The sequence below is a fragment of the Thunnus maccoyii genome, chromosome 20 (assembly GCF_910596095.1).
Source record: "Thunnus maccoyii chromosome 20, fThuMac1.1, whole genome shotgun sequence".
NCBI classification, from domain to species: Eukaryota; Metazoa; Chordata; class Actinopteri; order Scombriformes; family Scombridae; genus Thunnus; species Thunnus maccoyii.
This window is the reverse complement of record NC_056552.1, coordinates 23860009-24430421: the sequence shown is the minus strand read 5'-3', so window position 1 is coordinate 24430421 and position 570413 is coordinate 23860009. Positions and strand designations below refer to the sequence as shown.

Sequence of the window (570413 nt, the reverse complement as noted above, 5' to 3'; positions counted from 1 at the left end):
TTATCATAGTACCTGTTATCTTTCATAACTGCGACTAACTTTACAGAGCTCAGTGATTTTAATCTATTCCTGGATACAACACAAATTCAGTAATCCCGGGACACAGTAATTAATGAACAAATCAACCAATGCAGGGACACACAGTGATCCCTTAGTTTCATTTACCTCCAGAGACTCTGTTGTAAAGGTTTTGCTGTTAATAGAAGTTGACCTACCTGTCTGAACTCTACATGGGTGGCTTCAACTTTAACTGTCTCTTGTCTTTCTAATTTAGTCCACTTCAAGCCAACATTATGAGGAGAATTAAACTTGCTTGTCCCTGGATGAGACCCCTAGGGGTCCCATGAAGAACCCTTGGAGATGTTGAAGCCCCAGAGACAGTGTGATTATGCGGTGGCGACATCTGCTGGGTAGACGCTGGTACTGACATTATTCGCCACAACCTCTTTATATCAGTGTTTCATTAATTTAATGTATTAGAGCAGTGGTTCATAAAGCGGGGTCCGGGGATCCCCAAGGGTCCTTGAGGGGGTTCCAGGGGGTCCTCAGCAAAAAGGAGAATAATTTATTCTCACTATAATTCCATTCATAAGTAACAAAATGACAGAATGTATGACTATTTTGGTCATGGGTTTCATACACTTTCTGTAATAAAACATCTAAAAGCAAAAATCTTATCAAGTGGGGGTCCGTGGTCTAATTTGTGTCAGATTAGGGACCCTTGACGTGAATAAGTTTGAGAACCACTGTATTAGAGGACAAATATGAAATAAACTTCTCTGTACATTGGGAGAAAAAACTCCTCTGGATGCAGTTTTTCAAAAACTTTTCGTCTGGATTAGAATTTCATAATCTTCTTTCTTACAATCCAGGATGAGAAGGATTTAGCTAATTCTGAATGTTTTGGGGTTTTTTTATAACTTGTCAGGATCATTTTGGTACAGGTCTTCTATAATATGAAGCTAGCAGATTTGTAGTCTATAAATAGACCTCTATCTCAACATGTTTTCAAGATAAAAGAAATAAATCACTATGAAGGAAATGATGAGACAGTGTGTGTGTGTTCATTTCATTTAGTCATTTCCATGATTGTGAACTTCAGGAAGTTTTATTAGATAACAAAATTCCAGTCATAACTTCCCATTTCTCTGCAATATTCAGCAATTTTAAAATGTAGCCTAGTGAGACAAGATTAAGATTAAGCAAAGTGTAATGCTACAGTTCAGACAAATTAAACATTCACCCTTGATTAATAGTCAGAGTTTATTTCTGAGTTTTTATGTATCTGTTTTGACAGCCTCCTTAGCAAAACTAAACTAATTCGATCACTTAAATCTAAGAAATGCTATGAAAAACTGAGCTGTAATGTGTGAAGATATGATAAAGTTTTTCAGCAATTTCACCACCCAAACTTTAGCTAAACTTCCACATCCAGCTAAAGAATACATTCTAAAGGATACATTTGAAGAAGGTTGTTTTTGAGAAAAGGCTCCACAGAGACATAATATATGTGGAAGTTTACTGTTAAAGCTCAGAACGGTTTCTTCTGAAGATATTTTTAATAATGGAATTTTGGGGGGCGGATTCCACTCTGCTAAGGAAGTTTGGGTTTGGAGGAACTTCAGACAGCATATTTCCTGAGCATTATTCACAGATTTCTTTTCACAACTCTGTTTTCTTTCATGTACTTATATATCTTGAGGTTTTTGCCGCTCAATATTCCCTTCTGAAACCCAACAACTGCAAAATATGAGCAGAATACATTTTATTCACAAGGTCAACTGTAAAGAATAAAATCATGAAAACACAATCATCACAATTCAGCATCCATACTTGGAGAGGAGCACCACAGAACAGTCTAAGCAGTTTATGATATACATACTGTAGCATTAATCAACATTTATATAATGTACTGTTCAGTGCAAAAATATCTGTCTTATCAAGTCATTTTAGTCTGTAATTGAGTCCTTAAAGTCTTTTCTTTTTTTAAGTGCATTGAATGTTTTAAAATACAAGTTAAATACAGCATCTTACTCCACTGACAGGTTTGTTTTCATCTGTTTTAGATGGGGTTTTTAGATCATATTTCTGTAATTTTACTTGAGCAAGATTCTGAGTGCAGGACTTGTTGTATTACTTTTACCAAAGTGATGGCTCTGAGTACTTCTGTGTAGGCAAATATGGGACCATGTACCTGGGAGGGTCTATGCAGGGCCCTATCAGGATTCTATAAATACTATGGTCTAATAATATTACTCATCAATAGATAAATAAAACCTAAATAAATAACTAAAAATATGAAATACTGAATCCCACCAGTGTTCAAAATAATGTCTCTAATATTTTATTATGTATTTTATTCACCCAGCTAACTTTTCAATGATGTTTTCAGTAAATTGTAGCTCTCTTCATGATGGCCTAAATATCAATATCAAAGCTTTCTCCTCACTGCCAGAATCAAAATTCTGGTGGGGAAATATTTTAAATAAGAAATGTAAAGTCCTCCACTCAAAAATCTGGTTCTTGATCCTTCAATTAGATATTTCTACTTCACTGTGCAGAATGATGTATGTGCAGAATTTGACACTGACATCTACTATTTTCACATTCAGGAGGAATACTTAAATCTGAGTTTGATGCGTGTACTTAAGAGAAGGATTTGTGACATCACAACTAGTTTGGAGACAATCTCGTGGTCGAGTATGCAGTTTAGACAAAGATGTAGAAACTTGAAGCCTCTGTGCACAAACACTGAGAATAGACTGTTCCGTTAAGTAGGAGGCTTGTGTCCAACAGTTCAACATTAGAAATATTTACATATTCATAGATTCTGGGGTTTTTAACGAAGGGTAAGGGTTTTTAACTAGTTAACTCAACTTTTTTGTGGAAAAACCCTATCAGACTTTGGAGGGGATCTTTAAACATACATTTAAATGTAGCCTAATGAAATTTGCCTGTGAAGTATTCAGCAAGTGATAGTTTTTGCCTTTTAACTTCTTCTTTTGACAGATAGCCACAACAACCGATGTATAGGAAAAAATACATGTTTTTTCTAGGATACTTTCTACTGTTCTCACCTGTGACTCCGCAGGAAATATACTGGTTTTTGTATGACAATTGTTATTAAATGTAAATAAAGTTCTGAAAAAACTCTGACCATAAAAATCGCATACTAACGTACTATCGCGTACTATTCATACTAAGTATGACGTCAAATTGAGTATGTAGTGCGTTCCTGCTGCATACATCCATGCACAGTATGTAGACTTGATGTGCACGAGCTGCAGCGCATGGGCGTGAGCTTACTGGACATACTCAAACTGCCCCAAAATGCATTGCGTCTCTTCAAACTACGCAATGGCGGACTACGAGACGCATGGCGAGGCAGATGGTGCTGGCAATACATCCATGGGCAGCAGCCAGCAGCAGAGCACGTACAAATGTGAGTAACCAAACTGTAAGACTGTACGTTAGTACGTGTTCGAAATCACATACTATCATACTTCCTACTACATACTCAGCCAGTATGTACTGCATACTGCTTACTAAATGAACGGGTTTTTTTCAATCTCTTTATTGTACACATGTTCATATACAGAGGTACAAGCTGATTCAGAGAATAGAAAACAAAAACAAACAGTAAGACAAGAACAAACAAAAAAAGATTACATTTTACAATGCCAGAGATTTTGTTATATGCAGCATAATAATAATAATAATAATAATAATTATTATTATTATTATTATTATTATTATAAAAGTTATAATTAGAAAATGTACAACAATAAGAACATAAGCCACAAGTTAAAGGTAATATATAAACAAAATACAAACAACAGGGAACCCCAAAAGAAACACACAAAAGAGCAGTCACTCGACATCTTACGGTGAGACAAAGGCCACTTTGAGAAGATGTGTCCTCAGTTGCTTTTTAAAAGCTTCTACAGAGACTGCAGACTGTATGTCTAAAAGAAGAGAGTTCCATAGTGTTGGAGCCACTACTTCAGAGGCACAATCACTTTTTGTTTTCAGTGGAGAGCGAGGGACAGCCAGAAGACCCTGGTCAGAAGACCTAAGTGACCTACTGGCAATATAGGGATGGAGAAGGTCATAGATGTACTCAGGTGCCTCTCCATGCAGGGCTCTATACGTGAAAACAAGGACCTTAAAATGAATCCTAAACCTGATGGGAGTCCAATGTAAAGAACTTAAAATTGGTGTGATGTGAGTTGTCCTGCTGGACCTGGTTAACAGTCTTGCATCATCATTCTGGACCATTTGTAGACGGTTCAGAGATGACTTTCCCTGACAGTTCAGAGATATTCGTTTCATGACTTACAGTTTAAGTATGATTAAGGTTAAGTATGCAGTTACCAGCAGACTGTTTACATTGAAGTATACTCAAGCAAGACAGCCAAGTATCCCAGAAAGCATTTAACACCAACTGAGAGTGATGGTGGAGATTTTAAACCAGGCTAAAATCTGTTGTAAATTTCACTGTAGGACTGTTAATATGTCACTTTATTAAGTATTAATATTTTTTCCAGGTGAGAAAATAACAATTTAGATTCCAAATATGTGGTCAGTTTATCTAAATAATGCCTGTTTGGAAATGCACGTACTTAATTTGATGTCATACTTAGTATGAATAGTATGTTAGTATGCAATTCCAAACTTGTATTCATAATAAACGTATATTTATTGTTGTTGGAATTGTATGTACCGCTCGACTAGCCTGCTAACTTGTTAGCCTACTGATGGTAATTTAGCACAGAGGTTAGCGAGTTGGCTAACACCGTAGTTACAACTGTACCTAATGTTAATTACAAATATAGTGCCTGTCAGTAAATGTGGATGTGTGATGAGTAACCGTGATTAATACACTGTACGTCATTGTTTTTTTTTTCGTCAAGGGACTGATGAAGACACTCAGCGCCTCATTAAGTGGAGGGCTAGGAATGAAGACAAGTTTACCGGCAAGCGCAATGCTGCCATGAAAGGCTTTGAGTAAGAAAAGTCATTGTTTAAGTGTTGTAATTTTTATCTTCATGGCTCATTATGAGTTTTACTGTTAGGTATTTTGCAACTGAATGATGCAAGGCAGAAAGCCAGTGTTGATAGGAGAGAGTTACTGTTCTTTTCTCTGAGATGTATAACTGTACATATATTGCTGGTGACTGGTCAGTTTTGTCGTTAAGGGACAGTTGCAATGACCATAATGTTTGAGTTACCGTCACATTTTTATATAAGTGCTTATCCCCTGTCAAACATTTATGCAAATTTGAACAATGTTATGCTTGTATAGGATGTTCATCCAGGAGCATGGGTTGGAGGGTAAAGTCAAGGCTGGATGGGCCAAAAAGAAATGGGAGAACCTCAAACAAAAATACAAGGTGAGTTGAAGTATCAATACACTACAGTCTTGATGTTCAGCACAAAAGAAACATGTGATGATGATGTCTGAGTTCTTCAATATAATCAGGCATCAAGTCAGTGCTGGGTAATATCTACAATATGTTGAAACAATGTAGTCAATTATGTTTATCCCATGTGGTACAGTATTTTTTTTCCTGCTTTCCCTAATTTAATCACAGAGTATATGACTAGTGGTGAAACATTTAGCTAAATAATGATTATCAGATGACCTTTGTGTATGTTGTTTTGTAGGAAGTGAAGGCACCTCGCACAGGTGTGAACACTGAGGGAGGAGAGGCTACTGCTGCAAACTGGAAGTGGTTTGATACCATGGATAAGGTGATAGGGCGAAGACACTCTATAACCCCACCAAACCTCATCTCTTCAGCCATGGCACTAACCCCTGGTATGTTAGTATGTGATTTCAAGCGCACTGTGTGTGTTGGAGGAAAATGAGCAGGAATGAGAGGCCGTAAATGATAGGTTATAATGGTTATAGTTATTAAATGACAGCAGATGACTCGTTGATAGTAACATTGTTTTGGTCGCCTGCAGTGGAGAAGTAAAGGTGAGAGCAGCCTCACTACGAATCAGTAGTCAGACTGCTGAAGCCGCTCCGCAGCGGTAGTAAACACAGTGAACACAGTAAGCACAGTGAATACAGTAGACACAAACTATTCACTTTTTTTAGACAGACAAACAAAACCTAAGTTTTTTTCTGGGTTTGGTTTAATTTCCATTCCAATTATAGATTTAAAGACAAAAACAGGTTAGGGTTAGGGGGAACAGTAAAAAAACGGGAACTGGATTTCGTCTTTTTTAATTCACACGAACAAGAGAAAAACAAAATAATGCATTTGTTTATCCTGTGGTCAAACAAGTTGAACACAGCTTTAGATGGAGGGTACACAGACCGGGAGGCAGCAATGCAATTCCTGAGCCTAGTCTACCGGAAAGTAGAGGATGTCAGTTGAGTAGGCGGTCCTTCACTGTGACCCAGGACATGTTCATGTACACACTGCTAAAAGAACGTGTCCACATATGGCCCAGACCACCTCCCAAAGTGGTCTGAGCGATTAGATCTCAATGTGTCCTCAGTGCGTCTTGGATGCATTCAGGGACTTTTTTTTGTCTTGACCTGCCTTCAGTTGAAACTCAGGTAAATCTCATCATTGATGAGATTGAGTTGCAGGCAAGAAAGAAAGATAATATGAAAATGAATGACATGAATATTTGCAACTTTAATGTGAGCGTGTTTTATGAAAGGATGGAGGTTTTGTTTTCTTTGTGAAACATGATGAGTATTTTTTGTGGCTTGCAGATGAGGATGTTCAGACGAGGGCCAGCTCACTACAAACTCAGTATTCCGGACCCATGACACCAGGACAGAGGAGGATCCTACAGTCCTGCAAATTCCTTACAAAGCATATCAACCATTGTTCCACTGAAAGTAACGTGAGTGTTAAAATAGCCCAATAACTGTTTTGTGAATTATATTGTTGTATATGTGTGACACCAGTGTGTGCATAGTGGAATGTGTGGTTTGTATGTGTCTACACTCTCAAAAAATGTGCACTTTATCTGTGTTACAGCTTGATCACTTGATAAAAGAAAGCAGTGACAGCGAATCAGAGAACAGAGAGCTGTCCCAGGACCTCGATGGCGGGGAGTCACCATCACACACCGAGAGCTCCTCAGTTTCACCTCCTCCTCCTCAGCCTGCAAAAAAACGTTCCAAAACCCAAAGCAGACATGACATGAAGAGACAGAAACTTGCCTTGTTGCAGCACTTATTGGATGTTATTCAGGAGACAAGCAGAGAACCAGAGACAGACTGTGAGGACTCGTTTGGTGTCACTGTTGCAATGGAACTGAAGAGAATACGAAACCTAGGACTGAGGAACAGAGTAAAGAGACAAATCATGACCATATTGTACGATGCACTGGACTGTGAGCAGCCAGACACTCTACTATACCAGCCACTACCTGCCTCCCCAAGGGAAGAATCCCACTCCATAACCGTAGTCTTGCCTTAACATCCTGCCTGTATAATGTTACAGAAAGACTCTGATGTCATGTGGAAATAAGACATGATTGGTACATATTAATAAAGACATGACTGTTTTTTGATCAAATCTTGTTTGTCCCGTAATCCTGAGATGTGATTGGCTGTTAAGTTACCATATTCGTTTTGCTAAGAAATCAGCTTATGAATACCCAATTTGTTATTTGTGTACTTACTTAACAAAAATTGCCTCCAAAAAGAAAGGTATAGTTAATTTATTTATTGCAGTGAGTGTGAATTTTCAGTTCTGACAATGGTGGGTACTGTAATTTGATTGGCTGCAAAATATCTGTGGTCAACCTCTAAAATAGTTTGTAATATCACTTCAGTTCCAACAGCCCAACAGGCAGTTAACCAGCTGGGGAGCCAGCGTTATTAATAATTGCTTAACCAATTTATCCTTGTCAATTCATCTTGATAAAAAACAAATGTGAGTCTGTTGACCATTTTGCGACCATTCATGGCAAAACTGTACATATGACATAAAAGAAACAGTATCCATGAACCTTTTTATATTCATTTGAATATAGGGCCTCAAAAATAGGTTTGGGAAATGTGCTTATTTACTTGTTTTAGCTGAGAAGATTGATACCACTCTGGTGTGCATCAAGTATAAAATTGGAGCCAGGTCTCAGTTTGCTTAACTTGGCATAAAGACTGGAAACTGAGATGACACTGGTTTTACAGGTCATGTGCTGGACTATTTCTTGGCAGGGAGCAGTGACTTTCTGGAGTCTCTGCTGGTAGTCTGGCAACCAAAACAAACAAGATTTAATTAGTTAGCTTCAGAGTTGCTGCTAGGCTGTAACTTTACTGTGTTTAATGGATATAATACTAATGATAATATCAAATGATGGCATGGTAAAGTATGAAAAATTACTGGATAAGATCAAGATATTTGCCACGGTTTTGCAGGAATGTTGAGAATGGAAACAACAGATTTGGTTGGCACTGTCTGTTTTGAAACACTTGTAAGAAAAATGATATTACTAATGCACATGCTTTTTGAAAGCAGTAACCCCCCACCCCAAAAGAAAACAGTAGTGACAGGACCGTAAATTGAAATGACAGCTTAATAACACAAATTTCATTAATCCTGTTAAAGATTTGTTACTTATTAATCAAAGAAAACATATTTTTTAATGAATAAATTGTACATATTTAATGAAATTTCCTCATATGAGCTTTTACAAACTCCAGCCGACTGAAGGCCATTTCACACGCTGAACATTTATGGGGTTTCTCTCCTGTATGGGTCATCTGGTGTCTCTTCAAAATCCCTGCACTCTTGAAACATTTGTCACAAGTTGGACATTTATACAGCTTTTCCCTCGTATGCATCCTCATGTGTGCATTAAGGTAATAAGACTGAACAAAGCCCTTGCCACATTCTTGACACTGGAACGGCCTCTCCCTGGTGTGATGGTGAGTGTGTACTTTCAGCTCTGATGCTGATCTGAAACTCATGCCACACTCGCTGCATGAGTACGGCCTTCCCTCCGTGTGGGTCAGATCATGTCTCGTCAACGAGCTCGCACTTCGGAACAGTTTGCCACAGTGTGCGCACAGGTAGCGCACACCGGTGTGTAGTTTCGCCATGTGGAGGTCTAAGCTTCTTTTAAGTGCATAGGCTTTTCCACAGTATTCGCAGCAGAAGCGCTTCTCCTCGACGCTGCTGTGACAACACAACCTGTGGATTCTCAGGGCCGCGTTGGACTTGCAGCCTTTACTGCAATCCCAGCAGAGGAAGGGAGCCTCTTTTGTGTGAGTTCGGTCATGAAGTGTCAGGGCAGATGCGTAACTGAATGCTTTTGGACACTTGGGGCATTGGAAAGGGAGATCTCCCATGTGGAACCTCTCGTGCCTGATCAGACCTCTCAAGTCAGTGTAACTTCGTTCACACAAGTTGCAGGGAAAAGGTCCTCTGAAGTCATGCACTTCAACATAGTGCTGGTTGAGGTCTATAAAGCCTTTAAAACTCTCACCACACTTAGTGCATGGACAAGGCTTATGTCTCAGATTATACGTTTTAAGTCATGTTATGTCAGGAAATGACCTGTTGCATTCTACACAATACAGAGAAAAATCAACAGGTTTGTTTCCTATGTGTGTTTTCCAAATTAAGACCCTTCTTACTTTCATCTTGCTTTGAGTTCTTGCCCCTCTGATTAACCTGATACAGCTTCTCAACAACCTCTGATTCCTGTCTTTCATTTGTGTTTTCCTGTTGTTCTTTTGCTTTATTTCCATTCTCCAAAAGTGACTGGTTCTGCTCTTTAATGGCGCCAAGTTGGACATTGCTACTCAATGGCTGGAGATCTTGTTCCGTGACAGAAGGTGCTCCCGCACCAGAAGGATCCTTCAGTTGTCTCTGATTCATCAGACATTCTTTTTCATGAGTCCCATCGTCCAAAGGTTGAGTTCGGAGTAGGCCACAAACTTCACCTGGCTTTAGGTCTTGAATGTTTTCATCTTCAAGCACCTTGGAGGACAGTTTTTGCGGCTGTGGCACTGTGATTTGACACACTTTCAATTCATGTCTCTTCAGGTCATACTGGAACTGAAAGAGTTTCTTACAATGCAAACACTGGTAAGGTCGTTCCCCTGTGTGGGACCTCTGGTGCCGTCTCATATCTGAAGCACGACTGTAGGTTTTACCACACATGGGACAAGTCTTGCTAGTTGACAGAACCCGAGGACCCCTCTTGGACTGCTCTTTTTTGAGTGTTATCAAAACATTTTTCATCTTCAGACTCTGGTATTGCCTGACCGGTCTTTGGGATACAATCACCACGGGTGCATATAGTACAGGTGACAGAATGACATTTGATACACTGATGTTTTTAACTTGTTCATCAGTTGTGTTGTTACTGACCTCCTTGCTTTCTTGTTTCATGCAGTTTGCAGTCTTACTCAGGCTTCTGACTGGGTAATCACTGTCATCTGTGGTTCTGACTAATACCTGAACTTGCTCATCCTCTCTAATATCTGTCACTGAATTCACATCTCCAGCTGAGGGCTTGTTCTCTGTGGCCTCCTTAGCAAGAATTTCAACATTATAACCAACTTGAACCTCAACTGCACAAGAGTCTGAGCTCATCTCCATCCAAAGATTCAACATGCTGGACAGAGTATGGAATCTCCTCCTCTACTCCATCATCACTGCTAACAAAAGACTGATTCTTCACACAGCTGGTTTCACTCTCTCTCTTTTTTGGTTTTTCACTGTCAGCCTTTGCATCTTCATCACTTTTTCTTAATGCTGTAGTTTCAACTCTCAGTTCTTTGTTGAATGCATCCATGTAATTAGTTAATACATTTGTAAAGGATGTTGTTAAGGGTGGCAGACAGAGAGCTGAACAAATGCTGGTGCCAACAGTTGGATTATCTGAAAAATTTAAATTCATAGTTGCTGTTAGATAGATGGCCAATCTGCCTCCACATATGTCCACAAAAAGATATAATTATGGGGCCGTGAATTTGTAACATTATGTAAAATTTCCATCCACACTGTACTGCATGTTTACCATTTTCATTTAATCGATTCAGATCTTTTTGATATTCCAGAAGAGACCGACAAAAAGACTCCACACATGCTGACAGAACTGAAGGAGCATCACTGAGCATACAGGCAACCTTCTTATGAGAAAGATCATATTAGTCGAACAGTTTAACATTTGGGGAAATAAGACTTATTTGCCCTCTTTGAGAGTGAGATGTGTGATTAAGAAGTTCTGGCACGATTGCTGTGACTGCTGTAACAAAGTCATCCAGCAGCCCATAATTGGCCACAAGTTTCTGCTGGACAGTTTCCCAGATTGCTGCAGAGGCCAGTTGAAGTGGTGGGACCAGCAAGCGCAGACATGACAGGGAGAGAGCGGGATCTATGAGTGATCAAAGATTAATGACCCGAGTCATTTAGAGAGTAGTGGTACAGAAACAAATCTTCTGGTGATTCAGGAAAAGCCAGCTATGATAAATGGGCAAGGAGTAGGAACTACTAGTAAGAAATAAAGTCTGGAGACCAAAACCATTTAAAATGTGACATTTTGATGTACTTCATGTGGAGCATGGTTTTAGAAAGAGTTCTGATGTTTTAGGTTTGGCACATATATCACCAACAGCATTTCATTTCAGTTAGATAGAAACAAAGTGAAGAAAATGAATAAAATGACAATGAATCAATTAGAAAAGCTCAACTTTTATCAAAACAGGTGCTGTTCATCACATTGTATGCCTAATTAAAGATCAATTTAGACATGGCTTGAGTTGGATTTCATAAGCAGCACGTTTAGCAAGAGACAATAAAGCGTTGAATTAACACATTTTGAACGGAGTTTGGGGTGTCAGGTGAAAGAGAAGCGGTCAGTACCGGGGTACAGTAACCACATCACTGCACAGCAACAGAACTGTGCTGCACAAACCAAGCTGAAAGACACATAAACACTCTCAACTCGGGAAGACGGTAATATGCAATAAATATTTCGAGTGTTCGAGTTTTTTGTTGAATATGTCACATTGCAGATACAGAGGACAAAAAAAATCACACACGCTGTTAAGTCAACGAGATATTTTAGAGGATAAGGAACGAGGCCACGACGATGATGTCACTTGATAAGAAAAAAATAATTATTTATCCGAGCGCTACCTTTCCTCTCAGAAATATGATGCATACTTTCGTCTTCACCACACTTATGTTCTGTCCTCAACCCCCCCCAAAAAAGCCTTACACGATGGAGTCCATTCCGGACACATTTAGCGGTTACTCAGGAAAGTGCATGGATAATATCAAGGAAATATGCGGATGTGAGTTTTGTTGTCATAATAGGCAGAGACTTTATAGGTGAAACACTGATCAGACGATCATGATCAGACAATGGATTCACAGGACTAAGCTGGCGAGTAAATAGCAGCTGTTTTTTAAAAATCCACCGCACCCTCAGGTTTGTTTGTATGTTTGTTGTCCTAGCGTGTTTGTTTACAGCTGGCTGCCTTTACACGAAGCTGAAGTTAGCCTCGGATTCGGAGTTAAAGGAAAAGTTTGTGAGAAACATAAATAATGGTATTTAGCTGGTGGTTCTCCGTTTTTGCACCACTTACACTTATGAAGGAGTGGTAGACATCGTAGCAAAAGCCTTAACACTGTTTATACTCGCTCTCAGATTTGTTAAACCTTTATTTTGTTTATGAAAACACAAAAAGGGCGACTTTACTTCATCCAGACTGCATTTGACCAAGTATAAACCAAAAACAACCATATATATATATATACTTATCAGATCTGGACTGTATTAACCAAGGGCTGCAGAGAGTCATTAAACATAGTTACAGATTTGTGAAAACTGAAAAAGGCGATTTCACTAATCTTACTGATAGAAATTCACAGCACGATCCCACGTCTCCTCATTTCGTTGGTTAGGGACAAGTAGAGCTCCTCTTTCTCACTTAAAAACAAAGATAGAAAAGTTATTTTTACCTTTTGAAATAGAATTACATATCTAAAATAAGTGAAATCGCCCTTTTTGTGTTTTCATAAGCAAAATAAATGTTTAAAAAATCTGAAAGTGAGTTTAAACGGTGTTAAGGCTTTTCGCTACGACGGTTTACGGTTTACGAATCGGAAGCTAACTTCACGTTCCGTTTAAATCATTCCGGACACATTTAACGGTTACTCAGGAAGAATTTGCGGATGTGACTCTTTGTTGTCATAATGGGTAGAGACCTCACAGGTGAAACACTAATTGGATACTTTTAACACATGGTCAGACAATGGATTCACAGGACTAAGATGGCGAGTAAATAGCTGCCGGTTTTTTAAATCCACCGCACCCTCAGGTTTGTTTGTTTATTGTCCTGGCGTGTCGGTTTACAGCTGGCTGCCGTTACCTTCTTAACCATCATCTAATTCTAACATCTCACTGGCCGCTCTGTCAGCTGTCTGTCAGCCGTCTGTCAGCCGTCCCACTCAGAGTTGTTGTCCATTATGTGTCACCTACAGCTGAGGACAGTGGTTTTTGTTGCGTGGGTGCTGGCTTACGTCGCCTTTCTGCATTCCATCAGGAGGATGTGGAGCGGGAAGTACGTGCGCAGTCCGCTCGTCCGTTCACTGTTTGTGAACATGGTCAGCGACAGCGAGGCGGCCGCGATGGAGACACAAGAGGTATGAATTATTGATAACTGTAACTTTACATGGTCATACTTTGTGCCAGTTTTGACAGACTAACAATATTAAATGCGCCTGTGAAGACAAGACTCAAATGTGTGCACCTTTTCCCGGTAATCAAGCTATACAGGTTAAACTTGTCAATTTTTAAATGGAGTTTGGTATAAGAGAGTACACATGTAAGACAGCTAAAGAGGGGGCTGACAGCTACTTTTAAAGAGGCTCAGAGCTACAGATATTTGGGATAATGGATAATAAGATGACATTTAATCATAACCACATCTTTGCAATCTTTGTATTAGAATAGTCATCTGCACATCACAAAACCACATGTATCATTGAGAATACAACAGAAAAGTATCTGCACACTGGAATTAGAGCTCCTTTAAGCCTTTATTTGTGACATTAGTAAACATTAATATGAATAAATGTACAAGTATCATTCAGAAACACAGTCATTCAATCAGCAGATCTCAAAAAATCCCCCAAATATATCAAGAATATTTAATTGAAGATAGGTGCTATAGGTTGCAATCTAAGAAGGGAAACAGACATATGGTTAAGATCTAACACGAGACTAAGCTAGTTTGGTGTTGCTAGCCAAAGGGAGGCACAACTAAGCTATCATTGCTAATGGTTTATCTTACAAAGTACGTTAGCTGTATATAACTAATGCTCTGCTCATACCATGTTCACGTAACTTGGAACTCATACAGACATTTACATACATTGTTTTGCTGACTCTGCAACATGTGAGCTAGTGTTTGGCATAGTAACCCCATCTATGGAAGAACTGATAGAGACCTGTCAGCCAATTTTCCCTCATATTTTCCTGTCAACCCTCTCTGATTGGTCTTGCCTCCGTTCTGTTCACTGAAGATACAAAATTACAACACTGCTGTCTTCTTTAGTGACAAACTGCTCAAAGTGCAGAATTATTCAGGGCTATTGAAGCACTTAATGACTGTTAATTTGAATTGTTCTATTCTTCTCTTTTCCTGTTAATCTAGTGGTATCGGTGCAATCCTGACCTGCTCGGAGAATCAGTGCGACACCTGTTCGTCCAGAGCCACTTGGACTCAGGCACTAAGGCTTTTCTTAAGCAGAGCGTGGAGAAGTCTGGCTGGATGTTCACTCAGCTCTACCACTCTTTCGTATCAACCGTCCTCAGCCCTCTGGTCTCACGCACCTCCATTAACGGGTGAGTACATTAGCACAAATACGTCTCTGCCTCTGTTTCACCTGTAGCGTATCTCCCTCTGACGTGCTCTCTGTCTCAGGTTTCTAGGTCGAGGATCTATGTTTGTATTTTCTGGGGAGCAGTTCCAGCGGCTGCTCCACATCGGTCCGGAGTGGAGGGCCGAGAGACTCCTGGACCTGGGAGCCGGGGATGGAGGCGTCACAGAGGTGATGGGAGTCCATTTCAGAGAGGTTTATGCCACTGAGGTCTCACCACCCATGAAATGGCATCTCCAGAGGAAGAATTACAGGTGAGCAGGTCTCTCTGTTGAGTTTCATTAACAGTAGAAACTGTCCTGAAAATAATCTGCAGATGAATCAATCATAAAAATAAACATTACAACAACAGTCCTACTCAATACTCTTTGTTGTCCAGATTGAATTAGTGCCGGGGTATTAATGTACATTATGCTGACTAAATGCAGAGCCCTTATAGTGCAGGAAAATAGAAAGTAACCTCCTCATCTGAAAATCCGTTTTTTCTCATCTCTTGTGATTTTAAAATACAGGACACTAATGAACAAATACTGTATGCCTCTCTTTCTCTCTGTGCCCTCCTGTCATGCTCAGACTGCTGGGTATAGATGAGTGGCAGCAGCCTGGTTTCCAGTATGATGTGATCAGCTGTCTGAACCTGTTGGACCGCTGTGACGATCCTCTACATCTCCTGCGGGACATCAGGCGGTCGCTTGTTCCCAACACTGGAAGACTCATCCTGGCTGCGGTGCTTCCCTTCCAGCCTTACGTGGAAGTCGGTCAGTTGAGAATCGTTGCCTCGTATGCTGAAGGAATATCGTTCGCTACACTCTGTTGATTTAAAATTAAACCACCCTGTGTTTTTTTTTTTCTTCTCAGGAGGGAGATGGCAGCGTCCCAAAGAACACCTAAAAATAAAAGGAAAGGCGTGGGAGGAGCAAGTAACTAACCTGTCCAATGAGGTTTTCCAAAGGGCAGGGTTCGAGGTGGAGGCTGTGACCCGGTTGCCATACCTCTGTGAAGGGGACATGTATAACGATTACTACGTTCTCGATGATGCTGTTTTTGTTCTCAAGACCTCAGATGATAGTGACAAGTCTGTTCATTGAATAACAAACGCCCTGTGGGACTGTCAGAGCCCCTTAGTTTGCTAACTTATCTTTATCACGGTAGGTTGCTCCTGGTTGGATTTTGGTGCAATTTTCATAAGCTTCATGCATAAAACACAGTATTTCTGACTTGTTTAGAATGGGTGAGTCAGGTGTGAAGCTCAGGTACTGTGGTTCCTACATTTACCAGCCATCCTGTGTGACGTCGATACCTCTACTTTTAAGCAAAAAATATCCGAATGGCAGTCTGCCGCTGTTGAAATGCCGCAGAAGATCAAGTCTTCTAAGACATACATGTTGTAGGTGTTCATTCTGTAAAGTCTGTTATCTGTGGGAAGTGTTTACTGTCAGTGGTTCATCATTCTGTACTGTCAATGGGAAGAATCATGGTTGAATCTTTGTTGAAATTGTACATTCATTATTTCTGTGTCTCATGCCAACGGTCAGTTTATACATACTTGCTGATTTAACCGATCTGAATTGGGCTGCTTATATTTTAATGGTACTTTTTTTAACTTGGGGTCATTGATTGGGGGGTGGGGGGGGTGGGGGGTAATATGAGGCCTTTTTAAAGCGAGCACATGAAACTTAAGTTGAACAACGGGATGACAGTTAAAGCTGCATTCATCAATTTAAGTTTTTTTGGCCAACAAAACACAACATGTTTGCCAAAGCAACTTTATGGTAATTGTGTAAGCAAGCAGTTACTTATCTACACATCCGACAATATTGGCATTCATTTAGAGTCGTGCCTCTGGCTATTTGACGAATGTTAGTCCAGTATTCACACTCTTTTAGCTCCATTTTGGTCTTCACCAACACCTGAGAAAAATATCTGTCGCTATAGCTGCTAAATGCTCCACTATGTTCACCAGTTCATCTCTAACTGTGTCTGTCTGCTGTTTAGTGCTGGACAGGTCGTATACAGTTAGTTTGTAAGAGCTTTTTTTCCTGAAAACAGCTGCCTGTTGTGGCAAAATACTAAAGCAATGACCCAAAATAGACTAAAAGGCTCCCTAGAGCTGAGGGGACTACAGTGCTGAGTGATTCTCTGTGGTTTTCGTCACAACAAGAACCCCTTTTACATTAGACATTATCATCCGATCCATAGTTTATATAAAAAATATTTACTGGTGCAGCTTTAATGCTAAAAAATAGTTGCACAACTAGAGAAGAAGCATAAAGTGAGTTAAACTCACTCGGAAATTTCACTTACACAGCAATTTCTAGCTAGAGTTAGCTAACAATAGCTAATGTTATGCACAATAAACTAGTGGCCCAACTGGACCTAGTCAGACTATAGCAGCAAAAGCCCTGAGTGTATTGAAGAGTGTGTGTTTTATTGTGTATGAATTCAACTTTTCATTTGTAAGAGAAAAATGTTTTTTCCTTCTTTGAAAAGTTACATGGTCTCGCTTTAAATCAATGTTGGGTGTCGAGGATGTTACTGCACAATGGTCTATTTAAAATGTGCCACAATTAATGCAATATTTGTAATGAAATACTGTAATGAGTTCCAGAATAAATATTCTGCCTTTCTAAGCCGAATTTTTGTGAATGTGGTGTGTGATCAGTTGGAATTACAGTCAGTTTGTTGCAGTGGTTCCAACTCGAGCTCAAGGGACACTACAGAGAGTTCCCCTCTCTCAAATATGGTTTAGTTTCTCCTTACTTCAATTCACAGCATGTTTGTACTGGAAGAGATAGTTTCAACTAAACAACTAACTTCAATGTTTTGTGTTGAAGAGCCCAACCACACTTGGTGCTGCCAAGACACAACAATATGTATTGTGTGAGTTTTTCCTGTTCCTGTTTGCTGTTTCACACTTAAAGTCCTCCTCCACTCAAAACTATGTTTTTCTTCTTGTTCCTACAGTGTGATGTTTGAGCTTCTGTGTGCAGAATGATGTATGTGCTGAAAGTAGAAAGTGTATCTGTGCTCATTGAAAATCAGCTGGGCTTATTAGTATGATTTGTGACATCACGAATAGTTTGGAAGCCAATCCTGGTCCAATGTTCAACTTTCACAAGTGTGATGTGGAAACTTGAAGCCTCCAGTGCACAAACACTGAGAATGCTCTTTACAGTGAAGTAGGAGACATCTTGCAACAATCTTCAGAAATATACACAAGGAATGATTATATACAGGTGAAGCTGTTTCTTTGGACTGGTAACAGGATAAAAATAGTGCAGAGTGCTGAGATAAATATTAAATGGTAAAAAAAAATTAGGTTAAGATTAAGGATTTAAACGTGGTTATTCTACTTTTTTGTGGATAAACCATATCAGACATTTTTGTTTCAAGTAGAGTCTTAATACATGTCTGGAGAGGATCTTTCATGCATATAATGCATAATGTTCCTGCCTAATTAGCCACAGAACAAAATGTAAGAAGTATGACTAGCTGCTAAGTATTTTCACGACATAGGTAAGATTAATTTCCTGGTGAATTTCCTTGCACTTGGCAATTTAGAGCTTACAGAGGAAATCCTGATTTACGATCTTTTCCGCTGACCTTAGAGGCAGCATTTGGAAAACATAATTTATGCAAACAACGCATCTTTCTCTTCTGATTGGCTGGGGACACGAGCGTCTCCCGTCTCTCATTGGTTACTGTCGCCTTGGCCACGTCCCCGAGCCACGTCGCGCTTTTACTCGCCATTTTCCCATCTTCTGAAAGCAGGATCAAGTCTATTCTCGTGTCACGGTGTCATTCAAACACTGCGAGGTCACAAATTATCCATCACCGGAGACGAACTGAGCTCTTTTTAGAGTCTTAAGTCGGTTTACATCTTGCTGGATCTCCCAGAAATATGAACATTTTCCGGCTAACCGGCGATCTCTCCCACCTAGCAGCCATCATCATCCTGCTGCTAAAAATATGGAAAACCAGGTCTTGTGCCGGTGAGTAGCCGCATACTTTCACTTACAGTTTGTACAAGCTTGCACAGGGTGTGACCTGTCATGTAAAGGCGCAGTTGAACCAGCCAAAAAACGGCTGCTATTGCCTAACTTCCACTGTAGTTATATCTCATTAGCCAGCTGCCAGCTAACGTTAGCTAACTTAGCTGGCTAGTATCGCTGTCCATCTCACCGGTATGCCTTGTCATCAAATACGGACTCTGACACTGTTAAGTTACGGTCACCAACATGGCCAAATGTCAGTTGAGACACAGTACATTTCCTGTTGGGAGAAGTGGCATTGACGTCTGACTAGCAGCAGCATATTTTGACAGTGGTGCGGGCCCCTGAATGAGCTGGTGTTGGAGCTGGGGACCAGAGAGCCGCCGCATTTGTTAGTTTCAGCATGTAGGGCCTCGTCGTTTTCAATTGTTGGGGGAAATTGAGCTAGCTTCACGTTTGACGCTGGCCCCCTGTTATTCCTCTGGTTAGCTCGGTGTGACCTCTGACGTGGCAGCAAACAGCAGCTGGAGATGCAAAGTCAGTGACTGAGTATGTGCTTGTTGCAGGGGAACAGTTCATTGTTGCAGATTGTATTATCATGGTGAAACTTTGCTGTGTTTTCATGCTGAGCTATGCTATGCTTTGCTGTTCTTCCAGTGGTCAAAGGTTGGGGCAGTATCACTGCAGGAGTTTTGTCATTACTGCTGTTTGCTTGAGATTAAACCAGATAGAGCTGCACAAAAGTCAGCTGCATATCAGACTGTAGTCATCAATACTAGACTTCCAGCAGCTAATGCTGTGTAGCTAATGTATTATAACAGACAGCACTAGGCTGTGTTTGGCTGCTAATGATGAAGCATTGATCACAGCCCCCCTGTGGTCTCACAGTGGGTGTGACTGAAGGGAAACGTGTCATCACTTGCGCCAACAGGCCAGGTAGATAGAGAGACGTGTAACAGGTGCAGGTGAGCATGAAGACTGTGGCGTTGCACAGAGCACAACCCATCCTGCTAACTGCTCATTAGAGGGCTGCAGTGTCACTTTGTAATAACACATGTTCCTCAAAATATCTACATGTCATCAACAGATTAATAAGCAGATGATCAGGTTTTATCTTTTCATTTTCTGTTTCATGTGCACGGATGTAAGTTGCAAAACAGTGCCAGAGGTCTGTGGTTTACTGTTGGGGTCGGTGTTACAGTGTTTAGTCAGTGAGTGAAGCTTTATCTATTCAGGAAATCTGATCATTTGGTTTGAGATGTTTCGGTTCGCTTCTAAAATATCATTCTTCAGAGTTTACAACCCCACAGACCAAATGTCATTTTGTGCATTGCATCAGAACTGTGTGCATGGAGAGAGTGCATTCCCCAAACTGTCCCTTTTTTTTAAATGCAAAGAGATCAAATCTAATTCATGGATGTAAATAATGTTCGAATGCCCTCTGCTGTCTCTCCGCAGGTATTTCTGGAAAGAGTCAGGTCCTGTTTGCCTTGGTGTTCACCACTCGCTACCTGGACCTGCTCACCTCCTTCATCTCTCTCTATAACACCACCATGAAGGTGAAACACTCACACTTTGCTCCTGTAGCATTGTTTCTGAGCACTAAACAAACAGTTTGTTAAGGCTGACTGACACTCCTTTGTTGACTAGAGGTGTGTGTCATTGCTGATGCTTAAGTGCAAGTATGGCACCAGTGAATGGTCACCTTTAATGTTCTGGACGGCGTCGTGTGTGTGTGTTTGTGTTTCAGATCATCTACATCGGATGCGCATACGCCACTGTGTACCTGATCTACGTGAAGTTCAAGGCGACCTACGATGGGAACCACGACACGTTCAGAGTGGAGTTCCTGGTGGTCCCTGTCGGTGGCCTGGCCTTCCTGGTGAACCACGACTTCTCTCCTCTGGAGGTCAGAAATCCACCACAAACACACTTCTATACTGCTTGTGCCATTCATACTAGACAGACGTCACAGGTTCCTCTCAGATTGTCATTGTTATCAGAGCCTCCAGGCTGCAGTGTAGTTCCTACACTTCTCTGCTAAACCATTGAACGACAACACTACCAAACAAAGATTCACTTCTCATCTTTGCTCCTTATCTACACTCTTGCACTCTCTTGCTCACATACACCAGCATTTATCTTATTATCTCTCATTCTTTCTCAACTTCTTCTCTCTACCACTTCTCTAAAAGTTGGTTAAATTACTTTTAAATGTCAGTATTATATAAGTTAATGTCCATCCCTTATTTGGAGGTGCTGTGACTCCACGTGTTGACAGGAGGTTAAAAGACAAAACAGTAAATTGGGAATGTGTCAAGTTGTGTAGGTTGACTTTTGCTGCTTGTGACCGATCAGATCAATTATACACATGCAAAAATGTAAAGAGACCAGTAAATATATGTTTTTAGACTGACAGGTTGTTTTTAAACGTGTACGTGTGTATATGCAGTATTGTTGTAAATAGTTCAGATAGGGCTGCATGATGTGTAGAACGCCTACATGTGGTTTGACATACATCACATTGTCGGTATGAATGTGCATAGACTCAAACCTGCATCTTTAAGATTCAACCTGAATGATTGTGACCGCATCACTAAATCTGACATCTATCCTCTCCTCTTCTTTCCAGATCCTGTGGACGTTCTCCATCTACTTGGAGTCGGTGGCCATCCTGCCCCAGCTGTTCATGATCAGCAAGACGGGTGAGGCCGAGACCATCACCACCCACTACCTGTTCTTCCTGGGACTCTACAGAGCCCTCTACCTCATCAACTGGATATGGAGGTTCTATTTCGAGGGATTCTTTGACATGATCGCCATCGTCGCCGGGGTGGTGCAGACCATCCTCTACTGCGATTTCTTCTATTTGTATGTAACAAAAGGTGAGTCCTGCTGCGTTTTTTTACCGTGTAATAGTTTTCCTCTTTTAAGTGGTTACCTTCAGCTGTTAAATAACGCTCCTGCTCATCATCGTCATCTTCTTCTAACTGGCAGAGTTACGTCAGCATTTTAATATAGCCCAAGACATGTGATTGGATGTGATTCCAGTAGTATATTAATATTTGTAGTTCATTAATATGTCTGTAGTTGGACAACAGGCTGGCTGACAACAAAAACATTGAGCTAGTTTGTTGTTACAGACGTGTTTGTCTGAGCTGTTCTCAAACCCAGAGATCTTTATCATAAACTGTAGTCAGAAACCTCAAGTTTCCAAACATACCAGAATCGTCAGGCTGAATTTTGTGGAAATGTGTGTAAAATGATGCACGACACACTAAACTGTATTGATGATTTGATGTAATATTGCAGATGTTAAAAATAGGTCTTTGGGTTTGAATACTTGACTCAGTGAACTGTTGAAGTAAACAGATCTAGAATACATCTGATATTGAGATATAGAACTGAAAGTTACTCTCATGGTTTATTTAAAGGACATTTGCATACCTCAGTGGTTAAAAGATCAGTTCACCCAAATTACAAAAAGTGTTGTATTGAGCTATGCAAATACTGTAGTTTCACGTCTGCCAGAGGTTTTGCCTCCACTGCAATATAATGCAGCTGAATGGAATCTCCTTCTTTTTTAATTGAATGTAACCCTCAGCTCTTTTGTTATTCAGTAATTACACATTTCCTTATCATGAATCGTACATTCAGAAACACCAGTGTATATGTGCATGTGTGAAAATAATTAGGAAAAAATTAAGTATAAAAAAAAGTAATAATTGGAATTTCATTTGCTGAGCTCACAGCAAGTAAATACAACTTCTGATTTATAAAAATGACCTGCAGTCTGGAGCTTTTACATATAAATAAACGTCACATTCAAATGAGTTCACATGATGCTGATTGAGCCTATCACCACCAGGTAAACCTCTCTCTATTTCACACTATACAGAGTTTTTAATCTGGTGTCAGGTTTGACATTCCTGCACTGACTAGATGAATGCATACTGAGCATGCTCTATGGACAGAGTATACACACTAGAGACATGAATGAGGATAAAATAACCTAATTGTGCGACTATTCTAGACTTACCAAATGCTATCAGACCGAATGGATCCAATTCTGATAGTGAAACGACTCATTTAGTTTGCGTGACGCTCAAAACAGCTTATCCACAGTTTTACAGCCGCAACAGTAGCGAAAGCAGCGAAAGTTTCAAGCCTGTTTCACCTCCTGACAACAGCCAGCATCACTGACGGGTGTGGGCACGAGTGCGCTCTGTTGCACCCGTCACCACACCCAACAGTGATGTCAGTACACCTTCTGTAGACACCTTTATATCACTGCAGCATAGTGAGGAGTCCGACAAGAAAAACAAGATTCACAGCAAGTGTTGAGTTACCCTCGAAGAAATTCAACAACCTCATTTCCTTCTTCTTTAAATTTCAATGCCCTAGTTACTAGTCTCTCTCTCTCTTAACATTGCTGCTATACAGGATTTAATACATGAAGTTCTACATTTTCAGGCCTCTAAAAACAAATCAAATGAAACAATCTGAGAAGGAATGTCAGTCTTGTCCATCTGTCATGAGGACCGTGTGTGTTTTTTTTTAAAAAGTTAAACCCGTCCCGTCTCGTTTCAGTACTGAAAGGAAAGAAGCTGAGTCTGCCAGCCTAAGTGCCAAAGAGGAGCGTTTTGGCAGACTTAAAGAGGGGGATCGGAGGGGGGGAGGAGAGGTAGTGGACACCTCTGACACCACCACCACCACCACCACCACCCCCCAAACCCCCCGCCATCCACCGCCCGCTTCCTCCTCTTCCCCTCCCGCCAGAGTAAGATGCCTGAGACAGAGAGCGAGCGGGAGCTGCTGGCCGCACCTTCCTTCCTTCTGATCCAGAATCAGCGGAATCAGAAACAGAAGCTGGTCCGCCGCGGCTGTCGGATTTCTGTTTGACGCATCTTGCCTTAACTTTTTTTATTACTCTGTATAAAGGAAGGAAAAAAAAAAAAAAAAAGCGAGAAAAGTTTTCTACATAAATAAAAATGTGTACGCTGAAGATTTGACACATCGGTGCATAAGAGCTGAAGATGTAAAAACTGCCTATGATTTGGCGTTGTATGATATTGAAGCGGACTTCTTGTGGTGGGATAATATTGACTCAATTGTTTGTAATAGTATTTGCAATTGAAATAAATGTGCATCGTTTTTTTTTTTTTTTCCTGAATCAATTCGGGGAGGAATTAGTTGAATCCTCATCATTTTGGGTAAATGATTCACATTTTCTCCTCTTTTTGACCAGAATGAATTCCCATGTAAACAGACTATTGTTTTTAGTTTTTAGTTCCACGCCCTTTGTAGAATGATTTTAATATAGATGCCATAACTTAAAGTTCTCTTGTCAAAAAAAAGGAATTCAGATGTAACTCGGGAGCGTATTGTTGTTTAAATGCCTTCAAAATTGAGCAGTATGAGTGTCATTTAACTACATTATATTGAACAGAAGTGCAACGCAACATGATAGCAAATGACTGAAAAGGAGGGAAATGAACTCTCATCACTGTAAATGGCTTTCTTCATTCGAATAGCCCACTCATCACCCAATATCGCCTGTTATTCTACTCCGTTGCCTAGCTAATTCCTATCAGATGACTTCACTACATGTTTGAGACGATGAGTAAATTCACTGGTAATGTGCTGTAAGTGAAGTATCACTACAGAAATGGAAGTCTTTCATTTTTCTTTTTAGGTGCAGATGTATTTATTTTTATCTTCTTCCTGGTTTCCAATAAACAGAGTCCGTAGAATTGTCCACCTGTTGTGTATAATTTTAATCTGAAGAGCTGAATCTCTCTGTCTTTCTTGGGAGATGAGCGCAATCCTACGAACGCTGTTCCACTCAATTCTCAGTAGTTCTGGAGACATATCTGCTTCTGTTTTAATTTCATGCTGGTCATTCCTTTTCATTTCTTGCCGGAGCTTTTGCATGATGTTGCCACCACGAATAAAGAGTTTATGGGAAACTTTTGTCTTGATGTGGTTATAGTAACGTGATGGGAATCAGAGTTGTATGAATGCAATTTGGAATGATTTATAAGTGTTTAGGTAGCAGCTTTATTGACAACTTGAAACATTTTCAATTAAAAATACACTGAAACATTTCAAAATATTTCTTCATCCTTCTTCCGGGGCTCTGAATGTGTTCTTTAAGATACTTTTGAATGAGCTTTGAGAACATAAAGCACACTGACAGTCCAGATGCCCCTGTGGTTAGCTCACAGCCCGCTCTGGTTTGACATAAACATGAAACCTGACCTTTATGCTTGAATTATACTGCTACAAAGATAACCATAGGTCAGAGGCTTTCAGAGGAACAGATGTGCACACCTCCCACATCTGATCAAGGTGCTGTGTGGCCCAGCGACAGAGTAATGGATGGATTGGGCCCCTGAGGACCTGCTGTTTCTCCCACTATTTGGGGATAATAAACGTTAGTAATGAATTAGTTCATGTTAAAGGTACCCTGTTGTTGGTTTTAACACCAGTAACTCTACGGATCAAACTTTTTTACGAGTGAGTCCCTGTTTGTACTTTGTACTCATCATTCCACTGATCCTCAGCTGGCTGCGGTGACGTGCAAAGAAATGAAACAATGCACCAACAAAGGCAGTGAAGAAGAAGAAGCTGGTAAACACAAAGGTTGACAAAATATTTTAAAAATTGACTCTTCAAATGTTTTTTGGGGAAGGAAATGCTGTTAGTCAGGCCTCAAAGATTCACACAATGTGTTTTTTTAATGTAAACAGAATTTTGTTTTTGTTTTGTTTTTTACAAGAAAACTAAAGGGCGCCTTTAATGTGTTTAAGCATTTATTTAGTGAAATGCGCCATATTAACACAATGTATGCTAGACCTTTTCCCACTACTTAATAAAATGCATAGTTGCAAAATAAAACTTTGATTTGAATTTAATGATTTCAATAAGCTTTTTAAATTGCAAACATTTTAATGAGTTGTGTTGACATACATCAACCTTATATTGTGTGTAACTTAACATCAGACAGTTCAGAGTGTGTATTAGAGGAGCTGTAGGCTGAACAGATATCACACAGGGATACAGAGGGTGTTTTCGAGGTGAGTATCATTTCATTTACAATCAAATTCTACTAAAGCAATGTCTTTGTGCATCTTCTCAATTGTGATATGACCAATAGTGGACTTGTGTACAGGAGTTAGGCTGCACCTGCTAACACACAGCTTGTTGGAATCTGTTACTACTACACATAGCTAAGGCTAGTCATATTTAGCAGTGTAATCTGGCCATCCTACCTTTTAGTTTAGCATAGCAGTGGATTAGAATGATAAAGTTTTATTTGTGAAATCTGCCTGGCTTCCATTTGTGCAGTGAGGAGGACAGACATGTTTCACTTTTTGCTTATTCATGTAACTGTTACCTACACTGTATAATCTAAATTCAGCCACAGACACATTGTTTTAATCTGCTGTTATTCACATAGATACACTTGTGGTTCAATTGTAGCCAAATTACTGTTGGCCAAACTTAAGAGCCTTGGGACTGTGAGTAATGCTGAGTTGTTGTTTTTTTCTCAATCTCTTGCTCAATCCTTCAGTGTTGCTTTTTTGTCTATGAAAGCTGCAGTAGGAGATCTGAGGCATAATGATATTTGTATTGTAAATCATTTGGGATTTTGGTTACAGTGATATTGTGATACAAATGCAAATCATGTTTGTAGGTACAGGCCAAGAGCACAGAGAAACTTTTATCTTTCAGCAGATGAATGTGAAAATAGAGTCAAACTCAATCATTCTGCACAGTGATGCTCAAACATCCAAGTGAAGTGTTAGTGAGCAAAACACATTTGTTGAGTGGAGTGGGAGAGGGAGAAACTGTTTGACATGCAGGGTGTCTGCCCCCATTTGTCACTTTTGCCTCATGCAGCCTCCATATGAACGCCTCTGTCTTCCATCATAAAGAAACAGGGATTAAGACAACGCTGTTGCTTAACTTTGTAAATTAAACATTTTGTGATTAGACATTGAAGATTGGATACAATCGTTAAGGCTGATTTATGGTAGGTCGCCCGACACTGCTCCTAAGTGTCGCTCGACAGAAATGACGTATTTTCGACAGAAAAAAAGTGGCGCTCGACACTTTCCTCTCATGTCGCGCACCCGTCACATTTTGTCGCACAGTGTGATTGGATAGTGTTACTAACGTCGCCATGGAGATTGTACTTTTCACTGACCTTCCTTATTGATGTTTTGGTCTGTAACTTTAGATAACTTGTGACGTCCAGTTTAATTAGTCCCGGATGATACAATGTAATTAAACTACAATGGAGACGACTGAAACCTTTCGCCGAAGCACAAACTGAAAACGTCGCGCGACTTTTTAATTTCTGGGCAGGGAACCGTCGACCAGTCAGCCCGGAACAAAAACACCGTCGGACGAGTCAGTCAGAGTCAAGCCTCACTCTCACCCATGGATGTATACAGAGTAGAGACGGAAAATTCCTTCAGTAATGCTAGCATTTTACGCTAAGCTTGTGATAGCGTACCGCAGCTGAGTACAGTTGATAAACAGGATGGAAGATTATATCTCAAAGGGAAATTGTGAGTAACTTTTCACCCAACGGTCACTGAAGTTTAGAGCTAGCTAGCGTCACTGTTGTTATATTTATTTGTTGTTCTTATCATACATCAATGGTTACAACTCTTCACTTCAGTCTCAAATCCCGCTTCACTGTTGGACCATGTTGTAAAACGGACAGAGAGACATCTTCCAATTCATATAGCGAGATAGCCTAATATACATTCAGTTTATGTACAGCTACGCCTTTTTCTTGGGCAGTCCAAGTAAATGGAAAAACTTACTCTTTGTGGAAAACCTGTTTAGAAATCCGATGCCAGATTATTTTTGCATAAACTCACTTTATGGTTGTTAGCTTTACGGTTATAAAGTAGCCTCATATCATAACATCAAAAAGATATATACTGTATATGGGAGTTTATTTTAATGTCTTTAATGTATGGCAGTAATAGCTAAAGTTGAAGATATTAAAGGAAAAGAAGCTGTACTTAAAGTAGAAACACTGAAATGAATTAAAGGGACAACATGGATAGATTTACTGAAAGAAGTTAAAGGTGCAGTGTGTAGAATTTAGTGGCATCTAGCAGAACAGACTTGACAGAAATGGAATATAATATTCATAAGTATGTTTTAATTGGTGTATAATCACCTGAGAATAAGCATCGTTGTGTTTTTGTTACCTTAGAATGAGCCCTTTATATTTAAATATGGAGCGGGTCCTCTTCCATGCAGCCTACCATGTTGCACTGCCATGTTTCTACAGTAGCCTAGAATGGACAAACCAAATACTGGCTCTAGAGAGGGTCTTTCACATTTTTCATGAGTTTCGTGGTTACCGTAGGTTCTCCTACACACTTGGAAGGGGAGGGTGAGGTGAGGGATGTTCAGTTGGTTGCAATCTGCAACCTCAGCGCTAGATGCCACTAAATCATGCAATGCAAATTGCAGTTAATCAAATTATGTAGACCCAAATGATATGAAGTAAACCTGGTCTTTTGGGGCCCCTGGGCAGGTACATGCTTTGCTTGGTTGGTAATCAGGCCTTGTTCAGTGCTGGTAAATTGTCATAGATTCTTATATGTAAATTTACCAGAACCTGTTCCACCAAGATGCTGAGAACTGGAAATTTTCTGAGCCTTTATGCATTAAGATGCACATAGGAAAGACACTATGCACAGTATATTTTTAGTAACAGTTTTAAAAGTCTTGCTTCAATGCAGGCAACATACTAGGTGACATGGTGAAAATAAAGTAAGATAAAGTGTTAATATAACCTACTTATATTTGCATCCAGGTGCACCTCTGCCTCTCTCCGCTCTGCGCCTGCTGGTCCCACCAATTCAGCTGGTATCAGCAGCAATCTGGCAGACTGTCCAGCAGAGAGTTGTGGCTGACTATGGGATGCTTGAGGAGTTTGTTTCCATGGTTACAGACATTGTCCCAGAGCTGCTCACCAGTCGTCAGAGGGCCCAGCTCACCCTGGGCCTCAGAGCACGGGTGAGGAGGAGCAGTAGTTAATTATTAGTCACAAATAATTAACATGTAGTCACTCTGCTGTGAATTTTGCTTTGATATTTTCTGTTTTTAAAATATTACCACTGGGAAATTTTGAGGATTTATAAATTGTACACATAGTGACATTAATTAGTCTACTATAACGGCTAGTACCTGTGAGGTGGCTTTGGTGTCCCAATTATACAAGATTGGAATACATTCAAGACAAGTCCATTTTAAGAATTGAAGAGTTAACTTAAATGTTATCTGGAATATGACACTGGTTTCAAAAAAGAGATATCAATTTACAGATGCTTAGTCATGGGGCTTTTAAACTTGGCCACATCCGTTTCAGCTAACTGTGCTAAAATAGATTCTCAAAAAGAGCTGAGGAGAAGTGTTTCTGTCTCTTGCTGCTTCTAAGAAAAACCTGTGGTTTGTGCTTTTAGCTGATCCTGGAGTTATGTCAGTTTGAAGCTGACTTTGGGATTGTTCAGCCACATCTGGACAGGATGCACATCCTCACAGAGGCATGGGTAACAGAGGTGAGTTTAAAGTGATTCCATTTTAAATAGAAGATAAAAATAAGCACTTTGTAGGAGATGAGATAAATGCTTTTTTATGATGACCACTGTGTGAGATTTTATGATGTTCCTGTCGTGTTGCAGGCTGGTGCTGCAAACATGGACCAACAGCCCAACTCAGACTTTGTGGATCTTGTTAAGAAGTTGCTGAACAATCCTGAGGAGAGAGAACGATTCTTTCAGGTCCGTGTTAATGTTGCACTTTGATCTTGTTCTGTTCATCACCATTACAGATTTTGAACATTACATATATTGGATGCAAGGATTTATCTGTATGTTTTCAGTTTTGGTAAAAATCTGTTAACTTGATGTCCTTCAGAAAGTTTTCATTGAAGAATTCGGTCCCACATATGACGACTCTCTTCACACCTTGACGTGGCTGTTTCTGTCCAGACTTGAAAAGTTTCTTCCTCTTCAAACATTCCAACAGGTACATTAAGAAAATATAAAACATTAAAAGGAGATCAATTGAAGTGAGCTTGGAGTTTTGATGTTTTAGTGACAGAGCTGCATTGTTTTTAGCTTTTTTCATTTCATTTTCGTTCAGGTTGCTGCCATGTTTGGTGAGACGTCTTCAGTTCTGGAGGGCTGTATAGAGTCTGTGTCTCAATGTGAGGAGCTCAGAACCCTGCTGCAGTATCAGAAAGACCTCAGCCAACTGGATCACAATGGCAAGCCTTTATAGTTACTGATTCTTTTCAATAACTCAGTCTCTTTATCAGAGAACTCAGTGTTTAGCATATTTCCAAAAGCTTGCTATGTTGAAGTAAAATGTGAATTTTTTTGTCTTTGCAGATGGTTCCTTGGATGGTACCTGCATTATTTCAGCTCTTAAACTTCCTTCTGTGGAAGGAACAACGACAGAAAAGCCACAATCACAAGCTCACAGCTCACATGATGTGCTTTCATGTTCATCAGAATTGGAGAAGGAATCTTTAGCATTACAATATATAACACACACAAAACCTGACACAATCACAGAGGATCAGACAAGCAAGATAAACCCTGACGAAACCAACTGGGTTCTCGGGGAAAACAGAACAGCTGTGCATTTGCAAGAAATCACAAGCCATGAAGAAAATGTAGGCCTTCTTCAAAGTCAAGATAAGGATGCTTCACGCCCTCTAAAAGAATGCAGTGTTCAGCTAAAAAGACTTGACAACCCGGCGTTTTCGCAATCTCGACCTGTGAGACGAAACAGAGGCCTGAGGATGAAAATGATTCTGTTGGAAGAGAAAAGAGGATGTCATAAAAAGGACCAACCTACCTGCAAATCTGTTCCTAGTAAAACAAAACCATCCAGTGTGACTCCACCTGACAAAGATTCAAGCAGCTTAAGCAAAGACTCTTCATATATGGCGCCTATCAGTAATTGCAGTGAAGATGATTCATGGTCTTATTACTCAGATCAGGGTTCTTGCCATAAGGGCACTAACAGTAGTCCCAGTATGACTGATTCATGGTCTAACTATTCAGATGATGTCTCCTTTTGTGTGACTCCTGTCAGTAATTCCAATCCAGATCATTCATTGTCTAGCTCTTCAAATGAGGACCTTTCCTTCACAGGTCGTTATGAAGATAAAGATTTATCAGCTACCAGCAGAAACCAGGTCACCCCTGACATCAAAGCTGGCGCTCTGAAAAAGACTCGTAAAGTTGTATGCTTTATCTGCAAGGAGCAAGTGAAGACAAAACTGAGAGTTCACATGAAAACCCACTTCCCCAACGATGAGTACGCATGCCCTCGATGCGACAGCAGGTTTAAAGTCCTGACGTCTTTTAGGTTGCATTTGAAAAGAACTTGCTTCGAGCATAGTAAGCAGCAGGTAGATCCGGACGAAGCCCAGAATCTTTACAAATGTGACAAATGCGAGGAGGCGTTCAGGTACAAACTTTCACTGGAAGTGCACAAACAGACCCACAACGAACTCTACTGCAGTGTGTGTAGGAAGGTTTTACGAGATGCAGCAGCGTTGGCGAGGCACAATGCTTCTCACACCGTGTTGCAGTGTCCCCGCTGCGAGGAGACCTTCACTCTGTATAAGCCCCTGCTGAAGCATTGTGAAAACATCCATAAAATCAGCAGACCGTTTAAATGCAACCATTGTCCGAAAACATACTCCAGGCTGCGCATTCTAATCGGACACGAGTGGAAGCATACAGGTCACCTACCGTTCCGGTGCGCTCACTGCGGTTTAAGATTCAGATCAGATGCAGATCTCCTTTCCCACGGAAGAGTCCACACAGGAGAGAGACCTTACCTTTGCGCAGAGTGCGGCAAAACTTTCTCCCAGAAGTCCAACCTGGTACGGCACTTGCATTTCATCCATAGCGACTCTCGAAATGAGAAAAAGCATTCCTGCTCCGAGTGTGGGAAATCCTTTAAAGAGAAAGGAGCCCTGAAAAAGCACCAGAAGAGCAAACACTATAAGGAATTGTTCCGTCATCCGTGCCAATACTGCGGGAAGATGTTTTCCGCGTCATCGATCGTGAGACATAAATTGATCCATACAGGAGAGAGACCTTTCAAATGCACCGTGCCTGCATGTGAAAAGTACTTCAGGTCAACCTCTGAGGTGAAGAAGCATGTTCTTATACATCATACGACAGAGCGACCGTATAAATGCGATGTCTGTGGAAAGGGCTTTATTAAAATGGGTTTACTCAACACACATTCTAAAATACACTCCGGAGAGAAGCCGTTTGTTTGCCACTTCTGCGGCAAGGCTTTCCATAAACTCTACGGCATGCAGAGACACAAAAAGCTTGTACATACATTTATATCAAATTAAATCCTATGTAGAAGGAATGCTCAGTTCAACAGTTGTATGCTAAAGCTCACAAGTAAAGTTCATTTTTCCACCCGTCGAAGATTTGAGATACAATAGAGAGGTTCAGATGTAACAGTTGGCAAATGCTTTATCTAACAAATTTGTTGTTAACATAGAGAAAAACTATTCATGGAATTTGCACTGGATGCGAGTCAGCACCATGCTGTATCAGTGACTCGCCTTCATACCTTGTTTAAAGATGCATTATTTTGTTTCTGGATACTATTGGGCTTTTCATACACACAGATATCTGAAAATGGGTGAATTAGATGTGTTAGCAGGTATGAATTATTTATATGGGGTGCATAATACACCTCCACTTCCCTGGAAACATCCAATCATATTTTATGTCATTTGGATTTGGATGGATTTATTTTCTGATCTCAAAAATGATTCCATATGTCATATGAGGCTAATGGGATACAGTGTAGTTCACAATATAGGGTTTATAAAAAACCCTCCAACTAATTAGAAAATAGTTGTAGCACCCACATGTTAAAGAGTTTTTTTGTATTTTAGTACACATTATTTCTTCATTGATTAATAAAATACGCATTTTCTGTTCTTTTATTAATTTCAATGTTTATGTGCTATGCATTTCTGCAAGAGAAGATTAAAATAATGTGTAATTCAGCCTTTTTTTTGATGTTGTATGTGTTTCTTAGCAATTGGGGAAGTTTTGTTTTTCTTATTAAGTGGACTTGAGCTGTTTCTCAACAATGAGTTGGGTAATCCGTTTGGAGAACTGGACAAATATAATCAGACTTAAGCTAGATATGTAATTTTCTTGACTGAATGCATTTACAAAGGTTTTGATATAATAGTACTGAATAAAGCAATGGAGTACATCACTGGGTGTATTTTTTATTTAAATATAAATACAGATTTTGTCACAGAGGTAGAAAGAGTGGAAAAATATATAAGATGAAGATGCGAAACTCATGTTAAAAGTAGCATCAAAGAGGAGAACATCTTAACAGGGTTGAGGGTACAACATACCAGACTTCATAAAACATTGCACTAAAACAAACATCCCTCAGGATTATGTGAGCTCTGTCAAATAGTGGAATCAGTGGCGCATGTAAATTTTCACTGCCATAAATACTGTCGAGAACGAGAAACATTAAAGAGGGAAATCAGGAAGCTATCGGGTTAGGGAGTCATAATTTTGTGGTGTTTGTTTATGGGGATAGATAACTCTGGCCCACTCTCTAACAAAGTAGGTGGCGGTAATGCGCCTTAACGCTGGTTGCCACCCGCCGTAAAACAGGAAAAAAGAAGAGGAAAGAATATGCGGAACTCATGAAACCTCGCTGCCTTCCGTCGGATTGTTATTCCGGACGGAACGTAACGGCAGCCGTTGACGCACAAAGATTTGCGGTGTTTCTTCGGTCTCTTGGAAACAGTTTCAGCTGAATCATTAGCGTGACTTCGGTCGGCTGACGGACATCATTTCTGCTGACTGTGATGTGACTGCAGTACAGAGGATGGACGGAGGTGTTTCTGAGTTAGCTGGTCAGTATAAACATAAATATTAACGCTAGGCCGCAACACAGCCGGAGCGCGGGAATAGCATAGCTAACTTTGTCGGGAAATGGCTGTTTGTTTTTTAGATAATTTACTACCTCAACGCATTTAAATCGAGTTTGTGCTGCCATACTGACATCCATTGCCTCATACTACTGTGGAAACGGGTAGCTACATTAACGGCAACACATGAATTAAATGGCAGTTTCAGGGTACTTGCTAATGCTAGGATATCGGCTCTGCTATCTTGGCTAACGTCAGCTAAACTGGCTGCAGGCGAGGCAGGCAGTGTTTCTGTTGCTTTCGAGTTAACCAATAACCCTAAAACAAACATGTTTGCATGCTGAGTCTGTATATACAAATTTACAATGCATGTGTGCAACATTTATGGCATTTCCTCTTATCGAAATGAAATATTAGAGCTATGTCGGATCACGGAAATGAAACGGAGGCACGTCCACCTCAACCAGCACTTTGTATTTACATAAAAAACTCATCCCTTTAACATTAACTTAGGCCACAGTTTCGTCATCAGTTTCTGGATTTGTGATACTGGCGAGAAGATGCTAGACTCTGGCTTTATAGGTTTGTTCAATAACGGAGAATGTTATGTTTGTTACATTTATCTCTCTCTGGTATGAACTGCTTCTGAACATCAATAATATCCCGATCATGAATGCAGTTGTGTAAAGTAGAGCTGTCAAAGTTGAATATATCCATTGTACACGCCGTTATAGCCGAGTCACTGAGCTAACGTAAACCATCAGGCTTTCTGATGTATCAGTCCATGGCTTTAAGGTCGTTTAAAGGGTTGGTTCACTCTACTCGACTACCCTAATCATAATCCAAATAAAAAGCAACATTTCTGTCCAGTCTACAAAACATTGTCAGTCTTAATCTATTTGTGAAAGTATTAACTTGTCATCTTTTTCAACATTTTCATAATAATTGATTTCCTCATGTCCAGGCCCCTCTCTTCCCCTTTCTGCTCTGCGTCTGCTTGTCCCACCAATTCGACTGGTCTCCGCAGCAATTTGGCAAACAGTCGAGCAGAAGATCGTGTCGGATTATGGGCTGCTCGAGGAGTTTGTATTCATGGTCACGGAGATTGTTCCTCAACTCCTCTCCACAAGGCAGAGGGCTGAACTCATATTGGGTCTCAGAGCACGGGTAAGGAAGAGTTAAAGTTCCTGTTTTTCAGAGCCACTGAAAAATTTTCCACATAAGATTAAATCAATTTTGTTAGGATAAATCCTAAATTGAAATTGGTGTATTGTCACAGGCTATATGGTGGGTTTGAGACTCAAAGCAAACCTCACATGGGGCTTTTATTTCTGCTTTGTGTGCAGGCCTTCAGACAGAACACATGCAGTTTTCTGTACATGCTGTACTGCAGACGAGATTTACTGTTCCAGTGTTATGGATTACTTTTAAACACGGTGGATGGAACAGAGTGGTTTTAAACTAAAGTGGCCACACATAGTTTTGGAAGGTCATCAAACTGGCTGACACATTCTATTCCTCATCCATATTCCTAATCTGTTGCAGCAATACAGCAACCACTGTCTCCTTGCTCAGGGATCACCTTGCATGGAAGGACAGAAGTCCTGTCGCTGTAGTTGTGAAACAAGCTAACCTGTGTCTTAACAGGAAGCCACACTACAGTTGTGTTTTAATTTGAGGAAAGACAACGCACTTAGACTGTATATAACTGAAGCATTCAAATATCCGTCATAAAACATTTGCAGTCATGTGACAGATTCATTAATCAGAGAAATGTGTCTTGGCTTTAGTACTTTGCAGATGGTCATTTTAGAGCAGAACAGCAGGCAGAAGAGCAGCTCTTGTTTTTTTGGCTCAGAATCATTTGTTCATTGTTGCTGCTGTCCTCTGATTGCAGCTGATCCTGGAGCTGTGTCGCTCTGAGGAAACTGCTGATCTTCAGATTATACAACCCCATCTCGACAGGATGCAGAACCTCAGAGCTCTGTGGAACGTGGAGGTGGGTCTAAACCGGAGCTGAACATAAGAAAGCTTGAGGGGCTTTTTGTGGTTGTTTTTTTTTTTTAGGTTTACATTTGTTGTCATCATCAATATTTGGTGTAGTAAAGATGTTTCTTGTTGTTTGTCAGCTGTTGTAATTATTCTAAGAGATGTCATTAAAATTACACATCCTAGGGCACAGATTTTACTATTATAATGCTCTGTAGTGACGTTTGCCATATTAAACCATATTTTTTGCAGGCTGATAATGCAGAACAAGAAGTATCTGACTCACATTTTATGGGCCTTGTGCAAAATCTGCTGAGAGATTCTGAAGAGAGAAAAAACTTTTTTCAGGTAAGTTTGGTCATAAACCTTTCATTAGTTTTTTTAAATTTAGCAAATGTGAATTCTGACAGTTAATATTTTCTGTATTATCTTGCAAGTAAGAGAACTATGCTTTGTGTTTTTCTTCGTATGTATAATTCAAACTCCCAGCTAATTGCAGTGTTTATTTATTTATCTCATCTGAATAGTTTGCCTTTATTTGAGAATCCTGGTTTGTTTGGACAGCTCAGAAATTTGAGAGTTTTGAATTTCTTTGTGTTCCAGGATGTTTTCCCAGGAGACTTCGGCCCAACATATGACAAAGCAATCCAGACATTGATGTGGCTGTTTCTGTCTAGACTTGAAAAGCTTCTTCCCACCCAAACTCTCCAACAGGTAGATTTAAAATAACACTTCAAAAATATGTTATAATGTGTAGTGTATTTCTGCTTCTGGGCAGTGTCTCTGTTTATCTTGAACATGCTATCCTCCAACAGAAGATTGACTACGTGTAGCACACAGGGGCCTCACTCCCCTTTGCCTCAGAAGTTGTAGTTATCAATGTTTTGTTAAACATCTTTGATTCAATCTTGAATGAACCAGTATTTCTCCATGAAGTCTTCTCAATTTCAGACAACGCTGACTGTTCTTTTTTTTTTTTTTTAAATACTAAACTATCATCATTTGTAAAACCCAGTGTTGTTGTCTCACATTAGTTGTCATTTTCTTTTTGTCAGATTGCCTCTCTGCTCAGCGATGCCTCTTCTATTCTGAGTGAATGCATGGGCTCTTTTGCTGAACCTGAGGAGCTCAAAACCTTGCTGGACTCTCACAAAGACCTTAACCAGTTAGATGACATCGGTGAGCTTTTGGGAATAATCAATGACCTATTCACAAAATGTTATATTATACAGTAATTATTCAGTAACATATTTGATACCAGTTATTTTTTATTCAGCTCAAGGGTTCACCCAGTTGAATGTTATCACCTGTTAGAATGGTTTTGGTGCATGTTAGTTTGAAATTTATTCTGAATCAATTTTATTCGTCAATTTAACGGTTCCTGTAATCTCCTTTTGTTTTCAGAGTCTTACATTGTTGATAGTGGAATCTTGTCAGCCTTGTGTCTCCCTCCTGTGGAAAGAGTTGTGATTGTCAATGAACAAACAGAAACAGAGGCAGAGAGCGGCCTCGTGTATACAGTCTGCACAGAGATGGAGGTGGAGTCTGAGAACAAAGAGGTGTACATTGAGGGAACTGGGAACTCTGAGGAATGTGTGCAAACCCAGTGGTTGGGTCTCGGCAGTGAGGTGAAAGCAGAAGTCGTCTCAGAGGTGGTTCCAGATCCCGTTGAAGGTACCGAGGCCAGTGAGAGTGAAATGGCAGACGACCACCCTGACGGCCAAGCTGAAACTCTGATCATCGGGGAGGACGGCCAGGTGACGGTGCTTGAGGGCGCAGAAAAGAAGCCAAACAAACGCGGGAGAAAAAAGAAACGTCCCGCAGATGAAGACTTTAAAGTGCAAAGCAGAGCGAGGGACCAAGAAGCAGATTCAGAATTTGACACCTTGTGGGAAAGACCGGTGCGAAAGAACCGTGGACTCAGGATGAAGGGGTACCTGTCACAGTGGAGGAAATCGCCAAAGACACAGGGCACTAACAGTAACAGTAACCCTAAGAAGTTTGCCAGATCCCAAGCTTCAACCAAAAGCAACGACCTGGACGAGAGAACATGCAAAGTATGCGGCAAGGTGGTGAGTCGTGCCAAATTCTTGGAGCGACACATGGCTCGACACTCAGAAGAACTGCCCTATTCTTGCATTACGTGTAAAAGATTTTACAAAAGCTTGCGGTACTTGCAGCAACACAAATGTCAAAGTGTGACAAAAGCGAAAGGTGGCAAGAAAGCTAAGGAACAAGAGACTGCAGCAGATGAGGGCGAGCAATCATCTAGTGGGGTTCCTTATGATGCGACCAATGAAGAGCAGCTGCAAGACAACACTGGTCAGGACCCTGATTACTCACCTTCTGCAGAAAAGAGGTCTTCCAAAGAATCTGGACAGAAAAGCCCAGAGGGAAGCAAAAGTGTGATAGAAGGTCCGTTCTACTGTCCTCACTGCAGCGTCGAGTTCAAGTGCAAACAAACATTTAGGTTCCACTTAAGAAATATTTGCTATAATGAGCAACAGGTGGATCCCGAGAAACCCGAGGACGTAAAGCATTGTTTCCAGTGTGATGAATGTGACAAGGCCTTCAAATACAAATCAACGTTGGATTCCCACAAACAAACACACAACCCGCTCTACTGCGAGGTGTGCATGAAACTGGTACGGGACTCTGAAGCACTGGCAATGCACAAAGAGTCACACACGCCATTTCAGTGTAACCAGTGCGAGGAGAACTTCCCTGTGTTCAAGGCCCTTCACAAGCACTACATCGACGTCCATAATCCCACCGAGCCGTTTACCTGCACCCACTGTCAGACAACTTTCGCCAGTTTGAAGCGTTTCATCAGACACGAGTGGAAACACACCGGTTACCAACCGTTTCAGTGCCCTCATTGCACGAAAAGATTCCGATCATACTCTGACCTTGTAGAGCATCAGAAAAAACACACTAAAGCGTATCCGTTCCTTTGCTGGGAATGTGGCAAGAAATTCAGACATGGCGTAACTTTGACGAGACACGTCGAACGCGTCCATCACTCTGGTGAACCCATAACTGAGAAACCCACGCCGACCTTCACCTGCGCTCAATGCGGCAAGACCTTCACTTCCAGAAGATGCCTTCTGAAACACGATAATTTCCATCACAAAGGGTTGCGTTTCCCATGTGAGCACTGTGGAAAGGGATTCTTTGGCAAAGATGCATTGGTGAGGCACACTTTGATTCACACAGGAGAAAGGCCTTTCAAGTGTGACGACTGCGAGAAGTCTTTCAGATCCGCTGCAGAACTTAAGATACATAGGAGATACCATACTGGGGAAAGACCGTTTAAATGTAACGTCTGCGAAAAAGGTTTTGTCCAGTCCTGCTTTCTTACTTTACACATGCGAACCCATACTGGAGAGAGGCCATATGTCTGTAATGTATGTAGCAAGGGCTTTTCAAGCTTACATGGCCTAAAAAGACACAGGCGGCTTGTTCATTCGTAGTTAATATTAACATGATACTACCATAGGGATGTTCCATTTAATTGTCCTCTATCGAAGGAGGTCCGAGGTCAGCATCAGATGTAGACCAGGACTTTAGAGACTGTTGAGGATTTAACCTCTTGCTCAAGGACACTTCAGAAGTATGCATGCTGACTGAGATGGGGAATTAAAACCAGGTTTCCAGTTGAAGGACTGTTTCCTTAACATACAGGCCACAGTGCTTCTTCTGTGGCATCACAGCTTGGATTGTTAGGAACTTTTGGAATTGTATAGTGCATTATAAAAATGTAAGTTTGTATTTTTACAGAAATGTTTGCTGTAGTTCTACATAAGGTTAGTATGTATAAATGATATAAACCATAATTCCTTTGGGAATTAATTTCTTTTTCTTGAATAAATTGAACATTGGATTCCAAGTGTCATTTTGTTTACTTAAGAGTCCTGTTATTCATGTCACATAGAAAGTAAAAACTCAAGGCATTTGAGCATTTAAATGTTTTCCATTTGTAATGTATTACAAGGAGGTAGCATTCAAAAGCATAAGCAAGTGGGAGTCAGTGAGAAAGGCAATGTGGTGTGTGGAAGAGATGGGACTGTTAAAACAATTTGTGGCATTAGAATATTTTTTAATGCACACAGGTGTTTCTATAGAATATGGTCACAACTAAATAGGTGCTGTTTCACAAGAAGTTCATATGATGAGACACTGATTAAACAGTTAATTAGCAACACCTGTGGTTCTCCTGCTAAGACAGGTACTCTACCGTGAAAAAGTTGTTTAACTGTGCAAAAATGATGAAACCACAATATGCAAAACATGCTGTTCAACCCCCTTTTTTAACTACTTACAGTATAGTCAATTTCAATTTCATTAGCTAAACATGGCCAGTGGGCACAATATTGTCTGAACACCTTTTATGAACAAATTTTTTGACCATTTTGCAGATTTGTAAAGAATGGTCAGGGTAGATTTTGAAAGACATAGTATAGTGGTACATCACCCTCTGAAAACAAGGAGCCTCAAATTTCATTACACAACTAATTACGATTGGTATTTAATTTAATTCATGCTGTTGAAGACCTTGAGAATCAGGGCGCATCAACGGCTGTGTAAAAGTACGTTTCAGCACCGAATGAATGCATAGCTGAGTTAATGACAAATAAAACGTTTGTTTTTCACAAGTGATTAAATAAATAGACATATCATCATATTTTGTTCATTTTTCTCACAATATAATGAATTTTTCAGCACATTTAGCAGCTTTTATGTGAAACGCCAAAAACATTTCACCCCAGATGGGACTCGAACCCACAATCCCTGGCTTAGGAGGCCAGTGCCTTATCCATTAGGCCACTGGGGCTACACACAAAGTAGTGTCGGATTATCTCAATAAATAAATAATGTTTTTCACGCAAATTGAATTTTCTTTTAATGTTTACTATTAAAGTAAATACCTACCTACAATAGTGTAGTGTTTGTTAACGTGACTGGTTGTGATATGTCACGTCAACCGCTGCTGGCTCTATCTCTGCTGTTCACTTGAATCTTTTTAATCTTTTAGTCTTTAAAACGCTGGCAAATCCAACTTCTAGATTTCACTACGGTGACAACATCATGTATAGTCGTGTATTTAGTATGATGACATGAATAACACGCAATCAAACCAATATAACGGTTAACGCTACTGAAATCGGAAGTTCAATGATTAAACCGCTTATTTGATCAGTGTTCGTCACATGAGCGTCGAGATAACGTTATATTTACTTTTAGATTTAGTTAAAACAATTGATGAATATAATAATAAGGAAGTTATTTCAGGGTTAAATATTTGTTCACATACGTTAACTAAGTCCAGTGAAAAGTCGCTTTGATCTTGCCTGGTGGCAGCTCACTGACAGCAGGAACCAGCCTTTCTGCCCAGCAGACTCCAGAGGAATGGTAGCCGGCTAGATCTCCAGGCAGTAGTTGTTGGATTAACTTGCTAACGTCATTTGGCACTCGGTTGTTTAGTTAAAATAATGAATTTACTACCGTCTAATCCTCATGGGAACGGGCTCCTTTATGCTGGATTTAACCAGGATCATGGTAAGACGCGGCGCTGTCATGTTTTTTTTTTCCTCTTCCCAAATGGAAATTGGCAGCGTCGTGGATGCTAAGCTAACGTTGCTAAACCGATGTCTTCCCAGAGCATAAATTAACCATAACATTATCTAACAGCAATAGGTTTATATTTTCTGAGCTTGAAATTGTCTAGTGGTAAGGCTGCTGTAGCCCTTGTTACTCTAGAAACTTTAAAATCACCGAACGTTAAGTTAATGTTTTCAGCTAACGCTAGCCCACCTCCAGCTAATGCTAACGTAGCTTTTTTGTTTTCAGCCAACACACTAGTCAGCTAGCAGCTAACGTTAGGTCAACATGACGGGGGTTATTTAGTTAGACACAAATATGAGACTAAAGTTTAACCACTCAAATAAGAACAACGTTTCGGTAGCTATCATAATGATGCATTGGTGAATTAAGCGTTAAAAGCTAATGTTAGCTGAATGTCCATCGACAATCATACGAGCCGTGAACTCAGTGGCGAAACAGCTAGCTAAGTTTGACAGTTATTAACGCATTATAGGGTTGATTTATGTTAAGTCCCTCCAAGATAAGCCCAGTCTGTTGCTAGTTTGACAGTTGTCAGAAATAAAGATAGTATTTCGTTATTATGAACACATTAAAACCTTGCATTATTAACATTTCCTTCCATTCCTCCCCACCCACACACACACATTTACACGGGCGTAAAGTGAAATACTTTTTCTTAATCAGTTGGTCTACCTTAACATTAATTTAATGAAAGTACTGGTGTCAACTTGTTAGTTTTGTCAGACTTGAATGCAGTGTAACGTTATAAAGGTAAAGTGACCAAAGACCTCACATGACCTCGTAAGGAACTATTGCACCCTACATCACCGTCATCATCTGTAAACGGTATGCCAGTTTTACATGAGGTTAATCATTTGTCTCATGCTACACGTCGGCACTGTGGTCTTTAAGATCTGCTCTTTATCACCGTACAAAAGGCCGCACGGTCCAACTTAAGTGTCCTGATATTGTGTGTTGGGTCCATTACTGTTTAGTTTAATGGTGGTGGAGGAGGGAGGGGGGGATTCCATCTGAGTCCTGTTTGTGAAAAGCCCCTGCTATGGGTTGATTCATGTTATCTTTAATCGTTGATTGATTTTCTGATGAGCTCTTTCATCTCTTTTCCAGGATGCTTTGCCTGTGGAATGGAGAATGGATTTCGTGTGTACAACACAGATCCTCTTAAAGAGAAGGAGAAACAAGGTAACAAGCCTTACAGATAGTAACATTTATAATCGGCAGAAAGAATATCATTGGTCAAACATTTGGTTGTTAGGGTGTAGACCTGCACACAGCAGATTGGAATCACATTAGGCATGGGTTGCAGTATGGACAGTTGAAAATATTACAGCAGTGAATTTCATTTATCTGCCTGATGTCTGTATCTGTTTGGTACAGCACTTGGTGTTGTTCCAAGAGTTTTATAGGCTGTGTTTTAGGCACCCAGATGTTAAGTTTCATCAACATTATTTCTCCCAGAGAAGACTATAAGCAGTGCAGTGTTGTTATGTTTAATCTTTAGAATTTTGTTTTCAGTGAATAATGACAAGGAGCACGAATAATCAACCTGTTCTTATTAATGATGAAAGTTTACTGGAGTTGTACTGTATAAATGTTCCAGGCTGTTGTTTGAATAAAAATTATGCAGGAAGAAGATGCATTTTGTGTTTTATAAGCTGATAATGATGACTTTATTATAGATTATTAGCATGTCAATGGCTGATTAGAGAAAGTGTTTGCATCTCAAATTATGATAGTAGAGAAATTCCGAGTAGTTAACAACAAACTGAGCTCCTTTGTTCAGAGTTTATTTAGTCTATAACTGCAGAATAATGAGTCAAACCGAGCAGTCCTGCTGCAAACAGGAAAATGGTATTGTGACAGAATTGCAACTCCTAAAATATGGAGGGAAATAAGAGGAAGTGTTCCCCAAAGAGGGTGAAAAATGTGACTCAGCACATGACCCGCTCCGGTGTTACATCTCAAACTCATTGGATTTAACTGCTGTGGACGAGGAGTTTGCCAAGTACTCATTCACAGGCCCGGGCGTTGCCATGCCCTAAGTTCTATCTTATTTTATTTTGTAAGTGCCAGTCCGTGCGCAGTTCTGTGATGACAGTCTTTAAAGCACGTAGCAGCACTTTCCTGCTGATGTAACACAAGCTGTACATGGAGGGAGGCCAGGCTCACCGAGTGGAATGCAGAGAATTTCTTGTCATTGTGGTCTGGTGTGTCTGTTTAGAAGAGCTGAGCTGTAGCAGATAAATAAGCAGTAGTGATCAGAAGCACAGTCAGTCGTGATAATAAGGGGATGCGTTATGTCCCCTCTGTTGTTAAAAGTTCTACTGAATATTGACAGACAGTGACTTTGACTTTCAGAGTTCCTGGAGGGCGGGGTCGGCCACGTGGAGATGCTGTTCAGGTGTAACTATTTAGCTTTAGTTGGAGGAGGAAAGAAACCCAAATACCCAACCAACAAAGGTATGTTGTTGTTGTTTACTCAAGTGAGCAGTTTTGATAGTTTTTCCTCTTCAGTATCAGTAATATTGTAAGTGCTGTCGTCTGTTCTGACAAATAGTCTCTTATTAGTTCAATTTTTGTAAAATGCTGAATCACACTCAGCAGATTTTCTTTTTTCATATGAGTGTGTTGTCTTTCTGACACTGCAGTGATGATCTGGGATGATCTGAAGAAGAAGACTGTTATTGAGATCGAGTTCTCAACAGAAGTCAAAGCGGTGAAGCTTCGGCGTGACAGGTAGGAGAAAAAAATCCCCCGCTGAAAGCTGAAATCAACTTTTGAAAACAACTTTTTGAAGCTGCTTCATGGGTCAGAGACTGTGTTGACAATATAGCGCCCTCAAAACCTCACATACACACTACTCTCAGCTATTAACCCCACAATGCAATGCGTCACATTTTATTGATGCGAAAATGACTGTTGTCTTCTCTAAATGATTATGATTCATGAGTGTCCAACATCCTGAATCTACTGCTCAGTATAGAGTAAAGCATCTATTGACAATAAGCAATAGCAACTATAATTCTACCCTACAAAATTAGATGTAAATATACATTTCCATAAGATAATGAGATACAATTAATGTCAAGAATACAAAATACATAGTCAGGCCATCCCATCTCTAATACTGCAGAGGATGAATACATCCAGAATGCATATGGAAGTATTTAGATCTAATTTTGTACAGTAGTTTGTGATTATATTTTATAATTATATTATATTATGTATCATTATTGCCTTTTTGAAGTGCATTAGTATTGGAAAATGAGATGCTGTATGAATGTGAACCTTTTGGGTCCTCAGCTAATCAGCACCTGATTATTTCAAGGCACACATGATGGTAATAAAGCACAGAGTGAATCTGATGAAGCAATATGCCAAATGTGCAGGTCGCTCCGTTTGATTGAATGTAATCCATGAATAAAATAGTGTCAATCCTAATATCCTGCTGTGTGCTGGAAGACAGAAGCATCGCTGTGTAGTTTTTATATATCACAGTTGTAATAATATAACATATGTCTCCATAAGAGAAGTTATAACTGTTGACAAATATTTGTATACTGCTTATAAATTAGTGCTGTCTAATGCAATCGAATTTCATTCCTTATTATTTTTAATATTCAAATTATATTTTCATTTTTAATGCTCAAATGTATCCTATTATTAATAACTCTGCATCTATATACTTGTTATTCTACATTTTGTCCACTAGAGAGCTTTCCAACATTACCAATAAACAGCTGATAGCTTTCTGCTCAGTAATAACTGAGCTTATGCACAAAATTAATAACGTTAACTAAAATTTAAATATTAAATAAGCTTTTACTGTAGTGGATCATAGTAATTAAACCAAACACTTAACTGAAATATAAGTAAATCCAGGTCAGTATGAGCTTGTTTAAGTTAATATGTGACATGTTATATAGGTCAGGATGCAGTGTAAGTCTAAATGACACTGCAGCTGCAGCACTGATCACGTCTTTTCCTGTGGGCCTACTTTTTAAAAAATGTTTCCGTTTGTTAACAGAAATCCAAAAACTTTCCACACATGACTTCATAGATGGTCAGGAGTAGTGATCTCTGTGGGTGCATCGCCTTCTGCCTTTTCTGATATTGTGACGTTACGTTAGCACATTTAACGTGAGATTGTGATTCAGTCAGACTCAGAAAACTTAATTGTTCATCAAATGTGAGATTTTGTTTTCACATGTGGGTAGGCCAAGGCTAGAAGGGCCAGATTTGCTAACGTTAGCCAACACATGTATAAAAAGTTTTAAAAAAATACACATTGGAATAGTCATTTCAGCATTTGGTTAGTATCATTATTTTTACTATTTGAATTATATTCGACTCCCAGAATTCATTCCAACAGCCGATTATAAATGCTGAATAAGTGTTCCTGTTATATTTGTTTCAGGCACATGTCAATCACCAGAACAATGTAATTACACAGCAGTACTATGGTAGTGAGACAGGGGTTTGTTATGATGTTGTTACATTGCAGCTGTAGTATTATTCTTGTCTCAGCAACTAGTATCTTTAGAATTGATCTTTTCATTCATTGTTAGTGGAGCTGCCTGTGGCTTTATCACTGGACACTATTCACTGTCTTGTGACTTCTATTTGAGAGTAGATGCATTAAGTTGAGCGTAAATGTTAACTTGTGTGTCCCTTGTGCTCAGGATCGTGGTTGTCCTGGACTCAATGATCAAAGTGTTCACCTTTACCCACAACCCCCATCAGCTGCATGTGTTTGAGACCTGCTACAACCCCAAAGGTCAGTCCGCTCTGTTCACATCTCCCACCAGATGTTAAGCGTGAGACAATAACTTGCAGATTTGATGTAATTTTGCGTATAAATGTGTCAAAGCTTCAGTGAAGCTCTGGAACAATCAAATACAAATGACTGATGTGTGTGTATGTGTGTGTGATACCACCTGCTCTCCTCAGGTCTGTGTGTGCTGTGTCCAAACAGCAACAACTCTCTGTTGGCGTTCCCTGGAACTCACTCAGGCCATGTGCAGATAGTGGACCTGGCCAACACAGAGAAGCCTCCAGTTGACATCCCTGCCCACGAGGGGGCGCTGTGCTGCATCGCGCTGAACCTGCAGGGCACAAGAATAGCTACTGCATCAGAGAAAGTAAGCCAACATGTTACTTCTTTACTTGTTTTGTCAGGAAATGAGAATGTCATAGGGAAGGGTGAAGTGCGACGTGTGATTAATCCATCTTTTGTTTCCACAGGGGACTCTTATTAGAATTTTCGACACGTCTGCGGGTCAGCTCATACAAGAGCTAAGACGAGGCTCTCAGGCGGCCAACATTTACTGGTAAGCATGTGCTCTTCCCACAAGCATAAATATGTAACTATATAAATATGTATATACACATGCTGTGGATGCTGTGTGAACTGCAACATTAGACTCATGGAAAGTTGGACCACAGTGCTTTTCTCTGTCTCTGCTATGCTACACCACTTTGTTGCTGAGTCAGTATGATAATGTGGGTTGACTAGTATAACTGGAGGAACTCTGCATGTGGTCGCCTCATGAAAGGTTAATACAACACTGCATGTTTTACAGTCATGATCAAGTATGTGTGAGATGGAGGAGTGCAGGATTAATGGATGAGAGGGTGAGGTTGGTTCTAGCATCAGACTTGAAGTCCACACAGAGGCTAAACTAACACCTTCAGTTTTATTTCTGTTCATCAGTTCTGCTGGTCAGTGGACTGAAACCCAGAACCTTCTTGCTGTGAGGAGACCGTACTAACCACTGAGCAACCCTTCAATTTACACAAAATGAAAGCAAATGTGAACAGTTCAACTGAGGCTTAAAAAGGCACATGGAATAAGAAGCTTTGCAACAATATGGTGCAATTAGGACTGACAGAATGTTAAAACCACGGCAACAGCACTTCCAACTGATTCAGGCAGGTTTTTACAGCATAACATGTAAACAGGCCTTTGCTGAAAATGTTTGTCATACTTGTGTTTAGTCGTGTTGTGGTGTGAGCTAGCTTGTCCATCTCTGCTACCAGCAGCTGAGAGTCTGAAAGGACCATATAGTCAATGGACTATAGGGTCACATGACCCACCAAGCTGCGTGGAACAGTACTTCAAATAAAAGCACTGTTCCAGAAATTCTTTACACTTCTAAGTTTTACTTTTTATCAAATTGACCCACTCAGGATGGAGCTGCTCTCTGTTTGGACCACTACACTGTAGAGTAATGATAATTCTATAAAAACTCTACCCTACAGTATTCATTTCATACTAAAGGTGAGCAGTGCGGCACTCATGAAGCCCTCATGAAGTTTCAGCTTGTGTCCCTGTGTGTTTGTGTGTGCCTGAATGGGTTATAGGTCAATGACTGATGAAAGCTTAGTAGATGTTCTTGTTCTTATTACTTTCCCTCTGCTCTGTCCCGTCCAGCATTAATTTCAACCAGGATGCGTCCCTCATCTGTGTGTCCAGTGACCACGGAACAGTGCACATCTTTGCAGCAGAGGACCCAAAAAGAAACAAACAGTCAAGGTGAGTCTCTTCTCAAAGGTTTTCTAGGTAGCAGTTAAGTTAGCAGCATGGTTCTAAAGATGGAAATGTGAGTCGATTGGTTAGTCCACAGCTTTTGTCCAGACAGAAATATTGCAGTAGTTATCACATTGACTCAATTCACTTGATAGTTAGCAAATGTTAGCATGCTAACATGCTAAACTAAGATGGTCGACATGGCTAACATTATATCTGCTTAACATTATTATGTTAGCATGCTGATATTAGCACATTAGCAAAGCACTGCTGCCTCAGCCTTGTTTCTATACAAGTTGATGTCAATTAGTAGTAATGAATTCAAAGCTGCAGCAGGATTAAGATCAATACAGAAGTGAAATGTTGATATGTAGAAGTGATTTTTGACTTTGTGTGTCTTGGCTGTGCATCCCTCTCGCTGCAGCTTGGCATCAGCCAGCTTTCTTCCCAAATACTTCAGCTCCAAGTGGAGCTTCTCCAAGTTCCAGGTCCCCTCAGGCTCTCCATGTTTGTGTGCCTTTGGAACAGAGCCCAACGCTGTCATAGGTAAGTTCAGTTCAGTTTGGATACATTACTGTCTCATCATGTCACTCTTATTGACCAGAGTCACAAGGTGTCACTGGTGACTTATGTCGTCACTCTGGGGTTAATTCTGTTTCTATTACAGCCTGGGTTTTATTATGTCTTCACGACAGCGACAGCCATGGTCAGAGGCATTATATATTCAGTATGTCCATCCGTCCTGATCTCGTGTACGCCATATCTCAGGAACACCTTGAGGGAATTTCTTCAAATTCGGCATAAATGTCCATTTGGACTCAAGGATGAACTGATTAAAATTCATACGCTAATTATGACAAAGTTTCACACAAATGTCTAATAGTATAAAATGATGAAGTGATGACATTTTATATCCCAAAGGTCAACTTCAATGTGACTTCTTAATATTCTGGCCATTATTCAACACCTTAACTCAGGAACAGAAGGAGAGATTGGGACCATATTTCACATTTGGTCAGATACTGAACTGGTGACACTAATCTTGGGTTCACACCTTGAAACTGTGTGATTTAGATCTTCGGTGCTGCCGGGTTGAAGATGTGTGTGAAGCATCCATGATTTAGGATTTGTAGCTTCTTTGCAGTAACATCCATATCTGAAGCTTTGTCTGCTGTCATGGCAACAACTTTGTGTTCTATCAGAATCAACTTTATTGACCAAACATGTGAACACATACAAGGAAAATACACTTAATACCTTTTAATTAAACCCCTTCAAAGTCTTAACTACAACTTCTATGAGCCTGCAACTTGACTGGTTGGTGGAGGCATACATCTGTGAGGCAGTATTTCTAGTTTTTATAGTCTTGCCCCTCATTTCTATCAGTAATAATAATTGTCACCAAGTTATTTGCTAGGATGTCATAAAAGTAACAGAAATGTGAGGTTTTCTGTGGCTGGTCCTGTTTGCTGACTGAGAGTTTTCACCTCTTCTTTCTCTCCCTCCACCTCTCAGCTATTTGTGCTGACGGCAGCTACTACAAGTTCCTGTTCAACCAGAAGGGGGAGTGTTCCAGAGACGTCTACGCCCAGTTCCTGGAGATGACTGATGAGAAAATATGACCTTTGAACCCACTGCAGACTCACTTATCACACAGCCTATTTTTTTTTTGTTTTTTTTTGTTTTGTTTTGTTTTTGTGGAGGTAGGAGAGGTCCCATGCTGCACTTGTCTTTATCTTGACAGACTCTTGTTAAAGAGCATCAGATGAAGGGAGGACAGAGAAAGAGAAGCACAGACTCGGAGGGGGAAAACCTCACAGCAAAGACAGATGAATGGAAGCAGACTTAATGTCTCACAGACTCCTGAGGATCGTCTCTGGACCGTCGGTGGATAGAGGGATTCGGACGCTGACTTGACTCCCAAACCAAACACACAAAAAAAAGAGGGAAAGCTATTTTTTTGAAAGGACAACATGCCGCTTTTTAAGACGTCTTCCAAGGACTTTACAATGGATGGCTATTTTTAATCACATAGGTGATTCTGATAGTTAGACGGATTGAAAATATTGAGATTTTTGTCAACTAACACCACCTAACCTAACTCTAGGGAGTGCCTCTGAACTGAGTTGAGACTGGAGAGAATCTGTATGTGTGCACATATTATTGTTGTCATGTATACATATGTGTTTGTGTATATACAAATGTACCATATTCGGTGTTTGCAAAGCAGGATCAGAATGAGCTACCTAACACACAGCCATGTTTTTTTTTTCCCAGCTGTGAACATCAGTGAAGTAACATCTGAAACATTTGAAGACACTGATCCTGTGTTGTGAAACGTCACATTTAGTATTACTAGATTTTCTTATATTCACTGTATAAACACAAAGCGCCAGACTGAACTTCTAACTACATAGAATTGTACAGAATAGTAGCAAGAAAAAAATCTGAACATGTACTTTTGTTTCACGCTTCCTTTTTCATACATTGTGCAATATGATTTCCCTAATTTTTTTTTTTTTTTTTGTAAAAGGGCTTGTAAAAGTTGAGTTTCTACCTGAACAAGAAAGCTTAAAGAAATAGTTGGATATTTATCAGGAAATATGCTTATTCGCTTTCTTTTTAAAGAGCTAGATGAGACGATTGAAGCTAACCTTCATGTGGTTAGCTTAGCATAAAGACTGGCAACAGGAGGAAACAGCTAGCTTGGTAAAATCCACCCATCAGCACTTGTAAGGCTCACTAATTATATATGTTATATATTGTTTGTTCAGTCCATACAAAAAGTGAATAGTTAAAAAAAGATGTGCTGGACTATTTCTTGGCCATGTTATACAAACAAAATGTAAGGTAGTGATCTTAAGAGGTGCTGGTAGGCAGATTTGTATAGAGCCCGGCTAGCTGTTTCCTCCCTGCTTTATGCTAAGCTATGCTAACTGGATGCTAGTTTTAGCTTTATGTTTACCCTACAGACACGAGTGGGATCAATCTTCTCGTCTAACACTCTGCAAGAACGCAAATAAGGTTATTTTCCACAATGTCAAACTATTTCTTGTGTTTGTGAAAGTTGAGTGTTCACACCTGAACAAGAAAGCTTAACCAAACACACTGTTTCCATCTTTAAATCATAAAGACAAAGTCGATTTTAAGATGAGATTATCAGTAAATTTGTTCCCAACAGCCCAGATCAACTGTAAAAATGTGAATATTTAGAACTTGGTTCAAGATTGCACTTCATGGTTAATGTTAAGACATTAGTAACCCCGTATGATTACATGATCTGAAATAATCATAAGGATGATTGCTCGCTGCACACATCCTGTTTGTCGGCCAGTGTGGCTCTCCAGTCACAGCTCTTTGGTACATTTTTGTTTAAATCCCGGCAACACTCATCACTGTGAGTGTTTTCGTCTGTCAGTGTATCTCTGTAAACTGCTTCATCCTGCACCTAACAGCATAGATAAATTCAGCTAATGCAAATCAGGGAATCTGAAGTGCTTTGTTGAAACCTGTCGCCATAAACAGGTCTGCTCAGTGTGGATCCACCACAATAGACCCTGCGTATACGCAGAACTGTGTTAATTTATAATATTTTTTTTCATTTGTCATGTTACTTGATGGCAGTTTTGTTGATTTAGTGCAAAAACACATTTCATTTGTATTGCTTTCTGCATCAGATTGTACATTTGCAGGTTCAACATACACAGCACTTGGTGGTCACTGACTACAGGAGGGACGCTGCACAAACTGAAAAGCCAACTTGTTTCTGACACATTTGGAATGATTGTAAAAACCTGCATTTAAATTTGTGAATAAAATTTAACATCTGCTTTTACAGTTAAACTTTATGAGCTCTGTCATACCTATTGCACTGTGAAGCTACATGCATGATAAAATCTGATATAGCTTTCTTCCCCCACTGTGAGTAAATGTTTAGTTACCTGGATGTAACTCCAGTTGTGTGTATGTGAGTATCATACGTTCTCTAATAAAACCCTGTATTCAAATGGCCAGAAAGGTCAGGGAGGAAGCATTGGAGGGTTGGAATTAGCTGTACGCTAACAGCTTATCTGGTTAATTCAGCATAATGTACAATTCCATCAGCACAACAGAGTCGGATAATACTCACCAATCTGCTGCTTTGAGTTTGTTTTTCTTAACAGAAATACTGTTTTTTTTTCACTCATTAATTCCAGTTGATTCTACTTTGCTGTTTTTCAAGCTCAATTAAGTTTGAGTTTCATTGACGGTACTTTAGCAGCAATCAAAAAGATGGTAAAATAGAGACAACAGGAAAAAACCAGTGAATGAAATCAGTATTGCTGTTAGAGCGATAAAGCCCAGAGCAGCCCTGATTGGTGGAAGTGATGTGGAATAGACATACATAATTGAAACAGGAGCCAATTGGAAACAAGGAGGCGTTTAACTAAAATATAAGAAAATATATAAAGCAAGGAATTAGAAACAAGGGCCGTCTCTTATATTAAGCCTGCTTACTGCCACCATGACAAAAAAAAGAAGATACACCCTTCATGTATGTAATTGGAGTGGACAAAATATTAGAAACACCTTTCAATATAATGTAGTCCAGTGCAAGACCACCCACTACAACCTTAATGATATGTAGAATTATCACTTTTCTGACAGTTTCAACAAAAACTCATTTTTTAATTCAGTAGAATTCATTCTACCATAAATTTAACTGAAAGTGGATTTTTTTTCACTGTAACATAAGTTGATGTCTTTGAGATGTTTGTTTTAACAAGCTTCAAGTTTATGTAATAAAGTTTTGCGATAAAGTGGCATGTTGTTACAAGAAATGTTTCTTGGTTAAAAGGAGTAATTTGGTGTGTAATAAGAAGAATTATGTCATTACACCATGAAAATATCTTGATATAATGTGAAAAAAGGCTGTAAAACAAGAATGTTTTCTGGTTATAGTGAGAGACTGAGCTAATATTTTTTGTCATGGTAGCAGCAGTATGTTGCTGTGAAATAAAAGAGAATTTGCAGTTTTGTTTTTCTTCATTCTTTTCCCATCTTAAATGAAACCACCGTACATCACTGTGCTGACACTCTTGTGGTCAGGTCCAGTACTAGAAATGAGAGAGTCAAGCTGTTTTGGTCCCTTAAGGAAGCTGATAGTGTTCAGAGGAAGTATTTCCACTGGTTGGGGTACACAGGCTTCCTGGAACAGTCTAACTGAACTGTGTGGAATGTGCGGTGAAGCCCACTTTACTCCGTTTCACATGTTAACTCTTCTGATTCCTGGAAGATTTAGTTCAGTTAGTTTCAATATTACATCTTCTCTCTGATAAAACAAAAAGAAAGAATTCTTCACACAGACATACTCTTGAGTTTGCGTTTGCCCAGCAGCGAAGGTTTTTACTCAAAAGAAATACAAACTAAGAGGTTATGTGTTTTAAATAAATTTATAAAAAAAGCATTTACCCACTGAAGCAGAACAAACACCTATCACTTGTTTTTCCTCGTGTAACATAGAATACAATCTGAATAGACGTTTTAGTAGCCTGAACAGAATGAAATAATCCAAGCGAAGAGACTGCCAACTTCAACACAAAGATAACAAACAGCCAATGATGACAGGGGAGAGCAAATGAAAATTACAAAAAGAAAAACTAAAGAGGGTTAAGTGCAGCACTGGTCAGAATCATATAGCATAGATTCAGTCTAAGTTTTCTTCAGTTCCATATTCAGATAATCTGCTCAAGTACATTGTCTCTAGATCCGTAACATGCAAGCTCGATGAAGCATATGGTCAAATACGCATGGGAATATACTTTTTTATCTCATAGGATATTTGTAAAATATGAAAAAATCTGTAGATGTACAGTGGTAAAGAAATTTCATTTGCATGAATGAGCAGAAAAAAAGAACATCCACTCCATAGATAGTGTTTTCTTTAAAAAGGAAAAGGAGACTACATTCATTTCACTGAACAAAGAGTCCACATACAAAAACAAACAAAAGGATTCCCAAAATATCAGGTGATGTTTTAAATGTTCTTAAAGACCCCACTTATAGCTTTTAGTTTCTTAATTATTACTAGATAGTATCTGTGCCTTGGGAAACGGAGAAACACTCAAAAAGATCCAAAGATACACTTGTACAACGGAATACTGCATATCTACTCACGACTGGGTTAGGTAGGTCGACATGGAGGCTAGCTGCCGAAGATGGGAATGTCCACACGTACACACACTTCCCTTTGCGGAATACACTACTGGTGATTTCACTTGCTTTTTCTATCCGACACACAGTTAAGCGCTTGTCTGTAATGCTACCAGGATGAGGCTGTCGGCTCCTTTCCCTCTTTTTGGGGAGCGTGTTTAAGCGCTCCCTCGCTTGTCCGATAAGTCTGATCTGGAAATCTGTAGTTATAAGTATTTCTTTCAGAGTGAAGACTTCCTGTGCTTCTTCGTGCCATCTGGGTCTCGAACTTCAAGGGGGATTCACAGTCATCAGCATCTATATTCTTCTTTGATTCGTTTTTCAATTTGGTCTTTAGTTTTTGCATCGTATTTCATGGTCTTTAATACACAAAGAGGAGGAGGAGGTTTTGAACATTCTGTAGTCCGTAGGTGTTTCTACATCTCTTCTCTTTTTGGCACCTTGGAGTAGATGATAAACCAGTTAAGGATGGAGGGGGTGAGAGTGTGGAAGGTGTGAGGCTCAATGCATACAGGAGAGCAGAGGGGTCAGGGTGCACACAGGGGGGCTACTTGTCGCCCACCTGTTCACTGACCCCTCCTTCTCCGGCTGTGTCCGTGGTGCCGTTGTTGTTGTTGTTGTTGTTTGCAGCTGCTGCGTCGCCCTCCACTTCCTCTGCTGTTTTCACCCTCTTCGACTCGGGTTGGTCTTGCAGTTCTCCGTTCTGCCTCTTGGTAGGGAGGGACGCGGAGGCCGAAGCGTGGGTCGCCAGGAGATGGAGAGGGTTCGCAACAGCTGGTTAAAAACAAAACAGGACAAAACAAAAAGGCCAGATTTATTAAAAATTATTATTTTATGGTTACTTTGGCTGAAGCTACTGTAAGGAGTAGGAGTGTGCCACCAGAATAATTATGAACTGTTACAATATAGTTAATTAATAATTAACCATTTGCTAAACCACACTTGGGTCAAAAATGGGTCCTTTAATTTCAGGCAGAGGTAGACAAACGCAAGCTTCTCATTTCTAGCATGTGGCTGCCGATTTGTTGGCTGAAATGAAATGTTGCTAGCTGACTTTATCAGGTGTAGCTGGATAGCTAATTAAGCTAACGTTAGCTCCATGAGTTAGTTGAAAACACAGGCTCCAGCTAACATTTTAATGTTTCAGCTGACTTGTTTTAAAAGCAGGATCCTGTAAAAATGGTTTTAAATATACACTTGATGCTACATACGCAATATCATGCCAAAGACTGAGGCTAAAGCTAACAGGTCCCAGGCTAAATGTTAGCATCCTCACCAGCTGATGTTCCATGTTAGAAGACATTGAAATAAAGAAACAGCCTTGTTCTTATATTCCACAGCTAGTTAGTCCTAGTTTTATTAATTAACTGTTATTTCATTCTAATATAACCCTGTTTAGCTGCTTAGCTTACATACTTTTTCACTTTTTCATAGTTTTCAAACTATTTTTTACTTTTGGTGGTAAAAAAGAAACGGCTTCCAGCTTCTTTTCCAACATGTTGGGCAAAAGTAATGCTAACGCTGGCTGAGTTTGCTGGAGTTTAAACTTCGCCAAATTCATTTGAGCAGGAAAGGAGTTGCTAACTTTAGCCTAAACTCTGATAGCATCCAGGACTGACTTCCTTACAGAGGAGATGATACACTGTGGATGTTCCAGTCCTGAACAGAGCTTTTTTTAAAAACACATAATTTGTACACCCACAAAATGTAGTTAGCTAAAGATGTGCTCCTTGACCTTGGAAATAATACTTTGTTAAGCTAGTTGACCAGAAATGCTAACTATTGCAGCTTACATTAGAGCAGATTTTATGTCCATTATCCCCCCAACTCTTCTAGTTACAGTTCCTAAGCTATGATTGGACAATTGCTGTTTGGGGGAGAGGTTTGGTGAATGGTCAGTTTGCCTCTGATTGGCTTGACTAAACATATGACTCTAGCCAACGTGCAACAGCCAGCCAATCAGAGCTCCTGTTGCTGCTCTGTGGGTTGGGCTTCATTTAATTTTTTAGGTGACCCACTGCTTACACATCTTTAAAATTAAGTGGTCACTAAATGGATAGTGTACATGTTAAACTGAGAGACAAATGAATTTAGACAGAATATGACTGGCAGACACATTAGTAAATTGAAGAACAAAAAAAGACAATTTTACTAATTGTTTTTGCTCTTCTATTTTAAAATTCAATTATCAATTTATTTGTCATTCAAAGATCCAATAAATAATTCATTGTTTGTTTTTTTGCTTTTAGTTTATTAATGCATCATTTAAATGCAAATTTAATCGATCACTTCATGATAACCAGTTACAGTATAATACATCACTTCACTGAGCAATCTAAAATAAACACACAAACGTTCCAGACTGCATACACTCCTGACATGGCGGTTAATATAATGCTGGGATAATATTCCTCCACAATATCATAACCTGAAGTCTTTGGTTCATTTCTTACTCACCGTCAAGAATACACTAGTCTATTCAAACACAAGGTTCCCATCAGTTCTTACAAATTCTAAATAAAAACAACTCCTTCCTGTTGACTGTTTATATATAGTTGGCTGAGTATATATATATATATTTTTTTTTTTTTAAAAACAGCAACAGGCCTATTGGCCAATCAGAAATATACATAATAAGCCAGACATGCTCAGTTCTGTGGCATCACAGTTTCAACTTTGGATCTGAACCTTTTAAAATCACTTACAACTGATTGTCAACCTTTGTTTTATACTTTTATAACATTGTTGCTGCTTCTGCTGCTTCTCAGTGTTATATGCTATGTACACTATTTACAGAATATTAATTACACTATCTTTCAAAGACTTGATAATCAGACGTCCTCATATGAGTTAAGGATGAAACATGCTTCTGCGAATACACATCTAAAAAAAAAAAACTACCCTAAAGCCATATACTAGCCTGTAGCTGCTACATTCAAATTCAGTGGAGTGGAATGAGTGTATGATACAGAAACTACAGACTGTAGCTCTACAGTTCACACTGCAGCTCCTGATGCAATAGCAGCAAGAGCAAGAGACTCCAGAAAGGGTGAAAAAAAAGGTGTACAGTGTAATATTGTTAAATATTGTATAACAATACATTTACTGAATATTTACTTATATTTCCTGTATATTTTATAATATTATAATGTATATCTGTCAGACAAGAGGAGAGAGTTCTTTTTACAAATTTAAACAGACTGGACTTTAGTTTGCCATAAAGACTCGGGCTGAACATAGGGCTGGGAAATATGACACTATTTACCAGGACATTATATAAATCTGTCTTCTCTCAGAGATTTGCCATACTGTTATATACTGAGGTATAAAACTGTATCTCTGGGTATATTAGGCCGTTATGGACGATGCTGCAAATCAATGAGCAGCACTGCTTTATGCCAACACTGGATTTTTATAGGATTTTTACATCCGTGTGATGAAATACCTTATTTTTCCAGGTATTTCTGGGATTTGCTGAGAGAGCTGAAAATACACATTTATGTCTGGTTATTTTGTCCATTAACAGTGTCTCAATTGATTTTCCTGAAAATGTGCTACATTACTATATATGTATATCAATACTGTGATATAAAATGACATACTGGGAGAGAGGTTTTAAAGGACAGGTTCATAATTTTTCAAGTGTGTCTTAAAACAGCAGTATGTCCTTCACTCCTAACTGGACAATAAACAGAATTTATCACATTACCATCATTGCCAATCTCTTACTGACCAAAATGTACTCATCTCAGTCTTCAAAAGATAGGTAGTGTGAATTCCTTTTAATTAAACTGGGGATTGCTACAACAACTGATGAAATCCAACAATTTGTTCAACCAACCAATCAGCTCAAAGTTCAGCCCAGAACCTTTTACTGGTCATACATACTGTAATTTCAACACCAAAAAGACTGAAAAGTAGTGAAGTGTTGTATAGACATGTGTCAGGTCAATTTCATTTATATAACACCAAATTATAACAGAAGTTATCTCAGGGTACTTTTCATAAAGAGCAGCTCCAGACTGTTCTCTTTACAATATTATTTACAGAGACCCAACATTCCCCCATGAGCAAGCACTTGGCGACAGTGGAAAGGAAAAACTCCCTTTTAATGGGAAGAAACCTCAAGCAGAGCCAGGCTCTGGGTGGGCGGCCATCTGCCTCCACCAGTTAGGTTGAGAGAGGGGGCGGGAGAAGGGGGAGAGAGAGCGAGAGAGAGAGAGAAAGAGAGAAAGAGATAGAGGAGGGAGAGAGGAGGAGAGCATAGCACAATGCAACAGTCTGCTGGTAGCCTATGACACTGTCTGTGCACTGCTTGTGTATATTTGCACAGTTGCAAAGGCAGAGGCATACCTTAGGTTTCAGTATCTGGTATTTGTGTCTGTGAATGTGTGTGTGTGTGTGTGTGTGTGTGTGTGTCACCTGTGCTAGCAGCAGTACTGATGGGGACCAGATGAGTCCCGTTTTGTGTGATGGCCTTTATTGGAAGCTGGTGCTGGCCGAGCGGGGCTTGTTGCACGATGGTGACTGTTGTCAGGGGAGCAGCCTGAGAGCTCTGGATGATGCGACTGACTCCGCCTATAGATGAGGCTGTGATGGACGGGACCGTCTCCACTTTTACTACACACAGGGAGACACATTTACAATCAAATCCGACGCACATATAGATTCACAGAATGACATTATGTGACTCTACAGGCTGCAGCAGCTCCAACATGTGAGCCCCTGAGAGAACAACATGAATCAGTTCTCACCTTTGATCTCTTGGTGGTCCCCTCCTCCGTTCTCCTGAGGTTCTGGGCTCACTGTAGCAGTGGGCTGTCCGCCAACAGTTGCCATGGTGACAGCTGGGATCTGGTGGACGACGTGCACCGTCTGCATGACGGGGGCGGGGCTACCTGTCGTCGTTACTATGGCTGGCGTTGCCATGGCGTAGGTCACAGGCTTCATGGTCGTTTGAGGCATCTGCCGCTGCACGGTGATCAATACTGGCTGGTTGTTGAGCGGGGAACCTATCAGCAGACAGGGTTAAAAGTTCATGTCAACCATCATTCACTACTGTAAACATAGACAGCAGCACGTATACTATACACTCTGTGCACTATTTTTTAAAAACATCCAATAATGAGGTGCTGGTGGTCACCATTGTTAGCTAATATTTGCTTTTTGTTGGAACACAATGAATGGAAAAAAATTGTCACTATATTTTTTATTACCAGAGGAGTTCTGTGCAAAGCGAGCCTCTTGGATGACAGCGAGTTTGGGCTGGACTGAGGTGACAGGGACGGGGGCGGGCGGTGGGGTTGGTTCTGGCTCCATGGGGACTGGGGACCCCTCTCTGGACAAGCTGTCTGGGGTCTGGACTCCACTGGAGTGGGCAGACAGTGCCCCTGTGTGGTTGGGAGAAGCTGGAGCGCTCCTGCGACAGGGAAAATCATTATCGACATGTACAAAAATCTGACACATGAACCGTATGAGTAGTATATTTAAAAAGGACAACACTTGTGTGATGTAGATTACCTGGAGGAAAGCGGTCCCACGGGGGTCCTGAAGCAGGGCACTCCCCTGGGCCTGCGCTTCCTGAAGGCTTGTTCTATCAGCTTGCCCTCAGAGGCGGGGTCGATCCTCCAGAACGAGCCTTTGCCCGGCTCCTCCTGAGAGCGGGCCACTTTGATGAAGTACCGGTTCAGAGAGAGGTTGTGGCGGATCGAGTTCTTAAAAACACAAATATATACAAGACACACGTTGAGAATTACTAAAAAAATTGTACAAGTCTGAAACGATTACGTTACATCCCCAGCTACTAGAGACGTCCCACGTTGTTGCACAAGCTCTTGTTGGTTGAGTGTGAGGAGCAGCGAGGCCTCTCAGGACCGCAAGCATGTTTAGACAACACATTTTGGAGACACACCAACACACATTTCTTTCTGTTTCTGTGCTGTGACTGAGAGAGAAGGAAAATCACTCTTCTTCTATGGTAACAAGGTGCAAACAGCAATCAAGGCTGCAAATGGTGCAACACAGCAAGAATTCTTTTCCAGTGTGTCAGTGTGGATTCTGCTGCATAGTGAATATTGTAAAATTGTTGCTTTTTTCTCCCCACTATCTACACTACACACTTACTGTATACAATATGTACTATATGTAGTAGATACTAATCTAAGTTTCTATTGTCAGGAAATGATACAGCACTTGTGCCAGCAAACTGCAGCCAGTTAATGTTCAGAGAGAAAGCAAAATATTTTCCTAAAGTTATGATTATTTTTTGCTTTCTGAGACGTTCCTGAGCTGTTTCACCACCATCCATTAAGTTTTATTTATTTCCAGCTGTGAGCTGCTCCTCCATTTCTTTTGTGCATTGCAACGTGGGAGAAAAATGTCCATCAACAGCACACTGAAAGAGTTTTTAATGGAGCCAAATAGATATATCAGCTGATATCAGGTTAGTGCAGGTATATAAGTATTGGTTTATATGTTGGCCAATAAATAACTAGAAATTGCAGAAATGTTAAACTAGGTTTGAGGTCATTTAGAAACAGTGTCTCTGTTACCTCGTTTGTCTGACAAAGAGCACTGACAAGTTGATTTTACAGTCATAAAATGTCCCGTATGCATCTTAATATTTTTTTTAAAAAAAACCTCTAAGGTATCTGCAACAGATACATCGTCATCAATGTTTTAAAATCAAATATGGTTTTCAGTCACAGTCTATAGTTAGTAGTATTCCTACAGACTGGTGTGAGTGTACTTAAATTGTCACTTTGCCAGCGTGAACACACTACATCCTCAAAGCCTGCTTAGAAAAAAAAAATCTGTAGTATGAAACTAGGACACAGGCAGTGTTTGAACAGCAGCCTCAGCTCCAGATGAGCAGCCACAGAGAGAAACTAGTTCCTGACATTCTGATACCTTTCAGACAGCAGCATGACGCAGGTTTACTCAACCCACATCAGACCCATTCATATGAGACAGCTGTCACTCTGTCACTGTCAGCGGAGACTCTAGTCTGCAGTGTCATTCCACAGACTTATGCTGAATAATTACCGAATAAAAGCTTCAGTTTCAGTTTCATGTCACGCTCCCTCTCTCTCTCTCTACCGCGAGTGTGTGTTTTAGATTCTCTCTCTCTCTCTCTCTCTCCTTTCTTCTCTCGATTTATCTTCAGGGAGTCATTTAAGACACGTTTTATGTCTGAATAGGGTATGAGCTCACAGGTAAGGAGCTGCTGGTTAGCCAGCTGATGGCTGATGAAAAAAAAAAAATCTTTTTCCGTATCTCAGAGCCCACAATGGCGTCGTCAAGTTTCTCATATCGACCGACTAACAGTCCGAAACCCCCGAGAGTATTCAATTTACAGCATCAAACGGAGAAAAGCAGCAAATCCTCCTGAAAGGCTGAATGTTTTGCATCTTTGCTTGATAGATTAATTAATTATCAAAACTGTTGTTAATTAATATGCTGTCAAATGACTTAAGCCGGTCAGATTTAACCTGAATTGGTCCCCCCGGACTAGCTATCCACGATTGGTTGTCGTTGGATGTGCAGTTTGATGTCAAGACGCCTGGTTCATCGCCCGAACCATCAACAATCTGCACGTCCAACAACTGTTGGATGGCAGCTCAGACGTTTTGGTCAGCTGTCCGCAGTTTGAGAAGATTTCCCAACATAGCTGCTCTCTATAGATCAATGATAAAAGCTTGTTTTTATATTATTGGAGTATATTTAAAAAGGCATATGGCTCCATATTTTTCTTTTTTCTTCTGTTCATAGAAGAATTGCACAAAGTAACACTGCCTTTCTCTCTGTCAATACTGTTGAAGCAACTTTATTGGACCTTTCACCCAACTAGAGCTGCAACTAACAGTTGTTTTCATTATCGATTCATCTGTTGATTATTTACTCGATTGAATAGATTTGTTGTCTGGTCCGTAAAATGTCAGAAAATGGTGAAAAATCTCGATCACTGTTTGCCAAACCCCAAGACCCAACCTCAGATGTCTTTTTTTGGTCTCCACCAACACTCCAAAACCCAAAGATATTCTGTTTGCTCTCATAGCAGACTGAAAAAAACAGAAAATATTCACATTTGATAAGCTGGAATCAGAGAATTTGGAAATGTTCTTAAAACGATTATCAAAACAATTGGTGATTAATTTCATAGTTGGCAACTAATCGATTAATTGACTAATCGTTGCAGCTCTAGAACCAACCAGGGGTTGGGTGGCTGCTCAGTTCTATACAGTGTGAACATATATAGGTAGCAACAGTCTCTCAAACCTTTCTGCTGTGCTGGTCTGTTTTGAAATGTCCCACCAGAAATCAGAATGTGATAAATGATAATTATCTCTGCAACACTGGTAAACAGACCGCTGCTTGTTCCAGGTGCATTGCCCTTGATGATGCTAGAATGGCCGTCAGTGCTGAGCCGAGGAAGCGTGACTCAACTATGTATGAATTACTTATTTAACCAGAGAAAAACACTGACAGTATAAACACTGCTAGTAAACAGTGAAGACACTGACCTGCCAGCCTTTATCAGCTGTTCTGTAGTAGGGGTAGTTCTTGGTGATGTGCGTGTATATTCCGTTCAGTGTCAGCTGTTTATCCGGGGCCATGGTGATAGCTTGAACTATTAGTTGTGCATATGAATATGGTGGTTTGGAGTCGTCCTGCGGAAGATGAAAGAGACAAATTATGATTCATGTGTTTGTTTTGCTAATGAAATACACACAAGGCAAGTTGAAACAAGCCGTACATTTTCTCTCTCTGGTTTGGTCACACACTAGTGCGTGCATAAACAGACTCACACTTTGCAAAGTTCAACCTTGTCTGTGCTCCAAAGTCTACGCTGTAGTGAGCGTTGGGCAATTTTTAGACTTCAATGAGTAACCAAGGATGTTCACAGCACCCAGACACCACTAGAGAGTCTCTGATGCCTGCTGCCTTCATCATGTACACTTTGAAAAATCCTCCTTGTATCCATTCTGAATCACACACACACACACACACACACACACACAGTACTCATCCACATTTTGCCCACTTCTCCCTCTGACCTGAACTGTCCCACTCTCACCTTAGGGCTGTCTTCACCAGAGGCCTCCTTGTCGTTTTCCGACTGGGAGTTATCTCCTATTAGGTCAGAGGCCAGAACACGGCCTGTCCTGTAGCTGGAGAGTCCCGCCCCCCGTGGACTTGATGGACAGGAGTTTGCCGCACTGTGAAATAAACAAAAACATTGCTGCATTCGGAACTTACATTATGAACATATTGATAAGGCGACTAATTCAATAATAAAATCACCTGATGGTGCCTGTGGGTGAAGGCAGTGGGCTCATGAGGTGGGCGATGTTGTCAGGAATGTTGATGGTCAGTGGGGAAATTTGAGGTTGGACGGGCTTGACCGGTGATTCCGGCACGTTCCTTGGCTCCTTCTTGTCACTGGACAGCGCTGTGAACGTGATCTTTATACTTGTGCTGGGGAATCGGAAACAACACCTGCAAAACAAAAAAGCCTTTAAGCGAGGTTGACTTTGGTTTTTGAACATCGATGTATTTACTTTTCAGCTGCATGTTTGTTTACACATGCACACATGAGAAATAGTTTTGCTGGGGAAGTCAGGACCACAATGCTTATTACAGTGTCACTGAGCCTTCTGCCTGGCAACAAGCAGGCTGAGGAGGTCTAAGTGAGAGAAGCACTGTGATTCAGCTTCACACAGTTTAAATATGGACGTCCACCATGACCATTATGTAACACATCATATCTAACATACCCATTCCTAATTTAATAGGGTATATTTGGACCGGTTTGCAGACACCTTTGAATGAATTACTACATTAGCGTGGTGGCAAGGTTAACATATCCTACTGCAACATATGTTTGAATGTGAAATGTGAATTCACACACAGCTGACTGTGGTGTTTTCGGCTTCTACAACCTCAAAAGATAAAAGACAAACAAGCTGCGTAGTGTAAACATAGTGAGGGGAAACATGAGGCCAAGTTGACACTGAGCCAGATCAAAACTTCATGGCCGCCCTTGTGACACTATGCCACACGTAAAAAATTGTGTTGTACCATGTATATAACAATAATTAATCATCATTGTCTTTAGTAAGTAAAATAAACTGCAGCCTGTGTTACATCAGGTCAGAAATATTATCTATGCAAGCAGCTTTTAGCCTGTTTGGTTAGCATGTTAGGTGAGACAGCAGCACTTGAGTGTTAGCCAAAACAAAATACACAAAGTTCTCTGGCATTTAAAGCAACTCCAACCAAATTCCATTAAAAAAACAGCCATGTTATGATATTTTTACTTGGCTACCTATAAATACCAACATTTGAGAACACTCATACTAGTTTTGAGTTGTTAGGGAACACTCCGCAATTCGGTATATGTCAAACACAACGGGAAGATAATATTAACACAACTGAATGCATCATTTTCACGTGAAATGCTAACCTTCACTGAGCTGCAGATAACAGTGCACTGATTCTTAGCTAAAGCATGACTGTCTGACGTCTCACTGACGTATGTTTGGTGGACTACATGTATGCCGAATAGACCAGCATAACAAAATGATTCACATGAGGTCATGAATGAAGTTGTTCGTGTGTTTGTTTTTGTCAGTAAGCAATGACATGATTACAGCAGCGTATTTGAGCATGGAGATTTTTCGCGTGACGTTATCGGCATACAGCACGTATCCGGCTCGTCTTTGCTTGACACAACACGTGCAACACAACAATAACAACACATGAACCCACAATCCGCAGATACTTTTTTGTTTTAGTTCAAACACAACTCGTTATATCAGTCTCTTACATTCGTGGTAGCTGGAGAGGTGGAGCCCCTCTTCTCTGGAACACCCCATCCACAAACACCCCGTTTTTTCCAAGGCATCGGAGGTAGAATTCCCCGGTGCCGGTGCCGTCTTCTCCCGCAGTGAATATCTCGAGGTGTCGCCGGGAGATGAAGCTGGAGTGTCCCATGCTGACGTCCACCGAGCCCTGCGAGGAGTTCCGGCCGATGGTCACCGACCTTTTCTTCATCAGATACTCGAATTCTCGGCCCTCCAGCCGGGCTACCGCCGACCCCGACATCCCGCTCACCACCGCCATCTTCTGAGGTATCTGGTGGAGATTTGGAGGTGTGTTTTTAAACGCAAACGTACGGGCGGTTACAGGGATTTGTTTTTTAGTTTTGTGAAAAGGGGGGATCCAATTTTACACCGTGGAGAATTTGGCTAGGAACGTGCCAGACCGGGGATACAGCGGCTCCGACCCACCGCCGCGAAGAAGAGGAAAAAAAAGAGGCACTCCGGCCAATCAAAAGCAGCCAAACGGACGGAAGTGCTGTAACAGACATATAGTCCAACCAATGGGAAACAGGTCTGGGTAGGCAGATGTGTGGTGTTTACCAATGACAACAATAATAAAAATAGCCCTAGAAAATAGTGGTGGGTTGCAGTGCAGGCTGACACGCAGATGGAAGGATAGATGGAAGATGCGGAGCAGTGATTTGAGGGAGGGGAGTTTGTGATGTAGGCAACACAAGAGGAAGATTTAGTCCACTTGTATCGTAGGATAAGTTCACAATTGTCAAGTGTGTCTTGAAACAACAGTCAGGAGATGATCATTGACTTTTTTTCTTGCTCTAATCATTCCTCCTGTTCATACTTCATAATGCACTTACAATGTAAGTGATGGGGACCAAAATCCACAGTACTCCTTCACAAAATATATTTAAAAGTTAATATGAAGCTTGAGATCAAGTAGATGTCTTTCAACGTTACAGTCTTTTTAGTGGCAAAGTCCCTCTTTTTGTTACTATAATTCCACTGCAGCTCAACAGGGAAACACTGTATAAGGAAACACAAAGAGGGAATTTGATGCTAAAAAGACTAAATGTGGCAGATATCCACTCGATTTGACTAACTCAGACTGACGAAACCTCATATAAGCTTCAGGTAAACTTTTAAAGGTTCTATATGTAGGTATCAGAAATTCCTTCATATTGGTGACATCTGTGGACGTTAAATGAGCTGCAGTCAACATCCTGGTGCTCGCGACGCAAGACCATTGCAGGTGATGTCTTTTTCCTCGCTTACACCTCTCATAATTACATAAAAGATCTCTATCATTGTGTTTTGCACCCTATTTCGGCTAAGCATCTCTCACTCCCAGTCAGTCAGCCAAACACACACACAGAGGCTCCTGCTGTGCTGTGGCCACTGGCCGGTGAGAGCCAACCTCCACTGTCCAACTTGCACAAATATTCAACCATCAACCACCCAAACCTGACCTGACCCACAAACCGCCAACTTTTTTTTACCAACTGTGTTTACTAAACACAGATAAGTTCAGTGAGCCGTGGCCGGGCAGTAATGAGCTGTGGTCAAGGAGCAACATGCTGTGGTCATGGAGCAACATGATGTGGCTGGGCAGCAACGAGCTGTAGCCAGGGAGCAACACACTGTGGCTGGGCAGCAATGAGCTGTGGCCAGGGAGCAACACGCTGTGGCTGGGCAGCAATGAGCTGTGGTCGAGGAGCAATGTGCTGTAGCTGGGCAGCAATAAGCTATGGCTGGGCAGCAATGAGCTGTGGCCAGGGAGCAACACGCTGTGGCTGGGCAGCAATGAGCTGTGGCCAGAGAGCAACACGCTGTGGCTGGGCAGCAATGAGCTGTGGCCAGGGAGCAACACGCTGTGGCTGGGCAGCAATGAGCTGTGGCCAGAGAGCAACACGCTGTGGCTGGGCAGCAATGAGCTGTGATCAGGGAGCAACACGCTGTGGCTGGGCAGCAATGAGCTGTGGTCGAGGAGCAATGTGCTGTAGCTGGGCAGCAATAAGCTATGGCTGGGCAGCAATGAGCTGTGATCAGGGAGCAACACGCTGTGGCTGGGCAGCAATGAGCTGTGGCCAGGGAGCAACACGCTGTGGCTGGGCAGCAATGAGCTGTGGCCAGGGAACAACACGCTGTGGCTGGGCAGCAATGAGCTGTGGCCAGGGAGCAACACGCTGTGGCTGGGCAGCAATGAGCTGTGGCCAGAGAGCAACACGCTGTGGCTGGGCAGCAATGAGCTGTGATCAGGGAGCAACACGCTGTGGCTGGGCAGCAATGAACTGTGGTCGAGGAGCAATGCACTGTGGCTGGGCAGCAATGCGCTGTGGCTGGGCAGCAATGAGCTGTGGTCGAGGAGCAATGCACTGTGGCTGGGCAGCAATGCGCTGTGGCTGGGCAGCAATGAGCTGTGGTCGAGGAGCAATGCACTGTGGCTGGGCAGCAATGCGCTGTGGCTGGGCAGCAATGAGCTGTGGCCAGGGAGCAACACGCTGTGGCTGGGCAGCAATGAGCTGTGGCCAGGGAGCAACACGCTGTGGCTGGGCAGCAATGAGCTGTGGCCAGGGAGCAACACGCTGTAGCTGGGCAGCAATGAGCTATCTCAAAGATTTCATTTAAATAAATGTCTGTTAAGTCACTATCTATAACCGAAAGAGGTAACCGAATGGTGATTGATTGTATGGCCCACTGATGAAAGCCCTTGCATTTGCAGTATCATGAGTATTACAAACTGGTTGTCAGTGGCGACATTCCCTGGAAACATCACAAGCAGTGCATAGTTAGTGACACATTTTCCATCACCCAGCAGTGGTTGGTCCACCAGGGAGGGTAAGCAGAGCTAACGCAACAGACTCGCTCTTCATCTCACTTGTGTGTGAAGTGTCTGACTGACATCACACAAGTGACACTGTGTGGATCTCTGGGAAATGAGGTCCAAAAACACACCTGCAATTACTGCTTATCGCCATAGGTGCTGCAAAAGAGAATGCAACAGAGATTGTCACATTTTGCTACTTGTTGTCACAGTTCTCTTTAAACTTCTTTTGCATTTTAAAATTGGAAATTCTTTAATAGATCAAATGCCTGTGCCTTCAGGGGTGGCCCGTGGCATAGGCCACATAGGCAGTCATTGCCTGATATCAGACAGAATTGTCAACTCATTACACTGCGTTTCCATCTTCAGTCTAACATTGCCTCCACTCTAACTGATTTCCGTGGGGGAGGGGGATTCGATTCAATCACCACTAAATGCTCCGGCTGGTGGTAATGTGGTGGGTGATGAACTGCAAGTTGGGCGGTGCTTGGTTTTGGCTTGTCTGTTTTCAACATGGCAGCCGGGTCACAAACTCTCTCATATTACAGCTAAACAGTACACTAAAATATGTTTCTGAAAACATCTGAGGCAAGAAATAGGTAATGCAGTAACACAATCTTGACTCATATTTGATCAGCACTGCCTAGTTTTACTCCTCCTTGGTTCCAGCGCACAGCTTGACAAATGCTTGACAACAGCTTGACAATGGTGTTAGTCCCACTCGTGGCACTGATTGGCTAATTATTAGTCCCCCCCCCCCCCCCGTGGCACTCACTGGATCGATCGCCTTTTCAACCAAGAAATTGCTGTTTCATGCCATGATGCCAGACCAGAATCAGTCAACTTGACTCAGTGGAGTGGGCTGATTCAAAGGTCTGGACCCAGGCAAAGGTGGTCATCTAGGGCACCAAATGAGGGGGACTTTTTCATTTTTTTGTGCTTGTATACACCTTTTGGAAATACACACTTGTTCACCCTTCTTAACATCCTCTCTTTTTTCCCCACTGAATTGCACGGGCTTTTTTCTAGTTTGTCTTTCAAAGCCTTACTGGTCAGCCAGTTTTTGCCCGACAACCACCAAACTATCTCAGGCAGTGCCACCAAACACTAAATGGCACCTTGACCCCCACTTGCCTTTTTGACTGGTGAACTGGGAGGATTTTGTCTGGACTGCAGGTACTATTGTTGCACTTTACTGGGGGCTCCAATCTAAAATCTTGCCCAGTGCACCAACATAGTCAGGACCGGCTCTGTGTGCCCTCCACATATATTTCCAAATTTACAAGTGAATTCCAGGCCAAACAGCAGACTATAAATGATGAGTTGATTTTGTATATTAGGATCAGGTGACAACAGACAAACTGGGTCAGCATTTAAATGCATTTTATTGAATACAGCACACATTCATCTAACATTAATAAAAAGCTGGTATTTGATCAGATTTTGCCACAGTGATATGAGAAATGTTTTTATTATTGATTTGATGATTTGTGATAATTCATAATGAATTAAAGCACCTTGAAACCCGTCTGTCTTAGCCCATTTTTATAACTTCTGGCTAAGACATAAACCCGACCTGAACATGAAACCCAGAGTAAATCCCACAACACAGCTTTGACCATACAGGCAAGTGGCCTTTTAACTGCCAGCTAACTTAAACACACCTAATTAATTAAACAGCTGTCTTAGAGGTAAAGAGTCATACAGACAGGTGACAGCAAAAATCTGAATCAATGAGAAGTTAATGAAAGGAGATGCATCCATACAGGTGGAATGGTTTGATGGTTAGGAAATTGATTTTTCACAGTCACCAGAGCTCAACTCAACTGAACACCTATGGCAAATTTTGGAGCGACATGATCGGCAGTGCTCTCACCACCATCATCAAACCGCCCAATGAGGGAATATCTTTAAGAAAAATGCAGTTCATCCCTCCAATAGAGTTAAGAATCAGAATCGACTTTATTAGAATATTGCCTGGAAACACGAGAAATTTGACTCCAATTTCGAGTGGCTCTCAGTGTACTCACATACAATTCAATTCAATTCAATTCAATTTTATTTATATAGCGCCAAATCACAACAAAAGTCATCTCAGGGCACTTTTCACATGGAGCAAGTCTAGACCATACTCTTTCATTTACAGAGAGAGAGACCCAACAATTCCCCCATGAGCAAGCACTTGGCGACAGCGGTAAGGAAAAACTCCCCTTTAACGGGAAGAAACCTCAAGCAGAACCCGGCTCTAGGTAGGTGGCCGTCTGCCCTGACCGGTTGGGTTGAGAGAGAGAGAAGAGGGTTGGGCACAGAGAAGCAGAACAGCAACAGCAACAACAACAACAATAGATACATGACTAGCAGCAGCAAACAGCAACAACATACAAATGTAAGATATACATACAGAACACCTACAGCTAAAACAGCAAGCTAAACACCACAGCAAATATATACACTACTGGCTGAACAGCATACTCTGTCATTTTGTCAGTACCAATGAAAAGGTCTCATTTTATGGGGCAACAGCAGAAGAAGTGATTTGACAGTTGAACTGATCACTGGTCCCCAAACTGGAATCCTTGACGAGGTTCCATGCACGGTCGTAACCAGGATTTTTTCAGACATTCTGAGGTGATGAGTCTCCCACACCACCACCACCACACTCAGTTAATGTTTGACCAGAAACCAAAAAGAAGGCCTCTAATGATTTTTCATATTTTATTTATTGAGATTATACTTTCTGTAAATTTTATTTCCCAACATGAAGGTCTAAATGCTGTTTCAAAGCTTTCTCCACACTGTCAGGAATGACATTCTAGTGGGAAAATATAGAAGTCTTTATTTATTTACTATTCATTTGGCCTAAAATGGTCAAATATAAACATACTGATTCTAAAAGTACTGGAATCAGCTTATAAAATACCCACCATATGTAAGTTTTTAATTGTGGGGACCTCAGTGTCCTCAGTGGTAGTTATGGGTCTGTTTGGTGTCAACATAATGAACTAACCCACCTTTGCTAGTGCTTTCAAAGATGCTTTTACAGTGCAGACTAAAACAAACTAAACCACAAAAATAAAACATACAGTATATTTATGATATGATATATGATATATGACATGATATGGTATGTGATCTCACATATCAACATATCAATAAAAAGCCAAAGAACTTTAAAAAAAAAAAATTAAATATACAAATTTGAAAAGCTTACAAAACGTGTGAAATATCATATGACACCACATTCAAATGATCAATATGGCATTTCACATGAGAAATGTTCAAATACCACATTTGCCTATATGTGAATTTATCCAACCTGAAATACTGTCTCACAATGAGATATTACATGAGAAATTGTTTTTTTAATGTGTAATCTCTCACATGAGGAATATCTGAAAAGCATATGTGAAAAGCAACATCATCTAACACAAGTGAAATATCCATAAAACATGTGGAAACATATTTAACATGTTTCGCCAGTGTTGGAACTAAGTTCATTAATTTAAGTACTACACTAAAGTACAGTTTAGAGGTACTTGCTTCCATTTAATGTTACTTGATATTTATATTCCATTGAATTTAAGAGGGAAATATTGTACTTTAAACTCCACTACATTTATTTGACAGCTTTAGTTACTAGTTACATTTCAGGTTAAAATTTTAAATGAAATAACATATGATGAGTTTATAAATTAAACTGTATTGTTTAAGATTAAACCAGTGATTCACAACCTTTCTGACTTGTGACCCGTTACAAAAAAATCAGTGCCTGCTGGGGCTCATTCTCATGTTTCAGATGTCTACAAGTTCTTAACAGTTCAACAAAAACAATCCCCTTTAAACTTCTCACATGGTCTCAAATAAACGACTGGTCACAAAAAAACAAAGATAAAAAAAAAATGTCCAAAAAATGAAAATACAAATGAGTACATCAGGACTTTGTCTTCTTGGCTCAGATTTATCTTGTGACCTTTGGGAGGGGCCCAGCCCTTACATTGGGAACCACATGGACTACACTACCTAACTGTAGGCTATATATAGTAGTTTAAACCAGCTCCACCTCCAGCAGCTACAACAGTTATATGCTTCTTACATTTGATTTATTATTGACACATCAGCATTAATAATGTACTGTACTTTATTCAATGTATTTATTTTTCTGCATGAGTACTTTATATTACTTCAAGTAAATTAACTGATAATTCAGTACTTTTACTTAAGTAGGATTTTAAATGCAGGACCTTTACTTGTAATTAAAAGTATTTTTACATTTAGCATTGCTACTTTTACTTAAATAGAGGATCTGAATATAGTGTATAGAATAAGCAGATGTCCACTACCTGTACAGAGGTTACAGAGATCAAAATATACAATAGATAATAGAATATATTAGGCACTTATTTGTTACTTCATTCACCTGACTGCCATCATGTGGCAGGTGGAACATGGAACTTGGCTAAGACTGTGCTTCATTAACTACTGTATATGAAGCTTTGGTCAAAAGCCTCTCTGCTAAATGAAAAAAAAGTATAATAAATAGTTGTACCTATATCCGAATGTATTAAATTTGAAATATGGATTTTATACATTTGTTCTATGTAGTTAAAATATAGTTAGAATAATGATATATGATACTCATATTGACATGAATCCTGCTCCCCTCAAAGGTCCAGCCGGGGTTTCTGTGCAGCGGGTTAGTTTACTAACTGTAGTACAGCAGCCACCACGCTGTGAACGCAGAGTGTGTGTGTGTGTGTGTGTGTGTGTGTGTGTGTGTGTGTGTGTGTGTGTGTTTGTGTAGGTCGTGTTAAATAATGGATATAAAACACTCAGACTGTGTTGACATGGCCACAGTGCTGCGGCGCCACAAGCTGTCAGTGTTCTCCTGCCAACGCGCGCGTGTTCACCAAGCGAGCGTCCATGTTCCACAAAACGTGCTGCACTGAGAGAGCCCATGCGCCATGTCACACGTGCTCCCTGCCGGTGACTTCATCATATCTAACTGAGCTACATTCAGGACTAATGCAGTGTACATGATGGTTATGGATCGTGTGCAGCTGCTTCCACAGAAACACACACGGATTTAGTAGATATATAACGACGTGTTTCAAAGTTTTCTTTCTTTCTTTCTTTCTTTCTTTCTTTCTTTCTTTCTTTCTTTCTTAAATACTATAAACTATAAAAGTAATCTTAACTCAAGGTCCGTTTACTAGATTTTTTTCAGACCTTTCAACCTCATTTCATGGCTCTCATCATGGAATGGAGTTTGCTCAGTTGATACCATAAAATATAGGCCAATATGAGATTATATGTAATATAACATAAAATAACATAATAACTATTACAGATACAATGTATTAAATATATCTTAGATAATATATAGTAATATTGTCAGTATTGTATACTGTTCAGTGTGATGGTTTATGATGGTTTACATCTTGAACTTTATCAAACAAAATAAAGGAAAACTATTTATTTCATTTATTCAAATATGGATAGTATAATGATTGACTGATGGAAACAATACATTCCAACCATTATGTACATATTTAAACAGAGCTTCCATCTGATCTATTAAACATAAAAGTCTTCTCATATTACTATTGACTGGTAAATCTCCAACGAGGAAGATATATGACATCATCAGATAGAGATTACTAAGGGTTTAACCTCTGTATATATAACTCTTCAACTGATGTGGGTCAAATGTAACTGTGAGCTCAGACAGATGTGCAGTGCAAAGTGTTCATGTAGATACTTTACATTGGCAGCGTGTTTGTCATTTCAGTAAGTATCCATCATCTTTGGGATTCTAACTTTCTCTTTCTCTGATGTATTATTATTATGATTATTATTATTGTAAGGAGGAGTAATAGTAGGAGAAATAACAAGAGTATAAGTGTTACATGAGTTGCTCTTAGCAGCAGTGAAACATCAGACCAATGCTGCCACCTGCTGTTTTTATATTGTGATGCAGGGATGTCTTAGGCTTCCTTTTTACTATCAGCAATGAACTCTTAAAAAAAAAAAACACAGCAGGTGCATTATTTCCAGGTCCCATATCATATAAGGTTATGTAAACAGACAATGTGTATTGCAAACTGCATGACAGTCAGCCCTCTTGCCCTGGAGGGAATATACTGATATTTAGATCTATGTAAGAATAGGACAACTTCCATTAAATTTGAGAGTCAGATCATTTATATTGTAAACATGCATCATCATACAAAGTAAAAAAAACAACAACAACTTTTCATTGTGGTTTTAATGATCGTCACTGGTCTACACTTATGTAAAGTCTGGGGTTTTCTTGGATCCATGTGGACCTCCGGCACATATTTCTCTAAAACAGCACAGCACGCAACAACTCTCCATTGAAACCAGACTAATGAAATTCTTTTAGGCCAGTTAGCAGCTCATTAAGCCACTGAGAACCTCGCACCTCTTCAGTGGAAGGGAAACTGTGGATAAATGAGATCATTAAATGAGGAGCTAATTTACAGGAAACACAACTGAACAATTCAGTAATGAATTTTGAATGTGGAGAGAAAATAGACTTCCATATCAGGTTTACAGACTGGATGTGGCTGTGATGAGGGTGGAACCAGGTGACAAAACTGGCAGAACTGATACCTGATATTTCAAAGAACAAAACCTGTCTAAGAAGACTGATCCTGAATAGTAATGTGGGTTTACTCACCACAACAGGCCTGCTAACGTCCCTTTGAACCTGTTTTAGCTGCTCAGTGTGGCTGAGAAAAGATTTAGATTTTATGATTGTTGGAAAGTAATTGAGTACATTACTCAAGTTCTATACTTAAGCACCTTTTTGAGGTACTTGTACCTCACCTAAGTATTTCCATATACTTTATTTTTCTACTGCACTACATTTCAGAAGGCAGTAGTGAAAGATGTATTCAGATCCTTTACTTAAGTAAAAGTATATACAGTCATGTAAAAATACTCCATTACAAGCCCTGTGTTCACAGTTGTACTTAAGTAAAACTACAAAAGTATTTTCAGCAAAATGAACTTAAAAGTAAAATGTCACCTGTGACACATATATTATGTGTATCTGTTATATGATTAGTTTGTTAATATGGAGGCATTGATGTGTGTCTGTTGTAGCTGGTTATCTACCTCATGGTCAAACATAAACAGTCACAAGATAAATCTGAAGGATAATGAGATGATTACTGGGAGAGGAAAAAACAGAATTTTGCTACACAAACCTTTACTTTCCTCTTATGTTTACCTTTTTATGTTTAATATTGGATAATTTCACCTGTTTAGGCCTTGAACATCTTTTTTTTTAATCCATCTGAGAATTTCATAGTGGAAATGTCTCTAACAACTCACAGAAATCTGAAACTCAAACTACACACTGACTTTTTGTAAGGGGTCACAAGCCAAACAGGCTGGGAACTACCGATTTAATTTTTAACAATTCATTGTATTTTATAAACCTATATGCTTTTTTTAAATAACATTTTAATCAAAAGGTAGTAGTTTTAATGTATATGAAACAGTGCAGTAAAAAGTACAATATTTCCTTCTGAAATGTAGTGGAGTAGAAGTAGAAAGTAGCATAAAATGGAAATACTCAAGTAAAGTACAAGTACCTCAAAATTGTACTTAAGTACAGCTCTTGAGTAAGTGTACTCAATGTCTCCCCACTGCTGTCAGAGGGAAATATTGTACTTTTTACACTACATTTATCTGACAAACTGAGTTTTATCCAAAACATGATAAGCAAATGTAACATGATGCATTGTTAGAGATTAAACTACCTAACAGAGTATAAAATAGTCAAAATTACATGTTACTGCATCAGTAATACAATTCCAATTATATACAGTATATGATACATTTAATCCTGTGAAAGGAACCTTTTTGCATTATGAATAATTGCACTTTTGATGCTTACAGTAAGTAAATTTTGCTGATAATACTTCTGTAATTTTACTTAAGTTTTTAAGTTTTACAACTTTGTGCAGGACTTGTAATATTGGAGTATTATTCTTACTGTGGCACCACTGCTTTTACTTAAGTAAAATATTTCAGCATTTCTTCCACCATTGGACTGAAATACCATCACATCAAATATCAGACCAGACCTGTGTTGTGTGTAGTGTGAAGTGCTGGCAGGAACCACAACAACCAAACACTGCACTGACATGTCTCACAGAACTTAATCCCTGTCCCCTTTGTCACCGCAGCGCAGAGTGGAACAGTGTCATGTTCAGTTGACCCAGGGCAGGTGTGGGTGTGTTTGTGTGTGCGTGTTGGTCGTGCACTGTACAGCAGGCTGGCAACAGGTAATGGAAAGACAAGTTGGGTGTGAGGTGGAAACTGAAACCCTGGAGACAGACAGCCAGGCACAGGGATTGTGACACCTCAGAATCACATGTCGACCAAGTAATTCTTGTGGAGATGTTTGAGCAGCGGGGACGCAGTTATGAATTAGTAATGTACGGCTGACACATTTCCAAATACTCGTCTTGTGCAAGGCTAAATGGATCTGTGGGCCTACTCCTTGAGAACACATCAGCTTTTGAAACAGAAACTGAAGAGCAGAGTAAATATGTACTGGGCAAAGACATTTATGAGGGTAGTGACACTGTAACTACATTTTGAAATCAATTATCTCCTTAAAACAAACATTGCACACCATCTCAAGCATATGTATTAGTAAATTCAAAGCAATCAAAAGTCAAACTTTTTCTAGAAAATGGTTTGTTTTTTTTGTTGTCGCCATTGTATCCTTGTTTCTCATCTGTTGAAGATCTATTCTAGTGGTCGGTATTGTTCAGCCTGAGGATTATTGTGTAAAGTTTAAATATCAGCCACACTGTCAATAAGGTGTGTCTGCTTCTGTAACAGAAACCAGCTGCACCACATACTTGATGTTAAGATTATACACAAGACACATGCGCGTGCATCACGACTAAATCTGTACAAACAACCTCCAAAAGTTGGATACCGCCATATTTTTATGTCGTTATGATGTTTCATGGATGGGAAACATTTTTTCCCTCCATCTTCACACTAACCCATTCTTGTAAAATGAGAGCATTCCCTGTCCCAGTAGCTAATGGACCCAGTTTAACTGGTTTTCTGCTGAATGGCCTGAACGAGCAATACTCAGATTTCACAACAGGAAAATCACCACAGAAACTGTTGATCGGGAACAACGACCTTAGAAGAAAACTAATATAATGAAATAGGAAAGGAAAAAAATGTGACAAAACAGATCAGGGAAAATGTCCAGAATTCACATGACTTGGCAACAAAATAATAATATATCTTCTAATATATCTTCACACAAAATTCCCAGAATGGAATCATCATGACAAAGCAGTCTGAGGTGTTTAGTGTGCAGGTGCCCATCAGATTCAAGTACCATGTCTCTTTGGGTGGTGAAGCAAATATACAATCATCCTTCACCAGACAGATCCAGTAGAAGCTGAGAATGATCACCTTTAAGGGAAAAGTACAGAGCTTTGTTAAAGGAAAACATGATCAAAAACAAAATCTCTCAACTTTAATGATTTCAAATTAAAGATCTGCACCTGTTGCTGCAGCTTTGGTTTCACTTTCCAGTACTAGTCGTCAGAAAAGTTCTTTGTTCTGCAAATGAAGAAGCCACAAGTCTCATTTGGGGAGGAACTCCTCCACTGGCACCTCCAGGTTTCCCAGATACCAGAAGATCCAGAACACCAAGCTGAAGAACATGAGGAGGGGTCCCGTGAGGACTAAGAAATCCCAGAAGTTGATAGGAGCGAAGACGCCCACGAAGAAGAGGATGAGGCCTGCTGCATCCAGGAAGATTGCGATGAAGAAAAACAGCAGGCAGCGTCCCAGATAGGCAGTATAATCCATGATAGGAGTGGTTGACTGTGCTTAAGGTTTAAGCAATTATTCACCACCTTTTTACTTTATCTGTACATATGAAAAATGTTAGTCGAAATAATTGAAATAATTCAGAGTTGAAATAAATTCAGAAGAAAACGCTCCTGCTCCTCTCGGTGCTGCCTGTGAGTCTGAGATGATGACAAGGAAGAGTTTAAACACTCAGGTCACATTCCTTTCTATATCTACATCTCACATTTTTTTCACGACACCATCTGACAGAGGAGAAATATGTTTCCTTAATGATGACTCGAGATTTTCCCGCCTCTGACGTTGGATGTGTTTTGACACGGCTTCATTTCATTAACATATTACATTCCAGCAACCACAGATCCAGGCCTTATCTCAGGCCCACAGGTGGATTTGGAATATTTTCTAGAAATATTGGCCTTGTATTTTGGCCTCTTTGCATGATTTGGTATAAAATAGTGGGAGGGTGCTATGTACACTCTACAAAAATGGACATTATAAAGTGATGATGAGAGAAAAATCTACTTCCTGTGTCGTGTATAAAAGCTATATCAACAAAGGTAGAACCCAGACAAGGAAGAGAAGGAAAACTGTCCCTTGCGCAACTCATTTTACGGGCGTTACGGTGTTGTTATCTGTGAAGATTCTTAGTCATCCAGTTCATGGTTATCTAAGAAGGGTCAAATCGAGGGCAACTGTACTTGGTTGTAAATCCTTGAAGATGTTACGCCTCTTATTCAAGAGGCTTCTTCAGTTCTAACTGACTGGTGGGGAGTCCTAGGTAAGGTCAATGATACCACTTGGTTCATTAATGCTCCTGGCTGTTGTAACGAATGCCGAGTGAGGCCGAGTGTAAATGACAGTCATTAGAGTTTTCACATGAGCTCAAATGTGAACGGTTGTTAAATCTCCTGGAAAGGGATGGAAGGACAGTATTGTAGGTGGGGTTGTTATCTAGCATCAAACAGTATCAGTTATAATGTATGTGCAGGCACACCCTCAAATACAGTCAAACAACCACCACGTCCAAATATCTGTAAATTTTATTCCAAGAAAAATAATTTACATCTGCCACAAAATCAACACATAAAAATAGAAATTTGGTATGTACATGTTTAAGACTTTTTCTTCCTCTGTGCACAGCCCTTCTGCCCACTGTGGATGCAGGGCTTTTCCCTGATTAAGAAATTGTCTTTCAAAAAAAGTGACTTTAGCTCAAGGTTTTCAGTCTTTTGGAAGTTTTGGAAAGCAGCACCCGTCCTTCAAACCAGAGAGTCAGACTTCACCTGCAAAAAATAAGAAGAGAGAGAAAGGGTTTAACTTATTTGCACAGGTTTAAAAACAAATGACACACAAATAACAATGGGTATCACTGATAAGGGAGAGGAAAAACTCAATTATTAAAACAGAGATTAAAGTATTTTTTAATATGCTCTGTAGGACTTACAGGAAGATGTAATTCCATTCATTTCCCTGTATCTGATTAAAAATCAGCTCTTGTAATGTGCTTGGAGGATAAAGACTACATGAAATTATGAGATATTGGCTTTTCCTCTCTGAATTGTATGGTGTTTATAAAAGTAAATCACTGGAAAACATCAATAACATAAACAAGTTGAGATCCCTGAAATAAAGAAGCAGATTTATGCAACTATAACAAAATCTTTTTGTGGGAGGATATTTTCAGGTTGTAGAAAATGTACTGAACCATAGGCTACTATGCTTCAGTATGGGAAGTAAGGATTGATTAAAGAACATTAAAGTGTATGAAGACATTGTCTTAGTGAAAACTGCGTTTTAAACAATTCTGCATTAGCACATAAACCAGAGTAAGCTCCTTTAAACAATGAGTGAAAATCTGAACGCAAAAGAACCAATGTTGTGTCTTCCGTAGGGCTTCAACAATTATTTTTCATAATTGATTAATCTACCCATTATTTTCTCAATTAATCAATTCATCTTGAGGCTATAAGATGTCAGAATATAAGGAAAAACTGTCTATCACAAATGTCCAATGGTAGCTCATGGTAACATCTTCAAAATGCTTGTTGCTGAAATCAGAATCAGAAATCCAAAGTTATTAAGTTTACTGTCACATGAGATAAAGAAATGCAGCAAATCCTCACAATTGAGAATCTAGAAATACAGAAAGTCTAAAGATCAATTTTCAGTAGTTGCTGATTGATTTTCTGTTGCTCAACTCTTGTTTCAGCTCTGGTTATAAACAGTATGGGACAAAAAATATTGGACACATTTGGGAAATCATTTATGTAAATGAGAAATAACAGTGGCCCAGGAACGGACCCTTTAGGCACACCACATCTTTTTCTTTGTTGGAAATGTAAATTTGTGAACATATGCTGTGTCATGAAAAATATTTTCCTGATTCAGTGCATTAAAAGCTTTTAACAGATTTAAAAAAAAAAAAAAAAAAAAAAAGGCTGAATAAAAAACAAACAAACATAATTACCAAGTGCTGTTGAGATTTTGTCTTTATGTAATGCTAATGGATAGCCTAGCTCTTTCAAAAGTTCAAAAATACACCTACCAACAACTCTAAACCGTACAAAAACAAATGTAGAAGATTCTTAGTCTTCCAGGTCTTCCAGTTTTAGGGGGAGGTATTAACTGTCTACTTCTTGACAAATGACAATGTATTTTCCCCTGCTTTCAGTTTTCATGCTAAGCTAGGCTAACCATGTATTGACTCCAGCTCCATACTTCACGCACAGATGCAAGTGTGGTATCAATCTTCTTATTTCACTCTCATAAATCAAGCAAATAAATACATTTCTCGAAATGTTGAATCATTTCCTTTAACATTTTCCTCCTTCACATTTGAACTGCCCTGAAACATTACAGTAAGTAGTCTACCCATCATTACCGGCTAACAATCTTATATTGACATTACACAACAACATGAATACATGTGCAAATAAGACTATCATCACTTAACCGTCAAGCTAATCTGTCTCCATGTTACCCAATGGTTAATGGCACCATTTAATGCATGTTAGGAAATTTGTGTTTGCTTAACACCTGAGCATTTTGTTCACTGTTCCAACATTAATCCATGCAAGCCACTGTCAAATCTAAGTGATAAACATCTCAAATGCCGCTACAATTTCAATATTGTCCTTAGGTGGAGGCCTGTTTTCATTGGAGAACTGTCCAGTGATAAAACCCTTAACATTATGTGCTGTCAGTAAGTAAGTAGCTGAGATTTTGTAAATACTGCGGTGCTGACCAACCAAAAACAGGCTCTGAAACGTTAGCTGTGTCCTAATTCTATATACTGCATACCAATTCTAGGCAGGTTTTGAGTATGTAGAGTGTTTATAGTGGGGAAAATGACAAAATTAAGTATACTCTAAAGTCAGGATGCATACAAAGTAATGTTTGATGTGCTCGATGATTAGTGTGCTGTTAATGTACACTATTCTCCCACCATCCAGTGGAGCAACTTACAGTTGCAAAAAAAAGATCCCCTCCAGCCTTGTTTTAAGATATATACTCCGCTTTGAATAGAAAGTTGTGTCTAATGTGTTTTTTCCACTTGAAAAGTCCAATTACCTACTTAAAGTCATTAAAATGACTTCTCCATTATGGGAAAATCCAGAATCTATCAATATGTAGTATTTTTAATTTCAAATGCTTTACTGAAAAATCATGGGATGTACCATGATTGGCCTGCAAAATTCTAGTGACGTCACAAATCACACTCGTAGGTGCACTTAAATTCAACAGATGAATGTGAAAACAGCCTTCTAGGGTCAAACTCTGCACAAACATCACTCTGCATAGTGAAACTCAAACATCCAATGGAAGGAACAAGAAGAAAAACACTTTTGAGTGAAGGTGGACTTTAAATATTCACATGATGGCTATATAGTTAACAGTCAAAGCCTGAGGTATTGTTTGTATAAAATGATGAAGTATGTTAATTTCTTGTAAACTACCACAAGAATAAATTCTCAGGAACACAGAGGAGATTAGTGTCCTGATACCGCCCTGCTCTCAGTGCCCCTTTGTCTCCAATGTAACACAGTAAAGTTACAGTTAAGAGTGCAGCTTCATTGTTCAGTATGAGGTGTTTGTTCTTTTGACCACACCATTTCACACAGTTCCATATCTCTTGATCATTAGTCAGGTCAGATAATAAGAGAACAAGGCTGTGGCCTATTAAAATTAACTACCTGGAACTGGTGGATGGAGGGCCTGTGCATAGGGCAGACTTATATATGATCCCTGCATTTGGAGGAGGCCTACTTCCTTATACCTACCGCACTCCATTCCAGCGGATCAATAAGCACTGCTGAGTTCCATTAAAATGCAATTGCGCCTTTTGGCCCAAAGGGTGTCTGGCTTGCCACCCGGTTACAAGCAAACTGACGGCTAAAATAATGCAGAACTGTGAAGGTGAGTAGAAATGGTCAGGCTCATTAATTAAAAGCTGCCACGGGCCACTGAAGATCTTTTCACAGCAGCCGGGGAAAGAGAAAAAAAATTATTAAAGATATTCATGAGCTGAGTGAACAGGCAGGGTCCTGGGGGTATCAGCTTTGCATGAGGGTGCCCATTCCTCTGGACGGGCTTCACTGCGGGTGTCATCTGATCACTGACAATAATGTGAGACATTTCATAATTATGAATGGGGTGAGAGCAGAGGGAGGCCTGCCATGCAACAGTAATGATGAAAGCATTACAGCTGTGGCAGTGAGCAGCTAATGACAAGCAAAACAGCAGCAGACTGACAGAAAGGGTGAAGCCAGGGCAGGTACTGAATATTTATGACTTTCAATTATGATTGTTTGTTGGTTCCACAGGCCTAGACTTTCAGAGGATCATACATTTTTCAGAGGCTTGCTTTAACTTTTAGAAAATGTAACAGGTTATGGTGTCAGGAGATTAAGTAGGTTAGGGGAAATTGGTTTTCAAAGTCTCAACAGCAGTGAGAAAGTTACTATAATGGACTCTAGACAGGGAGGATGTTGAGGTGACCCCGGGTTAGGTGATTAGGAGGAGGGGGGTTGTTTTTTTTTTTGTTTTTTGGGGGTGGAAAAGATGGTTGAAATACGCACCGTCTCCTGTCAGAGAAGCCTCTCTGCTTTGTCATCAGCTGCCTGCAGAGCCACGTCTGAGTTCTTCAACACCCCCAACTCCACGTTTTTGTCAGCTGCAGCAGCGCACTCAGTCCCTCCATCAAACCCTCTGTTATCATGACCCGACACCGTTCCGCCGCCGCTGCCTTCCCAAGTAACCCGAGACGGCACAACAACGCGCACCGTCCCGTTCATCTCCTTCCCGTTTCCTGTGCTCTTCTTCTTCTCCTCCCCGACTTCCAGGGACTTTTTACCGCTTTTGGAGAGCCTCTCGGACAGCTTCCTGGCCCAGTGCGTAAAGGTGATGTCCAGGGAGCCCCTCCTGCTCTCCGTGTTCAGCTGGACGTTACCCGTGTACCACAGAACCCACCACACCAAACTGAGGAAAATAATGATCGAGCCCGTGTAGATGAAAAAATCCCCGTAGAACCGGCCGTTTACGTTCAGGTTGCCGAAAATCCCGACCAGAAGTACAACCAGACCAGCTACATCAAAGACTATGGCGAGGAAGAATAACGGCGCGCACTTCCCCATGCACTTGTGGGCCATACCGGTGGAGAGGTAAAAGCCAGAATAGCGGCGCTGCACGGTTTAACTTGTTTTTCAGGACGCACATTTCCCCAACCTTTACACCTGTGCGGCGTTCACCTGTGCTTAAGCCCCGCCCATATTCTTGCACGTCACTCCAGTGGGCTCCCAGGGGCCTCATATCGTCGTGCTGCTTTCACATGCACAGCGTAAATTTCCCACTTCGAGTCTCCGAAGACTCATTTTCGTCGGGAAAGAGGCAGACATGGACGAGAAAATACCGTTCATCTCAGCTTTCAGATGATGGGAACACAGAGCTGATAATATGACAGGTTTTCTGAATTTAGTAGTACTATTACACTTGCATCAGACTAAATAGGTAGTAGTAATTTCAAATGACATTTCGCGGCCACTTGATCCAAATCACAACACTTTTCTTTGGAAGTATTTCCAATCAAAGTAAAAGTCCCCGTGACAACAGTGCACAGTGCGGTTTATGGATTAAGTGTTCCCTGCTTCCAGTAGCACAAAATTGCATCAATTGTATCTTGGTGGTTATAGAAATCTCAGAGTTATCTCAAAACCCATAAAAGTATGTGTATAGCCATGGCTGTAGCCAAGAGCTTAGAGGTCATGAGTTCAAACCCCCTCTTTTATAATTCTCTTATAAAATGTTTTAATAATTTCTATTTTACATATTTTATTTATTCAAGTACAGCTGCAATTATGTTTTCTACAGATTTCCTGTAGAAATTCTGCTTATAATGACCAGCTGAACTAAAATAACTGTGTATAATTAGTACCACAATTCTTTCAGAATCTGAACCAGGTAGGTTTGCACATACAAGGAATTAGACTTGGTGTTGTGGTACATTACAGTCAAAAATATACACAAACTTAAATAATCCTAAATAATATAAAAAAGAAAGAAAGGATTTTACAGTAAAAATATGTAAAATATATTCTAAGTGAGAAGAGCTGCTACAGGTTTCAATTTTAAATTGAAGAGAATGAAATGAAATGTACAAAATATTGACCAGGAATGTGCAAATGTACATAGTGTAATCAGTACATGCAATGTGCAATTAATAATAATAATACTACAAGTTGTATTAATGTAATGCACCATGTTAGATCAAAAATCACAGATGTGCAAATATAAGATTATGGGATTTTATGTTAATATAACATGTAATATCTATGGGTGGGATAGAATCCGTGTCAGTGGGGGTCCCGGGCCTTGTTGATGAGGCCGGCTGCAGATGGGAAGAAGCTGTTCTTGTGGCGTGAGGTTTGAGGTTTGCCCTTGTCCTTGTCAGTTGCAGCAGTATACCAGATGGTGATGGAGGAGGTGAGGATGGACTCAATGATGACGGTATAGAAGTGCACCATCATTGACTTTGGCAGGTTGAACTTCTTCAGCTGCCACAGGAAGTACATCCTCTGCTCAGCCTTCTTGGTGAGGCTGCTGATGTTCAGTTCCCACCTGAGGTCCTGGCTGATGATGGTTCCCAGGAAGTGGAAGGATGCCACAGTGTTGACTGGGGAGTCACACTGGGTGATAGAGGCGGTGTGGCTGCGTTCCTTCTGAAATCCACAACCATCTCCACTGTCTTTAGAGCATTGAGCTCCAGGTTGGTTTGTCCACACCAAGTCACCAGATGGTCAACCCCCTACCTGTAGGCGGTCTCATCCCCACCAGAGATAAGCCCACTGATGACTGGAGGTGCAGCTGTTGGTGTACAGGGAGAAGAGAAGTGGACAAAGGGCGCATCCTTAAGGGGAACCGGTGTTGATGGTCAGGGAGTCTGAGATGTTCTTCCCCAGCTTCACATGCTGACTCCTGTCAGACAAGAAGTCTGTGTTCCATTTGCTGGTAGAGTCAGGCATGTGTAGCTGGGAGAGCTTATCCTGCAGGAGAACTGGGATGATCGTGTTGAAGGTGGAGCTGAAGTCCACAAACAGGACTGTGTAGGTTCCTGAAGAGTCCAGGTGCTGGAAGATGTAGTGGAGGGTCATATTGACCGCATAGTTTACGGATATGTTGGCTCTGTGGGTGAACTGCAAGGGGTCCAGGAGTGGGTCTATGATGGCTTTGAGGTGGGACAGCACAAGGTGCTCAAAAAACTTCATGACAACAGAAATCAGGGCGACGGGTCTGTAGTCTTTAAGTCCTGTGGTCCCTTGTGTTTTGAGGAGGGGGATGATGGTGGAGGGTTTGAAGCAGGCTGGCATGTAGCACATCTCCAGTGAGGTGTTAAAGATGTCTGTGAACACCAGAGACAGCAGGTCAGAAGAATGCTTCAGGGTGGAGGGAGAGACAGAGTCCGGTCTGGCTGCTTTGCGGGGGTTATGTCTATTGAACAGCCTGTTAATGTCACTCTCCAGGATGGAGAGAGATGTTGTTGTGTTTGGGGAAGAAGTTTGTAGTTGGTAATCTGTCTGAGGCCTCTACAGACAGAGGCAGAGTCGTTAGCTGAGGACTGTTGGAGTTTCTCAGAGTACAGTCATTTAGCCTCTTAGACTTTCCACTCAAAAATGGAATCTTTTATTTATTTATTTGGTTAGCCTAAAAGTAATTCAGTTTAAAGGGGAACTCCACAGATTTTCCACATAAAAGTGTGTTTACAGGTGTTGGGGAGTAGCTACTGCTGCACATGTGAAAAAGCAATTTGCGTCTCCAAAGGGATCTGTTTAAAATCTGATAAATTGCCTCAAGTGATGTTACTTGAGTCAGTGTCAATGGGGTGGAAGACTACAAGACTTTGAAAAGTAAAAAAGTCTGGGGATGTGAAGTTAGAAAGAAGTGAGGTAACCAGACCTCTGTAGCCACTGCTCATCTCTGCTGGAGGCTAGCAGCTCCAGCCCACATTAGCCGCTACTAGCATAACACACCCAAATCTGTAGAGTTGAGTAAATTGATGCAATGAGTTGCATTGTGGGTAATGTAGGCCAGGTTTTCAGGATGGAGAATGCATGCAATAAAAAGATGATATCTCTGGTTCTGCTGCATCAATTTTGATCCTTTTTAAAAACTGTCCATTTTAAGTCCAACAGAAAATGTGAACTGCACTACTATTATGTTGTAATAATTGTGCTTTTTCTTTGCTATAAAACATGACCTTCAATACATGCAAGTGCAGGTATTTAAAATTTTCAAAAGGTTGAGCATGAAAACACTAAATCAATACCTTCAATCATGATATTTTGAACTATTTAGTCAGACTCAATAGAGGTGAAATCAGAAGACATAATAGAGAGGAGGTCATTTCATATTGAATTTATGAATATGAGACGTTCACTGGAATACGCAATCCACAAAACCCTCTGAGTGGCATATTTGCATTTTCAGTTGTTTGTATTGTAGTGAGCTCAAAATGCTCCACACTCAGCATCGCAAACTCAACACATCAATAATGTGTAAGAGTCAAGTGTCCACAAATTATTATGTTAACCAAGGCAGTAAACGCTGCAGTGAGTTGACCTGCAGTACAAGAACAATATAAAATAGCTTCACTGTAGAGTCAAGCCAGTAGGAGTGAGTAATGTTTGCTCCAGTTCAATTTAGAATAATGTTAAAATCACTTGTGGGAAATGAACAACTGTTTCACATGAACGCCTGCAAATTTTAACGAGATGTCACATTATTTGTCTACATGTCATCCAGGGACCACCAGAAGCATCCCAGTGGGACTCCCTGATGTGGTTGGACTGTCAGAACATTGAGAGTCTTCAAGTCACAATGAGTCAGCACTTACCACAAACTATTCAACACTGTAAGATCTCTGCTGGTACACCCTAAAGACAACGAGAGCCCTGGACAACAGACTGAATGAACATCAGCCGTCTGCGAACACCAGACCAAAACCAGTCACAGCAGCCACTGGGGAGAAGTCAAGGGTCATCGACTAGGAGTCAGCTGATGGACAGAATAAGATCAAGACAGACATTCACATCTGATGTTAGAGACAGGAGTTGCCATATTGTCCCATATACCACATATGAATATTTACCCAATGACATGAATTCAACATTATGTAATCTGCTTGCAAGTGACTTCACTTGTGTTGGTTGTAAATAACAAAACTGGGTCATTTTTGTTGTTCCATGTAAGAAAACTAAGCATTACTTCATGCCACAGCAGCAGAATGAGGAGAAGATATAGTTCACCAGACATGGATTGATGAATTTATTAAAACTATCAAATGTGGGGCAACTTAGAGTGAAAGAAGGAGTTAAAAGTGAAACACACACAGTTGAAATTATTCAAGGGGAATTTTCAATTTGCTCGGCTGAAGTGACTGCAAGCATCTCTAGCTGCTGAGATTATTAAGAGTAATGATGGAAAAATGTGTCACAACATGCAAAATATTCATCTAAACTATTCACAATGTGCCTGCATTCTTAGAAGGTAATTGGAAATAGAAAATCCTCCCCTTCTTCGGTTGTATTTTACCTCTTCTGTGGCTCTGCTATGTGTGGTCAATTTGTAATTGTGATGTCTGATGTCTGCATGACACACAGAATTTTCCCAGTAGCATTCCTGATGCTCAGATCAGTGACCCCAAACCTATTCATTTAGGCAGCAGGCTTATTGAAACTGCAACCTAGTCACACTATGAATGATTTCATGAGTTATTAAGCCCAATGATTAACTGGGAGACGCTGCAGATTACACGATTTCCTTCAGTGAAGTCCTTCATGGCTCAAAGTGATTTCTCTGCCATATGCAAGGCATCTGCAGCAGGAAATTACAAGAAAATAGGAATGAAATGGGGATGATTATGGTGTCTTCCTCACAGCCAGAAGAGAGAGAATAGGTATCTCTAGGGTTATTACAGCTACAGTTACAACCCAAATCCAAAACTAACCTGCTAAATAGGGCTACTGTGTTCAAATGTGTATAGTGACAGTGAGTAATACTGATGAATAATACATTTAGAGTAATTCTCCTGATTTTGTTGAGCCCACACAGCATCTGTGCATGTTAACTTGGCTGCTAGAGGGCGCCAGTCATCTTTAAAACACAGTTGCCTGAAGCACTGCATAGGAAACACACTGCGTTGCTTAACCAGCAGTATCTGAGTAAAATTCTGCAAAAACATATTTACTTCACACAACACTAATGTGGTTTTTAAATAGTTTAACTTTGAGAAAATCTCTAATTAGGCTCATCTAAAATTACCCACATACAAGGCTTGCAAATGCATGCATTCACACACACACACACACACACACACATACACATACATAAATAGACACCATACATATATAACATTAAAAGATAAGAATTCAATTCATCTGTCGTGATGGAGGTTGAAAATACCACTCAAGGCTTCAAAAGAGTCCTTGTAATTTTCTTGGACAGATTCTTTTTATACACACAGCCCCTCTAAATATACACCTACACACACATACAAAATGTGTTCATTTCACACACATACTTACCGAGATTTAGCTATCAAACAATAGCCTCTTAAAGCTGGATTGCAGCCCGTTATTTTAAATCATAGTGTGTGTCCCTGATGTTAAAGTTCTAAGTCTGAACTAATACACTGCAATGCAGAGATTTTTTTTTTTATATCCGTCAAGGTGGCTTTAATCAACAAATTCACTTAAAGCTGCCTTCATTTTTCTCCTTTTTATGGCCAACAAGTTGAAAACACAAAGTCTTACATATTATCAGTTTACAAAGTTATCATGGTGAACTTACCAAACAATTGCCACTGAGACCATGTTGGAAATAAATGTTTTCACTTTAACATCATCCCTTGGATTTTTTATGTCTGGAATCCATACATAAATCAAATCATATCATACATCCTTACACAACATTAACATTTATTTGGAGTTGTGTTTCTGGCCACTGACATTTACTCCTCCAAGTCCAACATTTACTCTTCAGCAGTCATTTGGCATGTTGTCAATACAAAATTATTTAGTTTTTAGCCATTTGTTGTGGTTTTTGTCATTTTTGTGGCTAGCTGAGTGGCCAGTGGATTGCAAAAAGGGCACCTGTGTCTGTGTTTTTGGAGATTTTTGAGTCAGTCAGTGGCTCTAGTTTCTCTTACATTAGCAGTCTATTTGAGGATGCAGATGGAGAAACAGGAAAACAGCTGTAAAGACTCATTTTTAAAGTAGATGTGGATGTGAGTCAGATCAATACACATAAAAATGTGATGTCAAAGGGCAAGCATAAAAAACTACTTTGAGTTGTTATATAATATACTAAACCCCAAGGTAGTCGAAAGAGAGATGAAAACAAATCAAATAAAATTCTTCAAGAATTACACCTATGAGACATTTACACTCAAAACAGCCTGAACTTGTTTTTCTCCACTCTTCCTATAAAAGCTCTGAGAAGAGGAGCTCACTCACCCTCCACTTTGGGGTGTAACATTTTGATTGACTGCTTAGGAAGAGATGCTGGTGCTGCAGGGTCGTTTCCAAGTGTATAAAGTTCAGTTAGTTTGTCTTTAGCATGCAAGGGATTTCAATAAAGTCAAGTATGCTGATAAACCCTGTGTGATTATGCTACTGTTTCATTACTGTTTTCTCTTTCTGCTTTTGGGCGTTCAGCACATACTCAACTCACATCACTCTTGCCTATATTTTCTTTTTATTATAACCACACATCATGATCTGAGTCCTGCTTTCTGTGACGTAGCCTCAGTAAAATTGAATTATACAAATTGTTCCAAAGGCAATACAGTAAACTTGCTTTTTAAAGAAACAGTAGATGTATGACGGCAGAGACATTATGTATTTCAGAGACCCGGTCACCTTGGCAGCTTGGGATAACTTAGGAAATGCTTGCTTTACAAACCAAAACCATGGAGATCGCATTATAGTGTGGAATCAATCAGATAAGACATGTAGCACAGAAACACTTTATCTGTGCCAGGAAGAGGCACGATTGGAGAGTTAAACCTTCTTCTTTTCCCTTTGAACAACTTCTGTAAGTAAAGGAGCTGGAACTGTATTAAATAATTGAGAGTTGGAAGGTAATTGAGGACATAGATCAATAATATCTAGGGGGTTGTTCTCATTACAGAGATATCCAGACACTTCCGAAAGTTACTGCATAGCTCAATGATGATGAATCTGGAGAGAAAGGCAGAGAGAAAGAGAGAGGAAGGAGGAGGAGAAAGGGAGCAATGAGATCTAAAAATTTAACAAATGAGACCCATTCCCCATCCCTGTCTATCTCATCAGAGGCTCATATCAAACCTTTCGATGTGGCAGGTGGTTTGGCCGCCTCACATTTCAAAATGTCAGATCTCTGTGCTTAGAAATGGGGATCTTTCCAGGGAGCCTGACGGCTTCCCGGGCCCTGATTTCCCAGAGGATTGGCAGTCTCGACACGCATGGGCGTCTGTGAGCGTTTAAACAGTCAACCCCCACCCCACCCACCCATCCAGCCTCCCAAATGGCAGCCAGCTCCCTATTACAGCCTCTTCTATCCTCTCATCCCTGTTTCTCCTCCTCCATCAAGCACGCTTCGTTTCTGCTTCTATCACCTGTTGGCAATGTAAAAAGGGACTCGTTCGACTTTTAAAAGCGAGATTAGTAATTTCATTAAATGTTTACACTGCCTTAGCCACAAGTGAGGGATGTGGAGTCGATGAAGCTGAGGTTTCAAATCAGAGATGCTATCTTCTCCCCACCTGGGGTGGAAATTGGAGGGCTGCGTTTAAACTGATAGAGCGTATTTCAGGGGAGCAGTTACTTTTCTACCTGTTTATCCCTGAGGGGCTGAGTATGGAGAGGCAGAGCTGCTATTCATGCTCACTCACACACACATACATAGCCACGCAGACATCTGAACACACACATTTGTTTTACTACACATGCAAGGACCTGTATTATACTGTATTACATTCATTCACTAGTGTCAAAGCCTAACCTCTGCCCTCACCACTACTTAAGATCAAACCCATGTCCTGACCTAAAACTAACCTCGCCCTAATTTAATCCTAAACCTAATTCCTGAAGTGTTACCATAGTTAGGTCTGGCCAAGATAATCCTTACTTTGAAGCTTTAAAACTAAAACTGGCTCTCAAAAGGACAAAAGTACAAAAAAAAGGCTAAAGAAATAAGCTGTATGGCCATAGGGCAAAACTCAGCTTTTGGGCCCCTTTTGACCCCCTGTTCTTCTCGTTCTGTGTGCACTATGTATCTCCTCACCAAATACCCCATGAGCGCAAACTCAAAATAAACATGTTGGCATTATATTTCACCTACACAACCAGTAAACAACCAGTACTGGTAATGTTTGTATCAGTGCTGTGGTCACTCTGACTATGGATCATAATAACTTTGCACTTGATCACCACCTACTTTGTAGAAATTCCCAAAACGCAACGAAAAACAATGTATAGCAGGGCAAACAGAGCAAGCTTTCCAAATATTCTTTTTGCAAAAATGTAGTCAATAATTTCAAACGCTTGTATCTGAGTGTGACTGAATGTAAAAACAGAAGTTAACCCCCTGGATTAGCCATTTATGTTAACTGCATTGGGATATACTGCACTTCAGGTCAATAAAGCTAATGAACTAGCAGCGTGGCAATTTGTTTGTGAGGCTGTGGTTCACTATATTGTAGCAAGACAAATTGTTTGTACAAATCTACACAAGACCATGGCTGATAGTAATCCCAACTGTGTTTCACCTCAATAAAATCAACTGGAAGAAAAGACAAGGCCAGCTAGACAAAATAATCAGCTCACCATGCGGTTAGCAACACAGATAAGGATCCCTAAAAAGTAATCAATACCTTTTAGGACAGTTTAGAATCATGCTATATAGGAAACTATAAGCACTAAATGTTTGTTATTACTGCATAGGCAGCTAGTCTGGGCAGTCGGCAGGTTTCCCTAAAAGTATCATGCAGTAAGCTTCAAAAGCTAATCCATGGGCCAATGTTTGTGTCTACTTCTGTTTGGACTTGGAGACAAGTTTTTTTTAAATGACTTATGTAAAACTTAAGTTTATTTAGAGGCTGACCCTGCTCACTCCAACACGGTTTTGCCAGCGTTCAGTTTCCTTAATTTCTATAATGGAAGTGGCAAGTGCAAAGTTAGCACAGAATAGCCACAATTCTGGAATAAGACCCAAGTTGAAAAATGCCCTTACCATTTCAGCTGATAATGTGGTTTAGTGGTGCATTATTTCAGATGTGGAATACAAATGTGCATTTCATTAATTTACTTCAATCAAATTGTCACACAGAGAACATGGGGCTTTCTGGAGGGTCTAGAGCCCTGAGGCAGATGCTGCTTGTCAAGACTGTTAATCCAGCCTTGACAAGAGCACATACTATAAACACACATTGATGAATGAAGGTGACACAGATGCAATTTAGATATACATGTATTTGATCTACAACTAAGAATAAATAAGCATTTCATTCTCTATCTCCTCATCTAAATCTCTTGTCTGTTGCTTTCTATGCGTATACTGTACATACACACACCTACACACAACATACATTCAACCAGGGCATCTCTTTGAGGTCAAAGGTCATCTCCCATCAACTGTTGTCCTGAGAGATCTGCCCTCCAAGGTTGTGACTTTTTATAGTTGCAAGCCTTGACGGCTCTTGTATTCACTCCACTTCAACACAGCCCAGGAAACTGACTGGGAAAGTGGTGACGCCAATGAAATCTCTCCCCCTCAACTCCCATCCTCCACTCTGAGTGGCTATTGTCTTCACCCCGGTCACATAAATCAGACGGTGTGCAAGAGCAGAGGAGGATTAAAAGAGGAAGAGGGAGGGAGGGATGGAGGAAGATGGAGTGAAGCAGAAAAAAGAGAAACGGGTCTTATGGCCAAACTGTCCTCTTCAAGGTCGTCACGGTGATTGGGTTGGTGTGAGGAGGATGGGACTCAAGGAAATGAGAAAGCACAATGTCCAGTCTGCAGTATGTGTCATTTTCTCCAGAACTAATTTTATTTCTGGAGCCATCCTATTCCTTGCAGCCTGTAAAGGATCATAACAAGAAGTTCAACACCATTTTTATGGTGAAAAATACATGATCAAATTTAATATCATTGCATAATTTGGGGTGGACCTACATTGAGGAACTGTTAACTCACTGCAAAAATGTCTTTATTGAGGCACAGTTGAGTTTTTACAGCATGTCAGGATTTTTCCCACTTGAGCCATGTGATATATATATGATGCGTTTCATCACATCGTCATCCTGTGTTTATGTCCATATGTGTTCTAATGCAGCAGATGTGATCTGTTCCTTGTGACAGCAAGACATGGCTGTCCCTCCTACTCTTGGTTCTCATTAGTGTGAGAGTGGGCGTGATCTAACATATATGTGATGGATGCACCAACTGACCTTTCCAAGAAGGTCAGCAATGCAATGGTGAGTGTAAAAAATACACTGGTTCAAGAATAGTTCAACATTTTCTAACTTTTTCTGAGAGTGAGGTGAGAAGATCGATATTAATCTTATGTCTGTGTGTTAAGCACAGAGCTGGAATCAGGACATGGTTAGCATGGTTATCTTACACACTGGTCCTTTAAGTTATTAGTAAAGTCAAGTCAATTTTATTTATATGGCGCCAGAACAGAAGTTATCTCAGGGCATTTTTCATATACAGCAGGTCTAGACTATACTCTACAATATTATTTACAAAGACCCAACATTCCCCCGTGAGCAAGCACGACAGCAGCAAGGAAAAACTCCATTTTAACGGGAAGATACCTCGAGCAGAACTGGGTTCTAGGTGGGCAGCCATCTCTACCGGTTGGGAGAGAGAAAGAGGGAGGGGATGAGGGGGGAGATAGAGAGAGTGAAGGAGAGAGGGAGAGAGCAGGATGAAAAGAGAACATAGCACAATGCAAATTCCACATAGAGGTGTATTGTAATAATAATGGTAATAATAACAATAATAATTATGATAATAATAATAATAATATAATGACAATAATAACATGACTACTAATAATAATTGTAGTATTGAGCAGGATCACAGGGGCAGTAGGTAGCTTGCAATGACAGATCCAGATTCCAGAGCTCTGGAGGCAGAAATACCTGCAGAGAGCAACAAGAGGAGAGAGACAAGAAAGCACACAACTACAGGAGAGAGAAGATGCTGAGACAGTAACATGCATTAATGGGACATGAATGCGTACAGATGGAGAGGGGTAGGAGGAGAGAGGAATTCAGTGCATCATGGGAAGTCCCCCGGCAGTCTAGGCCTATAGCAGCATAACTAGGGGCTGTTTTAAGCCTAAACTAAAGTTTATGGAATGTTTGTTAATAATATTACCAAAAGGAAGCATATATAAGGTGAATAGTATTGGTCCAAGCACAGAACCTTGTGGAACACCGTGTCTAACTTTTGCATGCATGAAGGAAGGATTCATTGTTAATGTGTACAAACTGAAATCGATCTGATAAATAGGACTTAAACCAGCTTAATGCAGTTCCTTTAATGCCAATTAAATGTTCTAGTCTCTGTAATAGGATGTGTTGGTCAGTGGTCTCAAATGCAGCGCTAAGATCTAACAAGACATATACAGAGAGAAGTCCTTTGTCTGATGCAATTAGGAGGTTATTTGTAACTTTCTCCAGTGCTGTCTCTGTGCTATGGTGCACTCTAAAACCTGACTGAAAATCCTCAAATAAACTATTGTTATGTAGAAAGTCACACAAGTGATTGGCAACTGCTTTCTCATAGCATCTTAGAGAGAAAGGGAAGGTTAGATATAGGTCTATAGTTGCCTAAAATCCCTGAATCAAGAGTAGGCTTTTTAAGAGGTTTACTTACAGCTACTTGAAAGGACTTTGGTAGATAACCTGTTAATAAAGACAGACTGACTATATCTAGTAATGAAGTGCTAACTAGCGGTAAAACCTCCTTAAGCAGTCTAGTTTGGATGGGGTCTAAGAGACAGGTTGATGGTTTAGATGAAGAAATCATTGAAGTTAGTTCAGGGCGTTGATTGGAGAAAAACAGTCTAAGTATAAATCAGGTTTTACAGCTGTTTCTAAGGTTCCTGTGTTTGGGGATAAATCAGTGCCTGTTGAGGGCAGGAGGTGATGAATTTTGTCTGTAATAGTTAGAATGTTATCATTAAAGTAGCTCATGAAGTCATTACTACTGAGAGCTATAGGAATACATGGATAAGTAGAGTTATGACTCTTTGTCAGACTGGCCAAAGTGCTGAAAAGGAACCTTGGGCTGTTTTTATTCTTCTATATTAATAATGAGTAATAGGCAGCTCTGGCATTACAGAGGGCATTCCTATATATTTTAAGACTATCTTGCCAGACTAAGCAAGATTATTGCAGTTTGGTGGAATCCTTTCATTTTTTTTCAATGTTTGCTTTAATTTGTGGGTTTGGGACTTATACCATGGAGCTAATGGAGTTGAGTGTCATTTGCAGTCACCCTGCGGCACTATCAACAAGATGATCAGTTTGGGAGGGACTAAAGTTAGCACAGGAGTCCTCTGTTGTATTGAGACATGGCATTGAATTAAATGCTGATGGAATTGCTCCTTTAAATTTAGCTACAGCACTATCAGATAGACATCTAGTGAAGACATTTTTGTCTAATGGCGTGTAGTCCAGTAATAGGAATTCAAAAGTTATTAAATAATGGTCTGATAAAAGAGGATTCTGTGGAAAGAATATTAAATGTTCAATTTTGATGCCATATGTCAGAACAAGGTCAAGGGGCGGTTAAGCCAGTGAGTGGCTTTATTTACGCTCTGAGAGAGCCAATTGAGTCTAATAATGAGATAGTCGCAGTGCTAAGGCTATCATTATCGTCATCCACATGAATATTAAAATTGCCTACTATAATTACTTTATCTGTACTGAGGACTAAGTTTGATAAAAACTCAGAGAATTCAGATAAACATTCAGAGTATGGGCCAGGAGGTCGGTACACTATAACAAATAGAATTGGCTGTAAAGTTTTACAGGTTGGGTGTGAAAGACTACGAACAAGGCTTTTGAATGAGTTATAATTAAGTTAAAGTCTAGGGTTGATTATTAGGCTTGAGTTGAAAATGGCTTCAACTCCACCTTCTTGGCCGGTGTCTTGAGGAATGTGAGTATTAATATGACTGGGGGGAGTGGATTCATTTAGGCTGACATATTCTTCATGACACAGCCAGGTTTCAGTAAGACAAAATAAATCAATATGATAATCTGATATTAGATTGTTTACTAATACTAACTTTAGATGACAAAGATCTAATGTTTAAGAGTCCACATTTAATGCTCCTATTTTGTTGTGCTATTGCAGTGGTGGTGTTAATTTTTTATGAGACTTTTATGTATAACTCCTCTTCTGTTTACTTTTGATTTAAGTGATTTAAGCGGTCGTGGGAAAGACACAGTTTTTATGTGTTTTTGGGTGGGTAATTGCTCTAATGGAAGTGCAAAGAAGCGTGTAGGCCTGCAGCTCTGCCTCCTGGTCTCAACTCTGGGTTGTCATGCTTTTGGTCTACTAATAAACTCAGCCATATTTCTAGATATGAGAGCAGCTCCATCCAAAGTAAGATGTATGCCGTCTCTTCTAATTAGACCAGGCCTTCCCATGAAAGTCTGCCAATTACAGCTCACATAATAATCCACAAAGCCCAAATAATAATCGAAAATAATTCATTTGCTGGACACCACCTCAACAGCCAGCAGTTGAATGATGGTTTGCAGCTATACATGACATCACTGGTCAGATTAAGCAGGGGTCCAGAGAAAACTATGGAGTCCACATTGTCCCTGCATATGTACACACCAACTCAACATTAATTTCAGTGACCTCTGATTGGCGCAATCAGGAGTTGTTATGAATGAATACATGAATGTATGTATAAAATTTCATGGCAATAAATCCAAAGGCTGTTGAGACAATTCACTCACAACCACAAATGTCAACCTCATGGTGTCACTGGATGAAACATCTTCAGAAAAGCGTCATCCTCTGGGGACCATGAATGTCTATACCAAATTTTGCACTAATTGTGGCACCTGGTGTCACATCCTGCCTGGACTTTCTGTTGTGTTTGGACTCTTTGTGTTTTTGTTCTTTTGGGTTCCTGTGTTCCCTCTGTGTGTCTGTTAATTCCATTTCTTCTTTATGGTTATTGAGCTTGTTAAGTTTTCTGTCAGGATGGCTCTGTGTATCTTGGTTGCTATTCTCCTCCGTTCCAGACCTCAGCCTTTCTCCCTGTTATGTTAAGACTGGACTGTGTTGGAGAAGGCTGAATTGAGTCGTATCTCTGAAGGACTGTCTTGTGTTATTAGTTAGCTTGTAGTGGTGTGTACTTAAGTTTATGTAATTCTGGGACAGTTTGATTTATGCTGGGTTGTGATTTAAGAGTATTTTGTTTTCTGTTACTCTGTGTTTCCCTTGTGTGTTCCTTCACTCCTCCTGTGTTCATGTGCTCCTCCTCACACCTGCTCTGAATTACCCTCGTTAGCCCTGCCCTGCTCTGTGTTTTCCTCACACCTGCCCTGTATCAGTCTTGTCAGCCCTACCCTGCTCCCTGTGTTTCCCTCAACGTATCAGCTCCCAGCCTGCCCTTATGTCCAGTCACCTGTTCCCCATTTGCTCATTAGTTCAGTTTGTATTTTACCCCTGGTTTTCTGTTCAGTCTCTGGATTCTCTGTTTAGTTCTGGTTTGTTCCATCCTGTTTGTTCTATTCAGTTTGACCTGCTCCTGCCAGCCTTGTCCTGTTTGCACGAGCATTTAATAAGGAGCCTGAAGTCTCTGCAATTGGGTCCATTCCTGCTACTTTACATGACACCTGGCAGATGTGAGATATTTAACAGGACAAGTGAAAACTTTGACCTGCTGGTGGCACTAAAGGAAAAGTCAGTCACCAGCATCTCTAGGATTCATCCCCTGGGGATCATGAATATTTGTAACAAATTTATTTGCAATCCATCGGATAGTAGTTGAGATATTTTACTCTGGACAAAAGTGGTGAACCAATCGCCATTGCCATTCATAGAGCCATGTCACTAACATGGCTAAAAAAGATCATTTGTAGTTTTAGGGAGAGTAGTGCTGTTACTATTTCTAGACAATATGTCAAAATCTGGACAAATAAACCAAACCTATCTGCATGGCTCAGTACCACGAGAGTTAAGTGAGAAATGTTTTTTTGTAATTTGCTTGAACCAATCTTTCAACATTCTCACCATGGTCACAAGAATGGACAGTCTCCACTGCAAAATAATTCATTTCATCAAATTAATGAGACATGGCCTTATTGTCCTGGAATTCATTTCTAAAGGGACATGCTCTGAGGTTATCTGAAATTCACTCATTTGAAAAATTTAATGACTCCTTACATCTGGGACAGTGACATGATTTATAGTGCTTATTTTCCCACCACAATGTGCCCACTGCATCAGAATAGAAATCACATTTCATCCAGGTCTGTCCAGAGCTCTGTTTGCCCCACCACTATTCATTTGCGTTCCTCATTAGTAATCCAATTATGCACACTGGCTCCTGCCACAGACGTAGCTGATCATTTTTTAATCATATTAAGCCTTTCAACTCTTTCAATTGTTTGTTTCAAATCGGCCAGAAACATGGTCACGGGAAGGACAGAGGAATGACACTTTGCCTAATAACCAATGAAGGGAAAATCAACCGTGAGATGGTGCTGCCTGAGCTTATAGCCTCCTCCAGTCAACTGCTGCCAGCGTTTCTCCTCAATCACAGCCTGTTCCTGCAGGTTATACATGAGATGGCCAGTAATTGACACACTATTGTAGTGTATAGGGTCGATCTTTAAATACTCAGCTGATTTAGAGCCTCTCTTGAAGGTCTAGAATCAGGCCTGGCAGGAGAGGAGGCTCTGCACTCAATTTGGGATCTGACTTTACATTCAGTAGGAGTGGAAGTCAATATTCTCAGACCTCCCTTGGGCTTTGAAAAGGGGAAATGGTGAGAAATGTTGACAAATAGATAATCAGTTAAAGGCTAGATGAAGCGAGCCTCACATGCCTCTCTGCCAGCTGAGATAAAAATCTGCAAAGTATAACTGCCGTGACAGATAAGAGGGAATCTCATCTCATCCCCGTCTTCTTTCTCACAAACCTGCCACTGGCATCCATTTTTCTCTCCCTCCCTCTCTGTCTCCATCGCTCTCTTTTTCTTTGGTTCTCCCTCCTAGGGAGTAGCTCTCCACCCAAAAAGTATGTGATTTGTGAATTGTGTGGAACAAAGAAAATTCTTAAAAGAAAAACATAATCTCAATATGAAAACAGTCATTTTGGGTCATTAGAGTTTTCAAATGATTTAAGAGATTGTCCTGTTGAAGAGTCCTTGAGCAAGACACTTGACCCTTACAGGCATCAAAGGGGTTACTCTGTACTTAACCCTGACCTTTGAAACAGACTTCCCATATAGGGATTGATGGTATTAAATTCTTTCATGTAGCATTTGGAGAGCACAATATATTAATTTGAGGCTACATATCACTATTTCATAATACGAAATACTAAATGTGAGCAAATGATCAAATGAAATTACACAATTATATCATGGACACAGGATCTTGGAGGTAAGAAATGTAAGCATAAACAAGAGCTTTCTGATTGAAATAGACCACATATTGTACCTCACACAGCTTTTTTCTCTCACCTTGGCTTGTTTTTGCAAGAAAAGGACTTTTGACACTAACAATAAATGAAGCAAATCCTTCCTATCCAAACTAAAATATAGTTATCTTGACCCACTGTTAGACACAACAAGCTCAAGTTTTACCCTAAAACTGTGAAAAATCTATTGCTAGTTGTACCAACAAATATGTATATGACATTCAAAACTGCAAAGGCATGTTATTAATGATTATGTTATTATTATGTTATTAAGAATCAATAATAAATAGTTTGGGTAAAAACCTGACATTAATATAAAAAATAACACTGACAACCCATTGGCGCTATATTGACTGGTAATATTGATCACTTTTGACCCAGTGATTTTTTTTTTAGTGTAATTAAGTGTATATTAATGTACACTATGAGTACCTGTATGCAAGTACCCCCCCCCCCCCCCCCCCCCCCCCCCCCCCCCAAACAGATCACGTATCATCACATGACCAGAGTACCATACTAATTTCCACAGTGAACCTGATGACAACTGAGCTATCTCCATGTCAGCTAAACAAACTCCATTTGCTGAGGTAGGAAGGAGTTAAGATTTCTTTTTTATCAAACTAATGGCATTCAGTTGGACAGAAATCCAATGTTCTTTATCCAAACACTAGTCTGGAATGTCCAAGATGCCACTGAAGTACAGAAACTCTCGGCCATATGTTTTGGTCTTATCAGTCAGTAAACAGATTCTGGAAGCATATTTCTGAGGCATTTACACACATATGTGAGAACAACAGAGCGAAGCTCATCCAAGTATTGCTGTTTTTGAAATGCCTCCCCCAAAAGACAAAATCATGGCATCTCAAGCAAGCGCCATACCATTTGCCTCATTACGGGAAGGGAGATTGATTCCTCTCCAATGAAAGTCGGACAGGCCTCGTTCCTTCCAATGTTGGGTGGAGGAGATGCTGTCAGTGTTACCACTGGAAAAGTTAAGATATAAGAGATGCAAAAAAACAAAAACAATCAGCATGACATAGTCATCTTTTGTGGAATTTGTGGAAGGTCTATCCCTCTATCCCTTGCCTGTGTGAGCTGTAATATAAGCTGTCCCCAAGGTAAACTGTGATATAAGCCACACATTATTGGGACTATAAGATAAACACCATGTGATTAAACCATTCTGTTATACCCGCCTTGTTTTGTGAAACATGCATATACATTTGCTATATCTACAGTACATGTTCTCATATACTTCAGATCCATACTCTTATGTTTCTGTGCACTCTTGGATTTATTTGTTTCTCTTTCTATTCATTTAAAACTCGTGTAAGACAGTGTATCATACGTCTCCCTATGGAGCCCTGGAGGGTTGTCTTGGAAGGTACTGGAGATGGGGCACGATGGATAATCCATAGACTTTACTTTCAATTGTTTTCATTGGACCTGCTCTTTACAAACAAGGTAGTCTATGAGAAAACTGTGAACAGCTTGTTCTGTAGTTTATCCAGAGCAACAGGGACAAAAACAATTTGCTACTTAATTTTATTTAATGATTTTTTTTCAACGCTGTGAGAACCACAATCAAACTCCCATTCACCACCATTGTATTGGGGTAGCAGCAGAAATCTCAGGGAAGGATTGTGCCTGTATATTCAAATATCAAGGATTTGAGATTACAGATTTATAAAACACTCTTTTACACTCTCTTTTATTCAAAAGTGCAATATATTAGGCCACTACTTTTCCTCCCATATGACTACTCTTATATTTACTGTTCTCTGCAGATCCTGGATTTTGCAGTGAGTTGTGGTTTGCACCATTTTGCAGAGGACAACACAAACTATATTAGATGGTGGCTTATGTGTTTGGGGACTGGATAGATGCTATCCTCTCTTCAAATGTATTCTCATATCAACTGGGCTATTGCTGCTGTTGTTTCCCTTTTTTGGCCAGAATGTGGAGATCTGTCTCTGGTCCCTCAGATTCGCCTTGCCTGCAGGCAGTAATAAACTACAGACATGTTTCCTCGGCTCAAACTCCACCTTTGCTGCCCCCTCTCTGTGACACAGGCCATATCATTATCCTCACAAGGAACAAAAATGCCTTTGCAATCTCGGTGTTGGAGGAATTTCTCCTCCTGCCTTCTGTCAGTCAGCTCTATCAGGCATCTGCGGTCGAGACTTGCACTGAATGCACAAAATCAAAAAGAAAATCCTCTCTTTTCATGAATTTGCTCATGTTTTTTGGTTCCCTGTGAGAAAGATGAGAAGATGGGAAACATGTGAAGATTGACTGGGAGCTGACTGACAATAAAGCTAGTTGAAAGTGTATAGTATATATTGTGAAAGAGCCCGTCGACTAATAGGAGAATACAGCCTAACCTAGTGTAGTCTTCCTCTGTTAACATGAGTTAAGTGACACAGGTAGTGAGCACAGGCTACAGTGAGGATACAAGTGTTTCTGGCTGTGGTCCCAGAAAGCTATTGATCTTAGATGTTCTGTGCTATGAGTCAGTCTGCTGCTGGATTTCTGCGGTGCTTGCATGCATGTGTTTGTCTAGCTGTGGACCAGATAAGGAAAGAGAGATTCAAGCTTGAGACGGGGTGGTGCAGGTGACAGTGTACTGTACAGTGAGCAGTCTGAACGTGGTTATCACCGCTCTGAAGGCGTTCCTATCTCTGATTCTTTCATCCTTTGCAACAGCCTCTGATTGCTCATCTGCAGGCATTAGGCACAAACAACACTAGATGGCGGTGTTTATATCTGGTAGGAAGCTTAACTTCTCATGCACATTAATACTGAGGGGGGGAAAAAAGTTGTGCTTTGATATCCCTATGCAATAAAACACCAACATACCATTAACTGATAAATGCACTTGTTTAAAATACTGGTTACTTTTACTGTTTAAGCAGAACAGTTTGTTCATGTATTGATTTTTGAATTAGTCTGTATTGGTATAAGCTTGCCCGCGTTTTTCAGTCTGTACTCATTTTAATGTACTATTTGAAAACAATTCTCAGTTCCCTTAATTTAACCCCTGATCTTACAATTCTCGATGATGCCCTGAACAACACAAACAGCAACTCTTTCGTGAGGGTGTGACAGAGCGTCTTCTGCTGCCATTAGACCGACGGAGGAATGCAGACAGAGCTCGTCGTGCCAAGTTAAGCGAACCATCGATATGCTATTGCCTGGCAACAATGATTCGCCCGGTATAATGTGAAAATTGGATTGCAGGACTCGTGATGAGAGTCTCTCTGTTCCTGCTATCACCAAGGTGTTACTGAGCATGTTTATGCTCTCAGCATCGCCATGCTTGTGGGAACTATCAGAACAAATATAGCCATACACACTCTGCTGAGTATCAATGCGCTTATTTATCCCCAAGAGGAGGAGTAGGTAGGGTGTGTGTGTTTGGAGCATGTGTGCATGTCTATTTTCTTATGGGGGAAGCCGTTATAGAGAGGGTTAAAGAGCCATGTGTGGGTTTGATTATTGGCCAGAGTGAGACAGAGTCCTGCTCTTACCCGATAAGCACCGCAACAGAACAAAATGCAATGCATAGCCCTCTATTGACAGCCACTGGACCCCTTGTTTGTCAGTAGAAGGCATTGGACCAGTCTTGGATCACTTTCCATGTATCGATCAAAGCAAATGGAGCGACTTGAGTGGAACACAGTGGCCATACTTAATGTGATTCTGATATGTGTGTGTATGTATGTGTGTGTGTATGACAGGCAGGTTGACGTGTTGCCTGGGGAGACCTCACTACACCAGACCTTTGTCCCTGTGTGAGACAGGGGCTCTCGCCTCATAGACGTGTCCTTGATACTGCTGTCACATCCGCAGCACAAACATGCACACATACGCAAACTTTGAGAGATTGTACAATAAAGTCATCAATAAAAAAACACAGATATCTGTCATTCTGCCCACCTCAGAATGTTATCCTGGGCTTGGAAATTGACAGAGCAAATTGTGACAAAAAGGTAGATTTTCGGTCTTATTTTTGTAGTTTTAGCCATCAGTGCTATCAGTTATAAGAACATTGTACACAGAGACTGGGCAATGATGCTACTTGGACATAAAATGCAATGTTTGTAAGAAAAGTGAACCACTTTGTATTTGTTTTAGGTGTGTCTTTGATCTCATCAATTAATTAGGTGAGTAAAATGTCACCTTAGGGTTAGGGTTATCCAAGATTTTTATCATGTGTGCTTATTGTGGGTGCATCTGTGGGCTTGCATACTGAGAAATATTGTATGTACTAAAACAAACACACTGTCACCAAATCTTATTAACACTTTCACACAACTGTCCTGGATATAGCCTAGTTAAACTTTAAATGGGCATTGAAACAATAATATAACTGGATCAACTATTCATCTGCAATTACTTCTCGTGCTAAAATGGTGAACAAAATGCAAATCTGTACACCCAAAGTATGCTGATGTTTCAACGAATTGTTTAATCAGATATACAGACATCTATCTGCAGAAAGGCCAATTACAAGGCAGCATTCAACAGGTGCAGCATTGAGGGAAGAACACCACCCTAATATTACAACCAAATGTCCAAGAACAGTGCTCTGGTGCTACAAACTACTGGAATAACATGCTAACATGTCTGCATGAGATGGATTTTCCTTCCCTGCCAGTGCTGGCAGTAATGACTTCACCTCAGTACAATAAAGATGGTTGTACACTCACATATAACCACTCATGATCAAATAATTGTATATGGTTAGCATTGTGTTTGTCCACCAACATAGTGTACATTTAAAATGTATTATTGTTCTCTAAAAGTTGTTAACACATAATCTTACAAAGATGAGAGAATAATATCAGTTTTTAAAATCAAGCTTGGTTAGTGGTGAGAAATCATGGGAAAACCTTCAACTCTATTACCATTAGAAATAATGGCTACAATGCTACAAAAATAAGACCCTGTTTGTAATAACCTGTTATCTTCTAGCATGTCAGAGATAGGGACAGAGCAGGAAACACACCCACACACATGCCTTCCAACACACAGAGGCACATGAGACTCCCCCCCCCCCCCCCCAGGGAGGTGGTTATTATGAAGACAGTGATGTGACCACGCATTTCACCTCTGCTTTGTGTTATAGGCAGACCGACATGGGCATGGCATCTCATTCTACCATGTCTGACCTCACGTCAGCTCCGCCAAGGTGGGTGTCACCTCATTCAGAAACGAGGCGTCGCTCTTGCCGGTGGATCGCTGCCCCCTCTGCTCGGCGACAGGGCCCACGAGCTTACCAGAGGCAGAGGTATGTGAGTGATAAATCTAAAGAGGCAGTGTAGAGAGGAGAGGAGAGGGAGGGGGGGAAACAGAAGGGTAGTCGAAGGAAGAAAGCAAAGGGGAAGGAGTGGGAGGATAGGGAAGGTGAGAGACAGATGGGGGAGATTGCGGGGTGGAAGTAGGGGAAGAAGGGGCAGAAGTGATGCAGAGGAATGACGGGTACAGAGGTGAAGGAGCGCATCAACCCTCTCTGTTTCATCTCAGCACGATTGCAGCCTTGCTCAACCTCAGACAGCAGAAAATAGAGCGAGCCATTTATCTGTGTACAGAACTGCAGAGACCAGATGAGCAAACCTGTAAACCCTGATCTGAGGTCAGTTTTCTCTTTGAATGGCTGAGTTCAGAGGTGGGAGATTGGAAAAGCTGGTCCTTAATCCACAGTCTGACAATGGTGCCGCTGCTTCAACAAACAATCGGGACAATTTGTTGAGTCATCAGGGTTTCCGAATAATTACCCAGCAAATGCCAAAATCGATGGCTTTTCATGGAGATCAGGCTGTAGGGGAACATTTTAAATTTCAATATCAAGATCAGCATTTGTTTAATATCATCTTACATACACAAAATGAATGGTTGATATACTTCCTGTTTCCTTTAATGGATGAAAAATTACTGAACAAAAATGCTGAATTATTATCAGTAATTTTGGGATAAACAAGAGGAAATCATCCCATCAGCATTAGCTGAGATGTGGTGGTTCTCCCACAACTACTGGATGTAAATGTTAATACACTAGAAGTGACAAACTGAAACTGATAAATATTTTATGAGCATACAAGGTGTCAAGTTGGCTTTTAGCTCTTCAGCTCTTTAAAGGCAGAGTATTTCAGCATTTAAAAGGAAGATGTTTTCACTCTCATGTGAGAAAGTTGCATCTTTTTTCTTCTTTTACCTCTCAAATCTTTTGCTACAGGCTAATTGTTAATCTGCTGTGTGCAGTTTCATAATGGCACCTTCATGTCATGTGAGAGTCATTGTAACTACCAGTTCTGTAAATGCTGTTCATGTTACAATCCAAGTTGTAATTATGACTGGGAAACTTTTTTTTTTTTCCCCTGAAAGCTTAACGCTCAACAGAGCCTGAAAAAAACAAAACACATAATATGAAGGCTTCATGTTAGCTACAGTATTAATGGTTGTTAAATTAATTAAATACTAATTTAATAGTGGTAGGCCATACACAGTATTTTAAATCCTCACATGACCGACCAATGATACAACTGTCACTCATTGTTAGATAAACATTCATTGTTCATTAGTGTTCAAATTACACTCATTAGTACAGTTGTTTTGTTAGCTTGGCTCTTGATATACCTGTAGTTAACAGTTGTGGTTCTATTTTTGTCTATGTTTATGGTGCTAGTACAGGTAAGTTTTGGGATGAAAACAAGAACAGCTGAAAATAAGACAATTAGAAGGACTTGAATGTCCAGTAATGATTGAAAAGCAGAAGTGTAAGAATGGCAACCGTCCTGATATGTCCGATGACATGAACGCTTGCAAGTTTGAAACATTAGAATCTCTCCCAGAGCTACATTTCATCCCACATGATGTGAATGCGGCATGATGCAACATTTGATGTATTCTCATTGAAGTCTCCTGAATTTAAATGTGTGCAAAAACTGCAAGACTGTCATTTTTGTTCTAATGTTTAAAACTCAGAAGCCAAAGCCTGACTTTATAGTACCAGTGGATGGTTGATTGTACAAAGTGTCCAACTTTTGACACAGAAAACGGCAGTTTGCATCCTGTTGACAACCAACAGTCATTGTTGGTTTCTTCAAAGGTAAAATACATTTCATTACCGCCTGGATTTCATTTTTTGTTGCTCAGGCTATTGATTCTATAGGTTGATGTACTATACTATACTTAAACAACACAATAGGTTGTAATGTCAGTCACCCAAAAATTACCGATAGTTACATTTGAGTGACAGATGCCATCTAGCGGCCATAGCAATGACCTGGAGCAGTAGTGCAGTTCAGATGATGTGTGTGTAGGTTTTAAACAAATCCCAGGTTAGTCAAACATATTTGGCTGAGAAAACAAAGGTGAACAATAAAATTATTACCCAACCTGTCCGCTGTAAACATACATCATGGTTTACAACTTTGACCTAATGTAATTGCCATGGCCGTCACAATAATTGTGACTAACCCTAACCCTAACCTGAACCCTGTGCAATGACTATTAGCAACATTACAGGTGTACTCATTTTCAGTTTTACGTCCAAATAAAGGTCTAGCTAATCCGGCTAAACTGTTTGTTTGTTAACAACCTGTCTGACTGTTCTGTATGTTTTAGTTGTTACAACTTAACCATCCTTAAACAGCCTGGCTCTCCAGATATTTAGTTCCTCAGACTTGTTGTAAACTGGCTGCAGTGGTTTTGAATCATTCACAATTTGAACACAACCTATATTAACAAACCTTCAAGAGAATGACATAAAATATATAATTATGCAGGTGCAACACAACCAACTGTTAATAAGGTAATTTATTGGATAAAGTGTTTTTCACTCCGACAATTTTTGTCTGAGCTTTAAATTGGAGCAACTCACAGTAGGTGTAATAACAGGGTATTAAAGTTACAAAAATCTTATTTTCTGTCTACAAGTTAAACTATGAATAGAATCATAACTTTGCATCTTGAGGCAGAAATATAACAAAGACACATGAGGAAAAAAACACAGATGCAATTTTGAAATATTACAGCTGGAGATGGAGTAAGAATATGAGCTCCTTACATTCAAGTTCTCCTAAATCTCTTTGTCTCCCACTCTGTCATCCTCTCCACACACACTTATTGTTTCCCATCCTTTCATAAATAGCAACAAAGACAACAAATTGGGACTGTGTCAACTATGTTCATGAGAAGTTAGGGAGAGAGTGAGAGCATCAGAGAGGGAGGGAAACAAACCAATTACAGACATTGATTTACTTCCAGGCTGCCTTATAGGCGGCTTAGCTTGCCGGTCAGGTTCCAGGTAATTCAGGGGATTGCATCCATCGCCATGTACTTCAGTTATCGCTGCAATCCCATCTCAGCCTCCATGAAAGAATGCAGTGAGACAGGAATATTAATAAGCAGCCGTGGCGCTCAAAGTCTGGGCTCGTAGGATCTAACATGATCCACAGTGACACCTCTTCCCTCTTTCGCCACTCCGAGGGGCCACCATTTCATGTTTCATATTCTCCTGGTGTGTGCGGCGAGTTGAATACAAAGATACCTCGTAGCATGTTCCTTTTATATCCCAGGTCTCAGATGTTTCTGGATGAAAAGCTTTCAAACATGCCACAGCACACACTTCCTCTCAATACACTTTTGATGAATGTGGCACACATTCAAATCATTCATGTGAAGGACTTTTTCTTGGTGGGCGTCTCTAATTGTCAAGACCTCATTCCCCTCTCTGTTTGACGGTTGAACGCTTCCGTTAGGAAAAGCACTATTATACAGCTCTCGTCTTTGGTTTCACACTGAGGCTGAAGGACAAGATCTGAAGGACAAAAGACAAAAGAGAGGCTTGGGTGTTCATTATGACCCCCTCCAACCCAACTCAAACACATTCAAAATGCACTGTCTCTTTCCTGTTTTAGCTGTCCACTTTTTCACATTCGGTCTTAATCTTTCACGCTCGTCCTCTCACCTTTTGAATTTCTCCCCACTTTTTTCTGTCCACCGCCCCCTCCTCTGACTCTTCAATCACAAGCATTTGGCTGCAGGTGGGATCAAGCCACTGCGAGATGTATGAGTGTGGAGAAAAATGGATGGCTAATTCAATCAAGTCTATTATTCCTGAGGCAGTGCCGTGTTATCAGCAGCACTGCAAAGGCGTTTTGATGCATTGCCTTCATGCTCAGCCTCGCCCCCTCCCCACTCCCACAGAAATCAAAGTTGTTGTGGTCCAGGAGGGGAGGAGACGAGCTTCACAGTCATCAGAGACCAGAAAGGGCTTGTTTCAGCGCCGTTTGCCTTCACCACAAGGAAGCTGCTGTCACAGCAGTGAGAAGTCGAGTGTCAGGTGTCAACATCATGGAATGAATCATATCAGTCTGTTTTTAGTTAGAAAGATCAGTTCAGTAAGCAGCATTAAACTGATGCAAAACATATATAACTCTTTTAATACCACAAATGAACACATGAATTTTGTCTCATGATAATCATTTACTGAGCCTTTTACATATTATCTTGAATGCTGATTTCAATCTTAAAATTAATATCTATACTTTACTCTGCACTAATCAAAAATGTTAAATGAACAATGGATCAAATGACTGTGTACTGTGCAAGGTGTCAATTGTAGTGACAAACCCAAGGAGAATTATCATCTGATTCTGCAGCTCCCATCTGCTCAATGAAGCATTTTAGTGTCTTTCAGTTGTTTTGGTTTTAAGGCTTGCAACGGTTTTCATCAACCATGTTTCCAGATGCAAGAGGCAGCTGTTTTTGGTGAAAAAGCGCCGATAAACCCACCATACACTACCTGTCCAGCACCAAACAGCAGTCAAAGTTAGCTACTAGCTGGAGAACATATGGAGCATTTAGCAGCTAAAGAGCCAGATATTTTACTCTTAAGTGGGTGGAGACCAACACAGAGCTAAAAGAAGCGTGAATATTGAACTTACATTTGCTGGCTCCAAATGACTACTTATTTTGCTCTGTATCTGCTGCATGTGTGAATAGACACATATGCAATATAAAGGTATATCAACGGTATGTTTACAGCTTGCTGTGTTGCCCCCATTGGCCAACTCACTCCCCTCCAAAAAAAAATTAACACAATTTATATCCCCACACTTTACAGTATCACATTAATTTTCTGTATCTTCTTGTTAAAACACCTCACACATTACCATATGATGCTTTTTACTGAGTTAAACACTGAACATTTGAAAACAAGACTGCATGTTTTTATGGCAGCACCATCCCATCACACAAAAAAATTCATGCATCATGCTTTGCGTGTTCCCAAAATTCAAGTAGACATACACTATTTGGCAACTTTTGAAACTTTGTGATCTCACCCAGAAATAACTACTTTTCTCCATCGTTCAGGTGCAAAGCTGCCAACAATATTGCCACAATATTCTTCTTCTTTTTTCTTAAAAAAGGAATCTGTTCCTGCTGTGCTGGCTCATTCACTGTGTGAAAATATTCAGTGGTACAAAATGTGTGGCTCAATAATCAGTATGCAGTCACACATAAAGGAACAGGTTGGTCACCTGCTGTATGTCAAGGTTGGATTTGTCAAAGAAAGCTTTGTGTGAGCTTATAATTTGATGTAGCCATTCTTTGATTGTAAGAACAGGTTTTGAGAACAGACTACAATTTGGAGCCTGCACTGCTGTTTAACTGGAACACTGATTTGGTGTTTGTGGGCCTATTCTTCAATGATGCATCTGGAATAAGTTAGACAAACTGTAGAATTCTGCAAATTTGAGGATGGATGAATCCACTGCAGGGCTGATGTTAACTTTTTCCTAAAACTGGTGTTGGAGAGCTGAGTGTTGAGAGATACAAATCCTTTATGAAGTCTGTAACACCTCTCCAGCATGTTGACAAGCTCATTAAATCTCAGTACAGGTCAGCTTTTTCTTACCAACAGTTATACCCTGCACTGTATGCATAGTTATTGTCTTGATAACTTATTTAGAGGTTTTACTTGCAGTAAAGTTTGACTCAGAAACAGTCTTTAAAAACCCTCATTCACTCACAATGTATCTACTTGGAAAACTATGACCTTGACGTTACTGTTTTCCCTTTGGCCAATCCTTGCGCTTGATAGCACAGCAACACAACTCCTATGTTTGTGCATTAAATATGGACTTGGAGCCAGGAGGCAATTAGCCTTACTTAACATAAAGACTGGAATCATAAGGAAACAGCTAGCCCAGCTCTGTCCATAGTGAAAAAATGCACCTACCATCACCTCTAAAACTCACCAATTAACACACTGTATCTCTGTTTAAACCATACAAAACCAGAAAAACGATTCAAAGTACTGGGTGGATGGATAAACGATTGTTTTTTGAGACATGTTAATATGTCATCTTCAGAGAAGTTAAGTGTAATATTTCGCTTTGGACAGAGCCAAGCTAGCTGTTTGGTACCTCCAGTTTTTATGCTAAGCTAGGCTAACCCTGACTTCAGCTCAGTACTTAAGGCACAGGCATAAGTGATATTGATCTTCTCATCTAACCCTTGAAAAGAAAAACGCATACATGTATTTCCTACTATTCATTTAAATAAAATTATTTAAAAAACAAATTTTATTGTAATCCATTCCCTGTGCGTGGTGGAACAGAACATTTCACCGGCAACAGCAAATGAAAAAGACAAGCTTGGATAACAGTATGTAAATGACAGCAGTATCAAGACAGTTGGGAATAAATTAACATGAGTGAGCAATGTGAAAGAAGAGACAATATAAGTGGGAGTAAATAGATTTGGACAGGGTGAGAACCGAGACCAAAGACAGATATAGACTGAGACAGAAAAAAAAAACAGGCAGTGAGTGAAATATAGGCTGATGGCTGAATAAGGACAGATAGAAAATCAAAAGAACAAAAAGGCTGGGATGGAATGAGCGTAGGGGTGGTGACGTGCAAGTTCATAAAGGACATGAAAAAGGAGAATGATGAAAGAGTGAGTGAGACAGAGACAGAAAAGAGACAGAGGAAGGGAGGGAGAGAGAGAATGGTAAATAGAATCTCTCTGTTTAAGACAGGCTATGCGGGAAATCATTTACCCTCATGTCCAAGCTGTGTTTCATTTAGGCCATTAATCACAGTTATAATGGAGAGCTGAGCCCTGTGCTCCTACACACTCCCTCTCTCTCGACATCACACACACACACTAACATGCTGTATGGTGAGTACTAAGCAGCAACCCTAATGGCCTCATGGGAGAGAACTAAACATTATTGAAAGCAAAGCTAATTTTACAAAACTAACTGGTTGCCAAAAAGCATCCTTGTCCCCCCTGTGTGTGTGTGAATCAGGGCATGAGATAGAGGGAATTGTACAGATGGATTTTTGTCTGGTTTTGGTGTAAAAATAACCGCTGCAGGGCTACTTCATTTTATTCAGAGAGTGTATCTGAAACACAGCTGTTGATTTCATGATTGGATTTGAAAGTTGACGCCTTTCAAGAATTTTGTTACATTGTTATATCAAGAAAATATTCCTGCTAGGATTTCTGTGTCTCAGTTATATTTATAGTGAAAATGAAATTACACTTCTCCTCACTTTTTGTCAAAGGATTGTTGTGCATATTTTTCCATTTTTTCAAAGAGGATGAAACTGTTGATTGGGCATAATTGTGGAAAATGCAACTTAAGCTTCAAGCCTCTGGGTAGGCATTTTCTATGACAGTTGAGTGAGCTGACAGCCAATGTTGTTGTTCAGGTGGTAAAAATTACATTCATCTTTCCCGTAGACAACATTACATGACTCACAGTTGGAGCATTTTTTCAGCTAAGTTCAGCATGACACTCTTCTGGTTAAATCGTCACCACAAAAGACGAACAACTGTGTCAGAAAATATTTGGTTATTTGATAAAAGTTATAACTCCCAAGGTGCATTTTGGCAAGAAATCACAAGCTTAAAATTATGTTATGTGCATGGCAAACGCTGGGCAGAAGCTACAGACTACGATGTTCAGAAAACTGCAGTTTAAACCATTTTGTTTTTCTATTTTGGGTCAATTTTGAATTCTGACCTGATTTGCACCTCTGACTGGCTGACTGACTCATGGGTACAACATCTCTAACACCTCTGATGTGAGTCTCTCTCAAGATGAAATATCTGTAATGATTAAGGATCTTAGCTTTTCCCCAACTAACAATATTGACCCATTTAAAGTAAAAGTTGATGCATTCAATTTTTTTAGACAGCTGTATTTCAAGCACTTTTTCTCTATGGGGTCAAGTGTCCTAATTAGCTATGGAGTAGCAACTCCTTTTAAAAAGAAATTTTCGTTCTTACCTTCATCTAATCTGAATCCCTCTATACTCACCTACAGCAAATTAGTGGAGAAAGATTCAGCTGAAATATACAAGATTTCACATGCTGTTAAAGGAATTCCAATTAATCTGAATTGAAAGCTGGAATCTTGGAAAGAGATCATCATTCTGTCAGCTGATAAAGGCAGGTCAGTTGTGGTTATTGGTTTTGCGCAATATGATTCTGGCATGAGAAGTCAATTATCTAAGGCAGAGTGCTATACACCTCTAAAGTCAAACCCTACTGACAACTTTAAGAAGTCATGCATACCTCATAAAATAGGTCTTTTTGTCTCAACCCAACCAGTCAAGGCAGATGGCCTCCCACCTAGAGACTGGTTCTGCTTGAGGTTTCTTCCTGTTAAAGGGGAGTTTTTTTCCTTGCTGCTGTCACCAAATACTTGCTCATGGGGGAATGTTGGGTCTGTAAATTAAAGAGGATGATCTAGACGTGGTCTATGTGGAAAGTGCGCTGAGATAACTTCTGTTGTGATTTGGCACGATATAAATAAAATTGACTTGACTTGACACTTTACAAGGGAAACAACAGTACTGTTAAGACTACAATTTATTGGAAACGCTTAAGCAGAAACATACTTCTAAAGGCTGAGAGCAACCACCCAAAGTAACTGCAGTACTGTTACAGATTTCCAGTCTAAAGCTGTTGAAATGAAAGAGCGTTTCCAACATAGGGGTTACCCTATATCTCTTTGGCCTATCAGAGGGCCCTACATACAGAGAAAGCTACCACTATTTCCCCACGGATTACTTTCTCTACTGAGTACTCTCCTCTGGCAGGCAGGGTCAAAAATATTATTCTTAAAGATTGGAATGTCCTCAAGAGTGACCCATCTCTAAATAATATCAGCTCTGTGCCTGCCCTGATCACATTTAAACGTTGCCGCAATCTGAGAGACAGACTGGTTCATTCTGACACTAAAAAAGCACCTAACCCTGTCTCCTGGCTGCCTATTCAACCTACAGCCTTTTTTCGCTGTGGCCAATGTGCACAATGTTCATTGGACACCAAGTACTTTACACTTCCATATACTGGTAAAAAAATACTTCATTAACTGCAGCAGCACACATGTTGTCTATATGCTAAAATGTCCCTGTGGCCTGGTTTATGTCGGACAAACAAGAAGAGCTTTAGAGACTTGCACATTTGAACATAAGATTGCAATATGTACACAAAACATGGACTATGCTATTGCTTGACATTATGCACAGGCTAACCATGGCTCTGCAGCATCATTAAAGTTCTGGGGAATAGAAAAAATTCACCCTCCCCTAGTGGTGGTGACATCATCAACTCACTGCTCTGCAGAGAGGCACATTGGATTTACATTCTGAACACAGTGGAGCCTTTTGGCATAAATGAGGAACTGACTTTCTCATGTTTCCTCTAAGTTGTCATACTTGATGGATATTTGTATCGGTACTTTTTGTACTTATCTTTGTAACTTTTAAAGAGATTTGTGTTATTTTGTTCTCTTGTTGGTGATGTAGTGTTAGCCCTTTGGCATAAATGAAGAACTGAATATGTCATGTATCCTCTAATTTGTCACATTTTATGGATATTTGTATTTGTACTTTTTGTGTTTTCATTCATTCTGCCCACACAGCTATTGCACCAATCAAACTATAGTACTGACATTGTTAGTCAGTGCCAAAAAATCATACCCACTGGGGAACACCAATATAAGGGGAGCTATCTCCCTGTATTGAAACATAAATAATATTTCAATTTCTTCTTTTTGGTAATTACTGTTTTGAACAAATAAGTACATATGTCAAAAAAAAACACCTGAGATAACTGTATATACTGAATACTAAGCAAAAATAAATGTCAGTTCGACTTAAATGGATGAGGTTGATTAATCATCTCCTTCAAAAGAGAAAAGTTTGGGTCAGGCCATTGTTTTTCTCATAAATATGAAGGATTTCTTGGGCTGTGGGGCAAAATAAAAGTGCTGCCCTTAAGAAATGCCTGGAGTCTGTCCTCGTCTGATGATGTCACCTCCTTCTCACCAGAACTCCTTCATCAGCAAGGTCAGGAGGCTCTCAGCGTGGGGCTCCACTGTGGCAGCGCTAATGTAGTCAGCTGGAGATAATAGGGAGTTTTTGGGAAGTGGACCTTCAGCGTGACCCTGGAGAGGAGGTAGAAAAGCTGACTAAATTATTCATCAGCCGTCACTGATCCTAATCAAAAAAATAAATAAATATGCGATGAGTCCCATGCAAATGAAGACGAGTGTTTTTGCCTGTTAAGGCCCTGGATTCTGCGAAGGCCTAGAGTGAAATGCATAAACAAATCAAAGAATGCATGCACGCCCACCACCTTAGGAGCTCCTTTAAACAGGTATCAAAGCAGAAAATCTGTCATTTTCACTCTTTCATCGCTCCGTTTCACCGTATGTTATCGCACATTGTGTATAAGAGCTGCAACAGACAACCTCTCTGTGATGAGACATTATCTCTGTACCAAAATGTGTGGGCGTGCTTCACATCCTCATATACAGTGCAGTCAGAGGCATCTTCAGGATGCCATTAGAGGCACATACACAATGCAGTGAACAATTGTGTGGTCAGGAGCACATGTGTATTATACAGACTGTAACATTTAGTTTGTTGGGTTTGTTCATTGAAACTGCCTCCCTCCTGTCCAGCGTAGGTTGCATTAATAATTCATCAATTTTCTGTATTTTGAGTGCCCTTTATATATTTATATCGTGTATGCCAGCATGATGCTAGGGAGTAAAAAGTTTGTGGCCCATTTTCATGCTGCAAAAAGGCCACCAAGTGCTTTTCCATCCTCAGACATTATTGTTTGACAGCCTGCTTTGAAAAGGGGTTTTGTTGTTATCCATTAGTGTATTTTGTACCCTGCAGCTTTTACAGTGAAAACCCCTCAGTACCCCCGCTGTGGTTCACATAACCTACATGCATGCACAGAAGTAGGCATACATACACCCCCATACCCAGCCCATCCCCCCCAGTTCACAGACACACTCAGTGGGGGGAAATAGGTGGGAGGTCAGGCTCAGAAAGGATGCAAGCCAATGTTAGTTACTATGGTAGCCAGTCAGACCCTGCTTCCCTGAAAGTAGAGCTTAGAGGGTGGCATCACTGTCAGTAAATAGATTTCTTCAACGGAACACCACTTTAACAGAGCGTGTCGGCGGCTTATCAGATCCACACAACTAACACTGAATGATCAAATGTGTTGCACAAAAATCAAATGGTTTGCAGCCTACACAGTGTCAGCAGATTGCAGAGTTGTCATTTCTATCTTGGTGAGGCCACCTGGTAAGTGGTGAAATATGGGACAGGTCATCCAGTGAGCTAGCGATCGCCTGGGGGTTCGCAAGTAATGCACAGCACACACTTCATTGCTTTATCCAAACTGACAGTCTGTCTGCGAGTCTGATCATTTAAGCAGGCTTCAAGATTCATCATAACTATTTCATCTATGATCTTTTTGCTTAAAGGGTTGGTTTGATCAAATTACAAAAATACTGTTTTCTCACTTACTTCTACTGGTGTCAAACCATGCAAATAGTCTCAGTTTGATATGGCCAGATTTTGAGATAGAAAACTATTTCTTCAATAGAAAATAGATCTGAAGAAAACTGTTGACAGTGTGTTCTGTTGATTATTCAGAGCAACAGAGACACTGTTCCTGAAAAAAGATACTGCTGATGATTTTGAATATATTTGTTAATGCTGTGATTACCACAAATGGAATTCCATTGACCTACATTGTATTGAGGAGATGTCTCAAAGCCAAAAGGGTGAGATAAATCATATAAACTTGATTTTACTTGTGTACTAGGCTACCTGGAGTGTCTAAACGTATATCCACTAGGTCTGAATCCTCCAAGGCCAACACAGGCACCAATTCTGTGAACACCCACATGAATATCATCACAAATGGTAATGTTGTCCAATAAAGAAAAATGTCAAATGCCAATGTCAAAGCTGAGTTTTCATCGTGAGCTAAACCTTGTGTCAATTCCTATTTTTAACTTTCTTGGTGTCATCCGACAGTTACCCACAGGTTTTGACCACTCTGTGGTTTCATACAGTTGGACAGCCTGTCTATTAATAACTAAACTTTTTGAAAATATATATATATTTAATAAAAACAGACACAGGTAGAAGCTGTACTGACTTGAGGTGACCAGTCACCAACAACACCAGCAGTTGACTTTGGCACATAATATCAATCCAAGCACATGTGCATGTGTGGGCTTGTGTGTGTTTATATACCTGTCTGCATGCATGTTTGGTGAAACATGATATATTCTTTGATATTGATATATTGCGACACGTGCTGCTATATCGTTAAAGTTGGGATCATGGCAGTAAAAGCAGCAGCACCACCACTATGCTACGTCACGACATTATCTATCAGTTCCTCTTTAAAACCTTCTGCTATTGTTATTTTGAGTCTGCTGCTGACCTCACTTTACAACCTGGCATACTCCCCTCAACAACCAGCCACCCAAAGCAGGGTATCTGAAATAGCAATCATCCCTTTATCAGCGCTCTAAGATTTTGAGAAGAGCAGCTGATGTAAACTTGGACATTAATTGAGCCAGTGAATCAAACTTGAATGAATGAATAAAACAGCCCAGACATGGCTTGTAATTTGGAAATTAGGGCTGTGTTAGCGCTGAGCATGTTTGGAGCAGTTTATTCAGCCTCTGCAGTGAGTGTTTACTCTCTCAGTTTGGTTCCCTTTTGGCCAGGTGACAACAATTTGAATTGGAATCAAAGTGACTGGAATCAGATTTGCTTTGATTTTCCCATCACGACATCTCAACAGGTTACAGGTTAGCTAAATTCTTTCCAATAAACTAATAGCTACTTCTGTATTCATGACATTTGTTTACAAGCCCTGGCTCTCTACCTTAAACAAACCAGACCCAAGAATACCATAAAGTTAAATAAACTTTTCCTCCATCATTAAGGACCAAAGAAAACCATTGTTAGGCTTGATCACACCCTAAAATGCATGTTCATGGTGTTTCTGTTGCAAAGGCAGCCTTACTACAAGCAAGTTTTCACTTCTCTTCACAAGACACCATTTGACATTGTCTAAGAACAAAAGTATATTTCTTGGAGACCAGTACTTTAACTGAAGCACTTATCTGTAAGCTTTGTTCCAGGCTGGAATGACTCAGAAACGACCACAAAGGCCCTAGAGACACACTACAAACTCAGACCCACAAAGAAATGCTCTTTAAAGTGGTTGTGCTACACTTCCATCCTGCTCTAAGCTGTTAGAGGCTTCCCTATGAGTCACCTGAACACTTCTATTTATCACTGTCTTGCTGTTGCAGCAAAGTCATTCCTCAGCTGGGACAGGAGGATATGTGAGAAATGTTTTTTGAGACTTGGGAAAGCAGTAGACTCCTGTCTAACCTAACCATGTCCGTGTGATGTTTGTGAGCGGACCCCTAGGAGCAAGTCGAGCCATGCCTCTTGTCTCTCTTCAGTGTCAACATGCCACTCATCCTCACATGATGCAAACTGGAAAACATCAACGGTGAAATGCAACACATTTTTTTGGCACAGTTTTAACTACACTCGCAGAGTGGCTCTAGGGATGGCAATATCAGTCCATCTGTGTGTAAATGTTGATCCACCACTTTGAAATATCCCGATGAGAATAAAGGAATAAACACACCATGAAATATATTAAAAGATGATACATATTCAAAGAGGTGAATCATTGTGCAATTACATAAATCAGTATTTGTTTATCATTTTACATAATTTCTTATGACTTATGAATTCTAATAACTTAAGTAATTAATCCCCTGGGGTTTCATGTACTGCTACCTATAGGTCCAAATTCCAACTGTATTTATTTCAACCAACATGAAGACAGATAGCTCTAAACCTAATGATTTAATTCCTTTTGAAACTAGCTTAAATGGCATTGCTAATATGCTAACAGTAAAATTTAACATGCTAATCACACTAACTCTAGATATGCTAAAATGTAACCTATATTTTAGTTAAAAAGCACATGTAAAATGTAGCATAATAATATGTAAGCATTTTGATATATTAAAAATTGGCATACTAACTGGCTACTATAGCATGGCAAACATTTGGCTACTAAATGTCATGTTAAAATGGTAGCTGAATTGAGTGTAATGGTAACGTTAGCATGCAACCAATAGTTGTTACCATGCATGTGATGTTGTGGCTGTCAAAATACCTGTACCCATTGTTTTTTTTATGTACGTTCACACACCAACAGCATCTTGACATGCATTAGGGGGTGTTCAGACCGACATCAGCTCTGTGTGAAAAAAACAGCAGCCCTTTCATTCCTTTGAATGGGAGAAGCGCATTGACGTAGTTGGTGTGCCACTGCAAAGGGCTCGACAAAACACCACAGTGGTTGTCCAGCAAATAAGTTTAACTAAACTCAACTTCTGCTGCAATGCAATGTAATATCATCTGGCAAGGCATTGCATTGGCCAATCGCATACATGCAAGCGCACGTTTCTGGTGAATTACTTTGTAACATTAATGCTGTATGTCACTGTTGTTTGTGACAAAAGATTGCCACCGTGACAACTTTCCAGAGTTGTAAAATCATGTCTGTGAGTATTACAAACCTCTGGGCAGTGTTTTGGCATTTGATAAGCCTTTAAATTAATTAATCTGTAGCTCCAACTCAACATCCTGGATTGTATTTCATTGTCTCACTGGTACCTGAAACAACAAGCCCCCATTATTGCAGCCCCATGCACTGTTTTAATGCAGGGCTGACTTTGGTCTGAACATCGCCTTATCATGGGTGGATGGGTGTCTACTCATTAGGATACGCTATTGCCTTCCAGTGTTGATGCACATCAGCTCTACAGAAAAGCAACAACTTATCACATTCACACAATTTTATCTGGCCTGGGTGTGCTGGCACTTCCACAAGGCAACTGATGACTCATAAAGACCCTATTTACACCTATTAGCATGAGATTTCTATCTGGACACATTATGTGGATAATGACATCTAATCCACAGGCCTTTCTCATTCACTCAATTCTGGTTGCATTATGATTGCTATTACACTTGTCAGTAAACATGGTGCATCTCAAGTCAAAGTAAGCAATGCCGGTATACCCTGGTAGCCTACTGGCTAAGATGCACGCCACATAACAGCAACATCCGTGGTTTGAATCCAGCAGCTGGCCTTTGTTACATGTCATGTCTCTCCCCCATTGTTCCCTGTCATCTCTCTACTGTTGCTACTGTAAAAGGCATAAAATGAAGCAATACCATGGACGGGCATCATTCATTTTACAGGAAAGACATGATAGCTTCTGTTACTTTCTACTAGCTTTTTGTTGGACAGCTTGAGCTAGCAAGAAGAGGCAGAGTTGGTGACCATTCAACTTTCTCTGCTGGATCTTTTTTCTTAAGAATGTGGTCAAGCTGTACAGATTGCATTTACACCTTGATGAGATCAGATCAGTGTTAACCAGACTACCTCCAGAAGTGATCTCGCCGATTTAATTTCATACCTTTTCATAGCTTTGTGTGCATTTACACTTGTGTTAACATGCGCTTTTCCTTATGCTGATAAGAAATCCAGATACAGACTGAATGTCAATGCAAGGTGTTAATAGGGTACAAACTGTGTCCTGTTTAAAATAAATTGTTTTATTATTTGTATGGACACTGTTGGGAAATCCCCTCTATGCATACAAAACAGGGAGAGAGGAATAGGTTTTAAATAGGTCCTGAAGCTGCTTTTTGCCCTTTTGAGTTAAAAGAGAAAGATGGACTTTATCTGTTCAATTTTTTACAAATTCAAACAGCTACGCATTTCTCAGTGGGACAGTTACCAAACTTTAAACTTGCCTGGTGGCACTTTAAAAAACACTGCATTAATGTTAGCGAGAAGTAAACTCTTTTAGATTGAGATTAAATTAGATTAGATTAGATAGATTTGTGTTCTCTTTTTTTCAGTGACACTCTGGTCTTTATCTTCAAAACGTGTATCAAAGACGACATGTTGTAAAGGGAATTTATCACTTCTGTTTCCCAAAGGCCTCACCCCTGGACAGCAACAATACAATCCCAGAATTACATTCAGCCATGTCACTTACCGGTGAATGAAACAGGAAGTGTATGTGTGTGTGTGTGGTTGGCAACAAACTGGAAACACCAGCGAGAGGATCAGGGATACATGAAAATAGATTAAAGGGATTCATCCAGTTATCAAGCCACTGCAGACAATCTCTGCTAAGTGATAGCAGGGCCATTCAAAAAGGAGGACTCCACCAGCCCCCCCTCAATCTGCTCTCCACTGCTTGTGTGTGAGCTGCACTTGGGCTCTACAACCGTAACTATAGATTTAATTAAACTGGGAAGAGGATTACTGATGAAATGCTGCAGTTTAGCAGTGTCGATGTGTGTAGGCTTACTCTGTTTCACTTTGAGCACTCTGAAAAATGTGATAGCTTTCAATATGGACTTTCATTCTGGTTACTGTGATGTGGTTTGCCAATACTGTAGACCTTCAACTCGATGGAACTTGAACATGTAATTGTAACTGTGGCATTGACCACACTGCTGACAGTTGGCCTCCTTTTGGTGATTTTTTGTTCATATTCTGTACAAAAAAAAAAAGAAAAATTTTTCTATTACATTTAATGTAGTAAGCAGTGGATGCAGTACTATAATCTTCTCTGCTATCTCCAGCCTTAGGAGAATAGTTTAACATTTTTATTCTGCCCTCACAGATGTGTCACAGTGCTTTGCTAGACAGATAGCAAACACAAAAACTCAGTAGACTGCACTACTTGTTGAACATGATTTTACTGAAGCTTTAACTTGTAAAACTGCAAGCACAAACCACAAGACTAAAATGTTACAAAGTTAAAATGAAATATGTACCGCAATATTAGAACCATCTCAACATTATGGTTAGTCAGCCTGTGTTATTTCCATCCCCCTTTCGTCACAGGCTTTTTGGAAATGCTGTACAATAAGGGTATATTAATTTATGGTTAGGTAATACTTGATAAGCATTAACTAACCGTTAATTAACAGTTAACTAATGTGTCTAGTAATCATTTACTAATGGTGTTTATGTTAATTAAGGTATTAATTTATACATTCTTCAACAGTTTATAAGGATGCTATTAACATTAGTTAATACATCGATAAGCATTAGTAACTGTTAACAAATGTGTTGTTAACATTTATTAAGGGTTTGTAAAGGTGTTAATTAACGTTGATGTCATTAGTTCACAGCTATTTCATTAAGAGAAAACTGTTTATTGTTATTATAAACTGTTATTATAACTGTTGTTTACTTGTCCATCCTCCAACTTATGGCTATTTTTGGTAAAGGCTGAGATCAGTGGACACACTCCATGGTCTTCATGTAGAGATTTGCTTGTTCCTTTATCTTCACGTAGACGTTCTTTAACTTATAACCTATAATTTATCTTGCATGTGCATTATGCAAGAATTACTTAACCATCATTGGCCATTTATTAATGGTCTTTGTGACCCTTATTGTAAAGTTGAAAACATGTATCCCTTAAGTAATATTTCATAAGTACATAGGAGTTCTGAATAAGCATTACTTAACCATAATTAACTATGTATTGTGATCCTTGTAAATCACAATCAAAATAGAAATCAATTCATTATGACAACCATCTGTTATCAACATGATTCATTCCAAATTTAAAAAGGCAGAGACTTTCTGCTACATGTTAAAAAAATGCAATTATTTTATTTAGAAAACTGAACATTTAACAATTTGAGCAATAACAATTTAATTTATTTTTTGAAAGGAATAATGAAAAAGTGATTGAAAGTGAAAAAGTCATTTTGAAAACTAAATTTTCATCTAAAATTGAAGAACCTCCAAGAGGAGTTAACCATGAAAAACACGATCTCTAAAAATGGGGACTAATTAACTTGGTCCAACATGAACACCAAAAATAAATGCCTGAACGAGGCAGGTGGAGTGTTTAATGCTTTTTTATGGGCAGAAGCACCTTATTCTCCTTCATCTGCCTTATGGTCTCTGAGGTTGCTTCAAGCCATGACAGCTTCCTTGTATCATTTTGCAATGTCCGCAAGCTTTCTCCCCTTCTCATGTTGAACAAGCTGCATATTTTTCCCGAGCAGCAATTGCTTTGTAGTTGGAGAGAGAGTTGGAGGTAACGGGGGTTCTTACATGCAGTACCTATGCTTAATGTCCTTAATTAGTCTCCCAAAGGACCACCTTTGTGGCAGTTCGCTAGCCAGTACGTAGCTCTACTCAATTACTGAGAGATGCCCTTTCAGTAAGGCCTCTGACCCGTTCCCTCTCAGTCGCCATATCATCCTCTTGTATATGGCCCATGCTCTCTCCAGGTTCTGTGTGTGGCTGCCTGTTACTGGGTCAAACAAACTGACTGTGGGAGACAGGAAATTGTGTGTACCCAAGATTGGTAAGTACACCTCTGTAGGCCTGCCTTTCGTCACTGAGGATGGTGCTCCTGGGACACACATGGTGCACAATTAGTGGGAGAAGATGATGTCTGGAACTACGATCGATGATAAGAGATTAAAGAGTGTTGTTACTTTGCTAGGCACTGGTGTCAAAAGACGGATGTTTTGAAAGCAAGTGAAAAAGTGGAGAAAAGTGCTTATTACCGATAAGCTAGTGAGTGATTTCTTGTGGCAAAATTGCATTCATTTATGTTACACGTTATATGGTAAAGATATCATTTTTAATTTAGTGGAATATGTTTTATTTTTTTGGGTGACTGCAGCCAAGCTTCTCCTTTGGTGAGTGATGCAGTTTTTTTTTTTCACATTGTAATACATCCATGCAATATTGCTATTGGTTTCAAAATATGTATGTTTGGAAAATATGTGAAAAAGAGTTAGCCAATTACTGACAAGATAGTTTGGAGGATGTACATTGATGTAATAAATTGCATCTAATGAAGTTACTCACTACTTGAGTAGTTTTCTGACGAGAGAGGTTACATATCTATCAAAAATAAAAGTAGTTATTTTTGAGTAGTTTACTTCAACTTGAGCCAATATAGTTATAAAGTAACAATACTTTTACTTGAGTACCGTTCTTGTTTACCTACCCACCACTGCTAATATCATTAGCTGTGCTAATATCATTGACTGTGTATAAAGATAGACATTTTATTGTGTAACTATTATGATTATGATTGTTATTATTAATGTTATTATTGTAATTTACATGATTGGCAGTTTAAAAAGTGATATTTTTGTTAGGCCTGCTCTGTACTAGTAGCTATAGCTACATACATTTCTCGCAAATAATTTTGACTAACCATCATACCTTGGTTTTGTAGAGATTTGCATTTTTGTTGTTCCCTCTGTTGGTCAATGTTAAAAACAAAAGTAATGTTAAAGAAGAATCTAAACCTTTCTTCTGTTCCCTCATTTACTCTCCATCTCTTCCCTCCTATATGTATTTATTTATTTGTTTTAGTTTGTATTTTGCTAGCAGTCAAGTGGCTACATGTGTGATGTATTTGTGTTTACTGCAGTCACAGGACCTGTTAACACTGCAAGAGTGTGGAGGTTTACCAGAGCTCACTGGGTCACTGTAGATTAATAAGGACCTCTTGTCATTCACACAAATACAAATAGTGTAAATGGCATAATCGTTCCTCGATTTGTTGAAGTTTGAGCTGGACCAACCAAACAGTATTACAGTGACAGTAAAAAACTCACATTCAGGAGCCGAGAGGAGAAATACAAAGCATTTAAATCAAGTTATCTAGAAGCAAGTGGGTTTAATAAAGGCTACATAAAAGAGACATAATACAATATCATTTTGAATGGTTTCTGTATGATAACATCTTTTCAGAATGGAACATATTTCTCAATCTTCGATTTGATTTGATAATGGATATGATATTTAATCTTTATCTTGACAGTGTCAGTCAGATATGCGATATTAGTGTTATCAGTCTCCCATCAAGAAGAACAGATTAAGTGTTAATATTTGATGATAACCATCTGTGGAGGTTCTGTCCTTTAGAGTTTGTATATTAATATTAATATTCACGCCAAGTTGAAATTATAAACTTCAACTTCTTCTTGTCTGTTGATTATTGTCGGTCCCAAAACCAGCCTATAGGCACAAGTCGAGGCTAAGTCAAAAGTGAATTCATTTTGGAATATGTTCTGTCTTAATTGTAGGTGATCAGACTTCAGTGGCCCCAACAGTGACTGTGGCTTTGGTCAAAGCAGAACTTGCCAAATCAGACATGAACATGCTACGTGAAGCTACAGATAGTGAACCCATTTTTTTTTGCTTTCTGCATCATTATTATCTGTGTTTTGTGATTTGTCCATTCCTGTAAGTTTAGATGGGAACTACTCCCATCTTCAGAATTCATATGTTATTCCTATTGTGTTATACAGTCCAAAAATGTCAATGAATATAAACAACTTTCTCCCAAATCCAAACACTGTGTTAACAGTGTTAAAACTTGTGATACAAAGTCTGGAGCTGCTCCATCGACAATGAATTGGAAGAGATGTTATAAATGATAGTGAGAGCACCCAGAGGAATGTTCTGAGTATATGGGTATATTTTCTGTTTCAGAACTTAGAACACTACTATAGAATAAAGTTCATTTAGGTGTAAAAAAGGAAATAAACATTTTGTGGGCCCTCAAAGAACTCAGCCATAGACTGTTGTGCAAAGTAAGGTTTTTAACTCCTATTCTTTGTCAATGGAACAGCTCCAGACTTAATACCTGATGACATTACAAGTTTGACTCTTTCTTCTCTGGTTTCTGGCTTTGGGACAGAGTAGCTAATGTTCACAAATATTGATTGAACTTTCCTGGGCCATGAAAATAACAAATTGAAATTCTTGATTTGAGTGTTGTTCCCATTTAACTCTCCATGCAACACATGCAATGTCAATTAAAGATGCATCGAGTGATATTTCCATCTGTTCAATGGTCATATTCAAGTCACTCCAAAGAAAATCACCAGATTTAATGGGCAAAACTTTTATGTGTGTGTACTTCAGGCAGGAAAGGAAATTAAAATCTGATTATTTATGTGGTAATTACACAGCAGTCCAATTGAACAACACGTTACTTAAAATGGGTAAAATCTTTGTAGAGTTGGGCTTATTCCGCTCTCTCTCTCTCACACACAACAGACCTGTCTATGAATAGCCCCTTCCCTTGCACACAGACACACACACACAAAGGACCTGTCTGTGAACACGCTTATGCTTGGGACACACCTGTTATCTCACGGCTGCCTCACTGAAGTGCAGTAGCTCACATGTGTGATGCTGTCCACACAGACAGCGTCATCAACAGAGCATCACTGTCTATTTTGCGAAGTACCTAACATCTATGGAGCAGCTTCAGACCATAAACCTCATGACATCACAAAGTTGAGTTTGTGATGACTCTTTGGATTTGGGAGAGATGTTTGTTTCCACTAATATTTTTGGACTGTCTTACATCATAGGAATAACATGTATGGTTTGGGCATAGCCCCCTTTAAAGTTCTGAGAAAATATGCACACATGTGATTTTCTACCACTGAAGCATGTAGACCATAAAACATAAAATTGTATCTTTTGATTTTTAATGATTTTAATGATTATTTTCATTGAAATTGTTATTTGAAGATATTGTCACAATAAAGTTTGTCATTCTGGACTGTAACCCTTATTTCTCACAACGTACGTGGAATTAAGGCCCCAAACATATTTATTCACAGTGGAGGTTAAGGAGTGTGTGTAAAGAAGATGGTCTGACTTTGAGACATAGGCCTGACGGCTAGTTTGTTTCTGCACGGAATGACTCATGCATTTTTGATAGATATGTAACTTATAAATGTGTCATGAACTTAGAACAACACAAATGGAATCACAGAATTTGATAATAAAAATGGAATGAACTGAATATCACGGAATTTGCCAAAATGTGGATGCAATTTATAAAAATCAAAAATCAATAAAAATTCCCTACCATTATAAGCATTTCTTCACAGTGAAGCCGAATGAACAGAAAAAAAACTTTGCTGAGTGTTTTTGTGTCATTTATGGATGAGCTAATTGCTGTTTAAATCCCTTCGCTATAAGCCTGTTTTACCAATGTTATTTTGTGATTATTATTTTTTATGGTGCACAGTGCGATCACTTACAAAAATGTGAAGGATTACTTCAGGCCATAGCGCTTACATATCTGTTTCACTTCTTCATGCTAATGTCTGAGTGTATGATGTATGGAAGCACTTTTTTGATTAAAAAATAGTGCAATGTTGTGTTGCATCATTACAACTTCATTGATATATATTAATTTCATTCAACGTATAATTAAATTTTGATTACTTTCTTATCGAATTGTTGGAATTTTGCTGGAAAATTGCTGAAATATTCATTTCATTCATTGTATGATTAAATTTTGATTACTTTCTTATTGAATCATTTGAATTTTATTCATCACTGAGTTGGCAGTTGCTGCTCCAGAAAAATATACACAGCTTGTTCAACAGGAGAAGGAGAGGAAGCTTGCTGACATTGCAAGACGGTGCACAAAGCTGTTGAGACAGATGAAGCAACCTCTGAGACCATAAGGAAAATGAAGGAGAATAAAGAGCTTCTGCCCATAAAATAGCTTTAAACACTCCACCCACCAACCTGCCACCTGCCTCATTCAGACATTCATTTTTGGTGTTCATGATGGACCAAGTTAATTAGTCCCCATTTTTAGAGATCCTGTTTTTATGGTTAACTCATCTTGGGGACTCTTCAATTTAAGTTGAAAATTTAGTTTTCAAAATAACTTTTTCACTTTCAATCTTTTTTTTCATTTAATTGTTATTGCTAAAATTGTTCAATACTTAATAAAATAATTGCATTTTATTTTAACCTGTAGCATTAAGTCTTCATCTTTTTGAATTTGGAATAAATCAATTTGATAACAGATGGTTGTCATGAAGAATTGATTTCCAGGTTGAAATGTTTCACTAATGTTTAATAGCTGTGTGATTGTATTGAATTGACAAGGGTCACAAAGAACATTCATACATGGTTAATTATGGTTAAGTAATGCTTTTTAGCCCTCTTTTACATTTATGAAGTGTTACTTAAGGGATACATGTTTTCAACTTTACAATAAGGGTCACAAAGAGGATTAATACATGGTTAATTATGGTTAAGTAATATTTACTCAGAAACCATATGCATTTATGAAGTGTTACTTATGGGATACATCTTTATTAACCATTTACTAATAATAGTTAGTACCTTAATTAACATGTAAACCCTTAATAAATGTAACTGTTACTTAATGCGTATTACTGTATTAATTAACTGTTAGTTAATGCTTATTAGTGTATTAACTGATGTTAATAGCATCTTTATAAACTTAACTGATGTATGGATTAATACCTTGATTAACACAGACACCATTAGTAAATGATTACCAGACACATTAGTTAACTGTTCATTAACAGTTAGTTCATGCTTATTAAGAATTAACTATCTGTCAGTTAAGGTACCCTTATTGTAAAGTGTTACCTTTTTTTTTTAACAGGTTTCCAGAAGAGGTAAGTAACTGTTAAGTAAGCCTAAGTAACTTAAACATAAATTACATGTGTTAACAAGTAAAGGCTAGCAAAGCCTCTTGTTTTATGAAGCAAATAACTCAAAGACAAATGTAAGTAACAAGGAGTTAGGTAAGTAAAAACATGGACTGAGACTGCATGTACACTTTTTGGCTATGACATGTAGACTGAAAAACAAAATGGAGGTTACTGCAATTTGGGGTGGATTTTAAAGGTGCAGTAACTCAACCTGCCTGTAGGTGTCATTTGATTACAACAAACACTAACTGAGGTTTAACATTTCTCTCACGATCTACAATTATGAAGCTTGGATCACACATTTGAATGCTCCCCCACCTCCATGTAAAACCTTTTTTCCTCCTCTGCATGCTGGCTGTTCTCTCCATGTCGACACATCACAGGGACTCATTGGCAACCAAATAAGCTCTCTCTGTGTGTTTCATTCAGATTTTTCTGCGACCCAATGTTCATATTTTGTGCAAAAAATTGAAACATCTCTTCTATTGTATATAATTTACAACAGTAAGCAGTGGCTGCAGTGGCATAATCGTGTCTGCTATGTCCATCCTTACAGGAATAATTTAACATTTTGGGAAACACGCTTATTCGCTTTCTTGCCAAGAGTTAGGTGCTGTAACTATTTCTTGATGAACAACAGTTTATCCATCCACCCAGCACATCTGTGCAATATCTTTGCTGGTTGCCTAGCAACCTTACTGTGACGACAAGTTACTGTACCCAGCAGTTATGTTATAAAGCAGTGTTGGGACAATTACTTGAAAAATGTATCAATTACTCATTACCTATTCCTAACTGAAAAAGTAAATACATTATTCATTACTCAACAGCAAAAGTAAATTGTTAGTTATTATAAATCCAGCTCCATCAAAGGTGCCTTTAAATTACTCCAAAGCCAACCACCCTAACTGCCCCACACATCGCATTTTCTGTATTTAACAAGCAGTTAGCTAATGGTTTGAAAGTATAGTTTTTACTGAAATCAACAGCTAGCTTAACTTGATTATAGTTGTTCTGAACTATCACACTCGAAAGTGGAGTGAAAAGTCAGTCATCATAGAGCAATAACTGTATATAACTGTTGCTGCAAATTTCTAAATTTGGACAGAGCCAGGCCAGCTGTTCCACCCTGTTTCCAGTCTTTATGCTAAAGTTAGCTAACTTTCCCCTGGCTCTAATTCCATACTTAATGCACAGACATGAGATTGATATTAATACGTTAGGTATGACCAGAAAGTGAATAAGCATGCTTCTTAAAAATGTCAAATTATTCCTTTAAAGGGGGTGTATTATGCTCATTATGCTCATTTCCAGCTCTATATTTTTATTCTGGGAATCCACTAGAGAAGTTTTGCATGATTCACAGTTCAAAAAACTCCTTTATCTTATACTGGCCCTTTATGCAGCCCCTTAGTTCAGCCTCTGTCTCTAACAGGCAGTCTTAGCTCATGTCTCTTTAAGACTCCCCTCCCAATGAGCCCACTCTGTTCTGATTGGCCAGCTTCCCAGAATTCTGCAGAGGTGCAGCCATATCAAAGATGTGTTAAGTTACTGCTGATGAAAACCTTACATTTCCTGCTTTACTGTTTCATATTAAAACCTTTTAAATGACAAAATAAAGGGCAACTTTTATTGTAAGGAATTTACAAGAAATTACATGTTCCTCACTGAATTAGCGGAGCCTTGTTAATGGCGCTAAAAAACAGTCGACATAACAAGATATGGGGATATTTGGAGCTCTTTGTTCAGCGGATCATTTAGAAATAACAGGAAGGAATAGTACAAGCAGAAACAGCCACAGTGATGATGATGTTTGAGGAAGAGCTGCAGACAACCAGCACACCTCCAACAGGTAAACTACTTGTTTTACTTTGCCATGCTGTGTAATAAAAAAAACATTCACAGCATGCCAGCTCGACTTCAGTCATGGTTCTATGTGACTACCCCCAAATCATGGAAAAATGCCATAATGTTAGTGCTGTGCGTGGAGCAGATGACCATATAAAGAAATCTGTCATGAGTCTCAGGCTGAAAGTAGAAAGAACTGTTGGAAACTGAGCGCTCAGAGCAGAGTGAAGCCTGAGCTTTTTACTCACAGGGATTACTTCTATATACGTTTGCCTCACTATTTGACACTGGCCATGTTTAATATGAACATTTGACATTGTAACATTATATTTATGACTGAAAAAAAGGAAAAGTGCAATAGGTCCCCTTTAAACAGTTCAGATTTAGAATGACAAAAAAACAATGAAGCTTATGTCATATTCTGCAGGTTGAGTTTGTTGAGTATTCAAAATATAGTTTTAAGACTTTTCGTGTTGATACTGTAATTACATGATACAATTTCCTGGATGAATGTGTATTTGTGAAATAAAATTAATTGAAATAAAATTATCACAAACTAGGATCAGGTAGTAGGCAGAAAGTGGAATAAAGAGGAGGGTCAGTGGGGGCCCAGAAAACTCATTTTTGGCCCAGGGCATTTTGCCACTATTATTATTATTATTATTATTATTATTATTATTATTATTATTATTATTATAAAGAAATCATGTTTAGAGGAAGTAATTTTGAAATATGTCATAAAAGCAAAATAGCAAATTTTAGAGCACTGTGGGTCAGATCAGAGATGGGCAGAATATATAGCCTGGAGTGCTTCCTAGTGCTTTCATCCCAGCCCTTCACACAGAACTGAGACATCATAACCAGATGTGTCACACAGACATCTACATGAGGGCTCAGTCCCTCACGGTCTACAATTATGAAGCTTGGATCACGCTTTTGAATGCTCCCCTTCCTCCATGTAAAACCTCTTTCCCCGTCTGCTTTTCTCTCCAAGTCGACACGTCACAGGGACTCCTTGGCAACCAAATCAGCTCCCTCTCTGTGTTTCATTCATATTTTTCCTGTGACCCAATTTTCCCTGGTTTAGGCAGCATGAAAAGATGAGGCACAAAGGCAATTTTTCACAGGGCTTAAAGCCTTTTTCATATGAGACAAATTGTGCAAATGGAAAAGGGTCACAAAATTGCTGTAATGTAATCACTGCTGCCATGTGAATTAAGCCCAGTTGTATCACACAATCATGTAAGACCTGATTATGGTAATCCACAGTGGCTGTATTTCTCAGGTATTGTATCCTACTGTACGTACAGTCACATTGACTCTGGCTAAATGACTCACTGGGAAAACAAATGACCTGCAAATTCCAGTTAACTGTGGAAAGAATAAAGTTTACAAAGTCAGAAATTGTTGCCATATGCATATCAAAACAGAAATATAGATTCACATCTATACATACACTGCAAAGACACTTGGACATGAAATGATAAGAGCCATAAAGATTTACTGTACTGTACTCATACTGATCCAAATGCACCTCGCAAAGGGAAAACTTTGCTAAACAGATGGGCAGATAGCAGCGTGTTTTTGAAGCATTTTATCACACTGATTGTAGATTCATTTGAACTCGCTCCTGAGACCTTGCTTAATGATCTGTGTACCTATTGAAATCAGCCTGGAGGATACTGAGGCATGTCTCAGATAAACTAAGGAGAGCTTGACTTCCAAGAGAAGTTTTTGGATCATGTCCAGGTGAGCTTACCTCACTTTGTGGCTCAGTTGGCTGGAGAATTAAAATGAGGCCTCACTTGCTTTGGCCTATGGCCCTGAAACAAAATGATTATTCCTCACATATCAGCTAATGACTTTGGCACATCAGCATATCCTGCTCCCTTACACATATCAATTAGTTGGGACTGCATGAATGCCTGAAACACTTATGTGGGCAGAGTGCTGACACCAGCAATGTGACCAAGTCATCCTTGCTTGACTCTTAAGTAGTTGTGATAACTCTGGTTTAAGTCCAAAGTCAAAAGGTCCCAATTTAGAGAGCCAAAACAAGTCCAGCCGCAAGAAAACTTAATTAGTCAAAAATAATTACCAGTCCAGCACTATGGCAGTCACATGTAGTCAACTATATGCATAAATAGAAGTAATTGGGAAAAAGAGTAAAAGTTTTGCTTTGCTGTGGTGGAAAAAAAAATCAGTTCCTAATATTCATGCTTTCAGATCAGTTGAAAAAGGAAAGGAGTGAAAAAAGGAAAGAAATATGAAAAGTAGGAGAGAGGAAAGGAAGGATGGAAGGGAGTTAAAAAGGGGAGGAATGGGAAAGAAAGGAGGAATTAAGTAAAGAAAGAGGGACAGAACGAAATAAGGAAAAAGGCAGGAAAGTTGGAATTAAAGAAAGGATAAAATAGGTAAAGAAGAATGAAAGATGTTATAAGCTTATCTCTTATTCAATGAATAGTTAAATCCAAATCTGCAAACTAACTATCTACAGGCATCATATAAGGTGGAGTAAAAAGGACACAATTTCCCTTTGCAGTAGAGAAAAAGTTAAGATTCTCACAAAATACAAACACTTAAGTATCAGTCCCACTGACAGCATCACTGCTGAGTGCGGTCAGTATGATGTCACTGTGTACTGCCACACCCTGGAGTACACTACTACAGTGCATCACTGCACCAAGGTGAGAAGTTCAACTACTGGGGGTCAGCAAAAACAAGACTTTTAGAGGGTTCTACAGGGTGGTAACAGCAAATGCATTTTAATAATACAGGCCTCAGAGTTTAGTTCAAAATATGTATTGGTGAATGTTTGGTGGCTCGTTCAACAAGATAAGGTGCAAGACAACACATTTGGTCTGACAAATAAATGCACCGATATGGGGGGCACCATTATGAAACCAAGAAATATAAAATATACATATCTCCCTTTTGATTTCTGATTTTTCTTAAAGGAGAACAGAGCACAAGTGGCACACAGCAGATATGCATGTTGTAGGAACCATTTTTTTTCAGTTGCATTCCTCTAAGCCTAGATTTTGGCTGAGAGAAGCCAGGCAGAAATCAAGGGTGTACATATTGACAAATAGACAGAATTTCTTGTGGCTGTTTCAAAATTTAGAGGCAATTGCAGACTGTAAATACATTGAATGATTATTGCTAAAAAACAAACAAACAAAAAAACCCTGACCATAAATAGCACAAAAAATGTGGAGGGTTCTTTTTCTTCCATAAGTAGCCATCTGCAGTAATGCCTGTCATCAGCCATTACTGCCTGTCATGGCTGATGTTTCCCTACATGTCCACTGTACTTGTTTGTACACTCTCTTTTCCCCTCATCAGTCCAGCCACCATATGCTGCCTGCCCTCCACTGCTGCCCTTAATTCCTAATGACAAGAACAGGAAGGTTAAAAGCAGCAAGAGTGAAGACAAGTGACAAGAGTGGGCTCAGACCTGAGAGTGGCAACCAGGTTTTAAAGAGGCCGGTCTTGCTCTAGTCTCTATCTATTAGAAGATGTGTGAGAAAAACCTTGTTTTTCTGGCCTGAGATGGCTCAGGTTGCTGGCAGCAACTGATAAGATAATAAATACAGGATGGAAACATGTTAAAAAGATCCAGCTAAAAGGGTCAAATGTGTTCTAAACTAGTAATAAATGTTGAATAATGTCATCACATCGCATAAAGACATTAATAATTGTATACTATGTCACAGGAATAAGATATTTTTAACTTATGATAAGTCAGCTTTACAGAATGTACAGAAAAATGTAATGTATTTTTTATTATTACATTTATACCACTTTAAATTTACATTTGTATCACATTTTTACAGGCTAGCAGTTCTTTATCAGTATTTTATTTGTTGCACTGCTATTTGTTATTGCAAGTTTCATGACAATAAGTGAGATGAGTCAAATGAAAATATGAAGGCTTCACCACCAGAATGTAAATTAGTGTACAGTTACAGTTGAACAGTGTATAAAAATAATGCAAACACCATCAGAAAAACTGTGTTAGTCCATATGCAGACCAAATCAGGTATTGCAGCGCAATCGTCAGTCCTCCTATTCATTTGAATGGGGGTAGTACATTTAGGCTGCTGGGAGTTTTGGCCGCAGCGGTGCCGCAGCAGCCTGCGGCAAGAAAGTTGATCCAGAGTCAACGTTTGGAGAAACATAACCCGATGTCATGCTGCGATGGCCAATCACAGCCGACGATCAGACTGATCAGAGCTAAACCCTGCCATGAGGGAGTACAAAGATATTACTGGGAGGAGGGGAGCACATTTCTCTTTGTTTGATCACGTTAAAAGTAAAGTTGGACTTTGCTGTTGGCTTTCTGACTCATTTTAAAAAAGATGAGAGAGAGAGGGGGAGAGAGAACATCTGTGGTTGGGCGAGCTAGAGAGTGAATGAAGAGAGGAAGCGGCGGCGGTAGCAAGGAAAGCAGTGAATCACATCAATAAAACTTTATTTTCTGATTGTTCTAGAGTGGTTACGTTCTAGAGCACACCCACTGCACAACCCTGAGGTGGTGTACCGCAGCGCCCGATTTGGTCTGAATACAGCCTTAAATTGAAAGCCTAGTTACAAATCTCTGAATCATCCACCACTCACAGCTACAGTTTGTTCAGCAATTCACATAGGTCTGGATTTGTGGATGGAGAAACAGTTGATCAATCCAGGATTAGAGGTGTCATTAAGCTTCAAACAAAAATGTCAACTTCACGAAACCAATCTGTCAAACATGCCTACTCCACACAGCAGTTGGCCAGATGTTAAGTGAAGTGTGAAGGTAAGCAGGAGTAAAGTTCTCAAGCTCTGACTGTCTGAAAGGATGCACCGTTATCCCCATTTATAAGAGTCACTGCATCTTACCCTTCTCTGTGATGGCAGCCCTTGACCTTATGGTGGTGCTAGATGAAACATTAGGGGATCAAAGTGATTACAATTCATCCTGGCAAAGGGGAGGAGGGAGATGAAACGCCTATATGACCGTCAGCTCGGCGTTTCATCTTCTCCTGTGCAGAAGACAATTTTTCCTCTGCCAACTCTATAGCAGAGTAGAGTTGCTGCCTGAAACCATTTACATAATCAATCAAATTTTGAGGTGGCTCAGCCTCTTTCCAGTCATTTTGCAGAGCAGCTAATGGTCCGCGCACAGTATGACCAAAAACCAATTCGTCTGGACTGAATCCCGTACTCTCCTGTGTTACCTGTTTTGCTGCCAGCAATAACCATGGTAACGTATCCTCCCAATAAGCACTCATTTGCACACAGAATGCATGCACCAACAACTTTAATGACTGGTAGAAGCACCCCTTTGCTTTGTGCTTCGTATGCAGACGACTGGTTGTGCTTGACATATGTCTGTTTTACTCACTACTGATTGGTCAGGGCAAAGCAAAACAAAACAGCCTCCCAAACGGAAACTGGATGACATGAATAACAATGCAGGCTGATTATCAGGTTAACAAATTAACAAGTTAGCACACTTCACACTCTGCCATCATAGACTTATTTTGGCAACAGCCAACAGGTGACAAGCAGTGGGCATAACCAGCAGTCAAAACCACTTTCTTCTTTGAACTTAAACGTGTCTTAAAATGACACCTGACATGGAGTGGTTGGGCGGTGGGAGGTAGTGCACTGAATGGTGAAAGAGATTGAGAGTGACAGCAAGAAGAAGTAGGGATAGTAATGAAAATGAAGAGAGCCAGACAAAAAGAGAGCAAGGGAGACAGAACAGAGAGAGTGAGCAGGAAGAACTCATACCAATATCTGGATGGCCTGTCAGCTGGACAGAAGCAAAGCTGCAGGGCTGGTAGTCATTTCATCACTGCGCTCAGAGGCTGATGAAAACAAGCAGTAACAAACAGTTGAAAGTCTAGCAGCTTGGAAACAAACCACAGGTAGTCCCTTTGTTTTTGGACAGTTACATGCGATTTCTTCCACTCTTTGCGCTGTTGGTGTTGTGAGGCTTGCAGTACAAATGGAGAGTTTTAAGAGTTTGAAATTGGTCCGAAATCTCACAGGCATCATCGTGCTGGCCATCAGAGTAATAGGCTGTCTGGATGCATTATCTGGTTGCATTATCTCTCTCTGGCTGCAGCCAGAGCTTGGATAGGATCCCAGGGCAAAGTGATTGAAAAGCAGGAGGAATCAGACATGGGGTGAGTGAGCAGAACCAGTAATACATGATAAAATACAGCAGTTTCACCAGACAAGTCAAGAGGAAGTCAAGAGGTGAGAGCAGGAAAGAATTGTAAGTAGATGAAGAAAATGGAAAGAGTAAGAGAGGGAAAGCATAAAATGTTTTAGGATGATGGAACAAGCTATTTGTGTACAGTTTGTGATGGTTTCTGTGGCAGAGCGCCTCTCTCAATACAAATACATCCAGCTTTAACACTGTCAGGCTAACATCCAAGCAGCCCACCTCTACACATGACATGTCATGTTCCTTGTCGAACTTTTTAAATCCGAAAACTAGAAGCCACTCCCAGACAACACCCCTGTTGTGAATAAGTTGCAGAGCTTTATAATAACCTGTGTCTGCAACAGTGGAAGTAATAGGACCAAGCCTATGGACTGAGACAAGCAGCCATTTTATAATGAGGGATGGAAGCGCTCAGCCATACAGCAGCACTCTTCCTGTTAGGATCCTTAAATTAAAGAAGCAAACGATGCGTGCAGCAAATTCTCGCCCCTAAATCTCCAGGGCTACCTTTCTTTGAGTGGAATCTAACTCCACTTTCTACCAGCTCAACTCTCATCTGCTCCACTGAATCAGCTCCACTTTTGAAAAAGGGAAACGACTCGCTGTCTTCAGCGTATCACTGAATTGGAGCTGTATTTATCTACGGACCATTTTCATCAATGTGGGAGAGCAGTTACTTGTGCATTTCATCACTCTGAAATCTATGGCACTTACAGCAGCCTTTCTTCAAACTCTGGAGTGTTTACCCCTCTGCTTTAGATTGTTGGGCTTGTTAAGAATGTGGCAAGTCGATTTCAGATGCCACCAAACACTTAAAGTGGTATGCCTGGGAATTTAAAGAAGATTGTGACCACCTTTCAAGTGAGCTGAAGAGCAGATGATTAGTTAGAATGTCTGAGTTTCAGCTCAGTCATCTAAAGGTCTCAAAGGACAACAGAGCTAAAACTACAACCAAAACATGCTTAAAGCCACTGTGTGTTGAATTTTGATTTATAGAATCTTTAAAATTATGATGATGGCATAAGTTTTGTTAGATACAATTGTAGTGACAAATCAGTGCAGTCTATGTGTTGCTTTTAGCCCATTCACATTAATGTGCTCGGGTCAGAAGCTGTTTTTTGTCTTCCACAGTGTCTTTTCTGATACTAGCAGAGTTGCCAAAGTCGGAAAATTTCAAGTTCTACAAATAGGGGCTTTAAAGTACAACTTGGGTTTTAATTTTTGTGGGTTCAGCTAGTGTTTCTACTGTTCACTGTGTACTTCACTGATGTGATTGCCGAAATATTGAAATGCGATAACAATGCTAAAAAAAAAAAAAAAGAAAAGCCAGATAAGGCAAGAAACAAATGTTCAGACAGATCAAACATGTTTTATACAAGCCCCCAGATGAGCCAAACTTATTTTGAATAGAAAACCAAAGTGAACCCAAACTGACTATGTTAAACATCTGCCACAGTTCACAGGCTGACTTTTAGTTCAACTTAACCAACTGTACTTACCATAGTTGTGTGCACACCAGTGGTGGCTGCTGATTATTTACCTGGATGGGACTATGGGCACTGAGGGATTCTGCTTACACACAAGCATCGTTGTCTTGCTTGATGCACTAAGCTTTGACTCCAACTATAGAAGACATGTTACACTTACTCAACAATTGAATCAGAAAAGCAAACACTCTCCAAACTTGTCTACTTACTTAATGGAAGTCTCTTCTCAGCAAGCAGATGGATCCTCTAGCAAACAGAAAAAACATTGGATATTATTTAGATTCAAACACTTTAATTTGATTTAAAGAGAGGCTAAAAGCCTATGGTTATCTACAATTACTGATATCACGAGAAATACATTACAGAGACAGCCTGTGGGCTCTTGATTGGCAACTCAGCCAATCACTCATAAATCACATTGTTTAACTTTTATGATTTTTTTTTAATGACTTTTATGTTTAACTTTGGTGAGCACGATAGAAACAATGGCCAAACCTAAAAGAAAAACATCCAAGTAGAAATGAACCAAAATTATTCTTTAAATTAAAGTGAAACAAGACTAAGTCTACAGCCATGCTAGCAGCTCTGTGAGTTTGTGCTTTGGCACAGTGGTGGTTTGAGCTAAATGCTAATGTCAGTATGCTAACATGCTCACAATGACAATGCTAACAATCTGATGTTAAGCAGGTATAATGTCTACCACGTTCACCAACTTAATTTAGTGTGTTACTATGCTAACACTGAGCTAGCATGCTAGTATTGGACAAATTATATTGGACAAACTGACATTTTGACCTGATGATGGTGTTACATGGAAAGTTGAGGGATTATCATCATCATCGTCATCATCCGGAGTCAAACATGAGTGTCTGTACCAAATTTGATGGCAATTCATCTACTAGTTGTTGAAACATTTCACTCATGGTGGCACTGGAGGAAAAGTTTTTGGGATTTATCATCTGGAAACCATGAATGAAAAATTATGACTGTTTCTGTTTTCCCAATGACTTGGGATGTGGTGTAGTTCTACCTTATGACAAGTCATTTTTTTCACTAACATTCCAATGGATGTTGTTGGTCATGGATACCATGTAGCCACAGCACAGTTTCACCCTCTATTTATAGCCAGCCAGTCCTCATCCGTGGAAAGCCTTCAATAACTTTCTTTAATCCAGTTGGTCTAGCTGACCTTCATCAGGACACGCAGTACAGCATGTTCACACCTAAGTGTACCCACATGTGAAGAAGTTTGATTCCTCCACTTGTATTTATTTTGGCCTCTGGGCACCTCAGTAAAGAGAGAAGTGGAGACATGCTGAGTGTGGAATCTATCCAGCATAAAAAGAATCAGCCAAAGGCAAACTGCAGTCTGGACCGATGCTCAGGCTCAGCTATAGCCTCATGCAGCTAAAACTTCATGTTTTCTTAACTGGTATAAACTCAAGAGATGGTCTAATACAGCAGAAGACGCAGAAGCCCTCCTAAGCCAAAGCTACAGGAACATGTATTATATTTGATATGATGTGTTTTTACAATCGCTAAGTAGCCAAACTGATCAATGAATGAGCTACTGATTAATTCATTTGACTTTTGTTTAGTAGGCATGATTGTATTGGGTAGAGTGAACTGTAAAAGTGCAACAGAGCTTTTTCAACTTTTCCACTCTGGTTCAGAGCAAAGAGAGCAAATTGTAGGTGTGAATGCACTTTAACTTTCAGGATTTTGCACCTTTACCTGCACTCAATTCACTCTCCTTGCACCTTGCAATAACAGGAAAAAGCTTCTCTCTTCCAACCCTTACCCAAACACAAAGTGCCTCTGCTCCAAGTTGAGCGGGATAAATCTACAGGCAGGCAGACTAATAGAAAATCTCTCAGCCATGCATCATAAACTTTGAAGGCTCAAACTGGGGAGAAAGAGGGGAGAATGAAAATAAATGAGGTATAAACACACACTGGGTGAATGTGTGCTTTCGAATCAGCGTAAACACTGGTTATTCATTATCAAATGGGCAGTTTAATTGGTGGCAGGATATATGCCAGCTCATATGAAAAATCATATGACAGCTTTGACAGGGGGTAGACTCCTCCATGATTTCTTTTGAGGAATGAGTTTCAAGTTTATAAACTAAAAATAACTAAAATCATATATGATTAGAATCATAAATCAGGAGTCAAACTGCCAGCAGGAGCTTGCAAACCGGCTGGCATGCGTATATATGGATTATAGGGAATTTGCATCTGTTAATTATGCTTGTCGGAAATTATATAAATAACAATTGGCTATTGCTGCAGTTGAAACTAATTATCCACATTCTTTATTAAGCACTGTTTGGTAATCCCTCTAAAGATTCTCGGCGGTGGCATTTTTCCAATACCCGCCCCTGCAGTCAGCCAGTCACGAGAGAGAGGCAATTGTTTTGCATGTATACTTCATCAAATCCTGATTGTCCAAGTCAGCTTGGCCAGATACTCCATCTACTGTACGTGTGCGGAGTTTAGTCCAAGACAGGCCTTGGAGAGATTCTCCGCAGAGACACAGATCTCACAGATCTACAGTGTAAGTACTCACCTCCCTTTGGAAGTTCTCATGTTTTATTGTTTAACAACACTGAATCAAATGTGGCTTTCTCTGACTCTTTAATGTCAAAGTGGAAATCCATCTCTACACAGTGATATTAATCAGTTAGAAATATAAAAAGTATTATGTGCGTAAGTATTCACCCCCTTTAGTAGGACACACCTAAATCATCACTGGTGCATCCAGTTGGTTTTAGAAGTCACATAATTAGTTAAATGGAGATCAGCTGTGTGTGTTGTCAAAAGATGTCAGTTCATTATAGTATAAATACACCTGTATGTGCAAGGTCAGATCTTTGGTTAGGAACAAACAACTCTGCAAATAAGAGATCGGAAAGCACAAGTCAGGGGATTAATACAAAAACATTTCCAAGTCACTGAACATCTCTTGGAATTCAGTTAAATCAATCATTAAGAAATGGAAATATTATTGAACAGCTGTAAATTGGCCTCGAGCAGATGGTCCTCAACAACTGAGTGACTATTCATGAAGGACACTAGCGAGGGAGGACACCAGGAGACTAACAACAACTCTGAAGGAGTTCCAAGCTTCAGAGGCTCAGATTGGAAAGACTGTAAAGATAACAGTAGCTGTATGGGTGCAGCTTTATGGGAGAAAGGCAAAGAGAAAGATACTCTTTAAAATATCCTTAAAAACTCATGTGACCAATATTGAGCTTTTTAGCAATGGCAACAGGGATGGCAATGTCAGTCTGATGGTTGGTTGGTCATTCGTGCCACCACTTTGGTCTGAAATATCTCAACAACTTTTCTTATATCTCAACTTGAGAGACTGGCACAAAATTTGGTACAGATATTCATGTATTCGATGTATCCTAATCCTAATGTATCCTAATGATGATGATGGTGATGCCCTGACCTTTCATGTGGCCCCATCATCAGGTCAAAATTTACATTATTCCGATGCTTTGGTTGAGGGCCAGATGCAAAACTAATGACAAGGTTTTTGATGGTAGTGGTTAAAATAAATGCAGCAGCTAAATACAAAGAAATCCTGGAGGAAAACCTGTTGCTGTCTGTAAGAAACCTGCAACTTGTTATCCAGCAAGACTATGAGCCCAAGTGTAAAGCTAAAACTACACAGGAATTACCTCAAAACAAAAACATTAGTGTCCTGATGGAGTAGTGGAGAGTCCAGCTCAAGGCTGTGACTGCTACCAAGGTGTATCTACTAAGTACTGACTTGGAGGGACTGAATATTTATTTTGTATTTCTTATGAATTCAGATCGCTTTGTAGAGACCTCTTTTCCCCCTTACATTAAAGGCTTTTTTTTCTGTTGATCAGTGTCAAGTCATGTTAAATCCACTTTGATTCAGTGGTGTAAAACAATAAAACGTACCGGGGGGGGTGAATCCCTTTTATAGGCACTGTACTGGAGCTCCTGTGGTGAGAAAGGTACCCCGTGACGTCAGGGATCCTTCACACCGGCCCAAGAAAGCCATGCATAATTTAGGTCAATTTATTGCGAAAGCACTCGGCGGCTGATGAGCTGTCGAGAAACACAACAACAAAACTGGGCCTCTAAGGGCAATAAACAATCCCAGCTAACAAGCCTCCTCTGGCATCGTGCAGCAAAAATAAACACAGCAGTGTTGGCAGATCAAATGAAAGCAGACAAACAGAAAACTTTCATGCAAGGAGGTTGTTAGTAAGACACATGAAGCTTATGCACACACTCACACACACACACACACACACACAGACACACACACACCATAGGAACGTAAATGTGCTTTTGACGATAGGAGTGCTGCATGAAAGCTGGAGTCAATGAGACTTACTGGAGTAGGCATGCACACAATTATATAATCAACAGCATATTCTCTTGCACTTGTGAGTTTGGAGATTTTCGGCTCTCTGCTGTTGCCTGCCATCCATACAGTGTCTCTGCACTGCATGTCTTGGTGGAGCTGAGCCTTCGAAGGCATTCATAGTTTAATCAATTAAACACTGTCAAGTTGCTGGCTGGCTAACAAGCAGAAGGGGGAAAGGCCTATCTTCTTCAAAAGAGGCTTGATTTGCTGTGATTTAAGCTCACAACTTATTCAAGCAAAAGTTAGGGTGCATTTTGTAGGATCTGTGGGAAATTCTAAGGTTTGTTGTGTTGTAAAATCAGAAGGAAAACAACATAAAAAGCTAAGAACCAGAAAATCAACACATCTCTCTACTGAAGTGCGGAGCAGAGAGCCATCTTTGTGAGAATTGTCCCATGCTTGAGTCATCATGGCTTTACCCACGTGTGTATGATTTTCATAACTACAGTTGCAACCACCAGGGAAAGTCTGTTTCTCTAAGCTAGGTTTTGTCCTACCTTGTTTTTCAGTCGTTCCAGTCGTCGCCATGGGAAATACTGCCGTCATCTCAGCGTTTGATTCTGTACAAGGTTCAAAATTAAAGATCCTTTATCTAAACAGCAGATGCCAAGTCGATTAGATCACGCAGGATTTCTCTCTCGCTTCCCGATTGATTCTACAGTGGGGTCACGCTGCAACTCGGATTTCACACTTTTGCATGTATCACACCTTGTATATTCAATGACGTTTTTCAACCATCTGTTACCTGTAGGAGTTTCATACATAACAGTACACGGCATCCCTGCAGAGACAGTTCTCATCTTTAGTAAATCAAGTCTCCATTTTTGTCCTGTTAGGAAGGTTAGCATTGAGGTTTCAAGGCCATGTGACTGATCAAGTGGTTAGGAGTAACTTCTGCTGACACCAGCTAAGGAAAGGTTGCTGGAGCTGCTTTAATACTGTTCTACTACCTCCGCCCCCAAGTAGGAACAGATGGTGAGTTTTGGCAGTGTTTTGTTGGCTGGAAAACACCCTTTTGATTGAGATGCCCATTCTTTTACATGTCAAAAAAAATTGTGTGTAGAGAGCAAACAGTGAAAAAAGCATGGAAGCAGAGCCAAATTATATTTTGCTATGTATGCAGTGTCTTATAGACCATCTGGATGGTTCATTTGGCTGTTCAGGTTTTATTGCACTTCCAAGAAATGTGAAACAGTCTTCCTGTACAATGAGCTTTACCCCTCATGCCATTCAAATAAACAATCCAGTTAGGACTGCTGTTTCTGTTGCTGCCGTGTTTATTGTGGTCGTATCTTAGTTTTAGAGGTACATCTGAATAAAGAATAATGCTTTTATTTGCCTGCTGTTTTACATTAACTGCAGTAATCAGCTAATGGCCAACTTTGGTCACAACCCACAGGGCACTTCAAGGCTGTGTTACAGTCGCCATTAGCCTTATATTGGTAGTGACAGCACATCTACGCCTGGGTTTCTAAGTGACTCCTGGTAGTGTGCCTTCTAATCCAGTAATTGGTAGAGAGAATGAGCGAGAGAGATAGAGGGACAGAGAGAGAGAGAGGAAGAGAGGGAGAGTGTGTACAGAGAACACACAGAGAGGATTGACCCTTTTCTCTATTTCTCTAATTAGCAGTATTAGACAAAGAGCCCTGGGAGAAGACAGATTGCATCCCATCTAGAGTGTGAGATCACTCATGTTGGAGTGGCCCTCTGAGCAAACTCAGCGCAATGTGCCAGTGTCTGAAATAAAGCCGGCAATCCAACACACCTCCTGTGGCTGTAGAAGGACAGGGGCAGAACCCCTGAAGACTTATCGACATCACCGGCACCAGAGATGGGATGGATGGAACTTAAGACATAAAATCAGTGAAACAACAATTTGTCATTTGAATAGAGTTTTGCCTGCATAAATATCCATGTGGCTCTCTTAAGTTACAGACAAGACATAACAGAAACTGTTGACAACAAATTAAATGAATTAAGAAAAAAATAGGACACATTAGTGAATTGTAGAGCAAGAATTAAGATAAAAAATGAATACGTTTAAAAATATATTAATTTACTCAACATTAAAAGACAGAATAATGAAATCTTAATCATTAATTGATCATTTTCTTCAACTTTCATCAATCAATATATTTTATGAATGCTGTCATTTAAATATAAATGTACTTTCACTTTTTAAATGTTTTTAAATATGTCAATTAAAGCCATTTTCTGTAAAATTTGAAAATTCCAATCTTTGGCAACCTGAAATGGAAGTTTAAAACAAAGACTTCAAAAGATGTTATACTCACAAACCTTTCATTGCAGCTTTAATTATTTCATGATTATGAACATTTCTCAAAAAGTATATAACTTGAAAGTGTTTATTTCTTACTAACCATCTTGAAATATCTTTTATTTTACCACTTGCTTTTCACAAGCTTAACCAAGTGGTTTAGGTTGCTTAAAGTTAACCAAACCTTAACCCTGAATTAACAGAATTTTTTGTTTGTTTAAGTTGCGGGCCATGAAAGACAAAACAATGAGCTGAAAGATGCTAAAAAGCTTTGTAGAGTTGAGGGGAACTGCAGATTGGGCTGATGATTCTTTGTGGGTTCTTCACTGTGAATGATATTTCATACATAGTCATAGATCTACTGTTAATATATAAATATTGCTGTGTGTAGATAATCAGCTTTAACCACACTTAAGTTGCCATGGGCAGATATTGTGACCCACTGGAAACATTGGCAGTCATTGTTTTTGAGATACATATACAGAAATATGAACTTTGTGTGAGCCTGTCATTATATTTCTCCTAAAACTTATTTTGCCAAAACAGAATAGTTGCATGTTATTGCCATTTGCAATGACGTACGGCCCCAACTAATACAGACTGGGTCTGTGTCTGAAATCACTCCCTATTTTCTAGTGCGCTATAGTTATCCTCCACAAAAAGGTAAAAAAAAACCTAACTAGATAATTTTCTTTGCATGAATATTGCTGTTATCCTGAATAGATTTAATTACATCAAACCTCTCTTTCTGATCTTTCACCCTGTTTAGTGTGAGAGAGAAAATGTAAATGCAGACAGATTAACTCATCCTTTTCTGCAAGGAAGTTGTTTTCCAGTTTAGTTCGTTCATTTGGCTTATGTGTAACCAAGAGACCCAGGGCAATTTTCTGTGTTGCGTCGAGGCAATTACACTAAAAAAACATCCTCCTTCATGTCCTGCGTCAGAGCTTTTAGCAGGATAATTTTGGAAGAAAGATACAGCTAATCTAAGGACAAGAACTCTGCTGAAGGTGTCCTCCGGTGGTAAGTGCAACAGCCTTATCCATTACACAAATACATCAAAATCAAACCCTCTGATTATCTCGAAAAACAACATTAATCTAAGCTAAGGCTGGATAAAATAATGATGAGGTAAGATAAAATCACTGATGGGCTGACAATGGAATATGTCTTTATCATCATCCTCATCTCTCATGCAGAAATACAATGATTTAACAAAACACAGAGATTGTACTTTTCTTTCCGTTGATCCCATATTGAAAAGTGCTGAAGATGATGCCTAGAGGCTTACAGAGCGGGATGAGGTGGGGGTGGGGTGGGTGGTGGGGGTACGGCAGCCCATACATACCAATGACATTGATCCCTGAGCAGGGCCTGTGAGAATGCTGAGACGGCCATATGCACATTTTTATTCTGGTAAGAAAAGTGCATTATGTTCCAACATCAAGTCGTCTCAGGGCTGTTTTGATGAGCTGGGCGGTATTTGGGATGAGTGGGCCATTTCTGTGTCCTTCAGTTTTAAAACAGCAGCAGTGTAGGCTGGGGACCAAAGGAAAGACCCTTTATTGTGTTAAGTAGCAGTGATCCAAAAAAGTACCCTTTGCTGCTCACAAGACCTTCCCCCAAAGGACCCCTGGGTGCAATGTTCTACCAGTCCTTGAATCACAATGCACCGTTGCTCTCGTTCCAGGGACCCGCCGGGCTCCAAACACCCTGAGCTTTATTCTAATATCTCCTCACACTTTCATGTTCTGCCTTACATGTGTGTGAGCAGCTGTAAATATTTCATCCCATTGTATTATCCACATTCTCTACTTGATGCAATATTTAATACATGTACAGTGTTATCACCAACAGGTTTGTTTTACTACCTACAAACGCTTCTGAAAATATGCATGATTATTACTTATTTGCAGGAGAAAGTATTTTGTTAATATTGAAATACTTAAGGACTGAGATAAGTATGTTGACTCTTATTGTATGTTTTGTCTTTTATTGTCTTTAATTCTTCCCACATTATAATGTATAATATTATAATAATCCATTAAAGTAAAACATATATGGGCCTGTTTCATGACATAATGAAATTCATGTTGGTTGAAATCCATTTAGCTGCTTCAGTTTCAGGGTCCTGGTATTGCACATGCTGGCTCACTGTCACACTGACATGGTTTACTGGGACACTTGAATAAAAATGAACTATCATTAATGTTATCAGTAAGACCTGTGATTTTCCTTCCATGATAAGTCAAAACGTCTGCCGTGGCAAAGGCCTATCTGATCAGCTGTAACAATTAACCAGCCAGATCCAATGTTCAACTTTAGCCATGATGACACCTTTAGGGTAGTTAACATCTCTCTAGCTGCACCCTCTGAGCTGAACACCACTTTATATTCTGCTTGACTGTAGTTCTTCCCAGTGTAACTCTGCTGCAACATTCATTTCAAAAATCTATTCCATTCAACACCTAGTGTGTGTCCATTGTACTTTCAGTACAATTCGGTACACATACAGGTTAGCTGTTCTGTAACCTAACGTAAACCAAGAAGTTGACTGTTTGGTGCAAAAAGCATTTATGCTAATTGTTCTTCCACTGAGTTACACTAGCATTTGCTAAGAAGCCATTTGACAGCAGTAATCTGACCTATCATATTGGTATATGTTAGCTTGCTACCTTGTTCATTGTCGCTAGTTCCTTGCTATTAGCTCACTGCTAAGAGAAACAGCAGTGAGTTACAGCCTTGTTAGTAGTGCAGTCACAAATAGGCTCGTTTTTGTTTCGATTTTTATGATATTCTTTTACAGTAATTTTAGAGACTTGCAAAGTTTCTTGTACTGCAGCTTGTAGCTTAGCTGTTGTTCTCTCTCCAACTGATGCAAATAGGAAGATTATTTCAACTTGTTTTCCAACACTTTTAATATTTTTGAATCATCGACAAAATAAGCCAAGTCACTTCAGAGTTGACATAAAAGAATCAGGTTAATTTGAATTGAAATTAAATGGCTCACTGCTAAGAGAAACAGTAGTGAGTTATAGCCTTGTTAGTAGTGCAGTCACAAATATGCTTGTTTTTGTGAATTCGATTTTTATGATATTCTTTTACAGTAATTTCAGAGTTGACATAAAAAAATCAGGTTAATTTGAATTGAAACAATAATTAAATGGCTCTTTTTGCTTTTATGTTTTGAAGAAATTAGGATTCAAAATAAGACTATAGACTGCATTTACTGAGTTTACATTTACAAAGTGGAGAGCTGGAGTGTCCGCAGGGTTGGCTGGATCATTTGTTACAAGTTGGCTCCTTCTTGCAACAAAAGAGGACACACAAACATCACCTTGAAGGGTTTTATTCAGCCAAAATATGAAGTAATATAAACATCAAGCAAAACATGGAAATCAGTAATATCTGCAGTGTCAGGAGTGCATAGCTGAGTATATCATGAGGTGTGTGTAAAAGTAAGCATACAGAAATTAGGAAAAAGTGGAGAGCCAGAGTGTCCCAAAGTGTGGCAGACAGCCATTTTAAATACAGGTGAGCCAGGCTGTACAGTTGTGCCACATCTCCTCTGACGACCCTGCCCTTCACTCTGCCTCCGAGCACCATGGAACATAATTCGACACAGATAAAAGACACATACACAACAAAGCAGAGGGTAATCACATTGTAGTCACACAATAAAGAACTTATATCAGATGTGCTGATTTTCATGTTTTGTGATGAATGCAGTTCCTGTTTATCCTGGTGTGGGATAGCTGCAGTGTAAAGTTTCCACAGTGCCACTCTGCATCACAACCTGTGATTCCATTGTTTCCCCATAAGAGGCAGTGTCAGCAAACAGTCAGCCTCTTTACATGGACTCATAATGAAGGTCAGTGTAAGGCCATCATTTTCTGGAGTCTCAGCAGGGTAGCTATCGCTTGTCCCCGACACGTCATACACACACACACACAAGGAAAACACACAGATACACAAATGTATTATCTGCTCAAACACATGTAAATATGAAAGTATACACACATGAAAGTCTGCATATAAACACTCATGCATGCAGACACATGATACACTCCCAGTGACACAAAGCCAGCTCAGCACAGCTGTGACTTGGTTTGATGTGAGCATGGCCATCCAGGCAGAAGAGGTTGTTTCCCAGCATCACTCATGGGTACAACCTTTGATCTGTCTGTCTCTCTCTTCTGTCTCTGTCTCTTTCTTACTAGTGCCTCTATTACTGTCCCCATTGGCTAAATGTGGAGTTCAAAACATTAAATCTAAGCCCACTTTTAATTCCAATTGAATTATTCATCAGTGATTTTTAAATGTATTGTTGGTATATGTTTTTATTACTAAATGGGAGCAAAAAAGGTATTTGGAGATCAATTCAAATGCTTCTTTAGCCACTGATTGGGTCAGTCAGTGTACGTGTTTGATTGACAGCTGGGTGGCAGGGGCACCGAGACATGATGTAAACAAGCGTGCCCTGGTAGCTGTTGCCTTCAAGCCAAGGACAGACAATGTTTGCTAGCGGTGGTGTTTAAAAAAAAGAAGACCACACAATTAAGCGTCTGAACTGACCTGCCTTGACATGTGAAAGTCAATTTTTGCTACAGCTGACTGGCTATCTTTTGTTACCAGTGCACTTTTCTCTGGTGGGAAACAAGTGCATAAAAACCTGAGACTTATATAGCTAGAAGGCTACTGTGGACGTACATCAGCTACAAAGCTAATGTGGGTTGTGATTCAAAGTCTGTGGCTCTTTTTGTTTTGTGTGGCAGTTCCAACTATTTTCAATAGACAGTAACTGAGAAAAGATGCTAAATGGCATCACATGTTCATTTACATATGTGTCAGTATGTAAGGATTTTCACACACATAAAAGATTAAAAAATTTAAAAGAATAATAATGTTTTCACAAAAGGAAGTCGAGCTTAGCTTAACTGACACTTGCTAGCTTTATCATAGCTATTAAAATTTTTATGGCTGTTTTAGGCTGTATAGATTGTTGAATTTAAAGATCCCCTCGAGACATATTTTAACATGCATATATATATATATATATATATATATACACACACACATGCATATATATATACATATACACACACACACACACACACACACATACATATATATATATATATATATATATATATATATATATATATATATATATATACTCTCTTTTGAATAATAATTTGTGTCTGATATATTTTTTCCTCAAAATAGTTCAATTAATTCTATAAAATCCTAACATCCTGAAGTCTAGAAAAAAAAATAGGGTTTGGGGGGGAGGGCTGTGAGAACTGAGACGAACGGGAGAGAAAGGGGTTAGACATGCTTATATAGGTATGCACAGGTGATTGAATTTAGTGAGAGAGAGGGGCATAGTCTTGTTCCTGAACCTTTGTTATAATAATAACTCCATTTCACTGACAAAGACCACGCCATTTGAACGGTATAAAAAGTAGATTATTTGGATTGTCGAGAGGATTGAGGATTGGATGAGGATAGTGTATGGTGGGCTGGATGGGTGTCAAGGAGAGGGATGAAGGGGGTCGATTGCCGGGGGATGAATGGGAGCTGAAGGTTGGTCCGGGTCATGTACGGTGGGATGATGGGGTCGAGGAGAGGGATGAAGGGGGGCGATGGCATGGGGATGACCGGGGATCGAATGGAATCACAGAGGCTGAGGTAGGTATGGAATCTTGGGAAGACTAGCGGTCGAGAATTTTATTTATTTAATTTTAACAGGTGGTCTGGGATTTCTTATTTGGAAGCAGTTGAAGCGGCTCCACTGCGGAAGAATTGGCCAGAGTACAGTTAGGAATGTGGACTGACTTTGTCAATGTGGGGAGACAAGTTGCCTGTGCAGAGAGTTTGGTAGTGGGCCAGGAAGTCTGAAGTGAGGGGCGAACGTTTGGCATAAGATGTGGTTTGGACTTACAGATGACATGCCGAAGTGTGCATGAAACAAGGCTAGGTATGGTGCCCCTGAGGACAGTTTTATGGAGACGTTAGTTCGGCTGGCGTCGACATGTATTTAGGAAGATTTAATCTTGAGAATGGAATGGGCGAAGGTGGTGAAGCAGGAGAGGGTCAGGACATTGAGTGAAGGGAACAAAAGACCGTGGGAGGCATGGAAGCTGAAAATGGAGGGACCGGCTTTCAGGTGGGAATCTGAGGCTCGGTGCGACTGTTGCTGTGGTAATGGCAGGACCGGAGGTGGTTGAGGGAAGAAACAAAAGAAGGAGCTGCTGGAGCTGGTGGAGCTGAAAGCGTAGAGGTAGCTGCAGCTGAAGGAAGGGAAGAGGAAAGGATGAGAGGATGTATGTGCGGGGGACGATTGTGCGGCCTGCGGACATGGCGATGAGAGAAAAGACGAAAACACGAGAAAGATCAGACAGGGAAGGGGCAGGCACAGAGGAAGATACGACCTGGCCCTGCCAGAGGGCTGAAGCAGTTGGCTGCATCATGACGTCATTGACATGCGGCGTACAGGGGGCGCTGGGCGGGGAACCCGGAAGTGAGTGGCCGTCCAGAGCAGTAGTGGAGGTGGAGGCGGAGGCAGAGAGGAGCAGGAAGAACCTGGCTTTGTTGTCAGTTCAGTGAAACGGGATTTGTATCTGGAGTTCAGCCTAGCCTTCAGCCGGGGCTGAAGAAGTCTGGGCTCTGTTGTAGTAGGCAGCGTTGTAACGTCATCGGTGTGCGTCGGCCCGGCGGTGGACAATGAACCCGGAAGAGCGGGAGGATTTGAGCTGCTGGCGAGAGGGTTGATGGAAGTAGAGTCTGCATAGAGTTGGAAAGTTTGTCTTTATCATCGTTTCGTAGGAGTGGGACGACCGTCTCCTTGAGAGCTCGCCGGAGGTGAGCAAACATCCGGTTGAAGATGTTAATCGCTTGGAAAAGAGCCGCGTCCCAGTGGGCCAATGCATGGATGCGTTTGGAGCGTCTGGATCCCAGCTGATCAGAAGCGCGGCGTCTGGAGGAGAAGGGTTCCATGTGGATGTGGTGGTGAAGGAGATATCTCGTTGGTACTGCTGGATCTAGTCGTGGGCGGTATGTTACCAAGGAACGTGGATCACGGAGCACAGGCGGGAGGTAAGCATTTGCGATGCAAGCGTGTCATGAGAACTGAGACGAATGGGAGAGAAAGGGGTTAGACACGCTTATTTAGGTGTGCATGGATGATTGAATTAGTGAGACACAGGTGATTGAATTTATTGAGAGAGAGGGGCGATAATCTTTGTTATAATAATAACTCCATTTAAAATTAATTGTGATGTCACAAATTATGCTATGCTGTAAAGTCAGATTTAAGGTGAGCACAGAGAAACTTTCCCCCTTCAGCAGATGAAATAAATCAGCTGTCCAGTGTCCAACTCTGCACACACATCATTCTGCACTGTGAAGCTCAAACATCCAAGTGAAAGAAGAATAACTAAAACAAATTTTTGAGTGAAGGAGGACTTTAAGTATTCTAAATAGAGAGGATCCAGAGATAGGAGACTGGAATAAACTAACTTGTTCACTTGTAAATAAAAGTGAAGTCGCTAAAGGGGTCATAAAAGTTGCCAAATGTAGAAGAAGAAAATTGCATCAGTTGGCTACACTGGCTGTTAGTCAGTGTGTCCTCGTTCACCCATTAACTAGGCTACTCCCTATGTAACACACACTCAGTACTTAATGCTATAGTGAGGAGTAAATGGAGATTTGGCACACTTAACAGACCGGTTCACAACTTTTAAAGTGTGTCTTAAAACAAAGATCCCCTTTAAATGTGCTTTCAATGTAAGTGATGAAGGCCAAAATCCACAGTGTGTCCACACAGTCAGTTTGTACAAAAATGTATCTGAAGCTTATATGAGGCTTCAGCAGTCTGATTTAGTCATATCAAGAGGATATCTGTCACATTTACAGTCTTTTTAGCATCAAACTCCCTCTTTGTGTTTCCGTGGACAGTATTTCCTTGTTGAGCTGCGGTGGAAGTATAGTAACAAAAAGAGGAACTTTGGCAATAAAAAGACTGTAAGGTTGAAAGATATCTACTTGATTTGAGTCATTTGTATGACTGAAGCTTCATATTAGCATCAGCAATCTGAATGACGCACAGATGGGGGAAACATTGTGAAAGCAAAAAATTTAGAAAATATATTTTCCCCGTTTTGGTACTGGTACTTTATCTCAAAGAGGAGATATCAAATTTACTGTAATTTGATCTTAACACTGTAGCAGAAAAAAACATACAATTTATATTCAGACAGACTTGTCATGACAATGTGTGACCATGTCTCATTACAAAACCTTGGATGGCATGAAGCTAAGATTGAGGTTGCACATGCTTTTTATAATAGCTGTGTTTTTCAGGCAGCCCTAAGGCAGGTTTAAATCCCCTCAGCAGTGAGACAGAAGCAGTTGATGGGAAATACAGTAGCTGAGGCAGTTTGCGTCATGTGAATATGGCCCTGGACATATGGATGATACAGAAATAGAGAGCCTGGAGCGCTCATTAGTATCTTACAAACTATAACACATAAAGGCTTTTTGCTTTCAGCATCAGCCGTTGTTTGTTTTCCCTTTGTTCAATTATCAATGTCCACAATGTTGCTAAATTCATGTGCTGGGTTTTTCGACTCGAGATACACAAAAGCACATCAAAACATGTCTCAGGAGAGACGCAAGGATTGAAGGAACTCTGGGTAATGAGCTGGAAAACTGCACTGATAATGCTAACCATCACTCGCTGGACTGATGTGAATGTGTCAGGCCTGATAATGTGCGAGGTGCGGTCTCAATTTTGTGGATGCTCACCTCACTGACCCGCTTACTAGTCTATATCACACCAAGGCTGTTTAATTATGTAAACTTATAGACAGACAGGAGGGGGAAGAGGAGAGAGAGGGAATGAACTCACAGGAAAGAGGGTGATTTAAAGTGCATTTTATTTGTGTTGTGTAATAAATTGAAAAAAATCAATGTCAAAGAGCAACAAAAGAATAAGCGAGAAGTGTTATCTGCTTGTTAGTTGTAGTTGGTAATCGCTTCTAATGATGTTAAATCCTCAAATGTAGACGGAAGAAAACCTGTCTCGCAAACAAACCTTGTGGCTGGAGTATGTTTGAAGAAAAACACACAAAGAGGAATATTCAAGATATATTCTCAGCCCAACAATCCAAGTAGAAATTGAAAATGCAAGACTCTAAAATGGTTTTTCCTCAACAACAAAGATAAGGCCAACCTGGGAAACAAGCTTTCCTCGGGTTTGGGAGACAGAGCAGATATCAAAGAGAAATGGAGGGATAGTTGAAAGGCCTATGAAAGATAGAGGGAAGGACGCACATCAGTATGACAGCCTATTTGGAAAATTTATGCTATTATTATATTATTTATTGCCTCAGTGTTCCTCTCACTTCCATGGGAAAGAACATGTGGTTAGAAAGTGGGCTGGATGAGGCCAGCAGAAGGACAAGGTTGATGCACTCGTTTCATTTCTCCTCTCTGCTCAAGGAAAGCCCCTGCTTTGAGGAAATGGTCTTATATTGGCAGCTGTGACCCACTTTTACACATTCATACTTGCGCTATGATATGCGCACACACACAAACTCACACCCACACATGCTGTAACGCTTCAGTGAAGAGGAAAACAGAGGCATCTGGAAAAGTCGTCCTCTGGGAGGCATTGACATGATTTGCGGGGGCTCACTGCGTTTCCCATAGCTTTGGTAGTGCAGCGCTTTCCTAGGTGACTTCCCAGTGCGTTCGTTGTGGCAAGTGATGGCTGCACAACTAATTGGTGAAACACATAAGCGGACCTGTGTAGGGAGCTGAGGAATGTACTGTACCGTGATGTAAGGAGGCATGTGAGACCACACAATGTATAAATAATTGCACATTAATGTTTAACTCTAGTTTAAGTGACTCCTCAGGAGTAAGAGGGAACATTTAAGTTCCCTGCGGCTCAGCTGGAGCTGAATCGACAAATGTCATCTTATGTGATGCCCTTGTTTGTGGTTTTAGATGGTTTATGAATTCCATAACATACACTGCAAGCTCAGGTTTTTGTTACTTAAGGAGTATAAAAAATGTGTGATTTGTGGTTTTAAAGCCCCTGCATGTGATTTAAGAACATATGAGTCTGGCGCCCCCGGTGGTAGCATAAGAAAACAGTGTGGCACGTATGAGAAGGGTGAAGGAGTAACTGATGACATGAAATGGCAATAAGGATGGCAATAATGTGATTACAAACACCAGATGTAAACCATTACTTACTGAGGAAAAACACGATCATAGAACAAGACGCTGCAGAGGGTTTTTACTTTAATGGGAATAAATTATCCATTTAAAAATGTGCTTCACATGCCAATGCTTCCATGTGGGAGACAGGCTTTCGATAATAGTTTGAAAAATGTGAATTTCACTTCCTAATGTAATGTCAGTGGACTGCACACAGTGAACTGATGAACTGATTACCAACCTGGTCAGTGGTGCCTTTTATGTGAAAAGATGGAAAAAGTATTTTATGTTAATCAGCCCAGCTTTGTCTGTCAGGCAGGGGGAGTTTTAGAGGCTTATACCTGCAAATTTAGCAGCACCGCCTTGTGAGATTGTTATACAGAAGCAGTTAGGGGAAAACCAATTCAATGGTTATGGAAAGTTATTAGAATATGCTGAACTGTACTGAAATTGTAAATTTAATAAGACAGCAAATTTGATCTAAAATAAGTTCTCAATAGCTAATTTCACTTTACAGGTAGGTGTTGTAGTATGTGCAGTAAAGTTGTAATTAAGGTTTTCATTATATCAAAACCCAATTTTGATACTTTTTATAGCCAGCATTCTTTTTAACAACTCTTTTCCAGACCAATTTCTACTCAGGGTGTCTTTGCTGCCCCCAGTGATCAACATGTGTCAATGCACACTGGACCTGTAATACAAAAACACACTCCCCTTACCAGCAGTAATCACAGGTGTTGCCATACCAAATAGGAAATCTGAAGTTGTAAACTTTAAAGCTGTGCTTATCTTTTTTTTTTTAATGGACCAAACAACAAAGTGTAATGTGATAGATTTTACTAATAGTGACAAACCCATAGCGAATCATTACCTAACTATGCAGTTCCCCTCAGCTTTATGGAGCATTTAAGCATCTTTCAGCTTATTGTTTTGGTTTTGTAACCTAAAGCTTTAATATTTTTGTTCATCATTTCTGGACATAGCATGCAGCTGTTTTCAGTTAACTTATTAAATGACACGTCCCACCCATGGGACCCTTTAGCCTCTGTAACTTTGGTTCAGGATCAGCAGTTATGAACAGCAACCTTTTTATTTTGAATACATTATTTTTGGGCTAATGCATAAAAATAAGGGTGCCTTGTGATAGGTTAAATATCTCTGATAACCCAGTGTACACGACCCACTGCCCAACACCAAACAAAGAATGTACAAAGTTAGCCACTAGCTAATTAGCTAAAGTGGATCATGTAGCAGCTAAAGAGCCAGATATTTTCCTCAGGAGTCAGTGGAGATAAAAACAGAGCTAAAAGAAGAATGAATATTAGACTTACATTTGCCTTGTTGCCAGAAACATGACTAAATAAATGCTTATGTAACATGTTTGTGGTTTTGTTTTGTGTCTCCAGTGGGCTAACTGCCAAGATATCAGAAAACAAAAAACCTAAATCATTGCTTCAAAATATCTTGTCATAACCGCGATGTTATAAACGTTATGCTCATGTTTTTTTAATAGTGTAGAGTTGGAATATCCCCAAATTCCCTGATAACAATTCTAGCAGATTATCATAATCTGTTACTGATTACACTTTGAAAGAAACCCTCCAATTCCTATATGAGGGCACCATTCCCTAGGCACTTATACTACATCATCAACTCCCATTCATTATATTCTACAAAGCGGCACTACAGTAATAATCATTCATAACCCCAACCACTGAGCTTTCTGAATATATGGCCCTGATCAAAAGCCAACACTGAACATCAAACGGGCTCATTCAGTTGTAAGTCTGGCTGTAAATTAGTGAAACATTATAGCGTGCCAGCACTGGTGCCAGGGACAGGAGCAGGGACAGGATTTTAGACTAACAAGACAGCTATGGGAAGTGATGACAACGTGCTGGCAAGTGCCATTACTCCAGACCTGACACACTATTCATCCTGAGGAGGCATCTGGCAAACGGCTAAAAGCTGAAAGACATAGCAACAGGGTTAAAATGTTTTAGCACTTGCAAAAGTGATGCAATGCATTCAACTGGTTTCATTTGGCATTAGCACACCACACAGCAGAGAAAATGAGTATATTATTCACTTTTATTGAAACACCTCTTCATCTTGTCCATTTTGGGAAGTGCTCTGTTTCCATATTAGAGAAGCTGTCTGCATTTTAATTCCTGGCCCAGCTCGACATTCTACCAGCTCAAAGCCTATGGCTCAAACTTGTAGCCCTGTGGGCAGAAAACAGAGCATTATCAGAAATTCTTGACAAAGCACTTTCTGGAGTAGGACTCAGCAGCACGCATAGTTAAACTCAAGGGGACAGTTTCTCTTAAAAGCTCTTGTACAAGCCACGGCTCTCTCTGCAATTTGGGAAACAGTTTTCAGAAGAAATTGGGTCATGGTAATGGCAGAAGAACATGGCATGTATAAAGGATCGGCCCCTGGAGATAGGAGTCGAGAACAATGGTGGCCTGCTCAGACGGGGCCGTGCTTCATTTGCTTTGTCAGTGGTGCTGTAACAGCACAGTCTTGTCCACTGAAAAACCGGTATTCCTCAGGCCCGCCTTTCTGTTTCACATTCAGGTAATGTGCATCATCCCAGGACAGCGAGTGGGCACACCGCTGATCTGGGGTCATTTCATAAACAAATAAGAAGCTTAAAGTGTTTCACTGGCTTTAATGATTGTGGACTTCAGTGCTTTTTCACATGAAAAAGGGTCTCCTGGTGGTCATGTGGAAAAACGAGAAATCCAAGGCACTCTGAAAATGTGTTTGAAGCCTTTATTCTGCATGGCTAGTTATAATTGCAAGCTTAAAATTACAGAAGGAAAAAAAGAGATCCAAGGCACTCAAAAAATCATTTAAAAAGCCTTTATTCTGCTCGACTGGTCACTGTGAAGTTGCAGTTATGACTACACAAACAGAAATGCGGAAGCTTTTTAACAGATTTTTGCAGTGCCTTGAATCTTGCTTTTTTACTAAATGATAAACAAATCTTAAAAGTGCCTGACTGAATTTAAAATGCATCACTGACAGGCACGTGAGTCAAGGATGCGATACGAAGTAAAGCCCACCTATTTAGCACTGATACGCAATATATTAAAACTTAGAAGACATTATAATGTAGTTGTTAGCAGGTGTAGTTAATGTATGTCAATAACTTCAACTCCTGATATGAAGCATTCATAACAGGTGTATATTCAATTAATGAATGCTTGATAACACAGAATAATGCCACCTTGTCTCCTAGAAATGACATTTATTGACAACTAATTTGTTTTGCTGGAAACATAATCGCTGCCTTTTTTAAATATAGGAGATGCTTCCTTTTTTGTAGGAAGGTGGATGACAGGATGGTAGGCGTGCAAAGCAGAGGACTTTAATACTGGAGATTGGAGCTTGCAGCCTGAGTCCTACATGTGGTGAGTTTTAAGTAAAAAAAAAACACTCTGATCACTTGCTTCCAGACATTGCTAACTTTTTCATTATTTAACCCAGACTATCATCTTTCCTTTAGCTTTAAAAAATCTTCTCACCTTGCTGCAGTCATGTTCAGTACCTTGTGACATCATTGTTGGGTGTATTTTTGACCACACTTTGTCAGTGGTTTCAACTAGAGAGGAAAGTTTTCAGGATGGTGTTAAATTACTCTTTAACTAAGTGCTGTGAGTGCCAAAACATAACCATAAAAACATTAACCTTGCAATACAGTATTTGCTATGAGTTGATAATGTGTGAAAGCAAATTAAATATGTTGTCACTGAACATTTGCTGATACGTTCGTTTTGCTACTTGGCCAATAAGTTAATTAAAAACAGTTGCTCATTATGTTGAGTAAAAACATAATTCAAGCCGCATTACGTTTACGTTGCAAATTGGTAGTGCATAATGTAATTTCTAGGTGACAGGGTTGTATAATGTGTGATAACTGTACATATGCAGTATAATGATATATGGCTACAAACGTGAACAAATCCTTACAGTGTTTTTATAATGCATTTGTTTCCTGTTTATACACTTGTACAAATCATTCAGAGGCAGGTTTAAAGCTATGTAACTTTTAGTGGACTGTGGCCACAAGTAACAACTACATGTAGAGGATAATGGTAAATGCTAACATGCAGTGTAAGAGTAGTACATGTAGAGAAGTTTTCAAACATTAACTACCATTGTCCACCGTAGGCTACTGGTCATACCAGAGCACATAAGACTGTAACAGGAAAAGCCCTGAGTGTACTGAATTGATCAAGGGTGCATTTCATTACTTATGAGTTCAACTTTTTATCTGTTAAAGAATGAATAAGCTATTTTTTTTTTAAATGTTGCAAAGCCTTGCTTTAAAAATATCCTTGAAGTTACTTACACCTATCTTGTAGTGTCTTATAGACCATTTATTAATTGTTTACATACTGCCTATAAATGTAAAAATAAAGCGCTACCTAGAAGAGAACAATATATCACACAATGCTAAAAATAATGTAACTAAAATCCAAATGAATCCACACAATAATACCAACAGTAATACACCCATAAGAGAAAAAAGGACACACTAATGACAGCAGATGCAGCCTTACACAGGATGTTTCCTCATTCTTGTTTATTGCAGGAACAGAAATGGATCTGAAACATTAATGGAACATCATCCCAGTTGATCACAAACTGCATCACACAGATGTGGAAGATTCAGGCTAAAACATTACCTTCTGTCTACGCATTTTGGCTGGTTATGCACCTGCTTTAGGCCATTCATGTATTTGGAGATACAGTAACATGAATCATGAATCACTGAGGAGGAGTAAGGTCTGTATTCCTACTGTGTGTACTTTTTTTTCTCCACTATGTATGCTTTCAGCATCCAGCCCTGATCCATATGTCTCAGAGCACATCTATATCTCATGTTGAAGTCACAGAGAATAGTTCTGTAGTGGGGAGTTTAAATTTTTCATTACAACAAGTATGGATGGCATCGTAAAACGGGGTTACTAAGCAACTGCTTCTCAGCCTCCCAATCAGCGGCGTTGTTGGTTTGAAATGCAGACACAAATATCATCACACTCTCTTTTCCTCCTCTGCATGTCGCTCAGTCTGCAAAACCGATATTGAATGGATTAATTTGACATGTAGTAAATGAAAAAAAAACAAAGCGCTCCTGATCAAAAAGTCTTTCAGTTTAACCTCCTGAAGGACAAATCTATCTCCTAAGTCAGTCTATCAGCTTCAGCCTGATACGGTGAAGCCATTCAGAAGATATTGTAAGTTTTATAGGAGAGGCTTAGACTTTAAATTAGGATCTTTTGGTACCCTAACCTGCTGCCAGTCACACTGCTGGTGATAGTGAAAAAAAGATGCTTATGCAAAGCGTTTTTTTCCCCCTACTGTTCCTGTCAGGGAGCTTTTGAAATCCCTTTTCTAATGAGAGCTGGCATTCCACCTTCCCTCAGTATTTCCTCCAGAGGGGAAGCGGGGAGGGTTAGCGACAGAGGGATGACAGCAGTGAAAGCGCCACTGTCAGGAAAAGTCCTCTGCTCAGGCTTATAGGGAAGTCATACATGGGTTTGTGATTTTGTCTGTTTTATAAACAATGTCATATGATTGCAAGGCGGCAGTCAGCAGTGTGACCTCCATCTGCAGCAGCGATATCTGATCTGGCACCACTGGCTGTTCCTGCTTTGACAGGTGGTGCTGATGGAGGTGGATTCAGACACATTTTAAAGGTCTTTTGTTTTCACTTATACCACAGCTCAGAAAGTATATGAAAAGTAATGTTCTTTGTGTATTTTAGTAAATATATTTGAGGTAAAAAATATATTTATGAAAGCATTAGGCTAGTGTCATTGTATATTTTTCATATTGACCAACAACAACAATGTGTTAGTCTCAGTAGTTTCTGACCTCCTTACTGTTTGTCTGATTCTCCAGCCCAGTATCACGCCAAAGCATGTAATACACCCGTCGGTCCACCAGAGGATACCCTGTAAGTGCCTCACCTAGGCGTGAAAAGTACACACGTATACAACTTTCAAAAGCTGCGGTCAAAAAGTACGTCCCATCATCTTTTCCTAACCACTTTACCTTGACCTCGATGGAAAATGTCACAATGTTAAGGAGAGATGTGAAGGAGAATTCATAAGGACTTAGGAAAAGGCAACCGCAGTGCTAAGAGAATCCGACTGCACTGGGCTACGTTATTATGTGAAGGTGGATGTTATTGACATGGGTCTGCCATTTTGAAACTACAATGTTCCAAAGATGGACTACAAAGAGCGTATCTTAGATACTTACTGTGTTGTCACTTACAGGCTATATAAATGTAGACAACACAGTGAAAAATATTACTAGAGCCCGACCGATATATCAGTTAGCCGATATTATCGGCTGATATTGGCCTATCACAGATATATCAGTATCAGCGTATTTGTTGTCCGATATGTACCAATACATACATATATATATATATATATGTATATATATATATATATTTTTTTTTTTTTTTTTTTTTTTTTTAAAGTTATATAGGCAGAACTTTGTGCATATTTGATCCTTTTTCCTTTTTAATTCAAGTTTAATATATACGTACATTTTTTTTTGTGTGTTCAGTGGTTTTTTAAATTTATAGTTATTAAATTCCCAGTGAATTTTACTGTTTCAGTGCACTGATGTCATTTTATACAATAAAGGTTATTGTTAAACTGTAAAATATCATGCCTCCATTACATATCTTTGTCACCAGTGTTTGATAACCACATTTGAGAGCTCATTGCAAAAAATGTGCATTTATCTATATATTCTGTATAGAATTCTATTCTATAAGATATCAGAATTTTTTGTACTCCCTAATATCAGTATCGGCGTCTGTCCCCAAAATACAGTATTGGTCGGGCCCTAATTACTTCATTACCAAGGTTAATCAAGAGCCCAATACTACTGCACTCAACGATTGGCCAATAACCCATCTACTCAGCTGAGAAGTATATATCCCAATGAGCCCATCTTCAATTAGTGGCCTATAAAAGGGCAGCTGGGGAGTATCAGAGTTATATAGCAAAATGGGAGACATGGAGCTTGCTGCTGCTGTGTGGCTCACCTTACAGCGAAACCAAAGAAACATTCATAGGAGGAGGATATGACTGCGGAGGCTCATGGCATTGTGTTCACAAATGGTAAGAGGATGCTGATATATGTTTTGGACATAGATCACAGGGAATGCTTCAACTGAACATAATATCAAAGCGTAACTGAAATTGTTCCTGCATATCTAATGTGTTTCTACACAGAATATAGCTGTTGTTTAGCCTCACACAACAATAGTGCATCATTAGGTTTAAAAATGAAAAAAAGGAAAAAACAACACTAGTTATTTATTTAGACTTTATTCTATTGAAACTTTATATTGTTTTTTACAGGAGAGAGCAAAATATATGTCACCCCCAACAACCATGTCCCTATTGTACAGATCTATTTAGATCTGTCCAAAGATATAAGCTCTGACTACCACCCTCTCTTATCTTCTTCTTCAGGTTTAATCGTTTGAGTTTGTGAATTGTGCGTTGCTTGGTTGCTTTTTAACCTTTTATTTATTCAGGGGACTTTCTCTGAGAGCAATGCACTCTTTTTCAGGAAAGCCCTGATCATATTCACACAGTCACACATTCAAACCTGGAAGCTGCCCAGTTCAACCACAGTCTTATCTGCCGGCCACTGAGCAGCTCTGCTTTAAATATTGCTGCCGCAAGGAATTGTGGGACAGAATTATCTCCTTTCCTTTTGTAAAGGATGGTCAAGTGTACCTATGCTAAAGGAGATTAGAATGGAAGCATTGAAGCACCTTTCCTTAGCATTTAGAGAATTCGACCAGCTCTTATCATGGCTGCCACTTAGATACTTCTGGGTCATTTCACTCAGTTAGGAACCTTTCTAAGCAAAAGAGACTATTTGCCTGTAGCCACTGAGCCTGTCAAGTGGCGCAGTTCAGATGACGTCTATATAAGGTGACAAATTTCCATATTCTGAGGTAGCAGGTTGGGTGGAGGAATAGATCCTAACTTGCAAAAAGTGGACTTATTGGACTTTGCTGCAGAAGACCACCGTTCACTTCCTGCGTCCAACCATGAGTGTCATGTTTCCAACCGTGACTCTGGACAGTTTTTTAACTATGAATGTCATGGTGTTTGTTGTTGCCATGAAGACAAAGGTTACCTAACTTTAAGGAAATAGTAACTTTAACCCACACCACATTTCAAGTGATCATTTTAACCCAAACTATGATCTTTCCCAAACCCTAACCAAGCAATTTTTGTGCCTAAACCTAACTAGACCTTAACCACAGCATTACTGGAAAACACTCCTAATGCGGTGCAGGCACTTTTCATGATATCGAGTTGGATTCTCGGCCCAGATCTGATTAATTCCTACTGAAACTGGTCACAAATCTATAGTTTTATTTATGAAAAGGGCTCAGTAATTTGTTGAAACAGCTGGGCACTGTAGTTTTTAGCAAACGTTACTCAAACAGGAGGAAATAGTGTATATGTTGGGGATTAATACACTTTTTATGCACTAGTGAGTATTTGTGGCAGCAGGACGGTGTGTGTGTGATTGAATCAAAATAAACTACGGTGTGTGTGTGTTCATGGTAATGAAGGCTGACTTCTCTATCTGGTTGTTCTCATGGGAACCTGTGCTGAAGTAAATTATGTTATGACTTGGCCAGGCCTGTCTGGTAAACACATCCCTATCTGAAGTTTAACTAGACGTTGCTCACAGCACTACAGCAGACTTTTGGAGTAGGGTTCACATTGTCCAGACTGCACATTGACTGTGCCCCAAGTGTCTCCTTAATCCATTAAATATCAATAAATTCTTCTGCTTAAGACATCCAAGGTTTTCCTGGTATTTCTGCTCCAAGATTTTCCATAACAGTGCAACATTGGGGCTTACTGATGTGTTTTAATAGTTTTTGGACAACAACGGAGCTCTCCGGCACAGAGGAATAAGATATATCAGACTTTGGACACACGCACAATACTTGTTAGTAGATATTTTCATTGTTGGTTTAAGTCTTTTCATCAGATTTGTTGACAATAAGAAAAAGACCTTCTAAATGAAAATGACAGCTATGACTGCACAGGTAGAACATTCGCAATGCTGTGCCCTGATTGGCCAACACTAGGTCACTACTACATGATTTAAAGTTTGATTTTAACTCTGATTTCACACTGTGGCAAATCTGCTTACATTTGCAAAAAAACAGGGTAGATCATCATGGACAGCAAACAGCAGCTTTAATTAGTGTGTTCTCACATCCTGACCTGCTGAGTGCAGGCTTTCAACTTCAAACAGTTGCAAACTGGCCTTTCTGCAAAGATTTTTAGCAACTCTTCTGCATGAACATAAACACAAAATCATGCCCAATCGATTGAAATCGAGCTTAGAGGCAGTAATCAGGCCATGCAGTTGCATTGTATATCCTGGCTATGTAAATGTTGAGAATGGGCAACTGACATTGCTCCAAATCTTTCATATGAGCAGTGAAACATGTTTTGTGTTAAATAGAAGTCTTCCCACAATCCATTGGTGTGCTCTTGTTACAAAAAGCCACATTCATTTTTTTGGTCACTTGGAGGCATTGGAAAAAGCTGAAAACATAAAATTGATATATTATCACCTACTGCAATAACATTATGACCAAGATGTTTTCAAATGGTTGCCTATTTACACATCCAGCAGACACAGAGCATTAACATTAGCATTCATTTAGAGTCATTTTTCTGTCCACATTATGAATGTAAGTCCAATATTCACTCTCCTTTTAGTTCTGTTTTCATCTTCACCAACTCTTTAGCTGCTAAATGCTCCACCATGTTCACCAGCTAGTTGTTAACTTTGCCTGCCTGCTGTTTGGTACTGGGTGGGTAGTGTGCAGTGGGTTAATCAGAGGTTTTTCACTGAAAACAGCTGCCTGCTGCTGCTGCTGCTGCTGCTACTGCTGCTGCTGCTGGAAACAAGGTTGATGAGAGCAGGGCTGCAGGCGTGAAAACCAAAACAATGAGCTAAAAAAGGGTAAAAAAAAAAAAAAAGCTCTGTAGAGCTGAGAGCAACTGCAGAGTGGGTTCATCACTATCAGTGACTCCTTTCACATTACAAATGATCATTTGATCAAGCTTTAGTATGGAAAGAATTTTTAGTGCACTTTTAAACAAATATAAACGGCATTGATGTTAGTGTGGCAGCTGAATATTTTCTACATCTTAGCAATGATGATACAGAATTTACCCTGAAAAGTTACCAAGTCTGTGCAAAACTTAACCTGGAGCTCTCAGCTCAGCATACAGCCCTCTGCCTGCCAAGCACACACAAATCACAGCTGCTGTACACTGTATAGACTTTACGTTTTGTTTTAATATTAAAATATTGCAAAAACATATTATGTATATTTGTCTGACTGAAAAGCTGCAAATGTCTCTAACATACACAATCACATTTAACAATGTCTACAGTAAACATCTGTGAACATATGTGCACTGTAGGCTATTTAATAGAGTGAAAGTTAATTCCTCCAGACTTCCTTTTGATTTTTCTTTTTCCTCCAGGCTATCTCTCCAGGGTCCCTCTTCTCTGATTTTTACTTGTGCTCTTTTGGCCCACATCATTACAGCCTCCTGCCTGCCAGAAACACTCCCAGAAACAATGTGCTGTATTCTCCTCACGTCGCATGAATTCCCAACCAAGGCGGATAACTGCGATTTAAGGTCCAGCTCTCACTCTGCAGCTTCCACACCTCTCTGTAGCTGCTGATGTCAAGACACCCTCAGTATTTTTGTGATCAGAAAGTGTTAACTGCAAATATAGTGCACAATAAAACTCTCCAACCGACCGAGTTTTTCATCATAACCAAGCTCTATCCCTGCTGTTTTGATCCTCCTACCTGGCTGAAGGTGTGTTGATTTCAACTTTATTTGAAAACACCTATATATGTATCAATATCCATGGCTTTTATTGGTGACCATGGATATAGATGGCTACTAAAGACGAATAAAAAGACATTTGTAACAAGGACAGAGCTGTGTGTAGGAGTGAGGTATACAGCTTCGGTTCATTCCAGCGCAGCAGCGTTGAAACACACTTCACTGGTAATTTAGCCCTATCAGTTCTACATAATCCCCCAGGTGCCATGGCTTGGCTACAGACCAATATGAATGACTTTATCTGAAATAATGAGTGTATTAACCGAGACAGCACAGCCAATTACGGTTTCATCCTGAAAACGATGCTTGTTTACAGGCATGTAGCTGGAAAATGATAACAGCCAATGTACAAAAGGTCGAGGGAGATAGTGAATGCAAATAAACATGCGGGGTGCTGAGACACGCAGTGGAGGTGTTTGCTGAAGACAGCCAGCAACCATGTTCTGCGGACGGAGGTCTGTGCAGCCATTTAATTTAGAAGTGTTAATGCCAATAACCAGGCTTGCTCGCTCGCTTGGAGGAGAAGGAGGAGGAGGAGAAGGGGGGGAAAGGAGGGAGGGAGGGAGGAAGGGAGGGAGGAGGGTGTGTGTGTGTGTGTGTGCGCGCAATTTACCGATACTTGGCTGAGTTCTGACGCCAGCACTGAAGTGATGTAAGAGACAGAGGGAGGGAGAAAGCCGAGAAGGAGGAGAGAAGAAGTAGAGAGAGAGGGAGAGAGAGGGGGTCTGGTTCAGAGCTCTGATAGTCTCCTCACTTTCGGAGACCCAGACAGAGAGCAACTCCCCAGCGGGTATCCTAACAGAGGTAGGCTGGCTTTCCACACGTCCACCCTTTCAATATGACAGGGAAATATAATCCAGGAAATGTAAGAAATTGGAGTGCTGTTTGAAAACATGTAATGACATTGTCATGTATGCACATTCAGTTGAGTTCTAATGTTTAACATGAGGATAACACATCACAGTCGTTTGGAAGATGTTGTGCTGTGTGGGTGTCAAGTTGAATGCGTCATGCAAACTGCAAGAATGATTTAAAACACGATGATTTTTTCATGACTGAAATCTGTCAAGTTATTGGGAAGCTGTATAGAAGACTGTTAATTAATTGCTGACGTGTCTCTGACGTGAGGATAATACCTAATGAGCCCGTTTGGTTTATTTGTTTCTGCAGCCTTCGGTAACTTTGACTTGAGCAGAGCTGACTGGGGCTCCAGGAATCAGCACCTTGGACAGCGACACACCGCGGCTTCCACACGCCGCTTAGCCGGGAGAGAGCGCGCACAGCCCGGGCAACAATCAGCTCCCCTCCCGGTCCGGATATGCTGCTGTCCTGCCACCGCTCCACAATGGGTTGCAATGGGCTTTAGTTTGTCCATTGCGTAATAGTAGCCGGGAAATGCCCTTGACAACAATCTACACAGTGTTGTACTCAGCATGACGGCGGCGCAGGAGACTGAGCGAGTAGAGGAAGGCTCGGCGGCGAAACTTACACAAGACTGAACATTTGCATGTTTAACCAGAGTTGAAGTGTCTTTGCCAAAACATGACTTCAAGAGTTCTTCGCACCATGGGGATAAGGCACCTTTTGCTGCTGCTGATATACCTCGACCCGCTGAGCGTGCTGAGCGCCGCCACGGGCGGTAAAAAGACCAAGCAGGCGCCCAGGAAGGCTCCCAAAGCCACTGCGGTGCCCACGGTCGCCCCGCAGAAGACCCCGCAGCCAGCGCCCGCCAGCAACCACGATACCTGCCTGGGTTACTACGACGTGAGCGGGCAGTATGACAAATTGTTCGAGTGCAACAACACGGACCACCGGTACTGCTGCGGGACGTGCTACCTGCGCTTCTGCTGCGAGTACAAGAAAGACCGGCTGGATCAGAAAGCCTGCAAGAACTACCAGAGCCCAGTGTGGGTGCAGACGGCCGCCCCGTCACCCATCCCGACCGGTGAGACGTACGATCCGAGCATGGATCAGACCAACACGGCGGTCTATATCACCTGTGGGATCATAGCCTTCATCATAGTGTTGGGAGTGTCGGTCAAAGTTGCTTATGACAAAGCCACAGAGCCGCCTCAGGAAATGAATATTCATAGGTAAGTCACTGATAAGACGCAAGACTGATCTAAATCATGTGTTTGCAGCACATATCTTTACCCTGCGTAATATATCATTTAAAATGTTCTTCATTTAAGTGAGTAGAAAAAGACTCATGGGTCCTATACAAAGAGTTCAAAGGTCAAGACTCATACAAAGAGTTCAAAGGTCAAGACTCATGTCAGCAACAGGCCTAGAGTCATGTCACATACATTAGTTTTCAATGTCCCATCATATAACTGAGAATATATATATTTAAAGTTGGAGCCAATGTGTTTTTTTTCTCTATATGAGAAATAATGAACTACAAATTGAGCTGGTAAAGTGTTTAAATTAATTAGCAGATTATCTAAAGCCAAACCGATGAGCCCCTTTCAGATCAGATTCTATTAGATTTGCAGCAGATGTTAAATCCCAAATAAGTGAATCGCAATGAAAGCCTGAAATAATTACGGGGGAGTTAAAAGAGAAGTGATTGTTGTAGGCTGATGTTCATGAAGAGAGGGTGCGTGTTTGTGTGTGTGTGTGTGTGTGTGTGTGTGTGTACATCTGTTACGTGTGGGAGTGAGAGGGAATGATGGCCAACATTTATATTTGATGTTTGTTAGTTTATAACGCAGATAAAGTCTCTGTTAAGCTGAGATAATAACTGCCCGTTTTTCAATCTAAGAGTAGTCCAGATATTTGACTCATGTTGCAACCAAGTCAAGGTAACCAGCTGTCAAACACACTTCAACGCCTACCCCCAATCCTCCACCCTATCTCCCCACCCTCTGCACATCAGTACATGTCTGTCTGGTGTGTTCAGGTGGGGATTTGACAAGAATGTTTAGCAAAGATGGGATACCATGGCCAATGATTGCCTTTCACCCCCTCAGCCGGCTCCTGCTTCCTCCTGGGGCTTCACCATATGAGAGTTATCATACATGAGTGGACCACATGTTGTAGTCTGTACCCACATCAGTGAACAAATGCTGACACACATTATTTCCTCAAGATTGAATAGGTTTTTTTTTATTGGATGCATTATTCAACACTTGAGCAATCTTAAGACTGTGAATAATGGATAGTGTTAACGTTGGGGCTGTATCAAGGTCGTGTGACATGCATGCACGGCTGCACATTCAATAAGGAACAGGAAGAGAGGGGTTGGGGGTGGGGAGTTAAAATATTAATTTAAAAGCGAAGGTTACGCTGGTGATACATTTGTCGTACAAAAGCTTTGAGCTGCTGCAGCAGCGCAAAAGTAATTTGATTTCCTCTTCAAAAGCGACGCCAGAAAAAGCAAACAAACACTTTTTGAACTTTCTTTCATCACGATTGCTTCTCCCTCTCTTCCACTCTCCCCCCTCAAGGGCTTCATCCTTCCATATGCACCTGGTGCGGTCTGAAAAACATTCAAATTCAACCCAATTAGACGACACACTCACACATCCAATGTTGTTTCTCTCGCAAATGAACATTTGTCATGTTCCCAGACTTAAAAAAAAACAGAACAAAAAAAAAAAAACAGAGCAGCCCTGAATTACCCGTAATAGCGCAACACTGTCTTAACAATTAGCAGCTATTTGGCGTGCAGAAAACAGACGTGCTATGAGTTCATTTTGAACTTGGTTTAGCTGCACGCAGAGAGAGATGCTGATACATATGGAGAAAAAAAAACATCAAAAAACCCCCATCTTTTTGGTGCAGAGAACAGTATCAACATTTGCTCTTGTCTTTTGATTTTCAGGGCCCTTGCAGACATCCTGAGGCAGCAGGGGCCCATTCCCATATCGCAATACGACTGTGAGAATTTTGCAGCGATGAACGGCTCACCCAAAGACAACACACCAATCAGAACCTCATCCAAGAACCACTACACCCCTGTTCACACCTCCAAATCCAACCACGGTAAGAGCTCTCCTTTCCCTCCACTCAAACACTCTGAAGCCTTCACAAGCATCCACTAGTTTATGTGTCATGACTGTTGGTCAAATATAGCTTGAAGGTTGATTTTAACAGATCGACCGTTTGCCCACATCCCTCTCAGTGTGTTCCTTTGCAATTTATACAATATTGCTTTTGCAAAATTCTGCATTCCCCTCCGAAGAGTGGGCAACACACTGTGCTCCCCCTTTCATCACAAATGTTAACATCCAGTAATTATCCGATTTGAGCAAGAGAGTGCGAGGGAGAGAACGACAGAGAAAAAGAGGGGCCTGCGAGCGGAGATAATTACAGGCTGGCAAGGTAGCACGGTCCTGCAGTCTATGACAGGGTGTATGTGATGACCTCACAGTCAGTCAGTGGGTGAATCAGACAGCGCTCACACCCGGAGCACACCGCATGATTTAACCCCACAATTCAAAAAACAGACAGGGAGCATAAATCGGTAATATTACTAATAACTGTGCAGGAAAAAACAAGAGGAGGCAAGTCAGCGCCGGCAGGTTTTTGGGCAACGCAGGTGTTATCAGATCAAGAGGCAAAGACACAGATGGAAAATAATGAGATATTAGAAACACAAAGGAGTCGCTGAGATGGAAAGAAAGACGTTTAGCCTCAGCGCTGCACGTCTTAACCAAAGAAATATATCAATGTGGAAAACTGTAGACTTTGAAGCACCAAAATGATGATATATGTGAGTGTAGCTGCTACTATCCTCTACTGCATAAATGATGTTTTTTGGGAAAAGATTATTGGTGTCGTCGATAATGTGTCAATCAAAAAATTTGATCAACCTCAACCTTCAACCTCCCCCCACCCAATTATTGTTTTGTTGCCAAGGCAACAGCGTTCGGACAGATATAAAAACATCAACAAAGTCAGATTTCTGAAGAACAATTACTTGGCAAATTGTCTCTGTCCAATGAAAACTACGTATCTCCAAATTCTGTGAATTTTTTTTAGTAACTATGAAAGATCAGCTGTTCCGCTGGGAAAGTTCTCCTACTCCTCAAGCAAAATACACCATCTAAAAATCCATTAGTTTATCTTGAAAATGAATTGTCCCAAAGCTGAGGACAGGACTTCTTTTAAATATGTTTTGGAGAAACATGTTTACGTAAGGACAATGACGTAGCATATGGTCCCTTGTTTCTTTATGTAATAATTCAGTCTTTTTAAAATACTGAATTTGAAAACTCGGACTCTGCATAATTCAAAGCATATCAAATACAATATATTTGTATGGCTACATGTTATTCTCTTCAAACTCCTACTTCACCCTACATGCTGCAATATGGTGTTCGTACTATCCCCAACAGCAAATATGGATCATTCGTGGTTAAAGAAATATCTATTTCTATAAAAACCATGAATTTGTGGTTTCTGTGTGTAGACTGTGTGTAGGTGAAACCTACATAAGTGCCTCTCAAACCTGATTGGTGGGTCTCCCTCCCTGCCACTGCCCTCAGACCATAACTCAAGATCTGAACCATTTGATCAGGTTCCCTCCGGCCCTTTAGACAATAAAATATCCCAGTGTCCAGTTAGTATCATAGCAAAACATTGACCAGAATCATCACTTCACATGATATTCACTCAATCAACCCTAACCCTAATATTCCATCATGGTATAGTCCAGCAAGTGGCCTAAATGCACACATTTGCCTCGAGGCAACAAAGTTGATGAATATATATGAAAACAAATGATGTCCTTAAACCATTAGTTATGTTCCTTTAGATATTCATGCACATGCTTGAATTTTTTTCCACTCATTTTAAGTGAAAGGTGTTAAATAGTCACACACTTTCCTAGTACTGCACCACATGTAGTTCTGCTTCCTGAAAGGATGCTCCTACCCCAAAACCCAACATTACACCCACCTCAGCTCCTCATTTGATTCATCAGAAATGTGTCATGAGATAATACAATGTTCACAAATATATAACCATATGCAGTAGGCATTACAGTGTGTAAAAAATACACCTTTTATTGACCTCTACTGGTTATGACAGAGCGAGAAATCACAGCACCTGACACAGAACATGTAGTTGTTGTAGCTGGTTTGAGTCAGTGGGACAGCAAAAATCCTTTTGCATGCTTGTCTCAAAATAATACACTGTGCATATTTCCAGCGTATTTGGGTTTGTAAACTTGGCCTCTTTCTGCCACATCGCCATCTATCAGATACTTGTTGGGAACATTTTTTACAGCTCTGTGTTTGTTGCGACTACAGTCTGCGTTCATTCACTAAGTGTCTCTCCCTCTCAGCCGCTGCATCAGTCTCTTCCTAATGGTCACTGGCCAGCCATGCAGGGTACACGGCTGATACACAGCTGCACGTGGCAGGCTGCCTTCAGTATGACCTTGCATGCATTTATACTCAGTAAAGGTCGGGCGTCACTTTATCTGTCTATCTGTCGCTCTGCTTGGCTGGGACTATTTTGCCTGCTTGCGCACAATCACTGCAAATAGAACACAACTGAGCACGGCTCAGCTCAGTCTACTCCAGCCAAGCTCCCCCTCATCAGGGACTGCAGCAGTCCTGACGGGGTTGGACATGAAAGGCAGTGACAGCGCAGGCGAAAGCGTGGTTAATGCGTGCATATAAATTGGGAGCTCCACTCGATGCCCTAACAGGCTCCATGGTGCCGCGGAGAGGGAGCCCACTCGCTCTCATAGAAAATGCATATTCATGTTCGCCTAAATGGGCATTTGGCACAGAGTGGGTAGGCAGTCCTCTTAAGGAGTGGGTCCTTGGCTGGAGTTGACACTTCACATCCAGAGGCTTTTTGAGACACTTTTAAATCAGGTGGAAAGACCTCATAAAGCGAGTGGCTAAACGGCCTGAGAGGATCCTATCAACTTATGTCAAGAGTGAGAATAACATCTATTTCTCCTTTGATCCTCCACATGTAATGATGCCCAGTCAGTAGTAATCACTTCCTCGCCGAAGTATCTCATTTTATAGCCAGAGTTTTGTTTAGGCCCTTTTCTAAAAATACAAGCTGACTTATTTTTTCACATTGCAGTCCTTGTGTGATGACATGGTACCCTTGGTGCACTGAAAAACTTCCCCGCATTTTTAGAACGATATATTAGAAAAAAAAAAAAAAAAAAAAACGGGGCCCAAAGCAAAAACAGTACAGACAGCATAATATGATACCAGCACAAGTGTTGCTATTTTTAATTCGCATCCACTCTGCATTGTTGTGGGCTCAGATCCTCTTTTAGGTCGGGGTGTAAACACAGTGCACCCTGCAGCCACAACAAGGAGTAGATACCTTTACAGGAGTTCGCCTTTGGTCAAAGTAAACAATAACCGCTTCTCTGAGTAATGCAGTTTGGCCCACAGCTCTCTTCAGATGAAGTTGATTTGTTTACTGCACACCACAGGCAAAGATTTGCCCTTTTCTTTGTTTTTTGAAAAGTGTTGCTTGGTTTCCTCTCTGACATTTTCTTAATGTGCAGAATGATGAAATATAGTTTTCAGGTAGTGCAGAGAGAAGCTGTTTCCTCTGCTTCGGTTTACTCAACAGAAACCAAAGAAAAAACAATTACTCCTATATAGCAGTTTTGCAAAAAGAGAATAGGCAAATTGGATTATGAGTTATGGGGTTGCATCAGAATAAGCAGCAGAAGAAGAATGACTATGTTCAAGTGCATGCTCCATTGGAGGTTGGAAAGCCTTCAGCCAGTATCTATACAGTGTGTGTTTGAGCTCCTGTACGCTACTCCAGGGTTTCGAGCAGACAGTTAATTTTGTTTGGGATGAGCAACCTCCCGCACTTAAAGGTCAGCTGTTCTGGACAATTAGAGGTCGTGATGATGGCGTAACATTTCCAGTTATTTAGCAGCTTTGACATGACCTTCAGATATTTTTAAATCTCATAGCTGTGTGTGTGTGTGTGTGTGTGTGTGCGTGTGTGTGTGTGTGTGTTTGCGTGCTCTCCATGAGCTACCCAAACAACAAGTTTTGCCTAAATAACAAAACGCTGATTTAATTACTCTAATTATTTGCCAATGGGCACTTTTATAATCACATTCAGTAAGCCCCCCTACCCCAAACACTACCACACACACACACACACACACACACACACACACACACCTCCCTCCTCTGCCTGCAACCTCCCTCCAATTAATCCTTAAAGTGTGCAGCTATAATATCTCCACGGTGACCTCCCTCGCTCCCCATTGGCCAGATAATCATCACCCACATGTTAAAAACAACATTTCTATGCTGACTGCGTTAACATGTTTAATAGAAGCTTCCTCCTGAGTGCACCTGTGTTCAACCTCAGCATCTGAGAGACCCCACCTAATTGTCTCCTGCCCTAGATCTCATTATTGCCCCTTATTATACAGCTGGACTATTGGCCCCCTAAGTGTGTGTGCGTGTGTGTGTGTGTGTGTGTGTGTAAATGAGGAGGTTTCAGGTGTGAAGGCAGGAATCCATCAGCATCTCTTTCCATTCGCAGGACCAGTTAATTATAGACCAGTGTCGATCAGGACTTACTGCACTGCATCATTAATTTCATGAGAGGGCAGGGCAGGGTTAAAAGAAAAGGGGCAAGATGGCATTTGGTGTCCATTTTTTTTTGTGCTAAAGAGGCTTCAGCGTGCATCTCAGACTGAGAGAGCATGAGAGGAAGATACAGATATGAAGATATGCGATGGAAGAGCTACAGCTTAGCGACTTTATTGAGATGATGTACACAGCTCCATGTCCACTCCAGCAGATCGGCATCTGATAATGCTATAAAATCAGTATACCATGTAAATTACCTCTGCCTGGCTGTGTTAAAGCTTAATCGACCTTGGAGTCGGGTAACCTCCCCAATGCCAGCCACACAGTATCACGTTCAACTTGGTTCATGATATAATTATCTTATTATTCACGTTTCCTCTCTCAGAGGTAATTCTGAGGTGTAGGTGTCCAGTGAATAAGTTTGATTAAAGAAGTATTACCATATGAATCCTCAGTGCCGACTAGCTCCGTCGCACGTTCTTTTTCATGGCACATCTTTGAGGTGAAAGTCACGATTTTCTTTGTATCAAGGGCGATAAATTCATGATGTGTAGCCTTCCCCCTGCAGGCTCTTCATGCTACCTCACCTTAATGAGCTGGGAATGGGAGCAGGAAGAAAAGGGGGATTGCTTTTGAAGGGTCTTTCACATTCGAGGGTTGTCGCAGTGGGTCGTGGAGTGGCCTACCAATGACAAAGGTGACAAAGGAAGACAACAATAGTGTTTGTGAGCCTCACACACAGAATTGCTGGTATGATGGAACGGGAAAATAACCCCAGCAAATACTCTATCTGCAGCCATGAAAGCAGCGCAGGGAGAGGTATGATTGAGTTCAAAGTGCATTGGTATGTGGGTGGTTGAAACATATTGCTTTTTGTCCCCTCCTGAAGATCATCACACTGTGTTTGCTGGTGTGGTTCACATTTTCACCATTTCCCCTCTATCTGTACTGGAGGGAAATGGCACCACAGGGAGGTTTTCCATTTGACACCATGACACAATTGGGGCCGTTGAGAAGGTGATGGAAAAGCCTGAATACTGTTTTGTAATATGTAACAGGTGTCTTGTTCAACTTTACCGCTTTATTGCAGTTTAGTGGTGCACCAAGCCATTTAGGCTTGTGACCACACAAAGGGGTAGTTCAGTGACTACTATAAAGTTGAAGGACTTTTGAGCAACAGATTAAAAATCAGAATGGTCAAGCAGAAGAGGCCAAGATATGACTTTTAGTCCCTGTTCACGCAAACTGACTCAAAGTGACAAGTTTGCTGGTGTGATTAGCTCTGAGCATATAATTTACATTCTCAGCTCTGATTGGGTGCACTATATTAGTGCACAACAAAGTAATTCATTTCCCGAACAATGTGTTTCCATGCATTTTTTCTTTAAATTCAATTCCCAGGCTCGTTAACGTTGTGATCCTTAAGATTTTAGTTCAGGTTGATTTGGTGACACCTCTGGTTACCTTGGTAACAGCAAGTGAAGTTTAATACAACAGTGCTCATTGAGAAGCTACTTTTTTAGAAATACAACAGAAGAGCAACTCGTACATCTGTTTAAGCACAGCGCAACCAACAAACTGACGTTTTAATAGAGAAGTCAGTCAAAATAATCTCAACTGTGATCTGATTTCATGTAGCAGTAGAGCATGTAGAGTTTTTCACACCAAAACAGCAGACAAAACAATGCCAAAAATGGCATTTTTGATAAACAATCTCAGTCAGTACTAACCATAATGACAAACACATTGCATTTCCTGTGGCTGCTTCACAATAAAAGCAACTCCATGTTTCACCAGTTGGACGCTTTTACTGTGAAGCAGAGCATTAAAAGTAAAAAATATTGTGTTTACATGAGCAGCACCTTCACACAGCTCTGACACAGAGTAAAGAGAACGAACAGAAAACAGTGAGGCTGTTATCAGTGAGATAAAACTGCATCAGGTTACATGCTGCATCATTTTCCTGTGAATCCCTCGTGCTTAAATATGCATCTGAATCCACCTGTAACAAAGGAGGGCTCCCACACTGGGTCTGTAACCCTGACCTCCCAGACCATGGATGACTGCGCTAACCACTGAGCCAAAGGGTCAACCCGCTAGCCAAGGGCCAGCGTGTCTACTCATCTGTGGTCATTACTCTCTAGAGGGCATATGACACCACCACTACCAATAACATCTACAATATAGACATAATTACTCAGTGTTAACACACTCAGTAGCTATTGCAGAAAGAATGGCCACCATAAGTAGCATCAAATTAGTGGTTTGACTTCATGGAAATCTTCATGATTATAACTTTAAAGTGTATTTAGAGAATTGGGCTTTTGATCGTGATGATCAGAATCAGAATGAGCACAATTGGTTGTCTTCAGGTTGTCACATGTGTCAGAGAACATCTCAGCTTCCCCAGGTTGCACCACTGGGCAACTTCTGAGTCTTAAGTTGTCCCAGCAAGTTATTCAAGGTTCAGTTCACAATGAATGGCGTCTCGGCTCACTTGCTCGAGGCCGTATACATTAACAGGGTTTTAGTTCCTACCATCGTAAATCTCAAAAACAGCTGGATCCTATCTTTCATTAGAACCTCTCTGCACAGGCTTTGCTAGAAATGTGATGTCTCCTAGTCCTAGCCAAGTTAACCCCTGATGACATTACTAATGATTATTCTCATTATCAATTGATCTATTGGTTATTTTTTCAATTAATCAAATTATAGTTTAGTCAATAAAATGTCAGAAAATAATGAGAAATGTCTGCTGCCAAATGTTTTCAAATGGCTTGTTTTCATCAACCAACAGTCAAAGAAATTCAATTTACAATCATATGAAAGAAAGAGAAAAGCAGCAAATCCTCACATCCGAGAAAAAAATGCTCAATAAACGACAAACAATAATAAAACATGACGATAATAAAACGATAAACAATAATATTGATTCAATTAAAATTGTTGCTGATTGATTTTCTGTTGATCAACTAATCTATTAATTAATGAAACTAATTGTTTCAGCTTTGATCAGGGTTATTTTCTTGAATTCTAGAGCCACAGAAGACTTTATACAACTGTTGTCACTGTCTGAATAGTACACCACATGATGAATAAACTAATCTTGATGCATAAACATGGTGAAGTTCCCCTTCAGTATGAATCAATGTCTACTTTTGACCCATTGTCATTAGCTGTATGCTGTATGTCTATCGGTCAACCAAAGAGTGTTTCATTTGAATAATATTTACAGGACTGACAAAGTAGAAACATCCTGTAATTCATAGAGAGTAAAGAGTAAAAAGTAAAGATTAGAACAATGTAGTGCTGCTTTCCTGTCCTGGTAATCTTCTTGTGACTCTTCCTATTTAACTTGCGACTCTTTAAGGGGTCCCAACCCTTAGTTTGGGAACCACTGTTTTAGCTTTAGTTGTTGTTGCAAATGCTTGACTGTGTGTATAAATGTTTGCCTGACTGATTGTTTTTGTGTGTATGCCTGTGTGTTTCCACATAAATGTTTGTATGTGAATGGTTTTACATATTGTGTGTGTGTGTGTGTGTGTGTATGAACAGGTCTCCACTATGGAAAGGAGAGCGTCCGGAGCAGCGGAGGCGCCGAGCTTCACAATTTCATCTCCTCTGGCTTTGTGACGTTGGGTCGAGGCCATCCGAAAGGTGAGGTACCTTTTTCTTTCTTTCTCCTTTCACACAGGAGATTAAATTAACTCTTCTTATCTACAAATATACTCGCTGAATAGTAAAACGACCCGTGTAATGTTCCACTTGCAACACCAGTGATCAACAAAAAGACAGCGACAGAGGTGAAATGTTTCCAGATTCAATTTCCCTGCCGAGCAATCCACATGAACTGCCTCTGCATTCTGCAATTAAATACAAGCAAACACACACTTACCGCCGCTGATGGGTGGCGACGGGGTGGAGAAGGTGACTCTGAATGCTGCACACACATCCACAACACACACATACGAACACAGCCATTAGTGCGGGGCCAGAGTTTTCCCATGGGTAATACACTGATTAGTATGCAGCCATGTTGGCCGAGCTCTTGTGATTTATTCCCATCCATTTTAGCTCCACAAATCAGACCCTGCGTGTGTTTGTGTGTGCCTGTGTGTCACCTTGCGGGGGTTGAAAGGCGCGCTCCTTTACCTGATACTGTTTTCTAAGGTTTAATTGAAAGTGTTTGTGCCAGCGTGAGACTGCTTGTAATGCTTCATGGTGGCTGACTGCTTTAGTAAAAATCTACGCACATGATATAAATATAACTCAGTTGCACTGCTGCGTATGTGCCCTGGCTGTATTTCCACTCTTCCTCTTTGCCATCAGAACCTGCTGATTTCCTGTTCATCATCATAATTACAGCAGCTGATGACCTGTCATTGCTTTAATAAATACAAGTTCAGATTTATGTGTTGCTTGGCAGGCATGTGTGGCTCTTTCAAAGGCAGAAACTGCTCTTTTATAAAGTATCATGGGTTTTGTTTCCAAGCGCACAAAAAACTGCAGGAGACTGAAATCTTCTTATTTCTAATGAGCAACCATCGTATTTATGTTTACATGAAATTAGCTGTTTTTCTCCTTGCTTTTTGCTTCCTTTGTTTTCATCCCCAGAGGGGGTCCATTTCACAATGGTATTCATATGCAGCCAGCGGTGAAAAAAAAATCTGCTGATAATTCTCTGTAGTCCCCCCTGCCCCTGAATCTCTACCAGAGATGAGTAATGAGAAAAAAAATGATTAGGTTTTGTGAATCCTTATTCTTCTAAATACATTTTCCCTTCTGTACAAATATCACAATAGCAGCTCTCCGGCATCTCCGGCTATATACTTGTCACAACAACAGCATGGGGTATGGTTTAGTGTTCAGCATCTGTTGAGTCAAATCTGTGTTTTCTTGCTGCGGGTAGCCTTTGATTTCCTCTGCTGCAAAAACAAATGAAACGTGACAGATTGAGATCTTGGAAAGGTCTGCTGATGCTAAAACTCTTGCAAAAAATAAAAAAATTAAAGTATGTGAAGCATTTTTTTCCCCCAATGTCTCTTTTTTGCTGTCTTGTGCCTGGAGGCAGGTACAGTATTACTGCGGATTGAATCCTAAAATCAATGATACACTGGTGTGAAGTTTGGTTTGGATATTGTTGCTGCTCGGTATTATCTTTAGCATTTCACTAGCGTACAATCACTTCAGGGCGGCAGAGGGAAACGAACAGTTTAACCAATCCTCCCCCGCTCTCTTCACAAGCACTCTTCATATCCACAAAAGCAGAATGGCTTCAGCTACATAATGTATTACTTCTGTCCTTCACTAACTGAAGGATTCAAATTGCTCCTACCTATGTTCGATGTTTTTGACAACACACAGTCATTTATCTTTCCGGTTTAATGATTTGCAAATTGTCAGTAAACCTTTTGATCCATCACTTGACCCAACATTGAATTTATCCAAAATCTGTGGATGGATTTTATCATTCGAGCAGTGGACCTGTGGGCTGATGTGAACTCACAGCGATGAGATGGAGTCAGGTTAAGGTTAACAGCAAGTAAACAGTCCGGTTGAATTTAAATCATACCGAGCTTCACTCTTTTTTGAAGAGGTTTGCACAGCTTGGTTTGCTCTGGCTGGGAGTAACAAAGCTGGAAAAAAAAAGAATGCAAATAGATATTCACCAGTCTCTCAGTGGAAAAATTCTGTTTCCACGTGAATTAGATGAAAACAGATGTTGTCTTCTTTGCTGCATCTTGCTTGTTTTTAGTATATATATGTTGGTTTAGGAGTCATGATGTGGGTTTCTGGCTTGGGTAAGCATGACGTCTGTTGCGGTGCCTAATTATACAGACGGAAAGTGTGTTTGGTTGTTAATTATATGGCAGACTGTGTGTGTGTGTGTGTGTGTGTTTGTGTGTTTGTGTGTTGCCGTGCAGCCCTTGGGGAGGACAGGTGAGGTCAGGGGGTGTTGCTGTGCTTCAGAGCAGCTGGATTCCTCACATCTGTGTACCGGGGTACAAAACAAACCTGTGCTGAACTCTAAAGGAGATCAGTCAGTCCTGGGGAGGGAAACAAAAATTCAAAAACACACATACAGCAAGGATCTTTAATTTCCACTACAATCCAAGACTGTTAGAATTCACCTTTTTGGTTTGTTAACCTTCCCTTTAGTTTACCCTGTGTAATTCTGCATCAAGCAGTGGTTTCCCACATTTCCCAGAATGCCTTTCAGCAACTTTTAGAGAAGGCTCATGAAATAGTTGTCACAATCTTGGGGTGACACAGAAATTGAGTTTTTAGCTGTGTCCCACTTCTATACTACACACTAATTCTAAACATACAGTATGTAGTGTGTTCTTGGGATTTATTGTGAAGCAGTTATAGGAAATGCAATGCATTTGTCACAGAGATTAGTGGAGCTTTGGTAGCTGGGCTTCTGCTCAATAAAACTTGGTCTGCCCAACAAGATTTGGTGCAACTTTTTCAACGGATCAGATTTAAATATTGCAGGGAGGAATGGTAGAAGAAACAGCCTCAGTGAGCAGCTGGCTGAAGAGCTGCATGTTTTTCCAGGGTTTGTGTGAACCAGCCAAGTCCTCCAAATTAAATGAGCAAATATGTTGTTTGACCATGTGACTCCAGAATGACACATAGGAGCGTTTTCTAATCTGGCGCCCTTATTGGCAGTAACTGACAGGACATCGTGTCTGAGCTTTCCAAAACTGTTATAAGTCACTGTTAAAAAATAATGATGTTTTATGATGTGACAATGTTTTGGTTAAGGTCTGGTTAGGTTTAGGCACCATGACCTTCATCATCATGACTACGATCATAAGCGCTCTCCAAGTCCACTGTTGGGTTATATCCTCCATCCACCCAACCCACCTCCGAATGAGGACATTTGTCGACATACAGACGTCATTTGAACTCCACCACTGCGGGTCATGATTACTGATGATGGCATCTGACACTCATACACACCACGCACGTAGCTATATGTTGTTTTTGGGTGACTAACATTACGACTTGTTGAGTCATTTTTCTTGGACGGTCTCGAACCAACAGGTCATCAAGGTAGACAGTGCCTTTACTGTGCTGTGCTGCCCGGTGGAAAACCATTAGTGACAGCATGACTCACAGCTCCCCAGCAATTTACACATGGGCTTGTGGTTTTTATACATTTACATATGAGTAAATTCACATAAATGTGATTTTATGTGTGAAATGTCAGACATCACATGTGAAAACATCAATTTTACATGTAATATCTTGAGAAACAGCTTTTCACATGTGATAAAAACATGTAAATGTAAATGTCTGTAAATCACTAGTCTCTGCTGTAGCTTGGCTGAATGAATGAATTATCAGTTTGTGCAACATGGAACAAAGGTGGAGACCAAGAGACACCATTCACTCATATACAGCATTATGTCTTTATATCCACTTGACACAAGCTTTCAGACCAGTGAAGTCATCTTCTCCTCACATGGAGAAAAGGGCCAACAGCCAAACCACCAAGCTGTTTGTGTAAGAACATTTCATTTTTCTGAATTGCATGACTCCTTTCAAAGCCCTCAGTGACTGTATGGAGTCAGTGTAGTGTGAGGGTGGGTGGCCATCTGTTTCCTGCATGATCTCCCTTTGCTGATCCTGGGTTCTGATTTGGTTTTGGGATTTTGGAGAGAATATTTTCTTTTTTCCTTTCTTTTTGGGAAGATTTAATGCTGTAGACACATGGGGTCACTTTTGTTTGTTACTTATGTCTTCTATCATAGGAAGAAAGGTTTTTTTCCCCTCTCTCACAGCACCCTTGTGTTTTCCCAGAGTGACAATCTTTTAAGAATGCTAAACTTTATTTAGCATTCACAGCTGCTTACCTTGCTCCTGTCCCCTCAGCCATCTGTCCAGATCGATGCACCGCCTCACATATTCCTTTGCTCCTGTGTATTCTGTTGTCCTCTTGTCCAAAATTAGGAGGCAGCGAGGTTGAGGCTTCTGTCAAACTGAGCCAAACTAATGAGGATGCTCACTGATCTGTTGGGTATGTGTGTGTACGTGTGTGTGTGTGTGCTGCTGTCAGATGGGACTGCACTGTTACAATGCCTTGGGTGTAAAAACTGCAGAACTGAGTTTGAAGCTTCAGAGTCGCCAGTAATTGTATAAAAGTTCTCTGGAAACATAATCTCAGAAGATAGATAAGAGGGAGACAGAGCAACTTTGCCTCCCTTGTTTGCTGGCATTGGTGATGCAACGCTACACTACATCATCACTTCTTGCCTACGCAGACTGAAGCCCAATAGCAGGCTTATATTAATTGTTCTTGTCACAGAAGAACTGCAGTGTACTTTTCTATTCACTCACTGTCACGACGAAAACTCTGCACTGTAAATCACTGTCACATTGTCGCACACATTTCTCTGCGCTGGAGTGTGTTTAAGAGGAGAAAAGCTCAGCGCGCTGGCAGGCGGATTGAGAATCCCTGCCATTGATGTAGCAAGATTACAACTCCAACACCTTGATTGATTGAAATTTTCTGCCTCGGACAGGAGAGTGGATTGACAGCCAGCATGCAAATTTGATAGTCTATTAAAAATGCAGCGTGCCAGCTGTTATTGGTTGAATGCGTCCATTTTAATTATTTTTCCATATGTCAGTCTTGTTGATATGAAACGCAGCCAAGCCACAGCATCCGGAGAAGTGATTACTCCAGACAAAGCCTCCATCCTTGACTTAGCGTGTGCCATACTTCATTACCTTGCTAAGCCCAACTTTTAATTCTGCCCCGTGGAGGAACTCAAATTGGTTTTTATGGCAGGCAATTATTGTTTTTATGAATATGATGTGTCTGGAATGGTGGATATGGTGATGTAGCAGCAGAATTAGCGAGGGATGTTATCACAGAACTTTTATTTACAGTGCAATTTCAGCACATTAACGAGTGCAAGAGCCACTAATTGGTGTGCTCCTTATGTAGGAAGTTGTACTGTACAACAGCGTAGTGCTAACAGACCGTAGGGACTTTCAAGGGGAAAAGAAAGAATCTAACAAAGCAAATATGAAACATTTTGGTTCTGCTGTTACGTACTAACAGCTGTTTGCCTCTCATTTGTCCTTTTGTTTACCTTTTGTGAAGAAGTTGATGACAGGGTATAAAAAACCCTCTGCATTTCAATACTTCCCTCTGATTGTGAAACAGTCATCTCCTGTTCCTCTGAATGAATCAGATGCCGTGGAACAACAAGCCCACAGGCAGTATCATCATTTCCAGCCCATGTAATCAACACTCCAGGCTGATGAGGCAGAAGATGAAAACATCCGGACGTGAAAACCTTTGGTGTTGTTTAAGCTACACAAGGAAAAACAAGCCCAGACAAGAACTGATTCATATGAGCGGTGACCACGGAAAGCTCTGATGCATCATCAAGCTACGGATAGAAAACGAGATCTCTGATGTAAAACTCAAATTTTCCAGCAAATCAAACGATGTGATATTGCCTCACTGTCTCTTCTATGGCTTTTAATTAGTCTCAAAACCTGTGCACATAAAAACCAGGTGCGTCCACGTGATACGAGCACACAGAACAGTATCCGCAAGAAGAAAAGCATCTTCACAAGGGAGAATTTCTGCTCTGCGAGCACACAGAGGAGTATCCATGAGCGGAAAACCATCCTTGCTAGAGAGCATTTCTCCTCCGCATGCACAAATGCAGTACTGTGAGGATGGGGCTGTGACGAGTGCAAGTTCGACCCTCCCTACGCACTCACAACTGCTCAACACTTGCTCGCTCGTCAAGTTGACTTTTGAGACTTTGGAGTTGGGTATGGAATAGACAGTCCGCTCCTTTGATTGGTCACACTTTGAATACTGACCATGACCTTTGATGGCTGTTAGGTTTGATCACTGACACAGTTGAGGACACAGTTGAAGACAGGCTGTTGCCAGAGGGAACAAAAGAAAATATAAACAATGATATTTAGTGGCTGATTACCCCTAACCCTAACCCTAACCCTAACCCTAATCCTAACCCATTTACACTTATGAAAATGTATTAGACATAGTAGCAAAAGCCCTAATGATGTTTAAACCCACTATCAGATTATTTTGCTTATGAAAACAGAAAAAAGGATGATTTCACTGATATTTCTCCATCCAGACCACATAGGCCATGGATGTATTCCAGAAAGAGGTTTAGTGAAAACTGTGAGTTTGTTATCCTGAGATACGAGGTTTTCAGTTCCAGAAAGTTGTAACTTAAACTCTGGGTCAGTTACTGCGGTAACCCTGAATTTCTGTGTGTCTTGTCGTACAGAGCCAGACATGCTGTTTCATTTCCTCATTCACTGGGTCCATATCAAAGCGTAAATCAAAGCGCATTAATTAGCGGAGGTTTACTGTATGCCAGAATCAAAATCCTGGTTGGATATTAGTTTGTTACTCAAGGACTATCTAAAGTTAGCACTTTTATGTGCATCAGTCATTTCTTTGAACAGCAGGTATTTTTTCTCACATTCAGATATTACAAAGTGTGAATTCACCCTCAGCTCAGAATCAAACGGCTGCATGTCCTTTTTGCGAGTGGAAGGTTTTTTTTGTTTTTACTACACTGTGACTCTGTACACATAAGACAGCTGCTGCACTGAAATTTTTATTGCATATAATGTGTAATCGCAGTTTAAATTTTAAAAAATCACTATGAAGCTTTAGATACAGGATCAATGAATAATTATCTCTATCACTCATAATGTGATTGGTCACACTGATGGAACATCACTCCTATAATATTGGACATTATATGTTAATATTCAGCATCACTGAATGCTGTTGAGCCAAGATACAAGTAGATATCTAAAATTTTAAAATCTACGGTATTTTAACCTCAACGCCTTTTCAAGTGCAAATCATCAAACTCACATTATCACTGGATCAGATTGTGAGTTTACAGTCATGTCTCTGTCTTTGATCTATATATTTTTTTAATATATTTTTCATCTTCAGTGACTGCCTGCTGTGTTTTGTCCCCATCAGATTAAAGCTGAACAAATATATTTAAAATGTAATGAAGATTACAGCCTGATGCAAGGTCAGATTCTGTTATATCATTATTAAGGAAACGTAAGTCTGGTAAATGATGAATTAATGGACAACACTGAATAAAACTTTAAAGACAAATGTGCACCGTCCGCATACACATGCATTAGTATCTCTACATCCACTGGATTAAAATGGTGGTTCTGCCTTTTATTTACTTGTTACCATTGTGAATTGTAGTATTGGAGCTCCATTGATGATGGTTTTTTTCATTCACCACACACGACCTTAACTCAGAGTGAAGATAGACAGAGTTGATTGAAATGAGTTTCCTATCTCAGGGTTCATCAACTCAGAGTTCAAGGTTAGACTCAGAGTTAGTTGAACCTGCTTTCTGGAATGAACCCCAGGTCTAGAACAAAAACCACTATACTTAGACTTGTCAAGTCTGGATTAGATTTACAAGGAGACTCCAGAGAGTCTCAGATTTGTGAGACCTTTATTCTATTTGTGAAAACTGAAAAAGGGCGATTAAAAAAGAAAAAAAGGTTTCACAGATCCAAAAATGGGTTTAAACTGTTAAGGCTTTTGCTAAGATGTCTAACACATTTTCATAAGTGTAAGTGGTAAAAAAAAAAAACAGAGAATGACCCGCTAAATTATTATCATTATTTATGTCTCCCTTTGTTCTCTCAGGCAACTGCCTGTCTTTGACCGTGTCAGTGATCAAACCAAACAGCCAATCAAAGGTCATAGTCAGTATTCAAAGTGACTAATCAAAGGAGCGGACTGTCTATTCCATCCCTGCCTCCAAAGTCTCAAAAGTCAACTTGACAAGCAAATGAGTGTTGAGCAGTTACGAGTATGTAGTGAGGGTCAAGTTCGCACTCATCACAGCCCTATGCTTGTGGAGAAGAAATGCTCCCTTGTGAGGATGCTTTTCCACTCGCAGATACTGTTCTGTGAATTCATATCACGTGCACACGCCATACTCTTCTAGCCCAGTTTGTCAGTCACTACTTTAGATAGTGATGTACAAACTATCACGTACATGTTGTCAAGCTCTGTATGTGTTAATCTGACTTGAAAAGACATGAGATAACAATATGGTAGACTCTCAAGAGTGGTATGACCAATGGTTGTTGCCAAGTTAGTGCTAGTGTTAGTAAGCTAAGGCTTCATTGTGCTTACTGCTGGCTTTAAAGCTGCAGTAATCAATATTTTATATTAACAAAAATGTCTATATAGTATGTGATATGAAACTGGTTATGACACAGGTTTTTCTCCTCCTCCACAGTATGAATGTCAAAATTCTGCATAGTAAACGCTGCATTACTTGCTAGCATATAATTATAAAGCGGAACAGACTTGACTCTACATAGGGAGCTGGTCCTCTTCCACGGAGCCCACCATTTTGCTTCGCAATCTGCAACCTCACCGCTAGATGCCACTAAATATTACTCAGTGGTCCTTTAAATTTCAAACTTTAAGGGCCGTCAGCTGTCTGGTTCTCCACTAATGACCTTTTAACAGCACAAGTAGCCAAACTAGCAAGGTTAGAACTTCCTCTTCAAACACTTTGGAAACCAGGTCCCACCTCAGGGAGCCATCTGAACCCTCAAATCAGTTTTAGGAGCTAAAAATCCTGCCAGGCTGCTCACCTTTTGCTCTGTGGCTGTTTTTGATTGACAGCACGCTTCTATCGTGCACAGTGTACCTGCTCATACAAATTGATGGTCAGGTTCAGGGGAGGTGGCATGGCTGACCTGCTGGCTAAGCACTCTGTGGAATAACCAATAAGGAAGTGTTAATAAGGTCCTGGAGAGAGCAGGGCTGGGGCCATGGCACTCATTAGCAGAAAGAGAGATCAAGACAGATTTCTCTCACACACAATACGGAGAGATGACCGGATATCTCTATCCCTTGCTCTGTCTCTGGAGCTTCCTTTACTGAATATGCAGGAGATTCCAGGATTAGGATAAAGGTTAGGCTTGTGATGGTAAAAAAAGTGCTACTGTATGTATTTAAAGCAGGAAGGAGCAGTATTTCTTACTAACGTGTTGCCTGCTCAGTTAGGGGTTAACAAGGTGCTGGTAGGTAAAGAATGTGACACTCCTGTTTTAGCATTCACTTTGAGCTGAAGCAGAGAGAGGAGGAGTGGAAAAGAAATCGTGTGGTAAAGAGTGACTAGCTGACACTCTAAGACATCTAATTGCAGTTTCTCTTCACCCTCATTTGCACAACTCACTAGAAATCCTTGGTGTCCTTTAGCGGCAGACTGAATTAATGATGATCTCTGGGTTTTGAGAAATTAGCACATGCTACAAACACCTTGTGGAGTTTTCTGAAATACCACCAGAACACAAATATGTCGAGGTCAGTGAATGACAAGTCACCCTACGATTCCTGACAAGACTCTTGGGTATCCTGAGGAACAATAGCACTTCCAGATACACTGCAGTCAATTACAGTGATGTGAGATGCGGGGGCAGACAGAGGAAATGACAGTTGGGAGACAGCTCTCTTATCATTGTCCTTCTGTTGTGGCCACTTTGAAACAAGTGGAGCTATTTGTCTGCCAGCGAGGTATGCTGGAGGGAAGAGAAAAAAGGCTTTTATCTTGCGGAGAGACGGGAGAAGGGAATATGCAAGAAATGTAGCGCAGATGGAATATCTGAATGGTAAAATGTGAGTGAGTTAAAGAAGAAAAGGAATTATAAGAGCATGAGTTTGGCGGGTAAAATGGCAGAAGAAGAGATAGAGAGTCTTTACAGGCAGGTAGTTGGGGACAATAGCTGCTGTGATGTTTGCTCGGGCACGGTGGCGTACTCTTAATGTGCAGCATCAATCAAGATGCTGCCCACCGCACAGCATGGCAACTTTTATCGCCGCTCATTAAAGTAAGTGCAGATATTTTATGCATCAGTGGGAATGCAAGGACTTTTTCATGCTAATTTCCTTCCTTTAGATTTGTTATTCATCATCTTTGATCAACGGGGTCCTGTACACAAATAAAGTGGAGTGGAGGCTGCACGCCTGATGAATCTGGAATCCACCGTGTGCTGAAGCATCACATCTGCGGTTTGCTACCGCTGCTTAAGTTTATTTAGCAAGCTCAGGAGTTTTATATATGTTTAATGAAACTGTATAATACATTAAACCCTCCTTCAGTTGTTTAACAAGACTTTTCTTTAGAGTTAAATTAAAGAAGATTAACTTCTGTCTACGAGGGGTTATATATCATCCTTTAAAGTGCAGAACAAACAGAGTCTGGCAATCAAGTTTTTCTGTCTTCGTGTCCTCTGGCTCTTCCCTGGAGAGCAATTCTCTGATGAAAAGAACATTTAACAACTTTAAATCCACACCTTCTTGGCCCTCTTCACCCCCATCCCTTCTGCAGGTCCATCCAAGACTGATAAGATTACTTAAAATGCCATGGATTGCTCTGAAATAAAATGAACTTGTGACCTTTGCCCCAAATATCCATCCCTGTGGACCATTTTGCCTCCCTCGCGAACACGTTAGCAGATGAAAGGAGGTTGGCATGAGCAGTTGAATTGTGTTTTGGGTCTGGTCCCAGCCTTTGAATTTCAAGATTCTCCACACTGGGGCTTTTTTTTTCTCTTCTTCTTCTGCTTCACAGTGTAAGCAATGGGAATTGAATCCAATGTTTAGTTTTAATTGATTTCTTTATGACTGAACGTGAGCAGTGAACACCCTTTCTCATTAGAGACATGGGCGCAGATCTGAGAGCTGTTAATCCACTGCTAAAAGGACAGTGTCGAGCCTTTGAATCAAACAGCTTCTTCTTTCAACCTTCTCCATTTAAAATGCCTCTCAGCCCTGACTACCTTATTAAATTACAAGGTGGCAGTTGTTTGTATTTTTATTTTCTCTGAATACAGCTAACCCGGTAATCATCCGTTGTGGTTCCCCACCAGCTGAGAATTCAACATAACAAGCATAAAGGCGGCTTAGCATGGAACAGGAGGGATAAAATGTGTTAAGTGCACAGCAGAGCGCTCTACAGCCTGGGTTACCAGATATTTACTAAGGGAAACACCAAAAATAGCTGGCCAAAGCTGTTTATCATATTTAAAAGCAGGATGTTGTATATTGAACAGCCATGTCCTTCACAAAGTTGCTTTGAGTGATAAATCACCAGTTATAAATAGTCATACTAAGGGCGTTTTGAGGATACCTCTCCAAGTGTTTTAGATAGGCCTGGTAAAAGACTGATCTTGGCTGTGCCGCGTTGACCTCAAGCAGCTTCATATCCACCTCCCTGTAAGGCAAACTCGCGCTCTCATCTGTAATCTATTATTCATAACGAAGAGGCAGAGACGAAGACTGGGAAAGACAGATAACTTGGTCGCTTTTTCCTCCATCCACCCCCACCCCTGTATTACTATTATCCAGGGGCCATTGTGTGGGAAAACAAACAGAATGATTGCCTTTTGTTGTATAGGGTGGATGGGGGAATTTGGTATTCTGTGCAGAATTTGAATGTAGACTTACCATTCAGAGCACACAAGCTATGACTGCCAGTTGCATTGTGCAAATAATGATGCATGGGAGGGGTCAAATTAAAATTTATCAGCTCTGGGTTGGGATCCATCTCCAAATCTATTTCCAGCAGATGAAAAATTGAAAAGGCAAAAGGGAGCACATGTTCCAGTTAGGTGTTAATTTGCTCAGTCGTTCTCTCTTGTTTTTTGATCGATTCTGGCCAAATGTTAAGAGTTTGTAGTGAGTCTGTTGGGGCAGAGGTAGTGTTTTAAATCTCGATTCCATCTATTCAGTCAAGACATGCACATTTTAAATGCTTTATTTGAATCTACCAAGAGTTACCCCTAACCTAAAAGTCTTTTTGTCCCCTAATGGGAGCTGAGTACCCATAATGTGACTGTTTGGACAAATCTTTGGCCCCATTAATGTGAGTACTTCTACATACTGCATGTACATGCAAACACACCAAAACCCTCCTGCAAATGCAAACAGCCAAACAATCATGTTCAGCAGTCCTGATCTCACTGTAGAGGCTGATAAATGACTGCTGTTGTTGTGATAATCAGTAATCATTATCAATTTACAGTGGGCAATTGTTTACTGAGCACCTAAACAATTCACTAATTTCGTATTCACAGATGATAAACCATTATGTGATACCGTTTGCTTGTTGCTCTCAGTGAATTAGCCCAGTGATAATCCAATTCGCTGAACTGGGCCGACCAAGCCTTTAAATGTACCTTTTTATTACCTCTGCAGTATATTTAACAACACACAGTCTCTGTGCTTCTCCATAAAGCAGGTGGTGTTTTCCTGGGCATCCATTTCACACTGTTGTTCATGCAACACACAAGCTGGAGGGACGAGGGATCAACGCCTTGTCGAGCTTGCCATTAGGCTTCAATTTGAAGAATCACACGAGACGTGAGAGACTTGGCATGCTGAGAGGAGCTCTGTTGGGCTGATAATGCTACTCCATGAGTGAAGTGTTGGTTACGGAGAGAAAGCGCAGCCATGTCTTAGCTGTCAGTGACTCCATTCCCCCGTCGCACATTATGCCACAGCGTTCCTGGCCCTCTCTAACCAGAGCGGCAAATTGCCTCCACATTGTCGCCGGTACAGGCTCTGTGAACTTTTCACATGGTGGGGCGCTTGAATTATCACTGATAGAGGCTACAGGTATTCAATCTACAAGCCCAGACTGTTGGGCAATAGACATGGGGCTGAGGTATTATAATTGAAAGGCCCCTTCAATTGCAATAAATAATGAAGTTTCCCAAGGGGCCATTAGGGGTTGGGGAAGGGAGTGTGTCGGATGGAGGGAGGTGTTCTCACATATATCGAGCCAGCCTGTTAACCCCCCACAGAGTGAGGCATTGAGGGAATATGATACGGGTGTGAAAACACAGGAGGGGGAGTCACTCACACTGCTTCATTATGAATTAAGCGGAACAGGTCTATGTATGACGTTACTGTGCTATTACAGTTAGCTGACATGCTTTTTACAGCTTTGGCATTATCATTTTAGTCATAAGTAGATAGTAAAGGGCCATACCAGCAGTTTTGTATTTTATAGCCCATGAATACCATACCACACAATAAATCACATATACGATATATATATATATATATATATATATATTCTTGAACTGCATTATCTCGCAGGAATAGTGTAACATTGAAAAAAATTGTTACACACATGAAGCCCAATGTCACAACTCAAATTACACAACTCAAAATCTGCTTATTGATTTTTAGACTGTACAGAAATGAATGGTAACCAATGGCTGCCTGGAATGGTAGAGAAAGTATATCTAAAAAAAATAAAATCTAAAACTGTAGAGCATGCATTTGAATGCACTACAATACATATAGAAAACATGATTTGCAGTTTAAGGGCTGAAATGTGCAAATATACTGATCTTTTAAAATGACCTGTTTGAGTTGTGGAAGAAAAAATTACAGCCAATAGTTTTAGCCTAATATTGGAAAAGACATTTTGATTATAAATATCTTTTATTTTCTGTTAGAGTTTTACTCTGATTAGGGCGGGAAAGCCTCTGCAATAGCGTTTAATTCATCTTGTGACACTAAAAACCACTGACACCTACACTAAAGAAATTTTATTAGGGGTTTAGCAAGCACATAAATCAGTGTCCCACCACAGCTACTCTATGGTAGGGCTGTCTGTGGGATGCAAGAGGCATTTAAATGGAAATTTCATTTTTCAATTTCATTACAGGTTTTATATATTCTTTATGTAGTAGTTGTGAGTGTGAAACCTCAGTCTTATCAGAGGTGAGCAACATTACTGACTGGTGTCTTAGATTAAATAAATGCTAAACATCATGAAAGGCTATTACAAGTTGAAGATCATGACTGGCTGTCCGTCTTTATATAAAAGGTAAATATATAACTGTATGTAGCACACAGGTAGTTCAGTACTTTGTAGCAGAGAAGGAACATCATCAAGATGCAAACAAACTTTTTTTCCCCCCAAACTTTTCCTGCACATTCCTGCCATGCGAGTCACATGACACTACCTATAGTATATGCACATAGTAATTGGCACACCCTTGAAGCACTTTCAAATCAGGCAAATTTAGCCACATGCTGCCGCTTCTGACAGATATGAGCTTTTCAATCCTCTTCCCAACTGAGTGGAGCAGTTTCTCTGTCTTAATTACCTCACATTTGGCACAGTGCACTGCAGAGCTAGCGGGAGCCGCAGGGAGATAGGGACTCAGCTGAGACACTCAGACAGCGGTTGGTGACAGAAGCCAGGGGAGGACGCGGTGGAGAAAAGGCTCCCAGCTAGCATGCCTAGGATGACAGGAGCGGTGGCGGAGGGGGCCAGAGATCCCTGAGGAGGAGCAGAAGAAAGAGGAAGAGCTAGCTCAAGGGAGAATTCCCCTCAGGCACATATGGCAGAATTGAAACATCCATATGCCGGCGAAAACAGAAAATATTCAGTGTGTCGATGTTCTCAGTCTCTCGCTCTGTCTTCCTTCAGAGATACTGTTTACTAGCTGGTCTGTTTTATTTTGCACATAACTCCAAATCCCTCAGGAGTGCCGGCAGTAGTAGAGGCAAGACAAAGATGTTTCTGAAGCTGGAGACTGGGATACAATGTCATGGTCAGTGTGTGGGTGCAGCTATTAGATATAAGCTGCTGTAGGACAACAAAGGAGTATTTTTTATGTTAAATTTGAACTGAAAATCACAAGTGTTACTAATAACATTAACGTTGGCTCTGTTTTATTGAAGTGTCCTAGTAAATCATGACAGTGTGATAGTGAGGCTGCATTCAGACCAAATACAGCAATGCAGCACTACCACGCAGGGTACTGCAGAGGTGTGGGCGTGTCACTACGTGGCACATTTGTGTGACATATCTGATCGTAGCACAAGTACAAATACTAACCAGAAATTCTGACTTGGTAAACAGTGGAATGCTACAATGCTACATGGTAAACAAGGTTCTTCTTCCAGAGGGCGTCTTCAGTCTGATTGCCCGTTAACGTGATCGGCCAATGCAGTGTGACGTCGGGTTGCATTCTGGCAAAAGTTGATTCAACTTTTTGTCAGATGATTGCTGCGGTTTTTTGCTGAGCCCTATGTGGTCCTCATTCCTGCAGTGTAAACGCACCGCCCCTGTTCAGATGAATGGGAGGGCTGCTGCTTTTCATGTATTGCCAGATTTGGTCTGAACGTGGCCTGATACAGCATGTGCAATACCAGGAACCTGAATCTGAAGCAGCTTAATTAAATTCAGCCATCATTCATTTGCTTATTTACAGCTGTTTTGTCCTAGTTTGACATGTAAAAATGTTGTCTGTGAAAAAGGTTTACTGATGGCTTTGAAAATCAGTTTAATCCTCTTTTTTTTTTGAAAAAGGGAAAAATATGCACAATAGCTGTAGTAGCATTATAGTTTATATATATTTTTTACACAAAAAGAGAGGAGAATTCAAGGTAAAGTTTGACATTAAAATCTCCAAAATGCTCCAAAATGGCTACAGGCTCACATTCAAAACCAACAACAGACCAATCAAATACCAGAATTAAATAAAATCCTTTTAGCTGGTGTTAAGACACCAAAGCTCCCACTCACTCACTTAAGAGCACTTACGTCCTGTTTTGGAGTCTAAATCTGTATTTACAATTAAATAATCTAATAGAAATCCTTCATTCCATTTATTAACTCTAGTAGGGTAGAAATAAAAGACTTATTTGTACATGTTATACCCAAGCAATTCAGTACCCAGTGTTTTCTGTGAGTTAGTTGATAGTGGAAAAACACAAAAGAACTCTGCAGAGAGAGTTGATTCCTGCAGCCGTGGGCAATGAACCGCAAAGGCTGACAGCGAAGCACTCGAGGTGTTAGTGTAAAAACTGTTCCTGTATCCATGCTACAGTACAACACTCTGCTACCCAAGCCTATGTTTGCTTACCCAGTCTGTTAATTATGATAGTCAGCTGATTGTGGGTAAACCATGCATGGAAACAGTGGCAACATGATGCTGATGTGAGATGCGATGCTGCAAAACATGTTGTCAACATAAACAACCGGACTCATGCTGGATGTAAAGAAGCATTCCTGATCATGTCAGCTCAATATCATCACAAAGCCTGTTTCTGTTCTCCTGATATGTACATGGTCCACCGAGGCTTTATGTTGTAGCCTACAAGCAGTACAGTTTCTCTTCATTTAAAACCACACAAAGTGGATCTGCCTCCAGTTCAATTGTCCTCCCTTCGCTAAACCGCTTCTATTCCCTGGATGTGGCATTGATCGGTCTACTCAGAGCACTGTCTGTGCCAACCTGACCAACGTTATTAATATTGCATCAGGTTCAGTCTAAACAGCCCAGAACTCTTTTGCAGTCCATCTAGCAGGAGGTAATAAAATTCATGCCTGTCTTCATTCCCTGGGTGAGGAAAGTCACATGGTGGCTGATCTCACCCTATAGCTTTATTTTGTACTCCAGAGGACATAATGATTCAGATGCTCTCCTTTTGTGTCAAGAGGTGAGGCTAGGAAATGATACTGATGGGCCATGAAAAAAAGTGACTTTTACATTATTAATCGCCTCAAATATTAATTAGTAATCTCCAGTAATTACTATTTGGTCTTCTCATCACCGGAATCAGCTGTTCAGAGAAAATTAAATGTTTACAAGAGAGTGAGTCAATATTTGCTTGCTGGAAGTTAAATTAAATTAACTCAATTAAGAATGACTTCTTAGTGCTCAAACCCACCTCAGCAGCACGGGGAGTTGATACTGTTGTTAGACCAGATTTTTCGGACCAAACTTCATCTTCACTTTTCAATGTTCCCTTCTTCTCTCCATTGACCATGGTGGTTTATCTGCAAATCTAGGGAAGCATGAAGATATTAAATGAAACCAGGAGGAATCAGCCATGCAGCTGCCACAATGTCCCCTGGGAAATATAGTAAAAAGTGGAAAGTGTTTCTAAAGGATGATATCTTCAGTGCTGGCAGCTCATTGACTTCAAGCCTTTTAGCTAGCTCATTAGCCTTTTAGCTATAGCTCATTCCGGAAACCCTGGTGGCTTTATGGTTGTGCTGTGCTGATGTTATACTAGCTTTCTTTTAATTAATGGCCTGAGAAGATGATCTCAAAATCCACAGTGTGTATTGTTGTGACTCGTTGATATTTATATAATTTGACAGTGATTAATGCACAATTAAGGTCATGTAAAAGACTTCATGGCTGAATTGGTTGTTTTGGTTTACGGCCTTTAAAATGACCCGGCATGTATCTGAGGGCGTTGTGGATGAGCTGGCTAACAATCTCGTTCAATGCAATAACCCCGGGCTGCCATCTTGGGTCCCTATTTTTAGAACACTAATTGAGGAAATGTTTTTCTATCCACTTAAGGAAGTGAATGCTCTTGATTTGATAGGCCACACTTTTGCACGGTAGAAGATCTAAAAGAGATATTCATTTATTTTTAAAAAAAAACACGTCTTATGTAAGTGTTCTTTGAAGTAACTCCCCCCTAATCATTTAATAGGGCATCACTAATGTACTCTAATTTCTTCTAATTGAATTTGACTATGCAGTTTGACTGGAGCAGATGCATTTGTGCAAAGAAAAACTACACTACTATGTCCATACACAATGCAACAATTATTATACACAAACACATTAGAGCTCTCTTTATAAAGGGATTATAAACTGTAGAATAGAATAGAATAGAATAGTGCAGGCGTGGTTTGATCTGATTTGATTGAGAGTGGCCAAATAACCCACCATGTAGCTAAATCTTGATTGGTGCATGGAAGTGTGTGACATCAGCTTTTTCCAAATGATCCCCATCCTCTTCAGATCAGTGAGAACAAAGACAGAAAGAAAAAGAGAACCAGAAATCTCTCAAGTGAAACAACCTCAACCAATTTAATTTATTTATGTGTTCATGTACGTTCCCTCCACTCACAGTAGTGTAAGTAGTAAGTTCCCAGGCTCATTAATAAGAAAAACTATTGAGTTGCCAGCTTATAAAAAAAACACTGACTTTATTTGTTACTGCTGAATTGATGGTTTATTAGAGAGTTAGACACCATTAGCCTTTATTAATGACTCATTAATATGTATAACTGGAGATTTGATGGCTTAATAGAGAGTGAGAAACTTGTGAGCAATTACTAATGACATTATGAATGACTTGAATGACTCACCAGCCTGACACACAACCTTGCAAACAAAAAGCTGTTCTTATTAGTGTCTTATAATGTATAAAGCATTAGTAAATGATTTATTAATCAATAATAAAGTCATTACTGAAAGTCATGACTTAGAAGAAAGCAGTAGCACCTCATTTTTAAATGACACAAATACATAGTCCATATGTACGGATGAAGGATGTTACTTTTTATTCAAATTTGAACGACTGTTGGAACATGGGAAAAAAATGTAATAGTTAATCTGTAGTGATCTGTCTGAATTCAATGTTCACAATGTACTTTTGCTCCAGTGGAGGCGTTGTGTAAAATGCACAGTCACTCTGATTTATATCAATAAATTAGGCAAATCATTGTTCTCTTAGCTAAAACAAATGGAGAAAACTTGCAAGCTGTGATTAACAAATATGACACCAAACCATCAGAGAAGGAACGTGTGAAAACATTTTGTATTTGAAAAAACATGAAAAAAAGTAAAGCTGTTTGCTCCCTTTAAGATACACAACATTCGTAAGACAGCAGACACCTCGAGGATGAGCTGAACAACTAATTCTATAACATATTTTCGGGTACACGGACTTCATTCCAATTAATTTGAAAAATATACGTGTTAGTTGCCATTTGTTCAAACTTGTTTTTTTGACAGAGCACCAGCCCTAACAGCATATATATCTTAAACAGGTAACTCTCAAACAGGCTGGTGTCAGTGGCTGTTACCTCAGTTAAAGGGTCAAGCTAACAGCGTGTCACTGTTTGTTTTTGATCTCATTGCATGCAGAGGTCAGTCAAGGTCAGCGCAGACATATTCCTCCCAAAATACCTTTGACAGGTAACACAATGACATCCTGGAGACAGAATTTGAGTGATATTTCTAAAAGTCCTTCAGCCTCTTTCATAAATAGCACTGCTGCTTTCTGTCCTTCATGACTTCCTCTCCCTGGCAGGCTGATTGATATGAATGCACATAATCCATTCTTTTGGTCCATTGATTGAGCCCGACAATCAAAGATCAGTGTTGTGGCAGAGGTAACCGGACCCTCCTATGAGACGGCTCCTTCACACAGGCGCAAGCAGAGGTGTCAGCCGCCGGCCTACTAATCACCCTATGCTGTGAGTAATGGCTATGAAAGCAATCACAGGGGAAATGCATCATCTCTACAGACCCTCGATCTATCAACCTGACTCGCTCTCATTTGACTGAAACGCATGCCAACGTGAAATATGACGCTTTGTCAAAGGCAGGGGGAGCACGTTGGCTCTGGAGCTGCAGAATGTAATAATTAAACACACCCATAAAGACCCATTGTATTTCATCTGTTGACATGTACGTGTTGCGCATTTCTGAATGGTGTAAGCTGTTTCCCTGGGTAAACATTTCATGCTTGGCTCCGGTGCATAATTACAATGCTTCACCAGTTTATACCGAGTTACAATATACTAACAGTCATTTTCCACTTCAGTCATCTTTCAATTTGTTTCCCCACATGATATCAACAGAGTAATGGTGGAAGAAGAAAGAAAATGCTTCACTTGCACACCATCAGTAAAACTATTTGTCAGAGAGTTTGATGTGTTTGGCCCAAACAAAGGCTACAAGCCGGCATCCTTGGCCAGACGATCCTTTTGAGGGTTTACATTATGATGAGAACGAGTGATTCCCTGGTATTCTTTACAAATCTGCGATATTCAAAGTTGTTTGTGTTACAGTTCAGGCTGTACAGATGTAATTTCACACAGTGGGGAATGTTTCCTGTCAACCGCAGGAGTCCTCGCTGCCGTCACCTTGCAATCTGCAGGCTGGCCTCTTCCTGCCCTCTTCTCCAAAGTGCCTCTCCATTATGCAGCATGTTGTTAGTCTCAACAGGTGCCCAAAATATTTGCACAAGAAGCCCTAGATTTGCTCGATCAGGAGTAAAAACCGAAGCTAGATGGCAACATCAAGGCTGCGGAGTGGAAAAGTACAGAGGACACAGACAGACTTTCTTTCAACTAATGCTAATGTGGCAGTTTAGCAATGCAAAATGACCTACAATGTCAAACAGGGTCTTTCGCCGTGCAACAAATTCAGGAGATGATTTATGTTTTTTCTACATCTAACGAATGCAGTATTTGTTATTTTGAAACAAATTGCCGCTGCATCTCTAGAAATGAATTCTATAGATTTTCCTCTCGGCTCATCCCGGTTTCCTCTCAGCAAGGGTTATTACTTAATTAGATCAGAGGAAGGCTCTGTCAGATGTCTCAGACTGACCGCCTTACCTCAGCTGCTCACACAGAATACTGATCGCTTGACAGACACTTTAACCAATTACCTGACAAAATCTGAAGTAATACATTTCCACAAAGTCGGTTTTGTTGTTGTTGTTGTGGAGTGGATCACTGCTCTCCAGGGTTAGACTGAATTTGAGTCTTCAAGTTTTACAGCTCATCAGAGAACACAGTAAATTTGACTTCATGATAACCCGTTATAATTAAAACTAAATATTATACAAAGGAAGGATTCCAACCGTATTCCATGACATTTTTATGCACATGATATTCTGAATGTGTGCAGATTATTTCTGGGACTTAATGAACAAAGTGTGCTCTATCCGAACTTAATGTCTTGCCTGAAACTTTATCACAAGAACGTGTGCTGAATTACCATCCAAAAACTTGTACGTGATTGCTGAAAGTCATTACCGGATTTATGTAGAATGCGTAATTCAAAGTGTTTGCAGAGGCTGCTGTGTGAGTACTGTAAGTCTCTATAAAAAGATTTCTCCCTCCTGTAGACTTCCTCATGTCAGGCTTAAACTCTGTCAGGTTGTATGGTGATCATTAGTGATCAGCCTCTTTGAAGTCCAGACACAAATTCTTGATTAGTGAGAGATCATCCACTCCAGGACATTAACATTGTTTTAAGATGTTCCTGTGTAGTTTTAGCTTTATTCTTGGCTTCAATGTCTTGCTTGAACACAAATATTATCCCAAGTGGCAGGTTTACTGCAGACTGCACAAGGATTCCTCAGTACAGCTGAATTCAGGATTTTACTCTCCACCATCACAAGCCTTCCAGGTCTGGAGAGAAGCATCTCCACAGCATGATGCTGCCACCACTATGCTTCACGGAGGAGATGCTGCCTTTATAATGACGTATTTGTGTAACATGGTGTTTAGTTTGATGGCCAAAAAGCTCTGTCTTGGTGTAGTCAGACCGTAGCAGCGTCTTCCAGAGACTTCAGAGTCTCCCATGTGCCTTCTGGCAAACTGAGATTCTTTTTAAGAGATACTTTGTCTTTGCCTCTCTTCTATAATGTTGTGACTGGTGAAATACCCAATCAGCTGTTACTGTCTGTGCAGTTTCTCCAGTCTGAGCCTCTGAAGCTTCACTGTCACAGGTCTGTTGGTGTCCTCCCTCACTAGTCTCCTTCTAACGTGCTTACTCAGTTTTTAAAGGACGGCCTGCTCGCGGCAGATTTACAGCTGTGATATACGCTTTCCATTTATTAATGACTGACTGAACTGAACTCCAAGAGATGTTCAGTTAAGAACAGTCGAAGCGTCCCTTTGTATTCGTGGTGTACATTTTGCTACAAATCTGACTCACCGAGTCTGACCTTGAAGATCCTGTCGGTCAGTAGAAACCCCTTGAAAACACACACAGCTGATCTTCATTTAACTCATGAAGTGACTTCTAAAACCAGCCTCAGCAGTGAGGATTCAGGTGTGTCCTATTAAATGGGGTGAATAACTATGTAACATGTTTTGTATTTTAGATTTGTAATTAATTTCACTTTTTCTGTTGATAAGTTCCAAAAAAACAACAGTGAATCTACTTTGATTCAACTGAAAACTTCCAAAGGGGGTGAATAGTTACAGGCACTGTATGGGGTGTGTGTATGTTTGTTTAAAAAAAAAAAAGCAAAAAGAGAAAAGTATGACTTCCCTGTGAGATCAAATCATGATGAAATATTAAAATGCCTACATATGGTGCCAAAAAAATCATTCCATGTTACCCTGCCCCACCTAGCTCCCTCCGGTCTGATCTGGCTGGCCACAAAATTAATCACAATTGCTGTGATCAGTGCAGCCGATGTGACCGGTGGCTCTTTTCTGAAATGTTAATAAAGCCATATTGAATGGTGCACTATTCTCGGCAGGGAGTCCGTAGCCTGTGGCTGCTCACTAAATCTCAATGACTTCATTAACTCATTACCATGAGTCATGGCGCACAGTGCCAACAGCAATTAAAACACAACAGAAGAGAGCACTGTCCTTGGGCCACTGTGCTGCTCACAAGACTGATACGCTTTACTAGATTTAGCAGGATGATTGACATATCAATAGGCGCAGAGGTGGATTAAACGGCCTCAATCAATATTCAGATTTGTCTCACTCACACCTCGCGCCTGCAGCAAATTGTGCACACCTCGTCAAGTGCTGTTGGCCTTTGTGCTCTCGGCTGTGTGGCGATGCTGCTGTTGAAGCAGGATATCCTGTCTGTCACCTCCAGGAATACGACGTGCCTCTGAAGGTTGTATTTGAATTTTTAATGGTGAAAAAATTTTTTGAACTTATGGTAATTGAAAAATTACCAAAAGCTAAACAAAATGGGAACCTGTGAGGAAAACCCAGAGGGCAAGAAAGGTCACCAGCATTTTCTCCCAGTACAGAGAAGACTGGTTAATATTCATCCGAATCTTTTTGTCTTTTTATTCCTTATTCAAACAGGAGGCCAGAGGAGACGGAAAAATTGTAACTTTCAATGAATACGTCAGAGCTTTAATTCAACTCTCTGCCCTGTCTTTTGTAGAAACACATTTCTATTCATGAAGCCAATCCTCCGTAGTCATGACACTGCATACTTTATGTTTCTTTTGTGAAACTCCAGCAAAATGGCATTTAAATTGCAACTGTGGGCTTCAGTCCCCTATGCAGACTTAAAGAAGCCTTTATCTTAGCAAATGACTGACAGTTGATTATGAAAAACCCAGCATTTCTTCTTTTTTTTTTTTTTTCCTGCGTGCAGGCAGTCCACCCACACCTTCTGCTTTTGTGCGCACTATTGTTATGGCTCCATTGTTAATGAGTTTAGAATTAACTGGCTGTAATGACTGGAGACTGGAGCCCCTGCTGAGCCTGATTGTGCTGTTGAATGGGGAGCTGGAGGAGTAATGTATGGATGGATGTGCATACTGTGTGCAGGTATCTTTGTCTGTTGCTCGCTCACTGGGAAAATACAAGCCAGAACTGGGAGGGTTGTTTTCGGGACGGTCACACATCGATGCTCATTGCTGCTGTACAGCCTGACATCAGGTGTCATCCTGTGGCCATTCATCTACTGTAGGGGATTGGTATTATTTTTTTTTTTATATATCAGGCAGATATCAGCTCCTAAAACTGTGGCCTCAGTCAGCTTGGAGAATTAGTCTCAGCCCAAACTAATTCATTCCACTCTGAACATGCCATTAGCTTATTCAGTGACATTTACTTGGAATTAAAACATGTAGATGTGGATAAACAGTTGGTTAATATTTACTTTCAAATTCAGAAATTATACTACGGTTACAAATCCCAGTAACATTCCATTACTGCGACAGTTTTAGGGCTTGTTTGATGTTTTTTCAGGAGTTGGATGGGAAGGTTGGACAGTTTTGTTCCATGTGTCCAGTGGAGAGACCGGTCAAGGACGTGTTACCGGGTGTTCGGTACTGAAACGGAGGGGGGGGGGGGGGAGTTTAAAATATGCAAGAGGCTGTGTCGGCAGGGCTGTGTTGTTTCAGGTGCTGGCAATGAAATATGATGCAGGAAGGCTAGTTTCTGTGTTACACTGGTTCCCCCCACAGCTTTGTCAGATGAACTCAAGTAGCACTTCATCGACATCACTCTTCATGTTCCAAATGTATTCATTTGAACTGATTTTGAACTGGATGTTATTTAAAAACTGGTAGTTATATAAAAGTGGATAGTGGAAGTGGATTTTTTGCAACCAAGACAGTCTTTTTCCTCTTTCTTTACACCAATTTGTGATGCTATTTTTGTGTCAGTTTACCTCAAAAACACACATATGAGGATATACTGTATATAGAGGTTTTTTTTTTCACCAATAACCACTAATTTATTACTTCACTTTCCAAAGTCTTTCCAATAACCTCTGGCAACTGCAGAAATACCCCCTGGGGTATAAGTACCCCTGGTCAGGAATCACTGCAGTAATAGATCCTGAAGGCTTATCTGATGCTGCACAGCAGTTTTTAATACTACAGGACAGCATTTTACAACTCTGGACAATGATCACAATGACAACAATTGTATTCTCTAACAATAATGTTACAATGAATTACTACAGTATTCCCATTTTAAGGTAATTTATCTGTTATGCCTAGTCTAGGGGTGTCCAAGACACAACATCAATAAGCCCCATCTTCCCCAGATCCCGAGCAGACACAAAGATAAATAAATTAAATAATGCAAACAGAGCTTGATTTAACTTCAGGGTAGACACAGGCCTACATAACATACAACACAAATCTAACTAGGAAGTAACCAATATAACCTCACCAAAACAAAGACACCAAATGACAACAACTTACCTCCCTCACTAACATGAACATGAGAAAATCAGGTTAACCAAACTAGCAGTCCCTCCCTATTAGCTCTAAAAGAAGAGAACAAAAAACATGATTTAATAACATCAGGGTGAGAAGTGTGGCTGGTTGGGAGAGGAGGGAGACGGGAGATGCCCCTGCACTGCTGCAACGCTATCTTGGCTCAATAGCAGACTTCCTCTTGAAGCAGCCAATCACCTGCCGGAGCTGGAAGCTAATCAACCAATCACCCCTGTGTCTGTGCACACACCTATTTACATAAGTACACACAGCCACACCTGGCACAGGCACATCCAGGCTGAGGAAGAAAAACACATTTTGACAAAAATTATGATCACAGTCGTAACACCTCCTTTCCCAGGAATTAAACATCCCCCTATAATGTTCAATTTGAATGAAATTTAGGAAGATCTGGAGGAAGATCTGGACAAAGCATCAGTAATTACATTTTCTGTGCCTTTCTTATGAAAAATCTGCAGGTTAAAATCCTGCAGAAGGAAGGATCAGCACATAAGTCTCTGGTTAGAGTTGCACATCTGAGTGAGAAACACTAAAGGGATGTGGTAAGTAAAGACTTGGACAGGTTGTTAACTGGACCCAATTTACACTTCAAAATTCTGTGGGGCGAGCAGCAGGGTGAGAGCTTCATTTTCCATGGTACCATAGTTTAGCTGATGTTTGTTAAATTAAAAAGTAGAAAATTAGTAGCAGATAGGATGATCAATGGCCCACTCATCTTCCTGCAGAAGAACAGCACCTGCACCACACACACTGCCATCTATCTCTAATTTGAAAGGGAGTGTGAAGTTGGGCGCAGCGAGCACGAGTGCACTACACAACAAAGCCTTAGCTCATTCAAAAGCAGCCCGGCAAGTGGGGAACCAAACAAAGCTTTTTGAAGAGCTAACAAGTCCTGTGAGAGGAGCCACCACATCAGAGAAATTCCTACAAAATCCCAGATAATAGCCACACATCCCAAGAAAACAACATAATGCTTTGTTTGACTGTGGGACCGGGAAATCGATAACTGCTTGCACTTTTGCTGCTACCGGATACACCTGTCCTTATCCCAAATTCACACTTTGCGAGGTTTAAGGTAAGGGATGCCTTGTGAAGACAGCTGAAAATGAGTGATGAGTTTTTAGATGGTAGAGGTAGAGGAGTAGGCAATCACATTGTCTAAATGTTTCACAATTTGTCACTCCGGCCAGGACGTTATCATGAGGCGCTGGAACGTGGCGAGTGCACTTGAACATCTGTAGCTAACTGGCCAACATAGTGGACATCGCAATGTGGCAAAACTTGAGATGGCAGACGCAGCAGATTTTTTTTTTTTTTGCTGGAGCCCTCTCATTGGCATCCACATTCTCTTTTTACAATGGTCTCATTGAAATGAATGAGGGGGCTGCGGTTTTGATGCAGTGCTGAACATGGCCTTAGCTGAGCAAAAAGAGAAGGAATAAGTCATTTAAACTGGTTTGTGGTCAGAGTTGGAGGGGGTGTGAATCTTGCATGTGAGGATGGGACCTCTGGAGTGCTGTGTGTAGCTGCTTGATAAACCACAATGTCTGGTTTTCTACACGTTAGATATTGAAGAAGATATAGAAGATGCAGCAGCTGTGAAGGCTTTAAAGTTATTGGACGGGACCTTGGTTGAGTCACAGAAAGTACTGTAACAAGTGATGTAGCAAATTACTTCTGAGCAATAAGTGATGAGATTACATTTTTAACTTGCCCAACAAGTCCATGTCAAATGATATTTTATTCAATGTTTGTCTCCTGCTGAGGAGACATAACTGGGAAATGACAAAGGGTTGAAGCAAAGGTCACTATTCCCAGTTTACAACTTCCATAACAGGTCATGAAAGGGTACATCAGCGCTTAGCAAAAACATGAGTATTAAGTATACTGTAGTAGTCTAGTTGGATTTTGGAGGCTTTTTCTGTGAGCCTCCTTCTTCTCACCCCCTCTGTCCTGCAGCATAATTCTCTATAATGAGCTTGTGGACAGGAGATGAGATATGATTCTTGGAATTAAAACAGCATTTTCTACTTTGATCATCCAGCAGTGTGTGAAGCACTGAAATAAGACTCTCCCCTTTCTTTATCGAATCTTTGCTCTCACTCTCCCTCTCTTAATCTTTCCCTTGCTCGCTCACCCTGCTCTATCTGAGCTTGGGGGATTGCTGTATGAGATGGAGAGTTAATGAAGAAAGCTTTTTCTTTTTTTTTTCCTGCAAGAAGACTGGTAAACTCCTGCAACTTTGTACTCTGCTTTTGTTAATCGCGTCACGATCGGCTTTCATGCTTTACAATCCCAACCCCTGAGCTAGTTAAGCATAAATATTTAACATCGTTATTTTCAAGCCCCTGAGTACATGTCTTAAACAATTGCGTAAGCTGCTATACTAATGATTCACTACTATCTTTTGCTCCTAAAATTGTCCGAACAGCTTCAGACTCTGTCAAACGATCTCAACGACATCATCCCCTCTTATTCCTTTTCATTACACCGTCTTATTTCACATCATTTACAGGAAAAACGGCAGTCAAGCGCCTCCTCAGTCTCACTCACACTCTCACACTCATAAGTGGCCTTGTCTTCATAAACTGCAAGTGAGACGCAACATTGTCAAAAAGCCATTAAAGATGCTATCATCTAATATGGAGGCTGACGTGGGCTGGTGCTGGCAGCGTGGTTATGTAAGCAGCTTTCTCAGGGACTGATAGCAATCCAACACACCCAGCAGGGGAGCAGTGGTGTGTGTCTGTGTGTGTGTTTGTGTGTGAGTGTCGGGTGAGGGGCGAGGGGGTATGTGAAACAAATCACACATTCAGTACGCTACATAATATTGCACCCAGTGTTTTGCCACAGGTACAGAGAGATTCATTCCTTTGTGCCAATTGATTTGTTAATATGCTAATGCTCCGTGATTAGCAAAGCGCAAAACCGAGAGCGTCTTCACTCAGTGAGGTGTTGATTGAAAGAAATCAACAACCAGGAGGGCAGATGAAGAAAAAATGCACATTTTGGAAATCAAAACTTTGAACTGTTTCTTGTAATTACAGGCTAAAGCAGATACTTAAAGGATAGGCTTTTTTTTTTTTTTTTAAAAGTAGTAATAAAAGTCTGTTATTACTATTTACAATACTCACATGTCATATGAGTACTGAAAGAGTTGTTGGTCTCTGTACTCATCCCTCTTCTCCATACTGGCCATGAAGAGATATCTCTAGACATAGCAACTATACTGCAAGAGATGGGGGATAAAATATACAGTACTTGATCAGTGAAAAAGAGCATTCTAAGGTAGCCCAAGCTAACACCTCATCAGTTTGAATTAGCTCAACAGTGTGGTTATTTCCCAAAGTTACAATTTCTTTTAGTACGCCATTCGCTTGTTGTTGCCTGGACAGTACCTTACTGAGGCACGGCAGAGGAACACTTCCTCATAGTCACCATGTTGCTCGGACAAAACACCCGTATTAAACTTCCAGGCGACTGCCAGGACAAAGATACATACTTGACTTGGTTAACTCACACTGCTGAAGCCTCATATTAGCTTTAGCTGGGTCTTATTTTCCTAGTGGTTTATCAGGTTTTATCAGGTATGATAACATTGCTGAGGTCTAGGAAAACAGCAACATTATTACAACAGTCTCACAGCGCAAGAAACGTGAGAAGACAATCAGACAGGTTGGAAACAAACCAACAGTTTAGCCAAATTAGCTAAACTGTTTGTTTAGTTGGTTTAGCTAAATTAGCTAAACTGCTTTATTTATTTAATGTAAATTTATGCAATGCAATGTATTGTAACATTATGACGTTTTGTTCATGTCTATGGGCTGGGTACTTTTATGTGCATGACACAATAACTAACTAACTAACTGACTAACTATTTAGAGGTAAAACCTAAAGTGAGTGCACTTGGACACTGAGTGTGTTTGTACAGCAGGCAAAGTTGAACTAGGAAGTCTCTGCAAACTTATAATTTTACTCTTTGCCTGTGTTTTCTCTTCCAAATATGTTTGGCCAACCTAATGGTTTGTTAAAACTTGTCTGACTGCTTGTAGCCTATTTCTTAACCTGTTTGACCACATTTTAGCAATGTTGCTGTGTTCCCAGATCTCAGCAATCAACCTGATCACTATACGGAGAGACTTGAAGGCCAAAACTACAAAAATAAGACCCAAATTGTAATAATTCAGAACAATCCTTTAAATCATAATTACAACAGTGCAGGTTTCCTCCTTCTCAGACTGTTGAGCAGTAAAGCAGTAAATATGCAAACAGCAGCTTTATATGCTACACCGAAAGCTGTGAATTTGCACATTACTAGGATACATGCGGCGATAAATGAATGATCATTTTGTTTGAATGTGGTTCCAGCTCCCAGGCTCTTGAGCTGAATTTGTCGAGACCATTAGCAAACATGGTTTATGAGATATTACATACATTGTGTGTTAATATGAATGAATGCAAGAGTACGTAAAGTCTTACAGTCACAAATAACATTTAGCTTTATTGCTACATGTATCACAGTATGGCAGCAGTCCCTGGAGTCAGCTCTCTCATCTTGTAGCTTAACTGGCACATTACAATCAATGAACTCACCGCTGTGTTAGATGTTTTAACAAAAATACAATTACTTTCATGTATTTACTGCTCAATAAAGGTCAGGGACCAAATAGCTTTCAAATGCACGAGTTTCCTACAAGAGTTGCCCTTGGTTCTACTGGCTGAATTTGTTTTTTGTAAGACTCATACCTTGGTTCTGTCTATATTGTGAACGCATGACACGTTTGCGGCTGACATTTGAGCGGGCTGACTACACATCATTGATTTCAGGAGATAGCCCTGCTGATATGTCAAGGCCAACCAGGGTAAGGTGGCTAGAAATGCAGCGGAGTCCTTGCAGAACGAGTTACCTTGGGCTGAAAATCTGAGCAAACATTGTTAAGTGCTGATGGTGGGCATGCTGGCAAGTAGATTTGCCCTGGGAGGGAGGTCTCCTCAGTGCACTGACTCCTCTGCTGCTTTTCACTCACAGTTGTCTTTCCCCTTAGTGATGCTGCACCAGAAAGTCAGGAATTTCTGCCTGTTACAGCATCACTCCTGCTGAGTACATGCAGGTTTAGCAGTTGACGGTGAAAGCACAGTGCTATTCCAATTAAGGAGCACAACCAATGCTGTTTACTGTTGAGCTGCCAGCTAAACTTGTGTCATTTGTAACCCTGATTTAAAAGTCTCCTTTTCATAAATTTCATCCCTCCACTGACAGTCAGTTTTGAACCTTTTGATTTATCTCCACTGTCTGCATTGCAAGAAAATTGTGCATCAAAAAAGCTTTACATGGGAACGCTGTGAAATGAGGATTGTTTGCCTGTGCAGCATTGAAAGGAAATGCTAAATCTTCCTGAAGCACTCTTCAACCTTACAAGTTTCTGTTAACTAAAACACTGCACATCATAAATACACACTGCATAATGTTGAGTCAGGAGAACTGTAACTAATGCTTGAGCATCAAGGTTTCTTGTCACATTTTGATTCGAAATAACTGAGCTGGAACACTCAGGTCGGTAAACGGATGTGTTGAAGACTACAAATGGATTCGTTTGGTCCTTTACAACTCATACAGCAGGGTCACAAACAGATGAATTACCTGCATTACCTCAACCAATGCAAAGGAAATACATTCTGCTACTACAAAAGCTACCTGCGTGGTTGAGTTCACTGGGTCCACCACATCCCATCCTGAAGAAATGCGTCTGCATCGTCCTCATTATCCCCCCTCACCAGACATAAGGCATGAGATACGGACCAAACAAAGCATGCAGGACATGACAGAGTGTGTCCTCTAGAGGAAATACTCCACACCCATCAATATGTCAGCCTTGCATTACACGTCTGATGGATTTATTAAGCCATCGATTGATTATTGACTGGAATAACTCTCAAGGTCATCTTGTAGGAGTTGCCAGTATCCCTGCTTAAGAGTGTACAGTATGAGGCTAATGTCAGTGTTGTTTCCTGTTCCTCTAAGGTGCAAGAGTGCAGATTTCACTGCCTCCTGAGGTCAAAACGACCATAATAAATCTAAGAGGGGTTATCAGGAGCTGCTGATCAATACCGTGTATGGAAGCTCAGGACTGCCAATATTAAAATAAAATCATTTCGACGAATGATTAGAAAGAAAAATAGATGATAGAAAATGTATTTCCCATTTTTAATATTTTCTGCCATTGTGCACTGTGATACATTATCTCTGCAGCAGACATTTGTGATGGATATTTTGTCTAATTGGTTAGTTTACTTCTCACTGATGATGATGACTGAGTGAAGATGTGACCTCATTATTTATGTCAACTACAGGCTGATGTAAGCTGTGCCAGAAATCTGCCCATGTTGTCTCTATTTCTTGGTCATTCATAGATTTTCAAAGTAATGGATTATATTTAACTCCCCTATATTAATAATAATGACACTTAATTTGTACAGTACTTTTACAAAGCAAGTTTAAAAAGTGTTTAACAGATAAATACAATGGCATGATAAATATGCTCAAGAGCCCATAAAATACATAATAAATATTTATTTTACGAGATTAAGTATATTGAACATTTCAAAAATAAATCTAGAATAAAAAACCCCAAATGATATTGATTTTAAAACTAATATAAAATTTTAAAAAATACAATAGAAAAAGGCATTAATCTGTAGGATTAGTCGATAATGAAAACTGCAGAGAGCACAAAAGCCTCAAACTGCATGTCTTTAATTAGCAGAGGCACGCACACACAGAGCTCTCCACAATCACAAACCAACTTTCATGTATTTTGCTTCTTTTACTTCTCTGGTATTTTGCATCTATAACATGATCTACTGAAACGTAATTCAGGATACAGGAAATAGGATACAGCTATGAATGTGACTCAGGCAGGTCTGAAGCGTGTTAGATTAATGTCTGAATCTTACAATAATGTCTATCAGGTGTCACTGAATGTATTCAGGATTTCGCAGAAACATCAGCACTGATGTTCTGTTTGTTGCCCACAGCTGGCTGTGTGTCACAGCTGGCTGCAGCATCACACAGCAGCTGAAATGAGTGTGTCTCCAAACTGAGAAAGAGGCTGTGTGTATTAACGCACATGGCACAGCAGTGGTAACTTAACTAACTAACATTAACACTGGATTGATCAGGATCTGGCGGTAATTAATATTCTGTGTTCTGCTACACATCTACACAGATCAGCTGTTACACACAGATTCCAGGTTTATACAGTGGAGTTGTTTGTAATAAAGCAGACCCTTACTGTATGGATGAATCCTGAGCTCCATCTGAGCAGTCAGGACATTTTTTATTTTTAAGTAGCTGAAAGTCCGAGATAAGCTTCCCACCCCATACCCACTTAATCCCCCTCAATGTCTGACTGAAGATTTTGCCCTTGATATCATTCAATATCAATTCAATATCATTCAAGCCTCACAAGCTTGAAGATTTAAAGAGAGCGAGAGAGACAGAGAGAGAGAGAGAGAATGAGTGAGCAGTGAGTGTGTGCGCAGTTAACATCAACTATCTGAAGATGCTAATAACTCCATCCTAATTGTATGTGGTTATTAGCACTGGTCTTTGTGAATTATACTGTTGTTGCCACGAGGCTTATTTGCATAGAAAGGGGTCAATTTTGCGCTGAATCTATGAATATTACCTCATTTACAAACATGCAAATGAAACAGGCGCACCATGACGCATTTTTTGCTTGGCAGCGCAGTTTGCACTGCATTTCACCCTTTGCAGGTGCTTTTTAAAAATCTTTTTACACGCTATCTTTTTGTCTCATTTGCACAGGTTTAGTGGCTGCAAAAGCCGTGCAATCCTTTTGTAGATTTGACTCATAGTGTAACAGTAGCACAAGTAAGGAAGAACCCTAAAGTCAGGAAAATGACATGAAAATGAAATAACTTGTAGCTACACAGCAACATCTACCTAAAATTTGCTAACTTTAGCCACCAGAAGCTAGCAGTCATACCAGACCAAGTAAGGCCGTTGCAGCAAAACACTTGAGTGTAATGAACTGAGCAAGGGGGCGTTTCACTGCTTATGAGTTCAACTTTTTATCTGCTACACAACATGTGTTCTTTCTTCTTTCAAAAGTAACACAGTCTGTCTTTAATGTAGAGTAAATAGTTTAATTTCTTAAAGTATTCTCATTTTGATGAGAGGAGCTTTTCTGAATTAACAAAAGGATATGAGGAAGAAAACAGTTTGCGCTACAGTGTATATAATACAGCAGTGTAATGCAAATTTACATTGTGTAGCCTCACTCTGCTGGTACTGATGTTATGTGTACTTTAGCATTTTAGCGGTGACGTGCTGTTTGCATATTTCTTTCACAGGGGATTTCATGCAAACCTCCCGCTGTTATAAGTACTCTCATGTGGAAAAATCTACAATTCATGCTCAACAGTGTATCTAACACTGTCAAGTTTTAACACACCCACCTCTTATCATTAATGTGCTCCAAACTATAAGGGTTCTCTTGGTCAGTGGGTTTAAGGTAAAAACTGGTGTACATATTGCTCAGAGCTTGGGAACGCATCCCTGTAGCTGTGTGTTTCTGTGTGGGAGGCAGCGGCGATGAGAAGCTGATGGTAAATCGATAATGATGGATCAAAGTGCCGCATGGCTGGAGTCCTACGGTGTCAGGGTGCGGGGAACAACGGTGACTTTTTACACCTCCTCCCTTCTTCTCATTATCCTCTTCTCCTCTCCTCCTACCCCAATTCTCTCTTTCATCTTGAAATTCCAACTCCTCTCTGTCTTCCCCCACGCTTGGTGGCATTTTACTTGTGCGTCTGAGTGTGTGTTTGTGTGTGTGACAGAGAGAGGTGACTTGATGCTTTGTGTCACGGTGTCAGGTGGCATCAGCTTGTAGTTGATGGGAAGATAAAATGTAACACAATCGATATCCGAGCACTAAAATTGTTCTCATTTCCCGGAGCCCTCTGCACAACTTGTGTCCACATAGCTGTTGACATGTGGGCACCGTTTGACTTAAAAAGAGAGATGTTATACATAAAATGGAGCTTTTGTATTGCTTTATTGTCTAATGTTGGAGTGTTTTAACAAAAATGGACAATTTCACGTTTAACAAATACTGGTGTAAATTTAACCATATCCCTGCTTTTCAGTCCAACTACTGCTATAACTGCTGGTTGTTCATTGTTACTGTATTTATCTGTTATATTACCATACAAGCAGCACAATCTAATAAATAACCACTTGGTTCTGTTTTCTAGGAGAAAAACATTGGCCGGTCCGCTCCCAGAGTCACCATGGTAGGGATGGCTGTTCTTTGTTAAAGGGTCAAAGTTGCCTCTAACCACTTATACATGATTACTGTGTCTTACTTATGAACCTGTTAATGATAAATAGTGTAATCTGAAGTAAGATTCAGTTCCTGATCAGTGTTTGGAGGCAGCTTATACCTGGAGTGTTAATTGTAGTGCAGTGCCTTATCCCATCGACCTTTATCTATATACCTAACCTTTGTATTTTCCCCTTGACATTTAGCTCTCCCGTCTGTGTGATGAGTATAAGTGTTCAGTCTGGTCTCTGTGCTCTGGTTGTAGGGGTGTAACAGTACGTAAAATCCATGGTTTGGTACAGTTTAGTAAAAAATATCCCTTAAGGGGCCACCCGATAGCCTAATGTTTAATCACAATGTCATCAGTTCGATTCCAGCCGTGCACCCCCTCTCCCTGCCCACATTTCCTGTCTCTACAAGGTTGATGCACAAAATAAAAGCAAGAAAATGAAATAAAATAAAATTAAATTAAATTAAATTAAAATAAAATCTTGAAAATGTCCATCAAAGCATGTGCAGCATATTGCATCATCATCAACTTAAAGGATTAGTTTGAGATTGATCGTTTCATCTCCAAGACTGAGAAGAGACTATCAAATTTCATATCCAATGCATTATGTATGGAGCTGGAGCCAGGAGGTGAATAGCCTAGCTTAGCATAAAGACTGGGAGCAGGGGGAAAAAGATAGCCCAACTCTCTATTACAGCTCACTAATTAACATTCAAGTCTCATTTGTTTAATCCATACACAAACAAAACTATAAAAACGACAGTGCTGGAAGTACTTCTTGATGAACAGACAGGAGCAGTGACTTACTGGAGAATTGTTGTCACCATGAGGCACTAAGTGGAGACACCGCATAGAGATGTTGGGTGCACAGATAAACTGTTATTTGTTAAGAAATAGCTACACTATGTATCTCCCTCCAATTTTACACAGTTATGTACTTGTAGGTCTATCTATTGGCAGTGAGAGTAACTGTCAGGGCAGTGGATGAATAATTTAAGCTACTATGTTTGATTGTTTCTGTTTCTAGACCCAACTTCAGTTAACAGGTTGGAACACAGTTTCGTCCAGTGTCGCTGTCACTTACTGGAAAATGTCAACACTTCAGATTGATAGCTTTTTCACCTCTTTTGTGTAACAACCAGGGGAGAGGCTAACCCTAGTAGCACGGCCAAGTTAACAGACAAAAATTGTCCCACTGCCAAAGCTGTCCAGGTAATCTTTACATGCTAAGATGTAGTTCTAATTTGACACTATTAAGCTAATTTGACCACAAAAATTTAGAGAGTGGTATACCAAACAGAACATCCTGTACCAAATGGTTCAGGGTGCATATGCGTACTGTTACACCCCTATCTGGTTATGTTTAAATTAGTGGTGTTGTAATGTGGGCTCACCTACAAGTAAACATTGTAAAGAGGAGATTCAGTTGCTCTACAGTTTTTGTTTTTCTACTCAAAAGTCCATTGTGTGAGTAGAGTTTGGGCCTAATTAATGAAAAATCTAACCAAACTAGGCCAAACTGTATGTAAATAAGAATATTCTGTACCTCTTGATGTTTGTTGCAGCTGGCCCACATTGTATTTTTTTCATTGTATTGTGCCTTAAAACCCAACTGGTCCCATTTCACTCCTCTGTTCTAATTCCTACCCTTTGAAATGTATGTTTTAAACTGTTTCACTGAAGCTTTTTCTGTGTCGTCCACTTTACTGAAATGAATGTCCTAACCTCTATGGTGTGCGTGGTCTTCGACTCTGTCCGTCTCAGTGGAGAGGAGGGCTGGTCTATAAAGGCATGGATAAAGGCAGTTTTGATGATGTTACTTCTTTTATTTTAAGAAGACATCAGATAAATCTGTGCTTATCCTTGCTTACGATATACGGACCCTCCTCTTCCTCCTCTACCTCTTCCTCGCCCTCCGCCTCCTCTCAAAGGAAGTCTGCTTTTCAACAGCCTGCAAATGGAGTCGGTTGGTATGTCAATCAACTGTTAGGAGAAATGGCTTTTCTATGAGAGCATTATCCCTGCAATGTGACACCAGATGAAAATGCCAAACTGTGACACTGTTTGATTTTCAGGAAAGAATATTACCTCTAAATCCAGTGAGTCACCTCAGCTCTGTAGCGAACGAACAGAATGAAACCAGGTGGGCTCTGTAGGAACATCGAGAGGCACTACTTCAATAAAATGGATCTCTTATTGCCTTTTAACACAGAGGGTCACAATAGTCCACAGTGGGTTCACTGTCTATCACATTTCAAAATGAACTGGATATGAAGTCCATCTCAACCTCCTGCCCTTCTCCATCCCTGCTGAGACTAACATAGTGCATTTGTCAAGCTGGAGAGGCAGTGACATGTCAAGTAACTACTTGGCCTTTGGTGTCTTGGGGTGATTGTGAGTTATGAGATAAAGAGCGATACTTACTGGCAATGTGGATAGAAACAGTCTGGACTGGGATTTTATTGCACTTGGAGGAACACAGGAGCTTTGCAGTCTGCAGCTCTAGTGACTCATTAATGCAGGTATCTATGAATGCATAATCATATCTGAGTATTGCAGTGCAGCTATTAATTTCAACCGTTTCAAAACATGTCTTAATTGCTTTCTTCATCAGCAGACATGAGATGTAGATGAAACGACAAGCAAAGCCATTTAGCAATATTCTGTATATGCAGACATTTGGTATACAAATGGTTATATGAAGTGATGGTTATCTAATCTGAACTAAATATGTGTTTAGTTTCTATACTAATAGTTTAACTGTGGTAAACTGGCAGAAACAGCCAGTAACAGTGATAAAGTGATCTAGTGCTCCAAATTTTATGTTTCGTTATATGTTTTATTTTATGTTTTATGTTTTTTAGTAGTGTTTCACACTGCATACTGCTTACAGTTTTTCTGAAGTCAATAACACAATTTACAAACAGGCCTTGTAGTTTTTGTCTTTTTTGTATGCAACAAGGAATCAGAATTGGTAGACTGTTTGGAGATTCATGGGTGTGGTTGTCATGAACTGAAATTTTACAGATTTAAAATGATTTTATGTTTATTGTATTATGAGTAGCTGTGAGGGACAGATAGACAGCTCAGCTTGGAACTAGAACTTACACTGCACCATTAAACTAGAGGCCAGGACGTCAAATTTAAGTCACTATGTGTAGGATTTGAACGTTTTCTGGCTTTGGTGTCCCACAGTGGAATTATCAAAAGAGACATTGTGGCTGACAGCCTCGACTACCCTCCATCGTTCCCTGATGTATCTGACCCTAACGCCTGTTTGACACCAAAGGCACAGGAGCAAATAGTTTTAGGAAGTAGTGCAAAAAACATAAAGAGCAGCAATAATCTTACAATGCAGCCAACTAGAACAGAACAGTCTAGCCCTATATCCTTGTCTTTTCTGACATTCTCCACCATGCTTGAATTTTTTAAAAGTATTTTGGGGTTATTATCATATACGCTTTTATAAGGGCAATTAATACCCTAAACTCCTAAAGCCACCAGGCCACCCCAAACTTGAGATTTTTACTCAAGAGTAGTATTAAATTCAGGAATTTGAGATGAACAAATGAACTTTTCCAACAGTAAAATTGCTGCTATCATAACTTTGGCCTCCCATCGATGCCAATAAGATGTGCATGATTTAAAGTTCAGTTTTATTGAGAAAATCACAGTAGTGCAGGCTGCTACGGCTCTTGGAGCTGTCTGACAAAGCACAGCTGCTCTCTCCATTGAAAATAATGGCCTACCTCTGCACACTGTGTCACACTCGCGTATTTGATCTGAAAGCTAAGATAAATTGGCTGAAAGCAAAACCTAGACAGCACCAATTTTCACCAGTATTGTCTCATTTTTCTACAAAAAATGCTAAGCCATCAAGAAAATTGAAAGATGCTATAATCACATAACAATTCTACCAACAGTGGCTTTATATTGTTCAGTACTTGGTCTGAATATTCCGGTGCCAGGTAATATGCTGAGTTCAGGAATGTGGAAATGATCTGAAAATCCTTTCAAGTCATTTCAGTCTTCAGCTATTGTACACTGTCTGATGTTGGAGCTAAAAAGTTTCTTGACTTTGTTTTCTATTTTTACCTCACATTCAAGATTTGATTTTTATGCTTTAAGTATTCCAGTAATATTTTATTTTATATTATTGAGACCTTTGGTGCCAAGCAGTCAGTGCTCCGGTAGTTTTACTGTATACTACACTTGAGCTAACATATCACTTGTCAACTGTGTTCCCAATACTGTTTTTCAAATACAAATTAGCTTTATTTACAACATTATTAGCTTTATTTTCATGACCATAAATACATAAATAGAATATTGCCAAGGCAGGTTGTACAAAGTGTTGTTTCCTATCTGTTGGTGAAGTTTGTGTTTCCATGTGTGGTATTATTTTTGTTGTCGTGGCAGCTATTGCTAATCATGCTAACTTCTTCTACTTCTTCCAAGCAGATTGCTGTTGCACAAGCTTTTCTGAACTGGCTATAGGGTGAATCATATCAAACAGTGACAGCAAAATGAGACTATTTCCTAAAGATATAGGTTAAGCCTTTTCCTGTTTTTAGCTTAATCTAAACTCTCACAGTAGCCACTCAGTTAAGAGTGAGCAGTGGAAGCTAAAATTAGCAGAGCTAGAAGTGCTATAAATATAACTTATAAGCATTATCACTAGTGCTGCAATTGGGTCAGAGTTAAGCCTCCTGCTCTGTCAGTGAAATCAATGAGGAGGTGGGACTACTTCTTTCTAGGGGCCTAAAGCTTTGTCCCCTACTAACCGAGTGAAGTGGGGCTATTATGGCAGTTAACATTTAGCGATTAAATGTGAACACTCTTTTTCAGTTGTTAAATGTCAATCCCAGGGTGGCTTCCCGTTCCTCTGCTTCCTTTGCTGTGAGAGGAGGGCAGGGACGTGTTGGTGTCAACGGGCTGTCAACAGAGCCAGTGGGACAGAGACATCCACATTCATACCTGTCACACACATTTTGCACGCATAAGTTCAGACACACACACACAGTGCCCTCTGTACCCCCCTCCACCACCATCTCCAGCTCCTCTGGGCCTTTCAGAACTCCAGTAGCTCAACTTGGCAGGGCTAATGGGATGGCAGGGCTGTTGGTTTTAGAGAGGGATGTCGTAAGGAGAGTGGAGCAGAGAGCTGAGGATGCCTCTCTAATAGATCTGGGTTGGGCGGTGTAGAGTCGGGGGGGGGGGGGGGGGGGGGGGGTGGAAGGGTGCCTTGTGATCACTGGGCCATGTTGCAGTCTCCCTTCTCTTTTCATCCCAGTGCCCCACCACATCTTCCTTTTTCATACTTTTTCTTCTCTTATCTGCTTTCTGTCTCAGTTTATCCCATGTTCACTGTATTTCTGTCTCCCTAGCCCTTTACTTACTTCTCTCTGCACTCCTCCCCCTCCTCTGTGTTGCTGAGAAATACCAAGCCTTTAGGGTTTCCATTTAGTTGTGCCTGTCTGTCTGCATTGTCAGTGTTTTGAAATATGTCTGTGTCCACCACCATTTCTACCACATCTACTTACAGACTGCCTTTTCAAAGCAGTGGAAGAGTTTCCTGCTTTTAGGTGCTTATTCACATCTGGTGCATAAAGCATATGCTGCTGCAGGATTTCATTTTTTAAAATCAATTTGCAGGTATGAAGCTCAAATTACGCATCGTGCCTAATATTTGAGGGAATTAATTTTGTCTTCTTAAGGAGAAGAGGCAACACATGGGTGACAAATTAAAGAGAAAACCAACAAACTGTCTTAAGGGCAAGGGTAGAGCAGTGATTTTAAAAGTGTGGGGGTTCTAGGAGTGGGACATGAGCACAGCAACCCCCTGCCTTCGGCCCTGTTCCAGTCTCCACAACATGCCAATCAAAATGAATGCCATGCATTTCTACATTTTTTTCTACTACTGTAGTTGCAACCAGTGCTTCAGCTTTCCATAAAATAATTACTGAGACCATATAACTGTAACAGCTCAGGAGAATTTATTTAGGGTCTGGTAGCAGTTTACTACCTATATCCGGATATTTTATGAAGTGCTGGGCTGGAGCATAGCTATCCTTATTATACTTCAGATAATCACAGAGCATCCTTATCCTACTTCCTTACATACCCTATAGACATAAAATAAAAGGAATCTTCCAATAAACTGAACCCTGGTTTGGGAGCAAATCAATATCTTCAAATGATTGGCTTAATAATATTAAAAATTACAGGTTCAACATGGGAATGTATTATGTTGCCCTCAAAATTGAAAGAGTCTTCTCTGAGTCCATGGACTACTAGAACCACAACAGTTTTCAAATGAAAAAAGTGTCTCTTTTAGTAGGAATCCAAAGAGGTCCTTTGATTGTCTTTAATTAGGAAATGAAATACTGAAAGATGTCAGGAGGTTGTGTAGCCGCAGCCGCCGGCTCCTCTCCAACAGCCACAGGGAACAAGCTGTCCCTCTTCATCCGAAGTCCACCTCAAAGCTAACAGGAGAATATTACATTAGCAGGTGATTTGAGGCTAGTGAGTGCAGAGAGTGAGCTGCTAGCTCTCACAGGCTAACTGCCACAGCTACAACCATCTGAGCCCTTTTTAAGCTTAATAATAAACAGTACTGCGCTCTAGGTTTAATATACAATACAAACTATAGTTCATTGTAACTTATGTTAAATGCAAAACACACATTATCCCCTAAAATAAGGAGTTCAACTATGACATCTAAAGCAACATATTTCTTTGGCATTTAGCTTAAAACAGCATAAACCATGTGAGTTTACATTGTGGACGCAGACGTAACTTGTACAAAAGTCTGTGTAGCATGGTGGCTAATAAGCGATTAGCTTAACTTGTGATTAGCATGCTAAAAAAAAACATTCATTTGGTTAAAACTTTACCATAAGACAAACAATGTTACACATCTTAAATATGAATGCTAACCTTTGTGTATGACTATTTAAAAACTATAAAAACGTGTTGGTTTCAAGCACTCTCCAGCCTTTAGCAAAGTATTAGGGCCATAACGAGCCTCCACAACAGCTTAAGTGTTCCTTGGCGTATATTCTCTCTTCTCGAGGGATGAACAGCATTCTTCTTATTATTATTTTCCCTCATTTTGATGATTGTAGTGGAGAATGCTGTCTAACACATCATTCCAAAATCCCCCATAAATGTGAAGAACACAACATATGATTCACATAATTTTCATGGTCGTCAAACCATTTAGTGAGCTCTTGTCCCCTATATGGACAACCCTGTTGCAGGTTAAGAACAATATGATAATATTGGATGATTCTGCAAACCCCTCGATTATATTCAATGCCAGTGTCTTAAAGACATATTCTTTCTACAGTGTGGCAACCATGGTATGGTTAAGATTAAGGAGACACTGTGGTTATGGCAAACAAACTACAGTCTCCCAAGTTGCCCATCCACCACCCTGACCTTCACACCCTTAATTTCCGCCTCACTGCATAAAGGTAGTGCCCATTACTTATTGCATTAGCACTGAACATTGACATTGGACATAAATCATTAGGTGCCGAATTGTTCAATATGAATGTTATTCCTAGAGATACTGGGCTGGTTTGGCAGTATTTGCATTTGTTTTTCTCTCCACTCATTTATTCAGGGGTTTTCTTAAATGTTTCACCCATCTGTACATGATGCTTGTTATGGCCCAAAGCGTTGTGTATGGGGTGTTGCTTGGGTCTGATATTAGGGAGTTCACCTCTAGAGGTTGAGTAGTTGTTCAGGCAAACACTCTGATGACCTTGTGTGTTTGTTTGTGAGCTTATTTTCCCTCCCCTCTAGTTCTCTCACAGAGATGAGTGTTTTTCCAATGCTTCATTTGCCTCATCTCTACTCAGAGTGACTTCACTGTTCATAGAAATACAAGAGATTGTGCTTGTATACACATACACACAGTAAAATCATCAACAGAGAGCTTACTAGATATCATGACGTGGCTGTTCAGATGTTGGACAGAATGCAAATTCCTAGAAATCAATGTTCTGATTGTTTCCACGATACCTCGAAGTATGCGACAGCAATCGATTCTGCAAATGCTTATTTAACCTTGGCATGAGGTTCAAGGTGTTTAGTGGTCAGCTCAGCATGCCTCCTCTTGCCTCCCCCTGTGTGCTGTATGTGGATGTGATGTTTGGAAGTGTGATGTGAAACAAAATGCCACACCAAATGTCAGATTACTGAGTCACTTGCATGCCATCTGGATGCTATTATGCAAACTCGCTAAGGAGGTATTCTCTGGAGATAAGCGGTTATAAGCAAAGGCAAATTTAAAGTGAGTAATCGTCTTGCGTAGTTGAGAGCGACTGTATCTAGAATAAAGTGTCTGAGACTGGCCTCTGCAGTCCCTTGTTATCATAGTTGTATGGTTGACTCAGCCACTAAATCTGATTGGCACCATCTGACAAACACACAGCTGCGTCATCAACATACTGACAGAAAAACATCCATTTAGCAATTTAGATAGGGACCCTGTTTAACCCAACAATCTGGAGATCATGTCAATCACAAATAATCAACCTACTGTATGATTAGACAGCAGCAGCATCTATTTTTATTATGGCCATTTAAGCAGATGAAGGTAATGACTAATGGACAGCAGTGCATCCAGGGGGTCTCACCCTCCAGAGTAAGCTCCCTTCATCATTGACAAATTGTTTTGTGGGGCTGCTTCGTGGTAATGGGGAAGTCGATACGGTGGGTGGAGGTTATTTTGCCATGTCAGCTCAAGGGGGCGAGGATGGTGCCAGTGTGCAGGGGTGTTCCGGGCCGATAAGCAGCCCCATGGCTCAGAGAGGTTGGGGGTGCCCATTGTGCTGGGACTCTTTCGTGAATATGGTTAATTGGTCCCCAGATTACAGAGGGATTGCTGAAAATGGCTGTCCGGGCTCTTAATGAGCTACAGTCTTCTGCTTCTTCTCAGTGGGCCGTTCAGCTCGGCCCGTCTCTCCGGACTCCTCAGACTGGGCCTTGAGCGGAAATCACCAGAACGAGACGAAACTTCTTTGAGATCAAGAATGTTGCATAGTATTGGTCCATGTTTTTGTTCTGTAACTGTACTTTTAAAGTTTGTATTAGAAAGAGAAGGAGCTGTGTTGATTCTTTAAGAACACAATACTTATTAATGGTGACATCTGGGAGACTTCAGTTGTCAGTGTAGCCAGTTTTCTGTTTTTCTCTTTGTGAAGTTTGTCTTTCTGTAGTTGTATAGAAACTATAAGCCGCAGAATTAGTGGATCAACTATATTTTCAGTCATCATCATGTTTTCATCTGTGTTTTCTGCATACATTTTGCTGCCATCTCTGTTTTGGGTTTCTGTTTTTGAAACGTTGCAATTATATACAGCTAATTAGCAAAATACTGCCCTCAATTAAAAAAAAAATCAACATAAGGAAGAAATGTTCATACAGAACATATCTGCAGAAACGTTCACTGATGTTTTTAATTTCTTTTCCTACAGTATCTGCTTCTAGAAATTAAACCACAATTAACATTTTCATGGTTACGTTTAGGCAACTCAATGCACTTGGTTAATGTTAGGGATAAATCCTGGTCTTGGTTTTTCAGCCTATAGCTACAGTAAACAGCACATGGGACACAGCATAGACTAGTTTGATGGTTTTAGTCAGGAGCTTGGTATAGAAACATCTTCTATAATTTCTGCAGTTTAGCTAAAACGTAAACGTAATCCAGGCAGCAATTCAATTAACTACTAATTTACTTTGTATTTGGCAAAGCAAATTAGTATATAAAGGTATTTTATAGGAGTCAAGACAAGTAAATAAACTTGCTTAAACTTAAAACTTGCTTGATAGTATTTTGCTTTTTCTACAGTAGAAAGTATTTCAAAACTGGCATTTTTATTTCAGATAATCAGTTTTAAATATTTTTCACATATGAGAATGTGTAGGGGTTTCCAAGAGCTGAATGAAAGTTCTGTTTTCATGTAATATTAATTATTATTAGCAGTATATATCACAGAGGAGGAGTATTTCTTACTTAACACATTACAGACATGGCAGATTTGTACAAGTAATGATCTTCACAATTATCACAAAATAATTGTTACATACATCTGCAGACCAACAACATTTATTCGAATAGGCTTCTAGTTTAATTCAATGTTAATCATTGTCAGCAACAGTTTCTTTCTGCTGAAAAAATAATATGATCATTTTATGTGCTTCTTTTTCTGTGGCACCTCTTGTGTTAGGAACAGCATGTGAACATCCTGGCCGCAGGCTAAATAACTCTTGTTACACCACAGATAGTAACTAAACAGACATATATTTATATTACAATGCTGTTAATTTAATATATTCAGGAGACACGGTCTCAGATGTCAGTGAATTTTCCCACTCGAATAATCCCTTCTGTGAGAGTTACTGTTCAGCATTTGTATGAAAAAAGAGAAACTCAGTGAAGGAGCACACAGAAGACACATCCCATCTATCTCCATAGCTCGAGCAAATATTGAAACCCATGATGTGAGAGCGTCGGGCCTCCCTCTCCTCCTTCACTTCTGTGACAGATGTAAATGGATGTTTCAGCAGTTGGCTCTAATGCATTTTTAAACAGGCACAGCAGCAGACAGCAAATGAATGTGTCGCGACGGCAACACACTACAACGGGGTCTCCATCTATCGCTGCCTCCTCCTCACATACAAACATACAAAAGCCACGCGCACACATAAACACACATATATATATATACACACACCTTCCTACACACTGCTGAGAATAGCTGTCATTCATCAACTTTCTCTGTACAATGGGCTCAGTAAAGGTCCCATCTTTCAACTAAAGCACCTCCACACTGCGGTGCCCAGCCGAGCGCTCTACCACTGCATCACACTCCCTGTCATCCGCAAACACTCCGGCACAGTAGGATGGATAGATGATTGGGTGAAACTGTTGTTTATTCTCCGAGTTGAAATTAAAATGGCTCTGCTTGCCAGATGACAACACCGCAGACTGTTACTGCTGATTAGACCGTCCTCATGCATACAAAGAGCCAGAGGAACGGGGGCAATGACCAGAGGTGGAGGACTAGAGTGTTTGTGAACGTTTTAAAAGGATTTCACTGTGGCGGAGAGAGCTCAAAGCACTGCAACTTAAGAAAACACATGTAAATGAATGAAAAACACAAGCAAATAAAGAGAATATCTTCATCACTTGTGCAGCATATGTGCCACATTTACATAAAATGCTGCAATGAAATAAAACAAATGTAGAAACACATTCAGCGTCTTAACAACACACGCTGCTCTGCAAATACAGAAACACACTCACAGCACAAATGAAATTTTGGGGGGACGATAAAATCTGATGGACACGCCCAGATTTGCTCAGACACAGTGATGTTGACAAGCTTTTTCTTTTTTAATTTTGACAAAGTAATCTTAACCTTGAGGTCCGTTCATTAGCTTTTTCTGGGGGCTTTCAACTGCATCTCATGGTCTGCATCATTGGCTGTCATTGTGTGACATAACTATAGCACTTTGGTCACGTGATAACAGGAGTGCACATATATCAACTGAACCAACTCCATGGCAATCGTGTGGTTGAAAGATTGCAAAAAGCCCTGTAAGCAGACGTTGAGTTAAATCTGCATAAAGTGATGTTTTGTGGTAATTTTGGGCCACGCAGCAAGTCTTAAACAACACTGACATGTTGTCACTTTATGAAGTTGTTGTGTTGGATGTCTTAGCAACCAGTTGCTTATTTACACATCCAGAGGCATTGTTAGGATCTTGAAACATTGGAGGCTTAGTCCAGCCCAGAAATCTTTAGAATTTCACCCGATAATTGCACCATTTTCAAGTTATATCAGAGTAAAATGAACATACGATGTGAGACACTGTGCTCTAGCAGAAGGGTTCAGTCAGATGTGTAGGCTGGCTTTCACCACATGTAATCAAAATAAACAAAATGAGTGCAATCTGACTTCTCATTCAACATCCTCATTATTTTTATTTTCAGCAGCAGGAGTAAAACCCTGAGAAAAAAATAAGAGCCTTGACCTTGATGAAGCAGTTATTTGCATAATTATATGTTGCTGGTGATTTGTTCAGTTTTGAAAATTGACCAACGCTGGTCTCATAGCTTCTGCTTCTATTGTGTGACAAGAGGCTCCTTTTGAACTGTGACAAACTGTGTTAACTGTGTGTCTCATCCGTCTATCTGATACCCTCCTCTTCTTCACCTCTCCAGCAGCTCTTTTGGTGTCTCATCTGTCAGTTGCACTCCTCATCTCCTCTCCTGTTCTCTTCTCTCTCCTATCCTGCTCATAAAAAGGATTCAATCAGTACGTCCCAACCAAAATCTAATCAAATCTCTCATTGTTTGATGTCATCATAAACACATTATTGATCAGTTTAATATGATTGCTTTTTGTCAACACACCAACCAATATCAGATTAAACAAAAGCAAACCACTGATGCACTATTCCATCCCATAAAGGCTAAACAGTCATCATATGTAAAGGTGAGCCTTGTAAATACTTGTATTCATAAACGGTGTGCCTCATGACAAAAATGTTTGAGAACCACTGAGCTAGACTAGCCTGCTAGCGAAAGAGTCTTCCTCACAAACCTGAGCTTGCAGATGAGGCAGTGGCACTCTCACGTCCTGACTCATCTGTTGCTACAGCAACAGGGGAGAACTCTTCCTCCACCTCCTCTAGCCCCACCTGCGCCTCATTACCTTCATCCTCTTTCTTTTTGAAAAAGCTTCTTATATCCACAGTCTTCAAGAATTAGCGAACTAGCTACCACCAGATGCTAACAATGACAAGTACTGTAACCAGTGTGCTCTTTCTCTCTCTGTGAACAGGGTTGGGAGGGTTACTTTTAAAATGTAATCTAATACAATTACTAATTACCTGTTATAAATGTAATCAGTACCTGATCCAAGTATCACAATATTAAAGTAACATAAGTTGATTACTTTCTTTTATTTTTGGATTACTTCAATACCAAACAGAGAAAAGAAATATCAATAAGATGACTTTTAATTAATTGTGTCAGACAACACAATCAACAGCAGTTTAAATGCAGGTCCAGAGCAAATGTGTGTTTCAGTGTTCAGCCAGCAGATGACAGCAGAGTCAGAGATTTACTTATTTTAAACTATCGCTTAGCAAATGACAAACTATAACGTTAGTTACTATCGGTGCGACAGCAGGGCAGCAGTGTGTGTGCAGCACTCTGCTTCCAGTCCCTGCAGGCATAGTGTGCGTGCCAACCGCACGTTGTAGCTTTCATGGTGACAGAGCGAGAGACATGGCTGCAAGCACAAGTGCTCTTGCCGACTGTCCACGGTTTGTTGACAAATTGACAACAAGCCGTAGACGGTCGGCAAATTGTAATCCTTCTAGTAAACCCTGTTTTTACTGACTGTAACGGTAATCTGACCTTTTTTTTCTCTAACTGTAATGGAATACAGTTACTTTTTTATTGTATCCTCATTACATAATGCTGTTACATGTACTCTGTTACTCCCCAAGCCTGAGTGTGAAGTTGATCTTCTGTACTTGTGTTTTTGATTGATATATTATTTACAAGGGCTTTATCCATGATCGGAAAATGAAAAAAACAAAAAACAAAATTAAGATCCAGGGCTATTCATAAAACATTTGGGGCTGTAGCCTCGGACGCTCAGGTCGCCACTGTACACATCCAACAGACACTGAGCAACATTAGCATTCTGCAGAGTTGGTGATAATTCTCTGTTGATTTGTCACTGGGAGCGACTTCTTTCACATTACACAGAATCATTTGAACAATTGTTCATACAACATATAATGAGCGGGTGTGCCCATTTTGTTTATATGTAGGCAGTTTCACGCTGTTCTGCTACTCAACATTTGATGAAGGTAACACGCCAAAAAATGTAGTAATGTACCAACAAAGGCAGTGAAGAAGAAGAAGCAAACTAGCAAACATGGATGTAAGCAATGCAAGTTTTAAGAATTTTAAATTTGTTAGACCTCAGGATACGTTTGTTGGGGCAACTGGTAGCCCAATGGTTTAAGTGCATGTTTGTTACATGTAACCGCAACGTCCACAGTAGTTGTTCTATATGCTCTGCAGTGTTTCTGTATTTGCTTGTATTTTCTGTATTTGCAGCATGTTTCTTCATGCTGCCCGTGTGTTGTCAGATTGGTGAAGGTGTTTTGAAATTTGCTTGTGTTTCATTAACTTGCAGCGCTTTATCAAAATGTGACATATGTGTTGTCACAATGGTGAAGATGTTTGCGTCATGACTTGGTTTGTGGTTTCAGTGTGTCAGTAGTTACACATTTGAAGCGTCTTCATCAATGATGAATGCAAAGATTCATCTAGTCTCTATGTCTTTACTCTTTAATAATACAGTTTTCAGAGAATATGAGGGCCTGTGTGTTCCGGGACAGGATGTTATAAATATTGTATATCAGCCCTGTATCTTTTTTTCCCCATCTGTAATGTTTGCACTGTAGCCTCTGACTTTCTGGATTCTCTGATGTGAAAATGTTTTGCAGGGTAACACTGAGGTTACAGTGGACTCCACCTACTGTAGATTCACTCATCCCACAATCTTTTTCATCTTTTTTAATGTTCATACCCTTAATTTGTGGAAAATTAAAGGGATATTTCACCCACTAAATAGGTTTGCCAGCTATTGAAGAATGATGATGTGGAATTCTGACGTGTTTACACTATAAATGTCACACACATTTCTCTTCAGAAGTTCATATTTTTATGAAAAGCATATCTAAAAATGCCACCAAAAGACAACTTTAAGCGTGTTTTAGTGAATTATCTCTTTAATTGTCACCCTCATGCTGCAAACAGTCTGTATTTGATACAGAACATTCCTCATGGACACTGAACAGATCTTTCATTGCTTTTGTCATTGCAGGTACCCATCAGCACAACTATAACCATGTGGCTCTAGGTAGCCCCACACGCACACCTAAGAATGGTAAGAAAAACTAGCGGGAGAGGGGACTTTTAGAGTGAATTCACAGCTCAGCTCAGTGTTTGAGATGAGGCATGGACCTGAGCATTAACTTGAATATAGTGCTTGACATGCATGTATGAAAAAAAAAAAAACCCTTGACATGGTCCTCTTTTCAATTCACCCCACCACAAATCTATTCTGTTATTGAAAATGAGGCTTTTTTTTTTGTTGTTGTTGTTGAAAATTGAATCGTAGAAGCGTCACATCCCATAGTCATGAACATTTTCCTGTGAGCCAAACTAAAAAGGCCACTCCAATTGGCTGAGGATCAACTTAATGTTCTATCGAGGTCATTCCGTCCTCTGGTTGACGGAGCATGTGAGACCTGCGACGTTCCCTGCTGTTATCCCGAGAACAAAAGTTATCACCGTAACCTCATGCACCCCCGTGAGGAGCATCACCCTGAACTGGTTTTTATTACTGATGTCATTCAGCTGTTTGCTCAAATAGTTCTTGTGAGAGAGCAGAGGCTGGCCCCCGGGTCGTAGACTGGCAGATGTGAAGAGTAGCTGGTTGCGTAAGAAATGCAAGGTGGAGGCTGGAGCGAGGAAACAGCAAAGATAAAAGGAAAGAAAGGAGGCCATAAGCTGAATATTCACTGCCTTCTGTATTTATTAAATCACTCTGATCTTGCCATTTGATTTATATTCTGTTTGTTTCAACTACAAAAATAAAAAAAAAATGACAAGCTTGCTCTCAGGCACTTAGGGGCTATGCTGGAAATCTGCAGCTACAATAGCCCCTTTTTTATGGACATTATTGACCATGTGGTCCATTTTACACACACACACACACAAACCTACACACACAAACACACACACACACATACAGATAAGCAAACCACAACTGTGGAGAAATGCCTTGGAGATCTATGGAAAACATGAAAAATCCATTTCAACAACACATCTAACACAGAGACTTTGATCACAGGCCCCCTGAAAGGCTTCAAATTTCAGCACGCAGTGTCTTTTCTAGATAAAGCCTGCTGCCACAACCCCCCCAGCGGCCCATGACTGAAACAACCAGGAGATACCGCTGCAAATCACAAGCAGAAAATGCGCAATCGTACACACAAGTGTGCATCACATGCCTCAGGAAGTAAAAGCTGATTTGATTTGAATTATTTTTGAGGGGGGATTTTCTGCACTAGTCATGCTGAATATGGATTAGCTTCTGTTTTTCCTCACCATCAACATGTTTCTGAAATATTTGTTCTTCACTTGGGTTTGGTAGCTCACCGGTCATTGAGACGTGGTAAGTCATACATACATACATTTAATTTAGTGTAAACAGTCATTCATTACATTCCAGCACACATTTGTGTACACATACACCACGAACCAACCCCTACGTTTGTGCATTCCTTTCTTCCACTGAAATTCAATGTGGTTTCAGACCTGATTTAAATAGCATTTGCTAGTAATTCTTGCTGTTTGTTTTAACCTGCTTAGATGATCAAATTTCTGGGATTTGCCAGGGAGGGCAAAAGAGTCTAAGAATCCTTTGACCTAGCAATTTCATTTGATTTGATGTGATAGTTAACGTAGGCTACAGTACACAAGATGTTTCTATATTTTTCTTACTGTTATCAAATCCTATGAAAAGACCAGAAGCAATTATGTCTTCCTCTCTTTACTTTCCTGACATTCTTATTCTGTCTGTGGCAGACACAGAGGATGGGGACAGGATAGAGATAAATCTTTAAAAAAAAAAAACAGCTCACAAATATAAAGTTTCATTTTCAATAAAGGCTCAGTGATTTCATAAAGCAGCTGGGCACTGTAGTGTTACTAAAACCGGAGTAATTACATTTGTTGGGAACTATTTTCAGCTGCATATTAATACACATTAGGTCCCTTAGTGAGTATTTACGGCAGCAGGACGGTGTTTTATAGCCTGGTTCCAAATTGTTCAGCAATTCAAATAGGTCTGGTGTTGTTTCTCTGACTGTGGAGAACAATCACAGCTTGGTAGCAGGATTAAGAATGGAGATGTCATCTTCCTGCATCCAGCTACAGTAACAAAACAGAAGAATGGCCACAAAACTATGACAAGCTGGAAGTGGCTGTAAGCTGACTTACAGAAATAACAACTCAAATTCTTGTTGTCATACTTCAATCTTTGTGAGCAACATTAACTGCCCCAATAAAACTCTACACTTTTATTGTCATTGGAAAGTAGCTATAGCCTGCTAAAAAAGTCTGTAGGTCTCAAGATGACATCATGAGCTTATTTGCATGTGCATGATGTAATTACACTATGATCTGCATGTCCATAAAAGATTAAAAGACTGAAAACTAAGCTAGCTGCTAGCAACTTTATCATTAGATATTATTATTATTCAAGCAGCTATCATCTGATCTATATGCATCTATGTATTTACATTGACATTGATTAAAAAATATAATGGTTCAGTTTCAGCTGATGCACGTTTCTGTCTGGCTGATGATTGGTTGACTGAACATGCTGCTGCTTTCCCACACTGACTGAACACAGTCAACCTGAAGAGTCAAAGATGACTGCCACTAAAATAACACCCCATTCCAAACAGAAATGAGGAAAAATGAACAATGTCAGACTAAATGAATGAAGTCAGGTAGCAACTACACTGGTGTCATAATAAAAGAACATGTCACTCAGTGAAACATGATTATACAGGTAATACTTGTTGTTTTTGGTGTTTTCATGGGATTTCCTGATAATAATAATAATATAGAATATCTCCTGCCTTCTTTAAAAGCACATGCTAATCTTTGCAAAGACTATTTGAGCCAGGTCTGTGTGGTTGTACTGTCCGTCGTGATGAAGCAGTGAAATGTGTTTACTATTGAGATAGCTAACAGCATGCACAGTCTGAGTCGATTCTTCCCTTATTGATGCAGTGTGGCAGACAGTCCACTTCAAGATTGTTCACATCCTTCGAACCCCCTTCCTGCGGCTTCCAGGACCCCCTGCTGTCACCCGGCCCAGCCGCCACCCCTCCGTCCTCCTCTCGAGCTTCCCTCCTCCGTTCACCCTTCTATTTTCTTTCCTTCTTGTATTTCACCTCCTTTTATCCCTTTTAGCTCCTCTTATCTCCATCTCTTCTCCTCTTTCCCTTCCTTCTCTCCATCCTGCAGCAGTTACTAAAGCCCTATTTTTATCTGTCCATTGGAGGCTGGTCTTGAGCCGCACCCATACCCGCTGCTCTGCACTGCGTGACAGACTCACAGCTCACAGGGGAGAGCGAGATAGAGCAGGAGCGAGAAAGAAAATGAGAGAGGGGGGAATACTGAACGGACAAGAAAGAATTAAGGAGCAAAGGAAAGTGGGTGGCGGCATGGTAGGACAGATAAGATTGACAGAGCGTGGAAGACGGCGGTGAATGGGACAGACTGCGGATGTTTGTGTTCGTGCATGTGTGAGAAAGACAGATAAAGAGAAAGACGAGAGCGAGAATAAAAAAGAAGGTCCAGTCACCTCCCCCCTCCCCCCACTCGTGCGTCTTCCTGGCCTCATATCACGTCGCATCAACAGCAGCCAGTCCAGGCGTTGCTCCCAATGCTCCCGTCCCAGATCACATCACAGTACTGTCACAAGCAGGGTCACTCTCCGGCAGACATCTGTTGTTTGGTGTGTTGTCTGGTTTTTTTTTTTTTTTTTTTTGTTCTCTCTTTTCTTTTTCGGACCGTTGTTTCCTCCCGTCAAACCCCCGTCACTTGTCAAGTCAGTCCCGCACCAAATGTTCACCGAGTGCCTGATGTGACTGCGTTTACTCCCCCATCACTGCCACCAGCATGTTGGAGTTTTAGATATGCAACCATTTCTCAAAGGCAGATACACTCGACCTATTGGTTGAGTTGAAGCTCAGCGAAGAGATGTTTTATATTAACGTTAGGGTTTCATGTGTCTAAATGTTATTCCATGTCCTCTCCAAAATGCCAGGATATAGCCTAAAAATGATCAAACTGAAGAATATTAACTTTAGGGTTGAGTTCCTATAGCTGGTTTATTTTGGACAGGTTGATAAACTACTCAGATTTGCTAAATTCCAAAGCTGACAAATCTCTTACAGAATATGTTGATCCTCCTGTCTTTTTTATTAGCAAAGATCAATGTATAAAACACTCAGGTGGCAGGCTTCTTCATTTTTAGCTTGCACTGACCTTCAATTTTGCCACTTAGAAAGACAAATGTAAGCTGTGGCAAATTGTATCAGCTGTGCTAATTTGCGTTAATGCCATATGTAGCTAACTTACCAAAAGGCCAAAATGAAACTTGGCTTTTGTCTAGTTACTGTGCTCTCTGCTGCAAGCTGGTGTCTGTACACGGCCCAAATGGTTTGTTAGAGAATAAAGCAGCAGTCTAGCATTGCAAGTGAACTACTTGTTTTTGCAGTTCTCTGAGAAACAATGCAGCTGATCGCGTCACGTCACTTTTAGAAGTCTGAACCTCCAAATTAAACTTTCATGTATATCATATCAATAATTAAACTCAGCAACTTCATAGGTTTGAATTGAGACCTCCAGTATTTGGAACAAGACTTAAATAAGGTGTGTAAAAGTAGGATAAAATGCAATTGGACCCCAACCCCAACTTAAAAACCCTAACCCTAACCCTGAATTAGGCTTGAAAAAACTATTTGAATTTATGAGTAAGTGTAGAATCTATATTTAATTTAAACCCCCAAATTCTGTGAGACAATACCAAGGGCATGGTAGTATTAAATAATGTACACCCCTCATTGCTCAAAGAGGTTTGAAGAAACTCTGGCATCTATATTATTTGTAATGTTTTAACTGACAAACAGAATGGTTTGGTTTATGCCAGAGAACATTTCAAGATGATTTCAGTGCACCTCTGCACCCAGGAAGTATTTGTATGACTAAAACTCCAGCCTGCCTGCCAGCTCACTCTTCCTTTCTCTGCCTCAGCCGGTGGTCTTCCATGATGGTTGCCTGGGGGTCTCATCCTGGCTAGCTTCTTGAGGGGGGAGGGGGTGGTGGTGGGGGGGTGCTGGGAGGAAGAAGCCATCCTGCCCATTTTTTTTCTCTTCCCTTTTCTGTGTCTGTATATGTATGTATGTGTCTCCAGAAAACAATCGGATAAGCGGCATCCTGACCTCGCAGACGGAGCCCTACGACCTGTCTTTCTCACGCTCCTTCCAGAGCCTGTCTCACCTGCCGCCCTCCTACGAGGCGGCCGTCAAAGCCGATGTCAGCCGGTTCTCGTCCCTGAAGAAACTCAGTAGGTCCAAGTTCACTGCACTAATGCAAGAGTAGGCTCCCTGCCCCGATGCCCTGCATGATAAAAATACTGCATTAAGTGTGCTTTCCTGACTCCTGACTGGGACTTACTGAGGGGCTCCGAAGGGTTTCAGCTGTGAAAATGATTTGCCTGCTGTACTAAGGACATCAAGCAGTAGAGAAATAGTACTTTCTTCTGGAGATTTTTGCAGCTCCCGTTTGAATAAACATTTCAGTGGATGGAGAACCATGAATCAGTATCAGAAAATACCCATTTCTCAACTGTGATCCGTCATGAAATCAGCGTAGTCATCTCAAGAAACTATGAGTCATTGATATTCCATGCTTCCCTTGTCTCCACTTAAAGGCTGCAGCCACTATTTCTCTCGGAGCGTATAAGTACATTAAGCGGCTTCTTGTGCCTGGCCCGGCTCGGTATTGATTTAGTGGTGCTACGCTGGATTTCTGCTGCGTAATGAGGTCTCATCTCATGACATTCTCTAAAGTGGAACGCAAATATTCCTTAAGGCTTGTGTAATTTCATCATGCCTGCCCCACTTCATTGCTGGCTCGCAGTCAAAGTGAAGGATGACGATCTACAACTCATCCCGTCAGAGCTCACTCCACACTGGCTCCCACTCGTAGCTGCCAGGCACCATTTCAAACAAAATGGCAAAACGGGTTTGCAGGATGCACTATTTACTGGTTCTCAGTTGCAGAAGAAAAAAAAAAAAAAACGAAAAATCCCTGCGCTTGAAGAATGCTTGTGAGAATTAACATAATAGTTTTTGATAAGCAGTAAGAGAAAACCATATGAATTCAGTTGTCAGAGATAGTAGCCCGACGGAAGAAACAGTGTTAAAAAAGAAAAATATCCTTAAGCAGTGTCCCTCAGTCTTCACAACTTTCTTTCTGCTTCCAAAGCAAATTATTTGTTGCAGCAAACAGCCAAAAGGCTCTGCAGTTTCTTTTTGTTGCTCAACTAGTGTCTGCACACTGATAGATCATGTTGGATTGTGCTGGAGGGAAGATAGAGCAGCTTTTTCATTGTTGGGATAATAAAAGAGAAGAATGCTACTGCTTATTAATGCAAATTGGTATCAAACCGAAGAAAAGCATTTAGCCCGTTGCAGCTCAGGACAGTATACATCACGAGTTATTCATTCACTGTATGGTAATATGGTTGATGAGTTTGCAATGCCCTGCGCAGATCTTGAAGACTATTATGCGTGAGAAAGGAACATCTTGTTTTTATTATCTCTCATAATGAATCGATTTGCAGCAAGCACCCGGGGCTCGCTGCTGAAGGGGATTTTGGCTGAGTGTAATCTTGACAGGTGGTGTGAACACTGTTGCTCCCATTATTGACAAAAAGAGACTCAGACTCATCTGTAAATTCTCAATAAGGTGGAGGGGTTCTGCTCTCCATAATTTATTTCTATCATATAAATGATATTAGTGTTCACCTCTGACTTAGTGTGATTGTTAAACATTCATGCTGGTGTTCAGAGAGAATAAATAATCAGCTTCTTTGTAACGATGGACTTATAAATGTTTCCATTTTTGAATAATTCATGCCGCATTTCATCATTTCGTCAAGATGTCTTACAGAGTTTGTGTAAATGTGCGACACATCTTTATGCATGGTTTTGTGTTTGTGTGGCATGAAGTTGGTGCTACATTCACTACTACACTCTACTGTGTCTGGAAATGTATTCTTCTCTTTCTGATTTGCTTCCAAATGCATGTTATAGTTGTTTGTACACATGAATTAGTATAAAAAACATCCACTCAAGGACATGAAACACTTGCAGTTCTCAATGTGAAGTGATGCAATAATACAATTAGCTTTCCAGCATGTATATATGAGGTGCCTGCGTGCTTCCGTCCATATCTGTATGAAATGACAATGTTTGTTTATAGACTTTCACATGACCTTTGAAAAGTTTACCCCCACAGCCAGAGCTGCCAGTAGAATTCCCGATGAAGCCTGGATGTGTGGATGTTATGTGCCTAGCATGTAATACGATCTGACTGCGATCCTCTGTCTCTCTCTATTTTCTATTCCCCTCCATGAGCTTGGAAAGGTGAAACACAGATGGGTCCTCCAACAGTATTCCCTGCATTGTGTGCAATGTTCTCCGATCCCACTTTATCCGATTTCTCTCCGTGCATTCTAACACCTCCTTCCATTCTACCTTTGCTTTCTCTTGCTTTCACTCTCTGAATCTCCTCTTCACCTCTTGCTTCTGTTTTTTTTCCTCCCCGTCTCCTCTGCAGCAGATAAAGAAGTCGACGACTACTACACTCGTAAGCGCCACCTGCCCGACCTGGCAGCGAGAGGCACTCTTCCCTTGCATGTTCTCAAAATGAGTCAAGACCAGGTGGGTGCACAGGTGCTCAGTCTAAGTGTGCAGGCGTCAAAACAAGGTCATGTTCCTTGCTTTTTATGCCTCTGTGAGCCAAATCTAGTGTGCTATCTCAAGTGTGCTATCTCTGAGTCTTTGGATTTGAATTGGTTAGAATCTATAGCTGGTCTTTCACTTCATTCTGAAGTGGTGGATGGGAGGGCCTTTTACTAGGGGTGGGTGGGAAAAAAAAAAATTCACATAAGAACCTTGATTCTTACCTCCTGGTTAATAACATGATGTTGACAGAATGAAAAAGGCGGAAACCAACTGCGAGGGCAGTGCAGCTCCCGGACAGTCTACTGTGCGTCACACATTAGAGTTATCTGGTAGTTCATTCTCCAAAAAGGCAGCAGTTGCAAGCGTGTTTTGATTTAATGACTCAATAATTACCTTTGCATGAAGTATACTGTGAATTTTCTACACTGTCACTCAGAGACTAACGTTAGCGGAGCGGAACAGCAAACTCCAGCAGAAACAAATGAGACTGGCTAACCGACAAACACTGCAGCATTAAACAACTTAAACCAACTCTGAGGTGCTCAGTCGGTTTCAAAAACCCTGCACCCACTCAGCGTCTTGTACAATGACGGCTTTCCCTGGAGCTAACGGTGCAGCAGAGAGGCTGCTCTCCACTGCTGGAGATACAACGTTAATAACAACACAGCGGAGCACTCAGCCTCCCCCTCATTTTGTTATTCTCATGCAGGCAGGAGACTGTAAGATGCTTTCAAATTAATTAGTTCATTAATTAATGCAGTTAACTTTTTGAAATAAAAAAGCTGTGGACTATTTATCTTAATTGCCAGTTATGTTTCATATTGTATTTGAGTGGACAAAGGACACCAGTGAATGGTTTGGCACACAGTATACTGGAGCAAGAGACTGAAAATGGCGTGCCCTTTTCTATTGATTCAATCAAGAACCGATTTTGAATTGAGAATTGATTCTGAATCGAATCATGAGATTCCCAAAGATTCACACCACTACCTTTTGCTCCTCTACTTGTGAATAAACTCAACTCATTCATCTTTTGCTTTACAGCACCGGGAACAGCAGCAGCAGCTCCAGAGCCAGCCCCCGCAGTCCTCCATCTCCCAGGCCCCTCCCCAGTCACAGTCCTCGCAGCAGCAGTCTCAGCAAAGACAGAGGCCTCGTCGTGTCCAGAGGGCCATGTCCCAGGACCGTGTCCTGTCCCCACAGAGGGCCCAACAACAGGATTACAGCATGTCTTCTAATGGCATGTCCCCGTATGGAGGCCGGATCCTCTCAGATGAACAGCTCCTGTCCGCCGAACGTCTTCGATCCCAAGAGCGTCTCCTTCCGCAGGATCGCCACACCTCCCAAGACCGCCTGTACTCCAAGGACCGCATGTACTCCAAGGACCGACTGCTGTCCCAGGATCACCTCTACTCAAAAGACCGCCACTACTCTCAAGACCGCCTCTATTCACAAGATCGCCTGTACTCACAAGACCGCCTCCTATCCCAGGATCCTCTGCTCTCGCCGGACAAGCTGATGATGTCGCTGAAGCGTGGCATGGTCAGCAGCATTTCTGGTGGGTTTCGTGGCAGTGACAAGTCAATGTCACGTGCCATCTCACACACGGACGTGTTCATACCAACCACGCCTCTAATGGATCGCTACAAGATGACCAAAATGCACTCCCATCCCAGTGCCTCTAACAATGGCGGCAGTGGTGCTGTGGCGCAAGGCGCGGGAGCAGGAGGCACCGGGCACTCCAACACTTTAGCCATGAACCAGACTACATCTAAGAGGCAGGCGTTTGCCTCGAGACGGACTCACACTGTGGAACAGCTCCACTACATCCCACAGCACCACCAGCAGCAACAACAGCCACAGCACTACCGCACAGGCAGCAAGACTGAGGTGACTGTGTAATGGCAGCCAGGGACTTCCTGAACTGCACAGAAAGAAGCACTGTTGTGTGCCAGGGGATGGGGGTCAGGTTGATTGAGATAGGTGGGTACACTGGCCTTCTAATAGAGTAGGATGGGTGCAATATCACTTTCTTTGACTGAGGTTCCTGCAAAGTCAGAGATACCAGGACCAAGAACATCCACTAGCTTACTGTGAGAGACCGGAAAAACGAGCTACACTGTACAATGCATACACAGGCCCTGTATCTGAAGCCAGAGAGGGTTGTGGATGGGGGAGGTGTAGTATTATCCAGCTAACTTGCCTACTATTATTTCCACTGTCTTGATTACCCTATTCATCCACAGGCTCCGGCCTCATTCTGTGTGTGTTTTAGTGAGAAAACACTGATCGTGTCTGTTTAAGCCTTTATCGGGCCCCTTTGTCCAACAAATCTATTCTGTGACCTTTTCTGGTAAATCTTAAAGGGCTTTGCATGGTTAAACACAAGGACCGAATTCCTCCGTGACTTCTGTTGTGCAACACAACGCCACCACAGGTGATGAACTAGGATGAGCCTGTAATAACTTTATAAATATATAAATAAATTAATTAATTAATTTAAACACCATTTGTACGCCCTGTCCTACTCATAGCTCTAGAGAATCTCAATGAGAGAAAATGAAATGGATGTTATTAGCACTTCTATTTGGTGCCTCTGACAGATGTTCCATTTCTAAAATCGAAGTGGTTTTGTGGGTTACAAAGCACAATCAATTAAAAAAATTCTGTTCTGTTTTTGATTTTGTTTCTGAGTTTGAATAGTGATGGCTAGCTTGTTTTGTTATTAAAGCAATGGCAGGTTTTTTTCTTTTTGCTTCCAGTAGACGATTGTAAATAAGCTATTCTAGAAGCAGTACTATGGACAAGTCTGTACTGGATGGACTTTGTATTAGACTGTCTGTTTTCAATAGATTCTTAAAAAAACAACTATAAATTATCACTGTTTCGTGAGTTCAGAATAGAAACCCACTTAACCAAGTATTTGACAGAATAAATTAATACTATACTGTGTGTGTCTTTGCAAAACTGTTTGTAGGACGAGAAGTGAATGAATGTGTTGTTGATAACAGATATACCACTGTTCATACTTGGATGTAGACCGTGTTCCATTGACATCAGAGGAGTTGAACATCATGGAAAATGGATTATAATGCTTGTTCAAGTAGGGTCAAATAAACCATCCATATTTTTCTAAACATTCAACATCGTTCTTTGAGAGATGTCTGTGTTTGTATTTCCTTCAAAAAAGGATACACCACATTACAACTGTATGATATGACGAAATAGTGCTCAGGTATACAGTCATATTTCTTGAAGCAGAGTTATTTTTCACAATACAGGCACAAATAATCTGATTTCAATTTCATTGTGTGGAGTCAAAGAACCTGTTTTCCCTAATAAGTCAAATTGGTCTGAATCACTGTGAGGTAAGGCAGAGTGTAATAAAAGAGGTAGATTATATCACACAGCCTGACAGTAACCCTACCTGGAAAACACTGATACTGAATAAGTCTCTGCTAGATGCAACCAACCAAGTCATCATAGTTCATAGCTACGAACCAAGAAAACGTTATTTTTTTGTGCCTCCTAAAGCAAATCGTGATTGGTGATCTTGTAACCCATCAGTAAGATGGAGACATACCATCAAGCTTAGGTAGCTAAAAATGCTGGGTCAGGGTTAGGGAAAGGTCATTGTCATAGTAGAAGACATGTTTTAAAGGGGATACATTATGTACATTTACAGGTCTGTATTTTTAATCTGCGGTTCTATCGGAATATCTTTACCTTAGCAACAACCTTGGCAACCAAAGCTACGGAACAGACTGCGGTTAATGGGCACGTGCGATGAGCCGACTTCAACTTGTTGGAAAGGTAGGAAAAAAACGTTGCAAATGAAGTGTTCAGGTCAGGTTGATGCCTGAGCATTTCTACATATGTTAAATTCAAGTTTTGGACCACTGACTATGTTTAACATAGATATCCAACATCATATATAGTATATAAATGACAGAAAACCACAAAAAGCATATGTCCCCTTTAAAGTCAGATGCTTCCTGATTTGGTAATTTGCAGTTAAAATTCAGCTGAGAAGAGAACATTTCTTGGACATCTAGTTTACATATAACCATTGTTTTAGTGTTACCAGGTACAGTATATAATAATTATTGTATCTGTGCAATAATTAAGCCCTTTCTGTACATCTAAATCTAAAAACCCCTACTGTATGATGTTTATTTACAGAATAGAGAAATGGTTTAGAGGTGCTTTATAACCTGCCTAATGATTCACATAGTATAGTAACTATGTCAATAATGTGGCAATAATTTACCATAAATTATCCAGGATTACAGTACAAAAATGCTACTTGTAACCTAGTGGCTTACATGTTAGGATGCATGCATGTCCTGTGCATAGTAACAGCTGGCCTGTAGAGTCAGCCCACTGCAGTCATTTGGTGAAACCATGAATACAGTATATTGTGAGCAACGGAGCAAACTTTTAGCACACATTCATATACATTACACACTCAGGCCAAAACAGTCTGGATTCAAATGTGTTATATTACTGGAGTCCTTGTATGATTACTTGGTTTCTGACACCTGGCAACACGGTGTTGCTTCAGCAGCGTGTCAATGTATATATTTCAGTGTGTAGTTAGGACCTGTTTCATATTGAAATATAGTCATGGAAATATTATTGTTGAAAAAAGTTTCACTGTTAAAACAAATTCAGCCTAGTTTTGACCTAGATGTATTTAATCTGCATATCACAACAGGCTGTGACGCCTTTTCCATGCATCCCAACTTCCTGCTCTAGACTTCTGCTAGCAATATGACAACTTCTTGAAACACTTTTTTAAGACATCATATGCAAGACAGTTGAGCAAGAATACAAGAAGACCTGCATCCCCTGCAAGGCTCTCATCGTTGCGCATAAAAAACAGCTACTGACTGTCAGTACCGGATGCTGCAACTAAGAAGAGAATGGATGTCCAGTTCAATAATCAGGTTCAGATAAAGGTCCACTCACTAATTCATCTGCTCCTGTTGTTCAGCCAGCAGGTAGAGACCGACTGAACAGAGTCCCAGTCGACTCCCAGCGCTACAACTCTCGTAACCAGAGATGATACCTTGTCAACAAACACAAACCAAGATCTCAGACCAGTGACCAGAGCAATTTTCAGTCTCGTAGACGTGATTGTTACATTCACTACGAGATAGCCAGAGACAGCTAGCCACCTGGAGTCATGACAGTCCTATAAACTGCAGCAGGTGCACATGTAGTGTAACTATTTATGCCAAATTAATCAAATGAATTCAATATATGGCCCAACCCTACTTCTAGAGGTCCAAAAATTTTCAAACAAATTTATCCCTGTTTTACATGTCTAGATGTCTTTTTCTACTTAGCTACTTTGCAGAATAAGGATGGAAAGCTACTAGATGTCCAAAACCATTTACTTTTTAACTTTAGACATCTTGATATTTAATGATCTGCATGCTCCATCCCAACCTGCTACTTCAGACTTTCTGTAGAAATATGAAAACATGATGGTACTTTCTGCTTTCCCACTGAACACAAGTTGTTTTAAGCAGCAATCAATGCAGTAATTTTTCCAGTGAGGACAGTCACTAACATAATTTTAATTCAATTTCTTCTTCGTAAACCTCCAATTAACGAGCTTGCATTGTATAAATATTATTTTTGTCCCTGCCTACTGAGGCGTAACACAACAAACAAGATTCTTGCCTCTAGAGCAGCTCTGCCTCAGAAAAATGTTTGTACAATTACAATTTCAATCTGCCAACTGTAAAGGTTTGATTTTACAGAGGTGAAGTAGGGGGGGGGGGTCACACTCCTTATCTCCCAGTATGTCACAGCCAGACCCACATCTTTAACTGACAGTTTCATCATGATATATGGTACCCATGCTGGCTGGGGCAGTACTTCAATTTGACATCTGAATTAATACGGTTGACTTTAATGCTGGTCAGTGCAATTTCAAACCCTCTTTAAATTCATGGAAATCCATGGGTGCAAACGACAGTTCTCACAGCAAACAACAGTGCCTGCACAAACACAAAGAATAGAAAAAAAAAAGGGAACAGGAAAACAGCGGAATAAGTTTGGATTTCCAATTTACACTGATCCTCCTAGCCCATCAGCATTTAAATGAAAATATGAGTCTGCAATCAAAAAGAATCTATGGATGGGAGAGCAACTGAAGCGTGAGAGGTAAGATGGGTACGATAGTCTGGGACAAGCGGTGCAACTCAAGCGGAGGGAAGAGGAGGAAGCTGGCCAAAAACAGGGCTTTCCATAAAATAATCAGCAGCTTTCAAACTGTCTTTCCACATCTCATATGGCACTCGTTTCTCAACAATGTATTTCATTACCCGTCTTCTCCACTTTTGATGCAAACATGATCCGGGGGCAGGGGGCTTATTTTGTTGGTTAAAAATTTAGTTTGCACTCTCTGTACTTCTCCGTTTGTCCCTTGCTTTTGCAGTCCCGGCAGAGCTGTCAGTGGGCAATGTCATGTCTGGATTTGAAATAGAAAGAATTCATTCCATTTTGATCTTCAGGAACGTTACCAGTGACATTCAGAGGATGCAGTTTCGACAGACAAAGAAATGCAGCTAGTTCCAGTAGGGATGTTATCTTCCTCACAGGACACTGCCACTAGAAAACTATTCGCCGGTCTGGTTTGGTGTCAAATCACAAAAAATGTCATTCCTTCCCCCAGTTTTTCACATGTAAATGAAGCACTCTAGCAATAGAGGGAGAAGATATATGTTGCTCAGTTTTTATAACATCAAAGCTGCTGTGGATATCGAAAAGGCCAAAAGAACATGACAGCGGCAGAATCCCTGCAAACACATCCATCGTGTTGTGCAGACATAAACTAGACTGCATAGTTCAGTTCAACTCCATTATGTTCAAGTGCATCACTTCTCTCTCTTCAACCAGGATTTCAAGTGCTTGTTGCTGCTTAACTACAGCATGGGCCTCTTTCTTGCCACTTTTTCCTCCTTGACCGATTCTGCCTGCTGCACTTTAGAAAGGCTGACAATGAAACTTTAAGTGCAACACACACTGACTGCCTTATGTAGTGTCAACTGATAGCACTACCATACCAGACACACTATACAGACAGCAGTAGTACAAGTAGTTAAAATAATTCCTAAAGGAAAGATTAAGACAAGGTTTAAGTCCTACTGAAGTTAATCAGCATATTCTCTGTCTACTAGCGTATACCTATCTGCTCTGTAAATCTAATAAAATGAAAAAAAAATCAGAAACCTAAAGGGTGAAATTTCTATTTCAGATTTTTTTGGTCTCATGATTGTGCTCCTGACAGAATTTGACAGAATACCCTTCGATCTCTGTCTACTTAGATGGAGATCTTGTTTCCATATAGCCAATCAAATCTTGAATAAAGCAATAAGGTGTTGTTCTATCATAGGCAGCGCAGATGGTCACACTGAGCCTGATAGCATCCTGCTACACAACACAAGAGACACTCTGACCAACAACCTGTATTAGCTTTCCTGCTAAAGTGAACACACATCTTGTCCTGCTTATAGAGAATGTGAAGTTGACATCACACCATGTTGAGTGATCCTGCTGCCTTTCTGTTGGTGAGCTGGAGCTATGAGTTGGTTCCTTTTAACAATGTTCCTGCATCAATGAAAGTGTGTTCTGCAGCTTACACATGTAGGCATTTGGAGCATTGTCTACAGAATGTTTAATGTAAGTGAAGTCCATTGAGAAGTTTAAAGCAAAGCTGTAAACTGACTGAACAAGCTGATACTCCCATCAACACACCAACACAGGTGCCATCATGCTGTCTCTCCTGGCTGGGCAGACTGAGAGGATGATAATCATCTAAGGAACAGTTGGTGTTTGTCCTGCAGCTTCTGCTTCAGTCCTGCATCAAGCTCCATTCTATTCATGCATCTCATGTTGCTGCATCACTCACTGTGTTGCAGCTCTGTCCCTCCACAAGATCCATCAGATTACTAAAGCTTCCTAAAAATATGAAGTTCTTAAACATTTGACTGCGATTGGACACTTACTGGTGATAACCTGTGATATAACTGAGCAATACTTAAGACACACTCCACAGCTTAATGAAGGACAGTTTAGAATATATTTACTCATGAACAGTTACTACCCTGTCTACATGAAATATGTAATATTTAAACTTTGGAACATCTTGTATAATACTTCCGTCCATCAAAAGACCCACAGTGAGGGACAGAGCTCCATCACAGTGAATGATGAAGACCATGGCAGCAAAATTGGACTGCCCATCCAGGAGAGACAGCGTGATGATGACCTGTGTTGGTGTGTTGATGGGAACATCAGTAGTTTCAGACAGAGGGTTGGGGTTGAACCATAGCTGCTGGATATCAGTGTAATCCTTCACATGCTGCTTTTCTAAAATGAAGTTTTATTCTATACAATTCTGATGTGGTGTTTTTTCCTTCATATTATACACTACCTGTACTTAAGTGTTGAATGTGACAAATAGAACTTATGAGTACAGTTTTGTTAACAAGCTAACTAACTTTCCTCCTTTGTTCTGTATGACTATTATTATTATTATTGTCACTTCACAATAAACTTAGCTACAGTTCAGATAATTATTTTCATGTTGAACAGATGCTTCCTCGCTGACTGTCTAGTAAGTTTTGTGTTTTGTTTGGTTTAATAATTGAGCCAAATATTGGAGTGCTACTTTATCTTTGCCAGTATGACTGTGCTCTCGCAGTTTGCCTGCTTGTGAATTAGCAGATCTTGCCCCCAGCTACGTCAAAACTGTTCATGAGCTTCTAGGGATTTGTAACTTTTAAACTATTTAACGATTTAAATAAACTTTTTAGACAAAAAAAACAAAATTCATTGTCCATGTTCTGGGACTTCAGCAGTCTGAGTTAACCCAATCAAGAGGGTTACAGTCTTGTTAGAGCCAGTTCCTGCTTAGTGATACTATTCCTCTGCAGTGTTTCAGTGAGGTAACACTGTCCAGGGAAAGACAAACAGGGAATTTCAAACTAGAAATACACAAACGTTAATATCAACTTTGATTTGTCTAACTGAGACTGCTGACAGGTATCATAAATAGTTACATAACCCTAGGGGTGAGTGAGAATAGCTTTTTTTCTTTTAATTAAATTTGGGTGAACTGACCCTTTAAGTTGATGTAAAATTGAATAAAAGACAGGCTTTGATTACATAATTTAAAATGATCAAAATTCCAGATAAAAATAACAATCACTGCTACTACAAAGTCACAAAATTTCAGTGTGTGTTAGTAAACAAGTGCCAGCTTGAATGTGGACTGAGATAATCACTGCCATTATGAGTCACAGTAAGCTCCTAACATGCACACAGTAGGTGCTGTTGCTGTGACTAGTTTTTGCCTGACTGCTCAAAATGTGCCCCAAATCACCGTCCTCTCCCAGCTTATCTCCCTGCATGCAGGACCCAACCCCAGTTATTTGTGATAATCCACAGATTGTAGGCAGCTAACAGACATTTGTTTTACGACAGATGCCAGATTCAGATAAACATTTAATTAGCAACTCATCAGCTCTGTCAAAGCTAATTACCCCCAGTCTCCAGCCCCAGCCAAAAACTACTCCTCTCGCAGTTGGTCTGCACAGCAGCTGACTCTGCTGGCTGTAGCGGGATGTGTGGAGCCGGAGGCTGAGTGTAGCCGAGGCCCCCGTATTGTACCAGAATTGTGAGCAGCTAATCCGGCCTTTCTGCCACATCTGACTCTTCTGGGTCAGAGCAGTGAGGAGAATGGGTTAGATAGAATTACAGGCTGAGACAACATTGTGCTATTTATCAGCACTTTACACGCCTGTTGTAAAAAATTACTGCTAGCGAGGTGTCTCGGCAGTTCTTTTGGTTGTCACAACAGCACATTTCTTAGTGCTCAGAAGGAATGTGGTGTGAAGTTTTGGATGGGTGGCGGACACACTGTTTGGCTGACAAGTGGTTTCTGGGTATTTGTAGTGCAAAAACAGCACAGAAGTGACCACTTCACAGCAAAGATGCCCACCGAAAAGAAGAAAAGTGGACAGAAAGTGGTGATAGCAAGTCTGTCCCCCACCAGATGACCACAGGATGACTAGGCGTCGCTCAGATGATCATTTTGTTGGTTTTTGTGTTGTAGAACATATAAGGAATGACTTGGTGGATAGTACATGCAGTCAGTAAACAGTGGGAATTCAAGGCATCATCTCCGTGGTTATCAGTTATTGTTGAGCCTTGAAATCACATTACCGCATTTCACTGAAATCAGAATTCTGCATGCTTACATATCATGCACAGCAAGGCATCTCTATAGCATTCACATTAGTGGCTTCTCTGGACTGACCTGTAACCTAGCAACCGCCTGACGTCTCACACAAGCAGATGATTAAAGGTACCTTCTTTTCCATTCTGAGCATGAAACCTTTGATAGATTTCCCCTCCTTTGACTCCAGCATCCTCTCCTCAGTAGCATGCCAAGAACACTCATATTACCTACAAATATGAAATATGAATCTCCATGCTGTTTTTAGCCTTTAGAGACTAGGGGTCTGTAGCCGCTGCAGTCTAAAGAGCCCCATCATTAACTGCTCTGGAGAGCTGTTACATGCATCTGGCTTTTCATGTCACACCAGGACAACGGTTGATCTGCAGGGACGGTTGGAGGACTCTTTGGTCCAAAGTGAAGCTCCAAATCAGTGCCTACACTACTCCGTGAGCAGGAATAAATGACACACATGCTAGTGATTAAGAGTTTGGAAGCTGCTGTCCTTTTTTAGGCTCTCCAAAACCAGAAACACAAGAGCTAAATTACAATGGATTAAACAGTGTTTTAGTCTACATTAGCTGCAACTGTTGCCCAACAATACCTGGCTAACTAGCTTACAGTAGTAACCTAGTGTTATTTCTAAGGAGCATATCTTTACCTACAAAAATGTCCCAAAATAATGTAGCTAGCTAATGATATGCTCCTGGGAAGTAATGCTAGATTGTTACTGTATACTAGTTAGCCAGGCATGCTAATGTTTCCAGCTCATGTAGCAACAAACAATACCTCTGGCTTTTAGTGTTATATTGTGTGTAGCCATCATGTGCATAAGAACTTTTGAAAGGGCTCTCATTTAAAGGAGTTTTCAATCAACTTGCATTGCTAGCGTTAGTGAATTAGCTATCGCTGGATTGGAAACTGAGGTAAAAACCCCAGTTGAGACACACATTCTAAATGTGCTGTATACATGTCCAAAGAATGCTCCTAAAATCCAAATAAGATCAGCATATCCCACATGTCTTAATCAGAAAATGCTACATTCAGAATAAGGCCTAATTCAGAATAAACAAACAGAATATGCTGTTTACATGACCCGTATCAAATTCAGAACATAGTCATATTCGGAATAATAGTGGAACATTAGTGTGCATGCACACGTAGTCACTGGCTGGATTGGGTTTCTGTTCTGCAGACACAGCAGCTTTTCTCTGTTACCAGCCATGTTATAGTGGACCAACTGGACCAGTGCCCAGTACTGTATAAACAGGCACCATGAAGGAGAGGATGGAAGCTAGCCTGAAAGCTATGTTGAGCTTGCACACCTATTCATTTTTCTAATACTAATCCTGTCAGTTTTAAAATATTACATGGCCAAACTGTCAGGGATATTTGATTTTGGTAAGTGTGTTAATGTTGTGAGTCTGAGTGATAAACTGGCTAATTTTACTGCACTGACACTTACTCTGCAGGTAACTATATACGTTGCAGTCAAACATCTGCAAGTGCATTTTTGCTGCATTGAGCTGCAGGTATTGAGAATGGTGGGTGTTTTGAATGCAGTGTGGTATGAATAATTAGTCTAATACAGTAGTCATATCAGCAGCGGTTGTAGTGTGAATATAGACAGTAGAAATAGGTTTACCAGGAAAATCACACTGAAAAAATGGTGTAAATCTTTGATCATGGTGCTACAGGTGCAGCAGCTCCTCACAAGTTTTGAGGAACTAGTTCATCTATTTATGATTGAATTTTGTCCAAAAACATTGTTGAAATAAAACTCAGTTTCAAAAATTACAAAGAATTTCATGTGGTAAATCTCCCACAGTTATCATTGTAAACGGCATCCGTGCTGTGCTAGAATGGAAAGCTTGACATGTATAACTGTGTATCTGCTGCTGCACTACAGGCCAAATGATTCCTCCCGTGCAGAGCCACTCTACAGTCGCATGGGCGCTGTGCACGTGTACACAGGCAGAATAAATTTTCATAATGCCACCTGAAGGTGTAATTTGGGAGTTCTACATAAATTGCCTCACCCTGCATCATTGCTTTCCTCCTCCTACTTCCCCTCATCTGCTCCTCCTCCTCACGCCTCTCTGTCTCTGAGCGCATTGTTAAGGCTCTCCAATAACCAGATAAAGGAGACGCCGGGGAACCTGGGCTGAGACAGCGAGAGAACAAGCAGAAAAGAGGGAGGGAGAGATTTTTAAAGCTGGGTTATACTGTAGAGTGTGCATGTGCATCTACTGTACATGTTGAGGGATATATCTGTGCGACTCCACACTTTTTGCTTTGGAAAGGGTTTTTTTTAATCTCAAATGAAGGAGGAGGAAAGGAGTGAAGTGGGGAGAGGAGGAGGATGAGGAGGAGGAGGAGGAGAGAGGGGGAGAGAGTTGGTCTAAAGACTTGGAAGAGAAGAGGCAGGACTGGGAGACTGGAAACGGGAGATAGGAAAATGACTGCATATTACCACTAAAATGGGATATATTGAAGAGTATGTGAAAATAAAACCGAATGCACAATCTGGAATGACAAGATAAAACATCTTTATTCAAGAAGTTTCAGAAAGGTGGAAATTACTTGTACACATAGAAAAATATATGCTTTATATGATCAATTAAGACATGATTATGTTATAAGAAAATGGTGTAAATGGTGTAGGTAGTGTTGTAGATGTGTGAAATCATCTGTTAGTTAAATTTATTGTGATATTCCCCACACAGCTATAGCTTTATAACACCTCCTCAAAAAAGTGACTCATACATAGAGAATATTACTGGAATTTCTGCACAAGCACACATAGATAATTAGCATTTTAATAACTTAGATACAGTAGTTCAAACAAGGTCTACAGACGAGTCATGGATGATTTTAACTACTCAACTACTTATAGGCCCCCCAAGCCTGCATTTAAAGGAGATTTTGAGCATATGCATCCTCAAATGACAATGAGACTATGGAACTTTTATAGAACCGCAGCCAGTTTAGCTGTAAGTGTCACCTACAATATCATTTAAAACTGAATCTCCCTACATTTCCCAATATTCTTTTGACTCAGGTGCCTTAAAGACATCATCATTATACAGCCTCACTGAGAGCAAATGCACAAGCATCAAACAACAAACATGTCTTTATGTGTTTACTTATGGTTTAACTTTAGTGAGACAAGCACTGAACTGTTTATCTGTGTCATGATGAATCCTACAGCCTGTTTCCACCACAGGAACCTTTTCAGGTGCTTTGAAAACTTACCTGCTAACCAGGGATTAAATTTAATTTCTCAGAAATAGTTAATTGAGCCAAAAAAAGTTACTGGGCAGAATTTGCAGGACTGATTGATCAAACAAAAAAAAATTCCCAGCTGAGACAACTTGTATTCATTGACAAAGTAAACAGCACTAGATGCTTACTGACGTTAAAATGAAAGTCATGTTGTTGGCTTTCTGACTAGTCTAAAAAGAGAGAAAGTGTGAGCGAAGGAGAGAGCGAGCAAGATCGAGAGAAAAAACATTTATTTTTGTGTTTATGTGCTAATTTATGTGTTAAATTGTCAAGTTTGCATGTCTCTTTTGTAACTATTCATTAAATTTATTCTAACATCAGAGTCGCACCACAGTTAATGAGAACAACACAATAACTGTTTCTTTGTGTGTGAACACTGTCTTGTACACTGTGGCTGTTTTTGAATCTGTTATGAGAGTAATTTATCTTATCTTCATGGTTCTAACATATTGCACGAATGCAATCAGGAGTGCTTGAAGAGGACTTTAAGTTCCTGGTTTAGTTGCTGGCATTTGTTTGAAAAGGGACAGTTGTGTAACAGTCGCACAAGTGCAGAAGAGTCATAAAGTCAGTGACTCAGTAATACCAGTTACACAGCAGTGTCTATTTGTTTGCTATCTTGAGTGTATTGTATTGAGCAAGAGTGTTTTATTGTTTATGAATTCAACTTTTCATTGGAGGATATGGAGTTATTTAATGTTTTTTTATCTTTCAAAAGTTTCATAGTCTCACACTAAAATATTTGGTCCAAATGGGATCCAACCCTTGACCCTGTTAACACAACCACCTTCACGATAAAACCTCTCAACGCCTGCTAGATCTGCAGAAGCAAAGCAACTCCAGCTAAGGTCCACTTGGAGGGGTTTTCTTTGGTCTTCAGGTTGAAGGTCCATACGTAGGTGGGTCCCCTCTGGCGGGTCTTGTAGACGGGACACTGGTAGACATTCCTGTTCTCCTGTTTGTCCACAGGGATGGCCCTGATGAAGATGACCGGCATTGTCGGGGTGAGCTCTTTCAAACGGGCGTCGACAATCAAGCCAGTCTGAAGGAGAGAGAAAGTACAGTGCAGGGGAGGAAAGGGAGGGTGGGAGGGAAGGAGGGGGTTGACGAGCCAGTCAAGCAGAGACAGAAACATTTCACAGAGCTGAGGGAAGTAATAAATTAGTGTGAGGTGCAGTGAAAACTTGCCTGTCCATTACTTGTACTTGCCATCGAGGCTGCATTTAAGAATGTTCTTTTTCAAGAGAGAAAAGAAAAGATGTTTGACTAATCTTGGCTGCCACAAGCGATGTTAGACTTTCAGAGAACACAACATTGTTGTACCCTTGAAAAGTGGTGAAAGTCAACAGAGTTTGAGTGGAAGTCAAGCTGCTGTGCCTCACAATACACACTCTCTAAACACACTGAAACAGTGTGGTCTGTCTCATTAATTAATCCTCCTACACTTAGTGCCTGACAAACAGAAGTTTCCCCATGCATGCACAGTGACTTTCAGGAATGAATGTAAATCCTCATGACTTTGGAAAGCTCAGAGGACAAAGCTATAATTGCGTCTGCGATTGCTATAAAACTTTAAAGAAGTGTTAAATACCAATAACTGTATGTCCATGTGGTAAATACAAATGATGGGTATCTTAAAGCGGGCCATGTGGGCTCGCTGAGATTCATGATTAATTATTTTTATGACACTGTATATTCACTGTTACTAGGGGAACAGATAGCTAGTTTTATTGTTTAATCCCACAACATATTGAGGGAATAAAAATGGATTAGTGTGGCAAAGAGCTGGAGTATTCATCACCATTAGTGGTGTCCATCACATGAACACACAACCTTCCCCTGTATAATGTCTGTATTTCCACCGTATCTGTTCAGCGCACAAGGTGTTTATCATACACAGTATCTAGCTGTCTTTGATGTCTGAAACCCCGCTGAATAAGACGCAAGCTTCATTAATATAGATGAGTGGGTTTATTATAAATCTTTGACTTTTATTGCTGCGCACAGCTGTGTCCAGATGTAGCACTGCTTACTCTCCTCTTCACACTCTGCTACTCCCCACCACTGGCACAGGACTGAGGGCGTGAAGAGAGAAGGAGGAGGATGAGGAGAAGAAGAGCGGTGGGAGGGAGGTGGTAGTGGTGGTGGTGGGGGGGGGGGGAGTCGTGAGGAGAAGCCGACCCGGCCCGTCTGTCCGCCTGTCTATTTGCCTGCGTCTCCAACTTTAATGAAGAAAAAAAGGAACCACTCCACTAAAGGGCGATCTAAGTGTTCAACTGCACACTCTGCACATTCCCTAATTAAGAAGTCTACAGGGATGCTCCTTGAAAGCTGGGCGCATATACAGTAGCTGTATGTATGTAGATAGATAGAGCCCTGGGAAGCTGAGTAATGCACTGCACTCTGAAAGCTGAACACAAGCAGGATGCAAAGCAGAAAATTAAACCAAAAAGGGAATGTGGAGTCCCTGCAGGGGAGGGAAATATCAAGGTTTCTTTACTTGACTCAGTTTAAAGATGCATTTTGAGGTTAGCTCACCTTATGTTCATGTGTGAGTCTGTCATCCATCATCAGAGGTAGTGTGAAAAGGAATATTACAGTATAAGCTCCTGTTATTTTTGTTTATTTTCTATCTACACCGTGTCATGACATGATAATCAGCCATTTAGCAACTCTGTGACAACTAACCTGCGTGTCCCAGCGTGCTCCCTCCATGTACAGCCCATGTACGTAAGCCCCCTCACGAGGCGGGGAACTAAAGTCCTCGCGATTCTTCTTGGTGACATCACACTGCAGACCCATGCTGTCCAGAGGCCACTCGTTCCTAGTCATCCAAACACAAGGAGATTTACTGTATCACAGGCAAGTCGATTTAATCAGATTTCCACCTGCGATGGCTGCAGGCAAACCGAGCCTACTGTGCAGTACCTTCGAGCCATGGCCTGCATGATGGCGGTGAGGAAGGACTGTGGGTTGAAGAAGCCGGCCAGCCACACTGCAGAGGGCAGGACAAAGTCTGTTGACCAGGCTTCCAGCTCCTTGATCCTGGCCAGCAGGTCAGTGAACCACAGGGCCAGGCCAGACATGGAGGGGTAAGCCCGCTTGGTCCAACTGTCTGGTACCAGGTCCAGAAAAATAGCATTCTGAAGGTTCTCCATGTCACTGGTCATGGTTAACTCTCCCTGAAGGGTGGCGGTCACAGAAAAGAGAATATTTAACATTTGAAGTCCAACGAAAATCACAAAAGTCAAAAAAGTGATTTTCTAATTTATTGTTAACATTGTTATTATTTAAAGGAAGGTGTTTATGACAGTGGTAGTGGTGGTATTAAAGAGTAAGGGCCACAACATTTAGCAGCAGAACAGCTAACTGTAGCACAGCTGACTAGCTTACCAGCTATCTAGCCTGCAAACTGAAATTAGCATTGCACTTTTCCCCCAGTGGATGTGAGTTGATATGTTAACCTTGTAAGCAAACAGTTGCTTATTTCCATATCAAGCAGTTATGGAGCAACATTATCATTCATTCAGAGTCGTGTTTCTGTCCCTCTGGTGAATATAAGTCCAATATTCACTCTCTTTCAGCTCTGTTTTTGCTCTCTACCAACTCCTGAGGGAAATATCTGGCTCTTTAGCTGCTAAATGCTCCGCTATGTTCACCAGCTAGTCTACAGCTAACTGTGTCTGTTTGCCGTTTGGTGCTGAGCAGACAGTGTACGGTGGCTTTTTAAAACTTTTTCTCTGAAAACAGCCTCCTGCTGCGGCCGAAAACGACGCTATGAGAGCGCTGAGAGTGAATCAAAACAGTAAAGTTGCAGCCGGACAGATAAACAATGAGCTGAAACTCACTATAAAGCTCTTTAAAGCCAAGTGGAGCTGCAGAGTCACTGATAATTCTCTGTAGGTTCATCACTACAAATGAAAGTCATTTGATTGATTGTTATTATAAAAATATCAATTATAGCCACTTTAAAGAGCAAAGCTGTATGCTGTAGCAGAAAAACTGCAATTTTAATTCAGTTGGGCTCTTTTACTGCTTTAATTTGACTTTTCCAGTGTTTATCTTACTTTAATGAACAGGCGGCATGCGCATTTTAGAAAAATCTGTTGTATAATTTGGCTCTCATCCTGTTTCGGATCAGCTGGATATGATCTATTTTAATTAGGAAGACTGTTCGGAACGTTGACAGCCTCTTGTACTGCCTCTTTTGTACATTACAGTTCTTCATTTGGTCTGTGAATTTTCATTACAGGAAGGAACCAAGAGTTCAACGTGTCACTTTCTCAGCAGCCAAACATTGGAGGTGACATCTCCCAGCCACGTAAGGTGCTGAACGGTAACAAGCCCTCAGAAACTACTGATGCATACATAAACATGAAGACAACAAACACGCCAGATAAGGAAAAATGCTGTAAGATAGAGAAGATGGCACTGAAGAGTAATGAGACGGCATACGAGTGAAAACAGTGGTGTCCTTCACCAACTGATACTGGAGCTGATGTATTGCTGATGTATAGATACCTATATGTGATAGTCATAACAATTCTTTATGAGGATGATAAGGTTTCTATAGATTGATCTATATCGGAGCGTTTGCTTTGAACCTTTCACCAAAATAATCCTGAGCCGTCGGTTCAGCCACAGCACACTTGACATCACCATGGCACTATGAAGCTGCACCATCTCACCAAGGCTAACATTCTGATAGTTCCTATTTATTCCCCTATAAAGACAAAATATGATTCCATTTGCTGGTACAATAGTCTACATGGCTTTTAAATCACTGAGCCGATTTATTGAGGCTTGTAGCGTCGGGAGATCGAAGCCTCATAACTCCTGACAAACGGTTTTACACGTTTTTCTCCTCCTTTTTCTTTTTTTTCCCGTTTTGTTGTTAACACATGACTCAGTCAGGCTTGACACACACGGTGCAGACGTCTCATTCCTTTTTCTGCTCCTCTGTAAGCCAGATCTCTGAGTCATTCTTAAGACCGGGCTTCTGACAAACAATAGAGAAAAAGGTTTAGTTATGCAGGAACACTAATGCAGCAGCCTGTCGGTGTCAACTGCAGCCCAGCCAGCGTAGTGTGAATCATAGATGTTGGGGATAATTGAGGGTTTTGTGGTGGATTTCGAAGGACAGTTCACTCAAAGTACATTTGTTTTCCATTTAATGGTACTATGCTGGTGCTCAGTCCCTGCTGGGCCAGTGGGATTTGTGGACACACAAGGGTCATTAAAGTGCTTCCAGGCAGTACGCAGCAATAGGAAAAATAGTCTGAAATAACTGACTACAAAAACGACAAACCTTTTTGTTTTGAAGAGAAATAAGAAGCTCATAGCAGACTGCACATTTAGATTTTTTTATTTTTTTATTTTTTATTTTTTGACTTTTTCTTTTACAAATATGTAGTGTGTGTACATTTTGACACAGGGCTCCTCTACAAGCCACGGAAGGCATCAAGATTAACTAATAAAATAATGGTTTGCAACTAATCACATGACAAAAAGCAAATGACATGTGGTGACTGTGGGACTTTTTGGGTCAGGGTCAGTTTCCTGCCTTGGAAGCCTAATGGCTAATAAGGCTGCTTATCTATTCTGATGATGTGAGCAATGTGCCTCTGCACTTATAACAGATGAACGATGGAGTCAAAACATTTGGTAACAACTATTACAGCATAAGTGAAATGATGTGTAGGTGAATAAAACAATGCTTTGAATTAGCCATTTATTTTACATCATATTTTGCTACGCTACAGAGCAAATATTAAAGCCGCACTCATCAATATTTTTAAAACAACAACTGATCAAATGATTATGGGTAATGTGAATGGAATTGCTTGAAGTGACAAACCCACAGAGAATTATCACTCAACTCTGCAGTTCCTCTCGGCATTTTAGCCTCTTTCAGTTCATTGTTTTGGTTTTACTGTCTGCAACTTTACTGTTTCCGTTCAGTCTCACTGCTCTCATCAACCTCGTTTCAAGAGGCAGCAGCAGCAGCAGCAGCAGGTACTTGTTTTCAGTGAAAAAGCTGTGATAAATTCACTGTACACTAACCTGAGTTAGTAACTAGCTAAAGAACATAGCGGAGCATTTAGCAGCCAAAGAGCCAGATATTTTTCAAAACAGAGCTAAAAGGAGAGTGAATACTCAATTTACATTTGTTGGGTGACCAGAAACACAACTCCAGATGAATGCTAATGTCTTAATTCTTCTGTAAAAGACATTTGTAGCCATCAAAAATGTTCTGTAACTCAGTGAAATCAAAAATCAAAACGCCATGATTAATAAAGAATGAAATCATTATTTTATCTATGAAGCATGTCATCGCACATTTATTTAAACAAAAAGCTGACAAACTCTGTTGAACTGATTGGCTGCCACAGCAATTATTGTCTTTTCATTTATAAAATGCTCAGTAGAAAAAGATTCAACTGAAGAACCTTCCATGTCTGTTGTGTAGCTATTTCAATCTGAAGAGCACTGATGGTATTGCACTAGTGAGGAGCATAATTATCATGATCAGCAGCCCTTCTTCCAGCATTACAGTCTTCTCACCTTGAGGCCCAGGCTGAGCTCGCGGAGGGAGCGTCTGATCTCCTGGGTGAGGAGGTTCATGCGCTCACACTCCTGCAGCGCCACCACCTGGTAGGGAGTCCTCTCCTCCGCCTTCCCGAGCAGCTCGGCCATGTTGAACTCCTCCGGGAGTTTCTCCATGATCTCCTCCAGCACCGCGCGCACCTTAAGATGAGTTGACAGTAAACATTATTGTTTGCTCGTCAGAACATCTGTGTAGACCTACTCTTCTGGATCATCCTACTGTTTCTATTAAAGATACTCAGGGCAAGAACAACAGAAGGGGGAAAGAATACTCCTTGAAATAAAAGACTTGCGAGAGATTGAGGTTATCTGCGTCAGATAAACTCAGTAGTGCCAATGTTGACAGCCTGAGAAACTGTTACAGTTTTAAATAGACAGTACCATAAATATTCATGAAGATATATTTTGCAACGGCAGCTCTTTGTTTTCAATAACAGTCTAATCCCTTCAGAAAATCAATGCTCACATCATATTTTTGTGGGTAAGTGATGAAAGCTAATGTCTGTGTCAACATTTTCCCAAGGCAACCAGCATTAGCAATCAATCAGCGGATTAGGTGCCGAACAAAGGATATGAGGTCATCATATCTATGGATTTTTCAGTTCAAATATCTGATCTGGGCTTGGCAGCTACTGAGCTCGCTGAATACAAAGCTGGCCTCGTTGGTAAGCTCTGCATGGCTGTCATCAGTTAAGACAGGGGTATCTAGGCTTCTGAGCCAGAAAGGTCACACATCATAATACATCGAGGAACAGAAACACACACACACACACACACATACAACATGCAGCGGCTAATATGTTTGATGCTAGATGGGTGTTTCATAAAGCAGGAATAGCAGTTACTCCAGGCTTCCTTCAGTGAATAAGGCTAATTTTTAGGAAAGTCTGTTTTATAAATGAGGTTTAAATAAGTCTGATCTAAGTTGCCATGGAAACCTATGTCTTCAGACTGGGAGCAGGAAACAGCTAGCCTGGTTAGACTGATACTAACACCTCTAAAGCTCAATATTTAACACATTACATGTTATTTAATAAGTACAAAAACAGAGTGTGACAACCTTTAATATGTAACTCTTTCTCCAACTTCTGTTTTTTAGTGACAAGTTGTGCTTTTAGGGTTATTTTCTGGACTTTTTCGTAGCCAGGCACAGTGATATCCTGGCGTCTTTCCGTCACCATGAGGTTGCCTGGCAACCAGCAGTAGGTAGGTGGATTAATTTTACCCTTGGTCAGAGCAAACCTGGCTGTTGCCCATTTTTTCCCAGCCAGAGAGTAGTATCAATTTTCTCATCTACTGTAACTCTTGGCAAGAAAGGAACTAAGTATGTTTCCCAAAATGTCCCCAAACTATTATCTTTAACTAGAGATAAAATCAATCTGCTAGCCTGTAACAGTGTTTTCTCCAATTTCCTCCCTGACAGTCCCTCTTTACTGTTGCTCTGTGAACGGCGTCACTTTAATCTGGAGACACATTTATTGTTTCTGCTGCTGTGTGATGCTGCAGGTGTTCAATAAACTCAAAAGCTTAATTAATAGTTGTACTTTTTAATAATTCTGCATGTTCCCGCGGCTATGCACTTATGATACACTGAAAATTTACAATAGTCATTCTACACAAGCAGAGTACTGCAACAAACTGAACTAACAGAGGAGCTCAGTGGACTTGAGTTAATCTCTACTGAGTCACTGCTGGTGCACATGTGGAAAAAAAGTTCTCTTTCGCTTTGTTAGTGACAGTGTAATATTTTCCATATTTTATCTTCTTCTTTAATAAGATATTTTCTGTGGCAGTGAACATCACAGTATTGTCTTTTCATATCAGTTTTCTTTATTGTGACTTCATCATCTGTGCTCCATGTCCCAGGTTCAGTTTTATAGTGTCATTTAAGATAAATCCTGCTTTCCTGAGCCACCTTCATGAAACATTCCCCAAGATTCCTGAAGCATGTAAGAGAAAGCAGTTTATTTTGCTATATCACAACCACAGCAAATGTTACCACAACGTAACTTTCCCTTTTAATTGACACTGTTTTGCACTGAACAAAAAGCAATTATTTTGGATGAATAGTGTTTTAGTTCATGCTTAAGAGCCATCTCATCATTCGCTAGAAGAAAAATAAATATGTTCTTATTGAAAAGGAAAAAAACTGTACAGAAATCAGACTGAATATGGTATTAAGAGTAATAAAAAATCCTTTGCTGCTTGTTTCAAGCAACAGTAAGCATAAACGACTTTTTAACAAAGCTAACATTCAGACAAGCAAGACCCTTATTTATGTTATTAAAAAGTGACACTTGCTCCATTGAGGGAGTGTGCAACGCTGCACACGCTCTCTGACAGAATATTTGTTTGAGCTTTTACACCCAAATAAGCTTTATTTCAGTGCTGAACCAGAAAATGCACCAGAAAATGCCATCTCTGTTAAATCACCCTGGGTGCTGTCAGGGGCCCCAAACAGTTGGTCTGCAATTTATTTCCAATTCAGTGTGCAGCAGCGACAGAAAATGTCACCTGTTGTCATCATACCTTTAAGATTTGCTGCTTTTTCACAGAGTTTAGTGCGACAGTTGTCTTTGTGAAAGGCCGTGGTTTACATATTTGCTCAGGATATCTTCTGTGTGTGAGGGCTTGACTTTCCAACAAGCACATCGGGATCCAAAGTCAAGTTCAAATACTACCCTTCTGTCCCCTTACACCTCACGGACCTGCCGGCGGGTTAGTCATGACAAATCTATGCTCTGTAACCAAACATCTTTCAAATCCACAGAACCTGATTTTAAATTCCAGTGGAAGTCTTTTCCAATGTGTCCAAAGATACTAAATATGTCAGACTGAATTTTGGGGAAATGTGTATAAAATTCACAGACCATAAAAAGCATGGAGTCTTGGGTTTGAATGTTTCACTCAGACGTCATACAGGTACAGGGCCCTAGCTATAATTTTGCTTCCATGCAGACATTTGTTTGTAATATTTTCATACCTTTAGTAACTTTAAAAAATGTGCCTGAGAATAATCCAATATATAAATATAACTGTAAACCTACCTGTCTTTTAACCCTCCTGTTGTCCTCGGGTCAATTTTGACCCAGGAGGACAACAGGTGTCATTATGTGCTGTCATCAAAAAAATTGAAATGGTTTTAAAACAGTATCCTGACTAAACTTTTACATATACCAGTCTGCCATAATCCATCAACATATTTTCCTCTGATCTCAAGTATAGTTAAAATAATTCAGAATTTCTTTCCCGGGTCAAAATTGACCCGAGGACAACAGGAGGGTAAACCAAACCAGGCAAAAAAACACTTCTTATCCAAAAGAGGTACATCTAGGTCTCTGTAGCTAAAACAGGTTAATGTGCTGTTATCAGGCTAAAATGACCCTATCAGTTCTCATCCAGCTAATTAGATTCTTTGAACACAGTTAGAAGATTGATAGTTATCTTGAATAACAGTGCACTCTCATTTTGAAATAAGGAGAAAGTTAAACCTCACTCATGATTAGCTGAGTGCTGATCATGTGGTTGCACTTGGCAATACATTCATGGACATAAGTCTCATTTTATGTGTACTGATACAAGTGTTATTTTGTTCTACATTGTGCTGCACTGTGTTTCCAGCTCCCACACTTCTATTGTTGGTATACAATTAGTTATTATGAGTAGTAGTTATTATGATTATGAGTATGTGGTTAGACCATGTGTGATGTTGTGGTCATGATTAAACAGATTTAGTTGCATGGCCAATTATATTTAAAACATTATTATTTACATTCTACTTTATAGAATTGATCTATAGTTTATGTACTTATTTAAATTTAAATTTAATTGATTGTTTAAATTCAACTAAAAAACACTGTGTACACTTATAACTAGTATAACACATAAATTGTAGTGTTGACATGTGATGATAAATTCCCAGTCCCCAGACTTTTAACAGTCAAGGTTTTAACTGGGTTGAATTTAAGGAACTGATTTTATTCTGTGGTGTGTTTTATCATATATGGCTATTTTATTATAGTAAAAATTATAGCAATGAGTTGGTATAATTTCATCATTTCATCTAAAATCTTCACCCCTACAAGAAAAGTAATTTGTATGTGAAAATTAGTTCATATGTGGGTGTTTGCCCTAAAACTCTTGGTCATCAATGATCAAATCAAGCTAACTCAGCTATCTACAAAGAACAGAACAGATCAAATAGCTTCAATGAAGAGCTGGAACAAGCTGATAAAATATATGATACTACAGCATATATGTGATACTGTCAGTGTGGAATAAGAAGATTTTTCCAATCTTGAAGTTACTTAAGGGGAAAAGGAAGGAAACTGGATGTTAAGGCTTTAAAAACTGTACATTCAAAATTGTGAATGACAATGTAAATGCATCATAAGAAGTCCTGATGGTCACAAAACTCAAACAAATCCAATGAATAGTGATGGAGTACACTGAGACAACACAATGGCTTTTTGAGATTTCCTGCAATGATTTGAATAAGTTATGTCCAAACTGACGATGCAAGTAAAATCAACCATTTGTTGTTATTTTTGCTGTCATTGTGAAAAAAACTGATTTAGATCCTGGAACACTATGAAGAAAATAAACGTAAGCAAACAGAATCTAAACACAATGGAACTGAAATCTGTTCAAGCCTTCCCACAGATGACCTGTGCAGCGACAAATATATGTCCTTGACTATATACTTTTGTGTAGTTGTGGTCTGGGGGCTGCACTAGCCAATCAAATTCATGCAAGTGCACATTCTGGCTAGATTACTTTGTACTTTCACTGTATTTCTACCATTTGTTGTGATGACAGTTAAAAAGATTGCCACCTTGAGTGTCATCTTTCTAGAGTTGTAAAATCCTGTTTCCTGGTATTAATAAAGTCCCCATCCACTCAAAATGTGTTTTTCTACTTGTTCCTACAGTTGGATGTCTGAGTTTGACTGTATAGAATGATGTATGTGCAGAGTTTGTTTTCACATTTGTTTTCTGGAGGAGGAAAGTTCCTCTGTGCTCACATTAAATCTGAGTTTAAGGCGTGTACCTATGAACGTGATTTATGACAGCACGACTAGTTTAGAGCCAATCGGGTCCCTTAAGTGTGATGTGGAAACATGAAGCCTCCAGTGCTCATACACTGAGAATGAACTTTTCAGTGAAACAGGAGACATCTTGTGTCCAGTGGTTCAACTCTTGAAATGAAAGATATTTACATATTCAGAGATTTTGGAATTTTTAATGAGGGAAAAGGAATGGATGTTATTTTTAGGACTTTAACGAGATAATTGAACTTTTTGGCAGAAAAACTATATTAGACACAAGTGATTCTTCAAAGCAGAGGATATGTCTTAAAACATGTCTGGAGTGGATCTTTAAACAGTGTACAGCGTTTGATAAGCTTTCAAACCCATTGATCTATTACTCAAACTTAACTTCCTGGATCAGATTCAGATATCTGTTACATTTTTTCCTGGTAATGCTTGTTGTGGCTGAATGGGAGCAAATCCCTGCGACCAGGTTTCAAGATGTTGTGGAAAGTCTTCCCAGGAGAGTGGAGGCCGTTATAGCAGCAGATTAACTCCAGTGGTTGAGATGAGATATTTAACAATCACATCTGGATACTCACATACTTTCTCCAGTTGTTCGTACACACTTTCGGCGTTGTTTATGTTCACATACCAGTCTATCTCTCATGTCTACAGAGTGATTGCATGAGTGGTCTTCTTTACCTTCTCCTCCCGCGTTGTCCCGCCGCCCTCGCCGACTCCTCCGTCCCTGGGCTGCATCTCCAGCACCGTGCGGAAGAGCTTCTCTGAGGTTTGCGTGAGGAAGCCGATCTCAGCGTTGGGATGAAGGCCGTACAGGTAGGGGGACTCGGCGGGTAGTGTGTCGTCAATGTACTGGAGCACGATAAATCAATGTCAGAACATCAGAATGTATGAGTGATGCATTGCTAGAAATCATGACCCTCATTTATATATATTTCTTCCTGTAAAGTAAGACAATTTAAATCCAAGTATTAAACAGGACAATATTTTAACACCAACTCTAACTGAGACTTAGATTATTTTAAATGAACAGCATGGAGATTGGCAACTCCAATTACTTCCTGACAGAAAAGTACCAGCCTTTTTTTTTTTTTTTTCCCCCCCTCACACAGGTGTTTCTTCTAAAGTACTGCTGACAAAGGACAAGAATGGAACCATATAAATGATGAGATATTTCTGGGTGAGATTCAAACACTCAGGATCAATTGACAGACTGCTAATGAATGTAACAAGGAGAAGGAAATGTGGCATTTTCCATCTGCTGGTCCATAATGAATATCAATGTGCTTTTAAGTTAGAGCAGATGAAAGTGGAAGCTCAATTGAAAAAGGCTGCTTTTTGTGGGGCACTTACATTAAATAAAAAAAAGCTCTTCTAATCATAATGTCCTGATGAAAGTTTTGATGGAAAATATATTGGCCTTTAATACAGAAACACTTAGTAGTCAGCTTTTTTGATCTCTTCTGTACTTGCTGGCTAACTTTCGCTGATTGCATACACCTGTATGTTGTTGAAAGAAGAGTAAAACTGCTGAGTCACCAAGTCACCCCTTTGTGCTCATCCCACCGCTCTCCTCTACTGTAGGTTCGCTCCAGATGGTTGCGAGGGAGGCATTGGCCTAACAGACCACCCTCTAGGGACCTGCAGGCTTTTATAGCCCCTGTTCTTCGGCCAAATCTCAACCCATCAGCTCTCAGCCTGGCTGTGTGGTGGCAGCGGAATGTAAAACGCTTCAGCCCTTCCCACTGGAGCAACTATGACAGCCAGGATGTGCCCATTGAGCAGCACCCAGACTGAAGAAAAATTAAATACAAGTCGTCCTCCTCTGGCTCCCCGGGGACCACATGGGGCAAATCTGGACTGTCTGCCCGAACACATTTTCTGAACCGCTGTTATTCATAAAAATGTTGGCAGTTGTCAGTTTTTCTTAAGGGACACCAGTTAAGCTGGTTCCTGCTGTCATAAAATGAAGCTTTAAAAAAAATATCCACCCCCAAAAGAACAACTCTGTCTCTCCATCCAAATTCCAAACAGAGATGACCACAATATGCTCGGCCAGGCTTATTTATTAATTTCCCTCTGAAGAATGATCAATAATATCTGAGCCTTCACAGTGAGCTGCAGCAGTTGACACAACAACCTGCCTCCAATCTGATTTCACCCTGTCAATCAAGCTTTCTGTTAAAAAAGATAAAATGACATCATATGACAAGCAAGGTGAGGAAGACTGAGGTGAAGCAGTAATCTAAGCAGTCAGTGCTCTAAAGCAAAGTCAGGCTTCATTATGTCGACGTGATTAATGGTGATCACACAGGGGATGAAATCATGTATCTACTATATATTTGAAATGTTTAGCTGTCAGTGGCTGTAGGTGGTGCTGGATGCAGGTAGCTACGTGGTTGGTAGGTAGTTTCATTTGGGGCAAAATGGAAAAGTTAAGAAATGCACTAATTGTATTGTTCAAAAAAAGTTAATTCTGGATCTTGGTAGATCTTGTTTTCAACCACATCTCAAGGTCTTCATCAGTGAATGGAGTTTTGTTTTTTTTTTGTCATGGACATGGCTCAGTTGTCATCGACTCTAGTGAAGACAATGCGGCTGCAGATTCAAGAAAAAGATAGTAAGTGGTCCTTCTGTAAGGAATCTTTTGACAAACTACAGTTAGTTGTTTCATGTTTGGCAGAATAGGGTTATATGAAATGTCATTATCGTGATTCAGCCAATATGATGCTGACAAAGGTCAGCACTGTAAATATGCAGATCAGGTTTCTCCTTCTGGAAGGAATTTGGATGTTGTTCTTGTATTTGTTTGTCTAAATGTCCATATCATCACCTTATAAAGTTGTTATGGGGAACGTGTTAAGCATACAGTTTTGTATTTATGCACCTAGCAGACATGGAACAACATGAGCAGTCATTTGGACTTGTGTTTCTGGCCACATTAGTCCAACATTCACTCTCTCTACTTGTGTTTGGTCTCCACCAACTTCAGAGTGAAATATCTGGTTCTTTAGCTGCTGAATGCTCCACTATGTTCACCAGCTAGTTGCTAACTTGTCTGTCTGCTGTTTGGCGCTGAACAGGTAGAGTACAGTGGGCTTTTCTTACTGAAAGACAGACATGATGAGAGCAGTGAGACTCAACTGAAACATTAAAATTTTGCGCCATAAAACAAAAACTGAAAGATGTTATAATATTGGGTGATAATTGTTTGTGGGTTTGTCACAATGACACCCTTCAAAATACACATATTCATTTGAGCCACTGTAAAAAATATTGATGAGTGCAGCTATAAATTCTGCGTTAGTCTAAATGTAAACTAAATAAATGACAGCCCTACAATGCACTGATATTCTGTTCAGATATTTCTTTCTGTTTATCCAAAGGCATGCTGGGATAGGCTCCCCCACGCTTAATGCGAATGAGCAAGTTTAGTAAATGAACGGATGGATAGATGCAATCACAGAATCCGTTCTCTCAACCGTTTTGTTGTGCATGAATATAAATATTTTGTGTATCATGACTCATCTAGTTCCACTCTCTCACTTTCATGCCTTTCAACTTTCCCTGTTAGCTAACTTTTGTGATCTCAGTTTGCTAACATTCAAGTTTGCTACTCAGACTGGCAAACTCTTTCCACCCACAGAGCAGCTCCACCTCTGAGAAATATTTATATCTCAAAATACAATCTGTTATGTCCCAGGGACCCATATGGGAAGAGTTTTAGTGTTATTGATTTGGCATATAATTGTAGAACTCTACACTGTACACAGGGAATAGTGATGGAGAAAGAATGCTTTTAATTATAGCAATATTAAACCACCGGTAATTTGTTGGGGAGTTGCAGCCTTGTCGACCTCACCTGGTGGTAGCTGTTATAGTCCATGTTACCAGGCAAGTTGAAACCAGGCGCTAGGCACAGCTCTCCCTCCATCATCTCAGGTTTGATAAACTCCTCCAGGTAGGTGCGACACAGACGGCGGTCCCAGTCGTCCGTGATGTGACCCCCATACATGATCTCACCGAACAGGTAGCGCAGGTCATCATACGGCACCTGGGAATTAGAGACAGAGGGGGATGTTGCTTTGCCGGGAAAGTGGCCGCTGGTGTTCAGCTGAGGTCACATGTGTTTAGATTTCCAATTAAGATTACAAATAGTTGGCTTTGTAATCCTTTGCACAGGGATAGAGAAAAAAACAAAGACAAACCTTCGGATTGGCCTCCAGGTAGTTGTAGAGGACATTGATAGAAATGGTGAGGTCTCCGGTGTTAAAGGGGTACGATCTGTTCCAGCCCTGAGGACCAAACTTCCTCCTCTCTGCCACCACCGCGTGAAAGTAGCACAGGGCGAACAGAATACTCTTAAACTCATTCTCCCGCGCGCACATTTCCAGCGTGTCCTGCAACACAAGAAAGAAAGAGCGACACTTAAAAGACACTTCTTGAACTGTGCAGTCACGTTAACGGAGCCGATGTTGGTGTGTTGCAGGTAAAAAGTTGTGGCAGGCAGCCCTGTGATCTGTTTTATTTTGTCAAGTCCCCGGCAGTGCGGTGCACTAACAGACAGACAATGAGATGACAAGATGGCAATAAACCCGACGATGAGATTCCCTTTTAATTGTCACAACTTGTCAGGCACTTTCAGCCTCCAACCGTCTCCTGGGCTCATTATTCCAGACAGGCAAATAAAAAAAACTGGACGTAAATGGCATTGTAATCTCTAGGGGGAAGAGACAGTTAAATAAGCCTGCCAATAACCCCTATGGAAGCAGGAAGGCTAAATTCTCTTTATTCCAGCATGTGTCACGGTGAGTGCGGTGGTGAAGGCCCTTTTCACTTCTCCTGCTGCAGTGCCCCGGGGAGCTGACTCCTACGATGCACATGCATGCACACAAGTACAGTGCAGACTGAGTACCGCGCGCACGCACACACACACACGCACGCACGCACAGCCTTTCGAAGTATTAGTTAATATTCTGCACGGTACTCCTCTGCTCAACACAGCTGAAAGAGATGCATAGCCTCACTATTCATGACCTGTGGACTGGAGAGAAACAACATGCAGTCAGATCGCTTAGAGAGAAAGACACACAAACACACAGACACACACATGAATGCCTCTGCACACGCGCTTTAAAAAACACACTTTAATATCTGTGCACTGATAGAGGTCTGAGATTAGCATCAGGCTATGCGCCAGTCTAACCTGAGAATTTGATAGATAAAGTAGGACGATTAGTTTCAGCAAACAGGGAATTTCACAACAGTATTATACAACTCAGTAAAAACCTAAACTGTTGTGCCACCGCAACCTATTGTTAATTTTAGCCCAGCCGGACTCCATCTTACAGGCTTGTGGGGATGGAAATAGGCAGTGGAGCTGTGCACATCTCCCAGTGAAAAGGTCAAGAGGAAAGAAACTGTCATTTCTCTGGCTTAGCGCCGGCTTTAGCCACGTGGGTGGGCTATTACAGCGAGTTAGCCTAACATTGATTAGCTTTCACTGAGTACACATGACTGGAATATTGCCCCATCCTTACCTCAGTGGACTTCCCTCTTGTTCTGCATAAGGCAGGGCTCGCAAGCACGTCGCACTTATCAGGCAGATAGACATCGGCAAACTAAGGATTGTGGAAATGGACAGGGAGGAAGCTGAGCACTCAGGTAATGGTGCGGAGGAAGATGCATTGGCAGCGAAGCACTGAGGTAATGGTAAGGCTTAGATAGAGACAGAGAACTGATAAGGTAGAGAAAAGCTGGGGAGAGGCCGCTGCAGCACACTGATCCATTCTAACTATGGGGGGCTGTAGAGGCCCGGGAGCTTGATACTGTCTGGCTACTTTCTGATAACAAACAAAAAAAAGTAGCAAATTGACTTTGTTGTGATCTCCGTCCTCATGTAATACTGCTGTCTCCCCTGCAGAGTCAAACCACACAAACTTGTAACGTTAGCATGTGCTACATTCACATCTGTCCTCCATGGGTCAGAGGCAATTCCAGGGTGAGTGAAAGGTGACTCCCCCCATCTGCTAGATGACACATTTCTGCAAATTGGTAACTTGATGAGAAACCTGGAGTGAAAATTAGCATGTGCTGTCCCAACTGCCACTCATAGCAAACAAATAAATGAGTCAGAGGAGGGTAGCAAGTATCAGTGTGCAACTTTCAGTCGCCCTCAAATATTAGATCCTAGAGATAGGAACTAGAACTGTTACTGGAAACCCAGTGTATCTTTATTAGTGACCTCATACTGCACTAGTAGCTTTAATTAAACCATCCTTTCACATCATATTGCCTTTCTCTCCATATCTAAAAGTCCATTGGTTAAGTTGAAAACTTGTAGCTGCTTATTTACACATCCAGCAGTTATGAATCATTCATCTGGAGTCTTGTTTCTGTCCACCTGCTGAATTTAAGTCCAATATTCACTTTATTTGAGCTGCTTTTGGTCTCTATCGGCTCTTGAGGGAAATATCTGGCTCTTTGGCAACTAAATGCTCCACTACACTACTGCCACCGAAAATAACACTGAGTGTGAATCAACACAGTTAAGTTGCGGCCAGACAGCTAAATAGCTGAAACTCACTAATAAAGGTGCGTAAAGCTGAGGGGAGCTGCAGTCACTGATGATTCTCTGTAGGTTCACCACCTCTCATTTTACTCACGTCATTTTTTCATTGTTAATTATACAAATATTGATTATAGTGGAGACCCTAAAATTCTATTCTCTCATCTTGAGTCAGAGGATTCTACCTGAACACAACATTTTCAGCCAAAGTTAGAAAAGGTGCGGTTATTCCTCACAAGTGTTGTTGGTGATATCATTTACACCTGAGCATCAAACCTGTGCCTGTGGTAGAAGTATTCAGATCCTGTAACAATCAGTGACATTCAATATGTGAGAATACTTGTTTTTTTCTTTTGCTAATATTATCAAATGATTTAAAGGATAAATCTGGCTATATTCTTTATTTTTCTTATGTCAACAAAACCCCATGAAAAGACCAAAACCAATAAAGTGATCTTTCTAACAAGTATTGTGTGTGTATCCAAAGCCTCATATATCTTATTACTGGGTCATAGAGCACCACTGTTGTCCAAAATCTATCTAAAAACTAACACTTCACTGAACCTCACCTCTGCACTGGGTGACGTGTTCCTTCATTACAATGATCTCACACACAAACTGTAGTTTACTTTGACTCATTCTCACACACAGCGTTCTGCTGACAGAACTACTCACTAGAGCACCAAACGTGGATTAATCCACCGCTGAAAATAGTCACCAACAAAAGCTCTATTTCCTCCTGTTTGAGTAATATTTGCTAAAAACATTACCAGCTGTTTCACAAAATGAGTTTCAGTTATTAAAAAACAAAACAAGACTATATAGAGTGTCAGTCAAAAGTTTGGACACAGTTATTCAAGAGAATGGGAAGGTGTGTCCAAACTTTTGACTGGTACTGTATTAGTGACTTGTTCTTAAAGAATTATGTCTTCAGCAGGAACCAATAAGCTTCAGAGGTGGAAACACATTGTTTATTTTGGTCTTTTCATGACATTTCTTGACAGTAAAAAAAAAACAAAAAACATTAAGTAGCTCCAGACTTACCCTTTAAGTAAAGACATACCAAGCTGTTAATCTACTCCATTATAACTGAGAGTTCTGTACTTAAAATTTAATTTCAATGAAGCAAAAAGGGAAGGATCAGCAGAATGTAAGCCTCAAACGTAAATGTGCTCAATATGCAGAATGGCTCCTCTCAGAGTGCTCTATTAAAATATATATTTTATTACTGGATCGTTATTAAAGATGCATTAACATGTAACCAGCATGATAAGGTTGAGTCTGGTTGTGGTTGAGCACATTTTAGCTACAGTATATACTATTGGGCAGTTTAATCCATGACAATGCATCATATTTTAAGAGCTTGTCATATGATTTATATGTTAAAAGGAGTGTAGTATAATGTTTAATTACCTCTGAAATGTAGTAAAAAATTAATGTAAGTACTATAGTATGAAATGGTAAAAATTGTATTTAAGCACAATACTTGAGTTAATGTTCATAGTTCATTTTCACAGACAGTGAGGAGATCATGCAACCACCGTGTGTGTGTGTTACCTGGTTGAAGTTGTCCAGGGCCTTGTGCAGGTTGGCGTGCATGCCGGTAGGCGGTTCGTTGGTGATCTTGATGGAGTTCTCCAGTATGCCCTGCGGGATGATATGGCCCTCGGGGGTGGATGAGGGCTCAGCACTGACGAACACCCTGAAGTTCTTGTGGCTTCCCTCTGCGTGCTGCTCTAGAAGTTTCTCCAGAGTGCCCAGCCAGCGAGCCACCAAGTGGATGTTCTATAGAGTAGAGGAGCGAGAAACAGAACCGGCGAGGGTAGGGTTAAAGAGGAAAAATTGCACGTTATTGCACTATCACAGACTAGTTGTTAGGCTAAGTGAATACTCCTTTTCTGGGGGTAGAGAGCGTAATCTTCACCCTGATAATGTTTTCTGTTGAATATCTATGAACGTCTGGGCTTTAATGGATAACACATAATAGCTTAATAAGGTACTTGATGCTGGAATTGCCCGGATAATTTATGTTTGTAATGACAACTAGCAAAAAGGAGCAATTAAAATGTTGCATATTCTCCTCTCTTCACTGTGACTTTGATGTGTCACCAAATTAAATGGTACACAGCACTTGAAACCCATTTCCAGGTTGCTGATATTAAGCGACCGCTCTCCCGGTGTAACTTCAGCCTGACTTTTCTGCATATTCATCTCTCGGTGCGGCATGGGCAGCAGAGCTGACTTGTACTATCACACAAGCTCGGATGAGCTCAATTTTCCATCTCAACTGTCCTGACACTTACAGGATATCCTGTGAATGATAAGGAGTCAGCCAAGCCCCCCCACATCTCACCATGCAGCACTGCCCATTCCCTAAATCTAATTACAGCACTAATAACTCCAGTCATTAATTCATAAGCCTCTTTACTTTCTCATTTCCCTTTGCTCTCCATATTTAATCTTCCTTACGATGGCTGAAGTTAGGCCTCTTTCCAAACGATGGGACATGACAGGGAGAGGAACGTCAATTTTTGGGATGTTGAAAAAAAAAAAAAAGAGGAGAGAAAAGTTTTTCACTGTGTGAGAGTGAAGTCCAGGAGGAGCTGGTAGCTGAGAAATGGATAAGTTAGTTTGCCTCCTGATGCCTTAGAGAATAATGAATGGTATACAAATTAAAAGTCTAAATTCAAGTGCTTTTTCACCAAGCTGAAGTACAACCCTTCCTCTTGGCATGTAAATAGTTTGGCAATAAAAGAGAGCCAACAGAAGAAGTGAGAGACTGCCTCAGAACTTGTCACTGTAATGAAACCATTCATCCTCTGGCTGCAGGGGGAGAAGAGAGGGAGGAGTGGAGGGAGAGAGAGAGAGAGAGAGAGAGAGAGAGAGAGAGAGAGAGAGAGAGAGAGAGAGAGAGAGAGAGAGAGATGGACCAGCAGGCCGACAGACAAACAAACAAGACAGAGGAGCAGCTTCTATTTTATGGCTTTTTAATTAACTTTCAGGTGCAATTTTTTTTTTGTTCCCTCAACGTCGTCTTGATAAGGGCCTTCCAGCCCCTGTGATGACTACGCTGATACTACATCAAAGAGTCACCTATTTACATAATAATATAAAAGTCGAATCTAAAACCCATTAGAAGACACCGCTGGCAAGGTCTTTGAGGCATTCCTATCAAATACTACCTGAGGGAAAGCACAATGGCACATCCAATCTCGGAAGCCATCGGCTATCGTCTGATAGAGATTATGGAACATCCAACTGCCTGTCACACACGCACACACACACACACACACACACACACACACACACACGCTGGCTCGAACACAAGCAATTATAAACACATGCAGGTGCGTGCGCGTAATCTTTGTCTTTCACACACACACACAAAAACACATTCGTCAAGGAGCGGCGCTGAGGACAGCTGCACAGCTGGGCTCCAGCGCTGAGGAGGAGGCCCTGCAGACTGATGTAGGAACACAGTGAACGCCACTGATGGACAAACAGGACTGCTGACACACTGCAGGCGCTGACAGCATGGCAGACTGCCCGGTCTAAATATAAAAATGGTGAAAATAAATCCGCAAATATGCAGGATACAAGTTTGTGTGTTGTTGGTTTTGAAGGTCTTTATCTCTAATCAGCTCTGTTAAGTGTTTTCCCTAAACTCTCGTTATTCTCATCAACCTTGTTTCCAGCAGCGGCAGGCAGCTATTTTCTGTGAAAAAAGCTCTGATAAACCCACTGTACACTACCTGTCCAGCACCAAACAGCAGACAGGCACAGTTAGCGTCTAGCTGGTGAACATAATGAACATCTGGCTCTTCAGCAGCTATAAAACGAGGTATTTTTCTCTTTCTTTTGACTTCCATTCATCAGGTGGCCATGAACACGACTCTGAATGAATGGTGAGGTTGCTCTGTGTCTGCTGAATGTGTAAATAAGAACTGTTTGCTGACACTTTATAATGTAAATTTATAAGATATGTCAATGTCGTGTTAGCAGCTTGTTGCGCTAACTCGAAGTGGCCAAACAAATTGCCTGATGCAGGTTTAGCTAGAAGCTACACAATAGTTCAGACCACCATATCAAAGACATTTTAAATAAAAACTAAATCTGTATGACCGCACCAAAGCAAATTATTTGAGCATGTTCTGATCTGCTGCTTCTATTTAAAGGGGATATATTATGCTTTTTGTCATTTTCTGTTATTTATATACTGTTATGATGTCAGATATCTATGTTAAACATGGTTAAAGTTCTGAAACTTGAGGTTATTATATGTAGAAATGCTCCCTGCAAGTGAAAAGCCAGAGCTTCAATCTGCTCTGAACACTTCGCTTGCGACAGTTTTTTCTACCTTGCCAAAGAGCTGACATCAGCTCGTCATGCATGCTCATAACCGGCCATCTGATCCACAGCCTTTGTTGCTAAGCTTGTTGCTAAGGTTTTTCCATGTGTTGTTTGCACTGTCCATTCTCATATTTCGGATCGGATTTCGGCTCGAATGTGTACAGATGTACTTGAGAAGTTGACACTTCAAGTAAAGAATGAGAAAAAGCGGTGATATCCTACTACTACTGTTTGCTTCATGGTTTGAAGAGTCCAAGGACTGGTCAATCAGAACAGAGTGTGCTCACTGAGAGGGGGCCTTAAAAAGACAGGAGCTAAAATGGCCTGTTTCAGACAGAGGCTGAAACAACAGGCTGCATGAAGTGTCAGTATGAGTTAATTTTTTTTTACTGTAGATTATGCAAAGGTAAAAATATAGACCTGTAAATGTGCATAATAGGTCCTCTTTAAGGTCTGATAAGTTTTCAAGTTTCTAGATTACATTTATACACTACAAATGTTTTTTCATTATTGCATATTAGAGGAAACATCATTACTGTATGCATCTGTGTTCGATGGCAATGTTTTTTCTAGTTCACAGAGTGTCTAACTGTCTGCTTTCTAGTCCTCAGGCTAGTTTTTCTACTACACAAAGGACTACAATAAACACCGAGGTTTGTGTCCCATACAGTATGTTGTATAGCTACTAAAAGAGAGACTACATTGGTAAAGGTTAGGAAGAGATTGTGGATTTGTTTAAATATCTAGAAAGTAAAAACATCCTATTTTGTGACCATAATCTTTCCCTAACTTTTACAGAGTGCATTTGGGTGCCTGAACATTTCTGCAGATATGTTCAATATCAACACTGTGATATTGTGATTGTGTGACATTTGTGACTTTGGAGATATGTTCACGAAAAATGTTTATCATGTTGAAAAACATAATCCGGGCGGCAGTGTAATTCTTTCTATTTGCTGATCTAAATCAGGGGTATGTGAGGGTGACTGCTAGGGAGGGAGGGCTGAGAGAAACTTTTGAAGGCTGACTGTTGGTAGGAGACAGAACCTAAACTGTGGTCTCCTGTGTCAACATGAGGACATTTTGCAACGGTATAGCAACATCACACTACTTCCTCTTTTTCTGTTCAGGGATAAGAGCAATAATGCTCACATTTGCAAGAGTTAACTTGTCAGTAAAGTGCCAACATTTCAATGTAGGAATTAGACATAACTATGGATTAAAATAATATGAAACTGTCAGTAAAAAACGTCAGTCAACAGATACAATGGTATTATCCTCAGTGTAGCTGAGCTTCTTCAATCAATCATCATAGGTTTATAAAGGGTCAGCTCTGCATTAATAGTTAAAACGAATCTTGTCCAACTCTCAATGTAAGATTTGAAAAAGAAGAGGAATGTATGAATAATTTAAGTTTCCAAAGACTACCAAAGCTATCTTGCTCTTCCTAACAAAGTAAAGTGAAGAGAGAGGGCCGTGTGGGAGAGCATTTTCGTCCAATTGTCTCCCCTGCTTTCTCTCCCATCTGCACTTCTTTCTGCCACCGGCTGCAAATGGGGCGACTTTAGCAGTAAATGTGTGAAGAGGCTGGCGAGTTTAGGCCACTCGATTCCCACTGCCTGCCCAATGTGGGATATTCAACTCCAATCTGCCCGATTGATTGCCTCTCCATCCTCCCCTCCTCCTCCCTCCCAAAGGGCTGCTTTCAAAGTTTCTGCATCTCTGTCTCACAGGCCCATCTGAGCAGGAGCTGCTGCTCTGCGGTATAATTACCCGTCGGCGAAGGGGATCCTGCCATTGACCCGGCCCTCCGCTGATGGAGCCGGGGCCTGGCGGGAGAGGAAAGGTGGACTGTGAGATGAGAGGGGGAGGTGGATAGGTAGGAGGACAGCTGAGATGAGAAGGTGAGGAGAGGAGGGAGAGATAGCAGGTTCGCTGGAAAGGTGGGAGGACGTGAGGATTGATAAGAGAGAAGATGCGGTGTGAGAAAATGATAAGAGTAAAGTATCAAAGTTACATGGCGGAATGAGAGGGTGGGAAACGAAATAGAACAGAGAAGATGGAGCGTTATATGAGCAGAAGATACTGTTAGTAAAAACAGAGAGATGAGAATATGACACCTCCCCCCCGCCCCCCTCTGCTTTATCTCCCTCCCGGCCAGTGCCACGGGGGTGGCTCTCAGCGGGCAGACAAACAGACAGCCGATGATAAAGCGAGTGGGAGGTTTGTTGCCAGGGGGACAAGGCCTTTTTAAGCCTATCGATCTGGATTCTTATGCAAAGGTAATTAAACAACTGCTTGTCTGTGCTATCCTACGTCTGGAGTGGAGAGTGATGGCATCCCAATCTTTTTTTTTTTTTTTTTTTTAAATTTTATTTCTACCAGCTGTGAGAATTAAAAGAAAAGGGTGTCACGCAGTGCCCGGTCTGCGGTTCATATCTGTCGATACTTCCCATTAGAATTCCACCAAGGTTTCCACTTAAAATGCAAACGCCAGCCTTGCCCTCCAGATAAGAGGAGAACAGACACCGTGGCTGTAGATATTGTACTGTATAATGCCGCAGCCCTTTCAGTAAGGAAATTTCTGCAGAAAATTAAATTCACTTTTCCGTGCAGACCTGCAAGGAAAGCAAACACCCCATCGAGTATGCAATGAAAAACAATGTGATAATACACCTCATTCAAAACATGCACAGATAAAGGAAATGCCACCTAAAACCACTCCAGAATAGAAAATCCTTGACATAAATGAACCCTGTATTCATTTTGTAAAATGTGTTTTAGATAAATTTAGATATGAGTGGGGTTTTTTTTTTGTGAATGTCTGTATGTCACCTTTTATTGTACATCTATTTTTTAATGATTTGGTAGCTTTCGTGCGAGGTGGATGGGGTTCACAGTGAGATCCAGAATGTTTAAACAACCTTACTGAAGTGTCATTTTATACATTTTGTATAACTGTTCAAACAGCCCGCAATATAATTGGATTTACCCAATATGATGGTCGAAACATTCTCATGAAAAGTATTTAGGTGGAGTGAGGGCTCACTGTGAATGAGACTACATTTGTGAGGATTTACATGAGGGTAAAATGCACAACAGTATTTCTTGTGTATTATATTCAATACCACAACCAGATGTTTGTTTGTGTCTGTGCAGTATGTGTACGTGTGCATAGTCATGCTGTACCTGTAGTATGACCCAATGGCCATTTTTAGCTGCCAAATCGAGGGCTTGTTCAGCTACAACCTCCTGACCCTGACCCAGAGACACATTGTGGAAATTCTTGTTGTCAAATGTGTAACCCAGCTTCTTCCCTGAAAGAAAACACAGAGGTAACATTTCAAACAAAAATACATTTCTTATTTATTGTTGATCTCAAAGGCCTGGTTTGACATTATTCTATTGTAAAACCAAAACCAACATGTGTTAGTCTCACAATACTTTCTGATTTCACTACTGTGTCTGTGGCAATCAGCTCCAAGTCTACATTCCTCTTACTGAAAACTAAATTATTTAAAAACAGGTCATAAATATAAACTGTAGTTTATTTTTTTAAAGGCTCAGTCATTTCCTAAACCAGCTGGGCACTCTAGATATCAGCCAGCATGAGTCAAAATAAACTACAGTTTGTGTGTGAGATCATGGTAATGAAGGAACATGTCACCCAGTGCTACAGTTTACAGTAATGGAGCTCTGATCTGATGCTGTGTGTTAGTAGGATCAATTGTTGGTTTTGGTCTTAATAGGTTTGTCCCATACGGGACCTCCTTTGTCCCGTTTATTGACTGCTACTCTACTTTGTAATCACCAGAGGGCACTCTTACAGATCCTAGATCTGATATGGATATAACAGTTGTAGCAGATCATGTGCTGATCATGCCACGGGCGAGACCTGTCGTCCAATCACACGTCTCCTCATGCACATCTACGTATGTAATGCACCAATTCCTTCAAAACAAACAAAAAAAAGTTTCAGTAATGTCTGGAGTTGTTTGTTCGGTTTGGCATGTGCAAGTATGGATAAACCTGCAAAAAAGAAAAAACTGTGCAGCTACAACAAACAATGGGGAGCAAAAAAGACGCGGGTTAAGCCCGTCAGCAGTGACTGGACAAGAGGCTTCTGTACTTTATGCCGTTGGGAATTCTAAATTGGCCATGGAAGAATTGCCTAACTCAGCATGCTTCCACAGAAATGCACAAGAAAGCCACACTAGCTAAAGGAGTAAGCAATATCAGTGCATTCTTTGTGACATCTGTGTGACAATGACAAAATTGCAGCAAGTGAAGCCTCCTATGTGTACCATATATTTAAACATGGAATCAGCTGCAACAGCACCGACCGTCTTGTTAAACTCAACGTAGCTTTGTTTCATGACCCAAATGTTGTGAAGACGCACTTGAGAAGAACGAAAGCTGAGATGATCACAATGAATGTTTGAGGACCAAAGACAAACAAACAAACAAACATTTTTTGCCTTTGCTGACAATGAGTGGAGTGAAATTCTGCGTCAAGTTTGCACACGATGGCTTTCTCTTCAACCAGCTGTTGATCGTCTCCTGCAAAGCTGGCCAGCTCTTACTACATACTTCAGGTCCACTGGGGAGACCTGTCCTGTGGCACTGAAGAGGATTTTTGGAGATGATTTGAAAAAACTGGAGCTGCTGAGATTTATCTGCTTTTTCCACAGTGTGGGGTGTGTTTCTGACAAACTCATAAAAAAGCTGGAGGAACTAAAGCATCTGCATCATAGATGTTTACGAGGAGGTCCGAAAGTTCAAAATGAAGATGCTTCAGCAGAAACAGGACAGCTTTTTTGGACACTAGACCAAGCAGCTGATGGACAAACAAGTGTCAGCACAAAGGTCCAAGCAGCAACAGGACTTTGTGAAGTTCTTTGACTCTATAACACATTGACAAGTGGTTTGATTTCTTACCAGAAAATGTAACTGGCCTACATGAGGAGTTCTCCTTCATTGACCTGGAGAAGGTGGTGGCTGTCCTCAAAATGACAGATACAGTCAGTATGGACCAACTCTATGAAGAGTTTTGTGCTAGCCGGGAGAATATCCAGAAAGCCAGACAGGATACCACAAAATCCACCAGTGAGAAGTGGCAGTTTTCCAAAACATAGGGAAATCCAACTTGATCATGTTCAGGATGTTTCATTTGTCCTCAGTGTGCCAGACTCAAATGCCTTTGTAGAGATGATTTTCTCTCTGATGACCATTGAATTGTCAGATTCAAGAAACAGATGCAGCATAGAGCTGATCAAAAATGAACTTCAAATATCTGTGAACTGTGACTTGTCATGTAAGGACTTCTCTCTGGCTGTGCAAAGGGACAAAGGACTGCTTGAATCAGTCAAGAGCAGCAAAACATATCCATGGAAAAAGTACACTTGGTGAGTCATGCCCCTTCCTCTTTTGCATTTGAAATATGTTTTTTAGCTGTAAAGGTCTAAATCGTGATTTCTTTGATCATGTATTTTGAGGTTTATTCACCGAGGCTAAAATAACATTGAGTAGGTGATTGCTGAGTGCATTACTGATGAGTGGCATGAGTAACAGGTGTATCATAGTTCTGTGGTTTTATGATTTGCATTTTATTTACTATGTTTATTATGTCATATTATGTGTTGATTGATAGGCTTATATTTGTCCAAATAGATTTTATGATGAGCCCAACCACCTTTAAAAAAAGAATATTATCATAGCCTACAATTATATTGGCAGCATATGTATTCTTTTTCTGTATATCATCTGTGCTAGGATTATTATGATCTTGCAGAAAAATTAAACTGAACGAAAAAAAAAAAAGTTTAATTCTGTGTTTTTAGTTTGGGTGGCAAGGGTTAGACAGCAAAGTTAATTGCTATATTAGGTTCAGTTTCCCCATAAGTTTCTAATTATTAGAGCTATTAGTCTAATTTGAGCTGTAGACTAAATGGATTATACACATTTTTTGCCTTTCCAGTTGAATAACAGTGGCACCACTGGCACCACTGCCACTGGCAAGCTACCTTTTGTCCCTTATTTTGTAGTGAGAAAGTTGGCTATGTCTGTGGATTCAATAGAGAGGTAGCTTATGTTTAGCCTAGCTTAGTACAAAGTCTATAGGCAGCAGGAAACAGCTAGCCTACTGTGAACAGACATCCTGGTTTGTCCGGGAGGTCCTGGTTTCAAGCTGGGTTTCCCCGAGTCCCGACAAATATCTGTAAAACGCTAAAATGTCCCAGTTTTCAACATTCACTACTAAATTGTCCTGGTTTTCACTACAATTAAAATAACTATAATATTATACTTGTTTTCAGCACTTACATAGACGTTTATCATGTTCTGTCCCACTCATTATATAACCCAATTTAAAAACATAAATACACCACATGTCTGAATTCAACGCTGATTTGTATGTATGTGTGTCAATCAATGTGTCGTTGTCAAGGCTGTTGCAGCCTATGCCGCTTGTGGCTCTGTCTGACAGAACCTGTCAGCATGCTAGCGGTTAGCTATCATGCCGAGGAGAGAGTCGGTCTTTCCTAAAGATCTCCAGGAGGCTTACTACTTCCTTTGTAAAGTACCAACGAAAATGCAGCGTTCTGCACACACTGCTAGAGTACATTTTTCGTTGTGCATGGTTGACATGTCGATATAAAAGATCATATTAAGACAGTCAAACATAAGCGGTGGTTTCCCTGAAAGCTGAGAGCTCCAGAAAAGAAAGTCTAATAAGAAAGACTGCAAAGCGTAAAGTACCTGGCAATCTTCTTAAAGGTAGCTTTCTTTAAAGGCTCTTTCTCAGTTTTTGTTATAAACGAAGTGTAATTGAGATTTAACGTTTTGACATTTTCATCTTTGAAAACTCACGACCAGCTCATGGCATAGTGTTGTTAAGATACAAGTTAAATTATTTTTATGTTATAGCCTATAAAGTTATTTATAGCGCATACATGTGTGCGTGCACGAATGTGCAGTACACTTAAGGGTACTGGTTTGCGAGGTTGAAAATATGGTTACCCTAAGCTAGCCTGAGGTAGGAGATACGTTTTCTAGCAGGTCTTATTTGTCTTTTATGTCATGTTAGCTAGTTAGCAAACTCACAACCAATAAGAGAAAATTGGGTTTTGTTCCATTGGGGAAGTGCACAAACTCGGCAGCCTCACCACAGAACTTTGAGAGAGTCTCTAAAGTGCTTGCTCTCAGCAAACTTGGCCAGAGAATGACAACTTAAAGGTAGTGAGTGAATCTCCAGGTTTACTGAGTATACTGTGTCACTGAGGGGTCAGTTACCTTTTTGACAGCATGATATATACTATATGTTACTTTCTGGTTCAAATCTCAGTGAAAGACAGCAAAAGCCACAGAAACAATCATGGTGTGATAACTCTGCTGCAGATAGGTGGTTGCTGAGCTATTGTCCTCATGAACAGTGCTTTCATGGGCTTATATTTGTACTGACGGAAATTAAAATTGCTCTAAGCAGCAACATACTGAACTTACTACTGACCTAAAACAGTGCCACAACATCATGGTGTTACGAACAATGATGGAACCACTTGTTGATGTACAGAATGTACTGATGTGTTTGAACAGTGATGTGATCACTTGTCCTAGAAAAGAACAACCTACAAAGTCTGTGATTCTAATTCTTAAAACGGAACTGAACAAAACGATTGAAATCAGCTAAATTTCCACCTCTAGTGAAGGAGCAACCATTGTATTGAACACAGACATGAAACTGATATTGATCTTCTCACCTAACTCTCAGTAAGACATTAAACACGTTAATCTCAGCAGAAGGTCAATCGCTTCAACCTTACCTGCCCACATTGAGTCTGCCCACTGAGATTCAACTCAAACAATACAATTATTGCAGTCTGTTTCATTAAAACTCCAACCTGCAACTGGGCAGATAGTGAGGTTTTGTCTCAGGGATATTAGTCCCCTGCAGAGCACACAAAATCACATCGTCAATCTAATGAAAGTCTAATTGAAGACTAATAACAATGAGAAACCCAACAGTCACAGCTATAATGGAAAAGCACTTCTCTCTGGTTTGAAGTAATGTGGCTGCTGCTACTCCATCACCACGCTTTCTCTACAGCAACAGCGATCAGTTACTTTTAGCTTTGATGTGATTGACTATGCTCTGAGTGAGGGTGTTGATTATCAATAATCACACCCCTTACAGGCAGTTCTAGTAGGAGGTCTCCCTCTTATCATATTATGAGAGGATGGTGGATTTCACATGGGGGTCAAAGGTGTGTCTGTGGAAGATCTATAGCTGATTTAACCTCTTGGTGCTGCCTAGGACCCAAGTCTTAAGTCTCAAAAAAGAGGCATCTTAAATACCCATAAATACTAGTAAGATACTGTGTATTCTGGGTAACAACAGCTGTACCTATGTGTCATGTTTAAATGAATCGATGGCATGGATTAATTTGTTTAAGAGTGACTTTTAGGCAAAAACTCAAGAAAGTCAAATAAAACAAAAACAATACATTAATCAACATAATGAATTACTTGAAATTTGAAAATGTATGGGAGACTTGGTTACAGTAGAAACACTGTGGAAATCTCTTTGTTCCAGTAAACTGATACAATCCCTGCAATCTGAATATTTCATAGAGCTGACATCAAATACCCACAGACTGAATTATTTGGCAGCAGATTCAAGAGTGGCAGGCTGTGATGGTGCTCCGTTCCAGGTCAGTACAAAAGCTCCGACTTAGGGCATATTTTGGTAAAAATCAAAACGGCGCGTCCTGCCACGATCCACATTATTCATACAGGAATGTAAAGTAACTCTAAACCAATGACATTTACTTTCTGCTGCCCCTAATACACCAGTGGTGTCTTCTCATATATTTGTGACCTTTAGTATAATGCCTTCAATCTACCCAGAGCCTGTTGTGCACTGCCGGTGATGATATCACAGCAGAGACACACAGCAGATGTGTTGGGATGACTGCTGTTCTGACTGATAATTCCATGCAGTAGGAATCAAAGTGGAAATCATGCATGCAGGTATGTACTTAACTTCAATAGGCTATTCCATGGAAAAATCCCACATTCCCACAACATAAAGAAATGACACATAAATTGGCAATATATATGCTCTGATAAAAGCCCAGAACACACTTTGAGGCTGAATTTTATGGCTTATTAAAGATAAAACAAGTGAGAGTATTACCATGTTTCTCCACATCCTTCAAAGGGTCAACTCCAGGAGAGAGGATGAAGAACATGGGCGTAGCTGGACCCGACTCTTCAAAGGAGACGGCAAAGTCCAGTGATCTGCCAATCACGTACTTGCTCCCCAGTTTCTCCTCTACAAAGTCTCTGCGGGGAGAGTATGACTCAGTTCTCCTCAACACTTTTTATTATCTTTGACGGACAAGCTGAACAACTTGAAAAATTGGAATCTTCTGTAGTACAGTGCATGATATAGACAGCTGCTTATACAAAAACCTTAACTCTAGTCACGTCTGCATGTCAGCAGCTCTTTTCAACCTCTCTAGATTAATTGCTTTGGTTTTTCAAACATCATGATTTGCTTGCCATAGGCCCAGCCTAAACCTTCAGTCATATAAATAGAGACATTACACATACTGTATAGATTGGGCTTGTTGGTTCTTTTTGAACAAAAATATTCATCATTTAACATATTTGCTGGCAGAATATTTGAAGATACAAAGCTCACATAAATGTTGTTTTGCTGGATAATTTCAAAATTACAGCATCTTAAAAGCTTAAATGATTTTACCAGCAGACACAGTTGTTTTTGATAAGATTAATACATAGCTTCAATTATGTATAACTCATTCCACAAATATACAGGTGAATTGCATGAGTCAGGGCAAGAAGCCTATATCACATTATGCAATAGGCTCTTTAGATTTGTCATCATTTCCACACCTGTTATTACTATTAATAAGCATTCTCATTATCTGCAATATGCAAATGAGGTAGGCAGAGGTATTGGACGAACCTGTTGGTGCCAGGTTAAGGGAAGCAATGCAATACTTCCAAGGAACCACTACAGTGTGCAAGGCGATGGTGGCCTTGCTAACTTCGCTAACATTATTCATACTGCAAGACTGTAATCAGTACTAGTGGAGGAGCTTGCTAGCAAGCATTGCAGCTAGCTTGGCCAACCACATCACCAGTAAACCAGGTCAAGCTGCTATTATTGATCGATTGCACATGTGTTGGCATCGGTTCTCCAGACTCCTTAGTCTGCATACATGGCTTCAGTCACAGTTCCCCTCACATGGACTCTCTTTTACAGATAATTTTAATCTTTTCTGGTAATGTTGCATGTTTTTTGCCACACATTGTGAGTGGACTGTACCCAAACCACTATGGCTCACAGATGTTAATGGAAAACAATCTCCATGCAGTCTCAGCTTCTCCACATGTATGACTGACCCCTGAAAACACCTGTGCTGCTTTAGACTCTAATGTGGTAATTTCCACTCTGCCCAGAGCCTCCTTTACTTCCAACACCCTCTACAGGTACAGACACTCTGTCATGATGGTGCCTCTATCGTCGAAAGTAGCAATACCATACCAATTAGTAGGCCTAGTTGCTTGTCTATTTCAGATTGTAATGATTTCAGCAATTATCAGTATTTTAATTCATATGATTAATACATAAATGCAAATGTAATAACTGTCTCGCTTTTTTAGACCAAATGGTTCTGTTTGAAAGGTGCAGTGTGTATAGTTTAGTGGCATCTAGTGGAATGGCCTTGACAGAAATGGAATATAATATTCATGTATTAATTGGTGTGTAATCACCTGAAAATAAGAATAGTGTTTTTGTTACCCTAGAATGAGCCCTTTATATCTACATAGGTCTTGGGCTCCCTTCCACAGAGCCTGCCATGTTGCACCACCATGTTTCTACAGTAGCCCAAAATGGACAAACCAAACACTGGCCCTAGAGAGGGTCTTTTGCGTTTTTTGCGAGTTTCGTAGGTTCTCCTACACACTTGGAAAGGGAAGGGTTATTCAGTTGGTTGCAATCTGCAATCTCACCATTAGATGCCACTAAATCTTACACACTGCTCCTTTAAATAATCTTGTGAAGGTCAATACTCAGCCTCCTGAGATGTCATGCATCCCTTTCACAACCACCTCTACTGAAATGATGTCTCTGCATGATTTCAAATTACGGGAAGGTCTTGGGCGATTACACTTAAATATTAAGAGTCTTCTACTTGAATGAACTTTTTCACACCCTGGTAAACGAATGCTGCCCTGACATCTTTGTCCTCACTGAAACTTGGCTTACTCAGAGTTTCAGATTTGGAAATACCTTTGGATGGTTACAGTATCTTTCGCATTGACAGAAAATCAAAAGGAAGTGGAGTATCGATTTATGCTGAAGACTTTTTATCGGCTTGTCATGTTGCTGCTGTCACACTACAAAAGAGTTTTAAATATATTGTTCTGGACATCTGCCCTAGAGGTAGTGACCATTTTACAGTTTTATCGGAATCTACCGTCCCCCATCCACAAATTGTGAGGCCCTGGAAGTAATCGCTAAATTAATATCATCACGTTAATTCTGAGCTAGTGACTTTGGGTGATTTTAATTAAGATTCTCAAAAAACTCTGCCAGACTACAAGAACTTTGCTTAGTGCTTAATCTACATCAGTTAATTTCTAGTCCTAAATGACCAAACAAATCAAATCCTTTTAAATCAACCATGATAGATCTTATATTAGCAAACAATCCACTTAATTACCCCACTACTGCAGTTTTTGCTCAAGACATCAGCAACCATTGCCTGGTTGCATGTATTAGAAATACTCAAAACCTCTAGACTAACACCAATCCTTACATAATAAAGAAAATGAATTTTTAAAACATTTTAATAAGCAAAATCAAAATTGATTTGTATCACTCTGACCTTGAAAAAATTAAAAACATTTCCAACTCCAACCTAGCTTTTAATCATTTTAGCAAAACTTTTAACAATGCACTTAATAAACATGCTCCCTATAAAAATTTTAGAGTAAAACACCACTCTAATCTCTGGTTCTCTCCAAACATTTCCAAAGCTCTTATTGTCAGAGATGCTGTTTGGAAGGCAGCCAAAACTACCAATCATCCAACTGACTGGCAGAATTTCAGGCACCAATGGAATAACTGTCTCGGACTTATTAGAAAAGCCAAATCTGACTTCTACTTGTGCTCATTTGCAAATACCTCTGGAAATGCAAGTAAATTTTGGAAAATGATCAAATCCTTGAAAAATAATTCCCCTGCCTCGCTTCCCCCTAAAATCTGCTTTGAAAATCAAATTATAACAAACAAATCAGATATGTGTGAAGTCTTAAATCATTTAATTTCACCTGGCAATATGTTTAACAAACAGTTCACCACTACTACCTTAAATGCTGGCTTTCCATCAGCAGGTTCTTCACCAAATATTCTCCACTCTGGCAATAAATTTTCTTTTTTATCAGTAAGCCAAGGTGAGGTGTACAGTAAACTGGTCATTTATTTTAAACCCTAAGAATTCTAAGGGTGAAGATAGTTTAGATACTTCACTTTTTCGCCTCAGTGCTGATTTAATTGCAGCACCTCTAGCTCACATTTTTCATTTATCATTGACATCAGGTAAAATTCTGAAAATCTGCACTGGTTATCACATTACATAAAGGTAGTGATCCTATTGCCTTAAATAACTACCATCCGGTCTCAAAATTGTGCTGCTTAGCAAAAACCTTCCCTAGTCCCTAGTAAATTCTCAACTAAAACTATTTCTAGAGTCAAAAACATATTACAGCCTGAGCAGTCAGGATTTAGATCAAGTCATAGCACAACAACAGCTGCATTATGTGCACTTAACAATATTATTGAAGCCTTGGACAATCATCAACGCTGTCCTGCACTCCAAAACTATGCTCGATTAGAGCAGATGAACAAACATTAAATGGTTTTATGACCATCTCTCAGATAAAACTCAGGCAGTAGTTTCCAACAGTTCCAAGTCTAGTCCCCTTAATGTTAGTATAGGTGTACCACAAGTACATTTATTCACCATATATATATAAACAATATCATCACTGTCACCCCAAATTGTAACGTTTTATGCAGATGACACTATTTTATATGCCACTGGCTCTTCTCTTAATCTGGCCATTGCAAATCTACAGTCTACTTTTGATACATTTCAGACCTCTGTCATCAAGCATAAGCTTGTTTTAAATTCTGGCTTTAAAAACTTGTCTTTCTAACAGTGGATTTCCTTGAATTTTAAATATAATTAAACTGAAACGCAAATTTCAAAAATGAATGTAAAAAAATAGATAAATAAATAAAATAAATAAAATATAAATATATATTTTAATAATATAAAAATAATAAATCAAAATAAATCAGATCAGCTATGTTGTAGTGCACTTTTACAACCTACTGAAAACTGTAGTGATTGTTAAGATGCCTGTTGAGTGGAGAGTGATCAATACTAAAACGATCATCCATCATGGTACTTTGAGAAGCAAGAAGTTTGGTAGAAATCATTGACTTGTATTATCCTGCCGTGTGTTTACATGCACTTGAGTAACCAGGCTACAGTCAGTTTCTCCAGAAAGCTGATTTCTTAATTGTCATGTAAACAAGAAACCTGCTTTCTGTAATGAGAGTATGGGATTAGAGAAACCTGGTTTCCACAGGCAGATTTTACTCCCTGAAGAACACCGATTTCTCTGGAATGTGTACACGTAACCAGGTTTCTAATCAGTGTTTAACAAATAAGCATGTGCACAATAACAGACTGCAGACAGAGAAAGCACGGCACTGAGCGGCTGGATGAAAGAAGAGATCATTACACGGAGCAAAGCGTCCACGTATGTGAAATAATAGCATCCCAAGTCTGAATGAAACTAAAACAAAGTAGCCTGTAGATGTCTTGATAAGTCAGTTTCTACCACAGAACATTTGACTGTTAAATTCAGACATATCTGTACTGTGAGGAAGAGCTCCGCTCTGCCCGTCTGTCTCTTAATGCGCTGTCCAGCTGCTTTGACACAAGATGCGCTGGATTTATAACACGAGGCAAAATGAGAGCATCGTTGAGAAACGGAATGCAGCACAATAATCTATTTATCTCAATTATCTTGTTTTCATAATCGTTGGAAACCAAAATCGTAATTGAAAATAAAATTTGATTAATCGCCCAGCCTGAGGCTCTACTGCAAAAACAGCCTAGTTATCTCTGCTCTCTGGTTACATTTAAATACAGTACAACGTCAAGTCTCAGGGCATTTTAACATTAGCTGTACCTCTTGTTCATACTGACCTTGGAAAAAGTGGTTTTAAATACTATGCTGCATACAAGTGGAATGAGCTCCAAAAAATATGAAGTTACATTCTCTTATTTCACTTGAACATTTTTAAAAGGTTGTACTTATGTACTTACAATTACCCTTGTAATTGCTTTTCTTAATTGTGAAAAATATATAATGTGTGTCTGTGAAATACCTGTGCTTCTGTCTGTTTATTTTTGTACATAGGTTTCTCTTGAAAAACGAGAGTACCTGTTTAAATTAAGGATTACATAAATAGATAAAAATCACTTCCCCTAACCTGGCACCAACTGTTTTGTCCACCAGCTCAGCCTTTCTAATTTGCATATTGCAGATAAAGAGAATGCTTATTAATACCAGGTGAAAATGCAAAGGCCCCATCAGTCATGTCTTGCACATTGTAGAGCCCCCTCGAGAGTCTCAGGAAAAGATCAACTTTTGGTCACTTGGGGGCAACAGGTTGTGAACAAAACATTGACATTTTATCATTTCATAAAGTTGGCAGGGTGAATGTGCATTTTTACTAATCCAGCAGACACAGAGCAACAATAGCATTTCATCACAGTCATGTTTCTGGTCACTTGGTGAATGTAAGTCCAATATTCACTCTACTTTTAGCTCTGTTTTTGGTCTATAGCAACTCACGAGGGAAACATCTGACTGTTTAGCTGCTGAATGATTCCCAAGTTTACCAGGTAGTCGCCAACTCTGTCTCTACTTTTCTCCTTTTTGGTGCTGGGCAATTAGTGTGTAGTGGTTGGGTGGGTACATCAGAACTTTTTAGCTGAAAACAACTTAAGTTGATGAGAGTGGTAAGTCTAAACCAAAACAGTAAAGTAAACCAAAATAATGAGCTGAGAGGTGTTCAGACACTCAGTAGAGCAGAGTCAGATGATGATGTCTGTGGGTTAGTCACTAGGATTGACGTGACTCACATTTCACATAGTAATTTCTTCCATTGTTAATATAGAAATATTGATTGCAAGATTGTACAGATGTCATTTACAGCTTGTAAAGATCTGATCTGCTTGCATTCTGATTGCAATGTGTTGTGGATACATTAAAATGTGTTTTTTCAAAATGTATATAAAATATGCGGATTAAGATTGCATGTTAATGCCAAGTGAGAATGTGGTCTAAGTTGAATTCACTGACATTGCTTGACAGAGGGTGAGGGCTTTTTTTCCTACTGTCGTCTTCAATAATTGAGGCTCATTGACTGTATCTGCAAAGCCGTGTAATTGAAGCTACTTTTGGGCAACAGACAAACACAGAGGCAGTCAGTGGTGAGCACAGGTGCCCCTGTCAACTCAAACTATAAGCCAAAGGTTAAGCTGTTTAACTTTTACCCTTTCACCAAACAACAGGTCAGTAAGATCCTTCACAGATCACAGAGCAAAGGGCAAATGATGATTCCAGCTCTCACCTGACAGCATACGTCATGCGGTCAGGCCTCAGGGCCCTCATCATGCACAGCCTCTGGAGTGAGGTTTTGTTCTTCCATTCCTGGGGGAATTTCTCTTTTTCCGGACACTCCGACTCTACAAACTTCTTCCAGCGTTTGGCGGAGCCCTCGATGTCTCGGTCCAGGTTCCTGAACTCTTCCATGGAGCACAGAGACTGGTGGTTGGGGGAAGAAAAGTAGAGAAAAGCCACTATATGTTTTAAAGTGCTGCTACACTCCGATCAGTGATGCACATTAAAGGTTTTGACCACTTCAGAAACATTTCACAATACACAGCAAAATAACTAACTTTGTTTGCAAAAGTTGTGGGGGGAAAAAAAAAACAGACAGGAGTGCTTATCTTTCCTCATGCCTATATAAATAATATTTATTCAAAAGGAAATGCTGAGCAAACGCGATCTCTTTCATAACGGGACGGGGGGTAGGGGAGGACTGAATATGCATCCTCTGCAGAACCAGTAGGAGATTCATCGTGATGCCCCGGCTGACAGACACCTTATCTCATCTGTGGAGACCAGCAGTGTCACGCAGTGCAGCCTCGAGCAGGTACACTCCCCTGACAAGCAGGTATACAGACACATGCAGTGTGTACGCTGTCTGCTGTCCGCACTATGACGAGGACCTTGAAATATTCCTGCAGCAGACATTTAGATTTTAAGATGTTATGGGGAAAAAAAAATATCCAAGTGAATCAATTAGACCTGTTCTTCTACTGCTCGCTAGTTGGCATGGAGCAAATGGCAGAGTGAGATGAAGTCACTTCAACTCGGTTTGTTTAATTATCACAGTCAGTTGGCAACCTCTCAGCCCCAGTGAGGGGAGGATACACTGGGTCTCAAGGGATTCCTGCTCTGCTAATATCATCAAGAGGGCCAAGCAATCAGAGGATCTTATCATGCTTTAAAGCTCTCCAACTGATTATGTTTCCAACTGCGATAAGAAAATCAAGTGACAGAATTTGATTAGTAGAGCCTTAAATATCCACAGTAGGTTTAGTGCAGTTGAGGAAAGGCCGTCTCCAAACTCTCAGAGGGGTTTAGGTTAAGTTAATATTCTAGGCGGTACAGATTGAAAAATTCATGAGCATGAGAGGCTAGAAAAACATGCTGCCGTTAGGGTTTAGTTTGCCGCTAAACTGATCTGACAAGAGAGAGAACCTCTGCTGCTTGACGTCCACAGGGCTGCACTGCCAGACGTCTGTTCTTTAAGAGAAGCTACGGGTGTGTGGAGTTCGTTCTAGTGCCCTCCAATGCTGAAGCGTAACGGGGTCACAGAGTAAAGCAGGGCCCCAGAGGATCACATGCTGTCAAGACTGGAGGTTTGGGTGAAACGAAGAAAACAGACTTCAATTATGCTGCCGCCTCTTTAAGTATGTTTTCACTTTAATGCGGAGTTGTTGCTGGGAGACTCGGCGGCACAAATTGCATCATAGGAAGCAACTCCAAACGCTGTGTAAAGCAGCTAAGTGCTAAAATAACTTTATGGAAATTGTGGATTTCACTCATGCCTCTCAAATATGACAGGCCTGGAGGAAAACTTTGTTTGGAAAGACATAGCAGTCAATTAAATTTTGTACTGCTGGAGACTATTTTTCAAGATTTCAACATAAAGCAGCATCCGTGGTGGGATTTTAAAAATGGAGCTGATCTTCCAGTTAATTCTCTCATCATACATCTTTTTAATACATCTGTATGAATCTCAACGGGAGTCTTTATGAGAGAATGTACTATTTTGGGACGGTATGTTTGCATAAGTATGCAATTTTTTTTACTGATCTTGTGACGAAATTGCAAAGTTTTTGTGATATTTTGGCGAGGAAATAACGTGCGTTTATAGTCACACCAGTATTTCAGTCAGCTAACTCACACTGCATGGATTATTATGTAAATGGAGAACACAGTATGTACAGCACTGATACTTTACATCTGGGCTCTGACCTTGTCACTCTCCAAAAAGAAGCACAAAACTCAGGACAACAGGGAGCGACAGTAATAACGTCCCACCTGGGGGTGCTAACTCACATTGGATGGATTATTATGTGAATGTAGAATATGTACAGCACTGATACTTCACTTCACATCTAGGCTCTGACTTTGTCACTCCCCAAAAAGAAGCCCCAAGGTCAGTACAATAGGAAGTGGGTGGGGGGGTGAGGATAATAACTCCCCCCCCCCTAAGGGAAGGTAGATTCAGAGCATACAGGTGGATGTTGGGGTGGAGATGGAGGTTGTATGAACAACAGCAGCAGTAGCAGCAACTGATAACTTTCGGGTGAGTGATGTGACAACAGGCGTGACACAGCACTGATAACTAAAGTACAACACCATGTTGAAAAGGGTGTGTTGGATATATGTTGTAATAAGTAGAGTATAGCGTGTGGGTGTAGTGGCAGACTGATGCTGACTGTCTGATCTAGCTCGCAGACTTTGCTTTATTAAGACATTCTATTTAGATTAATATAAAAAGCATCAAATCTTCACAGTTTGAGAAGCAGAAAACATTTTTCCTTGATATCTGACATTACATCAAGCTTCCAGTATCAGCAGTTTCTGGTTTGATCAAGCACTGTTTGTACCTATTTGCATGTGACGACAAAGAATTCTGCTACTCTCTGTTGTCACTCAATTTCAGTAGTGACAACAATACAACCGTCTCTGCCTCTCTCCATACCTTGATCCCTCCCCAGGAGTGGTTGGATAGGAAATCCACTGGTGATGTTACACCTGGTTGGACAGGGTATCTCAGAAGAAAATCGAGCTCTGCAGGGTTTATTTCTTTATTCATCAGCAGGATCTGGAGACACGACAAAACAGGAAGGACTTTGAAATGTTGTGTTTTCGGCACAAACACACACATTTCCTTTCCACTTGATTAGATCCAAACAGGGCTGCTGGTCTCAGGAGCGACCGGTTCAATGGCGAGCTTGTTCTCGGAACAAACCATGCAGAAGATGAAACCGGCTTTCCCCTTTCCTACCTGGAAGGCGAGCTGAGCGATGTACGTGAGCTTGTCACACTCAAACAGGCCTCTGGTGGTGTACTGGAAGACTGAGGAGGTGATGCTGTCAATTAGGTTGGACACCCGCTGCTTCAGAGCCTCGTCCGGTTCGGCCTTCAGGACCGCTTTCTGGAAGACCACGCTGAAAGCCTGCAGATGTTGTTGAAAACTTGAGTCACTTTCATCAAACTATAAACCAATACATTCAACAATATGACTTGTTTAAATTGTTGATATACACGGCTCACATTGGCCTTCATTTAGTCAGTGTCATTCACCTCTAACATGATGGATATGATGCAGTTTGTTCTAAAGATGAACTGATCAATACTGCTTTGGCTGCTTATGGAAAGACCCTCAGCTATAATTGATTGAAATGCATTTTGAGTTCATACAAGTATGCATGAACACGTTATGAGTGTCATAAGAGAAGAATTTCAGTGTCAAACTATGGTCTTCACTCATACATAATAGAACGCAATATCGGAGTAACATTGATCACTTGCACACAAGTGATGAATTTTAAAATTATGGAGAAGATTCGAAACTGACACTAAATATCAGATCTTTGCAGCCTCAATTGAAAATTAGCAGCAGTATCAACCTTCCAGTTGTAAAAACTGTCAACACCTGTTTAAATGATACATCACTATGATATATACTTACTGTATTTATCAGACAAATTAATAGGAAGCAAACAATTAGAACAAGCAGTGAAAATATCCTTTCTCCTTTGAGTAATGGTATAGAAAAAAACAATTTTAATAAAAGAAACAGTGGTGTATTGCCCTACTTCCAAAGGACTACAAAATTAAAGGGTAAGAATGATGATATTCTATATTTTTCTTATTGCCAATAAATCCTATCTAAAAACCAAAACCAACAATAAACTGATGCTGATATATCTTATTCTTCTGTGCCACATAGCCCCATTTCTTGCCCAATAACTATGAAAAACACACCAGAGAGCCACAAAGTTACACTGGGTAACATGCTCCTTCACTACCAAAAACACAAACACTTATTCTGTTTTCACTGCACTGGCTCCCTGTCTCCTCCAGTACAAAGACCTGCTACTCACATACAAACATACATACATACCTAATAACATAATACATAACCCATCAATGCACCTCCCTACCTACAAGAACTGATCACACCGCAAACCTCCACCTGAACCCTCAGATCTGTCAGCAGCTTGCTACTCCGAGCCCCCAGTACCAAGCTCCGCACCATGGGGGGGGTCGAGCCTTCTGCTCTGCTGGACCACGCTTATGGAACAGCCTTCCTATCCATCTGATGACAGCACAGACCTTCCAGTCCTTTAAAATAGGCTTAAAAACCTTCTTATTCAGGAAGGCTTTTTCATCTTGACTCTTATTTTCTTTATGTTTTTAACTCTGTGGCACTTTGAGATTCTCTGTGAATGAATAGTGCAGTACAAATTACCATGAACATACACACTGTAGTTTATTTGACTCAGTCCCACATACATCAGCAGGCTTAGGGATGACTGCCACAGACGGGGTAGGGAGATCTGAAAGTACTGGGCGAAAGACTATTGCATAGTTGGTTTTGGGCTTCTCATGGGATTTATTGATAATAAGAGCAATACAGAGCAATGCCCACCTTATCTTTTAAACTTGGGCTGTTGTGAAGTGTGAGCACCTAAACTAACACTAATTCTAGAAGATGGTTCTTTAAATGGGCTGCTGAAAGAGAAAGTGTAGCTCCATAGCCCATGAAACCATTTCATTACATTTGACTTGTGACCATTCTCAATTGTGATTACAACAGTAGAGTAGAGTATACATCTAACTACTAGCCAAATGTGCAAGTTCAAGTCTAACTGTATTCATCTTTGGGAAAGTGGTAGTTAGAGTGTGTAAATCAAAACCTTACTATGGAAAGATAATCACTATTATCTTCTTCTCTGAGTACTCAGGTGTCTTTTCTGTCAGTTTAGAGAGTCACACTTTGCTCTAACCTGGTGTAAAGAGCACATATTCATTTCATTCACAAGGTCAAAGGTATATAGTATCTGAATGTGTTTTCACTTGATTATGTTGGAAAATAACTTGGGCCAGAGCAGCTACCTGCAGAGTCTGGAGTGATTGCAAACCATATCTCAGGCTGCCTCTTCTCAGTGCTCACTGGCTGACAATATGAAAGACATTACACTCTACATAACCACATTAGGGAGCCACAAACACAATAAAAGCAGGGCAAAGAGCATAAAACATGGTGAGCAAATGGAAGAAGGAGGGAAGGAAACAGAGGACTGAGTTTAAGAGGGGTCTCACTGGGGGCCCGTGAGGCAGAGAGGAAACATGGCGGGTCAATAGAGAGGCTACCTTGAGAGAGAACTGGTACATGGGGTGGATTTTATTGAGGTCGTTCATTATGAAGTACAATAAGGAAGCCCGTGCTGCTGCTGGTCGGTAGTGCTCCCGAGCCTCATTGATTTTGGCCTCCGTCACCTTGGCTTCTTTTACCTACAGTAAAGACAGCGCAAACACAAAATGGAATCGCAGACATAGACACAAGCGTAAATCCACACGAATATGCATACGCTCAGGGTTCATCAATCAGCTAATGATGAAATTGTGCACACTCCAATAAAAAAACACCCTCCAGTGAAGAGCAGAGCTATTCCAATTTCACGGTTCCAGCCGAAATGTTCTCACAGCACGTGGAACATGACAATTATGTGCCGCTTTTTTTTTTTTTTTTGCCAGCAAACGCCTGCGCCATTATGCTCGAGAATGAACATCTGCAAGAAGGCAGCGCTCATCTCGTAACTGACAGAAGGCACGCTCACAGATCATCATGCAGTCCTTTCTCAGAAGTGTTCTGAAGTATCAGAAACATCAGTAATTCTACTCTGGTAGAGATAATATGCTAAGCTGACATGATCTGATTTGCTGACCAAAAAAAAAAGAGAAACAAAGTAAGGGAGGAAGAGAGAAGGGGATATGGTTACAGTGTAAATAGTTTGTACATAGAGGTTACTAATGAAATACTTACTGGGGACCTATCAGTGAGTATGAGGGAAGAGGTACAGCAAGTAAGGGGTTAACATATTTAAATTTAGGAGGAACCTAGAAATAAATTACCCTAGAAGTATGTTTTTAATTACGTGGTACATATTCAATAATTACAGGGTAAAGAGAGGAGCCCAACAGGCTTTAAGTCTGTCTACACAGCATCCATAAATGGTTTATAACACATTATAATGTAGTTATAAGCAGATTTAAGGATATTTTAAGTATTTATTAATGTAGAGTATTTGTCAACAATTGTAACTTCAACTATGAAGACATTCTGAATTATTGTCATTGTATTGTTAAACACTTATATCTGCTTGTAACTGCATTATAGTGTGTTGTAAAACATTTATTAAATGTCCTGTTGCCTTATAGGTTTGAGTTTTATTCTTTGTCACTGAAGAAAAAGAGAAAAAAGAAAAGAAGCACTAAACTGCTGAACTTGACAACTGGCTAACAGGTTAGCAAGGCTCATTTGTCTTTATCCAGTGGAAAACTTTAGGTCAGAGTGTGGTGTTTTTCAAATAAACATTCAACTTCCTGTTTTGGCATTTTAACATTGAGATGTAATGCTTTAAAGCTATAAAGATCAAGGACAGGACCTTCTCTTCGATCTCAGCGGCGGTGCGTTTGGTCGTCTCCAGGTTTTCCACCAGCTCTGTGTCACCCAGGAAGTTCCCCGAAGCAGAGGACAAACGGGACAGCAGGTTGTCCTCCAGCGTCTTCAGGGTGATCTTGAAACCGTTCTGCTGCTTGGTCAGGTCAGACTGATAGACACACACAAACGCACAACAACATTGACAGGTTCTTTTCTGGCCTTATCATCAAAATCTGAGGCAGTGGGAGACGTTCACAGTGCGGGTCAGTGTGAGGACATGAATACTGAAGGGCACCTCAAAGGCAGAACTAATCAATATGCTCTGCATCGGCTCTCCGGACCCATGAAGGGAGCGCTCTGGGTTGGATTAGCCAGCTTCCGTCTGGTTGCTGACATCAAACCTCTGCCGGGGCGACCTAACCCTCAGTGTGATGAGACCGTCGATTGGAGCGAGAGAGAGAGAGAGGGGAAGCTTTGATGGTGAACTACACATCCACACTGACGCACACTCACATCCAGTATGAATCCGCCGTTACGAGACATTACGGATTCCATTATGAAGCAGGCATCACGCGGAATATGCACAAATGTACACGCGCGGCTCAGTCGCAATGGGTTTTATTCACACCTCACCATATGGATTAGTGCACCCCGTCCTCTAATAAAGCTCCAACTCAAGCTGTTTTTTTTTCAGTCTTTGTTTTAGCTGAAAAAACAAAAGAGAAACTTTCACTTTTTCAAAGCCGGGCGTTTGAGAGACGTTGGTAGAACAAAGTCGACGGGGCACGGTTCCTCTCTTTATTGCTTCATCCTGCTTTGTCCTTCATTATAGTCTGTTGCAGCTCCTTGTTTCTGCTCGATAATGACTTTGCTTTATTGAAGTTTCCCTTAATAGAAGCCTCTGCGACCTTTGAATTGTTGTAATTACGAGAGGGTGGGCTGTTGTGAGATTTGCCTACTCCGGTGTTGTCAGAGACTGATAATAGCCGAGGTTTTCTGAGTGGCGTGATCCTTGACAGACGGCGGTAATACGTTTCTGGCAGCCTCCGTGTAATCACGGGTGGGGGGGTGGGGGAGGATGCTGGGAGGTTGCCGTGTGGGTGGAGCTGTTCCTATTCCCTGTGGCATAATGTTCCCATGACAAAAGACATACTTAGCTCAAATCGCGCCGGGGGAGCAGATAGTTTAAGAGATCACACTGCTTAATTGCTCTCTTTATGACAGCATTTCCTATTGTAGTGATGAGAGGTATTTTACATCACTGTTAAAACTAATTGGGCCTCTGCCTTGTTAAACCTTACAGGATATGAATTTGACGTTATTACTCACTCTGTCGTTGAAAAGTTCTCCTCCTGACAAAACTGCACTGGGAGGGGAAATGATTGTGATTCGTGGCATTTTAAGGAAAGGGCCTGACGTGTACGCGCTTTTGGAACACGGAGGAGAAAGTAACAGAATGGTGGACATTTAGCCGGGGGGACATCCGCCTGTGTGACTCAACTGTGACCTTCTACTTGCCCGGATGCATGTGCTCTTGAGGGTGGGGGAAAAAAAAAAAAAAAAAAAGCTATCCACACCAAAACATTCCCAACTGGATCCAATAATGAGTCAGTTTTTAACGATTAGCTTTCCTCTGGCACATTGTACTTGTAATTACCCTTGCTTGGGAAAAACAAACAATTAACCAGTCAGCAGAACACCCTAATTGGGATTAAAATGAGATATTACATCTATCATTTTTTTTTAGGCAAATGATTACCAAGTGCCACAGAGCAGCCCTGTTAAGGTAATTTGGGAAGTGGAGCATTTTTAGTTCTCATTAACAGCAAAGGTCTGGATAGAAATTGTGCACACACACACACACACGAGGATGTGCACACACACACACTCGTATATGCGCAGAGGGAGGACCAGAGGAGATGGTTGTGGTAGTAAAAGGTTGTAGACTGATCCCCCTGTGCACTCTCCAAAAAGGCAACTTGACATTTTAAGCTCCTTAGCCCCCCCCACCCTCGTCTTTGGCTGGGTTAAATGAGAGCTCTTTCACCCGGTAGTCATCTTACGGCTCAGTAGCGACGCTAACCTCATTAAAAGGTATAATGGCGCTGACTCGTTCAAAGGATATAAACAGGTACAGCCAATTTGCACTTTGCTATCAGTCTGATGATTGTTATCAGTCCGGGTTGTTTACTGACAACAAAAAAAAGCCATTCAGCGCTCCATTCTGCAGGCCGTGTTTTCATGGTAAGGTGCTTGGAATGTACACAGCTAGACCCCCCCTCCTTCCCCCCTCCCCTCTCCACCTCCACCAGCACCAACACCACACTCAACTTTCAGTGTTAATTAAAATGATAAGTGAGTTCCAGATCTTGTTTTTTTTTTTTTCCTCACCCTCCGATCTCAGTGAAATGCTAATTAAACAAGCTTCATTAAATCACATTTCACTTCTTCTCCGTTGGATTTTGCTGAGGGGACGTAAGGCTTAAAATAACTCAGGCATTTTGGTCCCCCCCACCCCCACCCACCACCCTCACCTTCCCCTCCTCCCCACCTTCTCTCCCATTTATTAAAAATGCTGATTTGTCCATGGATGAAAGCCTACAGGTCTGAATAAAGCGCTGCCTACAGAGGCCCAACGCAAACAAGGACGCCTCCGGAAAACCATCAAAATGCAAATAGGATTGTGTTAGAGTAAATCTGCCTGACCCGTTAACAGAGTTCCCACATTATCTTCCGTTCTGATCTCTCGGAGACTCCGCCGTGAGCCAGACACGTTCTGAACGAGGAGGGCTTTCTGATTTTTTTCCCCCCTTCCCTGCGACTGACAAGAGCCTCCGCGTTTAAGGAACAGTGGAAGTGTGTCAATGTGTTGTCTAATTGCTGTGGTACAGTAGCGCCACCGGCCAATCCATTTCAAGCAGCTGACAGGAAAAGAGCAGATTGTCGATGAGATGAGCGCGAGACATCATTAGGAGCCAGAGCTTTGATCAAGTGAGTTTTCGCTTAATTACCAACATTTACATTCACAGTGTGGACGGTACTGTGGGTATCGTAACTATGTGGCGCTCATTACTCCTCGAAAGTCTGCCGTACTGTACGCAGAGTAGCGAGCCCGGCCATTAACTCTGACCAGCGGCGACAGCTTAAAGCTACAGCTGGTGATGACAACGCTGATCAACAGAGTGGAACAACAGCTTTCCCCCTCCTCGCAGTCAAGGGGTCGAGGGTCTGCACAACAAAGAGAGTCATTTACATTAAAAAGGAAAATACACCTCAAAGCGTCTCCTTTCTGCTTCTACTTTGATTTCAGAGAGGTGGATATGGATGTGTGAACATAAATGAGTTTTGCCAAAGTGATAAAAAAAAAAAAAAGAAGAAGATGAAACTCCCTTGAGGATAGCATCAAGACACAATTACACAATTCCTGGAGCTCGATGATGAATGGAGGAAAGTCACAGTAACAATACACAGGGTGACTGTGACATAATGGCAAATTGTCAGTGCTTCAGAAGTTCATTTTTTTTATTTAGTATTAATATATTTTTGCCTTCATGGTTGATTATCAAACGATTTAAAGGATAAGGTTGTTAGTTAATTAAAGCTATATTTTTCTTATCGTCAACAAATCCCAAAAGTGATCCAAGTGTATCCAAAGCCTGATATATCTTACTCCTCTGTGCTGTAGAGCTCCGTAGTCGTCCAAAAATTATTAAAAACACATCAATGAGCCACACTGTTGCATTGGGTGACATGTTCCTTCATTACCATGAACACACACGCTGTGGTTTATTTTGACTCAATCCCACACACACACACACACACACACACACACACACACACACACACACACACACACACACACACACACACCGTCCTGCTGCCAGAAATACTCACTAATGCACCAAATGTGGATTCATCCACCACATGTCCTCCTGTTTGTGTAATGTTTGTTAAAAATCTACAGCGCCCAGCTGTTTTAGGGAAATTACTGAACCTTTTTTTAAAAAGTGAAATCAAATATCTGCGAGGTGTTTTTAAAGATTTATGTCTTCAGTAGGAAGCAGAAGAGGTAGGGAAGTCATGAAGTATTGAGAGACACATTGTTGGTTATAGTCTCTACACTGGGTTCTTGACTGTTTTTGTGTGGATCATGCAGAGGAAACAACAGGTCTAATGTAAGAACATATCTGAATTCTTCTGCTTTTCAGATTCAACAAACTCTGTTAGCAAAATGTTAACAAAGAGTAAAAAGAAGTTCTGGTGTCAGAAGTCACCAAACAAAAACAATATATTCAGTAGTGTCAGTAGTCATAGTAGAGCAGTGTGAGTAATGAGTGCTTTTTAATCTTAAACTTTAAGACAAAGTGCTCTTTGCAAACCTGTGAACAGACAGGTTCATAGGAGATAAAGCAATAGTTCAAAACTAAAAATCAACTCCTGAACACTGTCAGCACTGTGAAATTTTGTGTTGTATGTTTTTTACTTTGGTTTTATTAATTAGTGAAATCATGAAAAATAATGGTTAGAACCAATTCCTGCATTTAAAATAAATTGTTTTGAGAATTAGCAAATATCAGTAGTGGTCTGCAAATAGTTTAATTTGGGAGGCAGATTTTTGGTCCAGACTTTTGAGGCCCTTTCACTTCTTATAGGAGTTGAGATTATTCACACAGCAGTGTTTCCCCAGGATTATTCTGAAAATACTAGTTGTCGTGAGGCGGGCGTGTCAAGGATAGTGTTGTCATAGATGTGTGCAGTAGGGTGGTTGTTCGTATCAGTGTATTTCTCTACACTGAGCTGAAATGGAATAAGTGCACATGAATAAGGTAAATCATGTACTCCTGTTATCTTGCTAGTATCAGTTTGTTTTTATTTGTTTCTTTCAGGAGGGGCGGGGGGGGTGGGGGGGGATCCCGTTGGCGGGTGGGCTGCCCCTCCAAGGTAATGATAGGTGGAAACACTGCACAGTGACAATTGGTCACTGGAATTTGGACAGTAGTTAAGAAGCTGTGAAGTCATGCATAACTATTCAAATTAATTGTAATACAATTTTAAAATGAATATCAATATACTTTGAAGAACACTACTCACTGCACATTTAAATGGTAATCTAATTTTCTCATTACTCTATGTTCCACGTACAAATCCACCATGCACACAGAAGCAAACGCACCTCCAGACAGACACTCACCAACACACACACACACACACACACAGACGCGCATGCACACACACACAGTCGTGCAGTGTCCCGGTCTCCCTAAATGAGGAACCCAAAGCCCCATAATTATCACACATCCACTTAGTTTGCCGTTAATCAAAGGCGCCAGATGATTGTTTTGGAATCAAAGAGCCCAGACCTGCAGCCTCTTGTGATGTCTAAAGACGACAAGACGACATTTTCTTCCCGATGTGTAGCGTTAAAGATGGATAATGACGAGCGAGAGCGGCTCCTGGAGGCCCCTGACTCCTCAAACTGTTTCTTTTAATTACACCTGCACAGAAGAGATGTTAGGAGAGGAACTCAAAGAGTCCGACGTGGAACAGTTGTTTTGTTCTGTGATAGCACCTGATGGCTGTGACAGATACTGCTTTCATGTCTGCTCGGGTTCACTTTAACATTCCTGCGACATATCAGATAAAAGAGATCTGACAAAAAGTCCTCTTTGTAGTTAAATATCTGTATCGGGTAGGCTTTCTCTCTGCCTCGACAGGTAGTCTGACTTCCTCACCTTTAGCTGTTCCAGGTCAGGTCTCTCCATGCTGACCACAGCGGCCAGCAACTGGTCCTCCAGTCCGTCTCTGGTCACTGTGAAATTTATCAACGTGCACTGGGCCTGCAGCTCCGGCTGGTAATGAGGGCTGGCGAGCTTGGTGTGCAGGATGAGGCGGAAAGTGGGGTTGTACTCGCACTCCTTGTCTCCGATCTTTATGTACCTGTTTGGTAAATGAGGAACGAGACGTTTTTGATCATTGAGGGTTGCTAAATGAAAGCAAAGATTCTGAAACGGTGATGGGAAATGTGATTGGAGCAGGAACCACTCAAAGAGACTCATCATTGAAGGCGATGCTATAATTATCTGTCATGCTCCTGTATTCAGATGAATGCGTCTATATTCTTGGTGTCTGGGACACTTGTCTTTAATCAGCGGCTCTCAAAGAATGTCATGTCACTGTCCCTTTAAAGAATAAGTCTGGTGTTATTCTATATCAACAAATCCTACGAGAAGACCAAAACCTACAATGTGTTGGTTGTCTCTCAATACTTACCAACGTCTCTACAGCTTCCCTAAAGATTCATTTTTCTTCTTAAAACAACTGGGAGCTGTGGTTTTAAGCAAACATCACCCAAGTAGTGAATTTGCTGGGGACTATTTTCAGATGCAGATGAACACACACATTTAGTGCTCTCGTTATGTTTTTTGGCAGCAGGGCAATGTCTGGTACTTTTAATTTTATAGCTTTGGGAAGTAAGGTAATACACCACCGTTTAATTAAAAGTGTGATTGTCATTACTGGAAAGAGAAGGGATGCTTTCACTGGATGTATTTATTGACTTTGTTACAGCTTGTGGTAATTGTGAATTGCTCCGTTTAATTTATCTGATAAATCCAGCAGATATGTATCACAGTTGGAACTTGGATATAAATACAGTAGCTGCTATTTCAACAAGGACTGGAGCAGTTTTTCAAGGCTGATGTTAATGTCTTTGTTTTTTGATTGAAGCTACGAGTATCTGACAGTTTGTGTCAGTCTCTATAACTATTCTTTCCACGCATTTAAATCTCACTTTGATGGTGAGAAAGGGCATCTGATCAGTGTTACCCCAATATCACGACCTCTTATGAATAAGTGTATCGTCTGTATCAAACCACAGTTTGACATTCAAACTTTTCACCCAAAGCAATGACAGTAATGATATGCTCATGCATACTTGTATGCATTTCGATCAATTATGATTTCCATAAAACAACGAAAGCAGTATTGATCAGTTCGTCTTTAGAACATCATATCCATCATCATCATAACCATCATGTCAGAGGGGAATGACACAGTGAATGACAAGGAAAAATATGAAACATATATTTAACAAACTAAACTAAACTAAGTGATCAATATGAAGTCAGTATAGAGTGAATAAGTGTATCATTGCATTAACAACAGTAAACTGGCATTTGATTCTAAATGCAGGGATATGTGAAATTGGTAAACTTGTTTATTTCTGTTGTTATTTTCAGCCATAACTGTAACTTATAAAGATAAATAATTAAACACAGTGGTCCGACCTATCTGACGTTTTTCTGCTGTGCTTATTTTATGTACTGTATTGCTTTGCTGCGTCTTTGCTTTGTTTTGTGTGGATCAGCAGTAAAACCTGTATTAAACTGAGTTTATTTGGGATTGTGAGGAAAACAAAACAGACTCTTTACTGAGTGGATTGAACTCTGAGAGACACTCAGACACTTACACACTGAAAAACCCGAACCCTTCTCCTCTCTTTATTAATACCCAGCACCTCTATACACAACCAGACTTAAAGGTGCAATGTGTTTCTTACCTGCCCTTCTTAATGGTTTCTCTGCCCAGCAGTGGTCCAAGAACAGGATCCAAGGTTTCCTCCAAGTTCTCTATCAGGACCACGTCACCTTCTGCCAGAGCTCTCTCTATGGCATCCAGGTACCTTTCAAAATAAAGCAGCGAGTATTTCTCTGTTAACACTTGTCTGATATATGTCTAAAAAAACCACCATGTCCACGTTCCAACATAAAGCAGCTCACCCTCTCTGTCCGATGCGGATGACGCGCAGATTTTCTCCATATTTGTTTTTGATCCATTTGATGCCCTGCAGCTGGGGGTCCACCATGAGGGGCCAGCGCTGGCAGGAAGTCAGAATGGTGGCGTTCTCGGTGGACATCCTGTCGGCCGGGAGCCCCTCGTTTTGCCACGCCGCAATGTCAGCGTCGTCCGTCAGCATGGTCAGAGGGTCCAGGTCAGGGGTCACGGGGATGGGAACCTTGCAGATAATATCAATAAGTATGTGTGATGTTTGCAAGTTCCAATTGTAAGACTACGCCACAGTGGTAAAAATGATTCAAAGTTATAGTATAAAGTTATATATGAGTTTGTCTCCAACTAAAACTTTTCTCTATATGTGTTTACATCCTTTCATTGACTGTGACAGAGAGCTACAGTATATGAGGCTTACTGCAAACCAGCAGATAACTGAGTCTTTCCTCAACTTGTTTCATGTTGTCATCACAATCTCAACCTGCATCAGAATCTTGTTGGGAAAAAAAAAAATCAGCCTCCTCTGACCTTTCTTTCAGTCTCCACACATTTGTCAGGGACTATTTTCAGATGTGGATTAATGCATATTTGGTGCTACAGTGATTTGTTCTTTCAGCAGCTGAAAAGGAGAAGATTACCAAGCTTTTCTTCAACTTGTGTAAAGAAAAACTGTTTTTTTATAGCTCGGGGGAATGAATCGCTTTGTTTTTGCAGCTCGGCTATTGATTCTGAAGCTTATGATAATATTGTATTGAGGCGAGATGATTAAATAGGTTATGAACAAGCTGACACTTTTGACAGATTAGCTTTCATCTTATTTGGAGGTAAAACTGAAAGTGAGTTCACTGTCACTTATAATCCCTCACTGTGAAGCAAAACCATCAGTGTGCAAAACTACGGCGAGTACAGTAGGTCAAAGTGAAGCAGGAAGTTGAGTTTTAATTTTACTGTTCATCTCTGTTTTCTCTTCATAAATAAGTTTATTTAACCTGGAAGTTTGTTTACAACTTGTCTGACTGCTTGTTCTTGTTCTTGCTAGCGATGTTGCTGCATTCTCAAATGTCAGCAGTTCATTTGCTGAATAAGATATTATCATAACCAACAGAAATGGAGGCTGGAGCTAAGCAAGTAAGGTAGAGAGAGGGGTACGACATGCAACAAATGTCCGCTACCAGAATGAAGCTGTGGACATTGCTGTTATACGGTATACATCTTAACCAGTAGGCTACTGGGACGTGTTTCTTTGTTTTTACAATCACAAACTTGTAGGAAGAAACACAAGAAGCCCAAGCTGACCAATCACCATTCTTGAGGTCTCCACATGTCATCTCTGTAGCCGGTGTAGCCGCGACACCTTTAATGCACATGTACAAGCCCACACCCACCTTCAGCTGACTGAGATAAGGCCTCCAGGTGTTGTCCATAAGCTGCAGCCTGTAGCGTTTGGTGAAATACCCCAGGTAGGAGATGAAGGCGGTGATGAGGAGGACGTCCCCGCACAGAGTCCTCTCCTGTTTCCTGAAGTTCTCTACAGCCTCGGCCCAGCGAACGTTCTCTGACGCCAGACCTCCCACCTGAAACACGGAGACAGACCAGCTTTACATCCTGTAAAATCAGATCTAAATTCATTTTCGGCCGCCGTCATCAATGTACAGACACATCAGGAAATCTCCAGAACTACGATGCCTTACTAGCTGCAAGTCCTTTTTTATTAGGTTTTCATACCCTTTATTACATCTCTGCTCATGCAACACTTCTACTCTTTACTGCAGCAATGATGCAATTTCCCATCAGGGATCAATAAAGTTCACCTTAATATCTCTTCCAAACTTGAGAGGCACCCAACTTGGATACAGACTGTAACTTTTCAGCATAAATCACAGAAACACTTTACACTTCAGCGAGTTGACTGCATTTGCATTGATATTTGTGAGTGACTAGCAGATGAGCGCAACTTCTTGTCCTTTTGTTGCTCCCGTCAGGCCTTTTGGAATCTTCCTCTGAATAATTTAGATTATCATACTAACAGTGTCAACACTCATCTTTTTGTTTCGCTGCTGTCAGCAGGAGATTACCACACCGGCAGGTGATGGCGGGATTTATGCATATATGTATGTGTGTGTGTGTGTGTGTGTGTGTGTGTGTGAGTGTCTTAACATATGGAAAGAGAAGCTACACTAACAAGCAGAGATAAGTTTGTGCACTAGTGGTGTGACGCTAAAGCTACTATCTGTATTTTTTTATCTAATAAAAATATCTGTATTCAAATTTATACTGGAGTTGGTTAGCGTTTATACCCGAAGTTGTTAGAAACTGTCAGCTCGGCTGCTCACTAAATATACAGAATACCATTTATAACATACAGTATTTTAACCATCTACCTAAATGAATCAGATCCACTTAGTAAATAAAAAACATGTAACTTTGGTCAATAGTCACACAGCAGCACACAACAGTTAATGGTCCAGGTGGAAATGAATAGTGCACATAGAACAGGAGGTTTTAATAGTGGGCCATAATGCAAGATGTTTCTTTGAATAGTGGAGGTTGTGTATTGTATATAATGGGAGGAGGCGCTGATGAATGTAAATTTGAAAGTTATCAACAGGTCTTAAGTTGTTTATGCAACATGAGGAGGTCCAGATAAAAAGAAAAAGAGTCTGTGAAAAAAGAGAAAGCTATTGACAAATGTGAAAAGCTCTCTTTTCTCGCTTTTCAGACGGTACCTAACTTCAGCTTGTCATTTACTGTCAAGTCTCCGAGGTGCAGACCTTAATATCAGATCATGAGGTAAAAATAATATAAATCAGGCTTTATCCTCCACTGCACAACTAATCTAGTGAAAACTAATGAAAGTTATTGAGGATAAACCCTGCTGAATATCTGAAAATTGAACTTAAAATGATTTACATCTTCTTGCTTTAAGTAGCCTCTAGCGTATTTGTTAACAAAATCTGCATCATGTAAAGTCCTGCTGCTTTGGCTGCTTATAGTTTCCACTATACACACAACAAGTACCTGGTTAAGTCTCAATCTGATTATCATGAGCCAAGAACTGAAGCTTTCAAGGGCGCCTAACTCCTATCATTTCTACCATTTCCAAAGTGATTTATGGACTTTTATTCTCAATTTATCCTCATTCTGCGTCTGATGTCTGTGTGCGTTTCAATTTGGAAAGAAGTGTTGTGACATTTTTAACAAATCGCGTCAATAGGATGATGCGACGACATGAAAATGGATGCTGAATAATGTATTTGCATTCATTTACATCCTCATCTCGCACATCTGTATCTATCTCATGGAAGGAGTGAGTGGAAACAGCTGGGGAAAGAGAGTGTGTTGTGGGTGTAGCTGATGCTCCGTATGACCCCGCTGTCGCTCTCCTCACCAGGCGGTTGGCCAGGGAAATGGTGCGCGCCGTTGATTCTGCTTCCTGTTGGCACTTGAGCTTGTCTGCGGTGGCTTTCTCAAACTTGGCTGTCAGCTTGGCCAGGTTCTCATTAAGGTGCTGATAGGGCCGCAAACACACACACACACACACACACACACACACACACACAGAAACAGAGGAAAAAAAAAATTGGCACTTGTTAAAATACAGCTTAGCCATAAAGAATCCTCAAAGACAGAACAAAGATCACTGAAGTCTTGTGTATGAAAGAAACTTGGGAGCGTGTGAAAAGTTGGTTAAAACTTATCATTCCCTCTGCTATGGATTTGTTTGGCATATGGAAGCAATTAGCACAAGGACAAACAGGATTAATCGGTGGAGAGGCACACAGGTTCATTAGATTAGTTTGAGGATTGCTAATTCCCCTTGGCTCCGAACCCACTCTCCGTTCAAGCGATCTGACTGAGGGCTGGAAAAAAAAAAAAATGACAGAGAGAAGTCATGCTGGATCTTATTAACAGTCGTCACTCTGCACTCTGCGGGGTTTGATGTAAGCGGACGCCGCAGCGTCCCGAGCACCGCGCTCTGCTGGGGCTCTCTGGCTCTCTGTTGTGCTGAATGTCAAACGCCACTGAAAAACAATTATTTACAGCTGCTTTTATCAATAGAGTTTTTAGGTTGATGGATTTGGTTTTAGATAATGAAGAGTAAAAGCCTTTAATAGCACTTACACCAGCTTTGTATCGATGAAATACTGGTGGTGTATCATTACTGGCAGAGCGCATGTGTCAACTGTCACTCAAGCTTTGATAAAATAATTCATATCCTGAATTTCTGTTTCAGTTTATAGCATTTGGTTGGTTGTTTTTTTTATTTTATTTGTTGCATCAAAATATTATTATACTGCTTATCTTCAGGGTTTGATAGAACTGTTGATTATACTGATGTCTAAAGAATCTTTTATGTGTAAGTGCTGAGATTTTTAAGTTTTCAGCACACGCTCTGCTTTGTTAAAAAAGTCAGCCCCACAAACTGAGACTTTAAGACTCTATTTAGTATTTGTGTCAGTGTGTTTTTGTGTGACTGAAAAACAAGAGCAGGACTTCAAAGAATAGAAAGGAACTAAAGTCCTTTCTTTAATAAGATGGTAATACATAGGTTCTCTGGATTTTAGATATTGAAATTGCCTTTGACAGATATACTTGGCATCTAACAAACAGACTCTTTCTTGTATGCTCAGTGCAACGCAAAGGCTTACATTGATCTTGCTCTTGATGGCGGCGAGCTTCTCCTGTGCAGCAGCCAGCTCCGCGTTGGCCTTGCTCAGAGCTTGACGTTTGGGCTCCACCTCGCAGTAAACCTCGTAGAACTTGACGATGTTTAAAACCCAGGAGCAGAGGCCCGCCGCCGCATATGACTTGGAAGCCACCAGATCTGGCTGGAATTCTGGATCCTGGAGAGGGATGAAATGATGAACACACAAGTGCAAAAGTGCAAAGTGTAATTCTGATCAAACACTCGCACATCAGAGCTCTGATTGATTCGAGTCAGACTGAGAGCTAAAAAAAATATACTGCCCCTTCAAAGACAAACTCACTGACAGCATATTCAGTCAAAACTGAGTTGAGACCACTTGTTGACATTTGTTTTGCCACACAAAAAATAATTAACCCTATGACCTCAGCAACAGAGGGACAACCAGCTAGATAGCTGGCTAAAGCAAGAGAGCTAGCTTACGTTAAAGCTAGCTAGTGAGATAGCCACAGCTAGTCTTTGAAATTCATATATTTTCCCTACCTGTTTCCGGTGTTGAAAAATATTTACTGTTTTGGTAATTCAACATGTTTTAGTAATTCAGTTTACACCACATACATGAAGTAGTAATGAGTAGCTAATTCCAATAACAATGAAGAAAAAAATGCAAAAAAGTAACACTAGATGAGTTAGCCTAGCCTAGCTAAAGAGAGCAGCACAGACTGTAATCTCACTGCTGACTTTGGCAGAATTCATGTAATTTGCAATGGTTAAGCTACCTGAATTGCATATTTAAATGTTGTAAATTATATATTATTTCATTATAATAAGGTTCATTAACTGAAATGAAGACAGCTTTTTAGAATTATTCTTATTAATAAGAAGATGAATAATAAGAATAAGAAAACAGTTGAAAAGTAGCTGCTGCTGTGCATCTTTCAGCACCACAGAGGCAGAGAGAGAGAGAGAGAAAGAGAGAGACACGCTGTTTATTTCAGTAACAGTAGTACACTTAATTGCTGTTAGAAAATATGTTCAAAGACCATTTTACTAATCCACCCTCCTGTGTGTAAAAATTACACCTTTGTACCCTTGAGTGTTACGGTTCATACATTAATTTTATTTTCTGTTTTACAAAGGTGAGAGGGAAAATCAAGTCCTTCATGAATGCTGTAGCTAACTGCCGTTTCAGAAAAACAAACTCTCCTTTCTTCGCCCACCAACCCCACGAGATTTCTGACCAATGAACGGCATGACAGCTCCCACATGGCTTTTGTTGACAGATTTTGGTTTGCTTCAAATTTTGCCATGTAAAAGCCAAACGACACCAAAGGAAAAACACACAACTCATCAACCGATTCAGACCCAAGCAAACAGGTGTGAAAACACCCTTAGGTTGCTCCGAGTACAAATCATTCTTTCTGCGGCCGAGTTGGGTTGTGAACTCTCTGTCGTCATTACTACACGGCTGATGAATTATTCACTCATCTCAGCTTGACCTACATTTCATTTCAGATCGATGAAAGTGACGTTATGTGACTCCTGTCAATCATGCAGTGCTTTCAATGCAGCGGTACTGTGGCTGTCTCATGAGGCAGACGGCCACACTAGTGCTGCTTTTTTTCACAAATATCTGTTTTTTTTTTTAACAATTTGATTATATAATCCAATTCAGAATATTCATTGACAGCCCTACTCCTGCATTAATTAGTAAATAAATTAACTTTGTGTAATTTCCTCTTGAAAACTTACAGTCTCAGTTGGTCATAAACATAAATTCTACATTTATGTCACAGTTTTTGTTGACATTGTCAGAAAGGTGATAATTCTACTTTATGTTCACTATTGAGGTCGTAGTAGGTGGTGGTGGTGGTGTACTGGGGTGCATTATATTGAAAAGTGTTCCTAATATTTTGCCCTCCTCATGTATGTTAATGGAGTAGACAAAATAGTAGGAACACCATTCAATATAATGCACTCCAGTACACCACCACCACCCACTACAACCTCAATAATTACAACACATTACTACTATTAAATATTAAAGGACTTTTAAAAGTAAAACGATGTCACATTAATAGCCTCTAGCAAGTGAAAGTGTGTGGTGTACATAGTAAATTTAGAGTGAATTTTGGCTTTATCTGCTGCTCTGACATACCTAGTATCCACTTCATTAAACTTGATAATCAGGGCGGCTGTTAAATTTGTAACGCTTAATTAACCGTATGATTTTCACTGGCTGTCATTTGGATGCTCGACAGCAATAATGTGCCGCTGTCATTGTAGTCACACCACTGCTAAATTTAAGACTTATTAGTTGAACTTGCCGAGCGACAGACAGTTACTTGAAACACTCGCCTGCAGGTAAGGCTGGATAGCTTTCAGACAAGCTTCTGGGATGTTCTCCTTGTTGAAGTTTATCAGAGAGTCCAGGAAGGCGTCCACTTTGGCCATCATCACCTTCGCAGCCTTCCAGCTACGATCCTTTGGGACTTTGCCGCCGGGCGCCATCAGGACCATGACAGCCGCAGTGACGTTGGTCACCGCTGCCACCGGAGAGCCGAACGACTTCAGCTCTGTCAAGTTGTTCTGAAGTAGAGAAGGTAGAGTGAATAATGGATGGAAAATGAAAGAGCTGTGATTTAATTGAGTTTGAAAGACTGCACATCTCTGTGGTCTGCTGGGGGGGGGGGGGGAGAGAAAAAAGAGAAAAAAGGATTAGAATAAAAGAAGACGAACCTATGCTGACTTTGAGAAGACAACAGAGAATTCTAATTAGGGCATCTTTAGAAAGCTCTAAGCAGTGATTGAACTGTCTGTTCTGCTTGTTTGAACAGAGAGCACCTTTTAAACACAGAGGGTGTTTTTGAAAATCCCCCAGGCTGCTCATAAACCTACATGGGATGCGAGGATGAAGCTAAATGCCTACAGAACATAGAGAAGACATTATTTTAGCAAAGACCCGGCTAATTCCTGTGATTCAATAATCTTTTATACAGTTCAAGGCCTGTGTGGACATGACTTATTCCACTGAAGCTGGGAAAAACTATATCAAACAAAGAAAAAAAGACGACAAACCCTCTTAAAAAAAAAAAAAAAAAGAAGAAAACCGAGAGAGAAAAGTATGATGGAGCAAATCAATAAGACACAGCGAGGGATAAGAGAGTAACTGACCTTATTTAGAGTGTTAAGGGCATCCTGCGCAGCGAGGAGAGCTGGTTCAGCCTTGGCTAAGTCCTCCTCACAGTCTCTCTGTTTGCCGCTGACCACCACAGCGATGGCGGCGACCTTTTGCTCTTCCTCATCAGCCACGGCCTTTTCCTTGGACACCTTCTCAGTTTCTATCCCAACCACCTGGGGGACGGCACACAGGATTTATTGCTGGGTTAATGTTGCAAGCTGAGTCAGTGGCTTAGTTTTCACAGCATGGCTTTCCGCGTGGGTACACTCTGAAAATAAACAACTATTTCAGTGTTCAGATGAAACTGTGTGTTTCCTAATAGATGGAAAAAAAGTGGACATTCAACTGGCTGAATATGGAGCTAGAAATCTGCGCTACGTAGCTTCGAATGCTGGCAAACCCAGAGTGGCAGCAAGAGAAGTTCAACGTGTAAGAACGTCGTACAGCATGCTAATGTTTACCCCTCCGACCTATTTGAGATCGATTTGCGACATAAGATAACAGAAGATGAAAAAGATTTAAGGTTTTTAAGTCCAGCTTCTTTCTTTCTTTTTTCCTCACGCTTTTACTCGCTGTAGCAGAGCTGTTTCTACGCCCGACGCCAGAAATCCATTTGTGGATTATCCAAAGTAACAGGGACGTTGTGTCTGGGAGGACAAGCTGCTGCTGAATTTTTTTAAATGTCAGTTTTCATTTCTTTGAGCACCACAAGCAAAATGCCGCCTCACCTTCATTGTATTAGGGTCACTGGAGAAATCTCAGAGACAGATATCTGAAAACCTGGATAAATATAACCAGAGCTACCAGCTACACACACCAGCAGAGGTACTGTAAGTGAAACAATATCAACATTTAACAGTCATATTTTCTGCGGTGAGTCTAAAAAGGAGCAAAATGTTCTTGCCTGGATCAGCTTGTCAGCGTCCTCGTTCTTCTGCTTGAGTTCCACTTCTTGAGCAGCCAGCTTGGCCTTGAGGTCATCCACCTATCAGAGGATGAGACGAGGAGGCCGGGAGGTCAGGAGGATGTGATTGGCTGACACTGTAGGCAAGACTGGAGATCTGGATGAATAAACTGTGGATCTTATTCACCAGACCGGAATGAAAGAGCCTCTCTCCATTCATGTACATACTGTATGCTTCTACAGCAATCTGTCTGTTAACTGAAACTTAAAGGTACACTGTGGAGGTTTCTTGTAAACAAACAGCAGTTGTGGAAACTATGGAAATATTGGACTTTTCCCTCTGCATTTATTTGACAGCTGCAGTTAGTAGCTACTTCAAAGATGAATATGCTATATAATACATTAAACCAGCAGCCATATAAAGTAAAATTAGCTCCAACTCAGCATACTAGGTTAAAACAAATTCATGATTCAGAAGTGCCTGAAAATCAAGCTAACAGGTACACTTCCTGTCAGGCAAAGTCAAGCCAAGTTAGTTGATCTTTATGCTAAGCTACGCTAAACACATCCTGAGTTCAGACACACTCTTGGACACAAAACAAATAAGCACTTTTCCCAAAATGTTGAACTATTCCATAAACGGGAATTCAGACGAATGACGAAGCCTTTCTGGTCTTCACACGTTGGGAGGAAGAACAGAACACATGCTATAAAACGAGGGGAGTGATCAATAGAGCGCAGGGGCAGGCTGCCGACAATAATCTATTTTTGTCTCATTAAATGGTATAAGTAGCAATCAGTGTGTATATCATGGGCACTAATGAATCTATCGCTATCATCTAATTGAATCTCTCGGGTGGTTTTGAAGGACTGATCATTTGTTTTTCTTGTTTGTATCATCGTTGGATCTTATTAGTAATACAATCGCTGATCGAGCAAGATGGCAGTTTAATTGAAACCTAAACATCTCCTCGGTTCTTCAAAGCAATAAAGAAGATTTCTGTGGCTCAGGAAATTCCAACAAATAAGCTTCACAAAAGGGGTCTAACCCTTTGCGGATAACATTTTGTGCCCTGCAGGATTGTGCCGTGGACCATGCATGTGACCTTTAATCCATTACTACAAAAAAAATCGGATTCTTGTCCGAGCAGATAAAGGGGAAGGAAAGGATGAATGGCGTGCATATCTGGAAAAGAAATAAAAGCTTTAAGATCAAGAGCCGCTATCAGCACACACACACACACACACACACATATACACAAATGCACAGACCAAGGACGGTCGTAAAGAGAAATTAAAGCTGTTACAAAGTCCTCATAACTCCACCGACAAATAGGGCTCTGCATTACCGTCCAACTCCATCAAAATGTTGCACTGGGGAAATAAAAACAGACGGTTTTTCATGCTTGTCTTTCAGCTAATTAACAAACAGGAAATCAGGCCGGAGGGAAGACAACCCTTTCAGGTTGTGATGATTCCGTGCAAAAGATTCGGTTGAACATTAGACGAGCACCAAGTGAGCCATCAACATGATGAATAGTCAGGGGGGGAAGACAGCGGTGGGGAGGGTGAAGAGGGACAAACTAATTGGTGGGAGACATGGGTGATATTCAATACATCTGAGCGGCTTCTGTGTTGTGTTTATCATCTTGCAGATAGAAATCCAAGCCTCTCTCTCTCTGTTCCTGGCTGGCTTTAAAAAAAAAACATGGCTACAGCCCACTCTCACTCCCTGTTACTGTAAATGTAGATTACAACTATTGTTTCTTAAGGCAAGATAAGATACCGAAGCAGGCGACTATATCCATTCATCCACATGCGTGATGGCTTATGGACTCAAAACCGTTCCGTTTCGATTCAACGGAGTTTTGGATTTCAGTGTTTGGCTGGCATTGCCGTGGTGATAAGTATAGCTTCATTCATGCAACAAAGAGACATCTGGCTGTGTGCGTATAGGGAGGGAAAAAAAAAAGTCTAATGTTTCCAGTTATGATCCTTCTAAGGGAAACCTGGGATTTTTTCTTCTGAATGCAAAGAGCTGTCGGGACTCATCAGATCTTTGTTAAAGATTAGGCTCAAAGACTTACATCTAACACCGCCCCTGTCAATTACTATTACTGCTTTTACTTCCACGAGTTTTACTTGTACTAGTGCTACTGATACTACAACTGCTACTACTAGTATTACTAATACTAGTCCTATAACTATCCTATACTACTATTATTACTAGGACAAATAATACTATCACTACAACTGCTAGTATTACTATTATACTAGGATTACTATTACTACTTCAACTGCAACTACTACTATTATTATTCCTACTACTTGTACCACTCTACTCGTACTATTGGTATTACTATTACAACTCTATGGAAAGCTGTGTGACATGTTAGTAAGACTGTCAGTGTTACTAGTTCAGTATTGGGCCACTCATGCATCAGAAAGCTGACTAGTTGGGACTTTGGTGCTACTATTGTGGTGTATTACTAGACATATTACTAGTCCTTCCACTGTAACTACTCCTCCTACCTGCAGTATTACTAGTGCTACCACTATTACTATAACTGCTACTAATATTACTACTTCTATTACTACTTGTACTACTAAGTAAGTATTACTATTACTGCTACTTGTACTATTAATATTCATACAACTACTATTCCTGCTATTATGTCTGCGCAAGCTTGTGTGCGTGACTCGACGAATGTTTATGAGTGGTTGAGCACAGTGAATCCACAACACACACACACACACACACACACACACACACACACACACCCACACACACACACACACACACACACCACTACTCAAGGCTAGACCAGCCAAAGGTGGACACAACCTCCACAAATTTGAAGAGGAAAAAAAAACATGCAACTAATGTGTCCTCAGGGGAGCAGATGACTCATACACTCATACAGCATCTCCTACAGTCCCCCCCACCACACACACACACATACACACACATTGTTGCTTTAACCCTCCTGGTCCTTGTTTATCATGACCACAGCAGCCCCTGGTGAGCCACAGATCCTCTTGCACTGAATGTTAAATAACATGATTGTGGATGCACTAACAAACGCAGGGTGCATTAATGGTGGCTCGCTGCTGTAAAGGATGTGCTCTCTAATTAGAAGGTTCCTCGATTACCATACAGCTTCTATATGTGCGCGTCGGCTCGTTCCTACGGCAAACAGACCGCAGGAAACAAAAACATAGAACGCTCTGTGGCTTTCCACACGCTGACGTCATTTCTGCATAAGGTGTATTTATGCATATGTGTGATTTTGTGCGGGTGGGCATGTGTGGGCATGTTTATGCAAAGCAGTGCAGATGCACGGTATGTAAGAGCCAAATTGTGTGTGTGTGTGCTTTAACATTTACTTGCATAGCATACTAGACCCACTATAATTAGGGCTGCTTCACACACAGACCTTCTGTTGCATTATTCATATACTGTAGATCTCCTCTGCAAAGGTGTTGAGATGGTAAACATTTGAACAAATGGATCCAGGTGTAGATATTAAAGATGGAAACATCAAATGATATAAATAAATATTTCAAATGGCAAAATAAAGAAAAGGCAGGAAGAGTCATGCAGGTATTTTTCTGCTCTTTGTGTTTTTACAGAGATAATTAGTGTGTGTGTATATGTGTGTATGGAAAAGGTGTGGACATAGCGGCAAGTATAACAGCCTACTACAACTATGACAACTACTTCTTCTACCACAAACTACTACTACTACTACCATTACTACTACTACTATCATCATTACTATTACTACTACTACCACCGCTACCACCTCTACTATCATTACTACACTGCTACTATTATCATTACTATTACTACCACTGCTACCACTTCTACTACCATTACTACTACTATTATCATTACTAATACTACCACTGCTACTATTTATACTGCTAGTATTACTACAACAACTACTGCTACAACTGTTATAAGCACTACTATTACGTTTGGTACTATTAGTACCACAACTGCATTTACCATTACTGTTACTACTATGACTGTGACTATTATTATTACTGCTACTGCTACTACTACTACTAGTAACTACTACTAGCATTTGCACTACCAGTATTTTACCTAATACTACAACTACTGCTACAACTGTTGCTACTACCACGACAATTACCACTATGACCACCACCACCACCACTATTACAAGTATCATTATTTCTACCACTACTATTAACAACGTTAATCATTTTTTAATTGGGAGAGAAAGTAATTGCAATAAAAACATAAGAACAACAGTGTAACAGAGATCTGTAGAAAAAAGTTTAAACAGTCAAAAATAATCACACAAAGCCCACAGATAGAGAAAAAGACATCAAAGAGAATTTTAAAATAGTAACATATACTCTGGTGGTAACATGACAGTGCTGTATTGTGCAAACAATAAGATGTCTTAGTCAGTCAGGAAATAGAGACAATAAAAATGTGTTTTGCAGCAGGATTTTAAAAAAAGAGACAGTGCCAGCAGTGTGAATACTAAGTGGAGGATCATTCCAGAGGTGTAGAGCAGAGGTGCCGGTACAGCAAAAACTTGATCAAGCCTTTTGATTTTAACCATGACTGTGGAGCAGCTAGACTATCAGCTGTTAGAGGCCTTTTGGACAGTAGGAAAATTCACTGATGTAATCCAACAGCTTATTTCTGAAAAACAAATACATCAATACATGGAGATGTACGCTCACCAACCACTTTATGTTTATTACTGAGGGCGTAGTGGGTGGTGGTATACATTATATCAAAAAGTAATTTTCTGTCCACCTCATTAATAAACACGAGGGGGCAAAATATTATCTAGAATTTTCTTTCCCAAACAAGATATCAACCATTAGATTAACAGCTAACACGTACAGTGGAAACTTTGCCACTGCAGTGACTCTCTGATTTTAGTCCTTGGCCTTGCTTTTCATTCTAGCCACATAATGTCAACCAATTTACACCTGTGCTGTCAGGTGAATGGCACTCATTACCTGGTATAGTAGGAAACCAGCAGTACTCATGGTCTCAACAAACACAGATGGAAAAACTGTGTGGCTGAATTAAAGGAAAGTTTGGCTATTGGCTCTTATTCACATGGTATGCTATGGGTCAACTATGGGTCATGCTTATTCTGTTGTAGAGATCCAGGAAATGTGAATCCTGGCGAATATTTTTCTAGAGAGCACACATGCTAAATCGACAGCGACCCACAGCTAACCAGCTAGTTTAGTGAGCCAGCAAGTTCCCCCACAAGTAGATTGGCATGCAGTTAGTAAAAATAGCTAATCCACTGGACAAATTTCTGCAGAACTTTAGTTCCTGTGAAACTGAAATTTGTTAGAAAAGGTTTAGAAGGCTTGTCCTGCTTGCCCCAATATGTTGTTTCGCCCGAGTTTGTGTTACCCAGATCTCAAGGTGGCGGATACAAAGTTAGCATGACCCATAGTCAGGAAGTCCACATTCATGAGTACCTACATTTTCCTTTAAGGACCAGTGTCTAAGACTTAATGGCATCTAATGGTGAGGCTGCAGCCAACAGAATACTCCTCGCCTCCCCCTCCCCTTCCAAGCGTGTAGGAGAAAACACAAAAGGCTCTCTCAAGAGCCAGTGTTTGGTTTGTCCATTCTGGGCTACTGTAGAAACATGGTGGTGCAACATGGGCTCCGTGGAAGACGACCCGCTCCCTATGTAGATATAAAAGGCTCATTCTAAGTTAACGAAAACACAATTCTTATTTTCAGGTGATAATACACTAATTAAAACATACTTATGAATATTATATTCCATTTCTGCCAAGTCATTCCACAACATGCCACTAAATTACACACACTGCACCTTTAAACATAAGCAAAAAGAATTACTAAATTAAACTTGTTTACAAATCAAAAAAGGTTACAACTGTTTCAAAATATGCAGCATTTCAAAATAAAATATCTCTATTGGACTAACAATGTGTTTGGGATCAATGAATGGTCTTTGTCTTTCAAGACAAGTGCTTGCATGCATTTAGCACAAGCAAACTTTCATTGTACTGCCCAATTATTTCAACCAGTTTCCTTGTCTTGAAGTCCATCCCCACATGAAGTCACTTGAATTCTATAAGTATAATATTTTGATGTTTATTCAAAGAGATTTTAAATTAAAAGCAGTTTTTGGGTTAGCTTTAAGGTAACGTAATCCATTTGGAGCTTCCTTCACACTCATGGAAATATGCCAGTCAAACTAGCCTTACAACGGTTCTCTAACTGTTGACAAAATATACACAAATGACACCACAAGGTCCATTTAATAGCAATTCTGGAGCTTTCAATCATATCATGTGATCTCTATCAAAAGGTGGTCTTTCTTGTCCATGTTGACTTAATTGTTTATGCCAGATTTAAACATTCTCAACTTCTTAAAGACTGTTTTCACATTAAAGAGGGAACATTTAAGATTAGCTCTCCAACTGCTTCCATGCTACCATGGGATTACGTATCACAAATGCTGAAAATTACTAAGAAAATGAATTAGTTGCAGAAAGAACAATTCATTTGTAGAGCTTTAGCCCATTATGGCTACGATCGGTCAAGATACTGTGTATGATACTGTTATTTTGGAGGGTGAAACTATAATAAGGGGATATAATACACTGCGACAAGCATTAAAGGTCAGTACCTGAGTGGAGGTGGTGTTGAGCTTCTGCAGGCCGTTCTCCAGCCGCTCCATCTTGTTGGTGAGGTCTTTACTCTTCTGACCCAGCAGACTGTGATACAGTTTGATCTGTTCCAGGAAAGACTTGGGCGTGGTGTAGTTGTAGCGCCGCTCATTGGCCAGGTACTCCTTAGACGTCTGATTGACACTCATATGGACGTACGCCATGAATTTACTGACCGACTCCTTCACTTGAGGCTGCGGGAATTAAAAGTCACACAACTGGTTACTTCACATTAAAAGATGACTGTGCAGATTTGGTGGGAATGCAATATTTCCTGAGGCTCAGACTCTGAATTTAATTTTCGGGATGCTCCGGTCTGCTCTTGAAATTAATATTACATTGGTTGTGTCACGGTGCCTGACATTTGAAATTATATTTTCAGAGTGTGAACATCATTTTTGTGGGTGGCTTCATCCCTGTGTGTATATTAAACTATGAGCTGTTCTCACTTCAATATTCTCCACCTCCTGCAGGAACCTGAAGCTGACCGACTCCAGCGCCTCCTGTGGCCACTCGTGGAACCAGTCGATCGCCGTGCAGTTGACCACTGCGGGGAACTTCCTGCTGCGAACCCTCAGTTTACTACCGACTGGAGAGAAGCACAGAGCCACCTGCCATGCATTCAAAACCACACACACACAGACAGACACACACACACACCAAGGTCAAACAGAATTGAGTGTGAAGTCTGATGCGGCATCGAGCTGGATCATAGTCATTTTCTTTTCTCTGTGAGTACAACTGGAGTCACACACATATACACACACACAGAGTCAGAAGAGAAAGGCAGGGAACTCCTGCTCTGATTAACACTTCTTCACGGTCAAGAGGGGGAATGGGAAACTGTGAATCAATTATTTGCAGCTACATCATTAAGCAAATAAAGCCTCCAGCAAGCATGTGAATTAAAAGACTGTGGTGAGCTCTGGGCTATGTCAGACTGATTTTCACTGTTAGAGAATAACAGCTGGCTTGTTGAGAAACTCAGCCAGATGCTCCATACCATCAGACTAAAGAAACAAACATGCAGAAGGCAAACCCAGAGACACTACTGATAATAAATTAACTGGGGAAAGAAAGAGATGCATATTTATTTCACATTTTTCTGTGACATTTGTTTGACGCGCTGAAGCTTCACCTCGCTGCTTTAATCAGGAGGAATGCTATATTTATATCATTCAACATACTTATCTTGTACAAACAGTAGTTCAAAGCCTTTTTTTCCCTCACTTATGACCCCTTTATACAAAGTCTACTTATAATCCCCCCATCACAGGCTACATGCATGGCTGGATTAACCTGTTAAGGGGCCATGGGGCAAAAATGAGCTGCGGGCCCCTGGTGACCCACACACAGTACGTTACACATGGCATCTTAATCATATTATATTAATTATAATAAGACAGTACTCTTATCTTGGAATACTACATGTATCAAATATGGTAATTTTAAATATCATCAAGTGTAAATTTATGTGTGAATGTGGATTTTTACCCACCAGATGTGGCAGCATCATGTTACAGATGTATCCCGTTTCCCTGGCTACGATGGGTCAAGCTACTGTGTACACAAGTATTGTTTTAGGAGAGTGAAAGTAAAATAGAGGATATATTGTATGGAATACTGCCAGAGATTATGCCCTCTGCTATCTTTACACGCCAGGTCTATTTTTGCCAGAGCAGTCTCTGAAGCATACAATCCACTCCCTCGCTCGCGTACGTATAGAAATGCCAATATTTACTCACAATTGGCATGAAATTAATATTTAACAATGCAATTCATGTGTTATACTCTTTGATTTCATGCAAATACAGCAAAACGTTTTTTTTTTTCTTGTTTGCTTATATAATTTCTTTTTCAAAGTCGGTGAAGCAGGATAAGAAATGCTGTGGTTTTTCCTTCTGCTAATACAGAAACAACAATAAGTGAAACAAGAAAAGTACAGCCACGAGATATCTGTTAACACATGGATCATACATGTCACAGAAATATCAGCAACAACAACTCTAAACAGTAAATGTGTCTGCTGAGGAGCACTCTGATTCTGAAACACTTCCACTGGACATCTGACATAAAGCTGAACTGATAAGTTGATTAATCAATTTAGTTGAGCCACGAAAATGAATTTGCAACTATTTTGATTTTTAAAAAGTCATCTTTTTAAAGTAAGGATGACATGTGTCTCCTCTGATAGTATATAGAATCTCAAAACAAAAACTATCTGATATCCTCTCAGGCTCTGGGTAATTGTGACGGGCATTTTTCAATACTTTATGACATTTTATAGATAAAAAGATTAATTTATTAGAAAATAATTTCCAAACTACCATTAAAAGTTCCTCATCCAAACTCTGAACTGGGGAAGACTGGTTTCTGGTATGGTATGCACCTTTCTACTGGATTAAACTGCAACACACTCATTCCATGTTTCATTAGAACAATGTTTAGAGTCCTGAAGATGTAACACTATACAATATTAGTCAAGAAAAAATGTGGCAGAATTCCATATTTTTAATATTATTATTATTCCCTTCCTTAGTAATCATCTTTCAACCCTTTAGTCTCATCTCACGACACCTTGTGAGGGTCCTGACACTGGTGCCCCGCTGGAACCACAGGTCCAAATCATATTCTGCTCCGAGGAATGATTGTAGTGATGATTTGCATTTTTAGTCTGGTTTGCAAAGTGATGCTCAGCGTGCAGAGCTACATGCAGAGACACACTCTCAGCATGTTTCCGTGCAAACACTCTGAATAAGATTAACAACATTTTTAAAAGGAGGTGCCCCCCTTCCTTCCATCCAGACAGACAATTTTGAGAGACCAAACATTTAGAAATCCACTCTTCACAAGCCTGTGCCCACATCTCTGCCTTCCTCATTTATTCACTCTCCAACCCGGGGAGGCTTGAGCTGGGAGCGAGGCGGGGGTGGAGGATGTGGGTGGGTGGGTGGCGGTGGTGGTGGGGGTGTGGGTACACGCTTTAATAATGACAGGATAAGCAACCCCCTGGAATCCCTCTCCCCGGGGGGAACAAAACGGTTACACGTTGGTGAAATTATCTGCAGCTAAACGGTGGCTTTTCTGCTCACACTGGTGATTTATAATGACGTCCACCGCCTCCGAAAACATTCAAGTTCATTTGAAAATGTCATGAAAGAAAATTGTCTGGGGAGAGGCTTCATCATAAAACCAGATGTTTATCCAAGTATGTTTTTTTTTTATTTTTTTTTATTTTGGAATCGTAAATTAGGGTGTGAGGCAGCATGCTGTTGCTATATTAAGAGTAGGTGGAGATCAAATACACACGCGGCTCTACGAGAGAGATTAATGACAAACTTTCTCCCTGAGGAGAGCCACTGAGAACAACTTTTTCTGGATCATTAGTTGTGAAATTCACAGTAACAAAGAACACACGGCTCTTTGTCCTGTACCTGTCTGACTATCTGATTGCTTCACCTTGAGCTGTCTCCGAACCCGGTCGATGAAGAACTTCCAGCAGTTTTCCCTTGTATCCATCAATCCCGAGCCGCGCACCTCTGGCCTCACGCTGCCAATGATGTTCTCCACCTCGTCGTCTGGGAACAGGTCAGGAATCTCTCCTTGAATGAATAAAACGATCCACGTTACCGCTGGGAAGACCACCGGGACTGAAGGTGATTTTTTATTTCTGTGAGGACTTTGCTATATTGTTAAGATCTGACTAATACAACCAACTGTTGGTGTGTTGACCCTTTGAACTCTAGGGTGCTTTAGCTCATTTTTAATTTCCTTCATTATAGACTTATGGCATAGTCACTAAATGTGTCCCATAGGACATGTTATATATGTTATATATCTGCTATAGGGAAAATGCCATCATTTTGCATGTGAGAAGTAATATACATGCTTGAGGTGACTTTTTATGGAACAAAAACTAAAAATGTCTTTATGTCCAGAGGTTTTTAATACAGCACAATATCCATACATGAATGGGTAGAGGAGACTGTCAGGGTTCCAGGGATATAAGAACCATGTTGATGTGACATTCTGAGTGTTAGTAATGTCAAAAAATGTACTGATAGTGCCAAACAGACACAATCCAGAATCCCCATTTTCACTGATTTTATCATCTTATTGTTCTGCTGATTGAAACTGTTCTGTGTCAACCAGCAAGACATTTTGTTTTTGGGAAAGAAAACAATGTCTTTTATTTTTTACATTATTTTATCAACACCTCAGGCTTGGATGAAGCCATAAAAAGACTGACTGGGTTTCTTTTACCAGAGAAAAACACATAAATGTGATGATAATGAACCAAGATCTCAAATTATAAGGAACTCTAAACTTAATTGTAACCCTCTAGGCAGAGGAGATGTCCATTTTTAATTTTTGGCCCTAACCCCTTAAAAATAAATCTGGACTTTTTAATTATATTACATCAGTATGAATACCATTAAAAACAGGTGATACCTAAGGAGCTTCTATAATTTGTTAAACATTGTTTGCAACAGCTTCTTTGCCAGTGCAAGAAAACAAAGAAATTATTAATGTCGTCCTCCCATCCCTCAGTAGAGGACGGCAGAGGTATGATCACATGATCAAACTCATGAATAAGACAAGGTATCATAGTGCTGGGAATAAGGTGGATATTACAGGTAGATAAGCTAGCAAGGCTACTGAAAACTAGCCTACTGACGCCTTTAGCCGTCACCTGCCTTGCAGGTTGCTTCAGTCTCCCAGTTTGGTGTTTTAGCTTCTTGGTTTTTACTGTTGTGTCAAAAACGATTGAGATGTTTATATGTGACATGTTAAAATGTAAAGTGTAAAAGTCATAGAACCAGCAAACTCAGTAATGCCAGTTATTTAGCAATAATTACCTAAAGTTTGCTAGCATTAGCTAACATTAGCTACTATAAGCTATTGTCATATCAGATCAAGTAAGGCTGTAGCAGCAAAACCACCGATTGTATTGAACTGACATCGGATGCATTTTATTGCTTATAGTTTCAACTTTTGTGAGAGGAAGATGAGTTACTCCTTCTTTGCCTAGTCTTGCTTCAAAAGTCTTTAAATTTGAAATTAGCATTAGCTGTAAAGCAGCACTGAATGTTGTACTGACACTTTTGTATCCTTTCCAGTACTGTACAACATGATGTAGTACATTCATTTATTGCATACTACAAGCTAAATGAATATTAACATAAGTACAGGGGGAATTCTTTGCTGTAATTTTATATTCATATTTCATAATGCACCCTTCACATGTAGAGTAGAAATCTAGAGGTGAATCTTGCTTGCCATCCTTCACACTGATGTGCTGTAGTTGATGAGTAATGCTGCGGGAACGGCACCGCAGTGATTTGTTGCTGTGGCAAAGCAAAAGCATTTCTCTCAAAAAAAAATTAAAAAAAACACACATGACACGCAGTAATTAGCGAAGCCTGCTGTTACCGGATGCCAACAGATCGTTGACCAGAACGAGGAACTTCTCGTCTGCCACTTGGGCGTCAGTCATTAGTAGCACGGTGCCAATATTCTTCACGCCAGCTTTGATGTAGAGGGATGCCAGGTCACTCTGGACGACACGGGGAGAGAGAGAGAGAGAGAGAGAGAGAGAGAAAGAGATGAAGTGGGAGAGTGACACACATAATGAGATTGGGCTGTGAGAGAGCTAAAGATTTGTTATATTGCAGTGATACATGCCTGACACCTGCGAGGATACAGTGTGGATTACCAGCACTGTGTTTACATATTGTAGGGATTATGTCTGTATTTCACTCAGATACACGTCTATTTTTAAATATAAATTTAAAGCTCACCTGGCTGGCAGGACTGTATGCATGTAAAAACTTTTTAAGACTTAATATGAGACTAATTGACTTGTTCAGAAGGATTTTTTTTTTTTTACAACATGTTATGTGTGTGCTGTATAATCCTCCTCAAACCTTGAGGTCAGCGATACCGTATCCTTTTCTCAAGGTGATCTGGAAAACCTCCAGATTGGAGATGAAGGCAGCCAGCCGGGTCAGACTCTGCTTGCCGCTACCGCCCACTCCGACCAGCAGTGCATTACCCCGTGGAGACTCCAGGATTCGGTTTATACGGCAGCTATATGTGGAGGTGCAGACAGTCGGAGGAGGAGGAGGGGTGTGAGGGAGGAATCAGTGGAGGGGTGAGATACAAGGTAAGAGGGGGGAGGCAAGCCGGATAAAGACAATCTCTGACTCATAAGGCAAACCGCAAAAGACAAACAGGTAGTTTGTTTCTTCCTCTCTCTCTCTCTACCCATCGCCGCCACCTACATCGCTCTGTTTCATTCAACACAAAACTGTACTGAAATCTTCTCGTCTCTCCATTTAATATTGATCACATTTTCTTTTTTTGTTGCTGCTTCTTATATACTGACTGACTATTTCCTGTGTGCACATCTCAGCTTCCTTTAGTGTTTCAACTGAAATATCAGTTTCTTTTATTGTTTACACCACTGACTGACTCAGCTGCTTTCAGTGCTTACAAACTGACAACTCAATTTCCTACAAGACTTAAACTGAAATTTTACATGCTCTCAGTGTTTACACTTCAACTGCTTTCACTTCAAGCACTTGCTTACCCTTCAGCTTCAACTGACACTTCAACTCCCTCAAGTGCTTCAACTTAAACTGCATCTTCTATATGAACAATCGCTTTGCATGAAAACATTTTATGGTATTCTAACCTCTTTATAGTTTGCAAACAGTAAATTTAGCATTCCCTAGTTTTATTAATCATCTTACTCATTAAATGAGAGCTTAATTGCTTCTGTATTTTCCTGGCAGATCTTTCTGCTTCATGCTAACACTATGTTGAGTGACAGGAGGTGACTAGCATTAAATAAATCAAAGGACTGACCTTTTTAAGATAAGGGGGCATTTTTTGATTACATGAATTGCAGATTCATAAAGAAAAGGCAATAAACTAGCATCTGCTGTAGCTAGGTTTTATCTAGGATATCAAATAAGCGAGCACATATTCATGCACAATACAGGGATTTTACCTGCACACTATCTGCCTTCACACATTGTTTTCCCTTACTTATGTAACTGGTCCTTTGTTGAAAACAGCACATTATCTTTAAAGCTGTATTCATTTGTTTAGCTATTTGGGGACAGCACAACAAGCTGTAAAAAACAACACCGAGATATTATCACTTTATAAAATTTATATTGGCGAATATGTTAGCAAACAGTTGCCTACATTCACGTCCAGCAGACACAGAGCAATGCAAGTCCAAAATTCACTCTACTTTTAGCTCTGTTTGGTCTCCACCAAAGCTCTTAAGCTGCTAAATTCTCCACTGTGTTCACCAATTTGAAAATAGATTTCCTGCAGGACAGTAAAGACTATATTTATCTATCTAATTTTGTTTGTCTGCTGTTTGGTGCTGGCCAGGTAGTGAACAGTGGGTTTATTAACACTTTTACACTGAAAACAGCTGCCTGCTGCTGCTACAAACGAGGTTGATGACAGCTATGGGACTGAACCACAACAGTAAAGTTGCGGGTTGTAAAACCAAAACTGCAGAGTTGGTGATAAGTCTCTGTGGGTTTGTTGCTACAAACGACCCCTTTCACATTGTACTGTATGTAGTCATTTGATCCATTTTAATATAAAAATATTGATTAGAGCAGCTTTAATATGCTGCTATATATAGTGACTGAAGACCAAATGTGAGTATTTACATCAGCAGGGCTGTGAATCCCACATAAACGCACACTGACTCAAATACAGTGTCTACGTCGAACATGTCACTCTGAGCAATGGTGTGACTCACTGATTAATGTTTGTTTTACTTTAGCCTTTATAGCCAAACATTGTTGACAATTTATTTGGAATTTCTCTTAGAGATTACAGCATTTATTTTTCTGACCTTCAGGGGAATTAAAAGGGGGGAAAATTACTATTAGGGGGTTAATAGTTTTTGGACAACAATAGATATACAGACAATTTGTTATTTTCATGGCATTTGTTGCCTTAAATGTGATTTATGTTTTTTATTTCAACAATACTGAAACACATTTTTAGATTGAAACAACCTAACCTCTACTCTGCATTCTCGTTAGCTGTCATGATATATGCTGCATGACTTTTTACAGATTTTCCTGTCTCTGCTTTTGACAGTCTGTAAAACAGAACTGTTAATCCTGAAATACCCGGGAAGCCAGTTGATTTCCTTGACAGAAAATCAAGAAACTGACAAAAACACCTTCTTTACACTTTCTTTACTCTGTGTGTGTGTGTGTTGTCCCTGGGTTTTTTCTTAAACTTCCACTCACATGTGAGCCATGGCGTCCTCAAACAGAACCAGGTTTAGGGTGGCATTGACCTCATTGTAACTGTCCAGCACCTCCAGCAGGGTTTTATTGAGGTTGTTCCAGGACTCCGCAGCCATGTACCTGGCCTCCCCCAGTCCACAGGCGAAGTGGCAGTACAGGTTCATCTCCCTGGTCTGCTCCAGAGTCTCCTCCGTGTCCTCGGGGAAGGAGGCACGCACGCACACACACACACACACACAATGCAGTGGTAAACATACAAACCAACACACTACCCCTGTCAGCATAACATTACTGTTAAGCTTAAACAGTCTGGACAGGGACACAGCTGAATATCACAGCTGCTCAGAGGGTGACCTAGTTCATTTTCACCCTGGCAACTGTTGGGCCCCCAAATATTTCACTGGAGAGATTTTGTGTCTCTTAGGGACGCTTGTTTCCTCTGCTAACTTTCATTGGCAAAAAGCTCCAGTAGGTGTGATGAAGTGTTACGAATTCATATCTATATTACGGTACAGTCTTCGTTTTCCTAGTATCAAGTGCGCTTCCGTGCAGCACGAAAGTCTCTAAAGACTTTCGTGTTTGCATGTAAAAATAGCAGGAAAACATGCTGAATATTGCTCTGTGGCACAGGGGCAAATTGTCATAGGTTTACAGAAGGTGCCAGCTCTGAATAATATATTCTAGAGTGGCTAAGATTGTTCTCTCCCCTTCTCCTTCTTTCTCTGTGGGTGTGTGTACACATATACTTGTCAGGTTCTTCATTGTGGCATGACTAGTGTGCAAGCGATAGAGTCAGAGAGGGTAGTGAGGGGAGCAGTGGACAGAAAGCCATTAAAATGTTTTCCAATTTGCTGGGCTGACAGCGCAGACCCTGACAGTCAGACCCCCATACCACACTGATTAATATTCTCTCCAACTCTCTCCTGCCCCCCCTCCCTTCCCCTGAAACATTCCTTTTTCTCTTCTCCTCTTTCTCCTCGCTGTGTTGGCCACTGATGTCCAGGTCCAGACAGGCAGCCTAATGATTGCCCCCTCCTCCCCCCTCTCATCCTCCCATTCTTGTTTTCCTCCGCTGAACTTTGTAAAACTCTCACCTCATAGAACTTTTTCACTGTGTCCGTCTGCAGCTTATCAAAGACCTGGAAGTCCTGTTTCTCCACCAGCTTGTCTCTGTAGACGCGGCTGGACTCGTGCAGGTAGATTTTCAGCAGGTCCGGTGGGGCTTTCAGACACTCGCTGGTACAGAAGAGAATGCCCTGTGCAGAGAGGGGGAGAGAGAGGGATGCTTGGAGTTTCATTCCAGAGGATGATTTGGCCCCATTTACACCACAACAACCAGCAAAATACAGCACAGTCACTGTGGGTAAATCAATGGATATCGAGTGGGCAAGCTGTTAGTAGGTGTGTCGGAGAAATTCTGGAAATAATAACAGCGCTTTCCTTTCATCTCACTGTCTCAGAAGTATTGCTGTATGTGGAGATAAGTTCTGTGGGCAGGTGTTAGAAGAATTGGGAAAAAAATCAACGAAAGAGCCTGCATGCGACTGTCATGCTTCCAATGTTATTTTCAAAAAAGTCTACAGTCATGCTAGCGCTGAGCTACATGATTATGTCAGTACAGATTAGCATAAACCTTACATTAACCCTGCTAACAGGTTCATAATGACAGTTCTAACATGCTGATGTTAAGCAAATATAATATTAATGATGTAAACAATCTTAGTTTAGCATGTTAGCATGCTAACATTTAGTAATTAGCACTAACCACAAGGTACAGCTGAGGCTGATGGGAATGTCATTAGTTTTATGGGTATTTGGCCGTAAACCAAAGTATTGGATAAATGTTGATCATCAAATTCTTACAATTTATGCTGTGATAATGTTTGTATCAATTTTTTTTCCAATCCATCCAAAGATTGTTGAGATATTTCATTTTAAAACCACAAATGTTGGAGTAGTGGCCTGAATGAAAAATAAAAAAAGCTGGCTTATGACTGAAGGGATTGCAGGTTAACTCCTTGGGCCAGCAGGATAAATCTGGATAAAGCTCTAGTGAAGCTGCTCAGTGGCCAGTAGATAAGACTGTGGTTTCACTGGGTGTGAGGTGTGAAGGTGTACAATAGTGTGGTGTGAGTGATCAGGGCATTCTTGTAAAAGAGAGTAACTTCCCCCGTAAAATAAAAGGTAAAAAATGTCATGGTGGCACTAGAGGAAAAGTCAGCGGAACACCAAAAACGGTTGGATTCATCCTCTGGGGACCATGATGCCTGTACAAGTCTAGATGAAAAAGTTAATTACTAACATTGTCATACCTTGATAAATACAGATGAGTATTTGTGTATCTATGGTTCATGCATGAATACATCATCTATTCAAAAAAGCTGAAATTGAAACAGAAAATCTCAACAATGAGCAGATTGGTTAGTGGATGATTGATGATTAATGTGTCTCTAGAGGAAGCCTGTGTGTGTGACACCAGGGCTTTCCCACAGGGCCAATCATGACGCAGCGAGGCGGAACTCGGCACAATCTAGGTGCCTCGCATAACAGGTGCCGTATAGGATGAGAAGAGGGACGAAGAGGCACCCAGGCACTGTTTGTTCCCCTCTGCGCACTGTCACCCAGGAGGCAGAGGCAAGCAGATGTTGTGTGTTTCCAGCCCCAGAACTTATTCTAATCAACAGAATCATCTCCGGGGGTAAAGCCAGCTGAATCTGATCTGCCTTCATATCTGAGCCCACTGAATGTGACAATTGGCTGCTAAATCCACTGTGTAATGGTGCAGATGGGAGGTGTGCCTGCGTGTGTGGCTATTTTGCATGGATGTGTGTACTGGAGATTCGAACTGAGCCAGAATTATCAGCACTACTCTAGATCGACAACATTTAAGATGTTTTCCTCAAGTATGTGTGAATGATCTAATCCTTTGACTTTTAATAGATCTGTCTTTTTCTACTCCGTTTCATTGCTTAATGGTGTCAATCACGACACTCCGCGTTTATTGTATAAAAGTTTGCCTGAGAAAAACAAAACACCATATGGCAACTCCATAACAGTCATACTCGTGGCTTAGCTGTTCGTCGTACCAGTCGAACAAACGGCAAAGTGCTAACAAACTGAGGAGAAAGAACTTTTTTTTTTTTTCTTCTATCCAGCCGACTTTGGCAGACTATCTCATCCTTTTCTGTCGCTGATCTTTCATTGCTTTGTTCAACTCAGAGGAAAGGGATTAGAGAGTTCTGGGTGTCGGCATGTATCTGTCTGTCTGTCTGTCTGTCTGTCTGTCTGTCTGTGGCGGGCACGCTTCCCTCATAGCCTGACAGCTGCTCTGAGCCCCAAACAATGCTTCCCTCGCTAACAAATGCACCCAGCTGACTATCCACAGAACATCATACTGTGCGCTACACATTGTGCAGTCTGTACATTTTCGGCTTCAGAGTCTCTCTGCACCGCGAGTCTCATATTCTTTCATTCTCTTTCTTGTCTCTGTCCTCCTCTTTCTGTCCGTCCATCCCTCCCACACCCCCTCCCCCCCACCATCTCCTCCCTCACCTCTTGAGCTTCGAGGAGCTCATTTAGGCTGACGTGGAGAAGACAGGCCCTCGGATATGCCCGCTGGTCATGGCAGAGAACGAACATTGGTAAACAGCTCTTTGACAACACTCCCGGTCGGATGCCAAACTGTTTGTCTTGCCCTATTAGTGGAATTTGGCTACTGTACTTCACTTATAGTACGTCTAATTTAACATCCACTGGGTGTGATGATCACCCAATGCTTGGAGGAAGTAGAGATTTATGGAGACAGTGTGAAGGAGAAAGACAGAGCACTGTAAGAAAGTAAACAAGTGGAAAAAATGCCAGAAAAAAGGAGGGGGAGAGGGGAGAGGCAGAAATGAAATCTGAAGGCATTAACTCCTACTTTTCCTACTTCCTTGTCATGATTCCTGCCTCAGTCCTGTACTCTACTCCTATTGTGTGAGACAGGTGTGCTGGAGTCAGAGCAGAGCCCCACCAGCTGCAACCCGCTCCATAATCAAGACCTCTACTTATACTCAGTCCTGCCAGATCGTAGCCTCTGCACCAATCAGTCAACACTTCAAGCCATTTTTGCCTGCATTTATCCTGAGGGTTTTTGGTGTTGCCTATATCCTGTTTTCACACTGTTTTCCTTGTTCCCTGTAGTCCTGTCTGCTCCCCGGTCTCTGACTCCTGTCCCTTGTCTCATCAGCTTCCCTGCCCTGGACCCTTGTTTCCACAGGTTCCGCTCCGTTCGTTTCTGCCCACGTCAGCCACCCCTGCCGACGCCTTGCCTGACCCTCAGCAGTCAGCCGCAAGTGCTAACAGCCTGCCAGACCACCAGCCTTCGGCCGTACCTGTCAACGCCCTGGCAGACCTCCAGCCATCAGCCACACCTGCTGATGACCCGCCAGACCCTCAGTAGTTGGCCGTGCCTGTCGACATCCTGCCAAACCTCCAGATTTCTTCACCGACCTCCAGCCTCTTGGCCACCTTCATAAGTGGCTTAGCTGATAACTTGGCTCTCAAGGTCTCTGCTCTAAGCATCTCTGTTGACCTCCAGAGTGGCCCCGCCCATGTCGTCAACCGGCCCTGCCTGTTAGTCGACCTTGTGAACTTGGGCTCCGCCCATCTGTCTTGTCATCTGGTAGACCTCCGGAGCTGTCCCACCTATCTGTCCTGCCCTCTGGTCACTCCTGAGTGGTCCTGCCCATCTGCCCTGTCTTCCAGTAATGGTTTCCAGCCCCCAGGCCGTCCACCTGAGGGTCCTTGCTCTGCCCCTTCTGTCCTCGGGGCAGAGCTCCTTCTGAGTGCCCCTGCCTTGCTCATCTCCAGTATCCAAGTCATCCATCGCCTTGGTTCTGCTCCCTGGACCCAGCCTGCCTCAGCTCCTGGTTCCCAGCTTCCAGCCCAAGCCTCAGACCCAGGTTGCCAGCTGGATGCTCGAGCCCCAGTTTCCCAGCGACCAGTCCGAGCTTCCCAAGGCCTGCATCCCATTTCCCTCTACTTTGCAATAAATACCTTATCCAACCATGTTCCTGTCTCCTTGCCTCTGAGTTTCTGCACTTGGGTTCATCTGCTCAGCCTCCATGCAACACTTACTATTCAACAAAAAACCCCTAACCTGAGAATTTTGTCAGTAATCAGCAGCAACAATAGTCTCATAATGATGCAACCTCGAGCGCTGTCTGGATCCAATTCTTTTGTCACATTTAAAAACACCTTAGCAGGGAGTGTTGCACGCTCACACAGAGCCTCTGAGCTCAGCTTTCTAGCTCATTAGAGTTGATCATAATGAGACAGTTGCCTTTAGCTACATCTCCAGGTTCCGAAACTTTAAAAAAACAACAACAACAAAGTGAATCACAAAAAGTCCCCCAATTATTTCAGCCTAGGGCAAACATCAGAAACGTCAAACTAGAAAACACTGAGTGACAACCATTTAGGCCCCTTGCTTGGAAATTAGAGGAGGCGTTTGTACTGTCATACCAGATACTTTCTTACCTCTGAAGGTGCAAAAACACAGAGGTACCGTGGGAGAATTACAGCTGAGGCAGAGCTGCGAGGCTGCTCACCTCTTCCCAGCTGTCCTAAAGTGTTAGAGCCAGGAGCTGAATAAGTTAGGCAGAAAAACTTCAAACAAGCTCCAGGAGCCTCTTATTGGTTTTCTTTATATTCTCTCGATGGGTAGCAGCCAGAAAGATGGCACTGTTTCCTTTCTGTAGTTATTTGACGTCTGGTCATGCTGTGCAGACCCCTTTTTAAAAAAAAAAACAAAGACTTCAACAAAAAAGGCAGAATGGCCTCTTCAAACTCTGAATTTAAAGTGTTATGGTGCAGCTAAACTCCCTGCTGCTTGAAGGCAGTACTGTGTGTGATCAAGAGTCTGGAAGGTGAGGTCTGTGGGGTCATCAGGGCTTGAGCTTTGGGATGGTAATTATGCTTAATCTCAAAGTGCAGAAGGCTCACTCCTGGAACTACTCAGCTCATTATAATGGCTAAATGTCAAAATAAGGTCAATAATAACATACTTAGGGCACTTTCAAACCTGCATTATTTAGTCCGGTTGAATGGGACTCTGGTTGGTACAGTTCATTTGGACAGATCTGAACACAGCATTCATACTTTGGTGCAGAACCAAAACCAAAACAACTGCACCGAGAGACCCTTTGGAGAAAGTGGTCTTGGATCGGTCACAAACAAATTCTGGAGCGGTTCGTTTGTGGTGGGAAACCGATCCGAGCTCCATCTGACCCAACTACACGGCATACTCTGCAAGTTTGAGCTAAACAGCTCCCATAGCCAGGTGTGCTTTGTATGCTGGAATGAGGATGAATGACATTAACAGTTGCTATAGTAGCAGCTAGCCAGAGAATGTCATACCCAGACTAGCAAAAAAGTACATTTCCTTCTCCATACTTGGGCATGAACTGTTTTATTTGTGAAAAGAAACCAAACAAAAGGCAGAACAGAACAAGTTTACCAGCTCATCTGCTGACTTGGACCACAGCAAACAAACTATAGGTTTGAAAATGCTCTTAGTCAGAGCAAAGTGCTTATCAGTCTGAAAGCCCCTCACTGATGGCAGAAAACTTTGAGCCTTGAGGTAAATGCTCAAATGTTAGCATACTAACTATGCTAACATACTGATGTTCAGCAGGTATAATGTTTACCATGTCCATCATCTTAGTTTAGTGTGTTACTATGCTAACATTTGTACTATTGGGCAGACATTCATGTTCCACTTATTAAATTTCAAACAGCTTCAGCTGTAGTTTGTGCCAGTTAGCAAACTTTAGCATGCTAACACGCTAAACTAAGATGGTGAACATGTCAAACATTATACTCGCTAATCATCAGTATGTTAGCATTGTCATTGTAAGCATGTTAAAATGCTGAATTTATCCTTTAGCTCTTACTGCCTGAGTGCAGCATCACAAAGCTGCTAGCTTAGCAGTACATGCTTGTTTGAACCTTGCCTGTCCTGACTGTCTACCTGTTGTCAATCCCTGCCTGCTTATTTGACACAACAGTCTTTGCTTTTAACCTACCTTGTCTATAAGTTGTGTTTCACTCATATAAGCAACTCCTTTCATATTACATATAGTAATTTGCACCATTGCTATACAAAAATATGGATGAGTGCAGCTTTAAAGAGGTGAATATAAACTTTATTACACCTACAGTATGTCCTCTCTACATAGTACAGTAACAGTATAGTAAGAACTCAGAGCTCCCTTTGTAAACTCCTCGATGGAATTATGAAAAATGAAGTCCCTATAGCTGAGTGGCTTAAAGCATTAATTATACAACGGAGTGTATTAAATGAGAGAGCCTGCCCTCCATGAAACCGTGGAGGATTTTGACAGAAATATTGCCCCGAAAGCTTCTCCCTTGACAGCCTTCGCGCTCTGATATTATATTCATTTAAATACATTAAATCATCACTAACACCCATGGAAGTGCAAATCCATTCTATTTTCTGTTACACTTATTTCAGACTTATTTCTAGCTTTCAGACCCAGCTCTTAAATCAATAATCATTTAGATGAGAAATTAGTGACAGAAGCCTTGCTCTTTCCACGTGGGAAGCAGAGCTGTAGAGAGAATCGAGGCAAAATATCTAACTTCTTATTTAAAGTGAAAAAAAAAGGGAGTGATGTGAACTCCAAAACTTTTTCTAGGTGACTTCTGATGTTATATTGTTAAAAGATTAACCAGAGGTCGCTCTTCAAAAAAGAACGTCTGCGTGTCTAATTCCCTCTGGTGTATTTGTTATCTGTGCTTCACCTGGAATATGTTGGAAAGGTCTCGCAGGTTGAAGATGTAGTGGAACTTGACTGCGGTGGGGAGGAAGGTGGAGGAGACGTGCTGGTGCAGGGCCAGAGCTAACTGGACCAGGGTGGGGCAGCTCTTCTGCAGGGCGGCGCTGAAGCCCTCTCCTCTCAGGTGTTGTGACAGGATGGAGGTGTAGATGGTGCTCAGGGCCTCGGCTCCGGGAAAAGACAGGGCGAAGACTGAGAAGTGGCGCTGTGGAGGGAGACACAGCTAAAATGAGGAAACAGTAAACATGTTGCTCCTCACTAATGATGCAGTTAGTTGTCTTCCTGACTAAAAGTGAAGGTCATCTTGGGGGTGTTTGCAGTGTAGGACAGCAATAAGAGAGGAGGGACACTCAGTCAAGTGTGCTTTTTAAATTCAAATATGACCATTTTCAAGTTTGACCTGAAATTTAATCACTCTCCTTTAGCAAAATATCCTGTCTTTGATCATATGATCAAAGACAGGATTGATTATAATTTTATCCCATTTTTTGATTATTCTCTACAGTGTGCAGTGTCCTCTACTCCTGTGTCTATTGAACTTTAAGGGCAGTTTAGGATAAAGCTGATGTGCTGTTTTGGCATTTTAACACAGTTACTGTATGTCTAACAACTTCTAGAGCCTGACCGACAATGCGTTTTCAAGGCTGATACAGTTGCTGATCTTTGAGAAAGAAAAACTGATATTCATATATTTAATTGAGTTATGTATGTAAAAATTGTCTAGAACCTGGATTTTCAAAATAAATTTTGCGGTGTCCTGGTGAGTGAGCAGTGTTGTTTCATTTCACAGTGTTGTAAAGGTTGCCATCATTTGTCAAGCAGTCACAAATCAATCAACTCAAACAAAAGCGCGAACGAACAAACAAATGATGAATGAACAAATGAACAATTATTATGGCGTATCACTTTGACCGCTGTGTATTTCTTGTGCTCAAAAGTTTTTGATACATTGTGTGTTTCTGATAAATTGCACAAATAAACAAATGAACAAACAAACCCCACAGGCAAACCGGCATAATTTCATGAATGCTATAATTTACTTTTCCTTAGTTTTGTCAAAATCCAATCAACTGTGCATGAATGGCCTTACAAATGAATGAATGGACAAATGAATAAATATGCACACATGCAGACGAACAATATGGTGATCCAAAGTTTTGCCAAAAAACGAACAAACAAACATTAACAAAGAAAAGACTGTCTATTATAACATGTGCAAGAGGAATTAGAGTGCATGTAACCTCAGCAGCGAGTTGCATAACCAGCGGAACACAATGTGCTGTGAGGACATGTTGTGCGTGCGTGTGTGTGTGTGTGTGTGTGTGTGTGTGTGTACCTGCAGCCGTGGATTGATGGTGAAGCTGCCAGCTGTGGGGTTCATGCAAGACACGTATTGAACGCTGTGTATTTCCTTCAAAAGGAGCTTATTACGGTCATACCTGAGAGTACACACACATACACGCACACAAACATGAAGGAAAAAAAAAATCATTATTTAACTGCACGCACACAAACACCCACACGCGTTTTCACCTTGGCTCACACACACATCTTCCCCACGCTTTTGCCGATATGAACGCCTCAGCTCCCACTTAAGCTGGCGTGGCTCAGTAGCATCCTACTTCCTCTCAATTTCATACCTGAAATCCTCCCAGCATATCTCTAATGGGCTGACCGTGTCTAAGCCAGTCAGCCTGTGTCTGACGCGGTGGAACCATGTTCAGAATGGCCTCACTGTGTCAGTGAGATGAGCAACAAAATCCTTTTTAAGGGGAATCATACAACCCTGCTCTCACATTTGACTTCTGACACTCATAAAAGTTGTAGTGTATTGATAGCGAGGAAGGGATCTGTGTGAATACATGGAGGAGGAGGAGGAGGTTTTCAGAAGAGAGGCTCTTCATCTGAATTATTAGGGTATTACACCTATCAGCTACTGGCACTCCATTATCTGAATTATCCTTGTCCGTGTTAATACATGGAGAAATGGTCTGACACTGTCCATCATTGAAGCTATTAAAGTAAGGGAAAAATTCCACAGTGTAGGCATAATGTTATTCTACTTTAAACAGCACAGGGATGTACATATATACATACATATATATGGATATTGCATAGCTGCTAGTGAGTGACAGGGTTTTACCAGTGGTTGTAGTCCATGTGTTGGCGTATGAGTGTATGAGGTTGGACTGTGCCATATGCATCCACCTCAGGCATATTCATATCGTCTATGAAGTAGATCAGTCTTCTGTTGCCTGGAGGTCCGTAGTTGCGCCCTGCTTTCTTCTCAAGGGGCTTTTCCAACACCGCTATATGTAGAAGAATGGAGGAGACCAGAGCAGGAATGTAGGAAAGAAAGAATGAGCGCTGAGAAATGTCTTATTGAATAGACAATATTTATGGAGCTGTTCATTGATTAAGAGTCAGGGGTCAATGTGGAGACATTCCGTATAGCATAAGGAGGAGAAGATACACAAGCAGTGATAGGCACCTCATATGTCATGACAAGAAAATGACAAAATTGAATCAGTTTTTAAACTTATTTTGGCAAATGCGGGATCAATTCAAGTTTAGTCCAAATTATAAGTGTGTATATAGAGGTGTGATCATGAATGTGGATTCTTCCTACAATATTAATATACAAATGTATTGTTTCTACCTTGGAGCATAGCAGACGTGGTGTAATAGTTAAACGGGACATTTTTGATCATGTATTTCTCGGAGTCCAACGATCCCAGTTTGTCCCCGACCAGAACAGACTTCCCGGTCCCAGCGTTCCCGACCAGCATGACGGGCCTTCGATGCTCCAGGAGGCGGTCCATGAAGTAACGAACTCGGATGGTCTCTGTAGTGTGGACCAGACATGCCTGCGCATAGGAGACACACGCATATGTGATGCCCACATTAAAAAAAACATATAGTATATGCAAATTCCTTGTTAAGTGGTGTCTTTAGACTACAGAGTAATATGCTAAAGTGTAGGGCTGCAACTGATGATTATTTTATCATTCAATTATTTTCTGAATTAATCAATGAATAGCTTGTCTACAAAAGCCCTCAAATGTGTTGGTTCTTTGAGGCAGATACTCTGTTTAAGTCTTCATCAACTCTTGAACAGTTGGGTGTTAAGCTGCTAAATGCTCCACCCAGTTGCTAACTTTGTCTGTTTGCTGTTTGGTGCTGGGCAGCGACTGCATGGTGGGTTTATCAGAGCTTTTCCAATGAAAATGGCTGCCTGCTGCTCCTGGAAACAAGGCTGATGAGAGCTGTGAGACTGAACAAAAGCTGTGGGGAGTACATCCAAAACAATGAGCTGAAAGACACTAAAACAAAGCTAGAACTACAGAGTCAGGTGATCATTTGCTGTGGGTTCATCACTGTGAATGACCTCTTTCAAATTACACATAGTCATTTAATTAATTGTCCATATAAAACTATTTATTAGTGCAGCTAAGATAATTTAAAACAACCTACTGTACCTGAAGTGGTGTATCTGCATCCATCTCAAATTTAGGCACCATTTTGGACCAGGGTTCAAACTTCTTGCTCTCTGGGTCGATGTAGTAATCAAACACGGTGCCCTGCGATGGGAACTTGATGGTTTTGAACTCAGCCACCCACCACTTGCTGAACTCCACTCTGTAGTCGACCAGCTACGCTCACACAGAGCACACACGCAGAGACACAGAGGGTAGGCGACCGGTCAATACTATAAAATGACTTCCTCTCTGCTTTTCTTCCCCATACAGTAGCTATGGATCTGTGCATTTGATTTACACTGGTGTGAATACAAACCTAGAAGACACATAAATGATGCAACATAGAGATACAGCCACAGTAGCTGAAGGGTAGAAAATGAGAGATGGCAGGCCTATCTATCCGTCCGTCTGATTCAGACAGTGACGTAGCCTCATCACCTGCTGGCTGGCAGTTCCTCGTCTTCCATTCTGCCTCTTCCCCCCCTTTGGTACCTGTCTCCTCTATTCACTACCAACTCTCTAGTCAATAAAACCACTTAGCATTTAAATGCATCTGTGATGGGAAAATAAAGTGGAGTACATTTGTACCAAGGGAAGAGCAGTTTTATCCCATAACTTAGATGGACGCGCTTACTGTATGGCGCTAACTGGATTGCTTAGCAACTGCTCGCCACAGCTCTCCTGCTGATTTAAATTCAGCCAGTCTGTGTGTTGTTGAGCCGGAATGGAGTCCACTTCATTTCCAGATGGAGATCTCTCTCCTTTTCAAAAAGCTGCCATTTCTTCGACTGAAAATAACTTTCAAATGACTTTTCATAAACACAGACAGAAAGTCGAGTTGCATAAGGGCCATCAGGGCTCGAATAAGACCAAGGAATACCCATAATGCAAGTGGAAAAAAAACTCTTTTCAAGAAGGAGTTAAGAGGAGGAAAAATAAAATCATTCAGCTGTTTCAGACATGTCCCATTATTTTTCCCTTTTTATGCAACCACTTAGTAAGCGCCTCACATGCCCACAGGCCCACGCAGTACCTGGTCCTGGAACATGGCTCCCCCAAAGGCCCAGACCGCAGCAAAGACAAAATAGAGCTCATAAAGTTCTTTGGCACAGTCTGGCGGGGTATTTTCTGGAGTCAGCAGACACTCCAGCAAGTAGCACAGCATCTGGACCATACTCTGCTCAGGGATAGGGATGATCTTCTTAAACCTGGGCAAAGAAAGACACATTATATCACTGTATTGCTGAAAAGAACTACAATGCTGAATGACAAAAATCATTTTTTTCATCATGTTTTCACTCTATGTACCTTTGAGTTGTAGCACATATTTTCTTAACAGATTTAACAGAAAAAAAATAAAGCTTCTCCAATAAACAGGCTGACAGATTTATAAGGTATGTGGCATCGTGGGAAAGCAAAGCATTTTCTGGATTCTGGCCCGAAATTGAGGAGAAAATATTCCTCCTCTGCTTCCTGTTTTTGTTGTGTACTCCAGTAGCAGTGGTAATGGAGGTGTTGGAGGACAATTGAATGCAGGACAGCATCCAGTTCTCCTGAGTCAGTCCCTGTTTGTTCCGGTCCAACCCACCCACTTTTACACAGTCCCTCCCCATGTTATGTCACATCTCGACATCCTGCGTCAACTGGAAATGACTGCCAGCATGTCATGTCACAGTGACACGGAGCTGCTGGGAAGCTGCTTCACCTTGATCTGAGGGCGTCCAGGCAAGAAGGGAGGTACTTGTCGAACAATATGGTCAGGTTGGCCTTCTCTGATTGGACCTCCCTCCTGTCGATCCAGCTGGACACCGGTGGGTTCCAGCCGAGGTCTGCTGGGTTTATGTACAGGATGCCTGGAAAGAGGAAGAGCCAAGCTGGAACATTTAGTGACGCCAGTACCTAAAAATTTTTTTGCTGCCCCCCTTTAATGCCCCCCTTTACTTCCTGCCCTTTGTACGGTGTATATGTCCATGTCACCTCAAACCTCCCATCAAGTAATGCTTTTTTATAGGAATATGCACCAGTGAGTAGGGCTGTCAAAAAAAAAAAAATGCTAAAGCTAACAGCTATCTTCAGATTTGTTAATTATAATAATAGATTACATTTATATTGCGCTTTATCTTGATACCTAAAGTGCTTCACAGTGAAGGGGGGAAACTCACCTAAACCACCACCAATGTGGAGCACCCACCTGGGTGATGCACGGCAGCCATTATGCACCAGATTGCTCACCACACATCAGCTTGAGGTGGAGAGGGAGGGAATCATTGAGCCAATTACACGAGGGGATGATTAGGTGGCAAGATGGAGAGAGCCAGATTGGAAATTTTTCCCCTAGCCCTACTCTTTGCGATAAGTGCCATGGGATCTTTAATGACCACAGTGAGTCAGGACCTCGGTTTAACATCTCATCTGAAGGACGGCATCTCCCATGGCGCAGTGCCCCGATCACTGCACTGGGGCATTGGGATTTTATTAGGACCGGAGGGAAGATTGACCCCTACTGGCCCACTAACACCACTTCCACCAACACCAGCAGTTAGTTTCTCCCATTCAAGTACTAGCCAAGCCCACACCTGCTTAGCTTCAGTCATTCAGCAGAGACAGGATATATGTTGGTATGGCTGCTGACGTTGTTGTTGTGGTAGTGTAACTTGCACAGTAACATTTTTGAAAGGCAGAAAACAACTTTGCTTTAATCCACGATTTTTGAATACAAAATGCTTCCATATATTACATCTCAGATGGTTTAGTGTCATTAGCATGGCTTACTGCTGTAGTTTCCTCCACTTTGCAAACAATGAGAATGAACATAGCCTACTTTACTGACAATATGTCAATAATGGTAATATTCACCCTCACTGGAGTAGAAGGCATAGATTACTGATAATAATAATACTGATTTTTTTTCCTATGTTTGAACGGTAGTTTGATTTTGATTTTTTTTTTTATAAAGTGGTAGTCTTACCAGTGACATAATGAAATCTACAGTAATTCATTCTTTCTCTACTTGGTGGCAGCACAACAAATGGTGATAGGGTGAACATGTTAGCAAACATTGGCTCTTTTACACATCCACCAGAAAGGAAGCAACTTTAGCATTTATTCAGAATCATGTTTCTGGCCACCTAACATATATAAATCAGATATTCACTTTCCTTTAGCCTTTATTTGGTCTCCACCAGCTCTCCACCGAGAAGAATGTCTGGCTGTTTAGCTGCTAAATGCTCCACTAGCTACTTGCTAACTTTGTCTGTCTGCTGTTTGGTGCTGGTTTATCAGTGTACAGCAGGTTTATCAGAGCTTTTCTGTCTGCTGTGTTAAATAATAGCTGATAACAGCTGTAAGACTGAACCAAAACAGTAACATTGAAATAAAACCAAAACAAAGAGCTGAAATGGAGTGGGATTTACAGCCCAATTTATGAGTCAGTCTTGCTGCAGAAGGACATTTTGAAACATATCCAACACAAACACAATATAGTGACGAAGTACACAGGTAGAAGGATGAGTAAAAGAGGAAAGTATTGTAAGAAATAGGAAAGGAAAGCAAGAGCTACCTGCTCTGGATACGGTAGCGGGGGTAGCGGTGCGAAGGTGGCTGATCTCAAACACCAGTCTCATGGTGGGGTTCAGAGGAATCCGCTCATTACTGGCCAGAGTCAGCACCTGACAGAGGGAGACAGGATATTTGCACACACTGTATGCAGATATCACTGAAAAAGCCTGTGTTCTTTTGTGGATATTACACAGTCTAAGTCAGGATTATGTCACCTGCAATCCTCAGATCTTTTCACTATTCTTAGCATTACACGCACAGACTGTCATTTATTCTCAGAGTACAAATAGTTTACTTCTCTCTCACATCAGTGATGAGTCAACTGTGGACCTATTCATATCTGAATAATGATTTTGTGAACAACAGACAGTAAAAATGTGTAACCTTAGTCATTTTGATACTGAATAAAAGACTCAGTCGACACATTTACACACACACACACACACACACACACGACTCTCACACCTTGTTGTCATCCATAACTGTGTTGAGTGATTCAATCCACATCGGGTCAATGTCTCCATCCAAAACAATCCACTTAGGCCCGCTGTGACTGACGTTGGCCAGTTCACGCATTATACAAGAAAACAGGCCTGTAGGAGAAAGGAGTTTACATTTTGGTTACTCTAGTCAGGACATTAAACACTGTGTTGGTCAAACTATGTTTCTGAAGGACTCAGTCATCACCGTCTTTCCACTCTCTGGTGGCCGGGTTGATGATGCCAAAAAGCTCATCGTTAGTCACGGCCTTCGGGTTAAGGTCTGCCCACACAGGTCGGCGCTTCATGTTCTGATAGGTCCGCTGGAGTGACCTCATCACCTGACTCTTCCCGGTTCCTGCGTTCCCGATCACAAACACAGAGTGACGCACCGCCAGCAGCTCCTCTAACTGCACCACCTAACACACACACACACGGAGTGAAATGTTAAAGATGATGCTTTGTTTACCTCACACAGAGACTCTGATGACATGGTATCCATATCAACACTTTTAGACCCTTTTACAGGATAATCTAGCATTTCATGGGCCGCTACGTTGTACCAGTACTCGTCCTAAACGTGCTGGTTTACAGCTAACATAGCTTGATGCAGAATGACAGGGTAGTGTGATGCACTGCAGTGCAGCGCAGCAGCTTAGTACACTTTTCACAGGGAACAGTAAATGACAGCAGTGATCTTCTAGGCCTGCACAAACAGGAAGTACTACTAAGCCTGTTGTATAATGTCTTCTTTCTATGGACACCAAGGTGTTCAATGTCAAAGACCCTGAAAACCTGGTTTCAAATATTAAATATTTCTCTTTAATATTCAACTTTCATGACTAAATAACAACCAGAGTAAAAGTTTGGGGAAGAAATGACCTAGTTGTGAAATCTTCATTAAACACGACATTGTTACTGTGTGGTTTGATTAGACTGACAATGGCCTGACAATGAAAACAGGCTACCCCAATTTTTGTTTATGTAAATATTATAAAATCCTGATTGCTGCACATGAGTGCATAACATCTTTCCCAGCTGAGCCCTTCCCTCTTCCAGCCAGCATATTCTGCAAAACAAAACAATAACAGTTCATTTCAGGTCATTTTAGTTGATTCCAGTAGATGTTGTTTTTTTCTCTTTTCTTTTGATTTCATAATGGCCAGTTTTTTTTTTCCCCCAGCAACTACAGGTTATTACTTTAGTCTAAATAGGCAACCGGCCAATCACATAATTGGCCTGTTTGTCTTCATTGACAAAATGTCTTGATGAAATAAATGCAGACTTTGGCAAATGAACATTTTGAAATAAAAATTGCTGGAGTTAAATAAAAATGACCTTCAATAAATTCTGCCGCTGTGAAAATAAGCAGAATGAAATAACATTTCATAATATTGGTCTTGGACTATTTCACAGTATAATCATTATTAAGCCTTTTCTTCTTCAAATGATTATATTACATTTCACAATGCTTTATATATTTATTCAATATTAAATGCTTTTGGTCTCCATATTCCTTTTCCACTTTTCTACAGTCTGACAAACTAACGGTGATGTCATCAGAGTTATCTCAACTTGAGCTTGCGGACAACAAGTTTTAAGGGAAACCCTGCAGTATAAACTGGAAGCATGGAGCTGACAGTTCCAGTAATGAATGAGCTGCATTATGATGAGTGTAGGATCCAGTGTAGTTTGAGCTTGGTCCACACCAGGAACTAAAAGTCAGGATATCTTGGCATTAGCTGTGTTGATTTTCAACATTATTTTATCCTCCAGCTGTTTAACCGCTGGAGTGACTTTTTATCTATTTATTTTATCGGGAAAACACTGTAAAACTGAGCATTCATGTGACACAAAGAGAGGAGAAGCTGCTTTGTAACCTTCGTTTTTATAAACGGTTTCATTCTAAATTGTCATCACTCAAATTCCACCTTTTTCTAAAAGTGTCCTTGATGTTTAGTGTTTGCTGTGTTGTAATATTTCCATAAATACCTCTACATAACTACATCTCTCCTGGATTGTACTTTTCAAGTCTGGATTATGGTATTTTTCTGTCCTCTTGTAATTTACTTCAGAGCTGTGAAACTATTTATCACCTCCAGTAATTCAAGTTCAAGTTCCCCAGTACTACACACTCTACGCTCGGTCTTTTGAAAAACTCTATGGACTGTGTAAATAGTTTGCTTTACCTTCACTACAATCCCTCAAGCTCTAACAAGTGGATGTTTTTTTTTTTTATATTTTCCACTCTGTGGTACAAAAATATCTCAAGCTGGCTGGTACCACTTCAAAGCCAAAATAACTCTTTTTGAATGTTCCTTGACTTATAGCGCAGCATCTTCTGTCAATTCAGGTATGTGAGGTGACACCACGGAGTGTAACAGAGAGAGAGAGAAGGGAGAGAGAGAGAAAGGAGATTTCCTCCGCGCTTCCACTCAAACATACAGATGGTGAGTTCAATCAATGCCATCGACCTGGCTCCTCACGGCTCCTGCTCCCCATCCATTCAGCCGGAGCGCGGACGGCTTTACCCAACTCAAAGGCCCCGGCTGATTACTGCTTTGATGTGGGGAGGACTAATGCTAGCCCTGGCTAACGCTAAAGGTATGCGGTCTCTCTCACCTCGCCGCTTCCCCCTCGTTGTCTGAAATCAAAAGGTTGGCCGCGCACACAAAGACAGTAAAAGTTCAGGCTCTGAGGGTGGATGGTTATTATTGACCGCTCCCTCCATTCTCTCTCTCTCTCTCTCTATTTCTCCTCCTCTTTGTTTATTTCTGTAGCTGTCTCACACAATGTCAGGGTTAAGTGGCATGGTGCAGCGCCAGCCTTCACTGATGGAGTGTTATTATGTGTTTCCTGTGTCCATTTGACCTGAGGCAGATTGCACTTATTTCCCCTGGTCCTGCGTTCATCTGTCTCTGACATACAATGCTTTCTATTGTGCGTGTGTGTGTGTGTGTGTGTTAGTGAGTGTGTATCTGTATGTAATATAATGACAAAAATTAGGTCAGCAGCTCGGACACCTGAACACTCACTGAAGCCAACCACCAGCTTTCTGCAATATTTGCCCGATTCATCCACATCCTGCAGATTTGTTTGACACTAATGTCCGTTTCCCAGCGGAACATTATGACATGAGGTAAACAGCTTTTGGAGGGAACTAAGATAAATCTAAATGAAAGTGCTACAACTGTAATATCTGTCTAAATTGTTAGAGATGACACCTCATTTGGGGACTCTGCTTGTGCTTCTCAGACGACCTGTGATTGCGTTTGGTTGCGGCCGCGGCTTAGTGACCGGTTTACGCTCCTGTGGGGTTTGAAATTTTTTTGTAATCAAAACAGAATTTGCAGAAGAAAAGCATGAAGACTGTCAGGAGGAATTGGGTTTACTCTACCTTGAGCACAAAATTGTCCTCGGCTTGTAACTTCAAGTCCAGGATGGACTCCTTCACGTGCTTCTCGAAGTCCAGGTCTCTCTTCCTGGGGACGTCCAGAGCGGGGAACAGGTCTCCTATCAGCCCCATGAACACGGGCATGTCATCAGTCACGATCTTGGGGATGTTGAAATCTCTCAGAGCTCTCATCAGTACCTGGTCCTCCGCTCGGCCGGGGTCTCCTCTCTTCAGAGAGCCGGCCACCACCAGTACTGATTTGATGGCTCGGAGGCCCCAGTCGTAGTGGTCCTTCAGTAAATGCCAGACAGACATCAGTGAGTGAGATGTGCAGAGCCGGCAGCGATGAGAGTGGAAAGTTGAAGCTAATTAAAACTAATGAGCTGCCTGGTTTGTCCCTCTACCAGCCACTCCGGCTACTGATATCACCGAGCTCATCATAGTTTAGCAAAACTTTAGATCCATCTGCCTCCAGACAACAAATATTTAGCTGCAGCTGCTGACTGAACTGTGAACAGAAACACTCGCTCCATCAGCTTCAAGTATAAAGAAACGCGTCCACTCTGTGAGAGATGGTATTGATTATAACAAATGTATTTCATGTGGGCAGCAGATGTGTTATATTACTCAGCAGAGCTACATAAAAAACAAAAGTATCAACAAATACTGATAAAAAGCACTGTTTTACTTCATAGTTTCAGGCCCTACATTATATTCCTATAATATTCCTACTGTGACTAAGAACCTATAGGGAGTCTTGTTTAAAGTCCCCCTCCGCTCAAAAATGACTTTTCCTCTTTGTTCTTTCAGTTGATTATTTGAGCTTCACTGTGCAGAACGATGTATGTGTTTGTTTTCACATTCATCTGCTGAAGGAGGAAAGTTTCTCTGTGCTCGCCTTAAATCTGAGGCGCGTACCTTCAAGCATGATTTTAGTTTGGAGCCAAATGTGGTCCAGTAAACAATTTACACAAGTGTGATGTGGAAACACTGTGAATGGACTTTACAGTGAAGTAGGAGACATTGTGTGTCCAGCAGTTAAGCTTTTGAAATGAACAATATTTACGTATTCAGAGATGTTTCAATGAGGGAGAAGGGGATATAATGATTATTTATTTAATTCTCTTTTTATTGAGATACAGATATATATTCACATATCCACCACACACCTTCAGTCATTAGAAATAAAAGAAACAGCACAGTGAATAATCTCAATTATTCTTTTTTTTTGATCCATGTACCTACATCTACCTTGTACCTTATCTCACACAGTACATTTTTACTTCAGTCGGAGTAGAGACTCAATATGATACCAGAGTAGTGAGTAAAAGAACCTTTCACAATCTGTAGTGATGAATCAATGGTTTCTCCAATTTGCTGGCTTTCTCGTATAAAGTTTGACCTAATTGTCGATATGTATTCAAGCCAGTTTTCCCAAATTCTATTAAATGTGTCCAGTTCCAATCTGGAAGAGAGAGTCAACTTCTCCATCATGTATATATTATGCTTTATATAAACCCAGTCCTCAATCTTGGGTACATCTATCTTCAGCCATTTTCAAGTAATAGCTTTTTTTTCACTTGCAATTAACATGATCCTGAACATATGTTTGTCTCCCGATCTTGTAAGTCTTATGTTCGTTTTCCCCAAGTAGAAAACCTCAAATGTAAATGGGAAATTCTACCCTCGGTGTTTTCTCCACACATTTCTTTAGCTCCTGCCAGAAAAGGCTAATAGAGTGCCAATCCCAGAAGACATGGAAGTGATCGGCTTTATTCGCTCTCCATAATCTCCAACACCTTGTACCTTGATAGTTTTTCTGCGTCGGCGTTACAAAAAAAAAAATCTTGTAATATTTTTCCATCCGTATTCTCTCCGAGATAAGGAGCGAGTTGTTTTCCGCTGTTGCTCATTAATCTCTTCCCATTCGTCCACTGATAACACAATATTAGCCTCTTTATCCCACTTCTCTTTATATATAGTGTTTCATTTCTTTTTTCTTTTTTTTTTAATTTTCCACTCCTTTTTTAATCATTTCTAACTCCAACCCATCTAGATTCTCCTTTCTTCTTGTTTATTGTAAATAATTTCTCATTTGCAGGTATCTATAAAAGTCATGGTTAAGCCATATTTATCTTTTAATTCTTGAAAGCTTTGGATTTCTTTCCCGAGTTTTAAACCTCTTATCTCTTCTGTTTGGTATAAACTCAGAGTCACTACTATGTGTTTTCAGGCTATTCTTTGTGATGATTTTGAACCAGATCTTAAGAGATATGCCGAACCATGGATTCATGCCCTCTCTAAAGGTGTTTTCTCAGTTCATTATCACTTACCGTATGATGGCCTGTATACGAACACCATCTGTTGTATTACCTTCTCTCCGTCTCGCTGAGTAAAATTTTAAGGATTTTAATGAGGTCATTGAACTTTTTTTTTTGAGGGAAAAAAACATATTAGACTCAAATTATTATTCAAAGCAGAGTATTTTCATATATCTTAAAACGTGTCTGGAGGGATCTTTAAGCTAATTTGCAGCCATCGTCCTTCACAAGGCTTTTAAATCCTGCTTAAAACAGCCAAAACAAATGAGCTGATAAAACACAATCTGGATAAAACAACTACACTTCTAAAAAGATGCATGTGTGTATGTTGTGTGTATGACTATATACACTACATTGACATATAGGTGTGATGTGGTGTAGTGTGTGTTTACAGTATGTACACATAGATTTGAAAAGTTATTCAGTCTTTGTTGTTTAAGCCTTTTTTTCATTTGTGTAATTCTGATGGTTTTAACTTATAATTGTGAAGGTTTTACTGAAGAAGATGACTTGTTCTGTGCTTTGGAACTCTACAATTACCACTTGTTTCCCTTGTGGTCATAACTCCAATTAACTGACAGATTATATCTGGGGAGCAGCTATTTATGCACTTAAATATTGTTTTGATGAATGAGAACTTTATGAAGTTGTCAAAATGTAGCAGATATATAAAAAAAAGGCCTAAAGCCTAACATATTCATTCTTGTATGTAATTTTTAATGTCACAATAATGTTTCTCCATCATCAGTATAATATTTATACCTCATAAATGTGACCATCAGTTTTGATACAGTGACAGAGCATCTCTATAACATCACAGCAGTTGTTCATGTGTGCGTCCGACCCAGAAACTCTCCAGATGAAGAGAGAGAGAGGGAGAAGTGCCAGAATATTCAAAACACACCCACCCACCCTGAAACATTAAAGGAATAATTTATACAATTTGGGGGGGAAAAAAAACACTTAATTGCTTTCATGCTGTGATTGAGATGAGAAGATCGATACCAATCTCGTATCTGTATGATGAATATGAGGCTTAAGCTAGGAGACGGTTATCTGAGCTTAGCATAAAGACTGGAAACAGTTAGCCTGGCTCTTAAAAGATCTGCATGCAAGCACTTCTAAAGCTCACTAATCAACACATTATATCTTGTTTTTGTGAAAAAACACAGTGTTTAAAAAAAAAAAAAAAAGTGGCGCTTTTATGGAGGATTATGTGCTGGATGAGGTATAACATGTTAATTGTTGAGCTTTAGAGGTGCTGGTAGGCTGATTTTGTTACTGATATTGATATTTGGTTTAATAAAAATCTGACCAAGATTGCGACCAAGAACTGTACTTTTACAGTTGAGGAAATAAACTCATCACTTCTCTCAGTTGGATGAATTATAGATTGTTGACACTGTCTCTAAACAAATAATTGTTTTTTCCGTACTTCCAATTTCTTGTCATGTATCAACTGGCTCCAGCTTTAAATCTAAATCAACAATGATATTCATTTTCTCATCTACCTCTCAGCAAAAGAGTGAACGTTACCGTTTCAAGGCCTGTATAACATTACTATACTTCTATAACATCAATGTCAGGACTTATCAGGTAAGGTTAAGTGATTTCACAGTGAGCTTAACATATTTTATATCCTTGTGTGTCATTTCTAACATCAACATAATGTTGATTATATAATTTTCATTCAAGATATTCCTAAAATAACTTCTTTCTCTTTCTCTGTTATCAGTAGTAGAACACGCTGTATGTATTGTCGTCAGTTTACTGCAATGAAACTAGAGGCAACAATTAGAGTAACATTTCAGCTCCCTGCAGCTTTTTGATTGCATGAAATGAATTTCACAGTGGAGTGAAACACACAGTGGGCACTGCTGTCTATTCATTGACAGGGAAAAAAAAAAAAAAGAGCATTGTCATTCTGCACAAGACCGTGCAGCAGAACTTATGTAATATTAAACCCACACTTATGAACCAGTTGAGAAAGTAGTTTTCTGAATCTCTGCTTTCCATTGATTTGCAGTTTCAGCCTTTGTGAATATAGCTGAGAGAAGCAGTCTGGTCATTATCATTTTATTTCATTACCGCTAAGCTGCTAATATTGGAAAACTTGCAATCAAACTCCAGCAAACAAGTTTGAGGAAGCTAAAAAGTATAATTAAGGTGATATTTAAAAATGTCTGAAGACGTGGAACTTCATAAAATAGCCATAAAGAGGAAGTAGTGTCCTATGACACTTCATTCATCCACAACTGAGGGCTCATAAAGTGGCTAAACTACGTCAGTGAGCTCCACTGTTACTATTAGTCAGCACTGTGTGATTTCATTGCTTTTTAAATAATTTAAATAACGGCATGACATGTAAAACAGGACCCAGACTGAAAAAGGATTAAAGAAAAATTTAGATGGAATAACATCCAAACTCCCTGCAGCTTCTTATTCATATGCATGCAACACTTCACTCAGACAGTGAAGTTAGAAAGCCAGCTCTTGTGTGGTGCCTCTGAGTCATTCCTTTATCAAAAGCCTCAAATATAAAAGGAACATTGTGTCAGATGTTCAGCTTTTGAAGTGGAAATGGATCTGGCTTATTCTAAACGTGTCACATGTGTAACAATGAAGAAAGCAGATAGTACCTGTTTGGACAGCAGCTCTTTGCACAGTGTGTAGAGTGTGATAAACTTCCTCGCGAGGACCCGAGCGTTAATGAAGCCCTCGGCCACTAGCATGATTTCACAGATCAGTTCGAAGTCTGGCACCACCATGGCACATGGTCTGTGGATAAATGGGAAGACAGCATTAAAATAGCCTCATTTGTAGTGCATGGTCATATTCCTGGATAAATAAACGGTGCATACACATGAACTTGCGTGCTCATACCTGAACAGAGCCTTGAGGTTCTCAGGAAGCTCAGTCCTGCCGGCGTAACCTGGATTCATCGTGATGAAGATGCCAACAGAGGGGCAAAGATTGACCTCCTCTCCCATGAAGTTAAACCTCTGCTTCTTATCTCGAATGGCATCCTGGATGCTTTTGACCTGCACACACAGTACAGAGAACACATTACAGAGCAGAATGCACTGTCACTGTTCACTCAAGCTGCTCTGGTCGGATCCACATGCAGAACCGAGGCTAACGTTAGCTGGGAAGCTAGCAGAGGCTAGCTGGCTGTGCTTCCCTCCGGTCATGCTACGGCTAACGCTCCGCTAGCCTCTCAGCTAACGTTAGCCCCGGCTCTCCACGTAGACAAACCGGAGCACCAAGCCCTGGTTTGTTATTCAGGTTAAAGTGGGAAGAAGCAGCGGGTCTGACGGGCAGCTTGAGTGAAGTGCAGCCTGCGGAGGAAACACCGGGACCGTCAAGGAGAAACAAGCCGTTGAGGGGCGGCTAAGTTCGGCTGCACAGATAGGAAACACTTCGTCTGACAGGACGTACCACTCTGTTTGGAAAAAAAAAAATCTTTTTGGTTTACAACGGCAGTTGGCAACCAGCGTATTAGGTGCATTACCGCCACCTTCTGCTCCGGAGTGTGGACCAGAGATTAAATCCTACACATTAATCCTGTCTGTCTAATAAACTCAAAGAAAACTCTACTGCTCCGCCCACTTGGCAGGTTCATTAAAGTTTTAAGGCTTCCTAAATTCTTCCTTCATATATTGTATTTCTTGATCATACTCAGGACAATCTATGCTTGCATGCACAATAGTCTCCTCAGCGATCTGGAAAAAAATATGTGCACATATCGGTATCAGTGCATATATCAGTATCGGCATCAGCAATCAGCCACAGTGAGTTGGAAATATCAGCATATCTGATATCGGCAAAAAATTCACTATCGTGCATCCCTAGAAATAAGTCCTGGACATTTTTGTGTTCTTCTTGACATATTATGTTGTTGCGCGTGGTTTACTGTCCTCTTTTTCCTAATATCAAGTAAATTGAAATACAGACAAAAATGTGTCCAAAGTACTAAAAATTGAATTAGAATCCGTTTTGAGATTTTTAATTTTTCTTACTTATTCTTTGATCCGACCATAAATCACAATTTAGTTTGTTTGCTTTTTCCAGAGCTTTCGAATACAGCTCTTCTCAGCTAATTGAGTTGACTCAGTGGTCATCATATTACTCACATATGGAACTTTGGTCATGTGATATTATACATGGGGGAGATGGTAAATACAGTCTCTGTTCAAACATGGTTTCTAACACTAATGATGTGAATGTCCATCTTGATCTTTCTCCGGCTATCCACTGACTCCTGGTCGAGGACCTTTGATCTCTTCTCGGTCAATGCTTCGAGTGGTTTTGGTAAGGTGTTGACAGAGAGCTGATGTTGTCTGTTTCCAGTCTTCATTATGTCTCTTGTCCAGGGTCTTTCTCATTTCACCAATGTAGTGTTTCCCACAGCTGTCCACAAAGAGGGTCACAACCTCCCCACCATGTACGACCACCTGCTATCACATGACCAAGGTGGACCTACTCCATTGAGGAGGTGAGATGTTGTTGAAAGATAGTAAATGGTCACTGTGTCAAGTTTTTTTTTATCAAACCTTAATTCTTAAGGTACAGAATGAACTTTCATGCCCAAGTAATTCAGCCAATTTTAGATGTTATGATCTTTAGGAAAAGTTCTACTACTGCATTTGAAAAGTTTGGGGGTTAAGTTTGTTGAATGAAAAAAGGGTTTTGGTCATGGCAAGTATGGTTAAGGAGTGGTTAGGGTTAGGCAACAAGTCCTCCATATTAAATGATAAAATCCATCAACACATAGAAGCATTTTCTGATCTGTTAACCCATTCAGCAATCTGTCCTTTCCAAAACCGTTACAAATCACTTTTGAAAGATAAATATAAAATATGTTTTATGATGGGACAATGCTATGGTTAAGCTCTGGTTAGGTTCAGGCACAAAAAACACTTGGTTGGGTTAAGGAAAACATCATGGTTTGGGTTAAAATTACTACTTTGTTAAGGTTAGGAGACCTTCATCGTCACGGTTACTACAATAATCACTTAGTTAAGATTAGGGGACAATTGTGGTTTGGTTATGGTTTGGAAAAAAAAGCTGACTTGCAGTTGGAAACTGGAAACAACAGCAAATCACGTGTTAAAGTCTGAGCTTTGTTGACCCATCACTCTGACCTCCTCCCTACACGAACTTTGTCGCTCTATAATAATGTCACCTGATTTCCCCCTTTGCTCCGTTCATAATTATTAGGGCCGCTGGAGGGTGCAGTTGAACATAAATATATGCTTTTTTTGGGCTCCTCACTACATTCCTACTTCCTGCATTGGCACTGAACGTTTCCAACTAGTGCTATCACTCATTAGCATATCATTAATATCACTAAGCACATACCGGAGTCAATTTGTAACAGCTTGTCAAATTGTTATGCAGCATGCCCCTATTTTTCCAGTGACACAATTTCATCAATAATATGAGCATGTTATCAGCCAAGGTTTACTGGAGGATGAACTGCCAAGGCACTGCTTGTCTACATCATGACTGAATGAGATATCAGAAATAAACTTTTTGGTGTGTGTGCCTTGGCCCTTAAAAGTCGGAATCCCAGCCTGTAAGGGGCTTTATGAATTTAACATGCGTGTGGTAAAGCTGTGTAGCGAGTCGACAGCTGGAAAGAGGAGGAACATCTCTTCATGGATGAGTACTCGGCTACAGATCACTCAGTCATACTAACACAACATGGAGAAAAAAAATGCAAAAACAAACAGTGCAGCTGCAGCACAAAAAAAAAAAAAAAGAAGAAGAAAAGTTTTCATGAGGACATCAGTGGGGCTTGTTTTTTTATGTGAAATGACAGCGGCCCTCCACAGGGATATGAAGGAAAGTAAAACACCAAAAGCACATTTTTAAACAGTTCAAAAACAGACACCGTTCTGAAAGGTGTGATCCGGTGGGTCCGGCTCCACTCTTAACTGCCACTTTGAATGTTCAGACCGGCGCTAGCAGAGTGTAGCTTAAATATATTCAAAGCCCAGGCCTGTGCTGGCTACAACAGAGGCAGAACTTAAACAATTTATCTCCATGTTGTTACGTCTGGCGGCCTTCTGTTTGCCTCTGCTTTATTTAATGTAGAGCTGGTCCCGCCACCTGTGTTAGCAGACCCAACTGGCAGCCGAGTATGTCGCCGTGCGATGGTAGCTGCTCCCACTTTAAGAGGATGGATTAGGTGTGTGTGCCGTTGCCTGCTATGGTGAGAGATCGCTCGGCATTGGCTCCACTGAAGCAGGCTGAGCGGTGGAGCGGGCTGCCAGCTGTCACAGCAGGAGTTTGACGCTCCTCTGTTCTCAAGGTCTACTTCTCCACGTATAAGCCACCGTGATTTATTATTCATTACGCCACGCAACACCTATTCATTCTTCTGGCACTTTAAAATTCTCTAAGTACTGTAGGCCTCCGCAGCTTACAGAGGAGGCTGCTTGACTTTCATTGCTACTAAAGAGAGAAGGAAGGGCAGAGAAATGATTGTTATATCTAGCAATGAATAATGATCCATCGCCTCCGCCAGGAGCCTTTGAGGAGCTCTATCACCATTATCATCATGATCATAATCAGCGTTCTTATCAACTGTATACATTTTTATACATTGCATGTGCATGAAAATGGTGTCCTAAGGTGCAAAAGCATGCAGGATTTGAATACACAAGAGGGACAAAAAGCACAGAGAGGGAGGATCTGTTTGATCCGCGGTAACAGATTATAAGATGGTAGGAAAAGCTAGCATCAGCTGAAAGAGGACTCTGAAAGAGTCCCCGTAATCAAAGGGCCAGCTAGGTCGCCCAGAGTATATACTGTTCAGTGTGGAGAGAATATGAAGTCTTTTTTTTTTTGTACTTTGAGTCGTTATGCATGAAGTGGAGATTCAGGAGGAGAACGAAGGTGAAGACACTGTCAAAATGATCCAGTCAGTCATCCAGAGAGCTTGAAGATGAAAAAAGGGCAGTAATGATTTAACATACTGTATGCTAGAGCACAGGCTGGAACCTGTATTAAATGATGAGGCAGTGCAACAAGCAGTAAACACACATTAGCACATTGTAAAGTTGACATGGCTGATGTGTTAGCAAACAGTTGCCTAATTACACATCCAGCAGACACAGAGTAACATTAGCATTTATTCAGAGTAGTGTTTCTGGCAACATCAGGAATGTAAGTCCAATATTCACTTTCCTTTTAGCTCTGTTTTGGCCTTCACCAACTCCTGAGCTATAATTCTGGGTCTTTATTTGCTAAATGAATAGTTCCTAGCTTCTGTTGTTTAGTGCTGGGCAGTTAGCATGTAAAGGGTTTATCAGAACTTTTCCACTGAAAACAGCTGCTTGCTGCTGCTGGAAATGAGGTTGATGAGAGCACTGACACCGACCCAAAAGGTTAAATTGCAGATCGTGAAACCAAAACAATGAGCTGAAAGACTCTAAAACTCTCTGTAGGGCTGAGGGGAACTAAAGAGTTGGTGTCTTCACTACGGACACGAGAATCCATCTTGTCAGGCTTCAAGTTATGCATTTGCATCCAAACCACCAGTGGTTCAGACCAATCAGCATCCTATGAGGATTCTCGCGTGATCTCATGATCTCACAAATCTGCCTCACAAGGTAAGACGGTGATAGACAGATGGTTCATCCAATCACCTGCAAAGTACTTTTTGAAAGTGCCTGCCCTTTTCCAAAAAGTTTCTAAGGACAACTTCTAAGATGGTTCTGTGACCATCTAGGCATCGGGTTACACTACAAATAACCACTTTCACATTACATAGTTACGTAGTCATTTGATCCATTGTTACTGTAATCTAAAACCATTGATTAGAGCAGCTTTAAAATTTAAAAAAACAAAAAACATTCTCACATACCTCTAGCGGTATTTACTTATGCATGTATTTTTGATTTTGAAATATCTCTTAGCCTCTACCCCACTACAACACCCACAGACCTTACTGTCAACAATTTTCATGGGACTTTTTCTTTGGCACAAATAGTCTAAATACAAATGTTCTCAGCTGTTGCCAGATTGGGTGGTTTTCCACTCTATTTGGGCTACATCTTATTGACTGGGCAGGTTTATTTTGGGCAGTTTGTTGTCAAGGGTGGGCAGTTCGTAGAGCAGGGTTTCAACTTTTACTCATCTCAGAATTCTATTTTTTTCATTCATTCTGGGGAGAAAATATTGAGCCCATTACCACCAACAGAAATGGCATCTGGGCCGGCTCATTTATTCAGTGGCTGTCATAGGCCTAACCATTTATTTATTTAAAAAACAGAATGGCTCTATTTGCACTTTTTTATTATGTTTGCTATAAATATGTTGCTTTGATATTTTAGGGGGAGGGTATTGCAGTGTTTTTCACCGGTATGGTCCAGAAAAAAATATTTATGAGGCTGTGGCAGATGATTCAGCCCCCCTCCCTACTCCAATCATTTTCGTACAGGTCCTAATATGAAAGAACGCAAATTCACAAATACTTATTGTAATTTGTCCAAATTACAAATACTCATTTATTTATTCATCACTCATTTATTTTAATTTCATTAATTTGTAGTTATTTGTGAATCAAGGTTGTGCTCAGAGCAATAACACTGAGCAAATACCAATTCATCCAAATTACTGTATCACCTCCTTTTAGAGTTTGTCCATTCAGAGATGCTGTTATTAGTGTTGAAATATGTGAGCATCATGACCAGCGCCACGGGAGGCGGTTTTCCATCCTTGACCCTCAAATCAGATGAGAGAACGCTCCAATTATGAAGAAGCTCTGGAGTGCAAGGGTGTCAGTCTTGGTGGATTAGTCTTATAGCTGAAGCAATTTACGCTTGCAATCAGTAATGAGGAGGCTATTTACCTCTGCAGAGCTGTTTTCAAGGCCTTATTTTCACTGCGCCTTGATTCGGATAGAGCACTTCATAAATAAAATGATAACTCACACGTTTAGCTCAACCCGCCACACAAACCGCACACACAATACAGTCTTGACCTGACTGGGATTTTGGGAGCACCTGAGGTGAAGGAACTGGACTTGGTCTTACCTGTACAGCAACCACAGACAACACCTCCACTGAGATCCTGTTAAATTCATCAAAACAGCCCCATGCCCCTGTCTGAGCCAGGCCTTTGTAGATGTTCCCACAGGACTGGTGGAAAGAGGGAGAGAGACAGATATTCAGATGGACACAGCGGAACAAGTAGTCAATCAGTCATGCTCAAAGGTGGAGACTCGGCCTGACTGACTTATAAGACGTGTGATGAGGCGGATAGAGACATATGGCAATTAGACAGAAGATATATGAAGAAACGCTCATTGCAGTTGTCCCAGCGCAGCGCCGCAGCAGGCTAAGAGTAGGCGAATAATAAGAGGAAGATATAAACAAGGGCTCACACTAATAATACAAGGTGTTGATGGTGAAAACGCAGAGGCTAAAATGTCCGCCGCCCACATTTTACTTTTCCCAACATCACATTCCGAGTAGGTGAACAACCCTCCAGAGGGCAGCTGGACCAGGATGAAGGAGGCAGCTGACGTTTCTCTCCAATTACAGGGCTGAGGAAACCTTCTCTGACGCAAACCCGAGCTGACTGGAGGATTGATTCAACTTGTGTGTGTGTGCATAACTGAATATGAGTAACAGTTTGGGGCTCTGAAGCCAGTTCCCAGTGCCTGTGTTCCACCCGGAGTATATTAGCACTTCTCTCTGACACCTTGCAGCGGCGTGTATAGCCGGGGGTGCTGTACACCTGTATACTGTAATGATGCCCCTGTCTGGGGAAGCAGGAGCAAGCTGGATCACAAGATTATGTTTATGTCTCCCTTGACCACTCAATATGCAGAAAGTGTTTGAGTGAGAGTATACAAGAGTGCATAATAAATCGGGGTGGAAGCTGGGAGCAGAGAGGGCATTTTGACAAGGTTTAGGAAAGAAATAACAATTAGGTTTGAACTAATCAGCTCTTCTTTCAAGGGGGAGGGGGCAAACAGAAGATGAAAAGAGGGAAGATGAAAAGAGAAGGGCGTAAAGTGGGATGACAACTTTAATGACAAATGCATGCCATATCGCTGACAAAGGCAAAGATGAAAAGAAACATGCATAATATGTGCTGCTATGGAAGCACGTTAGCTACGTGCACTGATGCATGTACGCTGGCTCACCTTGTAGTCCATTTGCTCAGAGCAGTTAAATACGTAGACCATGATGCCGAGGGCTCGGCCCAAGTCTTTGGTAGTCTCGGTCTTCCCTGTGCCTGCGGGCCCTGCTGGAGCTCCACTCATGGTCAGGTGGAGGGACTGGGTCAGGGTGATATAGCATCTAAACGGAGCAGACATACACACATCACTGCTGAGGACTGGAGACTGACAGCAACACGCGAATTCCACTGATCTTCAATTTATAAAGATCAGAGCAAGTCTGTCCACTCTCAGTGAGGAGCTTGACTATACATACACACATTTATAGTTATATTACATGCTGTGAGTCTAAAGTGTGATTAATCATAGACATTTTCATACAATCGAATAATCAAAATTAATCAATTCAAAAAGCAAGGTAAAATTGTAATGCTTCTTAAAAAACTCAACAACAAGCTTAAGATCACACACATGTCTGACATATAATCACCATACAAAGCTGATATGACCATCGTGTTAGCTAACAGTTGCTTATTTACACATCCAGCAGGCACAGAGCAATATTAGCATTCATTTGGAGTCATGTGTCTGGCCACCCGGCGAATGTAAGTCCAATATTCACTCTCTTTTAGCTTTGTTCCTCTTTGGTCTCTATACCAACTCTTGAGTAAAATATCTTCTTCTTTAGCTGCTAAATGTCCCACTATGTTCACCCGCTAATTGCTAAGTGTGTCTATTAGCTGTTTGGTGCTGGGCAGGTAGTGTATAATTGTCAGCTGCTGGAAACAAGGTTGACAAGAGCGGTGAGAGTGAACCAAAACAGTGAAGTTATTTTTTTCGCATTTTTGAATTTACTGGACCATGAATACTGAAGGGGCAGACAGGAAACAAGGGGAGAAGGAGGGTGTGACATGCAACAAAGGTCCAACCAAACCAAAACAATGATCTAAAAGACACCAAAACGCTCATTAGTGCTGAAAGGAATTGTGGAGTCGGTTGATAATTCTCTGTGGGTTTATGATGAAATATTTACAGGAAAAATAATGCAGTATGCAAGCACTGGACACTACGCCGGCATAAATATCCCACAATGCAATGCAGTAGTGACAACAACAACAACAACATAACAGACAATGGTGGACAGTGACCAAGGAGGCTCTGGCACAATAGCACTTCAATTTAAGTAAGATTTCACTTTGCTAGGCGTAATATATTTTTTAAATTGGTTCAGACTTTATGGTTGGCACAGGTTACCATGGTTATGCGTCTCCAACCAGCAAGGAGGCTCTCAGGAAGTGATGTGATAATTACAGCTCAACACGTCTGAAAAGATACATACTACTGTTTAGTCACACAAAAGTATGTTGAATAATAGTACACGTGTTGGGTATGTAGTGGATAGTATATGATTTTGGACGCAGCATGTGATTCCTTGTCTTTGAACAAATGCATGCTGGGAATATATGATTTAAGATTTTTCATTAATTCTCGCAAAAATGGTCTCCTGGTCTCAGGATTTTTAGCATGTGTGGCTTGAGTGGCAGTATGTGGCGGTGAGTTCACGTACTGTACTTAAGACTATCGTACTGAAACAAAGACTTCGCCAAACATTGATAATCCTACAACCACACTACAGTCCGGTTGTGTGGCAAACTGAGTTTAATAAGTGAACAAAGCAATAAGAGGATGAAATCTGTTGAAAAAAACTACAGTATGCTGGCAAATAAATCAGACACGCCGGCCTCCGATGCCAAAACAGAGTGCAGAGCAGCATTCAGCAGGTGGAGCATTGAGTGCTGAGGTTTGGCCAACTAAACGTCCAAGAACAATGCTCCAGTGCCTCAAATCACTGAAACAGCACGCTGAAATGGCTGCAGGCAAAGGATTATCCTTCCCTGCCACTGCACGCAGACACAGATCCTCTGTTTTTCAGTATATTTTCTTACAAAAAATTCTTTATGATTGGCATTGTTTTTTACTTAAAAGTCAGTGTATAACCACAATACAGAGAAAAAACCAGAATAGACCTCGATTTTGTGCTTAATCATCTGCAGTTCTGTGTTTAAAATCATAATTACCCCCACCAAAAAAAAGCAATATACATTCAGTCCAAGCTGGATGATTCAGAATGGAAATAGCAGATAAACTAAAGACCTAACATCAAGTGGCCCTTTAAATGATCCAGATTGACTTCTAATAAATGCACAATAGAAAAAGCTTTCATTTATGCAGCAGCCATTAACAGTACAAATGACAAATCCTGAGTCTTATAACCAGCACTGACAATGACTTGGTGTCGGCTCAGCCGTCATTGTACATAACCTCTTATTATATGATAATATAATCTTCTCCTGCGCTCTGATTATCACACAGGCTGATTAGTGACACCACTGATTGCTTTTCCCGCAGAACCTCTCAGGACTAACAAACAAGTCTACCCATCTAGTATCAATAAAAACCAGCGGCATCATGGACGTGAACTGATGGAGACAATCAGGACTTTATTGATCAGGGCAATAAACAGAATGGTTTGCCTGCAATATCAATGCAGCAATGATTTTAATGAGCTGCTGGTTAATAGATGATGTATGGAAGGGGGAAATATTGGAAAGCATAACGAGAGACAGAAGCTGAGAGAAGACAAATGATCCCATCTGTATACAGTGTATCATCCGGATACCAGTGCCAACAGGCTTTATGGCTCTCCCCTGAAATATAGCCAAAAATCTAACATTCTGTCGTCTAGGAGGCTGGATAAGGATGTCCTGCGCGGAATAACTAAAGCCAGATAGAAGACGAGAGTGTGAAGTTAAACTGGGCAGCTGTGACAAGGTGACTTGTTTTATTACAGTGTTTTTAAAAGTAATGGCTATATATCAGTCTGTCTGTCTGACTCATCCTCCCTCCATTTCTCTCTCTCTCTCTGTTGGTCTCTGTATGTGTGTGCTAGCTGTGTAAAATATTCCTGACATTTTGCATAATGGTGCAGCTTTGGAGATCCTGCAGTAAATATTGAGCGAATGCTAACATTGTGCCGATAACATTCCTGCTGTTATTGATTAGCACGAGTGATTCCTTTAGCCTAATTAAACTGCTGCAGAAGGTGAATACACCATACAGGCTATAGTCAGCTTGTGATAAACAAGCACATAAACTCTAGGTCTATATTCATTATAATGTATGGCTTCACATTTCTTATGTTAGTACTATTATATTTAGTTAAGGTGATCCTCATGTTTTAACAATTAGATTATTCAGAGAGGCCTTTTCACTGGAGACATTTTGACATGTCACAGTGGGAAAAACACAGGTTTAAAGAATAAAATGAATGATGGCTGAATTTAGCTGTTAGCATCCTGGTATTGCACATGTTGGCTCACTCTTCTAGCATTCTATTCAAGTTGGCTTATTAGTGTTCTTGAACCCTATAAAGTTTACCCAAATTGCAAAAAAAAAAGAAAAAAATCTCAACTCAAGCTCCACTTACTTTTTTCTGAGCTTTCAACCACATCTCATGGTCTTCATCAGCGATAGGAAATTATGCCGGTTTTCATGTGACCACAGTGAAAAACTTGATGAACAAGTCACGCGATAAAAAGTTTGACAAACTCAACCTAACTTAAGGTCCACTGACTAGCTTTTTCTGGAGTTTTCAACCACATCTAATGGTCTTCATCAGCAAATGGAGTTTACTTAGCCATCATTGAGATAGCTCGCCAACATATTCCACCAATTGTTATCACATGACCAATGTTTTCTAACTTACCTAGTGGTGTCGAGCCATGCAGATAGTTTTGGTCATATTTAGATATCTGTACAGTACAATACAGAGATATGGAGCTCAAAGTGTTGATAAAGTACATTCAAAAGGCCCATTTTATTTTCTAACTCCTCAGTTTTCCTATTTTATGTGTTTTAGCACACATTTAATAATTAATCTATTCTCTATTCCCTACCACATTTCCAACTTCCATAATGCTTACATGATAATGAGACGGGGGTGATCCAGAGTGTAAGTGTGTGTGTGTGTGTGTGTGTGTGTGTGTGTGTGTGTGTGTGTTAAAAAAACAGAGGAGGAGTGTGTGGACTGTGTGGGAAGCTAGCTTACCTGAAAACACTGCAGTAGCTAACACACTGAGCACCAGCCTTTCAGCTAGTTAGCTTCAACTTTCATCATAAAACTACACCAGTAGAGGAAATGTTAATCATCCGTTTACTGCATACTGCTGTGGTTTCACTGCATAAACTCTTGTAACAGTAGCTGAAACATTTTAGCCACTAGGCTAACATTAACAAATTATCTTCTATGGTAATTAGCCATTACAGACATCACACTCTGGATACTAGCCTACATACTATGGAGAAAGGACAATTTTTTTACTTGTTTGATAACCCCTAATACCTTTTGTCAGTTTTCAGGCCCCAACATGTTTATCTTCTATTTAATTTATTCTTTTTTGAATCTTATTTATATGTGTCTTTTCTTCGCCTTGAGTTCTTTTATATCTTGTCTAAATGCTTTTTCATGTCTTCTGCAAAGCACTTTGAACTGCCTTACTGTTGAAAGGTGTTAAACAGATAAAATTGCCTTGCCTAGGACTGAGAATTGTTTTGTGTGTGTGTGTGTGTGTGTGTGTGTGTGTGTGTGTGTTATTAGGATGAACCCACCCTTTAAAATCCCACAGGACACAATCCACCATGTATGGTGTCAATCTAAAAACAAGTTACTGCAATGATATGATAGGATATGATATGATATCAGGTTTTCATTTGACAGCAGCAAGATGTAATCTTCTCTTGCTGGCTCCATTGCAAAGAAAGCAGTATGACAGTATCATGCAGCAAATATGCTTTTAGCTGTTTCTCAAGTTGTGATTAAAGGATATGACACCCAGCCCCCTGGTCCGTGGTCCATTGTTGAAATGAAAGCCTGTGGCAAACTGTATGACTTGCAGCGAGCAGCAGCGAGGGCATGCACCATATGGTGAAGTCTTGCTACACGGACGCTGATCTGGCCATCAAAGCCCATTGTTTCTGCTTTGTTCAGGCTTCAAAGGGAATACTGGTCAGTCTGGAAAACCACACAGTCAAACGCTGCAGTTTGCCAAAGGGCTTTGGGAGGCAGGTATTCATCTCTGTGTAGTTAAAACTTTATCAGGAATCCTGCAGAAACATGTGCATGTGAACAAACAAGCTGTTGGCAACATGCCCTAGCTGAGTTGTTCTAAAAGGTTTAGCTTGTGGTGGGTGTACATAATGATTCAAATGAAGATTCTTAGAATGCGTCAGATGGTTATAATTAGATGAGATGCTTGCATCTTCTAGACAGTTTTTCAATTACAAGGAACAAGACGCATTATCATCAACACAAATGGATTTTTGGAAGTGTTCTTAAAATGGATTTTGAATGTGCTTCATGAAAACGGTCATATTTGATCAACCTGTAAAGGACAACGTGCTCAATATTATTGCTGGATACTCTTCAGGAATGAAGATGTCAGCAGCTTTTGGCCAATTAACCATTTGCTAAACCCTTCCCTGAAACAGCAATTGTCCAATCATAACTAACCAACTGTAACTAGGCACAGTAGGTCTGTCAAGCTTTGGACTTCTCCACATGTTGAAGTGGTGTACATGAGGCTGTAGTGAGAACGATACTCTACTAGTTTACTAGTTAGGAGGGTGGTGTATCTTTTTTTTAGCCATTACAAGACCAAAAACACAAGAACAAAAGTATCAGGAATGATTAAATAGTGTGTTTGTCTGCTCTAGCAAAATGATTAGCATGTCCTGATAATTGTAGGTTTCAGCATTTCATTCTCTAACTACATTTTGTGATTTTCAGCTTGCATTAAAAAGCCCTGTTCACAAATAGCACATTCATGTGTAGTATTTCCCCTCTGTGTATAAGCTGGTCTAGGATGCTACTATATCAGATTTAAGGCTGACATTAGTGGCTCTGTCCTGCTCTTTATTAGATTTGGGGAAGTATACTCTCCAGCAACCCAAGCCAACCTCATTTACTGAGATAGCGTTACGCTTGCCAAACACATCGGTTAGTCCTCATCTTAAAAGCCTTTTAAAAGCATTACTCTTGTCATGTTGAAAGTGAAACATACACAAACATTTGAGTATAAATCTAACCTTGATTCAAGCATGGAAGCCAAGCAGCTATGAACAGGGTTCTGTAAGAATTGAATAAGACCTTGATCTTACATTTTTCCTTAGAGTCGGCCTGCAATACAAGAAGAATGCTGTTTCTTTATTTCCAAGTCCTCTACATGGATTATCAGCTGGTGAGGATGCTCAATATTCTTCAATATTTAAGCACAATATCATGTATGTAGTCAATATTGAACAGTGAATATTTACAATACTTTTACAGGGTTCTTATTGTAAAACAAATCAGCGGCTGGAGAAAGAGTTTACAATAAACTCATGGTGCTAACGTTAGCTTAATTTGCTAGCTAGCTGTCAGTTTTCATTTCAGCTGGAAAAATTGACGGTTGCCAGCTACATATTAGAAGTTATTTTTGTTAACTTCTGTCCAAAATTAAGGACCCATTCCTTCAAAAATTACAAAAGATTTTGAATGGTAAAGAGAGAGAGAGAGAGAGAGACGGGGCTATACCCACCTCTTACTAATAGCCTCTTGATTGATGAAAATTGACAAAAAATCTTAATATGGGGTGAGAAATGTAGGCCTAGCAACAGTAACCAAGGAGGGCGGGGCTTAGTGAACAGTAATTGACATGGTTTCATCTATGAGTCAGGTCAAAAGCAATCATAATGTTTTCTTGCCTCTACGTTGGAGCAAAGACATTGAGCGTGACACCTTCATACCTGTCTGTTAGAGGAGTGATGACTAATCGTGGTGTGTTGCCAAGGTATTCGTAGGAGTAGAGAAACTGGGCATCGCAGATATTTGCAAAACAGTGCTTGTCCTTCTCATCCCAACGATGTCTCAGCTGGGAAAGCCACACAAACGCCTGAGAGTTCTCCACCTTAAAAAAGGGAGTTAAAAAGAGAGTATCAAGGCTTGAAATAAAGTCCGAAATAATCTTTGCTTTTCCACCCTCTATTAGGTTAATGACATACCTTGTTTGAATATCTTGAGAGCATTACTCACTAGTAATATCCTCTCAAAAAATACTGCAGCAATCACCATGCCTGCATAAAAATGTATACAGTACAGGTTCTTGGCCAGATTTATCCAGCAACTGTGCCCTCCTCACCTTCTGAGTGACCATCTTGGCCACCACGTCTCTGGCGTGGACGTCAATGGTGCAGATGGTCATGACCTTTTGCCGATCGCCTGGTGAAAGCTGGCCAATCAGCATGGAGATGAGGGTGTTGAGCTGAGACACCTGTTTCTTGTAGTACTCCTTCATAGCGTTGTCGTAGCCCTCCTCCAGACGGGAGAAGGCCATTCCCACATCAGACGTCCACCAGATCTGAGTGCAGGTCAGTGCCACCTGAATTGAGAGTCAGAGAAATCACAGGCAGACGAAGAAGAAAAGAAAAGACTTTTCTGTATTTAAGCTTACTTAGATTCTCTCTGGTTGTTTATTTGTGTCAAATAAATGTGAAACAAATGGAGGAACTGAGACAACAAAGCGATATGAAGCATATGGACATATATAGTATGCATATGCACATATGCTGCATCCATAAAATTGCTTACACAGCTGTGTTTTCTCTTTATTTCTGTAAGGTGGGGAATTTGGATTAAGATGCAAAGGTAATATTTGTTAGCCAACTTTGTTTTTGCTGATCAGTGAGGAAAGTCAGTTTTAATGAACACTTGATAGGTTGAACAGGTTTTATGTGGTCCGGACGTGAATGGACATATATTTAAAATCATCTCTGTTCGGATAATCTTGTGTTTTCTTAAGAGTAAAAAATAACTAGAAGGACGAGCTAGAACCTGCCCAATTCTTTTTCCACAATCAAGGGCATAATTTCAGTCTTTTTAGTCTTCTCCTCTTTGATTTCCTCTTTCTTTCTCTTACTGTCCAGCTGTCATGATCCACATGAGAGACGCTCTAAGTTGACAAAAATTCAAATCATTGGCTCATCTATGTTATTACCACACTCTGATATTAGTAAACTATATAAGCAGCACAGAATTCTTAGCAGACTTTTTTTGCCCCGGGTTTTGCCTCTTAGGCTACAGGCTGCCCTTACCCTCTAATAGGCTGAGTTTACTGAGGCCATGAGCAGCTTGAGAGGAGGTTCTGGACTCAGAGATGGAAAAAGTACAGTTATATTCTCTCATGTTTTTCAGCTAAAATAAATCATTTAATCTATATTTGATTCATTCAAATTTGGGTTTTAAGTTGGGTCAGTGAACTAATAATACAGTAATTTATATAGTATTTGTATTTCTTTTTTGGATCAACATTATTTATGGAGTGTGATCACCAAATTCATTGTAATGAATTATTTGCTATATTGATTTATTTATTTTTGTTCCAATTGCCCCCACTTCAGTGTCCCGGCACTGATGTCCAGTAGTGTATATATTTGTCTGGACATCACTACCACCTCACATGTTGATATTTGTTCAACACATCATCCTGCTTTTCATGGTTGAATCTGCGGTGGCACAAAATCTGATGGGTCACCAATTTTGGTGCAACACCGAGTCACAAGTGAACATTAAATCAGTTTTTAAATGGCTGCTCTCTATACATTGAAACTTTCCACCATGTAGAACTGGTAACTATACTTTAGTCAGCAATGTCAGGCATATTTTGCCATTGGGCGCATCAAATTCTTAGTTTGAGAAAATTGTTAGTACTTCCAGGTAGAGATAAGCAGTCCATTATTACAAACACACACCCGTGTTTGTTCTCACTCCCTACCACACTTTTTCCTCGCTGTTCAAAATACTCAACAGAGTCTGGCTGTGAACTGTGTATGCAAAGCATTAGTGAGCATGTGCACTGGATGGAAATATCTATGAGAGGCACAGATATATTTTTGGTAGCAATCCATCTGATGTTGGGTGAGGTGACTAATGGGGGAAAATCCCCAAAGTGAGTGTAGTCAGTTAAATCTATTCATATATCCCACTGAGCCCTCTTACCTGAGCTGGATAGTCGAACAGCCATTGTTCTCTGGGTTTGTCCTCATAGGCCGTCACTGCCTCGGTCATCTCATGGCGAACCGTGGAGCGCATGGTGTCCAGAACCCGGTTCAGCCAGACCTCCACCTTACACAAAAAACACAAAAACCAAAAGAAATACCTTTGAATACAAACTGAGAAAAACATTGCAATGTGTGTCACGTGAGCACCGACAGGCTCCCTTATCAATGGACCCTAATGAGGTCATTAATAAGCATTAGAGTGGAAGTGGAGTCAGGAAAATACTATGGGATGTAATGGAAAATTAATGGATTTATGGGCTTTGATATGCAAAACCCCAGGGGCAGTGACAGACTCAATTTTATTTGTCTTTTTTACTGTGGGTTGTCTACAAATATCTATATTTGATATATATTTTCTTCTATGTCTTTCCATTACAGAAATGTGCAGGTAAGTGAATTTCTCATCTATTACATTCATCTACAGATAGCCGTGGTGCCACTCTCGCTAAGTCTAATGAAGACAAACATAATAAATGTCTTTAGCATTTAGCTCAACCTGCAGGCGTTTTGGTACCACAATTTTAGAGACATGAATAAAAGATTGCCGGTGTATTTTACCTGTCCAGTGCAGTCACAGGACTGATTAAAGGAGACATACTCCTCCTCTTTGCTGTACATGCCCAGACCAGTCTTTGAAGGATTCCCCTCTCCGTCTGCTTCAAATCGCATCTTAGCCATGTTGTCAAACAGCTTAGACAGATGCTTCTGGACCTGAGCAAACACACAGACACATTTCAGCTCGGGCTAAATTTACAGGCAGCTCACACTCTGACTGGTATTTCTTTGCCGCTGCACAAATAAATAACGTTTCATTACTGTTTTTCAGACTTGTTAATAGAAGGGCAGGACCCATGTTCTGCTGCATGCCTGCTAACTTCCTCTTAGAGAGATTTAGTGGCAAGTTGTGCTTAACGGTGATTTATTTCTCCAAGGTTGAAATGCATAAGACAATGTCCTGATGATGGAGGAGAGAGCAGGCTGCTTAACTGTGAGCAACATTGCCCCTGTGTGGACACTCAGGGTACTACATAAAGACAACAGCAAAGTGAGCTAAATGGTGCAATGGAACACAGACTTCCAAAACTTCTTAAAAAGCAACTTGTAAGAAGTGCTGTGCATGTTGCACAAAGACAGACGCACAGCTTTTTTTCTGACTCTGAACAGACTGAACAGCATAAAAATTCATTGCCACCCCTCAGGCAAAAATTAGTGGAGCCACCTGGTGTGGGTTGGTCCCATTAGACAAGATGTCCAACAGATCAGCTGAAGAGATGAAGTAAAATCTCGGGAAGGCCAGACGCTTGGTGTCCAGGTACTCTGCCAGAGCTTTTTCACACAGAGACAGCCTGCAGAGAACAGAGTCAGTGTATGTGCATCCATGTGTAAGAAATATAAACCTTGTACAAGAGTGTGCCTCATAACAGACATACCGGAGTAGAAACAGAGAGCTTTTCATCTCGTCTGAACTCTCACCTGCTCTGAATGTCCTCCAGTTTGCCGAACAGGCCCGGCTTATTGGTGGCCTCCACTACGTTGGGCGTTTGATGCACGGCGTTTGCCAGCTCTTTGAAATCGGCATCAATCCCCTCGAAGCGCCTGGAGTCCTGCAGAGGATTTCACAAGGGAGCCCGGCCAGGGGATTTAAGTTCCCACAAGAGAGAGGGAGAATTAGAGGTTTAATAGCAAACATCTGGGCTTAAGCACAGCCCCAACATCATGGGAGCAATTAAAAAGTCGTGTAATCTCAGCTCCTAAACTAGCAGTGTGAGCTAATTAATGGATTCTTAATTAACAGCTATAACAGTCATGCTATCTGGGTTCATATGGCAACGACCTGCGCAGGTTAAGGCTGGCATTCATATGAGCATATGAGTAAGTGATGTATACCTGAAATACAGAGTTGTAATTAACTGTGTGTGTGAACGTGTATCTGATTCTATCTACACAGTGTGTGCAGGTAATTCTCTGTAACCTCGGGCAGCTGTGAACGGATATCCTCTGAGCCAATAAAAATGCTTTCCAGGTGGGTCCAAGTCCGCTGCACCTCGAACCAGATGGAGATGACCGAGTCGGCCACAGACAGCTTGCTCTGCCAAGAAGACACTTCGTCCAGGAAGTGGGCGATGTACTTGGACGACATGAGGTTCTGCAGCTGGACTTGGTTGTCCTCCAGCGTTTCGATCAGCTCCTCGTCTGAGCGCAGCAGGGGCACCTGGGTGCGATGGTGGGGCTCATACTGGAACTGCATACCTGCGTGGGATCAGTATACACCATCAATAGGTCATAAACTCTAGACAGCAGGATGAAAAACTCTCATGTTGGAAGTCTGTTTGCAACTAAGTGTAACCTTCCTGTACCTGTCCATGTGGAGTTGAGCTCAGAGAGGACTTTCTCCATCCCCATCTCTTTTACAGCCTTGTCTACAATCCCTCTCACTTCTTCTTCAAAGCAGTGCAGGTTCAGCTGCAGCAGGTCAGCAAGAGTGGTCTCCTGCTCTCACAAAATCACACCATTACTTTACCCACAGTTCATATAAGCTACATTATATCAGTGGATGATATTAGTAACATATTACTGATTGCTGGTTTCAGTTTGTCAAGAATTAGCGTCTTTTATGCACAGAACCAGAAACCAGCCATTATAATCAAACAGAGCTGCAGTGCCAGAAGCTTCAGATTTGCTATTCTAGCACAACCTGCCCCACCTACAGGCAAGAAACTTAAGCGCTTCTGCAATATTGACGCTTGTGCCAGAAGTATCATAAATTTTAACAGAATTTCTAGAAAGTCAGCACAAGAAAATGTAAAGTAATGTGCGTTTCCATCCTCTATTGTTATGTGTATATTAGTTTATCTAATTTGCGCTAATTCTCCAGATGGTGTCATTAAACCATTGCCAGAGAAGTGGGCACAACCAGATGATGTGATTAAAAGAGTGGCAATCAAAATTCAGACGGTGGAAAACCAAAAGAAAAAAAAAACACATGAGGGAAATATGGAATTTGTTTGTTTCATGTATTAAAGGAGGAACATTACAGTCTCCTCATCGTTCCACACAGATATGAGTTAAGAGTCACATGCCCCGTACTGCATATGTCATGATTTATTCACTACGTCTGTTTCCATTGCAATTTGTCATTTTGTTTTTATGCACTGATGCTACACTTTGGCTGTTTGAGGCGAATAAATACAAACAATGCATCAGTCAAATTTATGCGAATTAAACAAGACGAAAATTAGTTTTGCTTTAGGTCTGAAAACAACATAACACTCACTGCCTGGAGGAGGCAAAGTGTACAACTTTTATCACCCAACATTCATGGACTGCTAGTATGGTAAGTTACATGAATATGGACCCGTAATATATGTATCAATAGACTCTTATTTTTGATAATTGGGGTAATTTTCAAAAAGAGTCTGTCATACAAAACTGAAACTTTTTTTCTCTTCCTTCAAAGCAGTCTGGTGGTCCAACAATTTATTTTTTAATTTCATTTCATTTCAAGTTCATTGCAAGGGTGTAACAATCAGAGTAGTCCATTTGTTATTATATATTATTATTTAATATCTTATTATTTAAGAGAAAGAGAACCCTCAAAAGAGGTGGGTGGTAAAATGAAACAGAAAACAGCTTTAACTCTCTTTGCCTCTAGGGTCGCATCTGCTGCCATAACTTTCCTTTCCTATAGATGGCTTAGATTACAAAGTGTAAAACTAGTCTGGAAATAACCAACATGCACCCCAATGTAGAAAATCTCTGGCCTGCTAAATGTGAATCAGTGAGTTTGTGAGTACATTACAAGCCAAGTTGTACAAGGTCCTTCATATCTAAAAAACAGATATCAAAGCAAGCCAATTTAGCCACTAGTGATACATTTCTGTACAAACTTAACAGCTGGTATGTACAAACTCTCATCTGATCTTCCTTCTGCAGTACAAACATGCCCAGTGAGGATGCAGATAGAGCGGGGGAAGAAAATAAGAAAATAATTGGAGAAACTGCCTTATGTATCTCCTCTTGAAGCTCTCCCTTAAATTATTGGCACGTTAATAGCTCCACTGCTTGTTCCAGATACTAAAAATAAAAATTGCTGCAAGAGTGCGGTTCATAAATTCAAACTATTATAGAATACATTCACCTTAAGTCATGGCCAGACTTATATCAACACTATGTTCTTATTGCTTATCTGGAGTAATAAATTGGAAACCTGGTCCATGGTGAAGCGGACTCCAGTAGCAGCCATCAGCTGATGCCAGTGTCTGGCTCGAATGGCTGGGTTTTGGAGTTCTGCCACAGCCCGGAGGGAGATGAGGAGGTTCTTTACCCTACTGTCCAAACCTGTGAAGGCCTCCCACGCTCTAACCTACAGGAGACAAAAGCCAGGAATCAGTACAAGGGCTTTTGACAGGGACGAAGGAGCCTGAAGCTGCAACTCAATATTCTACTTTATTTATTCCAGCAAAGTTGACTAAGCCTCCAGTAATGCCCTGCTTCAAATTCATGCAGTTACACACATTTAGAGCTTTCTAGTAGCCATGCACAAGGGCATGTCACAGCTGGCTGCAACTGAAAGTAAAAACAGAGGGAAGTCATTGCTCTCCTTTCCTTCAAAAACTACTATTTTGCCCAAGAGCAAGCACTTGACCCCCCTTGGTTCTGGCTATGCTTTCTGTTCTCGCTCGGCACATAATGCTGTTTACAGTGATAATGGTGGCAGATTTACCAACTAAATTCTTAGTAATTTTTAAACAAAAGCAGTTTCTTTCAGAAATGACAACTGCTGCTGGCAGATTTTATCAGCTGTAGCTAGCTAGCAAATTAAGCTAACAATAGATGGCTCCATGAGTTGTTCGAAATCTATCTCTGGATCACTTTTTAATGTGTTAAGATGACTGGTTTTAAAATGAGAATACTGTAAAAGGGGGTCTTAAATATGCAGTTGATGGCTACATACATAATATCATGCTAAAGCTGCACCTCCACCTGTTGACTTTCAAAATGGAAGACATGGAAATAGAGAAACAGCATGGTTCTTGTATCACAGTGAAGAGTTAATTAGTCCTGGTATTACAGTATAAGTATGATAACGACAAACGTAGGATGAGATTTCATTATAACATCACCATGTTTAGCTGTTTATATTCTGTTTTCATTTTTCGTCCACTTTAGAAGAGTAAAAGATTTTAGGATGATGAGTAACTGATGACTGATGGGTTTAGCAAACATAATTTTATCATTAGCTAGGGTTGCTGGAATGTAATCTTCCCGAAATCCAATAAAAGGCAGAACAGAGCTGCTAACATTAGCATAAACTCTAATATAGCAGCATTCTGTCTTCCACAGTGGGGAGATACAATGTGGATTTGTTAGTTTTAACCTGTAACACCACAAATGTATGTTGTTAATTAATGATGTGCTCATTTGGAAGTAAAGCTCTACTTTTGTAGAGCTAAGTAGCTGGACATGCTGACGTTTATATCTTATGTTAGGGAAAAATAACACACTATTCACCCTTTCGTAACACTTTTGCTCTTCTGTTTTTAATTTTGGTTGAGTTAGAAAAGAAGATACAACCTTCCACATTGCAAGTATGTGTCCTGCCACATGTACAACCAGTGTTGCCAACTATTTTCAGTGGGAAGTAGTTAAAGCCTGCTCGAAAAAGTCGCTAGATGATGTCACACTAATTTGCATATCTGTGAGACAAGACTTAAAGTAAGTTAAGTAAAAATGAAGTCAAAACTGACTCTAGCTACTATATCATGAGCGAATTGTTTTTAAGCAGTTAAATCTCAAATATACATCTAAATCTACTTCTGATATTAAAAAACTGTTTTATGCAGGCTGTTGCATAGATAACTGAAGTATCATGAATAGAGAGATGATCCACACACTGGAATAAATTCACTATTGTTAACTCTGTCTATTGTGACAAAACTAAATGAAACTTAAATAGTCAAGTTAAATCATTTAGAATAAACACAAAGAAGAAGGAGTTCCATGATCAAACAATGGGGATCAGTGTTTGGTTGTTAGGTATGCACAGCTCATTCACGTCTCTGTCTGGCTGATGATTGTACTGCTGCTCTGTCCCACTCACTGAACAGAGCTACAGCCACATTAGCGCTCATTCACTGAGAAATACTGGTGACTCCTTCCAAAAAAAGCAGTTACGGTCTGCCCAAAAAAGTCGCCTTTCTCATAAAAAAAGGGGTCTCTTAAATGTCACCAAATCTAGCGAGCAAGTCGTTAAGTTGGCAACACTGTTTACACCGCTGGGGGACAATCACTGTTCAAGGCAGAACTTAAGCAAACCATCAATATTCATGATTCATTTTTCCTATCCACTTTTTCCCAGCCTCGTACCCTTTCCAACCTCTATACTACGTTCCCCATCCTATTATCCTCCCAACCCTATTTTCCCCTCTCTCTTCCCTCACCTCTTTATCCAGCCCCCGAATATCTTTAGAGAAGCGTTTGCACTCCAGCTCCATGCCCTCCACATGGATCTCTCTCCAGGGAGTTGTCTTCCATGCCGCCATGCTGGATTCCACCACGGTGATCATGTCCCACAGCTCCTTCAGCAGGCCCACCTCACGCCTCAGGGATAAAGGAGAGGAGAAAAAGTGACTTATACCACCTGAAAATGGCAACTCTTCAGATTCAGACTGTGTGTAAAAGAGCATCTCTGTTACAATGGCTCATTAGTTTCGAATTTGGCACGGGTTTGTGGGATTTTCTCCCTCCAGCATCGCGCATTACCTGCATTGTCGGAGCTGTTTGTACTCGGAGACGGTGACCTCGAACAGGCTGGCAGACTCCAGCAGGGAGGCCATCACTGCCTCCCGCTCCTGGATCTGCCGGTGGAATGTGTCCAACATCTGGCAGGGGTTCTCGCTGTCAAACCTGGATGAATGCATGAGCGCACATGTACACACGGGCACTCATCAGAACACACACACACACACACACACATTTACACAAGCCCAGTATAAATCAGGCTGTGTTTTGGTAATGAAGGGCTGCATTAGTGCCAAGCCTGACTTGGCTGCAATATAACCAGACCAGAGTCTCCAGTGCTAACTGCACACTGTGACAATTAACGATGACTTCCATGACATTAATGGGAAAATAATCACCAGGTTATTAAGAGACCAATTACACACATAACTAATCTGACAATTAGACATTATGACAAAGCATCTCTACCTATGAATTAATTATCATTACGTTAAGATTCAATTAGCCTTGTCGGATGTGAGAGCCTCAAGATAACACTTTTCTATTATCAAATGAGAAAGCCGGGAAAGGTGACATTCTTATCTTTTCGAAGGTTCTCGGTGAACTTGGCAACAAGGAAAAAGATAAACAGTAATTGGTGTTGCCTTCACTGACTGTGTGAAAAATTCAAACCAAACTGGGACACATATTTTATCTAAATATGAACTATAAATTGAGTATATTTATAATTATATCATATTTCTTATATTTATTAATGAATTGTATTTATTTGTAAATAGTTTTTCACTCTCAATGAGTAAATGAGCTACAGCTTGTGGCTGAAACATCTTAATGAATGTATAGTATCTGCAAAGTTGAAAAATATTCATACTTCACTGACAACATATTTCATCTGTTTTCCTTTCAATATTAGCTCTTGCTATACAATATCTGCTTGAAGCAAGTAAAGCATGATTAACTTTTTATGGTTATGTTTAGGAAACTCAAAGCACTTACAGTAGTTAAGGTTAAGGGACTACCGTGGTTTTGGTTTAATACTGAAGAAGTCAACAGTTTCCTGTACATTGACTGTATATAAAGATGGACAATGCATCTCCACTTCCTACCACTATGCAAAAGTGGAGCCAAAATATCTTGTTTCTGGGAGCTGCCATCTTGTTTGTGTGACGCCATTTGCAACCAGAGTCTGCACAGTGGGATGCCCCCTTAGCCGTCCCGCTGTCTGACAGAGGTTTGAGAGCGGCTGTCACAGCTGTCAGTCATGATATCACACCCCCTTTTTATATCGTCAAATAACTAATTAAAAACAAACTTATCAGAAAAATGAGCACTTGAACATCAGTATGATAAGAACGACCTAAAATGACAGAAACCATCTTTGGGAAAAATGTATTTGACATGTGCTTTTTTTGGTTTGGTTCATGTTCTATCTGCTAATATGTAGGGGGCGGGACTTATGACTTATACTGCAGCCCGCCACCAGGGGGCGATCGAGGTGTTTAGACTTCACTTTTGGGGAGCTGTCATGACGTCCATATTTACATACAGTCAATGGTCCTGTAGCCCGAAACCAGAAGTATTTACTTCTGGTCTTTACTTAATAAATAAGCTTAACATTTAAAGGGACACTCCAGCAATTTAGTATGACTTTTACATAAAGTCAGGGGACTCACAGGAGACAGAATACAAACAAGAAAAGTCAAAAATAAAGCAGCACAGGCAGAGATATGCTGACTTTTAGTCTGTCATATACGTCAAACTCCGAATTCCTCCAGAGCCACAGAAAACATTATACCACTGTTCACAGGATGAGTAGAACTCCTCATGACAACGACACTAGCCTTTATCTGTATGGAGTGTGGATATGGAGTGTCCCTTTAACAAAAACCATAATCTGTCCCTAATATTAACCAAAGTGCCTTTTATTGCCTAAACCTAACCACATGCAGGACTCAAGATGCTAACCCCGTCTCTGCTGTCAAAGTCTACACCACCCACCCCAAACACCTCCCTGCAAATTATGTGTGGTAAAAAAACAGCACTTTGTTCATTGGAATAACTGTTGCCAGGGCAGTTCCTTCAACCACAAACCATATTTGGCAAAACAAATTAGTATAAATACATAAGATTCTTTTGTCAAACTATATTACACTGCCTTATCCATCATTCCGTAACTGCTAACACATCAGTTATGGAAATAATTTAATTCTAATTCAAAACTAAAGTGTTTATATACTGCTTATAAATGCAAATGGGGGGATTAAAATGTTACCAATCAAACTACTTGCTAAAAAGATTAAATAAGTATTCTACCTGAAGGGCCCGTTGTTGCGAAAGTGCTCCCTGAAGGTGTGTTGCTCCACATCGAACGAAGCGCACTTCCGACGCAAGCTTGCTACCTCGATGGCCTGCAGTGGCGCCACCTGCTGTTTGACTAACACCGCCTGCTTTTTCACATTAGTCCATTTTTCTGGCAACTCCTGGAGATTCATAGACAGATAGATAAACAGATAGATATAAAGAAAGTGAGATAAACAGGAGGAGAGAAAAGCAAGGAGCAGAAGTGACAGATGATAAATTGCCAGGAGGAAGAGCGAGGAACAGAGGTGGGTGATTGGAATGCAAAGAAAAAAGAAGAGAAATGGCTATCTCAGCTAAAAGAAAAAAACAAAGGATATGTGCTGCAAATAATCTGAACTGACTGAACATGAGTCCTTACTTCTAACTGTTTGTAGACCACATCAGGCAACTCCTGCTCATAGACCTTCAGCAGAGTGATGGTTTGCTGCAGGGGTTCAAACATGGCATCTGTAGTGTTTTGTCTCTCTTTCACAGCCAGCAGGTGACCCATGACAGCCACCAGGCCACCGTAGTCACCCTCCTCAACCCGCTGGCCCAGGCCGGCCTCAGCCACACTGACGAACTTCTCCAGATCTGACAGGCTGGGGATAAACGACCATGATCATTAAAGGGGCACTCCATCATGATCACTTTACCTGCCATGAACAGCACCGCTCAGGCAGAGACTCCAGTTTTATAATGTCCTCTGAGACTTAAGAGGGTGAAAGTTTAAAAATGTATAAAGGTGTTGAGTTTTACAAACAGGCATTTACCACACAGGAATGGTCAGAGGTACTTCACCTGTTGGTTACATGGTCTATGAGGTGCTGTTTGAACATGTAGCTCCATTTTTTGATGATGTTGAGCAGGGCACTCTTCATGTTGCGGCCGTCCACCCTCATCCACCCGTGGAACACATGCACTGGTTCCAGATCCTGTGCTTCCTCATAGATCTTCTCATACCTAAAGCATATGGATTTAGACAACACATGCATGCGTGTGTACCATATGTGGTCAGTACGCAGTCGATTTAGCAATGAACAATTCCACCCTGACGGGATTTTTTCCTCATTTCCTGTATTTCTTCCGTATTTTACATCAGTTTTCTTTGATTTCTTCTAGTGTTTTTTAATACATAATGACCTGTTATTTTTCCTTTATCCCTAAATACCCTCAACCTAAACTTAACCTTAATTCTAATCTTACCTCAAAACCTAATGCCTAGTCTTAAACCAACCTTTTAAAGAAGAGATGAACACTAAAATTAACCCACCCGTCCACCTGCTCCCTAAAGTTGTCCAGTGTCGGCGGGCTCTCTGGGACGCCGTCATCAGCATAAACCTCCATCTCCTGGCTTGTCAGAACATGGCCATACAGGAGGAACTGACGCATGAACTCTTTCCTGTCATCCACGTACAGGTAGCTGTAGCACTCCAGAGAGTTGCGGAACTCGCAGCACGTTGCCATGACGCCCTGCACGCGATCCATGAGGAGGTGGCGCATGTCTGCCAGGTCAGCCATGTCCTCCATGTCAGTCTGAGGGGAAAGGGAAGCGAATTCAAAGCATTTTGACAATATTCTTAATCATGTGGCATGTAGAATATCAGGTGGAAGCTCACTGCAGTGAGAGAAATTTAGGATATTGCAAGTGAAATAGAATTAAAAGGTATGGTGTTTGGATCTGCATCGAACCTACAATACCTGGTAGTGGGGGAAGGGGCTGTGCTGGGCAAGGCGCGGCACCAGTGAGGAGATTCGGAACACATCATTGATGAGACTTTCCACCAGCTCAAAGAAACTGTCTCCTGTCCCAAAGTCCAGAGAGGGAGTGAACACCATGTCAGGAACCTTTAGATCCAATTGAGCCTCGAACAGAGGCGCTGCAACCGCTCTTTGGTCTGGGCCAAAAAAGAAGGATTGGTTAAGATTGCTTAGTAGCACACAGCTAATGAGTCAAATTTCACCTTGACAATGTTGCAAAAGATTCAATCAGTTAAGACTGAATTTTCAGTGTGGTCAAAACTTTCACTAAATGTTCCCCAAACTAAAATGGAGAAAAAGAAAATGAAGAAAGAGAACAAATAGGAGGTGAATAGTAACAACCAATCAAAAACTGGAGCAAAATCTCAAACACCTGAGACAATTACAACCTCAACAACTGATAAAAAACATCCCTAAAATGGGGAAAATTTATATCAGTAACTGATATAATACAAATGAAAACAGAAATGAATAAATACATTTCAATTTTGTTTTATATTGTGAATCTGATGCCTAAGGAAGGTCTTTGACTGTATCTCTGATATCATTTACCTATGGTATTTGCAAGTTAGTCAAGGGCCTACTTGTGTGATGAATTTCTGATAACTGACAGTGCACTGCAGGAGTGTGGAGGTTTATCAGAGTTCACTGGGAAACGCTTGATTAATGAGGTCATCTTGTGGCTTGCACAAATATAATACTACATGGCTTAATCATGCTCATATTGTATATTTGTTGGTTTTATTTAATTCCACACATAATGAGGAAATGAGTTGGATCAACCATATATAAAGTATTACGCTTACATTCATGTATTGGTGAAAAAAGCACAGAACCTGAGATGAGATTAATAAAGATATTAAATTGAGTTATCTAAAGGCACATGGGTGTACTGTAATAAATGAGACATTAAATATTATTTTGAGAGTTTTCTGCCAAAAAGTTTAAGGAAGGAACTCTATCAAAATCATTGATAAAGGATATGACATTTATGGCAATATTCATGTATCAGATATTCAATACTATTCTTATCAATGTCATCAAGAAATACAGAGTTCTAATATTAAGTGATCTGTGGAGGTTCTGTTATAACTATTTATATTCACACTGAATCCAACCTGTCATAAACTTCACCTTCACATTGATAACTGTAGGTCACAAAACCAGCTTATGGACGCATTACCGCCAGCCACTGGACTGGTAAGGTGTGATAGACTGTAATGAATTATGGAATACACTTGGCTCTGAATACCACTTTGAAGGAGTGTGAAGCAGTGAAGAAGTGTGCATCAAGTGTGGGTTATTTGTATTATGTGTTGGCATTTTTCAGACACTGGACACACTACCACACCACATGTGGACATGCACTTAAGTGCTGCAGACGGCAAGTGTGGGTGTTGGGATGGACATTTACTGTACTATAGATGCCCCTGTTGATCAAAAAATGCATAACTTTGGTTAAAAATGCTTTTTTTACTGATAGAACATAAGGGCATATTGCATAGAAGTCTTTCATTTCCCATGTACAGTAGGTATTAATATACTGTAAGTAGTAAGTTACACACCAGTGAAACACCAGAGCCAAGAATAAAAAGTATAAACAGGTTAACATGATAATATTCATCTATTCAGTTTATCTTGTATAAGAACATAGGAGGTATTTGTGTTTTGGTTTTCAATAATTTCATGTTTCCAGTAATTTTAGGGATTCTTTCTATAGTGCTAGAAAATGTGCAAAATATATCATCCTAGCCAAGATCTGGACATAATATAATTATCCAGAAGTATTCTTGAATTCATTGATTCAGAATATTGAATGAGACATCCACCAAACTGCATCTAAGGGAGCTACAGTGTGCAGACCTTCATCATTCTTTTTTACATTGTTTCTTTGGTCCACCTGTTTGATGTTTGTTGGATGTGTGTGTCTACTACACTTTCGGTTGTTTGTTTGGTTGTCTGTCTGTGGCATTTTGACACAAAAATATAATTTTTCAAGCCAAATATTTGTTTCAAATTTCTCTGAATTGATAAAAACGGTTTCATTTCATTTCACAAGGGTAGGCCTGTTTCGAGGGCTAAACAAAAGACTGTAGGTAGTGAAGAACTGAGGTTGAGGGGACCTGCTCTTATCATAGCTGCCCCTGATATATTTGCAGGTCAGTTCACTCAGTTCAGAACCCTCCTAATCACAAAAGACTATTTGAGCTGACAGAAGGAGGAGGAGAGGGAGGAGAAGACGATCAAGGAAAAGTGAGAGAAAAAGGAGAAGGATTGGACACAGTAGCAGCAGCCTGGCAATAATCCAACACATCTTGAACGACATCCCAGTCCATCTAAACTGGTTGACAAAACTCATGCCAGCAAGCAAGTCTGGAACTATTTCATGTCCACAGCCAATAAAGGCGGACACCCCATTGACATCAAAATCCCTGAGGACGTGTTCCTAAGAAGCCGTCCAAGTCAGCAGGCTGGCAGGACGGATAATGTTTTTGGTTTATGGTGGAATAGGAGTAGCACTGCTGAAATTTTTGATATTGCACTTATATTGCACAGTAGTAAACCAACAACATCACTAGAATGCTACACATAGCCAGTGTCAGGGTTTTTTGGTGTTTGATTTGTCTATGAATCAAGGGTTTTGTTTGTGAACGTCCTACCAGTGTTATCCAGGAAGAACTTGAGAGAGCACTCTATGCTGTTGAATAGGCCATCTATGATCATATCGTCAATGTACTCCACATAGGCCTTCCACTCCTCAGAGGACGGCTTGGCTTTGAACAGCTCCTGATTGTTCTGAGAACATGACAAGGCATGACACCCTTACTGAATACTGAAATCACTGACGTCACAGTAACCTCACAGAATGATGAAATGCGAGTGAAACTTAAAGCCAATTCGACATTTCACATGACCACTAGAAAACATCTTTTAACTACCTTAAGCAGAAAGTGGATCTTTTCTCCAGACGACCGTATCAAACTGTAAAACCTGTCCAGCCTCTCAGCCTGGTCCTCCAGACTGAGCAGCGAGTCTTTTTTGCCCTCCTTCCTGTCGAACATGGGGCAGGCCCAGGACCTCATGCAGCTCTGGATCTCCTCCACATTGTCTTTGGTCCTCTGCAGTCGGCTCTCTAGGTCACAGACAGAGTCTCGCACCTCTTGGATATACTCCCAAATGCCTAGAAAGGGATGGATGATAGACAGGTGTGGTTGAAAGGTCAAAAAGAAATAATCGGAGTTAGCATGTGTGACTAAAATAATGGAATCTTCAAGAAAAAGTTCAAGATCAGATCTCTTGTAAGTCATTTTAATGTTATTTTAGTTTAATGTTATTTTATTCAGCATCACTCACCCTCTAGTCAGTTAGTACTTTCCCCATGCACAGTGCACTAGTGACCCTGTTGTGATTTATCCAAGGTATAATTATGTACAGTATATAATATGGATGGATGTCTTTCAGTGCTCTGCAGTTCACTTATTGTTCACCACGGAGCAAGCACTGTTCTTTAAAGGTGATACCTATTCATCAAAAATGCTTGGATTGGTCCAGATTTAACCTCTTCCACTCCCCAAGGACGCTGGCATCTGTGGGTGACATTACTGTCTTTCAGAGGCTGTAGCGGGTTCAGTTATAAAGCTATAGTCAAGATATTGGTATCATATGAAACTAAGTAACCTAAGGAATCCATTACCAACCATGTCATGCTAGCTTGTTGGGAAGGGGGCTAAATAACGCTCCAAAGTTAGGCTAAATTTTGGCGAGGGAAAAACTGGCATGGTCATTTCAAAGGGGTCCCTTGACCTCTCACCTCAAGATATCTGAATAAAAATGGGATCAATGGTTACCCACAAGTCTTGGTGTATTAATTGGTATTTTGACCATTTTTATGAATTCTTGAGTGGTCAAAAATGGTTAAATTTTGCACCAAATCTGTGTATCAAATGGTATCAACCCAAAAATTGCTGCAACAACTTATGAGATATAATTGAGCATGTGAATGGCGTTTATATACTTCCATCATAATGTTCTAAGCCCTTTTACACTCTAAAAGTTTCAAAATTTAAATAGGTGCCCAACCAAAAGACAAAATTCATTACAGATTTATTACTAGAAAAACTTGGCACACAGTACTGAGTTGCATCTCACATTAATCTTCAGGCTCCCAACTTTCAGATGATGTATACCACTTCTATGTGGCATATACTGTTGCTACTGTTACTGCTATCGCCCCCTAAACATCCCCTGTCCCCCTGAGAAATGGGTCTTTGGTAGGGGGGCGGGAGTGGAAGAAGTTAAAGCTAAAGCTATATAGATAAATATATCTGCAATAAACTGCTATTGGCTGATATATCAGAACAAACAGGGATTTTGTTCTAAAAAGGCTGTAACTATCGAAGAAACCAACTTGATTTGTCTAACTTGGCCTGCTGAAGCCTCTATATGTGTGCCAATAAGTAACAAGAAACTACAGTATAGCAATGCCAAAGATGTTTGAAGTGATTTAGAGACAGTAAGGCCATTACATTTGTCCAAACAGAGAACACTGACAAGTTTATTCTTCAAATGTAAAATGTGACACTCTGTAAATATCTTGGTCATATCTTTGTATGGCTATCAAGCTTTTTAGCCACATAAGAAACGTAGCTCTATGGATGGTACTTATCAATCTATTGGTCAAACAGTCCGTCCACCACTTTGAAATATCCACCAGACTGAAATATCTCAACTATTGGAAAGATGTCCGTGAAATTTTGGTAAACACATTCATGTTCCCTAGAGGATGAACTGTAATACATTTGAGGATCTATTAACTTTTCCTCTAACACCATCATCTAGTCAAAATGCTAATTTGTCCAAAAGTTTATGACCAAATACCTGCAAAAGTAATAACATTCCCATCAGCTTCCACTGTACTTGTTCTATTTTGTACTGGTTTACTCCTATGATGATCTCTGCACTCACCGCCCAATCAGGAGGTAGCAACTGCACAGCATCCTCCCACTATAACACCCCAGCATCTCCGCTACATGTTTCCTTTAGAAAGTCAGCAACAAACTGGGGCCAGCTGGGCTTGTGGTTATAGGGCCTCATAAGCTGCCATTCCCTTATTCGCCTCACCTCAGGAGGAAAGGGAGACACCCCCTCCGACCCAGGTGGGGTGCCTTGCATGGCTATCAGTGCTAACATATGAAACAACCTGTGTGTCAGAGTGTGTAGTGCTAGGATAACTGCTCTGTAGGGCGATGTAATAAGCGGGGCAACACCCTTGCTGTCTCCAGCCGGAGACAGTGGCATGAACAGGCCCAACACCCGCAACGGGGAGGCAGGAATGGCTGGGCAGGCACAGGATGGCTTGTTCTGGCAGTGGACCTTTCACGGGACCTCTACATGGAGTGGCGACCCAGCGATGCCTCTGCTGCTGGCAAGGAGGAGGCTGCTGGAGGTGGAGAACCCAGCTGCTCCAACACCTTCCGGACCATTTCCAACCAGTCAGTCATGACCTGGGCCAAACAGGGATTCGGTGGGGAGCAGGAAGTTCAAGAGCAGGCATCGTTCACGCTTCTTCAGGGTGGACAGGCCCAGCCAGAGGTGGCTGTGGCCTACCTGAGTGGCACACATGGCGCACATAAGCACTTTTAGCGGATGTACATTGACAGGGTGCAATTGCTCCAAAGGATTACACTACATCTCTTTTTGCGACTGCTGGCTGAAGCACTCTTGCTCAATACTGGACCAGTTTCAAAAATTGTTGTCCCCATTAGTCAGTTAGACAAAAAAATGATGTGAAAATAGGGTCCAGGTTGAAAAATCCTTAAGTTTCCCCTAAAGAACTGTTGTAGTTGTAATTTTACTCTCAGCACTACAAAATCCTGGGGCTGTTTCACAAAATTCGCAACATGCAAGCTGCAAGTTGCAACATGAGATACATTTTCTCTCGAGTTAATTTTGACTCGTTTAATCAAAAGAAACATCGGACTTGAGACCCATGAATAAGCATGCGAGAGGAACTGCAGGACTCAAATGTATCTGCAATTTGAGAGTTACAATAATTTGTGAAATGGTTTATTAGCATTATTCTTACTTTCTTGTTTTGATTTGAAGGAATGGATCATATATCATTGTAGATTTTGTTTAATTGACTATATACACTCTGTAACTCGAACTGAGAAAGCACATACATAGTGTATGAGTCTTATCTCCCAGTTTTGATAAAATCACAATATGTTTGCACGCAACACTGATGTATCCCTGTATACATGATTTACATGCAACGGTGTGAAAAAATGCAGGGTTAAAAAAAATAAGAGGTAGCTAGCAGTTTTAATTAATAATATGACAGCAAGCAGCATCAGCCTCCAATGGTGTCCCCCACAGAGTCTGCCTGCAGTCTCCTCTCAGCAGTGTTTAGTGCAAGCAGTGGCTTTTTTTGACGATGAAATGCAGCCATATGCAAAAGTGTAACAGACTTTTAAATGTAAACTGAAATTAATTACAAAAACTAGAGCTCTAAAAGTACATGATACATGGATCAATGACAAAATACATGTGAACATGATGTCATCAGCCCCAAAATAGAATGAATGCTGTTTCCCTACATTAGGGAAATTTACTTCAAAAAGAGATGAATATATACGGAAAAAATACCTATGCACTTTCATTAAAATAAATCTACAGCAGACAAAAATCTCCCACAAGCTTCCCATATAGTAAGTAGTCATATGCACACACACATACACAAAGCACAACATGAAGCAGATAAGTCTGTCTGCAGGGGGACTGTGAGTCTGTCCGCACAGACAGCTGAGTGTGTTGGCTTGTACCTTAAACACTCTTTTCATTTCAGCTGCATTCTTCTGGGAATCCTGGAGTGGAAGAAAACTAACAATGTGCCTGCCAGCACTGTGTCAATCAAAGCTTGTCAATGATTGAACACCTATTCTTATTTTATATGGTTTTCAAAATGCAAAGCTTCTCTGTTGATGTTACATGTCACTGCAGCCTACTCTGCCCTAGAAATGACAAGGATGAGACCAAACAGGAAAGAGGAAGACAGAATATTTCAGCATCTGTGACTTTTCATGCAAATAAATATCTGCTGTATTGCTATTTGAAATCATATGGTTTACTATAATACAGCATACACACATACTGTATATATACATTTCAGATAGTTTTTACATTTGCTGTTCTTTCCTTATCAAAAATCTCTGGTACACAGGAAGTGGCATGTTTATGTATCTGGTTACAGCAACCATATTTTGGGTACTGTAGGAAGAAGGCACAGTGACCACCACCTGACTGAGCAAACAAACAGCTACAATTTTTCATCCTCAGTAAATCAAACTTCACCAACAGAATGAGGACAGACGTCACAGAGCTGGACTTAGTATCTACTTGACTGCTTAGCAATCAGGGAAAAAAGAATTACAGAACAACGAAATTATAAAACAACAAAGAACCTGAAGTTAAAGGTCAGGGACACTTTTAACAATTCCTCTTATACCCTGAATAGACCCCAGAACATCCTGTCAACAGTTAATGAAGATTTACAGTGAGATCTGTGGATTATCTTGCATGGCCTAGATCCTCCTGCAGGAACAACTCAGATGAGCAGATTCGTTCTTAAGTGGCATGTACAAGTATCGTAATAGAATTTGTTGCATTCACCAATTTTCTTGCATTTAGAATTTTGTGAAATTTGTCCCACCGGTTTGTGGAAGTGTCCATTTAGGGACCAGACTGTTTTTAGCTTTGCTTCTGGAGAGGTATAAAGCTGTCTAGTTTGGGTTCACAATCTTTAGAGAAAGGGCTGGCTTTAGGGAACGGGACAGCTGAACAACATGCTTTCTCTCCAAAAATACAAGATGATTGTATTTTTGTTTGTGTTTGGACATTTGTATAATTGTTACTGATGATGTGATGGATTGTACAGTGTCTACAACTGCTTCAACAATTAACAATGTTTAATGCTTTCTTTATGTCTCTGTGTGGTTCTTGAGCAACGATGAAAAATTTCCACAACAATCCTGACACCAACATCCAAATGTATGTGGATGACACTGTAATTTATGTACATGGTAGCAGTATGACACAAGTTGCTAATGCAACTTCCATTGCTCATGTAACAGCATGGTTAAAGCAAGCCATTCGCAACTAAATGTGTCTAAAACAGTATGCATGATTTTCACCAAGACAAACAGTTCTAGTGTAGAGCCAGATGTCTTTGTATTGGGGAGAGGCTACAGGTCATATCTGAATACAAGTACCTCAGAGTTCTGATTGATTCCAAACTTTCTTTCAAGGCTCGGATGAAAAAGATCTGTAACTGGGTCAAATTCAATCTTTCAAATTTCAGATTCATTTGAGATTACATGTCAACCGAGATGTACATGCATTCTATGGTCATTTCCCATATCACTTACTGTTTGACAACCTGATCACAGGCTAGCACTACTATTCTAAAACCATTACAGTCTTTCTATAAACGAACATTTAAAATCCTTGACAAGAAATCGGTACATTTTCATTATTGCCCAATATTAAAAAAATATAATTTGCTGAGTTGTGAAAACATAATTGTAGATGTCTGTCTTATGTACAAGATTATATATGGCTTGATTTCTCAGAAAGTTTGTCAACATAGGAACAACAGCATATCGGTTCACAAGAGGTGCAGCAAGAGGGGAATGCATTATCTCACTCAGAAAAAGTGCTTTCAGTCAGTCTGCATTCTTTGTTAAAGCTGCACTAGAATGGAATTCCATCCTAGCAACTATTAGAGAACTGGACACATAAGGTTTATTTAGATCTCATTTAAAGAAAAGGTTCATTAGTAGTTAGCTCTGTCAGCACTAAAACTCAATTGCATTGTCTGTGCTGAACTTCCCTTACTGGCTGCTGTCACCTGTCACTATCTTGCTATTGCCAGTCTGCCCTCGTGTACCTGCATGCATATCTCATTGTGGTTTTGCCTCTACTGTGTCAGATTCAATTATGTATTTTATATACTGTGCATGCTTTTTGTGTCTGTGCTTCTGCTTTGCATGTTTCAATCAGTGTCTAACAATGCAGCACAATGTGGTCTTATTCAGTCCATATTTGTATTAACATTAATATCTCTCATTTTATTGTTTTGAATGTCGTATATTATGAGCCTCTGTGTTGCATGTTTTAAATAGTACCTGACAATGTAGTATAAGGGTGCCCTGAATGATGTTTTTTATTAACATTAATATTCTCTTTTCTTTTTATTATTGTTTAGCATGCTTATAAATGATCTCAATAACTTTGTAATTCCAATCTTATATTCTGTTTTTATGGTGAATGTATCATCTGTCCAGGGACTACAGATGAAAAATAGCCTCTTGGCTAACTCTGGCACATTTACAGCAATGTTTATTAATGTGCACTGTCCCTGTTAAATAAACCAACAAATAAATGAAATAAAGAAATAAATTAAATTTGCTGCATTACTGCTGGTTTCTGACAGCAGGACTTTAAGCTCCCACTGTTTGAAGTTCTTCTTTTTACTATTGGATAACATTTCTTTGTGAATAAAACTTCCCCACAAATTGAGCAAAACAGGTAGTCATATATTGCAATTTGGGGGATTACATTCATGACCAACTCTTGCACACCTAGTTATGCACAGGTGGCATTCATCAAGTTGAGATGAGCAATTTATAACAAGTTTGTACAGCTAAGGAGGTTTGTTGAATCTGACTTGAGACACAAGAAAGCCTTGGGACAAGGGTATGAATGTGTTCAGTGAATGTGTTTTTTGCATCACTGTTTCTGCATTGTTGCCAAGGTTTTTAAATGTCTTCTCTGAGCACCACAAACAAAATGCCATTCATCTCCATTGTATTGAGGTGTAGACAAAAATCTCAAGGACAAATAGCACAAAATCTGGACAAATAAAATCTACATGATTAAATAAGATAAGAAGTAAGAAAGTGTGTTTTGTGCAATTTAGCTTAACAGACTTGAGGAAATGAGATATTTAAATGTGTCATTCTTCAGGAGCATCTGTTTCTGATAGTTATAAGTAAGCACCCAGACCTTGGCTGTTCCAATTCAGGCTCTCCTCTGCCTTTTGGAGCTGAGCGTCAATGTCCCTGAGCTGGCCCTGAACCAGAGGATGCTCCACATCGAGCACAGAGCGCATCACCTGCAGCCAGACAGTGGGAGAGAGAGGAAAGAAACAGAAAGATAAGATTTGATTTTCAGCTCCCATTAAGTGAGTACAGAAATATCATTTTAATATAACTGCCACTGAAAGGCCACACAGAAGCCAAGAGCTTCGAGACAGGGTGTCGTCCTCATTAAAGTCACCCTTTCTGGATCGTTCCATGTTGCTGTGACTTAATTGGATTTGAACTTTTAGTTACCTAAAGCAATGAATTGCTGTATTTTTAAACTAATCATCACATTGAAACATTGTGTACTTGCAATACGTGTGGCTGTGCTTTGTATGCGCTGTCCTCTGTGTGGCTGAGTTAATTACATCAGTGATTGCTCTTATATTGTTATTGAAATTGCCATTTTGACCCCATATCCAGTTACCATTAAAGGGTGGGCCCACATTTTTTCATATGCCCCTATGTACATTGAAAGGGTTCTTAGTTGCTGAAATTGTTCCCACGGTCCATACTGGCGACAAAGAAATGCCTTTTTAAAGCAATTTCAATGTAAGTAATAGTGGACAAAATCCACATTCCTTCTTCTGTGTAACAAGACTAAAGACTCTATAGCCATGCTACAGGCTCTGTGAGGCTGTGAGCTAAATGCTAATATCATCATGCTAACATGCTCAGAATGATAGTGCTAGCATGTTGATGTTATGCAGGTACAATGTTCACCATCTAAATTTTGTGTGTTAGCATGCTAATTAGCACTAAACAAAGTACAGCTGATGCTGATGGGAATGTCATGAGTTTTGCAAGTATTTGGTCATATACCAAGAAGGAGATCAAAGTTTTTAAGGTTCATCCTTTGGGAACCATGAATGCCTGTACCAAATTTCACAGCCATCCATCCAATAGCTGTTGATATATTTAAATTAAAAAAATGTCAACCTCGTGGTGCAGTTAGGAGATCACCAAAGTCATAAGAATACATTATCTGAGAACCATGAATGTACAAAATTTGGTGTCAATCCATCCTGGGGATGCTGAAATATTTCACTGAATAAGTAAAAACTTTGACCTCATGGTAGTGCTAGAGGAATAGTCAGAAGATCACCAAAGTGGAGTCATCCTTGGATTCATCTTCTGGGAACACAATGGCTGTACCAAATTTCATGGTAATCCATTCAATATTGTCGAGACATTTCAGTCTGGACCAAGGTGGTGGACCAATTGACCCCACTGACCAACACTGCCATCTCAAGAGCCATGCTGCTAGCATTGTTAAAATATATGATATGATTTAATTATGGATTACAGACAGAAAAACATCCAAGTGATAACATGTTAAAAGTGAAAACACTTATTTCCAACATGATCATGCATTCTAAACTTCAACTAAAGCCAATAGTCTGAGTTAGACATATCAAGTGGATATCCTCCAAAGTTAAAGTCTTAAGTACCAAATTCCCTGTTTCTAATATTAGCTTTTGCTGAATTTTGGAACGCATGTTAGAACAGAACAAGCACTGTGGGTTTTATCTCCCATCACTTGCATTGAAATTGCTTTAAGAAGTGCCCAGTATAAACTGGAAGAACAATTGTAGCAAACTACAATAGAATTATTTATGTGATAGTGTCTGTGTCTTCAAGTTGGAGGTATAGGAAAGGTCAGCGTGGTAAACCAGCCATTATTTGTATATAATTTATCTTATATACAAATGCAAATGTTGAGCTGTCACTCAAATCACAAGGGTTTGTACTTTGTAGAGCAGGATTTTTGACATATTTATACTGTTCATTTCAAATTACAAAGCTGGCAATGTGACCAGGTGGAAAGAGGAAAGGCTAAGAATCATTAGGATGTGTCTGTCCATTATTATTCAAAGCAAATTTCTTATAATTTAATAGAAATCTAAGTATTTTTTCACACTATCATGGCAAGAATCAAAATGTAGGATAAGTGTAAATTGATAAATGCCACATTTCTTGGCAATCAATCCAATAGTTAGCTGGATTGACCATGGATGTTGCCATCAATAGAGCTCTACTGTTAGCGGAGCTAAAAGCCTCTTACTGCCATCTAGTGTTTTTCCTCTGTTGCCCATTGCAACCCCACCCCATGCTGTGATGTCAAAAGGGGAGACTTTGAGAGACCACTACAACGTGCAAGGCGAGAGTCACATAACAGACAATGACAGCTGAAGGTGTTAATAGGCACATTTTCTAGCCTTTTAGCTTCTCTACTTGCACTGTAAGAAGTTTACAGTAATGGTTTCATTATTCTTTTATCACTATTTGTTTGTATTACAAAACCTATACTGTGTGGGTCTGTTGCCTAGCAAAACACTTCCAAAATATGAGATAATGAAGCGGGCACAGCTCAATACCATGCTTGTAAAAAAGGAACAAACTTAAATTTCAATAATTAATCTCAACTAAAATGTATCCATTGTCACATTTTGTACACAAAAATGAATAAAACAATAATAGTGATCAAGTGGCAGTAAACATGCAGGCAGATTAGCTCTCTGGTGGTGGTGCTAGCTCATCTACCACCAATGGTCACATGACCCTCGCACCTTGGAGGTTGCAGAGGTCCCTTGAGAGTCTCCCAAGTACCACTCTACTCATTCTAACATCAAACGCTAGGGGGAGCGTGCTGATCCTTTAATACGCTGTCTTGACTGCTTTTAGCCTAATCCACCTATTAGCCTACCTTGTTGTATCGGCCCACAGTGAGCTCCAGGTTGGCCACATACTGCCACAGCTGCCCCCTGGTGGTGTAGATCTGCACTGCAGTGTCAGGGATGGCTTCGGTCTGCCTGGCCTCCAGGTACTTCACTTCCCTCAACACAGATGCCAGCTACAGAGGGGAGAAAGAGGACAGTGGAGAAACTGAGAGACATACTGTATGAACACATTTACAACCAGATAGTCATATTAGGGTTTGATCAGGGCATGCTACAGATACTGTTACTGTGCAATTTAACATCTTTATTTTATACCAATTGTCATGGTAAGATAAAAAAATATTCAGAGCTTTGGTCCCACTCAGATTAATGAGATGTCAGTTAGCAACTCATTAGAGCATGATCCAAATTTTATTTATTGGTTTGGGCAACACTGAAATACTGACCAAACTATATGTAATTAAACAGAAGAATATGAAAATACAATACTTTATTTGTGCATTTATACTCTTCACTGTGTATGAAGGCAGATATATGACATGTAATAGATAATGTTTAATAAAAGGCTGAGATCAGCCTGATATATCACCAAATAATAAATCACTCAGACTCTGTTCATTCAATAGGCATTCAGAGTGAAAGCTTTCAAGCAGTGACACATCCAGCAGCCTGTCTCGGATCAGTTTCTCTAGCATATGGACCAAATGTAAAAACCTGCGAGTTGAAGTTGACTGAGATCAGTTGAGAGGCAGGGTCTCTGCTGATTAATGGTAGGCTGAGGTTGTACTGAGAACTCTCGCCCACGGTCTCTGTCCATGTCTCATACAAGCTTGTGGAGTATCTGGAATACCAAACACAAAGAAAACAATCTGTGATCGCAATCAAACAAAAGTTATTATCACAGAAAAACAATTTGCACCTTTACCGGCAGGGTATAACATTGTTTCATATTCCCATTAAAAAGGACCCAAGCTTTTATTTCACAAGGCCACAGGCGTGAAAACGGCTCACATCATGAAAATTAACATAAGCAGCAAAATGAGCGGCTAAAAGGCATGTGATTGAGCCATTTTCCCAAACCTCTGAGGTTGTAAACAGAATGAGTGGCGTGATTCGCCCGTCCGTATCAAGCAGAAAATAAGGGGAGAGGGAGAGATAGCTGGAAGGAAGGTTAGTTGCAAGCGTGGGGGGGGTAATATGAGGATAAACGCTGATTCATCTGCGAGAGGCTGGGAACAGACAACATGTCAGGGATCTGTACAGCTATATCAATCTGTAAATAGCCACGATTATGATGAGAACTTCAGTGTGCACTGTGTGCTCCTTATTGGATTTCTGCCGTGAGCTTCATTTCCTGATAGTGGCACCGCAGACGCAGAGGCAATCAAATGCCTTGGTCATGGCCATAAATCACGCAGCATTTTGTCTGTGGGGGTAATGAGTGAGGTTGCCCATCCTGTTCCTGACTGGAATATGTATAATAATGGCGGCGTTCATCGGTGGCAGCGGCGATGATTATTACAGCATAACAAGGGCTCTAATTTCTGATGGGAGTAAATTGAGGGCAAAGAACTGGTGTTGTTCATCATTCCATTATTCTGGGTGGGGGATATAAAGTGAAGGACTGATATTAAGCATGTGAGGCATAAAGAGTGAGCGTTTGTGTATCTGTGCATGTGGTTATGTGCATCTCCTTCACAAAAGACCTACTGTCATACCTCTGTGTATACTGCTCATGCACGCACTTTTGAATTCCTATACTTGTGAGGAGTTAGACTCACTATTTTAATTCACCAACCTTTGTCCTTCCACACTGCCGCACTGCCAACTCAATCATTGTTATTACTGTAACCTAACAGTTATCCTAATCTTAGCTCTAAAAAAAGGCAAAAACATTATGAGTGCAGCTAATTATTATTTGCATTATGGATAATCTGCCAGTTATTTTCTCGATTAATAGATTCATCGTTTGGTCTATAAAATATCAGAAATGTAAGAATACCAGAATTTAAGTTGAAAAACAGCAAATCCTCATATTTGAGAAGTAGGAACCAGCAGATCTTTTTAGCTAGGTCAATTTAGCTTGAAAAATTACTTAAACGAGTAATCTATCAAAATAGTTGCTGATTAATTTTCTGTTGATGGATTAGTTGATTAATTGACTAATCCTTTCAGCTTTGAAAAATACTTAAAAGACACTCTATGTCTTACTGTGGTAGCAATGCGCACCTTTAATAATGAACAGCTAAAAGCTAAATTAGCACCCATTTTCACTGGGGTTGCCTGCCATAATAATTTAAAGGATGCAAAAAATTGTTGGTTAAAAGCTCACCTGATTAATATATTCTTATATCAACACTTAATCAAATGACGTTGCAGCTCTGTGAAGCTGTTTAGCTTACTTTTACTTCATTGTTTTGGTTTTATTGCCACAAATTTATCGTATTGTTTAGTCTCAGCACTTTCATTAACCGTCATTTTGAGAAAAAAAGCTTTGATAATCCCACTGTACACAAAGCCCAGCATCAAACAGCAGACATTAGTGAACAAAAGCTAGCTAGCTGGTGAAACAGCTAACATTAGCTATGTAAAAGGTTGGTGGAACTTAAAGCAAAGCTAAAAGGAGAATGAATATTGCACTTATGTCTTACATTCAGAGCAACAATGAACACTAACGTTGCTTCATTAAGAATTTCCATCCAACTCTGCAGTCTGCTTTTAAGCATCTTTCAGGTCATTGTCTCGGTTTTACAGTCCCACTATTCAGATTCACTCTTACCACTCTCTTCAACATCCTTTCCAGCAGTAGGCAGCGGTTAAAAAAAAGCTCTGATGAACCCATTGTACACTATTTGTCCAGCACCAAACAGCAGACAAAGTAAGCTTCTAGCTGGTGAACATAGTGGAGCTTTTAGCAACTAAAGACACTGACATTTTTTTCATGAGCTGGTGGAGACCAAAAGCTAATTAGAGAATGAATATTAGACTTGCATTCATCAGATAGTTCCAAATGAATCCCAATGTTCTGTGTCTTCTGGTTGTCTAAATGGGTAACTATTTTGCTAACATGATAGCCATAACAACTTTTATAAAGTGATAATATGTCAATGTTGTGTTTACATATTGTTGTGCTGCCCCCAAGTGGCCAAAAACAATAATGCAGGTTTAAAGGCCCTGTACAGGTGGTTTCAGTGATTCTACCTAATTAGACTTCTGCTCATTTGTCACACCTGGAACTTCATGATGTCCCTGTAATCACTCCCTATTTACTATAGTATAGTGCAATATATTTACCCTACATCATTTTATTTTAGCATCTGAATTCTGAGTGGAAAATATGTGCACTATATGGTGCCATCAAAAATTTATCGGAAATCTTGATTTACCTGATTTATTCTGTCATGATTCTTACATTACCTCCTAAATTAAGTTGTAACCTTTGTGGCCTTATAGTGATGTGAAAAGTGGCATATAAAATATAGCAACAGAAGATCTCTCTGTCTCTTTCTCTTTGACTCTTGTGCAATTCAGTTTGATTCCATATAAACAGCATTTCTCCCCCAATGGGATGCTTTATCTTGCAGGTTTTGATGTTGGATGTGGTCTAAAAGGCCATTTCTCACTTGGCATCAGTGAGCAGCGACAGAGCATATGGGATTATGGGAGTCCTGTGAAATAATCTGCAGAGCAGTGCCACAGTAATGAGAACATAAATCATGCCTGGAGCTGAATGTCTACATGCCATTCCACAGGGGCTGCTTCATAAATGTTATACCCTCAACTAACAAAATCACAAATGCTCAGTTTAAAATCAGCCTTGGTGTGAAATTGCATGACGGAGTCACAGTATCTGATTCATGTTATTGACTTGCTTGATATTTACAGTACAATAAGGTGAGGTCCTCTTCAGTCACTGTCAATTCTGTTTGATCTTCCTTTCTGTTCTTTTATTCAGTAATACATACATCTAAGCATGATGACACACGGTGTAATATAGTGAGATAAGATACACACACACCTGTCCAATAGTTGCATCATCTCCTCATACTTCTGGATGACCCTGGCTCCTTCTGCAGACTCCAGGCATCTGCAGAGAAGATGAAATTTTACAACCCATGCAAAGGTTATATCCAATATCTTTCCAGGAGCCATGATTCCAAAGGATCTTTTTATGAGGCCTTTAAAACAATTCACAGCTCAATTAATTTACAGTGAGACCACTGGAAATGCATGACCACACATTCATTTTTTAAATCTCTATACTGGAGACAAAAGAAAGGACTCACGGATAGGAGAGGTGTCTGAATTTGGAGAATGGGGCCTGGATACGCTCTTGTAGCTCTTGGGCCCATCTCAGCCCACCAGCTACTGTTGGCATATTCTTATTCACTGGAGTGAAACCTGAGGAGGTAAAGTATCATTACTTACTGTTATACAGATATTTACCACAAAGGCAGAGACAGATTGAGCTAAGGACTGCACATATTATCTGTTAGAGTGCACATAATTCACAAATTAGGGCTGTGCCAGAGTAGAATGGACCATCTAATTTCACTGAGTCTCTATAAATTTGACCGGCAGTATTGCCTTAATCAAATTCTGGTGTGGTATTGTCAGTAGCAGGAAATTTTCTGCATACAGGAAAAGTGAATAGCAATAGCCCATCTAAAGATCACTGGAGTCACTAATGTAAGATCCATTCATTCATTCATTCATTCATTCATTCATTCATTCATTCATTCATTCATTCATTCATTCATCCATTCAGAAGTTCGATTTTTTACACTGGTGCCATGTTGTGGAACAGCCCTCTGTTACACATCCAGCTGTTTCCTTCAGCCATCAAACGGTCCTTGTTGCAGATGTTTTAATGTGGACATTTGTTTTTATTTTTTAGATTCAACTTGTGCTGATGTCATTTGGATGTCTGGATTTCATTGTTGAGTTTTATGTGTGTTTGTGTTTAAACATATTGGTACCATGTGGAAGTGTTTTGACTTCAACATGTTATCCATGGATTTTTATGGTTTTGTAATCCATAAATAAATCATATCATATCACGTCTTTGTCCTTTCTTGTCCTTTGCTACAGTTGAAAGGATCACATTATGCTGAATTAGTCAACATGCCATGTAGTGGTTAACTATTTTGTCTTACATGACTTAAAGGCACATCTACACAGTTGTTTTCAATTGCTCTGATTGAAAAAAAACAGCTCTAGAGCTATGCTGGGAATTACATGATGTGACAACAGGGTGGGACAACATACCCTGCGAACAGGTGCAACAAAACAAAACAAACAGGAGAGTGAGGGAGCTATCAATCAAACCCAGTTTGTTCACACCCACACAGTCCTAGACACAGAGGTCTAATTAAACAACATAAGTGAAAACGTGTGGGTGGTTTGTTAGTGTGTAAGGCCTTTAAAGGTTTTAAATCACTTAAAATATGCTAAACGCAAGACATTTCCTTTCTCAGGATCTCTCTGGGTCTCTCTCTTTTTTAATTAGGAAGCTTTAAAGCCAAAACCATCACAAGTTTAATCCCTACAACAACCAATGTGTCCTTGAGATGTTCTTATGGATCTCACTGTTAAAGGCATTGATTGAAGTCCTGCCCAAACGCTCATTCAACCTTCAAAGGTCGGCTCACAAATTATTGAAAAAATAAAAAGTTTCAGTTTTACTTGTTTAGGTTTTGAGATGTCTGGGATTTCTGCCTCTACCCCAGTACAGTGAATAGGCTTTTTCTTTTCATCTGAACTACTTTCTACCAAAGAAATAATCCATATGAAAACTGATTTTTATATAATTATCAGTATTTTGAGAACCACAAATGATTTTCCATTCTATTGGTTGAACCAACTCTTTAACCACATTTAACACCAACCAAAATAAACATTACTATTTTAATCTTGATAATAAATACAACATATGTAACCTTCAAATGACTAAATTCAACATGTACAGGCATTGTTACAAATCTCACCCAGCTCCTCTGCAATCTGAATGTGTTTGTTGTAGAGGCGTTTACAGCAGTCCAGTTCCCTGTCAAACATGGACACCAGGAGAGGGTACCTATCCAGAGCATCTTCAGCCACTAGGGGGCGCTCCAGCAGGCTACCAAACATATCCAGAACCTGCAGACATCAGAGGTGTGAAAGGGCTTTCAAATGAATATGTGTGTGTGTGTGTGTGTGTGTGTGTCTGAGTGTGTGAGAATGTGTGACAAAGAGAGATATTAAGTTCCCGGACCTTGAAGGCGTGCTCCAGTCCGGAGGTGTCATCAAAGGCCTGACAGAAGACGGCTCCTAGTCGCCGGTCTGTATCATCCACCTTCAGTTTGAACTCCCTCACATCGTCCTCAAACTCCTGCAGGGCAGATAGCTCAGCTAGACCGACAGCCAAAACACCACACAGCAGTACAAGCTAACGCAGAGCCAGCACAGCATATTCGTTTTCACATCTCACTGACTCAAAGCCATCCAGCGGGGAGCGCAGACTGGGTCTTACAAGCAAAGTAAATTGCTTTTCTTGCTATAACTCAGGGACATCTTTGTTAAGCAACTAGATGGCACTGAAAAAAGTCTATTTTGGCAGAAAAACAATTTGCTCCACAAACGTTGAAGTGACCGGTGTGGTGGTGCTTGCAGCGTGAGAAGAAAAGAGCATGTACTGAGAGGTATTCAGGGATAAAAATCACACTGAGCTTGTAACCCGTGTCTAGTATTTCATAAACCCTTGTGAAAATGAATTGACCTTAAAAGTTACGCGACAAAAAGAACAGCCTATTTTTCCCAGCAGGCAAGTGATCAAAACCTCAATGTATCCTGTGAATGCAACACCCCTTACCATGTTGCAGAGGTCCAAGCAGTCATAGGGCTTCTCCGTGAAGAATTTGTAAGTGTCTGCAAACTCCTGGTGGAGCAACTGGACCTGCTGGCTGAGGGCTCGGCCTCGGACGCCTCCAATCTCCAATTTCTCAAGCTTTAGTAAGTCCACAGCTGTCAACAGGATGTCCTATACAGTGGGGAGACATAGGAAATGGAGTGCAGTACCACTGTAATATCTCTGCAAAGGTCTGATTTGTAAAATAAGGCAAGTTTCAGTTCTGTATCTCTATCAGCACACCAAAAGTACTAACATTACTTGAGGAATTGCCACCTTTTGAGTACTGTATAATGTTTCCACACTTACCTTAATGGTCTTGACCCTGTTGGTAAAGCGGTCAAGTCCAGAGAAGACCAAGAGTGGCGAAAAGTCCCAAGGTTTCACCAAGCTCCCATTCCCCTGGTATTGGCCCAGATTGGCCCTACGGTCCTCATAGGTGCTCCTGAAGAGCTGAAGGATCTCCAGGCTTGTCTGCACCTTGAGGAGATTCTCTGAAACCTCTCCTCTGAGAACCTCCTCTGGAACTAGATACACCCGGGCCTGGTGGTGAAAAACAGTAAGCAGGTTAGAATCTGGTATGTTCTTCTATAGTTGTGTCTTACGACTCAGTGTTGCATGGCTTGTTTGTTACGTGTATATTGCCATTACTAACCCATAACTGTATCTTTTAACATTTTATCAAGATCAACATAATGATTATAGTATTTTATTTATGTCTACTGTTAATGGCTGTGGTCAGTATTGCTTGGCTGTGTTTTGTTGCTTCATGTTGCTTGCATAGCTATTTATGCTGAAATGTTGTTTGTTATTGCAGTACTGATGTTTTGTTCCCTGTTGTTCTGCATGGCTTGTGTTCTGTCTTGAGAACTATTGTTTTGTAGCTGTTACTGTCTTTATGGTGTCTTGTTGTCTTCATTCTGTAAATTTGATCACTTTTTAGTTTTCAAAACATCTCACCAAAGGACTGCAGTTGAAAATTAGCCAGCTGGCTAACACTAGCACAGAAATGTTGATTAATGTGTGTTGTCCTTATAAATAAAATAAATGAAATGAGCTCAGCTTAGTTAGGCTTATGATATACATGTACTGCAGTGACAGTTAAGAATTATCAAATAAATCAAATAAAAAGTAGCTCAGTTGGGTGTAAAACCACTCAATCTGGCAAAGGTGGCAGCAGGGCACAACTACTCTGCTATTGTTTCCGTCAACATCCAATCCAACTAACACCTATATGATATGCTACAATTTGCTTCTATTAACCTAGTTTTATCTCATATTCTCACCAAATAGAGCATGTTATAGTTTAATAGAGGAACTATTATCAACTTAGATGGCGGAGGCAAGAGGACGGCTGCCATTTCCTTTGGAAATGGAAATGGAGGTGGCAAACAGCTCACTGTCTGCCCTGAGTACCTTTAGGGTCTCCAAAAGCTTTACTGTGTGGCAATTAGTTTGTGGTCATAACTGACAAATTGGTTTGGGAATATGTGCCACAAAAGTGAAGGTCCTGTGTCAAAATCTAGTGTAAATACTGTTACTGTTTCACTTGATTTTATGCTAACATGGTGAGTATTCCATCAGGGGGACATGTTGCAGATATAACAAACTGACACACAGAAAGCACGGTATGCTAGAATAGGAGCTCCGTTGGTCTCTGGGGCTCTGGGCAAAATAAATTGAAGCTGCCATGTGCACTGTACCTGATGGGTATTTAAAGGCAACAGGATGCATACACAATAGAAAGAGAGGAATTTGTGAATTGGGGCCCACTGCTCAATTTCGCCTTGGGCTCCCCTAGTGGGTTAATCCAGCACTGGTGGCTGGTAGGTCTTTCCTGGGAAAAGTTTTCAAGTGTCATATAGTATATTTCTGGCAGCAAAAACAGAGTTTTGTTTCCAATAAACTGAACACAAAGGAACTGGACAATAGAAAATGTGATAGCATGAACAGTGAACAGACAAAGAAAAGAGTTCCACCCACAGAGAGTAAAACTTCACCAACACTTAAGTTCCAAGAAAAAAAAAACAAATCACACCCACTCTGTACTGACAGGTGATATCTAACAAGTGCAGTTCAGAAACACAACAGTAATGACTACTTAGCAGCAAAAACACAACATAAAACTAAAAAAAGCAGGCTGTATGGATCACCACTTGAACCAGAGAAGAAACTGCACTTGACCTGCTGTATGAGGAGGTTGCAGGTCTCCTGCAGCAGAACGATGAGGCGTGCTGGGGAGTTGTAGTATCTGGAGTTAGCCCACACCAGACACACTGTGTGCATCAAAGGGCCAATCTGACCCCTGACTTCAGAAAACTCTGCTGTCTCCATGTCCTCAAACAAGCGCTGCAGGGGCCTCAAGAAGGTGCAGATGTCCTTGGCCTCCTCCAAAGCTGGTGAGTGAAGATTTGATCAAAGTCCGTTCAGTAAACTCAATACTACATGTGCAAAAGTAGATGATAATAAATCATCTTAAATCACACTTTAGCCCTTCAATCGAGCATGTGCTACACCTCAGAAAGCAGGCCTCATTACATTTTGCTTTATTGTCAGATGTGTAGCTTGTGTCATTACCTGCAATGACGTCCTGTAGGATGTTACTAAAAGCAGGGGAATAGCTGCTCTCCACAGCCTCCAACAGCATCTCCATCTTTTTCACCTTGGAGGATTTTAACTGGGAGTGGATGCACTCCAGATCTGCATATCTTCAAGTATAAAAGAGATGAAGAGCAAAAGGTTTCTGTCTCATTTATAGAAGGCCAGTGGATTGGGTTTCACCAACTGTACATAAATCAATTTCTAAGTTTGTTTAAAGTTCTTACTACTAGCTTCAGGTCAGTTTCAGACTAGTGATTTACTACATCTGGTTGCACCATTAAAATGTCTTAACTAGTAAATACATCAGTAACATGTAAAATGGTCGCTAGAAAACATCTGTAGCTAAATCCAGCCACAAGAAATCAATATTATATTAATATGTAGACAGGAAATCACTGTACTATAGCATCACATGCCAAAAATAACAGTTTTAGGGCCCAAACAATATGCAAAACCTTACTACTAATCCAAATGTTGGTATGAAGTTTTATAAATGTATTCATACATGGAGAAATGTCTTTCAGAGTTAGTAGTATTAATGTAGTTTACAGTGAGAAGGAAATATTCAACTATACTAACCAATGCTATTTCATTTAGGCTGTGTCCATTGTGGAATATTTGAGAGCACTATATGGTGAACACATTTACAAACAGAATTTGGACACTCACATAAAATTGTGGACAGTAAATACAGTACATTATATAATAAATGGGTAGTGATTTTGGGCATAGTCAAATGTTAGAAATGTCAGATACCATTTTGTAATTTAACATGCATTGTGTTATTTTTATGATTTGTAATTGAAAAACTTCTGAGTTTACATCATTATTAAAAAGCTTTTTGAAAGTGTCAAGTCAGACATCTTGATTATTTGCCATATAGCTATGTATTTTTACCCTTCAGTCTCAATAGCTGCAAATATATAAGGCTTACGTTAGCCTGCTGCAAGCTAATGTTAGTTTTTCAGCTCAGTTAGCTACGCAACAGTTCTACTTGGCAGTTAGTGGGTGTAAATACTGTATTTAGTAACAACTAGCTAATCTTTATGCAAGAGCTAGTTTGTGTGAAGCAACCTGTTTTAATTTAGTAATGTGTAAATCTCCGCTTAAGAAACACTTACATTATAACTAAGCTTTGAACTTATGAGAAGGATAAGCATAAGCAAAAGCTTTTGTCACATCTGTGCAGAGGAAAAACAAATGGTAAAAGTAGAGGACATTGGCCTCATAAGATATAATTCTGCTACGTGACAACAACAAAGGAATAGACAGGACTGGGCTCCACATTACATTTCTCGATAGCGCAGGTGTTCTGAAACTCAAATAATTAGTAGCACCAGCAAAATCTTACAAAACAATGCAACTTTGAGGTGCTTTAGGGACATTTGTTATTTTCAAAAAAATCACGACACACAGAAGTTGCCAGTGGATATTCAGTGTCTGAGGTAACAGAGCTGCTGACCTGTTCTTCCAGAAGAGCATCTCTGTGTGTGGTGTGGGGTTTTTGCCTTCCAGCAGAGCCTCAGCAGAGTCTTTCTTCAAGACTGCACGGATCTGATGGCTCCACTCAATCACCGCTGACTCCAAGGAGTGGATGATGCTTTTATCCACTGTTTCCCCCCTGTGAAGTTTCACAAGTAAACCGTTTTTTAATGTAGACGTTGGACAAATGATGCACTGACACACATGTTTATGTCCCAGGTGTTTGTCTACCTTTTGTCTGTCTCCAGGGCAGCTTGCTCTACTCTCTCGGAGCCTGCAGGGAGGGGCAGCAGGGTCTTGCCTTGGACTTGGCCTGACACCACAAACACATTGGTCTTGAGGGAATGGACGTGGCGCCTGATGTCCTGAGACACAACCTGTGGCCATTCAGTGTGGTTCTTACTGTTGGACAGCAGTGGGGCCACAACCTGGAGGAGTGTAAAGATTTATTTCAATATGGAAAACTGATTGCTTTGGAGTAAACGTTTGATGCATACAGTTGTGGAAGAAGAATGCAGATCATTTACTTAAGTAAACGTAGTTCAAGTAAAAGTCTTGCATTCTAAATTTTACTTATTTTCTTAATTTAGGTAAAAGAAGTATTACGAGTAAAATGTACTTCAAGTATTGAAAATAAAGGTACTCATTATGCTGTCCATGGCCCCTGTCAGTGTTATATATTATTAAAACTGTATTATAATTATGGATACATTACAGTATAAGCAGCTATTTGATGTTGTAGCTAGATGAAGCTAAACTTAACTTCCTTACATACTGTTAGTTGGGGGTAGTTTAATCTATAATACTGTATCATATTTTAGAAACTCACATTGTTGTAAGTAAAATATAGAAAGCAATTACAGCTTTGAGACAGATACAGTCAAGGCTGGATTACCAACCAGGCAAATTGAGCAACCACCACGGGGCTCCCAGACCCCCAAAGGGTGTGAAGGCTCCATGTCACTGTGTGGTTATTAGTTTGTGATAATGTAATTACTTTCAAGTTTCCTTAATACTGTATGCTCTATTAAACCACATTACAAACTCAAATGATAGGAAACACCTGCATTACCATCTAATCTTGAGGTCACATCTCGTAGAAGCACGCTGCTTTTAAATTTACATTTAATGCCTTTATTATTTTAGTAGCAGTTGTACTAACATGGTGCATTTTACTGAATAAATCTGTTCTTAATCAAGTTACCACAAACCAGTGGTGGATGAAGTATTTCATTTGGCTTAAGTAAATATAATGCATATACTATATTATTGTTTTATTATTACTGATACTTTAAAGATACCCTGTTTTGACCACTAGTAGAACTGCAGTGGTACTTTTACAAGTGTTTCCATGTTTTGTTTATAACACACACAAAGACACAAAGACATTTACATCCTGTATTTACTTAAGCAAATGTGGTGATACTGCAATATAAAAATACTCTAATGCAAGTGAAAGTCCTGCGGTGACAATGTCACTTGCGTGGGAGTGGAGATTTTTTTTAATGTGTACATAGCATTTATATTGTTGTAGGTGGTTTAAGTGGCTAGTTTGAACTATTTCAAATACTGTTTTGGGCAATCTAATCTGTATCAGTGCATCATATTTTATAAGATCATCATATGTTTTTATGTTATCTGTAGCTGTCAAATAAATGTAGTTGAGCAGAGCATGAAATGGAACACTTTAAGTACATATAGCCTACTTCAATTTGGTTGATTTGGAGTACTGATAAGATTTACAGTACTTGAGTAAATGTACTACTTAGTTACATTCCACCTGCTGTAATGTGGAATGTCCCACAGTTCATTTTTGTTCCAGTGACCCCTGTAGTGGGTGAAATGGGCCCTTGATGCTGTGGAGTTTAAAGTTCAATGCTTGTCTCAGAAGTGTAGTGGACTAGAGATATAAAGAAGCATGACATCCTCTAGTGGGCTACCTCAGAACTATTCTAGTAGCCTACTTGAGTAAGTGTAGTCTACTCAGTCACATTTGACAAGTGAGTCCATAATGAGCTACTTGGGCAGCTGAATATCATTCAAAACTGTGGATAAGAAGAATAATTTCGTCATCTTAAGGCAGCCTTCATGCATCTAATAATTAACACATTCTGCTCTGCTGCTCACCTCGTCAACTAGAGCAGAAAACTGATCCAGCGGAGCGTAAGACAAGTCCCCGCAGACCAAGTTATCCTTCATGGAGTCTGGACTCAGCGCAGTTTCTCTTTGTTTCACAAAGTACACAGCTTTGTTTTTGGAGCTGGCCGTGAAGGCAGCGGCGGGCTGCAGCAGCCCGGCGGCGGTCACACACACCACCAGAGTCCGCTGCTCGGGTTTGTCCACAAACTCCTGCAGGACCTGTCTGTTGTCCTCGCTGGACACGCACTTCTGCCATCGGTCCTGTTTCAGTTTCAACGTCCTCAGCACATAGTCTGCTATAAAGTCCAGTCTCTTGTCCTCAGTAGGTGACTCGTCCATGTCCGCAGGGTGCTCTGCTGTCCCGGCTCGAACCCCGCCAGTGGATGAACTGATTGTGTCTCGGCCTCCATAGTAACGCGGTGTTTGCATTAATCAGGCCGTTGCTGAGGGGACATGAGCGACCTGGAGCTGACCCAGGACCAGGACATCCCCCCCTGTCCCTGCGTCCACCTGCTGACTGACTCACACCTATTGTTCCCCTTCAGCCTTTTGTTTGAGTTTCAGGGGAAAGTGTTTGTCACAGTGCGGCCATCTAAAGCAATATAATTAAGGTAATAATATGGAAGCATTGTGTGTTAAAACTACAGTGAAGCGCGACAGGAAGGTTAAGAGCCCCTCAACTAAAAATATGTTTTGCTTATTGTTACTCCATTTGACCTTCACTGTGCAACATTATATGAATATGTGCAGAGTTTGACACTATTTTCACATGTATTTGCTGAAGAGGGAAAGTTTGTGCTCACCTTAAAACTGAGTTCAACCTTAGATGCATAACGTTAGGTGGGTCAAAAATGTCCCAGCATTTCATATTCCAGGTATTGCTTGTTTCTGCCAAATGGTATATTTCATTTACCCCTTTTACATTTTAAACAAATATATTTTTGTGTCACTACCTCAACTTTCCATAAGTTTGTTAAAATGATCTATACAGTATGCATTTCCTATAGAAATTCATATAAACCATTCATCCTTGTCAGGTATACAATATATTTACTGTGAACATCTGAAGTGCCATTAGTGTCACCACTCAGCTGCATTATTTTACATGGTAAGACAATTTTACATTTAACACATGCAAGTATCAACTGTATATACTCTCATTACTGTATTTGTTGTGGACATATTGCCAACATAACTATATGTCTTAACTCTAAATATCTAAGCACATATTTTAGAGGGATGGACTCCTATTACAATATCTGCTATTTTGATCATTTGAAAAAAAAAAAAAATTCACCAAACAATTATTATTATTACAGACACCAAAAGCAGATTATGTTATATATCTTCAAATATTTCTTTCTTTAAAGCTGCTCCCTGTTGGGTTAAATTGTGATGAGTATCATTACTATTCTAGGTACCATTTCTATTAAATTATGACATGCTGAGGACAGAGGAAGTCATTTTTAAAAACAGCATCATTATCTTCATTATCAACATTATGGGCTTGGTTTGATCAAACAAAACATTTTATTATTTTAATAGTATGGTAATAGTAATAGTATTGATGTTACAATTTATTTATTAACCTTTTAATCTAAGATGGCGGAGATCCTGACAGCTTTATGAGGACTATTATCTTTATCCATGTAGTTTTGGTTGATTTAGAAAGATGTGATTGCCATATTTGGCCATAAGGTGGCATCACTGCACTGAAAACAACATATCAGAAGTCCTACTTGGGTCAATACACAAGTAAACTTTGATGGTTCACTTCCAGATGTAAGCCTCAGCAACAGAGCTGGGCGAGGGCAGAACATCATCATCCCCACTCAACTTGCAAAAAAAATGCAAAAACCAAGTTTAAGAGCATTTTGAGGCGTCTTGGAAGTGTACTTTTCAAAATCTTTGTCCCTTTTTTCTCTGTGATAAAATGATCAAACCACACATTTAACCCTCATACAGCTGTTTGCAACAACTTGGCAGTCTGTGTGTAGCCTGTTCAGTATTCTGATGTGGGATGTGAGAGAAGATTATCAGCAACAGGACATCAAATGTTTTCTTTGACGTCTTTTGTCTCAAGGACGTGCATATTGGATCACGGTGACCCATGACAGAACTCTAAGGAAGGTGTATGTGTGTTTATGAATATGCATGTGTGTGTGTGTGTGTGTGTGTGTGTGTGTGTGTGTGTCTCTGTGTGCAGACCGGAAGGTGTGAGTCATTCAGATTGTGGAGAAGCAGCAACTAAGGAGGTTCAGTTCCTCTGAATGACTTTGAAGATTAAGATGACAGACCAAAGAGAACCATCGCAGCCAGACTTTCCATTTCAGAATCAAACGAGCCGCCTGGTCGCTGATATGAGGGGACTGCTGGCTACATCAAGCTGGGTGGCTGGACACTGAAATACATAAAACAGGAATGCCTGGCTTAATTCTCCTTGCTGATCTTTAGATCAGCAAGGAGAATTAAAGCAAGACTATTACAGTCCAAAAGCACAGAGTGGCAGCAGGGGACTGACAAAGTTGCTGCTCAATATCAGTCACTCAATGAGTATCTGGCTGTAGCTTTCAATAGATAACTGGCCAGACCGGATACATTTCTTAAAGAAAGTTTGCCTTACCTTAAAATCCCCTTCGACTCAAAATGTGTTCTGCTTTTTGTTCCTTCAGTTGCATGTTTGAGCTTCTCTGTGCAGAATGATGGATGTGCAGAGTTTGTTTCATCTGCTGAAGGAGGAAAGTTTCTGCATGCTCACAAATCTCAGTTAAAAGTGTGCAGCTACAAGCATGATTTGTAACATCACAACTAGTTTGGAGCCAATCGTGGTCCAATATGAAATTTACAAAAGTGTGATGTGGAAACTTGAAACCTCCTGAAATGAACAGTATTTGCATATTCATAGATTTTGGCTTTATCATCAAGGGAGAAGGAGTTGATATCAAGAATATCTGATGAGACAATTGAACTTTTCATGTAGAAAAAAAGAACATATCAGAAATTGGAAGGAAGCTTAGCCAAAGTGTTAATGACTTTAAAAAAAAAAGTATCTCCAAACAAAGGAAAGAAAGAGGGGAAAAAAGCTAACTTAACTAGCTAAACTCAGAAAACCTAAGGGCACACAGCTACACAAACATCCATGTATCTCAATCTCAAAACAACTCTCCCCTTAAATAGGCCCTCCAATCTGTCCAGGCAGAACCATATTTCTCTCAGGGATGTTTCAGTCTTCCACACCTATAACAGGTAAACAACAATGTTGCTTGTATCAGTACACATTGTCTATGTAAACAATGCTCTATATATTCCCTACCATAAGCCAAAATGAATACAACTCACGTTAATACTAAACCAAACATTTAACTAAATACAATAAATTCCCCGCATACTTGGTACAACCCATAACATCACTGGTGATGTCAGAAAGAGTTTAAATACAGGAAGTCCTGGGGGGACTCCCCTTTTGTCTCCTGAAAGCATGGTGGGTATGGTAAGTACCAAAGCAAACTAATTATAACTCAAGACTAAATCAGTAAACAGTAACTGAGCTTAAACAATACTTGTCTGTCTTGATTAAACCACAAATGCAGTTGTTAATATAATAAAACAATGCTAAACAAACAAAAACTAACACAGTATGCAAAAGCACTGCTGCACATGGCAACATTATACTGTCTAAACAAACAAATGAGCACAGTAAGAAATACAGCCAAGTGTAACAGGGACAGATGGTGTGGTCTCCCCCGCTTTGTCAAACACAAATTATTAATCAGCGCATAGTATTTTTATACATCTTTAAACATGTTTGGAGGGGATCTTTAAACACAGATCAGGCAGCTCAGAGTTCAGTGGATTACAAGAAGACCATGCTGAGCTTACCTCATCATGAAGTCATTTTCTGAATGTCCATTTTCACCACTGGACAGGTTAATGCACAACAGCTCTTTGGTATTTGATAAATACAGGTTTAGTTGTAGTAAAAGATGTGATGAAAAACGTTGTTTAATGTGTTAAGCTATCCAATCAATTTTGTTTCATCAATGATAATTCATTTTCAAAACAGATGATTAATATATTCTTAATTTGGAACTAGTAATTCAAAAGATTCTGTTCATTAATGTCCCTGGAAATGAGTAATCAGCCTGAGATGTAATTTAGTTAGAATGATGCAGATGGTTGTTTGATATTCTCAACAGAGCAAAATTACTTTGCATTTTTATACCACAGTAATCAATGATTTATTTCATTAAAGTTGCCAGTTTATGAACTACCTGTAGCTCAAAGCAATTTGTGCTGCTGTTGAATTGTTTTGTGTTATAATGGGAAGTGTTTCTAATATTTTGTCCTTCTGGTTACATTACATTAATGGGGGGTGGACAAAATATTAGAAACACCTCTCAGTATTATGAAATACAGTTCAACAGGACTACAAAATGCAGCCTGAAATATGAGCATTAAAGATCCCCTCAGACATGTATTAAGACATAAAATATTCTACTTGGAACAATGTGTATATGATATGGTTTTTCCACCAAAATAGTATAATTACTATTTTAAAATCCTTTAAATTACATCTGCTCCTTCTCCCTCACAAAAATCCAGAATCTATACATATATATTTCATTTCAGAAGTTTAACTGCTGGACACAAGATGTCTCCTACTTCACTGTAAAGTTCATTCTCAGTGTTTGTGCACTGGAGGCTTCAAGTTTCCACATCACACTCGTATGAGTTGAATATTGGACCAGGATTGGCTTCCAAACTAGTTGTGATGTCACAAATCATGATCATAGGCCCACCGATTAAAATGTGATTCAGTGAGCACAGAGAAACTTTCCACTTTCAGCAGATGAATGTGAAAACAAACTCTGCACATACATCATTCTGCACAGAGAAGCTCAAACATTCAACTGAAGGAACAAGAAGAAAAACATATTTGAGTGGAGGTGGACTTTAAGTTAAATAAACACTTCAACTGAAGGAAAAAAAATAGCGCAAAGTGATATACAATCAGGAGGCTGAACATTTACAAAACGTCCTTAGTGGAAAATAAATGGGAGTGAATGCAGTGCTTAGTAAGGATTAGACATCCATAACTAAATCAGGATTAAATCATATCACTGTAATAACTAAAAAGCAAAGACACTGACAATTGACATTTAGTTTGGACCTCTCCACCCAAAATTCCTACCTGTCACCAGCAGAGGACAGTAAAGGTCTTAGATTATTTCATGCCCCTGTAAGGCTTGAATTTAGGCAAAAGTATGATAGCGCAGACTTGCAGTAAGGAAAGTCTTTTAAATATTTTGAGTAAAAAATATCTTCCTTTTTTAGGCTTTTGAAAATGCTTATGTTCTTTAAAAAGGACAAGTGGTTCCTCAGATTTATCTGAGCACAAGCATCAAACAACTATTTGAATAAGACAGAAGCACTTGTCCTCAGGACATCTGGCACACTTTCACAACATCTGTGTCCATGTTAGTTGAAACACAAAGCATGAATATGGATTAAAATAGAGTATAACATGAGAATATTAAGTGTACAAAGAATAAATGTCCCTGGAGCTATTCGAAACTAATGGTAATGAAGCTCTTTTTATTTTTGATGCGTTAGTTCAGTTCACTGTGTAAAGTTTACCCTGTTTCCATTTGACATAAAACCTTGTAAACAAGTACAGTATAAAAAGGCATTTATTAACTTGTTAAAATTCTTCATTCACCATCTAAAATTTGCCGGTCCCTCTCTCTGTTCCTTGTGTTATTGCTTTCAGATGTGTAACGGCACCAGTGTGAGAGAACTGAGTTGGATTGAATTCAGCAGAAATAAGTGTTATTTGTCCAAAACTGTCCATCGACACATCCTCATTCCTTTTAAATAAAGCTAAACTAAGTTCATAGATTGGAAAACGGCTGCAATTCAACAGGCAAACATGTACAAAAATGTGTGTCATGTATTTCCACACATGTTAGCTTACTCAAACAATATCAACAATCTGGGACTTTGCAGACATTCCTCTGTGTCTAACTGAAGTTTCTAAATGACTTGTCCTTGATCCATATCCAGCATGTCTGGTTTGGACTTCAGACACACCTGATGAGCAAACCTTTCTTCTTGTCTTTGTTTTCCAATTCAGGTAGTAAAGCAGCCGCATGTTTTCACACTTCCTGATTCATCAAAAAAATGGAGGCATGCATGTCTGCCTTGTTTTAACAGGCAAATGAAATTCTAGGTCATTATAACTTGGATCTTACTTTTGGGTTTTGACCATCACTCTGTCAGTGCCAATAACATTGTATTCTTCAAGCTAACTGCTAATATGCTCTCAATGAAAAGGTTACCATACTGATGTTTAGCATCATGTTTAGCATGTTCTCCTTCTTAGTTTAGCATGTTGACATTTACTAATTAGCACTAAGGCTGATGTGAATGTCATTAGCTGTGTTTAGTATTAATTAGTACAGGAAAAATTGAAAGTTTGATGAATTGTTATCACCAAAAGTGATTACAATTCATCTTGAGGGGGACATGAATGGATAGACCAAATTTCATGACAATCCATCTAATAGTTTTTGGGACAGTTCACTAAAAAAATCTTCACCCCTTTCAGTCTGGACCGAAGTGGTGGAGAGACCAACAAACAGACAGACTGACATTGCCATCCTTAGAGCCATGCTGCTAGCATGGATGAAGAGTGGCAGCAAGGAATGCAAGCAGATGATCACAGGTATTAAACAAACCTCCAGGTTAGCCAAACTCACTCAATCTGTCTGTTATCACACTTAACACACCAAATTCCTACTTCGACATTGACCTGTTGTATCTACTATTGTGTGCACTGTTTTCCCGTAAAATGAAGGGTTCTTACTGACATGGGTGCTCACTCTCTGTTTTACCTCCAAAGTGGTTAAGATAATCTGCCTGAACCGCTCATGTTTCTCGCCCTTCACAATTAGCGATGCCACCATGTTCCTAGATCTTAGCAATTACTTTGGTGAGCATAATGTTATCATAACTGATAGAAGTGATGGCAAAACATATGCAAATTAGACCCTAATTGTATTAAAAACTGAATTCTCCTTTACGTTTTTATATCAAATTCAGGGATTCACTCTGGAGCCAGATCAGTTCTTAATATAATCCATGTACACTGTGCCATTCTGAATGTAGAAGATCAGCAAACATCAAGGTGCAAACACATTCACACATCCACACATGGGTGCTTCACCAGTACATAAATTCATGGCTTGCTAGAGCATGTGTAAGCCACACTAATAGAGCTGTCAATTACCACAGGAGGGGGCTGCAGTATAACACACCAACAGCGCCTTTTCACACACATATGCCTTTTCAAAACCTCACACACACACGTCAGTGAGATAAACAGAAGTTTCATGCCTGTATGCCTGACAATGACCTCATACATGTGATGGTGAGATGCCAAGCAAAACCAGCTCTCTCGATGATGATAGTTAAGCACACAGAGCTAACTGGGACTATCTGATTTCAAAGGAAGCAATTTCAATGACCAGCCGTCGAACACTGCAAAACACCAAAACCACGCGGAGACCACAAGTGGACATAGAAAATGTGATTCATTTTGCATCCGGTTTCCCTCAGCGCACTTCATCTGCAATTCAGACGCTCACACACATTTCCCATTTGCATGAGTTCTGGAGCAGTAGAGCTTTTATACACTGTGTTCCAAGTCATTCCTGGCAAAGCTGGCTAACCGAGAAATGTGACGCAAAGTCTGGTACTGAGGATATGCCACAATTCATAAAGGCAAGCATCTGTTTCAGCAAAAGCCTGGTTCCTGGTGTGTTGCCAGATGCCGCTCAAACCCTTCAGAGCGCCAAGCCTGACGTTCTTAATGATACTAACCTGACACTGGCAGGGCTGAGAGCAGCACCTGACACCTGACGCTGTTTGTGCATGAATGTGTTTGAGGAATCTGATGAATACCTCAGCCTCTCGGGAATGCCAGTAATCCCAAATGCTTCTGAATGATGCTTTCCCTTCTTGGTTTGGATGGAGCTTGATTCATTTGTTCACTTCATGTCAAGAGCAGCAGCATTAATCATACTTGACTCAGTCTGAGTGAGGGTGAACGTTTTCAGTTTCGTAAAATCAGAGGAGGAACTATTCATATCTTTGGCTGTTTTTCTCGACCTCTGGCAACATTTTCTTGTATTTGTCAGTTATGAGGCAATGCTCCTTCTCTTGAAAGCCCCATCAAACTAGGTGACAACGTATTATTATGCAGCACTCAAAGTATAAGTGGTCCTCCTGTGACTGTCTGAGTTTGTCAGAAGCCACTACAATAATAGGAATGCGTAGTACTGGCCTCTAGTGTCACATCTTCACAAAAAGAGAAGGAGAGCACACCCAGAGACAACATGTCAAGCTATTTCTAGGTCCGGCACTCCAGAGGGATGTGACACGTTGAGCGAGGCGGGGGTAACACTCAGGCCAGCGAGTGTATGAGAAAGCTGATAACAAGCAGAGAGGAAGCCGATGCTGTTTATCTGGGCTTTCCGCACACATATAATCGCCAGGCTTTGTGGTTGTTGAATTATGCGGCCTTACAAATGGCTCGAAACGAACCCTGGTTACTTTGTTCCTCCGGAGGGTGAGGGAGGTGAGAGGTTTTGTGGTTGGTGGTGACGGTGGGCAGAGTCGTGTTCTGCCAGTCAGATCTGGCCCTCTGAGCCATGTGGAGGTTTGTCAAAGGAACGCTGATGGCTTTTAAAGAGCTGCAGGCCATGACTAGATGGGTAATTTTCATACTTTTGCGATTTGGTGAGGGGCCAAAAGTAACATGCTGGAGGCTCGTGCTCTCTGAAACAGGATATTGGGTTAGTAATGGCTATCAGGGGACCAGCAGAATGACATAAATGTAAGGCTTTTTTCACACATATCATTGAGAGTTAATAGAAGTCTTTGCATGTACAGTATGAAACCCATTATACACAGGGTAGTCACATCTTGGATTTATATTGTGAACATGGATCAAACTCTGGCTAACATTTGTTGTTCCCCAATATGGAGAAAAAGTGAACAATGTTACAGACTACTGTTCTATTGCACAAGGTAATTTTCAATAACCACGCTGTAATCTTTTAAGAACATTATTTATTAAGTGATTATTCCTCTTTGTCCATTTTTAAATTGCATAAAATTGTACTCAGGAATAGCAGTAATGTAATAGCCTCAATTTCAGCTCTAACTGAGGGCCCACTGGGTTTTAGCCCTGCGGTGACACCTTACCTGGGCTTCATAACAGTATCTGGCAACAGTGTTAACCCCACCGCAGGGCTCGGCCTGGCTGGGTTCGGAGAACTCTTCCTAATAGCCGTGTAATCAAGCCCAATTAGGATCAAATTAGAGGCAGGGTTTCACCTATGAGGTCAGCGTCCACATCGCTCCCTGGATGCTCCCCAGCTTATGGTTTTATAAATCATTTCTGGGCCTATAACAAGCTTGAGTAATAGTGAAAATTATTTTCTACTTTTTTTTTTCTGCAGTTGAACTAAAACACAGAGGTATAGCTGGCAAAACAAGCGAGCTGGAAATGGTGATACAGTATGTGCTGTAGCGCTCTTTGAGGCACAGATGTGTTGTAAATCAGACAGACTATGTATAGACTGTTCTGAAGGTTTCGAAACAGTTTGGGTTTCTTGTTATGTCATGCAACACCCACAAATCAGCTTGGAGGCCACCAAGGCATACAGTAGTAAGTTTTTCTAACAAGCTAACAGAAAGGGTCCGCTGTTGATGAAAAGACATGACATGACATTAAAAGATACTGTCTCTGGCATGGCTGGTGAGTGTCCTTTACCTCACAGATTCCTGTGATACGGCTAAAGTAAATTTGGGCCTTGTTGTATATGCCTTACAGAAGTATACTGTTTATTTAACATCTCCAGTGTGCTGAGTTATGACTAGTAATGATTACTCAAATGCCCAGTGTTTGGGCTATTGTACCAGGAGTGCCTCCAAACAGGCCCACTGGTGTTTATTTGAATTTTCCATTTTATATTGCCACGTGTCATTAGGCTGTTTAGAGTTTACCCTGAGTGATGGATCATTTCCTTCACCCCTCTCCACTCACTAAAAAACCTGCTGGATGGCGCGTGCTTGTCCTAAAGGTGGAGAATATGTGCATGTGTATTCCATGGCTAGAGATAATGGCACTCAGAGTGCTTGACAGATGTCTTATTTCATTACACAAAAGACAACACCTATACAATCAGTGTTATGTCTGGCCCTGAAAAAAAGCTTGAACTTAAAGCGCCTCTACTCAAAATTTGAGTAGAGGCGTTGACGTCAACGTATTGCATTGCATTAGCCTTTATAGATATTTTTTTTTTCGTCCCTTTCATATATTTAGGCTAGTTAAATGTGGAGTGCTGAGATGCAGTACTTAATGTATAATGGCTACTGTTTGATGCTGGATCCAAAAACATATTGAAATCAATAGGAAGTCTCCAAACTTCTCTAATAGTAAAACATTTTTTTTTACTACAAGAACTCAAAAATGTCACTAAGTTCTTCTAATGTGTATCTAAGTGGCCATTTTGAAAATTATTTGCAAATGAAAATTAGCCTCCTGGCTAAGTTTACCACATGTGTATCACATTGATGTGTGCTGTCCCCAATGAATATAAAAAGTATTTTCATATTAACAATGGATCAAACAATTATATGTAATGTGAAAGGTGCCACTTATAGAGAAAAACCCACAGAGAATCACCACCCAACATAGCAATATCCTTCCACGCAACAGAGCTCTTTAGCCTCTTATCTCATTGTTTTGTTTTGTTTTTTGGTTGGCCCACAAATTTAGCCCTCATTGACCCTTCAGCAGCAGGCAGCTGTTTTCAACAAAAAGCTATGATTAACCGACTGTAATTGCTCGGCACCAAACAGCAGACAGACAGTTAGTGACTAACTGGTGAGGAGACTTGCACATTTACCTGCTAAAGAACAGATATTTTTCTCAGGAGTTGGTGGAGACCAAACCAGAGGTAAAAAGAGAGTGAATATCGGGCATGGGACATTTGTCAAGCGACCAGAAAAATGATTGTTCTACTTGTTGGGCCATGTCTTCTGGTTTGTCACAATAGTAAACTGTTTGCTAATATGTTAGTCATCTTGCTAACTAGTTATTCTGGCCTTTAGTGGCCAAAAATCAAAGGCTGTATACTCAAAATATAGAGCCTTACACTTCACAGTATTCTTTGAATTTGTTTTGGATGAGCAGCAGCAAGAGCAACTCATATCATTTTCAGATAAGTCTTGCTGCTGTTCTGGCCATGCATCATTGGCCTTTATCATGGAAGACATTTTGATATGTTACAGTAGGAAAATCACAGGTGTAAATAATAAAATACAGTAAATGATGGCTGAATTCCATTTAGCTGTTTCAGTTTCAGGGTCCTGGTAGAGCACATGTTGGCTCACTGTCACGGTTTACTGAGACACTAGCTCCATGACAAGTACAAAGAAATATGTTTGAACATTTGTAAAGTGTAAAGTCTTGAATTAACCATATATTTAATTGTTATAATTGAATGGTTTAAGACATAATAAAAGAACAATAACTTTACCTGCTGGCTCAGACACCAGGGGCTTTGCAGTGTTTCTCCTCAGCCCTGAAACTGCCAAGTCAGATGAGAAAGGAATCATAAATTAGTTTCCCCTGTAATCTCTACACCCTGGCTGGCTGTCCCAAGATGTCCTCCTAGATTTAAAAGCAACAGTGTAATGTTTATCTTGGCTAAAAAAGAATATGCATCAAACTCATTTGATGTATTAAAGACACTGCTGGATGTTGTTTACACACGCAGGTGAAAGCACGGTGGATAAAAACCTATGTTCTCCCTGTTTGATGTCAGCGCTTTGAAGGCAAAAATCAATCTTAAATCAAGATAAGAGTTTTTCAGTCTGGGTTATGTGGAATCACTGAATATCAATTGTGTGCTTTTACGTATTTCAGATATTTCAGTGGAAAATGGGCTCTTAATGTCTGATAGCATGTGAGTGAGTTCATAACATTTTGTGCTTTTGATTTCCCATGAAGCATTGCATCTACTCTACTTTCAGTCTAATAAAAGGTCAAGAGAATGTTATAAAACAGAGCAACTTAAAAGCACTATCTTGTGAATTCTTTGGGAAAACAGTGTTTAATTTATTCGTAATTCAATCATTTTTTTAGACTTTGTCATACTATCAGGAACATTAAAATGAGTAATCTTTTGGCTGCCAGTGCTGCTAATAGATAACCCAGCAGAAATCATTTCACTGCACTGGGTTTGAGCAATTCAAGCACCAAAACTCAGTTTCATGGGAAATGGGAGAATGCTTATTTTTAAAGTCAGGCCTGATGTAAATAGCACGCTACGTCTCCTCTGTTCCATGTACGACTCACGTCATGAAGTGTGATGAAATCCGTTTTGAATGCTCATTATACAAGTTATGTCATGAAATATTCATGTCATTTGTGGAACGTGTGAACAGTATGTTTGCTATTGTTCTAAAAATAAGATTTTACTCTTGTTTTCCTGAAATTCCTTCACAAGAACTTAATCACATCACACAGGTTGTAGAAAGAAATACTCTCAACATAAACATAGCGTCACTGTAAATGCTAACATTGAATTCTTTCATGCTATTTAAAGTGTGAAATGCAGTAAACGCAACAGAAATCAACCATGAAAAAATGACGGTACTGTTTAACAAAAAAAGACCTCATATGTTGAATATCATAGGTGTTGATAAAGTATTGATTACCACATTCATGCCCGGGTATGTGACAACGTCTGCAACCTGGAAACATGTTTTTCATTACTGGATAAGCCTCCTGTGCATAAAAGTGCAGTAAATGAAAGGCTTTTTTTTTTTTTTTTTTTAACCGTATGCACATATCATGCTCTAAAGTAGGCTACTTACTATGCACCCTCATCACATTATATTGTGGAAGTCAGAAGGAATCTGACAGGAAAATCCAGTGCATTACTAATGTAACTTCAACAAAGACAAACCATTGCAGTTGTTGGAATTAAATGATTGTTCCTCAAACTGAAAATCAGAAGAGCAGAAAACAACCACTAATGTTGTTTACAGTCTTTTATATATACTATATTATTTTGATATGGAAAGAATTGGGTTTCTCAGGAATCTCCTTGCTTCTGGTGCCAGTGTCATTAGAGTGCTGCTTACGGTCCCTGTTAAAGGTATTTATACAGTGGAGAGAATCTGGGCATCTGTAGTCTGTGGGTTTGGGTCGAGTTTGTGGGAGGCAGTGTAGTTCAGTCAGTGCAAGGAGGAACATCAGGGGTCCAAATCCACACAGTTAAAGGATAATTCTGATTTATTACAACTTGAGTCTTATTTACATAGTTTTGGCCACCATTTCTATCAGTTAGGATAACATTGTACATTGCTGAGATCTGGAAATGTGGAAGCATCGCTCTAATTAAGTCCAAGTCTAAAACAAAAGCAGTCAGACATGCTAACAGTTTAGCCAGATTATCTAAACCACTTCATTTATTTCCATTGCACAGCAAAACTATACACGAACAATCACTGTAAGTGTGGTTAAAGTTGAACCAGGAAGTCTGTCTGAAAACTGTGATGGATTTTTAAAAAGATTTTTTTTGTTTTTTGTTTTTTTTTAAAAAGACATTTGTTTTATCTTCCATATAATTTTGGCTAAGGTGAGGGTTTGTTTAAAACCTGAAGTTGCCACCTCTCCAGATCTTAACATTAACCAGGTCTGTGCTATGTTATGTAGGAATGATGGCCAAAACTACAAAAAATAATATCCAAGTTGTAATGAACCAAAATTAACCTTTCAGCCAGCAATAATAATTTTTGGCGCAACAAGCTATGAACATAACATTATCTCCTCGGAAAGTTGCTACGGCAAACATGTTAGCAAAAAAAAAAAATTACTTATCCAGCACACACGGAGCAACATTAGCATTTATGTCATGTTTGTATCCACCTGGCAAAAGTAAATCCAATGTTCTCTTTCCTTTTAGCTCTGTTCTGCTCTGTCGCAACTTCTGAGGGAAATATCTGACTCTTTGGCAGTGCTCCACTGTGCTCACCAGCTATATGCTGGTATAAGTGTGTCTGTCTGGTGTGTGCTTCGCAGGTAGCATACAGTGGGTTTGTCAAAGCTTTAACTAAAAACAGCTTACCTGCTGTGGCTGTTAACAGGGTTGATGAGAGCAGTGAGACTGACATACAACATACATAGTAAAGTTGTGGGCTGTAGAACCAAAACAATGAGCTGAAAGACGCTAAAACTCTGAGGGCAACTGCAGAGCTGGGTGATAATTCTCTTTGACTTTGCCTATAGGGACAAACCCTTTAACATGACAAGTAATCATTGATCCATTGTAAGTACAAAAATGTTTTTTAGAGCAGCTTTATCACATGTATGTTTTTTTGTGTGTTTTTTCCCACTCTCCCCAATGATTTAATTCCTTGATTTCAAATGTTTATGTATATATGTATCTTTTAATTCAAATGAAGTTCAAATAATATCCTGAGCTTATGCCGTCATCTCTCCTTTCTTTCTTCTCTTACATCAACATACAGCTCATAACGTGGACTCGATGCACTGCGCTTTATTCACAGCAACAGGACCATTTGTCAAAATGCAAATAAAGATACACGAGTGAAAGAGAGGCTTTGAGGAAACCCAGACCACCTGGCTCCTTTGGCCCTCTTTACCTCCCTGCATGAACAGGCCCACACTAACATGAGCATGTTTTCAGTTTGCAGCAGCGGGAATAATATATCTGGATGTGAACAATTGTGCTTGTTTTGCCATTACACTGCAGGCTGGGCTGAGTTCAACATACCAATAGCAGCTATTACGACTGGATGACAGCGGCCTCTCTGCCCAGTCTTCAAGTACACCGCACTCACTCAAAGCTGCACGGCTGAGGTAATGCCTGGGTCGCAGGCCAGAAATCCATGTTCAGAACAGGGATACGAAATCAGATCTAAATTTAGAGGATTGTTAAGTAGACTCTGTAACAATTCCATCAATCAAACAGGCTGACTTCTCCCTCTCGTGTTTTACAAAAGAGGATTTTCTACATTTTAGTGCTATGTATCATGGATTACGTCACGGCTGTGGCTCATAGGCAAGAGTTCTTGTGGTGTCACATTTTACATGCCTAACTTCAACGTCATGTTAAGCATCCAAGTTTTACCCCCCAAATTTTGACATCTGAGTTTTTCTCTTCTGCCTCTTTGTACTCCCCATGACCAATGACTGAACCCCTCGTTGATAAGTAAAGGGGCCTTATCCTCGGAAGAGAGCTGAAAAGCAGGTTCAATGCTCATCCTCAGAATGTTTTGATACTTTGGTCTTGATCCGAGGTGAACGATACAAGCTTCTGGTAAATACCAAGCTGACTGTAAAATATTAGCCCTTCTCTTACAGGGTATCACATGAGCCTGCCTTGGGGCGTCGCTGAAAGCTCTTAATGCCTTCCACCCTGCTGCAATGCCACTTTTCCCAGGAGTTGGACTGTCTGTCAAACTCATATCTTTAAGAAAGAAAAATTATAAAAATTGACGTTAAAGAAAGTTGGCTATGTGTCTGTAATTACACATGTATCCAAAACAAGTTAATAAAAAAAGATAGATAGATAGATAAATAGAGCCCTTTATTAATCCCAATGAGAAATGGCATTCTTATATCGGCCAAGTCACATAAATCAGGAAACAAATAAGATAAGGTCACTCAAAGAGGTAGGTAAGCAGGACTGTAGTTATAGTGAGGACACTGAGGTTATGTCTTGAGCAATTTGTCTGGGAATTTGTAGGTTTTAGTGACCTTGGAGCCATTTTTCCTACAGTTAACTAAAATCCACATTTTTAGAACTGATTCCAATACTTTTAGGCCCAGTATTTTTCCAGCAAGATTCTCAATCAAAGTTCTCAATCAGAATTTTCTTCTTGGCAGGGCATTTAGACTTATGTTGGCAAAACAAAAAAAAAACAAAAAAAAAAAAAAGGCTTTATATTATTGGTCTGTAATTCCTTTATAATTATATATAAGCAGTTGATGATTTTCAGAGGAATTTCCCTCAGAAACTGCTCTATTTAAATAAAGCTGGCAGAAAATATAAGTAAAACAATTGTGTTGACTTCTCATGGTCTCAGTAGTCCTGGCCACAGACCTGTAGGAAAATAAAATAAGAAAATAAAAGAGCATGAAGAAAAGATTTCAATGATAGTGCCCAGTAGTACAATGTACATTAGTAGTCCAAGTCAAGTGTACATAAAGGTCTTACTGTATAAGGTTGCATAGATGTTAAATTATGGTAGTAAATCCAGATTTTAAAGCTGGATTAATCAATATTTTTATGAACAACTGGTCAAATGATTACTTTGTTAAAGGGGTGTGAAACCCACAGAGAATTATCTGCATTTTGGTGTCTTTCTAAGCTTCTTCGTATTAGCTCATTGTTTTGATTTTACAACATGAAATTTTTTGGATCAGTCTCACTCTTTTCGTCAACCCAATTTCAAGCAGCTGTTCTTAGCAAAAATACTTTGATAACCCCAACATACACTACCTGCCCAGCACCAAATCGCAAAGAATAGTAGCTAGCTACTAGCTGGTGAACATTGCGTTTTTAGAAGGTGAAGAGCCAGGTATTTTTCGTAGGAGTTGGTGGAGGTCAAAACAGAGCTAGATGGAGAATGAATATTTGCCTTACATTCAATAGGTGACCAAAAACATGATTGCAAATGAACGCTAATGTGGCTTGATGCTAGCTTGATGTGTAAACAAACAAGAGCCGTTTCAACTTGAGAGGGCCATTTGATGTCAAATGTGAATGATTGTTATGTTGTTGTGGAGTTTGGATATGCACCCAAGTGACGAAAGAAAATGCAGCTTTAAATCAGTTTCATCAGTTACTGTATGTCAGTAAATGTCAATCCGTGGTCAAATAGAAACACCCAAATTCAGTATATTTACTGAAAATAGTTACTTTTATCTTGCAGGTCAGTTGCTCAAGTCAGAGAGGCAACTTGAAGGAACTGTTTCACAAGGAAACCAACAGGGTGACAGAGGCAAAACATCTATCACTGGTGAGTCTAGATTCCCCAAATTTGAACCTGAGATATTGTGGAACAGTTCAAGATCAAGGCAGATAAAATGAAGGAGTGGTTACACTTGCCTGAATGATTACTTAGCCATTGAGCCACTGGAACTCATCAATTCCCAGTGACTGCACGCTCGTTTTGTCGAAACCACTCTTATCCAATGACCTCACTACTCTATCAAATAACTCAAAGATAAGCGAGTGGAGGTAACAACCCAGTCTGCAAACAAAAACGCTGATTATAAATAGCCTTAAAGAGTGCTTCAGACTGCTGGGAGGAGAGAACACGTTGCTTTACACACACAAACACACACACACAGCAAGAGTTGTACATGTGGAGCAGCAGGGCCGGGTGAGGACACCCCCTCGCTGGATCAGGATTACCCCGCTGCTGTATCAAGCCTCCACCGACGACTCAGTGTGAGTTATGCAATATATCTTCTCTCATCTTCCGCGTCAGGAGCGGACTGAAGCTAATTTATAACAGAATTAGAATACTGTATGTATCTGGGTTCTTTTTATTCAGAACTTCAGCTTTATAAAACGAAGCAATCTGGAAAAACAAAGCTAAAACATAAATATCAGTGAAATAATATTGTGCTGTGTCATTCATAAAGGATTGCAAATCTTGCCTGTCCTCTGCTTGACTTGTCCAATTTCGAGTTCTTGTAACAGGTTTTGTGCTTCACTCCTACTTAGTGATCAAAGTGTGGTAGAAAAGGATGAAGATATTTCACTAAAGTATGCATTGTGATACCGGCTTCAAAGGCACACAGTATTAAGATTCATAACTGTGGGCTTTGGATAGGTAACTTAAGAAGATGATAATAGCCTGAGCAGACGTTTGGGGTGATAATGCAAAGGTGAACTTGTTTTTCTAACTCAAGGGGAGAGGTGGCGATTAGTTCTTGTGCACAGGAGAGAAAGGTAACGGTTAAAGTGAAGGAATCAAGAGAAATGAAAAGAAAATTGTGTTGGAAGAGAGAACAAATGAAAAAGAAGTCAGAGGAGACAGATGGGTGATAAATGAGGAAAACAACTGGCGTGCTGAGTAAAACTCGAAATGGAAACACTGGAGCACTGCTCTCTGAAAGATGATGGCCCTGTTACACAGATGCAGGGTTACATCTCTCTAGCAATAACACAGGCTGCTTTCATCTGCTCCAGTGTTAATTTCACCAAAGCTAAAGCTAAGTTATCAGTGGCCTTTGAAAACTATAACAAAATGTATTATATTGTAATGAGTAAAAACTGAATTATAATGTAAAAGACAGATGAATAGACAAATACTGTTTTAATGAAGTTTTCTTCAATGACCTGCACGGGCATGTGGAACCACATATTGTGTCCTCTGCCGCCCAAAAATATCTCCAGTTGATTTAGCTGCTTGACCTATTGTGCTAACAAGCAGCATCTCGCATTTCGGTACCATTATGTCTCTGCCAGTAATGTTAGCTGACGTTAGCGGTTCCTGGAAGGAAAAATAATGGATTTATGGACTAATGTCATGTACAATCCCACTGAAAAAAGAAGCAGCAACAAAACAGTTGGCACAAACTATGAAAACATGCAGGCCGTTAATAAAAAAGTAAGCTAATGTGACATCCGCTATCACATTAGTTTAGTTACTTTTTAAATCTTCCTCAAGATGTTCACTAAAGGAATATTACTGTGCCAAAATAATATTTTAACTTATTTGATGATGACTTTTCTCATGTCTGCATGATAAATATGAAGCTAACACCACAAGCCGTTTAGCTTAGCTTACCACAAAGACTGGAAAACCTGGCAGCTCTGTCCAAACATAACAAAATCCTCCCCTCTAAAACTCGCTAATTAACATGCTATATGTCATTAGTTTTATCTGTACAAAAACTTGAGTTTTAATCAAGTGGCTATTTATTTATTAGTTTTAGCCAAATGTGGCTAAAACTAATAAACATGTCCATCCAAAGACTAAATCAAATGACCACTGACCTACTTTTAACTCTGACGGATTTTTTTTCTGTTTGTCCTCAATAAATATTCCAGATATGATCATTAGTAGTCATTTGTGGTCAAAAGTGCAGCAAGTAGCAAAGCTTTGTAGACACCTTGGCATAGGTGAGCTTCAAGGGCCAGGTCTGAGGCCCCAGTCAGCTCAAGAACCAGAGGAGGGTTGTTTATAGAAGCAGAGACATTCAGGAGGAACGTATCTTCTGGGCTGATCCCAGGAGCCGGACCTAATTAGAAACAACTGGTTGAAATTCACTTCAATGGCTACACAGATCTCTCTTTTTATGTTGCTTGGCTGGTCCTGCACGTTCATCAGCTGCACCTTGAGGCTCATCTCCATCTCTTAAGACTCCCCTGGCTGCTTGGTGTTTGTGGATTTCATGGATGGTAAAAAGAAATTTGAGGCCTGCCACCTAACTCCCCAGTGCTATCTCTCCTCTCTCTCGCTCTTTCACACACATGCGCACAGACAGGTCTTGTCTTGAAACAACAGGCTACAATCACACTTGTCAGGTCAAATCTGTTTCCAATTGGTCCTGGACTTTCATGTGTTTAAACCTCGCCCTGTTGCTTTTGAGAAACATTACATCATGGACCTGTTTTACTGTAGCTGCACTGTAGGTGCCTCGTAGCGTTTTAATCTCTCACCCCTCTTGTGTTTGGAGTTGAGTCAGTTATCATTAGCGATGAGATCACTGAGAGATCACGCTTTAAAGCAAGAAGTGCCACTGCTGTGTTGTGCAAACCAGAGAGCTGGATCCAATGTTAACCCGGTGCGCAGTATGAATTCTACCACAACGCAACATCCATACCGTGATTACATGTCTGGCAATATTGCAATTTGGCACACTCAAACCCAGACGTGAACTCCTCCAAGCTTTCAAGTCAATCTGACCCTGTCATCAGACCATCTCATGAGGGAGTTCCTCATTCAATTGGCATCCGAATGTTCCCTCTCAGACGAGCACTGGCAGACACAGTCGCTCATATTTGAACCAGGTGATGGAGTTTCACGTCAATATTTCTCATAATATAGACTAAATAATCATGGGGCGGACTTATCGTTGCTTTTTGAGGCACAAATTCTACACGACGGATGGTATTACTGGTAAAAAATAAGCTTTATTTTCTCACCTGACAGCTTTATTAATGGGGAGCCGTCTGTAGAAATATATTCAGAGAGAATGAGAGAATTTGAGAAAGGCCTGTTGTGAAATTGATGCGGAGATGTACTAAGAGCATGAAGGATGAGATTGCATAAAATATATATACAGCACATAACAGGGCAGGCCTGTGCAGATCCGCAAGCCAGACGCTAGCTGGTTATTTGACTCACGAAAGAAAACAAATCAAGCTTCAGCTGAAAATAAACTCTTCGCTATTGACTACTGAACTGGTCTGGCATCGTTGTAACCATAATCCCCGAAATTTACACTGTATTCCAACCCTATCTCCTACAAAATACATTTATATACTAGCAATTTCCTTTGCAGGAAACACTCTTGCTGCCTGGATTACCTTCATAGGCAATGATTTATCCAATCAAGGATGTACAACATCAGTCTTAGGTAGCAGGTTGTGGTGGAGGGTTGGGCGTACAAAACACAGGAGACCAGGTTTCACATTTAGACTATAAAAACACTTGGTTAAAGCTGCACTAATCAATACTTTGAATCAAAAATAATATATATACCGCAAAAGGTGTTAAAGAAATCACTTAAAGTCCTTTGTTGTGGAGTGGTGTGTTTAAAGAGCACACTTAAACGTGTTTTTTGAGCTGTAAAGTAGATTATATGACTGTACTGTGATGAAACATTTCAATACTGGTGATAATACTGACATTGACACCAACTTTTTAAAAGTCTGCATTTCATGGGTTGAAGATGGCTCTACATGTCATCTGCTGTTTTAAATCAGCCCTTTAAATCTCTCTGTTTGTGACTGTCCATGGGAGGAAGAGCAGCTGGCAGCCACAAAAACAACAGAAATCCTCTTTGCATTTCATCCTATAGCTCTTTAACTCTCCGGCTGTCTGTTCCTGCAGTTATCAGCTGGTAAAATCTTATACTGAACCTGTCCGCTGCAGGCAGGTTCAGTAACAGTGGAGCTCTGGTTACACCACGATTTAATGTTTTGAAACAAGATTTTACCAGCAAATAATTCCAGGAACAAACAGCTGGAGATTTAAAGAGCTACAGGACGAAATGCGAAGACGATTTCTGTTGTTTTTGTGGCTGCCAGCAGCTCTGACTTCTGTGGACAGTAACAGATGGAGATTTCCTCCAGCAGGTCAATGCTGCTGTTAGCAGCTGAAGCTAAATCTGTCTTCATGTGAAAATAAACCAAGTTAAACACAGACAGTGTTTTTAAAAATGACTTGTTCGTTTAAATGTTGTCGCACTGTTTGTCTTCCTCTTATTTATTTATTTTTTTTCCCCTCTGGCCAGTGGATGTCACTGAGCAACTCCTGTCCAGCCTCACACATCCACCCACAGCCCCCCCTCAGCCCCTTGCCCACTTTTTAGTAAATGATGAAGTGGGTGGAGTTAGGCTCAGACCTGGAGGTGAAGTTACACTTTTTAATGGTATACTACTGTGGGCCAAGAGGCAGTGATCATACAGTATGCAAATACAGTTGTTAACAATGACAATGAGTCAGTTTTACATTTTAGACAATAGTAAAGACAGTTAATAGAGTGATGTAATCAAGAGTTAAAACAGGAGGGGGTAAAAGGCTACTCCCAGACAATAATTATCACTATGTGATGGTTCTACTAAGATTCAAAACCTTTTACTAGTAAAAAACAGGATATCACAAATAATAATATACTCATTTTCAAGTCTAAATTGGTTAAAACTGAGAATAATCACCAACTCTGCAGCTCTAAAGAGCCTTTTAGCTTCCCATTCACTTTTAGCTGATTGTTTTTGTTTCCTGGTCCACAACTTCACTCCCATCAACCCCGTTATCAGCTGAAGATGGCAGGTGTTGTCAGCAAACCAACTGTACTGTACCTGCTCAGCACCTAACAGCAGACAAGTTAGGAACTAGCTGGTGAACATAGTGGATAATTTAGCAGCTAAAGAGTCAGATATGTGTCTCAGGAGTTGGTAGAGACCACAGCAGAATTAAAAGGTTGGCCAGTAAGACAACTCCAAATGAATGCTAATGTTACTGTGTCTGCTGGATGTGTAAACAGGCAATTGTTTGCTAACACATTGGCTTTAAAAGGTGATAAGGTGTTGTTTTTAGCTTGCAACACTGCCCCCAAGTGACCAACATTAAATTAATGCAGCTTTAAGGATAGAGAAAGATTGTGATTTTGGTATTTTATTAAGTATTATTAAGTATAAAAAGGCAGTATGTTCTGTTTTGTTCAGTGTTGACTTTCCCTATATTTAACCAAGGCCACAATCTTTCCTGACCTTGAATCAGGACATTTGGGTTGCCATAACCATTTCAACATTAATCATGCTTTCATTGCCAGCAGTGGATATTGAATGAATGACATATGAAATATGTTGAACATTTTTTAATACTTGTACTAAAAACATTTTGCAGATACCATTTTACAACATTATGTTGATAAAAACATAATCAGAGCACTTTCTTACAAAATGTATTTGCTGCTACAAGTTAGTTGTTTTAGGAAATAGGATTTCATATTCACAAGGTATGGGTGGTTTGTGGTTTTAAGTCGAACCGTGAGTGCTAAGAATAGCTGCTGTAGTTTGCCACAGTACATGCTGCTCTGTTGTTGTACTCACACACGTTACTGTCAGCCTATGTTGTGGCCTAATATCCTGCATGGTGGATTGAGTCTGTTTTCGTAAAACACACATTCCTCCGTCTGTGTTTGGGACAGAAAAAGGCTTGAGGAAGTTGTTATAGCAGCGAGGCTTTTAAAGGCAAGTCAACCTAAACAGGGGTTCCTTTAAGTACGGTACATCACTGTGTGCGGAGCAGAGAGGGAGTGAGTGTGAGTGTGTGTGTGTGTGTGGAGGGGGGGGCTGAAGAGGCTGCAACAGTCAGTTTAAGGAGAATGAGTAATACAGTATATTCATGTTGCGATGATTCATAGCCCCTGTATCCAACTGGACTGTACAAAAAGAATCACAGTGAAAAATGATAATTCTTGACCTTCTTCGTAATCACGTCACACATCCAGGGCTTAGCTGTAAGCTTAAACCCAATGTTCCAGACCGAGGGGAGCTTTCCGAGACAAATGGTATCAATTTGCTTCCAGTCATTAGAGCACATTGTTGACTGGGGTGACATACTGTAGAGCCAAGCTAGCTGGGACCCCAGTCTTAAATCAAAATGACCAGCTTTTCCCCCAAAAGAATGTTCTCAGTCTTTGCCACTGCTGCAAGAGAAGACTCATTTCAAACTGAGAGTTTAATGGTTTAGACAACTGTGGATAGTTTGCAGGGATGATTGAAAAGGTTTCAGCTGCTCCCTTCTTCTTCTTCTTCTTCTTTTTTTTTTTTCTTTTCCAGATTCCCCCTCCTCTTTTAAGGCGGAAAGAATGAAAAACAAAACAACACATTCTCTCCCTTCCTCCTGCTCCTGCTCTCCCTTGCTAGCATGCACACCCCCGGAGAGAGCGCCCCAGAGGCGTCCAACAGAAACACCAAACAGAAATAGACCTGCTATTTCAGTCTGAACTGGCTGTTATTTTTAGACAAAGTGACATGCTCTACGTTAAATTACAACATCATAAGGTCACTCCATAGCCCCCCCTTTTTTCAGCCCTCTCGCCTCCAGCCTATGACTCACCGCAAAGTATGTGGTGACGTTACCCCATGCTATCCACCCCCACATTCTGATCAAAAATTTGGAATTCGGCTTATTGACCTGATTCAATCAAAGGGGGTAACTCTCGCACTATCCCCACAAATCTGCTTCTCGTTTAAACAGATGGTTTGATATCACCGTCCTGCAGGTAGAACAGAGCAGTCTGATCAGGATGGTTAATATGTTTAGTTCAGATTTGTTTCTTATATGTTTGCCCATCGTGGACCAGCTCCATGACTTTCCCCCCACCTTTGACAGCCCATCATAACATTTGTTTGCAGCATGTGAATGAAATGCAGCGCAAACATGTAACAGGATAATACGGTTGTAGGTACGCCAGGCCAAGACATAATGAAACATGCAAAAAAACACATGCTTCCAATTTCTTACTCACTTCAGAGTTCCATCCAACCAGTGATGTAGTTCAAAATTAAAAGGTGGGTAATCTACGAACCTTGGTCAGTCATCATCACAAGGAAATGCATTGCTAATAAGCAACAGGACGACCCAAGAATCATGACGGTGTTCGTTTAATAGGGAATTTTATTTATATAGCACATCTCTGAAATCCTGGTTCACAAAATGTTTTCAGAGGAAATCATAAAACTGTACAAATAATGAAAGATGGATAAAAACAGGGGATTAAACGGAGATCAAACAGTTTGAAAAATATATGTGAAATAAAATGAGGTAAAAGACATCATAATCAAAGGCGGACAATAAAATGTGTTTGAAGAAGTGGCTATAAAAGATGATAATGAATTCCCTTGTTGAAGTTCCTCTGGCAGCAACTTCTACAGTCTACAAGCCTCCATTCGTCAGTCTGGGTAAAGGAAAAATAGAGTAAAATGTATGTCTAGTGCGTGTCATTGTTTGCTATAAATGGTCGATCATTCTATGAGGATCAAGAAGATGTTACTAATACCGATCACACAAATGCAAAGAAAATCATTGATTCTGTTATATGGATAAGTAGTAGTTGTTACAATCCCCACCAATCCTCGGTTCTTGCCGCCACTGCCACAGAAACATCATTTCTGCCTGGATCATGTTCTTTACCAACGTTCTATTAAGTCCTGGAAGTGCTACTTTCTTCTACCACACCGTAGTCGTAGGGGGTTGGCTGGGGTGAGTGCGGTTTTGCCAGATAGGGCGGTTTTCTGGGCTACTTTTTATTTAATTTCATGGGTAAAAACGGTTTTGGGCAGGTTGTGATCAATATCAGCCACCTTCTGCACCATTTGGGTGGTTTCCACCAACAAAAAGTTAGGTTATATTCCAATAAATCAGCCCCTCCTCTCACCCGTGTAGATTGAGATTGACAGTGCACTGAGTTCAGTAGGTTCAGCTCGACACGCAATGACTAATAACTGATTATTCTGTCATAGTTCTGTGATAAAACACTTGTAACATCTGTTTATACTGTATGAGTGAAAACATTTAACTTTTAATGTAGTATTATCTAAAAGATCTATAAATTATTGTAACTGTGGTTTTGAGTCTGCCTAAGTAGACTGGAGTTTGCAGTGTGTGTGTACAAATTAAAATCCTAGCTGGTGCTTTGTAATTGATATCAACTATACAGGAGCAATAGTCTAAAATACATGATACTAATTAGTTAGATATGATTTGATAAGTTATAAGTTGTAGTAAGTAATTATAGGAGGTCAGATTGGACTGCTGACTTTACTTGGCTCCTGTTTCTGGACAGGCTACAAACATTTGCTTTTTATGGTGTTAGCAAATTTGTGTTTTAGAGTTTTGAGACATCTACAAGAGTAAATATTTTGAAGACAGTTCATCATTAGGGTATTATTTAGTTTGTGAGCATATTTCAACACAACACGTAACTGGATGAAAGGAGATGAGTGCACAAATGGTGATGTAGGAGCATGGCAATGTAAATACTGTTGTATTGTGTACTGCAAATCGTTTTAAAGAAAAGAGTGGAGGTCTCAAATTTCAAAATATCAGATGGTGAAATGCTCATCTGCAGGTGTATGACCCTCAGCTCCATCTATCCAAAACACAAACACACTTGAAAGTTGAGTCCTACAGGAAAAACATACACTACTGTTTGTGTACCTCATATATTATAATATCTAATATTTAAATATTTTACATATAAAATGATGTCCTTAATGTGACTAAAGGAAAAACTGGTACAGGTCTGAATATTTGACCCCTATAGTGAGGGGATCTGGTGGCTCTGTTATGCTGTGGGGGGCATTTTGCTGGCATGGTTTGGGTCCACTTGTCCCCTTAGAGGGAAGACTCACTGCTTATCACTACAAAGTTGTTCTGAGTCATCACCTTTATCCTATGATGAAACATTTCTATCCTGATGATGGCAGTGGTCTCTTCCAGGATGACAATTCCCCAATTCACCAGGCACAAGGGGTCACTGAATGGTTTGATGAGTATGAAAATGATGTGAATCATATGCTATGGCCTTCACAGTCATCAGATCTCAACCCAATTGAACAAGTATGGGAGATTTTGGACGGTGTTAGACAGCACTCTCCACCATCACCATCAAAACACCAAATGAGGGAATCTCTTTTGAAGACTGGTGTTCATCCCTCCAGCAGAGTTCAGAGACTGTAGAATCAATGCCAAGGTGTATTGAAGCTGTTCTGGCGGCACATGGTGGCCCAAAACATTATTAAGACACTTTATGTTGATTTTTCCTTTAATTTATTACCCGTCTGTAGGCTGCTGTAATCCTCCTTGGTTGCGTGTAAACTTGTTGGATTTTATCTTTCACTTGTTTACTGAAATTAAACACTCACTTGTAATTGACTAGATTAAACAGATTCTTCTATTTTTTTTAAATGTATGAGCTCATGCTTTCGTTTCTGTGCCTGCACTGTAATATCTGCACATTCCGCTCCTCAGTTTTTGGCTCTCCTCGGATGTTTCTGGTGAAGAGCGCAGCCACCTCCGCAGCTTCGTAGAAAACTCCAAGGAACATCCCAGATGAAGCGGCAATATCCGTGACAAGTGTTTCTTCATGCAGCGGCAGCAGTAAAGTGAGAGAGATGCTAGTCACACCTTTACACAAGAAAAGGTGTAACTGCGTCATTCACACAGAAAGTTATATAACATTATCAGATGTACGTATTGCTTAAACGCACCTGTTGGTGTTTTTAATAAATTACAGTAAAATGTGAATATTGGCATTTACATTCTTAGAATCAAAAATGTCACAGACCATAAGAAATATGAGTAACAAATTAATGTCAGTGGTGGAACGTAACAGTTACTCAATGTTTAATTGAGGTACTGTCCTTGAGTATTTCTATTCTATCGTAATTTCTACCCCTACTCCACTACAGTTATACTTAGTAGATTCATGTTTTATATTAGGGCTGCAATGAATGATTATTTTCATTACCTATTAATCTGTCCGTTATTTTCTCTTTTAATTGAATAATATTTTGTATATAAAAAATGACAAATATAAAATATAATGAGATACAATATGAAAATAAAAATTTGTGAAATTCTCAGTGAAAGTCCATCATGAGTCCATCATGATTTACTAAAGGCCAAGGTGAAGTTGCTTCATCTCTAACCAACTCTCCAAAACCTAAACATATTCGCTTTACTCACAAAAAAGACGAAGAAAAGCAGCAATTAAAATGCTTGAACTAGGGAGTGTTTAGAACTTTTGCTTGAAAAATGACTCTAACTATTGATAATTTACCAAAATAGTTATTTTTTATTGAATCTAATCTAGTTTATTCAGCTCCACTTTACGTAATATACAATATTATATAATTATATTGTGTATATATATTATATAATATACAAAGCTCCACTTTGACATTAGAGTAAAGAAAACTTTATAATATAATATATATTCATACACTCACAAGGGCCATTTTTCTGTATCCTGCATACTTTTGTTGATTAACTTGTCATGGAGTATTTTTACTGTAGTATTGCAAATTTCAATTGAGGAAAGTAATGATCTGAGTACTTCTCTCACCACTGACGAACGCAGAAACCTCCATACCATGCACTTTATTTAATGCTTTGTAAAAGGATGTAAAAGATGTGAATAATATGCTGTAGCCTTCAAAGTGCATCCTTTTAGGTTAAGTGAGGTGACATAGCTTGCCCTCTGCTCTAGTTCACTGAAATTAATCTAACTTTTAACAATTACAGTGTTTTTGACTACAACACTTGAAAGCAGCATCTGTTTTCTTTCATTCCAGCGGCATTATGTGTTTTCCAGTGAAACCGCTGGTCACTTAGGTCAACAACAGCAACAGAAATGACTATTTATAGTAAACGTACTTATGAGATGAGCCACATCAGTAGAAATGCTTTTACAAGTCATCATTTGATAACAGGGTGGGTTAAGTTAAACACACTGCAGGCGCTGATACGCCAACTCTCCTGTCTTGACAGTAGTATCATGGATTCTCATCTCTCCACCCCATCTCTTCCTCTTAAATCTTCAGTGGAGCCCTAGCCTATTGCTCAGAGTCCTCTGTGTTCCTCTCTGCACCCCATTTCAGTTTGAACTTATATTTTCTTATACATTTGTTTAATTCAGTTGTCTATGTGGCAGTTAAAATCCTACTTTAACCTGATGTTGTGAGGTTGTTATGATAGGAGACTAAGCTACATGCTTGTAGTATCTCCAATACTACTGAAAGCCTCCATCATAAAGCCATCTTTGACTGCAATCGTTTGTTAGCCTCTCTGTCAATCATTAATACAGTATGAAACTGTAAATCTCTACTTTCTGTTCAGTAGGGGAATATTTAAGCCCTTGTTCTTACTGAACATGTATATCCACCTTGACAAGTGACATCAGCTAGTTCCACTAAATCCTCAGCTTTCTTTTTCTGTACTAATGATAAGCTTTGGCATATCACTGAATAAATGATATTACATCAGTTTATCCAGTGCTCAGTTTTGGAGTATCCTGGTTATGTGTTTGTGAAAGTAAACACCATGTCCTGGCTTCAGAAACCTGGAGTTGTACCTGGAATATGCCAGAAGACACCAGGATAGTGCTCTGCTCTGCCTAAACCATTATTATGAACAATTTTTGGGTTGCCAGATAAAGGAAAATCCAGTATGACATTTATTTTGTCCTTTGGGCTAGCCCTTTATTAAGAAGACCCCCTCCAATGGACTTGCCCAGGGCTGGCCTTAGCCTTTATGGGGCCCTAAGCAGAGTTTGATTTTGGGGCTCCCCACCGCCACAGTGCCGCCAATACTACTGACTATTTTCAATGCTTGATCATTCATACACCACCAGATCACTTACCAGATCAGTCCTTTCTGAGTCGGACAGGACAGATGACCCCTAAGATGGGTCAACTGGAGGAGCTGCTGATCCAATGTGTAGGTTGGAAGTTGCTGAGGGAGTAGATGTGACATTGATCTCAATGACCACAAAGGTAGAAGGACCTATAGAGAAATGAAATTAATAATTATAATTAGAAAAATTTATCTCAGGATATTCTATAGTAAACTGAGCAAATACAAAGGTTGCTGTGCTGTAAACTTACCAGCCACATGGGAGGAACAGTAGAATCAGTAGATGCAGGTGCAGGGAAGTGCTCCTCGCCTGCAGAGAAGGATGGACTTAAGATGAAAAAAATAAACGCTAGCCATGTTAAATGTCATATTAAAAGATAATGTGACTGTCTGTCAACAACAAAAAAATCTCACAAAAAGCATGGTTTATGAAAAACTCACCTGCTGTATTATTCAGCACCGCGGTTTGCAGTACTGAATGTACAGTGGCAAGATCATCACTGACACTGGCACTTTGGGGAGTATCAGGGGCAGGTGGTTTGGTTGCGCTCCAGCTCCAAAATACTTTAACAGTGCTCCAGGGGAAGTTTCATATAGTGTAAGTACATAATTGATGGAATAGAATGAGTTTATCTTACCAACATAAATTCAGCAGAAAGCAATTTGTACACATAAAACAACAACTCTTAATCTATAACTAGCTAATTAAGCCATAATGAAAAATACTAATGTAAAATACTGTAATTAGGGTTTCTTGTCCTCTGTTTTCTTCTTTTTTCTTTTCTCTGCTGCAGAACGATATGTCCTTTTTTACAACATTACTTTTTTGCTGCTTTTTCCATCGATGCAGGAGGACTGCAGTGTAACATTAGTCTGACTAACTGTACTTGCATCAAAATGCAGTTTACATCTGTTACAGTGCTAATGAACGTGACACCAGCTCTGACAGAGGCAGTGTGCATTGATTAAACCAGTAGTATTAGCTAGCCAGCTCGTTAACATTATATTGCATTTTTGTATGATTACCATTGACATAATATACATCAAAAAAAAAAGAAAAAATGTGCTCTCGGGGGCCCTCTGGTGGCCACGGGGGCCCTAAGCACTTAGTTTGTGTGTTGGGCTAGTGTAGGTACAAGATTGGCTCGGTCTGCCAGATTAGCTTGGGGTCCTAGCTGTGTGTTCTGCAGAGTAGTGATGACGTTCTTTCTTGTGGTCTTCTTTTGTTAGCTAATGTAGCTACATTAGCTAACGTTAACTGGCTAACTAATCCAACTTAAGAATCTTGTCCTTGCCATGAGTTATGTTTGTTTGTGTGGCGTTAGTGTGTTTTGTTTTGGAGAATTTATCCGTTTTTCAGGTTGTAGCATACATGCTACAGCTAAGTGGTGCACCACCAAAACATTTCAGGTGGAACCTGTCCTCTAGATTTATTGTTCTGTATGTCGGAGTAAGTGGATAATTAAACTATTTTGACTGTAAGTGTTGGGGTCACGGAGCATATTCTTTGTACGACTGCATGCGCCGAACCATAACGTCCGTACTGTGACGATGAGGGTGAATACATGGTTCTAGAAGAGACTCTAAATCAGGATATTGTATTAAGAGAAAGTTGGTAGGAGATTTGAATGCTGGAGACACAACTGAGATTTCCTCTGTAAAGACCATGGATGTATTATAAGAGCTAGATACCGGACTGAAAATGGCGCCCACTCTGTCCAATGAGAATTGCTCTGCTGGCGCATACACCACAAAAAGTTTATAGCTACTGAGTTTGCTTCCGTGTTGTGCGGCCAAGTGAATATGGGCAGTGGTATTTACCTCGCTGGCCCCACCCACGATTTCCTGTTCGGCCAATAGACTTTACATTGAGATGACGTCACAGATTTTTAAATCGATTTTCTTGGCTCGAGGAAGGTTTTACAAATATAAAATCTTAATGGATCAAAAGTTAATAATAGAAAATGTCATAATTGACCTTGCTTGTAGTCTGAGGTGTCCTGTCAATAGTTTTACAGATGTCTCTTTTACAGTGGTGGTCTAGGCCACGGGAGTATTTTTCACTGCAATACCGCAAGTGACCACTGGGCTGCAAGGCTGAACGACAGAGCTCTATCCTGCTCTTACAATACATGCATAGTCAAGACAGGGCAAACTACTGGTTTGTCACAGTTTTGCAACATTTTTGCCTTACTGAAATCCATTTGTGGGTTGTACATGGAATTTATTGTTGCACTTTTTCTAATAAATAATAAAGCAGCCCATGTCCCAGACCACAGCATTATATTTATGTCCTGCACAGAGTTAAATAAAGAATTAAAAAAATAAAAAAATCATGTCTACAGATGGGTCACTTTCTACGTTAAATATATTTAACATATTAAAAATGTACTACTTTATTGTATTATTAAAATATCTATATCTATAGAAAGATTTCAGAAAGATCTCAGGACAAGACATGTGTACATGTTTATAAGTTTGATAAGAAGGAGACTTTAGCAGGAAAACTAATGTGGGTTGTTGTTCAGAGTCTGTGGCCTTTGTGTTGTGCGGCAGGGTGCTATCAGGCTCAGTGTGACCATCAGCTCCAACTCTGAGAATGTGGATGTAGACAGGTAACTAATGGATTTCAGGCAATTTAATGCAAAACTAGGGGACACCATCACGAAAATTCAAATGTACATTTTTTTGTGTTAGGTTTCTGAATTTTTTCTCAAAGGAGAACACAGGACAAGTGATTTACAGAGTAGGTATGTATGCTGTAGTAGACACAAAATATACTATTTGATTTCAGGTGGACTTTAATAAATGAGTCATGGGTTTCTCACTTTCTAATGAGCCATCCACTCTGCAGTTACAAATGTTAGTAAGTCATTATTGAAGGGTAATGGTTCTGACTGTCTAATACACCATCAATTATGCAATTACTAATGTTATCAAATTAATGAATAAAGACAGGTCTCACACTTTTTAATAAGCCAACAGCAAGTAAACCATTAATGAAGGGTTCTTATAGTAATCCCTCAGGTCTGGAATTATAAATGTTAATAAGTTGCTAATAAATGGATTTTGGTCCAGATGTCCTGCGGCCCTTTTCCAGAAAGTAAGTGGATGAACAGTCCACTGATTAATGAAAGAAGTAGCTAAAAAGCCAAAGCAAGTGTAAAGCTGGGGGAAGACTTTCCGCTGTCTGGCAACTTTGGGGTTGCCATTCACAAAAAGTGCTGTATTAGAAGGTGGTACCAAATATTCTAACTGTTGCCATGTGATTATGTCTCCATATTCCCTATAGGAGTAGTATTATCAAGAGTCCAAGACACATTCAGCTATTTCCACTGACAGTGATGTCAACGGCAGGAAGGAAGCCACTGTCAGATCTGCATTATGCAAAGCAAGTGTGGTGGCAGGCTGTGTGCTTTGCATGCTTTACAGTTGCTGGATGTGGAAGCAGGCAGCAGCGGGTGTGAGGACACTCGCTTCTCTCCTTGGGGTAATTGCTGTACAGGAAATTGGACGTAAAATGTTTGAATAATCACGTATCTGAAGTGAGTTATGGACGGAGCCTACAGTAGTGAAGCAAATTAAAACAAGTGAATCCAATTACTGTTTATGGAAAGCAGCTGCCTGAGCAGCATATGTTGGTGAGTGAAACTATGAGACTAATGTAGAGGGTGAGAGCTCTGCTTGTCTGTATAACATGATGACTTTCATTTGTGCATTGACAAGCCAAAATATTTTTGAAAAAATTCATGCCATGTGTTGTGTATGTTAGCAATATTATCCATCTGTACATGCAGTCGGTTGTCTGCCTTTTTCTATCGTGGTTAACTCATGCTCCATGAGGGTATTCTGATGTCATAACAACACGATAACTTGCCTCTATGGATTTACAGAAAAACAAGGTTAGTGTTTGCTCTCTGTCGTGTACAAACCCTCTTATCCATGTGTTTATTTACGTACACTGAATCAATTCATCTGTGATACAGCCAACAGTCATGTACTGGATAAGCTTTCGTTTCAAAACATTTGGATTTAATTATCATGGGGATATGATATCCAAACAATCTGGTTTCTTCCATTAATAACATGATTGCAGCATGGCAGTGCGAGCTAAGGCCGCAGCGTTTTCATATATTTTCATGGATTTGGAAATTGTTTACTTACTATTATGGGCATGGGGCAAAACCCAATTTAGAGTAATGACACAGTTTACGTTTTGGAGTTTTAAAAGATCTCTGTGAGGAAGCGTCTTGGTTCCACAGCCTGCAGTATCCCAACTGAAAAACAAACATTACCCGTGTGACTTTTCGTCCTTCTCACTTGCTTCAGCCTGTTGCAGGTCAGTGTAGTCGACATGAGGAAAAGGAAACAGGCCAAAGCTTTTGTGTGGCTGATAAATAAAGTACTGTACATTGAGGAAACATAAGGCAGCAGCAGTGTGCTGCTTTACAGATAAAACACTTCAGAGCATGATGTGCTATTTATAGGTATTAACCATGGTGCAAAGTTTGAGGTACAGACTCTTGAGAAGTGTTTTTCTCCTCCTCTAGATTACAGTTTTGGACAGCAGAGCAGCAGAGTTGGGAGTAGTGTTAATTTTGGCACCTGCTTTTGATTTAGTTTTAGTCTTTTCATGGACGTGTTTATTATTTTTAGTCACATTTTAGTCATTGGATTATTGTTTTAGTCCAGTTTTAGTCAACAAACGACATTTTATCCTAGTTTTGTCATTAAAATTTTAGTCTCATATTCATCATGCATTTTTAATTGTGAATAGTTACTATGGTTACAGGTGTTGTTCTTGTCTGTTGTAAGGTTAGTGGAAAAGGTTTGTTCTAGTTGTTTATATCAGGCTGTAATGGTTTACATTCACATTGTCCATGTCGCTCTGCTGTAATACAATAGACTCGTTTTTTCTTTGTAAATACACTTTGTCATTCTCTAACTCTGGCTATTTGAGCAAAGCCTCTCAGTCACTGTCTTTCTTGTTCACTTGGCATTATTGCAGCTACCTGTGCTCTCTGCTGCAGAGTGTTGAGAAGCTGCACTCACACACTTGTGAAATACTGAAATACTGTTCACTATCTGAGTTTAGCTTGAGACAGTAGCTTGAACATCAGGTAACATTAAAGGGGACCTATAATGCTTTTTCTTATTTTCAGTCATATATGTATATAAAATGATGCAATGTCGGATGTTCATATTAAACACGGCCAAAGTGTCAAATAATGAGATAAATGTATGTTGAAGAATGTATGTCCCTGTGAGCAAAAAGCACCTGCTTCAGACTGCTCTGAATCCTCAGTTTCCAATGGTTGCTGGCCAATCAGTGGGCTCATTGGGAGGGGGGCCTTAAAGAGACAGGAGCTAAGATCGCCTGTTATGAGACAGAAGCTGAACTGAGGGGCTACATAAAGGGCCAGTGTAAGATAAATGAGGAAATTTTTCAACTGTGAATCATTCAAAGCTACTCCAGTGGAGTCCCAGAATAAAATATAGAGCTGTAAATGAGCATAATAGGTCCCCTTTAAAGGAAAAGTACAGTTTATTACAACTTGGGTTTTAGTCCTACAGCTCTGGCCACTGGTTGTGCACGCTCACAGTTTGCCTGTGCAGTTAGGGATTATTAGCTACATTACAGGTGCACTAACTTTTGGTTTAACCTCCGGATAAAGTGGTAGCTAATTTGGCTAAACTGTTGTTTGACTGCTCATTTGACATATTCTTAGCAATGTTGCCGAATTCCCAGATCTTAGCAATTACTTTGGTGAGTGCAATGTTATCTAAACTCATAGAGCTGATCTCCATAGCTACACAAAAGGAACCTAAATTGTAATAATCTGTTGTTTTCCATTGATGCAATAAGTTTTGGGCAAGTTACTTGAAAATTTTAATAATTTACTCATTACATATTACTTATTTAAAAAGTAATCACATATCCCACTAATAACTCAACAGCAAACTTAGATAGTTTACATTACTCGTTTCTTTACCTTATTTACTCAACCTTGAAAGATACCTTTAAATAACTTTAAAGCTCCCACACTCACATCTTCTGTGTTTAACATGGGTAGAAAAAGAAAATTAGACCTTGTGGTTTTACAAGCAGACAGACAGCAGCCTACCACTATGCAAAGGTGGAGCCAAAATATTGCGTTTTTGGGAGCTGCCGTCTTGCTTGTGTGACGTCATTTGCAACCAGAGTCTGCGCAGTAGAGTCGGGTAGCGGGACACGCCCCCTCAAAATGACTGACAGCCATCCTTCCACAAGAGTCAAGTAAACCCAGGAGCCGTAATGGAGGTAAAGCAGCCAAAACCAGTCTGCCTGGGAGTTTGACGCAACAACATTTCACTATACATACTTGTATGCATGTGACAAATAAAATCTCTTGAATCTTAATATTAACTGAAAGTACAGTTAATGGTAAGCATTAATACTGTATTACCTAGGAGAGAGTTTCAAATCTACTGTTAGCATAATTAAGAAAAGTCTGCCATATTGTTGTGCTTCTCTAATTTAAGGTGCTGCTTCACTTCCCTCAACTACTAGTGTGACTAGATGGCGGTGGGCTCTTCCCAAACTAAAATATAATTAATTTCATAATAGCTTTCATTTTGAAGGGTTACTTTTTATGTAGTTCTTGTCTTGATTTCGTCATGGAAAATAAATGGTTGGGGTTGGGAGTACATGAACAGTGGTTAAACTGTGTTAAAACTGTACAGTATGTGTGTTTCAGTTGGATACCCAATGGCTGAACCATTCTTCAGCGGGGTTTGCCTTTTTGATTAAAATTCTGTGAATTCCTCTGAGTTGAAGTAAAAGTATTGTTGTGCCTGATGTTTCTCTTCTTCGAATCCAGAGGAGACCTGGAAGACACTTGATTTAGGCTGAATATCTCACTGAGGTAATTCATTAGAAGTTTTTATACTGAAGATATATTTGAGGAAAGGCCACTAGCTGTGTTAGGTTATTCTTTCCTGTCATGCTGTGACCTACAGTAGATAAAAGCATGCAGCAGTCACAGTGTCGAGTTTCACAAGGAGGCAGATCATTCAAATGGCAGGAGACAAATCATTTAAATAGACTGAGTATATTTTCAGTTGTTAGGGCTTAGGTTAAGTGCTGTGCTCGTATTTCAAAGAGCTCTCTAAATTGTTCTTGATAATCAGTATCTATTGGATCACCTGACTTTAAAGGGCTATTTAGTCCACAGCTTGGCTTGTTGGTTACATTAACCTGCTAACTAACCTGCTAATTTTGTTTCAGTGCTGATTCTGAGTGGTGTCTTTACATTACAAGCCTTATTTTCTTGCCCTGTAGTATTTTGGCCTCCCTGCGTAATGCCTCAGTCACTCTGTGCCAAAAAGCCCTATAGTGTGTCCTTTTATCTCCCTCTGATAACACTCTCCCTTTGGTTTCCCTCAAGACACACTCATATTCACTTAACACTCACATGTGTTGATGTTTCCTCTTTTTTTCTTCTATGTCCTATATGCCTTACGCTGGCAGTGAATGGCTGGCATTAGGCTGTATATTGAAGTACAGATAAGCATAACCTGACTGCTTGTTTGAGTATGATTAGACGCATGCAAAAACATGGTATTGATATATGGGTAATGTAGAATGGTTAGTCAAAATGTATGGTAATATCTAGACTCTGAGATGACGGAAATGAATACACTGCATGTCAAAACTGATCTTAAAAAAATTATGTAAATTTGATACTGTTATAAAGAATTATGTGAGGACAATATCAGCATGTTTAGCATGTAATGTTTACATAGTTCACCAACTACATTTAGTGTGTTTGCATGCTCAATTACTATTGTCTAGCACTAACACACAATGTACGTTATGTTATTTATAAGTTTTGAAGTTATTTGGTCATGAATTTCACTAGATGAAAGGTTATTACAATTAATTCTGAGGGGGACATGAATATTTGCACGTACAATGGCAGTCAATCTAATAGTTTGTGAAATATTTCAGTCTTTTCCAAAGCAGTTAAATGACTGACCCTGCAACTTAAATGGCTAATTTTTTTTTATCAGCTCTGTGTCTTGATTTAGTGTTCCCAGGAGCTGGAATAGGGAGTATTTCTGTGGTAGAAATTAGTTGAAATGAAAATTGAAAAACAGTGAGGTCAACAGTGATTATTTGGAAGACTATTTCTGAAATAGAACATTGCTACTGATTTTTTTTTAAATATATATTTTCAGTTGTTCAAGCAGGACAAATCAAACTTCATTCACCTCCTTTGCACTGGAGTGGAACAAAGAACTGGATGAAAAAATACCAATATCTCCATTGCTGAATACCATTTTTGTAATTTGGGTAAACCGAAAGTTAAAAAACTTAATGTATGTAGGTGGGTAACCAAGTTTCACCTCTTACTGACAGTTCAGGCAGCCGAATGCCACACAGACAGACTGACTGCATGTTGCTAGTTTGCTTATGAATTAGTACTTGAACACATCTTACCACATGTGTCCAATTAGAGTTCCAGTAAACTGAATTGGCACACACACATCCTACATAATTTGGGTTGCTGAAATGCAGCCTATGGGTTTCCTATGATGTCTAATTAAATTGTAAGACACGAGTAATTGCAATAATAAGTAATGTGTTTAGATTATGCAGAAGTCCGTCCAGATGCAAAACATCTGTTTTGATCCTGCGGTTGTGCGTTTGTTACTTTACATGGTATTGTGAGAGCTGCTGTCAGGTTCATTCATATCTCTTCTGTAAATTTCAGGCTGTAAGAGTATATGCATGTGCAAGATAGCCACATCTCACTCCTACCTTCAATAGATATTGTAAATTCAAAGTGAAATGAATTACATTGTCGCATGTAAAGCAGGGAGTGCTTTTGGCGTGTTGGCTAGATGGAGTCACACAGTAGCATTATTGTGCTGTATAATCGCCATGAGGCTGTTAAAAGAGATGAAGCCTTTTGATGAGACTCTTCCTGAGTCAGCACGCTATCAGTGAATTTTCGCTTTACATGTCACGTATGAACCAACACGTGGAGCGTATAAACGAGAGAATGCCACCTGCCCAGTCAAGTAAAAACATCATCAGGGGGAAAAAGAATGTTTCCCATGATCAACACCAGGGCTAAAGCAAGGAAACAAGAAGGCTGCAGTCTAGACAGACATTTAGGGATTCAGCAGAAGGAAAATGAGAGGGAACAGTAATGATATCAAACTAGAGATAATCCATACAGACCAGTCTCTGACCCGAGCTCAGCTTCTGCAACCATACAGGTATGTCTTCACTGATGATGACATTTTTTTTAGCTGATCTTACACACATGACATGTTTTTTTCCTAATCATTGCTATGACAAAGTATGTAATTAAAGCTCAAATTAGTCCCAAGATGAGTAGTAGCATTCTGGCGCCTAATATGGGCACGACCTTAAATTGAAGAGATCAGATTTTGATGTACTGAATAAAAAATTTGGAATGAAGCATCAAAAAGCCCCGGAGATAAAGTTACAGACAAATCTGGCAGGTTAAGCAACACCTTTGCGAACTTTAATGACTTTATTCTGCTGCTGTGCGCAAAATGGTTTTAGGATGTCATTATGAATTCTTGCGGCGGAATCTGTCTAATACTTTGGTGGGTTTGTGACATGGCTTAAAGGGATTGAGTTCATGAGATGTAATCCATGTTCAGACTGAGATGCTTTCTAGTCTTTTAACCTTTCACTGAATGCTCAACGTTCCCTGACCTTCACATTCATACCTGTGCAAAGCATTCGCTGCTGGTTCGCTCAGACTTCAAAGGCTCAGATATGGAATAATGTAGCTTTAAATATGCACAGCAGATGACAGGACCTTGTTTAGTTCATGAAACAAATCATGTGAGCCTGCAGAGTTTATATGAGAAGATCAATACAGTTGGCTACATTCACTCTCTATTCAGAGAGCAGAGCATTTGTCTGAAGGCTTCAGAAGTTTGTGAATAAACGTGATGTGTATGTTTGCTATCAAGATCCAACCACTGATAAAGCATAAAGCTGACACACTGAAATGTTGCTCGTGCAGCTGGGACATGGAAATGGTTTTTGATAATGGATCAGTCATCACTTCATGTGGTTAGCAGTCTTCAGGAAATTATCCCAACTATCTGGAATATTTCTATTATGTAACAACAAAGTGAAACATTGCTGGAGGAGGAAAAATCTTTTGAAATGGGCAGAGTTTTTCTTCATCGTGATTTCAAAGCGTGTGTGAACTGACTGTGATAGGCTTCACTCAGAGAGAATTATCACCCAACTTTATTAACACCCAAAAAGTGCCTGATGTCCATAAACCCGTTGCTGGTTTTCTGCAGTGAGCCCCTTTATGCTCTCCATGAACTTCTGATACTGACTGACAAGGTTGGTACTGTAATTTGATTGGTGCAGTATCTGTGTGGGTGGGAACTAGTAATAGTTTGAAATATCACTTAAGTTCCAGTGGCCACACAGGTAGCTAAGGGGGCCACTGTTATTAGCCATTGCTTCGTCCCATCTGTGCTTGGAGTACTCTTTTTGTAACTTCGTGACTCCGTACATTTGTTCATGTAGTGATTGGAACTTTGTCTTAATGAACAGGATATCCGTTGTTGTGAGTTTTGACAGTCTGGTAGTTGCCATCACCACAACTGGCTAGGTCTTGATCGGTCCACTGGATTCTGAGGAAATGAGACCCGAGTTGGAGCGGGTCCAAATCTTCCCTGTAATTGTGTTGGGTTGGGTCTTGTTTTACTGCCACGGGTCTTGGGTCTATATGTCATATGTTCACTACCTGGGTGGATCAGAATGGACCTGAGTGTACGCGGTATCAGCTCTGATTATGTGACGCATCACAATCACCGCAGGAGAAAACAGTATATTTTGAGGTGAGAGTGTAAGCTAGTTAACACCTGGCAAACCATGGGGTGGCTTTTATTGTCATGCAACCACAGATACTGTGATTATTTGTTGTCACCGGAGACCCATTTTAAGCTTTAAATATATCTACACAACAATATATGTTGGGATGAGTGGTGAGGGATGAAGGTATGTGTTAAGTGGTAAGATGTGTGGCTCATAGATGCAGGGATGAAACAAAAACACAAGGCAATTAAGACATAGGGAGCAGGCACGTGGGGAAATACGACCTGGCCCTAGCTAGGGCTGAAGCAGTCTGTTGTTGCATCGTAGTGGCAGCAGGATGGAATCATCGGTGTGCCAGTGCGGGGGGCGCTGGGTAGGGAACCCGCAAGCGAGTGGTTGGCTGGAGCAGTGGTGGAACTGGAGGCTGTGCAGAACTGGAAAGCCTGGCTTTGTAGGCGGTGGAAGGGCAGAGTGGCGGAGGCCAGAGTGAAAGTGCTTGAGGGCACAGTGTTAACAACGGCTGGAGCGAGGGGATCAGCAATGGGGGGTGCTGAAGACACAGAAAAACATTTGGGTGTTGGGGGAGGAAGGGGAACAGGGATAGAACAGTAGGAAATTGAGTGGGTCCATCAGAGGAAGCACCATGGTTCGGTGTCACTGTTGCTGTGGTAACAGCAGGACCAGAGGTGGCTGAGGAAGAAACATAAAAGAGGGAGCTGCTTGAGCGGGTGGAGCTGAAAGCGTAGAGGTAGCTGCAGCTGAAGGAAGGGAAGAGGAAAGGATGAGGGGATGTATGTGCGGGGGTTGATTGTAAAGCCTGCGGACACGGTGATGAGAGAAAAGACGAAAAAACAGACAGATCAGACTCAGGGCACAGGGGAAGATACGACCTGGCCCTGCAAGAGGGCTGAAGCAGTTGGCTGCGTCGTGACGTCATCGACGTGCAGCGTACAGGTGGCCCTGGGCGGGGAACCCGGAAGTGAGAGATGGAGGCAGAGAGGAGCTGGAAGAACCTGGCTTTGTTGTCAGTTCAGCAAAAACGGGATTTGTATCTGGAGTTCAGCCGGGGCTGAAGAAGTCTGGGCTCTGTTGTAGTAGGCGGTGTTGTGACGTCATCGGTGTGCGGCGTGCATTGGCCCGGCGGCGGACAATGAACCCGGAAGACCGGGAGGATTTGAGCTGCCGGCGAGAGGATGATGGAAGTAAAGTCTACATAGAGTTGGAAAGTTTGTCTTTATCATCGTTTCGTAGGAGTGGGACAACCGTCTCCTTGAGAGCTTGCCGGAGGTGAGCAAACATCCGGTTGAAGATGTCAATCGCTTGGAAAAGAGCTGCGTCCGAGTGGGCCGTCGCGTGGATGCGTGTGGAGCGTCTGGATCCCAGCTGATCAGAAGCACAGCGTCTGGAGGAGCAGAGTACCATGTGGATGTGGTGGTGAACGAGATATCTCATTGGTACTGCTGGATCTAGTCATGTGCGGTATGTTGCCGAGGAACGTGGAGCACGGGCGGGAGGTAAGCGTTTCTGATGCAAGCTTGTCGTAGGTCACGTGAGAACTGAGACGAATGGGAGAGAAAGGGGTTAGACACGCTTATATAGGTATGCACGAGTGATTGAATTAGTGAGGTGCAGGCATGGATGTATTATAAGAGCTGGATACTGGACTAAAAATGGCGCCCATTCAGTCCTATAGGAATTGCTCGCCTGGCGTATACGCCAAAAAAGTTTCTAGCTTCCAGGTTTGCTTCCGCATTGTGCGGCCCACTGAATATGCGCAGTAGTGTTTCCCCCGCTGGCCCTGCCCGCAAGCTCCTGCTCAGCCCATAGACTTTACATTGTGATGACGTCACAGATTTTTAAATCGCTTTTCTCGGCTCAAGGAAAGTTACAAACTTAAAACCTCCATGGATCAAAAGCTCATAATAGAAAGAGTCATAATTGACGTTATTTGCAGTTCGAGGGGTCCTGTCAACAGTTTTACAGGCGTCTCTTTTACAGTGGTGGTCTATGGGGAAAATCCTTTTTGGGCTGCATGGGGATTTTTCGCTGCAATACTGCGAGTGGACACTGGGAAAAACTGGCTGCAAGGCTGATCGACGGCGCCCTATCCAGCTCTTATGGGCACAGGTGATTGAATTTAGTGAGAGAAGGGCGTGGTCTTGTTCCTGAACCTTTGTTATAATAAAACATATATAATGTAACTCTGTTTCAGGAGCTGTACTTCTTTTATTGTGTTTTCTTCTGTTGTGTAGTTGCTAATGGTGTGTTTGCCGCCCCCTGTGGTCAATACATGTGTCAATTTAACAGAACTCTGGGACGACCTGTATTACTTAAACACAATATCAACCAGAAGACACAAATGACCTCACAGGACTTCACTCAGTTTCTGAAAAGAAGAAAAAATGCATGCACCAAGATGCTATTAACTTGTGAAATGTTTACACTGTCGTAAATCTCTCAGAATGGATTTATCTTTCAAATCTAACAATATTCCCTTCTTAAAAATGTGTCTGTTATCGCTTTGCAGTGACTTTGAATTAAACATACAGTGAGACTGCTTCAACAATGACTAAAAGCATATTTGGCATAATGATTAAATGGCTTTAACTTAACTTTTTTTCTTAACATAAAAGTAGATCAATGTGATGATATTGGCTTTCCACTCTAATGCACTTGTACTTGTAATTGTAAGTGTTTAAAATTTGCTGTCAAAGGAATGTGCTCAGCCATCTGGCCACAGTTAAATGGACTACGTTGATGACTATCACATATGCTACAAGCACATACACAATGTTTACAATAGGATAGGAGTGTTTATAGAGTGGGTTCTAATTGGATAGCGAGTTAACCTGAGAGTAGACACTGATCTCACTGATCAGATTTAGACTTTCTACGAAAAGATGTGATACTGTGACGAGCTATTATTTTCTGTAACTTTTGTTATTTGGTTTCTGACTTGGCAGCTCTTTGCTTACCGTGCCTGATTAGACTTTGGGTGTTGTAATGCAACCTTTGCTGAAGAATGTAATGATCTCACACATCAAGCAGATGTTCTCAATCAATATTTGTTGATGTGAAAGCCCGTTAGTTTGCTAATTACATTTGCATAAACATTTCTCCATTTCATATTTACTATGCTAAATTGGTTTTCATACAGAGTTTACATACAGTGGCCCTGAAGTGCTTACACATGTTTGGTGTAAATATTGTTTGGCCTAAGTAACAATGTATACACAAACATACATAGCCTATCACATACTGTATGTATTCATGACCACACACACATATGCACTAACACACATACACACACACACTTACACAAACCAAATATCAGCAGCATCCCGCCCTAAACAGCTTGCATTCCTCACCAATGACTTACTCGGAGTAAACAAACATGTATCTGCTTCTCTGGCAAATCAACAGTGTGGTGGTGCTGTTTGTTTGGTGGACACCGTGGCCTGACGTAAACAAGCTATTGAACTTTGTTTAAGGAAAGGTATGATTTGGACATGTTAAGAGGATTTTTCAGCTTGTAGCCCTGCGTAACCACAGTGTAGAACATCTAAATTGCTGTGGTTTGGCTGGCTGTCATGAGGAGATCCAGATAATTAACTAATTGTTGAGCCTGGTAATAGAGGACTCGATGCAGTGAAAAACCCCCTCTGGCAGCCGCATTGGTGGTCCTCAGGTCTCGGTTCATGATGGCTGTCAGAAGCATGATGACATTAATTTTGATGTGCCGAAAAGCAGGTGTAATTAACACAATTAATGGTGGCTGAATTCTATTTAGCTGTTTCAGTTCTAAGGTCCTGCTATTGCACATGTTGGCTCACAGTCGCTCTGTCATGTCTTACTGCGACACTTAGAAGGACTATAGTGTTTCTACACACATTTGGATATACATTCATCTTAATAGTGTAGGTGTGTCTGTGTAGTTATTGAATGGAAAGTTATTGATTGTGGGGGTGTGTCGGGCACAAGGTACAGAGATAGATTGACACTTCATTATGACAGCCGCTTTAACCTCTTCCAATCACTATTTTGGAAAATGACATAACCAAATTAAAATGGCTGTAGCTCCTGAACCACTCTGACTATATGCATAAATGAGGTCTTGTCAGAGAGAAAACACTCTAATTTTTTCTTTTTTTTGTGAAAGTGTCGGAAATAGGTAATACAGAAACAGAACAGTCTTTGAAGTAAAAAAAGGAAAAACTATGTTTGTCTAAAATAAAAATGTATTTATCAGTATAAATAACTGGCTTATCTATTCAGATCAAGGACAGTATGAGCAAAGGCTGTAAACAAAATATAAATGACCACCTGCCTCAAGTATGATCAGTGCTTTTTTCATCAAACAGTGCAGGCAGAGATCCAAAAAGGACTTTTGGAGACTCCTAATGGACAACTGGTGACCAAATGTTATTCTGAGATACTAAAAGAGTATGGAAGCCTGTAGGTGACTATATTAAAATGATAATGAAAACTTGAGAATGAAAATGTAATTCCACAATAGCATTATAATTTCCCACATATGTTTGTGTTATTTGAGTAAAAATGAAAATGCAATAATCCAATTTGCATTTTTCTGTACAGCAGGTTAAGTCTTTGAAATTGAAATGTCAAAGCCGTTTCCATTTTCATTTTCAAAGTGTTAGAAAATTGCATTTTAATTTTAATTGTGACTTAAATATTACTTGCATAAATGAAAAGCTTACATTGTTTGTATTGCATTTTAATTCTCAAATTTGAATTAACATTTGAATATTGTCCACTGTACAGCGGGGTATGACTTTAAAAATTAAATGTCAAACAGCTTTTCCACTTGTCTCTGATACAGTAGGCTTCCATAAAAAGTTTTTTACATCTTTACATTTTAATATATCATCAGTTGGAGCTGAAATACTCCAAGTTTCCAACTTTTCAATTAATTTTTGATATTACCTCCATTTACCACAAACCATAAACCAATGTGCATAACTGTGTAAAAACCACCACCAATGTAAAATAGTCTTTTGTCTCCAAGTGGAGCAGATTTGTTAAAACCTGTGTCAAAAAACATGGCTCCGTCATCACCTCTCATCCCCTGTGTGGCGGTAATGCTGAAAATTTGACAGGACAGATACCTGCGTGTTGTCCATCCACTGTACAAACAGCAGTTTCCCAGACTTCCTCAGTTACCTTATGTCCCCTCGCTTGGACTTCCTGGGAAGTTTTTTATTTTTATGTTGGGAAATCCTCTGCGGGCCTCCCCCACAGTGCCACAAGCCATGATCTTTTAATCATCCAAATTGTTGAAAAGTTTGGCTCTGGTGTAGAAACTGTCCATGTAAACTTGATATCCTGTTCTCAGTAGCAGGAACTCCAGAAGCCTCATTACAGCTGAGTAACTTAAACCTTCTTTCTGCTGTTCAGGAGTCCCTGAAGTTATCCGGACATTACATGGAGGAGCTGTATCTGTGAATGCAAATGTCTGAATCAGTTGGACCGGACATTAAATGGACTTTACCCTGTCAGCTCCCTAGTCTGTGTATTGTAAAGCAGAAATCCCAGCTATAAAATGGGCTTGACATGCCTCGCCCAAATCTTATTGTTTCAGAAACACAGCAAGTCCAACACAATATGATCAAATCTAGGTTCTCAGTTCACACCAACTATTACTGAAGCTAAAAGTCTCAAAACGCCACTGAGAATGACTAGGGTGCACTCAAACTAATGCTAACATGCTAGCCTGTGAAAAACAGCCAATGTGCTGGTCGATGCAGTATTTCAACCCAGAGCCACAACTAAACATCACAATAACCATCAAAGTCTTGTAAGTCCTGGTTCACAGCAGTAAAAGCTATTTTTGACATGGCATGTTTAGGCATCTCTGGTGCAAACTACATTTGAAATACATTTTTATAAATACATTTTTGTAAACACATGGTCTCCCTTGTTATAGCAATACCGCATGTGTTCATGCTTATGGAAGGAGTGTGACATAAAGACGCAAGAAAGGAAGAAAGTGCGAACTAGCGGGCGTAGGTGTCGTATAGGAGTTTAAGAGGTTAAACTAGCTTCAGCGACGACTCACAGCACTTTTGCCACAGAAGCATTAAATGGTACAAAGTGTGTTGGTTCTCTTTAGTTGATGATTATGTAATTAGTCAGTTATGGCCATTTTCAATTTTCCATGGAAAAGCATGGATTTATAGCTTACTTGATGCTTCCACAATGGAGGGTGTGGTCGTCAATGAATGAAAGAGTTGAGGAGGGGTCATATAATTGCATCCATACAAGCACACAAGCTAGTTGTAAGCAGCAAATTTGTAATTATGTGTACAGTAAAAAAACAAACAAACAACAACATCAACAAAAACAATAAAACTGAATGTAGAGTTCCTTTTTACAGTTACCCATCATTTTCTTTCTTGTGCAGTACTTTGTCTCTGTATGCTCAGCAGTGGTGGAATAAGAATTCAGATCCTTAACTCTAGTAAAAGTACCAATACAGCAATTAAAAAAAAAAAAAGCATCAGTGTGTGAGCAGCATGTTAGTGTTGCAACTGCTGGAGGTCGAGCTAGTTTGAACTATTTTATATACAATTAGCTAGTTTAGTCCGGTGGTTTCCAACATAAGGGTCGGGCCCCTTCAACGGGTTACCAGATAAATCTGAGGGGTCGTGAGATAGGCGTGGGAGGGAAAGAAGAAAGCGGAAGAAAAACAAGTTCTGATTGGATCATTTGAACATTTATTGAAATGAAACCATGTGAGAAATTTAGAGGAAAAAATCACTCTTTGATGGAGCTTTTAACAACTCATCTGAAATGTGACCCTGACTACACACTGCTTTTTGTAAGACGTCAAAAGCCAAAAAGGTTGGAAACCACTGGTTTCATCTTTAACAACGTGTTGTATTTTAAAAGCTTGTTATATTATCCATTGTGTCAAATCAAAAGTACAATATTTCCCTCTGAAATGTTGTGGAGTGGAAGATAAAGTAACATCACAAGGAAATACTTACATTCCACCCACCACTAAAGCTCAGTAAATCAAACTTTCATTATTTTCAACATCTTATAGACTGAAAACATGATGAAAAAACACACCTTATCAGGAAAAAGTCTAATCAATAGTTTAACCAGTAATGAAGATATCAGTTTCATTAGGCCCACACAAGACATCTATGTTCAGTAAAATGTTGCTAAGTCGAGACCTGGAAGCCCAAGCTGCTTTACATTCCACCAGCCTCTGTTGAGGCCTTTTTTCAAAGCAGGTTATTTGATATGTCACAAGAGCAAAAGCACAGGTGCAATTAATGACGTTAATGAATGATGGTTGCATTTCAATCAGGTGTGTCTGCTCCAGGACCCCAATTTTGTGCATATTGGTTCACAACTAACTATTGAGCTTTATGGTAATTAGCTTTCAAATACCAAGCAAATAACTGTATTGTTCTCATACAGTCTGATTCATTCTTGTTACAGTGAGGAAATGATCACCAATATATTATTTCTGAATAAAATGTAATATTAAATGGTAAGTGACTAAGGATGTGCATCTCCATCACTGAGCTGATATGATACACATCTTGATGCATTGCCAACGATCCAATACATTAAAGATACATATGAAGCAACTACGAATGCGATACAATACGATTCACCCCTATTGTGAAGTAGTGCGAGTCGACATGATACGATGCGATTCGACATGATGCAAGAATGATGCTGTGCAATTCTATATGGTACAGAGAGTTTGATTTTATTTCTTTAGCATACAGCAAAAAATTAACTAAAAAAGTGCGATTTTCACGTTACATATTTGTTTCTCCAGTATTGTAACTCAGTCAGCATCTCATGCTGTTTCTTTTTGAACTCTAAAAAAACATTTGGACCTTTCAAAAACAGACCTTTTCACAGGTCCCTTGTAGTGCAGTGCTCTCTGTCACCAGTTTACATGCATATGCTCTGTGACCCACACAATTACTGTCAAAATAGTTTAATCCACTTACTCTGATGTGTGAAACAATGATTCTAGAACGCCAGTTCCACCTGGAACGTTTTAGCAGCTGTGGCATGCTAGCACGCTTAAGAAACAGTTTAAACAGGACAAATCAATCTAAATATCAAATTATTGATCACATTTTTAAATAATAAAGTTGTAGGACCTCTACTAATCATATAAATAAATTGTATTTTACTGATGCAAAGATGTTAGAAACGAAACATCACAAGTTCATCCTAAATTGTATCTGGTGCACACTTTTAATCGGGGCAATTGCATCGTGAATGTTTATGCCAGTGCACAGATGTGAATCGGTGAATCTTCCCATACCTGTGACTAACAGTGCAGAATCCACTGAAATAACACCCAATTCTGCAGCTCTGCACAGTTTTTAGCTGCTTTAGCTTACTTTGGTCTTTCTGTCTGCACATATACTGTATGGAGTCTCGTTATACACTGTATATTAAACTGTAGGCAGCAGTCTCTGCTAAAAATACTCAGACAAAGAGAGTGTATGCTAGCTGTGTAGCTCTCATCAGAGAGCTGAAGCAGATTAGCCTAGTGGCTGGCAAAGAGTCAAGCTTAGCAAACATAGCAAGCTAAAGATCCACAATTCACTACTGGACTTACATTCACCAGGTGTCCAGAAATGAATGATAATGTTTTTCCATGTCTGCTAGATGTGTAAGTAGCCAGTTCTTTTGAAACAATAGTTTGCTAACATGTTAGCCATGACAGCTTGCTAAGCTAATAGTATCTCAGAGCTGTGTTTGAGTTGTTCTGCCTTCTAGCTTTTCAAATAATATATAATTTCATGCAACTTGAATGCAACTTGCAAAATTATAAACTCTTATGAGTATATAATTAATTCTGTTGATGTTGAAAACTGTTAATTTGGTTAGTTATCTGTTTAACAGAACACAGTAATTGTAACACAGAGAAGTACTGTGTCCAGAGCTATACATTTGAAAGGCTACACCAATGTTTTAGACATTGTATGTATGCTAACACTAATAGCACAGCGCAGTCTTCCTCTACAGCCAGTAAGCTGCTCTGCTGGTGAACGACTAGCAGTCATAACAGCCGTTCATTAGCTCATTCTCTATGTATGAAACATTTTCACTCCTGTCAGTGTATATTAGAGGAAGTTGTGATATCAAGATCCAGTAATGTTCCCAATACAACTCTCAACAAAATGTTGCACTGGCTGACCATAACAGACACAACTTGCTCATTCGTCTGGTTATTATATATTTAGACATTATTTGTGCTCAGCCAGTGCTCCAGTTGACCCTCATGATGACGGGACACGTGGCTCCCAGGAGATTTGTGACACAAGTGTTGTTTCTACCATTATTCCAGTGCTCTATGCACTGAAGTGTGGTATGAGTCTGCTGAATCTCCCTGGTTACACTTGTGTATACTGTTCATTTTTATGTGTGTAAGCCTTCGTCATTTAGCCTCTTATGCATACCTTTAGAGGGTTTGCAAGGAATGAACCATGTCATGCTCTCTTCTCGTAACTGTTCTGTATTATTTGGACTGTGGTATGACAACAGTTCAGGGAAAGATGTGTTCTGGAAAGTCCGTCTGTAAAAAGGTCTTGGCAAAGTTGTAAATATTTTGTTGCTTTTTCATACTGTCCCCAACTTCCTGGGTACGTATTGCACATTTTATGTGGGCACATTCTGGTTACATGCAAGACAAATTAGCGTCCCAGCAACTTAAAATAAATGATCGATTCATCTGTTTGCCATATCACACACCTCCTCCTTTGTCTTTCACCCGGTGAGTCCTCTCACCCTTGGCGGAGGCTTTGGAAGCTGCACCAGCCCTCTGTGTGCTCACCACTCGGATTAATGGCTGTTTTGGCAACATATGAGCTCATGGGTAATTGGCTGAGGTGATGTTTCCTGTTGAGGTGATGAACCTGGTTCTTTTGTGGTCGCCTCCATGGTTGGTCGCTTCCGCTGCCACTAAGACTGGTAATTGAGCAGCACTTTTGTCATACTGGTTGTGAACCATGGCAAGGAAATTATATGTTCTCTCAAAATGTCATTGGAGAAAATGACAATGAAAAATTGTTTTGTACAGAGGCATTCTGTGTCTGTTTTCATGCTACCTGTGATCATTTCCCCATGACTGAGTGAATAATTAGGTTATCAGCCTTGTTTTCCCTTTCCTTCATTTTAACTTTAGTCTTCCAGTTAAAAGTTTTTGTCTTGTACAGTAGTATAATGCAACAGTGTCATGGTGACCACTACACTGACTTCCTCTCCACTACAGACTTACAGTCTTTCTGTTCACTTACATTTTCATTAGACTTTTCAGACCTTGTCATTCCCCACCTGTCCACCAGATGCCCTCAGAGTTGCCCAGTGCTAGTCACCTGATCCTGCTATTCCCTGCACACCTGTCCTTCATTCCCTCACTAAGCCCCAGAGCCACTCTTCCACTCCCACTGGCCAAATTGTCTATAGGTGCATTTCCCTCCACCTGTTTTTATTTGCATTTTCAATATGCACTTAAAAATCTGCTTGAAACCTCAAAATATTGTAAAACAATATTTACACTTGGCTGAGGTAGAAAAGTTGTTGTATCAACAATAGCAAAATGTGACCAAGTGCAATGGACACAGATTTAGCAAATAAATTATGACATACATGAAACATGTGACTTTACCGTCCACTTAGCCCTCACATACTGTTCGTTGTGCAGCTGGTATATATATTTTTGCAGGTGTTAGAGGGTGTTCCGAGTCAAATTTGACCCATTTTAAAGTCACCAGAGGGGGTCAAATCAAGGTAAAAAGTGGTTATGGGGAATCTTGAAATGAAACAACAGACTGGCATGTGTGTATTTCTATCATTGGGACAGTGGGGACAGAGTTCAAGGGGGACCTTGACACTGTCACTAGAACTGCCTGTGTTCCCACCATATTGCTACATATGCCAGGGTTCCCACCTAGGCGGGTTCCTGTAGACCTTTGAGGTGTTATGGGGGAATCTTAAAACAGTAAAAGAGTAAAACCATGCATAGGCATCGTCATATATATTATACACACAGTAGGGACATTGGGTCACGATGGGCCTTGACACACTTTGACAAACCCATCAATTTCCATGCAGCCAACATAGTGGTTGCCCAACACAGTCCTCCCATTAGTGGAGGGCAGCTTTCATAGGACTATAAAAAGTACCTGAGTCCCTATTTCACTGATTTGATGGAGTGGAATGAGTGATTTGATAGATCTGTTGAAGAGAAAGTATTAGAATAGGAGGACAACATGGAGGAAAGGCCCTTGTGGCTTCTCTCATGCAAAGGCGATACCACCTTCTCCAAACACCACAGAAGTCCAAATCTTGCCCTGATCTATCTGCATTCCCACAGTCAGTTGCCACAAGGGAACAAAAGAGAGGGAGATGCAACTTCTGCACAACAAAGGACTGTGAAAGTAATGCTTTTTGCAGTCTTGTTTGAAATTTACAAACCAGTTTGTGGTTTTGTTTTATGACTAATACCCTTAATGCAGAGTTTATTGTGTACAGTTGACAGAAAAGGAGGGAGATGTGGTTTACAGGCAGTGTTGACTAATGCTTTAAATGGTTATAATGAAACCCACCATTCAAAAATGTTGTTGCATCCTTCATTTAAATTGAATTCATAGAAATAATCATGTCCACCATGTTTTCTTGTTTTAGATAACACAAGATCATAAAATAGTGTGATTGTGAATGTATTTTCTCTATAATCAAATAGTGTCAAACTTAAAGGAAACACTCTCTCTGCTTTCTGAAACATTAATGAAGGATCAATCACCCATTTATTGATGACAAGATATCTATGGATGCAAAATCCATTTGTGGTTCAACATTTGGTAGAGAGACTAATGACAAAGGGATTGAGCTGGGTCAAAAATGAATCGCTCCATACTGTGAAGGTTTAGAACAGTATGTAAGGGTTAAGTTTCCGCTCCACTGAGGAGACAAAATAGCAGCAGATCTGTGTTGAGCGATGAAGACACTGTAACGTTCTTCAAATTAATACATGAAACAAACAGAAATGGCATATTTCTATCATGTTTTTAGGTTGTTTTTCACCACTTGAGGTTTGACTGGTGCTCTTTTAATTATTGCGCCCTCAGTGGCTTAATGGCTCAGGCTGGAAAAATAGTGCGTCCAGCTGTTTATCTTGATGAAACAACTCCTATTATGAAAATGTAATTTTATTTGAATTTTCATTTGCTGATATTCTGGAAATTTGGTTAAAATTTACACTAAATTTGGATGTAAAACTAGCTTATATTGCTCATCCTGTCCTGTTCTGGGAAGAGTTTTGGTGTGTGGCGAGACCTTTCTTCACAATAAAGAGAGGCAGCTGCTGAGCTACTGTGCCTCTGTTCTATACTAATTGAACAGGATATGGTTCTGAATGTACTGGACAAAACAGGTGAGTCCATGAGTGAGTTGAGGGGTCACAGTTAGTTCAGATATGTCTGTAATAACAATGGCCAGAACAGTGTAGACATTTTTAGACAGCAGTGATTACAGCTAAAATGTTCGGAAAACAACATTAGAAGAGAGAGTTAATGGATGTTATGGGTACGGACAAAACCAGTACAATGGCATGAGTATTAGAGTAAATCTTCATGGGAGCTGTAGTTTTTTGTATGCTCACAAAAGTAATCTTTTCTTAAAATCACAAAGATTTAAATTTCTAATAGCAAGTGCTGTAGTGGAGCCAGTTTGTCCTTGGATATGGAAAGTAAACTTTAGCAACACACTTAATTTTTTTCAGAAAGACAGATGCTGAATGAGAGATTGCATTGACTTACAGAAGTTAGTGAACAGAGGCTACTCTGGATGTGATGTCACTATTAATGCCTTTGAGGAAATATTGTCAGAAAGTGTGTATAAATGCGTTATCACTCAATCTTTGCAAAAGATCCATGAAAAACAGCAAATCTTAGACAATACATTGACCAGGACTACAGACAATCACCACCCTGAATGGATGAGGAATAATTTAAGCATAAATTAAGCATATGCAGATGACAAAACAGAACCCTACATGAAGTCCCCCAGGCGAAAGTACTAGAATAAGATTGTTCCACTGTAATGAGAGACTTGTGATGTTTGGGTACACGATGTGCCTGTAATAACAATCTAAGTGGGAAGAAGTCTTTGGTTCTCCTGCTTTGAATGCTCTCAGTGTAATTCTGCCTTAAGCAGCCTGCATACATAGATCAGAATAACAGGGTTGAGAAAGACCAAAGTAAAACTGTCAAGAATGGGCACTGGTCTGGATGAATGGACATGGACGAGGCTGTGAATTCTTCTACCGGGTTACGGCCTTGTTGTTTGTATCCTGAAACAGATGTTACACTGAATCCATCACTCACGGGGAAATGGATGCATATGATTCCAGAAAAACACAAATCAGTCTTACAATCAGAAGTTCTGTGTCACTATTCTCTCTTGGTAGTATCACTAGTAAAGCTGAAGAATAATTTCCCTGACGGTTACAAAAGATGCTCTCAAAACTTGTAGAGTATAAAGAGATAATGAATAATAAGAGGTTACTGCTGTTGTTGTTGGCTGTGTCTCCTGACAAAATACTTCATGCTGTCATTAGACTAGCTGCGAGAAATAGCATGACTTCATGTCAGCGCCATTTCCTTGGAAAGGTTTTAGTCCTCTTATCACATGGGAAAGAATTATGTTTACAGGATCTATTAAGCCACGACTGCTAGCATTGTTTCTTCAATGATTCAACAACTTAATGAAGTACTATACATCATGAAGTACAGGTTGTTATTACTCCATTCAATCAGGGTGATTTGATATTAAACCAGAATACAGCTGAGATCTTAATTCATCTCAGTCTCTTGGCTTATTGAAAGATGAATATCTGCTGACCTCTTGTTCATTCTTCCAAGATACATAAAGGAATATGCATGCTGTGTGTGTGTGTGTGTGTGTGTGTGTGTGTCTTTCTTTAGTGTCTGTGTGTTTTTGTATTTGCTTGTACAAGATAGTAAAATCAGATGGCTTGCAAAGCCCGCAAGCAATTAAGTTCACGCCTCTGCAAACAAGCTAGCAAGACCCTTCTTTGTTTCCTCTCTTTAATTGTCTGATATCCCATCGTACCGGCTTTAAACGTCGGATCCGCAGGGTTGCGTATTAAGCTGAGGTTTCTGGCTCCAAGGTGCAGAAAAATCAAGTCTTCTTCAATTAACTGGAACGCGGCCATTTCCCTGTTGTACCCGCTCCCAGATCCCACTGGGATTGGCAGAGCTGTTGGCGCTCTGTGGGATCCACATTAACTGTGTGAACATTCTTGTCGTGCTATTCTGGTGTATTTATTGGCTGCTTGATTACATGCGTGTTTACTTGGCAGTTTGTTGCCCCGCCAGAGAGAGAGAGAGAGAGAGAGAGAAAGAGAGAGAGAGAGGAGAACGTGTCCAAGCATCGTGATCCGCAGGGATAGTCGGAGCTTTCAGGGGTTGTGCTTCACCTCTTTGATGCGCTGTCAGTCAAAGAAAGAAACAAAACAGATGGAAGGCTGTTTGCAAATCCCAGTCCGGTGCTTCTGATGGAGAGCAATGATGTTAATGATGAAAGATGAGTTTGAAGATGAAGTCGTTGATGCTGATGATGGTGGTTATAGATCAATCACAGTTTTGTACACACAAAATGACATGTGGTTTCATTATCATTATATCTCTCTCTAACAGGTGGAGGATACCAGGCTGTGGCTTGAAACAGGAATGTTAAGGGACAGCCAGTGAGCAGGTAGGACCGCTTCCTCTCAGCCTCACATTTCTTTAATAGCTGTTTGTCTTAGATGAGAATTATTGAAAAGATGAGACACACATAAATTGAGCCACAATAGTGTTATTGTAGTGCATTTGTATTATATGTTTTTTGTATCTAAACTTCAAACTGGACATCTTGGAATGAATTTCATCTTCACACCTGTAACTGTATCAGCACGCCCACAACAACTGTCACTCTTGCATACACGCTAATCTTTTGGTTTTGTGGCAATGTTACCACTATTTTTTACTAGGTTCTGTGCGAAGACGGACTTTAAATGAACTTCCACTTTAAATGAACTAGAATCAATGTGTTCAGCTACAGTGCTGCTGTGTGACCAGCTGTGTTTTGGCAGTGCCCACGGCCCAATGTGCAATCGTCGTAGTCTTGTATGCACAAGTCAGAAGAAAATAGACTTAAAGTGTAAAAATACACCCCTGGTTGCAGATATGCCTGTAAAGCATGAGTAAAAGGCAAACTATTACACAGCTTTACAGTGTTGAAGAATGTTTTGATAAAAATTGAAGCCTACTACAAATCTTCCATCAGATGATCCAATAAAAAACGCAGCTGAAATATGTCCAGTGTAGACAGTCTGTTTATATCTTAATATAGTAATCTGGCAAATCATTGTACTGTTTGCTCATCCTATTTTAATCTGTCAGCAGGGTTGGACTGGGAACAAAATTCGGCCCAAGCAATTTTCATCTAGACCGGACCCATTTTCCCCCAACATACATGCGTATGAGTTGCCTAACGCTATATCAGACTATTTATGACATGTAGGCTAAGCAATAGATATCAAGGTGGCACCCTGACAACATGTGTACTTACAGGGTTTCATAAAATAATGTTATAAAGAAATAGCCTAGAGGAAGATTCAGCAACCCAAAAGGTGTACTTGACTATTGATATAATCGACATGGGCAACCCAATTCTCGGCACACTTAATCTGTAACTTCACAAATAAAACAAATATGATATAATCATATGTCATGAAGTAGTATATGACAAAATATAATCTTGTCATCATGAAACAAAATAGCCAAAACTCAATTTTCCCATTGAGCTAACGTTAGCAGTATCACTTGCTAGAGGTTGTCATGCAACTTTTCACCTCAGCAGCATCCTCCTCTTCTTGCTCCTGCTCTTCACTGGAATCAAGCTGCTCATTTCATCCAGACTCTTTCCTCCTCCTCTTCATTTGGCGGACTGTTAATGTTGTCACTGCAGCTAGGCATGCTAACGCTAACGGGATTCTGCGTGACAGTGGCATCGATGTTTTGAATAAACGTGTTAACTTAAAACATTTTGCAGCATCAGCCACAAGATTTTTTTTTTCTTTTTCTCTCTGACCTTTTTGCTTTTTGGGACCTTTTTTTGTATAGGCTAGCATTATTTTCCATTCAAACTTCACTCTTTCCGTCTTGATTTGATCATTTCCCACTTGACTTCTGACATTACATTACAACAGACTGTGTAACCCCCAATCAGATGGGCTGTTCCTACATATGCACAAAATGTAGTTGTTATTGTTGTTAGTGAAGAATTTTTGTAGTCGTAGGAGGATCATGTCATCATCTAAATATTTGCTGAATCTTCCCTTGTGTATCAATCCAGGCTGAAGTGACTCTTAAGTGTATGTGTTCCAGACTTAAATGTCCAATTGAAAACTGAGCTTGTCAAATACACTCTGGCTGTGTGAGGCTACATGTGAGCTGTGATTGATAGAACTACCAGCTTTCAGTCACCCCAGCTGGAGACTTTAATACTCACTGTTCTGTAATGTTCTTATTTTATACTTAAACCTTCCTTTGAGACTATAACAAGTTTATTACCCAGAGATTATCTTGCTTTCCCATAGTGACCACTATATGTATTGGAGCTATTACTTTTTTACATTTCTGTCCCATGTGAAATGCAGCAAGAGTTATAGAAAAATGCTCTGACACTCACAATGTCTCAGGATGATGATTTTATAGCTAGTCTGCAGGGATTTAAACATTACTGGCCCTCATGAAAAGTGACTATGTACATTTTTCCACCCCATAAAAGCTCCCTCCCAAAATACCATAGTACATATCAATCTACAGGAGCTGTTTTGTTTAGTTTGACTCTCAGCAGCAATTTTGCAGGCCTACTGTATGTGTTACCTGGTCGATGGTGTGCCTTGTGTCTGTATGAGAAAGAGTTAATGGTTATGACATTTATTACAGTCTGTCACAGAGCAGCTCATGGGGTCTTTTTACTGTCATACCTCAGCAGCACGGGGCTTATTTCCAAACGGTCTTGTGTGTCAGGAGACGTGCAACATCAAACTAGTGTCACTCAAACATCCCTCTGGTTTCTGTGCATGTATTTTATGTTAGCATTTTTCCCCAATTCATTTTCCTGGAAAGATGCCATTGAGATAAGGTTAGGCAGTGTGTACGAGAACCCTTCCCTATGACACACACATACACACACATATACACATACATATGCTACACGACCACCCAATCTTACCTCATCTCATGATATCTTGAAATCGTAGGTTTAGAGGTACATCAGCAGTAGGATCTCATGCCAGCGTTGTTTCATGACCTCAGAACAGATTCTGTGTTTACAACTTCCTCTGGGTCAAAGGTGAACACAGAGGTCGAACACACTGCAGTTCCCAGAGCTATAAACCAAGCCATACAGCTACAACATAAGAGAGTCTTACGGGTGAAAGATTTTGAAAAATGGCCAGTACATTTCATGCGATAACAGCATCTCCAAATCTTAGAGGGGATTATCATCTGACGATATCTCTGCTTTCTTTAATTCCTCTGCTCGGGGTGAATTGCTCGACCTGTGATGGAGGGGAGGACATTGCTGTCAGTGATGCCCTTGTACACAGTGTTTTTATGTCAGCGTGGTCGGAGGGAATGATGGAGGAATAGGTTGAAGGGATCAGAGACATGAGTGAGAGGTAGGTGGTGAGTTTTAGGGTATGACTCAGGAATCTTTACCTGTTTCTTTCCTGGTTAATATATTGTCTATATTGCTCCATATATGGAAGCTTCAGCTACTTTTTTCACATACAGATAGTTAAGTCCATACATTAAGAACATTCTTTGCTATATCTCTTTCATTAATACTGTAAAGCAAAGCCCTCTCTACTTTTTAGCCTTGTTAAAGACAAGTGTGCACACCCTGTGCTTGGCTGTGGGGAGTAATGTGGCTGTGTGGTAACTTATTTTGTGCATTTCGTCAAGCCGTATCAGAGATTTTGGATTGGAGGAGTATAATATACGAGCTTATAAATAGTCGTGATTGGTGCCCCATGGGGATATAAAATGCAAGCAGTTACTCTATATTTAACTAACAGTTGGAGATAATACAGAACCCATTCCAAAAATGAAGCTCTGGAACATTTTTGTTCAGGGAAAATATATGTATATATGATAAGTCACAGATATGCTCAGATGAAAGTATTTTGCACATTGTGTATGACGAGTAAAACAGAAGAACCTTCAGTGTAAGTCAAGATATTGACTGAATCGCAGTTTCAAGTCTGACTTTGTGACCCATGTTGAAAAAAACAAAACAAAAAAGGACAAGATACAAGACATACCTAGTCATAAAGGAGCAGAGTAATGAATTTCAGGTGGTAGGATAAAGCTTCGCTTCTTGAACCGCCCCTAAGCTGCGGGAGAAAACAGAGACGGGAGGCTGAGTGTAGAACAAAGTGTTTCAGTTTGATGCCTGTAAATTCCCTGTTGAAAGAAAAAGTCATGCAGAAGTTCAGCTTAGTCAGAGCCAGGCTGTTTGAGGAGATAAGACGCTGTACTGGCAGTTGATCATCAAACAGCTCTGGATTCCACTCAGCATGCAATCAAAGTGTTAATGTTTTATATCAAAGATTTTGGTGGCAGATGGATTGAAATAAATCTGATTTTAGGCTATGTAACTTGAGATTAATGTTCTTTGGCATAACTGGCTCTTTCTGTGGTGTTCATAGTTGCGGAGCCCCAAAACTGACAAAAGATAAAAGATTATCAGCCAAGTCAGTATCTAACCAAATACATCAATAAATAATATAGTTAAATCAATCATTAAAATAGTGCTAAAAGAAATATGCAGCTTTATACTTTTCTTTGAACCTCAATTCAGTTGGTAAAATTATTTTAGACAGCAAGCAAAGCTAATGGATTTAGCTAGTAGCTAATGCTAATCAGATGTGCTTTGCTCTGTTTACGTTCTGTATTTTTGCTGTTACTAAGAAATAATTGTGAAGTCAATGTATTGACATTTTTAAGTTTTATGCACATACCTGCTAATTATGGGGTATGTTTGTTGAGGCATGTGTGTGGCAGGGCTGCTGCCATGTACTTTGTAATGCTAGAGTGTGCTAGTGTTCGCTAGCATGGGACATTTAGTAGCTTTGCTCATGATGTTACACAGGTGCTTCTTCTTCTCAGCTCCATCAGATCCACAGACCTGCAGCTATTTATACATGTATGACAAAGAAAGAGACAGCAGCACCGCGCAGAGGAGAGAGACCTAGACAGCAATGTAACTGAGTCCTGACCTGGGCACTATTATTTGACATGTTTTTCCCCCCTGGAAACAAATAACTTTTAAAATATCTGTACGAAATAAATATTTGTAAAAACCCACTATTTGTACTTTTCCGAATACCATATTCGGATTTGGCTCCACCCCTAGAAGAGATGCTGTGCCGCTGTCCGAAGAGCTGCTGACTGAGATTACTCTGAGGCAGCACGCACAGGAATAAATTACAATACAACAGATTTGTGTATATGTCTTGCTGAATAACTTGCTGTTACATGGTGCTGTTGTTGTGCTGTGCTGCTCTGTCTTGTCTGTTCACGCGTTGTCAGTGTCCTCTTTCCACGCCGCAACGTTATCAGTTAATAAAGTTATTTATAAAGTGAATTAATAAAGTTATCTTATCTTAAGTAACCTTAATCTTAATGAATTTGTTTTTCACTGCGTGAGAAAATGGTCATGTTGTGTAAGAGCGTGTGAAGTGTCAATTGCGTGAGTCTCATGGTCAATGCGTGAGAGTTGGCAGCTCTATGTGCAAGTTTAAAATGTTTCAACTTGAGCGAAAAATTTGCGTGTATACCTTTATGGCTTTCTGATTCTGCTTCATAAACGTACAGAGATGAGAGGGGGAAAACGAAAGAGGCTGTAGGGAAATAACAGAAAGAACCAGAGTCTCTGGTGAGTTCTGAGTTCAGTCAGAGGCTGAACTGAACACAAACACACACACACTCCAACAGACTGTTGGTGCGTCCATTGCTAGCTAGCTTGCAGCTAATGTTCAGCTGGTATTTTCACTGTTCGGGGCATATAAACACAAATGATCCTGTGGGCAAACTTGCACAAGTAACGTGAAAATTCATTTGCATGCTGTCTGAACACACAGTAAGGCTTAACTAGTTATAGCTCTACAGGCTGAAATGGTTTAGCTTCTGTTGCAGTAGTTGATACAGTGACACTACGCAGTACACAATAAATAAATGACCAGTGTTACCTGCCCTCGTGTAGTTTTCTGATGGAAGTTGGCTGACAGTCCAGCGTTTTGATGTGACATAAAGAATAGAAAAGATGAATCGAAAAGTAAAATTAATTGTTTTGATTTATTTGATCAACTGATTGGAGGCTAAAGGAAAATATAATGCTTCATATTTTGATTACTTAATTAACTGTATTTCATTATTGATGTATTCAGTTACACTTTGGACTCCTTTACTACCTTTTGTCTGTTTCAGGGCTTCATACAGTTAAAAACACAAGAGGAAATAGCTGATTCTGAGCATTAGCTGTGTGTGACTGTGGTGTGCTCTCAGTTAATTTTGTACGCTCAGCTTTCTAAGCACTAACTGCTGGCTATCAAGTGTCAACAACCCTCTCTTTATACCCATAAATCCTTGCATTATGTGGTTGCTCCCTGTGGCTGATTGGGATTACTTTCTCGCTCTGAACAGACTGCACCACACTTCTTTAAAGAGGACTAAGAGCTGTATTTTCAGGCATCTCAGGTACAATTATCTATGGCCACCCAGGTTTTGGTGAAAATGTCTTCCACTCGGCCCAATTTTAGAACATTATAACACCTAAGACTTCAAATAAACTACTCTAAACATGCCCAAAGGACACAACAAAAAAACAAGCATCACACTAAAAGGCCAACGTGTGACAGTCTCTTTATGTTATCTGCCTGCCAGAGCTCCCTCACTTATATTGTCAAGGAATACACTTAGGAATTACGCCAGCTTGTGTTTTTGATTACTTTAAGCTGACATAGCTGAGAGCAGCACAGGCTCTGATGTCTCATTTCATGGCCTGCCAGATCAGTTTAATGCCCCACCTCTAACCTCTGACCTCTTGCTCTTGACCTGGACCCTAAAATTCCCTGAAACTCCACAGAGGAGATTAAAGGGGATTCCCTCCATCAGCAACCTTCTGTTTCTATTTTGTTGCTTTTTCAAGGGTAATCTTTGCTCATTTCTCAACTTTGCCCCATTTCCCATTTCCCCAGTGACAGGCTCTAAAGTCCAGATAATACAGCCGAGAGGGAGGCCGTGTCATAAAATGGACTATTTGGCACAAAATCTGTCAATTCCTCTGAGAGTTTTATTCTTCTTGTGTGTCTCTGGGATGATCTAGGAGCATCAGCGGGTGAAACGCTGCCCACCCACGGAGGCCTTTCTTGTGGGGAAGAGGCCAGGAGTGTTGTCTCCTCTCTGGATCTCTGAGCTGTCCCCCATGTAAACAGCCTCCCTGCAGCGGGAGGAGGCAGGCGCAGCAAACTGTACTACTCCAGCTGACAAAGCCATTCACTTCAGAAGAATGCAAATTTAGATTGCAAACGCTCCCTTTGCTTTATCACACTGGACAAACAGTGTTGAGTTATTGGGAGGATTATGAATAACTTTTCTACAGTGGAAAAAGGGAAATGTGGCCAAGACGGAGCCATCAGAGGTCCCTAAAATAGATTGCAGTCTGAGAATAAAGCAGAGAAAGGTGAACGGAGCTGGTTGGTGTGCTTCGGTATTCTGCTTCATTGCCCCCAAAAAACCTGATTCATTTCAGAGGAATCCTCACTTTTCTCTGGTGGATCTAGCCTGTTTGGGTTTTCAGAGATGCTTCAACTTTGTAAGTTGTGAAGCATTATTGTTTTCTTTTAATAAATGGTCTTTTGTGTGGTGTTTAATGTAAATGTTTTTGTTGAAGCATGCTGTGTGTTCGTGTTTACTTTGGCGATAATGGCTAGCATGCCCTTTTTTGTTTACAGGTCTTATTGGCTCTTCACTCCCACACTTTTAATGCGATTTGCTTATTCCTCTTCTCACTCATCGTGTCTAAGACAAGTCAACAAGGCATCTCCACCAGCACGAACACGTGTCAAGCCCGCGTGCAAGCACTGGCAAACACACACAGACAAATACACACACACTCGGAATAGCCTCTCCTGTGTATTTATTATATGCTAAAGATAAATGAGCATTTGCATTAGCGATGTAAATAGAGATACTCAAGGATGGCTGTTTCATTTATTCTGCTCAAATCTCCACAGACAGTTTAGCATGGTTCCCATGACAGGGTCGCACCAGTGCGGTGGGCGGCTCCTGCCAGCCCCTTTATTTTATTTTAGACCAGAGACTCATGGGAAAGCTATTTCAAGACCTTTTCCTGTTGGCCTCAGAAAACGGTGCCAGTGGTTTGTTAACAGGTGCAACGTGACCAGAAGCATATTTAAAATAGCTTTGTTTTTAATTCAACAGCTTAATAAATGTTTTTGTTTTCATTTTTTGCATGTAGGAGGGAGGGAGGGGTCCTATGCATTAATCTCACGTGGCTTTAATGTCTGTTCGGGGACTTCTTGCAGCAGCAGAACATACATGCCATATTTAAATCTTCTCCTTTTGTGTATCAGCCGCATAATGTGATTTGCAGTTGTAAGTAATGACTTATTAATGGTTAACAAATCATACTAATGCTTTATCGGTCAGTACAATCAAGTTCAGCAGCATGTCTGGACCAAAATCCATTTATCAACAACTTACTAACATTTACCGCTGGATTATTACCAAATGGAGAAGATACACACGTGGCAAACTGATTTTTCACAAACTGTCCACAGTTTATCCACAAGTTTCCCAAGATGTTAATTCTGTGAACAATTAATTTCCCCCATAAATATAGGAACGGCTGGACAGGTAGTGGCTCCCGACTTTTTTCTTGGTGACCCCTAAAAATGCCGCAATGTCTGCTTGTGTCTTATTTTAGAAGCTTGAAGAGATAAATGTGAGCCATATTTCACGAGAAAAAAGCAAAACATTTGGCATGTCAGAAAAAATATGCATAATACTTTTTCTTGCTTATCTCTTAAACATGTAGTGAGCCTCCAGATGAGGTCTCCAGGGTTTCCTGATGTTCAGATTAGTAACCACTGCACCAAGCCATATCGACCTTTTTACAGCAGCACAAGTCTTCAATGACTTGGCACAACGGGAAAGTCACAGGTGTTACTAATGACATAACATTAATTAATGGCTCTGTTCTATTAAAGTGTTCCAGTAAAGCATGACATGTGACAGTTAGGCAGCAGGTGCAATACCAGGACCCTGAATATAAAGCAGCTAAATAGAATTCAGCCATCATTCATGTTATCATTTAGACCCGTGCTGCTGCTGCAGTCACATGTCAACATGCCTTCTGTGAAAAAAGGCTTATCTAAATACCCACACAGCAGATGTAAATACATCTACACGTGTATTATTTTTCATGCATACTGAAAAGAACAGAGCTCACACAATAAAATAGTTAAATAGACAACAATAGAGAAGTTAATATGGCCAGAAATGTCTAGAAACTATTGTTGCTAATTTTAAAGAACACACACAGGATGTACTGTATTAATGTATTAATCAATTCACTTTGTTTTGGTGTTAGAGATATAAACATAAGAGTACAAAAAGTTCATATGTCCACAAATACTTTGCACAGTATACACACAAAGAGCTGTAAACATGCCCATGCACACATAGACATGTGTATAGACGTGTATATGCGTATGTATATATTTACCCTGCACATATACCGCACTTACAAGCACATGTTCCTCAACACACAACCACATATAGCAGATCATTACATAATACCACATGTGCATACTACCCTGGCTGTTGAAGAGATACAGCTCACACACACTACTACTCAGGATGTACTGACTACATCCTAATGCAAAATAATTTAGACACTAAATAACAACAATAACAACAATAAAAAAGGGAATCATAAAAGAAATGATTAAAAAGGGGAAAATGAGAAACAAACAAGGTACTAGCATAAATCAAGAGTGCAACGGAGGAGTGTGTATGTGAGAGAGAGAGAGAGAGAGAGAGAGAGATGTAAGGGTATGCCTGCCAGTGAGAAAAAGAATGAGTGAGAGATTGAAAGGACAGAGAGAAAGAGAGAGGGAGAGATGTCTTTGGGAGCAGGACGACCCATGTGACTCTGCCTGCCCCTCTTTGTGTTTCCCACACAGTCTGACATGACCGGAGCTATATCCACACCATCACATTCACATTCACAAGGGCCTCTGTCTGCAAACTTCCCCCTACTTATGATTCATAGCTCAGTGAAGGGCACAATGTTTGCTTATAGTACTGCCAGTTGCACATGGCATCACCAGCACATTTCTCTTACCAAATATATCAGTCACTCCCTCCTTTTTTTACACAAACCCCACAGAGCATCGAAGAGCTGATCATGTTGATATTTGTTTTAACTTTCTCAGGATGATGGAGACGTTTCATTTTCCATCATATCCTTTATATTTTTGGGGTCGGGAACATGCTTTCCATCATTCTGCCCATCTCGCATGTTGTTTATTGCACTTATGATTGTTCTATATATGATGTCCTGTGGTGCTGTACATGAGAGACTGTGGGAATTATCTGATAACAGTCTCATATTATGAAAAATTACCTATTCTGGATGCAGTTGCCATGGGAACAGGTGTACTTGGCATGGACTTTTAGTTTGTATGCAGTGCAGCCTGTGCTACACAAACATAGTGAATGCAATTAGGCATTAAATCAATCCTGTTTGCTTTTTATGATCTGATTACACTAAATTTCACTGCACACAGTACCCTCTGAGAGTTCACCGCTGTTCTGTGCCTGTATTATTGCACTTCCTTGTTCAATTTTTCAAATATTTGGCAGTATCCTTGTTGGTAACGGCTCTTTGGTTTTCCACTGACTTTCCCAGAGATGTCTTGTCATTCAGACAGTGCAGACAGCAGTAACTGTTACGTCTTTGCTTTGGATTTTCTGTTGATAAGGTTTCCGTGGTTTCAGAGTTGTTGAAGGTGCATGCAACATGCATTCATGCATTCATGCATTAAGATTAGTCCTTGTGTGGTAAATATTGTGAAACCAGGTGCCAGATGCGTAAAAGTGAGTCTAAGTTTAAAGCTTAAACTCTTTGTATACACAGAGGGTGAAATATGCATAGACACTGTATATCACGTTTATAATATAAAGCTGTGCATTCACATGGTTCTGTTTTATGAGGTTAAATCATTGTGAAATTGTACGCACATGCAGCGCTGTTAACCATAAATAGACATACACACACCTTTGATTCACTGTATGTACATGAATACCTTTGTCTTTCAAGTAATTTCACTGTATGTGTCTCATTGGCAAAATTGTACAATAACATCAGAGCAGCCGTCCTTACCATAACAAAAAGCTGCGGTTATTTATAGCACTCACACTGCCATTATTTCATTGTACATGCATCTAAAAAAAATGATTTGAGGTAATATTTCAGTATGATTTAGTTTATATCACTATGGTATCAGAGTTTACAATATTACAAAGACAGACAAAAGGAAAAGAACATTAACACAGGGCAATAAAATGATGTTAGGTGGAAAACACTAAAAACAGGTTCAGTAAAAACAATGGCAAAAGTGAGCACACAATAATGGAAATTGGATAACATAATAAAAATAATATAATATAATAATAATAATAAAGAAAAAGGCTGGCTGGTTGACATCATGGCATGGATTGGATCTCTGAACTTTGTGTTCACAGTGAATTGTAAGAACAGTTGCAATAAGTGGGATCTTGATTGTGAGCACAAAACAAAATACAGGAAATATTTGTTTATTTTTTTTTGTACTAGGGGTGTCTTATACATTACACCACGGACATGCATGGTTCCCAGATAACGTACTCTAATGATTTTGGTGATCCCGATTTTTCCTCTTGTGTCACCATGAGGTTGACATTTGTGATTATGAGTCATGAAATTTGGTAGACGCATAATGTCCCCCTCAGGATGAATTAAAATAACTGTGGTGATGCCAGACTTTTTATCTAGCGTCACTATCAGGCCGACATTTCAGTCTCCCCAATACTTTGGTTTGTGACCAAAAATCTTGCAAAACTACTGACATTTCCATCAGTCTCAACTGGACTTTGTGTTTACTGCTAATTAGATAATGTTAGCATGTTGACATGGTAAACATATCTGCTAAACATCAACATGTTAGCATTATCCTTGTGGACATGTTAGCATGCTGATGTTAGCATTCCGCTCAAAGCACCACTGTACTCGAGTACAGCCTTGCAGACCTGCTAGCATGGCTGTATACTCTTATTTAAGCTCTGGAAACCAATGTAGTCACTCTCATACAGCCCAATACAAATACACCAAATGTGTATTGGTATATTCCAAAGATTTGACTTAAAATTTCCCATCAGTTTGATAGAATCCATGTCACATTGTGTTTACTGTAATTTGTACTGTTGGCCAGCAGTTGCTGTGACCTTATGTAACTATGTGAGCTATGATTCTGATGTCAACATTATGCCTTTCATTGATCTATGTTTGAGACAAACTCAGTCCCCCTGAGCAGAAGCAGTGCGGTGTGGTGTGCATGTTGTTGCCGTAGACATGCCAAGCCGACATGGCATTTTGGCAGAATCTCCTCCCTCTGGTCCCTCGCTCCCCCAGGACCTCCCGAGAACATGGACCCAGCTTGTTTCCCATCTGATGGTCCACAAACAGAACTAAACAAAGTATGTTGCACAGTGCTTCCAAAAGGCCCATCACTTAACGTCACTCCTACCAACAACCACCGCTACTACAGCTGTATGTCCATCAGGCAGGCCTGTGGTCACTGTCCCAGAATTTACAGGGGCTTTCCCCGCAGTCTGGGCAGCTATTTCCATCCACTGTCCTCCACCCCCACACCAGCAGCCCCTGGGAGCCCCACATTTTGGCATCAGCCCAGAAGCATTCTGTTTAGCTTTTTTTTTTTTTTTTTAAAATCATTACTGGCTGTCATAAGCTAAAGCAAGATAACTGGATGAGCACTAGACTTCTATGGCCAAGTAAACAGACAGTGTGAAAGTTCACGTGTAGCCGCTGGACATCATATTGGATTTAGAGGGCTGATACTCACAAGTGATTTGTGGGTCCCCAGCCTCTCTGCCCTTATGACACAATAAATGTCTGTTGAGGCAGAAAGCATGGGATTTCCCATACATTCATCTGGCTGCGTTAGCAGCAGATCTGATAAGGGAATGGTAATGTCCCTTATCAAGCATGGAGTGTCTCAGTACTTTTTCCTCCTCTTCAGATTTGTGTGAACTGGCTCAATGAAGCGTCTAATCTATGATATATGTTGTCTCTTCTGTAATTATATTAAAAGAATAATAGAATAGACTCTTGACTGGAATGAAATGTCAAGAGTTTTCTGTTTTAGCTCTTGGCTTTAGCTTGAACGGTGCAGTCTACAGGCACCAGAACCTCTGATTATGACATATATCAAAATTTAAATGACTCTGGGGAGTGTTATTGCCATTCAACGATTTGTAGCACAAATCATAGTATTATGTCATTACAGTTTGCAAATCAGTGAATCAGTGCCTGACCACAGGCCAGACCACAACTGCTGCTTCCAGTCGACCCCTCGGAGACTCACACATACACACCCCCACACACTGAAGACAGGAAAAGAAGTGGACTAAGCAAGGGGAGGGAGTCAGGAAGAGGCAGAAATAAGAATGGAAGTCAGAATGAAAGTCCAAGGCAATGACCAAGAGACAGAGACAGAGGGTCAGGAGCAGACAGAGAAAAAGCAGCCATAAAATCCAGGAGCAGAGCGCTTCAGGAGTGGAGCCAGCACAGCTAAGTGGAGGTATTTTGAGCATAGGAACACAGAGTGATTCTCCCTTCTGTCTCTCATCCTCTAGGGGGTCTGGGGATGAGAGAGGAATATGGGATACTGTGTTCCCAGCCCAGGATCCGGGGCAGGAAACCTCCCCTGCATTTCTCGGCGGTCCTGGCTGCTCAGTGCATCTGGCGTTGGCCCACCTCAATCCCCCACTGCCCCCACAGACCACAGACCTAGAGACTACAGCATGTCTTGTCTTTGTGGGGCGGGGGGGATGACCTTGACTCATATTTTCACTCCAGAAATGAATTGGTGATTAGGTCCAGAGGAGAGACAAAGAGAGAGCGATTAGATGCTACTGCTACTTTTCAGATTCCAGTGTTACAATTGACCATTTGCCAGGTTACTGTTGCTATGCCTGTCATGCTGTGCAGGTGTCAGGCCTTAGTAGTACTTTTTAAAGGGTACATATCGTGCTTTTTGCTTTATGGGATTTTCTGTCATTTATAGACTGTTATGATGTTGGATATCATTAAACATGGTCAAAGCTCCTTGAAAGACAAATGCCCAGGTTTCAGCCTGTCCTGAACGCTTCGTTTGCAATGTTTGCTTTCTTAACATTCCCAACGAGTCCGTTCCATTATCTTTCGTTGCTGAGGTTGTTCACGTTGTCCACTCACATATTCCGTATCTAATTCAGACTCGAACATGTACAGATGTATTTGAGAAGTTCATATTTTGTGTAAAGAACAAGAAAAAGTAGTCAGTAGTTGTTTTCGTAGCCTCCAATGCTGAGCAGCAGCTTTCTGGAAGCTAACTAATCAGAACAGAGTGTGCTCATTATGAGGGGGGCCTTAAAGAGACAGGAGCTAAAACAGCCTGTTTCAGACAGAGGATGAACTGAGAGGCTGCATAGAGCCAGTATAAGATAAATAAGGAGTTTTTTGAACTGTAAATTATGAAAAGATATTCCAGTAGAGCTCCAAAATAAAAATATGGATCTCGAAATGTGCATGATCCCTGGGTCCTTGATTAAAAGTAGTTATTAGTCACCAAATGACAACTTATTTTCACTCTTACTGGTGCTTCATACGCACCACTTTGGCATGTTGAGAACTCCAAAACTTGACAGAACTGCAAAGCCTAGTTATGGTTGCTAAACTATGATTGGACAATATCTGTGCAGGGGAGGAGTTTTGCAAACCCGATCGGTCTCAGTGGAAAAATAAGCTGTCCAGATTTATTCTCCTCTTTGGCTTTATGAAGTGCAACCCATGTGTTTCTAATCATATTTAGTTTTGGGTTGTGACAGTATCAACACATCTACCTGTGTTTTGACTGCCTCAATGGGAACCAATTCAAATACAACTCAGTGGCTAATAGATGTCAACTGGGGTCTTCCTTGTGAAAATCAGCTACACATGTTGACTGCTTGTATCAGCTCAAAACATTCCCTTTGTCCCACTGTCATTCTGATTCTTAAGGATGTTAGGAATGTGTAATGACCGAAATATGTCAGAGGATGTGGTTAATGGGGCCTTGGGAATTAAAATGTGGTTTGCCACCCCCGCTCTCACTTACAGTGCCCTTCTTCTAAGACCAAAATACAGATATAATAGAGAAGTTCAGCATATCAGAGGGGAGAGGGGTGAGAGAAAGGAATGAAAAAGCAACCAGGGAGTTCAAGAATGGCCAGTGCATAGTCCTGATACAGTATGCTATGTAGTTTGTTGTATACCTGCTTATAGTATCATTTTTTAATTCATCATCTTTGTTACATAATTCATAAAGCATAAGACCTTTTAGGAATTGTCAAGATTAATATATATAGTGTCGTAGTGATGCACCAAGTACCCCTTGGTGAAATATCAAATTTTGTAATCAGTTGGTAGCAGGGAAACCCATAAAAAATGTTGTGAATATGTTTAAGACCTAATTACTGCTGGATTTTACCATGTAACATAAAGGAATTGCAGAGTCACCAAACCTAGATTACTTTTTTGTCACTTCTTGCACATCAAGAGAACTTGCTGCCAGTGTCCATACCGATAATCAGAATTTAATCTAGATTACAGTTTTGCAGGGTCTCTGTATAAGATGGGAGTGTTTATTTATTATTTATTTATTTGAATAAAATCAGTACAGATTTGAGGCCAGATTGGGTGACATTGTCCCCATATGTCACTTGTTTTGTGGCAAATTCAATGTCATCTGACAAATGGTGATCTCTTGGCTTCAGAACTTTTAATATTACTTAAGTGTTGTGTAGATACAGTATGTGCAGCAAATGAGTGTATTTTTAGCAAGTCCTTCAAACTAAATGACAAAATTCAGTTTCTCATTGCCTTTAATAAAATAGTCTTTAATAAAAGACCCACCTTGATGTTTTCTGATCCTACACCTCTGTCGGCAGTGGCCATCGTTTATTTGGCTCTTCCAAAGCCATGACTAATCACTGTTATAAATCAGATGCAGACAGTTTTCTGATCTGACACTTACATAGTTTGGGTTTTAAAACAACAATTTTGCTATGGTTAGGGAGCCTCTGCCATCATTGTTGAAAGAACAAGTAAGTGGTTAAGGTTGGGGAGTGACTGAGGTCATGGTTAAAAGAAAACCAATGTTTACTGTTGGTAGGAAACAGGAAACGAACAGCGCTCTCCCACATCAAGGTCCAATGCTTTGACCTGGGTCTCCTCCTTATGAAAATGAAGGGTATATATAAATGTCACACAACCACCTTTGCTCCTGACAGACAGGAGTCCTAATTCCACCTCTAGAGGTCTTTGCTAGAGAAAGGTAAACTCATGTTGTATGTAGACATTTGAACAAATGACTCAATGCTATTGGGGTTTTTGGTTTTTTTTGGGGGGGGGGCAGCAGTCTCATTTTCCTTAAACAAAGCGGTGAGAGCTTAAGAGGGAAGAGGGCAATGTGGCTAGGAGGGAAGTACTAGCCAAAGGTCAGTGAACGTAGAAGGGGGTGGTGATGAGAAGGACCCCATGGGTGGGGGCTTCTGAAGTTCAAAGGAGGTCATTGCAAGGCCAAAGCAAGGAAGAAAATACAAGATGTACATGGCACGCAGAAGGCCAACTCAAGTCCAGGAGTGAAGGAGAGAAGTTGGAGAAGAGGTCTGAAAGAGGCTGAGAATCCTTGAAGGCAAACGAGGGATTAAAGTGGACAGCTCTGGACGAGGCTGCAGAGCGTGTGCGCCATAATTGAATTTCACGCCCGCTGCCTTCTTCTGAAGTCGTGTAGCAAAGCGATCATTTGAAAAGAAAGCTATTAGTCGAGCCCTCTGCTAAGCTCAGAGCTGTGCCATAGGAAATCTGGGATTACCCAGGCAGCAGTCTACAGTGTACTCCGTCAAAACACAAATGTCACGTTGAGACACAGGAACGAAGGGACAGCAACAGCGTATTATGGGCTGTAAAACAGTGATCGTGATTGCGCTCACCCTGTCTTGCTTTGTTTGAGGTCAGACATTTAAAAAGTGTTTTGCCTGCTGCAGTAGGTTTACATAAAAAATCAGAAAGCCAACATGCTTTTCCACTAAAGTCAGTGCTAATAACGCCAACTTTATTTCTCATCAGATTAGCTTCAAATGTACATGGCATTACCACATTTAGTAGGTCTATGTCCCAGCTGGACTATACAGTCTGTTTATTGCACAAATACTCATCTCGTATCTTTATTTTCAAAGCTGGTTTGGGACTTTATGAGAGTTTTTCATAAAAATAAACTGTGCTTACAATTTCCTTTCTGTAGTAGTAAGAAAATTAGATTTTTTTAAGCATAGTGTTGTCTGTGTAACATGAGCTATGTGGAAGAACTATATTACTAAGGTTTAGCTAGCTGTAGGAGATCTGATAAAGCTAAGAAATACAATCAAAGAAATGCCTGCTCACAAGTTACCAGGTAAAGAAGTGGAATTGATGGAAGCTTATCACATGAATTATTATTGACATTTCATCCTGTGTGAAGAACCTTATGATTGATCCAGAGCAAACAGCAATCAAGCTCAATAATGATTAACTTTCTCTAGCCATTATCATTTGTATCATGATTACTTTGTTTATCAGGGTTTATTTTTGGAATTCTTTTCTAAAACAATATTTGTCACAGTTATTGTTTTCTAAAGTCAATAAAAGGGTGATTGGCAGGTATGGGAGTGGTTCAGAAGTAGATTACAAAAACCACAACGGAGCAATTATTCAACTATTTACAGATCTTGAGAATCTTCCATCAGAATATCTTTAGTTTTCGTTCAGCTCCCGATTTGTGAACCGATAAAGAGCTACGCTCTCACTAAATACTGACTGACATGTGCATTGAATCAAGCCTCACTATTATGATTACACATTTATTTTGAGGGGTAAAAAAAGAGAGCTCTCATGAAGTGGACCGATTCTGTTTATTTGGTTATGCAGAATAGGAGAGAATAAACATTGTTACGCTGCATTAATCAAGACAGAACTGTTGCTTTTCACTTCCATTGTCCCAGAACCTACAGCAGCTAAGATCACATTGCTACATGGCAGGTTAGGACATAGTTACATATTATTATATGTTATTATAATAGTTGGCATTTTTTGATCAGCTACGAAACTACACCAGGGGAATGGTAGATTGTTGAACCTATTTAAATCATTCTCACATACACTGTAAATGGAAATGTTGAAAACTCAGTTCAGTAAAAGTATTTCTCAAAGGTATACTATGCAGGCTTTTCCTAAAAAACAATGTATAGACTTATAGACCCACCCCCCTCGCTTGGGAGGAGGGGCTAACTGACAAATCCTGCATTGCATACCTTTAAGGTTGTATTTTTCTAAGTTTTGCCTTTGAGTTTGACCAACTTAGCATTTTCAGTTTGGTTAACTTACTGTTGGGGTAACCTATAATCTTACTAGGATGTCAACAGTTTTTTGACTGGTTGTGTATGTCAGTCTATAGGTTAATTTGCATACACACTCCACTAACGGCTAGACAATGACATGTTCACAACATCGGATAATCTTGGATAGATAAAATACTGGCGTAAAACTGACTCTTACAACGAATGTTGCATTATGGGTTGTCTGCAGCATTATTGTAGCTAGGCTAGCGAGTGTCTTAAAGTCTGTTTATAGTGAGTGTGTTAGAGTCAGTCAGCACTTAAAGTGTTTCATTTGTTTCTGAAGGCTCGTTTAACGTGTTTTTCTGCCACAGAGAGAATAAATTCTTGACAAGTGAAAACAAGTCCAAAGCATCTTCCGACGTCTCTACTGCAGAAACGGAATATGTCAGACTGCCAAATACCACTGTCACAGATGATAAGGAGCTCAAAAAGACAAACATGCAGTCTTATAAATACTAACTGCTGGAGAAAATAATTTCTGACCATTTCCAAGAGCCTGGTAGGAAAGTGTGTGAGTATGTAACTATACTATGATGTAAGTTATATTCAAAAAGTAACATTAACGTTATTTTTTTCAAAAACAGGTGTTGTAAATGGGTGAGTGTCATCTTATAATCAGGGTCGCCTTATATTCAGGCCAACAGTACTGGCACTACGCTGTACCACATTAAGAACAAGCACCCAGCTGCCATGTCTGAGGATGGCTTGTAGTCGCAGCCAAAGATCACTTTGCTGCTTGCCGGGGGGAGAAAGTGTGATGCGTGCCAGTCCAAGGCCATCACCCCTTTGGTGATTGAGACTGATATCCAGCCAATCAGTGTTGTAGAGGGTGAGGGATTCAAAGAGCTAGTTCGGTACCTCAAGCCCAAGTACATTATGCCATCCAGACGTATGTGACGAAACACATTGAAAAACACTTTGAGAAGAAGGATAAGCTAAAAGTCAAGCTAACCAGGGCAGACAAGCTAGCTCTGTCCACCTACTGCTGGACAGCTTTCACAAACATAAGCTACATCACAACTTAAAAATTAACTGGTTAGTTACAAGTTAATGAGTGTTGGTCTGTTGAAAGCAAAATTAACCGAAACTGACATCCCTAAATCTTACACTGTTGCAGCTTTCCTCACTTTCAATATTCACTTCTGTTGATTAAATCTTTAAGCAACTCAGATCTGTACATTGCTCCCTCTTGGAATTTCAGTTTCTAACTGGGCTTGATTCCAATTTGTTTATTTTGTCACTTGTAAAACAATGCAAATTATCATCCATAATGCAGCCCTGTTTCCTAGAAATGACATCTCTGCACTACTAATTCGCAGCAACAATACTTTTTGAGAGAAACATGATGCTGTTTGAATTACATTTATTACCAACATAATGAGGAAATTCTCAATGACTCAGTGTGTCTGAAAAATGTTTACTGACAATATATTTCATTTTTTGTCTTTGCAATACAATATGTCCTTTTAGCAACTAAAGCATGATTAACATTGTTCTGGTTGTGTTACGGGACTCACAGCACTTGGTTAACATTAGGGGAAGATCATGAACTTGGCTAAAAATTGAAAAAGGCAAAAGTGACTTAAAGCAACAGACATGATGTATTTACTTTATTAACATTTAATCAAAACCACGGTCATTCCCAAACTGTAGCCAAAGCACTTTTGCCTCAACCTACTCACACGTGGAGCTCAGGATGTGAATCCAGGTCTCTGATGTCAACTTGCTGTGCTTTGTACATTCATAGCACTTTCAGTGTTGTCACTGAACATAATTCAGGCAGCAATCATGTTTCTCCTTAATTATTTGCCCCCCCAAAAAATTAATAGTATATAAATGTATTTCTAGGACTCAAGGTTACCTAAATTACTGCATCTTCTTTCAGCTTTTGCTTTATTACCAATAGTCACAGTCAAACCAGTACCAATACTGATATATGACACCTTTGGGATGGTTGGTACAAAAAGACAGACTACAGTGGTGGTTGACCTGTATACCTGTCTACTTTATGGTCTGTATTGTTTAAATTTATATCAGAGAGAAGATCATATGACTCATCTGATACACATATACGAAAAGACACATCACACGCGTCAATCATGTAACTTTCTTCAAATGAGAAAATCAAGGCTTTCTGGAGAATTTTAACCAAAATACAATGCATGCTGGGATGTGTATGCTAATAAGCAAAAAGTGTTTATGAACAAATTAATCTGATTAGTTAAGTAAACAGTCAGCCAGCTCATCATTAAGCTGTGCAGTAGTTCTGAGTAATGATGTTGGCCTGACTTGAAGCTGACCATTTTATCTAATTACATAAAATTAATGATAAAAGAAGAATTGATTTGCTGTGATTAATTATTTTACAGTGTAGAAACGTCTGGTACAAAGTAAACAGAGTGAACTTTGAAAACTGTTTTTCTTACATTCCACAACTAAATAACACAAGATAACAGAACTTGACTTTGTAATGAATCACAGCTAAAGATTGCAACTTATCAAGACTGACTCATTTTTGCTAAAGCAAGAGCCTAGCTTGTGTCACTGGTGCCACTTCTTTTTTTTTTTTTCTTTTAGTGCTGATGATTTATCTAAGTCCTAACAAGTCATCTCATCCCCTTCATCTTTCTGGCCATGGATTTGTGATATTAATATCCACAAGTCTGAGTAAAGCTTTGACGCTATTTCATTTGAGCCGAATGTATTCAAAATGTGAACTCTCAAAAATGTAGGAATCAAACTGGTTTACACAAAAGTCAACAAACGGTTTGTCTGCCTTTGGATGTTGATCTGAATGTGTTTTAGAAGTGCTACTGAGATGCAGGCCAGGCCAGTGAGGGAACAAATTCAGCACTTCACACAGCAACATAGACGTGGATAGATCAGCATAATAGACTTCCAAACTTTCTCTTTGGAGAAAAGAGCTTTCCTGTGAAATATAAGGTGACAAAAGACCTTTTATCTGTTTGTGCAGAACGCTGCAAAGATGGATGACCGTGTCTTCAAACACTCTCTGCTCTGCTCTCTCACCTTAGTATCGCAGACAAAATTTCAATTCGAACGTGTTGTAGACTGATTTTGTTGTCTCTCTGTTTAAATTTCTGCATTCATGTGAAAGCATCAAGAGCAGTAACATTTTTTTTCCTCTCTCTCTCTCATTGGTCAGCCTCAGAGGAATCTCAACACTAGACTGTTATACACAACATTCTTCCACATGGAACTATGTGCATGTTGCTCTTTATAATTTTGGCTTCAGATTAGGACAGCAGAGCCAGATACAAGAGCTTTATAAAAAGTAATAAAGCGGTTTAAACCCCCGAAAGGGTTATAAAAAAAAAAAAAATTTTCAGAGCCGCAAAAGGGCCTTAAATACAAAACTTGTATAAAATCTAAACATACATTTTATGTCTATTCATGCTGCTGTGAAAGCATTATGTAGTATTTGTAGTATTCATGTCTATGGTATATCTGTTTGATAAAAGACTGAACAATAACTTCAAGTTGAAATCATCAGAAAGCAACCTTAAAAGAAATTATCTTCATATATTTCCCTGCAATCTGCTAATTTAACCAAACTGTTTATGGACATTTGTTATAAGACAAAGTTTAGACGGTCAAATATTAATCTCAAGGACAGTTTTAAGTGGTGTGGACACAAAAAGGTCTCAGCCTCTTTTGACAGGGATCTTACAGCTGAGTGAGAGTCTGCAGGTCAGACTCGTTGGCTAATTAGCAGCCAATTAGAAAGCTGAGGTTTCAGCGTGACACCCCAGTGTTTGTTTCCTGCTGGGGAGTGTGCAGCACCGATATGACCCCGCACCAGTATCCATGGTTATGCTGTGGATCGCTGCTCACTGGCCCTGTAAACACAGAGGGCCTTCACATGACACACACACACACACACACATACACACACACACACAGAGGAGAAGTGCTTTGTGTAGCTTAATATGCCCAGTGGCTTCAAATGGGATAAATCCAACAGGACGTCAGTTTAGATTGAATTTATTCCAATAAGGCTGGTGTTTTATGATTTTTCCAGGCAAAATTAATTTGTCTATTTTTTGTTTTTCTTGTGTCTTATTTGTAATAACACATAATCAGATTATAATATAATCCTATATAATAACCATTGTTTAATCCCTTATTGTTTAAATGTATGAACTTTAACAGAATTAAAAAGTAGATGTCAGCCATTACTTTATTCTCAGTGGTAAATTTTAACCACAGGAACTACTGAAAGCAAATTAAACAGAGAACTCCTTCCAGTGGTGAAAAATGAAACATGCTGAAATCATACTCACTTGAGGTCATCTAGGAAAAAAACACTTGTTATTATCTTACAAATAAGGGCATGTGTCTAGTTTCATTGGTTGTCTTATTTAACCGATACGATTTCTGTATACAATATGGCTGAACTGTTTATCGTTTTTATGCCAAAATTGCAATTTCAAAGAATGCAATATTCAAAACCGTTGCAATTTTAATTTTAACTTAGATATAAGTGTCTTGTAGCAAGTGAAAGTTTAAACCAGCGACCAATGATTTCATTTGCTAAAACGAGAGCTGTTTTCTGTAAATTTACTCAGCTGTAGTCAATTAACGTTGATTTTGTGAGTTGGCGAAACAACAAAGAAATCTTGGCTGCTCTCTGGTTAAAATACAAAGACATATTTGCCTCTTTTTTTGTGGAAGAAGAAACACCACTCTATCATTTTTAATGTTTGAAGAATTAAGAAGTGATCTGTGTCTTTTTGCTGTTTAGAAAAGACCATAAGACATAAGCAAGCTAGGCTCACGTCACTTTCAGGCAGGTAGCTCAGCAGTTGTTGAGTGAAAATGTCAGACAGCTGGTGAGCAGTGTGATTGTTTGAATGCATTTAAGCACATCATATCATTATTTTTAGCTTAAAACCTTTAAAGCTCTGAATTGGGTGCTGTCACGCAGCTACCAGTCTGTGAAGCTAGCTTTAACGTTAGCTTATCAGCTAGAGTGCAGAGTTGTCAACAGTATCATGAGATGCTGTTGGTTTGACATTGAAACATTGTCAGACGTTACTTACCAGCATTTTCTCTTCATATCTGGCCAACTATGCAGCTGTCTATACTTGTATATCTTTACTATACATACAGTTTAACAACACTTAGCTCAATTGGTACATTTTTTTCTACACAAACTTTGTGAACTTTTCTGATCCTATTAGTACAGATTCAAGGTACTGGTCTGTTGTTCAGTTAATCGAAAATAATAGCAATTTAAATTGTAATTGCAATATTGGTCAGATATTTTCCTCAAATTGTTCAGCCCTAGTGTACAAAAAACAATTAGCCGTATATGGGAAATTTGTCATTTATTATAATATTTCCATTTCGTGATAAATCTGGAGTTTAGCTCACTTAGTTTATCATTTCAAATCTTGTAATGTTTTATATATATGGTACAACATATCTGGTAGGTTTTAGTGACTTTTCAGTGAGCTTAACGTATTTTGAACGTATTCACATAGCTCTTAGTTTTAATTTATCATATATATTAACATAACTATGTTTTCTTGTAACTTCATTATAATTTATATACAGATAACAGGTAACAGATTAGTCTGGCAGTTGTCTGTCACAGGTACTATTATGATGTATGTAACACTGATGTGGGAGAACACACACTTCTGCATTTATATTGGCCGATACTGTGAGTTTACAGCCGTGAGACTGGAGGCCATCAATTTTAACATATGACCAAAACAAACTATATGCTGTGCGATGAAAAACGCAATTAAGGTTGTAGAAAAAAAACAACTTTGATGGGAATCACAATACACCTAAAACTTCTTGAACTGATTAACTGAAATGGCTCTGTAACCTCACAAACATTCCTCTTGTGTAAATCTTAATTGCTCATCTGCTGTCAGAGCACAGCCGCAGAGAGTCGATTACTTTTCAGCGCGTTTATCCATTTAGACCAATAAAACACAACAAGAAGAAAGAAATTTTTCTTTCTCACATCCTAAATATCATCGCCACATCTCATCACAATTCCGTACGCCCAGATAACATTTCTCCCTTAATTTCAGCACTTCATCTGATTACTCTTGTCTCGTTTCTTGTCCTCCCTGCCTTTCTTCTCTTCTCTTCCCTGATCTCCTCCGCGTCTTCTCCCTTGTCTCCCTCCCCATCCATCCTGGGCCAAACTCCTGCCACCTCAGGGCTCAGAGAGCTTATTTGGGTGCTGCTTCCCAAGAGGGCCCATCCAAGCTGCATCAAATTCCACTGGCGCTGGCTTTGCTTGTCTTGGAAATACAACACAAATCACAGAGGAAAAGAGCAAAGGAGATAAGATGTTACACGCGTCAGAACGGTTCTTTTATTTTCCAAACAGCCAGAGCTCATTAAACATGTGTGACAGTGCATCAGGCCCTCCTTTGTTTTTATGGGTTTCTTTCATGAAATCAGGTCTTTTCTTCACACCCTGCAACTTCAGTGCCCAGAAATGAGCCTCGTCTTCTGGTATGGCTGTCCTCATGCAGCATGGTATCACTACTCCGCAACTATCTGCAGTCTCTTAGTGAGATAGGGGGACATTTTTAAGCACACGGCGTGAAACAACACAATGAAAGAAGCACATATTTTACAATTTGCGAATCTCTGAGCCTTGCCAATTAGACAAAAAACAATCACCATATTAGTCCTCACATATCTGCACTCATCACAACTACATATTTTCAACCTCTCTGTCCAAAGTACAGCTATTTATTATATTAGCAACATACAATTGAAACAGCAGGCTTCAATTTAGATGACATCATTCATTCCTACTGCACTTATCTGCATTAGATCTCTCTAAACACTCAGAGATGCAGAATTATTTCCTCTTGAATAAATATAACAAAGTGATGCAGTCTATGAGGTTTTTATTTTTTACTATTTGGATATGTGAAGGCATGAAATAAATACTTAATAGGCAGAGGCTCTCAACCCACATCTTTGATAAAAGACACTGTCTGTGTTTCTCTAACAGTCTATATTCACTGTGCTTTTATGAAACAGTGAAAGTACACAGGCTACATTGATATGGAGCCTCAGGAATGGAAAAAAAAAACCCTCTTGGCTGTCTGTTTCTGCAGAAGGTGTAGTGTTTTGAAGCTGATGTGACACCTATTAAACAAGAGCAGCATCTTGCTAGTCTCCTCTCAGCTTTCCATGTCTGATGAGGCCGGCACAGGCTCAGATCTCAGAGACACATTGTGCTCCAGGAACCGGCAGACCCATCAATTTTTTACCATGCAGATATACATCTATTCATAACCTTCTGGGAAAAAAAGAACATTTGGCCAAAAAAAAAGAAAGAAAAAGACTCCACACATGGCCCTTGTCAAGTAAGTAGCTACATGGAGTCACATCGGGGCGAGGCGCCCCTGCAGCGTGTCACGTTCGAATGTTTGGGTGGAGGAATGTGCTGGTGTGTATCTCGTCTGCTGTGTGTGTCTGCTGCTCTGCTGATGTTAAAAAGTCACAGTGGAATGGGGCAGTTTGTCATAAAATACAGTGTTGCAGCACAGGTTGACCGTCCAACTGTATGGGGACGGGTCCCTTATTTATATTTGTGATATGATTGAATGTATCACTTTCTAATTCATTGAGGTATCTTATGTAATTAACGTAGACAAACGGGATCATGGTGGACATGTTCGGTAGCCTGTTTTAGGGCCTTGTCACATCAAAACATTTGCCGTGTGGGATTACAGTTAGTAGCATGAGCTAACTATTACGGAATCAGTATGCTCTCAAAACTACTTCTGCCACTTCTGTACCATGAATTCATCTTGCTTTCCTCTATCACAGCAAGGTTTTTTGGCCTGGCTTCAAGTGTATCCATTCGGAACTGCTATAAACACTTTAGACGTGGTCGGATGACACTTCATACGAGCTAGTTTGTTTTAAGCATACCCTGGCCTTTAAGCTAGCAGTATCAATATCGAGCAAGCTAACTGAGCTAAAAAGACCGGTAGCTAGTTTAGCGGAGTAGTATTTGGGGTTGCAGGTGGGCTTAATTTTCAGGGGGAGAGCTGCACCTCTAGCGCAGGGTTATAGTGTGTTTCACTATGAACCACAGTCTGTAAAAGCTGAGTTGATAGCTAGAGTGGAAGCTGGTTTGCCTGTTTGTTGTTTTAGGTGTACAATCTCATTGCCCCAGTTAAGTGTAAGTCCCTGTTATGCTACAATAAAACGCTGGTTTGGCTGTAGCAGAAAATTACTCTTGTCACTATTTACATATCAGCTAAGTTATGCTAACCAACTAACTAAAATTGTTACAGATTCTTTGAAATGCATTCTACAGTACAACCACCAACAAAGTCAATGCAGCTGCCACACACCGATTTGCATTTGGCAATTTGGCATATCAAACTGATTACAAAAGCCCTGTGTTAGTCACTAACACATGCCAACATCTAGCTAGATATTGTGACTGGTTACATTTAAATGCTAAATATGAGTTTGGATGATGCCAGAGGAAGAGTGCCAAGCCTTTTCTGTGATCTTTGTACATTTTGTTTAAGATTTTTTTTTTTTTTTTGCCTTCAGATGATAGTTAGATTTCTTGCTTCAAATATATATACATATAATATACAACTCGGATCTTATTTTAATATTTAGGCCATCATTATCAGTAATTCATTGTTCTCACCAATTTAATTGTTGAGATGACGCAGCAACATTCTAAAAAGCAGGTGGATATGGCAAGAAACACAAGCCGTCAGACCATCGTACAGGTTTTAAACAACAGTCCAGGTTAGCCAAACAAATTTGAAACAGAAAACAATGGTGAACTGTAAAAATGTTATCCAAACTGTCATAAATCTGTCACTCATGCTGCTACAATCTATCAGATTTCCCCCTAAATCACATAAACTGCAGTGTGGAAGGTGGTAAAGGCTGCCAATCTAATTGTATAGATGGCAATGTATTGAAAGGTTGTCCAGCTTTACTTAATAACAGATGGATGCAGTTATAAAAGACAATGTAGTGATCCTTTCACTTTTACTGCTGCAATATTTTTAACATGTTCAAATTCCATATAATCATGACATATTTCAGAGTCGTTCCCAAAACGAATAGAGGTCAACCATTTGAGAGTAAAGTGACCTTAGAATGAACATTTGTGGGAAAATTGGATTTGCCTGGAGAGGACTTCTGAGAGCCGTTTAAAAGCAGTGAGGTAATGGCTGGTGAGCTCCGGTGGAGTTGCCAGGTCTCATTCTGGAGCACACATCGGAGTCGGGTCTTAACATGGGGAGACCTAAGCAGGCGGCAAATGTGTTCCGCTGCCACTCATAATTACTGTCACCCCATTGCTGCCATTTCCTGGACCACTTGAGTTTGTTTTCTCCACTAAATGCATTTCAGAGGAGCGTTACATCAGCGCTCAGTGCCTTGAGGAATCCACGCGACACGTGTTTCATGTTGTAGGAGTGATTGAATGAAAGCACCGGGGTCAGAGTGACATTTCACATTAGTGCTGCTAAATGGATTTCCAAAATTGTCACGAAAGAGGTAAACCTTCGCTGTCATACATAACATCAGCTGCTACCATGCATATCTTAAGGGTGTCACTAAGAAATGCACATTTAGCGTAGCGTCTGTTATCGAGTACAGTTGATATAAAGCAGATGTTTACATTATGTCTGGGTTTTTACCTTTATTTACTTCTTTCCATGCTCAGAGGTAGTATATGAGCTGCACTTGTGAAACTTCACCCCGGTATTAGTCATTTATCAAGTGAAATGTAGCGATTCTTAGCAAAAACAAGTGGAGTTCTAGGAGGACAAATAGGCTGAAATGTTAAGGCTCTAGTGTTAAAAGTGTTACAGTCTGTGTTTACATGTGAGTGTGTGTGTGTGTGTGTGTGTGTGTGAGCTGTAAGTGGATGTTACATAATCCAGGAGCGTATGCAATGAAAATTTCACTCATGAAACACATGAAATCAGAACGTTTTGAACCCAAACTTCCAGGTAGTCAGATAATATTTAACAACCTCGGCTGTTTCACTGCGGCGCCAAAGCCACTGTGAGCATTACCCAGAATACTGTTTGACTCCCAAGCACCTAGTGTAGTGTAAATATTGCTTCTGAGGGATATGGCTTCCTAGAAATGACATCACGGAGACACGTTATTATTAGCAATATCTGCAATGACTTGAAATAAAAGATCGATGATGTGCCATCATCTCTTTCCACCTCATGCTCGGAGCATCACTGTGTCTGTTCATTCCAGCCAGAGAGTGCATGTTGGAGCATTTTTGGGTCATTTCGTGTCCAAACACAAATAGAACATCGATCACGTTGACTTCAAATGAAGTAAGCTGCTCTCATAAACACAAAAAACTTTATTTGAATACCAAAATCTTCTTATTATCATTCCTGAGCGTGTGCAAATGTCACATAAAATATCTAGTATCATAGAATGTGACATTTTGAGATGTTTTGGCTAGAAGTGCACTTTCTCAAAACAAACAAAAACTAAAGCTTGAAAGATTGACACTAACACTGCATTTTGAGAGATAAGACTTAATGTATATTCAGTATACTAATAAATAACAACAAAGAACTATATGATTTATGAATGTGTTTGTGTATTTGTGCAGTATATTATAGCATAGATAAAATACATTACACAACACAGCATCCTAATTTTCCTATATGGCTGCAAGTGTCCATAAAGTTTTTACTTTGAGGACATTTTAAGGTCTTTCAGCACTTTCAAGAAGCATGTCCCATGTCATACTACATGAAAGTAAAAAGACTTGACCAGATCACTGCACAGACATGGATATTGGTATTGGGTTAGGGTTCCACCTTGGCACACAGAGCTAACTTGGATTTTAATAGAGAAATCAAAAGACCAGTTTTTACTTGAAAGTAAAAACCCTTTTTGTATTTCACAGCAGACCATTTGACATGTCACGGTAGGTAAATAATAAAATAAATGATGGCTGAATTCCATTTAGCTGCTTCAGTTTCAGGGTCCTGGTACTGCACATGCTGGCTCACTTTCACACCGTCATGGTTTAGTGGGACACTTGAATAAAACTGTCATCGTTAATGTTATTAGTAAAACCTGTGCTTTTCCTACTCTAAAAATGTCAACATGTCTGCTGTGAAAAATCTAATTATATAAGAAACATAATTTTTCACTTGCTTCTTGTTGTTTTTATCATTGGGTTGGTGGTCCGGTCACCATTCTCATGCAATGGAGGTGAACTGAAATGTGTTTGTGGTGCTCAAAGCACTCAAAAATGACTTGTAAACATTTTAAGAGAAACATCTCCTTCTAAAAACATTGAATTATCCACAAACCTCACTGTGAATAGTTTCTTTGGACTACTTTCTGTCTAAAAAACAAAAAACAAAAAAGTGTCTGAAAACTGTTGACTGTGAGGTCAGTGGATTACCCAGAGTAACCAGAGACTAGGTTTCTTTAAAGGGATGGTATCATAGTAATACATTGACTTCCACTGTATTCAAGTGAAGACAGAAATCTCAGAGACAGATATTTCAAAACTTGGACAGATAAAACCAAAATTTTTTTCGTGACTGGCCAGTTTCTGGATTGTTTCGCCTATAAGATGTTTGTGAATACCTGTGTGTATGTATTTACAGTAAATGCAGACTTGTCATTTTCTGTGTGAAATGCCTGATGAAGATCGCTTGATAAATTCACCATAAATGCTGATAGTGTGTGAGAGTTGATATTTGGTTCTGAACTACGTGATTGGACACCACTATGATTTTCAAATAGTTTGTTTTGTGTCCAACAGTCCAAAACCCAAATATATTCAATCACAGTCAACTTAGCAAATCCTCACAGTTTAGAAGCTGGAACAGGCAAATGTTTGGGATTTTTACATGATAACCACTTAATCATTTAAGACATTTTGTGATGGACTTGCATCCTTAGTAAACGTTATTTTTTGTTGGCAGTCCAGATCAGTTCACAAGTTTCACACACCAGCAAAATCACAAGTGGCACTATTAGACTGTTCCTTAAAAAATACTGTATATTCCCAGTGGAAACACGGAATCCTTTATCATCTTATAAACAGGGAAACATCTCTTCCACAGCGTCACATCGGCTTGTTTACATTATTTTGTCTCTGAGGTGGTTAACAAGTTCCTTTTCTTTACATTAGTCAAACTTGCACGTTGCCAAACTTTCATAACAGACTTATATCAGGAATGTCACACTCAGGGTTACAGCTCTCTGTGTGAAACGTTGACAAAAACATTGTGCTGGGTGGTTTTTGGCCATTCTTGGCACTTTTCTGCCCTCAGAGAAGCCAGTTTGTGTAATGTGATCAAGATAAAAGCTAGCGGGGACAGAGCCCTGTCTTGACTGTTACATTGGAAATTGTGTCTTCTCTTTCCAACTTGGATTAGACTGATTCTGCATGGTGACACACGGCAGGACAAAAGCGAGGTAAACACACAGTAGCCTCTTAGCTTGCAGCCTGACAAACAAACCCATTATTAATTGTCAACACAGGTTTTCTGAGACGGGACACTAAAGGAAGCTGGGGAATGCATGGAAATGCATGAATGGAAAGTGGCAGAGTGGATTCCAGGGAGGTCTGTGGCTGTTTTGCTGCTGATGGGTATGGTGCGTTAAAACTTGTCACACAAAGCCCAGCAGAAGTACACTCTCTGTAAACTTTCCGGGAGCTTTTTAAACACAGAGAGTGCCAGCCTACCCAACCAGAGACGGAGCGGGAGGCACAGCCAAAATGTCACAGTCGTGCACACACACAGTCCGCACACACTCGGGAGTCCGCAACTACAATGTGTGAGATTACACGGTTCCTTTGTATTTATATTACCTTATGTATTTAGATTACATGGCTTCTTTGTATTGAGCAAGTTAAACACACAGGCTATTATTCATGTTGCCAGCAGGGAGCCTGTTCAGCAGCACAGAGACTGCTGGACAGAGGCGCAGTGATGTCACAAGGTTATTGCAGGACAGGTAGAGTATTTGCAGACCTATCTGTGAACGTCACTGACTCACTAACAGTGACTTCGGTAATTACCTCTGTCACCTGTAAAATGAATAAATACATAAATAATGAGAAGATGATTGATGTTTCTTGCAGAGCTGACAAGTTGCACCTGTGTATGAAAATGTGAATAATATGTCAAGATAATACTGGCAACGTAAATAACACAGACAGCCTGCAGAATTTTTAAAACATGTCATAGTGCACATACAACACTGGCTGAAGAGGTGGTTGTAACCATTCAGTGTGTGTATTATCATACCCACCTAAATGAATGTCGTTCTGTTAGCTTTACACACTACACAGTCCTCCACAATCTGCTCCCCAAGTCCACTCAGTGTCTCTTGTCTCACTCTAATAGCTTTTACCCACTTTAGAGTAAATGTTGCTCAGTCAGACCGACCGTCCATCCCTTTGGTCCAGACGGAAATATCTCAACAACTACTGAATGGATTGGCATGAAATTTAGTACAGATATTCACAGTCCTCAGAGGATGAATCCTTCCAACTTTGTTGGTTCCCCGATGTTTCCTCTAATGCCACCAGCAGGTAGATGTTTTTTGCATTCATTAAAATGTCTTCACGACAAATAGGATGGATTGCCATGAAATTTGGTACAGATATCCATGTGACCCAGAGGATTAATCCTACTGACTTTGGCATTCCCCTGCACCTCCAGCAGTTCAAAACTTTCAGTTATACAGTGAAATATCTATAAACATCTGTATCTACAAGATGGAATGGCTCAGGCAGTATTTATAGTTAAAGTTACTCCACCTTTGACCATATATTTTTACTGAAACACATTGTTGATTTGTATTGTTTTAAAAAGAAAAGTCTGTTTTGTTCTTTTATTGGTTACAGTAAGACGTTTTGGACAGTTTGGAGGGATACACTCTGGTCTAGACTGGTAAAAGCAGGTATTAATGGTAAATTCCTAGATGAAGTAATGAATATGTACAAAAACATAAAAAAACAAAAAAAAATAAAAATGTGTATTCGTTAATGGTATTAAATCTGAGTTTTTTATAACCCTAGCAGGAAAATTGATCACCATTGTTATTTGCATCATTTATCAATGATCAAGAGGACTATCTACTGCATAATGGCTGTCAGCTTATTAATTTTGATGACACAGTGATAGATAGTTATATTCAGCTTTTGGTACTGATGTACACGGATGATACAATTATCATGTCTACAACAAAAGAAGAGTTACAGAAAGCAGTAGACCATATTGTGTGTGAGGTTTCTGTGAGAAATGGAAATTAAAGGTTAATAGTGATAAAACAAACAAAACTAAAGTTTGTATGCAGTGGAGAAAATCTAGAGATTGTCCACTGCTTTAAATATCTCGGTATCATTATGAATTATAATGGTTCATTTAAGATTCCCATTGAGGAGTTGCATAAGCAAGCCTCCCGTGCATTGTTTGCACTCTTTTGTAAGAATAGAAAATTTGATTTACCTGTATATATCACACTAGATCTTTTTGACAAGTTAATTACACCAGTTATGTTGTATGCATGTGAAGTGTGGGTGTTTGAAAAAATAAATATATTGTAAAAACTACACCTCAAATTTCTTGAGTGCACCCTAAAAGTTAAAACCACAACCTGCAATAATATGGTCTCTGGGGAGCTGGGAAGACACCCACTCTGAGTCACAGTTAAAAAGAGAATTATTGGCTACTGGGGTAAGCTGACAGAAGGCATAGAAACCAAACTCAGTCGAATAATGTACAACTGTTTGCTCAACCTGCATGATTCGGGTATATATGCGTCACCATGGGTCTTGTAGGTCAAGCAGATATTGGATGACTGTGGTTTGTCTTACCTCTGGCTCACACAACCATTTGATGATTGAAGCAGTTAGCTTCAACCATCAAATGGTTGAAACTAACTGCTGAAAGATGAGCTCATGTAGAAGTGGCAAAGTGAGCTCAAAAGTATGACATCATGTGATCTTTATGTAGAACTGAAACAAGAGCTTAAACTGGAAAAGTATCTGTTATGAAAACCAAAAGTACAGACAGGGTATTTGTAACTTTAGGGTGAACAACACCAGAATCCCCAAAGTCACTGGAAGATTTAAAGGGCTGCATAGAAACCAGAGGATCTGCAACCTTTGTAATGACAACCGTCTGGGAGACAAGTATCATATTTTGTTTGAATGTAAGAATGTAAGCATAATGAATTATAGAGAAAGGTACTTGCTGAAGTATTATTTAAACTCTCCTCTGTGTTTTGTTGTTACAATCAGATAAGGCAAAATTTATTTGTAAATTAGGTGCCTTTTTGAAAAATATCCCTCTTTTATTTATTGTATTTTAGCCATGGTATCGTTTTTTTATTATCGTATGTTCTGTTTGTGCTCCATACCATGTGATCATGGTCTTGAGTCAAATAAATACATGAAATGAAAACAAATTCATAGTTCCCAGATGATGTATCTTAATGACTTTGGTGATCCTGACATTTCATCTAGCACTACCACCAATTTTTCGACATTAAAATTGCCCTGTCCTATGTACTCTGGTTACTAACCAAATACCAAAAAACAAGGAAAACTAATAACATTCCCATCAGCCTGAGCTTTATTTGTGTTTAGTGTCAATTAGCAAATGTTAGCGTGCTAAAATGCTAAGCTAAGATGGTGAACATGATAAACATTATACCTGCTAAACATCATTGTGTTATTATTGTTGTTGTGAGCATGTTAGCATGTAGGTGTTAACATTTAGCTTAGAAAGCACAGCTGTGTCCAAGTACAACCTCACAGAGCCACTAGCATAGCTGTAGACTCTTGGTCTTGTTAATAATTTTGAACTTGCAGAATGAGCACTCTACAGTCACATCTGCGACAGAAATTGGCTAAAACATAAGAAAGGCGGTACACACCTCAATGAAGGCAGACTTTACAGCTGGAAAATCCACTGTGAGCATCTTAGCTCGACCCAGCATGCACCTGTTGACTGAGCAACATTGTTGGTGTGTTTTTTCAATCTATGCTGAGATATAATAACCTTAATCATGATGCTCCTCCAGTGTCAGGCTGAATCAATAATGCACAATGAGTAAAAACAAGAATCTGCCATTACACATGAAATAAAGAGTCATCCTAATTAATCATGGTCCAGACAGTAGACCACCATATCGACCACCATGGCTGCTGCATTTTATAGATGACAAGTTCCAGCTCCAGGGTGACTGGTTTACCTTGAAAATGAGCCCTGTGTAGCCAAGAAACATTCATTCTTTCAAATGTCTTCCCTTCCTATAAAAGCCCAAAAGCTCTTCAAATTGGTCCTCGGTGTTCCTGTGAGTTGGATGAGTTTAAGCCCAGTTCAGAAGAGGTCACGGTCACCTTCCCTCCGTGTATCTGTGTGTGTTCCCCATATTTTTCATCTTGTTATTCACTCTTAATTTGAATAACACAAAGAATGTGATGAATTTTAATCATACTTCCCTTCGCCACATTTTTTTTTTTACAGTGGCAATAAAATGTTTAAACTTGCACAGTTTGGTTGTAAATCTTCTCTCAGCATGGGTAGTGGATGACGTACAGGAGGAGGCCTGATGCACTCAGACTGAACACTGAGGTGCAAATCATGCACATTGCACTGTAGCAGTGACAAAACATTTCAAACAGAGACCATGTCGCTCCCCTGCATGTGTGTTTACATGCGGCGGGAGTTCCAATATTTGTATTTTGAGACCTTTGACTTCCTCAGGTTGCAGCTCAGCTTGGTGCTTTAACATGTTTTGGCACCAGGGTGAAAGGAACATGGAGGGGAATCTGCTGAGAGCTCTTAATGTTGAGGTAATAGTTCATCATCCACCACGTGCAACTGCCTTTGAAGTATTTGGTGAGTTCTGAGGGCCGGACAGGATTGAAAGATGATGGATTCATAGAAAGCGTGTTTTTCATAACACTCTGGACACATCTGGTCAACTGTAAAATATTAACGGATCCTCTTCTCTGGAATATTTAATCTTTCTTGGCATGTGCGACCAGACAAGACACGACGCAAACCGCCACTGCTGCACTCCATTCCGGTTAATTTCTGTTGAATGTGTGTATAAGTGGGTCTGGGACATCTTCCATTGTTTTCACTGTGAAAAGTGTTGATGAAACGCCCGTGGCTCAATTCCTCATGTGATTGATGTGGATAAAGGCCGTCAAGCTAAACAGTTTGAAGGAGGGGAATACTAGAAGCCCAGCTGCATTGACAAGAGTAGAAACATGTCGAGCTGACTGCAGCTTCTCACTTACCCTCTCATACTAATCACAAAATTCACACACTTACTGTAGTCGTCTGACAGAAGTTTGGAAGACATGCTGGAGCCACACTATGCGGGATTTTTAGGGAAAAATAAACATAAGTTATCAGTCTGGATCTCTTAAGTAGTACTGCAACAGAGCATGTATGTCCCATCACCCTGCAGGTTTACTGTGTTTGCACATATGTATTTCTAGTATCTGATGCAGATAAAACTTTATTCACAAAGACAAAAACAAGCAGCCCAAATACACAGTAAGAAGGAATGAAATGTGCAATTCACTAATGCTACATGACATGATTTCTGTGTTGTTAAGTAGTTAAAACTTTCAGAATTTGGACCATTTTGAACATTTTACTTTAGCTGCTTTAATATAAAGACATTTATTGGCAACAGTGCAAGGTGCCTTTTACTTATTATACCAGAAGTTACTAAAAAAAAATAGAGAAAGTACATGTTCTTTTCATTACATGACATCATCTCTGTTCATGTCCACAGAATTGAGTTGTTACTCTCTGACATTTGGCGCAACCAGTCTTCAAATCTAAACAAAGTTGCTGCATCCAAATACTTTGACAGATGACTCTGACAGCTTTATACTGCCGGCTAACTCTCAGCTTCTCTGCATATGTAGAAGTATCCAACAATTAATGTAGTTTACTCTGCATCATAAAACTAACACATTTGGTTTTCCATGAGGCAAAAATAGTTTACAGTGGTTTGTCAAATCTGTAAAACTTGTTAAAATGTTTAATGAAAGCTACAGTCTATATTGATACAATGAGGCCTGAGTCATGAATCGGATGACTTAGACTTGTAAAATTCAAACAAGACTGGCAACTCAACTTTGACACCAGTGAACTGTGACTTTATTTGGAGTTTTGCCTTTTGACTCAAAATATCCTCCACAAGACCAAAGATTTTTATTATTATTATTATTATTATTATTATTATCATTATTATTATTATTATTATGTTATAAAAGAGCATGTAGCAAATTCACTTTCTGGCAAATGTATATACTTTGCACATACAAGATGTGTTTTTCAGTGCAGATCAACAGATGACACCTCAGATTATCACATTTGGATTTAAAGACTGCTGTGGTCGAAAAAAATGGACAGCAACATGCTAAATATTTAGCTACAACTACAAATGATTTTAATTGTATCAGGAATAGCAAACACCTGATCATTGTGCTTTAGTAAATTGACTATACTTACTACTGTAAAAACTATTTAAAAATTACTTACTGAATGAGGATTTTGGACGCGATACTTGATACATAAAGTTTAGGAACTTAGGTCTTGACTTGACTTGGGACTATAGCCAATACTTGAGACTTTGTCTCAGCTCTGCTTTCTGAAGTTGCAAAGAGATATTATTGTGAGTGGGTACACATTAGAATCAATACTTGTGACAAAGTAAACACAGAAACATGGATCAATATTTTATGAATGTACCCATAGACTCCAAAAATAGATTTTCACTGAGCTTTTTTATGTTTCATAAAATTCACATAAAACACAAATACATTTCCAGATTTTAAATACACACACACACAAATAATAATAATAATATTCATGCCTCATTATACTGTGCAATATTGGCACTGGTGAGCTTCCGTACCGAAATCCCTTGATAGAGTAATTAAACTTGTTCTAAGTCGTTAAGCGAAGCTGTGACAAAGACATTAAACCAAACAGATTATCTACCAATACTCTTTTGATGTTACCTTTCCTCTACAATTTGCAGCAAAAACAGTTATTGTAGCCTTGTCTTGTTTATTTGAAACATCTGACCTTTCAACTTTCTTTAACGCTCTATCTGCCATCAGTCACAGCGGCTCTGTGTATGCATCAACTGTCACCCGCTGCTTTTAGGGGCCTTCTAGACTAAACCACATTGGTCATAAAATAGGTAAAAGTAACAAAAAATGTTAGACTTGTTTAATACAGTTTCAAATGAAAAAAGCTTAATAATCCCATGTTTTATAATAAATCCAAGAGTGAGCTGTGATAGAGCGTGACATTTTAACTTCATGTCTTATTGTTTTGTTTACAGTCTTAAGAATTGCTCAGCAGCTGATTTTTTTTTTTTTTTACTTCCTGGCCATCGCTCTATTCTTTTTGTAGATATTTCTGTTAATTCCTTGGGTTATTAGCTACTTGAACTTTAAGTTTGCACACCACTATAACGCTGTCATCGTTTATAAATCCCATAAACAGGGAATGAAAAAAGGCCACTGGGCTTTTTTGGATAGTTCTTCAAAAGCCAGGCTCTGTGTTTACAGGTTGAGAGAGGGCTGGGCTCAGCGATGTGGAGCCTGCAGTCTTTTACAACGTTGTCTTGTCTGTCACTTGACAGTTGACTGCTGCACAGCTATCCACCCGCTTAGCAAACAGTCCTGTTATATTTTCCATTCGAAAAATCCCAGGGGTCACCAGTGTGTCTGACTGTGTTCGCTGAAGCCAGATGGGGGTTTTCCTATAAACAAGTGTACAGGCAGTATTTATACAGACTGTGGCACCTGACGCCATAACACTCATGACACTCTGTTTAGTGGCCAAAGTTGCCATAAGTCACTTTAGAGAATTAAGTAAATATTTTCATTATGACCATGCCATTGTTTATTATAGAATGGCAAAAGTTCTAAATCTTGCCAAATCCTCTGTTAAAAAATCATTTAATAACAACTTGTCTAAAGTGAAGCGCCATGTACATAGAACTGATTCCTTTTCATTATTCGAAGTCTATTTACTTTCAAACAAATCCCGAAACACCACCTGTTTCAACAGCGGTGTGAGTAAAGGCTCAGGTTTGAGCAGAGCATTACACAAACCGTAGACTGAAAACGTTGGCTGCTTACTCCAATTTTTGCTACATTCACAGGAGGATAAAAGCATACCTCTGGCCTGTGGAGAGGCACATTGTCTCGTTCAAATACAGTATGTCACCCATCGCAGATACAGGCTCACATTCCACTCTGCTAAGTATTATCATGCTGCTGGATTAAAGCAGCATGAGACATGAGGATGCATTGTACAGTATTGGATGCTGAAATTATTGGAGATTACCATTTGGCCTGATAATGGTGTGAGGAAGAGTTCAGTCTTGGAGAAAAGCATTTAAGATAAAAGCATTCCAGTAAAGACTGTTGGTTGGTTAAACTTTTGGTGGAAGTCATAAACAAGTGGATCTGGATTATAAAGGCACTTTAGCTAAGCTGGAAACAGCCAATTATGGCACTCAAATCAAAATGTGCATAACAAATGTTATTGAGCAGAACTCTTGGAGGAATTATCATAATGAGCTCAGCTGGAGGATCCCCCATATTGATTGCAACATAAATTCACAATCATCAGTGAAAATCCTGGACTAACCCCAACATAAATATTACAGGCCATGAAAGCCTCCCGTAAATTTGGCTCAGCTTCAGCTCGGCTGGTGGTCGCCTGCAAGCCCCGGAGAGTGTGAGAGAAGCAGGAAAGAGACAAAAGGAAAGAAAACATACCAGATGTGACCACTCAGATGAATAATTTATCAACGAAAGACGAGCAAGAGTGATGAAGAGATTCAGTGAAGACTAAATGTGTGAATCTTTGGCCCAAAATATCTTAACCTAGAAATAGAAAGCACATTATAATTCACCATGAAATACTGCAATCTGTATTTTTAGTCCAAGTTAAACAAAGCAAATGCTCGATTACAGTAAAGTTGCTCATAAATGCCACAAGAAATTGTGTAATGACATTGTTAGTGCATAAGTCTACTATAATAGGAGATAGACTATAGTAACCAACAGCCCACCTTTGGCGTTCTTAAAAGCATTTCCTACATATTTCCCCTAACTATGTCAATCTCGAATGAGATGAGATTACCTCATTGCTTTATGGCCCCAGATACTTTTGTCTTATTTTATTCCATGACGCGCACTACATAACCTTGTATAGCTTTCATTGATACAAGATGTTTTTTCACCTTACTCAACAAGCCCACATAGCATTGGTTATGTACTGTTAGCGATTTAAGGCTTGTGTCCCTTTACAACATTTAACTTTTGGGAAGACCCATCATGCTGTTAAGTTTGTATTCCGCTCAGAAAGTGGAAGCTAGCAAGCCAGGCTAACTAGTTCCCACTTGGAAAGGGGAGGCTAATTAGCTTAGCTTGCCAAGGTTAGTACTGATTCCCATTAATGTCCAGTGTTGGGCAAGTTAGTTGGAAAATGTAATCACTTACACATTACATATTACTTCTTAAAAATTACTCAACAGCAAAAGGAATTAGTTACATCACTCGTTACTTTTGTTACTTATGTCAAAGGTGCTTTTACCAGGGTCGTCAACTTTGGGTACCAGGCTGCAGTGAGATTTTGATGCCATGCACTTAATCACGTGCACATATTTGGACTCAATTGACCATCAGGGTTTAAAACAGTATGCAGTTTACACATGTGGTGGGAGCGGGAGTATAGGTCTAAGATTTAAGGATATGGTCTGACTATACCACAATAGTAGACATACACTAATCCAATAAAGGGCACACAGGTTCGTTCACTAATGAAAGTCAAAGATGTGTTGTTCCCGATATCCAAACTACAACGTTTATTTGAATGTTCACAACTTAAAAGGCAATAACAAGGGTTTACACACACACACACACACACAGCCAAATATGTACATGAGTGTTCTTAACTATTTTTTCATGGGTGCTGCACTGGCAGGACAGACGGCTGCACTAACCATGAAGTAAATCTGCCAACTAATTTGTCATATCACGACGTACAATATGTAATGCAGCTAATACAATCTGACTTTAAAATAGGCTTACCTTAAAGCTAGGGTATCTGATGTGTTTTAGAAGCATTATTGTTATATTTGTTGAAATTCTCTGTCTCTGTCATCCCAACAGCAATCAATAAATCAAATGAAAAGCCAGTATCTGTGACTGTTGCAGGCCTGTAATAATCTTATTAATCTTGTTCTTTGACTTTTGTTGGTGGGATGTTACATTTGAATAGATTGTGCCTTTGAAAATATTAATCTGAACAGTAATTAATCTAGATACAGCTTCCTTACCAGTTTTCCTACTTTGAATCTGTTCATGTCTCTCTATCAGATGACGCCTGGGTGGCCTCTGTGTTTCTCTTTCCTCCTTAAACTTTCTCTTTCAATCTTTTTGAAAGTTCTTTACTTTCTTCTTGTTTTCCTTTCAACACCATTACTCATACTCTGAAAATATAAAAAGCCTTCCTTTAAAAATTTGAGTGAGCATAAAGCAGAACTGTAACTTGTAAACTGGACGGTTAAAACACTAATGTCAATTTAAAAAACTTAAGCTCCACATTTTGCTGAAGAGTTTTTGCTAGCTACTTACTTTGTGGTCCTACTTACTCTGATTCATTCGTCTGTCTCATGAAAGCGGCTCCAGTCTGCTTGCTAGCTTCAGCACGGAGGGTTTATTTGATTAAAACACCCGTGTAGCAGGAGTGGGCGGTGGCTTGTTGGTCACCCCTTGTTAACAGTAACAGCTGTTTCCGTGTCTCATACAAGGATAAAATGTTCAAACGGAAAACAAAACGAGCGCTCCTAGAAGATACAACAGAAGCTGCGGTAGAAATCTGGTCTGAGCCTTTGACAGCTATAAAGGGATGTCTGCGTAAATGCTATTTCAGAATTTGAGAGGTGGCTAATGGCCTTTATGTGCGTTTAGTCTCCACTACAGCCCTGTGTATAACTGTAAAAAAAATAATTTGCGTAGTTTAACCATCACTCTATACCAAAAAAAACTCTGGCTATTCATCTCTGTTGCTGTCGCAGTGTTTTGGCGTGAGAATAGTTTGGGCAGCGAGAGAGCGTGAGACTGAAGGTGAAAGCATGTGTCACACGCCAGAAGCGTGAGAGTTGGCAACCCTGCTTTTAAACAACTTCAAAGCCTCCACATCCACAAATTATGTCTTTGGTATTTAACATGCTCAAGCAGCCAGACTACAGTTTAGAGGTATTTACTGACCATCAACAGCTAGCTTAACGTTAGCTCCAGTGACAGTATGAAGATTATTCTCACACCCCCCAACTCTGAACTAAACCAGCTGATTCCTGAATGTAGTCTTGACAGTGCATAACATTAACATGTAAATAAGACAACTTTGGAGCTAACTGGTGTCAAACGTCTCCTCTTTTGGTGGCAGCTAACAGCATCCCCACACCTTCGGCCACTTCAAGCTAGCATGAACAGTACCAGCCAAAACTTTGGACGAACTATCTTGTTCAAGTGAATAGGAAGGTGTGTCCAAACTTTTGACTGGTACTATAACTACAAGCATTGTCAGTACCAAAAATTCTCACCCTGTGGTGAACGCTAGTGTGGGGGACACTATCACTTCAGAAATATAGAAAACTTGGTCATTTTTGGTAATTACAGTTTTGATGTAAAAACAAACACATCAGATTTACTGATTTCTAAGCTTTTGTGAGTTGTAACATTAATTGATATATTGAAAGTGGAAAAATGAGTTTGTCACCACACATATTTTCATCTCACATTGCTAAATCACTAACAAAACCTACAATGCAGGGTCTTGAAGTGTGGCATCAGACAAGAAAGCTCTGTAAGTAATAACTTAAACACTGCCAGGCAATAAAGATTAACATCCCACCATGCAGAGGATATAGCGGGGTCGTAAACATCCAGAGGCAAGTGACTTGTCTACCTTTCTAGTCACTCCTTAATCTGTGGGTCATTAGAGAGAAGGGCAGATAATATATGAGCATTTGGCCGGGGCTGAGCGAATCGATAAGAGGACAACTGTTAAGTGGGACTTCCTATCGGCTCATCTTGATGGAGCTCCAAGTGCCACGTGTCTTGGCTCTTATTGTGTTGACACAGAGATACAGGCCACCATTCACTCCACACTGCCTCAGATAGCATCAGACTATAACCTGGCTCTTTTGAAGACAGCCTTGTTTTCCTTTTTTCTTTTTTTATATCCACACTTTTCCCCTCAGCCTTTCAGTAAATGGGCATTTGTCTTCAGTCAATCTTGTGTCGTAAAAACATGGATTCACTGATAACTTATCATGGTTTGAGCTAATATGAAACATGATGTTGAACTTGGGCGTCACTGTTGTCCACCCATCGTTGAGACAGTGTTTTCCTCTGCCTATCTCTACCTATTCCTTGTGGGGGTTGTCACCGTGGTATAAATTGTCAGAGTGGGCCCTATCTGTCTCTGGGTGGGCTTTTAAGCCAGGCCCATCAGTTAAGGCTTCATTAAAGAGGTTCCTCCTGATGCTGCATGGAGGAGTCTCAGTCTCCTCCAGCCTTTTAACAGACTATGATTTACTGTAACTGTTGTCTTGTTTCTGAGGTAAATGCACGGGTTTGTTATTGTTTGCCCCGACTGATGTTTATGTACGATATAGCGTGCAAACCCTTTTTGTCCCTTTAACCACACCACATGTAATCTGTGTGTCAAGATATGGGCTGAGTGGACGCAGTGTCTTCAATATCATTTCCCAGAAGAGGTGAGTCAAATCCTAGAGAACTGCCAGGGCATGCATTCCATTTTTACAACAGAACATGCCACATAAATATATTTGTTTGAAATTCATGTCCTGCAAGTCTTACAGATAACTGAGGGCTTTCAGGTGATAACACACTCTTTGGCAGCCATGTTGAAGGGCTTTGGCACGGGTGACTCTTAAGGAACAGCTACGACCTGCAAAGAGGGGGTCATGTGATCGACAAACAGTTTTCAGTAGCCTTGCTAGCTTTTCTACTTTTACTGTACACAGTAAAGATTGTTAATCAACCTGATAAGTTTCTTTATTCCTTTACCTCTATTTAGTTAGGACAAATTGCGATTCGATTTTTAAAAATGGTGACCATGAGAGAAACAAACTTAACACTTGTAGCAGCTAACCTCCCTCCAAAATATGACATATTCACTAAGACTATTCATGCAAACGTTTTGACATAGACCTTAAAGGATCGCTTCAGTATTACGTTAACCTATTTTCCAATTACTGTATCAGAGTTCTACTAACAGAACTTTCCCTCAAATACATTAGTGTGTGGGTCTGTCGCCCAGCAAAACACTTCTCAGCTAAATGCCACTGCAGGAAAAACATAATTTTCTACGATGAATTTCTACTGAAATGTGTCTGTTGTAACATTTTTCCCACAGCCCGTGTGGTCAAGATAACATTTTAATGGCTCGCACAGTGGTCAGCCGGTAGTAAACATGCTAGCGGATTAGCTTGCTAGCAGTAGCTTGGCTAACCCTGTCGGTAACAAGAGCCTCCCATGGCAACACAGACTACTAAACAGCTGGTTCTTAGATTGTACACAGTTGAACAGAGATGTTTGATCTCCCTACTGGTTTTGACCAAAGAATGTCGGAAAACATGGATGTAGCATTTGTGATGTCATTCACTTTTCTGAAAGGAAGTTTCAGATCCCAGATTTTGGTTTACCACCATCTTGGCAACTACTGGAGTCGGACATCACAAATGTGGGCAGATACCCAGGTACCCTGCTGAGTTGGGTGAGTCACATTTGGCCCGTATAGACCTACTGTATGTCTGCCAGATTTGGATAGGTTTCGGGTTAGTTCACACAATTTGGGCTGAGAACCAGCTCCAGTTAGCAGCTCTCAGGCTGGCCAGCTTTGGGACAGTGGAATCAGCACACTTTGGCTAAATCTTGTGTATCATTCATCATGAGTCAGGCAAACAGGCCTGTCATATTCAGGTTGCTCGGGTGGAGCTGAGGAGGGATGAATCTGTATTAGCTTCCAGTCCCAAGTTAATATTGTCCTTGGTTAGCCTGCTGTTTAGTTGACTGTCCAAAAGAAATGAATTGAACTCACTCTTGTCAAGCTACAGCTACATGCTGTAATATATTGAAGTAAATCTCCAGAATACTTTTTAACTCGATGCTAAAAGGACTGAGTTGTGCTTTCTAACTGTAGTATATACTCTATACACTAATGCAATGTGCTTCTGGAAATACAGCTTCCTCTGCCTATCTTGGAATACTGTGAATTGACAAAAAGTTGTCTATGTAAGTGGAGGTGAAGATTCTTAGCTGTAGGATTAAAGAAGACACACATTTCAAAGCAAATGATTTACCTCTTCATACATACTTCTGCCACACAACAAAGCAACTTTTTCTCCTAAAAATGATGTATGTAATGTCATCAGGGTTATATCAGCTTAGACTTGGAGACATTTTTTTTTTAGCTGAAAACCTGTATTACAAACTGGGTGCAAGAAGTTTGAAAGAAATGGGCATTTACCAAGCAGGGAGCAAAAGATGGATTTGAGTTGCATTATGGGAAGTGTAGGATCCAGTGTTTTTTTAGCGCTTAAACCATACCAGAGAGTACAAGTCAGGACATCTCAGCCTCTGCTGTTTCTATTTAGACTGAAAGTTTTTACTCTGTTTCTAGTCTGGCTGACACAGAGCCTGTATGCAGAAGTGACTTATAGAAGATTTACGATGCAACTGCTAAGCTTTTATGTTTGTAAGAAGGCAATATGAAGTAACTTTAATTCTCCTCTGCTTCACAATAGCAACAAGCACAGAAAGATCTCAGTTGACCTAGAATGCCTTCTGCTTGTTTCGTTAATCTAAGCACTTATAAATCTTTGATGCTTACACACTAACTTTGACAATATCCCAACCTACTGAAGCAGCTTTTGTGAAAACTTGCTATTTTTATAAGGCGTTACATACATGCATGAGAGTTTTATTGTCCTGTGAATATATGAGCAGTTCTCCAAACAGAGCTTATTAAAGAAAACAGAAATGTATGTTTGTGGTGCCCTATGGTGTTGGCCTCCGGAGATGATGTAGTGTATGGAGGGTAGACGGGCTGCACAGAGGACTTGGCTCGTCTGGGACCTGAGTAAGAGGCTCATTTTTCACATCGACACCTTGTGGGGGCTCTCTAAGCTACTGAATCCACAGAGTAGATGTGTTTAATATTTGTTCAGGAGGTAGGAAGGTCTGCACTTTGTAAATTGTGTAAATTGATAAGTTGGCAGCAGCAGAGGATAGTGGCGGCTGATGGGGAGATGCATCACCGAGGTTGAAAGTGGGCTTAAAGCTCTGTAAACAAACCGGCACGCGCTCCGCCGTCTGCCTGAGCTGAGATGGACCTCTGAAAAGAAACAATACAAAATCTGGAACTTGTGTTGTATTCTGCAAACACTAACATGGGCTATAATCCAGCCCCGTGCACCGCCGAGGATTTTTAAAATGCAAACATTCAAATGGGTGTTTGCTGTGTCTTTCATGCTAGTTCAAACTCAATTAATGTCTTCTCTCAAACTGTTACAGCTGACTGAGGTTGTAGTCAGAGTCAAGTGGCCTCACTGTGATGTGCACAAAGTATGCTCTTTCATTGTGTCTCTCTCTCTCTTTGAAAGGGGAGTTGAGGTGACCCGAGAAGAGATGTGGTCTAAAGGGGAGTGAAGTGTGGGCCATGAATGCAGTGAAATGCTCTGAGGTCTGCGCCAACGGTTCAGAGGACAGACAGTGTCCTGGACACCTGCAGAGGGCTGTACAGGGTCATGGAGACGCCGGACAGCTGACGGAGACGGGGAACCACGTATTGAAGAAGCAGTTACCATCAACAGAGGGCGAGAATGGTGAGCTCAGATGATATTTATTCTCCATGTTCTTCATCTGAATTTCTTCTTCTTTCACTGTGATGTTTGAGCTCCACTGTGCAGAATGATGTACGTGCAGAGTTTGTTTTCACGTTCATCTGCTGAAGGAGGAACGTTTCTCTGTGTTCACCTTAAATCTGAGTTTAAGGCGTGTTACTACGAGCGTGATTTGTGACATCACAGCTAGTTTGGAGCCAATCGTGGTACAGTAGGCAGCTTACACAAGAGTGATGTGGAACCTTGAAGCCTCCAGTGCACAAACACTGAGAATGGACTTTATAGAGAAGAAGGAGACATCGTGTGTCCAGCAGTAAGACTTGTGAAAAATATTTGCATATTTATAGATTCTTGATTTTTCATTGGAAAGGAAGGAGTAGATGTCATTTTTAACTAGTTTATGGAACTATTTTGTGGAAAATTTTGTGCAAATAAATATTCCAAGCAGATTGTTTTTATATCTAAAAACATGTCTGTAGGGGATCTTTAAAGGCCCTAAAACATATTTTATCATTTGGCTTCTTATAATGAGTGAGGGGCTCCTACATGAACGCACAATTTTTTTTGAGAACAGTTTTGTTTATGTGTATGTGTTTCCGCCCTTGGATGGATCTTGGATGAACGTTGGATGGAAGTGTTGCCAGACACTGTCAGGGTCCATTCAGACTCAATACATTTCTGCCTTAAAACAATGCAGGAGGCTACATTGGTGGATTTGTTTATTACTGGTGAGACAATGAAATACAATCCAGGAAGTCCAGTTGGAGCTGCAGATGAATGGATTAATTAAAGGATATCAAGATTTGAAACCAAGCTTTCATTGTTTGAAAGCATACATTTTAAATCTGAGCTTAAACCTCTGCACACTGAGTTAAGTAATCAATCTTACTTCTATCATTTTCCAACACTTACTATTACTAAAGTAAAATGATTTTTTTTTTCAATCAAAGTCCACTTCCTGTTGGAGTTTACTCTGGTGACTCCTGAGCAAATCCAATGAAAAAGGAGGCAGCGTCAGAGTAAACACCATCCACCTTTTTAAAAGTAATTTTACAAACCTTTTAACAATTTAGTTTTTGTGTTTCAAATGACAAATCTACATTTAAATATCATATATAATTAACATGTTTTCTGGCTCCAGAACATAGTATCTCAAACTCATTTTTTATTATATAGCTCATTTTAACATGTTAATATATTCTACTTCTACTTTTTGTCATAAACATAAATATAATGACAAGTAATAAAACAATTCAAAATAATCACATAATGCAAATAACAAATGTAAATACACCAACAGACTTTGCTGATTTTCTCAGTAATTATCATCTAACTACATGTTATCATGTAATTAGATCAACGTTTTTCTATGGGTGTCTCTAAGGAAAGCAGTCATTTGTATCTGGAAATAAGTACATCGATGCTGTTTTTAAAAGTCTTGGTTTAAATAAGCTGCACTGTCGCAGGTCCAGACTTTGCAAAACTGAAAATTCAAGGCTTGTGTTGAATCAAATCAAGTTAACTCAATACGTAAAAAGAAAACCATAAGCTTCTTGCTGCTTCCACTACAGTGAACATACAGTGCATACACAAGTGCTTATCTACTGACTGGCTTCTGACCAAACAGCAAAACATTCACAGAGTCAAGGACACTAATGGTAAGCGTCAAATGATTGATGACATTGTGTTAATCAAAATAGCAGAAAGTAAAACACAAACAAGCTCACCTCAATTTTATACCAGCATTGTTTTTTTATTATCTTTAGAAACTTTGGAAGATTGCATAAAGAGTTTTTTTTTTTTTTAAAAGACCAATCACATGCATCATCTCAGCCAACAGGCATACAGCAGGTAAACAGGTAAGTATGCAAGTCACACGTCTCTGCCAACAAAAGTCCCCGGGCCAGATAAAACAAGCTTGTTTGAACATTTTATTAAAGCCATCTGATGATTAATCCATGCTGAAATATCTCTGCTTTTCAGCTTCACAGCCCAAATCAACCTGGCTTAAATGCCACTCGCATCACAGGGCTGAAGGTGAAAGTATCCGAAGAATCCTGTGATTTAAATCGGTATTTTTAGACTGATGTATCCCTGCGGACTATCCGAATAGTGAGAGCAACACAGCATTTCCCTCTGCACTCCTAGACCCTACAAAGTTTTCCATGATGTCATTTGCGGCGCGGGAGTGAAAGTAATTGAAGAGGCAGATGAACATAAACTGGAATCTCCTCAAATTCAGCCATTCATTTCATCCCCTTATTCTTCAAATCAGCCTCCAGACAGGAGGGACAAGAGAAACAAAACAACCGAGGAGCCGAGTCTGTGGCTCCTCATGTTCCTGCCAAAGACTTGATGACAGACTCCACACTCAAATAACAGATAAGACTGTAACTGACATAGTGACCTTTGCTTCATTTACTGGTTGCGAATACAACAGTAGAAACATCCTGTTCAAACCTTCGAACAGCTCATTAAGTTAATAAAAAGTTGTGATTTTAGTGCTGGTTACCAGAGAAGAATGATACTGGATTCTTCAAAACCAATATTGACTTGAAGAGTTTTATAGAAAAAAAGTCCCCATATATCAACCGTATATTTTATGTGTTTATGTTTTAAAAAAATAAATAAATAAGGGACTGTGTGAAAATTATTGGCATGGGGAGCCAACTGACCCTAGCCAGTGAGGGAAACTTTAACCCCACAATATCATATAGAAATCCAAGCTGTGAAAAAATGAAAGGCCTCCCAAAACGTTCTGACTACCCTCCCTTAAGCAAAAAGAAAAAAGCACAAATCCCTCCCCCTTTTCTGACCCCTCCCCCCTGTTTCCTCCTAATCATTTCCAAACAATCCCTAACATCAACAAAGACTTTTTATAATCCCCTAAATCTGGTTATTAAAGAGTTATGATAAACAATAAATAAAAAATTAACTTTGATGCAAATTAAATTACCGGTAGTATCATCATCAACTATAAACAACAACACAAATATATATATATATTAAGAGTTGAGAGAAGGAAATTAAGATTGAAATATGTAGCAACAAAAAAACAACTAAATGTGTTTGCTGTAGCTACTGTTGAGCATATTAAAGTCTGGGAATTTTGCTGAGTTTAGAAACTTGGGGGGTGTTTTACAAATTATCTCTGTCCAGTGAAAAACACATATCTCCAATTTTTTTTTTTTTTTTTAGATAAACAGAAAGAAAAAATTATCCTTCATCTTAAGCTAAACAGGCCAGTTAAAGCATTTCAAAACTCCTCAGACTATCTGAAAAATACACAGCACAAAGCTGAAAAGAGGACTATTTTCTTTTCTCATGAATAGCTGACACTTTGGAGATACATGGTTTTCATTGGACAGCAATGTAATAGTGGTTATTTTAAAGGTTGATTTTCCATACTTTTAGAATCAATATATTTAAATTGAACTACTTTTAAACAAACATAAACACATGATAAATCAATGATTCATTCATTCATAATTTCCCAGAACTGTACTGACAGTGTGGAAAGAAGATATAAACTAAATTAGACCCTCATGTTGTGAATTATAACTTACAGACAATATTTTAAAATGTTAACTGAAGTCAAATGTGAAAAATCCAAAATAGTTAAAAAAATAAACTATTATTTCATCCATCACAACCACATGAAATAGGTCATGTGAATTTAGAATTTGTACAGCTTTGATGTTTGGTGTCTAGACTCTGACCTCATCACTCCCCACAAGGAAACAACAAGCTCAGCGCAGCAGGGAGTGGGGAGTGATGATAGTATGTAGGCTCAGAGCCTGCAGGTGGATGCAGGGTGGAGGTGGAGGGGGTTTATGACATGTTGTATCAACAGTAGCAGCTTCAGCAGGTGAGCGCTGTGGCAGCGGGCATGGCAGCACATGAGTGAGCAAAGCGCACTGCTCAAGTTCACCACCATAACCAAAAGGATACATTAGATCTACTGTATGTTGCAGTGAGATGAGAAGGTCATGTGATGGTAGATGTGGACTGCCTGAACTAGTTTGCAGGCTTAAACTTCAATCAAAACTGCCTTTTCAAAACATGTCTTGAGCATTTCTGTACTTCTTTGTTGCTTGTTGGCCTACATATGCACTGGTGTGATGTAGCTGCGATAAGCCAAACAGTTTTTTTAATACCAGCCTTTGTGCTGCCATCCTTGGAACAAAGTGATCAGATATAATGTGGAGAAACACCAGTAGGAACCCTGCATGTAAACAGAACATTCAGAGACTTCACAAAGTGTGTACGTGTCTTTATGTGTGTGAGTGAGATAAAGGGAGGATGGAGGGTAAGTTCACACTGAACACAGACAAGTTTCAGGTTTGGCTCTTTGCCAGAACTAAATGTTGAGAGCTGGTGTCTCATCACAGTGACATTTTCTCTCTGTGCTGCTTCAAATCAATGATCCTTATAACAGTAGTTACCATAGTGTTATAACTTTGGAATAAACTGCCTCATTTGAGAGCCAAATGACTGAAATTTGCAAAGGGCTTGAGATTTATTAGTTATGGTTCTCTTTAGCCTCTTTAGCTTTTAGCCTTTGTTACTTATGATAATGATAACGCATCTCCTCTATAAGATTCCTAAAGCTTTTTAAGAGTCCACATGATGGCATCATTAACACAAGTTTGCCATCAGAGGTGTTACTGGTGTACTGCTGCCTACTTACACTTTCAAGGTCTGCTCCCTCTGATGTTTTGTTATATTTCCATGTTCATGTCCTGTTTCAGAGACTGTGAAGAATGATTTTCAGTAAAAAAAAAAAAAAAAGGATAATCTTTATTACTGTAAGCCTCTTACTGTACCATCATAGGAAAAATCAGGTGTAGAGAAACATGTTTGCACTTTTATTCTTGATTTAAAATCTTGCTAAGGCTCATTGATCAGTTAAGTGATCGCATTTTGGTATCAAACTTTTTTAATGAACAAAGCCAGTAAACACGCAATCAGGCTTCACTGGCCTCACATCACAGATGTTGATTGGGTAGCGTTCCGGTTACTCATTTGCAAAGTGGACCAACATCACTATAACTCCTCTCTGGGTTTAACATGAAAACATAGATTTACCTGATACAAATCTGGGCAACGCTCTTCTCATTTAGTAAAATAAGATGGTGGGTAAGAAGGTTGTTTGGCAGCTCAGAACTCTCTAACACCTGCAGAAAAAAAAACAGCTCTTATGGCCCTAGTCTGGCTTTTCGTGCAGCACCTTTTTCCCTGCGAGCCGAGTGGATTCCACACTGATTTGATGGTGGCCGGAGTTAGAGAGATTACTCTCATCTGGAGGAGATTAGTCAGTGATGCTGATAGACATGATCAGCCCAACACTTCATCATTTCATGCAGTTTAACATCGGCTCTGCACAGCTCACTTGTTTATGTAGCGCTGTGCCCCTAAACTGACTGATTCATTTTCATCAGAGGAAATTAACTTCGCTTACTGATTATAGACAATCATGCATTGCGCAACAGCTTTAACTCCAAGCCTGTGGTTAAAATTTGAACTTTTAGTTCAGTAGAAAAAAAAATACTTTAAATGAATGTAATGAACAGATATTACTCCAGACATGATAAGAACTGCCTGTTCTGTAAATAGTAGTCTGGTTACAGAAAGACAAGAAAAATGTTTACCTTACTATCCTCGTCTTAGAAAAGCGTTTTCTGCAGACGTGCCAGACATTCTATCTTAACCACGATCAGCATAAAACCTCAACACCATAACAAAAACCAGCGTTTTTTTGCATTAGGCAACAGGTGGAATGTGTGCCGATGCATTTTCCCTGCTGTTGTTTTTAGCTCCTAATTCATCCGTGAAATTACTCACATGTTCATTCATCATCCAAGCGAAGCCGAGAGCAACAGGCCTCGAGACGAGAATCAGTTGATGGATAGAACATTTCTGAGGGCAAATATTACCTCAGTGCACACGGGCAGTAAACAGATTTATTATTTATCAAACCAGTCTGTGTGACGTGATGAAAAACCAAATGGGAGAGCATGAAATAAATACTTGTATTCAAGGGGAAAGTTAAAAAATATATAAACCCAGAGAGTGTGTTTGTAGTGCCGACCCAAGTTTGTAATTGGTTTCATATTTAGTTGTACTACAGTAAAACTTATTGAAAGGTATACCAGGGTTCTGTGAGCTCAGACACATAAATAAATCTTTGTTACAAAAATGCCGCGTGCCTTACCATGCCAAGCACTCTGTTGACTGGACATTGATCGGTGATTTTTTTTTTTTTTCTTTTGTTGTAAGCTTTGAAATATTCGCCTGCCTCGGCCAACTGCTGTTCACCTATCTGGAATGTACAGTTAAAATTGCTTTGCAGCTAATATAAATACAGGCCACGGCTGTTGTAGTGCAGAGAGATGGCAGGCCCTTGTGTGGAGTGTGAGCAACTCTTAGTCACAGGCTCTTCCAGTGAAGTAAAAGGTGGTCATGTTCGCTTTTATGTTGATAAATCTGCAAGCGTGTGTGTGTGTTCCGCTCCTGCCCTCGATCACTGACAAGTAATTAAGAAGATGAGGTCACCATTGAGAACACACCACTGTGTTTGAGATCCTCGATGACAAACCGGCTGCTCCTTGGCCACTCACACCTCCCAGAGAGCATTTACTGTACATCATTTCTCTGTTCATGGAGCCCCAAAGTGCTCAGTATTAAATAGATAAGTAACTATTAAAGAAATAATCACATGCATAGATTGTGTAGCATGTAGCATGTAATTTGTGAAATAATATGAGAAATAAATAAAACCCAACACATTATGAAATCATTCTTATTTTCCTGTTAACTTACTTTTATTGGAGTTTATTTTAATTTCATTGTAGATTTTTTCTTTTTCAAAAGTCTGTTTTTATGGATTGTATCATTTTCCCCAATGACTCTTCAATTTCATGTCACATTTTATGTTATAATGTCACTTTTCATGACAGTGGTGTTGTCACCACCCCCTGCCTCTCTTAAAGCGGCTATAATCAATATTTTTATATTACCAATGGATCACATGATTTCTTGCATGTGAAAGGGGTCACCCTTAGTAATGACCCCACAGAAAATTATTACCCCACTCCGCAGTTCCCCTTTGGTTCTATGGAGCTTTACAGTGACTTTCAGCTCATTGTTATGGTCTTCCAGCCTGCAACTGTTATGGTTCACTGTCATCACTCTTATAGCATCATTTTAGGCCGCAGCAGGCAGCTGTGTTTAGCGAAAAAGCTCTCAAAACCTACTTTACACTACCTGCCAAGCACCACACAGCAGACAGACAACATTAGCGGCCAGCAGGTAAAGAGTCATGTGAAGTTGATGGAGACTAAGACGGAGCTGAATGAATATTGCACTTTCATCCTTCAGGTGGCCAGAGACTCGAATATAAAACTGATTATATATAATTAAAGCACTTTATCTGCTGGATGTTTAAATAAGCAATTGTTTGCCATATCAACTGAGAAGGCAATAATATGTCATTGTTGTGTTCGTAGCTTGTTTCTGCTGTTCTCCTAAATCAATTCAGCCTTTTGCAACGTAAGCAAGCAAGCTCAACAATTACTATCAAATTTATCCAGTTAGCTCCTGTAGACAGACACGGTGACAGTCTTTCTCTATGGTCGCTCTAGCTAACAGGAGCTAGCTCACAACCCAGCCTAGCTACTTAGCTGGCTAGGTAAGTGACGTGTACAGCCATGTTAAGCTAAATGTTAAGAGGTTAAAGGTTAGTCACTGTGTCCGTGTGCTGTTCAGTTACAACTGCAGCCTCTAGTTGATTCAGAATTACTTTGGCATAGTTGTCGCCATAGTTGTTAGCAGTTGTCAGGCTTGTTTTAAAAGAGGCTGAGCACATGTGATTGGCTAAAAAGTGATACGATATTGACTGTTGACAACTTCTCAATCAAGTGACATAAAAGAAAAAGTAACCTTTAAAAAAGTGCATTTTCAAATAAGAATATCTATAATGAAAAAAACGAACAGTGAAATTCATAATAAGTGTCAAGGTTTAATAATTTCTTAAATTATTGGTTCATTTATATATTTTACGCAATTTATTCCTTTGATTATTTATTTCGTAATTACTTATTAATTTATTTAATATTGAACACTTTGGGGCTCCATATTTAGGCAGCAGGAGAAATGACATTGTATTATCTCATCGGCTGACTCACAGTTGGACAGTTTTCGGGTGAGGGGAATAGATCTTATTATGATTTCATGGCTTCTATTATTATGAAAAGGATTTTCAGATTTGAAGCTACTGTCCACTGGAAACAAAAACTCAGCTGGGCGGCTATTAAACTTTCCGTGATTGTCACTAATATACGCTGTGGATATGAGCAAGGACAAAAGTAATATAGAGGGAATTAAAGGCTTACTTCAGAAGCTTTCATTCAAAGTTTTCATTATTTGTTAGAGTCTTCATGAAGGCAAGCAATTAAAGGAGTGTCCTCTATTATCTGTCACCACAGATACCAGCCGTATTTATTATAAAAGCTTTAAAAGCTTCCCTGGAATTAATGTAGATACAGTAACATACACACACACTGAAGGAGACAGAGAAAAGAAAGAGTATACAGTTTATCATATAGACTATACGTTCTCAGCGGTATCAGTAATCAGTGCAGTACCACATGATTTAGCACTCTTAAGTTAAGAACAACACTGACAGTGATCTAATCTGTTGTCCTCTGCAATTATTCATTCATCAGCTGTTAGCCCTAAAGATAAAGACAGTCTAGGATTATCTATCTCCCCTTAACTCCGGAAAAGATTAGGTCATTGCATCCACCGGGCTATTTTTAGAGCTCTTTAACGGTGGCATATTACACAAAACGCTTCGAAATTCAATTAAGAAACCACTCGGCCACAATGACCTGAAAATAACCCAGAGTTATTCTAAAACAAAGGCTCTGCCGACAAGCCGCTGTGCCGCCTCACATGTGGTTTGGAAACAGGAGTGCTTAAAACCACAGATTCTTAGGGGCTGCGGAGATTAATGAAGAGTTTCTTTTTCCAGGTGTTGTATTGTGGATACAAGAGCTTTGGGCGATGAATTTTTACCAAGGAGAGAAATCCTCACGGTAGAAATGAAAACAGTAACACAATATACAGCTTTGATCCGGCTCACGGCTCAGATGCGAGAGCAGGAGCGCATTCCAGACTTTAGAGAAAGGAAGCAAGAAAAGACAGCTCTGGATCATTCTCAGATATCGATCACATGTACATCGTTTATGTGAATGGGGGCTGGGGCGATTCAATGCCATATATTCCCACAGGAGCTATTTGAGTGTAGGGAAAAGTTTTACTGGTTTTCACAACCGTTTCCCCTTAAAACCTTTTAATAACACTGTCTGACACCCTGACATAAATATCAATAAAAGAGACATCTTAGACCATCCTGTAATTCTTTATGTTTTGGTCTGTCACCATCAGCATTTCTAGAGGCTGTAAGTCATCTGCTATTGCTTTCATTGGCACTGCTTAAAGCTGCCACATACGTTTTTGATTTTTATGTAAAATTACACTCAGCCCACATTAGTTTTCATCTTAAATGACAAAGTGAAACTGCAACTGTGAAAAGTAGCTAATTAATTTGTCATACCGGCACACATTTAAGAATAATCATTACAAAGTGCAAACTAATCAGATTCAATTTACAGTGCTGCATCCAGCAAAGCTGAACTTTTACTAATTTCACTCTTTAGTATAAAGTAGAAGTGTGACTCCAGTTGTGAATTTGGGATCTGGAACCAGGATAATGGTAGATGCCAAAATTGTAGTGTAGCAGTCAGCCAGATGACTCAGTAATGTCTGTTATACAAGAAAATCTGCCTAAAATTTGCTAATATTAGCCACCATAAGCTACTGGTCATACCAAAAGCCCTGAGTGTATTGAACTGAACAATGTGTTGTATTGCTTATGAATTCAACTTTTTGTTTGTAAAAAGGTGTTATCTCTTCTTTTAAAAGCTACATAGTCTTACTTTAATGTGCCCTCAGCCAACAAAACCTTCAGATCTCAACTGCATCTTTCTGAATAGTTTCGTTGCAAATGTTGAAAGCTGAATCCATGTACTGCAGATTCAAAAAGGGTCTTAAAACTGGGTTCAGATTCAATAAAATTCTCTCAAACCCCAACCCTACACAGAAATAACATACCAAGGTACACCTGATCTTTTAAATGTTAAATTTATTTGACAGCAATAAGTATACATTTCTCTTAGTTTACTATCCCACTATCACTATGTTTAAACATTTTAAATCACGTGTAAATTTGGTGAAGGGTGCATGATGACTTATGAAGGACTCAAAGCACAAAATTTAGGACTTGACTTGAGGATTGGGGACTTGACTGTCTAGACTTAGGACTTGACACGAAATGTAACTGTCTTGATTTGGTACTTTGTAGCCAAGACTAGAGATTTGTGACTATAATGAAATTGTCCCATCTCTTGACATTAAACTTTTCACCTTTCAGTGCCATTTGCAGCTGTTGAAGTGAAAAAACACAGACTACATCTTTGTTTTTGTTGAACATACCTGTTTAACTGCAATCACAGTTCATGAAAATATCACATTAAAGCCTTTCTGCTCATGTGTTATTGCGCTCTTCAAATACAACCAATAACCCAAATAACACACAAATGAAAAAAAAAAAGAATTTGGATCAGCCAAGTACAATAGGTCCTGCTTCTAATAACTGTAATTCCAGTCATGTATCAAGGTACACAATACCAGCAGAGGAGGGTTGCATGCAAGGTGAAATCATTCTCTGCTCTGTTCCACCTTGCTCTCTCAACCATCCTCATGTGTTGTGAATAATAAAAAAGAAGAATTCATTTTACGGTTTTACTAGTCAGCAACCCAGGTATGCATTTGTCAAAATAGAGGGAAAGTTAGAACCATATGTTAATTTGAATGGGAGGCACCTGGTTGTTATTAGGGCCATGCCGCGGATGATAGAAACACACACTGGGCTGTATTCAGGGAGAACACAATGGACAGGACAACACTGACTCAAATCAGAACAAAAACATTTATAAGATCTAAAGGATTCATTTTAATGAACAGGCTGGCAGACAGGCTTACTGAGGACATATATACCATTTTTATAGGTAGATCAGAGTGGTGATGGACAGCGCAGAATTTCCACACAAAGAACACATTTTCCATAAATTATAATGTAATTAATTTTACTACTTCCTTCTCAGTATGTGGGCTTGTTTGAGCATAGTTGTGTTCTTCTCTCTTAGAGGCCTCGTCAGACTTTATTACGCAGTGTTTTTTGAGGTGTTGTTCAACTTCAAATTTCAGTATTTTGTCCGAGCCAAAACTTTAAACAGGTGTTGGAAGTAAAAAAAGTTATGTCAAACATAAGCTTTTTGTTAAGATGTTTATTTTGTGGATCTAGGCAATGCTAAATACAAAAAGGTAAGGTTAATGCAGAGCAGGCCATTGAGTTCACAGTGACATGTCATTAAGCCAGGTATTTAAGTACCATGCCACATTTTTTGGGATGTTGGGTTGTTGGTCTACTTAACTGATGAGAACACAGACAGCAAAATCACCCATGTGTGCGTAATTAAGCAGAAGCTGTCGACTTCACTGTAATGGAAATAGAGAGAAAAGTGATGGAAAACTTGTAAAGAGCCCCCCTCAGAGAGAAAAAAAAGGGTAAAGTGTCTGAAGTCATATTAAAGGGGACCTATTATGCTCTATATTTATATTCTGGGACTCCACTAGAGTAGCTTTGCATGATTCACAGTTCAAAAAACTCCTTATTTATCTTATACTGGCTCTTTATGCAGCCCCTCAGTTTAGCCTCTGTCTCTAACAGGCAGTCTTGGCTCCTGTCTCTTTAAGGTCCCCCTCCCAATGAGCCCACTCTGTTCTGATTGGCCAGCTTTCCGGGGGCCGACCGAGGGGTAGCCATATCAGAGTTGTGTTAAGTTACTGCTGATGAAAACCCAACATTTCCTGTTTTACTGCTTCATATTAAAAGCTTTTAAATGACTAAATATTTTATTGTGAAGAATTTAGAGGAAATTAAACATGTTCCTCACAGAATTAGCGGAGCTTCCTTAGCAGTTCCAAAAAACCGGTTGAAACAAAAACATATGGAGATATTTGGAGCTCTTTGTTCAGCGGATCAGTTAGAAATAATGCAGGGAGAAATAGTACAAGCAGAAACAACCGCAGTGATGATGATGTTTGATGAAAAGCTGCAGATAACTAGTACACCACCAACAGGTAAACTAAGTATTTTACTTTGCTGTGCTGTGTAATGGAAAAACACTCACAGCCTGCCAGTTCAACTCGAGTCATGGCTCAGTATGACTACCCCCAAAACAATGGAAAAATGCCATAATATTAGCTAAGCGGAGCAGTGAACTCTATATCCATATTAAGAAATCCATCACGAGTTGATGTTGGCTTGGGCTGAAGTTAGAAAAAACTGTTGGAAACTGAGTGTTCAGAGCAGTCTGAAGCCTGAGTTTTTTGCTCACAGGAATTACTTCTACATAGGTTTACCTAATTATTTGACACTTTGGCCATGTTTAATGTGAACATCTGACATTGTAACATTATATATATGACTAAAAATAAGAAAAAGCATAATAGGTCCACTTTAATATTACATTAAATGAACTTGAATGCAAAGCAACACCAACACACAGTTGTGTGCTTGCAAAGTCAGCCGTACTTCTCCTGAACCACAGCAGACACTGGTAATAATTGCTTCCTCTACTGCACTGTACTAGCATTTTACATGACTACTTTTATCAGGAGAACAGTTCAAATACTGAAACAAGTCTAAAACAACACTCTGTGACAGTGCTGTCCACTGAGTTACTCTGCTGCCTTCTGTAGCTGTTTGCTGGGTTTAAAATTAAGTGGTTGAACCTTTGTATTAGTCCATCAGTGCTTGCAATATAGATGTGATTGACTACAGTATTTCTCCATTTGTCTTGGTTTTTTTTGATTGTGGTCACGTGTGTGATGTCTTGTTTAGCAAATGGATAGCTTGAATCTAGATGTCAGGTTATATAACATGTAAATGTTGTTACTGATGATTCATTGTTTAACTCCATTTCTCACCATCTTCATAGTGTGTTAACAATGGCACTTAACATATCTATCATCAAATGTAATTTATTTCCAATATAGAGGTTTAATAGAATATAGAGGTGACTAGTTCTAGGCTAGTTCTCTTTCTCTCAGGTGTGAAATACTGTATTTCCACAAGGTAATGGATGACTTCTGTGGTAATGTTCACAGAATCTATGGTCCAAAAAGTACAACAAGGGTTCTCACACTCAAATCAGTTAGACTGTTCCTTTTATTCAACTTTCATTTCAAAATTCTATTTCAAAATAATAGCACAGGGGGAAAACTGCTTTCTTCAGTGTGCAATAGCATCAACGGTAAAAGGTAAAGTGACTATTGGGCTCTGTAAAAGCTTCATTAACTCATGCTTTTTGGGGACTTGGAGGCAGAGGAACTCAACAACAAGCTAACAGACACACAGCCAATATATTGAAGTTAGCTAACAATTATCTAACTTTACACATCTAGTAGACACAATATTAGTATTAATTTGGGGTCATGTTTTCAGCCACCTGACAAATGTAAGTCCAATATTCACTCTCTTTTTAGCTGTGGACTCGTACCTTATACCAGCTCATAAGAAAAATATTGGCCTGGTGGTAGCTGATAGAATTTTGACTTTCTTCTGGAAAACAGGGTTTGTTGAGTGTCAGCTTAAAGTTGATAATGCTCAGTAAATTCAGAATCATTGTGAGGGACAACTTTCACATTACATGTAGCCATTTCATCTCCTATTAATATAAAAAATATTGATTAATGGAGTGTTGAGAATTAAGCAATGGAAACATAACTGCTCTGACATTGAACATTTATGGAATTGTGTGATTTGGCAGTACAAGTGAAGTGGCATTCAGGTGCCTCACTGCACCAACCACCAGTGTCTGTAATCAACCAATGATACAACTGTAGTAATCCAAAAACGTTGGACCACAGCACCAAAAGATAACTTCTGCTCACCATGTGATAATATGTTTTATGTACAGGCAAAGTGGTTGCTAAGCGTCACTATGTATTGCTTAGATTCTGGCCTTTGCCCTGTTGTACTGGTGTGAAGCAGAGAATCCATCAAATGTTGCTTCCAAATGTCTCCTAAATGTTGCCCTTCCCTAGGCCAAGTATAACATGACACCAAGGGTCATATTTTTAAAGTTTTCAGCTGACATACCAGAAGCTATGGGAATCAGCTTCAGCAAAAATAACAGAATACCAACTTTTATATAGAGATCACGCTCGAGCCAATTGTATGGAGATCCTATCAGGGTCAAGTATGTGTTCATTACAGATGTCCTTCAATTAACACTCAGGACATCAATCTAGTTTGATCACTCTGTTTATGTACCTTGTCCTTCATTTTCAATACACCTTGGAAATTTCATTAAAATGAAGAAGAGCTAGAATAGGTATCTGGCTTTTGATCCACTGTTTGCTTTGGTTTGATGTGGACGGCTGTCGAATGATACTAAGCATTGTACTAGTTGGCTTTACTGTGAAATTACAAACTGGAAAGACTGGGCTAAGGGAGACTTTGCACCTAATAAAAAGGGGAGTGCGGGGTGAAATGAGTCCATTTTACATTTTACATTAATACAGAAAAAATAAATATGTACTTATTTTAAACTATATCTACAACATCTATTTATGGAGTCTGTAGGGGAAAATATTAGACTCCTTTTCTTTCAATAGAGCCTTCCCAGCATGCTTCTCCTCTGTGAGGGATCTACTTGTTCTTCTAGAATGTTCCAACACTTTTACTTTATATTTACTTCACATCATCATGGTGACAGTTTTTACTTATTTACATCCACAGCATGGTTTCCTCAATGAGCAAATGTTCTGAGTGTGTTTGTCCATCTCTCTGTCCATTTCATAACCTCTTGATGATACTTCTCTTTTTTCATTTGACAAAATTGTTGTACATAGCCAACCCTATAGCCCAACAAGAATATTCATATTGGATTATTTTGCAAACCCCAGAATTAAATTTTATGATAACTTTTTTCAACATTCAATTGCAACTTTAAAAAATTATTTCTTTCTAACATATCAATCGTATCTCTGGGAATGTATACAAGTAAAGAACATGTAATTGCTGCCTGGATTATGTTCACCAGTAATGTTTTTCAGGTCAAGGAAGTGCTATGTTTTTGCACTGCACAGAAGTCAAAGCGTACAAAAAGCAGGACTTTGACACCACAGACTAGACTTTGCATCCTGAGTCCCATGTGTGGTTATCTATAGGCATCAAAAGCACTTCACTGATTTTACATATCAAAGTGTGTTTCCAGGTGTTGAAGTACTACTGCATATTTGGTAAAAAAGGAATATAAAGTCTTTGTGTCTCCAGGGGGAACTGCATGAAATCTGATAAATTGCCTGAAGTGATGTCACTTGAGTCAGCGTTGGTTGGGGCTAAAGACAACAAGTTTGAAATGAAAAAAATCTTGGGGTATGGAATTAGAAAGAAGTGAATTCACCAGACCTTTGTAGCCTGCTCCACATCTCTGCTTGAGGCTAGCAGTTCCAGACTACATTAGCTGCAACTACCATTACACACATGACCAAATATCTGACCAAACTGTGGGGGTCAAGTTGCTTTGTGGGTTATGTAGGCAGGGTTTTTTTTTAAACTGGCCATTGTGAGTCCGACAATGTTATAGGAGTGCAATGCAAAATTGTTGAAGTGATCTAAAGATTAAGATGTGGTTAGGGTTAGGGAAAGATTGTGGTTTTGGTTTAAAAATAAGTGAACATTGATTGCAGGTCTCTAACAACTCAGAACTCCTGTGCAAAGGTCTGATAAGCATCCACCCATCTACCACCCTGACCCCAACAACCATTAAAGGGTTCAATATGTTTGATATGAACAAGGTCATATGATATGTTGTTGCACCACATCTAAAGGCAAAAGTGTTTATACCTGTTCTGAATGGCACTCTAAGGCAAAAGCCTGCTGTCATGTAGCCTCCAAGCTGCATCACATTGCGTCCTGATCTCTTAGCAAGAATTCTGACTCTTTTGTTTTCTACATACCTGTCCAATTGTTGTGTGAAGTGGACACAATTGTTGGGTTGTCAGTTTCTGAAAGTTACCAAACTTGTCAGATGTGGTTGTTTATGGGGTTGGCCCCATTTCCAACACTGAAAAGGCATGGGGGCTGGAGGTTTCAGACAAGCACTTCTTAAGAAGCATACCGATGCCCTTACTTTCCACTTCGCTAAATAAAGGGCACACTACTTGCATTGGCACTGAATGTTGGCATGAGATTTATAGTGTGAGATGTGAAATCATTCAGTGTGAACGCAATTTGCAGGCACCAACAGTCAGACCCAGAATACGTCAAATGCACATTATGTAATTATTACTTGCAAAAATCTTGTTTTTCTAAATCTCATGCAGCTTTCTCCACATGTCCAACCCCGCCCATGTCTCCTCTATATTTGTCTTCACTGTATTTTCATTACTGAATATCCTGTCCAGTACGTTTGAACCAGTCATATAATTCCAGTTTTTCTCTGTAAATGAAATACCAACAGTAGCCAGGTAGTGCTTCCACAACCTCTACCCTCCTGTCTTCCTGGTACGTGGCCAGTGGCCGACATGATCCCTGACCTGAGGAGTCTGAGCCAACAGCAGACTGCTCCAGAGAATTTCAGGCAGCCATCCCCACAGGCCATGAGTGTTCCCGTCTCTGACAGACAGGAATGATAAGAGTCGCCAGGCAGCACGTTCCCAATCACCAAGCAGCCAAATCCTGCAGTACAATACAAGGTCACACTCGAAAATGCTCCCTCGTTAGATTCAGTCTGCTCATTTTTCCCAGTAGAGTCTTTGACATCCCACATGTTTCCTGCATTCCCTGCAGGTTAACTGTGAAGCTTCACAACATGGTGAAATTAAGAAGTAATGTTCTCCCTCATTGTGAAAGAGACACGTAAAGAGGTGAAAACTCTCAGAATCTCAGAGAGATAAAAAGCAAGATGTGTTATCTGTTTCACTAATGGCCTGATTAATGAAAAGGGGACATTGGCAGAGATAACTCCAGCGACCTGTCTGTTGCTTTCACTTTCTCCAACGTGCTGTCTTCCACCTCCTGGTCTGACAAGCCAGTGGCTGTCTGCTTCTGAGAGTTGTTTATCTGACAAATTGCGCCCTCGGACATGTCGAGAAGCCCAAACATTTCCCAGCTGTCAGTCATGCTGATGAACAGTTGAGGAGTGTATTGGACAGTTTGCAGGCTTGTGTGAAGTATGCAGAGAGAGAAAGTCCTTCTTGTCAGTGCAGCAGTGAGGTGTCTCCCATCACACGCAAACACAGAGCACGACTGACGGTGGTGTGTAAGGATGTGTGTCTGTGTGTGTGTATACATATGTAGAGCATCTGTGAGTGTAGGCGTCTGTTTCTACCAAGCAGACACTCTACAGACAGCTGTCACTTATCAGAGCACTCGATGAGATGTGACTGCTTTCTGTAGTCCATCTATTTGTGACAATCCACTGTTTGTGTAGGTAATTTATTTTTTACATATATTATTTTTCTCTATTTTTATTCTCATGTGCCCTGTTGCAACAGACAATGAATGAGATGGTAGAATAATTAAGTTCTTAGTGACTACCATTGAGTGCAAAATGCGGAGCCATATACCCTCTTTTCTGTGACTTTAAAAGAGCAAAACAAAAGAAATAGGTTTCAGGAGAGACAATCAAGGTCTACTTATTCAAAGACTACTACTACTACTACAAGGAGTAATGCTAGCGACTCTGAGGCTGTACTTACAAACATTGTTACTTTGAGCTAAATGCTTATATTAAAGTCAGCATGCTAACATGTTCACAATGAAAATGTTAACATGCTTATGTGTAGTGGGTATAATATGTATTATGTGTATATGTGTATATGTATATTATGTGTATATGTGCAATATGTACCACCTTAGTTGACCTGTTAACAAGCTAACCTTTGCTAATTAGCACTAAACAAAATAGAGCTGAAGCTGATGGGAATGTCATTAGTTTTGCAGGTATTTGCTCATAACAAAAGAACTGGACAAACTGGAATTTTGACCTGATGATGGCACTAGATGAGAAATTAAGATATCCCCAGCAATTTATCTTGTCAGGAACATGAATGTCTGTGTCACACGTAATGGCAATCCATCTAATAGTTGTCAAAACATTTCACTCATAACCACAAATGTCAGCCTGCTAAGGAAAGGATAGATATAGGAAAGTCAGTAAAAGTCATTAGGATTCATCTTCTGGGACCATGAATGTCTGTTCAAAATAGTTTCTGAAATATTTAACCTGGATCAAAGTGGTGGACCGACCAACACCGTCATCTCTAGTCCCACACCACTAGTGTGGCTAAAAAGATAGTGTAAGTATATTTAAGTATATTTGGATTTACAGTATTCCTACCTTTTTATTTATAAATAACATTTATAACTCACATAACCTGCAGACCCAAATCCAAAACACCAAAACTGATTGAATAGAGCGCTTGAGGGAGCCCTGGTTTCAGTTAAGACTTGGTTGAGAACATCTCTTCCAGTAAACATTTTCTTTACCTCTTATCAGAGTTAATGTGCATGACACTTTTCACAAAGTTCATTCTAATTGTTTGCCTTGAGGTGTTTGATTAGAAAGGTCAGCAGTAATGTAATGTCAATAGCTCATAGTTAAAGGACTTAAAATATGCAAAACCACCAGGATGTTCTCTAACTTCTTTCACTGCTGCCATTGTTTGCAGCACTTGTTTTGTGCTAATCAGTGTAATATTACAGTGTAAGTGAAATTTGAATGAAGTAGTGAGATGTTCCTTCCTGATTTGATAAGAAGTGTCTAAGATGTCACACGTGATGGAGGCATGATAACAGCCAGACACTTTTTTTTTGAACAGAAATCAGTGGAAGTCTCTCTGATTCAAGCATCATGTCTGTGCAGTCGGGGACACTGTGGAGTTGTCTCTAGCCTTTCTTTCCTGCCATTTATTCTCCCTCCCTCCCCCTCGTCTCCTCCGGCTCATGTGGAGCCTGTGAGTCGTTCAGCCTGTGATCATGGCGCTAGTCCACGACTGAGTGGACAGGCAGCCAATGACATCATACTCCATCGTGGATATGTGTGTGTGTTTGGGGTGGTGGGGGTTTGGAGGGGGGTGGGGAGGAGGGGGGAAAAGTGACACCTCTGGTCACTGTGACACACTATCTGTCTCACCCACCAAGTTTACATTGTGAGTCAGATCTAATTGTGGTTATAAGAGTGTGTTTTATTGGTAATCCAAAGATCTGTGCACTTTCTCTCCAAGACCTTTATATTGTCTTCTCTGTTATGATACTTAAGTACAAGACTCACTCTGCTAAGTATGGAGGGAAGTAAATTACAGTTGTATTGAATGTAGAATGGAGAAAGTTAAGCTGTTTGCTGACAAGTGCTATAAAAAATCTAATGTAATATAATCTATAGTATAACCATTTCTTTGAACACACATTAAAAACAAATTTTCTTAAGTTCATTCTTGGTGCTTGGAGCATTTCATTCCATACCAGAGCATGTATATACAAAAGCAAGTAACAAATGAGACAACTCTATCATCTCTAATCTGTGTGACATTTAAAATAACTTGTAATGGAACTACTGTCATTTCAATGGAGCAAATCCATAGACGGTGTTCTGAGCAAACACTGTGGACACTGTGACCGTACACAGGGTGATTATCACAGGATATGGGAGCATTATGTGTTTCAAAGCTGTCTGCCCTGCAATAAAATAAAGCTCAGTTGGGGGTAAAAGATCAAACAAAACTTCTTTGGATCTCATAAAGTTTGCCAAGCAGAGCTAGGAAGTGGCAATGATGATTACAGACTCAGTTCTCTCATGTGTTGTTGGGTTTTTGTATTCTAAAGTTAAGCTAAAGCTAATATGTGGCTTTAGCAGTTTTCAGTCAGACAAATGGAGTTGTTATCATCATCCCAGCAGTCACATACAGGTTTATGCCGCATTTACGTCATTTGGATGGATGGGTGGGAAAACAACTTGCTAGCGTTCATGTCCCCAAACCACTCAAAACAGCTGGATGAATTCAGAATTGCTATTGTGAGGGTTAAAAATACTGCGTATTTACAATATAACACTGTATCCATTCAATTTGGGTTTAATTTCCTTGAATATTTGCTTGTTTATCAGGCACTTCTGGATTCTGAGCAAGTGCCAAGTTGATATACAGTATATCAGAGCATTTTGAAAAATTCAGGTTTCTCAGCCCTAATTACGACATGCATGTTGACGTTTACACTGTTTACAAGTCAGAAACTTTTTATTATGGTATCTCCGATATGATATGAATGCAGCCTTCATACCGGAGTTTTGTTTTGGCAACAAACTTACATGCGACCATCTGGAATTATTCCTCCACCTGTGTTTCCAGGGAGACACAAAAAGGGAATTTCCTACTTAAAAGACCATAACTTTGGAAAATGACCACTCAATTTGGCTAACTCTGACTCCTAAGACCTTGGCCTATATCAGTCAGTGTTTTTTTCCTAGCAGAAAACCTATATGCGACTGCCAGGAAGTTTTCATCCGCCACAATTCAGCTCATCCCAAGGAAACTCATGAAACAAGAATACAGAATGTTGGACTAAAACTTTGGAAAATACTCAAAGCAATTTGGCTAACTCAGACTGCTAAGGCCAGCAGTGGGTTTTTTTTTTTGTGGCAACAAAACCATGTGCAACTACCAGGCAGTATGCCTCCTTGATTAAGCAGGAAACACTGTCTGGGTAAACACAATAAAGGGAAATTTGGGACAAAAAAAAAAAAAAATTGGAAAATACCCACTGAATTTGGCTTAATAGTTGTAGTTGCAGTACGAAGGTATGGGTTTACAGGCAGAATAATTACAGCAACCAATAATGAAGGGAAGCCTGTGTGCTAGTTCAGGCACTCAACTCGAGTCTGTCACTATATGTGCATGGCATACTCATCTCACTTTAATATATATCCAACATACCCTTTTCATTAGAGCGGTGTATTTAAGCAATCAGTGCTCTGCTCACTATTTGCTGCCACAACATTCACTTGAACGCTGTGCTGACACTTGCTGCTACTGCTGCTGTTCATACATCATTTCATAAGTCCCCCCCCCCCCTCCAACCCAGCAGCCATATGTACTGTAAGCTCTGGGTCTACCTTTCCCATAGTGGTTCACTATTATTACGTCACTCTCCACTCCCTGCTGTGTTGAGCTTAGTGTTTCCTTTTGGGGACTGATGAGATCAGAGCTTAGATGCGTCAACGCTTGACACATTGTATATTCACATGATAATCTATTCCACTCTTTCAACATACATGTGGCATTTGAGTATTGTTTTATGTCTTGAAAAAATCAGAACCTATGCTTTACCATCAATGAGTTCTGTTTTAGTTTGGTTTGACTCTACCATATACTGCCCGGCCCTCGCTGTAGACCGCATACCCCAGGCTGCCTCCAGGGCATGAAAATTGCCATAACCAATGAGGTAAAGGCAATAGTTTTCCACAGTTCACAATCCTGTTAGCAGAGTCAACAGCATCAGCTTCGGTTTATTCTATTACTCTCAATCATGACAGTTATAAATATTTCCAAACCCACCGAAGCTGGAAAGGTGGGGTTAACACTCACACAGACCACAGAGATAGGAAAAAAGACAGCAAGAAACACACACATATACACATGTAGCCCCTTTCAGAACCCTAGAACAACATTTGATCATGACCCACTGAGCGTCCCTGGGGTGTTAAAAGCAAGCACGACCTTGTAGATGTTGGTGCCCCTTTGTTGTTTCAGCTTTCGGAATCGGGCAAAAGGAAGAAAGAAAGGTTTGTCCGACTGAATTACCTATCGCAGGAAAAATAATAAAAAAGGCAACGTACCGAATCAATGGGTCAGCGTGACGATAGCGTAATTTCTTACTGACAAGTCGCATAAGTCAGGCCTCTCAACATCCCGCAGGGTGGAGATAGCACATGTAGCTGTGTGTTTGCTTTGAACGCGGAATGGCAGAAAATGTCACCCCTGATGAATGCTCCATGGTGCTGATAAGACATACTCCCCTCTGGGCGAGCGTGCAAACACATATGACACACGTGCACACACAGGCAGATAAACACGCATACACACAGAGAGACTTGGTCCTATAAATAAGTCTTTGGTCCTGAAGGGTCAAGTGGAGTCCAGCCCAGTAGATACCAGCCCTGTACCCAGGGATCAGTCTGCAGCCCGTGGCGACCCCTGTGTCTGCTCTCTGTCTGTCAACCATCTCGAACGCTGTTCCCAGATCAGATTACCCAGCAGTGCAACCTCGGTGAAACCGTTTTTCATGCAAGAACTCAAATCTGACCTGGTATCAGTGTCTGGAACAGCCGTGCATGTTTTACGCTGTCAAACAGACGTCAGTGGGGGGAAGGAGGGGTTTGCGGGGTTGTGGAGAGGACGGGGCGGGAGGGGTGGGGTCATACCAACAAAAACATGGCTCTGGTCGGTCCTCATTGAGAGAAAGAATGTGTCGGCTGACAGGCCATTTCAGCGAGGCCATTTGGAAGTGCTGGAGCAGCTCGGGAGATCCAGATAGCTAAATATTTGCACTATTGGTTCTTTTCTGTATGTCCTCTATGAGTTCGATAGCGATGCTGTGGTGGGCCTGCATCACTGTGACTCCTCGTCAAAGTCATGTGATAGAGAGGCAGATCTATCCTTTGAAGCCCAGGCTGTCTTTTTCAGCTCCTTTTATTTACAAGCTTATGACATTGACAGTATATGTACAGTATGTTGTTGTTGTCAGTTGCCACTAAGACTACGTCTAGATTAAATTGGCTAAAACATAATTTTCAAACAAAAGCGAAATGCCTCCACAGCAAGAGTTTCAGCTCGTTAATGCAAATACCTCCGTTCACATTAAAACGGCCAAAAAAAAAAAATTGTTATTGTCAATGTGTTTCTTCTTCTTCCTCTTCCAATGGAATGCCGCAATACTGCCACTATCTGTTTCGTCACCGATACGACAGTGTTTCTACGAAGCTCCGTCTTCCCCGTACACACTACAACACCAAGCCGGCGTTTTCAGATTTACACACTCTGGGGAGAAAAACACCATTTTAGACTGGACGGAGGGCCAAAACAGACAGAAAAATATGGGTTATGAATTTAGCCAACTTATTGTGGACATTCTAATTTTCATTAGTTTTCATCAATTTGTCACTACTGTAAAACAACAGGAGTAACACATTTGTTTTCATATATATACATGTTTACATTTTTGCCACTAGTGTACCCATCATGCTTTCATTATGCTTCACGCTTTGGGGGATGTAACAGGAAGTATAATGTTGCCATGTAGCTGTGGATAACTCCTGGGCCTTACTTTATTTTGTCTAACTTTTTTTACATTTTGGCACAATTACAAGTCACGCTATATTAGTTTCTAGCTGCTCCAGTTGGCACAGCAGTGGTAGAGTATTGTACTTGTTAGCGTGGCTCTGTCTATTTCTTGAAAATGCCCACTTAAAGTCCAAGCATGTAGTTGGTGCATGCTTCAATAAAACTCCGCAGTCCAATCTTCTTCATTTCAACCATTTACAGAACACCTTCTTCCTTAAATACATAATAAAAACATACTACACAAGCATGATAAGTACAGTAAGCACGGCAAGAACAACAAGCACGTACACAGCAAACACAGTCAAAGACTAGTGTGCTCTCAAGGCTAAACTATCTAACACGCACATACAACATGTTGCACATTCTAACCAATCGCAAGTGAGAGCTGACTGAGATCATTGGTCTTAATTAAGCGTAATGCAATGAAACTATGGAACTGCTTACTATCCTTAGCAATTTAAATACAGCACGATCTAAATTATTTACAACTATGTCTCTATTGTATAAATGGCTCTAACAGTACTGTATTGTTACTGTAATTTTGAGGCACTTGTACTTGAGTGTTTCCATTTAATCAAACTGTGTACTTCCTCTCCACTACATGTCAGAGAGATATATTGTACTTTTAACTCCACTATATTCATTTGTAAATATACAGCTATAGTCAAGAGATCTGGAATACAAAATGTAGCACACTTGGATTTTACATACAAAACAGTCAAAACCAGGCCTTTTGAGCGCAGTAATGACATTTTTATCATTTATTGAAAGATAAAGACATACTAGGATAACCATGCACCTCTGGGTCAACTACATCAACAGTTATGCTTAAAGAAAAGCAAATTGAAAAGAAAGTGGTGTGTCTCAAAATGTTTGAACATTGAATTTAAATAAAACATACATAAATGGACAAAACAACATTGTATTATACAGCAAATAACTATGACTTTTAATGATTTAACTATGACAATCACTATGAGTCCCCACAAAACATGTGATCAAGCCATAAGATGCAATACACTGGTATAGATTAAACAGCCCAGCACTATATAAAGCATTTAAAATTACCACCTCCATCAGCTGCAACATTAAATGCCACTCACATGTTTAATGCATCACTAATAATAGTCCCAAAATATATGATAATATAACACAGAGGCAGGGATAATACTTATGTACTTTTACTGTGAAATAAAGCACTTTCACTTGTAACACTTTATTACAACTTATTAGGATTACACTAGTTAGGATGTGGATTCTTCTTCCATCACTGTTGCACTGTAACCATGGATATAAGACTCCAATAGATTACTTTTGATACTGAAGAAAGAATGTGTCCTGGTTTGACTGAGTTCTGACTGAGGAGAGGAGCTGTCAATCAGGCTCAGTTCCCTTGCTGGGCAAAGCTGCTTTACTGTATGTCGACAGAGCTGCTCATATCTGAACCTGCTGCCGTAACAAAACCAGGCTTGCGGCATGTCACAGTTTTATCCATACTGTTTCCCCTGGAATTATTTCAGCTAATATTGAGTCATTCTATTTCACTTTCACTAATTTTGTACTTAACTGGTTTCTCTTTATAACTCCGTCAAGCATTTTGAAAGACCTGCCTGCATGGATGATAGTTCCTCTTGACTCTCGATGTGTCTTTCATCTGGCTCTGTTAGTCACGGACACACACATTAACATCAACAAAGTAGACTTTGAGTTATTAAATTTCTGATAGTGAAGTTTCGGGAATACCACATAAAGCCGGCCCATAGCCCTTGGTAATAGGCAGGAGTTAGGAGTTAAGCTGCAGTGATGCAGGCCCGTCTCTGTGCTGAAGCCTCACAGACATGCGCCCCCCCCCCCGCCTTCTCCTGCCCATGCGGCTGTGGCCACCATCCAGCTGCTGCAGACTACAGCGGAGGCAAAGTCAATTGCCGAAATCTAAACAACCACAAAACACAAAACAGTATCTCCCCCTGTGTTTTGGGTTTTTACATGAAGTGGAGACACCAATCTCCCTCATGCTCTTGCTGTGTTTTGGGATTCCATTCAGAATCGGCAGCAGACGTGCGCCGCTTGGACCCCTGGGCCCACAGAGGCCTGAGGAGAGAATGTAGAGTGAAGGTGACCGAGCCACAGACCAGATAAAGATGGGGAGAGAGCAGAGAGGAGGGATGTAAGGGGAGACAGGAGGGGAGGCTGCTGGCTCGGGCTCGTCTTTCTGTCACTTCTGGTTTGGATTCAGCTCACTCCCCCTGGAACTTCTTCATTATAAACCACAGCAAAACCTGACTGTGAACCTGACTCCACGTCTGACTCCTTCCACGTCTGATTGTCGCGTTCCCACCCTCCTTCAATTCTCCTTCTCCTCTCATAGAATATTTCTGGCTCTTGTTTGTGCACCATGCTCTTGCACACTCTCTTTCTGTCCTCTTATATTCTTTATATTTCAATCACTTTGTTTGGCTTCCATGATCCCCCCATTTTCTCTTGCGTCTTTTTGCTTTGAGCCAGGCGGCTTATGTCGTGGGAAACCCCTCAGTCTTCTGATAAGACTGATTGGGTGCTGATAAAGGACTCTCAAGTCTCTCTGATGCCTAATCCAACTTCCATCATCTAACCTCGTATCACCCCAATGACTTCCTAAATTTTTTACAATGGAGCTAAATGATAAATGATAGCTTACAAAAACATAGCTTGAGGGTTGCTTTAACAGTAATGCAAAATTCACCAAGGAAACGGGCTGCAAGACGAAGTCTAATGGCAATCAACCATTTGCTAAACTCTTCTTATTCCTTGCGACACCTGTTGATTTTGCTGGCTGAAAAGACAACTACTGTACCTAACTTACCAATTAAGCTAACGATAACTCCATGGGTTGGCTAGGCCTGTTGTGCCTAGTTATGGCTGTTAAGCTTGATCAGACCAGTTTGGAGGACTGCCAATGCCATGTAGCTAACAGTCAATTTGACCTGACTGGTTCAGGTAATGTAATGCTTCGTTCTGCGTTGTCTTGAACTGTCATTTGAATATCATTGCTTACCTGAGAGCAGAGGAGAGCTGCTATATGAGACAGAGCAGCACAAAGGCACTCAGACTGATATGACACAGCTGTAGCTGAGGCCATAGAGGCCACTACGTCTGCCTCTTAACAATTGCAATCACACACTAACACACACACACACACACACACACAGAAGTGCCCTCCAAGACCCCCCACCCATATCCTATGCACTCCTGACCTGACAAGCTCATCTCTTGTCGTCAAACAAACTCTTTACCCGCGCTCTATCAACCCACTATCTCCCATCCTCCTCCTCCTCCTCCTCCAATGCAACCCCCTCATCACACACACACACAAACACATAACTCCTTACCAGCTCTCCAGTCCATCATTTGCTTCCAGTACCTTTACTATCTATATTGTCTCCTTAAATCATCCCCCTCTCCACAGCCAGATTAAACTATTAGGGGCCTCAGGGCAAAAATGTACTGTTGGTCCCAAATTAACCCCCCAACACAGGGTACACAGCACACAACACATGGCCGCTTCATTATATACCCAGAAATCTATCGGTACTCTTATGCCAGAACAATACCCCAAGTTGGCCCAAGTTTTCTGTGTATCAATTAGTTTGTGCTAATTTGATGAAACTTAATTTAGGAATATGTACCAAAAACAAAGCCACATGATTAGATAGTAAAAAAATCTGCCTTTGTATTTAGTGCACTTTAGTGATGCAAATTCCCAAGCATATTTGGATTTAATCAAATCAACCAAAACCCAATTGACATGCTATGCACCTAGATGTTTTGGGGACCCTGTTGGTCTTGGGGTTTGGGGTTTGGGAGAAACTCCAGTGAGTTGGTACCATTCCAGGCCAATTACTTATTACTTATTGTATCCTCTTTGTCCCCTTTGTAACACTACGCCACAATGAGCTCCCTCTGTCCTTGGCTAAATTTTGAGCCTTCCCCCAAGTGAGGTTCATCTAAATGAGGTCATCAGTCATAGTTCTGCACTAAGTTTTCTTTTTTTTTGCGTCTGTGCTAATTCAGTGAGGATGTTCTTGCTTTTGGCTTTTGTATAATTCCAGGGTCATCATCTTGTTTGGCCAGAAGATGCCCCATGGCCTTGTCAGGCATCCACTGTGGAATGCCTCAATCCTTTATTTATTTATATTATTTTTGGTTTCCAGCTAGCATTCAGAGTTGTACATTAGGATGGACTCGATGTTGATGTTAATTAAGCGGTCCTTTGTTTTTCAGCTGTATTACTTGGACTTCCAGGTGTTGCAGAGTTTGGAGAACACACCCTAGGCTTTCCCCAATCTTGCCTTGATGTCCCTCTGTGTCCCCCTGTCCTAAGTAAATGAAGTTCTCGTCAAACTAAAGTGGCTCAGGTTTTATTAAAACCTTTGCAGAAGGTGTTGTATTAATGTACATCACCTGGATTTTGGAGTCGATGGTGTTGAGACCTTTTTCCTGGCAAATAAGTGAACCTGTCTTTTCTCATATGTTGTGGTAGTTGGCAGCAAGGAAGACAAAGTCAGTGGCAAAGTCCAAATCTTCCAGGCCGATAACTGTGTATTAACTTACAACAGATCAGACTATCTCTCTCTCCTCATAGACATGCACTCTGTTAATGGAGCACTTGCATAAACAACTGATGCTGACGTTTTTCTTGGGAGGATAATCTCCATGTTTTACTTAGAAGAGTTTCTGTGTCAAGATTTTCTCAGGGTAAGAGACAATTCGACTTCAGAGTCTATTTGTGGGTTAAACTTATTTTCAGAAACCAGAATGTTTTAATTGATTTTCAAGTTGTTGTTTTTTTCTTTTTTTTGATGATTTCTTTTCTTTTTGCTTTAGAGACATGTGAAGTACAAAGTTTTGTTGTTGTTGTTTTGTTTGTTTGTTGTTTTAACCATCCTAACCCCATCATTTCCCCACTTTGACTAAAAACATCATCATCACTTTATAAATTGTAATATACATATTCAATATGTAAAATGAAAAAACTCGAGTCGATTAAAATATTTAATTGAAGCTTGCTTTATGCAAATGTATGCATTTATTGTTGGAAATCAACACAAAACAATGACAGAGATTTTCAAAACCCTCACAGGTGCAGCATTTAGCTTTTTAAAAATATGTTCAAATCATAACTTACAGCAAACTCAAGCTCAACAGGCAACAGATGGGCACATTGGCCAGCTAACATGTCCATTACTTCAGTACTGATTAAAGATCACTGATCATAACAGAACCTGCATTAATGCCATAAAAAAGAGCATTGTGGGCTCCCATAGCCTCTGGCCTAGTTTGCCTAAGCAGCAGGGTGGCCCCTGCCAATAGCACCTTACCTCCTCCTCCTGACCCCTATATATCGTTGGGCCATTTTACATTGTTTAACTCCCACTCTGGATGTCCATTACTTAATGAAAGGTGCAAAATGGAAGCAGGCAGGGATGATGCAAAAACAGGAGGGTTGAAGTCAGCAGGATGAAGGGCATAAAAACCTTCCTTCCTCTCATCTCTTGCAATATAACAGCTGAGTTTCATGATGTCCAGCACATGTTCCAGTCATACAACATTGGACAGTGCATTCCAGTACACTTCCTCCTGTGACACTCTCTCAAGGCAAATGGCAGAGGGACAGCTGGATTCCACTGATGGCATATGAGCAGAGATATTTAAAGCATTTAAAATACGTGGCTGCTCCTATCAGCAGCCAGAGAACCTACATTCCTCTGATTCATCATTTATTGGAAGCGATGGCAACAACAATGTGATCTTGTCGAAAATTCCACACACAACATATGTAATGTTGTAATGTTAGAATTGTTTGTAATTCCCTTGTTGAATCTGGACATCATTTTTATGAAATTTTGAGCAGTTTGGTCATTTCAGCTAGTCGCATCTGCTTTATTTAAAACACAAGAAATCACACAAAACATTAACAGTCATTTTTTGATCTAGAGGTCTGCATGGTCGGCCAATAAACACATGCTAAGTTGTTGTATCATGGAATGTGTGTTATTAACATGGTCTATGCAAAGGCGTGTGACTTATTGCATTAGAGGAGCATTGTTTTGAGATATGCATCATACAGCAGAGCGAAAAGGTCTGCACCATGACACCCTGCTGTATGCTTATTGTATATAACGTACAAAATGTGCACTCAAAACTGTCTAATTGGTATATGAGTGTCATGTTCCCTGTCTTTTTTATCACACACACAGTCAAACACACACACACATGTATGGCTCCAGACAGTTCAGATGAGACTTGTCACGTCCATTGACATAGGGCCCAATTAAAGGGGAGGATTAAGCCAGGGCTGGGTGACCTCTTCAGGAATCTCTCTGAGACGCTGTGTGTACACTGTCAAACCCTCTGACAGACCTTCCCTTTAAGCACTTTCACCTGCTAATTAAGACGCCCATGCACGACTGTTTTTTGTGCGTGTGAGTGTGTGCATCTGCACCTGTGTGCCTACATGTATAACTTGTGTATGTGTGTGTGTGTGTGCTTTCATTCACTGCGCACACAAGACACCCGCGGATGTCAGCCGTAGATTTGCAGCCCAAGAAGCTTCTATGTAAATATTTGACTTGAGCATTGTATGGGTTTTTGGAGCTCATTCCAGCACACGTCAGTGCGCAGGCTAACAGCAAACAGAAAGGGCGTTTCATTTGTTAAATTAAATTATTACATTTTGGTGTGTGCATCTCTGTGGTGTGTGTAGAGGCTCCTCGGCAACAAAAGCTGTGCAGTGTTTATGGTGTGGAGAGATTAAAATGGATAGCGGTGAGGCAGGAGCAGTGAGCTGTTGCTGGACAAAGCTCTCTATGACTGATTAGTGCTGTGTTGCGGCACCTTTTTTATAAAACATGGAGAAAAGGCCTGTAGGAATCACACACTTCTCTTCGGTATTCTTTTTATTTAGTAAACTGAAAAAAACCTCAAAATGTTGTGCATTTTAAGCTAGTAAAAAGATTTAATCAATAAAGCATAGATGAGGTGAATTCTTTAGACTTCTAAGCTTCTTTACATCTGTTAACAAGGAGCTTCACTGATATTTTGCTCTGCACACAGAGGTTCACACTATTCTCTAATGTCTCACCAGTGCAGAAACTTCAGCAGCCAGGAATTGAACCCAGTTCTCCAGAGGTGTTGTTAGGATCTTGAAACATTGGGGGCTTAACCCCAGCCCAGAAACACACAGATCTTTAGAATTTCACCTGATAATTGCACCATTTTCAAGTTATATCAGAGTAAAATGAACATACGATGTGAGACACTGTGCTCTAGCAGAAGGGTTCAGTCAGATGTGTAGGCTGGCTTTCACCACATGTAATCAAAATAAACAAAATGAGTGCAATCTGACTTCTCATTCAACATCCTCATTATTTTTATTTTCAGCAGCAGGAGTAAAACCCTGAGAAAAAAATAAGAGCCTTGACCTTGATGAAGCAGTTATTTGCATAATTATATGTTGCTGGTGATTTGTTCAGTTTTGAAAATTGACCAACGCTGGTCTCATAGCTTCTGCTTCTATTGTGTGACAAGAGGCTCCTTTTGAACTGTGACAAACTGTGTTAACTGTGTGTCTCATCCGTCTATCTGATACCCTCCTCTTCTTCACCTCTCCAGCAGCTCTTTTGGTGTCTCATCTGTCAGTTGCACTCCTCATCTCCTCCTGTTCTCTTCTCTCTCCTGTCCTGCTCATAAAAAGGATTCAATCAGTATGTCCCAACCAAAATCTAATCAAATCTCTCATTGTTTGATGTCATCATAAACACATTATTGATCAATTTATTTTATACATAGACTTTGAACACATCAACCAATATCAGTGGCACTCTCACGTCCTGACTCATCTGTTGCTACAGCAACAGGGGAGAACTCTTCCTCCACCTCCTCTAGCCTCACCTGCGCCTCATTGCCTTCATCCTTTTTCTTTTTGAAAAAGCTTCTTATATCCACAGTCCTCAAGAATTAGCTAGCTAGCTACCACCAGATGCTAACAATGACAAGTACTGTAACTGGTGTGCTCTTTCTCTCTCGCATGCCAAGTAGTGTGAAGTAGATCTGCTGCTTGAATGACACACAGAGGACCCAAAAACTACTTGCATTTACTTCAATGATATCAAAAAATCAGTTATAATAATTATCTGCTTATAGTGATCAATTTGACATGAACAGAGATGATCACTATAAGCGGTTTCCACTGTATATATATATTTTTTGAGATCTGGGGCTATTCATTAAACATTCAGGGCTGTAGCTCCGGACACCCAGGCCTAAAGACACCACTGCTGTTCTCTGTAGTGAAACCTGAAAGCTGAAGCTTGACTTGCTGCGTATTACAACCTCTTGACTTTGTACTGATGTTCTTTGAGAAATTTACAATGTAGTACAACGTCAAGAGGTTGTGATATGTAGCACAACAAGCTAGCAAAAAACTGTAAACGGAAACCACGTTGCCCTGCATGCCCATTGGCATCTGCATTATACGAGAGACTGAAAATGTGATTGCTGTTGTTAGTGTTTGGAGCTGTTTCTAACTGCTCCAAACACTTTCTAATTTTTGTGGTGAAGGAACACATCAGCCAGTGAAACAGTGTGACTCATTTACATGTTTTTAATAGTTTTTGGAAAACAATGTTGCTCTACAGCAGAGAGGGATAAGATAAATCAGGCTTTTCATATACACACAATACTTGTAAGTAGGATGACTTCATTGTTGGTTTGGCTCTGAACATGAGATTTATCAAACAAACAATAAAGAAAATTGCCTGCCTTATCCTTCAGAACGGCATTAATTTTTGGCCACTTGGGGGCAGCACAACTAGCTGAAAACACAACATTAACATATGTATTCTCAGGTATTTGGTGAAAGTCCAACATTCACTCTCTGTTTTGGATTCTTGAGAAAAGACTGAAAAGAAAAGAGGCTCTTTAGAAAAATAGATTCAATAGCTTACTTAGAAAAATCAAGACCAGTTCAAATGTATTTAATTCAAGTGGTGATCAACAAATATTTTTTTTATTTTGGATCGGAAAATTAAGATTTTATCATTCTAATTTGAGATATTCTTACTTTCTTGATTGCCCTGGCATTGTGCAGCACATGGACAGGAAACCAGACTGGTGGACAGACACATACTGTATTTCACCATTTAGCCTCTCTACATTCTCAGCTGTAAACACTGAACCCTTTAATCTGGGTTTACTGAGACAGTAGCCTCCTGGAACAACAGCCATCACTGACTCTGACACCTGCTGTGTAACAAAAATAAGGACACATACATGACATTCCCACAACATTTTACTTATTAGGATGTTGAGATTCATTCTGATGTTTTTGGTGTTTGCAGTGTGTCTAGTTTACATTCACATTTCATATTCTGCTCAAATAAAACCTTGAAATAAACAACAGCAGAGAAAGCCTTGGCACGTCCAGCTGACGTCCTGTGTTGACGGACGTTTAGGAGGTTCTGCGACGTGCTGCAGTTGGCTAACGTAACCCTCAGAGGAGAGCGAGTAGAGAGCTTAGTTCAACTCTGACAGATGTCCGACTGGTATGTGGGAGCTGGAGGAAGGGATGCCTTGTTGAATACAGGCTGGGGAATCTGCTATCATACTGCTGATAAGATAAACCTCCTGCTTCTCAGCTGCTGGGTGATTGACTGGACTCAACTGATCACTTATCGTACCGTACATCGATAAATGAAGCTGTAATGGAGCGCAGCAAGCTGACAGGTTTACTCAGAATGATGTTTTTGTATGCTTTCACTGTTCACCAGTGATGTAGTGGTATAAGACAAATATCTATTAATATGAAAAGCATTAATTTATGCTATTCTTCTCTTAAGTTACACTATCCCCATCATAATGTACATCAGTTTGATACTAAAAAAGTCCTGTCAAAAGCCCTCCAGTTCTTTTATTTCTACTGATTCAACCTTCACAGCAGCACGCTTTCTACTCAGACATATACATTCTCTTTAATACATTATAATAATAGTATAATAAAAGTTTTTTTTAATCTCACTTTGATTACTTTAAAGGGATATTGCATTTGATGAATACCTGGCCTTCAAATCAGAGTTTGACAAAGTCTTGCTGACAAATATTTTTTTCAGTATCTCTTAAATTTCACTCATATATTTTTTCAGTTTTAATTTGGTTTCTTGGTACAGTATGATGTAAATATAGTTGTGTAGCAAAAACATATAGATATGACCTGCGTTCTGATACCAAAGCGATATTTGTTTTGATTCCTTAGTTTGACGAATTTCATGTTTTTCTTCATTCAAAATATATGCCAAATTCCTAAATGCATCTGTGTTAAAGCAGCATTAATTATTTTTTGGCCACTTGGGGGCAGAAGAGCAAGCTGAAAACACAACTTTGATAGGCCTATATAATCACCTTGTAAATTTGATATGGCGAACATGTTAGCAAACAGTTGCCTGTTTACACATCCAACAGACATTGGCAGTCACTTGGTGTTGTGTTGGGCCAGTAAAGGGCCAGTTCACCCAAATGACAAAAAACGGAGTGTGATGTTCGTCCATGACGAGTGTTTGTCCAATATTCACTCTGCTTTGAGCTCTGTTTTGGTCTCCACCAACTACTGAGAGAAGACATGTTTCACTTTCAGAATTTGATCCATTCAGTCCGATAACATCTGGAAAGAGAAGAGCTAGAAGCATGATCAACAGCCAAACGACCAGTGCGGGAATGTTGTGCTTGTCATGAGATTTAAAAACTCTGTATACTGTGAAATACAGAGAGATTTATCTGGCAGTGATAGGCTCAATCAGCATTGTGTGAACTTGTTTGGCAAGGCCTGGAATGTAACAGACATTCATTTATATGTAAAAGTTCCACACTGCAGGTTTAAAATAACTGCTTACTCTTTCTGGATACCAGGTAGAGTATCCAGAAAGGGTCAACAGGTGAAACCAAAACAATGAGCTGAAAGATGCCAAAACTGTAGAAGCTGAGGGGAAGTTTTATAGACTCATCACTTCAGAGGACAGCTTTCACATTACATGTAATAATTTGAGCCATTGTTAATATGAGACGTATTTGAAAAATAGTGCAGCTTTAAATTGAGAACTATAAAATACACACTCAAGTTGGAAAGTTTTCCTGATTTATGACAGGAAATATGATGTCTGGATATCTTTTTGATACTCAGTGCCACATACACATTCTGGTTAGTACTCAAAATGTATTATTTGATACCCAGCCCTACTACCTTCCACAGTTATGTCCATAAACTGTTCATCCAATCTGTTTGTAGAAACAGATTCAAGTAAGAAGCGATTACATGTTCCACATTCAAAGCAGTTAGATGTTGGCTGATAGGTCATTCACTCTGATATATATAGTCATCAATCTTATGAACAAAGTGAGCGAAACTTGTTGCTGTCCCTGCTTTTCCCACTTTCTCCCTCCTGGCTGTACTGCTGTACCACTATCTGTCTCTGCATCTCTATCTTAATCTAACTCTCCCTCTCTCCTCTCTAATGACAGTCAGCAGGGCTGATAGGCAGATATATTTACACTGGTGGCAAGGGAGGAAGAAGTCAGCAGCCAAACCCTGTCCAGCCTCCGGCTCTGGCAGGCGGGGCTTAGAGGAAACCCTGGCCGGGTAGCCCCTCCCCGAGCAGGGCATATCTCTCTGTGCTGTCCCTGGCCCTGCTCAGAGCTCTCAGCTAGATGGGACCAAAGCCTCGGCGGCCCGCAGACTCACACAATCCCACACCAGCCCCTGGGGGAGAGAGCAGAGAAGAGAAAGCAGCACAGAGAACAGAAGGCTGCTGCTAGCGTGCACACTGGCTAAGAGAGATACAAGAAAGCCAGTGTGTCTTTAATTTTTTTTTTTCTTATATTAGCTGTCTTCTAGAGCTGTTGATGAGGCAGGCTGGGTCAGCTCCATCTCATCTCAGTTTGGGGTCCAGAGGCGGCCGGGGGGGGGTCGAAGTGTGTACCGCTTCTCGATTGTGTGTGACATTATTTTGCAACTTGTGAACACTGGAACTGTACTGTAAGCATTATGACTCTTCTGGGCTCTGAACACTCCATACTGATACGAAGCAAGTTCAGATCAGGTAAGTCCAATGATGATGATGATTGACATGTCACTCACACTCTGTTGTATTTGTGTTGAGGTTATTAGTGGAAACTTTCTGTGTACAGCTGTGTTTATTCTCAAGAGCCTTCCAAACAGTTTGTCTGTCAACCCTTGGCATTTATAGGCAACCCTGTATACATCATGTCATTCATCTGTCTTCACGGATGAGTTGTGTTGACACTCATGATGTGCTCTTCAGTAACACCAGCCGAGTGACAGGTGTGTGTAATATACTGCGGGCATGTGATGGTACGAGGAATACCAAAGAGGCCAGCATAAGTCAGAAATCCTCCCGCGTACCAATCCTAACGACGCAACCCATCACAGCGTGATGGATTTACAGCTGGGCGTGTTCTTTGATGTTCGTCCGCCTCCTCGTAAAAGCACGACATGTGAGGGTGATGTCTCGGGCAGGTTAGTGCACTTGTTCCGTGCCAGCCGCCAACCTGCTGTTGCTGCTGAGGGAAGCCAGTGAGACTTTCTCACTCTGTGGCTCTGTACACGCTGATAAAGAGAGATTAGAGACTGGAGAGGGGTCGAAGGTTATCTTAATATGGCTGAATTAGAATTGTGTGTGTGTGTGTGAGCGTGTGTGTGTGTGTACCTGGGCATATCAAGGAGGGAGGAAGGGTACGGACTACAGCACTGATTTAAACTCCCCTTAACACACAGCAGCTGTTGCAGCTTTGCATCCATCTATCTCCTCCACATACACACACACACTCTTTAATTCCATCACTCTCCCTTTTTTCATTCTCTCTCTCTCTCTCTCTCTCTCTCTCTCTCTCACACACACACACACACACACACTTTCTTGTCTCATTTTGAAGATATTTGCTGTAAGCCTGAGCATGTGTGTTTGTGCTACAGTGTGTGTAGTCTGACCAACACTGCCACCTCCCTGAGGAAAATGTAACTGATGGTGTCAGCGATCAGAGCTCGTATCCCGCTCTCTACTCTGTAAACCTTGATGTACATAATCACCTCTCAAAGCAGCACCTTACACTGCTGCGAGTGCACAAACTAGTGACAGGAGTGGCTTCAGCTCTTACTCTCTACAGCTCTGAGCTGTAATTGCGTTCCAGGAATGGCAGGGTAAATTATGCTTTTCCTTTGAGTTGTTTAGAGCAGATCAGCAGGGTGGGAAATGACCCCCGGTGCTCGGGGGAACATGGGAGGGTGGATGGCTGTGTTCAAAAGTAGTTTCACCAGGGTGGCTCAGGTTTTGTGTTGCTCTAACCCACGTGCTCTAGCTGGTTAATATAGCACAGATGTAGAGATGTTGTCTTTATTGCCATAAAGGTCATCTTGTTCCAAGTCTGCTTGATGTTACAGTGAGAGGGATTAATGCCAAGTGATACAAGTTACAACTGACATGACTGCTCGAGCGAATTTATAAGTGCATGAGTGAAATATTGTGCGTAAGCGAAGTAAAACAGCCTGTAAATCTCTCTGTGATAACCGCTGATGACAGGGGGAGTCTTCGTCGATCTGGTTGTCCTGGATTTACAGTTTTCTTTAAGCTGCAGCGGCTTCAGTTACAACGAGCGCCCCGTGAAAAACCAGCGATCGTCGCTCCTTTTGCACCACGCTTGAACTACATTATCAAAGCCATGGGAACTGCTGCTGCATGGTTGAAGCTAAAAGGAAAGATAAAGATCTCACTTAAGTGCTCCCCGCAGACCGCCGTTTTGTGAGTGTGTGTGTTACTGACTGGTTCTCATGCCGATTTGATTAACAGCTCAAAGGGCTCTCAAGCTGACTGCCATTATGTAACACTATGACAGAGGTGTCAAATATGAGTTAAATCCATGCTACAAGGTGTCAACCACATGTTGAATGGTAAATCTTAACCACACACAGAAAACACCTGCTTTGTATCAGATACCACACCCAATCCAGAACTTATTAAAGCTAATGATGCTGGATGTTTTTACCTGAGTAACTGAGCCCCCAAAATGGTAAAAAGTAGGAGAACTATTTTCGTAACTTTTGATGTATCATCCAAACTTTTTCTGCAATGATTCATGAAAACATTTTAGTTTATTAGTCTCATGCTGTAGTCACGTTTTAGTCACAATTCAAACTACCATTTGAACGTCAGAAAAACAAAAAAAATTAGATCTGTAATGACCTGCTTGAATTCCAAATTTACATGTAAAACTGCAACGGGGCATGCTTTGTACTCCAGCAGGGGGCGTTTGTAAAATGCACGGTCCGTCTAAACCACTGCATGCTCTATCAAAAACTAGCAACTAGCAAGCTGTGCTAAACGGATAATCATGACACCAAACCATCTGAAAATTGATGTGAGGAAGCATTTTGGATTTGACACTATACAGTAAATGGAAAAATCGTGAGTTAAAGGTAAAGCTGTTAGCTGACTTAAAATGCAGCTGCCTTGCTGTAACGTTAGCTTGTCGCGCTAGCTTGTTACTCAAGTGAGGCAGCGACAGCACCACAAAGGAACATCAGTTTTACAACACAGTTTAGGATTAGGCTACATGGCTTGTGTTCGAATTAATGTGAACAAAATATGTGTTACTAAAAGTGACAACCCTGTTCATTAAAATAAGAAAAGTTTACCCCACTCAATTTTTAATTTGGTGGTAGGCCTACCATGTGGTGTTTATCATTATAATTGATTCTCTAATGAATAAAATAGACTGTGAGACCAGACAAATGTTATTCCAGTGATCCTGGCAGGTTCTATGTAGGCATTAATATATCTAACATAGATGATAATAAGTAATAATATCAGAGACAAAACCTGGACATCCTCCACTGACAATGAATGGCACTCTGGCAAAGGATAAAAAAAACACTTACCAGTGTTCTTACACTCAAGTGAGCTTTTTTTCTTCTGCAACACAAATCCACATCACCAGAATATCACCCTACAATCCCACTGTTGACTATCAGTCACTGTCAATGGAGCAGCTCCAGAAACTGTATCTTAATGGTGAAGTGTTGGCTCATCCGCAATCTGGCTCTGGCTCGCTTTCACAAATCTGCCGCGAACTGTCCAAGACTATAGGAATAAAATATGAGAGTCCTGTTTTAAGGTGGATTTTCACTTTATGCAAAGGTATTAGACTAAAATAAACCTAATACTTCATTTAGGAATACCTGTTTATTAGAAGTTATACAGCCATGCTCATACATCTATCCTGAGCACATTCCTGCCTGTGCTGAAGGAAAGTTCAGGGGAATTGATGTAACAAATGCAACCAGTCTCTTTAGCTAAGTTGCTGGAGTTTAAGTGTAAAAGTGAGGTGTTATTATTAGCCGGTTTCTTTCTTGTATGGTGACTGTGAGTGTGTGAGGCATAGGAGGACAATAAATCAGAATTTCACTTCACTGGCTCGTGTAATTATCACCACTTCACCAGTGCAAAGCAGGCCAAATGATAATTTATTTACACTATAAATCTGAAAACTTGTAAATGCGGCTGTGCATTTGTATATTCTTTGTTGTCAAGAAAGCCAGAGTTGAAAACAAATGTCTTGGATTTCAAAGTCAACAGTGAGAGAAGCAGAGTATCGTACGGTTCAGTGATCTGTGATTACAGCACCTGGTCCTCTTTCTTTAACATGTACTCTCTGCAATCAGGACAGACAACCCTCTGGTCCTTGCAAAGCTTTTTAAGAGAAAAGACAGATTATGTGGCAGCTGCTGTGCTTTCTCAGACAGAATTATTGATGACCCTGTCAGGAAGAGGTAAAATCAAAGACACTCTACGGAATTAGCTAAGTGAGGCTGTTAGCTGGCTCAAAATACAACTGCCTTACTGTAACGTTAGCTTGTCACTCAAGTGAGCAGAGGCACTGTGAATGGATGTAACAACAGCAGTTCTACAGCATAGTTTAGGGTTAGGTTACGTTGGTTATGTTAGAATTCATTAGTAGAGTTAGAATTTGTTGGAACTGTCTTAACCGTTAGCCCTTGCAAGAAAAATTGTAATAATCTAATTTAGAAGCTTTTAAGAAAAAGAGTATATTATGTGGCAGCTGCTGTGCTTTTTCAGACAGAATTATTATTAATAATATTAAATATATTATAATAAGGAGCTGTCCCTTGAGTTAAAATCAAACATGCTCCACAGAGTTAGCTAACGCCAACAGCTACATTCAATTTGTTACCTTGTTTTTTCCATGACCAAAGAGACAAAACTTGCTTTTATGTGTGCCTGTATACATGAATGGGTGTTGATTATTGAAAGGGAGCAGGATGACAAAAAAAAAGAAAGATAGATGTTGTATCAATTACATGTTTTGGTCAGCTTTCAGTCAGCAACTAAATCCTACGTTAGCTCTCTGTGATGTTGTAAGCAGCAGGTCACGACCCCCCACTGTAAACTAAAGCAGATGTCAGATGAAGGGAAGGGCCTGCTGTTACATAATGGAGGTGATCTCCCACAAGAGCGCTATGATGCAGCAACTGAGCTCACACCGACATGCAGTCAAACCGTTAAAAAAAGTCATTACACCTAAGCCGGAGGGTTTGAAGAAATTCATAAAATGCTCGAATGTAGCCGAAGCTGCACAAATGTAAACCACCTGAAGCAGATAATTAACAGTAGGAAGACAAGTAGAAAGTGATTAAGGCTTTGCAGAAAAGAAGGAACATTTCATACTTGTGCGTCAGATCCAGGGTCTTACAAGAGACCTTGAGATAACAGTGGGGAGGAAAAACACAAAGACAAAGAAAAAGAAAGCAAAAGAGCCACAGACACAAGCAGACCAACAGACATGGGGGAGGCTCTATGTTTATGACCCCGTACTCCCACCTAGACCACTTCTACGCACGTACACACGCACACACACATACACATGCACAGAGCAGAAACGTGCGCACAAACTGCAGACCACACACTGCTGAGCAGATCTGTTTAAAAGCCAGGAGCTGTGTTTATCATTCCGTACATCCTGCTCACAGAAATATTTGTGAGCAAGCAGCTTTGTGTTTTTTCTGTGTTTTCTGTATGCATATGTATATACATGTATTGATACATACATGTGCATGTGTGTCTGTTGGTGCGCCTGTTGAATCACTACAAGTTATCAGTTGTTTTTTTTTGTTTTGTTTTTTTCATTTCAACCTGTAGGCGAAGTGAAATTATGCTAAAACCTCTAAATCAAACTTCTAGTTAGTATTATGCAACAGCAGGTACGCTGCTTAACCAAAGTGAATTCTGAGTCTCTTCCTGCTTTTTTTCTGTCCCTTACCTGTCTTTCCACATCTCTTTCTCATCTTTCCCCTTCTTTTTACTCTTACTCTCCTCCTCCTCCTCCTCCTCCTCCTCCCCGACTTCAGTCCTACAGTTAAGACTTCAGCAGAGGAGGACACGAGAGCAGCTGGCAGACCAAGGCATCATGCCTCGTGAGTAACGCCTTCCAACACTGAGCTGCCGCACATGCAGACGCACACACACGCACGCACACACGTCCACTTACATGCTGTTGGACTGCAGTGTAACTAAGATAGAGGGGGAACGAGTGTGAGAGACACAATGAAAAAGCGAAGGAACATAAAATATAGGCCTTTGCTCCCATCAATGATAAGATAAATGAGTACAAAATACATATTTTTTTACTCCTGTTAGCGTCACAAACAAAATTCCATTCACCTTAAGTGTATTGAGATGACAGATATCTCACACCTGAGCAAATAAAACCAAGACCATATTTATGTCTAGATACCAGATAACAGAGAATATGTTTTTTCACATATGAAAATTGAGTTATTAGACATTTGTATTTGACTACTCTTGCTTTCTTATAAAATATGGGCATAGAATCCCATATTTATTAAAGTCAGTTGATTTTTTTTGACCACTTGGGGACAGTGTAACGAGCTGTAAACACAACATGGACATATTAACACCTTATAAAGTTCATTAGGCAAATGTGTTTGTGTGTTAGCAAAGTGTTAGCATTCATTTGAAATCATGTTTCTGGCCAACTGATGAATGTAGGTCCAATATTCACTCTCTGTTTAGCTCTGTTTGGTCTCAGCAAACTCTTCGTCTGACTCTTTAGCTGCTAAATGCTCTGCTATACACTCACCAGCTAGTTGCTAACTTTTGTCTGTCTGCTGTTTGGTGCTGAGCAGGTAGTGTACAGTGGGTTTATCTGAGCTCTTTCACTGAAAACAGCTGTCTGCTGCTGCTGGACAGATCACTGAGACTGAATCAAAACAGTAAAGTTGCAGGCCGTAAAACCAAAACAATGAGTTGAAAGATACTAAAAAACTGCAGAGCTGGGTAATAACTCTCTGTGGGTTCTTCAGTACAAGAGATATCTTTCACATTACGCATTAATTTATTCCACCGTTCAAATAAAAATATTGAGAAGGTGCAGCCACTTTTAGCCACTCAGCTAAGTAAAGAAACAGAGCTGATTCAAAAAATAAAATCATGCAGTTAAAAATCAAATATAGTGTGTGTTGATAGTCCTGCAGAGCAGCATGGGTTTAAAGGTTCAAACATCCAGTGTGAGAAATATGAGCAGTTATTACCTTTCCTGATTTGCCCTTTAATTGAGGGTCCCCTTGGCTCAATCAGTAATATTTTGAACATCTTGGACTGCATTTGTGAGAGACATCATTTCCCCAAGTTGCACATGAATCAGACCATTGAGTCTGACATGACTTGTATGATGTGTAAAAAAAACCCAAAAGAACTGATTTGTGATTGTCTGTTGTACTTTTTGCTTCCTGAAAAAGAACAACCAATCAGGAACCAATCAGTGAAATCAGCTGCTACAAGTTTATTCTTGGATTCAAAGTGGTTGTAGAGAAAACTGCAGACTCCAGCTAACTTGTGCTGTTTTTCTGACACGAGTGATGCCCTCTCTGTAAATCATCGTAACCCCAGTCAAACTGTGTTCGAGCTGAGGTCGACTCAGAACTCTTTACACTCCAGATGAAAGCATTAAAGACAGACGGAGAGACACAGGTAGGAAGAAAAGAAAACAGTTAAGATGACAGACGCGCTAAAGAGAAACAGATCCAGACTCCAGAGACGGATAAATCCACAGGTACTGACAGACACAAAGGTGGACGTAGGGGAAGCAGGTGGATATATGCAGCCGGCAGAGAGACAGGCAGACAGCGCAGCCAGCGGGTAGGCAGACAGGTCGGTGAGTGACCGCCGAGGAATGCTCTCGTGCTGGAAGAGGCTCTCGCTCTCAGGCTGCACAGCCAGATTTACATAGACGGTACCTGTTTACAGCATCAAAGCAGAGGCACGCCCAAACACAACAACACTGAGCCTGAGCTGCTCTTCCTAAGACAGAGGCTTTGCACTTTTAATGTCACATAAGACATAGCGATGAGAACATGTAGACCTGACTACTGAACTGAGCGTACTCTTAAATCCTCGCTGTCGCTCAGATTAACGGCCTCTCGTGTTCTTTAGGTCAGGCTAGCACTTTGACTGCCAACACACTACATGTCACGAATGTTATACACAAGTTAGATATGTTCTACATCATTGGCTCATACCATGCTAAATTTCAAGTATTCATGAGAAAGCAAAACACTCAGATTGTTTAGAATGAGACGTTACACAGCAGACATCCACTTCTAAACTGAGATCTTATCGATTCCTTGTACTTTAAAGCAGCAATGTGTCGTCTTGGCAAACATGGGAGCAGTGAGCTATGCCAGTGTGTAGTTTTCTTTTTTCTTTTTTTTTTTTTTTGGGTCACTCGCCTGCAGGAACAACAAGAGGGCGACTTGGATGCAGGCCAGGGATTTGTTGAATGATATCTCTGGCACCGTTTGCCATTTCAGAGAGGCTCCAGCCTCCAGATAAACTGCTGGTAAGTGTACGGGGGAACGGAATCCAGAGGCCCGGCGAGGCCCTATCAGTTTCTAGGAGTCTGTCACAGATAAGGCAGCAAGGAGAAACGCAATTGGCCAACTGGGTGCTCCAAGCACTTTTTTGAAAGAGAAATTTCAATTGGTTGTTTATCTCTTGATTGCAGGCGGTGGTTGCAGATGGAAGCGACTTGCAAAGAGTTTGGTTTGTGCTGTTTGTTAGCACCCACGCACTCGCTGTCTTATCATTCTCCAAAACATCATCTGTCCTCCCAGCTCTTTGTGCCTGTCCCCCAACTATCAAACACTATTGGGGGCGATGCGGCGTCCTCCTCCATGCTGCTGTAGATGTGATCCCTCAGATGCTGGCTGGCTCTGCCTGGCTGTGTTATTCCTGCTGGGGAGATGGACACGGCACAGGGTCTGTGTATATATTACCCAGGGAACATCTGGTGTTTATTAGGCTATTCAAGAATCCGCCCCAGCCTCTCAGGGCTGACTGGCGTGTGGCCTGCATAGGAGCACACTGTCTGCCTGCCGGCCACAGGTCTGCCTCTGCACACACACATATACTATCTAATATTTCCTCATAAAGATAATAGGTCTGTAGCTGCAGGTTTACTGTGCTTCTTCCTGCACGCGCTGGTGCATTAAAAACACCCCGTTTTCATTTCCACAGCAGCGGTGCTTTAATCCTCAGTGGATGGAAACACAAAGAGAATCATTCTTGCCTAATGCACCATATGTCTTACCTCTTAGTGCAGTGTTTACATTTGACAGATACAGTCAGCAGGTATATGTATTGCAATAGGTTTAAAGTGCATTGTGTGTTTTAATACTGCTGCAGAATGTTTAAAACTGTGTAAGCCAACTTCAGACTCACCAGATCATGTTACATTATGCCCATGCTGGCCGGTCCAGCCACGGTCGAACACGTTTTCAGGCAGTTTGGTTACACAGTTTAAACACTCTTAAAGCTCTATGTACGCCTGTGATGTCAAATCAGGTCTTAAATCAGGCCAGTCAGTGACAGGAGGGGCGTTCGAGACAGCGGGGCTGACTCGGTGGGCAGGCGAGTTATAAACAGATGATGATGTCACCCTGCTGGTGGACGGCGATGGCACGCCAACGTGACCACTTCCCCACTGAGGAAGAGCATGCTGGCATACCGGATCATCGGCTTTACCCACTTCCCCCTCCGTCTGTGTGGCCCTCAGTGCTTCACTGCCTCGTTACATCCCTCTATCCTCACTTCCTTTCTACCCTGCTCACAAGTCCTCCTTCCTTCCTTGTCATTCTCCCCTTTTCCTCCCTTGTTTTCTTCACTTCTTTTCTTCTATTTTTTTCCCCTTTCCAGCATTGTTTTTCTTCTTTACTTTATCTGCCTTCCTATCATTCTTTCAACCCTCATTTTTATTTATATAAAATAACTTTCCCTTTCCTTCTTTTCTCCCCCGTTCTTGTTTCAATGAGATGTTTTGTTCAAATTTTCTTTTTTCCTTCTTCCCACCCTTTCTCCATTCTTATTTAGACATTAATGTATGCCTCCAAATTTCTTTTCCCTCCTTGTTTCCTTTTCTTTCTTTCTTTTTTCTCTTTCCCTTCCACCATTCTTATGTAAACCTTCATATCTGTTTTAATTTTTTTTCTTTTTATCTTTCTTTTCTGTTTTTTAGGTCCTTTGTGCAACATTACATCTATCATTCATTCTATCTATGTTCCTTTGTTCTTTACTTCTTACCTCATTTCCACCTTATTACCTCCATAACAATTTTCCTCGTTTCTTCTTCTATCCATCCATTATCTGTCTGCTTATCCTGTTCAGTGCATAGTTGGGTAGGAGCCTTTCCCAGTATGCACTGGGCAGGCTAACACATTCCTACTCCTGCAAGTAATTTAGAATTTCCAAATCAAAAGGAATCCCCTCTTGTCTATCTGTCCTCTTTCTGTCTGTCTCTTCATCTTCTCTTCCAACCCGTTCTTCCTTAACGTGTTGTTTCATCCTCCTGCCCTAATATTCATCTTTCCTTCTGTATTTTCCTCCATCCTTTCCTCCTCCTTTGATAACATCCTTCTGTCCTTCCCTGTTTATTCCTCTGTCCTAATTTGAATATTTACTGTATTTGGAGATTAAAAGTGATTCATATTAGACATTAATGTCAGTTTAATTTTGATGTTGGAATTTTTTTCAAACTTTTTTTTTCTAATAAAGCATTACATTTTTCCAGATCCATTTTTCATCAAACAGTCTGTACCTGAGATGTCCAGCATAAAGCTCTGTATCATTCATTTCATTTTGGCTCTGAATCCTATTTCATCCCTCAGATTTGCCCTCTGAAAAATCTGACTCAAATTATATTTGACCAAATAAGTGCTGTTGCTCATTCTTGAACTCAGATAATCAAACTGATTTGGTGTGCTCGGCTGGGTAATCAGTCCTGCGAGTGCTGTGGATAGATTTTAGGCCAGGCCAGGTTAGCTCTGGACATGATTATTTATACTGGATTTAACAGAGAGAGATTGTGGAAGGTCGAAAATCTCACCCGCTGGAGCCCTTTAATTACAGCCACTCCATTTATTTTTCTAGTACTCAAAGTGTCTGGCAGTACTGGGAATGGAGCAGCTGGACAGATATTAGAACGGCTCCAAAACAGAAATACTGGCTGAGGGTAGCAATGTGCATAGAAACACAATGAGGAAACAACAGCTGACTGCTGCAGGGGCAGCTAGCTGCTAGCTATGCATCTAAATACATAGACTTTGTAGATTTGCTTTTGTTGCATTTTTTTGTTGAGCGCACCGCCCAAAAAAATAAAACAAGAAATGATTAATTTAGTCGGAATTTAAAGAAAAACTCACTTATCTCAACTGGTAAATTTGGTCATTGAAGCAGCAGAAAACAAGATCAAATAGATACTAATATTAATAATTATATACACTCAGTCTTCAAGTTTAAATGTTATTATAGCAGTGAAAATACAGCATCCACGTCATTGGAGACAGAGGTTATCTGTAGAATATACATGTACTGACAGCTTTGCATAAGGTCAACACATAGAATATATCAGTGATGGATGTAAAGAAGTCTTTAGGGTCAGTAAAAGTTGTATATTTTTAAGCATTTTGTCCTGTATTTGATAGCAGACAGTATACAGACGGGAAATGAAGGCAGTCAGAATGTATGACATGCAACACAAGTCACCAGCTGGAATCAAACCAGGGATGTTGTGGTTATGTGGTATGTGCCTTAATCATTCAGCTATCAGGACGCCCCCACATTACAAAATGGGTTTAACTAAAAGTATTATCTGCAGAATGTTTTCCAAGTATCTAGGCCTGTCACTGTTTATGTTTAATTTGAACTACCATTTGAACGTGGGAAAATATTTGATCTAAATGTGCAGTTTTAATGATGCAGCCAATGCCCCGCAAATGAACAGAACATGTCAGACCGGATTGGGCCTGAGGAGATTTCATCATGTGCTGGAGCAAAAAGCAGGCAGGACATGAAACAGCGTGGCCACGGTTGTAAGCATAATCTGTGCCAAAATACCAAGCACATGTTAGCTGTAAGCTAGCTAGCAACAGACGCACTAACCGTGTCTGTGGAAGTATGTGTGTGTGTGTTTGTGTTCACTTCAGTCTCTGACTGAACTCAGAACTCACCAGAGACTCTGGTTCTTTCTCTTATTTCCCTCCGGTCTCTCTCCTTTACCCCCTTGCTTCTGTACGTGTATGAAGCAGATTCATAAAGCCTCGGGATACACGCAGATATTTTGCTCAAGTTGAAACATTTTCAACTCACGTGGACACGTCTTCGCGCTGCTCAGGGCAAATTAGCATCTACTCAGGTCTTTCCATTGACTTTAGATGCAATCTCGCTGCCTAAACTTTTTGCGTTCGAACAGAGAAATGTATTAGTAACAAAATCCAGTGTGAGCACAACAACAGTGTATGTTAGTATAATCTACCCTGGTTGTGTTCACATTAATATGAACAAATTACATGTTCATTCAACTTTGTTTAAACTTTTGAAAAAGTGACAACCCTAAAAGTAAAAGTAGTCATTATGCAGCAGAATGGTCCCTGTCAGTGTTATATTATATTATATTATATGATCAGATTATTATCACTGATGCATTAATGTGTAAGCAGAATATAATGTCATGTGTGTTCAAGGAGAAGCTAACTGAAACAATTTAATATTCTGGCTATAGTTTAATGTACCATAGAGCAATGTATCATACGATCATAAATTCTCTAAATCTTAATCTATAAAGTAACTATAGCTTTCAGATAAATGTAGTGGAATAAACTACAATATTCCCTCTAAAACATAGTGGAGAAGTGGCAGAAAATAGAACAACTAAAGTTTCCCAAAATTGTACATAAACTTGAGTACAGACTTGTATGTCAGTGTTTCCCTGGTGTGTCCCGTGTTGTTGATGGTGTGGTCCTGCTGTGTGTTATCCAGACCTGGTCTCAGACGGCTCCTCTCTGGAGGCCCAGATGAGGCTAAAGCGAGCCCGGCTCGCCGAGGACCTGAATGAGAAGCTGGCTCTCAGGCCGGGGCCACTGGAGCTGGTCCAAAAGAATATCATTCCCCTAGACTCTGCCGTCACAATGACAGGTATCAGCAGAGAGATGCCGCCGTGCAGTAAAACACACCTTTACGCACCTGCATCTCAACCTGCCAGACTCCGTGTGTGTGTGTGTGTGTGTGTGTGTTTGGTAGTCCCACAGCGACGGTTTGTTTTAAGTAGGAGAACACGCTTCCCTCCTGATTGTGTGTGTGTGTGTGTATTAACAAACCATTGTTCAAGTCATTTACTAAGCAGTACAAAGCATTCTGTTGGAGATAGTAATCTAACCAGCATGCACTTTAAAGACTGCACTGCTGGACTTCAACAAAACCACGTCATTTTGTCAAACAAGCACCAACTAAAAGTAGAGTGTTTATTGTAGATCTGTTATAAATGTGACATTCCTCCTTCACAGAAAGCTTTTCTGACAATAGCAAGAATTCAGTATCACTTTAAAACGTTAATGCAAGTAAATATCTTTAAAGACTTTGCTGATTTTGTTATAGCAACCAACAGTACCCCCAAATCCCCATACATCTCTCTGTTAATATTATGAATCTCATCACAAATCACAATTTTAAATAAACACAACTGGGCACTATAAAAAGTGAGGAAGTGCATCTTTAACTTTTAGAGTTTAGATTAGATTGAGGTTTAGCAGCTTTTAGCTAAATCTTAAATTCAAAGCTAAATTTTGCCTGTTGTTGAATAAGAACAAATGGTACCACTTCCTTATTATACATCCTTTATAAAGGGTTCATAAGCCATAACTATTGGCTTTGTCAATGTTTAATAAAATGTACTAATGCTTTATAGATCAGTTATAAACTATTAATAAGAACAACGTCTGGGTTGCTAGATTACTGACAATCCCTTTGAGTGGTTGAACCATTTGATCACTTCAAAACTGATATATTAACTTAATAACATTTACAACTGCAGACCTGATGGATTAAAAACTCTTTATTATTACTTATTAACATTCATAACCGAAGACTAGATAGCTTATTAGAAAGTAAGAAACCCATGAACATTAATAGTATAAACACAACCCAGCAGCCCCAAATTCATTCTTATTAATAGATTAAAACCGATTTATAAATTATTTATCAACCACTAATAAACTTATAAATCCTTTGTAATGGGTGACTTGCTTGAAAGTGGCACCAAACTACCCATTTCCTGTTGTTCCTCTTTAATGTGATTTACTTTTTTACTTTATTTTTCTCTATTCTTTACTTTTTATTTGCATTTCTTACAGACAGAATATTATTTATATTTTTAGAGGCCAGTCTGGATCTCCAGAAATGCTGTTATTTTAGCTCAGTAAAGGGCACGTTTTCTTTAAAAAGAGGTGCTTTGGCAACAGGATTTATACAATAAATGTATATTGCAGATTGAAGTGTTTGGGGAGCCCTCTTGAAATATTCCGCTTGTCCAGTGTTTGATTTCAGGAAATGTAAAGCTTAGACACTCCATTGATTTAGCACTGAGCAGAGCGTCAGGCCTCAGACTGTTTGTCTTCTAATGCCCGACATGTTACTCACTCTCTCTATATCATTCCCGACAGTGCATCTAGTGTTTTTTAGACTTGGGCGTTTTAGCAGTTTTATGTTTGCCCCCTTGAGCTTCCAGTAAACATATTGCGTAAAGGCTGCAGTCAGCTGGTTTACACTACCTCTGCAGGAGGAGGGGAGCATGCTTTATTGAGATGAACAGCAGCTGTATTTGGTTCCACCCTTTTCTTTAGAAGTGTGTGTGTGTGTGTGTGTGTGCAAGCAAGTGTGTGGTTGAGTTTGAGTGCATCTATGTGTGTGTGTGGGCGTACCTGTGTGTATGTTTGTACCTACCTCCCCGCCTCTCTGCTTTGTGTCTCAGCTTTAACTGGCCTGTGCGGCTCCAGCGAGCCACCTACAAAGCTGCGTGACAGGACCAGGCTGCTGCGTTCCCCTCGCCTGCAGCATTAACCCCTCACCTTAAAGCTCCATATCCCCGAACACAACACTCCCAACGATTGTTTCAACCTCTGTCCGGTAATTTTGGAAACTATGTGACCCGCCGTAACTCCTAAACCAGCCACTTGAAAAACGGAAGTGTCCACGGCTTGCAGATTTCCTGTAATTCTGCCAGCTCAATCTCCCGGTGACATCAAATTGACTTAAAGACTCGTGGAAAACAGCATGTACTGGACTGTATATAGCTGAGAGAATATGCACTAACGTATGTCAGTGTATGTGTGTTGGTGTGTGTGTGTGTGTGTGTGTGTGAGAGAGAGAGCGAGAGAGAGAGGAGGGGAGAGAGAGCCAGTGATCGAGGAGTTAAACATGAACAGGTGGGAGGAAATGGCATTTAGGACAATGCTCTAGACTAAGCTGTGTGTTAAGCTGTGTGTGTGTGTGTGTGTGTGTGTGTGTGTGTGTGTGTGTGTTGGGAGGTCATTGAGTTGCACAGAATGGGGCTGGTGCTGTGATTGAAACCAGGGTCTGTTCCTGCCTGTCACATGTTTGGATGCAAAAAGAGAATCTTATACCTCTGCACGCGCACACAGACACACACACACACACACACATACACACACACACACAAATACAAACCAACCTTTACCACCTCCCCCTCTGGGCTCTCTCCCTTCAGCTCTGTTAGATAGGCGCTCTTAGCTCCTCCAATCAAAAGTGTGCCCTCTATCAGCCCGGCCAATCAGGATGTAAAGTGGACGTGTCAGTCTCTCACCCACACAGCGTAACACCTCTAGGCTGAGTGTCAATGACAGACAGGCGGTGTGTGAATACCACTGCTCACGTAGGGAACATACATCATAAACAACGTGCATCTTTTAGCTACACTGTTTCCATGTGCAACCAAGAATTATTAGCAACATGTCAGTCGTGCTCAGGTTTGGTTTTCCCTCCAAATAAAGTGGTTTAGATCAGTTGCTTCTTTCCCAATCGGACTTCTTTTTTAGCAATGTCACCATGTTTTCCCAGATATCAGCAATTACAGTGCAGTAGTGAGAACAACATCATAATTATTAACAATGATTGTCAAAACTACAGCTGAAACAATAAGTCAATTAATCAGTTTGTTGATTTGTAGAAAATTCATTGGTTATTCATTTGGTAATTCTTTGTCATTTTGATTATAGATAAAAGACAGCTGGAAAAAATTTTCTGGTTTTCTTGGTCATAAATTGAATGTATTTGGGTTTTGGACCACTTGTCAGACAAAACATGCAATTTCAATATGTCACCATGGCCTCTAATAGACAATTTGTCATTATTTTCTTACATTTTGCTGACCAAACTAAAACTAAACTAAAAATAAATGAGCATAATCAGTAGTTGCAGCCATGGTCAAAACTATGAAGTTCTTCTATTTATATTTTATTGATTTGCTATGCCACATGATGATGAACCCTATAATCATCTTTTCAGACAAGCTTGACTAATCCAGTCTTTAACAAAACCTGCCTCTGCACTATTATATCTACGGCTGTACAGTTATCTATTATTAGTGTGATGTATGGATACAGTCTTGGATTGAAATCTAAACTCGTGAAAATTTTGAGAAAAACATCTATGTTGTATTTAACTGGGATCATCCCTTAACCCTCCTCCTCATCTCACTTATCTCTAGGTGATCAGACCACCTGACTGACCTCCCACCTCTCTCTTTTTGCTCCTCTCTTACAGTAAACCATGGTAAGTTCCCTAAACAAGAGGACTCGTATGCGTTTGAGGAGGACAGCAGCAGTGAGAGTCTGTCTCCGGAGCAGCACCACAGCGACGAGTCTCAGGGCTCAGCCTGCCCTTCGTCCGAGGCCGTCGGCAGCACACCCTCCTCCTCTTCCTCACCTGCCCTCACCAGCACACGACAGGTAAAACACCTATTAATCTTTTTATTGCCCCCAAGTCCCTTTTTTTGCCTGCTGTTTCCCCTTCTTTTACTCAGACTCTGTTTCACCTCAACTGCTGTTCTGCTCCGTCATGTCTGTGCTCACTCTGCCCCCCTGTGGCGGCAGAGTGAGCTACACCACCATCCTCAACGTCCTCTGTTATCCACTGACCGTTGGACTGAGTTGAACTAAGCAGGTGTCACATTCCTGCACGCTGCGCCATCCTGCCGGCACAGCTGCCTTTATTTCCTAACTGCTTACCTTTCACTCACAATGACCTCATTCCAACGGTCGCCGTCAGCAACGGTCACTTTTGAAATTAATGCCAGAACAGGGTTGTTTATATGTGTTAGTCTGCTGCCTCTGACTGGTTCCAAATGAATCATCAACTCTCACTGTCTCATGTCAGTTTGAAATGTCTGTTTAAAGCTTTTTGGAATACTTTTTGGAAACGTCGATACACGTGCATTTTTGGTAATAATTATTCCATTTGGATTACAAACTGACTTGTAGCAGTCAACATCTCCATGCCTCAAATCAACAGACACATTTAGACCAACATAGATCAAATCTAAGACAACAATAGCAAAAAGACAGTTATTTTTATATGTGATTGTTTAATATCATTTGGCACAAAGCATTTGTCAGTGGATGGAGATCATAAAACAGCTCAATGGATAAACCTGTTTGAGTGAAACTTACTTCAGCTCATGAAATGAAGCAGGAAGGGTAGTAAAATATATTCTCTGTGTGCAACTGTGTGATGCGTTCAGGTCATGTACTGTATCTTCCTTGTGCTGTTTATATGCAGCTGAAACTGGTTATTTTGGAAAAGACAGAATCTATATTAACATTTTATTATGCGTCCACAGTCAATAGTTCATAAGTCTTTCTTTTTTGAGTATTTAATTGCAATTGGTTGAACAGCTGTCCCCAAAGGTTCTGGTGTTTTTCTGTTGTTTCTTTGTTGTTTGCATTTGTTCTGTAATTTACAATTAAAACTACTGCTGCAACTAATGATTATTGTTGTAACAGATTAATCCATCCATTACTTTATAGCCATGCTAGCAGTGTGGTCAGTCAGCCAACCACTTTGGTACCAACTGAAATATCTCAACTATCAGATGGATAACATTATTTGCAGACATATATGTATGTTCCATACAGACAGTGGTGGAAGTATTTTTTCTTGCATTCCAAATGTTACTTATGTAAAATCATGCAAGTATTACATGCAAAGCATCAAAAGTACTATTTACTCTGACAGAATAACCTCTGCACTGTTATATTATACAGTATGTATTATAGTATTAGATTATAACCAGTGCATTAACATCTAAGCAGCATTTGATCCTTTATCTAGCCAGACATATTGGTGAAAACGCAGACTTGTTTTAGTCAGGATGCCTCATTAGATACTCATTTTAAAAATGTACATATGAGGGGCTGGTCTGTTGGAGAGGTTCTGGATGGACATAGAGGACTTAAGCAATGAAGTATATCTGATCTATCTGATAGTTAGACTACAAATCATATCTTGTTTTTATTTGTGAACAGGGGGGCACAACCAGAGACCCACCTGATCAAAGCCAGGATGAAGGACTCTCTGGGGCTAACAACAGCCAAGCTACTCCTCCAATACCTGTTCCTGCTATTGTCAAGGTTGGAAAATCCTTAAACAATGAACTTTGATCGTTTTTTGACTTTAAACACATTTAAAACTTGTGCAAATGGCAAGTTAGCACCATTAGCCTGCATGTTGATACCATCTCACCTCCCTCCCTCTGAACAGTCCAAGACGTCAGACAAGAACCGACACAAGAAGCCCAAAGATGTGAAGCCCAAAGTCAAGAAGCTCAAGTACCACCAGTACATTCCTCCGGACCAGAAGGCCGAGAAGTCTCCTCCGCCCATGGACTCGGCCTATGCCCGACTCCTCCAGCAGCAGCAGCTCTTCCTGCAGCTGCAGATCCTCAGCCAGCAGAAACACGCTCACACACACTCACAGACGCAGCACTCACAGCAGCACACACACACTCCGCAGACACCGGCACAGGTCCAGGCTCAGCAGCGGCAGCCCGCTTTCAGCTACCAGCCCCACCCACCAGCACAGACCCAGAAGTAAGTCACACTGCTGGACAAATATTAGAAAGATCTTACCTAAAGGTCCACCTTTATTGCTTTTTCAGGAGCTTTCAACCACATGATCTAATGGTTTTCATTGGTTAATGTAGTTGGTTTAGGTGCATATGTCTTATTAATAGCTGAAAACTGATTTATAATGTATTAGTTAAAGTTTCAGTAAGATTAATAAAGCCGTTAGTTACAGTGTATAAACCCTTTATAAATGGTGCCTTATTAGAAAGTAAGTGACTAAACCACTTGATTTGTCCCACTCTAGAGGAACCAGTGAGCAGATATCAGCTTGCACCTCCAGCGCTCCGTCCAGCACAGCCAACAGCAACTCGTCCTCTCCGGTCAAGAACACATACCCCAACCAAAGCAACATCTCACCAGTCAAACCTGGGCCCCTGCCAGCCAATCTGGACGACCTAAAAGTGGGTGTTAATGGAAAGAAATGTACACTACACTGTACTAGAAATACCGTACAAGTGTCTGCATGACTTACAGACAAGTTTTATCTAAATCTAAGTCAATAACTTTTTTTTTGTTGTTGCTATGTAAGGTATCAGAGCTCAGGCAGCACCTGCGTATTCGTGGTATGCCCGTCTCTGGCACCAAGACCGCCCTCATCGAGCGACTCCGGCCCTTCAAGGACTCCAACGCAGGGTCCTCGCCCTCAGGCTCCTCCGACATCACCACTGTGACCTTCCCTGTGACTCCCACGGGGTCCCTGTCCTCCTACCAGTCCCCGTCCTCATCCAGCGCCCTGTCCCAGGGAGGCTACTACCCTTACCCTAGCACCTCCTCCACACCTCCCATCTCGCCGGCCTCCTCGGAGCTGTCCCTCAGCGGCTCGCTCCCCGACAGCTTCAGCGACGTGCCCATGTCCTCGCCCCCGCAGTTCGCCCTGCAGCCGTCCCCGGCTCAGCTCAACATGGAGGACGGCCTGGGAGGACCCAGGGCAGGGGAGGGTGGAAGTATGGATGGCCTGGAAGCTGAAAAAGATAAAATGCTGGTGGAAAAGCAGAAGGTGATTGAGGAGCTGACGTGGAAGCTGCACCAGGAGCAGAGACAGGTGGGTGATATCAGTGTGTCAGTCTAAAAATAACCTGTGTTAGAGACTCTTGCTGTGATAGGCTGTCACCCCAATGCGCAGGCCTTTTTCACACATTTTGACATGTCACAGTAGGAAAATCACAATAACTAGGGATACTATTTACTGCACTACTGGAACTGAGCTCAGAATATTGACAACAGTGGTCATCTACAGTGTGAGGTGTCTCATTAAGGGGAATAGGAATTAGAGATACAAAATTATACATGTTATCATTTACAAACTAAAATCTTGCCAAGTATAGTTTTAATATTTGTACAGGGGCATTAACAAGTATATTTAAATACATATTTATCCTTGTGACCATGCTTACCAGGTTGAAGAGCTTAAGATGCAGCTCCACAAGAGGAAACGCTGCTATGGAGCAACACAGGACCCCGTCCCTCCTCCATCTCAGTCCCACCACCCTTCCATGCACCACCAGCAGACTCCAGCCATGATGGGCCAACATTTCTTTGGGGTGACAATCAAACAAGAGCCCATGTCCCTCTCCTCCAGCTGCCCTCTCTCCTCTCCCAAACAGCTCAAGAGCCCTCCTGGGAGCTGCATGGAGGACATGGGACACTGCAACACTTCACTCTCCAATATGGGGGGCCACGGTGGGCCGCAATGTATGGACACAGCCCCTTCCTCTGGCAGCCCCTCCACCATGTCTGCTTTCCTCAGTCCACAGTGCTCACCACAAGACTCACCCATTGGAAAGCCTTCCAGTAGCCCCCAGCCTTCGTCTCCTAATAACCCCTACCTGCTTTCACCTCCGCTGGGGAGGGACGGCTGCGGTCACCCCCAGCCCCAGGGCAATAACAGAGCACGCAACATGCAGGTATGATGTCTTTAGAAGCACCACTCTTTAAGGTCAGAAGTCAGCCCATCTAACTTAAATAACTAACTAGTTTCCCCCTCCCAATTATGAAAATATAAAACAGGTGTGGCACGTGGGGGGTTCACACAATGTTTGACCATCCAAGAACTTCCGTTGAGGCATACTGATACCTTAACAGGTTCAAATGGTCCAGAGTTACATATGTTACTGCAGTTCTATAGAGTTGTGAAGGCTGCTAGTACAGGAGGTGTTTTTCCCCATTCTGTGTTCACAATATTATTTTTTCTTTAAATGATCTCCTAATATTACTGAATATAGAAACACAGGACACAGTGTCCAAGAAATTAAAAATAAACTGATTTATGCTACAGATTGTAAACTCAGTTCTCTCAACACTGTAATCTTTAGCTTCCACCTACTTATTCCTTGTCGAAATGCACCTTGGGGGTCGTAGTTAATTTCTACCCCAAAGTCTTTTATGTACACAATCACAAACCTTCCACTTTTTATCAACGTAGTTTGGCAACATAGTTGTATGTCAATCCAAGCTGTAGAAGTGGTCCAACTGTGACTGTGTCACATAACATGTTTACATGTTTATTGGAAAAATGAATGACAGCCAGAGTCAGATGTCTACTGACTGGCAATCAGAGAGCGATGTAGGATTCTCCACACTACAGTGTTGATTTCTGTTTTTTAAATCTTAATGGGGTGGCCCAGATCAAAGTGAACGTAGTGTTGCCTTGGCAGCAGACTGGCACCAGAACCATTTGACTTAAGTATGTTAAAGTGACTGTACTTTGCCACCTCAAAAAAGTGGATTTAGTGTTTAGTTACTCTTAAGGAAATGAAATATAACCCAAAATGAAATATAACCACTCTGGATGTTTGCTTAATGTACTGTACCTGTTCTGTCTATTATGTATGATGTTTTCTAACACACGTTTACATCACCTGCGGCTAATTACAGATCCAGCAGAAGAGTGGTGGCCAACCACTGAACTGTTCTTATCCTTCTGACCAAAGAAGCCTTCAGGGAGTCTTTCCCAACTCAGCTGATTGTGGCCTTAACCACAACGGCTCAGCCAAGGCTGAGAACCCTAATATGCAACCAAAGGTAAATAAAATGTCAACAAATAAGAGCAATGTGATGTTGTCATGTCAATGTCATGTACTTTATCTGAGTCACCACACGTTCATGTAACCATTTTTCTCCTTCTTCCATTAATTTGTGATCTGTCTCTGACTCTCAACAATCATCTTCTGTTTTGAGGTTCATGTCACTCTTGTCATATCTCTGCTCTTTGAAAATGAGTTCATCTGTCTTTATCACAAATTCCCTCACATGTCAGTGACTTTTCCTTTACAAGAACACAACGCCAACCCTTTTATTAAAATGTAATGTTTAAGGTGATGAGTTTATTCAGTCATGAGGGCCTAATCAGTTGTTCTCTATGCTTTTTTATCTGTAATACACTCACATTCAGTAAGCACCCTACTCTAATTGGTAGGCTAATGTCACTTCTCACCTATTTTTCATATAGATGTCAGTATTGCCCTCTCCTCGTCATGCTGGCCAAAAGTGCCAGGTCTCTACCCCAGCCTTCAGTAGCTCAGATTCAGCTGCATCTGACTTAAGACAGCCCCCATGCTATGAGGATGCAGTCAAGCAGGTAAATTCAAGTCCATGCTAAAATTCAGTAGATAATGGCTGGACATAGATTTTATTTTACCTATCGGCGTTGGTCTAATTCCACTTTTTTCTGTCTTCTCTTTTGGTCTCTTGAAGTCCATCACCTGTATTGCACCTCTGTTTTTCATCCATCGCCTTGTCCACTGCACTGACTTTTTTCAACCTTTACCAAGCTTGAAGCACATTGTGTTTCAGACATAAACATTTCTTGAGGGCAGATATAACTCTATTGGTTGAGTTGAGTTTAAATCTCACATACATTGGTTTGGCTAATATTATCAGCATCAGTCTATATGTCGGCCAATAATTAATAATAAATGTGAGTACCGAAATGTCAAACACACTGTATGTTTGTATTTTAGAGACAATGTCTCAATTACATAGTTTGTCCACCACCTCATTTTCAACTGTAAAATGTTCCATTCAGTACACACAATTGGTCACAATTCTTAAAAAAAATCCTTATCAAAAATGTTTGTCATGGGTTTATCCAAAGAAGTACCAGGCAATATACCATCATCAGATTTTTTTAAGCACTAAAAAGCAATATCAATGTTGGTATCGATCTCACCTTCAGTTTGCTTGGGTTATAGTAGCTGGCTGGTAAAGGCCAATCATTCAGTCAAAATATATAAAACATGATGTAAGCTGCTTTTTTTTACCATGACATTCATGTTTTAGTACACACTACAAAAGTTACACTGTAGCAATTTGAAAATGGAAAGTAACCAGTGGTACTAGCTCGCTAGCTGACCTAGAAAAGCTAATGTAGAAAACTTAGCAAGACTGCATTTTTAATCAGTCAGTTCATGCAAATTAGAGAAACAAAAAATGATTTCTTATCTTTAGTGGTATCTAGCTACGCTAGTTTTGGTAGATATGTAGGTAGACACTTTATTTTCTATTGTAGAGGTATTGAGATATCTCTGAGACTTCTGCCTCCGCCCCAATACAATTTACCATCAGGATCAGATAGGCCTGTTCAATTTCTGGTCTTTAGCAGCCCTAATGTCATTGACAAAGGCTATCACAATATAGGACAGATTCACAATTTTAAGAGTCAACAGCCATGCTAGCGGCTCAGTGAGGCTGAGCGCAGGCACAGCAGTGCTTTAACCTAAATGCTAATGTCCTAACCACAAATACTAACCTCAGAGTGACAGAAGAGGAAAAGTTAGGGGATCACCAAAGTCAGTTGGACACATCATCTAGGAGCCATGGACATTTGTACCAAACTTTGGGACAATCCATCTGATAGACGTTGCGATATTTTACCGAACATATGAAAATTTTGACCTGCTGGTGGTAGTAAAGTCAGGAGATCACCAAAGTCAGTAGGATTCATCGTTTGGGTAACATGGATATATATGTACATTAACAGCAAGCCTCATCCCAAAGTATGTTGTAGAATTAATTCCCCGTTCATTTATAATACCTCAACTGCCTCACTTGATTGACAAGCTAACGTTACTGCAGGGCAGACAAATTTTACTAGAAAATCTAGCTAGTGGACAGTAGTATTGTCCACTTAGATTTATCTCAACCAATAAATTGTGGTCTGTCTCCAATAAATGTTTATATCACAAAAACACTGTTCTGCAAGTCTGAGCAGACTGCTTGAGAGCTTGCATCTTTTTATGTAAAATCTTTAAATGTAATTGGATTTCATTTCAAATTAAAACATTGTTCAATTAATAAAAATAATCACTTTTTGTTTACTTTTATTACCATTACAGCAACTGACCAGAAGTCAGCAGATGGACGAACTTTTGGATGTGCTCATAGAGAGTGGAGGTAAGGTGAAATTTGACAAAAATGTTAGCGTCCAGGAATAAAACTGTAGCTGGCACAGAACATGCAAATTGGTTTAAAATCTACTCATAAATCTCCAAGTGCATTGGTGTATAATTTGACCTGTCAATCATAGTCTTACTTCTCACATTGGTATCAGATCCCACCACCTTTTGTGACCCGCCCTCCTCTCCTCTTTCTCTTCAAGAGATGCCAGCTAACGCCAGAGAAGAGGGGGAGAGGTCCTCTCTAACCAAAGTTGTGCCTCACATTACTGTGTCCCCAGGGTGTCCCAGCCTCCTCATCCCGAGGTTCCACCGACACTACGAACACCTGTCCCCCACCCAGCTCCCTTACGACCACTCGGCCAATCACATCGCTGACAGCCACCTGGAGACTCTGCTGGGCAGTCCCATTGGGCGGGGAGGAGAGGTAACCCTTCTTAAAATGGCCACCGAGGACGGGGGCCAGGAAGACGAGGGGAACAGAGACAGCGAAGGGTACGGCAGCCCCCACAACCACCACCGCCACCCTCACCATCCCCAACAGGAAAAACTTCTGACCAACAGAGATCTGATGGACACCCCTCTGTCGCCAATCAGCAAGGTGTCCGCTGTGCCCGAGGTGCAGGGGATGGTCAGCATGACCTTCAGCGAGACGCCGTGGGAGACGATGGAGTGGCTAGACCTGACGCCGCCCAGCTCAGCCACGGCCTTCAGTGTTGCTCCCCCCAGCGGGCCCAGCATTTTCAACACAGAGTTCCTGGATGTCACAGACATTAACTTGAACTCTGCCATGGACCTTCACTTGGAGCACTGGTGAAAGCGACACTGCTACCCAAGTGCTGGCTAGCAACAAGCAAGCCATCAGCAGTCAAACACAAGACACCAGCTTGCAAGTAGCTGTACGGACCACTGATACCAGCTATGACCTTACCAAAGAACTATTGAATTCTTCTCACAACAGCTTTGCTCCAAGTGCCAGAATCTGCTCCTTGTATGAATCCAGTGGGATATGACATTAAGCATAGACTGTTAGCTTACATCCAAAGATTGACGGCTAAGTCAGACATTTTACTACAAATTTTTATTTTGACATTGTCTCCACTTCACTGAAATGAGGTTCTCATGATCTTGTCATACCCAGAATCAAAAGACCAGGTGCTTTTTGTCCTTTTTTGGACAATGATGCACACAATAGCCAAATGTGTATGACAGTGGAGATATGAAGGATTTTCTAGATGATGGAATGACATGATTACAGTGCTTTGTACCAACACTTTATGCAATATCAGTGTTACGCCACCTAGACTTGAAGACACATTTTGACAATCATTGTATACTTTCTGAGTCTATGTGTGTATTACTGGAAAAAACGAATTACAAGGTGAATTGGATTGCTTAGTACGGCCATTTTGTAAATATCATAACTGTACTGACAGAGACAAGTTGACGTCTGCATATTTTGTCAGTGGTGTGGGAGAAGACACAAACCACAAATCAAGTGTATTATGTAATCAGTTTATCATTTGATGTAAATATGAAAAAAAAATCTCACTGTGCACCTTTAGCTTAATACACATTTGTCACAGTTTGCTTGAGCTTAGAGTATGTTTGTAGAAATGGTTGTCATTCCTTTGAAGGGCCTTTTTTATACAAGTTTCTTTTCACTATTTGGCGTATTTATCCACAGAATGACATTACGGAGAGACATTCATGTCTTTGAAAAATCTTTGGTCTTATTAGTTTTATTGGCAGAAAAATGGTGCCTTAACAGCTTTTATTACAAATTTTTCTTATACTAGTTCCCCCTTTTTAGTGTTATTGATTTACCATTCCCTAAAGGACATACCCTATCATCCCTGGTAGATATTAATATAGAAAGCTCTAAGAAATGTCAGTTTTTCTTTTTTGCTTTTACACAATTAAGAGATTTTTGCATTAATGCAAAGATAGACAAATGTTAAAGAAAAATACATACAACCTCATCTCTATTTTTTTTCTCACCAAGTACTTTTTTTGTCCGTACAAATTTCACCCTTTCTATTTCCAGGCCAATCACAGTTATTTATTTAGTGTTTTTATATTTGTACTTTATCCTGTATTTATACTGACATTCCTTTCTAATCGATTGGGGCGCTTTTTGATTTACCGGAAAACTCCAGTGCTACCATTTTGACCACGGACATTTCTTAGTAAATGAATTCTCTTTAAAAAAAAATGTGATGCAAACTGAAGGAACCACTTTTAAAAGCCATGCTTTCTTAAATCTACTTCTTTTCCTTAAAGAATAATAAGAAGCAGAAATGTCCATTATAAGCACTTGTGAATAGGAAAATGTAATATATTCAAATCTTTACTGTGAATACTGCCTTTTAACTCAGCACAAACTTGTACCAAAGCCAGCCTATACACACAGTAGTTACCCTAAAAAGAAGGTTTCAGTTTTGAAAGTGACAGTGATTGTTTTTAGCACGTTCAAAAATACTTTGACATTTTGGGAAATACACTTATTTACTTTCTTGTTGAGAGATAAATGAGAAGATTGATACTGCTCTCTTATCTGTCTGGTAAATATAAGGCTACATCCAGCAGTCGGTTAATTTAGTTTGGCATAAAGACTGGAAACAGGGGGAAGAGGCTAGCCTGGCTCTGTTGGACGGTAACAAAATCCACCTACCATCAGCACCTCTTACTCACTTCTTCATCTTCATAAACTATGAGACATTAAGCCACAATGAGCTCCCTCCATCATTCCCTATCCTTGGCAGTATGTTGAGTCTTTCCTCAAGTTAAGTTAATTTTATCTAGCTTGTCTGTGACTCTCCTTGGGCTCACTAACACGTTATATTTTGTTTGTTTAATCCAGCAAATAACCCCTTGTAAAACTAGAACTTGCTGTTTTTACTCTTCTGTTTTTGCACATGCTAGAGGCACCAGCCAAGAAATAACCCTCGCTATCACCACAACATACATTTCTACACTTTGGTTTTGTATAGATTAAACAAATGAGATGTAATGCGTCAGCTGCTTCACATTATTTCCAGTCTTTATGCTGAGTTAAAATAAGCTAGCTGTCTCCTGGATTCAGTTTCATATTTACTCTACAGACATGAGGGTGGTATCTACTCTCAGAAAGAAAGCGAATAGTGTCAAACTATTGCTTTAAGTGCATTGGCCATTTGATTTCTTGCATTTACAATTATGTTCTCTCTACACATGGGTCTCACTATGTGTTCTGTTTTGACCAAATACAGCTTTTTCCTGTTAGCTATGAAGTGTTGCACTTGATAAATGGGCTCTATTGCTACATGTAGTAATGCCCATTGTTTTGAATATATGACAAAGCTGATGTTCTTTACTTTCTGTCTTGAGTTGTAAGAATATCTACTGGCCTTTTTTATCTGTTTGGGTCCTTTTTTCAGTAATTTTCCCCAAGAAAAAAAAAATCACATGTGACAGAAGCTTCCATGTTGCTTGGCCACCAACTTGCTTTACTATTGTAAAAAAAAAAAAACAGTATTTGCCTGCATCCCTGTATACTACAGAAAGAAGAGCAATAAACTTATCACAGCAAAATCATTTCTGCAGTTACCATTTTATTCATGTCTGATTCACAAGAAGCACACAATACAGGTTCTCAGTCTTTTCCATGGGAACTTTATTTGTAACCCTTGATAAAGATACAATATAATATTCATTGCCCTTAATATTATCTTATAATCTATTATGAACATTCTAGTAAATTGCAATTTATACAACATGTACCCTGGAGATTCAGATTCACCAGTGGTAAGTTAGCTTCCTGGAAACATATCCCATGAGAGAATAACAGATCTGGAGACTGTTTGCAGTGAAACGACTCCTTCTGTCATGTCAAATGAGACTGTGGGCTTTCTCATTACAGATAGAAACGGAAAGATCAGAGCTGACAGAATTCTCCTAATAAGCTAGACAGAGAATCATGTCTGGTCTACAATGCATTTCTACCAACTCGGTTGTAATGTTTTACCCTCCCAAATAAGCCACAAGTATTCAACAAGTCTGTTTTTATTGAGTGACCCCTAAGCCCCCAATACACCCCAAAGATGGTGGCCATTTTTTCAACACGGCTGACATCTGTAGAGTCATTGAACTTTAAGGAAAACATAAAGGGGAGCTCCACCGAAGTTCAGTTTACTTGTCATGAGGGGTACTACTCAGCCTGTGAAAACAGCTGTATAAGAAATTACCCTGATGATGTCATCAGGGTTTGTTGTTTAAGAATTGTTGTTTTTTTAAGAATAGGATATCTCAGCCTCTGCTGCATCAATTTTGATCATTCTTTTAAAAATATTTTGCTTGCTAGTCCCTCAACCTTATTGAAGACAATACAGAATCACTGGAGTACCCCTTTAAGTACGACAATACCTTTAATGTAATGAAACTAAATGTAATAACGCCTATAGTGGGAGAAAATGCCAAAATACAATAAAAACCTGAACTGTGACTAGTTTGATCAAATCAATTGATTTTTTTCCACATCAAGCTACAAGAGTAACAATAACAGTAAATACTCCCGACAGTCCCATAAAATATCACCAACTGATCTTGTATTATGTGACAAAGTCAATAGTTGACTTACGTTACTATATATTCTTGGCTTATTCTTGTATAGGCTATATTACATTGGATTACTTTAGATTATTGGCATTTGCAAGATTAAAGGATAAGACTGGCTATATTCTATAATTTTCTTATTGTCAATTCACTTTTGCCACTGAAAATAGCCCCTACCAAGTGTACTATTTAATAACGTTTGCTAAAAACTACAAAATGAAAAGACAAAAACTGTTGGTTTTGGTCTTTTCAATGAATTTTTTGACTTAAAAAAAAAAAAAAAAAAGGTGACTATTGCTAGCCTTATCCTTTAAAGTCATGTATTACATTAAAGGTCATTACAATGTCCTAACACAAGAAGGACCACCATCCATACAGTTTGGTTATGTAGCTAACTCTAAGTTGTGTGATGTTTGTCCACTAATTTCCATTGTGCGGGTGACTGGTAGACGTGGCTTTCTGAGAGGGAACGAGAGTGGGTTGATCTCAATAGTCTCAAATTGCAGCCTCCCCCTTGCCTGCCCCCGTTTGGTAAACTCTAATGTATCAGCGCCGGTGGAGGAGGTCAGGCCAAGGGACGTGTTCTCGACTATGGGGATACATCCCGAGTGTAATACATGGTTTAGCAGGGGAAACATTCTATCATCAGTGCAAGCCAGAGAGACATGCCGAGTCACGGAGGAACATGCTGAGTCTATGGTAACCTTAAGGGTCAAAGAGCAGTAACTATGTGAGGAGTGATCTTCCTCCTCTCCTGACAGTTGTGTGGTTGGTACATAGGTGGACAGTATGTTTTTTAGCAGCATTTATAAAGGTGTCATTTTTCTCTCAACAGGGAACCCATGCCAGGATTTTTAAAATGTAGTTACTGCTGTTTGCCTTTGTATTGCAGCATGGTGGATCTGTGATCAGTGTGGATGAGCAGTTTAACTGTACAGTGCTATGACAGGCTGCTGGGGAGCATTAAGGCTCATTCTCAAACTGAAACATCCAACCACATTTTTACTCTGCACCTAGCACTCAAATCTCTTCACCGCTTGATTTGAATATCTCCGTGTTTAGGAATGAGCCTTAACTGTCAAGCAGAACCTGCCAGGAACAGCAGATTAGATGTACTATATACATACACATTTACATCAGTGGACATAATGTCCTGAAGTAACTTTACATCAGGCAAGGTAGCATTGGATAAGCCCGAGTTTGTGCCTCTCATGTACTATCATTTCATTATATTTGAGCCATGGAATTATCTTTTTTCTAAAATATAAATCTGTGATAATCTGTGATAAACTTAGAGGGTTTTTCAAAACTTCTTATGGTTTTGAAAGTATTTCCGGAATTTTCAAAGATTCTTCTTTCCATCTGAATTATAAATATTCTGTCCACTGCATAATTAAAAAGATTTATAACCCGCTTACCAAGTTGTGACTCCATGTCTAAACAAAGATGCTAACGTTAGCATGAAGTGACATATCTCCTTGCCTAGTCTGCATGACGTGAACCTAAATTTGAAAAGTTTTATCAGGTATATTTATCTATGTTAATGTCATTTTATATTTTCATATAAAACACATTTATGTTTTTGTGTCGTAAAAAACAAGAAAGGTGGTGTTATTTCCGTAGCGGTTGAATTCTGATAGCTATTTATTAGCTACCCATTTAGCAAAATACCTGCATTTGCTAAACTCGTATGCTAACAAATCTCTCATTGAATCTTTTGTGTTATTTTTATTAACAATATAGAAAACAATTAGGTTGCAGGCGTCATTGTCTTTGTTGGTGCTAACTGACACTTTAACAGGTGACAAACAGCACAGAAAGCGGACGATATCAGTTGTAGCTAATTAACGTTGATTCAGTAACGGCTAAAATGACACAATCTCCCAGTTGAAGCGCTATGTGCATCATATTAACTTTATGAAATAAGTTGTAAAATTAAGCAGGCGACGCGTTAGTTCACAGTTCATATTTTACGCTACTCATTTTCAGGTTGTAACTAGAGGTGGTGAACATTAATTAGACTGCCACTCAAATCTGTGCATTTCTGCTTTCTTAGCCAACAAAAGATGATTTCAGATATGTAAGTTTTAGTCATTCATATCTTTCTTTCCTTCAGATTAAGATTCAACAGGTGATATGACATAAAGCTAAGTAAAGCTAACCCTTTATTTCCAGCTTTTTTTGGATTGGAAAACAAGGTTGCAACTTGGGACTCAATTTCCCCAACTCTTAAAATTTTTTGTATTGTTCCAATTTATCTTCCAGAAA

The 570413-nt window shown here is 40.2% G+C and overlaps 11 protein-coding genes, 1 long non-coding RNA gene and 1 other non-coding gene across 52 annotated transcripts; 10 read left to right on the top strand and 3 right to left on the bottom strand.

Annotated features, from left to right (window-relative positions):
• The first annotated feature begins 3272 nt into the window (after window positions 1-3272).
• On the top strand, window positions 3273-7545 carry LOC121887046. The gene is made up of 6 exons (XM_042397580.1): window positions 3273-3442; window positions 4914-5007; window positions 5306-5393; window positions 5668-5821; window positions 6737-6870; window positions 7008-7545. The coding sequence occupies exons 1-6, from the start codon at window positions 3331-3333 to the stop codon at window positions 7449-7451; spliced, it is 1026 nt and encodes a 341-aa protein (XP_042253514.1). The 5' UTR covers window positions 3273-3330; the 3' UTR covers window positions 7452-7545.
• A 4709-nt stretch (window positions 7546-12254) lies between these two features.
• Window positions 12255-17515, top strand: mettl9 (methyltransferase like 9). Of its 5 annotated transcripts, none has more exons than XM_042398558.1 (6): window positions 12255-12423; window positions 13541-13640; window positions 14654-14844; window positions 14924-15133; window positions 15453-15637; window positions 15738-17515. In XM_042398558.1, exons 2-6 carry the CDS (start codon window positions 13545-13547, stop codon window positions 15965-15967), a joined length of 912 nt encoding a protein of 303 aa, XP_042254492.1. In that variant the 5' UTR covers window positions 12255-12423; window positions 13541-13544; the 3' UTR covers window positions 15968-17515. The 5 variants fall into 5 exon arrangements, with proteins under 5 accessions (XP_042254492.1, XP_042254490.1, XP_042254491.1 ...); XM_042398556.1 differs by having other exon boundaries at window positions 12256-12423; window positions 13479-13640; XM_042398557.1 differs by lacking the exon at window positions 12255-12423 and adding an exon at window positions 13101-13315.
• Window positions 17516-18581: 1066 nt separating this feature from the next.
• On the top strand, window positions 18582-24840 carry LOC121887592 (ER lumen protein-retaining receptor 2). Its single transcript, XM_042398497.1, has 5 exons — window positions 18582-18871; window positions 20330-20430; window positions 20622-20780; window positions 21504-21756; window positions 23462-24840. The coding sequence occupies exons 1-5, from the start codon at window positions 18781-18783 to the stop codon at window positions 23494-23496; spliced, it is 639 nt and encodes a 212-aa protein (XP_042254431.1). The 5' UTR covers window positions 18582-18780; the 3' UTR covers window positions 23497-24840.
• Window positions 24841-26956: 2116 nt separating this feature from the next.
• LOC121887040 (zinc finger protein 37-like) lies at window positions 26957-33194 on the top strand. Its single transcript, XM_042397573.1, has 7 exons — window positions 26957-27450; window positions 28722-28924; window positions 29371-29466; window positions 29590-29688; window positions 29825-29935; window positions 30053-30176; window positions 30301-33194. The coding sequence occupies exons 1-7, from the start codon at window positions 27423-27425 to the stop codon at window positions 32295-32297; spliced, it is 2658 nt and encodes an 885-aa protein (XP_042253507.1). The 5' UTR covers window positions 26957-27422; the 3' UTR covers window positions 32298-33194.
• Window positions 33195-33650: 456 nt separating this feature from the next.
• LOC121887039 (zinc finger protein 271-like) lies at window positions 33651-39738 on the top strand. The gene is made up of 7 exons (XM_042397572.1): window positions 33651-33851; window positions 34831-35033; window positions 35764-35865; window positions 36108-36203; window positions 36459-36569; window positions 36911-37034; window positions 37260-39738. Exons 1-7 carry the CDS (start codon window positions 33824-33826, stop codon window positions 39326-39328), a joined length of 2733 nt encoding a protein of 910 aa, XP_042253506.1. The 5' UTR covers window positions 33651-33823; the 3' UTR covers window positions 39329-39738.
• An 878-nt stretch (window positions 39739-40616) lies between these two features.
• On the bottom strand, window positions 40617-40689 carry trnar-ccu. The gene has a single exon. It is a non-coding gene; the product is annotated as a tRNA-Arg (tRNA).
• Window positions 40690-41039: 350 nt separating this feature from the next.
• On the top strand, window positions 41040-51852 carry wdr45b (WD repeat domain 45B). 2 transcript variants are annotated; one of them, XM_042396754.1, is made up of 11 exons: window positions 41452-41585; window positions 42195-42305; window positions 42588-42662; window positions 43839-43940; window positions 44129-44216; window positions 46163-46257; window positions 46431-46621; window positions 46725-46810; window positions 47914-48015; window positions 48434-48555; window positions 49525-51852. In XM_042396754.1, exons 3-11 carry the CDS (start codon window positions 42605-42607, stop codon window positions 49629-49631), a joined length of 951 nt encoding a protein of 316 aa, XP_042252688.1. In that variant the 5' UTR covers window positions 41452-41585; window positions 42195-42305; window positions 42588-42604; the 3' UTR covers window positions 49632-51852. The 2 variants fall into 2 exon arrangements, with proteins under 2 accessions (XP_042252687.1, XP_042252688.1); XM_042396753.1 differs by lacking the exons at window positions 41452-41585; window positions 42195-42305 and adding an exon at window positions 41040-41414.
• A 1570-nt stretch (window positions 51853-53422) lies between these two features.
• Window positions 53423-65522, bottom strand: foxk2a (forkhead box K2a). Its single transcript, XM_042396752.1, has 9 exons — window positions 65030-65522; window positions 63505-63699; window positions 63278-63419; window positions 62724-62870; window positions 59722-59915; window positions 59418-59620; window positions 58956-59213; window positions 58624-58821; window positions 53423-54975 (listed from the first exon to the last, which is right to left on the bottom strand). The coding sequence occupies exons 1-9, from the start codon at window positions 65323-65325 to the stop codon at window positions 54749-54751; spliced, it is 1860 nt and encodes a 619-aa protein (XP_042252686.1). The 5' UTR covers window positions 65326-65522; the 3' UTR covers window positions 53423-54748.
• Window positions 65523-80197: 14675 nt separating this feature from the next.
• On the top strand, window positions 80198-87591 carry LOC121886393. Its single transcript, XR_006092722.1, has 2 exons — window positions 80198-82522; window positions 87043-87591. It is a non-coding gene; the product is annotated as an uncharacterized LOC121886393 (long non-coding RNA).
• Window positions 87592-167694: 80103 nt separating this feature from the next.
• LOC121887393 (protein shisa-6) lies at window positions 167695-233436 on the top strand. Its single transcript, XM_042398127.1, has 5 exons — window positions 167695-168481; window positions 170215-170375; window positions 178496-178597; window positions 228074-228136; window positions 233249-233436. The coding sequence occupies exons 1-5, from the start codon at window positions 167931-167933 to the stop codon at window positions 233434-233436; spliced, it is 1065 nt and encodes a 354-aa protein (XP_042254061.1). The 5' UTR covers window positions 167695-167930.
• dnah9 (dynein, axonemal, heavy chain 9) lies at window positions 224558-403465 on the bottom strand. 10 transcript variants are annotated; one of them, XR_006092993.1, is made up of 79 exons: window positions 403011-403465; window positions 401115-401311; window positions 400864-401022; window positions 399378-399508; window positions 398985-399196; window positions 397110-397343; window positions 396765-396932; window positions 396168-396284; window positions 395902-396052; window positions 394201-394315; window positions 393933-394001; window positions 390629-390755; window positions 389941-390087; window positions 387157-387265; window positions 380031-380272; window positions 379752-379887; window positions 377032-377228; window positions 376604-376866; window positions 376132-376293; window positions 375710-375932; window positions 375304-375470; window positions 373012-373155; window positions 372690-372849; window positions 370457-370612; window positions 368607-368739; window positions 368222-368499; window positions 367723-367853; window positions 367469-367595; window positions 366808-366960; window positions 366188-366313; window positions 364332-364571; window positions 363940-364100; window positions 357121-357277; window positions 356003-356107; window positions 349842-349999; window positions 349598-349736; window positions 344641-344928; window positions 341452-341662; window positions 341230-341357; window positions 340766-340874; window positions 338912-339059; window positions 338240-338414; window positions 337207-337380; window positions 336387-336594; window positions 335871-336036; window positions 335064-335166; window positions 333693-333932; window positions 326981-327142; window positions 325887-326083; window positions 323520-323682; window positions 323026-323149; window positions 321052-321194; window positions 318042-318203; window positions 317553-317786; window positions 310876-310956; window positions 309965-310144; window positions 309149-309379; window positions 306795-306989; window positions 305534-305653; window positions 303531-303719; window positions 302136-302371; window positions 301916-302038; window positions 300090-300294; window positions 294362-294526; window positions 293067-293207; window positions 290692-290862; window positions 290386-290508; window positions 287677-287870; window positions 281119-281267; window positions 275115-275242; window positions 269133-269360; window positions 265216-265407; window positions 264870-265061; window positions 261689-261859; window positions 255913-256095; window positions 252277-252530; window positions 252037-252172; window positions 248103-248227; window positions 224558-225454 (listed from the first exon to the last, which is right to left on the bottom strand). XR_006092993.1 is itself a non-coding variant. In XM_042398386.1 (79 exons), exons 1-78 carry the CDS (start codon window positions 403449-403451, stop codon window positions 250544-250546), a joined length of 13296 nt encoding a protein of 4431 aa, XP_042254320.1. In that variant the 5' UTR covers window positions 403452-403465; the 3' UTR covers window positions 250321-250390; window positions 250537-250543. The 10 variants fall into 10 exon arrangements, 9 of the variants coding, with proteins under 9 accessions (XP_042254319.1, XP_042254317.1, XP_042254321.1 ...); XM_042398386.1 differs by lacking the exons at window positions 224558-225454; window positions 248103-248227 and adding exons at window positions 250321-250390; window positions 250537-250582; XM_042398385.1 differs by lacking the exon at window positions 224558-225454 and having other exon boundaries at window positions 248103-248222.
• Window positions 233336-239020, top strand: LOC121887547 (protein shisa-6). The gene is made up of 2 exons (XM_042398420.1): window positions 233336-235784; window positions 236853-239020. The coding sequence occupies exons 1-2, from the start codon at window positions 235770-235772 to the stop codon at window positions 237708-237710; spliced, it is 873 nt and encodes a 290-aa protein (XP_042254354.1). The 5' UTR covers window positions 233336-235769; the 3' UTR covers window positions 237711-239020.
• Window positions 403466-403545: 80 nt separating the features above from the next.
• myocd (myocardin) lies at window positions 403546-567128 on the top strand. Of its 26 annotated transcripts, XM_042398394.1 has the most exons (19): window positions 405327-405412; window positions 409156-409251; window positions 409630-409746; window positions 417878-417984; window positions 420063-420149; window positions 457833-457890; window positions 503781-504002; window positions 545020-545085; window positions 552002-552157; window positions 555800-555984; window positions 557560-557664; window positions 557795-558123; window positions 558404-558560; window positions 558689-559201; window positions 559557-560063; window positions 561034-561180; window positions 561608-561736; window positions 563493-563550; window positions 563708-567128. In XM_042398394.1, exons 7-19 carry the CDS (start codon window positions 503837-503839, stop codon window positions 564367-564369), a joined length of 3180 nt encoding a protein of 1059 aa, XP_042254328.1. In that variant the 5' UTR covers window positions 405327-405412; window positions 409156-409251; window positions 409630-409746; window positions 417878-417984; window positions 420063-420149; window positions 457833-457890; window positions 503781-503836; the 3' UTR covers window positions 564370-567128. The 26 variants fall into 26 exon arrangements, with proteins under 26 accessions (XP_042254329.1, XP_042254328.1, XP_042254349.1 ...); XM_042398395.1 differs by lacking the exons at window positions 405327-405412; window positions 409156-409251 and adding an exon at window positions 403546-403633; XM_042398415.1 differs by lacking the exon at window positions 552002-552157 and having other exon boundaries at window positions 563834-567128.
• Window positions 567129-570413: the final 3285 nt, after the last annotated feature.

Coding starts and splice junctions, on each gene's coding strand:
- LOC121887592 (XM_042398497.1), top strand. CDS start 18,781: ATGAACATTTTCCGGCTAACCGGCGATCTCTCCCACCTAGCAGCCATC. Junction 18,872..20,329: donor GAAAACCAGGTCTTGTGCCG/GTGAGTAGCCGC, acceptor GTCTCTCCGCAG/GTATTTCTGGAAAGAGTCAG. Junction 20,431..20,621: donor TCTATAACACCACCATGAAG/GTGAAACACTCA, acceptor TTTGTGTTTCAG/ATCATCTACATCGGATGCGC.
- dnah9 (XM_042398383.1), bottom strand. CDS start 403,451: ATGCAAACACCGCGTTACTATGGAGGCCGAGACACAATCAGTTCATCC. Junction 396,933..397,109: donor ACAGGGTCAAGACCATTAAG/GTAAGTGTGGAA, acceptor CCCACTGTATAG/GACATCCTGTTGACAGCTGT. Junction 366,961..367,468: donor ATGGGACCAACCCACACCAG/GTGGCTCCACTA, acceptor GTGTTTGCTCAG/GTCCAGAAGCATCTGTCTAA.
- LOC121887040 (XM_042397573.1), top strand. CDS start 27,423: ATGGAAGATTATATCTCAAAGGGAAATT. Junction 29,689..29,824: donor AGAGAGAACGATTCTTTCAG/GTCCGTGTTAAT, acceptor GATGTCCTTCAG/AAAGTTTTCATTGAAGAATT. Junction 29,936..30,052: donor CTCTTCAAACATTCCAACAG/GTACATTAAGAA, acceptor ATTTTCGTTCAG/GTTGCTGCCATGTTTGGTGA.
- LOC121887046 (XM_042397580.1), top strand. CDS start 3,331: ATGCATTGCGTCTCTTCAAACTACGCAATGGCGGACTACGAGACGCAT. Junction 3,443..4,913: donor GCAGCAGAGCACGTACAAAT/GTGAGTAACCAA, acceptor TTTTTCGTCAAG/GGACTGATGAAGACACTCAG. Junction 5,394..5,667: donor ACCTCAAACAAAAATACAAG/GTGAGTTGAAGT, acceptor GTTGTTTTGTAG/GAAGTGAAGGCACCTCGCAC.
- wdr45b (XM_042396753.1), top strand. CDS start 41,348: ATGAATTTACTACCGTCTAATCCTCATGGGAACGGGCTCCTTTATGCT. Junction 44,217..46,162: donor GTGAAGCTTCGGCGTGACAG/GTAGGAGAAAAA, acceptor CCTTGTGCTCAG/GATCGTGGTTGTCCTGGACT. Junction 46,811..47,913: donor CAGGCGGCCAACATTTACTG/GTAAGCATGTGC, acceptor TGTCCCGTCCAG/CATTAATTTCAACCAGGATG.
- myocd (XM_042398393.1), top strand. CDS start 544,469: ATGTTTATGACCCCGTACTCCCACCTAGACCACTTCTACGCACGTACA. Junction 545,086..552,001: donor AGACCAAGGCATCATGCCTC/GTGAGTAACGCC, acceptor TGTGTTATCCAG/ACCTGGTCTCAGACGGCTCC. Junction 558,124..558,403: donor CCACCAGCACAGACCCAGAA/GTAAGTCACACT, acceptor GTCCCACTCTAG/AGGAACCAGTGAGCAGATAT.
- mettl9 (XM_042398554.1), top strand. CDS start 13,464: ATGTGTCACCTACAGCTGAGGACAGTGGTTTTTGTTGCGTGGGTGCTG. Junction 13,641..14,653: donor CCGCGATGGAGACACAAGAG/GTATGAATTATT, acceptor CTGTTAATCTAG/TGGTATCGGTGCAATCCTGA. Junction 15,638..15,737: donor CCAGCCTTACGTGGAAGTCG/GTCAGTTGAGAA, acceptor TTTTCTTCTCAG/GAGGGAGATGGCAGCGTCCC.
- foxk2a (XM_042396752.1), bottom strand. CDS start 65,325: ATGGCGGTGGTGAGCGGGATGTCGGGGTCGGCGGTAGCCCGGCTGGAG. Junction 62,871..63,277: donor CTGGTGAAGACAGCCCTAAG/GTGAGAGTGGGA, acceptor CATCTTCCGCAG/GACGACTCCAAACCACCATA. Junction 59,621..59,721: donor GTGGGACCGCTTTCCTCCAG/GTAATCTACATC, acceptor TCCCTGTCGCAG/GAGCGCTCCAGCTTCTCCCA.
- LOC121887393 (XM_042398127.1), top strand. CDS start 167,931: ATGACTTCAAGAGTTCTTCGCACCATGGGGATAAGGCACCTTTTGCTG. Junction 178,598..228,073: donor GGGTCGAGGCCATCCGAAAG/GTGAGGTACCTT, acceptor TTGTCATTGCAG/GTACCCATCAGCACAACTAT. Junction 228,137..233,248: donor CACACGCACACCTAAGAATG/GTAAGAAAAACT, acceptor ATGTGTCTCCAG/AAAACAATCGGATAAGCGGC.
- LOC121887039 (XM_042397572.1), top strand. CDS start 33,824: ATGGACGGAGGTGTTTCTGAGTTAGCTG. Junction 36,570..36,910: donor CCACCCAAACTCTCCAACAG/GTAGATTTAAAA, acceptor TCTTTTTGTCAG/ATTGCCTCTCTGCTCAGCGA. Junction 37,035..37,259: donor TAACCAGTTAGATGACATCG/GTGAGCTTTTGG, acceptor TTTTGTTTTCAG/AGTCTTACATTGTTGATAGT.